The 529,911-nt window shown below is 43.0% G+C and overlaps 10 protein-coding genes and 1 non-coding gene across 14 annotated transcripts; 7 read left to right on the forward strand and 4 right to left on the reverse strand.

Moving 5' to 3' along the window:
• Positions 1 to 16,774: 16,774 nt before the first annotated feature.
• On the reverse strand, positions 16,775 to 21,916 carry pcare1 (photoreceptor cilium actin regulator 1). Its single transcript, XM_041954294.1, has 2 exons — positions 18,303 to 21,916; positions 16,775 to 17,426 (listed from the first exon to the last, which is right to left on the reverse strand). Exons 1-2 carry the CDS (start codon positions 21,668 to 21,670, stop codon positions 17,303 to 17,305), a joined length of 3,492 nt encoding a protein of 1,163 aa, XP_041810228.1. The 5' UTR covers positions 21,671 to 21,916; the 3' UTR covers positions 16,775 to 17,302.
• Positions 21,917 to 24,993: 3,077 nt separating this feature from the next.
• Positions 24,994 to 28,285, forward strand: spdya (speedy/RINGO cell cycle regulator family member A). Its single transcript, XM_041954527.1, has 6 exons — positions 24,994 to 25,246; positions 25,365 to 25,423; positions 25,694 to 25,779; positions 26,268 to 26,439; positions 26,629 to 26,956; positions 28,224 to 28,285. Exons 1-6 carry the CDS (start codon positions 24,994 to 24,996, stop codon positions 28,283 to 28,285), a joined length of 960 nt encoding a protein of 319 aa, XP_041810461.1.
• An 851-nt stretch (positions 28,286 to 29,136) lies between these two features.
• On the reverse strand, positions 29,137 to 32,746 carry trmt61b (tRNA methyltransferase 61B). The gene is made up of 7 exons (XM_041954405.1): positions 31,405 to 32,746; positions 31,211 to 31,313; positions 30,273 to 30,463; positions 30,016 to 30,107; positions 29,529 to 29,710; positions 29,355 to 29,438; positions 29,137 to 29,266 (listed from the first exon to the last, which is right to left on the reverse strand). The coding sequence occupies exons 1-7, from the start codon at positions 32,191 to 32,193 to the stop codon at positions 29,232 to 29,234; spliced, it is 1,476 nt and encodes a 491-aa protein (XP_041810339.1). The 5' UTR covers positions 32,194 to 32,746; the 3' UTR covers positions 29,137 to 29,231.
• Positions 32,747 to 34,271: 1,525 nt separating this feature from the next.
• Positions 34,272 to 36,574, forward strand: LOC121618145 (zinc finger protein 135-like). The gene has a single exon (XM_041953470.1). It carries the CDS (start codon positions 34,353 to 34,355, stop codon positions 35,784 to 35,786), a length of 1,434 nt encoding a protein of 477 aa, XP_041809404.1. The 5' UTR covers positions 34,272 to 34,352; the 3' UTR covers positions 35,787 to 36,574.
• Positions 36,575 to 39,252: 2,678 nt separating this feature from the next.
• On the forward strand, positions 39,253 to 54,156 carry wdr43 (WD repeat domain 43). Its single transcript, XM_041953634.1, has 18 exons — positions 39,253 to 39,462; positions 40,334 to 40,468; positions 40,756 to 40,877; positions 43,426 to 43,546; positions 43,760 to 43,878; positions 44,025 to 44,127; positions 44,774 to 44,838; positions 45,249 to 45,408; positions 46,312 to 46,398; positions 46,540 to 46,665; positions 46,842 to 46,988; positions 47,323 to 47,409; positions 47,625 to 47,656; positions 48,184 to 48,247; positions 48,854 to 48,967; positions 50,484 to 50,553; positions 52,436 to 52,494; positions 52,697 to 54,156. Exons 1-18 carry the CDS (start codon positions 39,256 to 39,258, stop codon positions 52,835 to 52,837), a joined length of 1,959 nt encoding a protein of 652 aa, XP_041809568.1. The 5' UTR covers positions 39,253 to 39,255; the 3' UTR covers positions 52,838 to 54,156.
• A 63,592-nt stretch (positions 54,157 to 117,748) lies between these two features.
• Positions 117,749 to 117,931, forward strand: LOC121618998. Its single transcript, XR_006007463.1, has one exon. It is a non-coding gene; the product is annotated as a U2 spliceosomal RNA (small nuclear RNA).
• A 24,731-nt stretch (positions 117,932 to 142,662) lies between these two features.
• On the forward strand, positions 142,663 to 440,906 carry alk (ALK receptor tyrosine kinase). The gene is made up of 29 exons (XM_041954075.1): positions 142,663 to 143,431; positions 263,966 to 264,076; positions 278,084 to 278,239; positions 327,016 to 327,220; positions 372,699 to 372,832; positions 387,758 to 387,889; positions 392,040 to 392,174; positions 392,866 to 392,969; positions 395,432 to 395,604; positions 396,819 to 396,913; positions 404,015 to 404,119; positions 411,603 to 411,768; positions 414,069 to 414,216; positions 416,404 to 416,514; positions 417,211 to 417,352; positions 420,456 to 420,623; positions 421,246 to 421,344; positions 424,211 to 424,366; positions 425,452 to 425,565; positions 427,338 to 427,524; positions 428,379 to 428,469; positions 428,739 to 428,803; positions 429,298 to 429,427; positions 430,211 to 430,308; positions 433,053 to 433,145; positions 437,009 to 437,110; positions 437,445 to 437,579; positions 438,480 to 438,570; positions 438,845 to 440,906. Exons 1-29 carry the CDS (start codon positions 142,663 to 142,665, stop codon positions 439,955 to 439,957), a joined length of 5,328 nt encoding a protein of 1,775 aa, XP_041810009.1. The 3' UTR covers positions 439,958 to 440,906.
• Positions 440,907 to 447,104: 6,198 nt separating this feature from the next.
• LOC121618206 (CAP-Gly domain-containing linker protein 4-like) lies at positions 447,105 to 479,716 on the reverse strand. Of its 3 annotated transcripts, XM_041953564.1 has the most exons (16): positions 479,622 to 479,704; positions 478,011 to 478,082; positions 475,833 to 475,964; positions 474,670 to 474,809; positions 474,134 to 474,227; positions 473,745 to 473,906; positions 472,309 to 472,427; positions 468,701 to 468,949; positions 463,825 to 463,960; positions 463,387 to 463,518; positions 458,654 to 458,848; positions 457,340 to 457,474; positions 455,150 to 455,273; positions 449,831 to 449,895; positions 449,610 to 449,688; positions 447,105 to 449,283 (listed from the first exon to the last, which is right to left on the reverse strand). In XM_041953564.1, the coding sequence occupies exons 3-16, from the start codon at positions 475,948 to 475,950 to the stop codon at positions 448,920 to 448,922; spliced, it is 2,112 nt and encodes a 703-aa protein (XP_041809498.1). In that variant the 5' UTR covers positions 475,951 to 475,964; positions 478,011 to 478,082; positions 479,622 to 479,704; the 3' UTR covers positions 447,105 to 448,919. The 3 variants fall into 3 exon arrangements, with proteins under 3 accessions (XP_041809498.1, XP_041809499.1, XP_041809497.1); XM_041953565.1 differs by lacking the exon at positions 478,011 to 478,082 and having other exon boundaries at positions 447,105 to 449,280; positions 479,622 to 479,716; XM_041953563.1 differs by lacking the exon at positions 478,011 to 478,082 and having other exon boundaries at positions 479,622 to 479,716.
• Positions 479,717 to 480,475: 759 nt separating this feature from the next.
• c15h2orf50 (chromosome 15 C2orf50 homolog) lies at positions 480,476 to 481,401 on the forward strand. Its single transcript, XM_041954581.1, has 3 exons — positions 480,476 to 480,702; positions 480,886 to 480,925; positions 481,204 to 481,401. Exons 1-3 carry the CDS (start codon positions 480,479 to 480,481, stop codon positions 481,399 to 481,401), a joined length of 462 nt encoding a protein of 153 aa, XP_041810515.1. The 5' UTR covers positions 480,476 to 480,478.
• Positions 481,402 to 483,163: 1,762 nt separating this feature from the next.
• slc66a3 (solute carrier family 66 member 3) lies at positions 483,164 to 489,168 on the forward strand. The gene is made up of 7 exons (XM_041953150.1): positions 483,164 to 483,377; positions 485,049 to 485,131; positions 485,828 to 485,897; positions 486,036 to 486,093; positions 486,498 to 486,618; positions 487,605 to 487,646; positions 488,631 to 489,168. The coding sequence occupies exons 1-7, from the start codon at positions 483,232 to 483,234 to the stop codon at positions 488,729 to 488,731; spliced, it is 621 nt and encodes a 206-aa protein (XP_041809084.1). The 5' UTR covers positions 483,164 to 483,231; the 3' UTR covers positions 488,732 to 489,168.
• A 122-nt stretch (positions 489,169 to 489,290) lies between these two features.
• Positions 489,291 to 521,800, reverse strand: rock2a (rho-associated, coiled-coil containing protein kinase 2a). 2 transcript variants are annotated; one of them, XM_041953148.1, is made up of 32 exons: positions 520,953 to 521,800; positions 507,176 to 507,257; positions 506,954 to 507,054; positions 506,476 to 506,613; positions 505,867 to 506,127; positions 505,473 to 505,617; positions 505,177 to 505,315; positions 504,817 to 504,908; positions 504,442 to 504,601; positions 504,269 to 504,323; positions 503,401 to 503,489; positions 503,231 to 503,279; positions 502,644 to 502,779; positions 501,966 to 502,057; positions 501,535 to 501,781; positions 500,326 to 500,432; positions 499,537 to 499,696; positions 499,137 to 499,297; positions 498,691 to 498,875; positions 498,519 to 498,588; positions 498,073 to 498,176; positions 497,772 to 497,958; positions 497,340 to 497,433; positions 497,153 to 497,247; positions 496,761 to 496,952; positions 496,388 to 496,556; positions 495,727 to 495,797; positions 495,554 to 495,642; positions 495,375 to 495,453; positions 495,016 to 495,283; positions 494,641 to 494,854; positions 489,291 to 491,019 (listed from the first exon to the last, which is right to left on the reverse strand). In XM_041953148.1, the coding sequence occupies exons 1-32, from the start codon at positions 521,049 to 521,051 to the stop codon at positions 491,016 to 491,018; spliced, it is 4,134 nt and encodes a 1,377-aa protein (XP_041809082.1). In that variant the 5' UTR covers positions 521,052 to 521,800; the 3' UTR covers positions 489,291 to 491,015. The 2 variants fall into 2 exon arrangements, with proteins under 2 accessions (XP_041809082.1, XP_041809083.1); XM_041953149.1 differs by lacking the exon at positions 489,291 to 491,019 and adding an exon at positions 491,337 to 492,458.
• Positions 521,801 to 529,911: the final 8,111 nt, after the last annotated feature.

The following is a 529,911-nucleotide window of genomic DNA, read 5'->3' on the forward strand; positions in this document are numbered from 1 at the left end:
CCTCTGCCTGCGCTGCAACTTTTCCTCAAGATGGATGTTCCAAACGTGGATCTTGTTTGCTTACTGGCACAAGTAAGTAAATGAAATCATTCAAAACACTGAACTAAACGCCGCATTAATTACATCCTACTGCATCCATTGTGTCGCCTTATCACCACGAAGATAGAAGTTTGGCGGACTGCCGCCACATAATGTTCTCAATTGATGAAACTTTTAGAAAGGTTAAAAGTGTGGGACATTTACAGGAAAGTGTTCAAATGGGAGGAAAGCGGGACAGATCTTACAGGTATGCCGCCAGTCTCTGTGGGACAGGGCGAGGGACTCGGAGAGCTATTTCTCTACCTTGAACCCGAGTAGTAGTATCAAGAGCTACTGTGAGTAAATGCATTAAAAAACACTTTGAGGAGAAGAAGGATGAGCTAAGGCTCAAGCTAGCTCTGACCAATGAATGCTGGAAAAGCTCTCACATACAAAAGATCACAGCTAGCTCCAGCCGCGGCAGGCAGCTGATTACAGGAAGAACCCACTTCTGGCTGCATTCCCAGCACACACAGCAGGCAAAGTCAGCAACTGTCTGGAGCTTTTAGCAGCTAAATTACTAGATATTTCCCTCAGGGGGTGGTGGAGAACAAAACAGAACAAGAAGGTGGGGAACTTACATGTAACTTAATTTCTGCTAGATGTGTAAAACAGGCTGCTGTTTATGCTATGCTGCTAATAAGTGTTTACACTTTATTCTGCCCCCCCAACAAAAATGGTTAAGATAGACATTCAGTTTCTATTGTCCAGATTCACAGTAGGGAAATCTCCACCCTCCTCATCTCTATCACACAGAGGGGACAGGTCAAAAAAACAGTGTATCTCCCAGCAGCTTTATATTCATTAAGTGCCCATGGGGTCGACAAAGTAGATGAAGAGCTAAAGATCCGTGCTTCTACACCACCAGAGTGCTTTCTAATTTCCTCTTCTATATTACTCTTTTAATTATGCATCATGTATTCGGTCGTGATTCAGACATGATTTAATGCAGGCCGCTGAATGTGTTGATAGTGCACAGTGCAGAGAGGAGTCACATGTACAGGAGCGTTGTTTTTTATGGTGACACTACAGGTGAGAGGAAGGTCAGCAGCTAATGCAAGGCTGAAAAGACAAACCGTAGGAGGAGGCTGGGGCCGCGGTGGGCAGGTTGGACATGCTGCTGATCGAGCTCTACATGAATCACCGTTCATTAATGTCTCACATGGGTTCATTCAAGGACCTTTGGTGTTCATCTTTAAAGCTTCCTATTGTTGCTGCAATCATAAATTCGACCATTTTTGTGCACAAAAACTTTCAAGGCTAGAGTTCCCCCAGAGCTGTATACTGACTAGGAATGAAAATTCTTAATGTCCACTAAATCAAAAATCCTGAAATTTTTAGCTCCTTAAGGAGTGATTGGATTGGATTGCTTCACGCTAAATGAAAAGTTCGCATCTGAGCAAAATCAAATGTTTTTGCAGCTTTTAGAGTTTGTTGCTGTTTATCTGGGAATGGTGCATTCAATGGTGCATAACTTCCCAAATTGTTTATCATGTTCTGTCCCACTCATTACTGTCCAATATAAGAACATAAACAATGCACCACACGTCTGAATTCAACACTGATTTGTCTGTACTTGTATCATTCAATGTGTCGTCGTCAAGGCTGTTGGTAGGACAGCTAGCTGTCTCTTCCCAAAGCCTTGTTTGCTTGCTTTCATTTTCAGCATGGAATACAAACTAGTTGAATGTTGCAAATCACATTAGTTTGATAGCAACGACGCGTGGGCTCACTAAACATGGGGAAACGCAGCTTTTTATCAATCTCCAGTTAGCAGCACACGATGCAAGTTGACAGTGCATCTGTTGGACGTCAGTGGACCGCTGCCATGGGACAATTCCACCCAGAGGCTTGAAACTGGACAATTCACATTTCAGTTTGACTTTTGTGAAAAAATAAGAAGAATCAATACTCAAACCAAAATACTGGTCAAATGATAGTGTGCCATTTGGGGCCATGAACCACTCCAGCACCTGTTATCCCCCACTCCACCACCAGTGACCCTTGCACGATCCTCCACCAGAAGTGGTGTTATCCCACCAGATAAGGTCCCCTGTCAGTCACATCGACCCCTGGGACATTGTGACATTTGGTGAGTAGAACAATGTCACAGCTGCTTACCTGACCTTTCACAAAGGCTTCTGCAACACCGTGTCGGAATAACCGCAGAGCTGCCCTCAACTGTATCTATGAACAAGGCGATCTCTAACAAGAACTCAATCTGCGCTCTTGAGTGAAGGTGTAATGATGTCACACGGGAGTTTCTTTCATTTACCACGTTCTGGCTGTCTCAGACCACATCTTCATCTGTAAAGATGATATGGTGGATGCATGAGTGAGCAATGGGGTTTTAAAGCTTGAATATTTAATGATAACGTCTTGTTCTGTACACCTGCAAAACTTCTGTCTACAGTTTACTTCTTATGACCTTACAGGAGGCAGGTTAATACGTGCATCTAATTGCAGCAAAACACAGGTGAGCAGAAAAAACAGTAGATTATACTTCCCTGGAAATAATCAGCAACATAAAGGATGTGAGATACCATGACAAGGATCCCTTTTCTAACACTGCCACCCGGTGCGCAGGAATATTGTTACACCCATTTTCCTGCAAGGTAATTCTACTTTTCAGTACCACAGTGGCAAAACAGACAATGTGTGCAGTGTCTTTGTTTGCCAAGGCTAAGTCACTTTATTAATTTAATACATAAGATTAACACAATTTCCGAAGAAACATGCATGCAAGTAAACAGTGTTTGAACTGCATTCATCTAATCAAGCCCACTGTTAGTTTGCCTATATTTTTAGTCCAGCAGAGTTTACAGACCCGAATGCTAATGGTATTATTAAGATGCAGAGCATGCCAGCACTGTACTGGGACCCCAGCCTTCATGCAGTGAGTGAGTACAAAGCAAAGAGATGTATGCGCACGCTCTGAACTAATAGCCTATACAGTGTAAACACACAATTTGTCCTTTAGGGTGTTAGGGCATCTTTAAGCTTAGAGATCTATACCTCGTGACGTGATCCAGTGTTCTCTCTCGCTGTGCTCTGAATAGCAATAACGCCGACCTGTTTGCCCTTCCCTTTCCCTTCCTTGGTTGCTATTTTCATTATTGCTTGTTATTATAGACACAACTGATTGAACTTGTTCCTGTTAATCATCGGTTTTCATCCAATCATCACTTTGACGCTTAAGCAATCTAAAAATTCAAACTCCCGTCCTCATTGCGTATCTTTGATTATGCTATCTATATGCAAATGACCCGTGAAATTCAACCGTGGCTCAGCGTATAGCAGACTTTTGTTGGGAGCACTGTACCAACAAACCTCAACATTATCTATTAAAAAACCAACTCACATATACAATAAGTTAGAAAGCAGCTGTCCGGGGTTAGTTTTTTATTTATTTGCAGCAGCCTCGTACACTCTAACTGTAATAACAATTTTCAGCCACAATCTAGTCAACACTGCGTGCGTGTGTGTGTGCGTGAGTGTCTGTGTTTACAGTAACCTCGGCACTGAATGTGCACAGCCTTGCTTTCCTCACAAGCTGTGTGCCTCCAAAGGCCATCTGAGCGCACACACTGTCCATGTTAGAGCGCAGCATGCAAAGCCCCCACGTGACAGCGACACATGACTCTCACACAAGGGGGAGATGAGTAACGTTCACAGAGAAATCTATTCGAATGCAATGCAATATTCCAGCCTTGACTTTTCAAATAACAATTAGATTATCTTATATGTAACTGATACGACTGCAGAGGAGGGAGAAAATGTTTTCACATCACACACACACAAACGACGGCCTTGATATTAAAATTTGTTTTTAACAACCAAACAAGAGCATGTTCCGGCTTAATTTAGGCGTTTTATTGAAAATCTAATTAAAAACGGATTAGAATAATGAAGGGATTGTACAGTTATTGGGTGCTGGATCTTATTTAGCTTAAAAAAGTAATAATTGTTAGAAGATTTTGACATCATACAAAAACACAAATAACTCACGTTCTATTAGATGTAGTTCTGCAGTATAATGACTAAAATGTTTAAAAATAGAAAAGGTGAGAAAAGCATACTTTGGCCATACATTCGAGTATCTGGACTGTCTGCCAAACCACAAAATATGAAATAAAACAACCCAGTCAGTTTTTGTGGACTGTCTCGGTCAGAAAACAAAGGATTCAACAAGCCTTCAGATTTGGCTCCACTTCCTACGTACGGTGCAGGCTCATCCCGCCCCTCAATCTCAGTATCTCCACCCACAGAGCTACCTTTGCCAGGCTGTGCCATTTTTTTTTCTCGCAAGCACTGGAGCTGCTACAATGTCAAAGCTAAGAGCTAAGCATGGGAACTGCTCTGTTGTCAGCTGCAAAGATGAGCACAAATTGGTACATCGTTCCCCAGCCTCAGGACAGAAGAGCTGAGTGGATTAACTTAATTTTACCATTTTACTTCTGCTTTCTAAACCAGATGCTTTTTTTCAGCGGGAACTTATAATGAATTTAGCTTTTGGTCAGAATACAAGTTACAGTCAAAGTCAAATGTTCTGTGTTGCCAGTTGATTTGCTGAAACTAATGCGGTCTAATTCAGAGTTTGAGCCTGCTCTGTAATGTTATTCCAGGCTCAGTGGCAGTTCTTGTCTCTCGGACAGTCTTCAGTGATGTGGAGAAGCTGAGCCATCACCACAGTGTGATCCTCTGGTTCAACACAAAGAGCACGGTCGTTGCAATTACTGAGAAAAGTCAATGACAATAGAAGCAAAAGTATTTCAGTGCTCAGAATAATTCACATGAAAATAGATCAAGCCTGCTGGAATTACGATCAATGTTAAAATAAATATTCTGAAAAAAGCTTTCCAAATGTCACAACACTTGTATCAGGCTACATCACCTCTGGAAGTGAATCTTATAGAAAGCCAATTAAAGAGGAAAGCTATTTAAATGTCCATAGCAACGGCTGGATCGCCTGGAGATGAAATACATGGTGTCCTAACAATTCAATCCAAGAATTACAATTACAATGGAAGGGTCTCCTCTGGTCATACTGTGATCACCTCAACATTAGTACTGTGATCACCACACACCCACATGCTCCTCCTTCATTCAAGACCAAATCCATCCTTTAGAAGCAGTTACGGTAGAAGTACAGTTAAACTCGGCTACAGTGAAACCCTGGTTGTTAAAGTCCTGTGGAAGCTGACCAATCAGAGCAGACTGGGCTTTACAGGAGGGGATGATAAAGACAATGTGTCCCCCATCAAAGCAGTAAACATTTTCTACCGACACCCAAAATAAAAGCATGACCTTGAAAATGACCATAGTCATATCACAGTAGCTGCTAATAGGAATATTACAAGTTAGCAATTTCAAAATTCACGGCAAAAATAAATGAAAATGAAAATAAATAGAAGACCCTCCCTTCAGCAATGAGAAAAATTTTGTACAGTCCCTAACAAATCTAAAACTCTGATCTTCTCTGCCTGTCCCTGATGCCTGACGCTCGCAGGAGAACAACCTAATAATCAAGCCATTTACATAAATATCAACACAAGGGGTAACCAGTTTGAATGTTCCCAAGCAAGCAATCAGCAAAAATTAACACAAGACTCAGTGTGAGCAACATTGTTGAGAGATAAAAGAGTGTGAGGGCCGGAGGGCATGAAGATAACAAAACAAGAAGAAGCTGATCTCCAATAGATGAAAGGCAGTGGTATATGCAATGAGCATAAAGAATCCTCTTGTGAATACATTCACATATGTCATATTAACAAAGCACAAGACTGGCATACTTTGAAAAACAGACATTATGATCTTAAAAGCCTCTTATTATTCCTTTTTTGGAAGGAATGGTTTATGGTTGGTTTACACAATACACTTCCTCCATTCACTGATATTCGTGAATGAAGAAGCCACATGGATCACTTCTAACAACTACTGCTGCCTACATGTTAGCCATTATAAATAAGCATTGCTCGTGTGATTTTGTCAGAATCAGGACCTTATTTATTAAAGTCTTCTACAAACCCTGATGCCAAAAATGTTGATATGCTCAATTGAAAACAGTATAAAGACGATATATTAAGTGTTAACCTTCATTGTAAATATCTGCTTATTTTGAATTTGAAGCAGCAACATGTTTCAAACAAGTTGGGACAGGAGCAACAAAAGACTGGGAAAGATGTGGAACGCTCCAAAAACACCTGTTTGGATCATTCCACCAGTAAACAGGTTGATTGGTAACAGGTGATAGTATCATGATTGGGTATGAAAGGAGCATCCTGGAAAGGCTCAGTCGTTCACAAGCGAGGATGGAGCGAGGTTCACCACTTTACATGGATTTTAATGGAATAACTCATAACATACATAACATACTCTGGTTTCCCTGATTAGTGTGAGACCTCATCAGGGACATGGTTCATTGTGTTAGACCTGTTTTTAGCAACGATGCTGCTGATTAATCCTTACCGTTGATGTCACTGATGTCGTCATGATTACGTTTTGGATGATTCTCATTCATAGCTGTTTTTTTTTTTGTCATTCCATTATGTTGCACTAGTGATGTTTTCTGAGCAACAGTTTGGAATTCATATTAGTCATCTGATATTTGCAAGCTTTATTTGTGCTCTCCACTGCAGAACGGTGAATGATTCTGAAGATTTAAGTGGCTGAGTGTCGATATTAATTCTGAACTTTTCAGTCCCTCCAACAGCAACACGAAAGACACATTCACGACATCCATGTTGCATCCATATCCACAGCTCTTGATAATATTACATTAGCTTCCCTTTCTATAACTGTCGGCATGCTGCCAAAACCACATACCTTACTGAAAGAAGACGCTTCTCATTAAGTCAAGCAGCTAAATCACCTTCTGACTTAGGGATATCTTGGGGAGCACAGGAAAATGTTTCACTAATTAGGAGCTATAGGCCACAGTGTGTGATTCTGCAGACGCATGCAGGTTGTTGACTTTCACATTATCGTTGGAATTTATTTCTCCATGATTTTTTTTTTTTCTTGTTACCGTGGTAAAAAAAACAAAAAAAAAAACGTTGCCATGGAATATTTTTCATCATAATTTTTGGTGAACAAAACTACCAATGATAGAGCATAAAATTTAACTTCACAGTCAGATCCATAGACTGCATGTCAACAAACTCTTTATCGTTGGTGACATGACGGCTTGTACAGCCACGCATCATTCCGTCATGCTGTCTTGATATCATCACTGCTTCCTGTAGTTTAGGCCTTTCGTGCAACGTAAATGCATTTTCTGCATTTTACACAAACTGATGCAAAAATGCTGTTATAGTTACAGTATGTGTATGTATGTATTTAAAGACATGCTCACATGTCGGGATTCTCCTCCACATATTTAAAAACCTGCAGCATAAAAAGCTGTGATGTGTGAGAGGAGAAAGCTTTGATCTGATATTAATCAGTGATGCAGGCATGCAGATGAATTGTTTCAGCGAGGCCTCGTGCCAGAAAACTCTGAATGCTCGTCATGCACACCCCTCCCATTAGGCCATGTTTTCTGCATCTCTGCATCTGCATCGGTTCAGGTTAGGGCCATTTGACACAGACGGTTATCAGATAGTATTATCTGGGAGCTGCCATGTTTGGAGCAGCACTGGGCACACACAGGGCCTGATAAGAGGCATCCATGGCAGCTGGTGGGTCATGTTTTTTCCTCAACCCTGCTGCACCAGAGAGTTCAGTAGCCATAAGCCAGTCAGAGGATTCAGGCTGTGTAAATAGGATAAAGAGAAACACTGTGGACTTATGTATTTGCTTTGGTCTTGGATTTTGTGTAATGAATGGAATCTGGGCCAGCTCAGCAAGATGCACAGAGTTTTAGATAGTGATACTTTGGTTTGCCATTGTGTCAGGAATCTTCTGCAATGATAACTGGTGCCATATGGAGGACTCATTGGAGACATTGGCTACATTACAACCACATTAAAAATAAAAAGACCAATCTGAAGCGAGTTAGTGGTTGGTGAATATCCAGGTAAATGGTCCGAAAATTTGAATTCATCTCTTTGATTTAGCAAAGCGGGTTGCTAAATGATGAATGTGTTAGTGTGGTCTGAACATGCTGTTACATACTGTCCCTGAAACAAATACACTCATAACTCTTATTTACACATCTAGCAGACACCAAGCAATGTTAGCATCCACTTGGAGCTGTGTTTCAATATATAGTCCAATGTTCATTCTCCTTTTATGTTTGATTTTCTTTCCAGAAATTCCCAAGAGAAATGTCTGTCTCCATTAATGCCTAAATAGTCTTACAAAGCTATCAAGCCATTTATCAGAAAATAAAGTCAGTCAGGTGTGTGCTATGCTGATTGAGACTTAGCCAGCAGGAACGACAGCATTGGTGTTATTCCCACCAAATTCTCCAAAGTCGTCTGGCTCTGATTGGGCTGCCTTTTATCAGCCAAATGTGGCAGCCCTGCACACAAATCTTCCGACTTTGACACGACATACCGATGTCTGCATCCCGTCTCCTGCAACAGTCAGCGTAAGATTCTGTCAACCACAGTCTTTTCCTGGCCTTGACTAAGCAGATTTAGAAGACTAAAATCAGCCAGATCTGAACAACACAGGTGGCACATCAGCAAATAGATCGCCAGGTCATGTGGGTCAATTTAGAAGGCTATGAGAAAAGTGGAGCAAAGAGAAAACTTGTTTTGTCGTTTAGGTGTGAGGGCTTGTTGTTGTGATGAATTGAGTTAACTATATGAAAGAATAGGACATTTCTGTTCATGGTTCATTAGCTGGATAGTACTTGAGTAAATGTAATTAGTTCTATTCCACCACTGACTGTACAACTTAGAGAAGTATGTCTCCATTACAACAATACTGCTGTACTGCTGTATGTCATTATTAATGTGTTTTTTATGTGTGTGTGCAGTGACTCTCTGTGCCTCTCCTGTGTTTGTTTTGCCGGCGTGGGCGCTGTCCTATGCGAGCTGATGTGAACCAGTCACATCCAGACAACAAATGCAATTGTTGGAACCGTGACATCCATTGAAGAGCTGGAGAGCAAGGCAAATGTTGATTTCACCTCCTGACAGGCTGCGCAAACATGGAATAACAATGTGTGGTGCAGGCAATTATGAGGGGAACTCACTCAGTAAATATCACTTTAGCTCCATCTCATTAACAGAGAAATACACCAAAATAATGAACATTAATGCACCCATTTCACTCATCATTTACCTCCAGTGATTTATGTGCCACATGCCACAGTTGATTTTTTGGAAGAAGTGCAGACGTGATTGGTAATTGCACTGTAAACTTTGCATGTCGGCCCAAGTGACAAAAGGTACAAATATATACCTGGTATTGTCAGCTGAGAGAAATGTGTGGGACATTTATTTTCTCCATAAAACACCAGGTGCGCCGGCGGTGTGTCTTTAACACCCGCTCCCTGTCATCGCCTGCGATAAAAACTGTTAAACATTCAGGGGCTCATTTTAGCCTTTCAGAAAATGCTTGGCAACAGTACAGTTCAGTAAATCTTGACATTTCTTCCGAGGTTTCTTCACTAGACATAGCACCACATGAACAAAATGCAAATCAGTCATGTTGAATTTGTGGTAGCTGCCGTTGTCCCCTTCCTCCCGGTTCAGTATAAACTGCTGAGTAAAAAGAATGTGAGTAATGATGCAGAGTCATTGGAATGATTTTATTCCAATGAGTATTGTAAAGTATTGTCTTATTGCACTTACACTTACGTATACTGTATGTATATTTACTGTGAAACAAAGAAATATATAGAATAAAATATATTGTAAGTGGTAACACAATATTTAAGTTGTTTATAATATGTTCTAACACATTATGTTGATATTTATTAAGTCTTCCTGCGAAGCATCTGTAAAATAGTGAATGATTTACAAAGCATATATATTTGTATATAGTATCTTTACAATACTTAATTGACTTCCTTCCATTGTCGTTTTGATTGCTCTTGATTGGATAGCATTGCATTTCCTAGCAACTGTTTTGCACATTGTGCACAATGTCTTTAATTGCCATCAGTTTTAATTATGCAGTTTAGCAAATCATTAGTTTGCAACTAGCTAGAAGCTACAAACAACTTTACATTCTGACTCAGAAATGGATAGAAGACGCAACCCAACCCAGTTCTGGATGCTTCTTATGAGAAACATTATAGTTTATAAGTGTCTTCATACTGCTTATAAATGCAAATATTTCCAACCGTCAAGGTTTTAGGATCACATTCACAGTTATATAATGTCGTTATATACTCACCCTGTCCTATTGTTGCATATACCGTATATTATGCACATGCCACTGCCATATTCAAATGAACATAAGCAGAGCTGTGATGTTGAGAACTCAGAGCTGTAGGCACACACTGTTGCTTTGGGTTTTGAATGCCCTGTCTTCCTATTTCATCGCTGTGTGTCCACACATTCTGGTGTGACCAGCGATGCCATGCTGAGGTAAAAAGAAAAAAAAAGTGGTTTGATTGCTGTGTTTCAGATGAAAACTGTTTCCATCTTGCTAAATGCAGAGGGCATGAACAATATTATGTCTCGCAGGAGGAGACGAAAGTTGTAGTTCTCATACTCCATGGCTTTCACAGCATGTTTGGAGCTCTCCTGAAGCTGTTGACAAGTTTTCCCTTCAGAATAACAATCACACTTTGTACTGGCCCACAGCATTCCAGTGCATTAGAGATTAGACAACACATTCACATTCTCCCTGGGCAGCATGCAATGTTTTTTATCAATTGCTCCGAGCATAGAAAGCCATTTTGAGAGAAATTGCTGCATTTTTACTCCACTAAATGCACCATCTCCATAAGTCCTGATAAAGCTGGAATGCTTGATGCCTTAATTCTTCTTAGTCACCCATGAATGTGCTTTGGTCTGCTGATGATACTAAGTGAGGTCGGCCTGTGTGCTGTCACTTGCTGATCTACAGCTATTGCTTCATGGTTCTGGAACTAAAATTCCCATTAATTATTTCCATAGACAATGTTACATGACAGTTAAACCACATTTGTGTGCCTTTAATCGAATTACCACACAACAGATCTGGGGCCAGGCAGTATTTCAGCATGAATAAGCTGTACACGCTGCACATACAGCAGGTTTAAAAGGAGTCCAGTATCATATTTTTGCCCAGGGCCTCTGTCTGTCAGATCAGTCTGGCAGAAATAGAAAAGCCAAGTGGCGAAAAGAAACTTTCTCAAAAACTCAATGGAAAGTGATCCCTCCATGCTATGAATCCAGGTTGTTTACAGGCCTGGAAACATTTTGGATCCATGCTAATGGCATGGCTCTAGAGATGGCTGTCAGTCTGCCGGTGGCTGGTTGGTCAGATCGGTCCATCACTTTGGTCCAGACGGAAATATCGTACCAGCTACTGGATGCGTTACCATGAAGTTTTGTACATTCTTTCATCATTCCCAGATGATGCCCTGAGGTTCCCTCTGGTGCCACCATGAGGTTGACAGTTTCACTGCCATGAAATTTGGCTGAGACACTCTTGTTCCCCTCCGCACGAACTGTGAGCTTTGGCGATCCTGTGACCTGATAATGGTGCAACATGAAAAGGCAAAGTTTGAATTTGTCCAGTGCTTTGGTTTTTGACCAAATCCCTGCAAAACTCATGCCATTTACATCAACCTCAGCTGTACTTGTGTTTACTGTGAGTTAGCAAATGTGTGCATGTAAACACAGTAAATGAACATGTAAACATTGTACATGCTAAACATCAGCATGTTACCATTGTCATTTTGAGCATGCTAGCCTGATGACTTTTTAGGTCAAAGTACTGCCTCACGGAGCCTAGCATGGCTGCGTAGACTCTGAGTTCTCTTATAGTGACTGTATAGTGTATAGTGTAGTTCTGTATAGTCCGTGTTCAATAGTAGAAAACGATGAAATGAATTCAAGATCACACAAATGTGACTTTTTTATGAACAAACATTGAGTAGACTTCATATTTTATTTATGAATTCATCTGCATTCCCATTGTGTTTTTGCTTGTGTCTTTGTTGCAATGTGAAGTGTAATTTTTCATTGTAGCAGGACTAAAAATTGATCCTAATGACCGAGTTTACATAAAACAACTTCAGATTCAAAAAGGGCTTAATTACGCACACAGGTGGTAAAGCAGCTGCTCGACTCTCACCACTTTTTACTTTTCATTTGCCTTCGGCATTCGATTCTTTTGCTTTAATAAATGAAGGCTGGTGAGGTGGTTTTATCACAACACTGCACTCTGTGCTGCCATTGAAATTTAAAAGCTAAGAAACTATGAATATAAGCAAGATACGTTTTTCTTCTATTTGTTTAGTGTGGCTATTCCAGCTATTTTTCCGTTAAATTATAATTATCCATATAAAGAAGGTAATGCATGTAAAAGCCCTACCTCTGACTCTGAGGGAATATTGAAAGATATAGAGCAGGGAAATAAAGACAAAGAGAATATAACCAACACCATTACCAATTCTTATGTCAGCATTCCCTCGCCGACATGAAGATTATTTCATTTGGTGTAATTCCTTTTTGTGTAATCCACACATTTGTATTCATATCCATTAGGCGAGGATTTAGACCCAGCAGATTTATTACATATCCGATTTTATCACATATATGCCACCCTTACATTTTCTACATTTAAAAATTCTGCCTTACAAGCAGCATGTCTCAGTCAGTGTATTGTCTGTCACATTGCAGCATTTACCCATACTGGTATATGTTTGTTTGAGGATAACAAAGTGAGATTACGCTGCATTACATTTACATTCCATCTGTGTCTGTAAATCCTAAGCAGTTTTCGCTTGACTGCAGAGTGACGATGGGAGATGGATTGTGGGGTGAGATACTCCTCTGGTGGAGAACACATTTCATTGCAGGCATGGCTTCGTGTGGCCTGTCCTTGTTGAGAAATGAGTCAGCCTGAGGAGAGATTGTTTCTAATCCACCAATCAGATTACAGGAGCTCGTTACTCTGGACAAAACAGGGCATTGAAGCAGTTTAGGTGCTCATTTCTTATAGTCGATCGTATATGTATAGTAGCAAGGAAAGGTGTGTTATTGATATTCAGTTCAGTTTTATGGATCCAAATCACCTTATTGATCATCTGAACTACAGTCTCCTTTCTGCTGCAGTGATCAATCTTTTCATCTGTGTATTTTGCCGTTTTAATGGAGATCAGTTGTTTTCATAATGTATTTTATATGTAATCTTGCAGTGTATTGAGAGTGTTTTTAGCCCTTAGATGAAAAGGTGGTTTAAAAATAACTGGTCTGTTTTATGTTTGTGACAAAGAAATGCTTCAGCATGTCATTTTCCAGGTATTCTTCAAAAAATCTTGTTTCTGGTATTTCACATTTTTATAGAACTTCCTTACTTTTTGAGAAAAAATGACGCAACTTTCCACAAGATGCTCCAAAGGGTCCCTACGCATCCAACAAAATATTTTTGAGATGTGTTTGTTCATCCATGTCGGTTGCAGTTTTGGGTATAAACTGTATAAACTCTCGTTAACACAGAAGGACTATTTCTGTGTTTGATACATGTAAGTGTAGCAACCTTTACATAACATCTGCATGTTAACACTAGCTGCTTTGTCAATCAAATTTGCTTCACTTATGGCTCGCTAACGTCAGCTGGCAAGCTGCTGTCGGTGTGATGGATGTTTAAAGTAACAAAAGTAGAAACCTTATTTGGAAAACTGAGAACATTTAATCTTATAAATTATGAGAAAGCAGGCTGAAGTGTAGAGAATATTAAATCAAACTTGAAAATATTAAATTGGCAGACATGTTTTTTTGCTTTAACGCATCATTATGAAGTAAATGATGATGGCTATAGAATAATGACACCATCTGTATTTAGACTGGTTTCCTATGAGCGTCACTTTCTCAATGCAGATTTGTCTGCCACCTGGTACAATCTGACTGGTGATCCAGTCAGGCTGCCATATAAACGAATGAATGAACTTAATGTTTTCTCCTACTCTCTCCTCCACCCCCCGCCAACCCCTGCTTTCGTTACTTGTGCATGTCGTTACCTGTATCCCAGGTATGTGGAATTCAAATTATTATTTTAAACAAAATTCTGAAGATATCACTTTATGTGTTTAATAACAAAAAGCACTGACTCTGATGAAGGTCACTTATGGAACAATTCAGTATGTTTCAATGACACAAATACTGTATGGATCTAAAAAATGAACAAATGTGCTTCTTGCATGGATCCCACTGCATATTACTCTTAATATGTGAACACAGAGGTTGCAACAAAACATTAGAGGCTGAGCATGAGAAAAACCAGAGAGAAGACTGCAGCTCCTCTCCTTGCTGCATTAGGGGAGTGATTTTGTAAAGAGGAACCAGGAGCAATCGTCCAGCACCTTGGAATAGCTCCACTGATGATGTGTGGAGGCAGCGAGAGCATTATGTGTGAGCCGGGGTCAAGCAAGAGCACAGGCTGCAATTTTCGACTCATCTCAGTATTCATCATCCGGCAGCTTTAGCTCCCATGATGGCAACTTATCAGCTGGATCTTTGCAGCTTTCTTCGAAACTGTCACAACTCAGAGACAAACAACAATGCTTCCAAGCATTAGACGCAGTCTTGATGCAAATGAATGGGAGTTATCTTTAAAAGATAATATGTAAAGGGAGGACAATGGTCTTTGTTTAAAAAAATGTGAAATGAAAGTACTCTCAGGATAGTTGCTCAGGAATATTGACCTTTAAGTTCTTAAAAGTAGCAAAACAACAACAATATGAGTTCCAGTTCATGTTTGTAACTTACTCATTATTTTGAGTACGAGCTTCTGTTGGAAAATGCCTGAATTAGATTTATGTGGTTTCCATTATGTCAGAATTATAAAGCTAAAAATTATGGTTTAAGCATATTTGAATTTATACACCTGAAAGTCTGGTGATATTAATAAGACTTTTAGTAACCGACAAAGAAAAAGTAGTAGGAGTTCAAAGTTCAATTATAATGTTGTTATGTTAATAAATATACTCTGGTGGTAAAATATAAGCCTATGTATTATTTCAGTTACTTAAATCCTCACATCAAAGTTTTAAGCAATTGTGATGAGCCTTTGCTTGCCAACAGTCTTCTGCTGTTATTACATTACTAATTTAAATTGTTAGAAGGAAACCGATGATTTATTCAATGAAGGAAAAGCAATCTTCAGTGCAGCTTCGTTTCAATGCATGATTTTATCAAAAGGCAAAGACAGAACACAGAACACAGCCCAGCACTCACAGGTGCTGGACAGGAAATAATTCCACTTTCAGGCTCTTCGTCAGCCTGAAGCAAGGCACAGACCTTGTTGTAATCCACTTATATACTCCAGTAAAGTCGTGAGAACCACTTTGCATGTGCACAATGACATCTGGTTTAAGAGAGTTGATGACATGGTTATATGAGATATAATCATGCTATATACTGTCAGGTTCCAACTTGGCATGAATGACTTTGCTAGGTATTTTAATGTTGGATACTATCCACCAAAGGAACTCAATAAGTCCAACCTCGACTCCCTGTGACATTTACAACAAACCATTTGCAGCTTCACACGCTCTTGCATGCTTTGCCCACATGTCTGGTATTTCAAATGAGGATTTTGTCAGTGTGCTTAAAGGTTTGTACTACAATTACCACTGCCCAGTGCCCTTTTAAATCACAATTATTGCTTCTCCCTGTGTAATTAGGTGACCCTGGTATTCACCTTTCCTCTGGAATAGTGACAGTGATTTAACTGGTGGTTGTTAAAGGGCACTCTGCTCTGTCTCTTCATGGATTTGTTCTGCTTGAAGAGCTCAGCCGCTGTAGGTTTTTGCTGACCACAGTTGGTAATTTGCGAATACAAGTGACAAAACACAAGCAAAATGAATGAGTTTTGATATGTTTGAAGAACAGGGAAGCATTTACTGCCACATGAGCACATCTTCTCCAAGGAATAAGAAAATGAGAGGAAATGTCAAGCTTCATATGCTGTAGGTCTTTATGTTGCTGTGTTCTCAGTTCTCTTGTTTGTAAAAGCTTCACTTCCCCAACACTTTGGTGGTGAAAGTGTTGAGCATTAGGAGCTCCAATGTGTCCTGATTTCGTTTTTTCAGAAATTACCACCTGCCTCTCATTAGCACATTAGCAAATAAGTGCAAGTCAAGCGAGGCTGTGGACGCTATCTCAAAGGGGTGTTTCAAACATGCAGATCAGCTGACATACAACAGAGTGCTACTGAGCTTGTGAAATCAGCTGTAAATGTCTTAATAAAATAATAGTTTTGGGATGCAGGATTTGGCTCAACACTGATTTTTTAACAGAAAGGATGCAGTGCAAACTGAAAAGATAAGATTTTGTGAAGTGGCAATTCATAAATTGTAGTCCAAGGCTGGTCTCTCACATGTCTCCCAGGTTAATGGAAATGCACCTTAATCATTTAAAGTGATTTCACTGAAGGACACTTGGTATTCATTCAACAACTAATTCGTTCATGTAATAATAAAGGACACAATTTATGTTAATAAAGTGATAATTAGAGATACAAACATATTTTTTATTAAACAATTTGTAAAAATGAAACATGAAACTGAGAAAGAACAATAAAAAAAACTTGAGGTTGGCCTTATTTTTAGCTTGTAGCACATGACAACAGATGGTGCAATTGACTCAATGATGTATTGACACATTTCAATATTTGCGGACAAATTTTCCCTATTCTTTTTTAAAATCAATAACAGTTAAGAAAGACACGTCAGACAATTGAACCACCAAAACACTACACAGTATTTGAATTTTGACGATGTAACCTTAGACCTGAATGAACTGAACATTCTGTCCTCTGCCATCTGTAGTAACGTTATGCAAATCAGGTGTTAGATGAGTTCAAAAAATTGTAAACATAAAATTGTGTCATAATACGTATTTCTCTCTGAGATACGTATAATGCAAAAACAAATTCAAGGGCATGTTTATGCACAGACATTATGGGTTCAAGTATGCATGTGAAGATGCACACAATGAACTAAAAGATTTTTTTCCCACACTTTATTAGAAACATTGTGGAGGTGTGTTACAGCAGCCACGCAGATAGTATTAGCTCTTCCTCTCTTCCCAGTGGAATAAACAACACCATGTTAAATCCTTGGTAAAGCCTTCTAATCCATAATCCCTCTGGCCCTTCACTGGCCCCTTTAGTCTCTATGCAAGGCCTGTCCAACAACACACAGGTCCGGGTGTGATGCAGAGCGTGGTGTAGCTCTGAGGTCTGATTGGCTACCCCATAATTCGTCATCCTTGGTTGGTTCATCATCCAGCCTATAGAAATGAATGGAGAAAGGTGTTAGTAGCAATTAGGGAAGTGGGCCAGGCAGGTTTGTGTCAGATATAAACAGGAATGGTGCAATGAGATCATAGAGTGAGTGACGTAGAAGTTCACTCAGTTACAGTGGAAGAACTCAAGCAAGGCCACATAGGGGCAAAACCTGATGCTGACCTTGATACTGATGTTTAATAAGAATGAAATAAGTCTGCTTTGGTAATCTTGATATAAAAATATGTATTCCGAGAAAACAAAATTGTATTCGTGTCAGACAATTTTGAGAGAAGTCAGCGACAGCAAGCTGGTGTTGGTAATACTGTATTTTATGGGTCCATTAATTTCCTTTATTTTCCAATTTCTGGAAATTTTCCTCATAAGTTTCTAGAAAATAATTTACTATTTCCTGGAAAGGTTGGTTTAGGGAATGCCAAAGTGGTACAGATAACATATAACTAAACACTTGTGAGGCATAAACTTACAAATGAGCATCTACTTGGTACTTCACTCTAAATAAACTGCTGGCCTTTAACCTTTCAGGCACTGCTAGTGATTTTCACTATTCATACATACAGTTACATTCAGGAACTGCTTCTTATTCACTCAACCAATTTACACAATCTATTTCCTAAATGACTATAATATTTTTCCAGCCTGTTTCTGAAAAACCCAAATTTTACTGAGTGAGTGCTTGCCAACTAAACCTGAGACATTCTTCAATTTGCTTATAAATAGTACCACGTTGCCCATTGAACATTTCTATAAAATTAGACTTTATCTGATTTAGAGATTAAAGTCCCTGAAAATAAATCTTTGCTAAAGATGAATGAAAAATTATTTAGGATTTATAATGTAGAAACATGGTAAACCCTCACCCATGTGAATTTATTGCTGGCTCACTCCCACAAGTCTCAGCCACCGAGATGCCTGGTGATCTTGGTGGCAGACTTAGACTTGGCCTTCGGTCTGAATGGCTACGTCGGATAAAGGGTCGAGGTCCTTGAAAAGAGACAGGAAACCTCCCACGACTTCCACAAGGACGTGAGACAAAAGAGACCCCAGTAGAGGTCCATGCTTGAGGGGGTCGGGGGACTGGACAAGGCTGGGCTTCAAATAGGGTTGGAGATGCAGGACAGAAGACTGAACGTGCATTACTGATCGTGCGAGCACTAGATGACTCTTCACTGCTGTTCTCCCTTGACCATCTTTGTACTTTTGGTGAAGCTGGTGGAGACGGTGCTTTGAAAGGGTAGGAGCAGGATGAGTTTGAGTTTAAAATGTTCTCCTTCGCAACTGGTGGACTGGGGAGCCTCTTCTGAACGGCTGGTGGTGTGGGGAGTTTCCTGTTAACAGGGGGGCTAGCTGAAGAGGTCGGAGTTGGTTGCCTTTTGAAGTTGTGGGGACTGGGAAGTCTTCGATGTGGTGTGGAAGGTGTGGATGGTAACATTCGTCCCCTAGACATTGGTGGGGTGGCAGGTGTTTGGCTACTGACTACTGAAGAAGGAGGCACTGTAGACACTGTAGTGTTAGGTCCAGGCACTGAAAGGTTACCACCACTTTGTTTGTCTGCTGATTCTTCTTGAACGACAGATGGATTTGCAGCTACATAACTTGTGGATGATCTCTCTGAGTCTGAAGAGTGTTTCAGATGTATGATCTTTCTGGCTTGCTGGTGCAAGGAATCCTTTTCCTCTTTTGGGTCTGCCTCTGGTTGAACATCTGGTGAGCTGACCTTTGACAGAGCAGATGTGTCTTTTTGACCTGCTCTAGCAAAGGAAATAACCTTGGAAGCTTGTGGCAGGCCTCCTTTACTTGGCAGCACTGTCACTGCCTGAACTGAGGCCCTCAGTCGTTGTGATAGTGGAGCCCTTTTTAATACAGGCGATTTTCTGACTTTGGCGGCCCCTTCATCTGCTATACCAGTTGATAGACTCTGCGCGCTTTCAAAGGAATTGTCCATTAATACTTCCAGTGGAGGTGGAGGGAGACTTTCAAGATCAAAATAATCAGTTTTCTCAGATGTAGAAGATTCAGGTTTACAGCTGGTTATCCCAGTGCTAAGGACAGCTTCTACATTTCCTAAACCAGGTAACACAGGAACACCACACTTGCGTACTCCTTTGAGAGGCCCCAGAACTTCAGGACCATCTAGCTCCTCTATTCCTTGACTGAAGGTATCAATCAGTTTTTTGACTGAGTTTCGGCCTCTGTAAAGGCCTGAACATGGTCGTGGTGATAAAGGAGGACTAGGGGGTGGGGTGGCTTTTATAGGACCATTGGATGTTTTCTTGTCCTTCGAATTCTGTTCTTCAACATCACTGGTTGACTCCTGTTTTTTATTGGTGCTCCTTGTAATGCCTGCTTTGTCTTTAAATGGTTGGGGCTTACTGTTTTTCTCTTGTGAGGGATGTTTGCGATTCATTGCTGGAGATTGTGCTGGTGAGGTTCCTTGATTTTGTTTAGATGAAGCAGTCCTCGTGTCTCCACCTGCTTTGCTTTTACTCATCCTCTGCAACCTCTGGTTTAAATCCTTCTGAGTTCTGTCTAGTTCAAGCGGAATATCTTCACCTTTGCACCGGAGGGATTCTGCTGACCGGGAACGTCGCTCCCTAGCCACTGGGGTCTTTTTTACCACTGCCTTCCTAATAGGTGCTGCTGTCGGGAGCCTCCTTGGAGATTGTTCCTCACCGTCTGTCCACTGGCGTCTGCTGGTTTTTGGGCTGCCAATTACCTTTGTTTTGGCACTGGAGTTCTGAGATGGGACAAACTGTGTCCTATCACTTATAGCATTTTTCATTTTGAGAGTCATTTCTACATTTTGAGGATTCTCTATGCGCTTTGGGGGTAGGCGGCATGGGCGTTGTTCACAGTATGCAGTTGAAGAATTTGGCTGCTTTATAAACCCTACCTGCACAACTCCTGTGCCTCTATCTATCTCCTGGTCATCATTGTTGTCTCCTTCTCCATCATCCAAGGAGACCGAGCCTAGCAATGAGTCTCTTTGGTCATTCGCCATTATGGTACATGTCGAACCTAATGAGTTGAGTGAGGTGAGAGAAACACTTGGACTTATTTTACTTGCAAGCTTTTGCCTTGACAATTTTTGCCGAATGTTCATGGATGTGTATCCCATAGGACTGACAGGAGTAGTTCTATTTGTGCCAGTGGACTCACAACTCTCTCGTCTATGGCGCCTTTCAGATCCAGCAAGGGATTCATTCTCAGCCCCAATACCGCTGTCCTCACTAAATAGAGCAGAATCCTCTGGCCCAGGCTTACGCAGGGAGGCCATTTCAATGCGAGATAAGAGTTGCATTAGCCGAGTCTCTACTGCACGTTTGACTTTTAGTTTCTCCTCTAAAAGTTCAGAGACAGAAGCAAAGTACTCCACTGCCTCCTCCAAAGCAGAATCCCCAATTCCACCAACAGTATGGCTCACATTTCTCATTCTCTGTGTGGTGTACTGAAGCAGCTGCTGCAACAAATCTGGTGGGGGCTCAATATTAGCAGAGCCAGACTTCAGAGGTGGAGAAGATGAGAGATTTTTCATTTGACTCGGCCAAGCAAGATGTTCTCCATTTTCTTTTAAAACTTTTTCTCCCTCATCTGCCATCTCTTCCAGTCCCTGAATTATTTCCTCATAGCGTAGAGCCATAAAAGCAACCATAGGCTGCACAGAAACCTGCGTTTGGGTTGCTTGTTCCAAAAGTCCAAGTAGGACATCATATTTGTTTATGCTAGGATTCAAAAAGGCATAAGCAGCTTGGTGAGCTTTTACCAAAGGTTCTGGGAAGTCCACTTTCTGTTCTGTAGGTGGTTTGTCTTTGTCCTTGTCTTTCTTTTTTGGCACCTTGATACCTCTGGTATTCTTCTTTGGTTTTCTGCCAGGCCTTTTCTCTGTCACATCCTGCTTTTCAACACTTTTCTCTTTTCTCTGTGAAACTATGCTGTTTCCCATTCCATGACTTCCCAATTTATCCATGTTTACGGCTTCAGGGGCTAGCTCAGTCACAGATCTCTTTTTTTGTGGCATCATATGAGCCTCTTTCTGAAATACCTGTGTCTGTCCACCTGTCTTCCTCTCCTTTGAATCCCCATCTGTTGATCCAGTTGAATTACAGTTATCTCCATTTTCAAAGTGGGAATCTCTGGGGCTTTCTTGAGGTGCATTGGGCAGCATTCTCCCCTTCCTCATGGGGCCCAGCGTCCCAAAATTGTTACCTTTGGATGGTGAGCAGCCCATTTTCCAGTGTCTTCAAATACAAGCTGATTCTTCTTGGAGACAACAAAACAGGAGTGCATAGAATTATGTAGAATTGCCAAGGTCCTTAGCCACCTGCTGTATCTGTCATTTTCAGATGGCTGAGGTTGTTGAGTCTGATAAAATCCCTCTCCACACAGATGCGACCAAGACAAAATATTGATAAATCCATTCTACAAATCTCTCCCACCTGTCATAGATAGGCAAAATAAATCCACAGATCGATGGTCCTGTTTATAAAAAAATCTTTGTAGCGTGCTCTGAAGCACATCCTTCTGTACCTTACATAGGACAAGCAGCTGAGAGGATTACTGAGGCTTTCAGTGAACTCCTCAGCATGCACATATGCCACGTTAAAGGATATAAAACTCACCTACTCCTAAGACCATAAGCTCATTTGGGTAATGCGGGCTGGCCTCAGGTAGCTTTTTATAGCCTTCAAAACAATATCTCCCTATTTAGCCCTTGGGCCATTTCAATTGAAAAATATATTTTTTTAAATTACTCACAGAAAAATAAGGTCAAAGTGTTTTGTTTTTTTTCAATTGCAGTTGCAGTTCTAGTAGTTTTACATCAACAAATATTCTATCAACAGTTATGATCCAGAAAATTTTAATGAACATGTTTCCATTTGTCTTGGTAATCAATAATAAAACAAGCTAAAATACCTTTTGTCATACAATTGTGAGTTATCTTGGTGATTTGCTGATCTTAGCTTAACTTCTATATTCAGCATCTGTTCACTGGAACAGTGAGGCAAGCTTTAAATAACTTTAACTACCTTTGCCTCACTGTAGCTGCTGAAACAAACAACCAAAAAAAGAATATAGAAATCTTTCCTCTTAAGCTTATCTTTCGAATTCTGTCAAGAATGTAACATAATGGAATGAAAAGTAATGACCAGGAAAAGTGTATTAAAAGAGATAAATATATTTGGAATAGGCTGAGCTCCACAGTACAAGCCTACTCTTAACTATCATGTGACGAGATGGTAGCTTTTGACGGAGACATCATTTTTCATTTCTGCATGTAAATTGCAGCAGTTTGAGAGTGCATGTTAAAGTACATATTAACTAAACAGATTTGTGTATGAAAACTTTCAGAATTTGGTTACTCTTTAAATGCCTATATCGGATATATATATATATATATATATATATATATATATATATATATATATATATATATATATATGTCCGATCATTTTGTACGGACAGCAGTCCAATCACAATGTGCTCTTGACTTCTGGCCTCACACCTGGAGTGCACAAAAAGAACTTTTAACCCTATCCATGCCTTACATAACTAATTTAATCTCAGCATGTTCTTGTACTACACTAATTTAAACTTTTTTTTTTTTTGCTTTTGCGTTTTTCCCTTGTTTTGTTAAATTCCTATGTTTTACCTCTGTCTCTGTAATCTCTGCCAAGTCACCATTTAATGCATCATTGGTTTTGCAATAACAATTAAAAGAACCAGCTGGTTTAAGAACCCATTATACAGCTGTACTCAAATAACTTTACGTTTGCGATCAAACTATACTCAGTCAGGACACAGATCAAATATTCACCCTGGACAATGCTTATAAGCAACTGAAAACAACATAACAACATAAATGAATGCAATCAGGCTTATGTATTATTGTAGGTGTATTAAGTCAAACATAACATTTTTGGTAATGAAAGTATTGATCTTGGGCAGTTATATAATTCTTCATTAATTGCATCTCTGACATAGAGAGAGAGAGCTGCGTTTCCATTGCCCCTAGAAATGCGCAAATCCTAAATATGGCAATTAAAAAACGGTAATGGAAAAAACTAAATTTCGAAAATCCTCTCAAATATCGCAAAAACATTTTTACGCTCTCATGAGGTGGTTTTTCAGACGTGTCGATATTTAGGTGTATCGCAAAAGTGTAATGGAAACACTTTTTTCGCATTTACACTTCCCCGAGGTCAGCGGACTCCCCGTTTCGGGACGGCCGCATGCAGTCAGATACAACATCTTGTGTATTTTGTATGTTTTCTGGATCTCAATAAGTAGCAGAAAAAAACACTACAGCTGTTCCAGCTGTCATGCTGGCTGATCTGTTAAAGACAATCCGACAGCTGTAATCTTGTCCTGTGCGCACTTTGCAAAATCTAATCATTCCGTTTTCATTAATCGTGAGATGAACTTGTGATGAGTGTGTGCACCTCAGCTATGTGGGAGACACGCATGCACGCCATTACCTTTAATATTTACACATAATTGCTGATAGAAAATATGTTCAAAGGACACTTCAGTAATTTACAGTCCTGTATTCTGCTGCTGCTCCGCCGGCGCGAGCTGACGCTGTCAGAGCGAGCCTCGCGTAATAACAAAGTGATAAATAATAGGCCATTAAAATCAGTGATCACTCTAAGTCAACAGATCATTTCATCTTCAGCATTTGTGCATTCGAGTATGCGCAATCCTACAAGGCCAGGAGTATGCATGTGCTTTTTAATTATAAGGCTTTGTGTTAACTTTTACCGACGCACAGCACGCACACACATCTCGCGGGACGTTCGAGAATTTAAGACAATTTCGGCTGGTTCGCAAAACCAGGTGGGGTGGGTGGGTTGAGCCTCGCGATTGGTCCGCAGGTCCGTGCGTGCAGGTATGCTGCTGAGCGATTGGCTGGGATCCTGAGGCGCGTTCCCAAACTGGCTTCTTCTCTGGTCATTGTCCTGTAACGACTAATGACCAATTTAATCGGAGTTTTAGCTTTTTCTAAACATGGTAATTGTTGGCATTATCTCCCGTTTTTAAGGACATTATTCACTTCAGCTTTTAGCGTTATTAGGCTGTGTCCGGTTATGTCTCTGTTTCAGGTGTTGGCAGTCAACTTTTGTTCAGTTCGGATAAGCTAGCTGCTCAACTGCGCTTCGTCAATTGGAGTCAAAAGGCAAATATCCGGAGGTGAGGACTCGTTGGAGGATGTTCTTAGTGTTTATGTGAACTTTAAGTTTAAAAGCAGCAACTGTCGTTTATATTGCAGTTAACCTATCGAACTTTAAGACCAGTTTGCCATGTGAAGTTTTTTAGTTAGCCAGAGCTGGTTTGGAAACACATGCAATGAAATAAAGTTAGCATAGTTTACTAGCTAGAAGGTGTCAGCTGTTGTGCTAGCAGGCTATCTGCTAACTTAGCCTAGTGTGTGGTCGTCAGACCGTGAGATGCAGCCAGTTGAATTATTTGTACATTTATCAAACTCATCCCTCTCCCCCATTCCCTCCCAGAACACACTGGCACCTCTGAGCTACAGATCATCCAACCCGAAGCATGATGAATCATACATACAGGTGGTGCCAGACTCCCCCCTCAGTAACCGTCTGGGTCAAAGCCAACAGTTTACACTCCCGCCACATCCGAACAGATCTCCAGCTCAAAAGAGCCAGTGGCCGAGACGCCCAGGGACCAGCAGGGAAGAGCCAGCCGAGCCAGCGCCGGGAAGACATGTATTATGATCAAATGACAGTAACCCCAACTATTGGCATCCAGCGGCAGGAAATGGCGTCATTCTTTAGACTTTTTGGTAAATGAATAGCCGTAATAAAAAGCAGGTTTTAATTCAGTAGCATCTAAAGTGCTGAATCTTACTTGTAAACCCTGAAAATACTTGCCATTTGATATTAGATTGTGTTTGCTTACAGATGATGACCTGATGCAAGACTTTTTGTGGATGGACTGTTGCTGCAAAATTACCGACAAGGTAAAAAGTTCAGTAAATGTTTTGTGTGACAGAATCGTTCTGAAGCTTTTATTGCTTTTTCTTGCTGCTTTTTTTAATTGCCTGCTTGTTCTGCAACGCTAAGCACTTTTATCTTTACCTGCTTTCTTTTGACTTATTTTGTGTTTCCTGATTTATTCCTTTTTAAATGTAAATCACTTTGAATTGCAAGTTTTGTATGAAAGGTGCCATGTAAAATTTATTATTATGCTTCCAATTAACCGACTCAAACTTTTCTCTCTACTTCATCAGTACCTTCTAGCCATGACTTTTGTGTACTTCAAAAGGGCCCGCTTCACTATAGCTGAATACACCAGGAAGAATTTATTCATTGCACTGTAAGTTTCAAAGTTTTGGATCTTGATTTAGATATCTTTTCTTGTTTCCTCAACTTTTTTTTTTACAAGAATCCACAATGGACCAACTTTCGGGGTCCAACAACATTAGTAAATTTTAAAAGCAAACACTGAAAACAAACATTTAACACTTGTGTAGAAAATCTTAAAGTAAATTCAAGGGTAAACTTTGCACTCAAAGTTGGGAGTTGGGTTCTAACCCATGACCCTCAGACAAAGTATCTCATGCTCTACCGACTACATGTGCATTTTAAAAGTACCCATTTTCTGATCTGTGATGTGAACAAGACCATTGCACACTTTTCTTAAAACGGTGGACGAACTTTGAGGTTATACCAACACCCACACTTATCAAATTCTGCTTTTGTATCTTGTTTGTCTCATAAATTGTGAATCTTGTGTGTCACTTCCTTTTCTGCTGCTGCTGGCAAAAATGCTACCCTAAATTTGGCTCGTGCGCTCATCACTAGTTATCTTGCCAACACCATGGAGGAGGATGAGGAGGAGAGCAAGTACGAGATTTTTCCATGGGCGCTCGGAAAGAGCTGGAGGAAGCGGTTTCCACACTTCCTCAAGCAGCGAGACAAGCTGTGGGCTCGTATTGAGTACAGAGCGGCTGTCAGCAGGCGCTGCTGCGAAGAGGTACACACAAGTGTGATTGCCTGAGGAGACTGATAAATGGTGTTTCTCATGTTTTTGCTGCACAGTGCAGTTTTTATTGCTTTGGTTTGATACCAGAAGTTCCATCCCTGTTGTGTGTGTTTTTTTTTTTTCTGTTGGAGCTGCATTTATGTATTTCTTGGTCTGTCTCTCCCTATCTCTATCCTCCAGGTGATGGCCATTGTGCCCTCTCACTTCGTGTGGCAGCGAGCACGGTCAGAGCACCACAGCGGCGCCCAGCGGCAGTATGGTGACACTCGTATTCCCCGTGGGCCCTCTGCCTCCCCGGTTCCCTGTGCCCTATGTAACCGTGGCAGCAGTATTGATCCCTCCATGTGCTCTTCTGCACCGACCCCAAACCCTGCATTTTCCCAGCCATACACTTCCACATTGAGTTTGGAGACCACCCCACCCAGGGCTGCAGCCTTTCGCAGGGAGGCTTTGGAGACAAAGGTCCAGGCACAGCATTCCTCCTGCCGCTGTGCTGAGGAAGTACCCAGTAGGTATCACCAATACGGGTGTGCTCCGCCTCTAACAATAGCTGTGTGAAGTCTCATTTTCACATCAGTGTAAAAGCTGGACACACTCACACCCTTATATAGCCCCAAGTGGGACCTCAGCACCATGTACGTTCTGTCCTATAGCGTCCCCTACACAAACCTTAGAGGAAAAGCTGAAACATAGTTTTTTTTACCTGTTACCTAGTTGATGCAGTCTGTTGAAAATTTCGTTTTAAATGTTGGTTTTCCGGCAGACAGAACCTGTGGGATTGCAAAAATACCTGCTGCTGGGCAACAAAAAAACAATACCATCTCGATTTTCCACCCAAGGTTTGCACAGGAAACTAACTGTGACCAAACAGTACTGTGTTGATAGCTGAGTTTTGTGCAGATGTGTTAAGGTCAGAAATGGGGCTAATCCCAACCATGAAGGCCTTTCTTCAGTGTTTTTTTTTTTTTTTTTAAATGGTGCAGATGTTTTAGTGTGTATACAGTATTCCTGTTCCGATACAGCAGGACTAATAGCCAACTGAAAGGATGGCAGAATGTCATTCACAGTTAATGCATTGTGCATGTTCAGGAAGTCATCACTGCTGGATTTTAGACTTAATATGAGTTTATTAAGAGGAACATCGGCCTAGAGCAGCATCAGCATCAGCTACATTAATCACTACTCACTTCCTTAAACTGACTGTCTGGACTCTGTGTCGATGTGATTTAGCAGGATCACACCTGGGAGGTATTTTACAAAGCAGAATTAGAAAGTGAAACTGGAGAAGATGGTGCTACACTGACATCAGTTTGAAAAGAAGCTTGAATATTAGGTTTAGGAATAGGATTTTTTTTAGCACACTGATGACTCCTAGCAATACAATTTTATGTGTCTTTTCAAAGTTGTCTTGCTAATGTCTTGAAAAGACACCTGTCTGGATACCCAGATCTGTGTACCCAGTATAAATTGGGTTTGAAATTCAGCTCTTTTTTTGCCTCTTCCTCTCAAACAAGTCCCTCGCAATGTTTTACACAGTAAATGCCATATATTAAGTGAGTGTGCCTGTTAATAGCCATAGTCTAATGTAGCATTGATCATGATAAGCGATGTGTCAGACTCAGGGTGTCCATCAGCTCAGCTAAACAATGTCCTGAGAGAAAGCCTATACTCTGAAGGTTTGGCAGTTTCCTCCAGTTTAAAACGACCCTTGGACAGAACAAGGATGGCTCACTTGTGTATGACACTACTTTTTTTCCGTCTCTCCTCTTTTTTAGGAGATGAGTCTTCCTGTGGGTCCACATGTGACACCTCCATGGACTGGATCAATGTGGAGTAGAGCACCACACCACCTCAGCAGTTTGGCAACTGCCCTCCTTGTACTGACCGAGTTGTTCTGTGTTTTACTGTCACTCCTCTTTCACACCACTTTCACTCTGAAAGACAGCTCTGAATCACAAGTTTTAGTCACTAGTTTGTGTTTACATCTTCCAATTCAAACATGGTGCTGATTCAGCATAACTGGTCAGGACATAGTTAACCGTTTCAGTAGAAGTAGCTGTAAGAATGAGCTTATGTCATTCCTACATCACACTGATGGAAACATGCAGTAAGATTGATGTGGCACACCAAAGATATTTGGGAATGTTTGCACTGAGTTCTTGATATTTATTTATGTATGTATGTATGTTCTGAAGCACTTCTGGGATTGTTTGATGACCACAGATGGTGAAAGAAATAGTCAGAAAATGTAATTGTAAAGCTTTTGCCGAACCATAGTTTAGCCATTGATGTGTACTGGTCTTTAACATACTGCCATCCTACTGGGTGTGTTTTTAGTATTGTTGCCAATGTGCCTGTGTCATGAGCCAACACTGCCTCTTGAGTTTTGAATAAAGACTTGAACTTTGTCTTTTGATTCTTTATTACAAGCTGCTTTTATGCACTTGAATGGAGAAGATGCACATTCATGTCTCAGTCCCAGCAGTCTGCCTTTGTTTTGCAAACATATTGCTCTTTACATGCAGAGGCAGTTATTGTATGTATTCACATAAGTGATCGGGGCACCACATTGATCCCTATTTGCAGAACCAATTTCACTAAATTTACTGAAAACTAGTTTGTAATGTTTCTGGTTTGGCATTTACAAGGTTGATTTGTCATTGAAATGCATCCAAAAATACACCAAAATCAACATGTTGAGCTCATTTATTTTTCAAATGATGTGCAGGAAGGAGATATTTTGGCTGATATGTAACAATCAATTTGTCCTTCAGGTAGAACAGCTACTGCACAAACTTCCTCAGTTTCACCAGGAATGCTGAAAATGGAAAAGCAGACGAGTGTTTATTTCTGAAGCATCATATATAAACTCTTACACTGGGACTAGAACTGTGCTCACATCTCACCTGTGTGGCTCATTTGTAAAGGATGAGGTCTGGCAACGTAGGGAATACTTGAAAAGGCTGGCACTGTCCCTGCGGCCAGCTCCTCTGAAATTCAATAGTACAACTTCACGTGAAGGGAATGCTCAAAACCAAAAATAAAACAGTGTGGAGCTCTGTCAAATGGCTTTAAATCACCTTTGTCAGGCCCAGACGATGTGTCATCCAGGATCGGAGCTTTCCTGACGCAGTAACTGCCGTCCTTCCGGAGGGCCGGAGTCACCAACCAATCTCGGACTGGAATCTCGACGATGCGTTCACACAACAACGGGAGCTGCAAACATCGAACCCCTTCCAGCATGTCGATGACCTGTGTTATACTGTGTGACGGAGGGACAGTCAGAGAGCAGTTAAAGTGTCAGTTTTCTCCCTGTTTCCGCTCGTTGTGCTAAGCTACACTAAACATCTGGCTGTAGCTTCATGTTGAGTGGACAGATATCAGCGTGGTATCAATCTTCTCATCAAACTCTCAGGAAGAAAGCAATTAAGCGTATTTCCCAAAATGCTGAACTACTGGAAGCTTTAAATAATCTATGCACAGTGTGAAGCTACAGTGCTCAGCGTATACAACCACACGGAGCCCCCCTTGTTTGAAAGGCGACAGTGAAACAGTGGAGATACACACTTGGCGAGGTAGACAGCGCATACAGCTCCGGGGTGCAGATGTGGAACAACAGTGGGTAAAGCCAGGTGAGGGCTGAGAAGGTCAAGAGCAACCTGCAACAGACAGAGCGCAACCGCTGAACGAGCAGGCGTCACAGCATTTAAATCCCAGGGCCTTAATACAGGTGCTCAGGTGGTTGTATTCATGTTTCTGCCTCAGTGTCTGTTTACAAATCTCAAAACACTCTGCGCTGCACCACTTTGAGGCCGGACACTGACCGCATGGAAAGCCTGACCAGCGAGCAGCGGGGAAGCCGTGCAGAGGTCAGCCTTGTGAAACTGGACGTTGTCAGGCCACTCCTCCCCTTGTCGCACACTCCACGAGGTCCTCCAGCACCTGTAGTTCTGCACAGCCCTCCTGTGGTGGTCCTCCCTGATCTCCACACTCAGCACGCTGCCTTTAGAGCCGACTGGGAAAAACAAAAACACAAAGGCAATTCTGTTACCTGCATACAGTATTACTGCACACATCTGCCAAGACATGTCAACCTTTTCTAGATCCCTTTTTAGAACATTTATTTCCCCTCACGATAGATACAAGTGAACGCATCCTATAAGATCTGCTTTTTGAATGCAGCATGACAATTATTTTGATGCTTTTTAATAAGGATTGGCAGCTGTTATAATAGGAACTGAAGTCATTCTTCAGGGTGTAGGTTGAGACTAAAATTTGATCCATTTGCTCTAAACCTGCCTGATTGTTAACCTCCATCCTTGCTTCGTTATTATTTTGCTTGTTTTTAAAACGTTCCTTTACTGTAACATTTGTGTGCATTTAACATTCCTGTGCTCTATTTACTTTGCCTTTAGCGAGTGTGAGTTCTCCACACAATGTTTTCCTTTTTAACAGTTTATATCATAAGATACTGTATTGATTCATTTTATCCAACATTTTAGTTGCTAATTGGAATGTGCTTAACACAATTTGTTTGAACTAAATAACTCTGATAATGATTTTAATCTAAAATTCCACAGGCTACCACTGTGTATAAATGCAACACGTCATAACACGAATTACTGATAAAATTAAACAAGTGAGCTGGTTTTAATCATCAAAGCCCTGTGTACTGTATCTAAACTGTGACACCTTGTGCTTCCTTTTAAGTCTTACTGGAAGAACACCAAAGTGGGACAATGACAGTATGACAGGTGCAGACCTGCTCTGGACAGGAACAGGGACATGGCCCCGGACCCCGAGCCTGACTCCAACACGCAGTCTCCCTCTGTGACATCCATCATCAGAAGCATAGCAGCTGCATCCTGGGAGAACAGAGAAAGAAGCAAAACACACAACATGTGGAGGAGGGCCAAATGATCGAAACGGGACTGTGATACAGACAAAATACTGTACCTTTGGGTAGGAGATGGCTGGCCCCCTCTTCATGAACAGGGCATAATCCTCCAGACTGGCCCGATGTATGAGGAAGGGAGTACCCTGGCTTGTCTTCAGCATCCGACCTGCGGGCTGCCCGGCTATGTCGTCGTGCAGGATGATCCCCAAGTTGCTCTGCAGACGTGCCCCTGTCCGAAGCTGGAACATCTTCCTGAACTCCGCCCGCCCCCCTTTGTGAGACTCAGCGACAAGCAGCTCCCCGAACGCAAGCAGGCTCTCCCCAGGAAGAGTGGGCCACATCAAACGTTTTTCCTCATGACATGCAGGGTTTTCTGAAGCGGCTGGCTCCACATCTGCATCCGGTGCATGACTGTCCTCTGAATCATCCTCTAGAAGGGCTGGCCCTTGCCCACTTTCCTCCTGTGTGCATTGTGTAGTTGATACCTGGATGCTTGTGTCTTCTGAGGAGTCTTGCTGGTTCTGCTCCCTGAGCTGCATCACCTCGGGGCTCAGGGCATCCCGGGGCAGCAGGCCACTGATCCTCTCCAGGGGGGACAGGGGTCGCCTCCTTCTGGACAGCAGTGCTCCCTTGGAGGTCAGTGTGGTGCTCAGGGGTAAAGAGTCCGAGCTGTCTCTCTCATCCTCGTTACATTTCGCAGAGCCAGTTGAAAAACTTCTGATCTGACTCCTACCTTTACGGAGTTTTACGAGTTTGCACCTGTTACTGACACATCTTTGGCTGGATATGTTAATTCTCAGCAGTCTGTGCATAAGCAGAAGTCCAACAGAAGGCATTTGCAGAGCCATGACCTCAGATCATGCGACAATACACTAAAAGTAAAAGCTATGTCCTGAGATCCCCTCCAGTGAATTCAAAGCGGGTGAAACCTGACAAAATGACAGCTGTAGCTGTTAAATACAACATGAATATCTGCGGAATAAACAACTGAGCGTGAATACAACTATAAACCTGGTTGAGGTTGCACTTACTCCGCTGTACAGTGTAACAACTACACATTGGTTCATCTTCGCTTGTCCTCAGCCGGCTCTGTGTACAGTCGGAGCGGTCACCATGCTCGCAGATTGCCAGAAAACTTGGTATTTCACGCGGCGTCGGTGCTTTACGTCCTGCGTCACACAGAACAGCTGTGGGGCCGTGCTATGACAGCCGTAACTGTCATAGTTGCGCATGCCTAGATTGTGCTAATTAAAAGTAGTAACGTTCAATATCTGTACAAAGCTAGAATATCTGACCCTCCATCGTGGGAAATTCATGAACATGCACCCAGAGCATGGGCTGAGACTGTCCAGAAAACCACGCCCATCTGTGTGAAACACCAAGTTTTTAAGAGTCCCACACGTGAAAACATGTCATAACTGTGCGACAGATGTAGTCATTTAAATCTGCCAGCAGAGGGCGATATCATGACTATACATTTTCATGTGCCTCAGTCACAATCAGAATCGGCTTCACTGGCCAAGTATGTGAGCAGAAAAAAAAAACACAAACAAACAAAAGACTGAATTACAGGCTCAAATAGGCTGAAAAATCTCATTGGAAATGTACTGTGTCATACTAATGAATGTGCTTGGATAATGTAAAATGCAAATATGAAGTTAATTTGGCATCAAAACACAACACTGTCAACATGATTTGTTGCTAGTAAAAGTCCTGCATTGAAAATGTTACATAGGGAAAAGTATGTAAGTATAATCAAGGACATATACTTAATATAAGCCCCATTAAAAGTACTCAATGCAGAAAATGCCCCCTTTGACTGTTAAACTGTTATATATTATAGCATTAGAATATTATTACTCATGCATTAATGTAAAAACACAATTTTACTCCTGTAAAAATTAAGGTCTAACCCAGAGTCCAAAATGACACCTTTATAATGCTTGTTTTCCAACCAACAGTCCAAACCCTAAAATTATTCAAAAATAAATTCAAATGATTCAAATGATTAACAGGAAAAGCAACAGATCTTCACAATGTGAAGCACCAACCATGAGATGTTTTTACATGGAAAATCATTTAGCTGATTAGCAAAACAGTCGGCAATTACTTTCTGTACTTTACAGTCAATCAGCTAATTAATTAATCGACTATTCGTTTCAGCTGCCTCCTTGTATAAACTGTTAGTTTACAGTTGTTTAAACGTATTTTACACGCTTTTACGTATTTTAAATCTTGAAATAGATTTAGCTAATAATGCTTTCATTATTTTACCAAACCAACATTTTGAATGCATCGTGAATTTAACAGTTTGTACATAAATAGTCTTATTATTATAATTTTAATGCAAAATCAGTATGGCTGTTGGGTCAAAGTATTATATTAGTATATTGTACTACACTCATTTAAACTACTGTTAAGGTTGTTGTTAGACTGTTAGACTGTAAACTGTTAGTTTACAGTTGTTGTCAAAGTATTATATTAGTATATTGTACTGCACTCATTTAAACTACTGTAAAGGTTGTTGTTAGACTGTTAGACTGTAAACTGTTAGTTTACAATTGTTTAAACGTATTTTACTTTAAATAGATTTAGCTAATAATGCTTTCATTATTTTACCAAACCAACATTTTGAATGCATCGTGAATTTAACAGTTTGTACATAAATAGTCATATTATTATAATTTTAATGCAAAATCAGTGTCGGCTAAGTAACAAAAAAGATGGCTGTTGGGTCAAAGTATTAGTTTAGAAAATAGTACCAGCTTAGCCTGTGGGTGAAGCGAGGTAGCCGTGCGTCCTTGCTGCTGATAATAAAGTCACAGGTTTTTAATAAGATGCCATCAGCTGAAAGCGGAACGAAAAGCTCCCGCAATTACACTGTCGGAACTTAACAGCGTTACACCTAGCGGAAGTTAAACGGTAGTAGCATCCCGGCTGTGAATGATTTGAAGACGACAGTGGCAGTTGTAGCGCAGCTGCTAATTAAATTTGTAGTTAAACAACAATGTCGTCAGTTGAGGTCGCCGACGAGCGAAATACTGCTGCTGCTGGCGAAACACCCCCACAGCAACATGCCGGGAAGGAGGAGGAGGATGCCGCTGACCAGCAGCTCTGGAACCAGGAGAGGAACTCCAGCCCGGACCAAGAGCAGCCAGAGCCTCCACAGATTAAAGAGGAAGAGGAGGAACTCTGCACCAGTCAGGAGGGAGAGCAGCTCCTACTGAAGAGGGAGGCGGATACCTTCATGTTGACTCCTACTTATGGTCAAAGTGACCATAAAGAGCCAGAACCAAATGAGCTCCTCTCTAATAACTCTAATGTGGCTGAGAGCCAAGATCAGAGAGGAGGCGAGCATGGAGGATCAGCTAGAGATGTCGAGTCAAAACCAAAGGAGGTTTACTGCAGCACTCAGGCAGGAAAAAAGTCTTTCACATGTGACACATGTGGAAAGGTTTTTAAGTACAAGTCCCAATTCAGTATACACCTGAGAAGCCACACAGGTGAGAGGCCTTATTCTTGTGACACCTGTGGGAAAAGATTCAGCGAGACGTCTGTGTTAAACGTCCATGTAAGAATCCACACAGGTGAGAAGCCGTTTTCTTGCAAAACCTGCGGGGAAGGTTTTCGACTCAGCAGCGCCCTGTCGGTCCACATGCGAACTCACACAGGTGAGAAGCCGTACCTGTGCACAACATGCGGAAGGGATTTCAGGTGCAGCACTGCTTTGTCGGACCACATGAGAACTCACTCAGGTGAGAAGCCGTACCTTTGCAAGACCTGCGGGAAACGATTCAGTGACGTGCGGACGTTGAAAACGCACATGAGAATCCACACAGGTGAGAAGCCGTACCCCTGCAGAACATGTGGAAGAGAATTCAGATTCAGCAGCGCCCTGTCAGTCCACATGAGAACCCACACGGGTGAGAAGCCGTACGTTTGCAAAACATGTGGAAGGGACTTCAGATGCAGCAGTACCTTGTCGGTCCACATGAGAACGCACACGGGTGAGAGGCCGTACCTTTGCCAGACCTGCGGGAAAGGATTCGGTGACATGACAACACTGAAAAAACATATGAGAATCCACACAGGTGATAAGCCGTACCTGTGCAAGAGCTGCGGGAAAAGATTCACTGAAATGTCAAAGTTGAAAGTCCACATGAGAACGCACACGGGCGAGAAGCCGTATCTTTGCAAGACCTGCGGCGAAAGGTTCATCGAAATATCAAAATTGAAAGTCCACATGAGAACACACACAGGTGAGAAGCCGTACCCCTGCAACATATGTGGGAAAAGATTCAAACAGACGTCGTACTTGAAAAATCACGCCAGAATCCATACAGGCGAGAAGCCATACGCCTGCAAGACATGCGGGGAAGATTTCAGATTTAGCAGTGACTTGAAAGTGCACATGAGAACGCACACAGGTGAGAAGCCGTAAGTTTGCAAGACCTGTGGTGAAAGATTCATTGAATTGTCCAAATTTAAAAGACGTGGAAACGCACACAGGTGAGAAGCTGCACCCCTGCAACATATGTGGGGAAAGATTCTGGTGGCACATGAGAATCCATGTGGCGAGAAGCCAAATACCTGCAAAACAGGTGAGGAAGATCTCAGAGTGAGTGCTCACCTGGCAGTCGATGAGAAGAGCCCACACCGGTGAGATGCTGTACCTCTGCAGGGTCCACAGGAAAAGGTGCTTCGTTGGCAGCTGGGCTTGCATTTGCAAAACGTGTTGGAGATGATTCAGTTCTAGCAGACCGACAGAAGTGTGGAGCCACATGATTGCAACACCTGTGCAAAAACTTTTACTCACATCTTGAGAAAGCACAAGGATCAATATCCATCATGGAGCTGAATGGAGATGTGTTCACTGACTGAATGAAATAAAGTTTTGCAGTCCCTGTAACTTTTCACACATCACACATTTTCAACAATGCCATCAGGTTTTGATGCACCAACCTCTTTTTTTTCATATTATTTATTACTTGTATCTTTGTTAGCAACAGTGTTTCTATGAAACAAACAGAATCTCCCAATGCTTTGAAAAACTCTTGTAGTGTGCACAGCATATACTTTACAAATGTTTGCTCTCATTTTTGCACACTGCCTCAGTTATATGAGTGGATTGTGAACTCTGATGTTGAAGCTGAAAACCCCTCTCTAGTGGTGCTCAGTAACTGTCTTTTTTTTTTGTCTGCTGCATTTTTATTGATAATATATTTTTCTGTATTTAGTATTCTGGTTCACAAATACAAACTGTGTTGTCAAATAATTTTGTTTACAATGAAAATCTATTTTTTAGATGCCAGATCTTCAGACTGGTGTTCTCCAATTGACTGATTGGAGGATCACATGAACTACAAGCTATAAAATTAAGTGCTATTCATAAATACAATGATTAGAGACTGTGGATCACAAGACGCTCTTTATTTCTCTCATGGATTTATTCTAACAACAAAGCTTTGTTCAGTGATAATGTAAGAACACCAGATTCACGCTGAAGTGCAAAATCTGTTCGTCGAGGATGCAGGTGGGTGTGACTGACATCAAAGGTAAAAGTGTTCGTGAAGAACAGTTCTTTAAATCATTACATGCAGGAGGAGTTTTAATGCCGCAGCTCACACGCTGCAGGTCAAGTGAAAGCACAATTCGTTACTGTTTGGTAGTTTGATTAGTTGGAGAGCTGCATGCATTCAAACACAACACTGACTGTCCTCAGATGGCCAAGATGTATGCATGTTAATTATACACAGGTATGAAATCTACAACAGACAAAAAATAATCACAATAATAATCTAGGAATTGTTAGTCTAAGCAGTATTAACTTCATATATTTGTTATTTAATGATAATGAGTGTAGGTACATGTATTTAAGTACTGTACTTACATGAGTCCATTCCTAAAAGTTAAGGCAAAATAAAGAAGACAATGCGGTAAGACATAAATCACTGAACCAGTGAAAAGAGCACACAATGATTCAGTACAAGCCCAGGCAGCAGTAATGAGGACAATAAGACAGGCACAAGGGACATACTGGAGAAAGAACTGTGACTCAATTGGGAACACTACTCAGCAGGGAATGAAGTTACCCTGTTTTGATGAATGGAAATGAAGTAGCAAGGATACATGTTAAAAAAAAGGCTGAGTTTAGGGTTCGATCTTTGTTACAGGACACAGTCTCAACAGAGGAAGAGAGGAAGCAAATCAGAAAACATGGAGGCACTAAGGGGAAACAATAGCACTGAGGGTGAACAAAATGGTCAATTTATCATGGGAGAACTAACGAAGGCACTAACTAAAACTGGGCAGACTGAGTCAGGGAATAAATGAGAGGCTAAATTACTTGAAGAAAAGAGATATAGTGACTATGTACCAAGGCAGGATTTAGGAGAGGAAAGGCCAGTATGGATCCAGTGAAGTGTCTGGGGGATGAGATAAGAAAAGCTCAAATAAATAAAGAGTCCTTTTTTTCATGTGAAAAAATCATGTTATGGAGAGAGGGGTTGCTGATCAAATTACGCTTAAATTGGGGGAAGAAGCTTGAGATTAAAATTTTTAGTGCAAGTTCACCAGAAAGAAAGTCAGGGAAGGTAATAATCAGAAATCAGGTGGAAATAACATAGAATGAGTGAAAGTTTTGTTTGTCTGGGGGGATAGTTTGACCTGATATTAACATGGAGATAGCACATTAGAGATGTGGAGAAAAAGTGTAGCAAGGTGATAAATGTGATAAAATGTCTTGCAGGAATGGAGTGGGAAGCTGATGTTACATCACTGAAAAATCTATATGAAGCCCCAAATAGATCAAGGCTAGATCATGGAAGTATTGTATGTGGATCAGCAGCTAAATCTGTACTTATGGAGTTGGATGTCATACCGGCTCGGCTCTGGGTGTGTCTCTAAGGGCCGTGTGTGCACTTTGAGAAATACAGCTGTGTGTTTTCATCCAAAACAACTGCTCGTCAGTTATTGAATACATCTGAGGGGGCATGGGGATGGCCATCCAATAAAAAGGGATGGGGAAAGGAAAGGACCCAACAAACAAGGTTTGGTTGGATAAGGGATCATATGGCAAGATACAGAGAAGTGCATGGGGTATGGCCAATTAGACCTGGCTGGGTATTTAAACATTCATGTGTAGATATTTAATATAATTCTTAATGTGTCTCAATCCAAAAAGCTTAAAAATGGTTTAAGCAGTAAGGCGACTAACTGAACAAGTAATAAACACACTAAGAATTAGATGCAGCAACCTTAGTAGTACACTTTTCCTTACAGTAAACATACATGGATCACTGAGATCAGGGTCATGAAAAACAGACATTGGAGTATATTCTTGTGACATGCAGAAAATATACAGAAGAAAGACGAGTGATGATCACTCAGGTGAAGTAGAGGCCAGTGTAGCATGTGTACTGGGGTGCGAAGACAAGATAAAGCTTTATTTATCTCCAGCTGGGGAAATTTGGGCATTACAGCAGCATGAAAAAGAAAAAAATAACAGCAGAGATAGAGAAATTAAAAAAAAAAACGAAATACAAAATAAAAAAGTACACTATATATATGTACATATTATACAGAAGGACAGAAATGCTATTTGGTTTTATGAGAGCTTCTGGACTAATTACAGGACTTTTCAAAAATGGACATAGAGGAAGACGACATGCAGAAAGTAGTCATGTAATGCCACGTTCAGGATACGAACTGCCGGAAAACGTCAAAGTTACGAGGAGCCTGAAGGCAGCATGAGCCAAGCTCATATTGAACGGCGCTGTTGTGATCTGTCTCTGTGCTGTGGCCGCAGCCAATGGGAGGCCGCTGCTCCTGACGTGCTAACGCGCATGTCCTAGGATGGCCACACGTGGTTTGTGTAAACCACGCACGCAGACTCAAGCGGTGGTTCAGAAATGGCGGCCGATGGTGGGAAGTGTTCGCTGCAGCTACCCTGCGTTTTTTCACCTAAATCACGACAGTACTTAGCATTGTGTGCCCAGGATGGCAGACTTCGCATTTGGAACACAGATAGTAAAACACTTCAGCAAGAATATGTGCCTTCAGCCCATTTGAGTGCCACTTGTACCTGCATTGCTTGGGGACCATGCCGGACAGTCAAGGTACGTGAGGCTGCTGTGGAATTCCCTGCTGTTAGCTACAGTAGCTAGCGAGGCCTTAGCAAGCGGTCTGTGTTAAAGTTTCCTATAGACGCGGACACGTTAAAACAAGAAAAGTGTCACTATTCACAAAGGAAAGAGCCCAGAAATCTTATCACACTCAGCGTTGTGTTAATGCAGACGCGTTCTTGTATTTAACAGAGTAGCCACGTTAGCCGTTAGCTAGCTTTCAACAGCTGCGCAGGACGCACATGTTAGTCCCACATGGTAGTCAAAAAAATATGGACAATTTCTCAATTCGGTATTTTAGGGTGAACTCACTCTAAAGAGTACGTATCGCGTCTACATTAACCAAACTAATTATTGCTCTTACTGTTTAGAGTGTTAGTCCTGCAAGTAAACTTATTATTTAAGTTAGCCCGAGCCCACCAAAGCTCGAGAAGCGTGTGCCACCATGACACTTATGGAAGGAGAGGTTCAAAAAGTTCAAGCTATTTATTAAACACCCCACAAAAGTCAAGGTGTTTAATTTATGCCAAAAAACCAAACATTGAATCATAATTATACTTTTTAATACTGTTGGAACCAGTATTTTATATCCCATCATATTTTACGTTCGTAGTGTCAACTATTGAACGGTAGGTTGTTCAGCCAGTTCATTTTTAAAAGAGCAATTAGTAGCAATCAAAGGCAACAATTGCTTTCTTCAGCTGTCAATGTGCAGGTGTACAATGTGCCACCAGTCAAAGTTGAATAGAATGAGACTATAATACAATGAAAGATGTAGTTTCCAACTGTACCAAGCATCCCTTATGCCTATGTCAGTATTTGTGGTTTTTATGTAGGATAACATGAAACATGTGCTGTGTTTTAGGAGGGGCCTCAGAGGAAGAAGAGGAAATCGGAGGCTGGGCAGGTGGAGGAGAAGGCAGACCTCTTGGCGATGGGCACAGCAGCGGGCAGTGTGCTCATCTACAGTACAGCAAAGGGAGCACTGCACTGTACCCTGGTGAGTGTTGAGGTTGAGCACGCTCTGAACATCCTTCCTGTCATACTCTAGCCTGTAGAAGGGGAATGGCATGCAAGATGCTACGAATGCAGTTTTTCTGACTGAAAAAGTTTTATGTCATTCTGTTCCTTAATATTTAGAGAACCTATAACTAAATTTATTTCTGTGTATAAAGAACATGCTTTTGTCAAAGTGAAACATTTTAAGCATTGCTATTGAATGTTCAGTTTTGAATAACTCGATAATTTGTTTATCACTGCTAAACTGTCATTTTCTGTCTCTGCCAGGATGGAGGCCATAGTGGAGGAGTGAATTGTGTCCAATGGCATCCTGAAGACAGTTTATTGTACAGTGGCTCAGATGATACCAACATTATAGAGTGGGACCTGCAGACGGGCAAGACGCGAAGGTCAGTATCTAGTTTGTTTATGGAGTTTTTTTGTGGGTTTTTTTGTGTTTTTTAAAAGAAAGAATATGGGAAAGAATGGAGGATTGCCTCTTGATTTGAGAATGAGAAATATGTCCATAACTGACTAAACCAAAACACATTTGCTGCGTTGAGTCATATTATTCTGTTTAAAATCTAAATAGGATGCTGTCAGATTTATTTAAAGAAATAACATCACATCAGGCCAGACTTTCAGTCTGTAGTACAGAGCCAGGTTAAATGTGGAAGAAAACTGTTAGTCTGCTTTGGGTTTATTTAAACTACTGGAATTGTAAAAGTGTTTTCTATTTAGTCTGTCTCAGACTGTGAGACAGACTAAAGCTCCGGCGTTCTTGAGAACATTCATATTCTTCCTTTACATTTAATTGTCATTTTCTCTAGTCTTCCCACTGTGGTTGTTAGAACACTACAAAAACACACAGGCCAACCATGATTGTCATGGTTTGTCAATCACAAAAGTATAAGTACAGACACAGGCTTATCAAGATATACCAGACAACAGCTTAGTTTCATGTTGGCTGTTATTAGAGATGGCAGATGAGGCTTTATGAAGCCTTTGGGCTTTCTTGGAATTTGTGCTTCATATTCAATCTTCGTGACTTCCAATAGAAGTCTGAATGTTCATGTTAAATCTATAATACCTTTTGTTCTGTCTTGCTGGATTAAATGTAAATGTTATTGTGCAACATATTACAGTAAAATAATTAATAAATGCATGTTATATAAAGCCTAGATTTAGAATATTGTGGTTGACATGACATATTAATGTACCCTTTTGGTGTAGTTTATGCCCAGTGTTTGCTGCAACTTTCCCTATTGTAATAACTCAGCACTAATTTTTGTTGCCAAAGATTGCAACATGCTTTTCGCAATAATTACAGTATAGCAAACATATGATATTAATCTATCCTTCACCTGACCTGAATCAGACTGATCCTAATGCATCTCTTGTTCAATGTTATTAGATGATGATGTAAATGGTCTGCTCACTTTAATTGTGCAGCCTTCATTACTCTGCTTGTGTAATATCTTCTTCTGACATTAGTGAAGAGTCAGGATGGGCGATATGGCCAAAATTTCAATCACAGTGTATGTATATATATATATATATATGTGTGTGTGTGTGTGTGTATATATATATCAGAGTTTAGTAATTGTTCTGTGAATTCGGTCAAGAAACGTCTATAACCATACTGAACCATATGTTACCACATTTGATTGTTTTCTTCTATTTGCAACATCCTTACAGACAATAACAACTGCCTCACATGAGAAAACACTTGAGTTTAAAAACAAAGACTCAAAACTGACTTTCTTTCATTATTGCCATCAACGTCAACATCATCGTGGTGCCCATCCCGAATACATACATACGATTTTAAAATTGACTGGAGTCTCTGTGCCCTTCCTGTGTCTAACGTCCTACCTGGCTCAGTCTGCTCTGGGCAGTTTGATGCAGCGTCCCTTCAAAAATAGAGTCAGTGCACATTCTCCATGGAGCAGATCTGAGAGCCGCTTCCACCAGAAGCATTATCTAAAATGGCCACGACCAGTTCTGGCGGCTGGAACAAATAGCTCCTGTGGTGGAAACAGTATTGTCAAAATTCTGCTGGTGGATACATTTCTAATGTCACAAAGCGTATATCATCATACCGACAACCCTGGTGGAGAGACTCCTTACAAGGCAGGTTCGCCCACTGTAATACACTAAGTGAAACCTTGAACTTCCCCATTTCTGTATATGAAGTCTGCAGAGAATGGAACTTTGGTCTGAAGCTTTTGTGAGAGAAAGGCTTATCACAGGATTTTGGAGACCTGCTAGCCTTATGGAAAGGAATAGAGTCCAATAGTTGCCAGGTTTAAATATGTACTATGCGCTTATACATTCACCATTTACCCAATTCACATACTGGTAGCTAGGCCACCTGCTCAATACGTGCATCAAAACACTCACTCCCTATCAATCACATCAATTTGGGGTACATACTTCGATGTTGCCAAGTCCAGGGATCGAACTTCTAACGCTCTGATAAGTGGACGACTGCTCTATCTCCTGGGCCAAGCCACCCCACTGTCTGAAAAGACCAACCTCAGACTTCCAGGATAAGAACGAAGTGGCTGTGAGAGACAGTTTCTTGAAATCATTTCTAAAGAAGGGAGTTCAAGTTATTGATGGGGTTCAACTCTTCTTTCACAAAGAGAGTGTTTGTGCATTTCCTACTGCTACCATCAGATCGAGCCCAATAGTAAACAGTATGCTGTTGAATGCAGCTGTAAAGTTTCAGGCTCTTCACTGTTTGAAAAAGAAAAGTGCTGTGATAGACAACATAATAGAGGAAGTACTACCTGGATCTCACAATGGACAACAAAACAAGTGCTTCTGATGATCCTGTTGAATATTGTCAACAAAAGACAGACTCAAATCTGCTAAAAGTGCTGTTTGGAAATACACCCTAAATGCATAAACACTTGTAGCAGTTGTCATTATGTCTCTATTTTCTTTACACAGTAAGTGGAAAGCGGACCGTGCAGCAGTGACCAGTCTGTGTGTGAGCCCTGATGGCAAACTGCTGCTTTCAGCTGGTCAGACAATCAAGATGTGGGACTTGGACACCAAGGAGGTTTACAGGGTGACTGTCTTGTTTAAATGTCTAATTTATATTCACATTTTTTTGGACCAAGGTCAACTATTCTGTTTTCAAGTAACAATGCTAGAAGCCACACTCCTACAGGAGCTATGCTATTAAAGAGGTCAGCTTCATACTTTTACTTTGGGCCGTCTACTAGAAAGTTTAGTTAACTCAACTGTCCTGCTCTTTGTCATTCTCTGTCTCTCTCTGCAGAAGTTCACAGGCCACTCCACGGCTGTGACGACCCTGCGCTTTGCCACCACGCGACCTCCTGACAGCAATGGTCTCTATTTCCTGTCTGGTGCTGCACATGATCGACTGCTCAGTGTTTGGTGAGTGCACACGTAACGGCCAGAGCTCACATCTGGTTGCTGGTGATCCTGTGTTGTCAGCACATGTTTGAAAATTTGCTGCGGTTGTCTGGCTTTGATTGGCATGTTTATTTTCATTGAGCTGAAATGAAGTTGTCTCACTGTAGGCAAGTACGAGAGGATGGAAAGGACAAGAATTCAGTGGTGTCCTTCACGCTGACGGACGAGCCGCAACACATTGATCTTGTCACATCCAACAACAAAGAAGAGGTCAGAGTAGAGAAATGTGTTCTGTGACTATAATGATGCTTTTACTGTTAATTGTGCTCTTTGAATCAAATAACCACAATTTGTTACGGCATATGCAAAATTGTTTAATAACAATAACTCAGAAGTAAGAATAAGGGTGTTTGCATTGAACATATGTTAAAACCAATTTGAGCAACTGAAATGGCTAATTAGTGTTCTACACTGTAGATATGAATCCATGTTTATTAGCAAGAACCATTGGGATTGAAGCATGCTTATATAGTCCTGTATGCAGGATTTTGGGGAATCTATTGGCAGAAATGAAATATAATATTCATAAATATGTTTTCATTTGTGCATAATCATAAATTAGAATTGTGTTTTGTTACCTTAGAATGAGCTCTTTATATCAACAGAGGGAGCAAGTCTTCTTTCATTGAGTCAGCCTTGTTGCACTGCCATGTTTCTACAGTAGCCCAGAATGGACAACCAGGCCATACAATGACTGTAAAGAGGGCCGTTAGCTGTCCTGCACTCTGGTCCTTTAACCCAGGCTGTAATGTTCCACATGTGGTGTAATTATGTTGGAGCTCTACATCTGTTTTCTGTTTATATTTCTTATTGACCATATGCAAATGTTTGTGTATGGTGTTTTTGTTTTACACAGGCGGTGAGGCTGGCAGTGGTGTGTAAGGATGGGCAGCTTCATCTCTTTGAGCACTTTTTAAATGGGTAAGTCTTTAAAACTCTGTACACTGTGTTAGACAGCCTATGGCTGTGTAAGATAACAGTACATAACATCTGAGCACTTTGAGAAAGCAACTACTTGGTTAAGAGAGTTTGTATTACACTGTTTACACCTTTTATATTTCAAATAAAGCCAATCGGCAGCATCACAACTGAAAGGCTTGGTTGCTCTTCTGTGACAGCTCAACTCTGAATTGCACTATTAAAACAGGTGCAGGACAAGTGTTTTTCATATTTGCGCCCCCTAATGGCAATTAGGGTGCATTGCACTGCCAAAAGATCCTGTTTCTTTAGTTGTTGCTGTTGTTATTGAATAATAAATCACATTGAACGCATTTTGTTTAGTGCTGTATACTTGCTGTGTTCATGGTCTGTCTAAACATCTGTCTCCACAGGCCCTGTAAGAAACCCATGTCACCCTCGTGTACGGTGCAGATGTCGGACACAAAGGACTCCCCAGTGCCAATCCCACTGCTGGCTGCTGCCCTCGGAGCTGATACGCGGACAGTCGTTCTGGCCTATGGCAACCATTTACAGCCTGTCATGGAGAAAGTGGTGAGTACACAGGAGGTCTGCAGAAAGACATGCATGGTTCACTACTACGATTAGACCACTAGGAAAATTTGCTTTGACATCTGGTTTTTAATATGATAGGACTTATTTTCTATATCTTCTTGATAGAAGCATTGCTTATCTCACAAAGCTGTTGTATTTGGACTAAAATAGAGAGTTCATTAGACGCAAGTAAGATGGGACATTGTTTACAGTCTGACTTGAGATGCCGAGATGACATTTTAGTGTATCACTTTAAACAAATATCTGCTCATGACTGCAAATAAATAATAATAAAAAATAAAAGCTAATAAAAAGCTAAATCATCGTCAGAAAATAGCTGATGGGTTCCGCCTTTTTTGCTCTCCACACAGACTGTTTACATGCATGCAACTGATCCCCACTCAAACCTAATTGGTCAAGACTGCTTGGGTACAAACTGAAACCAGATTCCTTCTGATATGGGGTGTCAGTTTGTTAATTTTGCCTTAACTGGTTACGAGCCTGTTCATTTTGAGCTGAACACACTGGACTGCATCTCCCAATTAGCATAATTGAAGTGACAGGTAATTGTGATGTAGTTTCCGTGGTTCGTGCTAGCTCTGGCTAGCTTGACTTTCTTCATACTTAAAGTGTTTTTCAATGCATTTAGTCACAGTAGCTCTCCGTGGCATCATGTACTGAGGTTGTTCTGGTCAAATGGGAGATATTCTGATCAAATGTTCTGTGTAAATGGACCCTGTTTTCCCAGATTTTTGACATTGGTTTAATGTTGAGCTAGAGTGCTGAATTTTTCGATGTTCACTAGCTGTGGTAGCTTCAGAGAACTAATGTTAACAGCACTGAAAAACGTGCGCTGGTCAAAGTCTTGATTAACTGTCATCGTCATTCCTCCCATCCGTGCAGGAGATCAACACAGCAGAGAGACATGTCTGTTTGACCCGGGATGTTCAAACCAGCTTGTCCCTTTCCATGGAAACCACAGTTTCCAAGGTAACAAGCCTAGCTTTCTTTTACATCAGTCAAGAAGGCCGATGTTCTTGACATTTTCTCCAGAACCCGTTTGATAAATGTAGATAAATTAAAACCACAACTGACTGAAGATGAATACCTGCGATTCCTTACCTGTTCCAGGTGAAAACTCCAGTTGTCAACGCCAAAAGCAGAGTGTTGGTCCCAGGGCTTCCTGGTCACCAAGCACCAGTCAAGGGAACCTCACAGGGTTCAGAGAAGAGGAAAAAAGACACAGACACCAAAGAGGTGAGCTCAGTGTTGATGATGCACCGAACAGTGTGTCACTGATGCTCAAACTGTGGCGGTAGTTCTAGTTTTATATGATGTGGAATTAAACCTGGGTAAATTGGATGTGTAAATTTAGCAAGTGAATAGGTATCAGCCAGTTCTTGTTTCTCTAAAATATGTCTGTTGTCCTGTAGATGTCGATAGCAGAGCGACTCGGCGAAATTGATCTGTCTTCAGTCTCCGAGAAGGGAGCTCCTAAAGGGACGGCCTCTTTACAGACAGACAATTTTGCTGTGCTGCTCGTGCAGGGCCTGGAAAGCAGCGATGCCAACATCTTAAATGTAAGTGTTCTTCTCAGAGTCTGAGCTCTGAAATAAAACATTCAGTTTAGTCAGGAACTTCACTTTGGTTTGTCATGTAAGTGTGTTTGTCCAAAGATTCTGGTCATTTGCCCGAGGGATGGATAATGTCCTACCAGCCAAAACTCAATTGATTTGGGTGCGAAAATTTTAACGCAATCCCTGTAATATCTTTCAAATCAAGTCTGAATGTTTAGGATTTCATGAAAGTTTATACAATAAAGCAAGAAAAGCTTAGCTCATCTAGATGTAAACAGGAACCTCTACTTTAAATTTGTCAAAGCGTAATTACTTTTTTTCCTTTTCCCTCCTGCAGAAAGTTTTTCAGACTCGCAAAGAGATGGTAATAAAGAAGACTGTTGCTCGGTTACCACTTCCTGCTGTTTTACCTTTGGTGGAAGAGGTGAGCGTAATTTTTCGGTGCAATGTACAGTCCTCTCCATATTCTTATGACATAGGTCAAGAGTTTGTTTTTTTTGTTTATCGTTGAGACGTCAAACCAGCATGAATTTGCCCTGATCTTCTCTCACAATTTCGGGATTTCTTAGTGAAGTTGAGTTTACTCCGTACAGTGGTTTACTGCAAGTTTTAATCAGCACTTTATCTTTTTTCCTGTAGCTCACAAAGAGGCTCCAAGGGCACCCTTTTACGTAAGTTGAAGCGCCGCAGATCAACTCTAAGCATTTAATTGGCTTAAGTTCACACACAGTGTTTGTGCACATTAGTCACCAACATAGACTGTATAAAAGAAGAGTACGTGGCCTGAAGCTAGTGCTTAAGTGCCTGAAACCTGTTTTCTTTCTAATGGTCAGCAGAGGGCAACGGCACTGGTTGCAAAAAGGAAGTCTAATTGTATGTCAACGTATGAGAAAATGACCCTACTTCTAACTATTTATTACTCAAAAACATTTTCCGAATGCTGCTTCTGCCTCCAGAAAGCTAAGATGGTGACAGCCAAAATGCCACTTGTGGCTTCAAAACACAACACAAACCAATGGGTGATGTCACGGCGACTCCGTTCACTTATATTATACAGTCTGTGGTCACTAATGTTGACACTGATGTGCTGCTTGCTTTTTACTTTTCATTATAAAACCCATCATGTGGATATTTACAATCAAACCAAAATATTTCCTGGTTCCCACTTGATAGCATATGCATGTGTTCCTTCTCACAGGGCAGTTTTAATGGTACGGTGGCTCAAGGCAGTAATCATGCACCACACTTCATACCTGGCATCGGTGAGTCCACTTTACACTAACATCACATTCTGTCTGTTGTGTTGATATGAAGCCACCAGACTCCAGTTTGTTGATGCTTGTTTGACTTGTCCTGTGGTGCCGTCTGTACAGACACACACTTTAGGCTCTCCATGGTTCAAACAGAGCGTATGTGATTCCCCTAAGCAACACAAGCCTATGAACACACACACACACAGCATCCTTCTGTGCATCGTTTCCCTTTGTCAACATTCATATTTAATCTTATTTAGATCTACAGTCATTACCTCCACCACACTGCAGAGCTTATGTGACTGCCTCCAACCGTCTGTCAGTTTGTATGACTACAACCAAAATATCATAACCAGCAACTGAATAGCCATTCACAATACATTTTGATGCTCAAAAGATTGGGACATTTCTCCAAGAACTTTACATGAACAGTTGTCTACAACTTTAAATGCGAGTTTAAGTGTCCTGGCTTCCCTGTGTAACTTACATGAAAGCAGCAGTTTGCGGGGGATTTGAGACCTTGGTCGTGGTCTGCTCATCATCGAGTGCTCTCTTGTTTGTTTTGTGCTGCTGAAATGTTTTCACCTTCAGCTGATCCATCTGTGTCTCCAACAGCTGCCAGACCTGGTTACCCAGCTGGGAGTGCTTTATCATATGATTGAGAGCAGAGTGAAATTGTTCCACAAGCTAACAAAGCTGCATGGGAAACTGTATCTCCTAATGACACAGGTGGGTGTCCTTGTGTACAGAAATAAACACAGTGTCTTTGCCTTTAAGTGTTCAAATGACTAGACTGATGTTATACACATGAACTGGGTGGTAGGCATTGCTTACATCCTCTGCCTAATGATGTTGTCGTGCCCACTAACACCTTCAAAGTGCAAAATGTCCTCTCAGCTTACTGTTTGAAATTTGACTGTGATGTCAGAGTTATGAAACATCATCTGTGTGATCAGAGGTTGGTTGCATTTTGGGCTTTCAAATCAGGAACTGTGAAGGAATATAAAAGAAAATGCCAACAGATCTTTGCAAGCTAGTGATAGAGGTTAATGCATTTCCCTTAATGCATTGCCACCAGTTCAGGAGCGAGAGAGCAGCGGACATCAGAGAAGCAGCGAGGGGAAACGGCGAGCAGAGATGGAATATTTTTAAATCTAATTCAAAATATCCAGTGAATTATTATCACTGGATATTTTGACTGGAGAGACTTAAATATGTCAGACTTGAACAGAAAAAATAACATAATTACTGGATAACAGAAGAGCTGATTTTGTTATTCTCGTCTATCACACAATAGTGATGCTTTTTTTTCCTGTAATCAAACCTTGATTTCACCATTGAAAAGACTTTTTAACAATTCAAATATGTATTCAAATTTAAAGAATATTCATTGACAGCCCCAGTGATTTCCAACCCAGTTCTTAGGCATGTCTTACCTACAAGGACAGTTATCTGTTCCAAATGTGCAAAATTGATTTGTGTGGAGAAAGTTTTCGCCACATTGTCATGAATGAAAGTATCTGTTTAAGAAAGTGAACTTCTTGTTCCTGATAGGACGATTATCAGGTCTTAAAATCTGACGTTCACGGCTTATTGTTGAGAAGGTAGTCAGCAGACAATGTGACAATGTAATAGATTTCCTTCCTTGTAGGTTCAGATGGGCTGTGATTGGCATCATCATCAATGCATGCAATTCAGACACATGAATATTGTCCCAATGCAATTTCAGAGTCATCAACCTGCTGCATTGTTATGACAACAAATCTTCAGAATTGCCATCTATTTGCAAAAAATAAGTCACTGTTGGGGACATCTCTGGCAGGGATGTGACTTCACAGGATCTTATTCATCCCTGTCACAAAGAATGCACATCAGTGTTTTTGCTCCAATTCTGCTCTTACACAACTAATCCAATTAAGGTGTCATGAAAACATACAGCCTGTAATTGGATCAGGTGTGCAGCAGCAGGACTGAAGAGAACCTGTGGCCCTTGAGGACTGGGATGGCCAAACATGTAACCAGACGTGTTTTGATCTGGCTGCCAAGCATTTAAACAGTCACAGTGCAGCATTCAGCGACTCTTGCGTGAGATTCAAAGTGGTGTTCTTTTCTAAAACTAAACATGGCTTTGTATTTTATCTTTTGCCCTTGTTTTTATGGGAGGCTGCATGACAAGTGACTGACATGAAAAACAGTAGGAAGCATAAGAATTGGCTCTCTAATGCCTCCTCCCTTTTACCACTAGGTGGCGACAAGTGACAGCAGCACCACAGTTACAGATGTTGACCACACAGCTAAGCTTGTGTATGAAGAGGGTAAGTGTTTGTTCTTTTTGTAGGGTCCTTGTTTATGTTCAGTCACACTAATCTTCTGTTTCCCAGCTGTTCTTGTTCTTTACAACCTTTTTCTATGGTGGCATCACAATGTCTTTATCCCCTCAAACCTCAATCAATCTATCAGTCCCAGTGACGATTCAGTCTGGTGAGCGGTATGAGTGGCAGCTGACAGAAATAAAATGATAATCTTATTTCGCCCTCCAACTCATCAGTTCTACATTTCAGATGCATGATTGACTGGAGTGGCTCCCTCAAGCCTGCTGCAGTGCAGCAGGTCACACTGGTAGGGCAGTGATCTTAACATCAGCCTGCTGTTTTCTCATTGTTTAGACCAGCATTAATTATTCTGTCAATTCACCTTAAGTCGTTTGGGACTCTTCATGAAGACTGCATTGAATCAGTTGAGATTTATGAAGGCAGTGTTGCCCATCATGCAGCCACTCTTGGCGATGCACCACACGCAAACATGACTCCTGTTGCCTGGCAACCTGACCGGCAGCGTTCAGATCCTCCCTTTTGAGCAGAACAACAAGGCCCTGCTCTGTTCACTCTCGTTTCTTATGACCTTACTGTATAAAATGCTTTATTAACCCACATAGTAAATTGGTTTTCATGAAATAATTAAGCCATGCTTTGAGTTCCTGCCAGCGGTCCAGGATGCTAAGATTCATTAAAAAAAAAAAAAAAAAAAAAAGTTCCTAAAGGGAGCTGATGAACAGAAGGCTGCTACAGGTCAGTGTGGGTGCTGCTTTATTGTGGGCCCAACATGGGAAGGTGAGAGGAGGCTTAAGAGTTGTGTCCCACTATGAAGTGAATCATAGTTTGGTCATCTTGTGTGGACAGCATGAGCAGTTAGAATGAGTGTGATTAATTGATCTTTCAGTTGCAAACAACTGTGCTCTCTAATTGTTGTGGTTGTTGTCTGTATGGGTAACATGAATTATACATCAATTAAGCGTTTGGTAGCATGAGGTGGTATAATTAGAGCCGCTGCAGAAATGTCTGTCAGAATGCAAGTTAGACCTGTGAAAATGTACAGCAGTCACCCAAGGGTGATGCAGATAATAGGGCTGCCAGTTAGAAAATTGTACATGTTGTCATGGTGCAATATAAAAGCCGCTTTTTCACAACATGCAGCAGCACTCTTAGAACAGTTTGCCCCTGACTCCAAATCATTTCACTCACTCAATTGATGGGGTACATGTTAAAATTCTGCTAACAGGCTCTCAAATTGACCTGTTGCACTCCCTGCTTTGTATTCCTGGCACTTCTTTTTTGTGGTAATGTGTCCTAAAACCATGTTCACAAGGCTGGTTAAATAGCCTTGTTATGTCAGTTTGCCTGTATCATAACTGAACGAGGTCCACTCTCCTGAGGCTGTTTGGATTGCCAAAACATTACATCATGTTCCACTTGTACAATGTAATTCTTAGTCTTTTTCTTGATTATTCCCTTTGCCTCCTTCTCATGTTCCCCAGCATGTAAACATATTTACAGTTATGGCATACAATAGTAGAATATTTAGCAATCCCTGTGAATACGCTGGTAGCTGTTTGCAGCAGATGGTGCCTGGCTGACCTGATTGGGTTGATAACCTCAGCAAAACATGTTGACATTCCTCCCTGCTGCACCACAGTCTGCATTGTTGTCATAGCCAAATGGCCCCACTATGGTATTGAAATGCAAATGTCTGCTGTCTCTCGCATGAAATGTATAAACAAGTGAGAGCATGGAGGGCTTTGTCCTTGCTTTTTTCCCCTCAATTCTTTCTCATGTTGGAGGCTTGTGTTCGCATTGATGTAGTGGAAACAGTTTTGCAGTATCACCTGATGGATTTGTTTCCTTTTTGTGCCCTTTACAGAATCATCTGATGAAGATGAGGCCTCTGGTGACGAAGGTCTTCCTAATGATGACTCTGATGTAAGTTATGAGAAACTGGCCAGTCAGACAGATCTTGCAAGTGCTGACTCAAAGAAGATAGTAACACTGCAACAGTTGGAAAAACGTGCTAACCAGGAATGTTCCCACTGTAAATTAATGTGTGTGTACAAACTACAGACATGTTATTATGCTGTCAAATTTAAGATGAGCACTAATGTGTTTATTTTATGTTCCTGCTCAGAACTGGGAAGAGGAGGAGACGATGGAAGAAGACAAGGACGAACAAGCAGATGAGGAAGAGGAGGATCCAGACCGCAGAACAGATTCCAAAGCTAATGGAGAGGAAGATATGGAGCACGGAAACGAGAGCGAGGAGGAATGAGAACGAATGAGGAGAAATGCCAATCACACAAAAAATGGACCTGAAAGAGTTATATATACTTTCATTTTATTTTCATGCCTTTGATTTTATTATCAGAACAAAGTATGATTTTACAAAATCAAGGGACACATGTTATTGAAAGGCGGGCAGCTTGGTCTCCTGCCTCGCCACAACACAGTTCAGCCATGAGAATGGTGATGTCGTGCTGCCCTTTTCCCCGTCTGAGGAACAGATGCAACATTTGGGGGGAAAAGGCAAAACAATCTGTAAAATGAAACTGATGCAAGTTCCCCTTTCTGCTGTCAGTTCAGTCTGCATCCCAGCTCTACATCCTGATGAGTTTGCATCGAAACTGACTGAAAGATAATGTGTTCCAGTTTACCTGCACTGCAGTCTGCATTCCAAATTTTATGTCACTCTATAGTATTAGAGTATGTTGTTTGACCAGGTTAACAGTAGATGAGACAGCACTCTGTCTGTCATTGGTTTATTCTAACCCCAACTCTGTAGGTCAACTGGAACACGGCTTGTTCGGCGGAGGACGCAGACGCAAACACAGTGCAGGTGTGGAGTTGGGATTCAGGGGCCCCCAGCTGTTTGTTGTACAGAATACTGCTCGATCCAGTGGTGGGCTTGCCAGGCAAGGCCGTACATCATGTCCCCACACAATGTAAATCTGTATGTACACTGAAGTGTTTGTATGAGCTCTTCCCTCTACAGCTATCCCTGAGAAATCCTTGGGATTAAATGATCTCCTGTAAAGTCTCCTGAATGCTGTTTTTGTTTTTATTGTTCCCAGATTTGTTGCAGCACTCTTGTTTTAACTCTTTTTGTCCGTTTTGTGCGTTTATAGTTCCTGGGCATGCCCTTATGTCCACTGCCTTGAACCCATAGTCACAGGGGCAGCTGAGAAAAAGAAAATGTGAACTTTGCTCAAATAGGTGAATAAATGGGTTTTCAAAATGGCTCACTGTGTCTGGTGGGGGGGTGAGAAGCATACTGAATAAGTAATAAGACTGTCTAAGGCGGCCAGTATACTGAAGCTACACAGGATGCTGCTCTTTTAATCTGCCTGATTTAGGCATTGCAATAACCAAAGTGACATTTGTTGAATTTGCATATTTTAGGCGTTCCCAGGCACTAGGTGAGTGGGCTATCTGGGTTTAAAAAAAACCCTCCAGCATGATTTTTGTAATTTCTTATTGTGTTGATGTATAATGTGACATTTATATAAGAAACTTAATGGAAAAATTAGAGAAGAAAGTCTGTTTTTGCCTAATCCAGTTAGTAAAAAAAAGTTTGAAGAATTGCATTGATGTATGAATCACATAAATATCCAATATTGCCGTAAACCAGTTCTGCTTGTTTCTTGGATCACGCACAATGGCCTGGTGGAACAAGATGTATTACAGTGTAAATGGTATAGCAAAATCGTGATACATTTAGGTTGCCGTGTATATTGTCTTGTTGCTCAAGCTCAATTTGCATGCATCGTGGATCACAGACTCCCCAAGGATTGAAATCTTCAATAGCACAGTTTCTTCTGAGCTGTAAACATGCAGGAAGTGCAGGTAAAGACCTCGTTTGGGACCAACCAGTCTTCATCCTTAAAGTCTTTTCTCTTGTAAAACCAAAAAGTAAAGTTCGAAAACACTTCTCGTATGGAGATTATGCGAGAAGCATACATCTTACCTTTGTGTTGTTTGTTCAAATGGGGTTCCCACAACCGTCAAGTCCCAGTGCAGCACCAGAGAGAGCACTCGAAAACTCTGGGACAAATGACGCCAAAAGGTCAGATTTATGCTTTATCACAAGTGCTTTCAGGAGGTATTTTTTAGTTTCATGAGACCAAAGATAGAAGGATGATGAAGACCAGCTGGCAAATGTACATCTCCACCATCACCTCCCTGAGCTTTTGAATGGGAACTGTCCAGGATGATTTTTGTTATTATTCCTAGGATGGCGAAGCAATGACATTCCTTCACCATCCTAGAAAACTGTTTCCCACTGTTTGACATCATTAGGCTGCCTGTTGAAACTCAGACATTTCCCGCCACCAAAAGTGTCAGTGTTTCTAGAATTGACCCAAAACTAATCATTTGAGTTTGGACGGATGAATGTGTCCTGTAAGAACACAGTACTGGAGATACCGATCTACCTTTGTCACAGGATAGCAGGTGTAGCCGATACCTTTACTTGCTGCTTTCCACTGTGTTGTTTTTTGTGTAGGGAGCCATCATTGGTGTGGTTGGTTCCACCTTTGATTGGCCTGTATCGCAGGCATATCGTATTGGCGCTGATATGAAAAAACGCTTTTGCGGATCATAATGCAGAAAAAGATGCTTGGGGTAATTAAAAATTGGTGTGATCACATATTTTGCCCAACAGAGTGCGCTCCGATTCTGTTGTTCTGTAGATTATATTACCCTTTATTTATATTTATTACTTATTTATTCTTGGGCATCGAGAGAACACAGTGACACATTTCCAATCAAACCACAGTATCACACCCAGATCTACACACACACCATGAATACTGCATAGTGCACATATATATTGCACGTTCCCCTCGATAAGAGACGTAACCCCCCAAACACACACCTCATGTCTTATTGCTCAGTAGTTTGATTGCAAGTGGAGCTAAGGAGAATCTACACCTGTTCAACTGTACCTTCTGCCTGAGGCTATCAATCAAAACAATCTTTGTATTTCTAAAAGTCTTTCTAAAAAGTTTCTTTTATGACATAAAAAAACAAGTAAGAGTTTGAAGGTGACGTTATAGATGCAGATGAATATTAAGGGTTAACACGTACTAAGAAATCTTTTTTGTTGTTGGTGTCGTTGTTGGCCTTGTTTTTCCGTTGTTCGTGCTTGCTCCTAAATCTTGCCTCATTATTTCTTGTAAGTTTACCTGCCTGCCAGTGATCACATAAAATATCAGACTTTAATTTGGAAAATGGAGTGAATTTATGACGTCTGAATCGGAGGGGAGGAAGATGCTCTGCAGTGCCGCCGCACCACTTTGTGATTTAGGCTGACAAGTCGGGCGGGACGTCCGGCAAAGTGCCTCGTTTGTGCAGGACGACTATCCATCATACGCTCACCTCGCGATCTTTGTTCTTTTCTGAAGGAGCCTGGGCTGCATACCAACCATGTCATGTCACGACCGAACTGTACTGTAAGCTCACGTCCAGGCTGGCTACACTCTCAGTTCACAGCTGCGTGAGAGTCGGCCATGATGGAGGCGATGGAGCATCAGTTCTTGCTCCCCTAGTGGGGCTCCACATCTCTGAGAAGACAAAGAAGTTTTTCCAGTTGATGAAGAGCCCCTCACTTCTATCATAGCGAATGCAGAGCAGAGAGCGAGGTCACCAGTGCGCTTCAGTGAATCAGCATCATTTTCTGGAAATTCTGTTTCTGTAACGGAGGTTTATGGAAGTGTACGGAAGAAATAAATAAAACCCTGAATGTTCCTCCTTGCTGCTGAACTGGGCGAACCTGAGTCAGTTTGCTGCACTTCCTGTGTGCTAAATCTCAGTCTAAGGTGTCTGCACAGCGTGTGCCAGACACCATGTGCTTTTGAAAGCACCGCAATTAAGATAAAAGTCATAATTTTGACACACGGCTGTAGCCTGGTAACGAGCATTATCACCTTTTGTTCTCTCTTTACAAATTCCACTCAAATCAAACTGAAGAAACACACGGTAATAATTTTGAAAAGACGTACAAGAGGGGCAGACAGCCAGTCTGAGAGTATTCAGACTGTAATTTCACCATCTGGAGGCTGAGCTGCCACTTGTACAAACCACACAGTAAAATCCGACCCATGAAGAAAATGTTAACGATTTTATTTTCTTGCTGAAGTAAAGGATCGGGCAAGGGTCCTGTCCGATATTTCTCTTGCTTCATGTCATCTTGCACATTCATTTTCAGCACACAAAAAGAAAATTCACGTGTCTAGGGCGGGCCCTGAACTATCAATGATATGACTACAAGCAGAGCGTTACAACAAACTCATCTCTGTGTCAAAGTGTCAGCACACAGCTGCTCGACGGCTCGCCGCCGACGGTTCTCCTCCGCTCTGACAAACGCAGCGTTCTGGTTAGTTATTGTTTCCTTATTTTATTTTCTGTAATCTATGTTTACAGCGTGCTGCTCCGTGGCCATTAACATTACAGTACTGTGAATCACTGTGATCGGTGCCTGGTGCTTCAGCGCCGTGTTTCAAAGCTCAAGCAGCTCTCAGGTCAGCTTGACTCGTGGCCTTCGCCACATTTAACGGAAAATTTTCCTCTGCGTTTGGTCTTCTCATCCATAAGAAAACAGCATTTTAGGCCACTAAAGCAAAGATTTTTTGGTTCAGCTTCTGTTTCTGCGGTTAGCTGTGGAGTGCTTGGGAAACAATGGTGTCATCACCTCAGCTCACACATGCTCTTTGTTGCTTTGTGTAACGAGCACGCATCTGAAACAACAGCAATGGCGGACTGCTGGTAAGTTCGTGTTTGGTTAGCACTGCTAGGCCATGCTAACCAAAGCTACTTTGCTACTTTAGTTGTTTGTGTTTTTAGGTTATTGCCACCGAAGGAAAATAAGTTCACCACACATGCTCACAATGTTCTTCTCCGCTATTTGATGCATGATGTAGACTTTATCGCCACCTACTGGCCTGGCATGTTTGTTCCTTTTTTTTGTTTAAGGGGGACATATGTTTTTTTTTTTTTTAAATATCCATATGGGTGTGTTCAAGGCATTGCTTTCTTAGGCTCGTTTCCCTGAGCCTGCTTTGTGAAACAACCCTGTGGTCACCTTCAACTAGATTCCACCTGCGTCCGTCTGCAAACCCGTCACTGACTTTGTTCAAGCCTGCACTGGCCCTCTTTTGGATGGGAATAAGTTCATCTTAGTGCAAATTAGCGTGGGGCTGATCTTCTGTGACATACTGGGCAGTAGACAGATTTTCTCTAGGGTCAGGTTCAGACTTCACAATATCAGCCTGATAATAGCCCGATCAGGCAGATGTAGGATGTTGGGTCAGGCCAGGAACACCAATGGGCGTTGATCGCAACGGTCAAACTTTTATCTCGTGCAGTGTGACATTGTGGACGACAACCAACAGCGCACAACAGAATGCTCTTCCGTGCACAACTGTAATCGTGGCGAAACAAAGGCGAATGATTTTGTTGGTGCCGCGAGGTGAAACTGTTTAGTCTGTTCTACACACAACACAGCCAGCATCATGCACCACTGTTTGTTTACGTTGTAGTCTCCAGATGATTGGCGAGGAAGCAAGATGCCGTCCGTCATATCTCTCGGCCAAGACGCAGCAGGAATATACGACTCTGTAATCCCCTAATCGGACACAGTGACCATCAGCACAGACAGAGCTATAGCCGTCTGCACCCAGGATAAGATGACGGGGAGCTGTCCAGCCTATTGATTGCAGCCCCAAAGGGAGACGTCTCCCTGTCATGCGACTGACACCGCTTCCTGGCCCACGAGACTGTAAATAATGGAGGGACGAGATGTTAGCTCATTACCAGAGCTCATGTTTGAACTGCGGTTACATGAGTTCAGCCGAGGGAAGAGAAAACCATGTCGTTTTCCAAATGATCGCTAATGAATGCTTACCCAGAGCCACCAGTATTGGTGGCTAACCATTCACGAGCTGTTGTATAAAATGTCAGTGCTCCACTAAAGCTATTAATTGCGTGAATGAACGCCAGACTTTTTGCACATTGAATAATGCATTTATGAGTGTGCATGAATAATGAATGGCATGCATAATTCAATGCACAGCGACAATAGTTCAAACTTTTTAGCAGCGCAACATTTTAAAGCGCGGCAAAACGCAGGCAGGCTGCATTTTGCCGTCCCATTTTCTCTCCCTGCTGAAGATTGATGGAAAGGTGCTCCGGCATCAGCTCTGGACACCTTCAGCAGCGCAGCGCGGGCTGACCTGCTGTCATGCCTCTCAACGCGATGCTGATGTTATGGAGTAAGTCCTTGTAATCAGAGAGGGAAGGCATCAGTCCACCTGCTGCGATGCAAGTGGGTGAGTTCCATCCACCAACCCTCTAACAAGGCAACGGCTGAGAGGTTAGTCAAACACTTGAACTGATGCACCGCATACGGGGGGGAAGATTCGAGAGTACTGAGTAAAAATGAATTGAATAAAACCCAGAAAAAGGAAAGAAAGTTGGGAATATAAAAGGAAAAATGAGACTATTAAATGAACATCTTGATGGGGCGAACCCTTTGTGTTATTGTTACTGAAAATATGAATAAAGACATTGTTATCAAATTTGAACAATATAAATAATGACTAGATTTTATTCGCTGATGCAAAACATGAGACAAAAGCAGAATTGACTCCCTGAAAGATGCTTGTTGTATTGCTCTGGGCTGCACACATTCTGGCCAGAGTTCTCACTATTGCATCATTAGATTGCTACTGACAGATCTTTTCGTGACTCGCTTGTTAAATCAGGAGGTTTTTGTCTTGGTGGGAAAGCGTGTGGGGGACAGAGTGCCCTGGATCCTTCACAACAGGACGCCGCTCTTATGGAAATCACTTCTTTTGAACCGTTTTCACTTTAAATGATTCGCCATGCGGTCGCGTTGCTGTTGTTGCTGTCAGAGTCTCGTCAGACCGCGCAGGATCGGTTTGGTGGACGACACTCAATCAGTCAAAGTTCAGATGGACTGGCCAGATTTACCTCGCAGGGGCCTCGGGGCGAAGATGAGCTGCCGAGTACGTGTGCTTGTGTTTTTCAGGTCATCCAGTCTCCTTTTGGGTTTGCTAGAGCCAGCTGCAAGGAGCTTGAGATCCCTTTAACGCTGGCTAAGATTTTCTCACCACCTTTTACAAAATCCAGCTTCTTCTCGCCCCACTAAGGGTTCTCCGTGGATCCTCTGTGGATTCCGCTGGTTCTCCAGTACTCTCTGAGAGTGGCCACATGAAGATTTGTTCTTTTCAGTAATATTCTCCTGGATATTGTCTGAGTTTATTTTTCTTTTAGTTTCACTTCATCTTCTCTGAATTTCATATCAGATTCTCAGTTTGCCATTTAACTTTCTCATGGATTATTTCCTCAACAGCGTGCTACACTGCCTACATCTTGTTTGGACCAGTGCACATAACAATCATTCGTTTGGATTGTCAGAGGCAGAAGTAAAGAAAGACAATAACAACAAAGTTTTGTACTTTTACAAACTGTATACAGCAACTTTGGCTGCAATCAGCATCTTCCCTCCGACGCTCTCAGCATCATTTCTGACTCTCCTGGTAGAATTAGCAGCAGAAATGCTTTTAATGTGTTAAAAAGTGGAATGTAACTAACTACACTCAAGTGATGTACTAAAGCACAAAGTTGAGTTACTTATTGTAATTTTTACTTTAATTATCTGACAGCTTTACTTTGCAGATGAAACTTGTTACATAGAAAACTTGTTCCATTGTCATGATCTGGTTTTGTCATTTCCTGTTTTATGTTGAAGGTTCACCTCATGTGTCCTCTTGCGCTTTACTTCCTGTGTTTTCCCACCTTAGTGATTGATTTGTTTCACCCGTGTCTCATTAGTTGTCCTCCCCTGTGTTTTTAAGTCTGTGTTTTCCCCTCAGTCTTTGTCAGTTCGTCGTCGTCCCTTGTGTCAAGCCTGTCAGTCAGTGTGAGTGTGTCCCCGTGTTTCCTGTGTTTTTGGACATTTGCTTTGTTTTTCACCTGGACCTTTTGCTCGTTCTCTGATTTTTGGATATCTGTTCCTTTTCATGGATATGTTTTTCTGTTTGGACTTTTTGCTTTGGATTTACCCTTTTGTTATTTCTGTTAATAAACTTGTTGAACTGGCCAGCCGTACCATGTGTCTGCATTTGGGTTCTGTCCCTGTCCGCCTGTGACACCAACCGTGACATTCATAGATATATGATGATCTAGATATATATGATGCTCTGTTATGAACTGTGCTATACCTAATGATATATTCAAGTAGAGCTGAAATGATCGGTTGGTTAATTGATTATTATGTAGATTGAGAGGAAACTGATGGCAACTATTTTGATACAGCTTCTCAGGTGTGAGGATTTCCTGCTTTTCCTTCTAATAATTTTAACAATTTTAATTCATTTTATTGTGAAACTTTTCAAACCAAACAATCGATTGATTTTCTCTTGACTGTTGCACCTCGATCCTTTGATAAAATAATCAGATGATCAATCTGTAAGGGAAATCATTAGCGGTTCTGCACGAAGCAGTTAAAAATCAGCTCCACCTCAATCAGCTACAACAGTAAAATACTGCTGAGACACGAATGCATCAGTGATAACACTCTAATGATAGTGTAATAGACACGGTACGTTACTTTATTTTTAATACTTTAAGTACTTACAAACTAAAGAACTTAAGTAATGTCAGTGCAGGACTTTCACTTGTAGTGGAGTATTTTCCCAGTGTAGCATTAGTACTTCTCCTTGAGTAAAGGAGGTGAATACTTCCTCCATCACTGACTAGGTGTGCTGTTATATGCTAGCTGAGCAGGATGGATGTGAAATTGGATATTGTTCAATAAAATCAGCACTAATAATGGGAATCAGATCATGTTGTGGCAGAACATTCATTCTTTTCAGCACAAAAGCCGAGAGAAGCATAGATCCATACGTTCCTCTCCAAGCAGTGCTGGCAAGAATGTTTAATTTCAGCTGGTGTCCGTGCATTGAATGGAAGCATGCAAAAGTTTTACCTGGCAGGCTGCTGGCTTTAAATATTATCATCTTCCTGCTTCTATTTCCTGTGTCAACGTATGGAGGAGATCGCAGTCTGACAATACCGCGGCACATCTGTCAGAAAACCCCTGGATGTGGCTCTGCAAGAACTCCCCGGTGAATTTCCATAAGCCCCCGCGAGCTTTGTCCCATTTCAGCTGAGCAAACCACAGGAGATGACGGGGGGGCAGAGGGCACCGCTAGATGTGCTTCAACTGCCAATGGGAAATGTCACTCCCTCTCACAGGCGAGGAATAACAAATAGCCTCTTGAGTGTCTTGACAAGCGACGGTGGCTGCAGCAAACTTACTCTAACCCCTGTCCACAGAGAATTAAGCATGACGTGAGGAAGAACAGCCTCCCGCTACCTGGGAAATTTATCTCATCTAGCGCTCGGAGACACATATTTCATCACATTTCTGGAGCGAGTCCCAACATCAAGCGTCAAAAACAGGGAAGGTTTGACACTATTTACTCTCAGTCTGAAAGCTGAGCATCAGCACATTATTCATGTCACGGTTCATCAGCATGAGGTGAATAATTTTGCTTATTTAATTCAACAACTTCAAGAAGTTTTCACTGTAAACTGCAAACACTTTTTTCAGAAGGGTTCACGGGGGCACGCGCAGCAGGTTTGATTCACTCTGTGAGCACACTCTCCCTCTCAGTGTCTGTCGCCATGTAAGCTCTGAGAGCGGATGTGAGAAGTTTCATTTAAAAGCACAGAAACAGAAGTGTTAGCTGGTATCCACAAGTTAACCACAGGCGGGCGTAGCACAAAAGTCTGGACCCCATACATGAAGCAGTCTCTGTGGCCCCCATTCCTCTCTTGATCCATCACACATCTTTTGAATTATCATTATTTAAATTTTTGCAAAATCTTAAACATCTACTAATAATCTGTGATATGTCCTTAAGTCTGCACCTCACTTTATTCAAACCCTGTTTTCTCATCCTACTTTAACCTACAATTGCTGTGTGATACTTTTGCTCCAGTTAAACGAGGTCGCTTGGAGTATCGTGCTTTAGGGAACATTGTTTTCCTCATGTAGTAGTCATCGCTCCCAAGGTATATGACGAAGCTAAAAACAGCAAAAACAACAACTCCACTCTGTGGCCGTTCAGCAAACCGAGGGCCATGTGGTTGCTCAGTAAATATCATTGCTATGACGCTGATTAGTTAATGTTGTGCAAAAATATATGCTCCAAGCTATCCTCCAGTCTAAGCAGTTTAAACCAGCTGTGGCAGTGTTCATGTGCTGTGCATACAGGACTGACAAAGCCTCTCAACCTGCTTGTAATACACCATACTGACCTTGATTACGAGACATCCCTCTTTTTGTTCAAGACTCCTTTTTTGAAAAAGATGTTTTAAAGATCAGATCCTATTTGTAGAAAGAAAAGAATCAAATCTAAGTTGATATTCGGTACATGCTTTTAATGGATATGTCTTGTTTGAAAAGGTCAAATATTAAACTGCAGACAGTTCTAACGTAAAGGGAGCTCAACACACTGCAGGTCAGGAAAACACATGTAAACACAAGCAAATTCAAAGAACGACATCAGGAATCTGACAACATGCACTGTAAATACACACAACAAGGCCAAATACACAAACGCACTGCAAATACAATGGGATCAAATGCAGAGACGCGCTGCAAGTAGCACAGACAGCAATGGATCTGTTTCCTGGACACGCTTGTTGTTACCATGGCAACTGTTCAAGTTATTGTACATACATACTTACGTTAGCACAACATTTCACAACAAATTGTGTATATTTTGTGAGATTATTGGGATTAAAGGCTAATAATATGCATAAGGCTAAGGCTCGGTTATCAGCAATGTTAAAATAAACCAAAACAAGCTCATTTCAAAAGTTGCAAACCAACAGCAAGCGTGTCCCAACCAGGTTCATCACTTTTTTGTGTCCCCTGCAAACGGTCTGCACTACTTGCAGTGTGATTTCTGTATTTAGTCGTGTTTGCAGCACACACGTTGTCAGACTGATGAAGGTATTTTCTTAATTTGCTTGTGTTTTCTTAACATGCAGTGCGCTGAGCTCTCTCGCCATGACCTTAAAACTGCAGTTACACTAAAACAGGTCAGGCTAGCTTACTGGGCTAAATGTCACTCCGCAGTTGAGCAGCCCAGTGACTGCCAGTAGCAACCTTTAGCAGCCGGACCTGTCGCTGCACCCATGTGTGTCATGTCATGGTACCCTGATTTCCTTTTCTCAGTGCACACTGGTGCTCCAGCGTCAGCAGTACCTCAGCTGATTGGCTGCGTTTGGAGACGAATCCTAGTGCAGGGTCAGACTAAACCGTTTTGCACCTTTTTGATACAAGTTCAGTCTCTCAAATGCTTTTATCATACTTTTCAGGGGCCCTCCTCCCGTTAGGACAGTCAGTTACCCCTGCACCATACTGTTCAATTAAAGTTATTATAGAATCTAAAATGGGACCACTACCTGTGAGACCATCTATATTGTGTGAGGTGTTACACTATATTTTCCAAAGTGCTGACATCTCATTTTGGAATGAAACGTCCTCTTGCTAATACATAATCCATCCATCTCCCTCACGCTGAGTCCTGGGCGCTGATGTATCATTTAGTCCAGTTTATGTCATAATGTCTGACTGCAAGCTGTGGCTCTCTGTGCTTCGGCTGCTTATTTGATTGGCCGGTCACACAAAGTGACACAAATATGCATAGCCATAAAGCCATAAAAACAGAAACCACAACTCAATATGTCATGGTTCCAGCTTCTCAAATATGAGGATTTACTGCTTTTCCTTGTCATTATTTTAATGATTTCCATACATTATTTGTTAGGATCAGCATCTTGCCTTCCCCTTTCCTTGTGTTCCTGTCTCCGTTTTCCCTGTTTGTGTGGTCCGTCTCTCCCTGTCTGTGTGTGGGTGTGTCACGCCGACAGGTACGGCTCCACCTGCACACACCTCCTCATCATCTGTGCAAACCTGAGGCGCATCAGCCAATTATCCACCTGCTCTCCAGTATTTAAACCCCGGCTCTGCACCCTGTATTGGTGGAATCGGTACTGACAGTTGTCTCCAGTCTCTGTGCTCTGCTTGTCTGTACAGCTGCTTACCTGCCTGTCTGACTCTTGAGTTTTTTCTCTCCGTCCTGCTCTGCAGTGGAGCTCAGTGCGAATTCATCGGCTGTGAGCACAGAGTGTGGACTCCTCTCCCGCCTGCTCGCTCTCACCTCACGTTACTGCTGCATCCTCTGATTCTTCTGTTGCACATTTCAGTGTCACTCTCTGTTGAATTAAAGGCAGTGTTCATCGTAAACCTCCCTGTCTCTGTGTCTGTGTGCAGCCTTTCCGGTCCTAGCTTGGAAAAACATGACAATATTAATTGAGGTTTTGACTGTTGACTGTGAAAGTTTAACTATTTTATGAAAGGTTTAGTGCTAGCATGGCTGCAGACCGGTCGCCTTGTTTATGTCTGGTTATTAAATGTTTCAGTGTGCCATCATTCTAGCTGTATTTCATGAGAGGAATGATGTTGACGATGGTGTTTGCCTGCTTTCCGAGCAGTTTCATTTGCTCTTTTTATCAAAACGCTGGATATCATTCATCACATTCCAGGCTTCATTGTACACTTCATACTGTTCATGCGTAAGAATTGCTAGCAATCATAAGAACCAACCATTTCATTGTTTGTTTAGTTAAAGGTGAGAGGCTTGAAGATTTCAGGAATGCGCATTTTTGAGAAACAAGAAACGCTAAGAATAGTTTAATGAACAAATATGAGTCAATGATCAGAATGGCATGTTGATGGGACGATAGTGTTATTATTATTTGTCTGATAATACTTTTTCTGTATTGTAATTCCTCCCCTGACCTGTCTTGTTGGACATGAGGGCATTACTTCCGGTGTTGTAATATGCTTGCAAAATTGCATCTTTAAATTCTATCCAAAAGTAGATTCATCAATTTTAAACCACTAGATGTCAATATTGTTTTAAATGTGCAAAATTTCTCTGGGATTGGAGCCCAGCAGAGTTTCAATCAATAATCTTTTACAATTAATTTGAGTCATATGCAGCATTATGTGACCCAAGGCCATTTCCTCCAAATAAGACCAGCTGCCATAATGCAGAAGGTCAAGTTACACAGTGACCAGAATGAAAAGATTACTCTCCTCGAGCGGCCTCCAGCAGCATGTCGCTCTTTTGATGTGCACGTGGGTGTACGAGTGTGCCCGTCGGAGTGCGTGCGTGCGTTGGGTGTTTCGATAAACCTTGCAAGCGCTTGCTGTGGCTTTCTATTGGCTCTGCTTATGGCCTAGAGACAAGGACTGTGGTTAACACGGCATGCTGAATTTGATTCTGATCTTCAGTTCCTTGCACTAATGCTGATTGAAACCACTTTTACCAGCTGCAACCGCCTCCATTTTTAGCATAAACCACTGAAGCACGATGCACATTTACATGTTAACTAAGGTAGCACTCAGTAGAAAAAATAGACCTCCACCAAGGCCTAATCGTTTCCTCAGTTAGCTGCTGCTGTGAACTGTACACTGAGGACAATATTTACACAGAGAGAGGTGAAGTTTGGCCCAATGGTGGCGCTAAAAGGCGAAGTCACAGGACCATAAATGTACACAGAATTCTATGTGTTTAAGATTCATGTTAATTAAAATGAATATCAGAGATGAATATATATGAACAAGGTGCCAGATGATGTCCAAATGACACATTCACTGTATCTCACACGGTAATGTGACGCTTTGGGTCAAATCTCGTACCGATGAGAGCAGATATTCAGGTGTGGGGTACACACAGGCAGCTCCTTGTTGGAGGAAATAAGAGATTTCAGTTCCATCACTTTGCCAGACTAATGCAAAAATAATTATTTTGATAAATGAGCACAGAGAGCCGAAGTGACTCGACATCTGCATTCCTGATTTTCTAATGTTTTTATTTGACTTTATTTATTTATTTGCCTTTAATTCTATAATACCTATATTTAGCCCTGTGATATTTTAGTGTGGTTTCACACATTTAAGGGAAAGGAACATCTCTATGAATGAGAGAGGGGCGGCGTACCGGTTTTGTACCAGCGAGTTTTGTCTTGTCTTGAACTTGAGCTTCAGCAAGCAAACCTGTCATCTCAGTTATCTCACAGAGAGACAGGACGGGCAGATGTTGTCATCCAGGAAAACAGAAAATTGGATTTTTACTTATACAAACATTTCTCCGGGGAAGAGCTGTCGGGTGTCAGAAATTGGTTCGGTTAAACCTCAGTGGGCAGAGAACTAGTTTTCAAGTCTGCCAGTTAGGATGTCAAAGAAAAACGCTAAAACAAAAAGTGACACATATGACTTTATTTTCATTCATGCAGAGTCCTCTTAATCAGCTCAGTGATTCTCAACCTGCTTTGTCAGGTGTACCCAAGAGTTTCATGCAAGCTAAAAAGAATGTATGCAACACCAGCCGAGTGTAGGATTTTAATGTCTGTCTTCAATGACCATCTAGAACAAGTCAAGACTAACTAGTGAGTCAGAAGGATAAACAGCCGGATTGAGGGATGGCTACTAACTTTATAAGTACTAGCCAACTATCTTGCAAAGCAAACTATGCCTATATTTCTTGAATGCTATTAAGCGTGTATACTTCTCTCATGTCATGTGTTCCATTGCACCATGCACACTGATTTGGCATCACGGCTGTTGTGATCCCATCATATGATGGTTTGTAGTTTTACCTAATGTCATAGAGTGGATGGGAATGATTAAAAGTGGGATACAGGGATTTGTAAACATGGGCCAAGGGGTAAACTCAATCACTCCAAAGATGTACCTCCTAGTCCCTGTTTGAGCCTCTGATCAGCTGTCTCCACCCACAGGTCAACAGCTGCCTTTGGGTCAAGTGTCTCTGCGGTCATCTCGGACAGGTGAACGTGCATCAGGGCTGAGAGACGAGCGCGTGACAGACGAGATCAGTGCTTGGTTTTTACTATGCTGAGGTGTGAGGATCCCCTCTGACATGCTGCACTGCTCAAAGGCTGCGGAAGAGACAATTTAACCACCTTGTTGATGTTGGAATAACAATCTGGATTGCTTGTATTTACTATTTGGACCAACTCATACGCAGAGGAGACGCTGCCAAGCATTTTCTCTCACAATGGAGTCCCTGCCAAGCTACAAGGTGGCCTCGTATTTCTGAAGAATGGTGCATACTGTTGTGTTGCCAAAGGGGAGTGGCAGTGTTACATTTCCTGACGCCAAGTTGAAGGATCAAGAACTAAAAAATGATCACATGACTTCAGGGACTTTCAAACAATTCAATTAAACCCCTGAATGAATGTGTCTTGTCTCTGTCAGCGTCTCTCGTTCTGAAACCTGTTGAACGTCCTCTTCAAAAATGTTGCCAGTTTCAAACATGTTGGCGAGCAAACAGTGGAACCGCTCAGTGCAGACATGCTGCAGGTCACTGCTATTATCAGTTAGAGGCTGCTGCATTTGAATGGCTGGCAATAGCCTTGATATTTCAACAGGGTTTTGTGTGCACCCCTAAGAACAAGCTGCAGACACACACACACTCTCCACACTCTCAACTCCTGCTTTTTGTTATTACGCGGGGCGCATTTTGAACTTTATTTTATTTTTGTTGTTTGTTTGTGTCTCCAAATTGGCTTTGGAGCAGAGAGCACAGCTTATTGTTTAATATACAACTGAACTTAACATTTTTTTTCTTGGCTGCCTGCCTGTTTGACAGTTTTATTGATCACAGATAGAGATAGCATTGACTTGGAATGAAGCTTGTGCAATGTTAAAAAAGAAAAGCACATTTGTCGACTATTCTTGTTGTGTTGCTGTAGCTTACCTCGCTGCACTTTCAATGTAGCTTGCCCAACAATGCCTCTGTTTTTCCCTTCCCTGCGTCTCCTGTGCTCTTGTCTGTGTCTCGGGTTCAGCAGTTAACCCCTCAACTGTGTGATCTGGCTAAAACCTGGACCCAGCAGACGTGGAGAGTCTCCGTCCCAGCTCGCCATTCACCTGGCTGGTTTTTGGTGGAACACACGATGCCTTTTGTGGATCCAGATTTCTTGAGGCACCTCAGCTTACCTCATGATTTGTTTTGCTGAGGTTATTTTAGTGATAGCTTCATGATTACAAACCTTAATATAACTGTAATATGTAATGCTAGTCGTACTTCTGTGGTTATTTTGGTGAAAGTAATGCATTATGCTATACAGACAGCCCGGGTACACACTGCATACACAGTCTGGGGCTAATGCAAAATAATGAGCTCTTGGGTTATGTACTATTACCAGCTATTTATGTGAACCTCTTCACAGTTTTACAACGTTATTCCAAATCTGTAAAACCTGAAAAACTCAGTCCATCATCTTTAAAACATGCACTTATGCCTCCTTTGCTGTTAAATTAGTACTAAAGTGGCTTAGCTAATTTCACGTGCATTAACAATAACATCTTTCTGAAATTATACACCAATCTATTCAATCTATTATATGTTTTCAATATGTTGACTGACGGTGCCATCCCTAGAGTTCTGACAAGCATGACTGACTGAGAACAATAACTGCTAACAAGCACAACAGCAACATAGGCTGGAGGCAGCAGGTTATGTGAACAGCTGCTTAAGTGTATTTTAATAAATAACACAGGGGTTGGTTATTGGATACCTCAAAACATGAGAGGAGAATTAGGCTTATTGGCTGGGTGATTCAATCCAACGAGGAGTCGGCTAATTGGATAACAGAAGAAAACAGGAAGAAGGCAGAGCTCGAGGAGTGAGTAATAATGAGTGAAAAAGTAAGAGGAGGTGAGAGGGTAAATGAAGTCGCCCTCCTGTTCAACTTTAACTAGGCTCCATTATAGAACTTATCAAGGCTGCAATGCAGCATTTCTATTTCTGTACCCATACAGGTGCAAACTTACAGAGCATGAGCACTGTTTCCCAGCCAGCCTCTGCTCGGTACACAGTTAAAAGATGTGAAACAGAGGGGTGGGGAGCAAAAAACTGAATGTCGGGGACCTGGCAAGTGGAGCAGACATTTCTTCTTGAAGGAGGAAACATTTTGCTGAGAGCTTTTCAAGCCGCCAAATGTGAATCACCCGTATTGACATCGGCGAGTGAGTTTGCAACACAGGTGGTAGATTCAGCCCAAAGAGGGTAATAAAAGTCACATGGCTGTTTTACAGCCACAAACGCTATTAATAGGTGCCGGTTTGCTCCTTGAAGCAAGTGTGCAAACTTCACACCATGACTGAGTGTATTTTTAAGCCCGCCTCTATCTCCCCCCCATCGTTCACACCTTAACGCTTGTCATTCGTTTTGACGACGTGTCTGCATGGAAATGGCATCCGGCCTCAGGCTAAGATAACCAGCAAGCATAACGTCAAAACAGAGGGGAAGAAACAGATGGTGAACACGGCCGACGTGAAATTAAAAAGGAAAGAAAAGAAAATGATGGTTTATGGGTAGATGTCCTCCTCTGGTCTCTGAGATCCACTCCTCTCTTTGCTTCCCACTGTTTTCCTCTACTGTTGCTATGAGGTTCTCATATAACCCCGCTCACCACTTGGAACGCCTACGTCAGATGCTTTACAACCCAGACCTTTCTGCTAGCTATCCCGAGGCATACGTACATGCATAATTAAAATCTAGATGAAGTTTTTTTTCTGTAGTGAAAGTTTCATATAGATTTATTCAGAAGAACTGAGGTTGTTTGGCTCAGCCTGCTAAAATCTGACCACTCGACCACAGAACTTATTTTCTTCCACAGTCAGTAAAACATGGACACATGCTGCTGCCAGACACTTCTGAGGCTGGTAGAGAGATGGATGGATACTTTTAGACCTTCCAGAGCAGTTAAAATTCTTCGTATGCACAGTACCTCCCCCTATAGTCATGGTGACAATATACATTTCAGCTGCTATTTTGCTATTTTATTATTATGTATATAATTTTTTTTACTGCTCGCTATTTTGATATTTTATTATGTATAGTTTGTTCTTTATAGTCTTATTTCACATTTTTTTTCACTTATTTCACTGTGTGTAATGCTGCTGCTGCTGCACTGCAATTTCCCAGCTTGGGTTAAATAAAGTCTATCTTTATCTAAATCTATCTATCTATCTATCTATCTATCTATCTATCTATCTATCTATCTATCTAAGAATATTACTCAGAAAAATCTTAGATGGTTAAAGGTGCCCTGTGTTTTGCACATTAAAGCACACAAGGGTCAGCGGAATATCCTGAGACCGGGACGTGTGCTGCATCTCGTGCATGCGCATCCTAACGCATGAACATGCTGAATCCATCACGCCTGAATGTCTTCATGTTGTAGAGGCAGTGTGGGCATTGGGACAGGCCTGCTGCTGAATTAGGAGGCCTCAGCTGAGAGTCTTTACACTTATGAGCAGTTGCCACTTATTGCTAAAAGGTCATTGATTTTTGCCCATTTTGAGGCATTAAAGGCCATTTTTTCCTTGGAGCAGCTTTATACATACAGACAGGAAGCAGTGACTGTGTAACAGAGCCTGACACTGATGTTTTCTTTGTTCACTGTTAAAAAAAAAAAAGAAAAATTATGAAAGACTTTGCATAAATGATGATAAATATAGCCATATAATCAGACAAGCACTTTGTCCAGGCTCAGGAAATCAAATATTCCATTATTTTCCATTAATCCCCAACCCTTTCTTTCACTTGAGCCCAGAACATATGCTCAAATCTAATACAGTTAGAACAGAACTAGCTTTCCAAATAAGTTCCATTGAAACGTCGCCCAAATTAGACTCCAGCTTTGGGGATTTTCTTTCATATCACATTAATGGCGGTGTAGCACGGCGAAACGATGGCGTAACTGCTGATTAGAACACTGTCTTTCCACATGAGTGCGACAGGAAGCACACGCCGGGAGTTTTGTAATCGTTCTGTGCACCGTCGCGTGGGATTACGGGGATGAACTATGTGCTCCAGATGAAAATTGAGGTAAATCAATTTTCCATTTTCTTTTAGGACTTCACTTCTATCTGGTGTCAAGCTAATGACAGCGCAAGCCACTGGGACAGGAGTCATTCATCAAAGGCGTTTAAAAGCTAACGCCGGGCCGACTCCTCTCTCTTCGCTCATTAGTTCAAACGAAATTACTTCTGAGGAGAGTTGCTCGCAGCGATCACGCTCAGCTTGTCTGGGGGAAGAGGAGGAGGGGTGGGGGGGGTGAATGAATATCATAAACACGGCAAACGTCCTGCTTTGACATTATTATGATTTTCTGAGTCAACACATTGAGTCTGAATGTACCAAATCAGCAATGAAAGTTAGGACATATCTAGACTGGGACATAAAGTTATCGGTGATTTAAATAATTCCCAGTAACCAGATCTGAATCCAGCTGAACACCTATGGGATGTCTGGACTAATGCATTATATAGCCTATAGCAATTAGTATAAGCTTGTTCTGGAGGCCTTACACACTTTATTAGTGTTAGTATTAAGTCACTCTCTGTTGGGTTTTCCCTTAATTTGTCACATCTGTATCTCTGAATTCAGGGCAAGATAATGATAAATAATGATTACTGTCATTATTGATTCATCTGCAGATTATTTCAATTTCTCATTTAATCGTTTCTGCTGTAAAGTGTCAGAATATAATGTCACAATTTCCTTAAGCTAATTGGTGTCATGGAACTTAAGGATACTCAATTTACAGTCACATAAGACAAAGAAAAGCAGCACATCCTCAGGAATTAGAAGGTGGGCCGAGTATTTTGGCTTAAAAACAACTTCCAAGAATGATCGGAATAGTTGCTTATTATTTTTATAGCGATGAACTGACTCGTCTTTTCAGATCTAATTCATACCGTGGGCCAAAGTCTGAAAACACTGGATCCGCACACTTCCCACAATGCAAGAGCAGGCACATGAAAGGTTAGGGGTTACCATAACTGTTGGCACAGCCAGCAGACTGCTACAAGATGAGCTGAGAGGTCAAGAGGGCTTATATGGTAAAAGGCTATTTTGGTTCAAGGACAGGCTTTATCCTGTGAAACGCTGATATCTTCAGTTTTCTTTTTATTCTGAATTAGCTGAAGTTTCCTGAGGGGTTTTTTGGTGAGACGTGAGGAAAGAGTAGAGCAGTAGTCTGTCTGGACTTGAATCCTCTGATTCCAGCAATTTTTTTAAGGTGGTAACAAGCAAACTTTGTTATTGATTTGAAGCAACTCACTTGTGTCATAACCCCCCCCCCCCCCAATGCGCACACCTGTCAGATCACACAAGAGTTTAATGCACCTCTTTCTTCCTTTATACTTTTTAAATCTCAAGCAAGGCTGTGTAGTTTGTCAGAGAATGTTTTGCTTTGGGAATACCTCAAATGAGGATGATCACAAACAGTTTTTGGACTGATCACTTAATGAACTAATAGTTTGAGCACAACTGACAATAACCCTGATGGTGTCATCGTGGGTTATTTCCTCAACCTTTAAAAAGCTCCTTTAAAGCCACAGCAAATATTGCGCTGCTTTCACGGGCTGTGCACGTACTCCTCGCGATGAATCAAATGGATTTTCATGTGTAAAACTGTTTTAAAGGGAGAGTCTCCATCGCATTTAACATCGGATCCAAGATAACAGTCAGCATTTGGCTGAGGTCACTAGCAGAGCCATCCAATGATTGAATTATCAATGTGAGATGTATGTATGATGGCGTGTGGGCCAGTCTGGCAGCAGGGAGAGGAGTGTTAGGAGGTATGCTTGTATTTATACAAGAGAGAACCAGTCTGGGACACATTGAAATGGCATCACACTTCAACATAATGGCATCAACCTTTGGGACATTTTGTCATATTTGCCCGGCAACAAGCAGCTCGGCGCTGCCATGTTTAATTTAACTTCAGGCCTCTCTGTGCAGCACTTGATAAGTCTGACTATTAAATAAAACTCTGCTCAACAGTAAAAGAAGTTCTCATTTATCCAAACAAGTGTAGATGGGTTCAGGCGCTGGGAGTCAGATGGTAAATTATATATTCATGAAGGTTTTGCAGCTACTTTATTGGCTTTAGCACCAAGCTAACCTCAGCACCGAGCCTGTAAACTTACTTTGACAAGCCCCCATGCAGAGCAGCAGGGGCAGGAATAAGCCTCTCACTGCTCATCCCTCCTCTACTGCCTGGAACCTTCTGGATCACAAACAACAGCGAGTACAACATGAAGGAGCTGATATGGAGATCAGCTCCCAGGGAGGTTAAGCGGTGGGCATCCACATCTATTGCTCTGCGTTTGCGGGTTGGCACAAAACATGACTTTGAAGGGGAAAATCCTCACGGAAGTCGAAATCGCAGCTTTCTAATGTCTTGTAAAGTTTTGCAAGTATTTGAAAAACACGAACAAGTCTCTCAGGTACGCTGCAGACAGCCCCGTCAGGAGACAAAACCCGAACTGACGCTGACTGTGTGTGCTCAGAGAAGTCAGCTGATTTACACTCCAGTGAGCTTCATTTAATATCAGTAATCACGACGCTCGAAGGTTTGAAACAACAAATGTGTCTCTAGCTCTGGCAGTTGTCTTCGATGCATTCGAGACATGACATGCAGGATAACTGACTGTGTTCTTTCACTCAAAGTGCATTTTTGGCGCTCCAAGTCAAAGACAGAGGAACAAAAGCGGAGAAGAATACCTGACAGCAGTGGAGCCGAGCCGTGCCGTGCAGTGGAAACAGCGCATTAATGCTGCATTAATGTGATCTGTCAGAGCGGCTCAGTCTAAATCTGAAAATGGATAAACTGACCTATCAAGAATAACTTGATAACTCTGATAATCTTGGTCTCCTCTGAAACAACTCTTCAGAGTTTACTATTAAAACATCAGAATTAGTTTCAGTGATACTGACGCAAAATTTACAGACGCTCAAACATCGTAAAGGTGTATTATGGGATAGTGGGCAGGGCCTTTATTTATCTCACCTGCTCAGAGAACCAGGTGTTATAACGAGACAGACATTTCCACTAATTTCATCAGTGCGACAACAGAGTCGCGTCAGACTCACCACTCTGTTGCTCTGACTTTCACACTGTAACAGAGATGCTTTCATTCTCAGGGCTTCCCCTCGTTGGCTTTTACTTTGAAATATTTGCTGAACACGCTGAGCAGTTGCGTAGAAGTGCGGCCGGAGTACCGAGACAGGTGATAAGAGGCAGATTCACTTTTGTCAACTGGAACAAAAATGAATGCCCGACATAAATAACGGTGGGATAGTGAGTGCCAGCACTGCTGCAGATTAAAAGAGTATTTATGCTGATCACCAAGCATGGTGGTGTGGCCGCAGTCTTCTGGGCTGTAATTTAAGAGCGCTTAGCTTTTTATTCATCTCTGTTTTGTATGCACTCCTGTTCCAGTGATACAGGATCTTTATCACAGAGGATCATTGAGTTTTGAGGCTTTGTGCTTTACAGTCTACTAGTTTATGGTGATGTATAGCTTGTCAGAGTTAAGTGAGGAAGCTCTGTGAAAGTTCCAGACAGGCAATTATGCTGCATGTTCTGGTGTTTTCATGTGGCGTAACAGATCATCAGATCACTTCAGTCACTGTGTATCGCTGCCATGCAAACAGGTGATCCTGAATATGCATGATGCAGTCAAATCCTCCCAAACTAAACTGCAGAGCCTTGTGCAACAGGAGAGCCTTCCTTACCATCTGTCAGTCAGTGACAGGTGCACCCACCACCACTACTTACCCAAAAATCAGAGTTAAGTTCTGTTTGTGCACAAATTGAACACAGAGTAAGGCATTGTGCCGTTTTACTGACCTTATCAGCACAAATCTATTTTAAGCGGTCGGCAAGGTTTCATTCTGAGGTATCAGCGGTTGAAAGCTGCCTCTGCAAAATGACTCCTGGTATTAAATTACAAGACAGTGATCAATTAGAAGAATTCATGCCAAGTAACACATTTGTATTTTAAAGGCAGAGAATCGCTCTAATCATTCATTTAGTTACTGACACACTCAGAAGTGTAGACGGGCTAATTTGGGGAAGAAGTGCAGGTTCAGCCTCCAAACCGTCAGTCTTTCTAATGAGGAGCTTCCCGAAATGACACAGCTTCACTTGATATATCCACCCAGGAGGCGCATAGTAAGATGCTTTTATGGTCATTACGCTGAACCAGGATCGGTTACAGTCATTGTGTTCTGTGCTTTATATCTCTGACAGTGTCTCAAAGTTGCAATAAACAACAGGCAGCAATTTTATTTCTCCAACATGGAGTATGAAACCCTTCATTTGCAGCTGACAACAGCACGGCGACAGAGAAAGAAGAGTGAGTCACAGAGCCACAGAGGGTCAGTTTGGCCCATTTAATCCCAGACACGATGCCACAGGTCCGTCTTGCGCAGAGCACATTCAGAAGTGCCCGTCTGAGTGAACAAATGCTCTCCGTGATGGAGACCAACAAATCATCCCACAGGTCCGGGCAGGCGGACAAAGACCATCTCTTCATTGTGAGAGTGGCCACAGCTCGGGTCTTAACTGCAAGGATTGATGAAGTCACATAAAAGGAGAGACAGCAGCTGTCCAGAGGGAGCGGATAGGTCAGAGATCTCCGCAGGGCTGTGGCTAAATACCACACAGCCGCTGGTGCGTCATACAGAGGCCTCTGACACAGGCCCTGTGTCAGTTCTATAGTCAGCAAGTTTCATACGAGGTGATTTAGTCAAGGCTGAAGTTAATAAGCCGGTTAAATACTGCATCAACACTTCACATATGTTGGATGTGCTTGTGAAGCAGGATTACTCTTAGTTTAATGAAGACACAGGATGAAGAAAGCATTTCATTTACTCAAAGATGGATTCTATTATTCATGGGTGGACAATTTTTGATTTAGTGGCCAAAGTTCAGCATTTATTCATTTATTTTTTGGCTCCTGGGGGCAGCACAACAATCGATAAACGCTATACCACTGACGTGACATAATCACATTATTCTGTTGATATGGTGAAACTGTTAGCAGGCAGAGGGGCACTGTCTTTTCTCCAGTTATTGCAGAGTCTCAGGTTTCAAATGCCACTTTGGCCAATCACGATTTGCCATATGAAACCTAGCAACCGGAGAAGCCAATAACAGTCTGAGTTGAACAGAAGGCCCTCCTTCTCTTCTTCCATGTGACGATTCAGCCAATCGCAACCATTCGTAGATGACTGAAACTGACTGAACATGCCAATATGACACTTGAGTGAGTTATTTACAGCTCTGGTCACCTCAAATGAAGGATTTCAGTGCAAATAGGGATGTTACACATAATTGAAGTGATATATAGAGTAAATGGCTTCAATATAAAGATATATAGCCAAAATATAGGAACAGATTCCTTAAATATTAAAGATTACAGATGGCCAAAATTTACATTTCATGAATATATATGGATATTGCCGATGATGTACAGATTTTTAGGTGTTCTGTTATCTCAAATGACTTGAAAAATAGCACATAAAACAACCGTGAATGGGAAAAAAAAAAAATCTCCCCGGGAGAGCTGAAACTGCAGAGCTGGATGATAATTCTCTCTGTGTTTGTCACTACGAGCGACCCCTTTCACACTACACGTTGTTCATATAAAAATATTCATTTTTAATAACTGTTTAAATTTCATTTTATCACCACAAATGTCTTTTGTTCCTATAATTGATCATCCTCCCTCTCCCAGCAGTATTTTATTTGAAAAAATATTAAAAGAACGTCATTTCGACAAAGGTAATTACTATGGGAGATTTTAACACCATTTGGGGGGACAAATCATCGAGAACGATTCTCAAACTGATGACGGATAACTTTGTTACTCAAACTGATATATTTATTAACAGACCTGAGAGAGCGTTATAATCTTTAAAGATGTTAACGGGCCTTTCTGACCACATTCTGATCCCGGTGGCCAGAAAACTAATCAAGAAGATATTTAATCCTTTGGTCGGGGAACGTGAATCTCCTCGAGTCCCCAAATACAAACAGGAGAACTTTAAAAGTGCTGTTCAACAGATTGAATAGGATGAACTATAGGAAATAGGCCATTTAATTATAAAAAGGAAACAGAGAGCACTATTAATGATTTTAACTGCAAATTTAGGTGCAAAAATAACAAAAACACCGTCTTTTGGATACATGAGGATATTTTAAAACTGATGAAAGACGAGGATATTGCCTTAAAAACTGCAATTAAAACTAAACTGAGACACCTCTTTGCTATGTTAAGGAACAAAGTGGTGAACGTAGACGTGCTCAGACAGTTTTTTATCCTGACTATAATAGGAAAGGCAAGAGGTAATCCCACAATTATCTGAAAGCAAAACCAACGGGACATCACAATGAAGTAGGTAAACTTCTTGAACTGAAATGGAAAGTGTCCAAACAGTCTGGCTGAAGTGGCAGAAGCTCTTAACCAGTTCTTTATTGATTCTGTGGCTACCACTGCACAATGTTTTTCACCCGAGTGCCGAAATGTCCGTCCAGTTAATACAATTGAGCCAGCTGTCCGAACAAGGAATGTCACTGAATCAGAGGTTATGACAACGGTCAGATCTATGAAGCCATCCAAGACAAAGGATGTATTTGGCTATTGTCAATACCTTCATGCTGACTTATCCATATTTGTGAAAATTATGATTAAAAGAAATTCTGCTACACTGGTCTTATGTAGCACACCTAATATGATCGCTAATGTGGAATTATTTTACATCAATATTTCAACAGAATATAATTCCAGCTCTTTCAATAGCTTTCATGTCACGTGACCGAGTGACTCTAAATCGTTACCAAACTGTATCACAGCGCTGCACAACGAGCACACACCTCTCTATTGGATTTTAGTGCTACTTCTATTTTATATTAACATTTGTGTGTATTTTTTCAGCTTCCATGTCATATAGCCTACCTGTTGGTTCACCACAGTTTCCTCTTATGACTGTAAATGAGTGAACATGTCTGCCTCTAACAAATGAGTTAAAGTGTAAGGACTGGAATAGATGACTCATATTTGACATCCCTTAATGCTTTCATGAGGAACTGTTTGTGGATCATCTACGCACACGATGTAAAAGTTTAGAAGGGCCTAATGAAGCCCCTGGGTCATGGTTATGCATCGTGGAAATAAACTGAGATGAATCATTGATCTCTCAATGGCCCTTGTTGAAAATTGTACTTGTAGTCCGACACTGTGGATGTGATGAAGGCCATTTTCTTCAGCAGAGCTCCCTTGTGGCTGAGAAAAATGTCAGAATGCTAGTAGTGCTGGTTGAGCAAAGCTCCCAGGAGCTCTGTGACCTATATAGAACAGCAGCTAATTTCGATGTTAAAACTGTGTTGGAGGATGGTCACAACAATCAAGTACTGAAGAGTGTACTGTTTTCATGGTGTGCTGTATTAGAAAAACACATAATTATACACTGATTAAAGCCATGTATCCTTTTCTAAAGCTGTTTGTATTAAATACACAGCCTTTTAGCAGTTGTAGCCCTTCTGTCTTTTACTTTTTTCCTGTCTTTCTTTGCTCTCACTTTCAAGGTTTCCCTTTATGCTGTTGCCATGTAAATAGATTTACTGACATGCTCATAAGTATTTAGGATAACATGGGGACTTAACTGCTTGAGGCTTGAGCAGTAGTTAAAAGGAAAAAGATCAAGCACAGCAGTCAGTGATGCATAAAATCATACATGTTTTGTGGTGACATCTGTTGCATGAGCTTGGATACAGAGAGAACCAATGGAATAGAAGAGATGTCCACTTGATACTGAGTTGGCCAATAGCTTGTCATGTCAGGATTTATTTTTCAGATGCAAATGTCACACAGCACATATATTTGTCACAACTTTTTAATAACCCAAATTAAAGCTGCATTTCAGCTGGGGGCTGTGCAACAAGCTAGGAACATAACTGACATATTATCAACTAAAGTTGATGCATTGAATGAGTTAGCAACAGTTACCCAATGAAACATCCTGCATACACAAAACGACCCCAGCACTCATGTGGAGTCATTTGTCTGATCGCCTGACAAAAGTCCATTCACTCCGCGTTTTGCTTTGTACTGTCTGCCATTGATGCTGGGCAGGTACACGTGCTTTATCCTTTTTCACTGAAAACAGCTGCCTGCCAAAACAGTGCAGTGCACCACGATGAGCTGAAAGACGATAAAATGCTCTGTAAAAAGTATTTGGGTAGTAATCCTCTGTGGGTTTGTCACACCAGCCTCTCATCTCACACTCAACTGAGTCATTTGGCCCATTGCTCATATGAGAATATTGGTTAGTGCAGCTTTAAAGTGTCCATATTAAAAATGTTCCAAAACATTATCTGACTCACCCTTACTGGTGGTTGGTTTTAGTTGCATTTGCCAAGCTTTTTTTTTTTTTTCGTGTTTCTATCATTTCTACCTGCGTGAATAGAATTTTGTTTGTGCTCCCTTGAAGATGAGTGATTTTCTTTTTTCCTTTTCCTTTTTTTTTTTTTTTTTTGCAGAGGCTGTGTCCTCTGTAAAAAAAATAAAGCCCCACTACCTGGCTAGTAAAGTATTATTATTATGATTGTTATTTATATTGTAATTTGCGTGAATTAACCCATTAGATCTTTAAAGGTACATGTACACTATGTACAGTGTGCTTATATATAGGCTATTATGTTTTATTGATTACTCGTATTATGTCAGTCTCAAAGGGGTGAGTATCAGTGAGAAACTCAGGGTTAAAAGCCTTCTGCTTTGAGACAACTGAGATGAGGCATACATTCTGACTGCAGCTTAATATCAGGAAGAATCCCCTCATTTTACAGTACGCATGTTGATAGTACTTCAAAGAATGAATAAAGCTTACGGTTAAGTGGAGTATTATTGATTGCATAACAGTGCCACTGGTTCTCTCATTGGGCTCCTCTTTTCTTTCTGGTGATTATGTTATTTCAACGCATACATTGAGCAAGAGCACGCTTCACTCCCACAATAGCGCACTGTCCATATCTTTGTTTCTGGTTTACACAGAGATGAGGCATGAAAAAAGGTGCAGAGAGATTTTTCTTTTTCAATCTTTCTTAACAGCGATGATTGCAGAGCAGGAAAAACTAAATGACTGTCTCGCAGTCTGTGCTGACTTACCAGGAAGCAAAAACCTAATGTTTAATGGCTTTTTGCCCACTATTTTTCCAAATATCCTGAATTCACCACATTTTACTGATGAAATATAAAAACACAGGCATATATACTACCCGTGCATGCCTCAACGTGACTGAGACCCACTGCTTTTCTAGCAGCTGGTCAGGAAAAAGAGTTTTCAGGTCCTTGAAAACAGGGCCCTCACAATGAAGACTTCACTCTGGCCTTCACAGGAAGTTAGTTTTGTAAAATACACTTGCTACGCCTCTCCCTCCCTCTCCACCACCATGACTCAGTTTTTATGCCCCTTATCTTGTTGTCTGAGGCACTCTTCTTGCCTTTAAATCAATTTCCTCCATGGGGATTAATAAAGTTGAATTGAATTGAACATGAGCTGAAGCAGATATGAAGATGCGAAGGCAGTGTGGCATCTCTTTTCACATATTGAAATGAAATATAATGTGCTTATCCTAAATGCCTCTGACAGGATTAACCGCAACGATTTAAGGTTTTTCCCTGAGGACTTCAGTGCAAAACCACCCCTCGACACACACACACACACACACACACCCCACGATTGTGCTGTAATTGCCTTGGTTGGGGTGGTGAAGGCTGGAGAACACACAGCAGTAACTCACTGATTCAGAAGTGTTATTTATGTTCAGTCGGGTCTGCTGCTAGCTCCGGGCGAAAACGGTACCTTCTCTGTCAGCATTGTGTGTTGGCTCTGAACGAAAATGTAATAACATGCCCTGCGTTGCTGTTGTCTTTCCAGACGACACTTTTTGGGCCGAGGACACATACCTCCTGGGGCAGTGCTGTCACTGCTGGTGGTAAATATGAAGTTTGCCTGGAACATGGTTTTCTTTCGGAGCCATCTAGTTCATGCTGTGATGAGACAACAGGAAAACTTCCAGAGAGGAATAGTAAAAGGCATTAGGCATAATTTCCTTATATAATAAATAATAATGATGTACTGATATGCAAATTCTCATTACACCCACTCAGAGTAATGATACTGGCAGTGATAATGGTCGACAGCCTACAGCATCATCCCAGAGACAGCATGCGTTGACACCAACCGCTCCAGGCTTTACGGTGTGCATTCGGCATTTGGACTCCTCCTTGCACAAACATCCCATCAAATACATTTTATAGCAAGATTTCCAGCCTCACTGCTGCACAAAAGAGGCATGTTTTTCCTCTGGAACCGGGTTCTGCAGGGTGCATCTCCAAAGGGACGAAACTGCCCCGGACACAAAGGACAGGGCCGCTGTAATCGACGGACGCCTCGGCTCACATCAAAGTGCTCGCCGAGCTGAGATTGCATCTCTCTCCACCCACTGTTTCTGTCCCCAGCCATCATTCTGGGTGAGTGTTTGAGCTGCAGCCATGTCTTGATCACAGAGATGTGGTAGATAGTGTGATATGGCTAAACTGCTGACACAAGGCTCTCGGGCAGATGGTGCCTTTTGATTCTGGGCCAAAATGTTTCCTCCATTGGCGAGGAGCTCAATTTTGTTGCTATTCATGAAAATTTCATCAAAAACTGAAAAAAAAGGCAAAACGCTCTTTCACGAAAACGGCTTTCAAAGGAAACAGTTGTTATACTTAAAAAATACTACAGCCTCCCACACTCCATTCTGTAGAAGCTCTTGGACTCATCTTTAACATGCAAACTCATCTTAATTCATTCCCTACAGCAGCATAACCTTAGCTGCGATCCCTATTTCCATTTTAAATGACAATCTCTAATGCTAACAAATTAGGCTACTGTATAACAGCAGGGAATCCCCTCGCTGCTGCACATGAAAAGGCAAACAACAGTAGCTTCCATAAAGAGAGGGGCAGTAACACTCACTCTTAGGTCACAATGAACCTAGTTAACAAATGAAATATGCACAGAGAGACATACTGTAGCCAACAGAACAAACTGTTCTCTTACTAATGTTTAAAGGAATATCAAAGTGTCTACGCTTTGCTTGTCAAAATAACATAATGACAAATTAACATAAAAAAAATATGAATTTACTTATTTTAATGAAAGTCTTTTTTCTTATACCATATTGGACAGAATCAATAAGCAGAATCGCTAAAATTCAAATGATATTCAACCCTTACGTAAGCTGAGTCTCAGTTCAGGGGCCGCATCCTTCGAAGGCTGCATTTGAAGACTGAATATGTCACAGTGGCGCAACAAGGTTGTCCCATTTTGAAGTCGCTTTGAAATGCAGGTGAGAAATGCAGGCTTCTTGTCCTGAATTTGGAGGATTCAGACTCCAACGTGTGGATCCAAACCCATCCGAGACTCACTGCTTGCTGGAGAGTTGCATGGAAAATTGTTTCCACCTTCCATACATCCTCAAGAATACACAAATACATCAAACTTCACAGGTACATACATGGATCCAACAACACACACCCACCAGCACATTCTCAAACACGCACAAACACACTGCCTCGGGTACATTGCTATGGCAGAGGGGACAAAACTCCTGCTGAACTTCACTTTTTTCCATGCCAGCGACACATAACGGTGACCAGATGAGAGGAGTACAAAATGGGGGTTGAGGGGGTGACTGAGGTCAAGTGCTATGGCGTGGGCTCTGCGTGCAGTGGCTGTGCTGTTGAGGTCTGGGAGGTTGGGGGTTCGGAGGTCAAGGATCTTGGCGGCCTAGTGTGTAATTTGTGTACGTCTGTTCTTGGTGGGGGTTGACAGCATATTAAAGAAGCAGGGGGAGCACTAGAGGAGGATGGGTTGAACTATGCTTTTGTAGAGTAGCAGCAGAAGGTGGGGGGCAACAGACAGTGCTCTTTGCGGATGATGGAGAGTCTTTGTTGGCAGTGTTTATGGATATCAGTGGTGTGTTGTTCAAAGCTCAGTTTATTGTCCATGGTGAGTCTGAGATATTTGTAGATCTTTGCCATTTCAACAACTTCACCATTGATGCTGAGGGGGCTGTGGGTCGGGTTGGAGGCTGATCTGCATGTGCGAGAGGAGTCAAAGACGAGTAGCAGCTCCTGGTATGTGATGATGGGTGAGGGGCTGACACAGTCATTGGTGTAGTGGGTAAACAGGAAGGGGCTCAGGACACAACCTTGTGTGGCTCCAGTGTTGGTGACGGGGAATAAGGTGAAGGCAAGTGCTGCCCACCAACAGATTGTGTTTCCTAATCATCTGGTGGCATTGGATGGTATTGAATGCTCAGCTGAAGTCAATGAGCTGGAGTCTGGCGAAGTTACCGGGTGATTCAAGGTGTTGGAGGAGGGAGTGAAGGAAACATGCAGCTGTGTCCACAATCCCCCTTTTGGACTTGTAGGTGAACTGGTTTGGGTCCAAGAGTGGTTTGACAGGTGGAAGGATGATGTTGAGAGCCAGGTTCTCCAGACGTTTCATGATTACAGAGGTGAGTGCAACTGGGCAGTGGTGGTTTCTGCCTGCAACTGACCTCAGTCAAAGCTTTTAGAAAGTAAATAATTTAAAGCCTTAATAAATTATACTTAACATTACATACACCGAGGTAAACAATTTCAGACAGGTTGTGAACCCTGCTTGGTTCTCAGACAGCTGAACATCACTTTTAAAATCAAGGACAAACGTTGGGATCAACAACACAGCTAACATGAATTTAGTTATTTTGCTTCTTGAGCTGCTTTTGATTGGTGGTGTTCAGCAAAAGCTACTCTGATATTTCACTTTGTTTAAGGGAGCAAAGGGCATACTGCTCAGTTTGTTGAACTGAGTAATGAAAACGTTCACATCTTCACCAGGGCCAAAAATTCAGCCAGCGTACTACCAGCATCCCTCATCCAATACAAACCTGTAATAATAAGACAACCAGCAGATGGGGCGAGACCCTTTTTTCGTGGTTGTGTTTTTTCTCGTGCTCTCACAGTGATGCAAACTGTGATTGTCACTTTTTTCTTTTTAACCCAAATCCGCCAATTCTAGGTACGTTTTGTCTGTCTTGCTGTGTCAGATTTTCCAGTCTTCCTAATCATCCCTGTGTTAACATGATTGCTAAGTGTTTCTCTTGTTTTCTGTCCTTGATGAGGACAATTCTGGCAAAATGTCCGAATAGCCTCCATCCCTGAGGACACACCAGGGGCCAAGTAGAGCAATGGACAACCAAGAGGAGGAGGAAATCCAGCCAGCTCCAGTAAGACAGAGAGCTCATAATGCAAGAGGACAGCTCGACAAATAAAAACTGAATTAACTAATTAAATAAATATTGAATGAATGAATGAATTAAAATACAATGATTGTTAATTGTTTTTACAACATATTACATAAGAAGTAGAATAGCAGGGTGTCTGCAGGTCCTTAAAAAAGTGTGAAATTCATTTTTTCCCCCCAATTATAAGTATTAGCTTTAGAAAATGTGCTGAGTTTATCTGTAAACCTATCTCTCTATCTACTTTATTACTATAATTTAATTATCAATATGAAATTAATTATTCATATATTATTATTTTATATATATTATATACATGTAAAAAATACAAATGTCAGCTAGTAGCTGATTGTCAACTGCAGCTGTCAAGGTTGCTAGGCAACAGGAGCGGCGTGAGACCGGGCAGTCTCATTTAACAATACTCAGTTCTACCTCCGTGGTCGTAGACCACGTCCTTTGAGACGTAGCTCTTCAGTATTTCCTCTGTTTGTACATTTGGCCTGTGTGCGCTTTAGGGGTGTCAATGGTTAACAGGGAAGCGGTTCACCACTCACTTTGCATACACACAGTGTGATGCACTCTGGTCACCCATTTGCTGGACCGTATGATTGAAACCCATATTCTGCCAGTCAGTGTGGCAGAGGGCGAGGAATTCAAAGAGCTAGTTCTGCACTTCGAGCCAGAGTTTGTTATGCCAGCGAGAGCCACTGTGACTAAACACACTGCAAAACACTTTGAGGAGAAGGGGGATGAGCTAGGAAACGTGGCGAGAGAGTTTGCTTTCAGAACTGTTACCTCTTCCATCCCAATTTAGTTTACAGCCTGATCTAACGACACAGGCAAACAGTGTGCAGTATTTGATACATTTTTTATATCAAAATTTAGGTTGAACTCAACCAGGATGAGACTAAATATTGGATCAAGTTGGAACAGATGATTAAATTCAGCTAACAATCACCACTCCACCTTCACACCACCTTTGTGCAGTCAAATGTCGAGTGTCACTTTCTGTCCTTGATAGCCACTGAGCATCGTTGTCAGCCACCTACTGAGGCCACATGGCTCGATTTGTTCTTCATTTAATCCAGAATTTGTAACACCTACTTGACAAAGTTGTTGTTGCAGCTGAATGATTGGCTTTTTCTCAAGACTCCCATAACTCCCATTTCTCTTTTGAAGATAGAAAATACAGCCAAAAGATGACAGCTAGGTTGCCACAAGGGCAAATTTTTGGCCTACACTTGGCATTATCCATTTCCATGAACAACATGTTATATACTGACTCACTGTTATTTTCTGCCAGACAAAATTCATGCCAAATAAGGGAGTTGGAAAAATTAAAAATTAGTCATTTCCTCACTTTGTACTTAATTCTAGCAAAAGACATAAAGGGCTGAAAGATCTTTGAAGTGTTACTCAAAAGTTTTGGGGTTGGTCTAGCAACAGCCAGTGGCGGTGAACATTTTCTAACTTATATTTAAAACTTAATCGATAGTTTTTTGGGGGCAGCATGCCAAACTGTACCACAGTTACATATTTAAAGTTCATTTCCACATTCAGCAGACATGGAGCAACATTAGCATGACCATGGATTTGAGTTTGTGTCCACCTGACAAATGTAAGTCCAATACTCACTCTTCTTTTAGCTCCGTTTTTGGTCTCCACCAGCACAAACAACCAACAAGACTGAATTATGAAGTTGCGACGATTATAACTAAAACAATGCTATAGCATTAAAAAAGAACAACACTATTCAGAATTAAAATCACTACAAATTACACCTTTATGCATAGTAATTTGATCCGTTGCTTTAAAGGAAGAGTTGTGAGACGACACCATTCTCATGTCTGTATGGTCAACATGAAGCTGGAGTCAGCTAGCTTAGCATGCAGCCCTCCATAAAATCACAAGTCTTTTTCACACCTCAGTCACTGAAAAGATTAAACAAAGTAGAACTTTAGAGGTGCTGGAAGGTAGATTTGATAAACTTTGGACAGAACCAGGCTAGCTGTCCCCTCTGCTTCTAGTCTTTGTGCTAAGCTAAATTAAGCAGCTGTTGGCTCCAGCGACATATTCCCCTGCGTTCTCCTCACCTTAAAAACAGACACTTTGTTCCATGTTAAATTATGTGTTAAACATGTAAAGGTAATGCATAATGTTTGAATTCCTCATTACAGTTTGGTAGTTATTTTTGAGTTTTGTTGCTGCATCTAATAGCCAGAAACAAGGAAGATTCAGGTATAAAAAAAACCTACTGCACAATGATGTGCATCAGTTTGAAAAGATGAACACAGCTGCTTTGACAGTCTGGTGAAGATGCTCCACTATCTGATTTCAGACTGAAAAGTATCTGTGTATTTTCCCTAAAAACTAAAGTTTGGGTCCCCTTTTTTTCTAGCACCTACCACAAACAAGTAGCAGACTGCCCAAAGGCACAAGGAGGCATTAAGACTTTCATTATGCGATTGATTAACCACTGAAAGCACTACTTGTAGTATATACTTCAGAGCTAATGAGGGGAGTCGGGCAAATTTGGAGGCTTTGAAGTGAAGAGCTGAAACCCAAGTGGTCGGCTTTCACACCCACCGGCCGATTTAAGCGCATTATCTGCCATGATTGGTCCAACTTGTCTCCCCCATTTCTGCTTTCATTGAAAGAGTGACAGCTGAAAGCAGAGGCTTGATGAAGGAGGGGACTCAGAACAAACAGCACCGTGGAGACACAGACACGACAGAGGACTAATGCAGAATATGTAGCTCTCCTCACGTACTGCGTGATGGACTTGTCTCCAGTCAAGGACGATGCAGTTGGACCAACACTGTGTCAAATCCAGCCGGGGGTGACAGGTTGGTAATACGTGTAAGGGAAGATCTTATTTGATGCATTTCTCTGGGCAAGGTATGAAAACTCCTGGTGAGTGTCTTGGAGGTTTCAGATACACAAAAGGCCTTTGTACTTCTTTTCTTTCTCTCTTCCTTCCTCCTCAAACTTTTCTGATGTGAATCATCGACATGTTAATATCCTGCCACGATTGCCTTGTGTCTCGTAAAACAACGCCATAGCGATGACTGGAAAGTAATTAAGGAACAAATGAACACAACACAACAATCAATTTTCATTTAGATCTCATCCACGGAGACGGGAAGCATAAGACAAATAGATGATATACACAGCCAACACAGAGGAAGCAATTGCAGGAGCTGAAAGATGAAGAGGTGAGAAATGTTTGTATGTGTTGAGGTGTATTGTGATGAAGATGATCAGATGGATGCAGTATGTCACCATGTGCAACACAGGAAATTACACTGGATTTCTACTTTTCAATGAACCCTGACTCATTGTTATCATTACTCCGCCTGGGGCTCCAATCAAACACGCATTTCCTTTCTAACAAGGGAATTCATGAGCAAGTAACGGAAAATTCTTATTGCTTGGATTTGATTGGACCGTCAGTTCCTGGAAAGACAATATGCGGTAATGCTGATGTTTCTTTACTTAAGCAGCTGAATGTTGAAGACTGAGCATTCCTCAAGCTGCAGCCACCTTTAATGACCACTAGGTGCTGGATACACACTATGTTAAAGTCAATCAATTTCCCCCCTAAAAAAGGCTGTCTGAAGCTAACTTCACTTTGTCTGTTGTGTCTTTAATTTATAAATGTGATCTAACTATGGTAAGGGGCAAATATTAACCATACATGCTGTTTATATTGCTTGTAATTGGGATGAAGTAAACATGTGTTTAACATAAAATTGTTTGATGGCGTTGAATTAAAAACCCAGAAAGGTCCACCAGACCCACGAACACTGGCTGAATAACAAAAATATGAACACCACACAAGGGTTAAATAATGCTTTCATTGAGAACATATTAAGGCCTAAAGAGAGTTGATTGATTGCAGGTGCATCAAGCCATCCCATTCAGCTGTATTGGTTGCCACTTCAGCCCTAAACTGGCTCTATCCTCTCTCACTTTGAATTTTCTAGCTCTGTGTCAACACCCACACTTGTGGTATTGGTTAGTTGTCGAGTGCCTACTTGTGAGATTTCCGTTCTTATCCAAGGAGCTCAAGTGCCAGTTAAGACTGCTTATGTGTGGAGGTTCGTTAAAGCTCATGGAACACACTAAATAAGGTCATCTCGTGGCTCAATCGAGCTCAGATGCTTTGATAGTTTTATTTAATTTCCAGATAGAACAACAGATGAGATCAACCATACAGTATTACCAGCATCAGCACTCAGAAAGCTGTTCTACATTTATCATGAAACAGTTCCAAACCCTGGTTAAGATTAAAATTGTTCTTTTATGGGACTCAGATTTACAGTATAAGTAGGGCAGCCTGTATAGCATTGCATCATGTTTTCTCCACTGGAACATCTGCCACTGTTACAATCTGTGTTACAATCAGAGGACAGTGAAAAACAAAAGCACATTCAGGAGCTAAGAGCAGTAATACAACTCATAAAGCAATTAAACTGAGTTATCTAAAAACGCATACGTCGCTGGCTAGAATACCTTGCATTTACAGCAAAATAATGAATGAGTGAAGCGTGCACCATCAGCATAAGAGATAAAGTCTTAAACATCCTTACAGACTTTGAGACTCAGTAGAGAAAGGGTGCCTTTAAGACCACTTATTTGAAGTGAAGTCAGACGGGTTTATGGTTTCATGCTTCATTTGTTTTTGGTATTTTTTATTTGTGTACTCTTGCATGCTTTATACTTTAGTGTTTTTCTTATATCTAGTAACATCATGTGTTCTTGTTCTGTTTTTATGTGACAATTTTCCATTATGGTTGACAATAAAGTTGTATTCAATTTGATTCTACATAAAAAAAAAAAAAAACATATTTCAGGAAACATATAACAACAACATCATATAACACAGAAAAAAATGGAAATTCAAATCCATCTACATGAATCCTATCGATTAAATTTGCCTGTGGTGTAATATTATTTATGCTGACTCCTGCCTGTCCCAAACTTCCACTTCTTCATGTCTGTTGAGTGTAGTTGGTCCTCCAAGCAGCGTATAGGGTCACTACTATCAACAACAAGACTGGTGATGAAGTGCCAGATACACTTGGCTCTGAATACCACTATGAACCGGTTTTAGGAAAAGTCCACATCAAGAGTGGGTTGTGTAGGAGCTGGGAGAGACCCAGCATCCTTAGAAAATGAAGCCAATGCTAAACCTAAATCCAATGTCCAATTCAAAACCTACAATACAGTGCACAAAGGAAATGGAGAAGCTACTCACAGATGCAAAACATGAGATCGCTTCGGCGGTGTGGGGACTATCTTGGGAAAACACATTTGGGAAAAGTCTGCCTTTTTGTTTAATTGGCAGTGGCATGATGGTAGAGCAGGTTGCTCATTAGTTGTGGGGTTTGTGGTTCAGTCCTTGTCTCATTCTACATATTCAAGCGTCCTTGGGCAAGACACTGAACAAACACCTTGGTGAGCGTGTTGGGAAAAGTCTTTTCGAATAAACAAGTAACTGTACGATGCTGCATCGATTCTTGGTATACATCGGTAGCATACAATGATTTCTTTACTGTGTCATGTAAAAACATGAGTAGTGTAGCATAGTGCATACTGTGTCCAATTACAGTAGCATGTTCAATTGTGTTTCCCTTCAAAAATATCTGCTGTGCCTAAATGAGATGCCTCATCCAAGCTTTTCTGAGGATAGGACCAATAATGTTGGATCTTTATAGTAAACATACTATGAAATACTTTCCTCTACACTATCTACACTTAATGACACATTGAAAAATCCCCTGACATCAGTAGTAGTAGTTTTTTAGCAGTGCATTGCCTTCCATTGACTTATTTTATGGCTGCACTTATTGTACAAAATCCTCATTCTGGAAAGGATTGTCAGTGAAGAACCTAACTTGTAAACCATGAATCATTAACGCAGCTAAATTTCATACAAAAGAGTGGAGTCTTGCCAGTGTGAGCACTCGCTCACAGGCTGGCTTTTCATACACCCACAGCTACACACGAAGCAACACACACCCTGAGAAACAGTTGGATGTTTAATGTGCAAGTGCTGTGAAAATGAAACCCCCTCACAAGGGGCTCTCATCAAACATTTACGTTTCTAAGAGAGGATTAGCAACAGCGAGACTCCCGATGTGATGCTGATAGTGTCGCCCCGACACAGCAAGGCAACTTTATTTGACGGACTGATTCTGTCTTCTTTGTCGTCGCAGGATTAGAGGTTCATGGTGTAACTTTTCAGAAAGGGAAAGCCATCAATCAATGTGGGCTGACATCTAAATTCATTGCAGAGAGCTTGAAGAAACGCAGAAAGAAACTGATATATACTTGATGAAAAAGCGATGATAGAGCACTCGGCAACTTGGCCAACATAGACAGGAATGGAAAGGAGACTGGCATTAAAGGCATGAAGGTCAACATACTCACCTCTGTGGAAATGTTAGAACTGTCCTTCGCTAGCATTCACACCGACCCGTAAACGGCACAATATAGGTAGAATATTTGTATATAGATTATAGCCTGAAATATGTCACGGCTGTACAGCATAACGTGATTGTTTATCTAATGCTTGATTCATCTGGAAATTCTCTGATCTGGTGCCATGGCTGTTATTTGCCAGACTTAACAAATGTGTCAAATCGACTCTGCATTTCTGAACATTGTTTCTATTTTAACACCTCTCTCTCTCTCTCTCTCTCTTTTTCCTCTGACTTCACTCTTTTGGAATAATTGAGGTATTTGGGTCATGCTGTCGATAGAATAACATTCCTCTGTCATGTAAGGACTTCCTGGGGAACATTATTAGCAGGAATAAAAGACGATCAGCATACACTGAGGTCTTCATTGATTTGCACATAGAGAGGAGTACTCAATGTGATAAATTAAGGAATACTACGCAGTGAAACGCAATATTGCCTGAGTGACAGCCGTTTTAGAGGCATGATATAACCATTCAGAGTTTTTATTTTAGACTAAACTATGTCATAAAAAAAATCCCAGCAGTAACTGCTCAGTAAATCACTGAATACAAAGATGCATCCATCATCTTTCAAGCGTTTATTTCACCAGAGAGCCAGAACCAGCCCGGGAAGCACAAGATAGCGGCTCCTGCCATATTCATCACTAATAGAGGCTCAGCGCTCATCGCAAATCTCCCGGCCGTGTCTGCTGGTGTCATCATGGAGGTCCGCTGGAGATTTGCAAATAATATCTAAATATATAACAAGTGGGCCAAAGGTGGAGAGGTACCTCAATAAAGAATGTTGTTGTGTGGCTCCAGGCCCATTCATGGAAAAAAGAGTTGATAAGGTACATTGGTTTTCATTTTAAGTTAATAGACACAGGACACAGTGTGTTATCTTTAGCCCCTCTGGTCCTGTCCTTACTCTGAAGCAGTATGAGCCACAGTTATCTAAGTTTAAAAACTGCACCAAAGAACGGCAGTTAAGGTTTGCTTTATTTTTCTCCCCATCGTTGCCCCAAAAAAGTTGAATCTGCTCCTCAAACATTTCACTGTGTGTTTTACTGCAGTTTGCCTTCCCTCCAGTGAGTCTAAAGCCCCCAGTGTTCCCAGAAACACACTAATGCCCAAGACAAATAATGTGCCATTTACAACACCACGTTTTAGTAGTGATTACCCATATGATGCGGCTGCTCTTTTATCATCAGTGATGCTGGGAAAGGAAAACGGCAAAGCTGGAGAAAAAAATCCATAGGTTCAATATATCTTTTGTAGCTATTGTAGTCTAGATAAAGAGTTAGAGTTAATAAATCTTTTGCAAAAGGACAACAGACAGTGCTTGCATATTTTATCTTGGCTCAGGGCTTGTATAAAACACAATAAAGTAGTTTACACAGGGTGGGGACTTAATCATAACATGTGGATGTGCTGCTCTGGTTCTGTAACAGTACTTAAAATCCATCAAGGGTGAGAGATAGGGGTTGTTTTTTTCCATTATTCATTATAATAAGTCAAGGCTCCTTCTCACACTGATGCAAGGAAGTTTAAATAAACCAGTGGTTTACAAAGTCCTGTTTTTTAAGCATTAATCAGGACTGTCTCATTATCTTATGATTGAACTGTCTCCACAGATGATAACCTCATTTAGCTTAATAAGGAATGACACCCAAGTTCATTACTAGTTTATCATTCAGGTCTGGGTTTAGGAGCAACACATGGGTCTGCATTGTTATGTGGTGACTATTAACTATGAATGAAATAATAAAAATAAAAATGCATTTTAAAGACATTCTTACATTCATACCATTTGTGTGTTGGGACCTCGCCATGTGGGTGAACAAAGAGAGGCCCTAGTGTAAGCCCTGTGCTTGTGTTAGTTTTTGTCACAGGGGGTAAAGCCAGTAAGCTGCATTTTAAAATATTGGTGCTGTGACTGCCGAACCTGAGTTTCCGGGCTGGGTTCCTGAGTGATAAAAGGGACAGTTGAAGTGTCTTTCCACAGAGGTTAAGATCTCATTTGCTTCATATTTGCTTTTGGCTCCCTATCTCTCCTAACTAACCCACACATGAACACATCTACACACCTTAAATGCACAAATAGTGTGGTAGCATAACTCAGCTTGTCTCCAAACCATCTTGTTGTAAATCATGGCCCCCATCTCGCTTCTCATTCCTCTGTAAAACTATTGAGATTCCGCCTGCCATCTTGAATTCTCGTGTGCCAGTTGTTTGACAGTCAATGTTTATTGATTGAAGGATTATTGATAGTTGATTGTTCTGTTAAAGTTGAATAAACTCCATTGTCCTCTGAAGGAGTAGCTGTCTGTCTTAATTGAGCTTATGCATTGTCAGCCAGTGCTTGGATTCAACCCTTCACTGTTCAGCTTTAAAATGTAATGTAATGCAATGCTTAAATACTGACATTTTGAGTCAACACCCCTTTGCGAGACTCAGTTCAGTTATTTGTCCAAGATCTTTGGGTGGTGCCCCGTAAATATTAATTGCTATTAATGATTCTGTTGATCTCAATAACTATCTCTGATATTTGCTGATAACCAAACCTCTACCAGTTTCAAACATAAGGGATGATTTCGGTAAGCCTATTGATAAATCATTTATTGATACTGTACATAGCTGTGCAGTTATTCAAGTCACAGACAACTTGATATGCTGAACTCAGCAGTACACAACTAATAGTATGCTAGGTGGTAAAATTTAGAGGCAAAAACTCACCTTTTAATGAATTGACATTTGTGTGGCTGACACAGGTCTAAATGGTCCTCCTACCCTTTGCATTCATCAAAAATCAGTCATGACAAACTGTCTTGTCTTAAAGTATAGAGTGATCAGTCATTTCAAGACAGGAAAAAGTCAAGTAACTAGCTGTTTTGTTCATCCACAAGAGAACAAGACTATTAATCAGCCATGCTAGCTCGGTGAGGCTTCACTTGGGCATAAAACAAACGCTAAAAATATTAATATCAAGAAGGCATAATCTTTACCGTACTCACCATCTTAGTTTATGCTAAAACAATCTTTGTTAGCATCGAGACATTTCAGACAAAAATGTTCACAGTGCTTGAGGAAAAGTCAGGGGATCACCAAAGTGATCAGAATTCAGAGGATCATTACTTTCGACATAAAAATGTATGCAATTTAAATGAATAGTTGTTGAGATTTCCAAATTATATGGTTCGTAAGTGGTGGACAGACTGACTCAATGGCAGCAAAGTGTGACTGAACATACAGTATACGTAATGTAATGTTTCCTGGATGGCTGAGCTCAACAATTAATCCCTGCAATGACCCATTTCTGCCATTTGCTGCCAGACATCTTGTCAGCTAGATGCTGTTATTTTATCTAGCAGGCTATTGTCATTAGTAAAGTAATAAAAAGAGGCCAGCAAAAAAAAAAGAAAAAAAAAATATTCTGACCCTGGCTATGCAACTGTTCAAATTATTACCTTATCACTGTAGTTAAGAATTGAAGTACAATAATTAGGTCAGAAGCTACAGCTGACAAATAACCTGTTAAATTAGGTCAGGCAGAATGAGCAGTACAGCCATGAAGCTAACGAGTAGCTATGCAATTATCTGCAACCTGAGCAGGGAGCATGGTGTGCATGCAGAATAGAGTTGCACATGTGTTGCAGAGGAAGTCATCATTATACTCTCATTCAAGAAGAAGGACCAGGTAAGGACACTGACTCCCGGTCTTTTCAGTACCACACACTGAGCAAACATCACTGCTTCTGCTGGAAATTACCAGTCATCACTTGCTGGCACCAGAAAAAAAAGTGTATGCTTTCAAGTTTATATGATGCATATCAAAAATTCAAAGCACAGAAGTTACCTTAAATGTGGGTCAGAAGATGGCACTGACCTCAGCCATGAAGGTAGTCAGGATCCCAATATTCTCTCTCTCTCTCTCTCTCTCTCTCTCTCTCTCTCTATCTCTCTCTCGGCATGCACCCATGAAGTTTGCGCCGCAGTCTGAGCATAGTTGTTTTGCTAGCCCTAGCAGCGGAAAAATCTTCTGAGCACATTGATGAAAATGCTGTCACTCAGGATTTCGAGCCATTTCCAGCTCGTGTGCACATGCAGGAGAACAGTACTGCCTTCCTCTTACTGATGGCATTCCCTCCTCTGGTATGACTTGTACCACCTTCAAACACGCAAAGACATCTACACCCACATATGAAAAGGGTGGTGCTACCTGTAGCCACTCAGCAGGCAGGCTTGCCATCTGTTGGTGCTCTGTTTTCCTGTGAAGTCCTCTGAAGATGACACACTTGAAGAGCAGACTACCTATGCTTCGTTTAGCTTCAACATGATGCTCTGATGGCAAACTCTAAAATGCCTCCCTTGATGTTTCACAGCCTAGTGATGATGGCACACAGTGAGGGTTCCCAGATGGTGATGGTCTGCAACAATGATGGGGCTGGTTACATCTGTGCTCATTGTAACTGTGTGACACGACCCCAAACTCTGACTAGTGTGGTGTTGTCGCTGAATGGATGAAGCTTCCGGCATGCTATGATGAGGAAGGTTGGCTAATGTTAAATGAGCCATCTCATATTGCTGGCAACGTCGTCATCTTCTTTCCAGGCTGCTCACATTAAATTGTAGATAGGTTGACAGCCAGGGAAGGGCTGTTATAAGATGAGGACATGCATTCTGTAGTCCACAATGTCTCTGTCCGGGTTGCTGTTGTGTGATTGCTGCCGTCTTATTTTACCCTGAAACAGTGAAACATGTTATGGATATCAGTACTGAATGCCACAGGTTATTTTCTGAAACTTATGAGCACCCCTATGAGGATGCTTTCATGTCAGGGCCTCTGAGTAGCATATTGTTGAGTGGGGCCCCCTGGTACACTGCACTGGAGATGATGATGATGTGGATCTGCTCTGGCCAAAAGGATTTTTGGCCCTCCTGTAATGGAGGTGCTGTCTCTGCATGCTCATCATTGGCCATCTTCTTCAGAAATTCTAGAAAGTGTGCCTTCATCTGGGAATGCTAGTCTATGATCAGACGGAGTGAAGGGGTCTTCTCCCTAAACCTCTGTACTTCGTCAGTGGATTGAGCCTGATTTCTTCTCACTTTCAGATTTCCTTGGTCAGGACAGGACTTATGGACAGATACAGTGGTTCTGCTGTATATATCTGACCTCTCTCTTCTGTCTGATGGTGCTTGAGAAGCAGGGAAGATGAAGTTGAGATCAGTACACTTCTGTGCACATAAATTGAACAAACACAGACAAAAGAGGAAAACTGACATTACAGTCATGCTTGTATTTTGACCCAAATTATGTTCACTTTTTCCGGAGATTATACGGCAATTTCTCTGCAATGGGATGAACCCTCCTGGAGGTGGTTAAGTATGATATTCCAGGTAGGTAACCATCCAGCTTTGCTACCTCAAGCTCCAGCAACAGATCTCCAGGTTCGCAGAGCTTTTGTGGATCCTTGTTGGTCAGCTTTGGGAAACTCTTTATTTTGGTGAAGAGAGCTCAGTCAATGGTTTCAGGTGAGGCATAAGTCTCTTCTAGCCTCTCCCAAGCCATTGTAGGTCCAGCTGGTGGATTCTGGCTGCCTTAATCCTACAAACCTGTTCCAAAAACTCTCTGCCAGTCCATTTATTTAGAGAATCAAACTGTTCTCCCGCAGTCATGAGCTGGTTACAAGCTAGACACTTGGCGACTGGTATGGGTTTCTGCTAGAGGTCCCATGCAGATGAGTGTGAGATTGATGCTGAGTTTAAGGCCTTTTTCCTGCATGGTCTATCAAATGCTCTTTGGGTGTTATGATAAGGGCTTCATAACAATCACTATTATGTCCAGCTTCCCCTTGGCCTGTAGTGTTGGGTGTGTGGAGTGATGGATTTGCTCATTCCCTATCTTCCACAATAGGATGTTGAATTCACACAGACTTGATCCCTTACAAAAGCCTCAGTGTGCTTTAGGTGTTTCTGAGGTGAAAGAGGAATAGGAGTTTTGACTGCAGGTCAGATTCAATGAAATGGCTTTTCAACATTTCTGCTTCAGCTTAAGCAGCATCTCTTTCTTTCTCTACCGGAAGAGCTACAAGGGTAGCTTGAAGACGTGCTTGCTCAATCTTTAACTCATCTCCCATTGAGCATGGGCTGCTCTGGCTTGGGTTTCTTCAACTTTTGCCTGTGCTCCAGCAATAGCCAGACTGACCCAAGAACTGGTAGATCACCTACTCGAACAGGTCAATAGAGATTGAAGATCCTCTTTTTATTCCCTTGTTCTTGTTTTCTGTTTGCACTCTGACTCTGTTGGAACTGCTGCGGCTCCCTGTCATGATGAGATGAAATGAGGCTGGATGGCTGCTTGACATTGGGCTGACTGATGTTTCACATGAATGCTCCCCAATGTGTACAATTTGTTGTGTTGCTGTTTTTTTTACTGTACTGGCCCAGCTACAGGTCCCTGAGCCAAGCCTAGCAGTCAGTTTAAACGTCTGCTCAGGAGAACCAGGATTACATTTCTGATGTTTACGTCAATAGCAAAGCTGTAACATACACACAATGACATGTTGAAATTATAAATGAAACAAGATATTTTACAGCAAGCATAAAGTATCACAATAAATAAAGCTAAGTATGTGAACAGGCAAGTAAAAAAATTGAATATGAAATTATCTAGGGTTAGGAAACTAAGTATGTTAGCTTAGCTGCAATCACGTGTCAGCTAACAAGATAAACTTTTCTCTAATAACCTCTAGAAATTTGCTGTCTTCTACATTATTACATTACTAATTAGTAAATCCACTTACAGTGTGTCTTTAAGTCTCATAGGGACGGATGGAACAGGATTGTGAATGAACACTACTTCCTGTCTTCTGAGTAGGCTGCACTACTATTAACTGCCACCAGGGGGCTTCAACAAACCAACCATGAAAGACCTACATAGTGTCCGGAGCAACATGCAAAATATTAAGGAGTTAAAGCATATGAGGCAGAAAAAAACATAGTTGGACACATTTTTTCAGGCTCATATGCTTCAGTTAGGACAGATGGGACACTGGCCAGTGCCAGCTTCTGTGAATGTAACTGTCAAGTGGAGGCGCTGCATTGGAGATGGGATTCAAAACACACAGAATCACAGGCAGCATTTATATCATTTCCTTCGTAGGAGGCAGCACCCACACATGCAGCTGTATAGGAGCAGTGGTGTCCTCAGTCTGGGTGGAGGAAAGACAGTCGGACAGGTAACTGTGTATATCACGACCCACACACTAAGACTGACACAGATAGCAGATGCTGGATTAGTGTGATCGCACAGCAAACACAGAATGAGTTTCCGCGAGGGTCCCAACTGCAGATTTATATATCAGTGCAGGGAAAATATATCAGAATGTTCCCAAGCTTGATGGTGCTAGAACTGACCAACTCTGAGTGTGCTGACTTCTTTCTTCAGACTCAGGACAAAGATTTGACAATGTAGCACGCTGTGATCTGAGAGCATGAAGAGGAACATCATCAATCATGAGGTCAGACAGATCATGTACAGCACCTCCTGATGCAGAGGTATTGCTTTGTTAGTCAATAGATGCAATTCAAGTATGTGACTTTTGCTGAACAGCGGCCACTGGCGATTGCTGGGTTATACCATGAAGTTTTTCAGAGGAGCAAGAAAGAGAAAGCATTATGACAGGAGGGCTCTGCAGCAGGTGAGCCTCAGTGATATGAGGTGCCTGATGGAGCTCAAAGGACACTAGAATACAATACGCACCCCAGCCACAGCCTGTTCAGCCTGCTGTCATCTGGCAAGCGATACAGAAGTATCCGCTGCCGTACCACCAGACCACAGAACAGCTTCTTTCCTCTGGCTGTGAGACTCCTCAATTCATCTTCCACCATTAAAAAAAATAATAAAACAAAAATAATTTTTTCATTATGTATTCATCCATTTCATTATGTATTCATGAGAAGCATAAAGGGACTACAACCAGCATTTCATTGTACAATGAACTTTGTGGCTTGTATTATTGTATTGTAAAGGCTGTAAAAATGTTGCTGTCTCTACTGGTCTTGGCCTGTTTCAGTATTATTCCTAGTTGGTGTTGAGGTAATTTTATTATTCCATTCAAAGCATTTGTAAGATAATGAATTTGAGCAAACTGTTTTCATGACAGAGACCCTAACCCTCAAAAACATTGACACACACAAACAGTAAACCTTGCCTCCTGCGTCATACTTACCACATTGTGCAAAAAGGAATAAAAAAAAAATCAATAGATTTGAAAGCCTCGATGGGACAGCAATATCAGTCTTCTCAAGTGCACGGCTAAAATAAAATCATGAAAACTACTAATATTGCACTTATGGAGATAACAATGATAACACAAGGCCATCAAATCATCACCCCAATTAGCCTTTGGCGCACACCTGCGTCACCATGATGAGCCACACACAATCAAAGCGTATTTTTGGCTTACACAGCTGCATGCTCAAAAGACTCGTGCTCAGAAAACATGTAATCTGTGAGGTTGACCTACCACATAATAGGCTGTTCATGCTATATGCTATACTGTGCCTCTACTTATTCATGTATACTGTCAGTTTGTTTGCACATACGGTGGACACAGGGTTTTTGTTTTGTTTTTTTTAGCTAATTGTCTGTGAATGGCACCACACACTGATGCAGTGTTTAATCTGCAGAGAGAGAAGAAGCAGAAGAAAAAAAAGAGGCAAACAGCTTCACTCCAAGAAACTGTTCTGAGACAAAATACAAAACTCCAGTGTTTTGCATTCATCTTATGTAATATGTACCTATTAAACCCATCCAACCACCACACCTACCTCCAAATGTGGACTTTTCTCGCTCTTTATACTACATGATTTTAGGTTCTGGGAGTGAGAATAGGCTGTCTATAGATGTCTGTTGAACTATTCTGTACATTGAATAATGACACTAAAGGGTCCTTACCAAGCAGGATGCATTTGGATACAAGCACGCACTGCTAATTCTTATGCTTTTTCTGTTTATGCCACTCTACTCCGAACAGACACTATGCACATATGAAGTCTTTCTGATGCACTTACCTTTCGAGGGAGCTGAATCCATCTTGCCAGGCTTCAAGTTTCTTGTGACCGCACAACAGTTGCTCAGACCGATCAGTGTCCTTCAAGGCACTACTGGCAGCTATGTGGTTTACATGTGACGACAGCATGACCACAATGGTGCTTCCAGGTTAGTGTAGATGCTGGTGGAAAGTATTTTTTTTTACAGGAGGAAGAGCAAGGAATGACACTGAAGGCTTTTCTCAATTAAAAAAATGTTTGCGTTCCTCTCTCCAGCAAGGACAACACGAGTTCGACAAGAGTGTCGCTCTGACTTCATCATCGTCATATGATTTGTTGATCTGATTGGTTGAAGTTAGCCCATGATAGACAGATGATTCATGCAATCACCTGCCAAGTATTTTTTAAAAGTGCCAGGATTGACAACGTTTACATGATCAAGAAATTAGCTTTGTCCCACAGAAATCCATCAGTTTTAACAGGGTTTCTGTTATCCCTTAGCATCACTAAGGAAACCAGATTCCCCCCTTTATATGATGTTTAAGAAACTGGTTCACAGACACACCTCTCTGTATAATGCAATACAGTTCAACAACACCACAAACTGCATCCTCCAAACTGCATCCTCCAAAATTATTATTATAACTTAAAGTTGAATCAACACCTGTTGAAAATAGTCTCAACAACAACGGAAGATCATAGTTTCATGAAGGTAAGATTTAATACAGGACTGTTATATGGTCATTAAACTGCATTCACTTTACTCCTTTAAATAACTCAGAGTACATCCGGACACAGGGAACACAGGGGCTCTCTTACCTGTTGTGGAGATATTGTTAACAAGCTCAACAAGCTCGTTTGAAAGGCCAGCTCAGTGATTGATATATCTGTATCTATATCTATATATATTCACCAACCTCTGGTAATAATTACATTTGTCAGCCATTTTGCACACCTCACTGCAATTTGAACACCTGTATGCATACATGCACTTAAAATATACTTCCTTTTTGTTAGTATAAATGTCAGTGTGCGACATTTATGGTTTGTGGTAGCATGTGGTTTGTTCTTACAAGTTTCACGCCTTGGATCTGTTTATGTTGCTATAATAAGAATGTACATCTGCATATATTGTGTTTGTTTATTAAACTTTAGGTTCTTCCTGCAGTAGAGTCCATTCCTTCTGCACCTTGTGTCAGAATTACTCTGATTACAGTTCTGACTTTAACATTTCAACCCAGTTTGTTGGCTCATTAACTTAAAAACAATCTTGAACCATTCCAAACCATTACTCGACCCACCTGCCTAGTAAGAGTTATTATAAACTGATATTCTGTACAAAACATCCCTGACATTGATGCAATATTCCTAATTATTTAATTAGGCTTTATTTGGCTTGACCTCAGTTTCATAGTTAAAATGAGAGAGAGATGGTTGATTGATCCTGACAGAACCTGATGAATCACATCCCTGCATGTCAACGTGTTGCGGCATCCCTGGGTACTGGCTGTCAGGCCGCGAGAGGGGAGACATGACTTTGTGTGTCTGAATTCCTTTTTGTAGTCTCCTCTCAGGTGTGAAAAATCAACAGCAGATTTAATCTTGTACCATGACAGATAACCAGGACTTTCAGGTCGTCATAGGAGACCCGATCTCGTCCACGTCCACTCACCACGAGGTGCAGGATCTCCTGGGGTGTGGCACTGATGCAGAGGTCACCCAGAGCAGGAAGTTAGACTCTAATTAAAACAGTGGCTGTAAAAATCCTCAAAATCAAGCCATGCGCTGAGGCAAAGGAAGATGTGCAACAGAAATTATGTTTATCAACATTTCCCTTGTGGAATAATTAAAAAAATACATTGCATTCACATCAGCTCTCGCTCTAATATCTCATATATTCAGGAGGTAATTAAAAAGATGAAAGACCTTGTCTGAGACAAGTTTGACTTCATCAGATGGATTCCTTCACCTACGAGAGGCGTTTAGAGAAACTTAGCAGGGGTCTCTTTGAATTCCTGCAGATTAGGTTGGCAGAGATCTGGTGAATTGCGCAACAGATTTGTTTTTGCAGCACAAAAGTGCCACCAAAAAGTGCCAATCAAAATATTTAAATAGTGAAACCCGAAAGCCACAAATTAGGATAGATATGTTAAGTATGATAAGCCAAATAAGATAGCGCATACATTAACATCTTCAGGTCTTTCAAAATAAGCTAAAAGTCCTTCAAAGCCTCTGCAGTATTCATCCTTGGTGAGTTTTGTCACTGTGGCTACAAATGTTGGTCTATCTAAGATCTAAAGCTTAAGCATGTGGAGCATTTATGCCATCGAGAGTGAAAGACGTCCACTGTGGCTCAGCTTGTAACAATCCGGAGGCATGGACGGCTGGTACAGGTTTGTAGATATGTTACAGCAGGTAAGTGAAAGCACACCTGTATATCTGGGACAGCTGTGTCACAAAGGACATAAAATGAAAGAAATCCTGCATGTTGACATCTTAAGTTTTTGACCGACTTGGGTCTGATCAAAGACAGTAAACCGTTTCTCTTGCATGCAAGATGTCTGGAGGTCCTGCTGGGATCTTCCTTCAACGAGGCCATCAGCGTTTGGTCTCTGGCCTGCGTTGCCGCAGAAATGTCGATGGGCACTGCATTGTTCCTTGGCTCTGATGAATATAATATGGTCTGTAATACTCTTTAACAGTATCACACTTAAAACACAACATAAATGTCAAGTTCAGCCGTAATATATTTGTGTTCTTTTTTTTACATTTTCACTTTGGGTAACAACAGGGAGAGATAAGCCACATTCTACTGCATTGTCACTTATTTTTAGCATTTTCCTTTTAACAAGATAAACCATGAGTCTCATTTCAATCTAGAGGCAAACGGGTTATAATGAAAATGCACGCATTTTGCCTCATCACCAAAGATCAGTATGCTTCTAACTTGCAGATATCTTAACTTTTGGAGAAATTCTCTTGGAAAAGCTTGAAAAGTGGACCTTGAAGTGTAACACAGCCTTGTGTTGTCCCCACAGATGAGGCATATCTTACACAATACTGGAAAACCTTCAGACCTTCAGACTGCTGAAGTTTTTTTCTGTGCATAATATGCAGGATTGTAACCCTTCCTGTGGAGACCTGTGGTTACATTACTTGTTCATCATCTAGCATATTCGACAACAGCTTCTACTAAGTGTATGCTGTGTGTATTATCTCTGTGTGATATGGGTAGGTGAAGGTGTTTGACTGATTGGGTTTGAAAACGATCACTGAGCTGATGAGCATCTGTCAGGCTCTGAGCTCTAGCGAGGACGTGGCTCAGGCGACCTTGAAAAAGCGCCTCATCACAGAGAGCCCCGACAGCACTGCAAGCCCGGCCTGCCACAGCGATCAACGATCACCCTGCTGGGCAGTGCGACAGGGAGCAACCCGTCCTCCAGAGCACCGTCACCAGCAGGGGCAACACAGCAAAGAAGAAGGGGAAGGGATGGTGGTGAGTGTGGCAACAGCTGGGTGTTTGAAATATGTCCATGTAATGACTATTTGATATTGTAGATAAAAAGCTTGACATGCTTTTATTTGCATTCTTGCTGAGAGCGAGATGACAAGAATGATACCACTCTCATGTATGTGCATTAACGATGGAGCTAGAGCCGCTCACATGACGACGGCAAGACTAGTAACAATAGTTACAGCACTTAACTCATCATAAAACCGCAATTTCTTGTTTTTACACTATGACTTGTGTAAGAATTAAAGAAATTAGAGACACCATGGTTCTCCATAGATGAGCAGAGCATCGATCGTAATTCCAATAACTCTCAGCAAGACAGCCCATTCTGCTCAGACACCACCCTGGCTAAGAAAAGGAGGAACGAATGCCAGGCGGGCAAACAAGGTCACGAGAGTCACCGCTGCACAAAAGGAAGAGGGATGATGCTGATCCTTGCATAACTTCAGATGGCAGCTCCCCAGCAAAGAAGAGGAGGAGTGGAAACCTCGATAAAGAGCTGACAGACAGCATCCAAAGTAAGCTCATCAATGGCAACACACACACACACACACACACACACACACACACACACACACACACTTGGGATCAATTTATTTTAAATCACTTAAGGTCTTGTCTTCTGTATAAAATCTTACGATGGCTTATAATAGAAAATTTTAATGGGCCCATTCTCCGAATCGCTCATTAAGATTTGATATAGGAGGTATTTGATGGGAATTAATTTAGATATAGCCTATCTTGTAGGTGAGATATTTTATCAGTGTTAGCTTGTGAACAATCAATCACCCCCTTTTTTCATAACTACTCTGGTCCAGCTCGACCTATGTCAAGCACCTCACGGAGAGGAAGAGGGCTGATGAGGACGCTTCAGGCTCAAAACAAGAAAGACAAACTCCCCAGTCAAGAGCAGCAGGGGGCGTCTGGCTGGAGGAGAAGGGTGAGCCTATCCAACAGATGGGGTCATTTCAAACAATGATGACACGTCCCTCCAGTCCAGGGGTGGACAGTAATGAAGTACATTTACTTGAGTACTGTATTTAAGTAAATCTTTTGAGTATCTGTACTTGAGTGTTTTTTTCTGTGAGGGTTCCTGATAGTCCAGTTCCACAGTCAGTATGTATTTTCTTTGATGAGATGCAATATGTCATACGCTGTTTGTCACAGGAAAAAAAGACACAATCACAGTAAACTACTCCTCCTACGCCTGTCAGTCAAGTTCAGAGTTTTTTTTTTTTTACCATTTTCAATTTGACCCTGTCAGAAGTAACAATGGCTACAGCTGATAGAGATAACGGTTCCTCAGCACCACAGCACCCATGGTCTGCACACAGCCTTCATCACTGCCTGCAGAAATTCACCATCCAGTGTGTCGATGTAAGTCAGCATTATGTTTAACTCCGGATAAACATTTTAAAGGAAGCTGTCTGTCAAATAAACACAGCACTAGTAGTAGTGATGGATAATGAAACCCGGCCCAAAGGATTTCTTTGAACATCTGCCGAACCTGCTTGATTTAGCAATAAAAAATACTGAGAAAAACAACAACAAAAAAACAACTTGACAAGCAGTTATCAAGGTTCAAGATTTATTTATTCATTCATTTATCATTCTGCAACACAGGTTGTTGTACAAAACAGCTTATGAAACTTGGTTCAACTTTATGCAACGTTTCTTTTGTGTTCCTTTGTTTAATCGTGTCTCTACAGTTTCCTTGACCAACTCCGTTACTTTGCTTCTAATTACATTTTTGAGCCTTTTCAAAAATGGCTGACTTATCTCTTCTGATGCTGCTGAAATCTCAGTTGTAGCTGCCATTGATCAGAGCACAAAGCTAACACCCTCATGGTCAAGGGCATATGATAAAAAAAAAAACAGTTTGTTGTAAACTGGCTAACAATCGTTGTACAAAGTTTTTCGCCTCCATCATCAGCCAGTTTGATCGTCAGATACTGTCAACAATATTTGACAGTCATGTGAAATGGTTACAAACAGCATTTACACCAAGGATTCATATGACAGCTTTCCAACTCAAGTCTCCCACGTCATAGTTGAAGAACTAATGCTGTTGTTTTTCTGTTGAGGACCGTCTCGGGAGATTTAATGTTTTAGAACATCCTTGGAGGACAGCACTAAATTATTGAACGCATATATCACACTAACCTCTGAGACGGCTGGAACTGCTTCTCTTTGGCGAGGTGTCTGATGTCAGATCGTAGTGATGATGATGATGCTCGCAGCTAGTTTTCCAGGTTTGGGTCAGTCAGCCTTGAACGACTGACCCCCTGAAACTGAATTCTGGGGCGACTCAGATGGAGGCGTTGGTCGACCACTTCATGTTATTTTGTTTTATCACCGAAAAAGGTAATTGCTCTCTCGAGATGTATTTCTTGTATTTCTGAGTTGCTGTTTTGTATTTATGAGTCACCTCCCGGGCCGAACTGTTTGATCCTGCCTTGTCAAAGATGAAGGTCATCAGCTTTACCCCTGCAGTAAAGCATGTGATTTTGAGCCATGTACGAGCTGGTGACACAGAATGTAAAATAAAGTTTAGGAGGCAGCAGAGGCTGTCAGCTTCTTGGTCATCTCCTTTGGCAACTGATGTCTCAAACATTCTCAACTATCATGTGGCAGTTAAAAAAGGCTTGTCAAACAACATGTGAACACACACACACACACACACACACACACACACACACACACTGTTGGTGTATTTTAGAGCGATGTATGATTGAAAAAGTGATGAATGTCTGCAAAAGTGATGTCACAAATGTTTGACAGCTCTCCTGTCTGCTCGTTTTGATTCAGACCAGCAGACGTAACGCGGTTGCTTTGATTGACAGCTTCAAATTGAAATTCTCTGTCTTTCCTGTTGTGATTACTGCATCTGAATCTGCTGGCATGCATGTATTTGAGCAAACAACACTTATTTCGATTTTTAGGATATGTACATTTCACCCACTTACTGAATATCGACGTTACAATCATTGTTTTAGTGCTGCACCTCTCATCCATTCATGCCATTGTGCATAAGGTGACAGGTCTGGATGTACTCTAACAGGGATAAGATATGGAGGAGGTCAGATGGTTGTGCTGTGATCTGAGTTCGAAATGTTTTGCTAGAGTAAAGCCACAACATAATTTTGAATGCAATTCATGGTCTTGGAAATTGTCTTGCTAATTGAAAAAGCTCGGTGCTTATGATGCCCCCTGGCATCATAAGCTAAATTGTCTAAGCTCGACAAATCCAGCAGCTTGTTAAAGAAGACTCATTTGTGGAGTTATGGCAAACAAGGATCATATTATCATTGTAAATATATTCTCTACAAAAGTTTAATTGTTGCTCTTATTATGAACATTTGATATTTTTTCCAATAATGTACTGTTAAATATAAAGTTTATTTGAGTTCTGTCTCATATGTCAACAGGGACAAAATGTTGCTAGCCTAACCTAAAATATAGTGAATTAACAGAATACAACGTTACATAATGGGGATAAATTGACTTGCGTCGCAAATTTTAAAGCTGTCAAGCTGGGTTTGACACCTTGACCAAAATTATTCACACTATTCTGTTCTTTTGTGTCTCGAGTAAGGAGAGGATGTAATTTTTATTATTATTATTATTATTACAATACAATTGGAACATAAAGACATACATTTTCTTGTAAGGATTTGAACATTTAGTGCAAAAACATGTTGCCAAAACGCAAGGAAAAAAAGAAAAGAAAAAAGGAGGGGGGTTTCTGATGCAAGGAACAACCAGAAAAAACACAGTAACACATCATTACATGATGATTACACATCATCAAAGACAAATAAATAAAATAGCAAGGTCTTTGAATCAAAAAAGCAAGAATTCAGATATATCTCTACAGATCTTTCTAGCTATTTTGCTGGAGTGCAGTTTTTTAAGGGACAGAAAAAACAGCTTAAAGTCATTAATAAACCAGAGAAAGGAGGGTTTGCTATTTCTCCACTTAGCACAATGGATATGATATTTACCCATTAAAATGATTAGATTTATCATATCAGAGATATTTGAATTTAAATTATCTACATAAAGGAGTATGTGAGAAGATTCAAAATCCGGGACATCACTTATTCTGTGATAGCCAATTTTTTATTTCCAACCAGAAAATTCTGGACACAGGGCATGAGAAAAACATATGCTCTAAAGTTTCATCTGCTGAATTACAGAAGGTACACAGGTCAACTTCAAACTTAAATTTGTTTTTTAAAAAATCTGCAACTGGGTAGACCTTGTGGAGTATCTTAAAGTGGGTTTCTTTAATCTTTGGGGAGATGGGCCACTTAATGTACTTAGAGTGTGCTTTTTCCATCATAGGCACAGTCACCTTAGGAGAGGATGTAATGGGTGACAGATAAAAACATATTTGGCCTTCACAGGGATGAAAGAACCAGACCTGTCACAATTCACTTACATTAACTGATGTCTCGAGACCACAGAATGAATGCCATTAAGTCAATGTTTTTGTCTGCAGCATCCTGTGGTAAAGATATGTTGTATGTGTTCTTTTTTTGCCAAATTGGGACTGCAGGTCACACTGACAATGCTGCCACCATTCCTACTTAGGGTGACGGATTACTTCAGCACAACATTTCAACATTCATACATATATACTGTATTTAAGCACAGCCAGCTACTTTCCTGGCTGATGAAGTGCTTCCCCTATTTCTCACGAACATAAGTCTTTTTTGACTCAGTCATCGTACTCCCTCAAGAAAACGGCAGGCAAATAGGCAGGGGTTCTTTTGGCACGCCTGAACGAACTGTTCTCCTCTTCCTCTTCACCATAGCTACCTGACATCCCTCTGGAGAGAGCACCTGACTGGTAAACGGTCAGGAGCATTTTGTGTCACATTAGGCACGTCAAGACAATAAAAATGCCCCTGCAGCCAACTTCCAACAACCACACCAGTTCTCTCTAGTTTGGCAACAGGATAGCAGCACCCTTAGCTGCACCCCTTTAGCAATCACATCAGCCTGTCTGAGCCGGGGCCTCTGGCACTGGGATGCCAGCATCCATGGCTGCTCCCCAGCAGGAATTACATAAGCCCGCCTCAGCCAGGGCCCCTGGCACTGGGATGTCTGCACTCCCAGCTGTGCATTTCCAGCAACTGCAGCAGCTTGCCTTCTGCGAGGGCTCCTGGCACCGAGATGCCAGGTCCTTCCATCTCCCAGCTTCACCAGTCATCACAGTTCTCATCAATTGGAGCCATTAGCACTGGGGCTCTAGCACCCAGCTTTCCAGCCTTTGCAATAGCAAGTTCCTTCCATAATTAACTTGTTCATCTGAATGAAGCAGGCGACCATTAACTTCACCCTCACTACAGCTAATCCTCACACTTGTCTGTCATCATCACTCTTTCAAGAGTTCAACATTTCATTCTTTGTCCATCTCTTAGACATTTTCCTCATCATTTCCCAACCCTCATTCCCACCATCTTCTGGTTTGGTCAGTCTGACTTTCTGACTTTATATGTCTCAGGTAACCATCAACAAATAAGTCTTTTTCCATATATAGTTGATTTCCCTCACACTCCACTTGTTCTTGGTCATGCCTAGTAAAGATGCACAATCCTCATATAGACTTGTACTGGATGTTTTTTGGAGTGCCTTTTCCCATGCTACCTGCCTACATTCGGCACTGGCTGATCTGGAAGACATCAAAAATACCTCTCCTGTATCCTAGACCACCAAACGTTTGAACATCTGGCATGCTAGGTGGGCCTTTTGGTTGGTTCAATTTTACACTTACCTACTATCCAGGTTGTAGGAACATCAAGTCTGATGCCCTTTCCCACCTTATCATTGCTGATAACTATAGTTTCGAGTCCATCCTGCCATCAACCTGCATTGTTGCTTTTTTCCTGGAGGATTAAGTCCAGGATCTGCCAAGCCCAGCGAAACCAGCCTGACCCAGGTAAAGGTCCCATTAACATGTTGTTTGTCACCTTACTCTTGGCATTCTAATTTTCTCTAGGGGGCTCACTCCACCCTTTTGACCTGTCACCCTGGTGTGAATTGGACACTTTTGGTGACCCTTCATAGAGAATGATATTTGATATTTCATCTCAGCCTGCTTGGTGTGTGCCTGAAACAAAACCTCAACTAAAACCACTTCCGATCTTGTTCACCCTTACTCAACCATACCTGGTCACACCTAGCTCTGGGCTTTGTCAAGGGATAGATTTTCCAAGGCAGCTCACTTTAAACATCTCCCCCAAACTACCATGATGGTAGAGAGCCTGCAGACTTGCTTGTTAACCATGCTTTCTGCCTGCATGGCATCCCTATTGACAGAGCATCCCAGTTCTCATCCCAGGTAAGGAAATCTTTTTGCTTTGCCTTTGTTGTTAATGTCAGCCTCTCTTGGATAGCATCCAAAATCCAACAGCCAGACTGAGTGGGTCAACGAGGAGAAGGACACTGCTATATGATGTTTGACTTCTGTCAATCCATTCTGGAGCACCCAGTTTCCCTGGTTTCCATATACTCACAACACCCTCGTCAGCGCTTCCTTGGGTATGTCACCTTTTGAGTGTACTCCTGGTGATCAACCCCCCTCGGTCCTTTCATGGTTGGTAGAAGTTGCCATTGTCAGCAGACTTGGAAAAAGGCTTGAGCTACCCTTCCTTGGGCTTCGACTCAGTCTTCATGCCAACCGTTAACATGCCCCTGCCCTAGTTTACACCCCTGGCCAAAAAAATATGTCTCTCTTCTAAAGACCTCCCCCTGAAAGTGGAATCTACTGCATTATCAATCCCTCTGCTGTGCATGTGAAACTTTTCATTCACACTCAAGATTCATCCCATGTTACATGTATCCCAGATTAAATGGCCTGTTCCAGTTCCATGTCCCCTCCACTTGCAGCTCCTCCACCACCAGATGATGATGATCGTCCTGCCTATACTGTCAGATGTGTTCTGGATGTACCCCACCAGGGCTGAGGTTTGCATTTAGTGGACTGGGAGGGATATGAGCATGATGAGCGCTGCAAACGAATTCTGGATCCCTCCATTTGTGAGTTCCATGCTGCACACCCAGATAAGCCTGGTCAGATGCCAGGTGGCACCGGTGGTGGGTAGGGGGTACTGTTACATATAGCCCTAGGACATAATCTGCAGCAGCCTCCACTATCCCTCAGAGCCTCTCTCACTCTCTCTCTCTCCCTGTCTGTGTGTTGTATGATTGCCTGACTGGAAACAAGTGTGATGGAGCCAGAGCGCAGCCTCTGCAGCTGTATCCTATCCTGTAATCAAGACCCCTACAAAGACTCAGCTCTGCCACATCCAACCTGCCTGATTGTAGCTCCTACTCAGTCAGTCTGAATTTCCAGCCTTTTTCTAGCTTACATTTGTCTGTTGCCTGTTTCATGAAATAACCCTATTTCTTGTCTTTCTGCTGTTCTGTCCACTCTGCTCTGGACCCTGTCTCCTGCCCCTTTGTTTCGTCTGCACTGCACCACTGCTTCGGACTCCTGTTCAGGCCACAAACTTCCCGTTTGTGCTCAGGATTTGCTTGGCTCTGCTACCCACTTGTTGGTCTCTCTGTTTGGCTCGGCCCCAGCTCATATCGCATTCCTTTTATACAGCAATAAATTACCTTAAATCTCACACCTGACTCTGTCTGTGTCTGCACCTGCGTTCACTAGTTTAGCCCCTTAACAGCATCCATTACAGAGTAAAAACAAAAGTCACATTAAAAGTCATGGTAAATTGTGTGAGAATGGAAAAAAAAGAAAGGAAACAAATCAGCAGCTGCAGCAGCGAAGCTGCTGGTGTGTGTGTTGCTGCAGGATTTAATGCACCACCCAAAAAATAGTGACAAGTAAGTTGAACCTAGAGTAGATTGTGAAGGACTTTGCAGTGCTCATGGCTCACAGAATGCCTTGCAGACAGGTGGGTACAAAACCAAACTCACTGTAATGGATGTATAATCAATGTCGCTAGGCAACGTAACATTGTGTGTGGTAATGTATGTATCTTAATATTGCATGTTGCAGCCACCAAGGTGTCCACAACTCTTTTTTATTTACTGTTGGTCACAGTTATGCACAAGCTGCAAAGTGTCATCTATAGAAAAGGAACATGTTGTTGGTTCAGACATAAGGGCTCTGTGGTGTAATGCGTTGACATGTTAATGCACCTCATTATATAGCCAAATATTGTCCTTTAACTTGACCTTATCCTCATATTATTCACAGTACATTTTAACTGATCTGCTTTTTTTAACGTTTATCTTTTTCAATTTAAAAATTAATAATGGTATAAAAATTTATAAAACAGAACATTAGTTATACCTACCCATGCTATTTTTAATCTTTGAACTTTTTACGTAAAACTATGTTTCAGTATCTATGAGCAAGTGAACTGATTTGTTTTAACTAAGGTTGACAAGAGGGATTGTGAACAAAGCAATGAACAATCCAACTGTAGCCCTTTCGGAGGCTGGTGAAGTATTAAACTGCATTATATTCAGGGTTGTCTCTAATATTTAGTGCATACTCTTGAAGTAGATTGCATTACACTGTACAAGGCTTTTTTTCCCCAGTCATTTGAGTGTGTGTGTGTGTGTGTGTGTGTGTGTGTGTGAGTGTGTGTGTGTGCATGTCTGTGCATGTGCATGTGCTGTCTTAATTTGATTACTAAGTACAATGAGTCACAGGCTCCCGGGTATTGTGTGTGTTGCTTGGATATCTGCTGCTGTGGCACATGTCTGTCAAATCAAATAAATACACAAAAAACACATCACATAATTACATGGTTAATTCAAGAACTCCCGGGTATGACAGTGCAACCAATTTTAAAAGTCTGTTTACAGCATACATAGTGTGTTTACTGTGTGCCAGAACTTCATGGGAATCTGCACTGAACACTTTTGGTAGTGGAATGATGGAGGAACAATGGAGCAGTGTGTTTTAGTCCTGCTCCTAGAGGGTGTTCATGCTTCATGCTGAATGTTTTCCATCTTTGAGAAAAGGATTGACACAATTGCAATTAAGTAAGATTGTTCAGTGCCATTATTACATTTTTTAAGGAAAGCCCTGTCCAAAATGTAATCATTAAACCGACCTTGGTTGTTTGTAGAGAGAGTCGTATCCAATTTATTTTTCTTTTTTTTCATATTGGCACAACTGATGCACATGTTTGGTGGGCTAAAGGTGTCCAAGGCAATTTGTGATGCAATATGTAGCAGAAGAAAGGTTTGGTAAATGCAGTGGGCTAGCAAGAAACCAGACCGTTTCCTGCCTGATCCTGCCCTGGAGCTACCCTCTGGGAAACCTTTCTCATCCCCACCCAGAACCTTGGAGGTTCCCCTGGCCAGTGCCATGGCTGACGTCTCCCCTGTTCCTGAGTCTGATGTCTCTTCAACCCTTGAACTCACTGTCAGGACCTGAGTTCTGAGTTCTCCCAAATTGTCTTCAGCATCAACCAGTCAACAGTGAAGAGAAGAAGATGAAGAGTCCAGCTGCTTGGAAGCTATCAGCTTCCGAGCAGCTCTTTCCAGGAGCTAACAAATGACATTGGGAAAGTTATGGCAGCTGTCCTGGCTCTTATCATGGCAACAAAGGTAGCAGGTGTCTTAGGGCCCCCCTCTCATTAGATTGAAAATGCTGCATGGTCTCATATCCCCTGATGGCCTGTTTGGACCACCTCTCCAAAGTGCCACAGCTCATCTGTATGAAGCAGCTGAGGAAGCGGAGGGGGTGAAGAGGCACACTTTCTGGGGCACAGCTGCACCTCAGACTCATCAGAAGTGCTGAGATGTTCACTCCAGGAAGAGGTGATTTGCCATCTCTGCTGTTCGTTGTCCCAGCAGGAACTGGTGGCCAGTGTGCCACTGGTTACAACCTGGCCACAGGTCCTCCTAAGTTTTCTCTCAACCAGTTCTTTTATACTCCCGCTGAACCTTTTATGGCTTCTTTCACACCTCCCACCAATAGCAGCAGCTCTTATAGGACGAAGCCATATGGAATAGATCATTAGTTAGGTATAAACTCCAGATTCAAGTATAAGCGTAGTAGTGTAAGCGTGGCCCCCACCAGCTCCACCGTCATTAGCCGAAGAAAATAGTGGAGCTCAGGTCCTAACAGTGTTATATACTGTAGATGAGGACCTGACAGAGCAAATGTAAAGTGGCTGGAAAGAAACTCTTCACGTGATGCACTATCACTCTTGTGCAGAAGCTCAGGGATGAACCCAATAGCCACGGCTCTTTGAGAGCAATGCATAGAATGTGGGATTAAAATCTGTAACTAGTGGTTTGCAGGCAGGCTTTCACTCTGCATAATAATATATTTTCTTCCTCTAAACAATTGAAAATGCAAGAAAGCAACACAATAATAGTCTGTGCATTGAAGCAATGGCTTGATCTGATTGTTCAATCAGGAAATTACTTAGTTTTGCCTGTGCCTACATCAGTCTTCTGTGTTAGAAGATAAAACTACATTTGTGAAGGCCTTCATGGTGAGACTGGTTGTTTCTCTCCTCCACCCTTTCCTCATGACAAGCAGAAAGGGATGTATAGAAGCAGGGCTACAGTATTTGTGTGATAGAAAACCTTGAGAGGCATCATTCAGCCACCCCTGTGCCACTAAGGCAGCGGAAACGAAGTCGTCAAACTGGTAAACATGGATGTAAACAATGTTGAACTTAAAATAGGTCTACTTAATGAGGAAAGAAATGGCTTTGGTAAGTAAGACTGAATGTAAGCATATCTTTTGATTGTTTACAAGAAAACGGCACAGGATGCCCTTACCTATAATACACACTTCACAGCTTTATACATCTCTCACATGTAGCTGATCAACTTAGTATACTGTTGTGTTGTTCTACAATAATCTAACCAACTCCTGGTCTAATCGGACATCTGCAAGATATTTTAAACTTTTAAGATAATGATGAAAATCAATAAATTATATAATGGATATGCACCCACATGATTATTAGTAATACAATACATATGCAATCATCCTAAAATTAAATATTAATACATTTCAGTCATGACTCGATGTGTCTCTATCAACATAAAAAAAAATTCGAAAAAAGAGATACAGCTACTTAACTTACGGAAATCTTAATCCAAATTGCAACAAATGCTGATTATCCTCCAACTCTGTTGGGAAAATGGAGGCTAAACTTACTCAATTGAATAACACAATAACATTACAAAATAAAAGCAAACTCTTAAAACAATCTGACTCAACAGTGGATATTATTTCTTCTCCATTTTTCAGCTCTTGAGCTTGTTGCATTTCAAACTCCAAGCTGATGCGACTCTATGCAGACACAACTCTTATTTCTCGTCCACACATAAACGTAAACCCTGACGAAGTTCCACTCATATCAAACATCAATGAGACAAAATAACTGAGGCCAGTTATATATGTGAGTCAATAACAAATCATCTGTACCTCTTAGTAACCCAGATAAAGCTAACATTATTCTAAAACTGTTAAAAACCAAATGCTGTGAAATTTCTTCATAGCTAATCTGAATAAAATATATATGAGGGGTAGTGTCTTCCTGCACGCTTTTTTTTTTTTAACATGTGGAGATTATGAGATTCCTTTAGGATGTCTACTCATGACTGTCAATTTTTGCCTGAAAAAATATACACCAAAATATGCAAACACCTGTTTTATTCTTTTGTTTATTTATTTGTTTGTAACTGTAGTGATGTTACAGATAACACAGTGATAGAAACAGGGATCACATATACAAGCACAGACAGCATTTTTCTTGATTTTCGCATTTTTATCTTTTGGAGCTTGTGGCGATCAGGAAGATTTTTGGCCGGGTACACAATGTTATGACACAAGTTTACAGATGGGACAAATATTTGAACTAGGAGTGTGTTGTTTGTAAAGGTAACAGTCAAGGTCCCAATGGTGAGTGAAGTCACTACAACCCAACAGAGAACCACTGATAACATTAGTAATAATGATATATATTACCTTAGCCAGTGAGCTCCAGCAGCTGTGGTACTACAAAGGTAAACATATCAGAGTTAAATAGCTATCATCTTGCTGCTCTTGTAGTGAACAGCTGATGTATTTGCTAATCAGTAGTCTGCCTGTCAAACAAGTTGCTTTACAGAGCTAACACAGGACAGAAATGCTGATGTTGCTGCAGATTCTCAGACATTTGCCCCAGAGACACTGTCACCCATTGAGACGTTTGTTGGGATAATTATTTGTGTACAACAGACAAGAGACAGATTAATTACTGCACAACAGACCTAATATATACAGAGGATGAACTAACATTAATTGTCTTACTAAGGTGTTGGGCTACTATGCCTCCGGAACAGCGTCTTGTCAGTATCTTGCCATAGATTCTACAAGTGTCTGAGCCTCTGCTAGAAAGATGAACATGGGGTGGAGAGTGCTGTAACCCTGCAAGCATATCGGATGCATCCTCTAGCTCATGCAACAGAGAGGCTCTCATTTGAATCTATGCAGCTCTCTGCATACTCTACATGAGCTCGCATCTCAGCTACATCTCATGTGTTACATCTTCATTACCAGGAAGTCCGGTCCTACTAGTTCCATAACTACCCTCCAGCCATCTGATCCTGTATTTTACAATAAATGGATGGTACATGGACTGCATTTGTATAGCGCTTTCCTGGTCTTAAACCACTCAAAGCACTTTACAACACCAGCCTTACCCATTCACATGCATTCATACACTGGTGGCAGACGCACCATGCAAGATGGCACTCTTCTCATATCAGGGGAAATTTGGGCTTCAATATACTGACCAAAGACACTTTGACATGTGGACTGCAGGGTCCAGGGATCAAACCACCAAATCTTCACTATTTCTTCAGACCTTAACAGTACAATCTCTACAAGCTCTTGCTTGACAAGGCATCCTGCTTGGACAACATCACCATCAAGTCCTAAATCCTAAAGACCTTGTTGGTTCAGGTAACTGCAATGTCTTAGACCCTGCTAAACCTGCAGTTCCAACATACAGCCCAGAGCCCACAACCATCCCCCAACCCATCACTGCCATCCTGCCTAGTCTGGTGATGATGATAGCGATCTTGGGGCTTAGAGAGCCTTTTTATCTTACTACTCACTAGTTATTGAGCAACAACCCCTCACGCATGCCAGTGAATGAGCTAAAATCTCCTATCTGATGGACTACCTCAATGCCACTGGGCTTTTCTGGGCTTTGAAAATGTGGATTGAATTTTGCAGCCTTGGTGCTAAAAGTGTCTGTAATAAGGAGGCTCTCCAGGGAGCTTTCCAGAATGCCCTGTCTGAATTCATGAGGAATTGGTGTCTAGGAATGAGCCCAGTGACCTGAATGAATTAATCTCTCTGGTGGTCCACATAAGTCCGTGAGCATTGGAGGGAGACAGCAGCTAAGAGTACATCATCAATAAAGGCAGTGGCATTTGAATACCAAGAGCTGCCTGTCTTGTGGTCAGGTTGGCCATTTTCTCGGCTCCTGTCCCTAACATGAAGTAAAAGGGAAGACTCGGCAGTAGTGGGAGATATACTGTTTCGTCAAAGAACCTGCTGATCTCCCCCCAGATCTTTGCTAAATGGCACCCTCTTCTGGCAAAGACAGTCCATCACCTTGCCAAAGCTCACTGACTCTTTGACTGAGGTCAATGATTGTGGTGATTGGTGAGAGTTTCATTGATCAAGAGACTGTAACTCAGTTGTGAATCGACACTGTTCCTCTTGACTTTCCTCTTGAGGCCAAAGCCCTCAGTGGACAGCTCCTCGCTCAGGTTGGGGTGAAAACTGTTCAAGTAGTTCTCTCAGGTAACCACCAGGGAAGGCGGTGGTTAAGTTTTCATTGTTCTGATTGGAACAGATCTGATATGTCCTCCATTGGGGGACAACATATTAAATAGATTTTTAGCACCGGCAGCTGAAAAAGGGGCTTGCTCTGTTACTCCATGCATCGACCTGGTATTGCACTGCTGCCGGGAACGGTACTTTTGCCTTAGTGCGGTGATGGTGGTATAGTGGTGAGCATAGCTGCCTTCTAAGCAGTTGACCTGGGTTCGATTTCTGGCCATCGCAGATCAGTATCCTTCTCAGTGCAGAAAGGAGCACTACCACACATCATTCATTCTGCTGTCAGACTGTACATGTGGTTAGGCAATAACAATATCCTCTGTGATTACAAACACCAAAAGACACTTTCTATTTTTTTTAGGTCCTCTTCCCACCAGCCAGATGTATAATCTCTTTCTCCCTGAACATGAAGCTATGGTGAAGTACAATCACGACTTTTTGGCTGCTGGTATTTTTAGATATTCTTCTTTTCTGGTGGATGCTGTGTTTTTTTTCTTTGTTAATGTGTAATAATAGTATAATAATCAGATCTGCTTTCGCACCTCTCCATGCTAACATGGCCCTCTCCAAACTAGACCTCCATAATGCCTACCATCTTGTCCAAATCAGAGTGGGAGACAAGGGGAAACAGCATTTAACATATTACATGGTAATGTTGAGTATCTGGTAATGCCTTTTGGAGTTAATAATGCAGTTTTCCAGAATCTGGTGAATGATGTGTTGAGAGATATGATTGGATGCTTTGTCTTTGGCTGTGCACCACATATGTGCACCAATTTCTCAAAGAAGGATATGAATTTCTTGCTCCTCCTGTGTCCTTTCTGGGGTAGGTTATTGCTCAGGGACAGAAACAAATGGATCCCACCAAGGTCTCAGCAGTCACTGACTGGCCAGCACCAACCAACCTAAAGCAAGTACACCATTTTTTTGGAGTTTGCCAATTTCTGTCTGCAACTTGAGGCGTCTGGAAGCACCTCTCACCACTTTCGGCTCCACTGTCACTCCATTCCATTGGACCCCTGAGGCAAAATCAGCATTTCTGGAACTCAAACAACACTTCACCTTTACCCAGGTCCTCAGTCAACCTGACCCTGAGCTCCAGTTCATCATGGAATGGAAGTGGATGCTTCCAACACTGGGGTAGGTGCTGTACTATCTCAATGTTCCCCCTCTGATCAAAAGCTCCATCCTTGTCCCTTATTTTCCTGTAAGCTGTCAGATTGGTAACTGTGAACTCCTGGTAGTTTTGTTTGCCCTTGAAGAATGGTGCCCGTAACAATTCCTCAACTAAATCCAGTTCAGGTTTGCTTCACCCTTTGCCCATACTCAGCAGTCCCTGGTCACACATAGCTCTGGGCCTCATCACCAGCCTCCCCAATCAAAGGGTAGCACAGTCATCCTCACCATTATTGATAGGTTTTCTAAGATGACTCATTTCATTCCTCTCCTCAAGCTCCCATCATCCAGGGAAACTGAACACCTGCTGGTTAATGATGTGCTCTGTTTGCACTGATTCCACATTCCAGGTGTGGGAACATTACTGCTCTGCCCTTCATATTAATGTCAGTCTCTCTTCTCGACATCACTGTCTGAGTGGGCCAACCAGGACCCATCCACCTGGAGCATCCAGCTACAGTGGGTTGAGTATGCCCACAACACCCTCATCAACATATCCTTGGGGTTTGTCACCTTTTCAATGTGCTCTTGGTTACCAACCCCAAACAACTGATCATTTATCACCAATGCTAATAAAGACGACTAATCATGTTTAATGTCGTACATTCTTTGTATCAAAGAGGGAATATTTCACCATAACACTTATGAACATGTAAGTCAATAATAACAGGTTAAATATTGATCATGTATGGATGCTTAGGCATATGAATAAGTACACACAGTTCCATCACACCATGCACACAGGGAGAGAGAAAGGTTTTGGCTGTAAAGGCCAAATTTAGTGGCCTGTTTTTTTAATGATGTTGCATGCCTGATTCAATACAATAGTTCATGTAGTGAATTAATAGCTATCAATATATAAAACGTCATGTAATGTAATTAACATAAAATATGTGATGTGGAAATACGTATATACTTGATCATTTATATTACTGCTGGACGTTCCATTACATATTTTATTTAACATGATTTGGAATATCTGACATTAGTTTGCATAATTGGTCAATGGATAAAAAATGCAACGGCATTTTAAACTGCAAAATGACAGTGAGGCCGAGGCATAGCCTACATTTTCTATGACATATTGTTTTATTGTGCATGGTATTGTGCAATGTATCTCAGAGATGGCTCTCCTGTAAAAAGCACAATGTAAATGAAGATAATTCATTCATTCGTTAAGACCATTACAGACTGCTTGGCATATATGGAAAATGCAGCACTTTCAGTGGACTTTTAATGCTTACTCACTGCCACTGGTGTTTTCTGAAGCAGTCTGTCTGAGGAGGATGTCCCCTGTCTGTGCAATCAATGCAGTTCTTGATGTGTTTTGTCATTAAGTGTTTCATTAGTATTTGTTAATATTTTGTATATAAACACTGATGATGACTCTCCGCTCTCTACTCAGGACACGACATCTCAGCTGAGCGCATTCTCACACACAATCATAAAGAACATGTGGGGACAAGACTGATGACCTGTCAATATTGAGATTATAACATTTTCTGGTGCTCCGTCCTGGGCTGTCCCACCACCTTTACTGCTGTCGGCACATGTAAGTAAGTGACTACGGTGAGGGGGTCAGAATCAGATGCCTGGCTGAAAGTGAAATGCTGTGAACATATCTGCATTATAGAAATGAAGACACAAAAGGGCAAATAAACTCTACACTTCAGTTTATTTATGTATTGCTTGAAGGATGTGCACACATCACTGACACATTATGCTTCAGGTGTGATTTTGAAAGATGCTACTGGCAAGAGAGACGGTTGGTAGCAGAGAGTGATAATGAAAATGCATGACAGAGTATAAATACAGTCATTGGTGGAATATGTTTTTGTACCTCTTGGGTGTGCTTATGTTTGGCAGATTTGACGCTTTGTGGCATATTTTACAAAAAACATGACTTTGACTGATGCTGCTCTTCATTAAGTGTGGGTAAACCTCCATCCATTTGGTGAGATACTCGAACAGGCTTTTAGACTTTTTGACAGACACTCCATCCTTCTCACATTCATCCATCTTTTTCTTCTACTTCTTGATTTATTGGCAGATGCTGTTGCGTGAGTGACCTCCTGTCACACGTTACAACTAATGTTCTACATGCTGCCACCTGCTGTACCAGAGGGAAATGTAACCAATGTAATTTATAATTTTTTTTTAGGAGAGAACCCTGGGAATAACAGGAGGGTCTGACAGATGTGCACATGTCTCTGTCATCATCTCATAAGCTAGTGGTCGTAAAATGTACACGCATAGCGAATCGCAACCTGTTAATCAAAGCTATTTAATTAGAATCAAAAATGAATATCATGGCAGGCAGCTGGATTCAACTGCTAACTGTTTAAAGATTCCTCAGAAAGACAATTGGATCATTTTATAGTCTTGCTTTATGAACTATCACAAATTAGATGGAGCACACAATGAGCTTCAAAGCACATTCCCCAACTTCCTAAGAGCGGAATCAATAATTGAGTCCTTATACTTAAAACAAGGGAAATATTTCAACAAAGACTTTAAATATCTGTTTTCAGTATAAATTAGCTGAATTACTTCTGTAGAATCAAGTGTCATTTTTGATTTCCTGTTGTTATTTCTATAACAATCCAGAAAGGGAAACTGCACCAAAAACAAGCTGAATTATTTTAAGAAAATGAAATCTTAAAGGCTGGCTGTGGAACTATGTAAGCAGCTGTACAGACCTGCATCCATCCTGACCTCTAAATGTTCTCAGGCTGCAAAGCTTTTGTCCCAATATTTATGTGGTAATGATTTGTTGAAACTGTTGTTGTTGAAGCCCAAATGGAGTGATTGAAAAACAAAAAAAAGAAAAACAGGGCGAAAATGTGCCAAAAAGGCTTTCTAGACTTCTTGAGTATCAGCAGAGCGTAGCTTTTAAAGTGTCTCACACTTTCTAAAATACAAGATTTAGCGCAAGTAAAGGAGAGAAAGTTAATGTGGCTTGGGCAGAGTGGGCTGAGTGGACTTTTGTGATGGAGGTGAAGAGCAGGGGTTTGAATGTGACTGAGAAAGAGAGACATGGGACAAGTGAAAATATGTCCTCCATCATCATCTCTCAAAGGCTGAGAGCTGAAATTCTTGTGGGTTTAAAGTGTAAACTTCGTGTAAAAACCTGTTTTTGAGACAGTTTTGAAGGAATTCTGGTGTGGCCATTGGCTGTCTTATTTCATTTTTTTTCATTTTTCTACACATATTCTGTGGGAATAGAACTGCGTGACACTTTCAACACAAACTCTTCTGCAAATATGTGAGACTGTCTTCAAAATGGGAAAGTTACACAAATTGGATCAAACAAGTCTCTTTTTTTTCCGTTGCATCTTCAAACCACAAGAGGCATGCCTTCATTGCCTCCGTGTAGATTCCATGCGTGTGTCAACCCCATGCATGAAAAACCTCTTATCAATGGTGTATAAAAGGCTGCTTCTGAAGGGATGCTGGTGGTGGTGTACTTCTCAGGTCTCTGCTGTTTTCCTTTTCCCCCAGCGGAGCACGCCGTCTGTCTCGCGGCTGTCTTCCTCTCTGTCAGGAAACTCGTGTTGGGTGGAGTGACGCCGAAGGCTTGTTTACAGTCGCCCCGTGGGGGGGTACGTGATGTGAAATAAGAGCTGGCTGAGCTGTTAGAGGGGCTAAGGAGGGATCACGCTTGGATGTGACTGTGCTATAGTTTAAAACCCTTAAATCCACAGGGAGAAGTGCAGAGTCAGCGCCGCAGCCTTGTAAAGTCTGCAGGTTTTGCTTGTAGGAACAGGGTGGTGTAATGCAACCCCTGGTGAAGCTTAAGTGGGGGCTCCTGAGGGAACAGCAAAAGGTTTACAGCCATGTGAGTTACTGTATCCAGTGAGGATGGCCCACCTGCAATCTGACTTCATTGTGCATTAATGGCATTGTTGCCGTCGACTTTCATTGGCATCAGTTAACATGAAAAGATCTCCTTTCTGTCCAGCCATAAAACCTCAATAGCCCTGGAAAACAGCCACTGAGAGGAAGTCAGAGGACAGTGGGAAGGAGAAAAGGTCAGATTAAGTCTACGCGCTCAGTATTCATTGTGTCTTTCCTTACGAACCCGATTTCCCAAGGTAGACATACAAAGGGCATTTTTTTCATGATGACCACAGACGCCTTGCACAAGAACAACACAATTCCCTTATAGTATAAAACATTTACAGGAAGCCCCTGGAAAAGCTGTACACTGATGTACTATTCTGCAAAGATTTCAAAGGCTTTGTGATAAGCCTTGTGTGAGGAACACAAGAAATACAATTTGATAGAGAAAACGATGAAACGATGGTCCCACTGAATGCAGCAGGCACAATCCAGGATGTGTCGAGTCTTAAGCTTTACGATGTCTGAGTGTACGTCTGGAGCAGGTATGGAAAGAAAAAAATGTGCCGCCACACGCTATCATATAAAAGCTGTCATACCTCCTCAGTTAAGTTGCTCTGTTGTTACATGGAACAATTTCATTTAACTGGTAACTTTGTGCATTTGATGCAAATATTTTACATGTATTAGCCTTTACAGCCCCTTTTCCATGCCTGTGATGCAATACTAAGGATAGCTTAATGGCCTGAATGTACACTATGACGCCCACTTTCACATACAGAAATGTATATGACCTGAATTTCAGTTCTGTGTGCAGAAAGGCACTCAGGATGTGCAGCTCCGCTGTCGCGGTAGCTTCTGCTTTGGCCCTCTTTAAGCAATTAAAGTAATGGTGGTTGTTAAAAACATTGCTCCCCTAGATATTAAATCCATTTACATTAGCCGGGCTTCTGGTAATTGCTCCAGCAATTGCGGAAATGTAGCCACATTGGGCTATTTCTGCATTCTCAGTACACAGGAGAAAACAGGCTGATATTAGTCGACAGAATCATTACTTACGACAGGAAAGCTGGCAGATGCATGTGTTACATCTGGATATTAAATGAAAGCCTCACATATTTACATAACTGACGGCAGAGAGTATTTACTCAAAACACTGTATCTAAGTCCACGGTGAGGTACTCGTACTTTGCATTTTTACAACTTCATACTTCCACTCCTCTGTTTCTATTTTTCAGAGTGAAATATTGTACTTTTAACTCTGCTACATTTATCTTACAGATATACAGTAGTTGTTACTTACAAACTCTTTCAGATTGAAATATTCATCCTAAATATATGTTTGACCAAATGTGTTTCAGACTAACCTACCCAGCCGTGCTGGAAAGTAGTTGAAATTAGCTCCATCTTGATCAACTATGTTAAAATGCTATGTAAACATTAAATGTAATTATAGTCAGATGAGCACATACTTTTTTAGTCAGGTACTCAGGTGAGAACCAGGTTTGATATTCATCCCCTTCATAGCGTGGTCTTAATAAACACATTCTTCATCTGTGTCTCCCTCACTGTCCTCTGCTTCACCTTCCTGCATGGTAGGTGATGAAAATGTACCTCCGAGTCCCTTGTTGAGTCTCAGATTAGCCGTCTCCATCTACAGGTGAATAGCTGGCCTTGGGTCAAATGTCTGGTCATCTTATAAAAGTGAATGTGCATCAGGGCTGAGAGACGAGTATGTGACAGATATGACTGTTTTTTTGTTATGGTGACATGTCAGAATCCTCTCAAGTCAGTATAAGAGACAAATTAACCACCTTGTTAATGTTGTAGCAACAATCCCGCTTGCTTATTTACTATTTGGGCCAAGTGATACGCAGAGGACGCTATCAAACGTTTTCCTGCTTGCTTTAAGTGCATCCATTCTCTCACAGTGGAGTCTCTGTCAAGTTGCAAGGTGCTTTTTGTGATGTCCTCTGATCCATCAAAGAGCAGTATCCAAAATTCAGCGGACTGCAACTTTGCTCTTAACTCCCCACTGATTTTGTGCACCACTCTGCATTATCCCTGTCCCACTTTCATGTGAGTCATACGCACCTTCAACATTCACTCCTAGCCGCTTCAATAAAGCAAAAGCCTCAGCATAGGAAGACGTAGGACGTGCTTGTTTAGCCTTTTGAAATGCTCAGAAAAAAGCATTACACAGAGCTTGCCGCTGTTCTTCACTGAGCTTGTTTTACCATTAAGCAGGCAGGTGACTGGACTTTTCAGCTTGACTAGTTAAGTTAATGGGCATTAATGGGCAACGTAGTGTTCGACATGCAGTGATGCATTCAGGCATCCTGTCTGCACTTATGTCTGAAGAAAAAATGGTGCTTTGAGCTAAATGCTAACGTTGAAATGCTAATGTGTTCACAATGACAATGGTGAAGACGGGGAGAAGTTTAGCAGGTATAATTTTTACCATGGTTGCCTTCTTATTTTTGTATGTTAGCATGCTGCATTTGCTGATTAGAACTCATTAGGGTTCATCCTCTGGGATAGTGAATTTTTACAAAAATGTCATGTGAAATCATCCAATAACTGTTATTTTACTTTCGACTTAAGTTGCCATCCCTAAAGTGTGGCAAATTCAGTCCAACTCTTTGTGGAAGGGGATGTTACGGCTGTTACTCATTGGTAATGATGCACCTCAGTAGCATTCTTGTCTGTCAGATACCACATATCCATTTTCTACCTCAGGCTTTCTGTTAAATGTTCTGTTAAATGTTCATTACTACTGTTTGCTATTTTGCTATTTTATTATTACGTACATAATTTTTTACTGCTCGCTATTTTGATATTTTATTATGTATAGTTTGTTCTTTATAGTCTTATTTCAAAATTTTTCACTTATTTCACTGTGTGTAATGCTGCTGCTGCACTGCAATTTCCCAGCTTGGGATAAATAAAGTCTATCTATCTATCTATCTATCTATCTATCTATCTATCTATCTATCTATCTATCTATCTATCTATCTATCACGTTCAGAATGATTTTTTTCTGACACGACAAAGCTTCTCTGGAGCCACTGAAGACATGTAACAGGCTGAGTAAAGCTCCTCAAAACAAGTAAACTCATCTTCATGTGTCAAATCTTTGGAGCGCCCTTTAAGTTAAGTTTCTGAATACTTCTCCCACCGCTGTAAATTACAGTGACAGAGCCGTTATGCTCTACTAAACATGGTCCACTTGACTTGTGAGGACTCCTAACCGTTGGTTAAGCTCCCTCACCCGTTACCACCCCACTCAAGCCTAATATACAAGACAGCTGTTAAGGAAGAGGTGAAATTAGCAAGCCAGTAATAATTCACTGGGATTTAATATGCATCGAAGGACACGCTCTAAGTCACTTTTCGAGACTTAAAGGCCCAATAAATCTACAACATACGGTGAGAGGCACACCACAGCCACCGCCCAGTCTGCTCCACTTCTATGTGTATGATTCATTCAGGACCAATTATAGAGCAAACTGAACGGCGACGCAGCAGAACAACAGCCGAGCGCTACTTGCGGTGGCAGCTCTGCATGTTTGGTTTTCATCATGAAGGGCAGAAGCGAGATGTCAGCCAAACATTCTGCTGTCACTTTGCAAAGTGGCATGTAAATATAATTCAGTGATGACATAACCAAATTATGTAAGAGCCTCTAATGGAGTCTGTAACTTCTTTCAGTTCTCCACATGAACATTGTTGTGTCAGACAATTTGAGGAGAAGTGGACCACAACTGAGCAGCAGAATTAATGGGGAGGGAGCAGGAATAAATAAAATATTATGGGGAGCTCTGACCTTCCCTGACTTGGTTAAAGGGAGTATTAAAAGAAATAAACCTGACTGTATGAATGAGCTGATTTTCCATGCCGGGCTAGACAAAGCTTGACAGTGGGGGGACAGGCGCACAGAGAGAGGAAGACCGAGAGCAACACGGAACAAATGCAACCACGAGTCACATTAGTGGGAGAAAGATGGGGTGCTGAGAGGGGAACACAAGTAAACAGGATTATGAAACAAACCCTCAGGCAAATGAATATCATTGAGAGGTATATCACTGCAAACAAAGATGAATCAACTCCCTCTGGGTGAAAAACTTGTCCCACAACCAAGAAAAACAAGGAACAAAATCTCCTTACTCCTCCTTTTTTTCTCCTTTTTTATGTCAGAAAAAAAAAAACGGCCATCATATTCTGTGCAGTTTTTCTTCGGCGTCTGAGGTAGAAACTCAGATTTCTTATGAAATAGTCACTTCTCCGTTGTATATTTTACCAGATGCTCTCATGGGTGTTTTATCTGCTTGAAACCCAGCATGATAAAAGCACGGCGCACAGTGCCCTCCACGAGCTTTAATCATTGCTCCACCATTCTTAATGGAGTGATTATTAGCACGGGGATTAATCGGCTCATTTAAATCTCATGCCTGCCCCCTTGTGATTTACTTCTGTAGGCGACTTCCAAGTGTACAAAGGAGAGGAGACAGCGGGGGAGGGTTAAGGAGCGTACCACATCCCCCATGTACTCCCCTCCTGATGTGTGAGTGTTTGCTTCACAGCGGGCGCTAACAAGGAAAATAGGATGCTTTAACCACTTTATCTCTCGACTGGAAAGCTTCATTAGGTTGAGCGGGCGAGGCGAGGTGAGGACAGGAAGGGGAGAGAGGGACTGAAAGGGCAGGTGAGGAGACGAGGGCAATTAGTAATCCAGCTAGCGCGCTTCTTTGGTGTATCTCACAAACAATGCAGTGGCTCTGCAGAGCCGGAGCTACATGTTCCTGTGCTGTTGTACTTGTACAAATTCCTGCAGCAGTCTTGATGCTGTACTTGCGTTGTGGTACGTGTTGTGGCAGTTTTATGAGGCAGTTTTCTCTCAGGATGTGTGAGTGTGTGGGTGTGAAGGTGGGTGGAGTGGCAGTGGGATGGGAGCCTTGTGTCCAGGGTAGATATACACCATGTAAGCACAGTGCCCTTGAATGTGGCCTTGGACCTTCATTGCATTTCATCCCTCTCGCTTCACTGTCAAGAGATCAAATAAAAGTGATAATAATTCCAAACGTGGAGGGGCTATAGTTCACACTTTTGTTCTTTACTCAGACAGGAGGAAAGATCCAGTGCTGTCAGATTCACGGCCTCTTATTCTCCTGCTATTCTGCATGCTGTATACACAGCAGAGATACCGACATTAATGATATTTCATTGGCTTTAATGACCTTAATTATCATCTGGTGTATTTAACATGTGTATATTTACATATACGTACATGACATAATCTTTTTATTATTATTATTTTTAACTTATCCTTTCAGTAATTTATTAACCGGGTAATATTTCAGAGTATAGATTTTCAGTACTCTACCCACCGCTGGGCTTTACACATGTTTTATGAGGAAGTAAACGCAGTCGTTTTTGTTAGACCTCAGGGATACACAAAATGTGCTTTGGTGAGACGCTCTGAATGTAAACATAACCTTTCCGTGTTTACACGAAAGCTCTTCAGGGCACCTTTAGGTTGAAGTAGCAATGCCACACTATAAAATACTCCCTTACAAGAAAACGTCCTGTTCAAAATTACGCTTTCGGAAAAGTATAGAAGCATCAGCAGCAAAATGGACCACAGTGTCAAAAGTGGAAATACTTATTATGCTCCTATCAATGCTACAGAATTATATCACTGGATTATTATTATTCATGTATGAACATGTAATCCTCATACCCAATTGACTGAAGAGGTCGATTGATGGAAGGACACTTATGACCTTCATCATGCCAGACCTTCATCCTCACACCCCCAAAAGGACTTGGTAAAGTAAATCACTCTCAGCTGTTACATACATGACATAACTTAAGTAGGTTATGTAAGTTAACTCAATGAACGAAAGTCCCGTGCTGACTTTCTTGCTCTTCATACTACGTCACCTGACCTCCTCCTTTGCTCCCACTGTGATAATTACTTTAGCCACTAAAGGTCATCGTCTAGCAATAAAATTTAATGTGGGTCATAATAAACTGCTTGCACAATCGACCTATACGGCCATTTTTCTGCTGTGGGTGGATGGAATACAGTATGTAGGCAGTGCTTTAATGCGGTACTTGCTCGTTTACAGACTCTTAACCAAAGAGTAAGTATACATATCTAACAAAGGCAGTGAAGTAAAAATACACAATATTCAAGTAAAGTAGAAGTGCCTCAAAATTGTACTTAGTTGCCACCACTGCAGCTGTTGTGCTTGCAGACATAATACTAATGTCTACTAATTGGTTCGGTGGCACAATATACACTCCAGAAGGGCAACAGATGACAGATGATTTTAATAGGTACGGTAAATACAGCAAAGAACAGTGTCAGATGAATCCAGGCTTGGTGGTTGGCTGTTATCACATCGGGCAAACTAAGCTTGTACATAAACTTTAATACAGAACGATGTGCAGTTTATGTACTGAAATGTCAGTAAAATGTCCAGGGTGCCGCAAGAGCAGCATGAAGCTTTTTTGTGAATGGTACACTATGACAAGTAATGTGTGCAGGGTTTGTAGTACCACTCACTGCATGTAATAAAATCCATCTGATTATATCTTGTACAATGTTAAATCTTATGGCAGAATGGTTATGCAGTCGTAAACACAATCTGAACTGCCCGTAGATTTGAGTGCAGATAGTTGTGTTTGTTAAAGCTGTGTGGTTGGGGATTATTATTCAGATCAAATGACAGCCGTGACACACATGGATTTGTATACAAATGCAGTACATACAAATTTGCATACACTTACTGTATGTGTGTTAATTTGTATACGCTTACCCTGTAGCTTACTTTTATACTGAAGACGACTGCGTGCTCCAGCCTATCATAACGTTCCAGTGGTGATCATGAGCCAGGAAAGTTACACTGCGGACTGAAAGCCCCCCCCAAAAAGAACTGAGGCCACCTCTTGCCCGTATGTATTTCAGCAACGAGGAAGTGCACTGACTTGTATATGCTGACTGTATTTACTAGAGCTAGCTATGGCTTAACTGTAGCCAAGAGACAAAACTGGAAATGGAACAAGTGAAAATTGGGGCATGTTGCATAAAGTCAATAGCGCTCTGCAGAGCTGGGAGGAACTGCAGAATTGAGTGATAATTCTCTGTGGAGTCATCACTATAGGCGATATTCAAGTGAGCTTAGTCATGCGATCCATTGTTAATTTAAAAATAATGATTATATCCACTTTAAAGTGCTCCGAAAAAGGTTGTACAGTTCAACATCAAAGGGAGGAAAAAATCCATCTGCTGATGAAGATCATGTCATCTGGGTTCTTAAAGAGCTACCAACATTTTTTTCTACTACTTGTTTGAGGTACAAGAAAACATCACTCTATAGGTCAGATGGCTTCCACCATTGTCCTTGACGGATACACACGACACACTGTATTATCCCAATGATGTATTGTCCCAGTGCATACTAATTAAAAACAATGAAAAGAACAAAATAGCATATATATGATTTGCAGGACGTTGCCACACACACACGCATGCACACCCAAGCGAAGGGACTGACAAGTAGTGCTAAATGCCAGCCAGGTGGTCAGCTTCAGGCAAAGCTGAGGAAAAGGTTTTCCCTGTCAGAACAATCCCTCGTCCAGACTTCAGGCAGAAGCATATTTAAATGGCTTTCAGTTTGAATTCCTGCAGCTGTGCCTGACTGCAACTGTTTATTCTGACTCTGAAACACTGGTTGGCAAAATGCGACTGGTTTGAGAGCACCGATGCTCTTTCAGCACCCAGATATCTGAGCAGGCAGCTTAACATCGAATAGATGTTGAGGCAGCAGACTCATCTCGTCAGGAAAATAGGAAAATAAAGCAGGAAAATGAGAAGGCTGATGGTTCCTGCAACGTCTTGTGAAATCAGGATATAAATGTGTTTTTGATATTTGCTCAAAAGGCTTTGAACAATAAGACAAATACATGGTGTACACGTCAGGCTGACACACAGATCACAGGTGTAGTGAAGAAAGTAGAGGCAGGGACAGTCTTTGCAGTCAAGATGGTAATAAACAAACCTAAAAGGAATTGAAACATCCGGCCACAAGGCCAGTTGATTTGGGGGCCGCATCTGCTTTTACTAGTAGCAATTTGGAGAAAACAAGATACTGAAATGAGGGCAATTTCTTTTCTGTGTCTGTCCTGTTTTCTGTACGAGAGGAACTGTAGCTGCATTTGGTGCACGCCATGTATTGGCGATATACTCCTGCAACTGTGCTCCTGCAGTTCTTTTTTTGGGAGGAGGGAGAAATGAAAACTCTCAGATATGCATACTAAACAAATGCTGTGATTTATATTCCTATGGACGAACAGGGCGCATCACACACACACGCGCGCGTCTGTTACCAGGAAACGGGTGAGACGGGAAGAAGGGGAGAGATGACGCCTCTCCCAAGAAGAGAGAGAAGACTGTGCATTGAAGATACACAGTCGAGTAGCGTTGCTGCAGTCTATTTTTGGCGCTTGTTTCCCCCCACGCTTCACCCCAAATGCCACCCTGTTCTGAGGTTTTCTTCTTTTTTTTTAAACTTGAGTCATTGATACAAGGTTTGCTCTTTCCAAAGAAATAACAAAGTGCAGATATTGTCTTGTGCTCACCTCCTCCTTACTGCATTCATCCTCTACACTGACCCTCCCACTGCTCCCCCGACACCATATAATTCACTATTAATTCACCTCTAACCTCTCCCCTGTGATGTATGTCATAGAGTCAAATGCCGAGTGTGCCCTGTATCGTGCTCCACACAGTCAATATATCATTTTCAACCCTGACGTCCTGAAGCACAGTGTATTGACAAGGGGCCGGTGAAAAATCACCCCGCGGCCCCGATGGCGCCCTCTCCTCTCCCATCCTTTTTTCTTGAGAAGCTTGATCCGTGAAGGAGATTGAATTGGTGCTCGCCATCCAGCGGCCCGATTGCACCGTCTCCGGTTCCAGAGTGGGAATTCATCAGATGTGGCGCTGAAGTCGACCGCCAATGGCCCATTAGGCTCTGGCAGGTCGATGGTTAACTAATTGAGGAGAGATCTAACGGCGACTTCTTCGCCCATCCATCCAATCCATAAATGCAATTGAATGATCAGTCACAATCCCAGAGTCTGCTTGAGCTACGCTGATTGGCCTGGATGACTGATGCATTGACTGAAGCTTATGTTGATGTAATGAAACATTAGGATAAGGCTTTTCCCTGCATATTTATTTGTGCAGGATAAGGCTGAGTGCAGGAAACACTTGTCTTCTGTAGTTCAGAGGGTCTCAGGTGAGCTCCAGGCATGCACCACCTCAGATCAGCAGCGTGTTTTCAGATGGGTGATGAATGATCCCTAAGCTAAACGCGCTTCGGTGTACAAAGGCAGGACTGTACGCCAGCAGGCCTTTGAAAAATGTGCTTTCATAGATGGAGGGATAAGCTTTGACATGTAGAAAGCTGCATTTGGAAGCTTTAAGCGTATAACACCGTAGAGATCTAATCCCACGCCTGATGATAAGCACCCAAAGTATTGTTTGTGTGTGTGTGTGTGTGCGTGTGCGTGTGCGTGTAAGTGGACTTTTGTAAGAAACTCTGAGAGCCCAGGCTGATTCCCATTTTAACCCACATCCTTTTTTATTATTTTGGAGGCCTTTGGTTGTAGAAATTCATTTTCCAGGAAAGATGAATTTCTTTGGAAGTGGTCAGCTTGTCAATTTTTAAACATTTTCGATAAAGCCAGAAAGTAGTGGAACGAAGGGAGGCAATGAATTCATTATGAGGCGCCCAGCCAACAGGATAAAGTGATAAGGCAAACACAAACGTATTCCAGCTTCTTACCGTCCCTCTGAGCGTTAAGGGAGGAGACGGTTTGTGGAAAGAAACAGGGAATGAAGCTGAGTGATAAAAATCTCAACCATATCAGTCCCAAGTTACTGAACAATCGAGTAATTTGCAATGATGGAGATTAATGAAATAGTGTTGCCGCAGAAGTATAGCTCCTGCACCAAACTTATGATTAAAGAATTCAGATGTTTCAATGAAATGATCCTTCTAAGGAAGTGTAATGCATTTGATTAAATGTATTTCTGTGAGCCACTTGCCACTCTACAGCATAAGATGGAAGTATCATAGTGCTCCAGCAAAAAGGATTGCAGTTCCAAAGGGCTGCGAGACTTGCAAGCAATTTAAAAAAAGAAAATGTCAGAACTAATGCAGCTCAGCAATCCCAACTTTCTGTCCCTGCTTTGGGTCAAGATCCAAGAACAATGAATCCTACACCTCCCATAATGCAGCTGGATAGTGCTCATTAGAACCTCCCCAGTTTACCCGCCTGGTAAAGGTTCAAGGCTTTTCAAACTGATTTTAGAAACACTAAAGTCAGGAATCCCCCCAAAGCACCGTCCATCACCATCAGTTAAGCTCTGCTTAATTTTCTTCAGCATCACGCAGTCAACAAGTGAAGAACAGAAGTGAAGAAGATGCTGAGGTTCACCTGTTTTTAAGCCGTTAGACTTTCGCTTCCACTCTGAGGGCTGCCTCAGTGCTGAGCATGCTAGTGCTAACGCTGCAGGCAATCTGCCAGATGCCTTCATGGTGCTCCAGGTGGGGGGCCGTGGTGATGGAAGCTGGGCTGACCATGGCAGCACCTGGATGACGAGACAAGCGGCAGCTTCCCAGTCAATTTGGAAAGGGACCCAGACTGTGGATTCAAGTCAGCTCAGCTGCCTCCATCCATGGCTCTCCTCTTGGCTCTCCCGTCTCCATGTTAGAGAGGAGGGGGCTCCGCATCTGTGGCTTTCCCCGTCTCCACTGCAGCCTGGAGCTGTAGTCAGTCAGTCTACCAGCCATATGCTGGCTACAAAATGAATTTTCCAGGACTTTCTGGGCATTTTCAGAAAAGCGGCAGATCTGAGAGGCATCTCGACACTGGAAGAACAACCTGTACCTGCTTGCGGCCTCTAAAACAGGGACATTTTCAAGCGGGAGCCACTGACCAAACATCTCCCTTTCTGGCCTCATTTCAAGAGGGCTCGAGCCCTTCATTGAGGCAGCATGTTCCAAGCCTGAAACACTGAGAGCACCAGTTTCCAGGTACGAGCCTTTCACCGATGTCCACCAAGATACAGAAAAAGGTTTTCCCTCTGTTTTTCCTTTATGCTGCCACTGAGCATTTTGCAGCTTCTTTCGCACAGACACATGCCCCCCATGGAAAACAGAGGCTCACCACCATACACACACACACACACACAGTGCAGAACTGTCATTTTCTCACATTTTCATGAGCAGTAAATCTTCAATTAAAATGTACATTACTGACCTTAAAGAATTTTCACCAACTTTGCACGTTTCAAGATGAGTTGGTGGTGATATCTCAGCACGACCTGTTTCAGACTCCGGGTTTGAACACACAGGGCTGAAAGATGACGCTGTCAGATGTTTCCAGCACCTTTCGAGACTGCCTTTCACGCAGTGGTGGAGAGGGTTATGAGCTGGCTGCAAATTGTGAATGTCAATCGACACCCCACAGACATACAGTACATGCACCAATGTCTTGGTGTGGAGGAAGTGATCATGAGATAAGAGGCCTGGCGGCCGAGCTGGCTGTGCTTCTGGGGAAAAAAGTGATCTCCTGTGTCTCTCTGGGAGAGGCGAATGTGAGATTTTAGTCCTGATATTTTGTCACACCAAAGGAAACAGACGTAATGAGGCTGATTTTGGACATTATGAAGCAACCTTTCCACTTGCTGACAATCAGACATGTGCTGCAGTGCGTGCATCCAGGCGATTGGTTCACATCTCTTGAGTGTGGAGTGACGGTCTGAATCTTTACCCAGTTTGCATTAGAGGCAAATGCTGACAACCTATATTGGAAACCTGTTGATGGGCATTCCCCTCGGGACAAGGACGTCACACATATCTTTGCACACTAATGCTTCTCTCTCTGGCAGGGGTGGGACGAGTCTCAGGTGGTGTGGGGGTGATAGGAGAATCCTCTGTACTTCAACATAAACTGTCTGGAGCTGTCCTTGGTGCTGAAAGTGTTAAAACACTTTGTTCCACTGACAAAAAGACATGTCCTAGTAAGGACAGACAACATGTCAACATACATCAACATACGTCAACCATCAAAGCGCCATACACTCAGGCCAGCTGCCGGAAATAGCCCGGAGCCTCCTGCCGTGGTCACACAGTCACCTGCTCTCCATCAGAGCAGAGGACTTGATGTATCGCTGACGTCCCTCCCACAGTGAGTGGACGTCAGCGATACCGCACTCATTCAGATGTTGTGGGACAGGTTTTGGAAGGCGAAGGTGGATTGTGCTTGGCAGACGTTTGCACAGCGGCATCTCAGGCTTCTCTGTGCCATTTCATCCATTTCTACCTCTGCGGTGTATCTGAGTCGTCCCTGACTCATTCAGTTTCAAATGTGTTAAGCAACATTTTGGATTATTAGGCTGCGTGAGGGACCATCACAGTACGTAATCAATGTCTCACTCTTCTGCAGCAGCAGGGCTATGTGAAGGGAGTTTAATATCACTCAGTCTTTTTATCCACACAGGCCTGACAAGCTGTTATCCATGGCACAGCCAGTGCCTCCCTGCCTTGTTACGATTTTCGGGGATGTGTTATCTGTGTGTGGACCTTGGGGTCACAGTGGGCATTGATTACATCAGCTTTGCCCTTAACCCAGTAGCGACAGCTCTTAGGTACAGGCAAAGTCTATACAAACTAGAACGTTAATTACAAATTGTAACTCCAGATTCCATGAGTATAGGCGCAGCCCTTTAAGAACTGTTGCGTTCTGAAGAATTTCTTTCCTTCCACTGTTAAAGTTATACAGTATACATCTGGACCTGAACTCTGCTCCCTGTAGCCAGCATTTTCTTTGACTAATGCCGGTGGAGCAGGGCCTAAGTCATAGAGGGCTACACCTATACTCATAGAATCTGGAGTTACAACACATAACTAGCTTTTTGCTTCACTCTCAGCGTTTGCATGGACCTAATTTCCGGGTGCTGCAGGAAGCTGTTTTCAAAGCTCACATCCACTGTGCACTGTGTCTGCCTCGCACCAAACGGCAAATGGACACAGTTAGCAGCTAGGTGAACAGAGTGCAGCATTTAGCAACTGAGGAGTGTTGTGTGATACAGAGAGGCATTTGTTGTTTAGTCTGCCCTCACTGATATACAGTTAATGAGGTGGACAAAATGATAGACACTTGTCACTGTAATACAGTACAACTCAACAGCAATACAAAAGACATTCCTCCTACGTGATCATACAGATTGATCAACACCTCTCTGTGACACTTTAAACAAAAACTGAACAACTGTACCCTTCGTGAAGGGAGAATTTATTGCAGGACTGTGGTATTAGACAGCATTAGTTTTAGCTGGATGTATGTGCAGTGATGAATTGAGTGTGTATACATAACACAAATTTTGTAGTCTGTCTGATTAAGGGATGTCACTCAGATGGGACGTCAAGATTCCTCTAGGGACATTGAAGAAATTATTCAGCTGTTTACACATGCCTAGTAGCACTCCCAGTGACTTTGACATGAAAACATGGAAAGCACATTCCCATCCATGGTTAATAAATAAATAAACAAATAAATGCTTATTTCCATTTATACAATTCGAGTTGTATGTACATTTTCTAAGCTATGATTAGAAAGCCAGCAGGTATACATAACCATATGCTTAGAGGCAGACAGAGGAGCAGCCTGTCTTGTTTGTGGATTAGAAGAAAGAGTTAAACAAGATTACACCATGCAAAGGTAAAGATGTGTCCATTCAGAAAAGTCTTGGAGCAGAACTTGTCAGGTCGAATTGATGAAACACGATGAAAACACAACATCGCCTGCCTTACACCACATGTCCTGCAACTTTTCCACTTTGCATGAATCTAAAAATGCATTGCACTTTCTCACACCTTGCTTAGGAGAAGCTGGCATACGAACTCAACCTTTATAAAGACTAATGTGTGCCATTAGTCTAACTAACTGTAGCCACTTTTCATAGCTGTCTGAATCAAATTCCCTGTTATGTAGGAAATCGTGGAAATGATAATCTGACATTTGGCAGGTCAAGCCACTCACACTGCGAAAAGGCCAGGTAGAGTCATTAGTCATTTGTCCCGTCACTCCAATTAACACTTGTCCCAAAGTGTTCTCGGTGGGTTTTTCTGTTTTTGTTTGTGTCAATAACGCTTATATGAACCAGCATTACTAGTGACATGCTAGCTACCTGGCTAAAGTCAGGCTAAAGCCTTGCAGTGCAATGATTAATGTGAGTGCTGGCCATTCAGAGGGCTCAGCGGACCAGAGCTAAAAGGCTGACATTTTTCAAGTCCACTACCCACTTATCAAAAGTTTATCTCCTGCACCTGTGAACGTGCACCATAAGAGATGACTGCCCCAAACTCTTATTACAGCTGTCAACAGGAAACTCTCCAAATGTTGAACACTTTCTGTTCAAAAACCTCTTTTTGTTCTGTTTTCTTCAAAAGCTTTATTTCTCTTCTTCGACTCGGCAGGTCCGCGAGTTTGATTTATGGAACTAAGAGAAAAATGTCATGAGGTAGGAATGCTAAAAGAAGTGGGACCGTCGCCTCGGCGTTGTGAAATGCATGGCTCGAGTGCGTGAAACTTAGCAGCTCCTTCCTCAATCACTGCAGCCGCGTGTCGTGCATGCACGAAAGCAAAAACAGACAAAAGATAAAAATGGCTGTGAAGCTGTGCGACAGGGGGAAGACAGGTGGATCGACAATTCTAGAGGAGCGTTTTGGGATGTTTCTCCTCTGTGATCAAACATCCATCTCTGCTTCGGCAAGCGGCAAACTTTGGAACACTGATGAGACACGCAGAGAGTGGATGGACCAGGTCATGAAGTACGATGATGCTGGCTGAAAGGGTCGCGAGCTGTAGGTACTTGGCTGCTGATTTATGAGGTTCACCAGGCGCCTTGAAGAGCGGTGCTTGAGGGGGGAAGGGTCTTTGTAAGAACTTATCTGTCTCTAATTTATCACGCTGCCACTCCCCCACCAACCTTTTGCTGCACACTGACCTGTGAGCTGGTTACCAAAAATGGTTCAGATGAAGTGGACGCTATGGCTGGTAAGTGTGCTAGAGGCCAGCTGCATTGTGGGTGATGACGACACAGGCTTTGGTTAATTTTACTCCTTAATGCGTTTTCAGACACAATGCGACTTGAGCTGCGCACGCTGCAGCAAAAAATCATCATGGCATGATGCAAGAAACTGAAAATAATGGGTAATGGCGTAATGGAGCCATTGTCGCATTATGACTGAATGGGCCTTAAGGACTAAAAATGTCAATGAGTGATCAGTCAGAAAGTAATTAAGTTTGCCTTGGCTGTGTGGTAGACGCCTTTCAAAGTGCATGCCTATTCCCAAGAATACAGCAGCAGGTGTTAACAAAGTGCAGTTCATCTCAGCCCATGCATCCCTCAGCCATCACTTTCTCTTTGGCCTGCAGCGCTCCAAATAAATTCATCTGCATCACAATCATACACCTAAATATATATTCATCAAAATCAATTAAGAGTGAAAAATGGGACTCAAGCTGCAATGCTTGACTTTGGGTTTTGCTAGTTAAAAATCAATTTGTCTCACATTACCAATGTGTTTAATCTATTATTAATAACTAAAGATAATATCTTGTTTCAGTGAATGGTTATACCATTTCCACAGTTCATTTGTCTCCACACCCAAATTATCAAACTTGCATATAGCCACACTCTGCGCTAGCTGAGAACTCGAGTCGCACAGGCTCAGCCCGACTCAAGCAATTTACTTCGAATCTCCGGTATTGATGTACAATATCATGTACAGAACGGAGCGGCTGATGTAACGTTGTACCCATTGCTCGGCACTTGCGACAACAGCATTCCAGATTAGATATTGAATGGAGTTCAGAATGTCTCTGCCACCGTTTCTCCCTTCCTCTCTCGCTCCGTACAGGCCTTATTCAGTTCCACCCACACCATTTATGACTCCTCACCTCCGACTATGAATAAAACAACTTCTCGTAAATAATGTGTTCAGATATTGGGCAGAATGCATAATGAATAAAGGAACAAAGTTTTTCACTGATGTGCTTCTGGGTTTGATTTTCTGCTCACTGCTGCTGTTCCACCACAGGTTAGGGCAGTAGATGCAAACGGACTGAAGATCTTACTCTACTGTTGGACTGTTTTCTATCTCACACCTATAGGAATGTGAATTTGCATGAGGAACAGAAGTGTGTGGCGACGTGTGTATGAGAAAATGGTGAAAACAAGAAAAGGAATTGATGATAATGCAGTCATAGCTGCAGGTTTGACTCACAAACCTTGAATTTTAAGCGTTTCAGCACCGCTGAACACAAATTTAACTGTGTGTCTACATATACAACCCCATCACAAATTAACCAATACTGCCTTGTCCAAGCATGGCAATAGAGTGCATATTAAGGAAGCAAGCAAAAAGGAGAATAGAGACAAAGAAGAGCCTCTGAAGGGCAGTTCCATTACTGGTAAGTAATTATGCAGGCACAAGACAGTGATCAATCAGTGATAGATATATTAATAATTCATGCACTACCCATGCATCTCAATTAACCCATAAGAAACTCATCTCAATCAGGTAATCAATTAGTTAAGGGTAATACATTTGTAACAAAACAACAATTAATGTTGCTTCATTAGAGGGAAAGAATGGAGTGTCGGATTGTGCAAAGCTACAGCAATTGAGTTGAGTTCTTCATGTTAATAATTAATCACAATCACCTGTTTATTTCTTGTGGCTTAAACAAGAACTAATGTTATCCAATCAGCAGGCCACTGCTGCTGTAAGCAGTAGAAATAGCCATAACAATGAATATGGGATTAGATCCCACACTAACACTGTATGTCTATGGAATGGCAATAATAAAGGCACACCGGGTCAAAGCACAGCTGCACTGCAGAGCACTTTCACATTTCCAAAGGCAGCATCAGTTGTTCATTTGGAACAAATGGAGGAAGAACTGGGTGCTCAGCATGTGCAGGGATAGCTGCCACGGCTGAACACATTATTTTTTTCCCCTTCTTTATCTTTTGAAGTGCTTATTCGATTTTAGATTTAATATATGTTTATTTATTAATTTACACAGACACAGCCATTCCATTTGCATGACAGTGCTCGATTTGTTTTAATTACGAGCAGCTGCCACATGAACGCAGAAGAAGACACGAGCTGCAACGTTTTGCTGTAAGAGTAGCGTGTGTGTGTGTGAGTGGCTGAGCGAGCCATACGTTGTCAGTTTTGCAGTAAATGCAGGTTGCAGTTGTCAGTAAATATGCTCCTCGAGACCAAAGAGAAGTTCCCGTGTGTTGTTGCCCACCTGCTGGGAAAGTGAAGGGGGTTAGGCCTGAAGCAAGAATCGACTTCGACCCAGGAGGAAAACATCTCCCCCCGACTACGGTCTGGAAGCTGAGCGGGAAAAAGCCAACCGTTTGTTCCTCCACTGCATTACAAAAGAATTAAAGATTCATCAGACGTGAACTTCAGTTCACCTTCAGCTGAGCAGACACACAGAGAAGTTCATCACTTACAACACTGAGCACGTTTGATCATACAGATGTCTGTATGGGTTTTTGATCTAAATTAAATGATGAAATGTCTATTTCTTTTCATGTACATGTTGCCATCGAGACATAACAAGCACACGCCTTGCAGTGATCCCTCTCTCCTGATTCTGATTCTCTCTGCTGACAGCGGGTCCTCTTCCATCATTTAAAATCTCGAAACTCATTACCTGAAACTCATCGCACTCTTTTTTACGTCAGATAACGCGAGGCCAGGATCTGCCGTGGTGCCAGAAACTGAATCAGTGGCCCGCCAGAACTGAAGGAATGTAACTCATTAGGCAAAAACAAAACTTTAATAATTTCACTGGTGCAGAAACCAGTTATCGTGGATTGATCAAATCATCGCTGATACCTGATATGATTAATAAGGTCAGGATCATTGCTGATGCATCCTTAGTGGAATACAACCTGTTGTGTGAGGTTTATTTATGTTCTTCTATCAAATGTTGCACCTGTGGAATCCCCAAAAAACGTGATTATATAAGACGATACACACCACAGGATGAAGCATAGCAGAGAAAAGGAAACAAATTTCAAAAGATAAGTTGATGAGGCACCAGCCGTCGTCCTGGCGAAGTCATTTCCAAAGCTGAGTTCAAACACAAGTGTGCATGTGCTGATGATTTGCAGAACCCCCCACATTACCCCTGTAAAACAGAGAATGGTATGGCCTTACGCTTCAGTTCTGACTTTATTCAATGGATTCCTCTGTGGTGCCTCATACTGTATAAAAGGTTTGCATAAGGCCCTTATCCTCTTCTATAGATAAGGCTTTAATGAGACAGTGTAAAAAAAATTCAGAGCAATTAGAGCGTTAATGGGTTTGTCAGTGAAACTGAACAGGGTGAATTACCATAAGTATGTGACGCCATCTAGCGGGTGTCGCATCCGAGCAACTTTTGGAGAGAGAGAGAGAGAGAGAGAGAGAGATAGTGTGTGTGTGTGTGTGTGTGTGTGTGTGCGTTTGGGTGAGGGAGGGGGCCCAGAGGAACATTTTCTGCCCCCCTCCCCCCCGCTCAACCACTGACCCCTCGACTCCTAATTAAGGAGGAAGTCTGTGTGGCAAATGAACTGGCAATATGGCAGCAGAGAGCCTGGTGTTTTAAGGACGTGTTGGCCTCTTCACATAAGACATAATAAAACCAAATGGGCTCCAACCCAAATGGCCTCCCTCTGAAACTATTTGATTTGCACACAACCGGGAGAGTGCGACTAATCCAATCCAATTTCCGGGCACGCGGAGACGCGGTGATTCACTGAAAAATCACGGGAGACAAACTGTGGAGCAGTGCTGCCATACCTCCTGGCATTTCTAATTTCAATAAAGATCCCAGGAACCATTACGGCTGCGCTGAGGGCGCCTCGGAGCGTCCATAACGGCGGTGGCACCTGCGCTGACTGCCTTTTTTTTTTTTTTTGCAAGGGAGTCGTGTTCGGAGAAGACGGCTTATATTGACGTCAAATGGCTGTGTGAAGGACTTTTTACCGCATGTGCTGGTGAGGCAGAGCCGACCGGAGATGCCACATCTGAGCCAAATGAGCGCCGAAATCCTCAGCAGACACTTCACCTGAGAGGCTGCCGCCGGGCTTCTCCCATCACCGACACCGTAAGATATGATTATATCTGAAACTTTAATTGATGCGCCCCTTCTCCAAAACTCGCCGTGAATTCGTGATTTAGTTGTCAGGGCGAGAGAGCGACGCTGCAGCCCGCTGCTGACAGAGAGACTACTTGTACCGCCGTCACAACTGTGCCAAGAGACAGAGAGTCTTTGAAAGCCACCGGAGCGGACCCGACCGGCATATCAATCAGCGTCCCGGAGAGCGCCTGGCTGGGTGCGCACCGGCGATTAAAGACATTGTCTTAAAGGTGCGTGCGTGCGTGTGTGTGCGTGCGTGTGTGTCTGTGTGTGTCAGTCCGTCTGCGTGCGTGCGTGCGTGCGTGTGTGGGGAACACAGAGGGGAAATGGCACTTTTTTTCGTTTGAAGAAGGAAGGACAGCAACAGTCAGCGGCAAACAAATGTGAAGCCCAGTCCCCCTCGTCTGGCCACGGGTGCGCACCGGCGAACAGGCGCAGGACCCGCAGGATCATCGATTCGCACTTTGTGGTCTTGCGCTGCGTATATGTGACAGGAGCAGAGAGGAGGCGGCGAACGGCGGGATTAACGGGCGCTTCTCCTAAACGAAAGACTCAGATTATTTCGCCATGAGCGCCAGGATATTGTTTTTGCTTGTTTGGTCTGCGGCATTTTTCGCTGGGCTGCAGTGCGCCTCGCCGAGGATCGCAGCGGGGATGGTTCCCCCCACCGCCGGCTTCAGCAACATCAGCGGCGGCGGCGGCGGCGGCGGCGGCGGCACCAGCGGGGAAACCGGAGGCAAAAGAGACTTGAATCAAACCATAAACTCCAGGCTCAAGAGGAAAACCCTGGCCGTGGATTTTGCGGTCCCTTCTCTGTTGCGCTATTACCTGGCGGAGTTTATAAAGAGACCCCTGAACGGCGACTGCCAGACTTTTCGCGGATGTTACACGGTGCGCGCAAACTTGAAAATGCAGTGCATACCTTTGCAGAAAACCATATCCACTTTTGTGGACACTGCGTCTGCCACGGACTCTGGACTGAGGAACATGTCCGCTGATGGACAGCTCCCCTTCTTCTATAAGCGGCCGCTGTCCAAAGTTCTGAAATTGGGCTTGACGAAAGCCAGCAGGAAATCAAACCAAGTTGTGGTGGAAATAGGAGAGGACATAGTCAAGACGGGATGCGGGGGGCTGTCTGTGTACGAGGAGGCCCCGGTGTTCACCCTGGAAATGGACCTCACAACTATTCTGGAGTGGTGGCTTGGCGCAGAGGGGGGCCGGCTCAGGGTCCGGCTCATGCCCGAGAAAAAGGCGCAGGTGCCCGGGATAGAGGATCGGTACACCGCGGCCATACGCGCTGCAGACCCTCGCCTCTTCCTTCAGATATCATCCCGGGGTGAGTCCCCCACCTCCCTCTCTATTTTCCCCTCACTTCTCTCATGTTGCTCTCACACTCAGGAGGCCTAAGTCATGTCGCCCCGTCACGGTTGTGATTTGAGTTCTGCTGTGATTAATTTCTGATGTTGAAGCCGGTGAGCTTAAAGACGCGGGCGATTAAATGTCAGCACATGGAGAAAGACATGACTATTTTACAGGGGACTGATGGGAAACTGATGAAACTGATGGTGTGTGTGTGTGTGTGTGTGTGTGTGTGTGTGTGTGTGTGTGTGTGTGTGTGTGTGAGTCAGAAGAAAACAACACTTTGGGAATCTATGCATTGAGGTCTGTTGCAGAGATCCAGCGGACTCTCCAGACTCCCGTTCCATTATTGATGCCCACAGCAGCGCTGAGAGATGAACTGCATGTTGATTTAATTCTCAAACTCTTTGATTATTTCCAGCTGGCACCCACGCTGTGCATGTGCAGCATCTTTAGAGGCTTCCGTCGTTATCAGTTCTGATATGTGAATTATTATTTCATTTGGAGGGAAAGAGAGGCCTCATTGCCTGATAGTGGCATGCGTAATAACACGCCTGTACATTGCCCCGGCAGGGCTCTCTCATCTCCGTCGGCTTCTCCTCAACGACGCCTTCTCGATTCCCCGACCCACCCAGCGCCGAAGGAAGGTTGGAGATTTAAGAGAACGGGCTTTATTTTGATTAGGCGCAAATTAAGCCGTTATCTCTAAGAAAGCTTTAGCACTCAATACTCGAGGGCCCTTCCCTCGTTCTTCCGAGCATCGGCACAATCAGTGTAATTGCTTAATCACTTTGATGAGGGAGGCTGGCCCAGAAAAAAAAATGCAACGGAACCTATGAGACAAAAGCAAAGCAGAGGCGGCTCGGCTGGAAGCACCCTGCAGGCGTGCGCGCATGTGGAAACACATGAAACTCAGAATGCAATAGCTGCATATGATGTCGTCAGTTATTGCATTTTGTGTTGGTTACATGTGTTTTTTTAAAGAAACAATAACATGACATATGTTGTAATAATGCATCAGCACATATGTGGTTTATACAGCTGTGATGGTGGCAGAGAAGCACCTGAGTGGACCACCCCTGCAGCTCCCAGCGGGCATTCAAACAACACAGCTGGTGGTGTTTGCAGGCGGGGAAGCCAGCGGGGGATGATGCCATGTTTTCTACCCTGGCTGTTTTATTAGGGTGCCCCTTCATCATAACCACAGAGGTGCTCTTTAGCAAAGCACTGGAGCCTAAAACTGTTGGAGGGAAGCTGCTCGGTGGCCAGCAGATCCAGCTGTGAACGCCTGTGACTGTGTGATTGGAAAAGCAGCATTTGTGCTCGGCAGACTCACTCTTTGTGACCAGAGGTTCCCAGGGCTGAGGCTGAAATACGCGCAGCTCCGAAATCTCAGCTACACATGTTGTGTTTCTGCAAGACTGTTGAAATTGCATCATCTGCCGCTTCAGCAAAACCTTGCCCTAAACATAACCAAGTTGCGTTTGTCCCAAATTTCCACCCATGCCCTGCTGTCTAGTTCCGCTTTTATTCTAGATGGACATAATGTCCACTGCAGCTCCCAGCAGGCATTTCAACCTACACAGCTGGTGGTGTTTGCAAGTAGGAAGCCAGCCAGGGATGTTTTTTTAAGTGGATTTTGTTACTTTCTTGTTGAAAGCACTGTGGTGCTCTACCACACCGTAGCTGCGCCAGATCAGAACAGTTTTATTTGTGCAGCAGTGATTCGTAGCCGTTTTGGAGGACACAGACAAACGAGGTTGTCCTACTGATAGGGATCAGATCAGAAATCCCTTCCGTGTGTCATTCAGGAGAGCTGCTGCAAACAACTCACTTTGTTGTCTAATTTGGAGGACTTGTCGGTGTCTGTGGTCCTCTGCAGACTGCCAGTGGTTGAGCAGAGAATGATCGATGATGAAGTGCTGCCATGCTACTGCATATCCAGGAGAGTACTGTGTTGTTCAGCATTATGTGTTCACAGAGGAAACACCTTCACCAAACACATCCCAAAAGAAATGGCTGTAAAACCGATGACCATTTCGGCGCCAACAGCCGTTTAAATGATCAACCTTTGAAACATTAGATCCAGTATAATGTGCAAAAGCACAGAAGAGATAAGATCACAATATATTATTTTAGCTTCATTCATTTGGGAGCGCTAAGTGTGCCTCTCTCATCTGAATGAATAGGCTGCCTCCATGATCATTTCTCTTATTTTATATCTCCTCCATCCTTCATCCTCGCATAATCCAGAAACTGATCAAGTCTTTAATCATCAAGGAAGTGTGCTGCTCAGAGGAGCAAGGAGAGACTTCCTGAAGGAAGCGCCAGCAAGAAAATACCGTATAAGGGCATCCATTAATGTGTAATCTGCTATGATGGAGGACAAAGCAGGAGAAATAACATCATCTTTTGTGCAGCGCCAAAGAACTTGCACAGACACTTATGTATCTTTGACAGTTAAATCTGTTTTATATGTATCCGTGTCACCTCTGTGTTTGTAGATTATTCCATTGCCAGCTCCACAATCTAATGACGAAAGCATTAAAAAGTCAGAAATTATATTAACATGCAATTTTGAGTGATGGTAAAAACAATTACTGCTGAAGCTGCACTGTGGTCATTGTTTAGCCTGGTTTTAAGATGTGGTTAAAATAAACAAATGTAGATTTAGACCAACTGAGACCGAACCAGCCCACTCTACGCAAAGCAACAGTCATCCAAGACTTCATGTGAATACTTCACGAAAGTAGGGACACTACCCATTCATTTCTTGGAGCCTTTTTAGTGAAATATAGCTCATCACGTTGTGGAAAACTGTTCTAAAATGGGACAAAATTGGGATTAAAATGGAAAAAAAAAAGTTTGCTCTTACAACCCAACATACATAACTAGTTGTTTCACTCTTCAAGCCTCCTCATTGTGCAGCCTTTCTGCTCTGTGTTGTTTTTCTTTGCTGTTTTTGTTTGTTTAAAAAAAAAAAAAAAGGTTGTGATGGTTGTCAGAGTGATGAGCACTGTCAGCCCCCGCCCATCAACATGCAAGTTTGGCGCCCGTATAATTGGATTGATTGCCCGATGTCATCTGGGATAGGATAATTTGATATTACAGTTAGCGGAGCATTATAGTGATGATATGTCACGACGTCGCTCTGCTTATTGATGATGTCCACATGAGCAGTTCAAAGCAGGCTCTAATTAAACCAAATAACAGCCGACTGAGTTCGAACATTGGTGTGAAAGTGGAGGATCTGCCTTGACCTTGTGAATGGTTGCGTGACAGAATAATCTTAACTCAAGGCCCACCTTCTCACTTTCACTGGAGCTTTTATTCGCCTTCAAGGAGTTTGCTCAGTTGTCACATGATCAAAACTTTGGTCACGTGGTAACAGGTGGCCGTACTTGTTCTTAGTAATGTGACAGTTATTTCAATGACATGGCCAACATTGTTATGAATCGCAGAGCCGGACAGAAGTCCGCACTTCGGTTCCACGGGTGGAGTCACAGTGTCAGCCCGCTGCGTAGTAGATTACGCCGCTCCATGTTTGCACAGCCACACTTATTATCCTGGGAGGTCATGACGCTGTTGATGCACAGACAGCCACTCGCTCACACACACACGCTCCTTTCTGCCAGTGTCACACAATCCCCCCCTCCATGTAAAATGACTCGGCTCGGGCCTCCGAAGTGCATTGTCTCGCTCTATCAGCTTCTTTACACCCCCGACTGGCTGTCGTTTGGCATTTTTCTCTGTAGCGCGCGTGTTACACTTGTTTTTCCAGCCTCCGGTAAGATGCCGGCTATTAGCATGAAATAAATACCAACCATGGCAACCGGAATAATTTGACGATCAGGCAAATGCGCCTATGGGAATCAAAGCATTAAACTCTGCACAGTACATTTATACTCAATCGCCCTGTGGGGGAGATCATTAATGAGAAATGCTTCTATGAGCTATAGCGTAGGAGAGGGGAAAACAGTGCTGGGCAGGTGTGATAAAGAGTTGACCTCTACTTTATTAACCTCTGTTATGTTCACCAAGTGGTGCCATAAATAGGTTGCAAGAGAATCATTAAATGATCTCAGTATTGGAAGCAGGAGGAAGTGGGGACCTCTGCTTCATTAACCCGCACATACATGCTGCCGAGCTGTTAAAGATGTTCATGTTCTCCGGCACACCATTAGCAACGAGTGTCTTGGTAGACGCGCCTAACTCAATGTTATTGGAGCCCTGAAGTAAAAGACTGCTACCGTCATCCTTTAACGGAGCAACTGTGTGCATTCAGGCTTTTCTGCCCATGTTTGCCCCTCAGCTCTGCCCCAAATGCAAAGACACACACTCATGATTTTCTATTGAGCGTCCCGCACCCCCAGTCTGCCATCTCCTTTGAGAGGCTTAAAACCGAAGCCTGTTGTGTGGATGTTTTAGCCGCTAGGCAAATATTGCAATTTCTTCTGAATCATAAAGAAAGTCAACAGTAAATTTCTAAAGTTAGATTACACGCTCGGTACTTTGTTGTTGCCTGCGGCCCTTTCCGAAGAGGTTTCTTCTTGAAAGATGAATGCACTTTTAATTTTTCTCCATCCAAAAAAAAGATGTTTCTTTTTCTCCTGACAAAGTAGCTGCCATATCAACCTCGAGAGTAGTTTCAGTGAGGTTGTGAAAGAGTGAGGTTTGTCTTGTTTTTGGAACCAAATTATTGACCTTGTTGCTTTTTAGTAGTTGTATTAAACTTTCATTATCAAATCATTATTCAGCATTACTTTTTGTGAATTAGGTATATTTTGATTAACTTTAGCTAAATATGATCTAGTGGATTTTGTTGTAATAATTCGTTTTTGTGTGTTAATGTGGCTTGTGGTTTTCATTTTAAATAATGCTGTGGGGAGGATCGGTGCTGTGTCTTGTGGGTGTACGCTCACCACATCAACATGCGGCTCAGGTGAGTGTGAGCGGTTGTCAGTCTGTGTGTGTTTGACCCGTGGTGACCCGTCCTGATTGTACTCTGCCTCTCGCCCTGGCTTGAGCTGGGACATGATGAAATAGTGTGTGTGATATGCAGGTGTCTGTAAGATGATCCAATAATGATCATAACTGAAAATAGCTGCAGCCCTAATCTGGAAAGTCAGTCCATAGAGACTGCCTCACTATAGGCTCCTGAATTTTGTGTTATGCCCAATCAATCAATATAACTTGAGGCTGACCTGTGAAAACCTCACATTCAAATGTAGTGCTCCAACTAATGGTTTTTCTCATTCATTGTAGATTAACTTATTGAATTATTGATTATTCATTTCGTGTTGTTGCAAACATCCATCAAAATTCCCAGAGCCAGTTGAATTGTCTTTTTGCACCACAAGTGCAAAAGTCAAATATACAAAATTTGAAATGACACGAAACGGCAAAAGGATCAGCAAATCCACACACTGGAGAGCAGAAACCAGCGAATCTTTGGAATTATTGCAGCGTAAATGACAAATGATTGATTACCAATATTGCTGCTGATGAATCTTCTGTGGTCGACTAATTAGGCTAAATGATCAATTGCTCTAGTGCCATTTGAAAGTCAGGCCAGACGATGCTTCTGGCCTTTTCTCTTACTCATAAAGCCTTGCAGAGCTGTTATTTGTGGATCCAGATTTTCTCACTTCTTGGACCAAGAGGGAAGCGCTCAGGCATTTTGAGCGGTGAGGTTTGAGCGGTGTCATTCCTGAATGTAGTTAACCAGAGGAGTAAACATGGTGTTTAAACGCTTTGGTGCCTAAATGCTGCTCGATGATGCAGTCCACCTGTTGACCTTTAATTTAGTGCATGCAGGTGGAAGGCTACAAGCCACAGGAAAAGTGACATGACATTGCAACTGAGTGGGTGGACTCGTGGCAATCAATGAGAGTCCTGACATTTAAAGCTTGTATCAATCAGCCGCTAATGGGAAAATCAATAGGAAGTCAGAATGACATTGCCACTTTATTATTTATGCATTTCTATGATCAATTCACTCAAAGAGTCAGTGACGTGTCGCGACACCCCGGCGGACCGCGAGGCCCTGCCCAGCTGATCGATGCTGTAAGTTGCGCCGAGCGTGATCAAGTGCACGGGGCTCAGTGTTTGCTGCTAACTAGGCCTGAATTCATGACAGAGGGCTCGTAGATGCAATCTCGAGGTGAGCCAGCGAGGAATTCAAAAGGAAAGGAAGAAACTGCTGCGCCACAGCTCTCCTAGACAACCGCAGCACTTATCGCACAGCGAAAAAGACCGAGGTGATGAGAGTGTGTCAGATTTTTCATCACGAGTAGCCGGATTCATTGATTCATCGCTCTTCACGAATGTGAATAATGAGACATTCACAGCAGCTGCAACGTAAACACCTTGAAACTGTTTGGTGTTTTCAATGCTCCTGCCTTACTGAGCTAACTGAGTACAGTGTAATGATATCATTACCTCCCTGTGCAGCCACCACTGTACATACAGTACATCATGAAGTACTGCAAACATAGCACTTTCCATTGCGATGGCCCCGAGTTAAGAAAACAGCAGTTCTCAGTGTCACCATGTCCAGAACGGATGGTTGAAAATGAACACCTTTTAATGAGATGCCCCCGAACCTGCTTAAATTAACTTATGACAGTCACATTCAGCGGCGCTGCTGTCAGCGTAATGAGACGGTTTGAGAAGATTTTTCTTGACTTAAAGGAAGAGGAGAAATCATTTATATGTCTGCCCGAGCTGGTGAAATATACGGCCTGTGCCTCACATTAGCTGGCTCCGTCTCAAGAGCTGGGGGAGCGCAACTGTTGCCCAAAGAGCCAAGCTGTTAGTATTCTGGAGCCGCCGTGCTTAAAATAAAATATGAAAATGTGAAGCTGGCCAAATTGGGAGCTATGGATAAACACCTTGACGATGTAAACAGCAGCTAATGCCTTTTATGATATTAATCACTCTCATTGTCGTTAATGCTTGTGTCACTGTTTCGTAAATTAGCCGGACTCAAGGTGACTTTGGCCGTGATTTCCCTTTTCACTTCTTATTCAGCAGCCTTTTTTTTTCTCCTTCTTTCCCCTGATGTTTTAGTTATTTATGCCACTTGCTTGTTCTTTCAAAAAAAAAACGCAGGCTGCCTTTATGATTAATGGTGATGCTTATGGGAGGCCTCGGTGCAGGAGTTTAGCTCGGAGCTAGGTGTGGAGTGGACCGCGTACTGTACAGGAGCTGAATGTGAAGCTCACACCCTGACATGATCCACTTCCATAACGAGAGAAATAAATAATGTGCATAAAATGAGCGGTCACACTTTTCTGGAAGTTACATGCTGTGCACCTGGTAGATATCTATTTTGTGTTTGGCAATTTAAATGACACACAGGCCCATTTTAGCTATTTTCTACCTGTATCAACAAACTGTATCATCTTTTGTTAAGCAGAAAATTAGGTGTACATTTTACCCCTATGTACCAACACTGATACACTATACAAAGTTTAAAAAGTTGAACTGAATCCTCTCTGTCACAGTCTAAATAAAAAGCAACCAATAATACATATGAAACAACTATTTTATTGGATCATAGAAACTTGTTCAGGATATTACGTCCAACATCACATGTACTTTTATTAAACATCTAGTATTAATACAAAATTTCTGAACACAATTATTACATAGTGAACTCCCATTTGAAAATCATTTATGTTCATTTGCTCAAAGCTTAAAAATAACCAAACAAAGTGACCGTGTTTGGCTAAAAGACGCAGATGATTTTCACAGCCTGTATAGCTGTGTAGTCTTTACACCTGAAAAAATAAGCAGTATATGATATAATACACAAGGAAAGGAGGATTTCTAGTCCACTGTCATTGTACCATGTGCAAAACATCTTTTAAACTATATAAACTACAATATTTATTTCATACTTTATATATTCCAGCAAAAAAACCCCATAAACATATGATATGTACATCTTCATCATACAGAGTCCTCTCTAAATGAGACCACATAGATATGGAGCCATAGTGTTTCCTACTGTTTCCTACCATGTCCTCTCATCCCTTCATTTCCTGTCAGTAACTAACTTGGAGGGAAAGATGGAAAGAAATGAGGAAAGTGAGTGAGAGCAGAAGAAAGAAAGAAACCAAAAAAGACTTGTATCTGCATTTAAATTAGTATAGCATAAGGCAGGGCGTGAGTAAACAGAGATATGTGAGCATATGGACATAATGTAAAACTGTGAACTCTAAAGCCTTTGTCATATCCATGAACTACAAATAGAATAAACAGAAAAGAAGCATCTCTTGTCCTTACTGGTTGTTGCTGAAGGATCTAGATATTGAACTTTAAAGAGCTCTACTTTGGGACAGTGTTTGTTTGGACCTTAAAGCTGCATTCATTGATTTTTTTTTTTCTTTGGCCAGTTATGGGCACCAGAACAAGCTAAAAACTTTCCAGCAAAAAAAAAATACCCATAGAAAAATCCAGCAGACATGAAGCATTAGAATTCATTTGGAGTTGTGTTTCAAGTCACCTGACAAATGCAAGTCCAATATTCTCTCTCATTTAGCTCTGTATTGGTATCCACACTCACCCTGAGGGAAATATCCGTCTCTTTAGATGCTCGATGAACACAGAACTGTGTTCTGCAGCTGCTTCCAAATGTCATCTGACTCCTGTTTTCAGCTTTTTAGAGAGCTGATGAGGAAGTATTATATGGAAATATTGATTAGTGCAGTTTTAAAAGTGTACGTCCAGATAGGAGCGCTGTATTTCCTCAGAGTTCCTACGAGGAGACTTTCACGCTGTCTATTTCTTATAATATTTGGGCAGCTGGCAAGATGGCAGCACAAAAATCAAAGGAAAGGAAGATTGTATAAAGAAGGAACCATTTTAAGGAAAGCGGAACACATCCATTGTCTTTCTAGTCCAGTGAAGCACTGCCACTAAGCTTTTTTCTGTTGTCAGAGTGGTCCTGGTTTTCACACGTCTCAACCCAAACTCACATTTGGGATAAATCAAACCAGTCCCTGTGACGTTAACCACTGAGCATGATGCATGAGACGGGAACACAGAGAGTCTGAAGAAAGGCTCCCAGCATTCACCTGGAGCTAAAAAGACGTGGACAGATGTGGCGCAGTCGCCATGCACACAAAGCCTGGCTGCCTTTGAGGAGCGGCCTGAATGCTCTCGGGCCACATCCCCAGCTCCCTTTATGATCTGTAATGGGATTGTTGAGGAGCGCCGGCAGCATCCTCATCACAGGACAAAACCCACTTAATGGGATATGATTCGCCATGAAAGGGCGAGGACGAGCGGTTTCTCGCTGAACCCGCTTATCCCTAGAAACCTCCGTACCCCTGCATCCCCACCCTCTCCATTCACCTTACCGAGTGGAGGCTGGCATGTCGATTCTGCCCTGTATCTGTTCCTGTGGCATGGTGTTTGTGTGTGTGTGTGTGTGTGTGTGTGTCTGCGTTGGGGAGGGGGTGCACAGACGGAGACGTAGAGGCAGAGCAGCAATGCCATGAGAGATGCTGTGTGCGGCTTATCAGAGCACGAGTCCCAGCATGCTCAGTGGTCTTGACTGGCTCAAGGGACGGAAGCGCAACTCGCTCGGGTGCTGAGATCGCTGGGAGTGAATGCCGAGCGGTGCCGCTGCCTCGAGACGGCTTATCTTCTCAGCTGGAGCAGAGAGATGCGCGCTGAGGAAAAGTTGGATGAAGTCTTAACTTCCACTCAGTCACTTCTTGCTCGGCTTTGCTTGTGGGCTCACAAATAGTTTCAGTCTGGCTTCAGTCACTCGTACCAGCCTTCCAACCATATCAGAAAAAATAAAGTAGTTGAGATCTTGTTTTTATTGATTGATGGATAGAGCCACAAGAAATACAGAATAAAGGCTGACTTTACATGTTGAAACCTGTAAAACAGCAGTATTATGTCATCCAGGTATGGTGATGTGTCACCAGGGTTACTGGCTGTGTGGGAGTTTGAAATATGCAGGTGTTTACCTGACAGGGAGGGTATAACCAAGTTGCATCATGGGAAATGTAAGATTCAGTGTTTTTGGGAGCCTCTCTGAGCTTCCTTATGGAGTCAGGGTCTTGTGAGAGACAGTTTGGTCCTGGATCGGTTGATAACTTACCAACCGTAAGACTTTTAAAGACAGACTTGTTCAAGTCTGCTTTAGAATACCCACACATATGTATGTTGAGACAGATGTTGGTGACTGAGACACTACTGGTTCAGCAAAGAAACCCTGACCAGGGAAACACGAATAGATCATTTCATACTAAAAAAGACTGACTTGGACTTCGATACCCAGTCAGTTTGTCTCTGCTGAAAACTGCTGAACCCTTATTGCTTCATAGGCTAAAGAATGCATTATTGCACAGAAAGACGACTGTGGATTTGTATCTGCGCTATTTCTTACAGTGTAGCACAAGGGGACCTGTTCATGGCCACAGTATGGAAAGGGGCAACAACTGATGATGTGATAAAGATGTGATAAATAAGTCTTTCAATGAACGTGCATGTTAGTGTAATATTACAGCAAAAAAAAAAAAAAAAAAAAAAAAAACAGAATGGACACAATAGATCCAGTATATTCAGATTTAAAGTTTAGTATTATTTGTCCCCCACACGTCTCTGTTTACCTTCAGTACGGTAGCCTCCGGCTCACCTGTTTCTGTTGGACATTCAAAGACCTTTGACAGGGTCGTTTTAATCAGTTCTCTGTCCCCATTTACCTTGTACATGTAATAGGTTGTCAGGGGGCTTTTGTTACCTGAGGGACCCTGACCTTCACCCATCCATGAGTCCTGCCTTTCTGCAAAAGTACATAGCATACTCTTCATGTAACCAGCATTGTGAGAGACTAGATTGCAGTGTGTTTCCGCTGTGTGTGTGAACCCCATCTCTCTTGTCTTCAGACATCAGCATTTCAGTTTGTATTTGTGCGTGTGCACCCGTTCGGCCATGCTTGTGTACACTCCGTGTGTGTCTGAGCGTGGACATGAATGTGAACGTCAGAGTGGGCCCTCGCGCATGTGCTCATGTCAATGTGCGCCTCAGTGTGCGCTCGGGTCCGTGCCCGTGTGTGTCCGTGCGTGTTCATGTGCGCATGTCCACCAGGGAGCACTGGGGTGCTTTCAGGCAACACGAAGCCTCCTCCTCCTCTGTCTGATCTTGCTGGAACAGTGAGCTGGAGCCAGCAGCTATCAGCCACATCAGCAGTGCAACATGGGGTGGGGTGAGGAGAGGCTGGGTGGGGGGTGTGTGTGTGGCAGGGGGGGTAAACAGCGCCTCTGATTTTTTGCTCAGTGCCAGCTGGACGACATCATGTTGACCTTGCCATACTTGCACTGAGTCCATGAAATCAAGTCATGGCCACGGCCTCAGCACCCTGAACTCAACAAACCCAACAAACATGCTCACACACACACACACACACACACACACACACACACACACACACACCTTTTTCCCGTGTGCTACTACAGTCTGACCTTGGTGGTTGTTCTTGCGGCTCTAAGTAGAAAAAGAAGAAATGCAAACCAAAGTGAGAATCAGACAGAAGATCTGCACACTGTAGTTCCTGGCAACTTTAATTGAGTGTTTTAATATATGCAAAATCTGCACCCCCCGGCCCCCCCCCCCCCCAAAAAAAAAAATTGTTGTTATTCTGAACTTGCTTATATTATATTTTGTTTTTACTGTTTTCTAGTTTTCTACTTTCTTTGTATTTTTCTGGATAGGTGTTTGTATGCTAATGGTTTTTTTTCTGAATGATTTATGTGATTCATGATACATATTTGGCTCAACCTCTGATTTGTGTCTGTATCACATTGATCTTGTTCTCTCTGGTTGTTTTTGCCCTTTTCACAGAGGCATGCTCTGTCCTCCACGTGGGAATATCAGACAGTGTTTGTCCAGCTCTGCTCCGATTGGTCCGACTCGAGAGCGGACTGACTCTCAATCACGGAGATCACAATCACCTGTGTGATGAATGCATTTGCGTCTCTGTAGGGCTTGTTGCGCCTCGTGCCGGCGGTTTGTGCCCGACGAAGATCTGTTGGATCTAAATGTTGCTCATTTAAAATGGCCGGGAGGTGTGCGGATGTTTTGTCTTGTTCTTGCTCAGGAGGAAAAGAACACGGGGTCGCGTGGAAGGGGGGAAAACAGCTGGCAGTCAGGTCATGCGAGGGGGATAGTTCACAGGGCGGGCGGTGCTGCTGTCGATTGCAGCACAGAGTTTTGCTTATCGTGAGTGCGATGCCTACGACCTACGAATACACTGAAGATAAGACCCCTCTCTTAGTTGGAAGAAATTAGCTTTGATGCAAACAGTGACTGTGGGTGGACGCTGCTGAAGCTTTACAGCTGCAGAGGATCTGCAGGGAGGCTCGACAGCAAGGTGCCACAATAAATCATGATCCAAACTAGCAGTGGTTTGTCAGCCCAATTACGTCCAAAATGCCCCTTCTGTTGTCTGCTTTTTGGTTGTGTGCATGTCTAAATTGGACACAAACTGGCTGTGATTAGCCAGACACAGGCAGGTATGATTTTTCTTTCTGCTCCATGGCCAGATGCAGTGAATTAGTTAACATCTTGTATAATACCAAGAAAGAGGATCAGGTGTTTGGTGTTAGACACCCTTATTTCTTTTTCTTTTTGCAGCCCCCTGAAGACGTCTGTCAGAATGCTAATGTCAAATGCATCATGAAGTGATAACAGATACTTGTGGCGAGTGGGTGTCAGGGTTAGTGAATGGGCCAATATGTAATCTCACTGTGGTGACACAAGCACTTTGAGAAACATACGATTCAATCTTTCATCCTCGCCCGCCGCTCTAAAGAAAAGCCTGACTCAACTGTCATGTACTCTGGATTCACGCTTCAAGTTTCCACGGGCAAAGCCGCTGACTGACAAGTATGAGAGGGGCCTTATCTGTCACCTTACAGGCATTTCATTATAAAAATGCTTGGCTACTGCGCTATCACAGGAAAGATGGTGAATGCAGCTGCCTTGAGGCTGACTGGGTAAAAAAAGAGACAGGCTTTAGGACAGATTATGTAAAGGTTACAAAGTGAACTTGGACGCAGTCCTTTTTGTTTCTCCTTTATCGTTCTGAATTGCGGATCTTGTAGCCATAATGTGACATGGATCAAGCTCCGGCGTATCACAGAGGAATGAAATGGGACGCGAGAGATTTGGCTTTGTGCAAAAGCGTCGGTGGAGTTCTCACAACTCTTTCTGTGTGTGCTGAAATACCACAGGGCGTCGTTAAATGGTATGAGCGGTCCGTCTTCCCACAGCACTGACATGTCACGTAATGGACTAGCTCCGTTGACTCGGCCTCGGAACTGATGGCGTGGCTCGATGTGCTGTGACGGCTTTGACGTGGTCCCAGAGCAGCGCTCATGTGGTCAGGGCACCGGTCCATTTAGAAAAAGGCCAGCGTGATGGGGAAACCAGCAAGAGCTAATGACCTAGAGGGAGGGGGGGGGGGGGGGGGGGGGTGTTTTTCCTCAGCAAGTAGAGGTTGAGAGCTTCTTCACTTGACGTATCTTGGAACGCTGTCTAATTCCTCTCCCTTTTGCCCCAGACACTTTATTCACTGATGAGGAGCCATACTCATTTAGCTATGCAATATTTACTGCCGAGTGCTCATTAATGACTCTGGAGGAGCAAACATATTTGCAACTAAAAGGAGTTGAAATGATGATGAAAAATAGTTCACGTGTCTCCGTGAAATGTGTGCGCGCGCTCGGCTCTTCAGGCGAGGGCACGGTTTTTACGTTCGGGGATGACACATTCAAAGTGGAGGGACGGGAGGTCTTGTCTCGGAGCATATTTGATTCATTTTAATGGAAGTGTCTGCAGTTTTGCACATCGCAGTATGACTCATGCTACCTCAAGTATCTTTCAGAGAGATGTTACAATTAACGCCACTGCCAGCTTGTTATGGCTCTCTAGCCATCATTTACTGGCGCTTCAGAATACCTTCAAGAACAGTTCAGGGCAACTATGAAAGTTAGAAAACTGGAGGCGGGAGGCAATCCTAGCTGAGCATATAGACTGTAAACTGAAACAACACCTCCAGAGGTCAAAAATTAATATTTTCTATTTGTTTATTTTAATTAATAATATTTTATCTTGTTGTTTTAATCTGCAGAAACAGAAAAAAAAAAGAACTGAGCCAAACATGACAATGACAAATGTTTGAATGTTAGTTGAATTAATTGGTGCTTTGTTTGGTTAAAAAGTCAAACTAATGTCCAGTTTTTTTTTTTTTTTCTTAACTTTTAACCTGTTATTTGTGTGCATGTTGCAATTGTGTGGCTTTTCCAGTGAAATACAGCCATGGTGAAAGGTCCGTGAATGCAAATTAAACCATGCATGCCGTAAAAGAAAAAGAAAAAAGTCAAAATGAAAGTAGAAAGAGCTGAATCATCGATGTGATGAGGCCTAAGATAGCGAGTCCTACCTGTGCATTTGCGTCAGTGAGTGCAGGTATTGACTGTGGGTCATTTTTCTCCAACCCAGTTGTTGCTTTCGTATTGAACAGGACTCAATCATGGCAGCTGGCTGTTAGGCCAGTGAAAGAAAGCAAAAAAAAACAAAACAACAACAACAAGCAAATGAAAAGGAGAGGCCAAATTAATGGATGCCAACAGAGGAGAGGCAAGACCCAGCTCTTACTCTGATTAAACAATCAGGGCCGTCAAAGGGGAGGAAGCCATTAGAGATGGATTGTATTGGCTTTGTGGCGATCTATGCTTCCTTTTTAAAGACAAACATGTCAGCGCAGAGAGGTTTCGGTCTCTTGGCTCACACCAAGGATGTGTTTGGTCAAGCTGAGTGAAAGGAGAATAGCTTTCAAATATGTATTGAGTTTCCATTTATTCTGGACAAAAGAAGAATGGTTGTGAGTGAAGCTGCACACAAACAGCTCAAGGCCAAAAAAAAAAAACAAAACAAAACATGGCAGAGCACAATCGCTCCTGAAAATCCATTATTGGTGACCATGTTTGCAATGACACATCTCTGTGAATGAGTATCTGGCTGCACAAGAAAAATTCTAATCAAACCTTAAACGCCTTTACGATCCACACAATGTGATCACCATTAGTATAATTGCAAACGTTTCCAAAACAAACACATGCCACATGTCATCTATTCAGCATTAATGTGAGGGCAGTTGGTTAGTTGTGACACCTTGAAAGATTTTGCTGCTCAATGCAAAGTGCCTGCCATGCAAAGCTCACCGCTCTGGGTGCCGTAGCTACCATCTGGTTCATCCCTGCGGATGCCAGCAACTTGTAAGCCAAAGGCGGGGCGCCGAGGTTCCTCCCGCCAAGCCCGATGTAGTGATCGATTTTCACCGGGCGTCCCGCGGCTTTGGCAGGCTGGTGAAAAACAGGCGAGCGCAGCGTAATCTCCCCGCAACACAGTGCCTGACACACGTGCAGCTGGGGAGAGATTGTTGAGATCTGCGCATTGATCCGCACGCCGGCCCTCTCCACAGGCTCTCTCATTTGAATAGAAAGAGGGGGAAATATTTTTGTAGAGCGGCGCGGGACCGTCAAACGAGTCAATATGTCCCCATGAAGAATGGACCGAGGGTCGCGATCCACAGGGGACGTTTCTAGGAGAACGAGGGGCCGGTGTGAATAACTAATGAGGGCGAATATGCAGGGAAGATGATTGGGAGGAAGGAAATTGGAAGTCATCAAGAGCTGAGTGGAGAGAGAGAAAAGTCATTTTCCTTTCCTCTTTCCTTGAATGACACACTAGCGGTCTCATTCTATAAGACATGGAAGATGAATTGGGTGGTAAAGGACATGAGACATACAACATTACAGTTCTGTATCATTAAGATGAGTTATTTAAAGCACTTCCTCAGACCCTTGTATGAGTCTTTTTAAAACCTGACCCCAGTTGGCATGATCAGCCCCTGAGCTTGATTTTAGATCAGTGACGTACTTTAAGTGTGAAAAGTCTTAGCATCAAGCACTTACAATAATCTCATAGACTTAATTATCACATATCAATGAAATGTGATAATTTACATACAAAGCCTCTCCAGTGCATAAGGCATCTTTATTACAGAGATGTTGCAGACAAAAAAAAAAAAAAAAAAAACAGGAGTCAGGTAACATTAGAAAGCACTTTTTTTCTTTCCCCTCATAAATTTGCTGGGCACTAAGACAAGCCTCTTATCACTAAAAGGTCATAAACTCGCTCGGGGGGGCCGTTAAGCGTGTCCTCTGGCTCTCTCTCTCACACTCCGATCTCATTGCCCTGCCAGCACATTTAGCGGAAAGGGAGTTCAGACCGCAGGCACCCGCTTGTTCAATCAGCGAGGTGGGAACGGAGCCACGGCGGTGGGAGCGGGCTCGGGTCCGAACCGCGCTAATGAGGACGAGGGCTTGATTCGCGAAGCAGAAATCTTTAACAAACGCACATCTGAGGCCAAATGGTGAGAAATCGATGTGGAGGAAGATTCAAACGCTTCACGGTCTCGTTTAAGTGAGTTACAGCCCAACGTCCAGCGTCTCACTCGACCCTTTTTTTAACACTTTTTAACACCGAGTAGTAAAACTGCAAATCCAGTCCGCTTTTTTGACCCAGCGGGAACACAGTGATTAATTACATCTTTGTGCATTGTCTTCCATCTGGCAGGGTTACTTATCACCCCAGGATGAATGACTGCTTAAACTGCTGCCGTTTCATCTGCAGTTGGGTCCATTCGCCGCTAAAAGTGGTAATAACTTCAGTACAAATGACTCATTTTCTCCAGTAATTGAAAAGATTTTCTTATTAACATGTACGTTAGCGGCACTTTTCATGATATGCACAGACACTAGAGCTGTTAGACCACGGGGTATTCCTGAATATGAGTAAAGACAAACAGTTTGTGGAGTGGATGGTTAGGTTTGCTCTGTAAAACACACATCTACACTTACTTCAGTATGGTCAGGGGTTCAGTTTGGTCTGGTATGAGCAGAAACTTATGGTGACAAGTCAGTGAAACAGCTCAGTAACATCAGTTATTCAGGAATATCGCTCTGAAGTCACAGTAGCTTGAATAAAACACAGTTACGCAGCAATATCTGTCTTAAGTTCGCTATTATTAGCTTAACATTAAGTGACTGGTGATATCAGACCATGTAAGACTCTATCAGCAAAACCTGAGAGTGAATTATATTCAGCAATGGTGCATGTTGTTGCTTATAAATTCAACTGTTCACCTTGTTAGAGGAAGAATATGCTTTCTTCTTCTTTTTCTTCTTTCAGCAACAACACAGTCTGGCTTTAAGGCTGAAATTCACGGGAGAGACGCTCAAGAAAGTCTCCGAGTTCAAGCTGCACTGCTCGACCTCACTTTGTCTGCCACGTGACAAACTGTCGTTTCATTTAACCGCACGTCAGACGAAAACACGTCCAGGTCGCCCCCCAGCGTTTCGCCGCTCGGCGCAATCCAAGCCGTGTCTGACTTGCCTCGGTTTGATGCTGCTTGAAAGCATGTACGCCCCGTGCCGATGTAAACACGCCGTCACGCCCTCCTCTCGGCTCCAGCGGTGGTCTCACATGACGGAGAATGAGAGAAGACGCAAGGAGCAGGGAGCTATAGACAGACAGTCAAATAAACCGGCGCTGAAGGAGAGGCAGATGAAAGGTAAAAGAGGCTTGAGATTGGAGGGTGAGAGAAGAAAGAGATATGTGATCCTGTGCTGAATGAACACTGCTGAGTTATTCATGCCATCTCAAAGTGAAACTTCAAAACCGGCAGCAAATATTGCACATCTCTCATCTTTCCTTTCCTTTGTGTTTTCTGTGAGAGAGGCGGTATGTAAATCTGAGGCCCATGCACTGGTGAGGTACTGTTGTAGTTGTTTAAAGAATACACAAGTTCCCAGGTTCATTAATTGTCAAACATTTGCTTCTTCTGCTCGGAAGGAAAACATCTTTCTTTTCCTGCATCATCTTTGCCTTTTGAGACGTCGTTTTAGTTTGTGAGAGAAAAACATCGCGGCGCTCTGAGGATCCTGAGCAGGAGTGACGAGTCCAAGAGGCCTTATGTTAACTGATTGCAGAAATAGACTTTTTATTATTATTATTATTTTGATTGCTTGCTTTAAGATAACAAGCAGTCACTTAGAATGAAAAAGAAATTTAAGAGGGAATATCTCAGCCAAGGCAATTTAAGAGAAAAGGCGTTTTATCTGCATGTAATCTGATCCAGGGGCAGCTGGGAGGATCTGGAAACATCCTGGTCCCGGGTGGTGGACATTCTGCCATGACTGTAACGTGTACAAAAGATGCAAAGGAAAGGGCAGTGCTGAGGCACAGAAATATTTTGTGCAAGCGGGCAGTGCACGTCGAAGTGTGTCCAGAACAGCTGAAATCTTGGGAAATGCTCTTATCCGCTCTCTTGCTGAGAGCTACGTGAGGAGATCGGTGCCATCGCCATGTCTTTACAATAAATATGCAGCTACTGCCAGCATCTTGTTAGCTTAGCTTAGCATCACGACTGCAAGCAGGGGGTCCAAAAGTGACAAAACCTCCCTACCAGCACTTCCACAGCTCACTGATTAACCCGCTGTACCTTGTTTGTGTAATCCGTACAATAGCTGACATTGTGATTGTGCAGAGGGGTCACGTTCTGGACTGCCAACTTCTAACAGGTGCCTTAACCTCATGAACTGGTTGCCTGGCAACAGCACAGCTATGACAAGCCTCCAGAGAGGTAGTGTGCCCAGCCTTTACCTATATTGTATTTTATCATTTACTGCCCAACCTAGATCACACGGTATCAAATACATGCATTAAAAGCAGGCCATGACAAACACAGCCAGTAAACATTGGGATTGTGGCAAATGATCAAATTGCATAGATGGCTAGTGAGCCAAGGAGCATAAAGGTTTAATTTATTGTTGCGGCAGTTATTAGGAACGTAAAATTTGTAATTTGATGGTGCTGTGAACTTCCATAATCCACTACTAAGTTAGCGAGCTTTTATTTTATCGCTGCTTGTTTGCATTGTAGTCGCAGAGGAGCCAGATAGATTTATATTTGCAGAGGCTTTCTGTCGTTTACAGACTGTGTGATTTAAGAGCCGATGCAAACCATTTTGTCAGAAACTAGAATATTTAGAGTTGATTTGTCTTTTCTCTGCAGTGCATCAAAACAGAGCAGACCTTTTCCATGACCCGAACGTTCCGCCAAAGCAAGAATTTCTTTGGCAGGGAAATATCACAGACATGACAGATGATTTGGAAAATGAATGAAGATTCAATGAACCACGCGAACCCATTTCATCAGGAAATTAAACATGAGCATAGAGAAACTCAGAGTTGAGGTTGCTTGGTCCCTTCATATAACCTGTAGTGCTGAAGTCAGTCTAAAACATCTCGTTGCTCCGAGGCAAACCCAGAATCACGCTGGAGCCGCGGCGTCTGGGGAGGCAAGGCAAGAAAGTGTCCAGGCTTTGATATAACTCGTTGCCCACCTCGATGTGTCCGTGAATATTGAATCAATGAGGCACCACAGCACAGAAAAACCAATATGTAATTTTCCCCCAGACGCTCCCTGGGCCTTCATCTGTTTGCGCCCGGGAGAGAGCAGCGTTCGCGCAATATCCGTCATTCAACTGAAAACCACCAACCAGCGCGGCGAGCATGCTGCTTCCCTGGACAGACGCTATACACACTGGAGCTTCAAAGTGTCTATTTCTGTGGCAAAGACTCTTGGTAATTGTGAAAATGCTGTAATGCTCAACCTAAACTTTACTTTATAACAAAGGCAAAGTAGATAAATGTGGGCACCTCGTGGGAAAAAGGTAACACTCTGAGGCTTACATGCTAATAAACAGAGCTGTAAAGATGAGTCAGATTAGGTTGAATACCACTTTGACGCATTTCTCATATCTACGACAGAGGCTTAAGAGAGATTAAAATTTCCTCACACATGAGGAAACTAAACAGAGCTTCAAAGAGGCCAGATCACCTGTGGCCTGGCTGCAGGTGCAACAGTCAAAAATGAGACTGCTGATTTATCTCATATGTCAGGTGGAACGGTCCAAAAAATCATGAAAAATACTAATAATAGCACAGTTAAACTGCACCGGCAAAGACAGACAGCAGTTAATTTTTTTTATGGAGGTCACATAGGGTAGTGGCTAATAAGTGGCATGCGTTTAAATGTAACCCACCCTTGTTGCTGCAGTGATTAATTTTCTCCATTTTTCATCAAGTCTTACTCATGCTTTGTCTAGCCTATGTATTTATTGTCAGTGTTGGGAAAAGTTCATTTTCATATAGTGACAAAAGCGCAACTGGACAAATCTTTCAGAATAAAAGTTTCCTGGGCAATAGACCTGTGTAACTAAGAAGAATTCATAGATTTTGCCTTGAAATGTACATCTCGTTGGTTTTTCGAAGTTATGCTGTTGGATATGCTGCATGTGTCAGGTCTTTGCCGCTCCCTGTGCTTCATTACTGTAAGTCATGACTTTATACTAAATTTAAAAAAAATCTTCTCTGTCGCTCTAATGTAGCTTACATAAATTCTCCAATTATCCACTCCTGGCAATGGGAACAAAATGTATTAAACAGTAGATTTCAGCAGACACATGCAGATGACAGCAGAGTTCTACTGCTGAAAACTTACTTACACTGTGAAATTGTGTGTCAGTGTTTAATTCACTTTCACATGATTGGATTATTGTGTTTTTTCACTGTGACAAGGGTACAGATTGTTTGGATAGTATCTTTTTTTCTTCATATGCCGAGATCAAACATGAACAGAACAAAGAATGTAACATGCGTACAAGCTCATTATTCTGTTCTTAATGAATGCATGTTTGAAACTTGACAAACACCAAGGAAGCAAGGGTCACATGCACGATTTAGGTTAGAGGTCTTCTTATCCAACACAAGTTCTATTTTTGAATGCTTGAAGCATTTGTGAGTGATACATTTTACATGTAGTGACGCACTGAGAGCAAAGAAATGCTGTTGTTCTTTTCTTTTTCAACCAATTACTGTGGCCATTGTCTCCAGGTTATCATGCAATGATGGAAATTAGTAATCATATAAAGATAATTTCACTTGATGGCCATGTGGCAAATCCATTCAGCCTCCAGAATGAAATGCTTGAACCTCACGCAGTTGGTGGCTTAGTAAATATATAGCACAGTGGCATGGGGTGTGTGTGTGTGTTCGTGTGTGTGTTAATGCCAAATATCTATGATAATCCCATCCCATTCTTATTTTATATTTTGCCAGCTGATGAATTTTTAAAATCCAGAACACAAATGTGAGGGAAAACCAGCCAGCAGTGGTTCTTTTCTCATGCTAAGCATGCTAAACAGCTCGTTTCATGTCATGGCAATACCGTGCACTGTCATTAGCTACACTCGCTAGTTGGATTTCACGTTTTCAGACTCGGCACACTGACTCCCTGCACACACTTTGTGTCCACTTAACTCGGAGCTCATCCTTCTGCCTGTGCAGGAGAACCAGATGATGAAAGATGACCTAGATTGCTTTTGCGGGCTCGAGCCGGGCTGTCTGCAGTCAATGTGTGAGCGTGTGTGACAGAAAACAAGGTGGCGTATCTGGGAAGCTAAGCCGGCCTTATTCCCTCTGGCCCTCATAAACAAAAGGCACAAACACTGCAATTCTCCACTGACCGGTGGAATTAAAACTTTCCAACCACTTACGCATCCCTCGTCTTTACGTGTACGCTTTTATATGTTTGCATAAAGAATTGCCAGACATTCTTGGCAGCGTCTCAACCTACCTTGTATCCAGCCACGTTAATAAGGCAAGCGTTATTTTGCTAATTTTGCCTTCCTCTGGGGAGATCCTCCATCCAAATAGGGCAGCTGTGGATCTGTAAACACCGCTTCAAAAGAGAAAGCGCTTATCAAGCCCCATCCTTGCACCACCGTTTCACTCATACTACTGAACACCAAAGACCATCGCGTGTGTGATTATTCCACAGACTTTGAGCCACTCTTTCAGTTTTCAGTGATCCCAAAAGAATTTGGTTTGAATTAAAATTATTTTTTATTGCTACACGCCAAATAGGGCAATTAGGATGGAGTGCCATGCAGCTGCTAATTTGTAGTAAATAGAAGATTTGATACATGGAAAGGCAAAGTACATGACTTCGCTGTAAAATTCCCAATCTATGCTATTTACAAATGTAAAATGGGGACTCTGCGCTAATGAGTTGTTAATGAGGACTATTATACTAATGAGAGCACACAGTCAATAGTGTTTATGGGATGTGATTAGTCACGATGATCCAGGCTGTTTTTTTAACTTGATGCACGCCTGTCAGAATACTCTCTGAGCATCATCATTTCACTGTTTGATTTCTGAAATCTAAAAGCTTGATGCGACCTTTAACCCGCCCTGCGTCGACGAGATGTTCCCACTGATGACTGCAAAAATCTCAGAATCACGACCGCCGCTCCGGCCCCTCTGTCCCACCCAGACGCTGCACAGCCTAATGGGCGTATCGTGGGCTCGCAGAGTCTCCTTAAATACAGTACGTGCCTCTGAGGCTGCCTCAGCCAGCTGACAACCTCATATCTGCAGGCATAATTAAAATTTCCTCTGCTGGCTGGCGCTCAGGTCTAATTGATCTCAGGCGGAGGCGGGACATGCTTGGCGACATGCGCCCTAATGCGTGCGCACACCCTCGGGCACATCCGGGCCATCTCTTTTTGGTCAGGCAGAGAGATGAACACAGCAGAGGGGGCAGGTGATGATGTGCTTTATGTGCGAATGCTTTTATGCACAAGCAGACAAACATATGAAGGTGCATGTTTGAAGGAGCGCTCGGGGACAGACACTGTGCATGTTTGGAGCCGCCTTTGATTTGTAATTAATCAATCGATAAAAACCGAGGCTTGACAGAACAAAAAAGTCATTAGCATATTTAGTGGTTTTCAACTCTGAACTACTTTCCTGGAACACTTTTGCCAATTATGTTGATTACATGCTGCAGCCCTTAAAGCCATCCCACACCCCCACATTCTTTGTGTTCTCTCTAACGCTGAAGGTATTTTTAAAAATAAAAATATAAAAATAAAGCAAAAAAAGCTTTGACTGCACCAGTCAAACAGCTGGTGGAAACTAAGGCACATAACTCAACATTTAAGGGACTATTTTCAATGTAGCAGAATTACAGGGTGAGACTACAACCAACACAGACTGTTCATGCTGGAGCAAAAACAAAAACAATTTAACATCTGAGTGGCATCCAGCTCATCTCAGAATCAGGAGGAACTCAAAAGAAACAATTCTGAGATACAGTTTAAGACATAAAAATCCACCCTGAGGTACATGTTCGCTAAGTATGAAGACGATGGGAATATCTGACGCGTTGGGCGTAAGTGAAGTAGTTGTTGAAGGCTAGTTCAGGAGCACCTACTGAGCAACTTGAACTCATTTGCAGGATTTTAAAGGAAATAATTCTACAGGAAGGCAGGATGAGAGGACACAATCACTCTCCTGGCTACTTCAATTTGACCACTCAGGGAGATTCAAAGGCATCCCATGGAGGACTGGCAGCAAGCACGTTGCTCATTATGAAAGAACTCGTCACACCATCCATCAGTTCATTCTCCGGCCTCTGTGAGCGGCTTTCTGTTAGCAATATTAAGTTAGTATTATCTCCCCTCCCAGCTGGGCTGTTTACCATTTTATGGAGGGGATGTTTCATTAAAAATGATGCTTGAGAATTCTCAAATTGGACTAAATTAATGCATAAATCAGATCAGTTGCTGTCATCTGTTTGGCTTTTCATTTGGTTTTAGACTGTTAACACAGCTAATATCGCAGCAAATCCTACACGTGACCTCTTTTTGATAGAACTAATGTTAATATCATCTGCAGCATAAACAGCAAGCAACTAATCTGACAGCGCGTCACATCTCAGACTGAGGTTACAACGTGAGATTTGTTGTTTTAGATTAGGTGATGCTGTAATCTGCCGGGGTTAGGGCATCCTTCCTCCACTCTAACCCAATAATTGTGTCCTTTCAGTCCATAAAAATAAAGTCTCCATGTTTTTATGACATGGGAGTGGGGAGGCACACCTCTTTACAACACGGTGCATATTGGCGGAGAGACTTAAGAAGCGGAGCATAACACGCGGCGGTCTTTTGAAGATAAGATCATAAAGATGATGTCCCCTACACAGGCAAATTGTCTTCAAGTTACAGCTGCCATTACTGCGCAAGCAAACTCCACAAAGCCATTATGTTCTAAAGTCTTGACAAGCAGAGTGAGGGGGATGCCTCGAAGAAACCTGGGGTGTCTTGTTTGTGCTTCAAGCACGGCGTTAAAACTCAACAATAACTAGAAAGCACTCAGAGAGCAGACACCTCCTCCAAGGCTTACAATCCTTGAAACAATATATGTTATAACAGAAAATTTGAGAATTTTTCTGAAGATCTGCTTCAAAACACTCACAGAAGTAGACAATAATGTGTATGCTGTTTAGTGAATGGCAGCCACCATTTTACTGTAAATTCTGTGTGGGATCATTTGCATAATTTGCTTTCTATAGGTGAAATGCCATCAAATTTGGCAGGAGTACTCAAAGCAGACATGGAAACTGTCAAATAAAAGAAGACTGAGCGTTGCAAGCTCGCAAACATCCTGACAGTCAAGGTTTTCATCAGGCAAAAACTGATGTTGCCTCATGACATTTATTTGAAGTTTGCATTCCTCAGTGTGGGAACCACCTCTCTTTTTTCTCTTCCTGTGCGCACTACCCACCTTCTTAACTGCGTCAGGTGAGCCGTACCGAGAGGGATCTGGCACCTGAGATTTAAGGTTCATCCGTGACCATGGAAACAGCAGCTGAAAAAACACAAACAAATCACAAAGCACCTCAAGGTCCAGTACGTAGTTGCTGTGGTGAAGTTTTTGATTCATCAGCAGGAGTTTGCCAGTTCTGGACTTGTATTTCTATTCTATTTCTATTTTTGCTTACCCATAAAGTTAATATACATATACATATAATACATTTAAAGACTCATACAAATAGAGTTAATACCCATTTAATTAACTAAACAAAGTAATGTTCAACTTCAACTGTATGTTTGATGATTAATTAGTCATGAGCTGAAGCACGCTGTAGCCGCATGGGGCACCACTCCGCCACCAACTCTACATGGCACAATTACTTACTTACTTACTTACTACACTCAGTGATTAGAAATAATAGGATTAAAAAAGTTGTTTTTGCAAATGAAGCACTTGAATATCTCTTCCGCAACAGTGTCAGCGGAGTGTGTGTGTGTGTGAGTATGTGCACCGCCCGTCACCAAATGGTACCACCGTCTCAAATTGAATTGGGTTCTGCGCTGTGGTGGTCCACCTATTTCTTTTGGGTCACGTGCATTTCATACTCTAAGGGAAACCTCCTATGGGAATCCTGGCCTGTGGATGTGTCATCCATAACCAGCCACTTGCCTACCACCTCCTCTCAGAGACACTTTCCCCGGAATTGAGACCCAGATACTGCGATGGTGAGCAAGATTGTTGCTTCTGCAGCACTTCTGTACCACCCATACAGTACCCCAGAGGCGCCTCAGTCCAGAGCGCACCCTGGGATTCTGCAGTGGTGGGCGGTAGAGTTGACTTTGACTCATGGTGCATCAGACGCACTGCTCACTGGAACTGAACCTGGGCTTCTGCCTTGATAGGTGAGAATTTCATCTGTTACTTCTGAATAACAGCTGATGAAGGTCTCCTTGTCACTTGATTTGTAGATACCATGGATCCAATAAAACATTAGTCAGTATATACCCTGAACCATGGACGTGTCAGTCTTAACCTGCCACTTGTACATCACCTGTTCACCACAGGTATTGCTTTCAAAACCTGGATTTGGAGGTAATTCGCAAGAGCTCTGTCATCGTGGCACTTGTGTGCAACTCAAGGGTAACACCTTCATGAGCTCTACGGGTCAGCTACTGTAGTTTATCCACAGCCATGTCAGAATTTACTTTGCTGAATATTACAATGAATGGTGCCAGTCACCAAGTGTTGAGTTAGCTTAAGAGTTCAAGCAAGTCACGTTTGCTAACTCCTGGTTCTAAGTGTGTGAAGGCACTAAAATGTCATATGATAAGATAAACCTATCTTGATAGTGCCTGTATCCACTCATTCCACATCTTGAAACAGCCCAAACTGTCAGGGGAGCTGACCACAAGATCAGACGAGGGGGACACATTGTGGTCGCTGCTCAAAAAAAGGTGCTCGGTGCACCAGTTTCCTCAACGAATACCTAAGTGTTTCATTTTTTTCAGCAAGGAGGCGACAACAGTTAGTGATGGCGGAGCAGGAAGCTTGCTGAGGAGGACGGCAAATAAGAACACATTTTTTTCCAACATGTAATTCTTCTGTGCACTGTCGTTGAAGGCGCAGCCACTACCACAGATCAAATGTCTGATTAAGGGAATATAACTTGGCATGATATTATTAACGGCACAGTGAAGACATGGGCCCACATGGGCCAAAACTGCTGCAAATCAGTGCATTCTCTTCAATTAAGACCCGTGAAGAGGCTGTGTCTGTGCGTCCTCATTCAATCTAGGGGCTAACATTACAATTACTGCAGTGGTGATCCACATATGATGCACACTGGCCCCACCAACATATTCCCACTGGGCTTCATTAACTGCGAAAGCTGCACCCCGAACATGAATTAAGTCATAGATATTTCATGATAGCCATCATTACCAGACGTCTGTCAGAATTATTCACATTTTACCCGGGGTTACTTTCAGATTCGATTATTTCCAACTGTAAAATGGCCCACACATCTGGACCTTCTGATTCATGATCTATTCTAAGCCCAAGTCGAGTGCTGCTGCTGCTGTCCAGGTAGCATGAAACATTACTGAGGTCTGCAGCCGAATGTCGTGCATCTGCCAGATGGCTTTTAAGAAGAAGCGGTTATGTTGGCCCCGAGTTTCCAGATGACCCTGACCAAATACACTCAAAGTGCTTCTTCAAGGGATGAAGGGTGTGCTGGGATTTCGCGGTGGGATTTCATGCCCCAGTGGGAATGGGTCTTTAAGCTCACAGCGATGCATATGGAAGGCGCGCAGCGTGATCGCCTCATGTTCCCCAGTGACTCAGCAGAGAGATGGAGATAAACAGAGGGGTTCATCTGGAAGAGGGAGAGTGGCACAGTGCAGAGCAGGTCAGCTGAGTGACCTTGGCTTTAACGACTTCTCACAGATACAGCCCAATTAATACACAACATACTGACTGCACGTTTTTAAGAAATGCATTATTGTATTTTCTCATGTCGCGCATCAGGCACGAACAAATCAAACCAAGAGTGTTTCAGGGCTTATTCCACACTAATCAATAGAAATACATCATAATCCAGTTCTTTCAGGGCTCTTCTGGATTTCTACACAGTGCTATCAACAAATAGAGTTTCTATCATTATGCATGAGAAATGATGCTCGCACAGTTACTGCAACAGTTGGCTTTTGGTTTTTTCAGCCGTCACTGTTTCTCACCAGCTTCCAGCTTGAGGTGTCACACACTGGAAGTCTTTACTCGCCGTCACTGGCTGCAAGTAAGACAGAGCATCCAAGAGAATGACCAGCAGGAACCATAAGACGGCATCTGTATCGATAATCAGAACCAGTGGGGTTTATTGATACAGTATGTATTGTTTCCTTGGTTTCTAGAGTGCTGTACTGACAACTCATTCCCTCCTCTGAATGGAGCCCCTTGAAACCTCTGAATGCATTTGCCTTCCTAATTAGAGAACAGATAAGCCAGTGGCTGCTGATGTTAGGGGTATTCTGAGAGCACCTGTCTATCTCGAGATCTCCAGACGGCACCGGTACAATGGCTGGTTTAACAGCCATTTAACGCCGCAATCACCACACACCCCAGACACCAATAAAAGACACCGTGCATTTAGTTTGAAATCGACTGAAATCATCTGCTTTTGAAGATGGCAGTACAAGGGCAAGGAAACCGGGGGAAATAACATTAAAGAGAATGGGCTGTCAACTCCTCCTCTGTCATTTTATTGTGTTTTGGGAGAGATACAGTCATGGAAGACAAAGAGTGGCTGACAGGGTGATGGGATTTGAAGCCATGTGGCCGTGATCAGGGTAAACAAGCCAAATCTCATTTAAAACCACAATGTATTTTGCAGATTACATTACATTAATGGATTTTTCTTGAGTGCATTGACATAAATGTCAGCTGAGCTTCTTTGCACTAAGGATATGTGTTAAGAAATATTGTTACTTTTGTTTTCACTTTTAGGTAATGCACCACCTATAATAGACTATACGATCTATTAGATAATGAAATCAATCTTAATGTTTCAGTTTTCAATTGTATCTCTTGACAACGCTGGGGTTAACGGCTGGTAAGGTTCAGCCACAAAAACCACTGGGGTAGGGCCAGGAAAAGTTCATGTTTTGTCTTAAAATACCCGGGCTTGTCACCACAGACATGGCTGGAAAATGTCCCAGCGTCTCGTTAAAATACCTGGTTTTGTCACAGTTTGAACAGCGGCCTGCTGCTCAGCAGTGTTTTCACCCAGCAGCCACCTCAACACTATCCCTTCCTCCTCCTGATGAGAAACTCGGCTCATATTCATGTACGAGTAATCTGAACTAAGAAACATACAAATGCAACCAACCCGTGGTTTACAGAGGCATGTAATGCCCACGCTTTATTCTGGCGACTGGACTGTGTTTAGTCAGATGATATAAGTATAAAAAATATTTTTCATGTAACAGCAGAAATGCTTCTCTGAAAACACTGATTTGACATATTTATTGTAATTTGTTGCATGGATGTGATTGGCTGACAGCTGGAAGATAGTTACTAACGCATCTGTGCATTAACATTCTTGACTGTGGAAACAGTCATTTGACAAAATTTTACTGGCTTCTTCTGGAGCTTTCATTCCACCTGCTATCAAATAACCAGACTGCAGTTGTTCGGTCACGACAGCTGAGCCGCCTGCGTGACAAGAGATGTGCTTGAAGGCTCCCCCGAATTATTTGTGAGCACATGTAGGGACGCATGCTCTTTAATTGGTCAAGCCAGCAGGGCCTCTGCTAAGTCCGGCCACTCTGTAGGATCGCTGTTGGGTAAAATATTACAAATTAATAAGGTGAACTGAACAGCATCCAGACGTAAACGCATGATTTGTGAGTTACAGTTAAAGCTTTTGAGCTGTTAGATTCGGGGTCAAAACGGGGAGAGGGAAGTGGCGGATAAATGTCGCATGAGGCATTCATTTGTTGGAGCCATTTGTCTGTGGAACAGGAGACAACTGTGACGTTCTGGCAGAGCAAGACTATTTACAGCTATTGGCAGGCTGCTGCGAAGACCGTATCTCTCCCCCAGGGTGTCTGTCTGGTAATCCTTCCAATGCATCTCCTTACCTGTGACACAAGAAGACTGACTGTTCCAAGCTGCAGAGCAGTGTGCGCCTGCCAAAAGCCCATTTACATATATTTCTTAATTAACTGAGCACGTGCATTTGGGAAATCAATAATCAAGATGTGTAGGACACTTCCTTAAATACTAATGTCAAATATGATGCACACTCACCCTCAGTTTGGCACCGTGCACGTGAGAAAATTGTATTTGCTTTACGTTATTGATTCTTTCCCTGGGTGTTCTCTGCACGGCCGTGTATCTGAAATACTCCTCGCAGGTCACAGGGATGTTTTAGCATCTTTACATTTATGAATGCTAATCAAGCAGAAGCCACTGAACATCTCAGTCAGTCAATTAATGAGGGTCTTCCCACAGCTGGCCCCACACGGAGCAGAGTACGCAGAGAATGTTTTTGCCATTAATTGACTATGTAGCTGAAAGACATACTCAAAATGCTCATTACAGCCGTATAAATTCACTTCGAGAGTTCATACTCCTCTCAGAGATGAGCTGCAACAATTTGCATGCGTGAATGCAGACTGTACTCTGGAAGCAATAACACAGACATCACTCGCACCTGCTGAGCTGACTTTATAGGCTGTACTTTGTGCTCTCAGGCAGTATTTACTGCGTTATGGAACTGTCGACACCAGATCCTCCCATCTCGTCTGTCCATAAGTTCAGTCCTCTCCCAACTGTTGTGAGCTATTGTATTCTAGTCTATACCATCTAGTCTACCATCTATATTATAGTATATAGTAATACATAGTATGGTTGGAATGATTATTGTTACAGCCCTGTAATCTGTAAACTCATAGAGCCAAATCTATTATATTTCTGTTTTATTTTGTTCCGACGGACTGATTAATCGAGCATTTTGAGATCGTCTGCATGAGCCGAAGCCTGCAGTCACGAGGCCAATTAAGAGCGATGGGTGTGAATGAGTGGATAAGTGGCAAAGTCTAAAAGCTTGCTTAAAAGCACTATGTGGAAATGTTGTTTCTGTCTGATTTAGTGGATTTAAACTGACCAATCATAGCAGCCCGGGCTGCAGCAGCAAAAAAAAAAAAAAAAGCTTCTACAACAGATGTCTCAATCACTCGTATCACTATGAATATATTGTTGCTGTAATTATTGAATTATGACTGTTGTTGTTTATTTGGTGTAATGGTGTGGGGTAGAAATCATTATGGCAAAGTTATCAACAATCAGTATTCAGTTCTATGTGTATATCTATATGATTTCATTTATTGCATTGGAATTGGACACAGAAGTCAACTCAAACTGTCCACACCTCTGTCCCTGCTGATTGTTGCCTGTCTCATTCATTGTGGAAGAATGCACAACATTGCTAATTGGAGATGATGGCTGTTTTAAGATGCATCCTAATTTTGTTATGTACTGTCAGTAGCTAGCTAGTGCTCTGTGCTCCACCAGCCTTTCTCTGACTGTTGCTCCTCCTCCACCTCGCCCGTCTGCCCCTGTCCCTGCTGATCATTGCCTGCCTCTCTCTCTGAACAAAAAGCGCATTCATTGTGACAGTGGGCATGTTAACGTCCGGCCACCGTCACTGGAAATGGAGTTCCAAATGTAAATGTTTGCATATGGTTTGGTGGCCTAGATCAATGCCTAATAACTTTAGCCAGCCAGGTCTGTTGCAAGTGAACAGCCTGAGCTCCACACAGATGATAATAGTGTTGGGCGTATGGGCCGCATGTGTTAATCTTACTAACTGATTAACAAGCAACCGCTATTTACCATTTTCAACCTCTAGCCGTGCTTTTTTATTAAGCGGATGTCTGGAAAACTGACAGATCGCCATGCCGTTGGGTGTTCACGCATGCCGCAGCACTTTAATTTCATCCATACACCAAGGCCACCTTGTGAGCACAGAGGGAGAGGAGGGGGTGGTGGTGGTGTGCCAGGCAACACTATGGAGGATTTCACTCAAACTTTAGAAAACATGTAATGCCAAGCGACCGTCATTTAAAGGCGAGCAGACACTGTTTTGTATTTAAACAGGTAGGTAAACGGCGTTGACCCCACCACAGGATTGATAGCAACCACACTCAGTAAGCGTGGGGCGACGGTCAAAGCTCTATGTGGCAAAGTGAGGTGTGTATGATCTGCTAGAAAGAGTCACACTTTTTTATCGCCTCTCCAAACTCAAAAGTACAATTGCAACAATGCATTCCTGTGTTTTTGCTGCGCAAAGTAAATCTGTTATCGCTGTAAACTGCAAATGTGAAGTGCTAGATCTGAAAGCTTGACAAGCGCAGCGACGGTAACTAAGATTCACAGGAATTAGTGAAGGGTAATAATTTCAGAATCGACTGAAATTCATCCAATGCAAAATGGAGTACGACCTTACATTCACCGTGTCTGTTGTGTCCCTTTGGACCAATACTTCACAACTCTCACTTCTTCAGGCTTTGCCTTCTTGTGCATGACTGTTACCAAATGGACACCAATGGGAATAAATGCTCCTGCATACATGCACAGACATATGGTGCTACACAGAACAACCCTGCATGTCTCCTGATCAGTAACTCACGGATATGACACAGCTCTCCGTACATGGAAACATGCTCAAACACCCTTGCAATTGCAGCGCAACACACAGTCATACGCTTATCATGGTTGTTACTTGCCCCTGATGTTCCATATGAATGGCAGAGAGTAAATGAGACAGTGCATCTGTTGTCAGGATTAGTGTCTCTTCACATCGGGTGAAGACAGGGAGATGAAGTGATGAAACCTGCCCGTGACTGTCCACCTCGTAATGGATCTATCACGGCCTGCAGCTGGGATTTACTTTTTTTTCCCTCCCTCTTCACACCTTGAAAACTCTCCTCGAAGAAAGCCGGGCATCCTCCCAAATGCGCTTGCCTCGTTTTTTTTGTTGCTGTTGATCTCGCTCAATAGCCGGAGGGAATGAAGGAAAAGGTCTCTTATCGTAAACTAATTAAAAACTTGCTCGGAACACAGGGAGCGCCTGACAGAGTGCCATCCGTTTTAATCAGACACGCAGCTCCACTATAAAGACATCACCTCAGCAGATGCCCCACTTTCTGAAGGAGAAGGAGAGAGTCTGCAAAGATGACAGGTGTTATTTATTTTTCTTAAACCCACGTTTCAATTAGATTTCTGCTTTTTGGCAATTGCGCGTCTCTGAGATAAGGGTGGGGGGTGGTTTTTTGTGTGAGCGTGCATGTGTTTATGAGGATTATTTATTTATTTATTTATTAAATTTTGCTGAACAGGAGGCAAATGAGGAAGGTGGCGCGGTGATAAGAAGGAAACTTTTTAGCGTGAGCCACCAAACAAGCCTGATGTGTTTTTGGGGAGAAGTTGTGTTAGAAATTTAATTACTAAGTGTAAAAAAAAAATCCATCATGGGCAGCCAAAATGCCTAATATTTTGGACGACTGAACCGCCATTTCTTTACTGTTCAGTGGCTGTGGCTGTCACTGTTGTTGAGAATGTTGGGAATAAATTACATCTAGCGTGTAAAAAAAGGGTTTAATTTATGAGTGGTTTCCTGGTGGAGCACTATTGGACCATAATGCTGCATTTAATTGAATTACGCTGACTTCGGATCGTGCCATGATGCGTCACTGGACTGACGTGGCACCAGTGGGGGCGCGGCAAGCTGCTGCATTGACTGAAACGTACAGCGGGGCAAACAAGAGCTGCAAACACATCCTTCATCTGTTTTTTATCACACAGTGGTCGATGGCATTATCATGAAATTTCACTCTGCTTGATGGTGGATAGTGCATCAAACTGATCTGGCCTTTGGCAGAATTGCAGATCTGACCTTCAGCCTGTGATTTGGAGGGTATAACACATGTTTGCTTACATTCAAACAGGCTTCTTCGCATCTGCCTCTGCGACATACGTCTCACTTTCACTTTATCTGCTCTGCAAACACGAAGCCCTCATTCATTTGTTTCTCTCGGCCCTCTAACATGTTCACAATCGCATTTTCCGTGTCAACACCATGATGAATAGACTTGTTTTCATCTGCTGCAAGACAGTCGTAATAAACCGCAGTTTAAATATGTGTGCTTTTCATAATTCATGCTGTGTCACGCTGCAGGGCGTGAAAGATGCTAACGAGCCTTAAATACCAACACGTTCTCATCCGAGGTTGACGAATACCAACGCCGCCCCGTCACGCTCCTCGCCGTCTCATTCAGACGCACAATGCAGCCTTTAGCGTCCGCGTGCGACGCTAATCCTTTTCTAGCATGTGGTTAGCGTTGTCAAGCGGACGCTGCTGTGGGACGCTGCCAGTTTGGTGACGTTTCAGGCACTAAAACTACTTATTTAGGTTTAAGAAAAGATTGATTTATGAAAAACCCTTCTGGTACGTGGTTAATGTTGTGCAGCAGTCACACTCTGCTTCGGTTTAGCCACCAAAACTACGATTTAGGGAAAGGTTGTTGACCTTAGGTGCCACCTCATAAGAACTCTGCTGCTTTCTGCTTCGTGTGGCGGAGCAGTTGCTATGCACATCTAATATTGCCACGGATAAGTTTCCATTGGAGTTAGTTGAAAGCCTGGTGTGTCACACAGACATTAAAGGATACCTTGCTGTATGAGACACCCAGGGGAATGATAAAACACCGTGATTTGATGCGCTGGGAATGAGACCGGGCCCAAAATACACACTCACATGCTAATCCTCCGTGTAATATTTGGTGAGTGACTCATTGTCACCATATATTCACCTAATGGTATTTACACAGCTCTTAGACTCCAGACTACTTTGATTATTGCTGCCAGGACAGATCTCAGTGTTGCAATATTCATGTGTGTGAAAACGTATGGCTGGCTCCTGAAATATGGGCAGTTTGACTATGTTCTGAACCCATTTCCCGCTCACGCCTTCCCCCTAATTAGATCCGGAGGTCTGTTCTTTTCCTCTAGATCTCTTCTCCACCCACACACACTCACACATACTCTCTCTCTCTCTCACACACACACCTCCTCTCACTCCCGGTAGATTTGGAGTGGAGTTGAGATGAAGGCAACAGAGCTAATTGCATTAGCATCAATTTACTGGTGCGGCAGAGGACAGCTGTGCAATCCAGTGATGTATGGCCCCTGCTAACAGTCCAAAAAAAAAAATGTAGCGAGCACTGTGTGTCTGATAGAGGGTGTGTTTTTGCCTCTCCAGAAAAAGACAATAGGCAACCTAACAACCACGCTGATTATGATTATCAGAATGATTTCATTAAGCCCATTTACATACATTAGAGAAAGTGCATTTAATATTTCCATTTCCACGCAATCTTGCCACAGTGATTGCTGATAGGGTAGATTCTCACGATTCTTCTTCACCACCAGCTACAAACGCCATAAATCATTTCCTGTCTTACCAGCTGCGGCTGTATTGCTCCCTGCTGTATATTTCGTCTCACCCTCTCTCACAATCCATCTCGAAGCAAGACTCACGACCTGAAGGTAAACAAGTAGTGTCAGGGTGCTCTGCACGCCGTAATGACAGCGATAATAGACTTACCAGGGTCTTCATTTTAATGATATACCAGAGTCAGTGTGTTCTCACAACCTTGTTTGACTCTGTGTAAGCTGTGACAGGCTGCGGAGATTTGAAATGAAAATTGGATTGATGGATCAGTCAAAAATGAAACTGTGGAGACGGCTGGAAAACTTTGAAGAAATCCAACTCGCTGTCAACTTGATGAGTTGCATTTGCTTCTGAGGTCTTCTGCAGGCAGAAAACTTTTTTTTTTTTCCCCTCTATTTGCCGTTTCTGTATTTTAAATCAGCATAACATCACATCAGCTTAATGAGTTGGCTCAGTTTCTGTGCCTGACAAGCACTAATTAGGCAGCATTACCCAACAACAAACAGAAAATTACTTCAGATTGTCCAGTTGTTGACACAAAGAATTTATGCAACTGTTCTCTAAAATGTGCCTTCTTAATGTCTTTCCAATACATCCTGTAGATAGAAGTCAAACTTTTTGCATAAATACAAATAATAAGCATCTTCCCTGCTGCTGTTGGCCCCTGGTGGACAAAAAGTACAAAAAGGTACACTTAGTTCTGGACTCTTGCTGCTTCACGTGAGTAATTCAATTTTGTGATACTTAATTCTTAATTTCATAGAGAATATTTGTGTTTTTTTAAATCAAATAGACCTATCTGATGGCTGGCCTTTGGACACAAAGGATGTGGTCGGCTCATAAAAATGATGAATTGATTCAATTTCCCAGCAGTGTGTGAGGTAGTTGAACAGCACCGCCTGGACCACCTTTATCATTAAAACAGTAAAATGGAATTTAGCGGTTAATGCATCATACATTTTGAAGTTTCTCACAAATTTTATTTTTGATATCTAGAACATTTTGCTGCTGACACATGTGAGTACTCTTAGCACTCTTTAGTGAGGAGTGTGTTCTTCAGCCGCAGCTGACTGTAAAGCTGCATTAATCATTTCTTTGTCCATCTGATGGCAGAACTTTACAACAGGCTGCACATCACACATTTTGACATACTGCAGCCTATAAAACTGCTGCTTGCAGGACACATTCAGCAGACGCAGGGCAAAATTAAAATGCATTTTCTATGAGTATTATTTCTGGTCATAAGATCCAGTATTCACCTGACCTTCAGTGTTGTTGATGTGTTGGTCTTAACCACCTCCTGAGAAAATATCTGGCTCTTTGGCTGTTAATGCTCCACTCCGTTCACCCACTAGCTGCTAACTGAGCATGCTGCGTACGGTTTATCAGGGCTTTTAAAGAGCTCCATGCTGATCCAGGACACAAGGTTGATAAGAACACTGAGAGTGGGCCAAAACAGTAAAATGGCGGGCCATAAATCCAAAACAATGAACTGAAAGATGCTAAACTGCTCTGCAGAGCTGAGTGGAGCTGCAGAGTGGAGTGATAATTCTCCCTTTAACTCTTCTCCCTCATTTGATTTATTGTTCATATCCAGCACAAATATCACTTGGCGACCCGTTAAACTTTGATCATTCTTGATTGTTCACACGTCCGCTGGGTGGACTGCCAGGAACTTGATGATATTGCTCACAGTGGAATGCATGTAATAATAAATATACAGTACACACCGAATTCTGTCCGCTGTGCAGGCAGTTGCTCTGCTGCACCGTCAAAAGACTGTACTCATTGTCAGCATAACCGCAGAACTGAGAAAATTAAATTTGCAGCTAATGGAAAGTCATAAAAATGATATGTGGCTATTTAATGTTTGTGTGATGTAAAATTCATATGAAATATGGACTGTTTTCATGTATTTTATAGAACACACACAGGCTGAATAAGAAGATGCTAAAGATAGGATAAGGTCACTGCACGCTGAATAGAAAACTTAATTACCTGTAATTATTCGAAATATAGTTAGAATGATTAGAATTATTACATTTCAGCCTCTGGACTATGAACAATATTTGCAGTGATCATTTTGGTGTCCATATGTTCAAAATTTAAAGGGGAAGTCCACCTGAATCTACAGAAAATCCCAATGCCATTAAGAGCCGAGAGTCACAGATCTGCTTCAAATACCACATCACATCCTCTCAACATCGCGGTCTCACAGTGGCCATACGCCGCTCATGCGTCCGCTTAACGTGACCCCGAGAACACCGCGGAGTAAACCCCAGCCTGAGAAACCCACTTTTCCACAGAACAAGAGTGCATGTTAGCGGGGCGTGTACGTTTGAGTGCAAGCGCGCGTACAACGCTGTCGCTTTGTGTCATCTCGGGTTCAGGATCAAACGTCATGCCAGCTTCTTTTCACTCCCCTCCAGTCAGACAGAGCAGGAAATGAGGAAATTGAAGATAAATCCTATCAGGAATAATTATTTCCTACCTCGCTGGATATGCACAGGATGTTCTCAACCTGTGCAAGCCCTGATAACACATTTAATAATCCCGCCTTGCTACTAATCTGTGTTGAAATGCTGTTTGAATTCTCCAAAAGGTCAAATTGATCAAAATATCAAAAGTTGTCCAGAGCTGTTGAAGGAGCTTGTTATTAGAGAAGTGTCGTGCAGGCGGGTATTGACAGAAGAAATTACGTTGGGTTTACGTTACAATTAGAAATGTGATGTCTGTCTGTTTTCACTGCACAGCTCAATATTTCAAAGGGAAATTATTTTTAGACTGACTGTTAGAGCTGAGTTATATATTCAACATCCCAGATGCAGAAGAAAATAAACTTAGACTTGCATAGATGTCCTTTTTTTTCCTTTAGTGAGCAATTCAGGAATAAGCAGTGTCCAAAATAGATGAGATTCCCTGAACTCAAGCTGATGAGGTCTCCCGAGCTTTCATCATGTGAGCCCCTTCCTCGCTCACGTATCCGGCTGCTCACCTAGGCCTCTCCCACCTACACACTTAGAGGCTGTAAAAATATGAAATCATCATGGCTGCTCATTGGTTCCTCTCCACGCCGCTGAACAGCTCGCACTAACAAAGTTAGCTCTCCACGCTGTCATCCACGTTTCTATTCTTCTGCTTTCACCCACTGCAATCAATATCAAAGATGTACAAGTGATGTTTGTAAAAATATTACTGCATCACTGGGAGCACGAATCTGCAGCGACTGAATCTGTTTGAGGAGCCTTTGAAATCAGCTAAGCACTCACTCAACTTTAAATGTTTTGTTTTTATCAGACTCTTTTTTGGGGGCTTATTTTTTTGGCATTTGGGTGACGTTGCACTCAATTTCAGTTTTATTCATTTGCAGCATTATGAACATGTATGTGACCGGTAAGTGAAGGCAGCCAATGAGAGCGCTTGTTTATGTTTCTGCAACATCCAAAATCTTTTCAGAGGTAGCAACTATCTCCTTGTTGTTCGCTTCGCCTGAGAAAAGTGAAACATGAAGAGGGGCGAGCAGTCTGTGGTGGGCAGTGTGCGATCTCTGGAGTACCTGCTAAAGCTCGCATGACCTTTAAACATCATTAAGTGAGCTAGGGCTTTGCCATTGAGCGGCACATGCATTCACACATGCTCAAGTTAACGCTCTGCAAAAGAGAAGCGGGGATACAGCTTACAAACACACACACACACACACACATGCACACACACACACACGTCTTTTCCTCGGTGAGGCGCCAAATCAATACCAAACACACCACACCGATTCTATTTGCATGGCTTTGATGTCTCAGGCTCTCTGGAGAGGAGAACGTTTCTCTTCCCTCCGTAATGCTTGGACACACACATGCAAACGCAAATAAAGAAACGCTTACAAATGATGCAAACAAACAAAACACGAGGCGTGCGTGCGCGCACACCCAGTCTATTATAGGCCTGTTGAATCACAGGCCGCCGTTTATTCCCCACCATCATTACAAAGCAGCATGTTCCAAATTAAAACAGCCAATCAGTCAAGTCAGGAAGGTGTCTCATTTTAACCAGGGCTCTACTTTAAGGGAAGTGTTTGTGTGTGTGTGTGTGTGTGTGTGGCAGAGAAATAGATAAATTGATGTTCTTTATTGTGCATAAAGGGTAAGTCTTTTTGTGCAGGTCAGTACTTTAAGTTGAATCCAAAAGCATGTGTGTGTGCATGTCTGCCTGCGTGTGTGTATTTGCACTTTTTCCAAACCTACATAGGTTTGGGTAAGGCTAGGGAAGTGGCTAGTGGCTAGGGAATGCATTACGACGATGAGTGTCCTCATAACGGTAGAAGTACCAGTGTGTGTGTGCGTGTGTGCACTTAGTCGAACAACCAATCAAACAAAAACACAACACGCTGACCGTCACCGTTAGCCAACAGAGCGCCGCCCCGCCTCCCTCCATTCATTTATTCATCTTCACATGCATCCTCGAAGCCAAGCATCTACACTGTGAGCTAAACCCAGCAGAACTGACGGTGCCTCAGGGTCTTTTGCAAAGCTGCTCCATGTTGCACTTTAACATTAATAAACCGCCGCCACATCACCTTTGAACAGCCAATCCAGTAATTATCATAAGCAACACCACCGCCTCTATGTGGCATTGGAGACTGTCAGCGCATTTGATGGAATTACAGCACAAAAGGAGGCTGCTTTGAGAACAGAAGAGGTCTCTTTCTTGATTTTATTACCTCTGCCAACGAGACGATAAAGTGCGCTTGTGTGTGTTTGTTGGTTGCTAGCAGGATATCTCCGAAGCCACTTCACAGAGTTGAAATTTTATTATAAAGAATTTAACCAAAATCCACGGGCTAAGGATTTCCTGGCACACCACAGGATTTCTGTTCGCCTGAGTGATGGGATGTCCTTTTTAATCAAGTGTGTCCCAGTGAGCTCTGAAAAACTTCCACATGCTTTCAGCCTGAATGGGCACCTTGGCACCGAGGCAATTACCAGAAATACGTCACACAAGCGGACACTTCACTACTCTGAAAAGCTGCAAGTCGGGGTGTTGGGACGCACCCACGGTCGCACACTTCCGTTTTTGCTGCGAAGTAGCACGGCCGAGACGATACACAAAGAAGTGTTTCGTGTGTCGCTGCATGTGCCCGTGTCTTCTAAGTGCATGCATGCATTCAAAGCGAGAGCCAGCAAAAGCTCAAACCCTCGGTTTTACAGCAAAGTGAACAGATTGCAACAGGCGTGAGGGGAGAGCAGCGCACCGCTGGGGAACGTCCTGGCAACTCAGCAGCTTCATTTTGACTTATCTGCTCCATAAAGTGCGAGAACAAGCGCAACAGTACTAATAAACACCAGTTTGGTGATTTAATTAAATTGAATGTTACAGGTAAGACATGCCCTCCCTATGTCCCCCTACCAAACAATATTACTCTGCTGGCTTGGTGCCTGGACAACCCTGTCATGTTCAGAGCAGGCTGGGAACCCCGCCACAGCGGCCAATCCTCGTTTAATAGCAGGTTGGGTATATGATCTGTAACAAGGCTGCTAATCCTCCGAAAATCAGCTTTCATTCTGAGTGCTGGGAGAGACAATTAGCACCCTACCATGCAGATTTTGATGCCCAGCCTAATTTCCTGTCCAGCAGTCAGCAGACAATGGGAACTCTTCCTTTGTTCCCAATCACTGTGGCCACATTCCCGAGAGCACAAAAGCCTCTGGAAGTCATTTTGAGTCTGACTTGGTTTCACACTCAGCCATCACGGCCTCAATTATATCCTCTCACAGTCACGCATAATCTATACTTTGTCTGAGTAAAATAGCATAAAGGCGGAAGAAAACACATTTTATTCTTCGAGGAGAGACCCATAAGTTTGGGCTGAGTGCCGGATACGTGTCGTCGAGGAATCCTAATTTAGCAACTGGTCTTTGAGGGAAAATTAATTACTTTTCTGACTTTTTCCCAGGATCAGTCACTTAGTTTTGGAATGGTCTTGGTGACAACAGGATGTGATTACGTTAGCCGTCTCTCCAGTCGTACAGGAATGCAGCTGTCAGGTCGAATTCTCTCGAGGCGCTCGGTTCAACAAGCTGAATGTCATCCAAACAAATCGCGCTTTCATCAGTCACAGCGTAAGAGCCGGGCGAGGTGCTATCTGCCAATCAATGTCCAATACTGTTTGCGCATTCAGCTGCTCTCGCTGGTTTAATTTCATTGAAGAGCTGCTGAATTAGTTTCAATTCATCACATACAACGACAAGAGGCTCGCTCATCCTATCTGCAGCATCTTTGTCAAGATATAGTGCAGCTAAAAAACGGGGATTAAAAAAAACAGCGCATGTTGAGGAATTCTTGATAGAGTCTAGATGAAATGTCACTAAGTCAAACAGGCAGATGCACCCTATAAATAAATGATAATGCAGATGATCTTGGTAGATGATTGGCAGCACAAACAAATGAAAACAATTTTGATTAGCATTGCCCGCAAGGAAGATGTATCTGATGCTCTTTGAAATAAAAAAAGCATAAATCTGGGAGGACCCTGCATACTGAAGAAGCACTGAGATTATAATGGTCCTGTTTCGCAGATGTTGTCCTTTACTTATTTGCAGTAAACAAATCAGTCTCAAAAGTCCAGAGTGATTTGCATTCTGTGGAGCTGGATAGTGAGAATAAAAACACAATCAGAGTGACGAAGCATTCGCATCCTTTCAACATAAAAAGCCACTTTGTTGCGGGCGCCAGCTAAGCTTCAGATGATACCGAGGGCCGGTCGTTTGATGCTCTCTGTAAGACGATTGTGACGACTGTCTGATTGCAATTTGGAGTTGTTAAGAAACACTCAGGATGGACACCCTCTGGGTTGAAGATATAATGTCTTATTACCATAGTCTGCGCCTCGTGCATCAGCCCCAAATGAGGCACAATGAGAGGAGAAATCACCTTTGTTTCATCCCATGAGCAATAAGATCTGACCCCTTTTAGCCCTGCTCTCAGTGTCCTGTGTACAAAAGACACAGGGAGAAGACATTCTTGATTCACAGCCGCGGTGGTTCAAGGTGCAACAGATAATGAATTGCATTTTCAGGGACTATATTGCAATCAAGTGTATTTCATTATAACCAAGCACATGCAACAGCAACCACTGAATCTAATTCCATTACTCTGCCATTTTCCATTTTCTATAAAAACCCGGGAGCTGATTTGTATCAGGTTCGCTAATTTCTCATGTCCGCCACTTGGGAGTTACCAGCAAACCTGCAGAGCCAACAATCCGTGCTTTCCCCTCGAGCCGTAAAAACTCACATTTTTTCCAATGGAGAAACAAAGTGACATCACATTACGATCATAAATGCCCTGTTATATGGAAGGAGGATGTGCCAGTGTTAGAATATATGGTGTGACAGCCATACTTAAACACATTACTCCATCCTCTGTCATAGACACATTTAAGACTCCCGAAGAACTCGATTATAGTAGCATTGTGGTGTGGCTTTTTCCAATTGCATTATCAGAGAATTGCTCTCATGACGCCGAGCCACAGATTTGATCAGACAATTAGGGCTTAGTTTTTAGCTGCAAGCTCCTTGGAGCTAATGGTTGTTAGCTTAGTATGAAATTTAACAGCCAATGTCTGCTGGTTTAAGACAGCGTCTCTTGACCCTCTCCGGTGGCGCAGCCATTTGCTTACACTTTGCAGTTCAATTACAAACAACATTACTTTCTAGATTCCATAAAAATAACAATTCATCTCCCATTAAATGGGATGATGTTTAAATGTATGCTGTCTAGCCGGCACAGCCATTACCGCCTTCCATTTGTTCTGTATGAGCTCATTACAGTTCTTTGTCTGAAAGTGTTTGGGTGGCTTGTAAATTGTGCCCACAGGAATGGCTAATAAAGAGCAGTTGCTAGTTTTCACAACCTCTGAAATGCATCATTGGTATGAATATCACTTTGAAGGCACTGTGCTATCCTCATTGTTGTTGTGCCATGCGGCAATGGGAACACTGCCTGAGCACTTACTGTGCACAAGCAGCAGCTTGGAGGTTGGGATGGGAATAAAAAGGTCAAGGTGGAACTCCCTCGCATCGGTCGGGCATTTTAGTCACGTTGCGAAAAGGCTTTTATACTCAATAAATCGATGATCGCTTGTAAGATGTCCAGAAACTTCATTGTTGTGGAAACATTTGTAAAATCGCTCAGCCGTCTGGTACACGTGCTTGTCACCGTGGACACCGCGGTCTGATTCCGTTGCCTAGGGGGACTTTGGAGCAGTTTTTGTCTATTTGTTCAGTCAGTCATTCATCTGATAATAAGACAGGACTGCTGCAGATACCTCTGATCACACATGAATGATGGATCTCACCATTACGGTTTCAAAATTGCACTGATTGTGCCAAGGGAGGCGCTGCATCATTCGTACATCCCTCCACGTGTGACATGGAATATCACAGACACTGCTGATTGGATTGTGGCTGAAGGGACATTGTCCAAATTAGTCTGATTACAGTAGCTTTATCATGGCGTTTATATTTGGAACCATGCAGGCCATGTTTTATCACATGTTGAATCTTTTAAGCCATGTCTGTTTTTTTATGCTGATGTTAATATATTCAATAAGAGTATCCTGCACATATGAAAACATGGAGAGCATATCCCGTGTTGCTGTCTGCTGATGCAGATCTATCATATCCTTTAGTGTTGCGATATCATTAGAGTGGCAGTGTCTTTGTCAGAACGCTTTTGGTGGATACAGACTGAGGTTTAGACTAGAGGCTCAAGGCAGCGTGCTCTATAATCTCTTTAGCTGCTTTAAAGCCTTTGACACACAAGATAGTGGGCCAAGAATCTTTACCGAAAAATAAAATAAAAAAATAACAGTGGTACATGAGGTGCAGCACAGAGGAAGTACTTGGCCGTAGCATTGGATTATGTGATACAAACAGTACAGCAATGAAGATAAAGATAGGAGAAATAGCATTTTTCCACCTACCCTCTCCCTCTTTTTGACTTTTTGTAAATGGAGAGGGGAATTAAAAGGAGAAGTGTTATTATTTCAGCCGGAGCTGAATGGAATGATTTAAGCATGGGGGTTGGAGTACCAATCAATAGAAAGCTGTTATGACGCATTAAGCAGCGATAATTGGAAACTGTGCGGAAAAAAACAAAACAAAAACAGATGGATATGCAAAAATTGTACCGTACATTTAGACAAAGAAGCTAATTCATTTTGGCATTTTGAGAGCCATTAAATGTCCCAATGAAGGAGCGGATTCTTTGAACAACTGAAAAGATGCATGTAGTGGAGCATGATGAAATTAGAGTGTCAAAATTGTGCAAAATCATGCATGTGTTGCAAAATAGTTTACATTCACCATATGGACCCTGTCTGTCTCATCATTTCAGCCCAATAACTACCCTGGTTCTATCTCATATTAATCATGAGGAGGATCAGCTCCATGAGCGTTCCGGTGTATGCCGATCTATGAACTACAGTAAAACCAAATATTCTTCCTGAGTGGGACGAGCTCCCACTTTCTCCCGAGATTTCAAGCTACTCCAGCTGCTGCTGTTCGCCAATACTTGCTGTTGACTTATTCATGGTAATTCAATTGGCATCAGATGTGAACCTGCAGACACTGCTGTTACAGGTGTTCAGCTGCATCTGGTGAAGAAAGACAAAGGCAAATGTGCAGGTGCACATCTCAGCGCACATCTCTGGGAAGAAACGCTGCCCAAAACCAGCAAATTTGTCAGGGTTCATCCTTTCCGTTGGTGGGGCTGTAGCAGGAATAAGGCTGGAATGACGGTTCTCAGAAAAAATACACACCTCTGTGATCCTGTGCAAAGAACGATGTTATGATAAGCTATAAGTTCCAAAAGCTGGTAGAAAGCCAACATGCAAACCTTCCAAAATCACATTGTTTGGTTAGATCAACTCTGATCAGGAGGTTTTCAAAGTAGAAAACAAGAACTACTGAGCATCACATACAGTTAGTATAACAGGAGCAGCTCAGTAAACAGCTTGAACAACACTTGGGCAGGTTTGCTCGCTGATGCCCGCATAGAAGCATATTCCAGGCTTTCTTCCAGGCTCTGAATTATTAAGCACACATAAAGGTGCACGCGGAGCTGACATCTCCCAACAAGACATCTTGCGGCATCACACAGGCTGATTGGCCGATGCAGCTTTTTTAAAATGCGAAAGAAAAATTATGTTCCCGTGTTCACAAGTATAAAAGCAACAGCCACTCAAATGTCTCTAACGTGAACATTACATGCAGCTCAGAGAAGCATTACTCAGCGCTCAGTGATGAACATGATGTCATGCTGCGCCACCTTCCAAATATCAGACTCAGCTTGGCAAATTCCAGTGAAGCCAAATACAGACTCGAGGTCCATTGTGCCACTTTTCCTCTTCTCTTGGTGCTAAGCATCCATTGCCATTGTGTTATCAAGACAAAACCTGTCAGCCAACAAGTGTGTTAAGCACAGTGACATTTTCTTCTGATGACGGGGTTTATCTTTTTAGCGTGTGTGGGAGTGGCGGCTATTCTGCTTCTAATTTCCTAAAATAAATTTGCTGACAGAAAAAATGTAAACTAATTCACATAGACAAAAATCTATTTGAATGTTAAATAACTCCATCAGCTCTTCCTGTGTCACTTTGCACACTCAGCCCGTCTTACTCGCTCAGACTCATATTCATGGTGTCCTGTACCTGACAGTCTAACCGTTCACTCTTAAAGCGTGCAGCACCACATTTCTAAATTGTGCACTCCCCGTAAGCACACAATTAGACTTTGAAATATGTGAAAAATAATCATGTTTTGGTTACTGGAACGGATGTTACCCACAGCTTTAAAATCCAGCTGGTGTGAAAGCAGTGGGGGGTCTCCGCTGAGGAACTTCAAACATTAAATGAGAAATGAGCACCAGGCAAAACAACTAGACCCGTGCCAACACCTTCTAAAATCATGACAGCCTGAGAGAAAAGCACTACTGTTGACTGTATTAAGTCATTAAATGCACACTACATTTAATGATCATGGATGTATATTCTATCCATTCCCTTATGCAACCAGACATTTCAGTGCAACAGTCAGTCTGTTTTTCTCTGCTCAGTGTGGCCTCTGTAACAGCCCCAAGTTTCACATTATTATTATTAGTGATTGATGTCCACTGACTGCGCTTACAGCTGAGGGAGGTCAAGTCCTCCTGAAGTCTTTTTCTTTCTCCATTAGTTGTTAAGGAATTGAGATGGAGGAAACAATCCCCACAACAATCACTTTGTTTGGTCCTCTAGTCATCCCATTGAAGACTGAAGATCAGAGTGTCATCTGCGACCTTAATAACACGCACTTGTAATTACCTCGGCAGTCATTCATATATAAACTGTACAGTAAGGGGGACTAAGGAATCTAAAAACCCCAGCTTGACATCCAGAGAAAGAGTGATTCTCTGTCAGCAAATGTGGTGAAAGGACGTTAAGAGGTGATAAAAAGGATATCAAGGGCAGCCTTGCATGAGTCTCTGGTTTCAAATTGGTTAAAGTGCCATCCTCCGCTCCCCTTCTCTGCCCTGCATGCAAACAGCAGGGAAGCCGAGGTGCTTTCGGTCTCGCAGAGAATAGCTTTTTAAATTGTTTTCTCAAACACTTCCATTACTGAGGAGGTTAAAGCCACTGGGTGGTAGTCATTCAACACCTTGGGGCAACTGGAATAACCGAAGCGCTTTTGTTCCCCCGCGTTTCCTGGCGTCCTGAGCAGGTCGCACTGTGAAGATGCAGAGGCAAATGAAGCCGTGTGCACAGGATCTCAATATCCCGCCTCTGATACTGTCAGGCCTCTTTTTCCGAGGATTGATCAGCTCGAGCTTTGGCGAGCTGGAGGCTTTTTGGGATGATTCAGCACTGTTGTGGAGGCATGGTACAGCACCTGGCACCGGGCACGATAAAAGTTTACGTCTCGCTCTTTCTCCTCTGTTTGAGAACTATGTTTGAACTTTTTCTGCATTTTTACTTGATAAATGTTGTATTTTGGTAGTCAAAACAGGAATGAGTCAAGCGTCAGTTCCTGCAAATATGCATTCAAGTGTTTTGTTCTTACTTTATCAGAAATAGAAAATCAATACGCTGTGTGAGTGGTATTTTTAAACAGCTGTTTTAGTGATATTTTTATAGCAATGTCACAACAAAAAAGCCGTGAATGGCTGAGGAATTTACATGTGCTTTTCAAACTGTGAATAATCTGTCTGTAATGACACCTACAGGTTTGAACGGTCTTCTTCAGCTGTGTTCAGTCAACGAGCAGCAGCGAGACACAGTCGCCTCTTATTTGTGTCCTTTGATTTTCTGTTAAATTTGGGATCCAAACACCGCCATGGAGTCCACACTCAGGTCTCCTTCTTCTTATCCGCAGCCGCTTTGTATGCAAAGGCCCCTCAACGCTCAGCATGTCTAATCCTCTGAAAAAGAAGGTGAGAGCGCGGCCTTGTACGCTGCAAACAAAAAGATAAAGAGGAAGAACCGAGCGGCTCCCAGACAAAATAATTTTTTTTTTTTTTTCAATCTCATCAGCATCAGGCGAGAGCACAGATCTGGGGAGCGAATTTTTTGGAAAAAATGTGAACGCTGTGGACAGACCGAACACAGGAACGAGCAGAGTTACTGCTCATTTTCCTCACCCATATGCACAGTGAATGCTGAAGCATGGATCTGAAATCAAATTATGAACACTGGGGAGATTTTGCCAGAGGGGGTTCTGGGAGATGAGGAGCATGTGTATGTGTGTGTGTGTGTGTGCCTATATTCTTTAGGTATGTGCATGTGGTGTTCAGTGTTACGTAGACACACCAATGCCCCTTGGCTAATAAAAGTACTTGTGATCTCTCTCTCTCATTCCCCTCATACCGATCTCTCTGTATGTCTGCCTGCCTGCCTGTCTGTCTGTCTCCCTCCCTGTATATATTCCTAGGCTGCCTGCCAGCCTCATAGTGGCAAGCTTAGCATCCATGGCGCAAGCCAGCACTTTGAAAAAGTGCAAAGCCGCAGACCAAAGCAGCTTAGAGAGGCAGTGTACAGAGGTCTCAGTGTGAGTCTCTTTTTTTGCGACAATCACCCCTGCTCACCCTGCTCTCATGCTCCCAGTGGGCTGTGGTGGAAGATACGGGTGTGTGATCACACCTGACGACGACGGCGCGCACATGCCCTGGAGCTCTCCAGGAGTGCAACAAGCTCAGTGCTGATCTCTGGCTGCTCTCGGCTGTACGACCAACATGCTCAAGGCTGCTCTGAAGAGCGGGGTTACACTGATGCTTTACTACCTTAAGTTTCATCTCCTTCATCTAGATTTATTTTCAGAATGCTAATTAGTTGTGCACGAGTCAAGAATCCTCTGGATGATATGCCGCCCCAGGCATTTTTTTATGCTTCTAAATGATGCAAAATTTTGAGAACCTAAACGTTTTGATGCAACACATTGATGTTTTAATGACTGAAGTCAAGCACATTGTCAAAAGGTTTACCAGACTTTCTTTTACACTCCTGTTTCTTGACAAGGAGTTACATACGCCACTCTCTTGCACACACACACACACACACACACACACACACACACACACACACACACACTTGCCTGTCCTGTGACAAACCAAAGGCTACTTTCGCTAGCCTATAGCTATTCTAAGTAGCTTATTAGCTTATGGAATATAGGATAATCGGATTTTGCAAACCAGCTTAAGCCTCCAAGTAGTTTCTTCTAATTCATTACAAAGAATTATTTTTGTCTTATACTGTCAGATTGTCAGACAAATTGTTTAATGTGCTGAATAGCTCAGCAAGCGAGCCCAAGTCTGTCCAGAATGCCTGGTGGTACTGCTCCAACACAGCGCTTCAGTTAAAACACAAACAGTGTTCATGAATTTTGACACTTAAACATTTTTCACCAGCCAGTGGTGATTAATATGACAGTCTAACAGTGTACAGTAATAATAGGTCAAACAAAAAAAAAGGGTCAACCAGCAGTAAACTCGTTAGCAGATTAGCTTGCTAGCAGTAGCGCTACTTTGGCTATCGCAGTCAGAGCCTCTTAAACCCCAAATAGGCTACGTTGACTTCCAGCACAAATGGATTCAGGCACTGATGGCAGGCAGTGCTTTTTCTCAATTGCGGAGACGTGGAAAATGTAATTTTGTGCATGTGTGAATTCTGTAACCCTCTGTGGCAGTGGAAGCAACCAGCAATGGCTTCTGCATTTTAACCACACTGCACCTGCTGTTGTCTAATTACGCTTTTGACTATAGAAAAGGTTGTCGACCAAAATAGCTGTGCAGTTATTTTGAAGTCTCGAAAGAGTCAAAGTCCCTCTGACTGAGACTTGTTGCCAGAGATTTGGCTCGTATCTGACGTTTTACAGCAACCCTTCGAATCTACCAGGCCTGAGAAATATCAGACATCAGATTTTTCATTATAATGGGCTTAATAAACAGCTGAAATGTAGCTTCATGTGTTTTTAACTAAGTCAGGAGCCCGTGATCAAAAGAGCTTTTCTGCTCAGGTGTACCGATTTACTATTCTCATTTTAAAACTCCTGCCTGTAATTGTTTCACTGAGCCGAAGCCTAAAAAACGCTCGGAGCGCTACACATGCAGGGTAGGCTACAACTCATCCTGTCTGGTCTCTCGCAGTGTGCGGCCTAATTTTTTTTTTTTTTTCCTTTTTTAGTACATCATATTCACTCTCACGCCGCCTCGGGTAACAGGGATCCAACTTTTGTGAGACAGACAGACGTATAAACTTGCCGTCCTGCCTGAAGTGGTGCCCGGTTCGTACAGAGGCAGTGGCGTTGAAATATGTGGCACTGGAGGGGCTGCTGCCGCGGCGCGTGGGAAGGTGAAGCTCAGGTAAAGTCGCCCCGAGGAAAAGTCTTTCACGGCGTGGCCGAGTGGGAGCATGCAAGATTAACTCTAGTATCGGCGCTTCAAGGCTCCCATAAAGTCCCTTCTGTTGGACGGCGTGAGGAGCTGTTACCTCATCAAAGCCTACTTTTATAGATTACCTGGGTGCATTTGTATGCGCACGTGAGCACTAGCTGCATCTAGGAGGTGGGTGTGTGAGCTTCCCCCGTCTTCCTCTTCCTCGTGATTTGCTCACTTTCTTTGCTTTGTTGGCGGTGCACCTTTCGAATGCCCACGGTCCTCCATCGAACCGGATGCTCACATTTTTTGTTTCTGACTTGTGTGCTGAACCCTCGCAGCACTTTTGTTTGGACTCCGCAGGAGGTCAAGTATTATTGAGTTGAATCAGAAGGTCCGTGGGAATGAACCGGGAGACTGCGCGCCGCGGCGTTCGTGGGCGTCTGCAGGTGCACTTGTGTGTAAGTGGGAAGATGTGTGGGAGTATTTTTTTCCAGTTCTTTTCTTCACTATGGGTTGTTTCTTACCAGGAAAGTGAGAAGTATTACAGAATTGCCCAAAGGTCCCCGCTGATAAGGAAACTCAAGACAGACCTTTTGTTGAAGATGCTCAACAGGCAAGAATAATTTTTGTGTGGATGAGAAAATGTGATTACCTATCAAGAGAATGCTTCCCACCAAATCACAGGCTTTATGTTTTTAATAAAATCAAACCAAAAAGATATTATGTTTCCTGAATAAATGGATGCCGTTTCCCCATTCCTTCAGACAGAAGCATGATTCAGGCTTTTATTGATATTTAAATAGCAACAGCACATATCCGCGGTAATAAGGGTGCACTGGAGGTATTTCAGGTATGCTGGAGTGTGAATCATCAGTTCTACATTGAGAGGCAGGGACCGGGACTTATCCCTCTCAGCGGCATCGCTCAAATTCTGATTAACCCAAGGTCAAGTTAACCAAACATTTGCATCAACACTGCAAAACCTCATCAATAATTCCAAAGCACAGCTTATCTGTCTGGATATTCTATTTTGCAAGCTTTTTCCTGGAATATCTTAATCTGATTCCTAGCATTTGGATTGGCTAACCCCCCTTTTTTTCTGTCTCCACCTGTCCCTTTATCTCATTAAGCAATTGAATGAATGCAAATGATGGCGGTTTAGACATGTTCAGTTCCTCTCTTGTAAGATTCCATTGCGGTTGTTCTAAACCACAGCCGTCAGATCAAAAATCAGCAAATGAGTCAAGCAAAGTCATGACACCTCGCCTCTCCGCAAATTCTGCGCTAAATATTACTAAATATTTTTAACCAGCAGCTTCTCTCATGGATGTAGTCACCATTCAAATCTGCGTTGGCATAACCGTCGCTGCATCAGCTGAGGCTTCACTCATCGCCTTTCATAGGATTCAGGCTAACCTTAGCAGCATGCTAAACTCCAGCATAAAATTCGGCAGAGCATGCAAAAATTCATTCATTCAAAAGCCGATTCCTCGCACGTCACGTTCTACCGGGCCGTCTTGTTACTTTGCAGCAACACGGAAAGATCAAACTCATAAATATTGTCTCTACGGGGACTGATGAAAAACAAACAGCCAATTAAAATCCAGCTTGCCTCTGCTGGTTCTCCTCTATCCTCACTCTCGCTTTTCCCCTCTCCTTGTCTCGTCTGTCAGGCTGTGCACGGCACGGCCGAGCTCGCAGAACTAGGCTGCAAAGGCACCTACTGTATATTTTTAATGATGAGGACCCAGGTAGCGTTGTCTGCCAAAACCTTTGCTTTATGCAATCCACCGTCTCCTGCCTCCTTTCAGGGGGTTTATTTGAATAAACATTATGCTGACATGCACTCATCCGTTTTAGTTCACACAAATTTTTTGACTTTTAAATTTCGTCGGCTAGGCTGGCATGTGTTTACTCTTCCCAGTTGAGCCGGGCTTCCTGGAAACACTGATGATGACAGAAAAGGACACGAAGCGCAGGAAATGTGCCATCCCCGCTGTTGTACCTCGCTTTGAAAGGTGCACGGGGAAAGTGGAAACTGACATGTCGCTGCCACTGACACGAAGTGATGTCTTTGCAGATCAGCCCCGCAGTCACGCTTGTGTTGTGACCGCTCAGGTTTGAATGCTCAAACACCGGGAATCGCTGACAAAAAGGCTATTTGAACATTGGCTCAACATAAGTCGGAGTTATAAAAAGCAGCATGGCATCGGGGCTACAGCAAGAGAGGGAGCCCAAACCAAATCCTGTGCACAGCCGTAACCTTCTTTTTTCCTTTCTGCGGATTTCTCTCCCCTGTGCCTATGCAGATTAACTGGACTGGTTTTGGCTAGAAAGACATCAGTGACCTAAATGCAGTGCATGATTCCAATTAAAAAACATTTAAAATCAAGCACTTCTTTGAATTGGGTAGTAACACCTCAGATCACCTTAGTTCGCTTGTTTTTGTCTTCCTTTTGAGGAATAAATATCTGTAGAGACTTCTATTTTTGAGCTCTCCTCTGGTATTTGAACAACATGCAAAACCTTCATTTCCCGCAATGATCTCTGTGCTCCGTGCTGTGTATGAATCCGAAATAAACATCACACCCTTCCAAATTCGGCAGAAACAGTCTTTCTCACTTCTACACACACACACACACACACACACACACACACACACACACACACACACACACCAAGTGTCAGAAAGCAGAGCCCAATTTACAGTCTTTTCAGCTGAACGCAGCCCATTAAGTTCCATTTAATGAGCGCAAAATCAAATGCAGTTCAGTGTTGTTTATGTTCCTCCCACAAATTGAATTGTGTGACAATAGGATGAATTATACATTCATTTCCAAAAGCCATTAATGGGCAAGTTTAGGAAATTAAATTACACTGATTAATTTTAGGGGTTAAGGGTTTTGCTGTAGTAAGTTCGAGAAGTGAAACACCTTGGTTAAAGTTTCAAAAAGCTGCAGTCAAGGTTAAAGAAGAAAAATCAGTTGGAATATTCTCGCCTCCTTCACATGCCGTGATTGTGGCTGTGATAAATGATTTTCAGAATTTCATTTACTTATATGACAAATTAATGTTTTAATTGACAAGATCCCAGAACAGCCTCGGACATTCCGTCCTGAATTTTTGATGAATGTGAACATGCCTCAGCTGCAAAAATCTGCAGGCTCACAGTTACGGTAACTACTGTAGGTCAAAGTTCAACCAGGAAGTAGCTCTGCAGTGCAGTGAATGCTCACTGTGTGAGTTTGGCCGGTAATTTTAATTCCCACGCCTCCACACTGACGTGTTTCAGCTGAATGGATATAACTGGAACCTGATCTGATCTATCTGATGGGCTGCTGGTGAGTCAAATCTCATTGTCTTTTATTTTCCTATGTAATTAATATGATTTATCTTATGTAGTTACCAGTCAGGGGTAATGCTCTAAAGTTCAACCATAGTTCAAAGTAAGACCCAATGATTAAAAAAAACAATCAAATTCTCCAGAAACCAGTGCAATGAGCAATAAAACAATAAAATCACACAATGTATGGTAATACATGCAGCTCTTCAAATTTGCCTTTTGATTATGTTAATCCACAATTGGAGGACGATCAAGCTTGTATCTGGGGTAAAAACAGATCATCTCAAAGCCTCATCTATTGTTTTTTTTTTTTTTTTTTTACTTGAACTAAATAAGCAGGCCCGTGTTCCTTAATAAAGTTGATGAAAGTGATTCTGAGAGTATGATGGCGAAAGAAAAGCCCTCCATGTTCATTTGTGCTGACTCCTGCTCATGTCAAAAAAAAAAGAGCCAACCTCTTGGCCTGTGAAGCTCTTTTCATCCTCAGTCAACCCAGCAGCTAAATTACGCCGAAGCATTTTCTGTCTGCTTCAAGGCGAGAGCCCTGATTGCCTCATCACCGCCGGCCAGCACTCCGCGCCAAGCACAGCCCTTATCTGAAATACTTGCCAATCAATCATAGGCACAAACTTTCCCATCTGATGGATGCTGAAACCCACCGAGCGCATCCAGATGGTTTCAGAATTCAAAGCGTCTTCCCTGATCTTCATTTTAGCATTACGCTCCGTGTCGTGGACTTGTCGTTTTCTCAGCGCCTTTCTGCCCAAACATCAATCTATCTGCTGTCTGGCAGACAGGTCCTGCTTTTCGCCCTAATGACCATCTGTGTGTATCCTGGCCCTTTGAGGTGGCAGCAGCCTCGCTCTTTTGCCACGAGTCTAGCCCAGCACATCGCTGCGTAGTCGGTGTAAATTCTAAATGAATGCAACTGTAAGGCAAACGAATTAGGCAGCAATTGGTCGTTAACACAGCCGGTTCTCCTTGATACGACTGTTCCCCAAGTGTTGGAAACGCCGCTCTAGCTTGTGGAGGCGCTGCTTTTTTTCATTAGACACCAGTCTTGTTAGTGCTTCTCATTTATGAGCTCCCAGTTTTGCAGTGTCGCTGAGGGCCCTGGGGCAGAAAAATAACTACAACACACACCTGAGGTTGGAATACACAAATACAGACGCAGCTAAGCACATTCTCTCTAATGAATGCATTGTTTATTATAAAAAAAAAATGAAAAAAACAGGGCTCTGTCTGTCCCATTATGCAGAGCGGTCATGTTTTTTGAGGCATTCTCAGCTTCCCACCCCATCAAACTGCCTTCTTTTTCGAAGCTTGTCAACATCGGTTAAGCGATGTGTCAGGAATGAATAGACAGAGGCCGATTAGTTTGCCTTCCCTCTTCCTCACCGCTCCGTGCAATCTCTAACATCTCTGATGAGAGAGAGATTGCTTGCAGCATTTCCCGTCCTCATTGGATTCCCTTTGCCACTCTCTCCCTCCTGCTCTCACTTTGTCTTTCGCTGCCATGTATGTTCACCATCCAGAAGGTTCTGGATGCCCCAGCAGGGTGATGTGCAATTGTTTGCCCTTTTCCCCCCCAGTGAGCTCATTTGAGATGAGACTTTGAGTTGTTATGAGCAATGTTGGTTTCAGTTCAGCATCCTTCATTGTTCTCCTCTCTGCTGTCTTTCATTCTTCATCTATTGATAGCGTTCTCAGCACAGAACTTATTACTGACAGGGCTCATCATGTACCGTTTGGAGTTTAGTAACAAGGTAGAGAGCTTCAGAAATAGATGAAATGAGAGGAATACAATACGCGGTTTGTTCAGCTGGACTGTGACTGTCTGTCAGAGACTGAAAACTCTGATAACTTCATGCTCATAAATGATGTTTACACATTTTATAAGACAACCAGAAGATACAGTGACATGAGATTCCCAAGGCAAACAAAACCTCAGAAGGAAGCTTATTTCTTAGCACTAAAGTGGTGGGGTCCTGCCTTTTAAGCAGGGTGAGACCAGTTAAACCAACAACAATTTCCCCTGCACTAAATTAACAAAGGCTGTCTGCCTTTGTCTGTGTTTTTCTACATAAAATCTACACACACACACACAAAGGTGAAAATATGGTCAAATATAAGTAGTTTCTATGACCCATCCTACCATGCCTGAGTGTGTTTCAAAAGTGTTCATAGCTGGTCCGAAGGCGAGTTGAGCAGAGGCCAATGTTTAGTCCAATTCATTTGGTAACCATAGTAACATGTACACACCTCAATTCATGAATGCTGACATTTTGCCTGACATGTCAGGAAGTGAAAAGTAGTTAAAACAGACGTGTGGTGAGCTTTGTGTCTGGGGTTTTTGATTAAAAGTGAATGAAGCGTAGAGGTCCCACAATTTACGGCTCTTAGTTGCCAATGTGACCACAAACTGGACCACAGCTGAAAGGCAGCAAGTATACGTTATTTATCCCTGGTTTGGACCGAATAAACAAAATTTCAGGTATGAAAGCAGTCTTAGAAGAACCTTAGAACATAGCATACTGTGTTTACTGCTGCGTTTCACCCCCACAGCAGTATAAAGTTGTGTGTTGTACCATATATAGCGCAGTAGATAAGGTAAAGAAAATGCATAGACTACCAAATCGTCCCTTACACAAGCACGGCATGGTGTTAGCATAACAGTGACACATTATCTCCCAAAGTGAAAGTCAGAAAAATCGACAGCAGAGGGGATACGCTCAGCAGTCAATCCGGTGATGGGTGAGGCCCGTTTCCATGAGCATGACCACACTCTCTTTTGCACATTGCTTCTTATCTGGCAAGGCTAAAGCTCCCATTAACTGCGTTACTGAAGCATGAGAGCGCAGGTAGCCACATGCTGCATAGATATGCACGGGCCCTTTGAGACGAGCCCCTGAAATCCCTGTCAAAATGAATCAGGGGCCCCACGCTCGGTGAGTCCTGCAAGACAGCCCCAGCACAGATAATGAGCAGCGGGGTCTGTGTTTTCACCACCTACTGCTGTTCAACGGTTTAATTTGCTGATCAATAAGTCAGTCAATTAGTCAACTTACCCATGAATTACTATTTGCCCGCGCACACAGCCGTGCGTGAGCGCCTGTCAAATACTGTATGGGCTTTGTCCCTCCAATCATAAACACAAGGGTCATTTTAATTAAACATGGAAATTGCAACAGCTTCCTGCTCCCTCCCGTTCCTCTCCACCTCTTCATCAATGTCTGTTTTTGTCCTCGTTACGGCAGCGCTCGCCGCCATTGACGTGCAAATTGGCTCCATCTCGATCATCCCTCTCTTGTTGCGTTTCTTCCCCACTGCTCATTAAATTGCGGCGTACTCAACAGGGGAAAAAGCATCTACCAGGGCTCCGATAGGCTGCTAATGTTTCCTCATCAAGTGTCATTAATCACACTTTGAGAGAGCTAAGTGACAAAGTTTAGCAGCTCCAGTGTACTCACGGGTCAAGAGAGCTTTGACAATTATGCCTGACAGGTTGTTTTAGGTTGACGGTTAACCCTTTCCGTGCTGGACATTACCCAGTGGCTTGAACCCCGCAAACTGTTTATGCAGCAGGGACTGAAAGCTGTGTTCGACGGAGGTTGTGAGTAACAGAATAATGGGTCGCGTTGTACATAACGGCCAGATTCGACTGCAATCGCAGATTCATAAATATACAGCATTAGTGTGAGAGTCAGCAGAAAGCAGAGACACGTGCAAATACCACATTAAAAAGTCATCGTCCTTATTGCACTGTAAACATTATTTTCATTGAAGCTGCAGACATTCTTTATCTTTTAATAATACCAAACGCTCCTTGTGCAGGTTTTTGCTGCTCACCCTGCTAAGATTATTTATTTCCAATAGTGCTGCAAAATGAGCAGCATCCTGTAGATTTCCATAAAATGTCCAATTATTTCTCCCCGTCTTGGATATTAGCTGGGACTCATTTCATGTTTGGTGTGACTGTAGCTTGTCATTAATCCTTTGCCGTGCGTGTGTGTGCATGTACAAGCATGTGTATGTGTGTGTGCGATGCAGACTTCACTGTCCTGCAAACAGAGCCCATATTTCATTTGATCAACTCCTCTGGGGTCAAATGAATATCTGCTCCTGTTGAAATCCAACGCAGCGAACACACGGCAGATCTGATTAGGCAAATGATACACAAATAGCATTAATAATATTCATGAGATTATGATGATTTCTACAAATGTTCATCTCTTCATCAGCTATAGACGGAAAATGAAGTTGACCTTTGTGTCGGCTCAATATGCCACGGCCTAACAGCATCATTTAATGGGAGTCAAGCACAATGCATGTTTTATCATTATTTATTTACTGACGTGGCCTTTTGATTAAATTCATCGCACTGTTGTCGCTGTGTGTTGTGCCGGACAGTTGCCAACACAATTTCTACTTTGCCAGAGGGGTTGGCTGTAGTTTAAAGGTTAGATTAGCAGGCTCGTGCCTTAAATATCACTGCTGTAAACCCCTGATCAGGTCTGTCAATACCGATCAGGTTGATTATTGTTGACTGAAAAGCTGCATTTTCTTTTATTTATTCACTTCAGTGCTGTGCTCAATAATGCTTCAGCACTTTCAGCTTTTAGTTCAAGTTCAATTCCTGCAGCTGAACTTTCGTTTTGATGACTTGCATGCTCTCCCATGGTCAGGTTGAGTTTTGGCCCATAAACATGCATGTTTGCCGTACACACCCTTCTGAACTTGCTCAAGTGTAAATCCAATCATAAATCTTTTAAAACCAAATAAAGGAAGCCTTGTAAATGTTAAATGTTAATTATGCATTAAGATCAGCAAGAGGGCATCATTTATATTTCTAGCCGTGTGTCAGCTATTTCTTATATGAAGATGCATGACTCTGCAGGCTGCCACTAATTGCTGCTGCTGCTGCACCAGAGACTTTTCAGCTTTTCGCACTGGATTTCCTCTCGATATTCGCTGTTTTCTGTCTTGTTAAATCACACATGACAGGCCTCTTTGCTGTGTACCGCAGAACTTGAGGTGCACCAGTAAATTTCCCACAGCCTCCTCCATTCTTTGACAACTATAATCTTATTTTATAGCAGCTGTCTGTCTGTTTTATTAACATTATTTAATATCCAGCTACGTGCCAGCACAGTTTGCATATAGCAGTAGGACCATTAAATATTGTTCTTGCTTCTTTAATCAACATCAGCTGCATCAGGAGGTGCTTTAAGGGTAATTGTTTATTTATTTTTTTTTGCATAAAGCATTTATGCAAAGTACACAAAGGCCTTAATGTGGAATCTGTTTGACTTTATGTCCGTACAAACTCCAGTGTCCAATCAGCGATGACGCAAACAGCATTTTATTAGAAAAAGAAACAGTCAATCTCGAACTGCATTACAGCACTGGGACATAACGAGCATTGCCACATTACAGTCCAGACACTAGATTAACTCAGCAACCCACATGGATGATTGATTGTGCAACTTCTTCGCTCGATATAATAAACATGAAAAGTGATTGAATAATGGACTAGGTTGCATTAATTTCCAGCTGAAACACTAAATGGGTGAATATATAAAAGTGTCAGGGACCTGGAAAATAAACACAATGTTTGCAATCTGAAGAACAGGAGGCATTAGATGTCAGCTGTAACAAAGACAGCGAGCAAAAATGTTCATGTAGCACAGCACAGACACATGCCATGACACAGGCGGTTTGATCTTTTGTATATATGGTCTTTTTTCATAACCCCTTACTCTTCTCTGGGGCCACGGGAGAGGAGGTGGCAGGGTTACCCAATCCCAGCATGTATCTTTGCACAAGGCACATCACTCACGGCCCAGTTCAAAGTCTGCATCTACCCAAGTGCCGGTCCGAACGCCCACAGGTGTTCTGCCTCCTGTGGAGGATGCTTTGGGAGATGACCTGTTTAAATAAACCTCACTCATTGCTGTGAGTGCTACAGTTCTGAGATATTTTTGTAGGTGAGAAATTAACTATTAAGTCAGTTTGCCCAGATAATTGAAAATTTGCTCCATCGTTTTCTGAGATGTGTGGACCTGCCAGCCGGTTGTCTCGCCAGCTACCAAGTCGGCCATCTAGCTCACTGGTCCTGTATCAGTATTGAAAAAGGCATATAGACGAATATTGTACCTCGAGTCTTGCGCTGTTATTATTTTACATTATCTCCGTAGTTTTATAAAATGCTCCCTCAAACCGAGGAGGAGATCCTTGCTCAACATGTCCAGTGCGAGAGACCGGGACAAGGTCCAATCCTGTTTTTGTGAAAAAAATGCTTTCCAAAGTTCAGGCGAAGATAATGCGAGGCTTCAGCAGTCTGAATTAACAAAGTGCATTCTCCAAAAATACAGTCTTTGTGGAAAAGATTAACCCTTTTTGTCTCCTGGGATAGTTTTCAACAGAGGGATAGGAAAGCAAAGTGGGAATTTATCAGGCCACATATTAGCTTCAGGTGAGCAGGAGTGTATTCCTGTACATCTTATACTGGAAGCGCAGTAGCAGGGGATCTCCTAATGGCCAGTATAAGCAGAAGTTATGATTACGCTATGCTAAAACTGTTTCAGAGTCCATATGGGAACCTGAATACTGAAAAAAAGACGGACTTGAAAAACTGTGAACCTCCCCTTTAAGTTCTTCTGACGTTGATGGAGTTTCCACTGGTCTGACAGAGGTCACAGATGTCTGCAGACAGCACATCTCTGAATATTCAGATCTTCTTTGCAATTATAATTTCGCTGATTTACTTTATCAGCTCACGAGATTGAAAAGAATGATGTGTGAAGCCAAACCGGGCTTGCACACTGAATATAACCCCTTTACACCCATGGACACTTTGCCCTCCTCTAGCAGGCTGAAAGCTATCAGGTCAAAAATAGGCTGATCTCAGTGACGATCAGTCTGTGGTGGATGGACTTAATTCTGCGCAGTTCTGAACGTGCCCTTCGAGAGGGAGTACAAGAGTCACTGAGAAAATGAGACGGACGGCGGGAAAGCTGAAAATTGGCTGTGCGATAAAGAAAATATGAGGAAAAAGACGGACGGGGAGGAGTAGGAGACACTGTTAAAGCATGACAGCAGAAACAAGGAACTGAAAATAAGGGCCTGTGTTCCTTGCCATTGTTTATCCCAGTGCACTCCGACATGAACGCCTCATCACGCCATCTGCTGTAATGCGTGTCCCTGAGTCATCCTCTCGTTGCCCTCCTCAACTAACTACCTCTCTCAATCCACATCCTTGAGGCTTTGTCAGGCATCATGCTTGGACTGCCATGTGAAAACGGTTAGCGCTCCACAGCTCCACGGCTTCCTTCACGTCTTCCCATTCTTCACCTTCTGCGATTTGCTAACACCATTACAAGCGAGATCAACACGTTCCCAGGTCGACATGATCGGGACATCTGCCCTACCCCCGGGCACACAGGAGCTGCGGCAGCCAAGAGGAACATCCCATAAACACGACTTGCCTCTGCGTTTTTTTAATTTTTTTTTTTCCCCCAACTTACTGCTTCACTGGGTTCCCAGTGAAGCGAAGCGTGAGGCTCACGATTACATGCGCTCCATGCATGCACAACAAGGAGCAATGAGGGGAAAACTTCAGTGTAAGTCACAGAAAGGTGTAAGGAAACGACAGCGGCTACTTCGTTAGCAGCGCATTTGTCATACATGGAGCATTCGTTTAAGATGTTTTTCATGTAGCTTTATATGTTTGCTGCTTCTAAAGGTGGTGAAGTCAATCAAATATAGGGACACAGGAAGTAATGCAGAGTGGTCGGCAGCACCCACTTTTAATCTGGCATAGAGAGAGAGTGTGCATGTGCAGAGAAGTGCAGACACGCAAGAAAAAGTGGTCATTTGATCACGAAGCCTGATGTAACTCTGTACAACTCTCATGTGTCGGGGAGGTGTGTGAACTGCACACTGGAGTCCTGTCGATGATGACAAGCGGAGCGGCAGCTGCCTCTTATGAACAAGTCCTCCGCCAGGTTGAACGTGCATCAGTAGATCCGCGTGTCCTCACCGTCCTGCCTTATTATGAACTATGAGAGCTTAGTTATGGGTCGCATCTCTTGCCCACATCCGTCCACTGCCTCCCTCCTCCTCCTCGCCTTGCTGCTGTCATCAGTGCCGTGCTGCTGGCTGTGTGGCTGCTGTAGCTGCTTCCACATACAGTGTGCTGGTGTTCAGGTTTGCTGGTGCCTGTTGCCTGTTGTAGTGGAAAATTGTCAAACGTTAGTAACTACTAAATATGAGTAAATGATCGTGGCCATTCAAATTGATGCAAAAATCGTGAATGTCACGCAGCATTAGTATGACATAGTTATACAGACTTTCTTTCTTTCTTTTTTTTTTACCTGGACTTTTTTTTATTTCTCCTTTTTTCTAGCAATGCAATTGATTCCGTTAAAAAAAAATTCAATAGATGACTGTCGAGCTTGATGCAGCTTCACTTTGCTTCTTCTGCAGTTGGGCCTGAAAAGGGATTAAAACACGTCCTTCCAACAAAATAACAATCACAGAAGAATAAGACCTGGCTTCAACCGATTTTCAATTATCCGTTGCCCGAAGCTGGAGCACATTGCAGTATTGGTTATTTTATTTCAACAAGCAGGAGCTGAGCTCATGTTCTCAAATGCTGCGTTCACTGCATGCCGTATATTCCCTCAATACAAGTTGCTGACTGGGGAGACTGTCTAGAGGTAATAACAAGGTGGTTTTGCAAACTCTGATATCTGCCACCTGAGTAATGAATTCAGAATGTGTGACAACACAAGCAATAAACAATTCACCAAATCCTCCATTCAATAGTCCATGGTATTAATTTACTTTAATTAATGAATAATTGATTTGAATTGCAAGTCGTGCTCACACTAATATAACTTAACACTGTTCTAACTGATCATTATTTAGTTGCAGCTGAGAATTGTTTAACTGCAGTGTGTGTTTGCAGAGAGGACGTGCTTTAATCAGCTTTTGGGTTTATAGCACACCACGATGCTTTCAGTCACACTTAACATGCTGGGAATATTTAGTTTCACACACTCACTCAGTTCATTTAAGGGCGAGCAAGTAGAATGTGCACGCATAATGCTGTCCAACAAGCCCACAGAGCACGAAAGTGAATGTAAAACTTTAATGTGTGGGTCGCGGTTGTGTTGCAAGGATGCACATGCATGAGCAGCCAGGCAGCGCGGTTCACGGCCTGTCGCCGGTTTCACGTCATCGCCCCGGTGAACAGTAGAGGGCAGCAATGGGCAAAAAAGGAGCAGTAATGTGCCAACAAAGGCAAAGAAGAAGTAGACTTCCATCGGCTAAATGTGGACTTAAGGATGCAGGAGTTAAAATACAAAGCAGCCAGTAAACCCACTGTGCAGACGTTAGCTATCTAGCTATCCAAGTGCACATGTTTGTATGAAGCGTGACTGTGTGCGGTGTTAGTGTGACAGCTCTGCTCGTCAGTGAACTTAGGAAGAAGCCCCCTTGCATCTGTGCACTGACTCTCTGTCTAATCCTGCCACCTCTAAAGTTTCAGCCTGAACACATCTCGACAGCGGCAGCAGGGAAGAGTCATAAAGTCGGTGAACTGGCTCAGTAATGCCAGTCACGCAGCAATAATCGTCTAAAGTTTTCTAACATTAACGAACAGTAATCACCATAAGCTACCCGGTCATACCAGGACCAAGTGAAGCAACGCAGCAAAGTCTCCCACTGCATTAAATTCAAGAATTCAACTTTTCTGGACCTTTCCATGTCCAACTTGTTAGTGTCTCATCTCTTGAGACTGAACTGCTGCAAAAGTCAAAACACTCATTTCACTTGCATTAATTGCTGTTCAGTTGCCGGGCACCCACTGCGCACACACCCTTCAGAGAATCCCAATCTCTCGTTAAAGGAGAGCTACACTGCTATCAGGCTGATTTCTCCACTAATTCGCAATTATGTCTTTTTCTCCTTTTCCGCCGTCGAGGCTGCCTCCCTGTAACAATGCGAGCGAGCCAAACAAACTTGTGGACAGAAGTGACTCCTCCGTCGCCAAAACAAAAGCATGTCATTGCGTAAACTCCCAGAGGCTCATTATTTCTTTGTGGGGCGATCAGTAGGGGAGTAGAAACAGCTGCAAATGGGAGTGCATGCAGTTGTAGGTGCTAACCACTTTGTGTAATCACTCCACCGCTCCCTGATTCGCATCCGCGTCTTTAACCCATAGCGTCTCCCGCAGCAGGAAGGTTAAATTGCTCATTGTTAATTGGCTGCATGTCTGCGTGTCCCTCTTTCCCCATCCATCCATCACTACACCTTTGGGAATTGTGTCATTACACTGGGCCGGCGGTTCCTCCTACGTGTACGGCTTTTATTTCAGGCCTACCGCGCTGATAATGGCAGATTATCAATTTACTGTTGTCACTGGCTATAGAGCAAATGATGCTGCAAACTGCTGCTCTTTCACGGCCTCCCAGTGGTAATCATCACACCATGGATGCGTTGTTAGTATGTGTCCGCTTCAAAAGGAGTGGGACACCTGACCAGCCGATTATTAGTTGTTTCATGTCAAATCAGGCGCAGCCTTGGCTCTGCACGTTGAGTTTTTCCTCTGATTTTGAGGAGGCTCCACGTTTTTATTCAGCTGCACTGTGTGGATTTGTCAGCATTAATGCCGTAATTAAGCTCATAATGGATCATCTTAATTGCAACATATTTTTAATGAATGACCAAATGGAGAAGGCTATCTTTGGCATGACAATGTTGAAAGCTTAATTAGTTTCAACATGGTGCAAATTGACATGCTGCCTAGCATTGCAGGCTTTAGCGGGATAAGCTCATCATTTCCGTCCTCCGCAATAAATATCGTAACGTATGCACTCCGTCCAAGGCAGAAACGGCTTGTGATAGGTGTAGCCGCGACTGGGATGAAGATAACTGAGAAACCGGAAAGTTATACGATATGAAAGTCCTACATCAAAGCTTCGGCCTGTTGCTGCTCCTTCAAAGGCAGCCATTATATCCCAGTCAGTAAAACTGTGGCATTTTGTGTGATTACACAGACACCGCACAGCTCTGCTCCTTCGTTTCTTTCATGATATCCTTCTCCTTTAATCTATTTTTCCTCTGAGTTAATCATCGTATGGCTGATGGGTTTTTGAAACGGGATGTGGAGAGGGTGTGGGACAGGACCCGGGCACGGGGTGACCCCTTTATCAGCAGTGAGCAGGCTGTGACTGGGCCCGAGTTCTCGACTAAATGATTTCCCTGGAGAGCTGTGGTTCTGGCACTGAGTCAGACTCTGCCTGCTGTCACACACAGATGTGTGGAGGTTACCCGACCCTTCTGCTAGCTGTCCGGGAGACTGGGCCGTGGGAAGATGATGCATATTTTATCACTAAGGGCTCCACACTGTCTGTGAAGAGGGCTGAATTACATTGTACTGTAATTGGTAACCAGCTATTGCAGCATGTGAGCGGATTTGAAGCGTTCTGACCAACTGCTCTTCGATTTTTTTAGTTCCTTTTTTTTTTTCTTTAACTGTGACACTTCTGGGTGCTTGGGGACTCGAAAGAAGGACAGGCTGCCAGCAGTGTCAACTGCAGCTTTTCAGAAATACAACTCTTGACTGTTTAGGAGAATAAACAAAGCAAGGGAAAAGCTCTGCTACATTTTGCTTTGGCAGCTGGCTAAAATTCAAAACCTTTGCATTGCTAATAAACAGCTTTTTGTTGCTCTCGACTGCTATAGCATAACAGTGAATCACTCTGTACCCAGTTAAAGAAGGTTTTCTATTTGTTGCCCTTAATGGCCAGAGTCTGGTTGCTCTCTCAGCAAAGAGCCCTCTGATGCAGTTTGTCTCCAGGAATTTCCAGCAGCAGCATGAACACATTCAAACCCATGTAGAAACGCTGGAGGTGCATGAAGGTGGGTACACCTGCAAGTCAAATAAAACTGGGGCTTTGTTGCATGTGAGGCCTGACTAATTATCTTAGCATAAAGGGGAATTCTGCTCCTTAATCAAACGTGGGCCCACACAAAGTAGCTGGTAAAATCTCTTTAAGGTGTTAGGTTGCTCGCTCCACAGCTCATTACAAGCACGCAAGACATACTCTCTCCATACCTTAAACAGCGACAGAATATCTTTTCACTCCGCCGTGCCAAAAGGTGAAGATTTATTTATGGATTCAGTGAAATGAAATGTAATTCAATCCAAATCTTAGGTGGCACATTTGCACATTTTATTCATACTGCTGCAATTTTTTTTTTTTTTGCCTATAAATAATGGCAAAGATTTACACTGCGAGCAGGTAGACGCTTTTGGAGGAATTTTGTGTCTTTTTTACGGGAAATGTTGGACATTTCAAAGCACTGCTAACAGAAAAACAATAAGGCCAGAAAATAATAAAACTGCAGCAGGTTTTCAATTTGAGCATGGAGCACTCATACTGCGGGGCAGTTGCTGTTTATCAGATAACATCGTACTTCATCCTCAGCGTTTACAACGGTAGCAAGAAAACTATTTTTTTTTTTTTTTTTTTGCATCAAGAATGTCTTGGCAAATGGAGCCAGGCTTAATCATCATTTTGATCATGGAAGCTTTGCATTTGGTAATTTGTGTCCCTGTCAACCAGAAAGACACTGCTCTCATTAAGGGAAAAGCATCATGGGATACATAATGGCCACTTAAAAACATCACCATTTCTGTTTAAGACACTCTATTTGATTTCATATCACTGTTAATGCTGATTTGCTTCTGGGTCACTCACGTCTCCCCACTATGAAACACAGAGTTAGCTTTAGCCAGCTAGCCGAGCCATGTGACTTCTGATATTGCCAACTTATATGACTGACCTGTGTGTTTCTCCATCATTTCTTATTTTTGTCCATTGGCATCACATTGCGGGATAACTAGAAACACTAGTGTTCTGTGTGAACACTCAATATCAAGTAGTTTCCTCAGGAATTGAGCATGCCACAATGCAGCTGCACTGCTCTCTGCAAGCCTCGCAATCCCAAACCATTCAGTATATGCTGTCAAAATCCGGAATGTTCTCGCAACGGTCGACGTCTCTTAGCACGGGACACTGCACAGCATCAGTCTAATTGCCCCACTTTTAGCAATCATCCAACTCTTTTGTCCTGCTTAAAAGAGCGTGTATTAATATAATGCCTAAACTCAAAAAAGAAACCGTGCAATGAAAAATTTTGACAGTCAGGACAAAACTCTTTCGATGATCGAGAAAATTACTTTTTCTGCTTCAGAGAAGGGAGTCGGCAAGAAATTGATGTTTCAGAGCTGGAGATGTGGCTTTGGAAAAGGGAATAATGTGCAGAAGGAGTTTTTCCAACAAGAGGAACTTCTTTGTATCTTTTGCTTTTCGCGTCACATGTCCCGTACTGACATACAGGACACTTAAGAACACACACGTGTGCAAACATGTGAAAAAATATCTTAGGACTTTGATAGCAGCAGCTTTAATACTCTGACTACTCAGATGGCCTGGTAAATTTATAAGAAATGCTTCAATGTTTTTAGCCTCCTCGTCCTCTCAGCATGGGCTATTGGCACCTTACAAAAAAACAAACACACATCAAATCTCAAGCTACATGTGTTATAGTGCAGGGTTAGCCAGCTATGAACAACACACAGCTACAGGCTTGTTCCCACAGTCCATATTCAACTAGAAGCTGCAGACTAAATATACTTCAGAGGATTTGACTCAGAAGTTCAACAATCAAGCTAAAATGTGAGAGGCTGGCTGTGCCTGATTTGACTACATTGAGGTTAATGTTAGGGGCGGATAATTCCTGAGGCAAGCCACGGTCATTTATATTTATTAATGACTGGTTGTGTAAAAGATGAGGGCAGAACCATATTTTCTTGGCGAGCAACAGCTTTTTGTAAGTAAGCTGTTTGGAGATCTCTTTTTCCCTCGTGCTAGCCTCTTGAGCCTGCGAGCTCTGAGTCATTGCACAATTCACTTGCTTGGTTTTCAAAAAGTGCATACAGGGGTCTTAACGGCTCTGCTGAAGTGGAACATCAGGCGGGTTCTATCATGTGACAAATCTACCGCAAAATAGAAGAATTCTCTGTGGTTGCAAACTCCTTGCTGGGTTGTTATCAGCTCAGAAGCACGGGCAGCTTTTACCTCATTCACAAAGCAGTTATGTCCAGAATTGACTGAATTTACAGCAGTGCTCCTAATGCTTTTAAATAACAATTACTTGAAAATATTAGGAGTAAATTTCCTCCCCTGCAGTTGACTTAGAGGGAGGCTGATTTGTTGTTATCGTGCCATAGAGTGGGAGTATAGGTGCTGCTAGATCAATTTCCACAGTCCCACTGCGATATTGCCGAAGTCAGTCAGGTAGATGAGATGAGCTCTCAGAGATGTGAGATTACCCACTATAGGCAGGCAGCGGCACCATAAAGGACAAATGTTGTCCAATTCTAAATGACAAGACGGCACAACTCCATTAAATGACAAGGTCAGAAACAGGGCGGTGGAAGGAGTGGAGGGAGGGGGTCGTGTAGCAAATGGATTCTCAGCATTGTAGATAAGACTGTGAGTGCTTTGTAACCGCCTACATGATTGTATTGCTTTTATATCCCGATAGATTGTTTTGTAGTCTAAGATGTCGAGGCCCTCAGCAGGTCATTCCAGTCTGTAGCAATGGAGCACGTCCTTGGTCAACAATCTGATATACCAAAACAAAGAAATTTTAGTTCTGCAGTGACAGCGCCCTGCATTATAATAATAATTATAATAAAAATAATAACAATAATGATAAACTTTATTTGAATTTCGCCTTTGGAATTGCAGCTCTAAGTGCATGCACCAAGTGAGTGATTCACTTAGAAAAGACAGAATGGACATAAAAACATTTTTAAAAATGAATGTAAAATAAGATGGAGAATAATACCCAATAGATAATGATAATAAAAATAAAAATAAAGATAATGCATAAAACCACAGAATAAGATATTTAAAAAATTACAGGTAAAAATAGATTACATGGAATGCATAAAATCAAGTGAAATACAACATTTCTGATGCAGCATTGCATCAGCACCAGGCAAAGCACCAAAGTTTCAGATCCCCTGTTGCTGGAAACGTTCAGTAGACCAGCAGCAGATGATCACTTCTCAAAGGCAAATAATAAACAGGAGAGTTAGCAATGTTGCTTGGTCCTAGTCCATTAAACGCTTTGTATACAAGGAGGACGACCTTAAAATCAATTCTAAATGTTACAGGAAGCCAGTGCAAGGGAGCTAAAACTGGACTAATCTGTGGTAATTTGATTGGTGCAAAGTCTGGGTGGGTGGGCACAAAAGTTTATCAGGTTTGGGGCTGACATTAGCCACCAGTACACCCACCTGTTCTTGTGCACATTTTCAATTTGTGCATAAAGAAACTTGGGTGGAGTTTCTACATTTGGCTGAGGAGGAAAAGTTCGTGTATCGATAAAAACAAAATGCAACAAATCAAGACATCCATGAAGCATCAGCATCAGAATCAGAATCGGCCTTATTAGCCAAGTATGTGTGCATATACAAGGAATATGAGTCCTGTTTAAACATTGCACTCAATGTACTAAATGAACAAGATATCCAGAGAATGATGAGGCAATAACAATATATACGATGAAATTTACAGTGTGCAGGTATTCATGGTGACAGTGACAGTGAGTGATGAGTGTACATGCTAAAAACTGATGAAAAATGGCCAGTCGGTGGATGTTTTGGTGTCAGAGGTTAGTGTATGACCAGCTAACTAGCATGTGCAAGTGACTTAAACATCCACTGGAGCATCCGATTCACTGGAGAGATGAAAAATAACAAACATAACGAACATGTAGCGATGAGGAGAGTCAAATTAATGCATAAAACAAACAAGAAATGTCATATTTCCATCATGTTTTCTTCATCGTATCCCACTGTTTGAAGTTTTACTGGCGGCCTTTAATTACTCATTTTGACCTCATAGTTTAATGACACCCAGCTGCAGAATTAGTGCCACCAGCTGTTTATATTGATGAACTCCTTCTTATATTTGCATATAATAGTTTATTGAAATGTGCATTCATTTTCATTTTCTTTTGACGATCTTCGGGAAAATTACCTTGTGTCATGATTCAAATCGTGGTGAAACGTGTGGAGTGTGACATTGCAGGACTACTTGATGCTGTGAGCTCCGACAGTCTTTTCATTTGCCGTCACAACTCGATCCACAAAAGACAGACACGCCACTTCTCGAATGTAGGTCAGCGCCTGCCCGAGGAAACGTCCACCCAGAGGCTTTATTCTCTTTTGAGAAATATGCACACTTGCTGCACTGTCATCGTGGTTCATATTTTGTCAGACAAATTTAACATATCTTTCTTACGTTGACAGAACACCTTACATGTGAAGTCAAGAGATGAAAATATAGTGCAAGAACAGACAATTTGCGATATTGCTCGAGAAGCGTGAAAGATGAACAAGTTGCTCGTATCAATTTGGTCTTGGAAAAAGCCGACATGATAGTTTTCTCCAATAGGAAAGGGTTTCAGGTGTCAGTCAAGCGCATTTCCTCGCGTCACCCCTGTTTCTGAAGCTTAAAAATGTAGTCACATCTTCATATTGAAATCAAGGGATGTTTCTGCGTGCAATTCCAACTCTAATTTTCTCGTCACAAATGACAGATTTGTATTTGTGGCCGAGGAGCAGGCGAAGATGACTACGGCAAAAATAATGAGAGCTTTTTGCTACCTGTCAGACATGTCCTGTCCAAATGTCCACGGAAGAAAAAGAACATTCACCTTTCATTGCCTTTCAACTCAGGCCCGGCCTGTCACTTATCATATAGACTTAATGTGATGTGCCCCCCTCGGGCTGCCTCTCACCCAAATGTAACCAGATCTGATCTGTTAGTTTTCCACCTGAAGCCAGAGGTACCCCCGAAAAACCCAATGATATAACATACGTGACAGACAGATGCTCGTGAGGGGTTTCGACAGACGCTGATAAGGCTGGTGACATGGAAGAGACAGATCACAGCTGGCTGACATCTCCAGCCTCTGATGCTCGGAGGAATCAGTCACCGGGTCACCCCGGTTTCTTATTGTTGTTGACAATATCCACTAGTGCACGACCAGGGACAGGGGAGATGAATCCCTAAATAGTGTGCAGAGCCAGTTGTGGAGATGCTCGCCAGACCTCCAGCTGTGGCCCTCAATCTGAAGTCACATGTGTACCTTTTTGAATTTAGGTCCAGGGTGGAGGAGTGGGCTCTGATGCATTGAAGTGGAAGCCAGTTTGGTCTGATATTTAAAGCATTATTCAACTTGGGTGTTGTTTTTGTAGTTTCGTCCTGTCTGACTGATTGTGTTTCTTCCTTGGTCTGACTCCTTCTTAGTGACGGTGCTGTGTTCTCAGGCCTGAGAAATGAAAGGATAATGTCTGCTGACTGTCTTTGAAACTTACTGAAGACCTGCTGAAGACGTGCAGCACCAGTCAGAAGTCTGGACACACCTTCTCGTTCAGCTGTTTTCATCATTTTCTATGTTGTAGATGAATACCGGAGACATCAAAACTAGAGAAGAACAAAGCGAAACATGTTTCATATTTCGGATTCTTCAAAGTGGCCATGTTATGCTTTGATGGCAGCTTTGCACGCTGTTGCCGTTCTCTCAAGCAGCTTCATGAGGTCTTCACCTGGTATGCTCCCCCAGCAGTCTCGAAGGAGTTCTCACATATACTGATCAGCTGCTGGCTGCTTTTTCTTCAATCTGCAGTTCAACTCCTTCAAATCCCAAACCTTCTGAGTAGGGTTTAGGTCTGGTGAGGCCAGGTCGTCTGATGCAGCTCACCATCACTCTCCTTCTTGGTCAAATAGCTCCACAGAGCCTGGAGGTGTGTTTTAAGTCTTTGTCCTGTAGAAAAACACATGATGGTACCACGAAGCACAAACCAAATAGGATGACATAATGCTGCTGAAGCTGTGGTAGACATGCTGGTTATGTGTGCCTTAAATTTTTAAGAAATCGCCTACAGCATCACCGCCAGAGGACCCCCACAGCATCACACCTCCTCCTCCATGCCTCAAAGCGGAAATCAAAACCTCAAATTTGGACTCATCAGACCAAAGGACAGAACTCCACTGGTCTAATGTCCATTGCATGTGTTTCTTGGCCCAAACGATTGTCTTCTTCTTGCTGGTCTCCCTCAGTTGTGGTTTCTTTGCAGCAGCTGAACAGCTGATGTATGCATTTATACAGGCTCTGATCTGAGGTGCTGTTAATTGGTGGTTTCTGATGCTGGTTACTGGAATGAACTCTTGTCCTGGGGCCTCATCAGAGTCAGTTTCATCAGAGCGTTTGATGTTTTTTGTTACTGCACTCGAAGATACACTTCTAGGTTCTTGGAATTTGCGGATTGACTGACCTTAATGTCTTTACGTAGGGATGAACTGCCTTTTCTTAGTTGAGCAGTTCTTACCATAATAGGGATTACTACAGTAGATGAATGAGGCTATTTACTGCACACCAACACTACCTTTGCACAACTCAAGTGGTGGCCTTAAACGCATCAAGAAGGCAAGAAATTCCACCAGTTATGTTTTGACAGAGCAGACCTGTTTACTGAAAAGGTGACGACGCTATGAAGCCAGTTAAGATGATGCCAACAGTGTACAAAGCTGTCATCAAGGCAGTGGCTACTTTGAAGGATCTGGGACATAAAACCTATTTTGTGTGTACAGTTCATTGTTTACCACATAATTCCACGTGTGCTATCCATAGTTCAGTATTCATCTAAAATGTAGAAAAAGTACTAGTACTAGTCTAGTACTAATACTAAAAGTCTTTATGAATGGCTCACAGATATATAGTTTCATTCATAAAAAGGCTCAGTATTTCCAATCAACAGTTTTTAGTTTGATTTAGTTTTTAGTAAATGTTACTCAAGCAGGAGTAAATACAGTCAAGCTTGTTGGGAACATGTCGGACAGTGCAACGGTGTGGCTCATTGATGTGTTTTATTAGTGTTTGGACAACAGTGGAACCCTATGGTACTCACAGAGGAATAAACTACATCAGGCTTTGGATAAGCATTTACCATAGCGAGCATTAGAAGGATCAGGTCATGGCTGGTTGAAGGTTGTCTTTTCATGGGATTTGTTGACAATGACAAAAATATTGAATATCTCGAGACTTATCCTTTAACTCAGTGCTTTTATTACCAGTAAGATACATATGAGATCTGTGAATATACACTATGTCTTTAATAATATCAAAAGCAATTTTACAATCATCAGTTCCAGTTAATGTCAGTTATCGGTAATTCACTTGAACATAATTGTGCGACATGCAGACATTAAAGGATGGGAGAGAAGGAGGAACGCAGGCCAATATGTATTGTGAATTGTGTGATATAGTGTTTATGAATAGCATGCCTGAGTGGGAGAGTGCTGCATATAATGGGGCCTGATGGAATCTAATACTGTAGATACAGCAGCCATACTGAGTCTTATTTGTGGGGCTCTGCACAGTAATTGGATCGGCGGACAGCGATGAGCATGGGGAAGGCAAACATCCACTGTACTCACATTCACAGGAATTTCACGCCATACAAGAGGATGCACTCCGAGGCATTAAACAGCCTGAGGAATGATTTGCACTGTATTGCCGAGGTCGTTGCATATACAGTAGAGCAGACAAAACAAACGAAGGCAAAACGGCAAGGAGTGTATTCGTGCTTCCGTCTGAGTGCCATTAGGTTTTTGCAGCGTCATGCAGGGAGTGGAGGCAGAGAGAGGCATGAAGCCAAGTAACAAACCCACCAACTGTAGCTGCAACACTCAATTAGACTGGCATCTGTCAGGGAAATGCTTCATCTCAATCGGAGATAATTTAACATGAGATATGGACAAGTGGGAGCTCAGAGAACATGTTCAGGCCTGATAAAGCTGCTGGAGTAATTAGATTGTTTGATGTGTGTAACCAGTATCCCAATCCACTGCATCGAAGGTGAAGAGGTGGGTCCAGCTCATTACCGGCACCACAAACACGTTATCCAAGCAGAAATGTTTTCATAAACCACTTCTAGTTTCACTGCTTACTGCTGTAAAAAAGTGTAGTCCATTTATTATTTGGTGATAATTCCAAGTACATGATTCCATAAAGGAGGGTTTGAAATTTTTTGGGGGGAAGAAAACCAACAAAGCAAAACACGACCACTTCTCCGTCTGCGTTAATCAATATTTCATCATAGCTGTCGCTGCGAGAGGTTTATTGTTTAAGTGCATCGTCTCACAGAAGTAACAGTTCTATTATCGTATAATCACTGCACAGTGAAAGCTAGCAAATCATTGGCTTGTTCCCTGGGATTCATTGCAGCAAGAAATTACATGAACAGAATGCGAACAGGTGCCATCTGCAAAGACCGAAATGAAACATTTTATGGCACACAGCGTGCTGGTTGTACTGTTACACGTGGCCTTTTAAATTGTAAAAAAAAAAAAAATGTTTGTGCTCCTGTTATGAGCCTTTTTGAAGCGCTTTTTTCTTGCTCTGTTTTCCGCAGCCTGTAAAACTGATCTCTAACCATTTGTTGAACTCCCATGAAATCAAGTCACTGCTGCCTGGTAACCACATCCAACAGGCTGCGTTCTACAGAGGCTTGCCAGACTTTTACCTCCCCGTCAGGACAAATGTGTGTGCCAGCAAAGACAGACAGCAGTAACCCCATGAGCCAGCCTCCTACGAGGCTCTCTCTCTCTCTCCCTCTCTATCTATCTTTTCCCTCTCTCCATCATCCTCTCTTTCCTTGTCCATCTGTCTGTGTTGGCAAGCAAGTCTACATGTTATCCACCAAGAAGATCTAGCGGCGGGTGAAGAGGGGCTGCCCTGGATCCATCTCCAAACATTGATTCCATTATCACGTCCTCCTCCGTTACACATGAACATTTCTGGCTTATTGCTGTTCGCCCGAAACCCGGCTGTTGTGTGTTTGTGAGACGTGCCACGGTCGACTTCGCCAAGAACTGCCTCAGGGAGCCTTTTCCTCCCAGCATGCCTTTCCTCTGGCTGGCTACTCCTTCAGACAAGGAAGTCAGTATAGGAAGGAGTCGGGTTTAATAGGCATGCCTCCACCAACTGTGCCTGCATGTGTTTCCTTCTCCATAGCACGACTGCGAGCACACGGTAATATTGGCAGTTAAATACTGTTACAGCAGATTCTAGCACGAGGAGGTCTACGCAAATTGGATTTCTTTTTTCAAAGTGTCTGATGCGAGAACCTTTTGTTTGACCCAGTTACACAAATGGTAATTGAAATTTCAGAGAGGAAGCTGGGCGGCTTTTGAAACGGAGCTGACTGTGGTTAAGAGGGTTCCAAGATTCTGATGCCGGTGGTGAAAATGTACGACCCTCGTGTTTTTGTTATTCTCCCGTAATTTTTAGCCTGAGATCTTGCCAGGAGAGAGTGAGAGAGAGAGAGAAAGTTAGATTGATTTAAGTTTCCACCGGGTTTTATGCTGTAATCAAAAGTGCTGCCCTCGAGAAAAATATTTCTGGGAGTGCGGGCAGTGCACACTACTTAAGTATTTATTAGTGACAGTCATAGCACAAACAAAACCGGCAGTGAGAAAATGAAAGTGACACAGCTTAGCCTGCATCGGAATCCATTCTGTTACAAGTCTCGGGTTTGTGCACCGGCTGAATGAGTCAGAAAAAATCAAATTATTCAGATTTGTATAAAAACAAGGATATGTGTCTGAAATCTCTCGCTCATTCACTCCTCTTCACATGATAAAAAAAAAGCCTTTTTCATTGTTTTTATGGTTTACTTTACGGCGAGCAGTAAATTAAGATTTCAGACGGTAATGCATCATTGTCATGTTCTGCCTTCGCTGATGTGTTCTGCTGCATGCGTGGCTGCAACTGTAATTTTTCATCTACGAAATGTGGCCCACTGCATTGTGGGATGCTATGGGCACTAGTTCTTTCATGCCATTGTGGTTTTTTTTTTTTACAGCACTTTATACAATTGAGAATGAATGAGACACTCACAATACAGTAAAAAAGGAGTGATTTCAGCTGTGTTTGCAGTGGCCGAGAGGGCTCAACGCACTGCAGCTTCAGAAAAAACACATGCAAATAGGAAAAACAACACAACAGAACAAACTACTTAATCCAGCTACAAATGGTACAGATGGCAGCGGATATATTTCCAGGGGGAAATAAAAAGCGATGAACCTGGTAAGGACATGCTTATCATTGCCATGGTTTGTAACTTTGGAAGTTATTGAACATAACTTTGTGTGTAATTTGAATTGACAGGCTAGTAATGAGCAAAAGGGCTAAGACTAGGTTAGCAGTAGATATCTGCAATATCTGAGTCATGTGATCACGTGTCATCATATACGGCAGCCTGTTCATCTCTGCTGCTGTTGCTGTTTGGCGTGAGAACTGTTTGGGCAGTGTGAGAGCGTGAGACTGAAGGTGACAGTGTGCCACATGCCAGAAGCACGAGAGTTGGCAACCATGACTGATGATGGCTGATGGGAATCCCATTAGCTCTGCAGATATTTGCTCATAAATCCAAGTATTGGACGAATTGGAGTTTTGACTTGTGACGGTGTTGAATTAAGAGTCAGGGGATCACCGGAGCCACTAGGATTCATCATATGGGAACCTGTACAAAATGTCACGGCAATCCATCCAGTAGGTACTGACATATATTTCAGTCTGGACCACAGAGAAGATCCATCGCTATTACCAACCACAGAGCCACAATGCTGATGATTAAAAGCTCTTATGGGTTTATTGGGTGTCAATGTATCTATCTGTACGTTAAGTCATCATAATTACATCAAATCTCTATGCTCAGTTCTTCTTCTTTTCTCCTTGTTCCTTGCCAAACGCTTCTTTCCAAACATCCACTCAGGGCAAACTGATCAGAACAACTCTCGTAACGTTAGACTCCTCATTCTGCATTTGTTTCCCTTTCATTGCCGCAGCAGCAGTCTGGGAGTCGGCAGTTCCCTCCTGAGGAAACCAGAAATTTGAGGCTACCTGCGTATTTACCTCAGTCAGGATACGAACAAGAACCTTCAGCGCTTCCAAGCTGGGGGTTGGCTCTGAAAACAGAGGATGAAAAGCTGAGCGTTCGCTCCGGGCTTCCCATCAGGCGCTTAGAGGCGCCAAAGCGGTGGAGGGAGTCGAAGGGAAAGCTTAATCGATCCTCGAGAATGAAATCTGAGGGTCTGGAAATCGAGCCAGCAGGGCAACCTTTTTCTTAGGGTGGCTCCCCTCTCGCATGAACATCCTGGAGATTCAACAGAGTGCATATATCAAAAGTGGGTCAAACCACGCAGAAGAAATTAACAGATCAATCAAAGAGACACTCAGCGCCCTGCTGGTTGATGCCTCGTCAATCCTTCAGACATGTCTGATTACGTAGGCCACAATTTTGTTTCTTCAGTGACATATTTTGGTGATGTAAATAAGTCAGTGGAGCTCAGGGAAAATTAATGACCTACTTTGGGTACCTTTAATTTCCATCTGTCTCCTTTCCTCATGTTAAGCACATGCTATTAAGCTGAACCATCAGTAGGAAAGGAAAGAGAGATGAGAAGTGAGCCCAAGCGGAGTAGCTTATGAGGCCAAATTCAAGGATCCTTAAAGACGAAAACATGGCACTAGTAACAATACAGAGAGAGAGAAAAAACTAAGCAGTGAAATGATTAATTCCAGTGCCGGTCCTGCAATACTTTGTGCCTCAGGCAACAACAAACATTTGGGTTTAAAGAAGGAAACGAGACTGTGTTATAAAAATGCATAAGATGCTCACCTCTTCCATTCTGACTTTCCTCAGGCATATAAAGGTATTATCATGTTGAAGGGAATTTATTTCAACCTTCCAAAATTCCTTGACTTTGTTAGTTGAGTTGTAAAACCTAAATCCACGCCTTTACTTTCAGTCTCTGCCTTCATTTGGAATCATGGTAGTCTTATAGTATCTTTCTGAGTCATGACTAAAGGGCTCTCGTTCCAAAAATAACAACGAAATCTGCTCGTGTGTGCGTCGTTTTTTTGGATGCAAACATTTAGCTGCGGGCAAATGTTTCTGCGCAGTCACTGAAATGTTCAAAATTAAATATTTGTGTTTCAAAATGTGCTTTTTTAGATTTTGAATTTTTCTTTTAACCAAAAAGCACAGCAGGCGCTGGACAAACTGAACGAACCGCCAACAAACAGCAGTAATAATTAGAATGATAAAACTCAGCTCAGCACATAGACAGTAAATATCAGCATTCTCTACGGGCCTATCTGTCAACACTGTGTCTCATTTTGAGAGCCAGTTAACACAACACAACAACAACCATGCATCTCATTTCATACAGAAGTAAAATGGCAGATACATAGTGACACATTAGAGGAAGGGATTCCCCTGTTTAGATAAAGGGATGCGTTTTGGATCTGCATCGGGCAAGCCAGAAGGTCCAGTGCTCCATTTTTATTCTGGCCTGTGCCAGCCTGAGGTTGTGATGCCCTTACGGGAGATCCACTGGAGTAATATGCTCTCCTTGCATAGAATGTCAAGGCATTAAACAATTTTCTCAAGGTCTTTTCCGCCTTAAAGCTTACACATTCACAATTCCTGCGAGATCTAGACAAGCAATGAATTGCTGTTAATCATGAGGCAAACGAATGTGTATGTATGTAATGAAGGTTGGATTATCTCAATTTACAGAAGTAAATATGGAACCGTAGTAGCCTATTTCGAGTGCAGGTACTTGACAGGTTCACTGTGGATCCAGCAGCATCAGTGTTGGCAGGAAGAGGACACCTCGCTCACCTCCCAGCCGTCACTCTTAACCATCAATAAATTACTGCTTGTATGTTATTTTCAATACCTTCATGCTTACTTGCCCATATTAGTGAAACTAGGGTTAAAACATTATGCTACACTGCTCTCATGTTGCACAGCTACATAATTTATTTCACACATTTGAATAGAATACAGTTGCAGTTTTTTTTTCAATATCTTCGACTATACAGAAAAAAGGACGGACATCTTTTTATTGGATTTTAATGCTTGTTCTGCTATTATTATTGAATATGTTCATCAAAATGCAGTATTTTTTCCACTAGCTTCCACAACATGTGGCCCACCTGTTGGCATCTGTTCACTGGTCTCAATGGAAAGCTATTTTCCTTCATCATTCTTGTCTTCACTTCTTCCATCTGTCTCTGTGCCCTTTTTCTTTGTCTGCCCTCAAGTTAGTGAACAAAAATTGTGATGTTTTCCCATAAGCCCCCACTCTCAAGGTGCGCGCACAAACTGTGTGCCCCCTGTATGTCATGCACGTTCTCCGGCCTTTGCCACCTTTGTCTGAAAAAATGCACTGTGCTAACGATCAGAGTAAGAGTGGATATAAGAAATCATCCTGGATCTTCCTTCAAAACGTTGTATTACTTTAGGATGTGTATATTTGACCCCAGAAGGATGTGAACGTACCGGTATGCGGTTCTAAATTGTGCAGCCAGTTGTGTAGCATCCCAGCCTGCTGTTCCTCTTGAAGAAAAGACATCAGCTCCAGGTTGCCTTGCTCTTCCCCTCCGATGCACTTGGCTGCTTGGCTGACTCGAGGACTCGAGTGAAGCTATCCTGAGCAGAGATAAAAAGGGCAAAGGCTCGTCTCCGTTGCTCACATCGCACACTAATGCTGTGGGTGCAAAACACGCGCCATGAGTGGAAGAAACAGGGCAGCAGCATGATCACAGGAAGACTTTGAAATCAATAGTTAATGGTGACACAATAAGAAAACACTGACTGGGTGCTCCTGATACTCAGCACGGATTACATCCTGCGATATATAGACCTGTGCTCAGTTTCACAGCTTCCCATTTTGAGAATAAAATATACTCGGTGAAGGCTTTCTTGTTCTATGTAAGGGGTGGAGATCATTGAGTGAAAGGCAAAGAAAGAAGAAGAAAAATAAAAGGAACAAAATCAATGTTTCTAAATAGAGTTTCAGGCAAGTATATTTTCATATTTTTCCCCTGCTAAAACTCTTTGTTCTATATTTTATTGCTCATTGACTCACCTCTCCTCTTGTGCATTGACCTTTCTTTCTTCTAACTGTAGCAAAGTAGAGGCATCTTTGTTAACTTTTCCCTGCTTTCAAAGACAGGAATCTGTTTACCTCCGCCCCTTGTTGGTGCCTCTTCTGATTTGCAGTGTGGGTTTTGCCTTTGGTAGACCTTGAAAACACTGTGGATGGTTTTAGTGTGGAAGTGTCTCTGGGTGTTGCACAGCACTATCTCTTTTCTCATTTTCAGGCCAACCTTCACTCTGTGTACATGTTGTGTATCGTAGCGCACACTGAAATGAGATTTCAGTTTCATGGACCACTGGCATGTGTGATGCATTATATAATCTGCTCCAAGTTTCATTCCCCCCTAACCACACCCATTTGTTTTTCATACCTGCACACACAGAGCGCCCCTGCATTTTCAACCTCCTGCTTCCTGAATCCACCGCACATTCACTCTCAATTGAGGAACATGTATGCACAGCAACATCTCATCCTGCGCCTGTTCTCTTTATTTTGTTCCCCGCTCCGCACAAACACACACACACACACACACACACACACACACACACACGCTCTCCTGCTTACCTGACGTCTCTTAGCATGTCTCTCACGTTTGGAAGAGCCGTCTCAGAAGTTCAATCAATAGTGCTGCCAGGTCTAGCAGACCTGTGTTGCTTTGTGGACAGAATTCAGACCTGCCTCGTACTCTGCCCCCCCAGAAATACTGCAGCTCAAGCACTCCACGGATCAGAGAGCAGCCTGGTTAAAAAGAGAAAGCATCTCCAGTCGTATTCCTCTTCCTTTTCAATAAAAACTGAGTTGTCTTCCAAATATGGGCAACACACGGACTTACATGAGCATGCATGTAGTTCAAATGTTAGGCACACACACTTAATACTCTACACACACACACACACACACATCCCTGCACAAGTTTTTTTTTTTTTTTTTTTTTTTTTGACAAGCAGACTGAACAGTGCAATATCACTGAGCTGATCTGAAATCTATTACCCGCCCAGATGTATTGTCTGCCCTTAATGGTGGTCCTTTGTAAAAGACTATAATAGGGCACAAGTAAATGGTCCACTGGGGCACCAAAGTGCTGAAAAACACTATTTAGCTTTGCGTTCGGGCCAATTTGTACAATGGGCCATCTTTATCACAGCACCAATTCACCTGTTTTAACTGCGTGATTCTTCCAAAACCATATTCACCACTTCTGAGGAAGACGCCAGGCTTGCAAAGCAGCATCGAAAAGAACATGAGGTTTTGTCAGTGATAAGATCGAGCAAAAGGGAAGTATTTTTCTGGTGCGACTGGTGCTCGGGTGTGGAGGAGTAGCCAAATAGTAGATGTTTTTGTTGCAGCACGATGCAGGAACAGATAGTGAATTTTATGCTGACTACTTTTGGTAATGAGCCTGGAAGCAGGAGGATGGCTGTGGTGTTGTGGCTGGCGTGTACGCTCTGCCTCCTGTGGTGCTGACGGAGACGAAGAGCAGCGTAGCTGTCCATGGTGCTGAAACGGTGCTGAGGCCCACTAACAAACTGCTATGGGGGCTGCAATTCACTTTCAGCTGTGTTGCCAGACATTCTGTCTGCGCGTTCACTCTTTCATCATTTACATTCAGCAAAGTTTAATTATTAATAACAGGTGTGGGGGTGTGTTGTCTTCATGTGCTAGTATTGTTCTAGTAGTTTTTCTCTAGTAGTTTTCCTGCATTAATAATTAAAGGCGAGCGATTGGCTGTTTATTTCGGTTTGCCCAGTGATGAACTGTAAATCTGCCTCTGCCTCATTCCTGGTGCATGCTGGGATTGGCCCCAGCTCACTCCATTACAGGTGAAAACTGCATATACGTATCTCCTGTTTGAAAATCTGGTGTTTCGTCATTTACACAGTGCTTTTCAAATCCGCTGCCTGTCTACTGTCTGTATATACGGCTGACTACAGACATTGCTTCAAAGTTTGTATCAAATCAGCAGTTTATCCTAATTGTTCTTTAGTTGTTTCTGCTTTCTTTTGTTTGTTTCTCAGACCTGAATCTTTCCATCAGTTTCACCAATTCAATTCTTTAATAAAGGCCAGCAATCAGTCACCCAGCCAAGCAGAACATTTTGTTGGCGGTTTCAGCAGACACGTTTTGTATCCACACAAAGCAGACATTTTTTGCTAAGCAAAATATATTTTCTGAATATCTCTCCTGCAAGGAACCAACCAAGACCAAATCTGTTGGGACAAACACAATCATGCATGCAGCCTATTCCACCTCCAATATGTTCTGCCTAACCTTATTGTACCATTGCATCTCATCTGCTGTTTGCCTCCACTTTGCAACGCCGGCACGTCCTCTGCTAATGGATTATTAATCACATTTTGCTTCATCTGAAATAACATTTCAGACAAAACTCCCATTGTGCTCTCAGGGTCACCCGGTGCACTCCTGGAGAACGCATCCTTTGACATGAGTCAGCAAATGTGACATTCGCAAGGAGCCCATCACACTAACAGAGACACTGTGTGTTATAGGATTCAGCGCAGTTGCTTAAATATGCCAACACAATGTACGTTCCCGTCTTCCTCTTTTGCCTGAAAGTGAAGTGCTCCCATCTCCCATGTCAGCAGTGTGGAAGACATTTACATATGTACGCAAAAAAATACCGTGTACAGCGCAGTGCCGGCATCACTCTCCGCATAATTCTGCAATTAGACACACATTCTATACACAGAAACACACTCATACAACCCCACACGTGAGGACCCTTTCATCAGAAACTGGATTGAATTCTGCACCTTCAAACCTCAACTCATTAATGAATTAGCCGCGGCAAAGCGCCCCCACCGCTCTCGTCTTCATAGGCATTAGTACAGAGCTACGCAGCAAGCATGCATACATTTACACATACATAATTACCGCCTCACAAATAGCTCTGATTAGCAGAGAGGCTCTTTAAATACCCACACTCAATGAGGTGTGTGTCTCAAGATGCGCGTGCAGACACGTGTGTCAGTAAAGTGACTAAAAATGTAGGCCACATGCTGCCACATGCCCTGGGGGGGACTGTAGGAGTGTCTCCTTAACTGCTGGGGCGGGCAAAGTCAGCACACTGTTAGCAGATGCTGATTGGCTGTCTCCATTCTTCCCATCGTCCCAATCCACCGCTGACCTGAGGCATTGTTTTAATCACTCATGGTATGGCACCGTGGCGCAGCAAGCTGCTCCACACCCCCCCCCCCACACACACACACGCACACACATATCCTCATTATCTTCCATGCCCCCTCACACCACTTTTCCTTACTTCCAGAACACACACTTGTACGTGCACTGGAACATATGTGCACACACATGTGGACATCTCCTGTTCTGTTGCGATCCCTGCGGGCAGCTGCAGTAAATACCGCATCGGCCTGGAATACGCCGCCAAGCTCCCCGCTAGACCACATGAATCATTGAAAGAAGGGCAAGTGAGAAGTGAGTGAGAAGCACTGTCTGCTTAAACAGCTGGGGCCAGTTGTGCATGTGTGTGCGTAGGTGTGTGTCTATGTAGGCTGTACCTGTGTTTGAAGCAGACAGATGATCGTTTGTTGCTGCATTTCCAAATTCACAAGGAATAACTTTTACAGAAGTAACAATTAGAAATAAGAAATAATGGATCTACACTTTAGGATTCCCTGGGAACAGAAATTTTAGTTTTTGTTGTGTTGGTCCTTTCGCTTAAAGGATGCACACACTTGTCTCCATTTGTACCACAAAGAATTCCTATAGATTCTTTACAACCTGACATGGCAGCATACGATGTAAAATGCACTGATATAGTTTTCCAAGTGGTCCAGTGTAAAATAATAATGCCTCCCAAATAATGCAGTGAGCAGCAGCTTTGAACTGGGCCAGGCTCTGTAAAGAAAGTCCGAAGATTCCTATTGTGGCGGCACTTTGCTGCATTGCTACAAGGTGAACACTGACATGCATCAATACGCAATCTGCACATAAATGTTGTACGCACTCCTCATCAGCATCCATATGCTGTCACCACAGTCACCTCATTTCCATCGCCATCATCATCTCCCAGGAACTATCATCACCTAATCCTCCATGGTAATCCATAATGTGTCCACCGGCCAGCCATGAATGTGTTGGTGTAGATGATAGCTGGATTATGCAGATAATGCTCTGGCTGCCGGATGACGGTCTCGCATTGACTGGGTGAAGACGGCGATAAGCATCTCCATCTCCCTCCCCTGTCCCTCTCTTAGTCTTCCTATTTTCTAGCTCCCTCTGATCATGATTGTGAACTTCATCTGTACACAACACACTGCATGTGTATGGAGGCGCAAATGACACATTTCGCAATCCAGTCCCTGCCTTTTGTTGCAGCTTTTATGAGGTCTCTTTTTTTTTATTATTATTATTCTGCCATTTGTTGAAGGTGCCAGTCCTGCTTGAAAAGATTTCAGCTTCATATCAGCAAGACTGTCTGATGCCCACTAGTCTATTTTGCCTACCAGCTGCTAATTACAATTTGGACCAGGGGAGCTTTCTGACTGGTTCATATGAAAAACTCTGTACCAGCACGACCAAAGGTGAACTGAAACTCAACTCAAATGCAGGACTAAGGAAGGGTCACTCTGGGATTCGAAGTTGTCACTCGAGTGTGTCAACACTCGGTTCATATTTTAGTGCCTATGGTAAATACTCTGCCTTAAGTTTACAGAACGCTTCAGCTAAAAATTTATTTATTTAAATATGGCACATCACTACAGTCTGCGGGCATGCCAGGGGCCCCGTGAGGATACACTTAGGCACAGCAGTAATTTTGAGCTGAATGCTAACACCATGCTGAAGTTGAGCAGGTGTTATTCAGCACGTGTGATTTGGTGTAACTGAGCTGACACTGGTCAGTTAAGCCTACATGTTAAAGCATTGGGTGGAGGAATTATGGACGGGATGTTATTTCTGTGCTGCCTTCTTAAACCCAGCATGCTAAAAAAGACAAATTATTTCAGCAAAACAGCGAATCAACTGTACTGAAGTACTTGTTCTTTGCTTTAGCATTTCCATTTCATGCTGCTTTATACTTGTAATCCATTATATCTCAGATTAATGGTTGTAGTTTCTACGCCACTAAATTTATAAGACAGCCATAGCAATGAATTACTTTACATTTTACATAACAAACATGCTTATGAAATTCTATTGCCAAAGATTAAAAGAAGTGCTTACTGGAAGTACAAAAAATCCAGTAGCAAAAATACTAATACCATAACATAACAACTAGTTACGAAGTTATTAAAGGTAAAAGTCCCACATTAAAACTGTTACTTGAGTAAAAGTATTTGTATAATCATGAAAATGTGCTTAAAGTATAAAAAGCTCTCAGTGTATGAAAATGTCCCCTGTGACTGTCAGACTGTTATAATTAGATTATTACTCAGGCATTAATGTAAAAGCAGGGTTTTACTGCTTGAGGTGGAGCTCATTTTCAACTATTTTCTATAGGACTGAAACTAATGATTATTTTCATTTTGGATTAATCTGCTGACCATGAACCAAACTTCACGGCAATCCACCGGTCGTTGAGATATTTCAGTGGCGGACCGAGAGGTGCCTGCCTCCTCTGCATGCTCCGTCCACGTCCTTCCAGCATCGGTCACTGAGTAGTGCTGTTTGAGCTGGGTGCCAAAGCTGACATTGCTGATAGATGAGAGAGCCTTACCCATTAATTTTCTGCACTCAGCAAACATGACACCCTTTAACGACGAACAAACAGAAAACATAGGTAGTAAAAATGCCCTGTATCAATGATATTTCATGACATTTCTATTCTGTATATTCTCGGCTATATTGCACCCCACAGCCATCCATATCGTACATAGGTGCCTCTGTAATTGCTAATGCTGACATGCCTGTACTGGAGTACTTTGGTTCTATTAATATCTATAGGCATCAAACAGTACCGTGATGTGAGGCTGATGACAGGTCAACAATCACATCCCACACAGGTCTGCTGACACGATGTTGGTGTTAGACTGCCCAAGGCGCTGGAAGCGAGAGGCACTTGCTCAGTCACTGAGGGCAATCACCTTTTCCAGAGAGTACAGGCTTGATTCATATAACCCAGCCCTTGTGCCTCAGTCGTTGTGGGATAAGATTACTGTCTTAGATCTGAAATCTGCATGATTCATGCTCAGGTAGATCCCTCCAGGTCACCCTATTGGTTGACTCTATATATGTGGAAGGATGTAAAAGACAGTGTGAGTGTTTGTGTGTGTGGCTGCGCAAATGGGCCTAACTGGTTCTGTGTTGGTATCGTAGAATATGTGGCTGCATTTTGGGAGAAATATCAGTAGAAAACAGTCTGCAGTGAGAGAAAAGCCATTGGCCTTCTCACCCCACCCAATACCCCGACTAACAAACTTCTACCCCACCCATCCAGGTAACCGGAGTTGTAGAGAGGTGCTGCAGAACACAGTGCGGCTGCAGATAAGGGGACACTGACAAATGAGTCGGAGCTTGTTTTTCTCAGGTAAAATAGAGAGCACAGGGAGACAAAATACTACACGGTGCCTCGGTGGAACGTGACATATGAGATTATTTCGAAAGGGTTGGTAATGCTGTGTGCATGCTGTGCGTGCAAACATGGCTGTGCATGTGTGAATGCATGGCCACGCACACGGGAGATCCTCCAGATGACCGTAAAGGAAACGGTGTAATGCTTTGCCAACAGTGCCGTCGTAACATTTGCTGTGGCATTGCTGAATGGCGGTGGATTTATGACACTGTTTCTTGAGGTCATAGTGCTGTAGGTTTAATACTAATAAATTCGTATGCCGACACGTCAGCATTATGAAAATAAAGGTAGTGGAATAAAACTGTTACCATTTATGCTCATTTTGTTATCAAATTGCACAAAATTACATTACGTGGCATATGACTCTAATAGACAATGCTGTAAATAAAACATTTAATTATTGTCAACAAATTCAATGAAATGACCAAGAATAGTCTTTGCATCCAAAGCTATAAAATCTAGCTTATTCCTCTGCGCCATAGGGCTCCACCGTTGTCAAAAAACTATTAAAACCACATCAGTGAGCCACACTGGGTTCAGTACCATGGGCACTGAAGTCTATTTTGACTCAGCCCTTCATACACCATCCCACCCTCATGAATAGTCATTAATACACAAATGAAAATAGCCACCAAAAAATGCACTCCTGTGTGAGTAATGTAATTAAAAGCATAAGTCCCGGGTGTTTTATGAAATTACTTATTGTATTATAATGAGGAAATCATATGTTTGTTTACTGTTTTTTTAAGATTTACATCTTCAGTTGGAACAAATGAACTTGGGGCTGAGCACCACAGACAGTACAGGGAGGTCTGAAAAAACCGAGAGACACATTTTTGGTTTTTGGTCTTTTCACGAAATTTACAGATAACAGGAAAATACTAGAAAATGCTCCTTAAATGTTTCGAATGAAGGTGACAGTATGACCAGGCCTAATTTCAAACATTTTTCTGAAAATGTTATTGTTACAGATCAGCCTACGACGAGACGTGTTGTGCTGAAAACCACATCTGAAAAGATCATGGACATGTAGGCTGCAGCAATAATCAAAAACATGCACTAATGCACAAAATCCATGTGAGGGCAGAAGTTGCAGAGTGATAACTGTTAATGCTCTTTTAGATCAGTTTCAAGTGCTGAAGACTGCACTAGACAGTGGCCAAAGAGACGAGATGGATTAGGACACAAGGTGCTGTTCAAACCACCTTGGAGTAAATGAGGGAAAGCCACAGATTCTCTTCCACAGTCACCATTCACTCTCCCATGTAACCCGTAGCCACAAATGGCGGATAAAATCTACTTCTGATTGGCTTCTTCTTCTTATGCAGAGTAATTATTACCTTTGGAGCGTGACAACCTTCCGTCCTGTTGTAAAACCTTTGTAAAAGATAACACCTGCCTTCCTCTCACATGCATGCATCACGCTGATGCCAGATTCACCCCTGTCGGCTAAGAAGTTTGAGGACACCTAAAGATATATGTAAATATTTATACAGCCTACAGCAACCCGACACACGGATGAATAAAGTGGCGGCAGAGTATTTAAACTGCTTTTGATGGCAGGTGTGATTGGGTATTATGCCCCCGTTGTTAGTCCTGACATTGTCTGGAAAAAAAAAAAAAAAGAATAGCATGAGCGAAAACGCCAAGAATTACAATTTTTGACTTGTGCATGTGAGACATATGCAAGGGATCCTCTAATAATACATCATTACTGTGTGAGAAACCTTATTCACGGATTTGATGACAGTCATTGCCTGTGACAGGCAGCCTTATTATCTTGCCAAGAAACCTGGACAAGAAGTTCCCTGGCACTGCAGTTTAGTTTCCCATTAACCCCTGTCACCCTCCTTGACAGGTAGGGAAGGTGGCAGTGGTCAAACTTCATCTGGTTTGCACATGACACATTACATAGTCTATATTCTGCCCAATCATCTCTTTTGCAAGCGACAGAAAGAGCTCAGGAATCGTGACATGTCTAAGAATGGAGGATGGTGTGAACACAAAGGACAAAGAAGCAATCTGCTGTTATTTTCTGCACGTTTAATGGGTTGGTTATATCATGGCGGAGCGAATCGTGGTGGTTAGTGCAGGAGTTTCAGTGTATAGCGCACGGTTCTTTAATAAGGCATTGTACAACGCTAAATTATGAAAAGCAGTAGAAATTGCAAACCATGTAAAATAACGCACCTGGCGATTTGTTTTCCTGGCACTGATGCTCTGTGACTTGTGAGACGTAGTGATTTACGCAGACGTGGTTGAAAGCCGCGTTAGAACAGATGCTGCTGCATAGGAGAGCGTGAGGCAGCTTCTCCTTGTTCCTATGTGTATTCTCACCCACACGGCAAAAAAATGTAGAAAACCGGCTTCAATCCCATTGAATGCAGTTACAAAACCGTTAATGACTGATGTACTGACCTTTTCTGAACCAGCAACTCTCAGAATCACACAGCCTCCCCATTACTAGCAGCTCTATCACTCATTTGTGACACCAGCAGTCCGTCTACTGTTAGTTATAGTAACAGAGAGTGGGCATGGACATAAAGGATACTCCAAACACCTCACCAGTGTCACTTTGTTGCAGCACTAATGCAGGTCTGAGAGGAAAAAACACTCATAATCTTTTAAAGAATCAACAAAGAATGAAAGAATAATTTACTCATCTGGACACACACATATATATATATATATATATATATATGTGGAAATCATCATGCAACAATTCTACTCAATAATAACCAGTTAAACAAATAAATGGCCAACATCAGGAAGGCAGCAGCTTCTTTTTTAACAGAACTGAAGAACCAGCAAACACCTTCCATCTCCCTCAGCTCTACAAACACTTCTGGACTGTGGCGACAGCTTTTAATGGAAGAAAAACTCAAATAAAAATGAATTCTAGGCCCCTTGTTGAGTCCTCTCTGGAATCCTGACAAAAAGCTCCACCGTTTCTGTCTGTAGAAGCAGAAAGAGCTGTTCATAAAGTCAGCTGGAGTAACAATACAGCTGGTTTTAATGAATCCTTCATCAAGAAGACTTAATCCTTTACTGCTATCTTATTTTTATAGCAGGGATGCCCACTCTTCCCCTCCCTGTTCCCCATTTTAACGGAGCCTTTGAGCACGGATGTGCTAAAACGAAAGTGGCAAAGCAATTCAGATGTCCAGGGGGTACGAGGAAAAGATGGAGCGCTCAACATTCAGGCAAAACAGTTGCATTCTGTTGTCGCTATTTTTAGCAACCCATGTTGAAAGTTTTAAAGTCCAACTTCACGTGCACAGTTATGTGCATTCAGCAATTATTCAACACCGCAGCATCATTTATATTCTGAAAGCATTTTTACAGTGTAAAGAAATCATCTCCAAACAGCACAGAGTCTGCTGATGTATTCACTGTTTGCATCCAAGGTTGTAATTTTCATCAGCGAATCCCTCTGTTTGCAGCTTACAACTATAAAAATCATGAATGGCTCGCTCCCAGGGCAGCTTACATCAAAGACTGACAGTTCACGCTCCCATACAGTGCGGAGAAACCAACATTTTAACATAAACCTCCAAATCCGTGATTTGCTGAGGGAGCTCGATGCAGTCGAATAAAAACAAACGGATGCAAGACACAGGCCGTTCCTGTTGGGATCCAGCGATTAGACAGGCACGGTTCGCGTTCGCAGTGGTTTCTCAGCGGCGTGTTTCAACTTGTCTTGTCAGTCTTTAATCTAATCTGTTTCCCTTTGGCCCAGTTTGTGGTTGTCAATCCCGATTTTAAGTAGAAGATTGAAGATGGTAAAGTGTGGTAGCTGGTAGTTAAAAAGAGGCAGCGGATCATAGTAAATAGTCGACTGGTTAGGTGTGACAAGCATGAAGGGAGAAAAGATGAGAAACGCGATGGCCGGGCTCAGTGCTTTTTCCTTTGAAGGCTGCGCTTCGAGACAGCGGCCGTCATTTCTCTTTCAAAGCAGCGCCACGTCTCCTCCGCACGGCGTTGACTGAAAGCGGCGATGACACAGATTGAACATTTCGCAAAAAGAAGAAGGACGCTAATGACAGGCTGGGACAGCTCTGACCCGCGAGTTCAATCAAATAAACTTTTTTTCCCAATACGACAACAGCGTTTTCAAGCGAATGGGTGTCGACCGCGCGACGCCACTGTCACCTCAAATATTTCACGCCGCGAAGAGAAAGGTGGCGGGAAAACTCCTCCAGCTGACGCGGCTGGAGAAATATGCAAATGAAACATGACAGAAGCGAGCTTGATCCATAAAAACACTTTTTCCTCTTCTTGGGAAGCAGCTCCGTAAAGAGGTGGTATTCTGCTGCAGTACAATAATTTGATCTCTTAAACCACTCAATGTGGCTGTAAACCTCTGGCAATCGCTGTTTCTGATGTGTGGACTCATAATTAATGTTCTGGCTTTTTTGTGGGGTCTCTCTGTGTCCATTACTGGAAATGGCTAAATTGCTTCTGAGGAAGTCTTACATAAAATGCTTTTGGTCGGTCAGCTTCATTTTTTTTAGATGTTTGGGACAAACTGAGCAGCTTTAAGCATTAGAGCAAGGCCAAGTGAGCAACATCATCACAGATATCAGGAACAGCCAGTTATGGATGAGGGCATGTACAGTATTCCAGGTCACTATGTGTGTTTATATGCCTGTTTTCCAGCTTATCGTGTACTTAGAGGGGTAAGATCACTTTAAGCCGGCAGACCCGTGTCTGCACAGAGTTGGCCCAAGCTCAAAGAAGCATGAACACACACATTTTGATTATTTGGTTGGCACAGAGCACAGGGAATGCTTAAAGTTCGTAAAGTTTCTCACAAGTGTGCTCGATATTTCTCTCCCAACAACTGGAATTTCTCCTCCCCTGACGCGTACAGTATAGCTGGCCCTATGCGGTCGATGACAAAGCGTTCAACTTCAAGTGCATTTCTCCTGACATTTCAGGATGCATTCATTCATTTTGCTACAGTGTAAATGCCAAATCCCCAAATTTCCCCTACCTCTCTTTTGATTGATTTTGATCTGTGAATCGTTATGAGTGTCACAGCAATGAGCTGAGAGCTAATTTGGGGATTTGGGCTCTAGCAAAAATAAAAGCTGCACTCATGAAGACATTTCTATTAACAATGGCTCAAATCACTGTGTATGATATGAAAGAGGTTGCTCGCGGTGGCGAACCCACTGAGAATTATCACCCGACTCTGCAGTTCCCCCGAGAGCATTGTAGCGCCTATCAGCTCATTGCTTGACTTTTTGTGGCCTGCAGTTTTACTATTTTGGTTCACAGCAAAGCAGTCACAGCAGGCGGCTGTTTTCAGCCAAAAAGCTCTGTTCAACCTGCTGTACACCACCAACCCAGCACCAAACGGCAGACTGACAAGCATTTCGCTATGTTCTTCATTTTTGCTGTGACACCTTTTGGAAGTGGATCATATGTCAGTGCCAAAAGTGGCCAAACAACCAATTAATACTGCAACAATCAAATAAAAATGCACATGGTTTTCCACTGTAGTAAAAAGCAGCACAGTGGAAAATCACTGGATTGTAGTCCTAAAACACTGAAGGTGATCATAGTGCTACCTTCAAGATACCAGTAAACAAGTGCTAGAATACTGGATATGGTGCATCAAATTTGCAAAATATAAGATGGGGGCTGCAGAACAGCCAAGATCACACCTCCCTAATGATAATGCAAAGTGCATACATAATAAAACAAAGAAACTGCAATGCAAAGAAGAGCACCTCAGTGAAAGCATTCTGTTGGAAAATAGCGACTCTGCTCAGTCGATCACCTTGCCAGAAAATCACTAGCGCATCGTCCCTCTGTCCCGGCTGAGGCCCATTAAATCAGCTGGGCGGGATCTGCCCTCTGTCCACTGCCTGCCGCGTGAAGACGGCACCAACCATTAAACACCTGTTTCTTGCGGTGACCAGCTGACGCCAAAAGCCATCGCAGTTGAGACCAAAGCGGGTTAACCTTCCTGGGAAAAGGCCGCCTTGCTGATAACAGCTGACGAGAATGGAGTGTGAGGGGAAAACAGAGGAGGACAAGGGGGGAGGAAGCGATGGGAATGGGCAAAAGAGATTGGGAAAGTGATGGGTTGCTACTGAAGAGGAGAAATAGATGTGAAGTGAAATGGGGTAGAGGAAGAGATGGGATTCTGTGGAGGAAGAGGTCAGAGAGAGAAATGGGCACAAGCAAGAGTAAGAGGGCTGAAGATCGGGTGATAGAGACAGTAAAAGCTGGAAAACATGAGGCTAGAGGAAGTGTTCGGCAAGAGAAGTAGATTTGCTTTATGGTCTTGGCGAGGTCTAATGGAATGCCATCCATCTATAACACCCTTAGGGGGACCTCATTAAAATGTATCAACAAACACAGAGTGGGACTCCTTTGGGCTATATATTAGATTAAGAACGCCAGGATACAACCAGCAGCTGTCTTGTGTTGAGGTCCTCCATCACATTGTTTATGCCTGATCCGTCTATAGAAGCAAAGACAAATATTGTTGTTGTCAGTGTGGCACCACAGACAAAAAAAGTCCTTTTTCCAGCGTGGCTAAATATTGGCTCTTCTGCTTGCCCATTGCCACCATTGTGTGGCCCTGTTTAAATATTTTGGTCCAGGGGGTGAAGCTCGACTGATCCCTCGTCAAGCCATGAGACAAAGCAGTCTGAGCGCGTACAATTCAGGCAAATTGCAGCAGCCGAGATATATCATTTTCTGACGAATGACGCTACAGAATGTCTGCGTGATGCTCGCATTCAGATGAACAGCGGCTTGCAAACTACAGCGGAGGTTCTTTACTGCAAACGTGTCAAATTGGTGCCTGGGTGACTCCCCGCTGACAGGTGCTGCACGTATGGCCGTGCTTATGGCATCCGAGCAGAAGCGCAGCGGTGGGGGGAGCCGGGGCGGCGCGGCGGCAGCAGCGCACGAGACTTGGCTCAGCAGGCAGATTTGGGAGCAGCTGCTAAGAGCAATTTGTTTGACAAGTCAGATTGTCGAGGCTGGCGAGAAGGACGACAAGATCACTTTACCTCCCGACTCCCTCTGAGGATTCGGTCTCCGCCGCGGGGCCGGAGGACTCCGTCCTTGCCCTGCATCAAACGCCAGTCAGATGGCAGTCAGGCCCAGAGAGGCTGGCAGTTGGGGGATGTGGCACAGCATTATCACGGGTGCTGGTCTGTGTGCTCGCTTCCCGCCAAGGGATGCCCGCTGCTGGTGCCAAGGGCAGGGAAAGTCAGTCGGGCATGCTTCAGTAAACACCCAGCTTGATTTAAATGCACAAAGGGAGGAGTGGCGTGTGTTGTCCTGGAGGATCTCTCTTCAAACAGAATCTGTGATTGTTTTAATGTGTCACTGATGGGACAAATGCTCCACTCTCTCTCTCTTAGTTGCCATGTTAGATGCTGGATAAGCATCTGGGGGCCATCAGAGCTTGGGAACATTTGCCACGCCTGTGTGTTGCACTCTTGATAAATTACAGTAGATAGCTGGTTTGCGTGTAGACATGGGATTGCGTTAAGTATTGGTTTAGAAAAAAAAATTATAAAGCCCTACATCTGCCTGTTGTTTACTCTCAAATTCTTGCTGATGGTAAGTAAACAGCCAGCTTCGCAAACACACAGAAACTCCAAGATGTGCTTGTTTCCCCCCTTTAACGCATTCGGAATATAAATCATGCGCTCAAACACATTTTGGAACAAATGTGGGTGATTAATTCTTTCCGTTTTGCTTCCGACATGGGGAGCACACATCGCATTGCATTTGCCCGCAACTAATAGTCGATTGCTGAGATTCCCTCTCATTTCCACTGTTTAGAATGGCGGCTTTGCTATTATTAAAACTGAATATGCATTTTTCTGCCTGTGCCTCTGGTGGCTTGTGTCAAAATACAGATAGATGGCTGAAGCTATTCCGTTTAATAAGATTACTATCCATTAGCATTAGCCACAATTAACTGTTAAAAACAAATTGCTCACATTGTGAAAAAAATATCATTTTAATGAGTTGCTCCAAATGAGCCACCTAGCACACATTGTATGATATCTGAATAACTGAATAGCTGGGGCTTGATTTTAATTGCTAGGTTATGGTTAATGGAGCTTGGACATTCTCTACAAAAAGGGGTGTTTTGGAAAATTGCACACTCACTACGCTCTTCAAAAAAAGACAACAATCCCGGTTTGCCCGTTCTCCGAGCGTCACCACAACACGCTCACACATGCCCGCGCTGACTCTGCAGTTAAAAGCTCGACATGCGCGGCTTTGGAGTGGACGTGCTGCGCCCTGAGAACACAGCGAGCTAAAATGACAGAGAAAACCATCCACAGCCTCACAGAAGGACATCTGGGTTTGTGTTATTACGCCTCACTTGACCTGAGCGAGCGACGCTTTTGTGTATAAAGTTTGCACAAAGTGAAGCTCGGCAGCGGCGCAGAGAGTTGCTGCCGGATCAAAATGTTTGTTAAACGGTTGATGGATTAGTAAATGATGAAAGTGCGAGTCAGCACAGAGTAGCAGGAGTAATTTCTATTTAGAGTTTTCTGTGTTATGTGTTGACTACAATCTCAAGGTTGGTTGATGGTTAGACTTTTTTTTTTTCATTTACCACCATTTATTTCCATAATGTAATCTCTCTGTAGGGCACTCAGAGGAATACAGACTCTGATAGTCCCTCATCAACCACTTTGAAAAACGTGTGCTTTAGCCTCGGAGACCACTCTGAAAAAAAAAAAAAATCACAAAAGGTTTTATCAAGTATCTGTTGACACGCGGCACTGTTTACCAGGGCTTAAAAAGATATTTTAATGTGAGAGGCCTGCTCATAGAAGCAGTATATTTTCCGATTTTTGCCCCATTTTTTTGTATTTACGTTTTCTTCCTAAAAGTCCTGCCATATGTTCAGAGTGGCTTTTCAGGGAATATTGATTTTGATTGGCTTGAAAGACAGTCCAGTGAGTCTGCTAGGATCCCAGAGAGACTCTTTGAGACCCTGGACCAACTTGTTTACCCTTTCGCTTTCAGGGAATGAGGAGGTTCAGTGTTCCACAGCAGTAATAGGGACACCATTTATCCTCTGCCAGCCTGGTAATTGAAGCAGGCGAAAGGAAAGCGCTTTGCTCTGCACTCAGGTATGTGGTGCCGTGTTATGACAGACGAGTGATCGCACTTTGATGGCACACATGTTTGTGCGCTTTCTCCAGCGCAAATGCGGAGTGTGACATTCAGCGAGGGTCTTCCCGAGTCTTGTATTATAGGCTGTTTGTCCCCAGTGCTCATGCGCTTCCAGTAGATACTGCATTGACAGCACGCGTCCGCACACTGTCACCCACCTTGTCCCAGTCCCTGATATGGCAGCTCACCTCAAAGACAACGTTTCCCATCACTTTTCCCTCTCGACTGCTCCCTGGCTCCTGGGCAGCGCTGGCAGCTGTCAGACACAGAGTGGCATGCAGCGAGGCATCAGACGTCCTGGCATTTGCCCTCTCTCTGTGACAGCAGCTGACTGACAATGGCTGCCAGCCTGACAGTCTTTTACCCAGCTTCCCCGTGGCCTGGGTTCCAAATGTTATCATTACTGCGAGGAGGGATGTCATCATTTTCTCCAGTTGGAACATGGAAGCACTCACAGCGAAAGTGGCAGCAGTGCACTGGCATTCAGCGTTGTGTGAATGACAAGATATTATAGCAGCTGCAGCGACAATGGTTCATGCACACCAGGGGCCGTAAAAGTGATTCATATGCTGTCTCCCTCTGTTTCTAAGACAAATGTGGAATTATATGACTCAACCTTCGATGCCCTTTGGTCGGGGAAATGAGCTCACGCCTGGAGACGGATTTTGCCGTAAAAAGTGAGAGAAAGCTGGAATTCAAAGTTGAGAGAGAAGAAGTGGGGACATAATGGGGAGAAAAATCTTTAGGGGGAATTGCTTTCTCTCTGAGAGGTAGGGTAACCGAGGCCAGCCCTCATCAGCCAATCAGGGATTAATTCAGTTGTCAATATAGCCCTAATCACTGCGCTGGGGCCGAGGTCACATTTCTTTTTCCCGCAACGGCAAAATTACAAATGAGCCTTAGGAATGGGAGGAACTTCTCACCATAACATTTAAAAGAGGGAGCCGGAGAGAATACACGGGTAATATTTGATGAGACGGTCGACACTGGCGGAACAAGAACAGATGAAGGATGGATGCTGGGAGACGAGCTCGGGGGTTCAAAATGATTACTGCTCAATGAAGAAGTCAAGGAAGGCGACCTACGACCGCAAATAGAGCCGCTTAGGTGGTGGTTTCCACTCCGGGACGGGCCCGTATCAGATTAACGGCAAAGGGAGGGACAACAAGTCCGACTATTAATTTCCCTGCCCTCCACTCCATTTGTCCACTTTCGTCTCTTGGGCGCAAGTCAGAATAGACTACCAATGTCCGTGATTACCTGCTTTCAATTTGCTCTCCTTCCCATTGTGCTGCAGCTGCACTGGCCCATCATTCAAACACACACATGGGACCGGGGAGCACCTTTTCTTTTGTCGACTGCAACCCAATGAAAATTGCCACCTGAGGAGAGGAGCTAGGGATGTGGCACTCGATGGGGAGTTGTTTTTTTTGCGGCATTGTTTTGTTTTTTCAAGATAACACCGGACACTTTATAGGTGCTGCTGGAGTGCAGTGTGGTTATTTTAACTGTCCCCTCAATCACGTCTCAGCAGGAAGGCGGGGCGGCAGGGAAGGACACTTGTCACTCTGTAGGACAGTTTACAATGAGTGAGGTATTGCTCTGATACCTTCTTGCACATATAAATTTACAAGTATGCATGCACACAGCCAGATACTTAAACCCTCACTGACATTGACTGACATTCACACGTTCATGGTTACACACAGTCCTTTACTTCCTTTCTTACTCTTGCTTGCTCTCTCAAATACACACACACACACACATGCAGTCTCTGTCAGTCAGTCGCTGTGTTTGCTATGAGCAGAGAGAGCAAAAAAGATGAAAAATGAGCCAAATAATGTCAGACCGAAGGCAGCACCTATCAAACGCATCAATGGGCCAAGGTGTGCAAGGACAGGGTGGAGGTTTTATGACTGCTGCTGAACATAAATACTAGCTGGGTGTCAGTGGGTGAAAGATTTCTGTGGGGCAAAAAACGCACATTTTGCAGGAAATAAATGTAAATGCTCCGGAGCCAAATTCAGGCTCAGTTCTAGCAGGTTTATCAGGATCCAGAACTCGCTGGATTATATTCTTTAAAGGTGATGCATTGTGCTCATTTTCAGGTTCACACTTGCTTAAATATTCAAAAAAACAGCAGATTTTTCTCATACTGTACTTTGCTGCAGCACCTCTATTCACCCTCTGTCTAAAATACCCCGTTTTAGGCAACAGAGAAGGCCAGTCTGCTCTGAATGGTCAGCTACCACAGGCTAGACTAGGCACTGCCTACCAGTTCTCCAGTCGGCTCTGCAGGTGTCTGCAGTCAGAGAATTAATATAACCAAGTTTAGCATCATTTCCACTGTAAGGATCACCACAATAACCCACTCTAAACTGAAAACGTAAGAAATCTGACCCATATTAGCTCGACCTCACTGCCCAGCAGGCCACTAACATTACAGCTTTATGGTGTGAGCGAGCTAACGGCTGGATGCTAATCAAATTTTGCCCAGGAACTTAATTCCTGCAGTTCACATAGCTATATCATTACCTTCAGGACACGTGCATCAGATAAATTTACAAACAGCAGCAACACACAAATACCGACGAGGATCCCAGAGCAGAATGGACGTTTGGAAAAAAAAACAAAAACAAAGCTATTGCTAGCTGAGCTTGTGCTGTAGTTCCCATTAACGCGATTTCTCTGACTGTTCCTCAATATCACGATTTTTTTTTAAATTGCAACCATTTCAACATCGCCCCAGCCGTCCATCCAGATCAACAGACTAAGCTACAAAATATAACATGAAACATGGCTCATCTTCCGAGCTCGAAGTGCGGTCTTGGACAGCCAGTACTTAATCTACCTTTGAGCTTGAATAGTTACCAGTCCTCGTTGAAAAAGCAGGCTGCAAAATGCACGCATGTTTCCAGTTTTCCAGTCATTGTGGAGACATTTCTGTCACGTTTCCATCAAAAATAAAGTTAATCCCCTCGGTCTTGACATCCTCAGATGGGGGGAGTATATTAAGATGTTTGTGTTGGTTCTCTGGCTTGCTTAGCTTTTAACTTTGACGTAATGCCAGAGGGTCTGGTGCTTGAAAAAAAAAAAAAAGAGGTAGTTCTCAAGGCGTGGGGCGTGGGGAGTACTATAAGTCTAATGAGCCTGCACTTGACACAGAAAGGGGAGCCAAATCTGAATGGCTTGTTGAATCCCATGTTTTCTGACATTAGCAGTGAACAGAAAACTGATTGCGTTGTCTTATCAGGGTCAGAATTAGAATCAGCTTTATTGGCCAAGTTTGCACATACAACGAATTTGACTTGAGTTTAAACACTGCATTCAGTGTACTTGCATAGCAAGTAAAGATATACAGTTCAACAAGGACAAAAATAACAAGAAGAAGCCCAAAATAAGAGGCACCTTTGATTTTCTCAGCAGTCCTTATCGTCCGAGGCGGTTCTTGTCCTGTTTAGTGGCAGACCCAAAACAGATGATGCAGGATGTGCATGGAGCAGACTGGTTTATTCCTGTGTAGAACTGGATCAGCAGCTGTTGAATTTCCTGAGCTGATGCAGGAAGTATATCTTCTAGATGACTGAAGCAATGTTTGAAGACTACCTTAGGTCCCGGGATATAGTGGATCCCACAAACTTGGCGGTTACCTCAGAAGAAACAATGTTGTTGAGGATGGTGTTCAGCTGCAGGTTGTCCTGACTGCACCGCAGGATCAGCTGTTCGACCTCCCGTCTTTACTGCAGACTCGTCAGTGTCCCGGATGAGGCCGGCAACCATTGTGTTGTCGGTAAACTTCGGGAGTTTAACAGACGGGTGCAGTCATTGGTGCAGAGGGAGAGGAGCAGGGAGGAGACCAAACATCCCTAAGGGGCTCCAGTGCCGATGGTTCGGGTGCTGGATGTGATTTTCGCATTTTCACGGCTTATGGGCTGTTAGGCACTCCAGATACACAAATATATGTGCACAGGCACTGAGAGAGGGAGTTTTTTTTTCCATAATATGTTCCCTTTGAAGCTGGATCCATTTGTGAACATGCTGTACACAAACTAAACATCACACACACACACACTTCGCTGGATTAACCTACCAGGGTGCCCTGCAGCAAAAACAAGCTTCTGGGCCCCCACTAACCCCCTGCTATTCTCACTCTGTGCTATGTGCTATGTGTACAGCACTTCTTTTCTGGGAAGGACAGCAATTCCAGTGGAAAAGAGCAGAAATATAATAATAATATATTAAGAACAAATATAAAGTCATAGAAACAAATCCAAAAATACGTTCTGAAGACAGCACACTATTGCCTAAACATTAAGAAGTCCACACTGCTTAAGTATCATTCTGTTGCTTTGCAAGTTATTATGTGTTTATTTAACCGAAAGTTTAAAAAAAAGAGACAAGATTAGTTTGCATGCTTCAAAGACTAATTCATAGAAAGAAGTGAAATCCCTATTTTCACCTCCTGCACCCACAATAAAACATTCTGTCGCCAACTGGGTGATAACAAGTACGATATATTATATATGTGATCAGAGCTGATAGCAAGGAGACTTTGGTTCACTGGGTTTTTAGACACATAGACACACGGACCCAAGACCTGAAGTAGTCATACGCAATGCAACCAGCCCGATTAGACTGAGAACAATTTGTCTCTGTCCAACTGAGGTCTGGGTCTCAGCTCCTGAGTATTGTGTGGAAGCGTGGAGGACTCTAACAGTGGCCTTCTTCAAGACAGGACCTCAAGCTTACCTTATAGAATAAAGGTAGAATCTAACTAACTACTAAAATACTTACTTTCAAGGTAACCACTTATACTTCAGTATCTCTTTTGATGGATTTTATGCTACTTTATACTTCTTCTCCACTGCATTTCAGGGGGAAATAATGCACTACATTTATCTAAATGAAAATATCTAAATCTAAAATATCTAATATTTTCTTACAAAACATATAATCAAATAATAAAAAGCAAACAAATTAGGGAAAATTAGCTTCACCTTGGTCAATGGGTTAACTGCTGCTAACACATGAATGCATCGCTGATAGTAATCCTGTAGTCCTGTCACTATGATAATAGGATCATATTAATACATCCATTGTCTGTTCTGAGTAGGTCATTTTTGATGACTTTTAAGCAGAGGTGGAAAGTATCAAGATGCATTTACTCCAATACTGTACTCAAATACAGTTTTGAGGTATTTTACTTCATCATAAGCTAGGCTTTATTTGTACTCCACAGCATTTCAGAAGGAACGATTGGACTTTTCACTTCCCACCTTTATCTTGCAGGTGGAGTTACTAATTATTCTGCATATTTTGTTGATTATTTTAGTATTTTTTTTGTCAGTGAATAAAAATGTATCAGCGTAGACATAATATTTTAACCTATTTTAAATGCAAATTGATTTGTCTTGAGTATTTTCTAAAATCATCTTTTCATCAACAGAAATATCTTCATAAGAGTGAACATTTTGCAGATTACTTTGACCAGCACCAGGATGTCTGCTTGATGAGAATGCCGCCCACGCATCAACATTAGTCATAACAATCCTGTAACCATTCTGTATACTGAGTGTTTTTACTCTTTATAAGTTCAATTCATTCTGCTGGTAATACTTCTGTACTTGTAACTGAGTATTTTGAGTTGTTTCACTGAAGCAAAGAATCAGAATGTGTCTGCCTCCACTGGTTGACACTGTGCTATGTGGGTTTTGGTGCATATATTCAAACAAATATTCAGTTTAATTTGCAGAAACAGGCTGACACACAGAGAGCCAGGAGGGTCTGGGTCTTGGTTGCAAATCCAGCCTCTGCTGTGCACATGTCTATGATAACAGGTCACTAAAACACAATGATTATCTGGAAATTCATTGTGGACATGTGGGAAGAATATCTATATTGCTCAAATACTATTTGTGTATACGTATATTTTGAAGTGGCTGATCTGTGGTCAGGTTTAATGGTGTTTAGTTTATAAGGTCACAGCCTCGTCCGTAATCCTTAACCAGCATCACAGTTTGAAGACCTGGTGGTCTATCATTCACTTCAGCAGTTATTTCTATCCAACAGGGGGAGCTGCTGCTCACCCACACACCATATATGTACCTACTACTCAACACTGTTTGGCATCAATTCTCACAGATATTGATCTGTGCAGGCTGTACCCTTGGGCAAGGTGATTTTACACTTATCTCCCCCTCCCACCTCTCCAGCTCCTCAATCTCAGCCCAGTGTCGCATTCACTGTGCTTTGGGGTTGAAGTGGAATCCCTCTGGATTTGTCTCTGACTGCTTGTCAGTAATGCTATTGTCAGTGTGTGATTGATGTATTAGGTCACTTGTGCATAAATATACACATGAAAGACACTTATACAGGCCTCTCTCTCTCTCTGTCTGCCTCTCTCTCTCTCTCTCTCTCACACACACACACACACACACACAAACGTACAGACACATACATATATGTTCAATCACGGGCAATTTTCCTCTGAAAATAACCACAATCATGGCTCATGTGAAGATATTGATCAAAGGATCCCTGCTACGCCATCTCATCTGTTTCATTCACAAAAGCCCTGTTTAAGGAAACCTCAGGGGAGACGGTTCTGGTCCCTGTGTGAGCGGAAGCATTTTATTAAAAGATCATTTAACCCTTTGCAGCAGCTCAACAGCTCCATGAGGGATAGAAAGCGTTTACACATACACGGTATTGATCTACCGCATCTGAGAACCCCCTGAATTCTTTTGTTTTTCACTGAAGTGTTTGAATGAATGAATGCGCCTGAATGAACGTAGTACAACCAGTGAACCTTAAAGAAGGAAGAAAAAAGCGGAGGAAAATGTATATTATCATGCGATACCGCTATATCATCTCCAGAATAGTCGTATTCTAACTGCTGGACAAGATTTGTATGGCTTTAGATACATAATGTAATATCACACTTAAATGAGTCTTTTCATTCAGTCTAAATTTCACACTTCAGAAAGACCTCAGGAGCTAAATGGACAAGGCTGTCTGAAGCAGAAGCTTTACCAGCAAGCCGAGAGCAGAATATGTAAAGTTATAAATAAGGATCCAGGAAGCTAATATGATGATAATCCATAACCTTCTGAGTGCAACAACTACATCGTCAAGCAACAGCTCAGGGGAACTTCCAAAACTTCCTTTATTTCCTGCTTTTGGGAGACTTTTTATTTGCGATAAAACATTTCCATACTGCGCTCCATCTGCCTCTTTTAATGACCTTTAAAGAAATAGCAAGTAGGCAGGGAATGAAGAAGAAATAAAAGCTTTAATTACAGTAAAGCACATGCATGTTGAGTGGAAGTTTGGTTTTGGCTGAAGCCGTGTCTGATCGTGGCATCGCCCTCCAGAAGCTGCAGACGCTTCAAACATGCCGCTGTCTTGCCTAAATGAAAGAAGCCTCTCGCTGAGGAGGGAGTGTTGTTCTTAACGTGAGAGCATCACATTGACCCCCGGCGAAAAAAAAAACAAGCACTCTGGCTTGACTAATGGAGCGATAACTGCTGAAAGCATAACCGTGAAAACTGCCTGTTGTTGACTATTTTGACACATCAGTGATAGCAGAGGGCCCAGATATGACTCACCCCTTCAGCCGAACACACCCTAAAACGGAGTTGAGCAAACATGTTCAGCCCGGGTGACCCCTGGATTCCAGCCTCAGCCTCTGCACTACCAGCAGCCAGGTGCGGTGATTTGTGTGATGGTGATGATTGGATTGCTGAGAGGGACATGAGGGTGGCGCAGATTGCTTTGAATGGGGTCGGCGTGATTGCAATGACGGAGGGGCACACTAAATCTGGCGGGGGAGACGGGTGCGAGAGAAAAGAGGCGGGCATCGGAAGTCAACGGCCTTTGCATGGGTGATGGCGCGTTGTGTTTGTGGGCTGTGACGCGCTGAGGGGCTGCTTTCGTGTGTGTGTGCGAGCAAATATAGGGAGAGGGAGCTCACATGCAGACAGATGGAGGTAAGGTAATTGTGTTTCACCCTGCCTAGTCTCTTCTCTGATGAGTTACTGCACATGGTGCCTGACCAGCAGGATGGGAGGGGAGGGCGGAGCCACAGGAACGAGAGAAGTAGCAGGATACCATTTAAACATCACAGTGTGTCTGGAAAGGTCTGCATGGTTTAAACACCCTGTTGTTTATGTGGCTTGTAAATCCAGATTAAGCCTTTTTCTGAGCCCAGTGTGAGTTGCTTGTGTACATACAAGTAAAAGCTTCCCATCCATAGCTATTACTATGCATGGACTGGGAGCAACTTGGCCTGATTCCTGTTTAACACCTGATCTTTGGCTTTAGCTCACAGTGTATGTGACAAACGTGCAGCCTTCGTTTTGTGTACCCGAAAACCCTCCAATAAAAGTCGCTGTGCCAATACAAAAGCGTGCAAGTCATTTAAATACGCTGGTGCGCCCAGGTTTCTCCGCCTGGGAAACTGGACCGAGCTCATACTTTCGTCAGATGGCATTTGACACTAATGGGAGACTTTTGCGCAGGGGCAGCCGCGCCCTGCCAGCCATGAAAGCTTCATCATTTCAGCTGCATGCTCAGCCAGTGTTAATATGAAAGGCATGGTGCAGTGAGCTGCAGGACTGATCAATAACAGGGGGGTTGCAAGGAGGAGACTGACAAACACACACACATACACATGAAACATCCAACTTACGAGTTCTTGCAGGAGGTAATGGGATTATGGATCAATACAGAATTGTAAGAACTGAAATAACCTTCTGATCTGAGGGAGTGTTTCATTGAATGTGGCAGGACTAATACTTCTGGTGACTTCAGTACCTTTGAGGTGTGACATAATACCTGTATTAGTCATGGTATGCTAATCAAGCTACTTTCCCCCGAGAGAACACGCTCTGGCACGTGCCGTTCTGGCGCTCATTTAATGTCCGTGCAGACTCAATTCTTGTCTGAATCTGACCAAACAGATCCACTTAACCGCCTAGAAATCAACACAGCAGCTCATTAGCAGAGATTATGTGAAATGAGATCTAAAAACGGCGTGTCGGCTTGCAGGTTGAAAAGAGCGGGGAAGAAAATTACTTAAATAATGTGTCGTTAGTTAGTTATAGAGTTTTAATTAAAAACAAAACACTGCAATTTCTTCACTCTGGCAGTCTCACACTTCAGAACAGGTTGAATTTTGACGTCTGCAATTCTTGTTGTCAATTTATTAATTGGTTTCCAGAGAACTTAGAAAAACAATTACATAATAAAACACAATTAAATATATGAATATAAACATAATCACTATAGCAACTACAAAATACTGGATAATTGAGATGAAAATATATAAATGTAACAGACAAATATAAACTACAGTACAAGCAAGTAGAGGATGTCTGGGTTATTGTAACTCTGCACTGGTAACCTGTCATATCTTGCTGATGTAACCAAGGTGACTTCATCAGGCACCGACTCAAATGAAGCAGCTTTTTAATTGACACTGCGTACTGACATGGCTAACATTAGCAGTTAATCTGTCAAAACTCATATTTCTGGCCTGCACTCTTATTATACATACAGCACGTGTGTTTTTTATGCTAATGCCCTACACAGCTGTTAACTTTATTTCATTGATTTCATGTCGTCTTTAGGCAGTCCCTGCTGTGGCGTCTATAGCATAAATTGTGGGTATATTGCTTGTCATAGTGTAATGGAGAAGACCCGCTGGAAGCGAGCAAATCTCACAATGCTGCCTGCACCACATCTCGCCAGTCGCTGTGGGCGTGCCAGCAGCTTCGACTGGACCAAACCGTGTTCCAACAGCACTTGAGGCTTGATTCAGTTCAGTTTGCGGAACATTTGTCCAAAGTCGGTCCTCGAATTAAAAAGAACGGCACCAATTTCCAAGAGGCAGTGGTTCCCATTCTGAGGGAAGACTTTGTCTTTAGGAAGCAAGCATCATATTGTTTGGTATACAGTCAGTAGTCCATCCATGTCTACTTTTAGTTAACCTGTAAGGTTTTGTAGCAGTGTCACTAGTACGTATTTCTCTTTCCACCCAGACAATGCATATTAAATGCAAGTCATTAACAACATAACCTGCAGTAGCTAGTTACTCAGAAAATGGCTTTTTTTTTTTTTAATGTAACAGTTGGTAGGTCCACTGTTGCCCAGATTGTTCCTGCTGATCTTTGAAGGCCTGGTGGACGAGGTCACGCCTCAACCCAACAGGCAAGCCCTTGCTGAAGGCTTCTGTCTGCAGTGGAACCAGCTGTCACCCTTTGACATCTCTGAAGATGAAACAATCCTTGGAGCTGAGCATCAAGGGGAACTCTCCTATGCTGTGACTGCTGAGGAGGCGTTCCACGCGTCCCTTTCCTGGCTTCAACATCTGAAGAGAACGCAGCGTAAAGCGCATTTTCAACGAGCATGTCACTCGTGCAACCAGCTGAGAGCTGGGCCATTTTGTCCTCGGATGGAGGATATATTAACGGGTCATGTAAATTGATGCAGAGAAAATGAAGAAGTCTCTCAAGGCAACTCGTGTCCTCCACAATTTCATCTGCATCGGCTGTGCAAAAAGAGAATGAATGCCGATTCCTGCACACCCACCGGGTTGCTCTGCACCTGCCCTTAGTGGCATCGGTCGTGCGGGTAATAACAACGACACAAGGGAAGCTTTGAAAGTGAGAGAAGCCTACACAGCCTACTTCCATCAAGCGGGAGCTGGTGCATGGCAGGACCGCGTGCTGCAGGCTGTCACCAGCACTGAGCAAACAAAGGTTCTTTTAAGAGGCGTTCACCGTCTCTGTGAAAAAAAACTCTCTTAAAATCTCTCTTAAAACATGTATTTTACATAAAATGCTTTGGACCATGTTGAACCCGGGTCACTACTTAACATCAGCTTCTGTTATAGGATATGTATAGGATATGCATTTTGCATTTCAGTGTGGGTTTGATGCTGCTTCCCTGTCATTCTGTTTGTGAGGCTAATGGATGGCCCCCATGTAGAGACAACATAATGATGGTTCACACCGTAGCGTTCTTTCAAATCCTGTCAGGATTGCATGTGAGCGTTATATTACTCAAAGATGTTGTGACCTGATTTTAATATCAGTGGCTACACAGCACTTGGATTCATATTGAGATAAAGATTTCTTCTGCTAAATGCTACGGTTATATCATGTCTCCCTTTTGCCAATGTTATGCTTGGAGTTAATGAAACAAATGTGATGTACTGCTGGGAAGTACTGTCAAAAACTGATAGAAATGTCAATAAAAGCATTTGGCAAATAATTGTGGGCCCATAAGTTTTCCATCTTTACTGGTGTGATGTTGAAACAGATATTAAATTTGCGTTTGCATCGCATTCTACGTGCTATTAAAAAGTCTTAAATTTGAGTTGGTAATTCCTGCAGAAACCCTGTATAGCACTAAGGCGTAAATATGCCTGAAAATAAAAACAAACCATAATTTCAGTTGAACAAATCACCTCCTGTAAGAGTAAATATATGTAGAAATATACAGTATATCAAAAACAGCTGAGAAATATTGCATCGCAAGCTCAGTCCGCGTTTTTGTCCCGGAACAAAATGCAAATGATTTTGGAAGCAGAACAAAATGCATCACTCTACCAGAAGAAAAGCACCTTTGGGAAAAGGGTAAATATTAAAATGTATTGACAGTCATTACATTGCAGTTAAAGTTCATCTCAGGTGAAATTATTTATCACCGAAGTTAAACTAAACGCTGTTATCAAAAGTGTGAACAGCTAATCAATGTACTGTAATGAGCAAATCAGATATCAGCTGATGGATTTAAAAGGTTTCATGTCTGAAGGATCTTCCTGTCGACCCTCTCGTCTCTCCCACTTCCCCTTGCGCAGGGAAGCGGCGGGCGCTTCATCCTCCCACGCTCCGCTGTTTGTTTGCTGCTGCTCGCTCGTGGACTGGTCATTATCTGGGGATGACGCGGGTGATGGTGGCCGGCCTAATGTTAGTGCTTGACTGATGAAGGCCCCGCCTGCAGCAGAACGGCATGGCTGCCTCTGAGAGGCTCCTAATCCTCTTCTTTCGTCATTGATTTTTTTCTTTTCCTTCAGGTGTGTGTAAATGGGGCATTTCCCACTTTTTCTTGCAGAAATCCACTGTTGGAATAAATGGACCAGAAGCAAATAACAGGGCAATTTCATCGGGTAACAAGGCTGAATATTGATGATACTATATGTTGGGTGTGTGTAACTTAGGTGTTTAGGGGCTGTGCATTATTTATGGACAGGAGAGTAGACAGTGGTAGCTGGGCCTATTAGCAAGTTGACTGAAAATGAGAGCCTTGCAAGTAGGTTAATATGACCCACATTTACCTCTATTGTTAGGCGGCGACCTCTAGTGGCTGTAGTAATTATGACGGGAGTGAAGGAGAAGGTCAAGTGACGTAGTAAAAAAAGCAAGAAAGTCCTAATATGGAGGGAGGTGGGATAGTTGGACAAGTCAAACTGCAACCGTTTCACAGCGTTAAGGTTAAGGTCCGACAGTTCTGTCCTCGTCTTTTACACATACAAATACACACACATACAGATTTGCTGAGGGATACGTAGACATTAGGGCACATCACCTCCACACACGCTTACGCTCAATCTTTCCCAAATCCTCCAGCTGCTCTAGCAGAACCACAGCTCTCCGAGCACACATCACAGACGCACTCCCACGCAGATCGGCGAGAATGTAGCACAAACCAGACCTAACGACGGATCCAGACTGTGAGCAAAGTCGGCTGTCATGTTTCCATGTGAAATGGATGTTTAAATTAATGTTTAATGCAAAGTGGAGGTATCCCGCGAGCTTAACCAGGTGCAGCAGGAGGGCCATCGCATTATGAAAAGAATTTCTGAGAGACTCGTCCGACTGTCAGCTTACCGGTAAAATGAAGGAAGCGTTGACACTAAAACCATCCATGTTGTCCATGATGGATCGTCCACACTGTGCTCCACTCACTTGAAGAAACTGTGAAGTGCGTCTTTTTTTAACACGTTTTATAATGTCAATTGTATTGTGTGTATTACTCATCCGAGCTGTTAAACAAAAGCTCTTTAAAAGGAAACCTGCCTACACAAATTGTACTCAGTTATGAATAATTACTCCATTCTAATCCTCCACTATTCTGTAACCATTATCAAATATCTATTTATATTTCTACAATAAAATGCTATTTCTCTTATGTCAGCATGATAAATCAGCTAAACTAATCAGCGAAAAGACTGATAGTCATTGCATGTTTTCAGTGTATTGTTAATATTAGATTAGTCTTTACTTTGTGCACAATGCAATTCAGCGTGAAAATATGACAGCAGCATTGCAGGTTTTCTTAGGAATTACTGTATCAGGTGAATATGCTTTCAGATCAGAAACTCAAATCAGCACAGAGGAAGCACGTTTCAAAGTAGGTGGAGGGCAGTGTGGGACACCCACTTAGACAAAACTCCACTGAAGAGATGTCAAGGGACAAACTGTTGAGAGGCAACAGAGATGATTTACTACTAGTGGCTGTCCCGCTGTAGTAGAGGGGAATCACATAGAATAAGAGCAGGGAAGAGTCAGATTTCGTGGAGAAAGAGAGGCTGCTGGTGTGAAGAGGGAGCTGGAAGGACTGGCTGCCGCTAAAGAGGGATGTTTGTGTGTGTGTGTGTGTGTGTGTGTGTTTGTGTGGGAGAGAGAGAGAGAGAGAGGGGGGGGACACACGAGTAGAAAGTGGCGGACGCAAGAGAGGAAGGAAAGATGGCAGGTCAAGAGACGGGCCAGATTTATTGAGCGCCATTTCAGTTTTTAAAAGCCTGCCCACATTACATTAACTCAAGTGATTATAGGGGGAGTGGGCAGGCATCGCGGTAAATCATGTCCACTTTCATACAGTGGCGGCTCTGTCTTGATGGATTGTGTTTGTTATTGGAGCCCCGTGCAGAATGCGTGCAACATGGCCACGATACTGCAGATTTCAGGGGGCAAAGGGAGAGCGAGCGTACGTCAGTGGATGTCGTGTGGCAGTGTTTGATTTGCGGCCTTGCGTTGCTGCAGTTCAGAGAGGCTGTTGGCTGAGGGGGTATTTTGAGTGCCTCCTCTTAAATAATATTTTCGGGGCTTGATCCGTGACTCGCAGCTAAGACATCGAAATTGTCGTCGAAATGTGTTTGCCAGCATGTTCCGCATTTCCCCGCCGCCCTGTAATACACTTTCGCTGACGCACACACACACACACTTCTGCAAGGATGTATAAGTCAATATTCTAAGTTAATGGGTGGACGTGAGAGAGGGAATGTGCCAGTTTGGCTTAAAGTTTGGCACGTTTCCTCTCCAACACAAACACCAAAATAGCTCACTTGTTTTCTCACCGCGGAAAGCTGCCATCTTACTGAGCCCTTGATTCACAGTTTTCTCATTTTTGCCTCCGCAAAGCAGAACGTGTGAGGTCTATTCAAGTGCGCAGTGATCACTTCAGCACATTTCAGTCCTCAAACCTTTCCAAGGGAGCTTCAGAATTGCACTCAATTAGTTTGAAAGAATGTGCTCCGGCATAATGTCATGCGTTAGTTAAAGATTCAGTTCATGTTTTTGTTTATCTTTCCGGTCAGCCAAACGCACCCGGTGTGCCAGTGGCGATAATGACGCGTGTGCTGTTAGAGTGATTACGGCCCCTGCTGCGTTCGCCCCTGTTGTTGATGCAACTATCTGCTAAACATCAAGAAATGAGTCCCTCTGATCCCCCTGATTGGAGACGTGTAGCTTTGGCTTGTGGGCTCCTTTGTTACGTGACGGAGGAGAACGTTTGATGAAAACGGTTGATCATTTCAAATGATTTACAGCGTGCCCCGAGGGAAGAAGCCGAGTCGGCCATTTTTCATTCTCTAAACGGTAGCTAGCGCAAGTGAGCAGAGGACGGCGCACACAGCAACGCGCAGTACAAAGCATGTTGACGTGAAGAAGAAGATCCAGCGTTGCCGCCATTTGGAAATTGGCGGGAGTTTGTTCCCTGATGGTGATAACATCCGGCAACATCAGTTATCAAATGCATCAGCTGCAACTAGCATGAACACTAGCGCGGCGAGTTTCATAGTTTCATAGTTTCACTGAAATGAAAATCTGTGCAAGTTTTCTCTCAGTGGAAGCAGAGACAACAGGGAGGCACAGCGTGGCACTGACACCTTATTGCTCGTAGAGTCTGCTGATTGGCTCATTGTCCACGCAGCGGTGTGAACTGCTCCATACGGCCGAGAAACGCGAGACATGCGAGATGCAGTTTATCACTTCGCCACGTTCCTGGGCGTGGCAGTGCTTGTGTGTTGTTGCCTGGTTACAGAGCAGAAAGCGGGAGGATGCTGAAATCAAAGTGAGATCTTAAAAGGACCTCTTCCCGATCTTGGAGCCCCGCTATCAAATGCAAGCGATTGTGCAGATGTTGAATGAGCGTGAAACTCAGTGCCCATGTGCCTGAAAGTGTGCGAGACAGTGAATACAAGGAGCACTGCTGCAGATTCCAGAGGAGCATGTGACACAGAGGCAGCAGGCCACAAGACACACCATTTCTTATACAACAGGCATTATCTTGATCATATGCACAAGAACGATGATCTGGTTAAATATTTATGAGCAGGCCTCTGCTTGGCTGTCATTATGGAAATTATACCATTGTTGTACAAGTGCACACGGGATGTGCAACTGGCTTTACTCAACTAGGTCTTAGACTAACGACTGTATTTGCTGAATTATTATTTTATAGTTTTGAACTGAATTCTTCTAGATCTACCTGCGACTCTCTCTCTCTCTCTCTCTTCATTAAGCTCGGTCGCTCTGACGTGGTGTGTGTGCTGCATCAGCTGCAGCCGCAGGTGAATGATTGGTGAGCAGTCGGGGAAAAGCAGGGTAGGGTGGCTGCAGGGACTTGAGCCTCTGCCTTCCCGGCTGTCTTTGCCCCCCCCCCCAATACAAATGTATAAATAATTCTTGTAATTATGTTTTTATTGCTGCTGCAGTTATTCTATTATTGGTTACGGTGAGAAAGCCTGAGGAGATCTTGTCCAACAAGCAGTGATGTCACCATCTTTGGAGGTGCGTGTGTTTCCATCAGGAACTAAGCTGAGCGGGAGAAGTCTGCGGTTTCTGACCTTTTTGCCGTCTGTCTGTCTTTGTGCATGAGCGAGCGTGAACTTTCCATCCTGATGTAGGTGAACAGCAGTCTCCTACCTGCTGCCATAAACCAACCTGTTACATGTTGGAAGGTTTTATGACTGTTTCATGATCAGTTGGTTCTAATTAGTCAGTTAACGAGCGTAGAGCACACTGTATGGAGGCTGTAGTAACTGTATGTTGTAACTCGGGGCTTTGAAGCCGTACAATGTGTTTGGGGATGTGACATTTTCAGTGATTATAGAGTTCTTCTAGAAGTATTCCTCTCCAGATTAAGGGAAATGTTTCTGTCTTATTTCATCATATTGCGTGATATATCTCGGCACTAACAGATGCCCACACTGTAATCAGCTGGCTGCTGACTGTGGGTAAGATTAATGTATCAGTATAATTAAAGCTGGTTCGTATTGCTTGCAGTGACAGAGCCCTCTAAAGTCTGAGAGAGGCACAGAGCTTCATCTCCATACCTTTTGTTCAAGTTGGAGGAAGACATAAAGACGTGAAAAGAATATTTCATTTTGCCATCCAGGAGCATTGTGTGTGTGCATGTGTGTGTGTGGGTCTGTGGGTGTGTGTGTTTTATGCATAGCTCAAGCCTACATTTGGTCGCAGGGAGATTTGTAAATAGCTGGGGAGTGAGGAGCACTATGGGTAATAGCAGGGTTAGGTCCAGGAGCAGAGCAGTGCTCCGTTGTTCTGCAGTACTGTTACATGACACCAGCATACCTAAAAAAAAAAAAAAAAAAAGAGCCGAAAGTAAATGTGTGTCATTTTAACTTTATTTTATTCTTTTCATAGCATAAGTGTCTCTGATCTCGTGCCCCAGAAAGTGATGCCGGCTCAGTGCGTCGATGGGAACCCACAGTAATCTCACCTTTATGAGCATCACCTCTCGTGCACAGAGCGGGCTTTGAAACTTGCTCTTTGATGAATGATTCATGTGTGGATGAAATATCAAACCAGCCAGTTCATTATGCTCGCACGCGCCAACATGTCAGTTGTCTCCTGGGTGATAGAGGCTCTGCAAAACTAATCAATATCTCAGCCATTGAGCCAACTCAGATATTGTTTGTTTGGCGCTTTGATGATGTAACGAGCAAACAGCCCAACGTCATGGTCAAACACTTTGAAGTCAAGGCAGCGACGCAGATGAGCTCTGTAACTCACGCTGCATAGCATGAGCGGCAGATTCCACAAGTTGAATTCGTGCTGAGATTGTGGAGCCCTCACATTTCAAACTTTACTGTGAGCGTGAGCCATCACAGTGGAGGAAGAATGGACACTGTTTTGTTCCTGAGTTGCTAATAAAGGACTGCGTTACCCACAAGCTTACATAACTGGCAGCCATTGAAAAAGCTCTGGTGGTAGCTTAAACAGGACCAGTGCAGAGGAGGCTGTTCTCAACACGAGCAAAAAAACGCTCATTATTGTAATGTGTTGTATTATCAGGTAAATTAGTGAAAGGAGATTGATGACCTGCATTTTTTTTTTTTACATCTTTCTTAAAACAGTTATCTGAAAATATCATTAGTATTTGTTATGTATTAATGGAATAAATAGTATGAAAACTCAGTGCCGCTTTCAGACGTGATCGGGACGACTGCACTGAAGTTATTCACATTTAGCTGCTGAGCTTGCTGTTTGCTGCTCTCCTTCGCAGTGTAGCCATGGATACGCTTACGCCCACCACAGGCTTATTTTGATACCGACGACAACTTTAAAAAATGATGAATCTCTGGAGTGCCTCTTTTCCTGTGAATGCTAAGAGGATTCATGGGCATTTATTTGCGATGGACATTAGAGATATCAGCAGAGATAAGTCACACTCGGCCTAAAAATACATGCATCTCGCCCGCGTGTTCGGATTTGACTGACTTTGATTCATGACTTCAAGATGTAGCTTTATTGCCTTTGTGAGCTGTGTATCGCAGCCGCTGCAGCTGCTGCCTGTGATCGTAAGCGCTCCAATCGTTGTTGTTTTCCAAACTGCACAATGCACCTGCCCCCTTCACCTCACGCTGTATCTCTGGCTCTCCCTCCTTAGAAACCTTTGCTCTAAAACTTGGTGAAAAGCTGCAGTCTCACCCCGACATGCTGTTCTTGCAGAAGGCGGCGTCATTATGTGATAGGCGAAAACATAATTCTGAGCACGCTGTGAGCATGAGATATGGCGCCTCTGTGGTGGTGCTACAGCCGAAATTTGCATGAGTCCAGTTATTCGCCAAATCCTTGCATCCTTCCTACAGTTGCAAGCGCAGGCTCGCACAGTGTGCCATGCACAAGAAACATATGCATGAAAGTGTGAGGGCATGTTGCATAATTAATTAAATTAGTGCTTCCATCATTAAATCAGACACCCTGTGGTCACAAACTATTTTACAGAGCATAGCAAATGAGTCTGGAAAACTTTTTTTTTTTTTTTTTTGCAACTTTAGATACCCCTCTGTGAATAAGTCATTTTTATGCATTATTTGTGAATACGCGGCTGCCTGCTATGTTATGAGGTGCCGCTGTGTGTCTGAGAGCACCACTGGTAGCGGAGGCGGCAGAGCCTCAAAGAAAAAAAAAAAAAAGCGTACAAGAGCAAGATCATTTTAGTTAATGAGCGTCAGCGAAGCCCAGTTGACATCTTCATTGTCACTGCGCAGCCCTTTTTTTCCCCTGGATGACAGTTCCAGACTGAAGCCTTATGATCCATTTCTTTGATAAAAATCACTTGGTGCACGCCTTGAGAGACGAAGCAGCGCTTAATCTTAGCAGGAATTGGGGGTGTACGTGTCAGACAAACATACATGACTTCGAGGAGCCTCTTAAGTGCTGTCAGGAGGCATTCCTGTGATGGTGTTTCAGCGCTCGTTGTTTGGCTTAGTAGATATTTCATCATGGGTCTCTGATCATTGCAAAGTTTACTGTATTAGCATCTCATTTACACGCGCTGCATGTTTAACATCCAGAGCAAACAGTTAGTAGAGACACCTCTCATGCGTCGCTATTCATAACCTCTGTTCAGCTCTATGTCAGCCATTTCTACCTCTCTACAGGTCCTCTTCCTTTCAGAACTCAGTGACGGCTGTCCAAGAGGGAGCGGCGAGTTTGCTGAGGTGGCCTCTTTCTGCAAAGAAGAGGTTGCATCATTGGAGGCCTTAATTAATATGCCACCTAGTGCTTGTTGTTGGCTTTAAGAGGGGGATAAGTTGCTTCTAAGAGGCTTTCTGTGTTTGTCACAAGATGTTGGTACAGGAATTTTTTTTTTTTTGGGCATAAACCCTGTCTTGTAAACAAGCAGGGATTTTGACTCAACTGTAGGATGCAGCTTATTAACTCGGAGTGCTGCCCGTGAAACCTGACTTAACGTGAACACTTTAAATCTGCCTCTTCCATTTAACCCTGTTTAACCCTCGGACGCTTGCCGCTTACAACCAGACGTAAACCTTAGAAAAACCCGTGACCTCTATTAATGTAGATGAGATATTTATGAATTATTTAAAGTCACCACACTGAGGAATCTTTAATTAGGAAGTAGTTGCTGCCTGGGCTCCGCTGGCAGAGGTCTCCAGTGAGAAGTGTGATCAGGAGAATAACATGTGTGCAAATTAACGTGTACACACACACACACGCGTGTGTGTTTTGGGATTGGGGAGCAATGTGTGTGGAATTGTGCGGAGGTCTTAATGGAAGTTGGAGTGCGTAGTGGACACGAGGGCTCCTGTGATGGAAATCAATGCAGCCTTTTGTAGCAGAGACAGCAGCCAATTCCAGGCCTCAGCTGCCTGATGTGGTGCTGGCAGACTCAGACGAGCATTTAATGGCGCGTCACTGGGCCGGACAGGTAATCAATTTATTTAGGCACTAATGTATGTATCCCAAGGTAAATCTTTAATTAAGGGGCAAAAAGAAGAGGACAATTGTGATGCAGAAGGCCAAGGAGTATGAAAATGGAGCAGCGTAAATGGATGGCTTCCTCATTTCCCTTTTAATTAGCTGGAATTTCTTGATACTCCTCACCCCGGCAAGGCTCGTAAGCACAAGGCAAGCTTCTGTGAGCAACATGTGATAGACGTCTGTTTCACTTGAGTGCAAACACTGAAGAAGAATGGACTTCCAGTGAGGACCACACCAGCTGCCGGGCCTTGTGTAGACCTGCAGATCCACATTTACACTCACCAACCCCCCCCCCCCCTTTTCACAGATTGCTGGCTTCATTTCTGGATCACTGCCCCATCACAAAAAACAAAGCCCACAAGCACCACATATATCATGTATAGCAAAGCGTTTACTGTGTGTTGTTTAAGTGCCCCTTATTTGGAGGGATTTTGCAGGAGCTGTCCACCTCAGCCTCTTAAACAGAAGATGTGGATACGGACATTTGAACGGTTGAGAGTCAAAAAGAGACGGGGGGATGGACAAGTCTGCGAGAGACGCATGTTCACGCATATGTTTAAGCGACAGGTTGAGTCAAGCCTCATTGATTAATCCACTAAGCATTTGAAGATTTCGAGTGTGGGTGGGACAGTATTAAACTGTTCACTGAGCTGAGATAACTCTCCTCCGTGGTGGCGAGGACATGGAGTGCTGGCTGTGCGCACACGGGTGTATGTGTTTGTTATGGCCATACTTGTGTGGGTGACAGGGTTGCCAAAAGCAATTTTTTCCATGAATACATTTTGAATGGCATTATTATTTTCACCGGCGGCAACCAAACGGGAAAAACCAGACGGATAAATTGTTCAAAATCTTTATGCTAAGTTGTGTTGACGTGTTATCTTTTTAGATTTAACATTTGCAAGAAGCTTAATTAAAGATGCACCTGCCCTCATTTAATAAACATTTCTCCAAATTAGCTCAGAACATCTCCGTGTCTGATTTATGAAATTGTCACAACAGATCTAAATGAGTTGGAATTCCATTAATTAATTGGATTCAGGTGTGAACACAAGAATCTGCCACACCAGCCTCCTTACATCCTCTTTTTCCCCCCTATTTGATGAAATTCAAATAAAATCCTGTGATTCCTCATTATTATTATTTCAGTTAGCTGGAGCTTAGCTCAAACTGCAGCACTTAGTTGGATATAAACACAATGTGTTGATCAGATTTTTGCGAGAAAAATCTTCATATTTGGAAACTTGGATTATAGTAGGGCTTTATTTTGCATCACCCACATTTCTAATCATGCATGACTGCCACTAACTCATCATCATGTGCACAGGCGTAAGTTGTAACTCAGCAGGGAGCTGCACTAGGCTGTTAAATTCGCTTTCCCGGGGCTTTGGTTTGGTCTGGATTGGTGTCTCCTCCCAGCTGGACGTAGCATCCAAAACAGTATCACCAGAAAACACGGGCCACATCCTCCGCAGACACCTGAGCCACCTTAACTGGCTCCTTTTTAATGCATGGTTGTGCTCTGAGCTCCCCTCAGATGTCTGCTCCCCTCCCCCTGCGAGGGTTGAGCTAACGCTGTAAAGGATTGGCCGCGTGGTGGAAGGAGAACGCGCACAAGCCGGAGTAATCTTCACTCGGGGTGTGTTTTTATTTGTGGCTTACATCACACAAACAAGCGGCTAAGGCTGGCTCTGGTGAGGATGTGAAAAAAAGGTATATAGAAAGGAATAAAAAAAGGAATAAATGAATAAGGAATGAAGGTAACTCAATGACAAAAGCCCTCTGTTCTCGACTCATCATGGTACAGTCCAAGTCCCCTCTATTACAGTCCACTGGACGCTCTCACTTCCTGTTTGACTGACTGTTCGTACTGAGGTATGCTCAACCAACACAACTTCTCTGCATCACGTGACTGTATCAAGCGCAACATTACCGCCCTAAGCTACTGTTGAATGAAAATCGTGTATCACAACTGGAAATCAGCAGTACCTCTTCTACTCAATGTAATATTTTCCACTGTTATTTTAAGACAAATTTAAGAGAAAAATGGGAAAAAAAACTTGATGAACTATCTAAAAAACAAACAAACTATCATTTGTGCTTCATGTTTGATTGAAAGAATAATAAAGAATCATGGTAAAATAACTCTTTCGATCAAAGATGGATCAGAGAATGTTAGCAGCTACTGTCAGTGTATATCTCCGGTTATGTATGTTATCTTGTAGTTTACCTGAAGCAGCACTTAACTGTTATAATAATGTAAACTAAAGAGAATAAATCTGACACAGTAGACAGAATTGTCTATTCTATTATTATTCTAGTGTTCTGTATACCTTTTTTATTGGTCTCCCTATGTTTATCTTTTATTTTTTGCTGCATGTAACAATTTAATTTCCCTGGCGTGGGATTAATAGTTTTTATTTTATCTTGGAGATGCTGCAGTGGTCCGTGGGACTGTGTGTGTGAGTGTGACTGGCTGGCCACCCCCAGGCACCTATGCTGCTTCTCAACTCCAAAAATGTTGGAGCACATTTTGGATTCACCATCAATATTTGTAAAACTGCCAGTATTCAAAATTTACACAGTTGATTTCTCGGCTCAAAAATTCTCAGACTTTAGTGATGAAATAGCGTATGAGGAAAAAAAAAAAGAAAGAAATAGAAAAAATACTATATACAATGTGGTGCTAGAACTGAGTGCCTCGCAGTCCACCACTGGACAGTCTGAAGAGATGCAATGCATTTTGGGGCGGCTGAGTATGTCCAATCACCTCACGCTGGAGAAATTCATGCTAATCTAGTATATGCCCGGGCACAAATAGACACAAAATCCACATACTATGCAGCTGGAATGCAATATATCCTGAATCTGACGTAATATATGTTATATTTTATTTGGAGTTGCATATAACCAATAACTGAATTTGAGTTGAATGTATTAATTATTGAACTGCTCTACTTTTCTACCTGTATAGAGTACAAGTCAAAATTATAAAATATCAGGACATGATGCCAACCTGGCCCACAAACAGCCACGAGTGCCACTCCTATAACAGCCAATTCAGACAGATAGCTTGTCCACCCCCATCTGTCAGTCAGTCTACCTCTCACAACACGTGGTAAGTCAGCCAGCCAGTCTGCTCGCCCAGCAGCTCTGCAGCCTGTCAGCAGCTACAGCGACCAGCACGAGCAGCAGCCTGCCAGCTCGTGCAGCGTCCAATCAGCAAGCCAAGTTCCCCTGTACCAACAGCTGTTGACCCCAAACCGTGCTCTCTGAACGGGACGCAGGCAGCTTCACAACAGCGTGCCGTGACGTCCACCTGTGAAAAGAAACTGCCTAATCCTGGCCCAGGCCAACTCCGCCACTCAGACAGCAACTCCTGACTCTTATCTGGCTTTTGATTTGGTATCTGCAGCAGGACAACTGCTGTGTGAACATGTTAAGCACTACAAGTAAGGGAAGATGTCCATTATCAGAAATTAATGGACGACGTGGAGGCCAGAGCCTTGCCCCCGTGGAGTCCATTAATTCCTGATAATGAACACCTCAAAGGCCATTATCTTGCCTATACCATGGTCACATGCCAAAGAATAAAACTTAACTTAATTTTCATGCATTTTTCAGAAGCCATTACTCCAATGGAAGCATATTACACCACTCCAGGAAATAGGACGAACCTCAGTTATTACCAACGTTGAATATGGTTGACAAACAGTAAATGTTATTTGATTTGAATTTAAGCTTAACAACAAGGCTAGCTGGCTATCCGGCCAGTGATCAGCTCGTGTGTTGCAGTCACCGGGCGCTGAGGGACGACGCTCTGTGTTGTGAGGAGATATTCAGATTTCTTTTCAAGGTCTGACAGGTGTAGGCTGGTATCTTTACTGATCTTCCTGCAATGCTTAAGTACAGCTTTAAACATATCAGCACTGCCGGTCTTGAACCAGGTGTCAGTCATGACATTGAATTCAGTTAAAAGACAGTTAAGTTAATTGACTGCCAATGCCGTTCTCCTGCCCTGCCGTGATGGACTGGACAGTTGCTCAATCAGAGCATCGGAGGTGTAGTTTTCAAAGGAGTCTATTCGTTTTTGGGCAAGAAATCCCTTATTGTTTGGTGGATTTTTTTGTGTGTTGATGTAATTTTTTCATCTTCCATTTGATTTCATTCTGCCAGTGTTAACTCCTTGTGCCTTTTTTTCCCTTTTCTTTTCAATTTCTCTTTCTTCAGCCGCCTCCCAGCTATCAAAGTAGTCATGTTCTCCAAACGGGTTAAAAGAAATGCTGAAGTCGCTCATTGTTGTAATTAGATGTTAGCTTGTTAACGTGTTGCGATAAATTGTAAAGGGAGGCTTTGACTGCGTCCCAGGCGGCACGTTCATTTAGAACGGCGAACAGACAGTTTCACTGGGACTACTTAGCAGGTGGTCATTATTGGGAATTAATGGACACCCTGCAGCCAATCAGAAATGAGGGTTCACCCAGGCCATGGTATAAGAGTGTAAAATTGACACGTATCATTTGTACAAGTTGACTTATCAGGCCTACAGGCTTGTTACTGCAAGAGCGTTTGCATATCTGAGGAAGGTCAGCACACCGATGATCTCTGCTCAGCTGTGGGAAAACAGACATAAGCATCTCAAGAAGTGAATTAGTAGCCGAGAGCAGAAAATGAAGATTAAGACCTTGCAAATTAACACTGCTAAACTGTATGTCTTATTAACAGTATTGCAATACCTAGTGTTACAAATGTAGCATTAGCATAATTCATGCTGACATGGATCAATGGAGAGGGCCCTTGAAGAAAAAAAACAAAAATCCCCTTCAGGTCATCTGCTGTATGTGTGAGTGGAAGTCATGTCAAGGAAGAGTAAACTTTGAACAGTGTGTGTCTTATTTGGCCCAAACCAGAATGTGCTCTGTTCAGCGCCATGAAAGGCAGAATTTACGATTAATCGCTCTTTAAGGCTCATTTGAAATGACTGCAGGATTTATGCAGGAGTCTGCTTCCTCGGCAGTGGTGTATTGGTCTGTGACTGTGTGCTAATTATCCACAGACTAAGGACAAAGTGAGAGAGATGTGTGCGTGCGCATGTGTGTGTGCGTGTTGGCAGTATGGCGAGTTGGGGGTGCAGAAGTATTAGAGAAAGTCGTTGCATCTACTTTACAGTAAGAGACTCGTGTTCGATCTTGTGATAATTAGTCTGAGTTTAGAAGGTGAGAACAGTGTCAAACAAAATCAGACAAACCCTGTCCTCAGGTAATTATGCAGCCCATCGATATCCAATAACCAATTCATAGGGGCGCGCTTGCACTTTTTTTAAACCATGACTCAAGTTTACTGTGTCACAGTACAGCTATTAATCTGCAGCACCAATGCTCGAGATGCTTCATCGACTTGTGCAGAATTTATTCATGTTTTTTGTATAAAATTTTGAGCAATAAGGTGAAATACCACACCGTATTTTACATTTCATTATAACATTTGGATGTTAGAATGTGGTTTGATCACTTACGTCAGTGTGAAATGTACTCTGGAAGTAAGATGTGGATTTGTTGTTTTTTTGCAGATGAACAACCGGCGGGCAGGACCGCCGCCGACGTTCCTAGAGGGTACTGGAGCTTCTCCTGGGTGGCCGAGGACAACCTGAGCTTTCCCAAAGACTCCGTGCCCCTGTCAGGTGAGTCGGGCATTGTCAGCCCTCCTCAGACAGACGGACAGGCTGAGGCGTTTCTGTCCTCGAAAGACCCTTTGCTCCCAATTGGCCACGACACCTGGCATCAGCTCTCCATCAGCACACATAAACGTCTCCGTCTCCGCCTGCCCTCTACCATCAGCGCTGGCATCGGCACAAGGCTGGGTGTGTGTTGCTCGGCCTGCCGGTGACCCACTCAAGGACCCAAATAAATACAGCTTCTGAGTAAACATCGCAAAGACATTTGGCGCCTTCCAAAGCACTTATAAAATTAGTCATTGTGAATTTCTGTGGGGAGCCGGGCTGGCTACAGTGGTGAAAATTCTTTCCTGTTGCTTTACACACAAATGTAACCGCATTGCCCACTTTCTCAAGTCAATATGCACATAGAATCTATGATGCACAATAAACGTCAAATTATTAGTATGTAACAATGCTGGATTTGCAGCATTGGATCGCAGTGGATAAAATAATATTGTTAGAAGTATGCAGTACACGACATCCTGGAGATTTGTTTTAATGCAGAGCTAATCTACTGTCAAACACAATGAAAAATTAAAAGAAATGACAAACAAAAATGAATCTTGTTTTACACTGAAGGCATAAAGGAAACAAGATCAGGAAATTCCCGCAATGAGCTTCTTTGTCAGACAAACTGAGCCTAAGACACAGAAATGTGACAGGAACAAATGGAGGAAACACAGATACAACCAAGTCAGGCAGGAGCCTTTGAAGAGGACTTGAGTTTGATTGATTTTACTCTAATGAATATCCATAATGTGCTTTAATTAAAAAACAAGTTCTTCAAAAGATGCTGGCAAAGTGTGGCCAAAATATTAGATAGTAATTCCAAGTAATGAAAGTTCATTAATTCCTTTCTCTTGAATCTTTCCAAATAATCCAGGCATTAAGAACCAATTTTTCGAGTGTTAACTTTATTTAAAGTCACAAAATCATCCAGTCCTCTGAAGCTGTAAGAGCCGCAAGGACAGGGCTTGCATATTTAATCAACTATAAAGGCCAAACATAAAGTCAGAGGGAGGGAGAGATAATACATTAATCTTCTAAAACTGCGAATACAGTAAGGTGTAGAATGCAATTCCCTATACAGGACATTATCATGGATTCACTGTTACTTAAAATGACAATATTCAGGGTTTATTCTGTTCTAATATGAATACTGATTAAAAAAAAAAACCCTCTACAAAAATTGTTTCCCTGATGTGCATCATATACACTGTTAATGGAATAGCAAATCTAAATAAGCTGCATGTATGCTCAGAACAGCTTTACATACATGAGTGGCTGCTACATGATTGTACTAGATATTCACTCAGTTTACTTATCTGAACTGACCGTCAGCCACTGGTGCAGCCATATGTCACAGATAATCACTTCACTGCCGTTAGTAAAGCAAATATGCTGTAACTCCTGTTGCCCAGCTTCTAACGGACGCTCAATATAACAGTCTTTGAAGAACTGCAGCAGCAGCTTCCTGCATTTCCAAATTGGGATCATGCTAAAGGCAGGTGTGTGAGCTCAGGTGGCCTGAGGTGGCATGGGCCACCCCTGAAGTGCGATTGGTCACCCCAGGTGCCACCCCACTACCCTGACCCTAACTCCCAGCTGCTAAGCGAAACCCTGGTTTTAAGTTGGGAAAAGTCTGTTAAGTTACTAATTCAGCTATAAGCCCGAAAGTTTGTACAATTTTGTGACCCTGTAAAATGAAAAAATGAGCCTTCTGTGAAGCTGTTTTAGTTTGCTAATTTCACTTAATTGGTACAAGCACAGCTACCGCGATGCAGACTGTTGCTAGTTAACTGTCGCCCTCACTAGCGGGGGATGAGAAGACACTGAGTATGTGTGTGTGGAAAACACATTTTGTCCACAGATTTTGAGTGAGTGTGGTCATTATCTGCAAACTGAGTTCATATAGACATTTGCAGCTGAAACCAACAGAGATTAATTAGTGCTGGTGAGTTTGTGGATAGCGTGTTTCGGTTGCTGCAGCACACGCTGCTGCAGTACAGGTGCTGCTGCCAGCTTCCCGTGTCACTGTGCAATGCACGGACACACACGGGTGCCATGCTTGAAAGCTCTCGATGCAGTTAGCATCAGCACTTTCCAAAGCATTATTGTTGTTTTCAGTTATCGCAATGGAAATTTAAAAGTGGGAAGCACCCGTTTTGTGATAAATGTTCCCCTCTGTTGCTACATTACATCTTGCAGTTTTGCAGCCTTTCCTCGTGTTGATCATATTGTGATATGTATAGAAACGAATGGGCAGTAGTTGTTGCTAAGGCAATGCATGGGAGTTTTAAGCTCACACAGACATTAGAAGCTATTATATAAGCGGTCCAGGCCTCTCTGCACCCTCTCCAGAGTTATGGGCTCTATTTGTTATTTTGTGTATAACACAATGACTAAAGTTTTAGATTTACATTTGTCTCAGTGCCAATGATAATTTTCTCTGGTGCCATATTTTGCAAGCAGAAAGCGAGCTGGTAGATTTTGTGCATTACGTTCCATAACCTCCATCATATGACATGTGACAGCCAGCTCGCTGTGGACCACTCAGAGCAGATGAGATAGCGAACCTGTTGAGAGGAAAAGAGACAGGAAGAAAGGTGGAGGTGTGAGCAGGCAGCGCGATATCACGCTAATGCTTGTAACAGATCCACCGGTGTCATCACGTGTCAGCGTCACGTTCTGCCTCATCAAGGCGTGAAAACAACGCGTTCCCATTCCACGGTCAAGGCAGCAGGTTAGACTTTCAAAACACAGCGTGCTGAGAAAAACAGGGGAATGGGACCCTGGTCTCCTACAATTAGCTATGCTTCGTTACTCTTGAATTTCACTACCATCTACCGGATCTCAAGATGTATGGCATTTATCCCGCCAGGGCCAGCCAACATCTCGCAGTGTTGACGAAAGTGAAAAATAATTTGTGTATCCACCCCATGATTCTGCTCCACTCCAATATTTAATGGGCTCTTCCTTGGCCCGTGTTTCACCCTTCCAACAAGGGTGGAAAATCAGGTCGGTGGTTTTTCCGGAATCCTTCTGACAGAAAAACAAGCCGACAATCCAGACTGAAAAGATAACGCCCTTGGTGGAGGTAATGTTGAAGCGTGAACAGACATGTGGGAATATGTACTATGTCGAACTTGTAAATAAATAGAAGCTAGAGGACCATTATTTTCTATATATAGCTGTTGGTAGAGTAATGGTTTCCAGTAATGACTGAAGCTGGCAAGGCTGAGCTAAAATTGCCATTAGTCTGAGTCATAAAAAAAGTGATCTGAAGACCCGAGCCTAGTATTACAGCCTGGGTGTGAGCATAAACAGGCTTATTTGGGCAGAGATGCATTTGTGCATCCTTGTCACGTCAGACTATCAAAGCCCATCCACATCACTTGGTGGCAACAGCTCCAGTCTGATTTTTTTTTTTTTTTTTTTTTTTTTGCCTCTTTCCACCCTCTTGGAGAATTGCAGGTCATCCTGTAAGTGATGATTCCCAACATCCTTGAGCGTGAAGCCCTGGGTCCTTGAGTCAGCCGCCTGTGGCTGTGACAGCCTGCAGTGGACCTAACTGTAATTGGTGTCAGTTAGACAACGGATCACCCCACCGTTTTTGAATCAATCAATCCGTCATGCCCGCAGCCGAGTGCATTTTCTGTCATTTCACATGATGACAGCACTGACCTCTCATCTCTAGTATGTTAGAAAACCACAAGAGGAGGTTTTTTTGTTTTTTTTTCCTCTGCGCGGTGATTAGCGAGCCGAGCGTGATCAGCCAGCGTAATGTGGCTGGAGCAGGAGGGGTCACATCTGGGCAGTAAAAGCCAGACGACTACAAATGCTCCAAATGAATAATGGCACAGTTCAGCGCGACAAATTAAATCGTGATTACCACAAATGTTGTGGAGTTTGCCAAAATGTTTATTAAACGTACAAGAACAAGCATAATATGTTAACTTGTGCTACATTTCATGTCTCCTATTATACTGCCCCCCCCCCCGACAGTAACTGATGTGTGCGTGGGCATATTTGCGCCATGTATTTCTATTCTTGCTGGGACCAAATGTTTTCTTGAGCCCTTCAGAGTGAAGACATTTCTATGCTTATTTACTTCTTGAAGGAGCTTTTAAAGTTTAGGCGTTGTTGAGTTTGTTACTTAGGACAGCTTCAGAGGCTGCTGGGGAAAAGGTTTGGGGGAGGGCATGTCTCAACACATGGCATGGTGACCATGGCTTTGGGCTGTAGTGATAGATCTCAGCTTTCCCTGCAGCATCTGCTGTCCGCTGGCATTTATTACCAACTACAAAAGCCAACACAGTCCGACTGGATACTCGCCACCAGCTGCCCCGTATTCTCCCTCCCTCCCTTTCTCCTGCCGCCATGCTTCCATTAGCAGCCTTTAGCTGCAGGGGCTACGCAGTAAGCCAGCTTCCTTATTTGCATTTCAGTGCTGGCGAAATGGCTTGGTTGCCGTTGTGTGTCAGCAATGTCAGTAATATCCGAGCCCCCTGACCTGAACTCTCTACTGCCTCCCATCTGCAGCGTGTCGTCTTCCCTTGGGAACAGCAGCAGGGCAGCCTGTTGCCACATTCTGTTCAGCGAAACCCTTCCCGTGCGCCATCTTCCCCACTCTAGACCTATTCTCCTCATCGAGATGGATTGTCCCGGTTCAGCTGGGGCTGCCAGCTGTAACAGAGGCACTCAGATGGATGCTAGCCACTTGAGGAGTTGCCGTGCTCTACAATAGAACATCTGCCTCACTCAGCTGGTAGTGCTGTTCTTGTGTAATGAGACACAGAAGTGGAATAAAACACATTTGCAAAGACGGGGGGGTATAAAAGATAGAGCAGCGGTGCAGGTGCTTAAATGTGGAATCTTCCTGGAGTCACATCATTCAGGCCTTCCAACCTCTACTAGTGTGCCCATTGTTCCATTTGCATAGCTTTTTCATGTTGTGGAGCACAGCACGAATGATCGTTTGTTCGCCTGCGTGACCGGTTTAAACAAATAAACAGTTTTTTTGATATGTTGCGATATTCAGATCGAGAACAGATTTTTGAAACGACGCAAAAGCCATCATTTAATATCACATCCGAGGGTCATGAGGAATTCAAACACTGCTGCGTTAGAAACAGAAAAGACAGCGAATCTCTAAACACAAATTCCCAGTATCTGACCTACATTCTTCAAACACCAAGATCTCATTAATATCACGGCATTAGCCTAACGCTTTGCATTTCCCACTCTGTAAAACTGGAGATTGTGCCTGACAGCTGCTTAAAAATGTGCAACACATCAGAATATAAAAATACAAACTGTTGAAATGAATGGAAGCATCTTATCAGTTTAGCTCGAATCCAGCTTGAAGATGCACATTTGTGCATGTGAACAAGACAACCAGCGAGCAAGTGAGAAACGTTTATAATAAAATACGGTCCAGCCCTGTGTTTGAGTTTCATAGGTAGCAGCTGATTGCTTTCCCTCTAACACCGCAGGTGCAAACTCTAGTTGTTCAGATTCTCAGAGTCTGAAGTGTCTGTCTTGGATGGAAATTCAATGAGCAAATTAATAGCATTCGCTGACGAGAACTTGCTGCTGTTGCTGCTTTTAAGCGGCTCAGAGTTGTTATTGAGTGGAACAATGAGAAACTGGTAAACTGCTTTAATGATTTGGATCATACTGTAAGGCAAAAGGCGCTTTATGGTTCTGATGTACACAGTTTCTTCAATATCTTCAAGGCCTTGGAGGGTCTGTTGTGAAGAATTTCTCTTGACCCCCTGCCAGCATGCTGCCTTTGTAGTCTTGAAAAGTGGATGCTATGGATAAGGTGAAGGAGCAAGTTCACAAGGAATGGGAAGCCTGACATATGACTTTGATCCCCTCTGATCAAGACTCCAAAACTGCCACGTGCAGTTAGCGGAGCGAGGAAAAGCTGATGGGCCAAGCAGTCTGTCTGCCTTAAAACTTCTAGATCCGTGTCTCTGCTTCCCGCTTGCTGTCAATAAACAAATCCCATTTGATCAAACCCGTCCTTAAGAGAGAGCACATTTAATTGCTTTGCAAAAAAGAAGCACAACTGATTAAAATCAACTCATATCGGCTAAACAAAAACAAGCAATGAAACAAGCCATCGCTTATTAATTTGCGTCCCCAGCAATAGAATCGGAGTTCTGTGCTTGAAGCGTCTTGGATCATTTCTTTCGCGACACCTCCCCTACCCGCTGTTCGTCAACATCACTTGCCACTCAACTATTCATCTGCGCGCATTTGACAGGGCAGCCCCGGCTCCCTCGAGGGGAAATGAATTTGCCTGGAATACCTGGGCCATAAAAAGCGTAATGGATACATAAATAAGCGCAGGCAGACACAATCTCATTGTAATCAGGAAATAAACATATTCATCATCTCAGTTAAAGGGTTTCATGGGGGAATTTGTCAGCACAGTTTTCACTCTGGATCCACAAAGAGACATACATCATTAGGTGTAATTTATCTGATGTCAAAAGCACTCCTGCAAAAAATCCTGCATCTCATTTTTTTAAACATGTAATCACATAGTTGTGCCCTACTGGGAATTGACTTGTTCATTTATACAGAGAATTAAGATGGCCACAGTTGACTCGCATCTCAATGACCTTCGGCTGTGCAGCGCGACACACCACTCAATCTCTGCTCCGTTTGATGAACGAGGTCAGGGTGGTAGCGTCGTGATCGGCTCATTAGCCAATCACACACTCGTGTTAACACAGTCAGAGCCACTTGCGGCTATGAAAATGCGCCGCCTAATCGCTAACGGCGCCACAGTTTGCCAGCGTTTTCACAGCGAATTCATTCCCTTTAAAGCATTCATTGTGTGGGCAACGCCGTTTACATGCTTGCTTTACAGTGATCCGCCGCCTTTGTTTATATTGAATAACCGACTTGTGTTATAAAAGCATTCACAGAGGAGAGGCTGTTGTCTTTATGGAGCCGCTGCAATCACAAGCACGTATGAATAATCAGCCATACATTGCTTATTGACCCCGATCTTGCATGTGGGCAGGTGTAGAAAGACAAATCACAAGCTGTTATTGTTGCGTTCGCCTCTTTCTCTTGTCTCTTTTTATCTTATGCATAACAGTTTTCTTTTTGATGGGGTCCATTAGGTTGGTTCTGGCTTCAAATTCATTTCATAATCATCCTCTCGCTTAATAGGAAATGACGTGCAGGAAGCAGGAGTTGGCCATTTTGAGCTTCACAGATTTGCGACCGTTGAAGGCTCTCTGTGGTTTTGCATGTGCAAACCCGTGTTTTACGGCTTCATGCCGTCACATCCCGAGCATCACCACAACCAATGACCATCATCTCTGAGGTATTAGAATTCAAAGATTGTCTTTAATTATCGTCAAGGCTTGCTGTGCTGAGGGCCCATTGAACAGGCCTACAAAAAACAGGGTTTGAGTAACAGATCCATTAAAAACAATGATAATGTGATTACCATCAGGATTGTGCTCTGGCAGCATTTAGATTGTACTGGGTTACGGGACTGATGGAATTACATATAGATGAGATGACATGAAATTAATGGCGTGTAGATTGGAGAAGAAGGAAACGAAACCCTTTGAAATAACATCTCTTTGACGGCACGTGGCAGCTCTTCTGACTGAGCGTCTATTTCAGTTCGCTCAGATCAGACAAGCTGAAATACGTTTAACCATTACATAATTTTGACATAAAGCGGCGCCAGGATTTTCACAAACAAGTGACTATATATCTCTGTTTTTAATGGCTTCAATTAATCACTGCAATTCATAAAGTCATTATTCAGGCTTTTCTGGAAATGATTCCTGTGTAACAGATATCTGTAAGCGTCTGTCAGAGCCACTGAGCATACATCATTTCATCTGGCAGCGGCAACAGACTGTCAATTCTGTCTTTAAGCACTTACAGAAATCTAACTGCTGTCTCCTGCGTTTTTATCATAGCTTGAATGTGCCGTAGCTGATCAGAGTGTCAAGGTCTGCAGTGATGTCACAGCTTTCCTATGAATTCCAGCTCACGGAGCCAGATGAGTATGGTGTGTGCAGATTTTACATTTTCAGTTCCGCTTCCACTTTTAGTGACCTGAAGAAAAAATGATGTTGCGCACTGCAGGGATTTATTCGAAAAGTTAAAACATGCACGGCACAAGTAATTTCATTGCTTTTATAGTGTTAGCCCTATTACGGCTCAATCACACAAGAGGTTGTACATCAACATGTAAGAATTGTGGCTTTCGGGTTTCCTCACACTACGAGGTTTTCCAGAACAGAAACAAAAGTTAACCACATAAATTCTTCTCTCTGAGATATTACACTTTCACACTGAGCACCTGATTCAATTTCAAACAGCGCTGGCAGTAATTACTCTGTGCTCGGGGACAAATTAAATATTCAAACAAACTTTTTAGCGGGGGAATGTTTGTCATGACCGACTCTTTATAATATAATTAACAGTGCTCTGCCAAAACATTAGGGGGCAACCGAGGATACCTTTTGGCAGGCACAAAAGGGAGAAAACTCAAGCCGTGTGGGAAATGTTTTTTTTCTTTATGGTACCTGCCATTTCTCTAAACAGCTCCTACAGTTGCTTTGATTAAACTGTGCAATCAAAAGGTAAACAAACCCATGCTTAGTTAAGTAAAAAAAAAAAATGGAGAGGATTACGAATTCAGAGGATATTATGATTTGGAAAAAAAAAATCAGATGCGACTGTGAATGAATGGGCCGTAAAAGCCGTGTCCCTGGTCATTTGGCAAGTCAACAGCTCTTGGTCGCTTTGCACATGCAGAAGGTGGGCGAAAATTGGATGACAGATCCACATCTTGCTTACCACAGTTGAATCATATCTCTCAGCCCCATTTGGCAGCGCACAGAGGTGCTTAGCTCAGTGTGCCAAGTGCGTCTCTGCATGCATGAATATTGGTATGATATCTGAGGGTGGAAAAATGTGAGGAGACAGCTCTGAAACTTATGTCTGTGTTAGGTCCTGTGAGTGTGTGAAGTATGCAAATGTGTGTGTGTGTGTGTGTGTGTGTGTGTGTGTGTGTGACCAGTTTTTGAAAAATATACCCATACCCATATGCATGCATGCACACTCACACATTTCACAGCTTCATTGTAAAAACCTGGGCACAAAATGTACAGATTACAAAACCACCGACAAGACACAAATTACTGGAAAGCCTCCGTGGCCCATACAGGAAATTGATTCTCTGCACAAGATTGGCATTAAGCAAAAGCTGTGTGGATATCAGCAGTTGCTGATGACCATTGCGTCAGACCCTGGTGAATGGTGCGATCAGTGTATTCTTGACTGTGAATATGTTTATTTGCTTCAATATGAGTCAGAACAACTGTGCTGATCCCAGCACAGTGCAGCTGTAAAGCCTCCAGTTATGGTCACTGAACACACTGCATCATTCCACCCATGCCCCATAGACATTTATTGAAGGGAAGGAAATGAGCTCTCACTGCAACCTTGGACTTCTCAATTTCTCCACATCTCATCAACCCTCAAGGTCCCCAGTTGCGATGAGCTACTGGAATCAATGTTTTTTGCCAAATGGTGGGTTTTAAGCATGGAAACCATTACCTTTACTGGCACTAAGTGGGGGAGAACGACTGCCGCTATGATTCGTCTCCTCAAGTGGACAGCCATGTAATTTAAGGGCAGCCTAATGCAGCCTTGATGCCACCTCATTAGGTAAAGCTCCTTTAAAGCATTCAGTCCAATGTCTCAATTCACTGGTAGCTTGTTCAATCTGTGTTCTAAGTCTCCTAATATATGTTAAACACTGTAGACCAAAATATTTAAGGGGATTAAGGAGATTTCTGTTAATGGAGTGAGATACTGTATGCAGTGGGGAAACTGAAAATAGAACAGAGGGGAATAGAATTTTATACAGACTATACTTTGAAAAATTGGTTTGTAGTGTTAGTAAGTCTCATGTGCAAGTCCCGAATTAATATGGTGACAATCAAGCAAGTCAGGTTGAGTCACAAGACAGACCATATGAAATTCTGATGATCGACCCCAGTTTCCACATTGAAATCAGTTAACCCCATACCAGTCCAGTAAAAAGGAACCTGAAGTGCCAATCCAAGACATACACTATTCAGAAAGGTAACAGTGAACTTCGATTCCCAGCAGTCAGAATCACTGGCATTGAGTAAGAGAAGTTTGAACACAACAGAAGGGTTTTTCTTTCCCCTGAATATTTTTTTCACAACATCTGGGACTTATTAGCTGGAAAACACCACAGCATGAAGCCTTACACTTGTGCCATACAAATTAATAACAATAGCACAGAAACTTAATATTTTTCATGTTTTAATCTGCAAACTCGGTTGCGATTGGCTCGATCTTCACACGGAGGAAGAGAAGGAGCTCTTCGGCTCAGACTGTCACTAGCTCCTCTGTTGCTAGGCTTCACGTGGAGGATCGTGATTGGTCAAGTGAGGTGTCAGTTGAAGCCTGAGACTCCACAGAATAACGCCGTCTGTCAAGGTTTCCTGAAGCTGTAACGCAGAAAACACAAAAGAAAAGCGGAAGGCTAGCACATCGCCTGCTCGTCTGAACGGAGAAAACATCTGTAGACCTGTCGATTAGCTGTACATGATCACCCATGTTCATAAAAAAGACACATTCACTAACCTTTATTTGTGGGTTTTGTAGTGACAAAGGAAGTTGGATGTTGTGCTGCAGACTTGCATATGGCTGTTCTCTTATTACTTAGTTACCGTCATCCACAACATAAACCTTGAATCACATTTTTTTAGATTTGTGGATTAACCCCTTCTTTAAATGCTGCCTCATGCGTTGGCCTCTGTTGGCCTGCCGTGTCCTAGTTGGTTGCCAGGTTTGCGCGCCTTGCTGCAGTAATCACCCAAGCATGTTTCAAAAACTAAAGGTAAATTCTCAATAGCTAGAAAAACACATGTATTTATTTAAAACAAAAAAAGATTTAAGTCTTAAATCATGAATACCAAATCAAAGTGAAGTCAAAGCTTTTATCAGTGTTAGTCAAGCAGGTCTAATGGTCCTCAAATTGCCGCTCCAGTCAAGTCATGTTACTCGAGTTCCCCTTCTGGTTGATAACGAATGGTAAAATCAGCTTTCGATATCTATACATGAAAGAAATTTGCTAAATGGGGAGTCAAACTACATGTTCAGCAGAGTGTGAAGTGCAGACTGGAGGAGGATCGTGTAACTTTTTCTGTACAATTCACGTGACCCATTCCCTGTTGGGCATCCTGACTTAAGTTAGTGTAAAGTTCCCTCTCTGGTGTAGGTGTAAAGTTTCGCTGCCACTTGCAGCCCCTCTTCCTATGCTGCTCTGTTAAAAGTCAGCACTTCACTTCAAACTCTAATAACTTTATGTTTATGAATCAACGTAGAACTAAGAAAAATGGGTTTACAGAGACGATATTCTGCATTCTTTTCAGATCATTAAAATTGACGCCAGTTTTAACATGCTGTCCGCTGACTGTGACTGGCAAGGTTACAAAGTCTCCCGACACAGAAGGCCAGCCCGAACCATGTCTCCTGCAGCCTTGTGTGGACATGAGAAGCACTATTGTAACATGAGTTTGTTAGTGTATATATAAACTCAAACATGAGATCAAATGCAGCAGCCCTGTGATACGCTGGTACCTGCTCTCTGTGCTCTATTAGAAAGTCTTTGATCTGACGAACAACGGCACTTTCACCACTAAGATGGTGCAGGCTTTACGATGTAACAGTGTGGCATCAAGGTTTCACGGACTGAGCTGAAATTTAAAAACACAACTTGAACAAACTGAAGAAGTGAGTGCTCTGGCTCTAAAATCAATATGTGCAATAGCCTCTGATTTCTAAGTGAGTGACACAATATGGGAAAGTTTCCAAAAACCAAAGCACAGTGTAACTATCCGACAAATGCTGTAAAAGTCAGTTTTTCCAGGCGCGGTACCTACATAGACTGTAACTGTGGCGCTGCATAGCTGAGCAACACAGTGGTTAAAGCTGCTATCGATCTGATGACATGGGCCTGTTAGTCGTGTCCATCTTAAGTATGATTGAAGTGCTTCCTCAAAGTGCTTATTTTTTCATTTCGTAGGTTCAGAAATGTCATGTCCTGCGTTTTTGTGGCTCTGGCCTGGTCCAGACCCATAAATTGTTGTCCACATCTTCAATGTTTTGCAGTGACTCAAATAAGTCTGATGTTGTTGAAGTGAAAACGAAATGGCAATTTTGTGTGATAATCAAGTTGCTATTCCAACCTAGTGAAACGTTTACAAGACAAAAAGACAAAATGTTATCTGTATGTAGTCTAAAGCTGCTGATATCATTAGCCATATTGGTGGACCGTGCGTGACACATATGTAGAACACCACCATAGTAGTAGTAAGTATTCTTATAATGTGTAAAAGCATGCTCAGTACATATCCTGTTGATATGTATGCCATGCTCTCACACCAAGCCTAGAATCATACGGCCATGTAAAATATCTCTAATCTCCACACATTACGTGACATGAATGTTCCCTGCGGACATGCTTTAATTCTATTCCTTGTGCTATGTGTGATCTTTGAATTCCAATTTTAGTGTTGCTCCATAGAATATGTGAAACGAGGCGCTGACGCTGGTCAGGTTGATTGTTCTTTGCATTTCCATTGTTTCATTTATGCACTGTAACGCGATTGGCTGTGATCACGCCGTTATTAGAAACGCTGAGCTTTCTAGTGCACAGAAGAACTGATGAATTAAACCACACTACGTGTTTGCGAGAACAAAGAAATTCTGCCAGACTAATTCATTATCAGCCAAGAATGTTTGCACGGCAGCGTTCATCTGACTGGTGTAGTCGTGACGGGTCCGACACTCTGGCCTGCTTCTGAGAACTTGATCGGATTTTTGTAGAAAAGCAAACTTGTAGGGAAGCTGGTAGATTGGACACTGACAGATAATCACATAACACTCCAGTTCCTTTCCTCCAGAGCCGCGTGTGAGAAGTCATTTGAAAGTGACCAAGCCCTCTGAAAAAGCGATTTACCTAGCCACAGGGATGAGCCTACATGAGGTGTGTCCACAGGGAGAGAAGGACAGATGGAGGCAAAGATAGAGACACAGAGAGGATACGTGGGAGGAAAGCTGACCCTTAATTTTCACTCTGAGCAAATTTTTAGGGAGGGTGTTATGACAGTAATACCTTAACTCCTGTGGCATCCGGCCCTTTTCTGGCAGCTGGACTTTTTACATGAGCGCTGCTTGTAACCCCCTCCTCTCCTCTGAGTGAGAAGCATGCTCTATGCAGGGCGGGGCTGCCGTTACAGCTGTTGCGTCTCGCTCGGCGGGCTGACAAAACGCGATGTTGTGCGACTGAAAGGGGCCCTAAAATCTGAAAATACAAAATATCCAGCTGACAGGCTTCCTCCCTGAGCCTGTTGTTACTTTTCCTGTCAGGTGCTTTCAAGTTGCAGTCAAATCTGGAATGAAGCTGTCATTTATTTAGCGGCCACAGATTTTGCAAAGGTTTGAAAAGCACAGAGTCTGTTTAGACTGCAGCGAAAGAAGCAATGGTTTGTTTGTCGGAGCTGTGGACTTTCAATCGAAAAAGACCTAAAAGTGTGTGTTGCTCCAGAAAATGATGTGTTTGGTTGCGCACCTTGTTTCCCCTGACGGTGCTCCCAATTAAAAGTCTCATTTGCTAATCAGACTGAACAAAGTGTTTCATATTTCCAATCATCTTTGCCTGATTTTATTTAAGCACTCGCACAAATATTTTGCTGGTGCATTCGGTTGTCTTTCCCAGTGGGTTTGGATTAATAAGTTTCTCGTAAAGTGGCCTTCACTGTTCACTTCAGCTTGAGCGTTGTCTGTAACGGCAGTATGATGGTCCCTGCTGAGACGAGATGAGATGCATCAGCCACAAACGCGACTCCACATGTGAATGCCTTTTTATTTTGCCAGCTCACCGATGTCCCGGCAGTAGCGGAACATGTGACCAGCACCTGGAGGGTAGCCCGGAGTTCACGTGGAGCATCGTGGCTGCCGGTGAGGGAAGGAACGAGAAAACCGAAAAGAAGGCAGGAAGCCCCCAGGGATGGGAGGAAGGTAAGAACGAAGGTATCACGTTCCCCTGTTGCAGAGGAATTTCATTTTTTTTCCAGCAAACTTCCTCAGTCTGCATCTTCTCATACTTTAATATTTCCTGCTCATGCTGAACTTGAATTCATCATCCATTCATTTCTTTCAGTGTTGTCAGGCCGAGCTTTTTTCATGCTGTGCATTGTGGGGTGCCGCTCCGTTCGCCTTGAGCTACCTATTCACAGTGTAGAGACTTACCGCCAAACAGGCACTAAAACAGTCTCCCTTTGATCACCTATGCCAAAAAGAGTCTAGCAGTATGGCATGTTTGCTATTGAGTGATATTTAGATATTACTTTTCATAAACTTTTCTCAGGTGAAGAGCTGAATATAGTTTACTGAGCCAGTCGTCTGCAGCATCTTGTAGGCCCCTGCCTTCAAATCATCCATATCCTCCAGCATCATTCATTTTCATACCTTTGGAAGATGAGAAAACATTTTCTGTCATCTTATCTCCTGAGGTGATGGTGAAATGGAGGGAGACAGAGGAGCCTATTTATTTCCTTAAATGTTTTTTTTTTTTTTTTTTTCCTCCTATCATGAGCCACAAGTCTGAGACCAGACGGGTGGAGTGCTGGGTGAAATTGGAAAAGTGAAATATATTGAGTTGTAAGAGAAAGGAGTTCGTGTGAGTGGACTGGAGAAATGACAAATGCCAGACCTGTATGTCCAGCCTGAGTTGTAAATGAAGTCTCTGTGTGTGTGTGTGTGTGTGGTAGCTCAGCTCTCTGCCTAAGACATCACCAGTAGGTTTAATATAATCTATGATACTGATGTTAAAATAGCCAATAAGTAAACAATTACTCTGTATTCCGAGTATATAACACAAGATAAGTCAGGCTGTCAATACATTTTGCATATATTATATATATATATCAGGTTTTGTCTTTGTCTTTCAAATATTTTCTCATCACATATAATACACATAACATCTCATTATATTTGTATAAATGGTTCATATTTATATATCTATAAATTCTTTATTATGATAATGACATAATTGAATCTCCCATTTCAGGAACCAGGATTATTCCCCAGTAAAGACCTTGGCTAAACAAAATTCTGAACAAAACGTGTTTCTCTGCCCACCTAGGATGCTAAATCCCCAAGACCAGAGGGATTGAATTAAAAATGCATATTATATGCACACATATTAGAGATATCTATAAAGCGACGTAACTAAAGGGGACGTCGGGCCTTTCTCCCGGACGCCGTAACGGCCGTCGTTCAAACCATGCATGTACAGTACGTGTGCGAAAAAAAAAGAAAGGAAAGAAAAGAAGCTGATCATGATTGAAGGCAGGCAACACAAAGTACAAAGGAAATATATGTGCATAATCATGTTCAAGCCCTCACTTAGCCACAATACAGTTGGCGTGTTCTGAATAATTGAGCTGGGCGAGCTGCTGTCTCCACACATTTCACTGGCGCTTGCAATTTAAAAGGGATGGAAATAAGGGGATGAATACTTAATGGCTGTGATCTGTGGCATTGCTGGAGCTGTTTTCTACTGGATCTGACGAATCACTGACGTTGCCTGGATCAAGTCCGGCTATCGCGAACAGGCTTATTAGCTCTTTCTATTGATCTATTGATCTATGCTGCATATTGCAATGCCAACTAATGAAAGATGAATGCTCTATAGTGTGCAGAATAAAATATGGCAATACCCCTGCTGGAAGTTTGCATTCCCACTGTGGCTGTTCGCAGTATTGAATTTGTCCGTATCCCATAGATCCCATTACGATTTGGCTGTGAGGGTTTTTTTTTTTTTTTTTTTTTGATGAGTATGAAAAGAAATATAGCTTCAATGTGCCCATTGTCAGTCATTATCATGATGTCCCTGGCCATCACTGGTACGTGACTGCTGCGCTCCTCCTCTAAGGCTGATATGTGGGGGCGGTTAGCGACATCCGCGCTCTGGGTAAAGTAAGTAATGAGAACAGCATGAGGCAACGGTGCCCTTGGCAAGGCAATTAGCATAAAAGACAATGCTTAACATTTAGCTCAAGAACAATCATGGCGGCAATCTCGGATTGGTTTGACACATTAGCTCTTTCTGTTGTGAGAGGGCACCGTGAAGTGTTTTTCCACAGGGGCTGACTAACAGGTGGTGACACGCAGCAGCGACTGCTGAGGGAGGTAAAGCTCGAGCAATGTACATCCACTCCATCAAACCGTGCAAAAAAAACTATCTCGGCGCCAAATGCTTCTTCTGTGACACTAATCGAGTTGATTGAAAATGAGTCACCTCTGCCGAGTGCAATCTAGAGAGATTTTGAATCAGGACACTGTGGAAGAGGCGAAACAAAGACAGAAAATTATCTGAATGGGTTTTGCTTCTCATGCGACCCTTCTGCGCAGTGAGGGTCATCTCAATTCCGCGTCTGCCCCTGATGTCTCCCGCCAAACACAGTGTGAATATGATTACACATTGATTTCTCGCTCTCACACGCAGCATAGAGGGGCAAGAGTTGGAGCTTGGAGCTGACTGGCAGGAGGAGATATCCAGGAGGACGCTGTTTACTGGAGCCGTTGATTTGTTTGTTTGTAATAGAGTCGCCCCAAGGCTGTCTGTCATCTGCCAAGTCAGGGAGTCATCTGGATTTTCTTAGCTGGGCTGAGCGTTGCAGGGTTCAGGATGAAGAGGCAAAATGCAGAGGGAGCTCCGGCTTACAGGAGCCGATGTTCTTATCCTACAGTGGGTTTAATGTTTGGAGTTAAGGCAAACACTGGCAGCACTGGTCTCATTCTTTCCATTTAAAATAGTAGCTTCCCGAGCTGTCACGGCCGTATGTTTGGAATGAAAATGCTTCTGAAGAAAAAAAACGACACAAAATAAAAAAGAAAGTTAAATTAAGTACTTTGAACTATGTCTTTGAATTGGAGTTATAACTTAACTCTTCTCTGGCAAACTCTTATGAATTCATTAGAAAAACTGCAGCTATTGTTAGCTGTTTCACAGAGAAAAACATTAGCACCAACCTGTATGTGCCACAAAAAGCAGTGTTACCCATTTACCATTTCTTTTTCATAGCTTTACTCGTGTTACTGTAGAGCACTGAAATCCCATCTGCAGCCCTCAGGTTCTACATTTGGTGAAGACAGAAAGCTCTTTCAACGGTTGACCAGGTCTGCACACACACATAGAATAACACCCACACACGGAGGAAGGGTAGCAATCGTTGTGTGTAGCAGTTTGGCACGAGGTTTGTTTTTGGCAAACTTGGCTGGCACAATGACTTGCAGACGATTCTTCATCAGTTGGTTTTCAGCCCACTGTGAAGAGGCATGGTTGCTTTTGGAAGAAAGGGCAAGCAGCAACATGGGGGAAAGCGAAGGCTGCAGCTGGTGGGCTCTTGAACATAGCCGCCCACAAACTTTGAAGTGCCTTTTATCAGTGCCTCTATAAGGCCCTCTGGGACTACCTTCCTAAGCCCTTTCATAAGGACAGAAAGGCCGAGGTCGACTCCGTCCTTGCACAGTCCAGAAGACATAAATTGGTAAAGAACACTGCGGGTGAGCCTTATTTATTAGCGGCTCTGCACAAAGTTTCTCAAAGTTTGATTTCAAATGAGCCAGAAGAAAAGTTGCGATGGCATCCTCGCTTCTCACCTCTTCCCAGCGAGATTGCATTTGGACAGATCAATGGTCCACTCGCCACACAGACAGGAGAGCCGTCCAGTGCCTTTTGTCTGCACCCAGAACCCTTCTTATCTGAGCAAATAATTATGAACCATTACCTTTGGATGAGAGGCAATTTGTTCTACTTATCTATTTTGGAGCTGAAACATAATAGCCCTGGCAAGACTGTGCTCTGGGTTTGACCCCTCCAGCTGCTGTCTGACCTGTTGGGCATGGCAAAACCAGGACACAGGAGAGATGGCTACCTCCATGGCAACACACTTGTTCTGCCAGGCCTGTGTGTGTGTGTAGGACTGAAAAAGAACAGCGAGGCATTAAGAATTGAACAGTTGTCTCACAAGTCGAAAACAAAACTTGGCTCACCCGGCAAGCCGAGCTCACCTCGACCACACACGCTGAACCAGCGTAGGGAACATTGTTTGTTAGACACTGATTCTGTTGACCCGTGGCCTTTTGTCCATAACAAACCCTCCTTTCATGTATGTTTCAGAAGACACATCCCCTCTCCTCAAAGTAAAACACATGCAGGACAAGAATTCTGATGTTTTGTGCAATGCTCTGTACCGTAAAACGTGCTGCAGGAAGAAGAAAACCTAAAGTAGCAATTCCAGTCTACACAAACTTTGATGCAAGGTTAGAAAATCTTTTTGTATTATAAAAAAAAGCCCCGGTAGTTGCTAAAACATAAAAAATGTGTTCTGCATGATTGATATGTTCAGGCTTATGCTCCATAGTCGCTCCGAATGTCACTGCTGCAAATGTTCCAAATCCCCTCTTGTCTCCTCATGTAGTCAGAATATCCTGTTGAAAATGCTGCTCACACCTGAACCAAAAACGCTTTGAATAACGACGATGGACGAATGTCCCTGCGGACAGAAACGGCGTAAGTTAAATGTATCGCGAGGCCGCTCGTTTCCAGAGGGAATCGTGTGTTCTTGCCTCCAGGTCGCTGCTCACCTCGCTCGAGATTGGGAGCAGATAATGGACAATAACATACGGCACGCAGCAGCAGCTTGATGTCAAGAGGGGCAGAGCACCTTATGCTGAGCAGGGATAAAGGAGCAGAATGCACTTTACGCTGGAAAGCCTTAAGGAAATGCAGAGAGGAAGCTTCTTTAAAGAGAGGTGATGCTCCGATTAGCACGGTAACAAGGGAATATCTGAGCTGATGCTGCAGGGTGAGGACAAGGTGGCCTGATGGGTCAGTGCATTAAAACGCACGCCACATTAGATCTTGTATGGAGTATAAGAACTGCTGCACTGACCTCTGTAGGTTTCGATGTTTGTTTTTTTTTTGCACTGAGCAGCGCTGCAGCTGGTCAGGTGTGGTCGCCCATACCTATCTGTGCTGTGGTGCTGCGTAATGGTTTGTTGTGGAGTGATGTACTGCACTGAACAGCGTGGAGACGGCCCCCACACACGCTCTCCTCTTGCCTCACGTCCTTCCACTCATTCAGCAGTATAGACTAGCCAATAGCGGACTAGCAGAGCAAGACGTGAGACGGTGCGTGTGAAATGTTCAGACATACCAAGAGGAATGGCATGTTCAGTGTCTGAAGCCGGACCCAAGGACTCCCTCCAGTCCTTTTCCTTTCAACCTTCATTTCTTAGAAACGTTTGCACACTTGATATCTCGCTGCTAATGAGCTGATATAGATTAGCCAAGGCTGCTTTTCTCTTTCCATCAATGAGTAAACCTTGAGGGCTTTCCCGAACCTAGAGGTTGCTGCAATCGTGGAGACGTGAGAGATGTTTAAAGACCAGTTTCTAGCGCCCTCTCTGACCTTGAAGCCCTGGCCCCAGTGGGCTTGCCGCATGCTCTCTGCCTTTGTTGTCAAGTACTGTGTGTTGCCAGAGGACTCCACAATCGTTCCATGGTCAATAATCCAGCAATGGCCCACCTTTAATCCTGCCTCTGAACAAAAGCTACAAAAGCAAGGTCAGCAGAGTGTGTCGGCGCGACATTGAGCTCATCACTTTTTATTTGCTGTATTCTTTCAATATCGCAACCCTGATTGTTTGAGGTTGCAATTAATTACCCTGGCCCTCAGTAACAGCACAATTATCCTGTCACTTCTTTGTGGTTTTGAGGAGACGACAAGAAATTTGTGTCTGCCTTATGAGAAGTTGGTATTTTTTTATAATTGGATGGAGTGGTTGGCTAAATTGCGTTTTAGAGTGAAAACCTTCATGTGACTTTTCATGGCCTCTGTAGATTGATCAGCTCTTCGGTCTAACAGAGGCCGACGCTCATCTGAGCAAACGATCTCTGGGGATAATAATTACCTGTGTAAGCCATGGAGACGCTGTCATCCTCTATTCCCTCACTCTCTCTCGTGTTAAATGGACTACAGTTAAAAGGCAAATAAAACAGAAGGAAGCAATTACGAGTACAGCATACCTTTCAAAGACCAAAAAAAAAAAAAAAAAAACTCATTATCTCAACGTTCATTCTGATGTAATTAGGATACAGTCTGCACACTATCCAATTAGTATTCCTGTACTACAATATAGGCATCTCTTCCAAAGCGTGTCTATTGTGTGTATGTTCAACATATGTATGTATGTATGCATGTATGTATGGATGCATGCATGTGTGTACTGTTGTGTAACTGAGTCTGCAGCATGTGCTTCCAATTGTCATAAATGCCCTCAGGGGGAAGGAACTTAACTAAATTATCCAGCCAATCTGTCTTTTCTGTCCTTTGTGATGTGCATTAAGAAGTCACAGTAAAAGGGCTACTTTGTCAGAGGAGTGCGCGATGGCACTAGTCTTGATTTCTCACCATTACAGAACACTTGGATTGATGATAGCATGTTGAATAAGTACTGTACAACATTTCATTTTTTGTGCTAAGCACGTTGACTTTCAGAACCCTGTTAGTCAATTATTCCTGCATTTATTTGCCATAAGCCCACGGGAACGCATTTCTTATTATGAACCCGTTTTAACGGCTGCACACTTCTCACTTAGTCTTGAGTGGATCATCGATCCTTAAAGGTCAGATTGATTGGTTTCTTGGGGTCCAGTGTGTTCTATGCACAGTCCCAAGCCCATATCCTGCCTGCTGCCACGATATCTGTCCTTACTCAATCAATCAGCCTATCGATCCTGACCTGAACATGAGGGCAATGAGGATGTGTCTGTGTTATGTTGAAGTAAGCAGGCTCAGTCCCTCATTCATCCATGGAATTACCTGGGCTTGGCTAAAATGTGCACCAGAGCTCAACCCATTTGTACAATTAAAGCAAACTCATGCCAGCAGCAGTTCGGGGAACCGAGTTCCTGGAGGTTAGCACCTGAGTGACGTGGTGGGATGATGTTCGGTAGAGCGGCGCTGTTTTTGGCAGCTGCAGAGGGGTATGTGGGTCTTCCCAGAATTGTTCCACCTGCGCCGCAGCTGCGCTACATTTGATTAATTAGGCTCTTTTAATGGTGCCTCCCTGAAGGCTCCTCTTTTTGAGAGAGAGCATCCACAAGATCACACACACTTCACTCACACACAATATGCATACATGAACACAGCCGCACACCCTGAGCGTGTGGCAGTGCAGGACTCCCCGTGGCTGTGATCAGACACATTTCTGCCTTCATTGGGGACCTGCAGAGGTGAGCAGAGGGTCTGATTCATCCTCCGTCATGGACAGGGTTCTTGCTCTAGTTCCCCCGCTGGTCTTTGAAGCATCTCACATCTCAAAGCCTTGCGTTTTTTTAATCTTTGGTTTGCATGCCTGATGCGAGAAACTGAGGGAGGAAAAAGTGCACAAAGTGCAAGCAAGCTTAGAAACACCAGTTACAAATGGCACACCTTTGCCTTGCTCATTCTTTCCAGGTTTAGCAACATTCTCACAGCAAAATTGATGCAGTCCTTTTTTTCCTCTTTTAAAATGAAACCCAGAAAAAAGTTAAAGCTCTACATTTTTAAACCTCTCACCTCTCTTGAAGGCTTATTCGCACACTACAGCTCCGAGTCTTTCCACTGAAAACCTAAAAGTAACATCTGCGCTTGGCTTTCACTGCTTGGCGTACAGTATGTGTTATAGGTAGAAAGCGCATTAAATGAATGAGAAGAGCTGGAAAAAAGAAAGAAAACAAGCTGCTTTTTTCAAACACTTGTCTCATAAAATCATAATCCAACAGAATGTGAACTAATATTGGACGCAGTGGTTTTGAAGATGAAACTGATGGTGGGGTTTCAAGCTGTATGGTAGTGCTGTGTGAAACTGGTCAGAAAACACTGGCTTCCCTTCGGGCCCGCTCAGTGCACAAAGCAATGTAATAACACAACTGATAAGAAATGCAGAGGACGGGAGATAACGGCGCCAAAGACACCACAGGCAAATGTCACAAGGAAAAGGAGTCGATTTCATATGTGATCAAGTTTGTAAAGAAGGGAAAATGAAATACAAGGAGTGGAGGAATGGAAGATGATTTATTACTGCGTTAGTGATGACAGTTTATCACATCCAGTAGTCATTCCAGATGGGAAGGAAAAAATATGGTAGAGAAATGACCTGGGGACGAATGAAAGAATTAAGCAGCACTAGGTGTACTATCAGCATGGCAGAAATTAATTATTTTCAAATGCTGAAAATGAAAACAAGTAGTCAATAAAAGCTAATGAAGATATAGAGGGGATACACCATAACACTCATGTTTATAATTCAATTATAATTAACCAATGACTTAAAGGATGACTTTAATGTAACATTTACTATAATCTGAGAAATCTACCTAATGATACACCACCACACACTTACTTTCTATGTCAATCTAAACCTTTTCACCTTTTCAGCGAGAAAAATGAATAAGAAATTCTTTTTTTAAAAATAGCTATTCTGCAGTCATTGGCAATGATTTCAGCTTGTTTTGAACTGCACAATAATGCCATGTACGTATTGTGTCATTGAAAAGATGCTGAATTGATTGCTGGCAGCATGATGCTAAGATGCACCTTCACCCTCAAGCACTTCTTGTGGTGAATAATGGCGAACTGCTTATCAGCAGAGGGACCAGGGCCACAGCTTCCTGCTAGTCTCTAAACGTGCTGTGATTAATTGAGAATCGCTGTTAGAATGGAAACTTTTTCAAGAGTTGTTTGTGTTTGGCACAGCAAAAGAAGGATTAAAATTAGTTAACAGGAAAACGAACAACTCTCGACTTTAAAACAGCATTAACACTGCGCTTCCCTCTATTGTTGAATTATGTGGTCATGTTTGGTTTAATTAAAAACACGGGTTTGTGTGCATGCCTTTGTTTGTGTATGTATGCAGGCACGCAGTTCATTTGTCATACTCGGCTGGTTTGTTATTCACTGTAATCAACTTCTCCAAAAAAAAAAAAAAGTTAAATGCTGCTTAGAGACAGTTTTTCTTGCTCTGAGCTCCTCTGAAGATTATTTATTAAATACCTGAATTAAAACAATGCTTTTCTGGCTGATGAACTTTGTTGTGTTGAAGGGACTCCTGTAACAGAAAAAGTGCACTGGCAAAGTCCAGCTGGATTCTTAAACCTTTACGTGGGTGGATCCAGGGCCAGGGCCACGGGGGCATCGATCCAAGCTGAAATCTGCAAGTGTGTCCTCCACCTTGGACAGACGATTCCGGCTTCACAACTTTCTGTGAAATGATGCCGTCTAGATGAAAAAAAGTTAGAGAAGAGTCTGCACCATAGACGTAGGGATTGGGGGGGGCTTGTGCTTGTCCTGCCTGATAAATAACTAATAATAATAAATAATTGTCTGATGGCTGAATTTTATCTTCGTCTTCGCTGATTTGCTCTAAGGTAGGTTTTATTGCTATTTACATGCATAAAACCTCACCACAATGCAGGAGATTAAATGTCTAATACTAACATTTTCATTGGAAAGGAGACCCCCAACATAATGCCAGGTCCTGCTGAGTAAAGTATGGTGGAATATCTGCCGCTGAACCTGTGTATTGAGACGACTGTGATTTGCAGCAAGGTGAAGTTCGTGTATGTTTTCTGAAAGGGTTTTGAGTCCAATCTGTGATAAATCAAAGGCATTCGAGAGAGCATGCAAAAGCCCTGCTCTCGCTAAACAATACTGGATTAAACTCGTGATGGAACACCTAGAGGGGGCCTCAGGGTCATGGTCAGGCAAAGGGGTCGTCTTCAGGCCAGCTGAGGACCCAGGTGAAGGGAGAGGTCTGTTTTGCTCTGCTGGAGTACAATGCAGCTGTTGGGCCGTTTGGGGAGACTGGCGCCCTTTGAGGGCCCGTTGCTGAGGCGACCAAGGGCGCAGGCGATAAGCTGTGCCGTCCTCCAGACATTGCGAGGTAGACTGTCTCAGGTTAGAGGAACGTGGCGACCTGAAGCCGCTTGCAACTTGAGCAGGGGAACGTGGGCGAGCATAGTTCCTTGTTTTAGGTATGGAGAGCCAATCAATTGATCACACATCTACTTACTGCCTGATGAATGACCATAATTAGGCATGAACCAGATCTAGCTCTCCCAGCCAGGAAAAAGGACTGATCACAGGAAGCTTCCCTCAGAACTGAGGTGGCATCAGGCAGGTGCTCACACTGTGTTAATAATCTCTCTGTTATCCTCGGCCGAGCATCAGTAAACCTTCCTGCATTAAGACATCAAAATCTCCAAACAGCTTTCCTTGGGGTGGCACGAGTAGACCAAATGCAACATTTTTCCTTCACAAAACTGACATTGTGGTTTCCATAAGACAGCCATGAACACTGACCGCGCCGGTGGCCTCACAGAGCCACAGTCCCTCTGGCAGGTGCTTCAGAGCCTGGCTTAGTGAGTGAGCGTCTTTTCCTCCGTACAGATTTACCACCAAGACCACGTCACCGAGGCTTGACAAGCATGACAAGCACGTTAGAGCCGGAGTGGGAGCTGCAGAAAGAATATCCAAATTTAATCTTGTTCTGACAGCTGGGTCAAAAATACACTGTGCAAGTTCAACTACATAATGACTGATAAAACCCCAGCAGGACAGTCGCATGTTAATGTCTGCAAGCATAGCGCTCCTGGTGTGAGGGGCAAATCTGAACAGGTTACAGAAACACCTGCATCAAAATAGCTTAGGTTGCAACCTAGGTAAAGTATAATCACCAAAATGTACATGAAGTATTAAAAGAAAATCCACTTATCATTGGAGTACATTGTTCCCTGTCTGAGTTAATTATTAATATACTAGCATTAATTTTATACTCATATTTTGCATGAAAAATAAAAGTAAGTCATCATAGAGTGGACTAAAACTGCAATATTTGCCTCGAATTGAAGTGACATAGACGTATAAAGTAGCAGAAAATGGAAATACTACAGTTAAGTACAAGTACCTCAGAATTATACTTGGCACAGTTGTGGCTCGCAGGTACTCTGACAACATAAAAAAAAAAGTAACTTCATAAAATGAAGCTTGTGAACACTCTTTTTCACAGCGAATTCAGACGCACCTGGAAACAGAGCCAGAGGCTTCGCAACAGCTGCTGAACAAATGTTACATTTTGTTTCCGAGCTGCAGTTTGTAACTGCTGTCCACAGTCTCAGCGTGGTTTCCCCCCAGAGCCGGTCTACTGTACAAGCCTCACATTACATTTACACTCCTGTGCGCTTATAGTGCTTATTCAACTGAATGGGAGGCAGCACGGCTCCGCTGCCTCTTCGTTCAACTCAGCCTCCGGCTCATGGAATCATTTTCTGTCTTTTGCTGTGCTTCACCGTTGCACTTCGGGGTTGAAGCATCCACCCGTGGACATGTTATCCTTTTCCCTCCTCTTCTGTTTGAAGAGCTGCTTGTGGAGATGTGCCACCAGATGAAAAGCTCAAACAAATGACTTGTTTTCAAACCGCACCGATGCCAACCACATAGAAGGATCTGATAAACAGCGGACGCTAGTCACTCACTGGTCACTCTGTAATCTTGGTAATTTGTGAAAAAAAAAAAAAGTGAATTGGTGCTAGACAAACCAATTTCAACATCTGACAGGCAGGGGAGTGAAGGAAGTGAACTGCAAGTAAATAGAGTCAAATTAAAGGTGGAGTGAGTCATTCTGGAGAAAGATTGTCCTTCCTTCTTCACACTGCGGTAGCAAGCCAGATTAACCTCCCTCCCCTCGCCTTGTCCACCTGTTGCTGATTGGCTGGAATAGTGCTGTGACGCTCAGCTGGGGCCATTTGCAGGGCCAGGGCTGTGCACAGAAAGCACACATAAAGAGCAGACGGCCATAAAGGACTGTGAGAGGATATTAATTGAATGCCAAATCATGCCAGCATCAAGAATCTTACTCCAGAATGACTGGCCCCACCTTCAAGCAGAGCGCCAACACTGATTAATGCATTTCATCTCTGAGGTTATGAAGCTTTGTGTCTACTTTGGATGCTTTGTCAAAAGCCAAAGTGAAGAAAATTGAAATTCTTAGCACAGCCACTTAGTAATATCTTGCAAATTCCTTTTTGTATTCCTAATATCTGTCTTTCATATGCCGCTGTGTCACAAGAAAGGCCAGGTAATTGTCTCAAGTTCTGGGGGGGAAAAAAATGTTTCCTTACACGGCTTACCAGGATGCTTTTTGGAAGTACACACTCACCAGGAGTGTGAAATACCAGGAAACAGAGAGAGGAGGATGTGCCCATGCTGCACACACCACATCACTGCCTGGTTGCATAAGTTAATCTTCCACTTAGTTCTTACAAATATATTCATGATATTTCCTGCACTGCCATTAAAAGAAGGTAAAGTACTGAGTGATTGCACACAGTTAAGCAGGTGTATGGTGTAAGTTATCCAGTGTGAAATGATTAACCAGTCTGAATGATAGACTGTATAATAAATAGTGGAACGGGCCGCTGTGACTCACCCTTCGGTTTGTGGGCTGCCACTTTGAAGCCTAGGGTTTGGCATTATGCCACCATCTCGGTTTTTAAAGCTCGAAGTGACCATATTTGGATTTGTATCTGGTCTTGTTAAAACTTTTAAATACAACATTTACTGCAAATATGGAAATAAGCAAAAACACTTTTTTTTTTTTTTTTTTTTTGCATTTGTAGTCAAGAGAAACTGTACAACTTCACCCAGAGGCTGAATTCAAAACTTTGTAGTAACAGTACAGTTCAAACAAGTTCCATTGATGGAAGGGAAAGGTATATACAGTGGAAAATCATCATTTAGTGACAAATACAACTAACATTGTGTCATTTTGTTATTTTATCATGCCACTGGACTGTGAAAGTTAGCACTTAGTTCAAAGAAAAGTTAGAAACTAAGAGGAACACTGCAACAACACAACTTAAAGGGGAAATGGAAAGACAGTCCAGGCCCATGAAGGCCCACTCAAGCATCCAGAGCTTTTACAATACCAAGTGCCTAATCAGAGTTCACGCTCAGTGCAATGGAAGGAGCAATAATATCTATAATCCATCCATTTCCATTACTGCTGATGTTTTTAGAGCTTAAATATAAAACATTAAACCTCAAAATATTGAATCTTAAAGATAAAGATAAACATTTGACTCACCGTATATTAGTACAGGTAGTGCTGAGTCCTAAATCCGCATCGTCATCCTGGTCAAGACAGAACAGCAGAAAAGGTGATTGGAGTAGAATCCTTATGTCTCACTCACATGCTAGCAGCAATATGTACGGCAATAGAGTCTGCATTTGTCTGATGAAGGAATAATAACAGACATGCACAATTTAGTCAGGCATGCAAAATTAAATGTTAAACGTCGATAAAGCCACCGAGAACATTCATGATGGTCGAAATGCAACCGGGCACAAAGACGAGCGAGAGGCATTTCACATGCCCGAATCACAAAGTCCTCATTCAGCTTCAGTAGGTGGTGAGAAGAGCTGCCTAATTCACTGTGATACGAGGCAGGTGTCATTGGGGATTTTAAAAAGTACAGTCACTCTTGTGATTAATACATCATTTGTATCAAGGTTGATGGAATCATGTTTGGTATTTGTCCTCAAGCGGATTTGAAAATGCCAGAGGCTCAGTGATCACTCACACTGGTGCAATAAAGTAAATGCAGATTTTGTTATGAGCATCTTTGAGCATCGTGTTTCTTTGATATAATGATGGCATCCCAAATAGGCTTTGTGGATTAACACCGAAAGCTATATTATGCTTACACATCCCACAGTGGTTGTGTGTGTGTGTGTGTGAGAGAGAGAGAGAGAGAGAGAGAGAGAGTAACGAGATGAAAACAAAGTGAAACAGAGACGTATCGGTAAAGTGAAAGAGATCCAGAGATAAAACGAGACGGCTGCTCAGTCCTGATTTAGAGGCTGGATGCTCTGAAGGATGCGACACACAAAGGCGGGTCCTTGAGAGGATCTGAGGGCCAAGATGAACCCACTCCCCCCTCGCCCAATGGGACAGACTAACTCCACAGAGACCAGCGTGACTGGTAGAATCAAAAGATAACTGATTAGATCAAAACATTTCCACGATCAACAGATGTTCATCTCAAATAGCCAACAAAGTGTGCAAACCCCGTTAAGATCCATAATAATTGGCTTTCCAGAGTGCATTGTGATGTTTGATGGACGGCTTGCAAATAGTGTGGTGAAGACACAGAGCCCCTGTGTATCTGTTAAACCCTCTAAGACGCACTGATTGCCAACATATCCAGGCTTTTTTTGTCACTGGAACACAAATACCCAGTAAACACAGCATGGTCAGGAGATGTTTTTTGACTCTGACATTGACAAGTTGATGTGTGTCTTGGGAATGCCTCAGTAAACAGCTGACTGGCATGCTATGGATTGTGGATACTGGGAGTTGCAAAGGATACACCGCTTATGTCAAAAGACGGCCATGTTTCTCGTCTTTAGCCGTTGACATCGGAAGTTGGCTGTGATCGAGTATTACGTTTTGAAATCAGGACTTCAGAGGATCCAGCCCAGTCGGTTGGATCTGACTTTAGATTGTTGCCAGTTAGATAAGATAGAACTGAAGTGATTCAGTGCAATCAGATACAAATTAATGTACTATTTAATCTGAACTACGTTGCTAGTATTAAAGTAGTGTTCTGCCAGGGTCAACAAAATCAAGGGAAATTTGTGATACATGATCTTTTCCTCAAGAATAGACTGTATACATGCTCCTCCCTGTATTGGTATTCCTTTGCTATGTTGTATGTTGCATTATTTATGAAGAGCCTGTCAACCGCAGTCAAAGCCACTCTTTGAATTGGTGTTAAAAAGGAGATGGGGGCATGTTTAGAGACCACTGTGCAGCATGGATCAGACGGGATCTGCTAAGATCACAGCTAATCTGGCCGGATCAGAAAAGCAAGTTTACCACAGTCCGCAGTGATAGAGAGCTCTGATCGCAGGCGGCGGCAAGCTAACACACACTCAAACACACACAAACGCATTAATGCATGCTGGTGATTTGGGATTTGAAGGCTAATAAACGGGAGCAATAAGCAGTGTTTTTTTGTATTCAGCCGCTGATTTTGTGCCAGGGTCAGAGTCTTTTGATCATATTCACTGTTTCTCCTCAAATTGTATTTTTATCAAGCGGGATGGAAAATATGAAACATGATATTCATGATCAGTCACACTGCGACAATATGTGCTCTGCCTCATGCGCACCACAGCGTGTGCGTGCATATAGACAAAACACGGCGAGGCAGATTCTCAGATGACAAAGTTTGCACATTTCTGTGCAGCGAAATCGGTTGATTTTCTTCTCTCGTTGTATTCACGTCGCTGTAACCAAGTCATGCTTCCTGCAGTGCTGCAGGGAATGCACACCCTCGTCCCTCCAAGACTCCATAGTCAACCAGAGGAAACACCATCAGTGCTGTGGGAGCTGACTCAGCTCAAGAACGGCTTCTTTCTCAATGTTCTGCTTTTTTTTTTCCCCTTCTCTTTTTTCATTATTCATGATAGCACTGCCAGCGCAGTGATGGAAAATGATGGATCAGAAAAGGGCACCGGGAAGGAGGTGGGGGAGCAAGAATGCTAAAAAGATAATAAAATAGTATTAAAATAAGATAGACAGTGTGAACGACCGAGGGAGATAAGTCTGGGGGAAGGATTATGGGAAGTGGGGGGAGTATTCGAGGAAAGGCAAAGAGATATGACGGGCCTGAGTCGGCTTCACAGGACCAGCTAGTCCAGATGGGGCGCAGAAGAGAAATGGAGATGAAAGAGATCGTCTCTGATACCAATAGACTGAGGAGATGACAGAAAATTGTGCCTGGCATTTGATAAGCCTCATTTATATCCGCAGTAATTCAGTTCCACTTTCTGTTCTTCCAGCATTGAGGGGAAGTGAACCTGTTCCAGGCTTATCGACCAGCTTCGCACCTGTCTCGCAGGTCTAAACCCAGCTAAGACACAAGGGTTTTGTTCTGCAGTGTTCTGCACAAAACAAGCTGCGGACCTGACAAAACAAGTGGGCTGAAACATCAATCATAAGCCAAGCCAAGAACCGGATCCCTAATTCTTTCAACTTCGCTCCATTTGTATTTGTTCAACACGTTCCTCCAGTCAGAGCGAGGAGGGGCACGTTTCTCCTCACTCAGAAAGTCATTAACAGCGATCGGGCGGCGAAGGCGGGCATCAATTAGCTGCCTTCTCTCACCCGTCCGCCTTTGTGAGGATGAAACATGTATACGGAGGAGGGGAGTAAATATAGAGAGGAAATGTAGATAACTGGGTTTTGTCAGAGAGGAATACTAAGAAAGATGGATAATGGTGGCCTTTTTCCTTCCGAGGAGAGCTTAATGACGTCTTCCTGCCCTTCCTTGGTGTAAGATAATATGACTTATTGTTCTCTGGATGGAATTTCCAGGTCCAGGAAGTCGATTTCAGACGCTGAGGGAAATTTATGAGGCAGAAAACAAATTGATTTAAGACAGAGGGGTTGGATAGGACTGACGAACTGCATGTGTTTTGGGCTCTGCAGCGAGCTTTGCCAGTTTGGAGCGATGCGGGAAATAAATGAGTTTGCAGCGGTTCTTTGAGGAGGCAGAATTGGGGTGCTTTTGTTTGCATGTTTGCTGAAATAACCAGACATCAACTGACAGAGAGATAAAGAGACGGTGGCAGATAATTTGGGGGGCTCAGTCAGTCTTCAGCTTGGCTGGAAGAGCTAATGCTTCACAAACATCTGTGTCGAAGGTTACTGAGCTAATGAGGCCTTTACAAAACAAAAGCTTTGTGCTCCGCCGTCTAACAACTGAAAACGCAGCCTGTCAAACTATTGAGTTAGCAGACGTCGAGCGTTGTCAAAGTGTCAGTCGCTCCTCAAATGAAACGAACAATAATGTTTCTTCATTCTGCTTTTCACTTAATCCAGAAACATTTCAAGCATAGTCCTTGTTCTTCAGCAGCCTTTGATTAGGTGGGAAAACACTCCAGAAGCCTCTTCTTTCAGTGAGTCAGGGCTGGGCGGATCATTTGTCTGTTTGGAGCGGGGTGCAAGGTCCTCCTCTTTGAGCTCGCATTCAAAAGAGTCATTTGCATCTCCCCTGTCAGGATGGGTGTTTCATTACAGCTCACCTGTCCAGTCATTAAGCATTAATAAACCCACAATTAAAAAGTTATCAGCCTGGATTCCCTCGATGTGTTTGATGTAGCAGGTAGTGACATCCGCGGTCAGGGTTAAAATCCTTGTTGCTCCTTCTCGTTATTCCTCTGGTTCTGGAGGCGGTCCAAATAAAAACCGAACCCAAGGGGAGTTTTGTGGGGGAATGCAAATTGTCTTGCCGCTGCTTTCAACTTAAACAGCAATCCCATGGATCTTCCAGGGATTTACACGCTGAAAATTGTAATAAGATTCAGTCTTGGGCAAAGTCTCTTTATGGGGATGGAAATTTCAGCATAGCCCACGAGAGGCTTTCTAGTTTCTCTTTTCAGACAAGACGGTTGTGCATATTTATCCAGACAAGTCACAGTTTGTACAGTGGTTATTGTAATAAAAGTAATGTTTGTGCTTCTGCCCACCGCCTGTTCCATTTCTCAGTCTACACTCTGATCTTTCCTGAATGCGCTTTTAAATGTTCCACTTACTTAAACACAAGCGCTTTCGAATCTGCAGTTGAGGTGCTGAGACGGTATCGCCAGCACTGCTAACACTCCCCGGAGCTGCGGTTGCTTTAAAGTGTTCTGCCGCGGTGCAGCCTTCGACAGGAAGCAGCGGAGGCCCGTCTTTGGCCTCAGCTCGCAGCAGCTCGTTTCCCGGCCTCGCCAACCACTAATGTGCCTCGCTCGTACAAGGTCACATTGTCCCAGAACGACAGAGCTGGCCTGAGCGCAGAGCCCAGTCCAAAGCGTCTGCTCTCCTCAGAACGCGCTCCAGTGACTGTCCGCTGTGATCAGTGTTGGAGGCAGGTCGTCCGTTTGTTGCTGGAACTTGTAACACTCAATTTGACCTATCAGCTTCGCCATCGGTAACATGAATCTGCGAGTGTATTTGGCTCGGCTCTTAATGGCATTGGCACCGGGGCCTGTGGAACATCTGGCCTTCTCAGGCAGAGGTTGGGTCATGTTGATTGCTGATTGGTTTTATCGGGTTGAACACACACACTGCCTGACCCTGCCCACCATCAGTCACGCTGTCTCTCTTTTCACTTGCGCGCTTACTCACCAACAGACACACACACACACACACACACAATAACCCCCTACAGTAAGTCCAGTAAGGGTGGTATGGTTTTTCTCTCAGTGGGCACATCCTGATGTGGACTGATGAGGCCTGTCAGCCCTTAGCGCACCATGCTAATCTCATCACGCTGCTTGTGGATGGTAGCCTTAGCGTCTGTGCTAGCTCAGCCGCTGGCCCCAGCCTTAATTTTATGAACTTGCATAGCTATGCGTCTCACCTAATGGCATTAGTGTCAAACGGTTTGATAAAGACGGGTGGCCTCCTACTTGATTAGCTTGAACTGTTCCGTCTCCCGCGCGCACACACACACACACACACACACACACACACACACACAGACTCTACCCCACCTGCTGAGATGTAATGAATGTAATAATGCGTGTGAGAAAAGACAGGAAGACTGAAACGACCTGGTGTAGAGGAAGACAGATACCATGAGAAGCAGCTGTACTCAAATGCCACAGTGAAGTGCCATATTTTAGTGCTCTGACCTTCCTGGTTATTGGCTTTCCCAGCAATAAAGCTATTATTACTATGCTATAACGACATTGTCACTGCGTATTGAAAGTTTACAACATAAGATCTGTGTACCTTTCCCCTCATCAATTTGGAATATTTAATTCAGCCTCTCGGCCTTCCCGTAGGTTTTCTCACTCCACTTTCTATCTCTCCGGCTCAACAATGCACAATTACTCCACTCTGATGAAGTCTGTGTCTTATCAGTCAGCTCAACTTTAAGGTCTGTGTAATGAGTGATTTAGCAGCGAAATATCCTCAAACAAGTTGAAAACATCACAGTCCAGAGGGGCTTGTGCTATCATCTGTGTCCTTGAATTTCCTGTTGTTGAAGGTTGTTTCTGTGTGACTTTGTCAGTCGCACTTTATTTCAGGGTACACTAAGATGTAGTAACCCGTACTTGGCATCAAATTGGACAAAAACTAGATATAATGCATTCTTTATTTAACTGCAATTAAGTAGAGTTTATGCCGTAATTGGGCACCATACACCTAAATTATGAGGTAATTACAATCCAAGTAGGAGATCCTAATAGACTATTAGACACCATTTTACCAGATCATAGTCTGATTAGAAATCAAATATAATGCCATATCATCCTAAATATACATAGTTCTACCCACTACCAATTTAGGCTGTAATTAGACAGCACATTAAAGCCACCAATATTGGCCCATGATAGCTTAATTAGCCAACACAGGCTGTAATTAGATGAATGCAACGCAATATCATATCAGGCGTAGCCTTAATAATAGTGGGACAAAACACCGAGAGCTCAGAGGACAATGCATTTCTTTGGCCTTTATTTAATATGGTTTGACTTTCTGACAGGGTCATGTGTTGTTCCTTAGAAGAAAACTGTACAGTAGACTGAAGTTAATCCACATCGCTCCACATCTGGTCACTGTCTAGATAAATAAATAAGTAAAGCATAGCCTAATACACGCCTCCTCCACGGGCTACATCCATGCAGGTAAGACAAGTTAAGGCCATGCCACTATCTGACCTCAGTGACAGAGACATTATTTCACTTCCCACTGATTAGACTCTCTTATATGGTAACGTGTGACACACTGAGACGTACTGAATTTGATTTATGAGTAGACTGTGACCTTGTGAAGTGGTGTGTTGAGAGTGCATCAGGATTACTCTTTGGTATAAGTGTAGTACATTGTGGGTCTAATAGAGTATTATATATGGTTTCTGATTAATAACTAGGGTTTAGCTGTGTTTACCATCTAATAAAGAGTGTATTATTTCTAGTTTTGTCTAATTTGATACAAAGCACTGTAAAATGAAGCCTTAGTGTTTTTTCATTGTAATGACGGATGCAGCTGGCGTGTAAATATCTGTAGCTTCAAAGTGGAAAATGTGTGTTCTTGTACAAAGACGTGCCTGATTTGAAACTACTAACAGCAGGCTTTTTATTATAAGGGAATGAATCATGCAATACATTTGATCACTTTGATGCCTTATATACCAAATGATGTAGTAAAACTATAAATTTGTTCCAGTTCAAACATCCAGTTTGCCCCTTTTCTCATATTAATGCCGTATCCAAGCGCATTCTTCAGTCTGTAAGCATTATACAAAACACATTTTCATGCATTTCTTTTTCATTATAGTATCAATATGAAGTATTACAGATAATTCTGATTTGAGATGAAAACATGATCCACTGTGGCAACCCAAAGCAAGAGCTGCCAAAAGAAGAAGATACATAATTCTGATTTTGTCTAACAAGTGCTCGTTGCAATCATGCTGTTTGTATCCATGATTGATATATCTCGCCCTGGGCGTTCATAATAGTAACTCCTGGAGTTATCATCACATGCAGATTTAATCATTATTGTAATATATTATTATAAGTTATAAAGTAGATATATTAGTACATACACAACCCCCATTTGTGTCAATATTCGTAACATCTCACATTGTCTTTAGAAAGAAGACACATGATGCACGGCTTCACTAAAGTTTGTGGACTCAGCATGTTTGTTTTAGCTTTTATGTCCACTGCTGTTGCAGAGGTGATAGCCAATGTGAGTCTGAAAATGTATCCATTTTCCCAGAAAATCCCCCCCCCGGGTAATCTCCCAGTCATTGTTTCAATCTGTCTTTACTCTCTATCGAGCCGAGCGCTGACGTGATACAACAGATCGAGGAGAGGGATAAACTCACTCATTTCTGCTTAGAGTTTACAGCAGCAAATAGAATCGCCCTGGGCACAGGAAGCACGCGCTGTATCTGACTGAGCATCTCTGATATATTTCTTTCATAAAACGTGCATTTTATTTTCATTTGGCATTGACAAGTCTTTTCGATTTCATCATGTCAAACCACATGATATATAACATTCCTGTAGTATCCTAAAATGTATGGTTTAATAGCAGACTGAACTTTTTTTTTTATTTTATCAAAATGTTAATGTCACAATAATATGAATCTTCCTATATTCCTACAGTGACTTTGTGTCCTGTGCCTCTTGTCATCACTGCCTTTCTGCAGGACAGCATGGCAAAGTAAGAGGTGTTGTTTACATCAATGACGTGTTGGAGGAGTGTTGGTTCTCACAGAACTGCAGCTCTCTGTGGCTGTTCGAGCTTGTGCTACATCTTCCTGCTATTTTTAGCCAATATGTCCATATCTATTGGAGACCAATTTTACTGAAGAATGTTAGTTCAGCTCCTTCTCATTTCCAGGTCGTCAGATACCAACGTTTTGCTACATGCTCATACGCTACATACGTTTTGTTAGATGCTCAGAGCAAGTTGACGTAGTACAGAGAACAAAGAAGTCTGTGTAGGGAGGAGGTCAAGGTGGATGGGTGGGGAAAATACAGAACTTTCACCCAGCAGACCAGAGTTTGTGTCCTGTTTAAAACCAAAAATCAATATCCTGGTATCATCCCTCCTGCCAGTTGGAGAGTAGAGATGTACTGGGGGAAAGAGAGTTTGCAGGGCATCAAGCCATAGTATGTGCTCCCTCAAAAATCCATGTGGCTTACACAGATAGCTGAAAACCTGAAAAACAATCCAGAGTAGGAGTGAAACTGAAGTCCAAACCACAAAGCTTCAGCTAGAAGTTCTGAGCAGTTAGCGCTAAATGAAACAAGACAAAAAAAGTCGTGCGTCCCATCCAGGCTCTAAGTCTCGTGCAAGTGTCTCAGGTTGGCTGAGGCGTGGCTCAGTGACGTAGACGGACATCAAAAGCATGGGTTCAGCCCTGGGGGGAGTAGGCTGAACCGTGACAAGACTTGAAAAACAGTATCAGATTAGATTATACTTTATGCTGCACCTTGAGATTATGCAATTTGTCTCCTCTGCTTTGAGAAAAAATATTATAGTTTACTGCTGCTGGACCAGACGCCCCTGTGTTTGTGAGAGCTGCGAAAAAATCTGCCATTAAAACAGAATCAATGCTGCGAAGCATGCCTCATAACAGAGTGTGTATGCGCTCACGTGTTTGTGAGCAGTTTAACCCATTTAAGATAATTAGTGTCTCATAGTGTCTCGGGCCTGTAATACACAGGAAATTAAATAAATAAGCGCCTATTTTGGATATTTTTGTGTTTGTACAGTACATGAAAAGTGCTTGATTTCTTCTGGTGCAACCTCTTGGCACAAAGTCAGTCTTCTGTACTTTGGCCAATTCACCGTATCAGGAGGTGCCCCTTTGATACGGAGCCTGCCTCTCCTAAGAAGTTTCAGACGTCCAAAGAGTTCCTGTGCTTGTGTTCATTTTTCAGAAATTGGCAGCGCTCTCAGTTTAGCAATCCCGTTGCGAGTCAAGTGTTTGTGCCATTTTTATTCCCCCCATCGCATGTGAGCTATTTTATTTCGCTCCAGAAGAAGCAGGAAGAATGAAGCAGTGCATTAAAAGTGACTTGATCATTTGAAAGTTTCTCAGAACCACATAACCCTACTTACACTTTTGCCTTCCACACACTCAGTGAGCAGCTTAGCCGAGACTGCTGCAGATTTTGTCTTCTCCATCCCTCCCTCCAGTCTTCCTCTCTCTCCTTCTCATTCACTCTCACAGGGTCTTTGACTTCCATTAGTTCCTCTGCAATGACTGAAGACAGAAACACACAGTTACATGCCAGTTTTACTGTATCTGTAAAAAATCTAAATATGCACACAAACAAGTATGACTGGATTTAAATTCACACATCTATAGCAGATTTGTGTCCACGCCACAGAGTAATGTTTGGAAAGCCTGAACGCAATGTCGCTTGTGCTCTCACACAAACATGTGGATAAACGAATCCTGATTCCTGTCTTCAGGTACTCAGGTGTTCTTTCTCTACCGTTCTTCCTCTTGCAATAAACATGCAGGTGCTCTGCAGTAATGTTGCAATATCACCCCAAAGGATGTCAGATCATCATCCACTTTGATGCCGGAAATCCAAATCTGGTGCCCGACTCTGTGTGAGTGTGTGTGATTTCTAAAGCTGCTGGGCATCCTCGACCCTGTTATCTGTTTTGTTGCCCCTTCTGTCTTGTTCCTCTCCTCTGTCATTCCCCTGCTCTTTTTCTTTACTTTCGCTTAAGTGATGAACCCCGCTCTGGCTCTGTATATCATTTTTCACTTTCTGAAGGAGTTTTCCTCGCCGGGCTCTTGCTGGTCTTCTCTCAAAGTTAGTTTGTAGTTTTGTTTTTACATCGCCCTCATGAAGAGACACTCAGAGAGAGACACGAGGTACAAATCCAGCCAATCAGAAAGGAAAGGCCGACACGGCTTGTTCTTTCTGAGGGTGGTGTATCCGGTTGTGTTCAGCTGGGGAGAAAGAGGAGTCATTTGATAGAGCACTTGAGCAGGTGAAGAGAGCTTTGAACAAGTGTGTGTCCTGCTGTCCCCTGATAATCTCTGCAACCATTATCCCCTCTTATAAATATCTTCAGATGATGCTTTCAACGTAAATAGCCTCGACAACTCAACACATCTGAGGTTCACACTTTTGCGTACTCATGCATAAGGCGAACCATAAAACATCAGGATAAATGCTCTAAGACTGTAGTCGAGTCCATGTTCTCCACTTGCCAGCAGTGCTGAAAACCTGGCAAATCTCCCACCCGAGAGTTACCTGCCCCGTCTCACTTTGCACTTCAAAGATGGCACGTCTGCCTTTTATTTTTCCCTTTCTCTTCCCTCCTGGCCTCGCTTTACACGCTTAATTGTACTGAGAGCTTTGATGGTGGGTGGGAAGGGAGCGAGTGCCGTGTTGAGGAGAAGAGGAATTGAGCATTGACACTAATTAGATGGAGAGCAAGTGAGAAAAAGAAAGTCTGCCTCTCAACACTACAGGCAGTGTTGTCGAAGTGAACCGTTGGTAGTGAGGGCGGGGGTCAGAAAGTTTACGGCACAGGCGCCAGACAAGTTCAAAGTTGTAGGCTGCGTGATGAATGCAACTGGTGGGAACAACGCCTCGGGGGTGATTTGATACACACAGTGCAAAGAGCACGGGGAGGGTGAGAGGTTCATGCCTGCTAGCCCTGGGAGCAAGGATGTGGATTAAGTACAAGCAATTGTTGCCTGTCCTCGGGGTGCATGCCTTAAGGCGGCGAGCATGGTGTAGAACTTGCTAAAACTGGTGTGAACCTAACATTGAAATGAACTTTGATGGTAAAAGCAAGAAAGCATAATGAGGTAGCTTAAAGACAACAACAAAAAAAGCAGCACCTGAGCTGTGCTTGTTGACAAGCAGACCCAGCACGGCGAGCTGGGAGAGCAGCAGTCTGCAAGAACAGCAGCCTTAAACCACCATTTAAAAGTGTCGTCAACCACTCCATCGGGCAAACGTGCAGAGATGTCAAGCAGTTTTGGTCGCGAGCAACCTTTTTTTCCCCCCTTGCAACACTGTCCGCATGTGTCGGCTGTGCTGCTCTCTTATGCTGCTTATGATTGTGTTGCTTCAGTCTTTGAAATAATATGAAGAGCCTCCGGCGTGTAGGGCCGGTCTTGACAGAAAACAGAAATCTCTTCAATCCCAGTGAGGGGCCTTTTTTTTTTCGCTTTCTTCAAAGGCAGAGACGCAGCAAGGGCTGTCCGCAATGTCGAGTCGGTTAACAGTAGGGAAGGGAAAGGCATGGAAGTGAGAGGGTGGGAAGACAAGGAGAGATCGACAAGACGGCCGGCAGTGACAGAAACAGAAGTTGTGTGGGACAGGAAGAGAGAGAAAGGGAGAGGGAGAGAGAGAAGAAAGCGGGGCTGGTAATGACGCAAAAAGAGATTGGACACAAACAGAGATTGGAGGCTGTGGGAGACGAAGCGAAATAGCAGCGGCTGAAATAAGAGCGAGAAAGGGACAAATGAAATATAGACAGAGAAATAGACACAAAATGAGAAAAGAGTAGGAAAAATTGTCACAGGCGCTGATGGAGTAAAAAGACATTAGAAGGAGAGAGATTCGAAGATAATGCGGTGGAGAGAAAGATGGATGCCAGAAATAAGAGGGGGATAGAGTATATAAGACAGTGATGAAGAGGGAAGACATCTTCAGCAGATAAGAGTCGGTGCCCTACTTACATCTGGCGTTTGAGGAAAATAGAGCAGCTCCTAAGAACTGCTAAGCATTTAAAGAAAAGGAAATTAAAACAAAAAACAAAAAAAGCAATAATTTGTCAAGCCATATATTTTCTGTGCACTGAATCAGTTCTGTCTGGGCTGTGTTTATCGAACATCTCAGAGTACACTCAGTCCGTACGTGTTGAAAATGTGACATATATTTGGTCTTACCTACTTTTTGGGCTTGGAGTAAAAGCAATTTATCCACTTTCTGAACTGAGGTGACTCTTGGTTGGCCCTAACCTCCAGGATGTGGTGGTCAGGCAGAGATATTCAGCAGCAGGAGAGATGCTCATTGATGACAGGGAGATTAACCAAAGTTACAATGAAAGTGTCACAACTAGCACTTTCAGACGTAAAAAATCTCTTACAGCAACTCACTGACACCCAGATTCATTAATTTCCACAAGCTACTTCATGCAAATTGTGGATTAGTTATTAATTCGTTTTATATCGCCAATAATGGGGCTATAAAATGTGAGCGTTACATTCATATGGTTACAGCCTGTTTCGCAAGAGTGGGTGACATGTCAGAAATAGCTCATCTGAAAAGGCGCATACATTAGCAGGGTGTTGTTGAACCTACCTACTGCTTTTAATGTATGTTTATTTTTTTTTTAAGCCACATGAGTTGCTTGCTTGTGTTAATGAGAGTCTAGAGTGGATTGAACTGTTTTTGTTTTTGGAATGGCAGTAACAATCTGAAAACGATGCGATGAACCAAAAGGGAATTATCACTGAATCTGCAGCTCACCTCCGCTTTACAGTTTCATTTTTGAATTATATTTTCGCTTTCACAACCCAGATAACCCAGATTCACCTATATCTACAGACACACATTTTCCTACTCTGAGGAGGGAGTGGTTTTAGTCCAAAGAGCACTTTCAGTATGATTCCTAGAAACGGCTTTGAGACGCTGTTAATGTACAGCAAAACAAGGTGACTAGAATACACTGTAAATGGTAAATGGACTGTCTTTATATGGCACTTTTCTCGTCTGCTGACCACTCAAAGCGCTTTACAACACGAGCCTGCGTTCACCCATTCGCACATGTTAGCTAGGCCACCTGCTCATTACGAGCATTAACGCAATCACAGCATCGGGAGAAACTTGGGATCCGGTATCATGCCCAAGGATAGTTCGACATGTAGACTGCCGAGGCCAGGGATCGAACCACCAGCCTTCTGATAAGTGGATGACCTCCTGAGCCCTGAATAGGCTGCACCTTCCCTTCAGAAATTGTTTCATGACTCACATCTGTGACAAGCTGATTTAAGTATTCTACAAATATTATAGTCCCATGAATTATCACATTCGTACTGTACAGCATGTTCTACTTTTTGTCTGACTTTGCATTATTCAACTTCACCATAATGAATACTCACAATAACAGATAAAAGCAACAGGCTTGAAGAACAGACAATGAGCTCCTCTTTAAAGAGGTTTATAGATCTAAAATCCGAAGTTAAAGAGCCACAGTTTCGAGTAATTTTAAGCCTTGGGGTTGGAGCTCCCAAGAAGCCATGATCAGAAGACATCAGTGATCAAACAGAGTTTAAATTGGATTCTGAGGGAGCTAGTGTGAAGACATCAAGATCAGCCTCATATGTGATCTCTTAGAAGACCTGGAGAAAAGGTTTGCAGCTTCATTCTGGTTCACTTGAAAGCAATCCAGAGATGTTTCTGAGCCTGAGAAGAGTTACAGAGTGGCCTTCAGAGGATGAATGGCCACGGTGTGAATGGTGTGAATGATGTGAAGCTTAGCACCGGGCCTCAGCTATAAAACTGCAGAAGCAAATCAAAAGCTTCACTTGTTAATGAGGAGTCAATGTCTGGTCCAAAACGACACCTATATTTCTGGAGGTAGATGAAACTCAGTGTCAGTCCATGTCATTTCTGAGGTTGCCAGCCAACTGGTAATCATGATACTATCACCTGTTACTAATGAACCTGTTTACCTGTCGAATGTTCCAAACAGGTGTTTTTGGAAAATTCCACTACTTTCCCAGTCTCTTGTCCCAAGTTGTTTGAAACGTGTTGCTGCATCAAATTCAGAATAAGCAGATATTTACAGACATCAATTAAGCTGATTAGGTGAAACATTGAATATATTGTCTTTGTACTGTTTTCAGTTGAGTAGATCAGATTCTGTTTTTGCTTTATACAACGTTCCAACTGTATGTAGTGTAAGTAGTAAATGCCTTAAACACCGTCGGTCCAGCCCTGCTTGTTACACTCCCGGCTGAATCACTGCACACAGAATCAGTGCGTAGTTAACTGCTTGGATCCTGCAGGCTCAGATAGCCTGGTGCAACCACCCCCCCACCCCAGCAGGTTACTGACTCTCATTCATGTACAGGATTTCATTCTAGCCAAACAGAAGTCATGCTCATCAGACACACTGCTGTAGTGATTGATTAGAGAACTGCATACTGTTGGTCCTGGGTGTTGCTCCTGTTTTTTGTTGATGGGAGATGGGGGTGGGGGTGGGGGGTTAAGCCACACATGTCAGCAAATGGCCAAGTAAACACTGAATCACTTGTATTGATCAAGCCTCCTGCCGGAACATTATGACCATTTTACACAGTGATGCAGTCCACAAAACTGTGGACAATGATCAAAATTTGAAAATGCTGAAGTCACTGAACAATCTGAAGCTGTCACTTTACTGAGGCTGAGGAAGAGTGGGTTTGTCCATTTTTAGCTGCAGCCAGAAGCTACTAAAAATGAATCTGTCAGTAAGGTAGTTGTCGGCTGGTCCCAACAACTTCAAAAAGTTAGTCCGCAGGTGTTATTGCAGAACAGTCAGTGAAGGTTGTATGAACCCGATTACTGCAACACTTTTCAGTTAAGCTCAGTCGGTGAGGAAAAAGTCTTGTCTGCTACAAGTCTCAGATCCTAATCCTTGGCAATTCCATTTAAACGTATATATGTATCACTGTACCACTGTGTTTCTACCCAACTGCATTAACCTTGGCCAATCACAGACAGCACACTAATTGCATATGCTACATTTACAAGAAAGCAATCACATGCACCAAGTGAGTGCTTCACATAGAAAGACAGAATGAACATAAAAACAGAATGGTATATACAAAATGAATGTAAAATTAGGTATGCAGTAAAATGATGTATGCATTATCTGTGCCAATGCTGCTACAGTGGAGCAATAATTCATTTCTGAGGTTTTTTCTGGAATGTGACGTATCGTTATATAAAAAGGTTTAATGATGCCAAGGTTGGTGATATTTTATATTATTTCTTATTGTCAACAAATTCCACTACAAAAGTAAAACCAACAGTATTAAAGTTCATCTATCAATACTTTCTGACTTCTCTAACCTGTCTGTGGCACTCAACCCCGAGCCAATACCCAGCAGTTCTACTGAAGAAGTAAATCTTTAAATCTAGTCACAGAATACAGTATATTTCTGCAACAACAGTTACAATTTGTTTCCTTCAGCTGTGAAGACAATCTGTTTTAGTTATCTAAACTTGGAAAGTAAATGTCGGTATCCTTTTGTCTCACTGGTAGGCATACCAGCAAACCACGCATTTGGGGTGTTTTGACTTTCATACAAATTCGCCAGTGTTGTTTGTGGGTGCTGTTGCATTGCTTCCATCTTTCAATATGATGCATTGTGCTAGATGACAACATCAATGCAATGATATCAGTAATCTCAGTAATATCAGACACATACAGTATTACAGCATATATAATAAGAGCGTATACGTGCATAAATAACCTTTGCATAAATCGATATTGACTATAGCTAAAGAACATGGTTATGGTTATTTTTGAGCTGAAAATAAATCCCCCAAAATCCAACAGCTGTGTCACAGAACTGCCTTAAGACCTCTTGGATCAATCACCCATGTTGTAAGACACCCTTGATCAGGCAACTGATCACATAGTTGCTGACAAGAGCTCTCTTTAGGGTAATAGTGGATCAGCCAAGCCCCTATTAGTGTCCATCAACTGCTGTGCTAAATGCCAGACTGACAGTGTAGCTGTTTGGAAATACCACAGGCTTGGATGCCAAAGGGAGAGGCGAGATCCATGCCCCGCTAGTTGCATCTCCTCTGCCAGTCTGTGTCTGAAGCCAAGCGGAGCTGCTGCCCCAAGCCAAAGGTGTAATAGCGCCTGCAATCAAGAGTACAGCATCATTCCAAGAACAGCAGGCACAAGAGCCAGAAAAGATTTGATGGAAACTCAACTAAGTTGCCTCTTTGCTCAGTGAACTCTTCTGGTCCCTCCAAACTAAATTAATTCTTTCTTGTGTACATTACTGAAGCTGTGCTTTTAATGGGCACCTATGGTGCACAACCACAGCTGTTTCATACTGGCCCCTGTGGAAAACCTCTGTGAAGACCTCTAGCCCCTTGTCACTGTAATGGATTTATTTTATTGATTATGTCACAGACAAAATGTGGTGGGCATGTTGTGTTGCCTTTATTGGGAAAACAGAGGTAAAGTAAAAATTTAAACTACTACTGCAACGATTTTAATTGAAGTTTTATCATGCATTTTTTCTCTGGAATCAACAGGAATAATAATAATAACAATTAGACTTTTTTATTTCTATAGCACCTTGCACCAAGTGCCTCACATACAAACAGATTTAAAAAAAAAAACCCACATAAAAAAAATTAATTTAATACAATGGCAGTCAGAAATTTGAGACTTAATAGGGGAGAACTTGCGTAGAACAAACAAGCATAACAGAGCCTCCCAATTTCCTGATGGACACAGATTCACCACCAGTCTTGCTTAACCAGAATAAACCTAGTTCAGAATGTCTTCCCATGGGTTATCCTCATTGTGGGTATTGACTGTGTTGGGTGCAGCTTGAAGCTGCCCTGGAGAGAACCACCCTGTTGTGGTGCTGTGGGGGTTAAAAAAAAATTATAATAAAAAACATGCCACAGTCTTTCATAAACAGAATAAACAACATAAGATAGAGAATTAAACCTACTGAATAGTAATAACAAAATGAAGTAAAAAAAAAAATAGAGTAAAGTGCTTTACAACTAAGAAATCAAATGCACCAAGTGCTTCACATAGAAAAGACATAGAATGAACATAAAGACAGGGATTAAAAAATAGTGTTAATTAAGATGGAGAATAAATCCCACTTGTTAATAATAGGAAAATAAGATAGACAATAAGGCTGAAACTAAAGACAATGTGCTGTATAAGATGGAAAACAAAACCACTGAATAATAGTAACAAAATAAAGTTAGTAGAGTACAGAGAATGCAAATCTTAAATCTTAAAGATGTGCAGCAGTGCATGAGCACGAGGCAAAGCACAACAATTGCAGGCCTGTATCAGGAAAATCATTGCTGGTTAAAGGCTAAAGTGAGAAGATAACTTTTTGCTTTCTTTTAAAATTATTCAGCAAGTTGGATAACAACTAAAAGTAAAAAATATTTGTTGTGGAAGTGGAAAAAAAAAGCTGTGACATGAAACTCATCCCTGTGAATATGTAGAAAATTGAAGAAATAGCAAGTATCCAATTTGCACTTGACCTGAGACATCTTAGTCTCAGGTCAAGAACCTGTATTTTTCTTCAACAGGCAACACAAACTATTCCTGCCTCGACTCAACCAGGGCTCAGGCAACTCAAATAAATTAACATCTTTCTCTATTTGCCAGAATTGACTCAGCAGAGGAATTGTTCTGCGTGGCTGGCAAACACAACAATAGAAAAAAGTGGCCCACCAATCAAATGCAGCTCCTAAACCTCCGGGGAAAAATAACGCTTTGCGTTTCTTGATATTTATAAACAGCTTTATAGTTCTCTGTATTTGCACAGCTAGATTACTTTAGCCCTGGCTGTTCTGCATCGGGACTTGGAGGTTAAAGAACATTCACAGAATAGAAATCACAATGAGACACCACAACGATTCAGTACATTGACAGCAGAGGGCTTGTCCACTTCTTCCATGTGATCTGACCTTCGGCCTTCAGTGCACTCTGGGCTTTGTGGAAGTGTTAAATTGTTGCTGCCGGTTGAAACCAACAGTGTCCATGTCAGTGGAAGTAGGCTTGGTTACCATGGCAATCACATTCTCTCCTTCCCACAAACAGAAATGGACCGACAGCAGCAAAGATGCAGAGAGGGAGGGAGGGATGAGTGGCTCTCAGAGGAGCACATTAAAACAGAGAGCAACACAGATGGATTTAGGCCCCCAGGGCTAGGCTTGGCTCACTGCTAGTGTATAAAGAAATATATAGCCTCCTGTAAAGAAAGAATATATTACAAAACAGGCCGATGCCTTGTTTATGAGCCATGTTGATGAACTCCTTGTTGCTCTGGGCAATGCTTCTCCTCCCCTGTGCTAAATTGTAGCCATATATATATATATATATATATACATATATGCAACCAATGATCAAATTAATTGCGATGAAACATGAATATTCTGCTGGTAAAGACCAAGATGGCATTGTAGACTATTAAGATAACTCTTGGCACTTGGTCCTTTAGTCTCTTAATACATGTTTCTGTGGGGTCAAGTTCTGGGTTTACTGGTGTGTCACGAGTCTCTGTTTCATAATTACAATCAGAGATTTTAAGGAGAGCTCTTAGAATTCATAGACATGCCAATCACACATTAAACCAAACCTGCTGTTGTTCTGTTCTACATCTTTTGCCATCCTCGACTCAGCAGCTCTCTGCAATCATCTATGAATTATATATTATTGTGCAGCATGCAGTAAGTATGGGGTTCATTTTAGTCAACAGCTTCTTAACTCTTTCATGTGTACTTTACAGGGTTGGTTTTTGTGTGTGTGTGTGTATGCATGTTCGAGTGCAGGATGCAGCCATTCAGTCACGCTAAGTGCAGCAGTGGCTGGCCCTGTCAAGGCAAAGGGGGAATCAATACACTGCACCAGTATAACAGTCATCGCGCCAGTCCAACTGTAATCATGGTTCGTTCTGGTATCTAATGTGGAACCTGTTTGTGTCTGTAATTGGGCCGGCTGGTGTCACAATGCTTGATGACAAAATGGATAGTTTTTTGATTTCTGCTCGTTTCTGTGATCCATTGACTGAAGAGCTAACTCTCTGAAAAACATCAACAGCACAGCAGCAGAGCATGTTCTAACTGACCTTCGCTCAGAGGAAATAGTGCATTTGCATGCTATTCTTTCAACTGAGTATATCTTTAGGACCAAGTTGTCTGGAAGGATGTAGGTCTTATTCTTCAACATTGTTCCATTGTACTTCGCATATACTCTGTGCCACAGTCATTAGTTAAGGAAATCCATGGCAACTTTCTTATTCTGCAAGCTGTGAGGGACTTTGCTGGGTGCAGCCACAAGTAATTAAAAGAAGCGCCTGTTTGGCAGGATAGCTAATTAAATTAGCTTTTTGCTGTGTGTGCGGTTATGTGTGTGTGTCTGTGAGGACGCTTTGAGCTCCATGTGTGCACAAATGGGTGGGTGAGCATTTTGAAGTCAGTACATTTGACTGTATGTATTTCAAGAGCCTTTTATTTTATTTTAATTGAAAGCTGGCTCACTGAATCTGCTGATGCGTTCGAGTTTGTCTTTGCCTGTACGTATTTTTGTGAGACAGTCCGTAAATTATCCCGTCGGTGCATCAGGACATCACCACAACCAATCTATGCATGCAAGCACCAGCACAGAGATATGACCTCTTAGCCGGTCTGCCACTCTCAGAAGGACTTGAGCGCCAGCTGAGTGTTTACTGTTTACTTCTCCTGGAAGCCTAAATGTATGTGTTAGGGTAAAAGAAATTGACTGAGTTGAAATCAAGTGTAAGAAAAAGAGGGTGATTTGTGTTCGTGTGTGAGTTAATGTGTGTCTGCTCATGCATGCCACAAACCCGCACGCCTCTCTCAGCATGACATCCCATGTGTTTATGTGTGGCAGAGAGTTTTCCACCCGTAGCGTGAAGTGATGGCTGCCATCTGATAATAAACAGAGGGACCTGTTGAGCATGACTGAGCGCTCTCGCACTTGATTTCTTCCTGTGATGGAGGCTAGTTTTAAATTACTGCAGTCTCCTCACTGTCTTTCTCTGCACCAGAAGCTGCCTGCAGGGGTCTGTGTGGTATTTACAGTCTCACACCCCCTGGAACGGTGTTGGTGGGCTCCCTTTAAACTACAAGCTGTGTGATGAAAGCCTTACATGCAGGAGTGCCCTGAAACAACAATTGTAACCTAATTATCAGGATAATATCACTTCAGACTAATGTGGAACCTTACTTACAGCGCACTGGACCAGAGCAACTGAACCGAATCAATGGAAATTAACTCTTTGTGCGCAAGCATGACTGACACAATAGTTACGGGGCCTCTCATGGACAAAATTAAATCAGCTTTTCATAATTAGTAAGATGCCGTTTTAAAACTGTTCTTTTGTTTTCCAATTGAAGTCTTGTAATTAAAGATTAGTCACGGTAAGGAAAAAGTAACTGGCACAAATTTGCCTATTGGCCATGCAGTGTCACCATACCTGGCTATGCTTGGTCAGCATCCATTTCTGATGTCCTGTTTCAGGTCTCAATGTGTTCATGTGCTGATGTGAACGAGACTGTAATAGGACATGAAAGAAACTATTAACCTTGGGTGAAAATCAACCAAGTGAAACTGGCATATCTTTTCAGTTGCATGGCACTGGCAGAAGTATCCACTCTGCTGAATGCCAACTAGTTGTTCCTTTAATATCTACAAATTGAATATTGCTGGGATGTCGCAACAACAACAACAACAACAACAACAGAAAAGAACTGTTAAGATGTGTCTCAGGACTGCTCACTGACAAACAGTGTTTGTTTGCTCACTCCCACTCTTCTGGCACCAGTTTTTATAACCAGTTAGAGGGCTGAGACGCGAGATGCGGTGGATTCTTGTCACGTTTTCAGCCGTTTTACTGTGAAATTTTGCACTCGCAGTCTACTGTCACAAACTAGGCTGCTGCTCTGTTTGTCACAACCGCGCGAGCAGGGTAACAAGAGATTGGATCCAAGTGCAGACAACAAAGGGCAGAGCTAGTGCAGTTCAGTGATTTATTCATGCAAAAACAAAAAAAGGTAAAGAGCTTACAGGATGGTGAGGCAGGCAAAGGTCAAGTCCAAAGAAGGAAGTCCAAACAGGCAAACAATGGAACAGGGAGCAGGTAGGACTTAAAAATCTAAGAGAAAGTCAAAAATCACCAGGAGGACAAAGACACTCATCTTCCCTTACCTGCTTTCTGCTGCCAGGATGTGACACTATGTGTTTTCTTGGATGTTGGGGTCAGTTGGTGGCCTGCAGAGTAAAGAATTTTGAGCTGCTGTCCACCGCTGGCCCACCATGTACCAGCATGTAACAACTACAGCCTCTGGTGGCTTCAACAGAGTCTTTGTTTGTGGTTTTTGGTCTCACAGGCAGAGCTTGATGTTAACGTTATGGCCCATGTATTTGTCCTTTGCACTCCATAACATCTAACTGTGTAATTTAACAAGACCACCAGCATGATCTCTAAATCAATATCCATTCTTCTATACACCGCTATACCATCTGCAATATTGAGCATGTTTCTGTCAATAACCTTGACTTCATAATGATCACTTCTCCAGGCTTTGTTCTCTACGTAACGTCAGACAAACAAGACAAACGTCAGTAGAATCTAACTGGATATATAGCTACACTTCTTCTCACATCTTCTTTTTTCTGCTGTCATAATATCAATCTCCTCTCCGTGCCCTGATCATGCCATCAGGAAAGCTCTGCCCCATCACTAAGCCCTGCAGCCCTGAAAAAATGGTTTATTCTATTTTCAAACAGAGCAAATGAGACAACAAATACTTCTTATCATTTAAAGTATAACACAGTTTTCCCATGATCGTACATTCTAATTCTGTGATATTTTTTCTCCTTTTATTCTGCTGTAATTGCATTGCCTATCTCCTCCTGAGCACACAGGTTATTGGTGCTCATTCTGTCATTTGAAAAGAGTCCACACAGCCTGCTGCACTCAGCAAATGCTCGCTCACAGATGCTCCTCCCGGTGTGGCCCGTGTGTGCTTCTTTGCTGCAGCCCTGGCAAAGGGCTTCCAGGCCTCTTGTTGAGAGCCGCTATGGGATTTCTCTCTGCGAGCAGGCCAGGCAGGAGGTGTTGGCAGGGGAAGGAAGCCTGACTGTCCCCAGTGGATTGAGATCAGCTCCCTTTACATAGCTGAGAGGCCGCTGGCTGGCTCTCAGTCTATAGCCAGTCCCTCATCAGCCCATCCTAGACCATAACACACACTCAAAAACCAACACTGAGGAGCAAAACTCCCTTCAGGTGGAACTGTGGCGCTCTCATGCACTCGTGCACATGCAAACACAAACACATTAATTCTAATCTGGGTAAATTAATTAAACATGCACACAAAATGCAGACTGCATGCTTTTTCACAGGAGCACGCACAAATTAGCACATTAGAGACTCTTCCCTGTTTCTCCACAAACAGAAAATGGAAAGGGGGATAAGACAGGCAAGGGCAGAAGGAAAATGTCCTAAATGGAGCTGTTACAACCATCTCCCCTGAATGTTCCATAATCAGATAACACCCTAGCCTGAAGGAAGTCAGTCCAGGAGACACCATCGCCTTTTGCTTGGGGAGTAATCAACAAGCGATCTGACCTACGTACCTTCCCGCCGACGTCACCACAGATGATTGCTAGTTTCAACGGGTGGATACATGTTGCCGAAAGGGTTTCTATTTTTTTTTTTTCACGAACACTCGGGTGCTTTTTCCGCTCAGAGGATCTGCTAATTTATGTATTCATTCCTTTTTGTCTCGACTACAAAGGCAGTATGTGTCCCAGTTCTTTATATATTTCCCTCAGCTGTTGGATCTTGAGCCTACTTGCCAGGCAAGACTGTGTAACTTGCGCAAACCAATCCCGCCCATACCCTCAACATGCCTCTGAAGTTTGGTGCTCCTTTTGTCAGTGTCCAGTCAGTATGGCGGCCTTTTGGAACATTCCTTTAAATGATTTGGGGGGTTTTGTTTGTTTGTTCCTTTTTTTTAATTATTTTTTTTCTCTTCTCTCTTCACACTCTTTCAGACTTGACTGAGTCATTTCTGGGCAAGTGAGAGCGCTTTTATTACCTTCCTTTTGAACTCAAATGTGAACAGTTTGAGTTTCTACCACAGTGTCATGCACACGCATTTGTACGGCCTTACACATTCACCATGGGCGTTTTCATTTCATCAGGATAGGGGACAATTTTTTCAGCCCTTAGCACACCTACCAAGCGCACCATACCAGTCCAGCATAAATGAGCCAAACGTGCGTATCCAGGGCAAACCCAAAGTGAACTGAAAGCTGGTCTTGAACTATTTTGTAAAGTAAATGCATGGTTTTGGGCGTTTTGAACGGTAACACTCTGAACTTTTATCCCCAGGAGTCACAATCACTCTAACTCAAACTGGCATTGAGTAACAGAACACACTGAAGTAGATGTATTTTATTTTTTCCACCTGATTTTGTAACAATATCTGGGCCTGGCAGGTACACACAATGGGACCACAACATGAAGCCTCACCCTAGTTCAACATAAAAACTGATACCAATACCACAGAAACTAAATATTGTCATGTTTTCTCTAATGCTGGCGCTCTCATTGAAGTGGCATTTTGGCATGTTCAGAATTTCTTTGGCTATTCGAAGCGTCAGTCAAATGAAAAATTACTTGCGACTGGCTCAGTCTTCACATGGAAGAAAAGAACGATGCCCTTCGGTTCAACTCAGACTGCTATTGGAGATTATTATGGTCAAGTGAGGTGTTAGTGAAACCTGAGACTCCACAAAGTAACTGGAGACGATAGTGTCTGTCAATGTTGTAATGGGAAGTCAAGCAGAAGGCGACATTGCCTGTAAAATTTAAAGAAGAAACATCTTTCTGTGGCTTATTATCATGTTTTTACTGAATATTTTACAGCACTGGATCGTCTGGACCTTTGTCGATGTTACCAGACTGTTTGTCAAAGTGTCACCAATTATGGACAACCAGTTTGAGACAATCGCAGATGCACTTGGATGTCTGGTCCCCTTATTAAAGTCCCAACTTCACACTATGCAGTAATATGAGAATATGAGTTTTTGAAGCCACACAACGTTATCAGTGTTTGTGGATCGAGGCTATCCATATTGAGTGTAGTTGCTGGTACTTAGCCATGATTAGCTCTCCAAATAAAGCCTTCTGTAGAGGGCCTGCTGAAGTGAGTTCTTGTTGGTTTTGGCTTTGAGTTTTGAGTCCAGCATAAACTCACAGATATATTGAAATGTTTAAGCATTTAAACCTTATTTTTTCAGTGTTTAGAAAAAATGTAAGTGATGTTGGTTTAGTTAACAATGTCCAGTTAGCTCCGTGTAAAAAAAAATAATTAACTTTAATTAGCTACTTCATTTAGACACTATGACTTTTTTTAGGGTAGATTGTTAGTGGTGATTGCTGTCTTAATTGCTTTTCATGATTATATTTGTGGAATCAGTGGTAATGGACTATTGATACCAGGCACTTAATGTTCAGTCAAGAGATAGTCCTGCAGCAATTTTTCAGTGATGGATTTCATTCTCTGAACCCCTTCCTTCAACGTCAACTCTTATCAAGTGTGTGTGTGTGCGCGTGCATGTGTGTGACCACGAAGGAAAGTCGAATGGCAGAGTTTGTGAGCTGAGCTTTGTTTTTACTGAAGCCAATTCAAAGACAAATTTCAGATGCCTTGTGATGGACAATACAGCATTTCTGATTGTTGACACTGGACGGAGAACATGGCTCAAGAATGATTCAGTGTTTTTGAAACATAAGATGCTGTGGGCATGCAGTGGGCCTGTTACAGGGATGGTTGTTGATTCACACACTGAGGCCACATAGGAAAGTATAGAGGGCAAAAAGGAAGTTTAGCTTTTAGTTGTAAGCGGCAAAACACTGCTGCTCATTGTGTTTCAAGTGGTAGCAAGCATCTTCAGTGGCCTTCCACCTGCGAAGACTGCCAATTGTGTTAGTTTGAAAGCTCAACTAAGCTGTTGACATGAATTCGACCAAGGTCTCTGCGGTGGTGGGCGAGTGTTTTGCCTTTTGGCACCATTTCTAACTTTATAATGTCACACTGTTGTGATTGTACTGTATTAAAAATTCAGTTCTGCAAGAATATATTGTGAAGATATTGTGATGCAGAAAATGAAAACAGGTATTCCTGCTTGGGTGCCTGATGGAGGTGTTCGTAGAAACATGCAATCTTTTGTCTGCAGAGATGCTGTCAATGTCACGCCAGCAAAATGTCTGGTGTGAGGCGAAAGGAAAAAACTGAAATGGCGCAATCAGACGCTTGCAATTATCCACTTTCCACGGCTGTGAATTGCCCTTTATGATCGTGCGACTGTCAAAGTGGTGTTAACACTAATCAACTGGCAATGTTGGAAAATCCTCATTCATGCCAACGTCTCCTGCGCACCTGTTGCGAATGAACCCAGCTCAGAATCGGCTGACAGCCAATAGATGCGCCGTGCCATCAGTCACTCATTTGGGAGAGACCCTCTGGCAGCGTTAGTATGAGCTCAATCTATATACAAGGCCACTTAATCAGTCAGCTTGCTGGGCCCAGACACTTTTGTCCCTCAGGCTGAAGTCACCACTAACCCTCTCTAAATCACTGCTAAGGCTCTCTGTTGACTCACTTGTTTACTTTGCTTGGCACTGGTGACATTACACAGTGTTTACAGCCTACTGTCTCAACCCCAGCATCCCTTTGTCTGACGTACTCCCTGTGCCTCTGGTGTGTGCTGCATTAATAGAAACATTAGCAAAACCCCACCGCAGACAGTATGGAGGCAGCTGCACGATGTTTATTCATTTGAGCCTTTAGAAAGCCATATAATACAACTCACAAGATCTTAACGTTCTATCAGCCCTCTGTTCATTCATTTTATTAAACTGTGATGTGATTTGTACAATTATGTTTTGCAACTGCAAAACAGCTGCAAGTGTGGACATTTTTTATTAGGAACTGCATTCTACTGAAGACCTTGTGAAATCCTTTCAGACTTGGGTCTCTGGGTTATACCTGAGTTCTGTGCAAAACACAACTCTGCTTTCCCGTTGCTGCACGGTAAACAAGCCGCCAAGGCTGCAGAGATTCCACTACTCACACAATGGTTTACTTACCATTACTAACTTGAATTAGGGTCAAAAATTCTCTTCCATGTTCACTGTGAGGAAAATAAGTGTGCTCTTTGACTCAGGGTGCCTCACAAATCTCTTACATTGCATCCACGTTTCCCTCACTTGTCTTTTCACGCGTCTCTCCATGGACGCCGGGTGGGAGGGACCAAGACAAGGAAACCATGTCAGGAGAGACGAAACGAGGAAATAAGTTTTCAGAGAAACGAGGCGTGATTTCTTCTGAAGCAGCGCAAACGTCCATTTCTGATGACGGCGGCATCAGCTGCCCGTAGGCTTTAACAGCTGTAGAGACTTTCGATGAATTTGTGTCTGTGCACATGTGCACTGTGCTAATGCTAATAAAAGCATGCAGTTATCAGTGCCAGAGCAGCAGTGTTTTCTCTCTGTAGCTTCATACCTGTTTAACAAACTCCTGCATTATGTATTTATGCTGTGTCCTGTGTCCTGTTCAGAGCCACAGGAACCACTTCTACTGGCAGAATGTGTTTATGTCATTTATTCATTCTATGTTCTGATTGTGAATTCATTATTGAATAACAGAATATAATTATGGTGTCTTTTGAACACTAGAAGTCATTTATTAGGCTGAATGTTTCATGGAATATTGGTATCATGTAATCCACATCGAACTTGACGCTCATCAGCTTCACATGTGACTGAATGGAAATGATGAAAAGTGATGTAAAAGGTGTTTCTGGCTGACTCTCCTGCTCTCTCTCTATAATAAATGTTAATGGAGGAAATAACAGATCGTGAAGAGAAAAAAGACCTACAGTTGACATAGATTTGTAACTAGATGGTGAATACGAAAAAAAAAATCTGAAACTTGTGACGCACTTGAGTTTAATCTCTTATCTCTCCTCACTCCGGTATAAAACTCCAGTGATGTTGTGACACATCAGATCAGTCCGGTGGGCTGTGGCGTCCAATGAATTACTTATATCCAACAAGAGTGCTTGTGTGGGCTCTTGTGTCGCCTCGCTCCTCAGAGAAGTAATAAGAGCCTGGCGACGGCTTTCAAGATGGCGGACCAGAGGATGACTTCCGTTTCAAGAGAGGAGAGAAGAAATCGGACTTGAGAAGTACCCAGAGTTGTGTCTACTCCAGCATTTAGTTGAACCTCTCTGTTGATGTATTTTAGTTTCTATCTAGGATTAGACTTGTGTGTGTGTGTGTGTGTGAGTGCTTGTGTGGTTGACAGACAGCAGGCACAGAGCCATTTAAATTTTATCTGTAAATAAATATTAAATCATTGGCACTGTCAATATAGATGAGAAATGCTCCACTAAAACACTCTATAGAATAGTCACATCATGAGGCTGTTTTCAAAAAACATTTGAAATGACTTATTCCGAGAATGCTTAAATACTTGTGGACAGGTCTGAAACAAGCCAATGCCCTGCAGGTATTACATTTGAATTAACCCTATTAAATGCCCAATGTAACTCGCAGATCACTTCAGCCGCACAGTAAGACATGTCTGAGTTTGAGCTTCATTCATTTTATAACAATGAGAACAGTGAAATCAACAGTCTATTTGTTACTTGGCTCACAGTTTAACTGTTACATTTTCTGACAGAGACAAAACGACTACAGTCTAAAGATAGCGTGCATTTAAAGAATAAAACCGCAGTCCAGCCGTTCTTTTGATCTGCTGTTTTCAAAAGAAGCGAATAATGAATTGTGTACTAACTGGTTGAAAGCCGCTCGAGGCATCTTCAACAGAAGAATTGATGCTTCAAATTCTGGTGGTCGGGGGTAGGGAAATCGTTATCTATTGAGGAAGTATTTAACTGCTTCAGAGATCTGTATTTCTGATGGTGGGAGTCAATTAATATCGCTAACACAGAAATCTGTCATTTGTTGTGCAGTCTTCTAAAAAACACTGAAAAATCAAAGGCAGTATCTTGTTTGTACAATACAATAGGTTGAGATTATTAGTTTACTTTTCACATTTGGTGTTTTGTTTAGTCTTTAATCAACATATTGCACCTGACACCTGCATTTGTCACCAGTTTATTACTGTTGTATTTGTTCATACATTTTCTCGTCGCTCTCTTTTTTGAGGAATTTGTCGAAAAAGTGTTGATCCTCAAGAACTTAAATCGCTGAACAGTTGTTCAAGATTCCACTATTGTTCCCGTGAGGATTACAGCAATAGAGATATACTGCAGTAATTGAACTTTCAAAACAAAAGCCTTTTGAAATGTTCAAAACTCCAACTCTTCAAAAGGCTCCTATTTTTATGTCAGCATTCCGAGACAGATGTTTCAGCTTTATCTTTGATTACCAACCAATCAATAATGTTTTCATTGCACAATGCTTTTCCACATAATGCCAAGACAAAAGGCACTTCTCAGAGTTTTGTTTTTTACATCCCATCCTCACCAGAAAAACAGCCGTATAGGTCATCTGTGTAAGTAGGTTATTACAACCCATATTCACAGCTATTGTTAGGCCGTGACCTTTAGTGGCTGCAGTAATTAGGATGAGAGCAACGGAGGACGTCAAGTGATGTAGTATAAAGAGCAAGAAAGTCTGTGTGTGGACGAGGTGGCATGGATGGACATGTCAAACAAACACTGGATTTTCACCCAGGAGACCACTGACTGTGTCCTGTGTGAAACTGGAAGTCATCGTTACCTGACATAATAAACTTAAACCCAAGTATCATTTTCAAAGCCTGTCCAAGTAGTTTTGGTGCCTAAACTTAAGCAAAATGCAACGGTTTCACAACATTAAGCATGTGATGACGAAGGTCCGATATGACGGAGGTCTGGTATGACAAAGGTCACCTGTTGCTGGTGCTCTCCAATGGTCATATAAGTCATTTTGGGAGCTATTGGCAATTGATCCATTCAGTTGTTTAGGTATGAGGATGTGTTCAGGTTTTTTTTTTTTCTTCTGAATTGATGATCCATTTAATTGGCTGTCAAAATCCCTGTCCGACACTTGTGCCTTCGGAGAGGAGTTTTATTCATCTTATATTATGAGCATTGCTACTAGTATAATATTTTTATGAAGGGTACACCTGGTTGCTTTACAAGCATGTCTTAAAAATGAAATAAAAAGATTTGACTTGTACATGCTACAGCATCAGCTATCTTTTTTAAGCAGCCATGTCTCCAGAAAGTGGCTAATTAAATTCTGAAGCACAGAAACTGTGGGATAGCTAGAAATGGTTCATTATAATCAGGGTAATTAGCAGAGGATGGTGGCCTGTCTGTCATGTGAGGTGGTGGGAGTTTATAATGCAGTTTAATTGTGCAGTCTAATGCATTAGTGTCATTTAGCCAAATACTGACCTCTTGGAGTTAAATCGTGGGAAAGGCAACGCAGTGCAAACATATCCATTCAGACAACTCATTAAATACTGGTGGCTCAGATTCAGTAAATATAAACTGGGCATCAAAGTGGAACACAGACGTGACAATATACTCGAGCGTCCCTTGCTTTCGTCTCTCACACCACTATCGGGCCACTAGGCGATCCCTCTTGAGTCCCACTGTGGCTCAGCAGGCTGTTTAAACCTGCCCACATGTCGAGGTGTCCCTCAGCGAGACACTGAATCCTAAATTGCATGGTCTGTCGCCATCCGTGTGTGTGTTTGAACGGGTGAACGAGAGGCAAATTGTAAAGCACTTTCTCCATTAAGGTAAAAGAGCGCGGTGTGAGTGCAATCCATTTACCATTTGGTGGGCTCATGGTGTTGAGTTTCATCACTCGTTATGTTGTAACATACATTATTTTAACACCGAAAATGAGCACTTTCACATTTTAAATCCAGCTCTTACTTGTAGTAACAGAATTTGCCACAAACCAGACATTTCTTGTGATTAAAGTCATGACACCTATTTTGGTCGGTTCCCTGGTCGGATGAGGAGAAACTTCACTTCTGAACACAGAGTTTAAGAGAGGTTGTTTTGGAATAATTAACAATTTATGTTTTGTTCTTTGGAGTGCTGACATTTTATTATTATGCATGGGTTTTGCAAGTTGGGGTGGTGGACTGGTGCCCTTATTATACACTTACTCCTGAGTCATGCACAGCAAAAACTTCCTTTTTTTTATCTTGTTTTTTTTCAGCAAGCTCCCTGATGATCTTTGGTGCTCGGTGCCCTCCGCTCTGCTGCAATGTTGTTGCGGTGCGCAGTGTTTCTGCAGCCAGATCAGATCTTCGGCTGTTGTCTGACAACAAAAAACAATTAATGAATCAAACTGGTGCCTCGGAATTACAGCGGAGATACGGCGGCAAACATTTCTAAAATGTACTTATTGTCTGGACCTGAACAACATAACTTCACATAACTTCAGTTCGATGAGGTAATCTTAAAGAGTGAAGAGATCTCTGCTAAAGATGCAAAACAGTTACTGAGATTTCACCATTTACAGAACAAAGAAGCCACATCTTCTTGACATTCCTTTGAGAAAATGCCAGTTTGTAATGACACATGAAAAATTAGGAAAACAAACCTTGTGACAAATCAGCAGCTGCGGGAAGAACGAAGCTACGAAGAGGCAACAAATATATTAATTTCGCTCGTAATGAAGCACTGTACAGTTAAACGTGTGTGAAGTCTGAAAAACACATTTAATTGGCCACATTAGAGATGCGCAGGACTAGACAAGGTAGTCTTAATAAGTGTTTTCACAATCACTGATTTCCTGTAGTTTCTTTCATTTAAACAAAGGGTGCACATTAAGGTTCATCGTCTGCATTGCCCGTTCAAACGGGCTATATTATACGGGGCCATATTCAAATGTACTTGCAATTCTTTACCAAACAGTAACCCTTAATATATCATTCACACTATTCACAAGGTGGTGGAGGCCATGGCCCTGTACACCCTCTCCCCTTTCTACTGTAGTGCAATAAATCCCCACAATAAAAAAGTAAGAACATGTCAGTTTATTTGCTTCTTCACTACCGAGCAGCTGAGAGCGACGCTCAGTTCGTACCGCATTGTCTGGTGTTATTCACAGTGGTGTTATTTCTCTTTTCCACATTATTTAAAATTATTCAGTAATTATGCACGATTTACTTGTCCTTCTTTAATTGCTTATCTGATGATTGGTGTTGCGGTGAGAGGAGGTCAGGAAAACAAGACCAGCTTGTCGTTGTTGCCTTTAACGACCAAAAAATATGAGGTGAGGTATATCACACTGCATGCCATGCGTGTCTGATGTGACACTGAATCACCAGGCCTGTATGCTACAACCACAGTGCAGTAGCTGACACACAACTATGCAAAGGAAACCAATACAAGATTCAAAAGAAAAATCTAGTTTGAATGTGAAATGCTTTAACTGGCGCATACCCGTGTCAAATCATTTTTCAGGTATTGATTTTACATCAGTCCTCCATGGGCAAACTGTCTACGCCATTAGGAAGTGACAAGCTCCTGCAACCACATGGCCACTGGCTTTGAAAATAACCAGGGGCAGAGGGGCTCGTCACACTGATGCATTCCTTGCTTCTTATTGACTCAGGGATGACGTTATGTCTGTCAAGTGTTTTCATTGCTTCATATATCGGTTGGTGATTCCACGATCACTGAATTGCCCAGAGGGCTGGAGTGGTTTCACTAAACCATTTTCTTGATACTGCTTCTATTGCTTCTTCTCTCCCAGAATTAAAATTGGAATTAGTAAGGTTCTGTTTTATGTATTATATGCATTCTATATTTTACACTACGCTATCCTTAAATATACTGATGGATTTTATATTCCCCACAATAGTACAATTCTCCAATAGTATAACAACTGCTAAATGGCAATTATACTAATTGTTTTCAAGCTAACAAATTATTTTTTTGCACCACAAAACATCCCCTTAACACCAGATTTAAAGCAGCTATTACTGATATTTTTAGAATAGCAATGTATCGCGTAACAATGTGAAAACAATGTGACAGTGTGAAAAGGGTCGCAGAGAATTATCACCCCAATCTGGAGCGCCTCTCGGCTTAATGGAGCTTTATAGTAAGTGCCAGCTCATTGTTTAGCTGTCCGGCTGCAATTTTACTGTTTTGGTTCGCCTTTTTTTTTTTTTTTTTTTGGCAGACGGGCAGCTGTTTTTCAGCATAAAAGCTCTAACAACCCACTGTACACTATACCTGCACCACATGGCGAACAGCCACAATTAGTGACTAGCTGGTGAACACAGTGGAACACTTAACTTTTTAAAAAGCCACATTTCCCTCAAGAGTTGGTGGAGACCAAAAACTGAGTGAAAAGATTGGACTGGCATCCATCAGGTGGACACAAACACAACTCTAAATGAATGAGTAAGTGCTGAATATGTAAATAAGCAAAAAAAAGCTTGTTTCCACTGCACACAAATGGCACCCAAAATTAGAATCACAGTGGCAGAAAATGATTTTAAAGAAGTAACCGACAACAAGAAGGCTGTTTATCAGCACGCTGAGCATACTGTTACACCATCTCTCTGCAGTGGAAGCTGTCACTACGTTGTGTGAATGGGCTGTAAATTAAAATGTGAGCCAGTCAAACTGGCGGGACCCTAAAACGCTTGTGCTGGCCCTGGGTAAATGCATTATGCTATAAGAGGATTTGGCAAAGAATACAATTTGAATGGTTTGTTTTCTTCCTTCTCTCGGGCCTTTAGCTGCAGTTTTACTACTGAGGGAATTCTGCTCTCACCAACAGTTGGGCTGATTTGGTATGCCGCTTCGACAAGAGCCTCAGTTGATTGAATCCGTGGCCGCACAGAGAGCGAGGAAAGCGTTTACCAGCTTGATTCAATGATACAGAATACAACTATCACTTTGGATTGAAACGTTTCTGCTTCTGCTCCTTTGGGCTTGTCTCCTCCTAAAAGGGGTAACAATCAAATGACATTTTATAAACACTGTCGATTGTAAGTGTAAAATTCACAGATAAATGAGGAACCGCCTCCAGCAGAGTCCATTAACCGCAGCAGCGCAGGCCAACTAGAGTTAAAGTGCTTGTGTGGGTTACAAAAGAAAGGAAGGCCCTTCAGATTAGTGGTTCACAGCTCAGTCGTGTATTGTTTTAGTGAACATCTGTAAGGAACCAAATCATTTTAAAGATTTTTAAGTCTTTAAAATGAAACAGAATGGATTATTGGACTGGCTCACTTCTCCTGATGTCATTAAAGGCAACGCTCAAGGAAGCTAAAGACAGATGTCATCGTAAATTTACATCTCTTGTATTTTAGTGATTTTTTGATTTTATTTTTTGATGCACAGCTAGTTTTAATATAAGCTATTGAGTGATCAACTCTGTCTTTGCTGCTTAAAGGCCCGTCAATGATCATGTTGCACTATGCAGATTGGGGCAGACAGTCGGTTGAACCAGGCCTTGTGATGCAGTAAATGAGGGCATCAAGCTCTGTTAGGCAGCAGTGTTCGCAGGTGAAGCCAACGCAGAAGCCCGCTAATGGAATTACAGTCTCTCTTTTGCCGTTCGCTATTTGAATTTGTACCCTGCCAATAATTTCTCTCAAGCAGGTATTTCTACATCTTATTTGGACTGGGAAACAAGAGCTAATAGGTATCTGCCTTCAGGCCCAAAGCCCTTCCAGGCTGAGCCTTAAAACCTTTATATCAAATCGCTGCCGGGCGTGTGGAAAATGTGCGCGGTCCACGTTGCCTGCGAACCTGCGAGCGCTCGGACTCTCCTTGCCAAATTGTCTGGACCCTCTGTGTAAGGAGCATGCAAATGTGGAGGGAGGGAGAGCAAATGAGGCTTAACTGGAGCACTCCAATTTGAAGGCCTTCGAATTGACTAGTTTTTCACCAACCTCAGGGGATAAGGGGAAGCACTGTGTATCAGGGATGGATAAAAGGAGGGAGTGAAAGTTTTAGAGGAAGGTGTGAGTACAGATACAGACTAATGGCTTGAAATCCTCCTGCCCATATCTATAATGAAGTCCTCTGTTGACTTAATTTCAAATTGAATGCCAAATTCAGGTGTCTTCATTTTTACCCTGTTTCGCCTGCAAGTCAGTTAAGAAACATAGGAAATAATGTTGCTGAATACAAACAGGCTGCTGCATACATGGTTAAATATTATACAGTTTATAGATAGATAAAAACAACCGTTATCATACATCTATGTAGTGACACTGATCAGTGTTATTCAGGGCTGAATTAGAGACCTAGATTAAATATGTTGTGGTCTCACTGTGCCAACGTCAGGAGCTGTATCCTTCTTCCATCTGACAGGTACCAACATACAAACAGCACACACAACTAATAGCAAAAGGCTGTTTGAGTGCAGCCGCTGACATACAAGAGGAGACACGAGCGTGCCGCTTCGAGATGTGTACTTTGATTCGATGTGACCCTTGGGAAGCTGGTATTGCCATTATCCAGAGGCGAGAGAGCAGCATGTAAATGGAAACAAACTAAAAAAGGAAAGAAAAGGAACACGTCGACCCTGCATTACACAATCTTCCCAGATTTATTTCTACAACTGGGGCGGCGGGGAGCACACCTCACGGCCCCCGACACTGGCAAGCAAAATAAACAGCGACATCAGGGCAAGCTCTTTTACGGTTCCTGCGAATGATAGGGGGGAAAAAATAATCATTTATTCTGCAAGATTTGTGCTTTGCATTTTTTTTTAGCCTCCCCTCATCAACACTACTCTTCTTAAGTGAGCATATTAAAAATGGATGTTCATCCTTTCAAGTTGAGATTCTTTGTGCCTCCCCACCACACACACACACACACACACACACACACACACACACACACACACTCACACAACTTTCAGCTTCTGACGAACTTCCTGCTTGAATGAGCTCAATAGGTTTGAAAGAGAAATGGGACTTCATATCAAAGCTGAAAAAAACTGTGCTTTGATTTTTCACCCACTACCCCCGCTTTTATTTTTTATTTTTTTTGTGCAACGGATGTCATCGACTGCTCTTTTTCAAAGCAGCTTTATTTCATGCATTTTCATCAAGTGCTACTCTCAGCCATCACCTCAAAACTATTCCAAACCGCAGCCCATCACTCGTCTGGATTCTGTCCGTACTGTAACAGAACAAAATGTTCGTTAGATTAGAATTTCTCATCGTTTTCAAGCTTTCTTGCTGCTACTGATCTGCGTTCAGCAAAATCAATAAGTCTCTGACCCGCTGTCCTTGTGTTTCTCACTGCTGCGCGCTGTTTGTGGCACTGCTTTGCTCTCTACAGTTCTTTGTTTTTCTCTCCCCCCCGCTCAGGTCAGTTCTTCTGGGTGAACAGTTCAGCCTTCGGGGGGCCCTGGGTGCTGAGTCCTTGGCTGCAAGGGGGCCAGGGTCCCTGTAGCCTGGACATGGCCGTGTTCCTCCACCCCAAGCAAAGTGGCCAATACACTATATGGCTCATAGAACGAGACAAACATCCGCTCGCCCTCTTCTCCACTGACACGCTGCCACGCATCACAGGGTAAGCGCTTGTTTTCTAAATGTATCGCACACTACAGGACAAGACAACCGGTAAAGTGAAGAGACTTAGCATGAAGCTGATGTCCCTCTCCACCCACGCCTGATGGTCATAACCCGTAACTTCTCCCAAATTCTACCAGCTTTGGTTGTGGGATGTCACATGAAGCACCGTGCTCAGGTTCATACTTGAATCACACATACTCTGTTCCCAGATCTGTGTGTATGTGTTTCACTGGAGGCAGAGACCAAAAAAAAAAAAAAAAAACATTCGGCTGAATCAAAGGGTGGCGCCCTCATTGAAAGTCTTTTTATATGGAGATGGTGTAAAACACAGAGAGAGCTGGCTGTGTGAGAAGGGAGGGTCGTTTGTTTAAATACAGGTGATTTGCGCCTGCAGTAGCTGGGCACCAATCAGCAATTACTGCATTCATGTAACTTTCCAACGTTACTATTGCTTCAGTAACACCTGGCCTGCGCTCCTCTCATCGTGGCTTTTCATTGGACGCTCTGCAGAGGTCTGTGCCTCACACTGAGAGGACAGGACAACACTCAAGTCAACAGTTTCTCCGTTAAATGCCTTATATGGGTGGTCATAACCATGTGTTACCAGCCTTTATTACATATGGCTCTACTGTAATGTTTAAAGTAGGAGGTCAGAATACAAAGAGCAACTCTCAGTGCACTGCTATAGAAATGTGTCATGCTGCATGTGTGTGTATGTGGAACATATGAATGCAATTCACTCATCTCCCTCTGTTGATGTTTGTGTGTGGGAGTGAATGTCTGCTAATGTTTGTTTGTTTGTGTGTGTGTGTGTGTGTGTGTGTTTATGCGAACATTCACGCCAGTACAAGGCAGCATTGCAGGGATGCGCTCATTACATGTGTGACGGATTCGACTGTGTGCTCTGATTTGTAGTCAGAGGCTGCCATCCACCCACACCATCTCTGCCGTTTGGAGACGCGCTCAGCCAAACTGCCCACATTTCTATTCCGACGGGAGGACGCTCATATCACAAAAAGAGGGGGCAAAAACAAAAGCGAGAACAGCCACCCGCCGACATCGGAAGAGTCAGCCAGCTTACTAATTGCCAAGCCGAGGCCTCGCCTTTGAATTTTAATCCTGTGTTTTGACATGTTTGCCCGATTCAGCAGTCAGGACATCTAGCACAGGGTTATCCAAGAGGGAAACAAAACATCTTTGTGCACAATGATCATTTAACAAGGTCCCCCCCACTTAGAGGAAATATTCAAACTTATCAGGCTTCATTTTTGTCATTTTAAGCTCAACTTGTGTGACTCAGAGATTGAAGCAGAGACAGCAGCAATGTCCACATAAAACAAAAATATCCACATCTCAAGTAGGCTATTTGGAAGCTGACATACAATCTTGTAGTCGATGCTACTCACTGTAACAGTGACATTATTAAATGGAATTCACAAATAGATCCGGGGGGTCCCAATAAAAAAATGTCGCTCCTGTGACCGAAATGCTGTTTTTTTTGTTGCTTTACCCAGTTCTCAATTGAGAAGCCTGATTATCTTTGAAACAAGCATCCGTCAGCTGCAGAGGCAGCGCTCGCTTTGAAAGCCGCTGCCTGCGTTGCATTAACGTTGCGTCACATCTGATGGACTTGTCCAAGCACAATAGGGGGAATTCTCAATGGCTAGTACTTCATCCTCTACATCCTCCTCTAGTGCTTTGCAAAAGAGAAAAAAAGATATTTATTTTATGAAAAAACAGACAGTGGACGTAAGTTGAAGTATCAGTTAAAAGACCAGGACAGTTTTAAAGCGACAAAAATATGAATATTAATATAAAAGATGAAGGTTGTAACCTACTGTGCAAGTGGAGTGTTTCCCCTTACTAAACCTGTGCCAGATACTTGTAAACATACACCAGATACTAATACTCTGTCCTCTCACCACTATGCAGCTAGAATTTTCGGGCTAGCCTTTCAGCACGCCTTCTCTCAAACCCCTGCCTCAGATTTCATCACACAGTGTATAAACTATTCCTGAGGGAAGCATATTCCAGACCTCTGAACACAGGCAGCGAAGGACTTAACTCATCAAACAGTGTCAGCTCACCCATTGAATGTCAGCATCCCAAGTGTCTCTGTCAGCACTGAAAGACAGACAGGACAGGAGAGGGGGGGGGGGGGCGGCCGCGAGATGTGCGCGTGTTTTCACAGTGTGACGTCTTCTTGTTTGCATCCCCACATGAGTCGTGTGTGTTTGTACAGTCTTTGCATGCGTAATGTCTCCCGTTTTGTGTAGCGTGACTGCATCTGGCAGTGGTAAATTTTCAGGGCAGCGCTGTTTTGTGAGCGAGGTGGCGGATGCAGTCACAGGGTAATGCATTACACCGCTGCTGCATCTCCTCACAGGACCCCACTTTTACATGTACTCATAATATTACCTCACACCGCATCCATTACACGCATATCCACGTGCGCATACAGGATAGCGTGCAGTACATATATTGCACGCTTGTGCGTTCATCTGCTTTACATTAATCCTGCATGCACCAAATGGCCTCAGTTGCAAGGTGCATTAATGCATTTTTCAATGAGGTGACTGTAGGTACCCGAAGCACCTAGTGTGACGAAATGCACTCATGCATTTGTGTGGAAAGTGTTCGGTGTCATTTAAAGCACGGCGTGAGAGCAGCATCATCTTAGGAAGGGGAAGGAGGGCATAACGAAAGGAGGCAAGCGTTCATGCTAAATTTCGACATACACTAGTAGCATTATGGCACTGATATGTAATATAATATTAGCTGTACTGCACATTCTCTCCTACATGAGCCTGTACATTTAAATAGTGCAAGTGAGCATATGAGAACATCAATAAAGCTTGAAAAGAAACAAACTGAACCTGATTTGCTGAATGTTACAGTACAAAGTCACTCTAGTCTAAAAATGTCAAAGTACAAGACCCAGAATACAACTTAACAACAGATACAATCTATATGTGCAGTGTATGGGCAATTAGAGGATTACATTTTCACTGTCATGGTCATGGCGGAAGTTGCATTTTTATTTCACACTGAAGCAGCTGCAATCCCTGGAAGTAAAAAGGATTATCTGTGCCACTAACCTGGCCTAATTATTCAATTTACAGTCGCATAAAAGAAATAAAAACAGCCTCATCTTATCCGTTTGTGTACTCGCAGTCGATATACTCAGCAAATTGAGTAAATGCCAATTGCTGCAGAACTTAGCCTCTGAATTAAAATATAGGAATCAATATGAACTGAAAACAACATGGTCACAAACAACTGCAATTAGTTCATGGTAACATGATTAAGTGCTTCCATGGGTGCAAAACAGGTGAGTTTCATGATTATGATAAGTCAATCAGAAATGTTCCCAAATTGCATTTTGGTGCTTTTGCAATAAAAATAACCACAATACGACAAACCAGCTGTTCCCTGAAGCAGACTCAGGTTGCATCTGTTAATGGCAGCAATAGGCAGAAGGGGCAGAGTGCCTTCATGTTGAGTTTATTGGGGAAGTGTGCTTTTGAAGTAAAGTGAACCATTTTGGGAAAGAATGCACTATATTCTATTTCAAGCATTTTTTTCCTCTTGAGCTGTTGGGTTTTATATTAGCTGTCATCTTTACTGTTAACTCACAGTAGCTGTTCACTTCTTTAGTGTAAACACTACTGTAATTATGCCACAGGATCATCTATGCGATGATCCAAGTGCCACTTTATATTTTCTCTCTTTTAGCACTTTTTTTTCTGTTACCACACTGTAAAAACTCTCTATGATTCATCCGCCCGGCACAGAGTGTCTCACGGCATTGTTTTGTGGGTTCTTCAATGAGTGAAGCCAAACCAGAGTAAGAGAGATGGCTAACCTCAAAGCCCTTTGATTGACGAAGCGGCGCATTCATCCCTGACGATCCTTTACAACTCCCCCGCTCCTCCAGTTTGTGCTCGCCAGAGCTGACCTCCACTTCTTGGACCATGGTCGCTGCAGAGCCAGGGTTGATGGGGTCCTCATAGCTCTGGGTCCGGGAGCTCTGCCAGTAGTCTGCGATTGCTAGATGAGACGACAGCATCTCAGAACTCAGGCTTTCTGATTTTTGGCCCGTGGTTGTTGCTCGTACCGTCTCACGGACTGGGACGGAGCCATTATGTTCCAGTGTGGACAGGAGCCGTCATGACCTCCGGCTCCACAGATTTTTATTTCAACCAAGGCTCAGATGCTTTCGCTGAGAGCGTTCCTCAGCAAAGCTTTGTTGGCTTTACTGTTCTCTAACTAAAACATGGATTGTCTGCGCTATAGGCTTAGATTTTACATAATCCGACAGCATACACAGTAACCCATTTGACCTACACACACTGTGATGAGCTCGAAGTGGAGAGGCTTGGAAACTAGGTTTTACATCCGTATTGGATTTGTTTGCCTTTTGCATTTTATGCCTTTGATAGAGCGTGGTATAGCAAGGGTTTAGCTGTTGTTTGTAATGGTAATTTTTGGATTTGTTTCTCAACTGGTTTGCATAATAGTACTGTATAAACTCATTTCATTCAAAGGCAACACTGACCAACACTGACCGCTATGCTGTTGTACAGAAAGGCTGATTTGTTTTAATTAGTCTTGATTAAATCAATATCAGTTTACCTGCAATGTCTAAAATGATCATTTTGAGTGTAGTTTGGCACATTATAAAAGAGCTTAAGATCAGTTTTTTTTTACTGAGATGCATTTGTCTTTTCTCTCTGTCTTTAATGAGAACTAATTAATAATTATTAATTCATAAACAGAGACACAAACACGATGAGAGTTTTCACCCCTGCCGAAGCGAAGCAAAGAGAAGAAGTCGTGCATGGTGGCACCCAGGCTAAGAGGGAATCGTTTGTATTTCTCGACATCCTCTGCGTCTCTGTCTTTATCCGGCTCCCCAGTAGCCTTCTTTGCTATTTTTGCCGTTTCAAATGCAAATAAGACTCGTTATAGCATCGACCACCACTGCCACGCCACTGTTCTTGCTGCCTTTTATACCAGTTTCCAGAGAAAAGAGGCAGCGGCATTATTTTCATTTGCTAATACATTCTCCTTCTCTGTGCTTGCTATTTTTCCACATTAGTCAAGGTTCCATGATACGAACCTTTCAGGCACATTGACCGAGGAAAGAGAACACACACAAAAACGGGAGCAAAAACTGAAATTCACATCAGGTGCCCCTTTTATTCTATATTCTTAAATTTGCGAAAACATTCAACCAGTCAGGAATGCTGAGCATGAACACCTCTGCAGCGGCGTCCTTGTGCTTCAGTGCCTGTCTAAGACATCGAGTTATGCTGTCATTTTAAAGAGTCCTTTGGAAAACATCCAGGACTACAGGACAACACTTTAGACAGGAAAACAAAACACTGGCGAGAATTTTCATCACGTACAGTGCAAAATAGAGAGATTCTATACATTTTACATTAAAATCTGGTTATGCTGCATATAATCACACGCAGCCACATCTCAAACACGGTGCTATCTATTTTCTGCCTATTTATCTCATTTGGCCCTCCTGTGATGCACACACACACACACATATACACACACGCCTCTCAACAAAATATTATTACGGCGCCTCTGTAGTGTTTTGGTGACAGCTCCCGATGGGACTTCATAAAAAGCTTCAGAAATGAAACATTTGCGCCTCATATAGGCACTTGTGGGGGGAAAAAAAACCCTGCCTATGCACAGATGAGTTATATCTTGTCATCCTCAGCTTGCATACTCCACAATCCTCTCCCTCTCATGCACACGCTCTTTATCTTTTCCCCCCTTCTTCTCCACAGACAGGTTACATAAGGTAGTATGGTTTTTATTCCCACCCTGTGTTCATAGGCCTTCCTTCTCATCTAAGAACCTCTAATCATATTTCCCCAAAGTTGCATTGTACATTCCTGACAGCTGAAGTTTTACACAAGAGTAGAGGAAGGTGAAATTTTGGGAAAAGCAACACTGGCCTAGTTTTTATGACAAGACTGAATTCTGAGTCTCACCTATGGCAAACTCTGAAATTTCAAGGCCAGACATTAAAAGCTTAATTCACGAAAGCCTTTTCACTGTGATGTACATTTTGCATCAAAGCATATGCTGAGATAAAGAGAGTTTTTCTCCCTGTTTTGCCCTCATCTCCCTCGCGGCCTGCGTTATGAAGAGCGTGTCTCTCAGGTGCTGGTGGGTGTGCAGTGTTACCGCCCAGAGAAAAAAATGGCAGGTGCTCAGGCCAGAAATATGCCCGTTACGACCATATTTACAAATGAGGAAATTAAATATCAATAAATAATTAATTTGGAGACACTGCTGTAATTACTGTTAACAAAGCTACTGGTGCATTTCACCAGAATTGTTTGCCGTAGCACAGAGGTTGGGATTATTTAAAGCACGAGACAGGAGTGGAACAATAGCATTGTTTTGTGGCACCGGTTTCCACAGAGACTTTAGAGTGAGACACTTATGAGGAGTAGCAAGCCGGAGTGTTTGTTATGCCATGCATGTAAAGCTGTGACGGATTTAATAAATAGTGTAAGCAGCTGAAAATGCTTTAACTCTGTGTAGCGCCATGTAGAGACAGGGCAGGAAGAAACCCACCGTTCCTCCACTGCAAACAGACGGAGCCTTTTCTCTTGACGGCGGTCTGATTTGCTGCCACATTTGTCGAGAGACACACACTGCAAAGGGTGGAGAGTGACAGCGATTGCTCATATTTAGATATAAAACACCAGAACAAGAACTTTTATCAGTAACCACGAAGTTTTTACTCCCAATCTGATATGTTGAATGATTTCACTGGAGATCCTCTTGTGTCTTTTTATGTGTTTTCCGATCCCACAGCAGGATAGCTGTCAGGTTTTTATAGCTTTATGTAGCAAGTTGGAGTTTGGCTAAGTCAAACCACGTTTATTACTCTCTATAAAATAAGCACAGGCCAGAAATAGGCAGCCATGTGTCATAGAGAGCTGAGAGTACTAATCAGTGGAATCAACATTTAATGATTTGTTTGGAAAAATACCTGCAAACTGCAATAAAACTGTACATGTTCTTGTTCACACATTCACTCAGTCTTTGCTGCCCCTCGCTCAGTGTCCTGCCTCATCCTCCTCGCCTCCTCGGGGGATCACCACCGCTAGCATTCGTCATGAACATGAATGCTTGTACCGAAATTTCACAATATTTCAGCCTGGACCAAAGCGGGTGACTGACGTGGAAGCAAATCGTTTATATTCATTCATGGTTGCGCAGCCTCGACAAACAGAGGTGAAATGGATGATAAATCTGACAAAAAACATATTTTAATAACTAACTGACAAATGGCGCTGTAGCCTGCGGACTGGAGACATGAGAGGTTTGTCAATAGTCCAGTACAGTATGTAAATGTAACATTTTGACATCCTTTTGACACTGACTAAATGTCCAGCATTTTAAAGGCATTTTGCTGGAAAAAGTTCTGAATAGTTTATCTGTGGCTGCTAGGCATCTAACCAGAAAGCCATTACTAAGCGTCAAACTGAAGGGGTATTTTCACTGGAAATACAGGGTGTTGCATTTATGTCAGAAGTCTTCTTGCAAGGTGCCATGAATCTGGGCATTCCTCCTGATGTGAAATCTCACAAACACAGAGGCGAATATGCAATCTCAATATCTGGTTTCTTTCCAGTGGTAGCTTACATATCAGGGATGCACCTGTACCACTGTTTTCAGACCAAATGCAAGTACAGGTACTTCCACTCGTGAGTGCATCTAAGTATTTTCTGATGCCGAGCACTGTTATGAGGTCTTAATAATACTGCTACAATTTTAACTTGTGCCTACATACACACCCGCTTTACCTCTGATGGAGCAGCGTGGGTTGTTTTCTGTGTCAGTGATGCATCTCTTGACGGCCGCAGGTAAAGTTCCCCTCGTTGTTTTGATCCCGCGGTCCTCGTCTGTTTCTTTGGTCAACCGTCTCTGAAGCTCGGTCACAGCAGGAATCGCATCTGATGCCGAAGCATCAGAGGAGTTCGCTCTTCGGGTTAACTCCTCACACGGAGCCAGAACAGACAGAGCATGTTTTTTTTTTTTTTTTTCCAGAGGTGTCCACTGGTGAGTGGTTAGATTGTCAGGCAGCTCATACTCAGACCAAAATACTCCCTGAGCCAGAGACCGTTTGTTCACACGGTTTCTGCGATGCGGTGACAGCTGGGAATCTCATACCTTGACTGCAGTCCACTGCGAAGACGATGAATTCCTGTATTATCTACAGCTAACGACAGCTGGTCATCAAGAGCATCAGTGTGCTTTTCACCACCTGAGGGTTGTCCCTGTGCATTTTCTCTCACTTCTCCTGCGTTTGCTGCAAAGATGGTTGTTGCTGTTTCCAGCTGCTAGTATGAGCAAACTCCTTGAAGAGCATAGCTTGCAGTTTGCTCGAGTTTTGCCATCATCGCTTACCCTAAAATGTCTCCAAACTGCTCCCCACAGCTCCTCGTCAGAGTAGTACAATTACAATTCTGAGTATGTTTGCACAGTATCGGGCCTGGAAGTGGAATCAGTATACATAAAGTGTTAAACCGCACTGTGTAAGACTTGTCCCTGGTTTACAACTGATGGTTAACCAGATACTAGCCAGCAACCACACTGGACCTGTGGGAATACAAAATTGCTGACATGCATCTGTGAGGGGATGCTCGCTGTCTTTCAGGTGAACCATGTCTCTGAGGCTAAACGCTTCTATTAGGGTCAGATGAAACCACAGCTCTGTAAGTAGCTCAATGACTTTGACCTGGTCAGAGAGGCAGTGTGACCCAGTCTTTGGGCCGTATAAGACACCTAGAGACTTTAAAAGATGTTGGACTTTCACGTCACGTAATGCAGAATTCTCCCTGTGCTGTTTTGTTTTCTTCCGCAGCACAAGCGCACGCACATAAAAAAAATTACCTTAAGCTGCTCCTCTTCCATTTATTCATTCAATCATTCGCTCATTATGTATACAACATGGAGTACATACAAAGGAATGACAATCAGCTGAGATAAATCTTTATGCGCTGAAGCACAGCAGTGAAAAACAGCATTCATTCCCACATGCGACACGCTGTGAAACACGCTCGTTTTGGCTCGCGGCCAGTGAACAGATGTCCTGCGCTACCGCCTGAACTCCAGCAGGCCACCTTTAGCCTGAGAGTCCACATCGTCACACAGGGAGGGGGTGAATGAAAAAGAACTTTCACTCCTCTCACTGTCCTCTCCCTTGGCACCCCTAAAATTTGTTATTATGCTTCAGGATGCATGACTTGGCGCTCATAATTGCACGGGCCATTACAGTTCAGAGGACAGCAGGGGGGACAGGTTGATCAACCAGGCTTTTGTTTTGCAATTTAGAAAACGGCTTTTTCTGCAGCTGTCTGCCGGGAGTCTGATTCCCAGGGTTGTTAGACCATTCCAGATGTATAATCGCCTCCAATCAGGCCATCCTCCAGTCAGTATTACCATCTGGTAGAATGGTACTTTGCTTATTGAGGTGCCTCAGAGGGGCTGCTACTGGGGAGATGAAAGGTCGCTTTTCCAGAGCCATGAAAATCTACATTTACAGGATGGGACTGGTGTCCCAAGTGAAAGAGGCTTCGCAGGATAATCAGGTCACCCATCTAATGAAACTGCGGTAATGTAACTAGAATAATGGTGTGCATCGTGTTGGTGTTGATTTATAATGCATGTGGCTCAAGGATTCACACTGTCTTCTGCCGTATCTTATCAGACATAAATATGTCTCTCAAACAGATTCTGTATAGAAGTTCATTCACATCAGTTTATTACTCTCATCTTGTGTTGTGCTGTTACATTCTTCCTAATGAGCAAAACAATGTCTCTGCGCAACTTGTAGCACAGTTAAAAATAGAATTCATTTCAAGTGTTTTGAAAACAAAATCCAAACTTTGAAGATGCTTCTCCTTGACTTTCCCAAGACCAACTGCACAATTAATGTTGCCAGACTGTCAAAATCTTGCAAATGAGTATCTTTGACTTTAATTATCCCCTCCTGGTGACAGCCTGATGGCTTTTCTAGTATGTGCAATTTAGTACAGAAAGCCTCTAAAAATGTTAGATTTTCCTGGAAACCTCGCGCTCACGTTAGGTTTGTATTTCCGGGTAAATGTGGTCTGCTTGTTGTTGGTCTCCCGTGACCGGACTAAATGCACAGATGCCACTGTTCACAGTTTAAGGATATCTCCATTGATGCTGTATTCTCGCACCAACTCATATCTGCAAGAGAAACAGATGGTCGCTATGGCCTCCTCGTCCGGAGGGTTACTTCCCCATGTGTAGTTGCCACTTGAGCTGCACTCACGCATATGTTCATTATCTCCAAGCACTCAGTTGCTCCTCCACTACATGGCCTCTAGCATCCATGCTGTCTGCTCCTCTCTGACAGCTGCAAACATATATAATGATGTCGGCTCTTAGACTTCCATGTCAACCAAAAAAAATGAGGTTCCATTGCTTATTTGGCAAGTGAATTTACATAAGTTGAAAATGGAAGCTGACCACTTTTGATTGAGTACCAGTACGGTAACACACACACAAGGACGTGTCTATGGTAAAAACTAAATTGCAAAGATCCACAAGTCCAATCTGTCATTTTGAAAGCCGTTAAGGAGCCTTTAGGTTAGCGTGCAGACGAGAGTCTGCTGCAGCTGCAGCAGTAGCTTCCTGTACAAGATTTTTTCGCTTGCAAGTCAGGTAGCTGTTTCGGCTCTCTGAGGTGCCGCACCTCTGCTGCTACTGAGCGGTCGGGGTCCTGAGGTGCGTGCTCGGCTCTTGCCAAGATGATTAAGGAAACGGAGCCCACATTCAGACCTCTTGAAGTGCATTAGCGGGTTATGACTTCGCTCCGGAGACCGTGTGTGTAGGCTGGACATCTGCCGGATCTACAGAGTTATTACAGTAAGCTGTCTGCTTGTCAGAGATGAATAGCAGCAAAAATGGCCAGTTAAGAAATGTAATTCAAACCGTAACATAGCACTTAGCACAGTTACATCTTCAGTGTATTTCCAATTCTCTAATTCCCGTATTCTCTGTGTATTGTGAATTACTTAGCAAACAAAAAAGCTCCAAAATAGTTCCTCCAAAACTTCCTGATTAAGGCTTGAATCTCAAATGGATTATGCAGCCAGACATAGTATAAAGTAGTCAGTAACGAGCCAGCAGCTTGCTTAATAAAATGAAGCACCACAACTAAGAGAAGAACATTTGAGAAAAGGGTTATCTTTCATTCCATTGGAGGATTCTTTGCGTTTTTCTTTCTTCGACCAACACCAGTAATTTCAATAAAGAAGCTATTGTATTATGTGGCTATTTTGATTGTACAGGTCACAGGTTATAAAGTCAAACAGCTTCAGTTTCTATAAGGCGTTGGAAACCCTGCTGACAGCAAACAAAAGGTGAACACACCACAAAACAGCTATGTAGAGCGGAATTGGTGATGAGTGTTGTTAACTGTGTTTGTATTTCCGCATCGGCGAGCAATGGCCATCATGATCTCGCAGGTTGTATCAGGTCTTTTCCCCTCCTCTGCTCCTTGTTATGAAGGATATCAGAGAGTTTAAAGAGAAGCACTGCTGCAGTTGTTTCAGTGAGCTGTTCCACCTGCTCAGAGGTAAAAGAGATCGCAGGATCACAGGAGCAAAAAAACAAAATGAAGTAATATCAAGGATGTAAGATCGCCATCGTCCATTTGTGTATAATAGATGCTGAGGACAAAAACATTTTTTTTCTAATCCCACATCCTGTTGAGCCTCTACTTTGAATGAAAAAGTACAGCCCAGTGTGAAGGAATCTCTATTCTACAAGCATATGCAAAACCTAAAAGCTATGAATATAGATACAGTGCAGAAAGATTTGACAAAAGAATTAAAGAAAGTGATCCTCCGCATGCTTTAGTTGTCCCTTTTATTGGACGTGATTCTTCGAGACAGGCAAGACGATGGCAAGATTGCAAATTAATGAAAAATCAAGACTCTTCACTGTGCATTCTGGATGTCTTTTCCAGTGAAGGGCTCTTGTAATGATTTGGCTAATGCCTTATTAATGCCTTACACTGGGTATGTCAGTTTGATATAAAGTCTGGGTTTTTAAACAGATGCATCTCAGTCTGTCTCTAAGACGATGATTTCAGCAGGACTGATTGTGTTTTCCACTGTGAACTCCATCCTTGATGAAACTAATTCTGTAGTTCTGCAAATCTGTGCACGCTTGCTCAGTTTCCCACCAACTGACTTTGAACAAAGCGAAGGGATCAAAGAGTGATCTAATCTGATATCCCAGCATCTGAGGTTATTATATTAGATGCAAGCGAGATAGACATCAGCCGTCCTTACACACGGATGTCATTCATTTCTGCACCAGATTGGATTAGATGTACAAATGGATCAAGGCGATAAGTGTCAATCAATTATTCTCTGAGCATGAAATAGTCCTTCCTTCAGCAGGCTGACGACATGTCCTAGTTCGCGTGTAAATGGAATGACACAGTCCCTCACACAAAGAGAATAGATATCATTCGCTTATAACGTTCGTTCAGTTGAACTCATTCATTATAGACGACATTTTGGGAAGATGGGCGGTAAAAGGGATGCGGGGCGGGACTGCAATAGCTTTCCTTATATTCAGTGTGTCATTCTATTTCATGTGTGGCTTTGATGTGAGAAATGTAAGAATTCAACCTTGAATGAGAATGGTAAAACTGCTTTCTATGAAGACATTTGTCAAGTGATGCGTCCAACCCCGATTCCGAGAAGGTTCAGACGCTGTGTGAAAAGTAAGTAAAACAGAACGTGATCATTTGCTAATCCTTTTTTGTACATTTATACTTACTCCGATGCCAGGGACATGTTTGAAACAAGAAGGGACAGGAGCAACAAAAGGCTGGGGAAGTCGTGGAACGGCCCAAAAACACCTGTTTGGATCATTCCACAGGTAAACAGGTTGATTGGCAACAGGTGATAGCATCATGATTGGGTATGAAAGGAGCATCCTGGAAAGGCTCAGTCGTTCCAAAGCGAGGATGGAGCGAGTTCACCACTTTGTGAACACATGATTGGATAAAGGATATTACTGCAGTATTTAAAAAATGTAAGTTAGTCCAGAGGCCTCGCTATGGACAGTTTGCATCAAGAACTATGAGCAAGGTTGCTCTTTGCTCAGGAAGAGTTCTCATGTGTTTGCCGAGACATGAGAAGCGGGAGCATCTGTGCTGAAAGCGATGCCACCGACTGAGAGCGTGTTTCTCTCAAGGGTTCCTCGTTGCCTCTCAAGCCGTGTAGACAAAACGACACCCTGTACAAACATACAAGAGAAGATTGTGGCTGGGGCACACACTTGAGGAGTACATCCTGTTTAAATATTTCACGAGGCGCAAAATCTGAGAGGGGACGATTATGAAACATGGCTTCACAGAGCTGCCGGTGTTCACAAAAATCAAAGAAAAGTTCAGACAACTCATCGGCGTAGGGGCTTTGCCACTTTAATGAGCGTTCTCTCTGAAGCCCAAATAAACCAGCAGTCAGTCTTCTTTACTAGCTATTATTGTTCATAATGCACAGCCTGGTCATTTACAGAGGGTTGCATGCTAGGATGTAGAGAAGGACCTTGCTGTTTCGTCCTCAGGTCTTCACAGAGTTAATGATTTTTTTAATCTAACATTAACACAACAGCATCTCTATATATAATATAATAATAGTAATATTAATGCTTCTCTGTGGTGTATCATTTTAAATTGCTTCCTTTTTGCTACCACCATGGTCAGAGATAACACAAGGGGATGCAATTAATGCCAGCGTCTAACTTCCAATAACTAGGTCCCCTAACAGCAGATAATGAATCCATGTTTAATTAGAAATGGTGATTGATAGAAAGCATATAGCAAGTCTGTTCCTGCTTTATTTTTCCTTTTTTAATTTAAAGAATACGGTTGTTGGTTTCTGTTTCAGCATGCCCTCAGGCTGCTGAGGTTGTTTATTATACAGCATACTGTAGAGGCTTGGCGTAGGGAATTAGGGTGGATAGTCTTGTAGTTTTTGGCTTTGGGGTTTAAGAATTGGCAGGCTTGTTTGTTTACTTCCAGGCTCTCACATCACTCACGTAAGACAGATGTGACCTTTTTTCTATTGAGCCCAGTTGTTTATGGAAAACAAACAGGTATGTGATAATAGTATCAGTTTAGCAATTCTACCACGCCACAGTGGTAGGCTGCTAAAACATCTGCCCACACTCACATAATTGCTCGGCTCGGCGCTCAGTCTACAAGCAAATTGACACTGCCGTAGTTAGTGAACACATTTTCTATTGGTCTCCTCAGATGTATGGACACTGCTGTGGAATAAACATTTGCTTTTCCAAGGTACACAGACGCTTTTCTCCAAAGTATTTTCTGCAGTTTGAGCTCTTTAAAATTGCAGCTATTTTAATGAGCACTTGAAATCGACAATTGGAGACAAGGCCCCGATGCATAATAGCTCTTCAGTAATTAATAGTGTGCGAAAATATCCAGCTGCTCATCAGCGCTCCATTACAAGAATTAGCCTCAATCAGTTCTGAGCACTCTGTAGCTCCTCTTAGACATGATAGGACACGGCATGGCTTGACTACCTGAGCAGCAGAAACAGCGTTCAGTTTTGAAGCAACGCATCCTGTGTCACTGTGGCACATTCTCAGGCACGAGGCTGATAATAAAGCACAGGCATGAAGAGAAGGAACTAGGTTCAGTTTCAGTGAGAAACCAGATGGAAGGAAGCACAGAATGAAGTGATTCAATCAGGTGACGTGCTGTAGAGCTTTGTGTGTCTTGCAGCATGTAATGATGTGCATATCAGTGTCATCATCATGTGTTTTGCATGGGAGGCACCACACAGCAACCATGGGCAGTGTTGTAAACGATTACAGCAATGAATGAATGCTGCATTAATAAATGAGTGAAGTGTCTTAATGTTTTATATAGATTGCCATGGCAACTGTCCCATGACTGAACAATAATAATAGACAACAATCCAACTCTGATTCCAAAAAAGCTAGGATGCTGTGTAAAACATAAATAAAACACAATGTGATAACCTGCTAATCCTTCCTGACATATAGTATGCTCAACTGAAAACAGCCAATATATTAAATGTTTGACCTCATCAGCTTCATTGTTTTTTTTAAACATCTGCTCATTCTGAATTCAATGCAGCAAAACATTTCGGACAAGTTGGGACAGGAGCAACAAAAGACTGGGAAAGTAGTGGAACGCTCTAAAAACACCTGTTTGGATCATTCCACAGGTAAACAGGTTGATTGGTAACAGGTGATAGATCATGATTGGGTATGAAAGGAGCATCCTGGAAAGGCTCAGTCGCTCACAAGCGAGGATGGAGCGAGGTTCACCACTTTGTGAACACATGATTGGATAAAGGATGTTACTACATGGACTCAGGAACACTCACTGTCTAAATCAGTAAACACAAATCATTTGCAAATGATTGCATTCTGGATTTGCATTTCATTCAACGTTCCCACTTTTTATGAATGCCCGTTGTAATCGCCAATCAGCATGACAGAATAAGCCATGCAGGAGTCAAAGGTGTGTATGCTGGAAACTTTGTCAAAGCTGACAGGAAAAAGTAACATTTTTTTAGAGGTGAAAAAATAGTCGTAAAATTTTAATAAACAGGCACAGAAAGAAAGCACATCTTATTCAAAGAAGCACATGAGATAACATTATTAGTCGGGGAGAGCAGCTTAAATCCTGAGTATTTTGAGAGTGCCAGAGCGGGCACCGTCATGCAAAAGCTGACTGACACCATGCTTCAGAATAGGAGCACAGTGCATGAGACTGCCCTGGTAGCATTCATCAAAATGACAACCCTACTTTGTTTGCTAAATTTGCATTCGTGTTTGCAAAACGCTTCCGATCAAACACAGCTGTCAGGTTTCTCATCAGGTTTGGTGATTATTCTACTCAACTGTAATTTACTGCACTTAGTATGCTGCCATTTACTGACTTTTAAAGTTTTGTTTTATGAGTTTTAAATCATTATTAGTGTCCTTGGCAACTTGATTTTATCAAGTGGGACTAATTGTTGAATAAAAACTGAAATGATGACATGCTTGATATCATGTATTCATACAGTATTTAATGAAATATCCAGGATTTATAATCAGGACAGAGCTTGAAAAAAAAAGGAGAATGATGGTCTAATTGCATTCTTCCCTCCAGACATAGACTATATGTTTTCTGTCATCTTTGGCTAAAGCCGTAGGCCTCCCTGCTGTGTCTCTATGGCATCCATCTACATTTTATTTAACTTCCAGCCAGGAAATGGAAGGTGGTGGATGGCTCTTTATGGCATGAAGCAGAAGTAAAGGAAATTGAGTTTTATTGTCACATGTAGTTAAAAGTATAATGTATAAGATGACCACCTGTGAAAGGTTGCTCCAAACAAACAGGGAGCAGCAAATCACCAGTAAGCGCTAACCGCTGCTCACTCTTTGCCAGCAGCTGCTAGCTGCTGTTAGCTCGTTAGCTCGGTCAGCTATGCAGCTAGAGTTTGGAGATTGTTGGTGCAACCGAACACAACCTGCGGTCAGTCTGATGACAGGAAAAAAACGCCAGGAGGCGATTCACAGCAGCTACGACCAGGACTCTGACTCCGGGGACGGTGAAAAACTTGGCAGACCTAAGAAGCTAAAAGCTAAGAGCTCTTGTGCAGCGTAGCAAACTCACACACACCTCCCAGCTGAAACTACAGTGGGCTGTACCAGCAGACTATCGCCTCTTTAGACACAAAGTGGTATTATGGGACGGGATTGTCCGAGGCTAGCTGGTTAGCATGCTAACTTTCGTAAATAGCCGTGCAACAGTATACCTAAATGTTTTTGACATGCCATCAGAACTGTTCTGTTGACAGTTTGAACGTTTTAAACTAAAATCCTGTCCGTATCTTACACATTGTGCCTGTAGGACAGGTGATGAATAAATTATTAGAATACATCCAACACTGTCAGGTTTGGCAACCGCGCCTCAATACCTGCCTCCATGCTCGGGAGGCGCTTAAATTACCGCAGGGAGGAAGAGGAAGACGACGACCAGACGAGCGGGTGCACTCAGGAGCAGGGAGTGTTTTTCAGACCCAACCCTCATCCTCTCTCTCCCGGCCGTCTGAGTCATACCCAGCTTGTGTGTGTCCCAGTCGGCGAGGGCCCTCCACTTACCTTCACTTCAGTCTCTTTCCCCCCCGCGTTAACAACAAAGAGCCTTCTCCCTCAGTGTCATTTCCCAATAATTACAGCAGCTTTCCAGAGCCAAGTGTTACATTATCACGTCACCCTCCAGCCTGGGGTCAAACGGACCATTAAAATTTCAGAGTGGGGAAGAATCATTCCACTTCTGTGTTTCTTTGATGTCGACCGCTCAGTGAAACCAAACTGTCACATGAACGGTGCTCCCAGACAGATGACGAAAGCCAGACTTCAAGGCCATCTAACGCCTGAGCTCAGAGTCGGCCTCGAATATAAACCAGAGTCTGCTGATACCTTGCTACAATGCAGAGAGTGGCTTCTTTTAGTTTCTCTATTGAATTTGTAGATTTTTCATTTGAGCATTTCTAGTGTTTTAGCTTTGTTTGGGTGAAGGAGTGAAGACACATCTTGGGAATATTTCAGCACAAGCAGGAAATATGAGTCCTTCAGGATCCTGGATTCGAAGGTCGGTCTGGTTTTTCACTTTTATTTTTATTTCATTTTGATGGAACCGGTAGCTTGTTTCTTTCTTACCAGTGGCCCTTACAGACCCCTCCTCTCCCTCCCTGCTGTATTGTCTCCTCAGTATCCTATTGCCCTCCTCACCACAATTCCGCACCCCCCACTACGCGCACTTTCAGACCTCCCCCTGTATTCGTGTTAACCCTCCATCACCTATCAGCCCCAGGGGCCTAGTTTAGCGCAGATGAAAGCATGGCAACTCCTTTGATAGCACAATTTATTACATGAATTCCCCCTGATAACTACAGGGAAAGGTGTGGAGCAAACAAGAATGCATTCACCTTGTTAAATCTGAACATATATCACCCACTGCCAATGCTGAACTCAATTTTCTTTTTGTTTGTGCACCAGCCGCTGTTAGCTGATAACCTCTCCTGCAACAGCTGGTTTTACTTGCTCTGTCAAATCAGATGAAATGCAGTAACAAAGTAGGTATGTGAAATAATTTATGAAGAGAGAACACATAATATGAGCAGACACGATGAAACCAAATGAATCTTTAAAGCGTGTTGTGTTTGTGAATGTTGTGGGAGTCTAAGGCTGGTCTTTGCACTTCACACTGCATTCTGTTGTTTATTTCACTGGATTTAGGAAATGCTCGTTAACAACCTAGAACTTCCTGTTTTGATTATGTGCGAACCGAGTTGTCCGCACCGGTCACGTCTCTATGCTTTTGTTTGGAAGCATTAAAGCACATAAAACAAATAGCTGTTTTACCAAGGCGATGTTAAAGCAAAACCCAAAGTAAACATTTAAATAAAAACGTGCATTCAGACTAATTTCTTCAAAAAGAAATGCAGGGAGTTGAGTGGGCCTGGAGGCAAAGTTTCTGTGTATAAGCAAACCTGAAGAAACTAGCTTTCATCATGAATTCACCTGCTCTCCTCCTGAAAGTACCTTAGTCACACTGATGTTTACCTTTGGCCGTCGGATGCGCGCTACCTTTAAACAGGGCTGGTCTCGCAACACATTGTGCCCGAGGCTCGTAGGATCAATCCTTAAGAAGCAGCTTGAACCCGAGCAAATACTTTTTTTTTTCTTTTTTTTTTGTTAACGTTGGGTCAGGGATGTGAATCAATGTGCGTCTGTGGTGCAACTTCACAGGAAGCCTCTCCTTCGTTCCATCTGGCAGATGGGAATAAACACGGTGGAATAACCAGCTCCGTCTGCAATCATGGAATCTGAAACAAGATTAAGCTGATTTGAAGCAGCAGGAGTCGAAATATCAGCGCAAGGTGCTGCCTCGCGTAAGATAAATGGACCTTTCTGCAGCCTCAGACACATAATGACTGGCAGAGTAAATACTGTTTTTTTGTAAGACTTGTCTTTGTGGCTACCTCAATTAGATTACCGGCATGTGTAATTCCTCTGACGGAGACGTTTCAAGAGACGGGAAGCTCATCATGTGCAATTTGCGCACACCCACCTGCCACCTTTTTCATCATTAGGAGCCGACAGGCCCGGTCAGCCGAAAGCCTCGGCGGCCAGACCCCGGCGAGGGAATCAGAATCTTCCTCTCCGCATTCATTACTCGAACCAAGAGGCCTTTCGCTGTTCATTTGTGCAGTCCAGAGCGAGTCCTCTGCGATCACAAATGATGCACCATCCACTTACCTGTTTCAGCCATGTTTCTCTTCTGCACCTCAGTGGCCTGCCATCTTGGAGTCCTCTCGGTGGAGTCCTCACACGCCGACCTCTCTCGAAGCACTGCTCCCCGCATCTTGACCATTGCTCACTTGTCAGGGCTGCCTAAAGGAAGGCCAGTGTAGTGTGAAATGGCCTGGGACCTGTCTCCCCAACAGCTGCACCTCGACGAACATACCTTTTTCTGTCCCCGGTGATTCTTCCATTCTATCACGCCACAGGATGCAGCACACGCAGCCCCTGGTCCTCCAGGCCCCCGTTTCCACCCACTGTCTTCGCTCCATGTGCTCCGTCCCTCCTCCCACTCTGTTTGTCATTGCTTTGTTTACTTACACAGTGCTGCAGTGAAGCAGATGCACCTGTCCTCTGAGCAATTATTTGGCAACTGAATGCCTCCCTTGGTGGATGTCTTTGTAACTCATCAAATGCTCTTTTGATTTTTGCTTAGTATTCAGGCAGCGAGGCGCGCCTGGGATCATCAGAGGTGAAGCTGTTTCAAGCGTCGGCCCGATTCCAAAGGTCAAGCTGCCACAAGCACTTTTGCTAGTTAACTATCTTTAAACAGGAAAGCAGTTCACCCTGCTCAGTCTCTGCATTATCAGGCAGCAGATGGACGCCTTTTCTGCTGGACTGTTTATTGTTTAATGTGTGATTTTGTGTGAATGTCCAATTTCACGAAAGCCTTGAATAATGCATTCTGGCTAATTGTCCGATGTGAAATATCAAGCTGGAAACAATAGCCTTAACTATAAACTGATTGCATGTGATGCATTTCACTTTTACAGAGCTAGCCTCTTTAAGGAGAACCGCTCACTCATAAAATACATTCATAGTTTTACACACACTCGTATTGTTATCCTTCATATAAATGGGCCCGGCACTGGCCATCAGCAAATTTTTCAATATGCCTTCCAGCTGCAAAACAGAAACGAGCGCGAGTAAAACCCCCATTTGTACAGTATATAAAGTGTGATACAGCTGACACGAGCAGAAAGTAAAGCATTCATGGTGAATCTGGAATTGAACACTTTAACAGTCTTTTTGTCATATCAATTATAAATCATTTAGCAGTAGTTTACTGTCCAAATTCAGGTGCTGTCCAGTAACAATTAGTTTATCGTTAGGCCTGACATGCATGCAGAAGGAAACTTGAAGACCAAATACAAAACAACATTACTGTGATGTCTCACACAGCAAATATAGTTATATAGTATACATGCATAGCACAGAAAGCGCTATTGCACTATTCAGCAAAAAGTAAATGTTTGACTTAAGCGCAGTAATAAAATTACTGCCATCTTTCAATGACCACTATCAGTGTAGCTTCCTATGACCTCAGCATTCACAACCCAACAGTGAAACTAAGTTCCTAGCAAATTATTTCTACATGCACCATTAGACAAAAATGTCCATTCATAATTACTATGCAGGTGACATGATGCAAGTGGATGCAACAAATATGGAGCACAGACCTATAAAGCAAAATCAACCACAAATTAATAGAATATTGGAGAATTACCATTAGCTTTATTTCAGTGGTCAATGTGGTAAAATGCACTTAAATAAAATTATGTATTCTGCACATTTTCCAAGTGTGAATATATTTTATTATTCTATATTGAGAATTATAGTCTGAGTGTATTTCACACACTGACTGACACTATTGACTGGCATCCCATCAGTAATACTGCTCCGGGACTTTTTCATGTTTATCACCATGTATCACTGACAGACCGATTTTTGTAGATTGTACCTTCCCCACATCAATGTTGACTTTCCATTCTTTATAATAGATGTCTTATCGTTTTGAATGACTGGTAAGAGAAGTGAAAGGGATTACTCCAAATGTTATACTGATTCTGGGATTGCCGCCATGAGGCAATATCATCAGACCTGCGTTACTTTATGTGAGAAGGACTAACCCAGCCGTGCCACGTGAATGTTAAGTCCCGCCTGATCACGCTCAATGAGGCAAACAGGACCAATTTCCTCTCAGGTGGAAGTTTTAATGATTTAAACAAAGTGGAAAACTTTTCTTAACAACCAGATGTTGAAGAAAAACACTCAGGAATGAAACAGGCGCTGCAGTACGTGCACATGGAGGGGTGTAGTGCTCGAACAAGAACGAACAAAAAGAAATGCAATTACGAATAAATCTGCCGTAATACAGACACATCCTCCTCTTGAGGTCAGAGTGATTGTTATCATGGATGTATTCGCTAACATAATGCCGAGTGAATTTGCAATGCAGTAGCTAGTACAGGACCTCTGGCAATCTGCAGCACTTGTTTCAACACTGCTCTCAGAGGTCTGAATGTGACTCCCAACTTTCACTGGATATTGTAAATGGTGTATGAGGACAAACGGGGCCTTTGATGTCGACCATTATTAACATCTTGCGGCTGTATTCCCTCACTTGAGACTTCCAGGCTCACAGGAGCCGGTTTGTGCGTGCCCCTGTGTGAGAGGATTACTTCCTCGTCGAGGTGAGCGTGGAGCAGTAATGACTCTCACTCCTGTCTCGTTGCTTAGACTCTTCACGTGGCTGTTTGGATGCTCTGCATGCAGTGTGTGCGCCTGCTTTAAGTCCAGTGTTTGGCAAATTATGCAGGGGGCGCTAGATTGTCATAAGAAATGTAGAATAGTCTCAGGTCACTCAGAACATCCAACACAGGTTTCATCTGGGCCCACCAGGAAGATCAAATCCCTCAATAAAGATTCCTCTTCATTGAAATGTAATTTCTTCTCCGATGTAGCACTATATATGGCACTATTTATCAACACACTATTTTCTATCTTGATTCTGAGATGTGTGTAAAAGTGACTAACATGAGTGAGTTAACATGAGTAATATGGAGCTGCATATCGGACCTATTCAGCACACGCTCTCACAATGACAGGCTATGATTTATTGAAATTAAGCTAAAGCAACCTCCGCCTGCGAGCAGACCCGACCGAGCTCAACTATTAGACCCTGCACTCAATAATATATTACTTCGATTTTAGCACCCAGAGAAAGAGCAGTGATTGGAAATGAACCAATTCCTGTGGCGCTATTGCTTTCATTAGCTGTCTGCTGTTATTAAAGCCCCAGTGTGTTGGATTTAAAAATGTAAAATTTCTGACTTTGGCGACTCCTAGTGGTAGCATGAAGAAAAGACATTTTGTCAGACTGCAGCGCATGCCATTACCAGCCTCCCACACCCTTCACCACCCCACAGGTCCAAGAGACACTCGCAATAAAGGGTTTGAGAGCCCTGCACTACAGCAGCTCTCCCCAGGATTAACTCTCCAGAAAAAAAAAAAAAAAAAAAAAACATTTAAGATGCTATAATTACACGAAACGACCGCACATAAAGGCCTGAAAAACAACAGCTGACTACTTCAACTTATCATTCAGCCACCTGCTGTGTTGAGTGGGTGGAACATGTCATGCTGTATGTAATAAATTTCTGAATAACCCAAAATAACCAGTCAAAATGATCCTGATACATATGACAAACAGTTGGTATCAGTGCTCATTTTGGGAATGACCATGAAAATGGCTTCTCGTGATTAAACCCCATCGCTCCAAGCATGTAAGTGATCTTAACTGAGTACAGCTTAAGCACTCTGGGTGCAACTGCTGCTGATTTTTCTGTATAACGGTGCATAGCAGTCATCACACCTTCTTCTTGTGGATATTCCTCCTCCAGCTGGAACATTATGGGTCAGCAAGCACATTTTCAGTGATATGGGGGAAAAAAAAAACAACTTGCTTAACAATGCAATAAAAATCCGATCCAGTTTAGCCTCCATGTGTTTTAATAAAGACCTCTGGTTGTTTGTATGCACATTCACCTGAAGGAGTCAAGTAAGACACTGAGGTCATAAGGTGGGAAAAATACAGTCTAGATAGATGTTTTTTTTCTCCCTAAAATGCAGTTCAGGCGTCTGCTGCTGTGGAAAATAAGAGTGCTGTATGATTCAAGAGGCGCACTGCAGGCAATTTATTTTCTGTGAATCAGCTTTGAAGAGCAGTGTGCCACAAAGAGGTGAGGGGCAGATATTGGTCCTGAGTCTCTGTTCCAAACTTTTGGGTCAGTACACAGCCACAGCTCAGAGTTTACTGAAGCAGCTGGTGTGCTCAGACTTGGAATATATATTAACCTTTTTACCAACTTTTTAACCCTGCTGTATTTACTAGTCCAACTAAAGGTAGTGTACCATCTGCTCGGTGCTGTGCATTGTATTAAGCTGAATTGTATACTACTGTATTTAAAACAAGGGCACATAAAGGTAGAGCAGGCAAGTCCATTTGTCATAATTTAGGGCTGATGTGGTCCTGCCACATTTTTGAATATAATGTGAACCGCTATTGAATATGACTAATTTCTAGCAGCCTTTTTGGTGGGATCATATTCCGAATTTCCTTTTTCACCCTGAAGGATGTTTTATGTTTTTCAGAGAAAGACTGACTTTGTCACAGCAGACATTCTTTCCCGCAGCGTAAACTTTGCAGGAAAATTGGCCGTTTTTCTAAGCGATTATGTATTCCGCAACACATCTTCACGCAAATGACAAAGACCGCTTGAAGCACAGGAGAGAACTTAACTTTTGTGGCCACAATTAACAGAATTAGACGGTCAAGTGCGCAGGCATCGGCAAAAGTGTCACAGAGCAGCCTGTGAAAACTCTGCTCAGGAGCCTGTTGCATCGGCACTAATGGAACATGGTCATGCACAAAAACTGAATGACAGCGAAGCAATGTTAAAATTCAACTGCCATCGGCCTTCATGTCCTTTTCAACCTCAGCTGATGGCAAAATACCATTTAACATTAGGGTGGCCGTCCATCACTTTTTGACAGTTTTGTACGTTTTATAAAAACTCTGTCTTTGGACTCAGTTTTCATATTCCACAATACTTACAGCTGCTCCGGCAGAGGTATAAATATTCTTGCTCTGTCCCCGACGGCTGCACAATGAGGTCAATTAAAGTGAACCAGTCAGGAGACAGACTTGTTCTAAAGTCATGCGACTAGCTGGTGTCACCCGAACACACCACGTTTAGATAATAAGAGACAGTCAGCGACGGTTGAAAACTCTGACTTGTGTTGGTGGATTGATTGTCTGCGCTTTTATTTAATGCAGCATAGACCTTTACCAAGGCCTTAGGGGAAGGCCACAGCAGCATCAATTCATTCATGAGCAGCTGGGTACTATTGTGCTCTATGAAAATCACATCTACTTTGACTTCTCATTGATATTCACACACTGTATAAATCCTATGAATTTATGTATTATTTCTGTTCAAAATGAGTGTTCGGAGTCTAATAATGTTGCCACTCAGACTTAGCTACATCGCTGTTTGTTTTCGGTTTAGACGCTCATCCTCTCCAATCAATAATGCAGCAACCAAACTCAGAAAACAGAATGCTGGCTTATGTAACTTCTTGATAACTGCTCATCAGGGGGTCATTATGTAGCCTGGCTTGTGGAATCTCACCTGCCTGCATAGATTGACTGGATAATTGGAGGTGTTAGAGTCCCTATGAATGTCATTGTGCTATTCAAAAAACCTGCATCATATTTAGCTCATTATTTGAGTTTGAAATTCCTTTTTCGTCAATATTCACATGTAATAGCTTGTCAAAGAACAGTTCCATCACCCACTATCTTAACAGCTTGTGAGGAAACAAAACCACTTCAGTTATTTCTAATCTCTGCGTTAAGCATGAGAGCAAAATAAATTCTTCTCAGCCGCTGACTGCGTTTGCAGACCTTCAACATTTCTGGAGGGGTTTCGGTGAATGACACTGAGGTGACATCTCACATGCCAGTCGCTCTTCAGGAGAGTGAAAGGCGGCAGGACCGGCTGCGTGATTGATTGCGGTGCTGATGTAACTCGGACTGGATTACAGCGGCGCAGCTGTACAGCAGCACAGAATTCTGAGTGCGGTATTTAATGGACAGAATGACAATGACGAGATAGATAGATAGATGGGGGAGGGAGAGAACGAGAGACAGAGAGTGGTGTGCAGCGAGACTGAGCGGGAGAAAAGAGTGAGCAGAGAGGCTGATGGTCAGTGATGGATCCAGGCGGGTCGCTCAGCCGTGACGGGCTCTGAGCAGCTGATCTGGTGCATTGATGAGGAACCCGTGCGAGGCAATTGTCAGTGTTGCAGGAATGGTGCAGGAGGGAAAAATTTTGATGGCAGGAGAATAACAAGAAACCTGAATTCACCCAAAGAAAGTGCCCAGAGAGTGTCTGGCTGCTCTGTATGACTTATAACACAAGGTATGGGTGTTAGGAACAGCAAGTTGCAGGATGCCCTTGAGGAAAAATAACAGCTTAGATGAGAAACGTGATGTGTGTTCTGTGTCTAGTCTGTCCGTTTCTGTGCTTTGTGTGGGCATCTTGCATCAGATATCTTCAGGAAGCAATCGGATCAAGTCACGTCAAAGAATTGCTGTCAACACTGGAGTGGCATGAAACACGTGTTTTAATATGCACAGCTTCACACAATGTTAAGCCAGGGTTGAATGGCACACAATGGAATCACACTGTCACAATACCTGAGACCTGTTGTGATATGTCTGAAAAGGACAAATTGTTTTAGCTTCTAGGCATCCTTCCTTTCGTTAACAATATCAAGAGGAAGTTAAATCTGAGTGGAATCTTTCTAACGCTGAGAGAGAAGTGGGATCTTCCATATAAATGAGATGAAGAATTTATGACGGGTTGGCCCTTCTGGATGACCTTGCGGCCTGGTGCTCTGCCAAAAACAACAAACAGGCTCCATTAGCAGTGTCAATGAAGGCTTATGCTGAAACACATTAGCCTGATGGGTCCATAAATGTACAGTGTAAATGTGACAAATCATTGATTCAGTTTTTATTTCTTCTCAAGTGCCATTATTCTAGTGTTTCTAATGCGATGTTTGGAAGAACAAACAAATGACTGACTCTTTAACAGACAGTATTGCAGAAGTGCAAAATAGAAAATGCTTCAACCATTTAAATACAGTCACATTATGGGATGCATGCAACAAAAATGGAAGAAATCTGCAGATTATTGAACTCTACAAAAACAAGTCTCAAGAACTTTTTGCTGCTATTCAAGCACCATAGGCATTTGGTATTTTCCAATTACTAGCTAGGATCTATAAAACACCAATGCAGCACGGACAGTGTGTTAGTGTACAGGGTGTACAATCTGGAAGACATCTTCATCAAAATTGTTCACATTTAGACCGAAAGCGCTTATTTTTTTCCTATTCTTTTAGCATTCTAGGAACAAATCCTAAAAGCTTCCCTCCTTAAGATAGTGGTCCCATCCCTCTCAGTGTATTTTGATCAGGATGCTGGATCACTGAACTACATTAAGTGTAAAGTTAACATAGAAGAGTGTTTCAGTGTTCAGCAATTCTTGGTTTTAGCTCCCAACATGTTGTACCAGTGTATGCTTTGCCTCGTGGGCATGAGATGATCTCTTTGATTTTTCTCTTTCCACCAGTACAAAGATGTTTGAACTGATGTCTCTTTTGTAGTTTGAATTGCATTGAGCGTCTGCGCCGCATTGCAAACCTGCCTCCTAGAAATCAATTTACATTCATAATTAAATTGTAATGTAATCTCTGTCTGGATTCAACGTGCGTTTGAGTGAATGAAACATTGCACATGCACCCTGACCACCCCTGGTTAACCTCAGCATAAGGTTAGGGAAAGATTGTGATAGCTGCTGACTTTATCTGTATTAAAACAGACGTCAGCCAAGTGTAGTCAGCGCCTGAACATAACAATAAAAGTGTTAAATAATGCTGCAGTCACTATGAATGGATAGTCCATTGCAAGACGGCCTATTTTGCCAGAAAATAAATGAAATACACTGTCAGTGGACATATGTTCAGTATCAACGGTTTTGCGACTTCACAGGTACGTTTATTATCTTAGATTTCCTAATTATGCTATACAAAACGTAGTTCAGGTGGCATTGCATGTCCTTCAGAATGTATTTGCTAATTAGCTCTACACAAACACATTTTCAAGAGAGGTTGGTTCCACATCCTGAATCCGCTGCCACCTTTTTTTTTTCTTGCTGTTTGAAAAGTGCTTAATGTGTCAAGGCGGCAGATTCTTGTATTTCTGTGCAGAGTGTTTTGTCATTTCAAAGACACCCAGTGACAGATGATGAATATATTGCACTGATCATTCTTGGCTACGTGGGTCACTGGAAAAAAGGAGATTATAAAAAGTGACAGGTGTTGGCGTGGCAGTCATTTTAAAGAAGAACGCGGTGTCCTGATATAAAAGTCGTTGAAGGCAAAATGCTCATCCGAAGCCAAATTCGCCACCTGTGGACCGGCCCCATCCACGACCTTTTCGACTCAGCGACCACAGGTGCAGAAGTGCGGTTCACTGAGATCACATGGCCGTGAGTCCCACCTCCCTCGATGTTAAGCGACAGGCTGGAGGTATCCATGAGAGCTTCAGGCAGCGCGAGAAACACCGGACCTGCAGCCTTGTCACTATACATCAAATGCATGAGTCAGTGGTGGTTCTGTGCCTCGATCCCTCCTCCTTTGATGCTAAGTGACAAGCCGAAAGCTTTCCACTGGACAGCAGAACAAACAGCTGCAGCCTTGTCACTGAGCTAACTAAAGCAGTGTGGGCGCTGCACCTGAAAGAGGCAGGCTGCTCGTGTATGGAGGTTACAGCGCTGTTTGGCTGTAGACCTGCAACAATTAAACTTTTTCCGCAGCGTTGACTCCCAACAGCCTTTCACACGTCAAAGCACGGAAGACGCAGACAGTCATAAAAGTTCTGTTAAATCACACACACTGGCTGTATTTTGGCCTTTGGGACTTTATTTTGAAATCTACCGCATAATAATCCCTTCAGTGTAAATAAGATAGAGCTGCAGTGAGAATGCCAAATGTGTCGACGGCTCTTTACTGAATGTTTGATGAAACGGGGCAACTCTGCGTTTGAATTTGATGTTTTGAAGTGTTTTTCTCTGCACACACGCAACGGCACACATAACATTACATCAGCCGATAGGTCCGGGGCACGCCCAGACTTTGATGAAGTGATGCGTTTTCACGATTAAGCAACGTTTTGATTATCGCGCCCGATGTGCAGCCTTCGAGAGGCACTTGTGTTTGGTCTGTATTGCAGTTGATGTGCAAGAGGGTTTCTTTTGATGCAGGTTGAAGAGGAGTGTGGCTGCAGGCTTGACATGATTCAGCGACTTCACATGTGTGTGCTGGACTCATATGTTCTGCCTTTGAGGAAATTTATTTTGCAGGGTTTTTTTTTTTTTCTTACATTCGTGACCAAATAGTCTGCATTTGTCTACATACCCATTCTGAATCCTCATAGCGAGTTGGGGGTGGGTTCCATTAAATCAATGTCTGCAATGATTTGTATGACATTGGGATTTTTTTTTGTCATTGGCTCATTACCTCTGTGCAGCGATACAACAGAATGGCAGCCATGTCTGCAGTTATGTGCTCAGTCTGTGAGAAGAGTATTTCATCCCTCAGGCCTGTAATCTGTTTTACCCCTCCTGTTGCTACATTTCACCTCAATGATGTCAGGCAGGTTTATTGTCGGCCATCACTCTTAAGAACAATAGGATCAAGGGTCAGCCTGAGCCCTTCTCTCGGCGAGACCGTGCAATGTCCCTCTCGAGATGAGCTCCGCTCTCCCTCCATCCATGCTTATTGGCTGAAATATCTGCTCGCTGTGCCACTTTTGACATGTAATCTACTGCAGGCAGCGGCAGAGAGGGAGCCCGATGATAAATCTTCCCTGGGACTGAGCGTGTTTTATGGGTAGCACGTCCTTACAGCTAAACTATGCTTGAGTGTTCCCTCAGCACTGGGCTTGAATGTAAAACAGCTCAGCGTGGAGGGCAGTCCCTGGGGACGAGCCATGTGTTTCCTGGTGCCCACCAAGTTATTTAACCATAAAGTCTATTGAGCCCAGGAGGGAAAAGCAGTTCTGCAGCTGGTGCCGGAGCGTCAGCCAAAAATAGTTCTGAATCCCATGATAGGAATGAGACACGGTAGTTTATAATCGCATGCTGCTAACATGATATTTGATCATACATAAAAATTGCTCATATTTTCAAGAAATGTGTTGGAGACTCGTCATTGAAGCTCATTTCCACAATGTTGGGAGACTCAGAGGAGAGATTTTTTAAAAACGAAAGGTTGGTGCCTTGGATGCTGGGCTATATGTCATCACTGTACAGCCGTGAACCCGACATGGACATATAGATATAGAAGAGACATGATAGATGTGACTCATACCAACTTTTTGTCAAGAATTTTTCTTTTTGGAAACAGAAGCTGGGTCAAAAGTGGTGAATAGTTTTGATGAAGTGCGAAACAAACACAATTTCAGCACCTGAAAGACTGAATTAAAACACTGCGGGATCAGCTTTGCACTCAGCAGGAGGGCTGGACCACCATCTCTCCTGTGCATTTTAATAAAGGAAACAATTGAGCAACCAGCTCCAAATTTCTCCCTTTCTCGCAGGAACAATTCTTTTACCAACAACCTCCTGGATCTACACAAGTCTGTCTCAAATATGGGAGCTGTTTCAAAAAGAAAAGGAAGATGAATTGTCTTTCTTCTCCGGGAGGAAATGTGTTTAAGCCTTGTAAGCCCCGAGGAAGTTTACATTTGTCATCATTAAATTCAATGCAGTCATCACAAATCGTACGAGTGCACGTACGCATGCATGCGCATACACATTTTGGCCTTTCTGAGATGCGGGATTAAACTTAGATTCTGTCTAGTCTAGCGAACACGCCAGGCAAATACCAGGCAAATTAGGGAGACAGAAAAAGAGCCGTTGTTTGTAATGACAAAGGCTACGACAAAATAGAGTTGTTATTCGTTTCATCTTCCCCCTAGTTACATAAAGTTTTCATGGCGAAGTGTTCCACTGCCTATTCACAACAAGGTTCCCTTTTTTACTGTGCTGCACGTCAGTCACCCTGGCCCAGTTTCATTGCATTTGAATGGCAGAGGTTTCATTCTGTTTGAATGAAAGAGGCTGCAGACGCACAGGCTGATTTGATGGAACACAGCAGAGGTGGCGTTCATGAGTGTTTGTGTCAGACACGCGAAACTGAACCTGACGTTTTAACTACTCGTTTCCTGCGCTCTCCCAGAACATTCTGAGAAATGCACCGCATCATCTCTCACAGATGCGACTGCCCTTTACCCACTCATCCTCTCCACGGCGGCGTCAAAGCCACATTTCTCGTGCATTTTACAAACTTAGTATGTTACTCAGCTGCTTCAAGGACTGATAGACTGTGAACTATTTTGCTCCTCAGTGTTGAAAATGAAATCACTTTTTATCCCCTTACCTCTGTGATGGAAATGAGACTTTGCTGTGGAGCTCCACCCGGCACGTACCAGAACATGTCTCTGGGACTGAACAATCCCACTGAAGTCAGTAATTAAATTTGTTTTACCACACAGAACCTTCTGGAGGAAGGTAATGAAATAAAAAAAACGAACCCCCAGCCTATTTATTCCACACGGCTTGTTTCATTCCGCTGCATTTTTACAGTGCTCCCCAGGACTACAGGTAAAGCAATGCATTACAAAAGGAGAAAGCATTACACATGCAATGAACAACGCATGTAATGAGCTGCTAGAGCCCATTTCTTTACATTTAAATCGACACAGTCGAAACATGATTACCAAAAGAAATTAATGGAACTGTACGCTGTGCTGCCAGTTCTGTGCTCCTGTAGCTTCCCTCATGTAGCCTAAATATAAATACATGGCACACGCATAAAAAAAACTGAATTCACAGTTCTGGAGCCCTGTCAACACATTTTCTGTGTGCAGTGATGTGCACTAGCGATTTTAATTTGCAAGCCAGAGATGCACAGAATAATAATATGTGCAGTTACATGTAACTTTGTAGCAAAATAACTGCTAATAATATATCATGTAAATATGAATAGTTATTGTGCTTGCTTGTCTGGAAGTGATTCGATAGAGCAGCACTCGAGCAATTATTTTTGGCTGCGTCTCCACGCGCACAAAAACTCACCGAGCAGAACATTGATGCTGAATCACTCTGCAAAACCTTTTTTTTTTTTGACATCCTCTGACGATATATATGAGTGACAGATGCAGTTCGGTTTGGTTCGGCTGTCAACTGACCACCCAGACCTCACCTGCAACCTTACTGCTTGCTGCAGGCAACATTCTGCAGTGCACTGCACGTGAAATATAAAGTGTTGAATCATTCACGTTATGTAAATCACTATTTCTTTTTAATTGTAAAATATAATAATTGTGATTCTATATTGATCGTTGCTCTGTGTCATCCCACCTACTGATTCTTAGTTTCCCCTGAGTTACAGTCTGGTAATGTCACTCTTTGCGTGAGCACTGTGCTGAGCTGTACTGTATGCTGCGGGGAGCAACAAGGTCAGAGCACAGACACCAAATATAGCGCCTGTAGTATCATAAAGTCTGTTCCATCCAAGCTGGCTGCTCTGCCACATCGTGTTTTTCACCGCAGCCACAGGTCTGCCTCTGCTGCTCCACTTTTGGGAAACTTGTTGGAAAGAGGGAGACGACTCATGCAGTTGATGTATGCAAGCGGCAGCCTCTAGTTGCACAAAATTTAATCCGGTACCCGCATGAGGTGAGCGTAATTGTGCAGTGTTTTGGTAATATGCAGCACATCCCTCAAATTAGAAGCTGTAATTGGAACAAACATACTGGTTGTGCTGCCTTAAGATTGTCTGAAGAGACTTAATCGTCCAAAAGACTGGGCCTATCCGTCCATAAAAACACATTTAAATGTGCATGTAAACTATCCAATGGTTGAAGAATTTTAAAACAGACAAAAATCTTATACATTCAAAGGATTTTGATGCATGTGCATGTGTATTCACTTCCGCCATCTGAGGAATCCAAATAACATAGTACTAGCATCTGTGCTAAGATGTAAGCAGCTTTTTTGACACAAAAATTGCTCCGTGCTGCCCGAATTAAATAGGCATCCCCTGTCGTGGCAAGCTCGAATGGTCAATTCACAGGCACAAGTTCACTGAGTTTTATCTGTGCAGCACTAACTATGAGCTCCAAATTATAGTTATTTATTACTGTCTGCAAAATAGTTGAGTTCTAGGCGTCAGCGTGCACTCGGTTTGATTAATCGCATTTTTGATGAAACGCACGAAAGGGTCTTGGGTGAACCGTTCAGTCATCATCCCATGCAAAATGTAAACATTAAGAGGGTTTTGTGCATAAAATATAAACTTCTACTCACAGGAGCAAGGAGAAATTTGATCATGCACTTGTTCTACATGATTGCAGCCTATGTAATTATGCTCAATCATGCATGTATGAGTGCCACTTTGTCTCTTTCTTACATATGATTCTTGCTTTTGTCATGTTTGTTCTAAAAAAGCTTTTTCCATTAAATCTTTAATGGGTGCCACTTCTGTTGAAGGGTGATGGGTGATTTTTTTTTTTTTTTTTTTTTTTTTTTTTTTACCCGAAGATTCATTCTGAGGAAAGAAAAGGTAAATATGGTGCTGTGCAGGTAGCAAAGTGGCAGGTTAGAAAGGCAACAAAGACATTTTAATAAACCAGAAAACATTTTCTGTTGCATAAACTCATAATAACCCATGATAAAACTAATAGCATGTCCTTCTTCCTTGATCCTAACTAACTCTGCAGAGTGATGTAAACTTTCCAACCTCTATAAAGACCAGTAATTGAAATGGAAAATGAAAAATAGATTATGTTTTTTAATGCTTTGTCACATACTGTGAGTGGTTTGATCAGCTATATATACTGCATATATCCTGAACCCATGCATGCCTTTAATATGAGACATGAGATACTTTTGCTGTGGATGAGATGAAGAATCAACTCAGGCTACACTGCATGAAAGAAAGATCCTTTTAAAACTAAGAAGATGCACTACTACTTCAAGTTCCTACCAATATTTAGTTTTTCCAGTATTCCTCTCTAAAGCCAAATCATATCAAATTCACATTGATTCCAGCTTTCCAAGCTCTCAGCCAAGCGCCCATTCCCTTGTGCTCGCTATTTAAACACGGAAAACATTCCTTCACCAACCCAAGGCCTAAGGTCTTCAAGTAAATACCACTGGCATATTCCCTTTCAATGCACAGTTAACATTTGAAGTGAAGAAAAAAAAGAGCAGAATTATATGAGCCTCAGCATAAAGAGGATATGAACATACATGGAAGTGCAGTTCATAGCTGAGGCCTACTTCACAGTAACACGTCTTTTGTCTTCTTTCTGATTAAATGCTCGTGCATTAAGGTTTTTATACATAAATCACCCAAATCCTAGGGCAATATTCAATTTGTTCTATGTGCTTTCTCATTTGAAAGCAATAAAGAGCTTTTTATTTCTGCAAATTCAACCTACAAGTGCATCTTTGTTTAGCGATGCTGCGTAGCGATCCATCCGTAATGATTTAGAGTGTAATTGTGCGATATGAATGCAGATATTCTTCCATAAGCTGGCTTCCTCTTTGCAGACACATATCTGCGTATCATGCTGGAAGCTACCTCAGTGGTCCCCAGCGAGGGGGCACAAGATGAACCGAGAGGTCGCAACATGACGAACAAAGGGAGACACCACTGGGAAAAAAACAAAAGATTCTGCTTCACAAATTTATGTGTATTTTTCTTTTTTCTAGTGAATTTCAAGATCATTTTGCCTCCCCAGGCCTCTAAAAATATTTTTATGGTCAGGTCTCGAGCTTAAAAAAGCTGGAGTCTCGTTCTCTTGGTCTTCACTGTGGGTGTTTGTTTTCCTCTGTGTCACTTGTGACAGTCTAGATTACAGCACTACAAAACATTTCAGCCGCGCAGTGCATGTAGAGCTGCAAACATCTTAGCATTTATCTCCCTGCAGGGTGATTAGTGGTCTGTTGGCCTCCGACGAAGAGAAGACGGATTCACACACTGCTGAACTGACTACTTTTCTCACTTCCCTACAAAAAAAAAGTGAATGTCACCCAATTGCCTGTAGAATGTTGTAGATTTTGCTGAGTAATCATGGACAGAGAGTTATTCTTCACGTGTACAGTAAATCACACATCTACCCTGATGTGCTCTGCTGACACCTGACAGATTAGTCAGCAAGGTGAGGGTAACTGCCTCTGGTTGTCTTGAGCCATCATCTGTTGTCCTGTGAGCTCAAAGCTCTAAAAGCAGAATTTCCATGTTATAAAGTGAACATATTTTAATCACAAGTGCTGTCACTCGATTGGAGCAATTTCCTGTAGCTCTGTAAAGTATGAGGTTGCAAAGTAATTGAATTTGGGTCATAATTAAAAAGTGCAAGGAGCCTTGTGATCTCTCTCCCCATGCTTTTCATCTTTGTAATAGCATAGCAGTTTACGTCTAAGAGGCAACGCTTTCATCACCGAAATTAGTAATTTATAGTGATCTTCCATGCTTTATGTGCCATATAAGGTACAGCAGAAGCCTTATTAAATTGGATATGCAGTTTAATTTGACAGTGACGGGGAGAAAACATAAATGAGTTGAGGATCAGACATGGAGAGAGCTGGCCGGGAGGATGCGCTGCAAAAACTACATTAACGACAGGGTTAATAGATGGTATAACAGCTTAATGTGGAGACTTAGCTGATAGCATCCAAGCCAGTTTTCTCAGTTTGAGCAAAATGGTGCCTTCGATTTTTTTGTGTGAGCAGGAGTTTGTCTATCCGAGCATGGCTAACATGTTTTCATGGGTCCTTGAGGCCAACGGCCCTGATATTTTTCACCTCACAACTGCAGTAATATTTCAATCAGCACAATATTATTAGACAGCAATACAACTGTGGAGTCGTAACCTCTGAATAATTCAGAACAGAATAGTGGTGTAGGGGGATAACACAGACTCAAAGAGTCAAAGGGAGAGACTAAACATGACAGAGAGTATAGAGAAATGTACCACACTGCCGCATAAGCAAGGGAGGAAACTATAGGAAATGAAATTAGATGAAACAGGGGAAAAGACTGAGAGAGCGAGCAGCTACGGTGATCAATAGCACTAAAAATGGCTGGGATAGCCTTTGACGTGTTGTACTTCTCCACCATACGTGATGTTTCCAGTGATGACAGGATTAGGCCTATTTGTCGCATGTATTATCTGAGCACTGCGGCTTTGTTTGAAGTCGCACTGTTGGTTGTTTGTGAGCCGGTGATGTGAAGCTGCTACTGTTGCTCTCAGTGTCAGTAGCTATGAATAACAGCCATCAGCAGATGTGGAAAACGGCGCGTCAACTGGGGCGCTGCTTTCAACTTTGAGTAAAGTGTGTTTTTTGTTGTCATTTTTAGCCCTGTGGTTTGTCACCGCTCATCATTCAAGCCATTTAGCTGACTGCAATCCGGTGGAAGACGCACGGTTTTCACTGTGCTTGGGTTTGACGCAGCATCAATCAACTTTTTCCCTGCTTTTCTGTTGTTGTTGCCTTTCCTGATTGTCTAGCTCGGTGCCTGGCATGACAGAATCAATGGAGCAAACTGGGCTAATTGGTCACCATATGTTAGCACATAGCTCATTTGCCAATCAACTTACTCGCTCACTCTTCACCACATTCTAGGGTTTGAGAGAATACTCTGCTTTTCAGCTAACCTAAACTAATAATTAACTATTACTTAAGTATGCAGCAGAAATGTTAGCACTAGTTAGTGAGTCCATGGTTGCCCAGCAAAGATTTCATATGCTTTCCAGCATTTATTTGCATTGATATGAAGTCTTTGGGAGTAATTTATTATTTCACCTTCCTGTCCCAGGATAACTGGCTACATTACATCTTCTTTTATATAAGGATAACAAAATCATTTTTGTGCATCGCCCCTGTTTAAATAAAGATGCATGAAACACAAGACACATACAGGTAATTGAAGTGGCCTCGACCTGTATGCGACTTGGGACCCGTTTTGAGGTGTGACTGCAGAAAAAGCTTGTGCTGCCCTGAGCTGTCTTTTACATTTGCTCTTTGTTAAGTTTTTTAAATTGTATGTCAGTGCGCACTGCTTGGACTTGTCCTGAGTGTGGACTCTGGGAAAAAAATTGCACCGCCTGGGTTGACAGCCAGTCGCTCAGATAAGCTTATCTGGCAATAGAGTAGTCAGTACAGCCCCATTGGGAGACATTGAAAAGACTGTTTTAGAGAACTTAAGGTTAGTTATCCTGTAACCTCTGTTCTCTGATAACATGAGTGGGATGTCTCAGCAGAAACACCCACCTTACATACACTGAGGAAGAGGTGGGCTTATCTTGACGGATGACTGAACGCTGAGTCAATCCCTTTTTTTATGGGAGGCAAGGCGCTCTGCCTTGATGGTTGGCAGGGTAATGATACTGAAGCTTCTGAGGCTAATGCTGAGAGAGTCTCCCCCATAGTGAAACGCTCGTGTTATCAGACAACAGGGGCTACAGGATAAATAACCTCATGGTATCTCTTTGAGATTTTAGCAGCAGCTGACTGAGCTCTGGAAACTGACCCAGACTGGCCAATCCTGATCGAGCCACAGGTTCCCAGGTACCCAGTACTGACACGACAAAAGAAGGTGCCGTCTAAATCAATCAGTGTGTGAACTCAAAATGTTTGTGAGAGAGGGGTGTGCTCAAGAGTTTATAGCTGCACTGCAACACACACACACACACACACACACACTAATATGACACCAGATGGCCAGTCTAACACAGACTCAAACAGAATGTGACATTTGTTTATTTTATTTCTGTTTTATTTTTTCATATTTTTCTGTGTTGCCGGCCCCCACATTGATGGGCCAATGTTAAAACTCCCACTTCTCCAGATGGCCAGACTGCCCCCCCCCCCCAGTTCTTGAGGTTTCTCTGTCTTCCTGACAGGATTAAATGCTGCCTTTTATTTTGTTTAAACCTCGGATACTTTTTAAGTCGTTACTGAAGCCTGCAGAAATTGGCCAGTGATGCCACAGTGGAGCTGGGCAGCCAACTGAAGCAACCTGCCAATCAACAGTGAACAAGAGACGCAGCATCCTGCTCCAATAGTTTTTTTTTTTTTTCTTCTGCTCCACTGCCCCTCTTCTTCAAAACACTGAAATCATTATTTAAGTAGTTTTGATTGGTTTCCCCTGACACCACGAGCATTATTACGTCTGTGGGGTCACTGATGCACAGCCTTTTTGATCATTGTTTGTATAGATTTTCTGGGCCTGCAGATGATTTGGAATCATTTCATTTGCAGCCGTTTTCATTCTCAAAGTTGTGTCAGTGCCTCCTCCGAAGAGCTCATCTCATTGCAGACCTGATACAACACTCACTCGAGACATTAGCAAAATCTATTAGCAAAACAGCGAGAAGGAAGCTCACAAAATGGAAATGGGGTTTTTTATTCTAGTCGTTCTTTTGATGCATTGCCATCATGTGAATCTCATGCTAATATAAGTCCTGTGTTTCCATCAGTGCTGGTGTAGCCTTCACTGTACTTCTCTTAATTTCTCATATAAATTCTTTCATAGCTTCGGCTCAAAGCTCTTGTGACATTTGACCTCAAATAATTCGTAGCAGAACTCTGTTCAGTTTAGCATTCTTATCACATGAAACCACCATTATTAGTGTCTTTCCTTGTGAAGGATAAAGGAGGTGCGGCTTGCATTTTGTTGTGCAGCCCTCTGTTGTAGAATGATAAATAAATGAATCTGTAGCCTTAATGCAGCAACAGGTTATTCTAACACTGCTGCAGTGTCACTCTCTTAGGATGGGATGCTGCATATGAGGTGTCTCAGAACTGCAGACGAAAGCACGCTTTCATCATGTTATCTTGTTTAAGTCAGTTTTGACGTGAGAAACTGTGTTCGGTGCTGAGTTCTCAATCCATTTTTCATGTCAGTTTGTTTTTCTCTCAGCGTTCCCCCACCTTACTCTCTCAGGTCAGATTACTGTACACAGCTTTCATGTTTTATTGTTTTACAAGTAGATTTAATGTGGATTTCCCCTCACTGATCAACAGAGCGAAAGCAGATTTCTACGACGTGATCCAGATTCATGACAAATATAGAATGTGCACACTGTGCATAAGCATTCGTTCATCCCCTGTAGTAGCATCAGTATTTTGTAGATGCACCTTTTGGCAGCACTCATAGTGTCGAATCAGTCGGCTTTGAACACGTTGACATTAGAACTTTTCTTACTCCCTACAACTGTTTTTTGCATAAACACACAGGAGGTTGACCGATAGGTACCATGCAGGAGAGGCATTATGTGCACAAATTCCACCAGTGAGCGTATCTGTGCTTTGATCAGGTTCATATAGTTCAGTGATAAGACAGCCACAGAGCCAGCGTTCAAAAGGCAAGTGAGTGAAATCTAGATCATTATACGGCCTGTGTGCACAACACAAGTCCGTGCATAGTTATCAACAACAGTGACACACTTTTTCATCATTAGGCCTGTCATTAGATATATCTCTGAGGATGTATTCAAATCGCCATCCACTGGAATGTCTTACAATTCCTGAAAGAGGGTCTCCCCATCACCGCTGCTGTTTGCAAACTCGGTCTGGGCTCACGCAGAACGTGGCTGTGCAGTTTTTGTGTGTGTGTGTTTTTAAGTCATTTGCCACACTGACATGCATCCCTGGTGGACTCACTTGCATCATGTTTTTTCATCTGGGTTTGTTTATTTGGTTGAGGTTGCTTTCATCCTCTGTAATTTGCTCTTGGCAGCTTGTTCATTTTTCAGTCGCAGAATAATTTCCTCAGCACAGGAATGCAGGAGATCTGTATTCAGGTGTGACTCATACGTAAATATACAATGGCTAATGCTCGCTTTGAGCGCAATCCCAAGTTTTAGTCAGCAAAATCCTGTACAAGCCTCCCGATTACAGCCGACGAAACCACTCTCCCCCACTTTATGGTGTTCTCAAACTGCCATAATGAAATTATTTTGTTGTTCGGTGTCTGTGAGGCATATGTGTGATGAGAATAAAATCTGTAGTTTTCTGAGATTGTGGTGTATAGTGATTTTTCCCTATAACAAATATTTGAAAACTAAGTTTAAGACAGTCTGACAAAAAGATATTAAAGCTTATTTAATCCACTTTGACTGAGTAAATACTGAATTCTGCCAACAACATGTCTCCAATACAAGTCAGCCCTGTATCCCCAGCTTACCTCATCCGCCCTATCATTCCAGCTGCCTTATGGCGTAACAGATTTTGCTCTCAGCAGATAGCATTCAAATGTGTCCTGTTTAGTTTGGGGAAGTGGCACTCATTCAGGCGGGCCGTGTCAGGTCATTCAATCTAATCTCCGCTTCTCTTGACATATTGGCTTATGCCTGTTGTGCACCACGCCATTTGACAGTCAAAATCAATGCGGCTTAAGTAGAGATCCTGATCCAGCAGCAATCACGTCAGCACCCCCACCCACCTCCTAACTCTTTAACCCCTGCCGCCTCTTTGCCGAGCCGAACCCAGCATCCTTTACAATCAATTTCATCTTTCCCCTATGAAAAAAATCCACTTCGATTTAAAACAGCCGGTGAGAATGGAAACCTATGGTGAGGTCTCTTGGGGGTAAAAATTCCATTACCATGTAAAGCAGCTTCCCTTCCTTTAGCTTTGCTGCAGATGCATTCAACAGGTTACTTTAGGCATGACTGAAAACCTTTTCATTTCATGCACTTAGGCCTGATGATGTGCGTTAAATGGCTTTGTCAATACCATACACTGTATTCTGTTTACACACTATGGCTTAAGTATTTCGCTTTAGCATCGCTAGTTTGTGGTTTGCAGAGGGGCTTTTTGATGAAATGGACATGCAGTAGATTTCACCATTTTTGTTGGCCTTTCTTCAGCTATGTAGCCGCAAACAGATTGATTCAAGGACATTTTACATCTTTGTTTGACTCATATTTCTAGCTCATCATGTGCAATATCCATATGGGGTCATCACTGTTATGGAGCATTGTGATAATACAGCGGGAATCCCCAGGATAACAGCTGTCATGAGTGATGTGAAACATAATCAAGTTACACCAAGTTAAATTCAAGAGACATGATCTCAGCCCTGTAAACACGAACAGAAATATGAACAGCATAAGCAATTTTAAGAAAAACACAACCAAAATGACCATCACCTCTGGCAAACTGCCTGCTGCGCTCACTGCAGGACTGGCTCGCTTCCACACTGTGCTTTGAGGCTGAATTTAACTTAATTCTCCTGTTTCCATTTCTTTTCCTTCATATTCATCTTCTGATTCAATTTGTTGTCTGTAATTGTTCCCGGACTTCTGGACAGTGACGAAGACCAAACCAACCCAAACACCATGTGATGGAAACCACTGAAGCGTTGCCAGTGATTGATGAAGATGCTTATGTGATTTTCTCAACATCCTCTTTCACGTCCATGTCAGTTTTTTTTCTTGAATGCAACATCTTGGTGTTTCTTCAAATCTGTGGGCAGAGCTCATTGTCGAACGTGTATTCAGTTTAAGTTTAAGTCTATTTACTTTATTGATCACAAACTGGGAAATTACTTAATTAACCCATCACTGATTGAAACACACACATGCAACATGCAACACAGGAGCAGTGGGCTGCATTCAAGCGCCCGGGGAGCATATTGGGGGTTAAGTGCCTTGCTCAAGGGCACATCAGCTAGCTAATGGAGGGGGAGGGGGTACTCCACCCAGACCACACAGACCTGACAATAGCTCTAATTAGCCAAAAAATCTGTGAGATCACTAGTGTGCAGAACCTCTAGAATAAGTCTCAGGTGATATGTTGAGCCCTCCTCAACCTGCCAAGCTTATTATTCTAGGCTCTGGTACTGTCACACCCCCAGCACTGAAAAATATAGAGTAAGTTTACAAGACAAAACCAGGACTGCTTTCACTGGTATTTAATTTTCAAGCCATTTCATATACCAGAAAAAATTTCCAACTCGAGGTGGGTTGTTATTTTACTACAAATAGAGGTCGACATTAAGCGTTAGTGTTGCTGGCATCAAGTTCTAAATGAGGATATCATTTTCCAAAAACAATGAAGTTTCTCAGGTTCAACATTTGATTTGTCTTTGTGCTATTTTCAATTAAATGTGGGGCTTCAGTGTTTCGTGAATAATCGCATTCTGTTTGTACGTTTTGCACGGCGTCCCAACTCTTTTGGAAACGAGGTTGCACGTATCTTGATTCTGAACTGAAGATGCGAAGAGGGAAAGCTTGCAAGATGTCATCTGTCATCGAGGGCAGAAGCACAAGAACACACGAGCACATGCATAATGTAGGTGTATATTTAGACTTCCTGTCTGCTCTAGCCTCACCGTGACCAAGCAGGCCTCACAGCGTCAGGGAAACATTGCCTCTTTGAAAAGAATATGCAACACACTTCTTCATGTATTGTTTGTCCTGATGGATGAGACTCATAGCTAATGCAAACCAGAACCCACAAGAAAAATAAGCCTTAATGCGGTTAGGTCATGAGCATCCTACGTCCTCAGCAACACGCTCACGCACACACACACACATACACATATACACCAAATGAAAATTAAAAGAGCTACATTAGCCAGAGCAGAGCACTGAGGGAGCATAAATGAATAGCATTATGAAATGAGAATTGTCAATTGGCAGCAAAGATTAGTTGGCCTGAGCTCTTTTGTTTTGCTTTTCTGTGGCGTAAAAAAAAAAAAAAAAAACATTTTCAACATGGGAGAGGCTTTCACCAAGCAACAGCCTGAACAAAGGTCAGGTGATCTGAACTAACCAACGGGCCATTAGGACACAAAGCGCCATAATGAGAATTATTAGCATCCGCATTTGGATTACTCATGTACATCTAATTCCCGCACAAGGAGTCTTTATCATTCATTCTCATTTTATATATTTATATTTAGGACCACTGCGCCTTGCATGGCATCCTGCTAATTAGGTTTAAGTGTTTGAGTGATGTGCTCTGGCAGCTCTGTTCTGATCCGCTGCTCAGTTAATCAGTCCTGCGAGCGCCAGCGCAGACACAGCATGATGAGACATAAAAATAATTCACTAGACTTGTGTACCATTTTGCACTGTGAGTAGATAGGGATCAGGCTTGCATCGATAACTTAAGATTGGATGCCCTGCCGTCCATTTCATTATCGGTACATTGAGTGTGTTCAATGCCAGGCACAACTTCCTTTGTTTACACTTTTGCGCCTCACAGATTATAGATTTGGCTGATACGTTGTTGCTGTTTCATATTTAAATCTAAGGCGCTTTCATCATTGTTCATGTAGGTTGAAGAGTACATGGTGTTGCAGGGCACATGCTTGCATTTATCGTATGCACAAGGAGACAAACATTCCTGTACAATTATAATCCCATCATCATCACGCTGAGTGCTCACGCAACAGAAAGGCCATTTCTAAATTTGGCCCTCAGCCCAGCCGGTAGAGAATTCAGCAACACCATATGTATATGACTCACAAATCACTTCAAGGTTATCAAGGAGACAGTGGCAGCCCTTATCTGGGGCTTCATTTCCTTTCTATTATGGGATATGGCAGGGAGCAGGTCCCACACCACAAAGCCGTTCTCTTGTGGCGCTACAACATCATTTCCCAACTGGTCAACACCTTCCCGCCACGTCTGGGTGGAGAGAATGGTGGTGTGAGGAGGGTTCAGTGGAAAGGGACTGGAAAGAGGTGAGAGCACTGAAAGGAGGGAGGATGGAGGAAAAGCAACACAGCATGAAAAAAAAAGAAAAAGCATAAGAAGGGAATCTGGCAAAGGTAGTAATGCAAAGCCTGTTGAGTCAGAGCACAGACATAGGGGAAATCAGAAAAGCTCAGAGCCCGTTTGTGCAGTGAGGGCTCGTGTGTACATGTGTGCATTTATGTTTGCGGTGGTTGTTGCCGGCGCAGCTCCACTCAAGCAAAGCGCAAAATCAACACGGGCGCAGATAGTTTTCTAATTCCATGCGCACTTGTCATTATCCAAAGGTAGACACCCAACGAGCTCTGTGAGAAGAGCATCATTACCGGCGGTCTGTGCCGGGGATCGCTTTTCAAAATTTGTGAAATTGTTCCATTTTGGTGCTCTTAATATTATGTCACTTGTGGGAGAAAAACAGTGAACATTAAGGGAGGGAAGGAAACTTTTAGATATTGGATGCAACTATGCATACAGTGTCTCTGTGATGAATGTGCCTAATCTTTCCCTCACTCTGAGTGAGGGAAAGATTATTGTCAGATCATTTAAAGCTTGTAAAGACAATGTGAAACGCTATATACAGGACAACTAAGCCTACTAAAACCTCAGGTGTTTAACAAAAAGAATCAGTGTGGCGTGCTTTGTAAGGTGTCTCCAAACCCATCTCAATAATAAATATAATAAATATAGAACAGTAGTAAAAGTAAAAAGACAGCGAAAAGACTTAGACCTCAAAAGTCCGCTAAAAAGTACTGCATTTAATTTCTGACCACTAGGGGGCAGAAATTACAAGACAAGCTCTGACACAGATACCAGTAAAATCATGCATTATTGCAAATATGTCAGCAAACGATTGTCCTCTTGGCCATCCAACAAACACAAAGCAACATTAGCATCCAACTGGAGTCCTGCTTTTGGACATTTTATGATTTTAAGTCCAATATTCACTTTCCTTTTACTCCCAGTTTTGTCTCCACCAACTCAAGTTTGGGCTCTAGCAGCTTGTTGTTCGGCTTTCTACTCAGTGCTAACTTTGTCTGTTCGTCTTTATCTTGCATTTGGTGTAGGGCAGGTAGAGAATAGTGTGTTTATCTGAGCTTTTTTGCTGAAAACAGCTGCGGGGAGCAGGATTGATAAGATAAGAGCATTGTGAGAACGTGCAAAACCATGAGGAGGCTAAAATATGTGCAGATAGAGAGTTTGCTGATATTTCTCTGTGGCTTTTTCGCTGTGAGAAAATCCTCTTACATTACACAGTTGCTTGATTCAAGATCAACTTTTTTGTCCTTTTTCTATTTAAATGGCTAATCACATTATTGCCAGATTACATCGCTAAATTATTTTCTTCTTATTCTCACTTATATTTACATATTTAAGTGAAGATAGTGAAATAGGAAGACGGCATCTGTTGAGCCGGGGCGGGATAATTTTGATGTACTGTCACATCAAAATGTGTTCTGTTAAATCTGAGCAACACTGGTGCAGCAGCACGATAGCATGGATAGCAGCAGAAAAGTGGGAAATCTGAAATGACCAAACAAAGTCCAGTGTGCAGTGGTGCATGTCATCAAGCTTGCATTCATGCACACAGTATGTCATTGAGTGCCGCGTGCTGCCGCTGTGTGTGTGTGTGTGCAAGGTATGGCATTCGTAAATTAACTTTCTCATTAGGGAAGTAGGTATTTACAGTGTGTTCACTATATGTGGTGTCAGGACTTGTGTATTAAAATGAAGGGATGGGCAAGAGAGAAAGGGGAGGGGAGAGTGGGAGAGAGGGAGGGAGAGTGGGAGAGAGAGATTGTTGATGAGCTTGGAGCCAGAGAGAAATCAGCACAATTTGCTTAATAAAATTAGGGACAGTTGAACTACACAAAGCCAGCCGCTGGCTGCGGGAGGACAGCATTCACCACGGGGCTGCAGCTCGTCCACACACAAGAACGTGACCTGAGTGTGTTGCTGTCCCTCGGCCGCACGCTCTAACAGTGGCTTCAAATTCTGGTCTGACTCCAGCCGTGAGCTCCCAAGCGAGGCGGCACCTGGCCACCTCTAAACCTCCACAAGACCCAGGCGCTCTGGGGTGGGCTCGAAGGGGGGCCATGCACCAACAGACAAAGGAAGAAAGGGACCCTCCCAAAACAGAAGGGAATGAGGAAACCTCCATGTCGGCTTCCGCTGAAGCCCTGGACAGTCCCTCCTCCGAGGCTTCGGGAGCTCAGGCGGAGCAGGCCCGAGCCACCCTGACCCCCGACCCCCGCAGAAGATGTGGCTTTTTCTGTCAGCCATGGTGTCTGCTCCTCACACTTACCTTACTCCTGCTCTCTCTCCTTGGCAGCTGGGCGGTGGTGCACCTCACCCTGGGGACCCACGGGGGATCGCCTTTTCGGGTGTCGGGCAGCTACGATCAGCGGATTCCACAGGATGACGCGGCCACCATCGAGCCCCACTTCACCACCAACTGCACCATGGGTAAGCTGACACATCCATGCCATTCCTCTCAGAAATGACTGTCGGGTAATGGTGACGCTGATTTTGTTGCGCGTCACATTTTGTCTGTGAAAAAAAGAGCAAATGAAGAGTCAGTGAATCTGGAAAACAATCTTTACATTAATCTACAGGGAAAAAACATTAAATGGGGCAAAAGATCAAATGTGAAGTGATCCAAAGCAGTGGATTAGGTGATAGCTCTTTTGTTTTCAGTTGTTTTCTCTGTGTTTCCTGTCATATATGTCAGGACTAAATGTGCCTCACATGTCTGCACAGGGAGTGAGTTTCCAAAGCAGCACAAACATATCAGAGTGGAAACTGCACAGCTCCATTCTGCGATTTTTAACTTCATTACACCGTGTTGTGCAATGAAATGCACAGACAGCTCGAGACTGAAATAATATCCTTCTCTGTCAACTTCGAAAGCTCCCGAAATTCGATTAATATAACTGATTCAATTTCCTCTGAGCAAGATGCAGAGGCACAGCGCATCGTTTCAAGTGTGCATTACTGAGGAATTACTATATATAAATTCCTTGTTTCCTCGGGCAGACAGATGTTTGGTAGCCGGGGATGTGCAGAATGTCAAACCAAGCAGGTTGCGCTTTAGTGGAACATATTGAACACGTGTGAAAGTATCTGCATGTATTGAATATTTATCATCGTTTTTCAAGCCGCTACATGTTGAAAGGAGGCACGGTTTGTAAGGGAATAACTGAGCGCGGTTTGAAAATGTTTCATTTCGGGCTTCTTGTTTACCATACCCCATTAGAGTCTTGCTGATCTCACATAAAAAGGAATAAAAAAGCAACAGATGACCAAGAGATGCTCCAGCAGCAGCTGCTTATCGTGGACTGAATTACATCTGGCAGCAGCGCTCGAAAGAGCACACAACGTTGTCCTTATAAGCTTACTTTCTGGTCTGAAGCTCGATGCGCACCGATGTATTGATATTTTACAGCACATGCTTGAGCAGATGTCTCCAGTAAATAAGTGGATTAAATACTGAAACCTGTGTTTAACATCCCAAAGCAGCCCTGGTCCCACTGCAACCAGAGTGATGTGAAAATGAACCAGGGATGCCACATTTATAGACTTCTGGAGATCATAATGTAAATCCATACCTTCTGTCAGTGCATGTAGAGTGTGGCCTTAGTTCAGGTCTTATTAGTATTTATTTATTAATTATGGTCTTGTAAACTTGTTTTGGTCATTCTCTAGAAAAATGAAACCACCAGAAGAGGTTGGCTTATTTTAGTCGGCCAGTTTGTAAGACAGTGGCAGACACGGGGCTCCTGGTGGACACACTGGGCACGTGGGAATATCTCCTTATTATGTGAACAATTGTTCCCCTTTGTGTCACCTCTTATCATCCTCAGTTGCCCTGATTTCTGGCCAGAGATTTTGGGAGGATCGCTCTGACAAAAGACAGACAGATGGACCGGCGTTTTGCACAAAATCCACTCTAATCCAGTTCTTATTATGCTGCACGCCAGGCCTCTTTTTCTGCCTCTCCTTCTCTATGGAACCATACAGAGCGTCTTCAAAAAGGTGATCATTCCCCGGGGCCTCTTTGTGAATTCAGAGAGATGCGCACAGTCCGGCAAATTTAATCTCCTCTACTTTCATAGAGGCAGAGTCTCTTTGAGCTCTGCAACAATGAAACCGCTTTTGTGCTCCGTCAATATTTAGCTCCGCATGAATGAGGAACATGGTTCAACAGGAAAGATTTGTCGAGCTCTAATTCCTCAAATTCGGTTCAAATGGGACGTTTGGGCTGGAGGTCAGGTCAGAGCAGTTAGTCGCAGGGAACAATCCATCCTCTGGTGCAGCTGGGTTTCTCACAGCTGGCCCGCCGACCTGATAGCAAATCAGCAACACCTGACTCCCCCCACTACGTTATCTGGGTCTGGTTGTCAAATATGTAAATGCATGTGCGTGTGAGAGGAAGGGGGAGGTAATGAAAGAAAAATGGAGCGCACATGCCCATAAATATCAGATTTCTTACCCTACCTTATACTCCTAGTAGACTATCCTCATCTTAACCTTAAAGCTACCTTTGAGGGGAGGACTGAGAGAATCAGTCACCTCCCTAAACTGTCCCCAGAATCACTTTGCAAGAGGAAGAAGCCTCTGATGAAGGAGCAAAACAAAGAAAAGCACAAGAGCGACTTCACACACAAACAAATCGATATCCATCCCACTAAAGTATGAGTGATTCTCCAGTGATTCTTTGTTCAACTGTCCTCCCAGTCGTGGCGAGGACGGAGCAGAGTGGGTGCTGATTTGCTCATGCAAATCCAGCCGCGGTCGAACAGTGTCTGACTGTTCTCGGCTCAGGGTTCGCTGTGTTCCTCTTGTCGGGCGGCAAAAAAAAAGCATGCAGACGTGTTGTACTCTCCTCAGTCACCACCTGGGTCCCCGGCACAACACCCACTGCACACATCCCACTCCCAAACTAAGCCCTAATCCGTCTCGGCACGCTCGCTCTGTGCTCTCGCTGCATTTTGCACTGCTCTAAACCCCTCCCCTCCCCGACTTTCCCCTCCAGCACCTGTCACAAACCTGGGCTCAGGTTACCTTCCCTCCTATCTAGCACAGAACATGAAGCCAGGGTGCTCGATTGAAGCCTCTCACACTCAGTCCCTGCCAAAGACGGTTGTTTGCTTTGTTGCTTCCAGGCCCCTGTAGTCAAAAGCAGCAAATTATTGCCATTAATGACCTGCATTGTCAAGCTTCTGGGCTGAGCAGCAGAGAGCCTGATCCAACTTGGGTCCTGGTTAATTGTATTGAATTTGGTCCCAGCGGTTTTGAAGTTTCCTCCAGATCGACGTCTGTGGACACAAAGTGCTCAGTCTCTCTCAATGGTGCGCTTGTTTCCTGCAGACTTGGAGATTATTTGTAAGGAAAGCATGATTCATTTGGACGATTCTCAGAAATCAGCCAGAGAGAAAAACATGCTCATGATTAATTTCCGACTTCTTGTGGATCATTATTGCTTGTTGTCTTTTGAGCACGTCTGCCTTTGGATACACAATATTAACAATCTTTCCCGCTCACTGTCAGCTGACTCAAAATCATCTGAACGACGCACATAAATGTAGCCTTAATTAGCTCTCCTTGTGATTTCTGAATCTGAATTGGAAATTTAACAATGTCCATTTCCTCTCTCTTAGTTGTTTTCTTGAGCAGAAAGCCGGCGATTACTCAAGCCAGTGAAGTGCGAGGAGATATAGTCAATACAGGATAAATAAATGGAGCAGTGTCTGACTTCTTTCTCCATACCCTTCCACTTTAATTAACTCATCAGTCACAGGGCCAACAAGCAATCCAATTTGTTGCCCCTAAAGTGACTTGTGTGCTTATATAGTATGCGTATCTCTGGAGCTCATCCTCCTGACAGGAAGTTAGAATCCCGCCTTCTGCGAGTACTTCTCCGATGGTTGTGGCATAGCTGTGCAGAAAACATAATTATTCAACCGCCGCAAAACCTGTCAGCGACACTCTTAACTTCCTACAGTTTCTCATCCTGGAAGTAAACAGAGACTTCTGTGATGACTGACAAGCTCATTACCAGATTGTCTCAATAGCAGGTTTGACTTTGCCTCTGTCACAGCGCTACGGCAAGGCGGAAGGTCACACTTGCCTTCGCACTTGTAGCAATGTTGTGCAATGTGCAGCGCGTTCCTATTTGTGCCCACGTATCACCCTGCAAACTGTCACAACTCATTTTTCCAATTGGACATGCAGCCGAGACAAGGCAGCGGTGAACCCCGTGGGAATTTGAACCAGTGACCTTCCCTTCCCCGGCCCATTTCCCTAACCATTACACCTTGCTGCTGCAGGCCCGTAATGGAGCGTTACGGCGAGTCTATACTTTGCGATTAGGTACACTGCAGCATGAGGGTGTCCCTAGGCCCATCAATCACACCCAGCCCCGTGGAGGCAATGAGGGAAATGGGTTTGGAGAAAGCCGGTGGAGTGGACAGAGTGTTAGACATGTGGATGGATGGGTGATGGGGTTTTGTGGAGGGGGAAAAAAAAAAGTCATTCAGTATCATAGCGTGGCGCTGAGGCTCGCCTTTAAATACGCAAAAGCTCTCCAGCATAAGCCTCTAATTGAGTTTTCAATTTCGCTTTGACTGCATGAATAAAATAAACTCATCCCCTGGTGTTTTTTGTTATTGGGTAACAAGCACAGGCTGATAAAATATAAATATATATTTAACAAAAATAAACCCCCCAAACTGTCACAACACTGAGAGAGTGTGTTTATGAGATGAAAAGAGTGTCAAAATTGCAGAATATTTATGAGGGGAGAGGGATGTCATACAGTGACGCAGTGGCCCATAAGGATGAGCGATAGAGTAGAACTGATGCCACTGTTTCCCATTAGTCTTGTAAAGAGCCATCAGCTCTGCCTGCGCACACGTGTGCAGACTGAATGATGTCGAGCAGGTGTTCAAAATATTGCGATTACTGTGAGCACGAAGTCTAAAAACCGCATCCTGCACGTACATCTTCAGATTTTTCTGCAGGATTTACCTCCTGCGGCGCCCGTGCCGGATCAGTCCTTTTAATGAGCTTCTGCTTGTAGCACTTTCAACAGCAGGATCGAACTCGTGAAGTAAACGTCTAATTGATATTAACATTTACTGTTAGGGTGCTCTGGCTTAAGACACTCAAAACATTCATATTTAAGTTGCACCAGGCAACTTTGCAGCTTTCAGTCCACAGCTCCAAATGGCATTGAAAGTGAAACATAAAGCTCAATAGACACATCTTTCTATGCTTCTTTCATATGTGTGCAAGACAGAAACATTTGGAATGAAGTATTTGAAAGTTTGATTAACAGAGGGCCCGCGTGCACCAAGGCAACACAAAGAAAGAACAGCTAAAGCTGGTCGTTGTCATGCTAACCGCTTCAATTCTTATTGTATTTGCTCATTGGATCAGTGTTGATTAATTTTCTGTCTGTGGGCTGTAGGATGGAAAAAAGAAAGTGAAAATGAGAGAATCAGACTTCTTTTATTCCGAGCCATGCTTTGTGTTGCCTGACAGGGTGGGATCTAAGAGCCTGACTCAACTTGTATCTGATTGGCCGGTGTGGGCACATAACATCACACCTGCTTCAAAGCAGGTTTTGTTTTTTGTTTTTCCCTCAGTAAATACAGCTGATGAGAAAGACATTCATGTAAATAAGAATGAAATGTAGCTTATAGCTTGAAGGCTGTATTTGCTACTTTTCCTGTATAGGGTAGGACAAACAGGCTAGCCTGTTTAGCTAACTTATATTGTAAATATGAGGATTTACCCAAAATCTTCCAGATTTGAAACTGTAGGTTGCTCTCTGCACCTTCTGCTTGTTGATGCTAAACTGTTCTATGTCTATGTTCGACCTTTTATGGTCTACATGTTAGGCAGAAGCTTCCCTTGAACGTTCAGTGAAACGTTCGAGGAAACGTGATCCGATCTGGAACGTGCGCTCTCCTTGGTGCTGAAGTCAAGCCACTGCAAACACAGCCTGCATTTGTTTCAGTCACGTGTTGCCACGTAATTGTGTCCAGGTCCTTATTCCAAGCACGTGTGTTCATTAGACTGAAAGGGCTGCTGGATTAAGCTGTGTGGCTGGCAGCAGCATTTAGTAGACCATATATATTGTTCCTAAAGATGCTCGAACAGGTGGAGATTTTGTCTTCCCGTCAAATGACTTCAGTGCCAAAAGTGGGCATCGGTTGTGTTCGCATCGACGGTTCATTCTTTCCATCTCATATCTGCCCGCTCCCTTTGGTGTGTTCAACTTTCACACATCAGATGTTGTTTCTACCAAAGGAACGAGTGTCCACCTTCACCAGCGCCATTGTACTTGCAACAGGTTGTGCTTCGCTGGCATTTGAAATCTCTGTGGCAGCAGAAGCTGAAATAAAGCGGGGGCAAGGTGCAGGCAGTGCCTTCAGGAAATAAAATGTAATAGTGTTCCCGAAACAGAAAAAGTGGCACAATGTCTGCTGCACTTGAAAAGTGTTAACATTTTTACAATATAACATTTATTTAAAGTAGGGCACAAGCATACCGATTAAATAATACTGTTCTACATGTATAGTTTTTTTAATTTAAAGTCTTCACAAGTCATTGTATCAAATTGTATAAGTATAATATAAAATATATAAGTGTATGTACATAGTACAACAACATCAGCTCATAGAAATTTCTATGAAAACATTTGTAAAACTGATGTTTAAGCTTTGTAATGACATGATAATGAGGGCACAGCAGATACAGATCTGCTATACTGGCATGCTGGGATCACTTTCACTACACTCTAATGAATGTGTGGTGATAAATAATTCCAGTCCTGAAAAATCTATTCTCTTACTGTTTGGAATCAATTGTACAATTTAGGTATTTATTGGTTTCCTGCTATTTATTCTGCACATGAATGGAAATTCGAATGCTTTTTTGTAACAGGGCGACCACTTACACCTCAGATGTGAATGCGGCTCATTAGACCAAGTTGCTGTCTCTGGGAAGGCCATGATTTCTGCGCAACTCAATACAACCTGTTTTCATTCAGCATTTGCTCTCGTTTTATTAACTTAAAATGTGGATTTTACGAGCTGCCTGTGGGTCTGGATTACAATAACAGAACTAAACAGTCATTTTTGATCATGAGAAACTCGGCTTCATCAGTGCATTGAGATAAGTATGTTAAAAGGAGGCACTCAGCAGTTCATCTACCTGCCAGATTTACTCAGAGGTAATTTGACTGATTTTCTTTCCTTTCTGATGTGGGATCTGTGGCTCTTTTGATTGCTCTTGATACTTGTTGGGTCCCTTGAAAACTTGCTGGAGGTCACACATTTTTTTTACCCAAAGAGAATACCCAATGACAAAAAAACTCCAAAAAAGTAGGTGCGACTAAAAAACAAAAAACACAGCTCATCAATTAGCAGAAGATAGAACCTGCCAAGACAAGGCCCTATCTGCAGTACTGAGCTTCATCACAATTCTGCCTCTAATCTCTTGCCTTAGGCCTTTCCGCGAGCAGCATCCCCTCAACACAAACCGGCTTTCTGTTGCAGGCACCTTTCCAAGGCAATCTACACAGGCAGTTTCGTTTTAAAGATATTGAGCAAGTGTTAAATGGCCCAGGGCACCAAGCAGAGTGTACCCAGCATACATATGCCAAATGGAACAGATGTCTAAATCAACCCTGACCTGGCAGGGAGAGGGGAATTTCTGGATGTTATGGACTTAAGCATCATTGAAGAAAAGTCAGTCATTAAGATATAGCAATCCTAAATCTCATTTCACTCTGTACAGGGGACATTTGTGTGTGGGACTCTGGCATGAAATACCTATTCCATGGCCACTGAGTCACTTCTCCCATTTCATTTCAAATGACTTTACTGTGTCCTACATTATAATTACTCTGTAGCTACAGTGTAGTTTCAGTGTATGAGTTTTCACCTGTTGTAAAATAAGTCTGTTAGAGACTTAAGTTTCATGGACTCTGCTGGGAGCTCTGAAGAGGACTCACTAACTAGTGTATGAACTTTACTGACTCCAATCTACAACTAGTACAAACTTAAACAGCACTGACAGAAGTCATCATTGAGTCAGTGACACTAACAAACCTATCATTCTTGTCATTTATAGGTTATGGAGCCATAAAAAAGAAGATCCTATTTATTACTCCCACTGAGATGAAGAAATCAATTACACATGCAGTTTATATCTGCAATCCCTCATATTCTGAACCTCAGGTTAGTGCGGTGAGTTGATTTCTTGTTTGGAAGGGGTCCAAACCTGCTCCCCGGTAATCAAAACAGAAAACTATAGAACATCAAGGACGAGTTTACGCAGAGGAATCAAAGCCCTCCGGCGCAGTGCTGATGGTTTTAAGCAGAAGAATGGCTGCAGCCTCCCTGCGACCACTCTGTCTGCGGGACAGATGCTTTGATGTCAACACGCTCTCCATACACCGCTGGTAACAGTGTTTACTTAGCCCATAAACAAGTGTGTGTGGTGGCGCGGGAAGCCTCAGAGGTGAAAAAAATCACATACAGAGAAATGCTCATGTATTTCGTATAATCCAAGGATGTTACCGCACAGAGTGCAGATAAAAGTCAAAGTAAAGGATCATCACTTTCAATCTTTGTCTAACTTTCCTGAAACGTGCGTATATAGCAGTGCAACATCTTTTATGAAGTCAGACTGCAAACTACAGAAGATTCAAGATTCAAGGTTCTTTACTGTCATTGAGCATGGCATGTCAATGAAATGTGCATTGCAACCCCCATGTTAGAAACAAGATAATAAGAAAGATAAGAAAGATAATAAAATAAAATTAAGATGCTAGAATAAAATAAACCGACATGCAGTAAAAATATTTGTAAATGCAATAAAAATATCCCAGAAATGAAAATATACTAAGACAATAAAAATATACTAAACAATAAAATATACCAACAGCAGCTGAATACTGCTAAAATGTATATACTGAATGCAAATGGTTGACCATTTAGTTAAGTCAATGTTAAGTACACAGAAGGTGCAGGTGAAGGTGGAGGTGCCCTCTTCCTGACCCGGCCTTCATATATAGAGTCTGGGTCAGGAAGGGGGCAGCCATCGCCACAGACCCCAGCCATCCGGGCCACAGACTGTTTGTACCTCTGTCTCTGTCTCTCTAACTAATTAGCAACAGCAAATACATTTTAAAGGAAACATAATACAGACTGAAATACAGTTTGCATTAACATAATGAGGTGATGCTGTTCATTGACAAACCTGGCAAGTCGCAACAAACTGAACATATGTATACCGGATTTCATTTATTCTCCACCTAAATAAGCAATAATCTGCTCCTAGTGACTGCAGCATTATTGAGCTTTTTAATGGTTTTGTTTAGGCTCTGACAGCACTTACTTCATGTTGGCCAAATGCGTATTAAACGGCATTCCCGTCAGCATAGGTCGCACTGTGTTCACTGCTAATTAGCAAATGTTAGCATGCTTGCACCCTAAATTACCACTGGCATTGCCGCCATGCTAACACTTTGCTCCGATCCCCATTGCACCACAGTACGGCCTCACAGGCATTAATTGCCACCTGCAAGCTATATTTATTTCCTGCAAGGAAGTTCTTTACAGGTGTGTGGTCAGGATGGCTCAGCCTGACTGCAAAGTGGAAATTATGGCCCCTGTTGAATTAAGTAGATTTTACTTTACAGTACTTAGTGAGTGCTTACGTAGGGTCCAGGCTTTGATGTCAGTGAACCCTTCATGTGGAAATTATATCTTGTTTAAATGGGTCCATAGCTCCACTATAAGCCTACTGTACTGTGTAAGCCTCACCAGTATATTTCCCTGCCAAAATCCCCCCTCTCCCCTCTCAAAACACTGATAAGACTTGAACTCACCAAATCTGGAAAAGCAGAGAAGCTTTATCACATCTACAGGTTAACTGTCAAATATACGTATCAAAGGATGCATGAGTCAGGTTTTGTATTGCACAATTTTATTCTCCTGATTAATTTTCATTTATTTGTCATGTAACAATGAGTAGATCACATCAACTTACATTTAATTCACACAAACAAAAAATCATCTCTGGAATGTGAAACAGACATTAAGGGTTATTATTTTCATTGTCTATCGCTGGCAGTCTGCTCTTGCGTGCGCCGCCGTCTCTCCTGCAAGGAGCATGACAGATAGTGATCGTGATTGGGCAGAGCTCTGACCAATCGAGCGTGGCTGCGCGCAGTTAATTGAATTCATGAGCGAATACTTCTTGTCCCGTCGACTGTCCGGGGGGAAACTCGGCTGCATCCATCTTCGGCCTCACAGCCACTGTAAATCTCCATGAACGTCTCCAGGTTCCGCTTTCAGTGCGGTGGCAGGATAGTGGCGTCGCCCTTGCCGGGGCCCCTTGAGATTTTCCTGCCCGTGACAGAGAACAGTCGTCCATTACAGCACGTGATATTAGAGAATACACAGTAACGAATGAGCAGAAACGGATCAACCACTTCTAACCACTGCTCGGCTCAATCAAGCCTGTTTTATGTGCAGTTATTTCCTTTCTGTACTCATAAAGCACACAAGCAGATTTCAAGCCAGGCGATTCTTCAGACAGTTTTTTGTTTTGCACACAGAGGGATTTGAGGATGTGACTGACACGCTTGCTCATCTGAAGGAAAACAAAAGCCATATCAATTGCAGCATGAGTCCGCCCATGTGATCCCGCGCTGTGTTTTTGCAGCTCGCCCTCGCCGTCTGTATTTAATCAATGTATACAAGCAATGCCCAACAAACCGTGCCGAAGGTTTTACTCAGACGGGCAGACAAACTGCTTTGCACGATCTCATGATGTCCCGCGCCGTGAGACATCTCTATCAGCGGGATCTCACAGGAGGGATATGCATGACGCAGTGATGCAAAGCTGTGACGTGCTGAATTGATTTCAGTGTGTGAAAAGGGGAACCACCGCTTCGTTGTTCTGCATACAACACAACCGTGATACCTTCGAGCCAGTAGGAAAATGGAATCTTGCTGCAGTGACCAAACAACACGCCCTGTACAAGTTGCTCCACATGTCAACCACTTCAAATGCTCTATATGCATTAAAAAGAAAAGATTTTCATACAGCAGTTACACCATTTATGAGGTTTGTCAGATTTTACAGTGTTTTTTTTTTTTTTTTTACAGTCTTGACAGTGACTTTGGGAACTCGTGTGTTTTGTAGCCTAGATTTTGCCTGTCATTTGATTCCTGTTTTGCTCAGTTGTTTTGCTGTTGATGTTGTAGGTAAAGCGTCCCCTGATTTTCATCCTGTGAGCAGATGGCATGAATGAGAGTTGAAAAACTAGGACAACTTGGCTGGCATGAAGGGGGTTCTTCTGAAGAGGACGATAAAAACACAAAACTTTAATGAAAACAAGGTCTTTACATGCCCAGCTGACACAAGAAAAATGCGCTTAACTTAAAAATGCGTCTTTCCACGTGCACACAAAATTATAATTAGCTGCACTGGGTAATTGGTTGAAAATGAAGACCCACGTTTAATTAGCGTAAGCGCTCTATTTACATTATTGACATTTGAACCATAGCATTGTGCTTGCTCTATCTGTTAATGTGACTGCATCGAGACTTAATCAAATTTATTTATGTTTATCTTACCAGATCCAAGGTATTCATATTGCAACATGTCATATAGCAGAAATGTATGAGCTATAATGCCAATGAAAATAAATGAATGACAGCGGTACATCCTCCATAGGCAGCAGCCGTTAACAATAGGCATGTCAAACCAACTCTCCTCACCTGCTGCATGTCAGCAGTGGCAGCACCAGCTTTTACAGCATATACTGATAGCAAAGATGTGCTAATTGTCAGGCTACTTGTTAATTGTTTAGCAATTATCCACAGCGAGGTGTCAAGAATCAATCCCGGTAACCTGGGCAGATTGTGACTGATGGCTCCGGCTTTCTTCCCACCTCCCTGACATTTAGAAAAGCAGCAAGAAGCTGAGAAGTACAGTGAACAGACAGACGTCTGTCTCGTTGTCTTTCCTGGTTCCTCAGCTTTGCAGCGGAAGATCGGTGCCAGTGCAGACCCGCAACTCCATCTCTAAAAGCCTTTGGACCTTGAAACAGACAGTGATGCAGCTGGCAGTAGTTTGCAGTGAAACTAATTTGTTATGAAACCTTGCAAAGCTGGAGGGCAGTAGCCTGAATGAGATACCATCGTGAGAAAAAGCGAGCAGCGCAAGGGCGTCTGACTGACACTGGAGTCTGTCAGCAAAGAGACCATATGTGCCGATGTATGAAAGCTTCTCCTGCAGCATTTATTTCCTTTGGACTGAAATACAGTGCCTTTGTTGATCTCTGAATAGGGTTGCTTTGTTGCTGCATGAAAGGTTCCTTTTAGTGTCTTGTCTGGTGGGTTTGTTTTTTTTTTGTGTGTGTGTGTGTTACACCTTTGAACATTTGTCACATACACCTCAAACAATATTCGTTTCAGCAGCCGTCATGTTATAGGAGGAGTGATCCCAGCTGTCCGAGCGTTTGCAGTAATGTTAACTAACATGCACAGAGACGCTAATTGTCAGCCGTTTAGCTGCGTCCAACAAGTGCCTCGATATCCGTGTGGTCATTTATCAGCAGTGTGCGCCCTCTCCAGTCACCTCTCCAGCTCCTCGCCACTCATACATCATTCCTCTCACAAAGCCAAACCGACCCCCTGGGCACATGGATAACAAAGCTCACTTACTCCCACAGGCAATTCATCCCCCACTGGCCCTTGTTTTCACAATCTGACAAGTGTGATTTAAGAACTGCGGTAGTCCAGGAGTGCAGCGGCCATGTCTGGCTGCACTTTCCTGCCCTAGGAGCTTAAAGTTCAGCGACATCGCCACTTTGATGCTTTTTCCTCCGCTGTCATTAAACTAAAGATAAATCGATGAATTTACATACCTCGCCCAAAGGTTTCAGTGTACTCCAGATAACTTTTTTTCTGTCTTGATAAATCGGTGCGCTTGCGGTGTCAACATTATACAGAGGGGAAGCTACTGAGCACAGCGAATGCATAATGCATGGGTTGAGCATGACTCAATACACATAGCAAAACCGCATCTATACCCACACAGTTGGTCATAAATAAACAAGCCTCCGCCTCACCTCATTTGAAAAAAATAAAAATAATGGTGTATTTGGACTGCCTTGGTAACTGAATAATTAGAGTGCATGTTGCATGACTGCATGGTTGCATCTATCGTCGGTTCAATTCCAGCCAGCGGCCTTTATTGGATGTCATACTACTCTCTCTCTCTCTTTCCCTGCTTCCTCTCTGCCTCTTCAGCTGTCATTTTCAAATAAAGGCACAAATGCACCAAAAATGACTAATAATTACAAACAAGTGCTTTATATGCCTTCTTGTCTGTGCCTTGCTCGGTGAACGTCACATGTCTGTGAGACTGTAGTTTAATGTGTGCGAGCACGTGCACCATTCACAGACCTAAGTTTGCAAAAAGAGCGCCCAAAGGTGATTCATTCATCGAAAAAGGGGTCATTTACTCGGGCTAATATGTTTTCAAAGAATTAGAAGTGGATTATTCACTGGCATGTTAATGTGGCTCTGTGCAGCCATGAAGGCCGTGCCACAATAGTGGACTGTGGGAGGCCCCTGACAAATGTGTTTTTGTCCAATAGAAAATGCCACCCCCTCTTTCTAATCCATTGAGTTGACTGTGCCAGTTTCCCAGTGGGCCTTGAGGTTTCTCAACCACAGTGTGGTGCGAATCAGCCATAGCTGTGAAATTTCTGCCCTCTGCTGCATTATAACTAGACAGTAATTTCTGTGCTACTACCGTGCAAGAGTGCTAGTAACAACTGCCGTCTTTCGCTTGTGTGCCTAAATGTTTATTGCATATTGAACTGACACATTTTACTCAATACATTTGCATGACATGTAGTCCACCCACACACTCTGCCCTGAGGAATGGATCACATACTGTACGGGCTGATCTTAAATTGTATCTGCAACAAGCCTGCTAAAGTATGCAGCAACATAAACAGACTGCATCATTAAATGCGTTAATTTATAGCTCATCTGACATCAGCCGCAATTACTTCCATCCACTTACAGTAGTATTGGTTTGTCTTTTCTTGATTGTTTTCCAGAGAGTTTACTAGCCTGGCAAGCTACGTGTCCGACTAAAAGCAGCATCAACATCATTTGGCACTTTGATTGTTCTGTTTATTTCCTTCTGACACTTTACATTTTAAATGTTTTGGTGTTGATTTATCCTCTCGTCTGTCTCGTCCTGGCACATGTCTGCGAGCCTCTCGCCCTGACGTGCGGCTCAGCTTGGGAAAAGCAGGACTGGAGATATATCACTGTGTCACAGAGGAAATTATGCAAACCGAAGAACAAAGTGTACGTTCATTACAATCTTCCTGTTAAAATCGGTGCGGCATTAACGCCGGGCGTGTCGGCTCAGCTCGCAGCATCAGCTCTTCACGCCGCCTCTCCTGTCGTGGCCTCCAATGTTATCAGACTTCCGACTCGGAGTTCGTCTGAGTGGAGAACAAATCTACATAATACAGATCAAGGGCAAACTACAGTAAGCTGAGCCAGTCACTCACGATAAGGATCGCTTCTCGTTTCTTCCTGACGAGAGGGGGAGGGGAACGAGATCCCCATCAGAGGGCAGTTTTTTTGTTTTGTTCTCTGTGCTGCGATCAGCTTCTGATGATTCAGGTGGAGGTGAGCAGTCAGTTTCCAATCTGGAGATATCACCTCTCTGATTTGCATAGATATGCAAATGTACCGGGTTACAGTTGAGTTGTTGAGACTATCAGTTGGCGTCTGTGTGTGTGTGTGTGTGTGTCATCCCTCCCCTTGTGCTACCTGCTACAGTATCTAGGTCATTGTTTTAGCTGCTCGTGTTCCTTGTCTGATGGATACATACTGTATTCAAAGTCAGATGCTTATGCAGCCTGGGCCAAGTTATTTATGATGCTCCAGGCAGTCTGTGGATGTCACACAGGGTTTACAGTCTGGGCTTGTATTAGCCTTTGTCACTGACTGATGTACTGTTATGTAGCAACTGCATATTTTCTTCTGTTTGTAAGTTATGTTTTCCCTGAGCTGATTTGTGTTTTGTGTCTCACATATAAATCTAGCAATGATCCTCAATACGTTGGCGCATAATCGGGAGCTTTTTTCCTCAGCTCGAGTCAGTTTTTTTTTTCCTCTTGTTGTTGTTGTTCTATTTTCTGATTTTGCTGCCAACAAGCAAATCATTTTCTAAACTCTGACGGCGCTGTGTAAACACTTTTGGGCTGCGTGTGGGAACATTTAACGTGACAGATTTTCTTTCTTCTTTTCCTCCTCCTCCTCTGTCCAGTGTCCTCGCCCGGCCCTAACATCACGCTGGAGGGTCAGTACCACTGTCACCAGGGACCCGGGATCCCGCTGGACAAACTGTGCGACTTCGCTGCAGACTGCCCGCTCGGCGATGACGAAGGCGACCTGTGTCGTGAGTACACCGCTATAGGCCTCGGCAGCAGGCGTTGATAGGGCTTTGCAGGAGGAAAGCTCACGCGTCAGCAGACTTTCCTGCATTCATTTCTGGATGAGAGTTGTGAAGCCGGTGAGCCGTGGCGAGTCGTCTTTAATGAAGCCGTTGCATCCTGGCCAGCAGAGCAACAACTAAGCGTCTGCGTGAGCTTTCCTGAAAGAGAGGCAAGGAGAAAGGCAGGGGGAAAAGAGGCAGCGGAGCTATGCTTGGCTAGCATTTCTCACCCTTGACATATTCCACGGTTGTTATTTCTATCTCTTTGCACATTTGTTTTCTGCTTTTCCAGAGGCCTAGGAGGAACACTAGCCAAGTATGCTGACATCTTATTCATAAGTGAAGTCCCCCAGGCCCTGCTGCGTGTGTTTGTGTGTGTGTGTGTGTGTGGATGATTGTCTGCGTGAGTGGAGGATCTTTTTTTAGCCCTACCTGCATGCATGCATTCCTACATTGTCTTCACAATTTCCAGACTCAGAGTTCAAAACTCTTACCCTGCGGAGTTTTCTTTAACGTTGTATTTTGATTAAAGAGTTTTCACCCATATAAAACTGACCAGAATTAATTTGCTCCTCCCCGCAGCGCAGGTCAGCCTCCCACGTGGCCCTTGTTAAAATGATGGCTGCTCCCTCGTGCTTGTATGTTTGCTAACTATGGGAGCTGGGAGATAAGAGGGTAAAGGGAAGGTGAAAATCCCAGCCAGGCGCAGTTTCTCTTTCTACTGCAGAAGGAATTATCAGCGCTAATTGGCCTGAGAGGCTGACCCAAGGGTATAATCTCCGTTTGAATGTAAGAAGTGTTTGTGTGTGTGTGTGTGTGTGTGTGTGTGTGTGTGTGTGTGTGTGTGTGTAATGTTTTGATTGTAGAAGGCAGAATTGGAAATTTGAGCATAAATAACAATAAGGAAAAAAACAAAGCCAGCTTGTACACACATTGGCTTAATTCAGCAGCCATCTGCAGCAAAGCACAAGATATTATGATCATGTGAATATTCTAGAATTATGTGTTACAGAGACCATAATAAGACCGGTACTGTTTATTTACATCAGTAATGAAGGGAGCAGGGAGAGTCTTGTTTTGTATTTGACACAGACTGATGGGTCTTCCAGGGAAAGGCTTATTGCTGTGAGCCAATGGGAAATGTTGGAGATCTGACGCCTCTTTTCCTTACATCTGCACACGTCTTTTCCACTGTGTGCTCTCATAATGCTGAGCGCACACAGGCATGAAGGCCAGCTGTCTTTTGCTTTGAAGGTCCTCTCTCTGTCTCTCAATCTGTTCTTAAAATAGTAATAACCTTTATCCTTCCTGATTAAGGACAGGCACCAACGATCCACGGCTCATCAGTCCACCCTCACAGTCTCATATGTGTCACCCACACTCCACTACTGTACCTTAGGCTCCGCATTTGTTCCATTTTCATCTCTTTCACTCGTCACAATTACCCCCGCTACCCAAATCACATAGTGTACCCTCTCTGATACCATATTCTCTGTGATCTAGTCACGAGTTATCTCCTTCATCTGATTTGATCTATTTAAATCCTTCATAAGCTGTGCCAAGGCTCATTATCAGAAAAAAAAAGCAGAGGAAGGCAGGAGGAACAAACCTAGCTCGTGTCAATCACAAAGATTCTTGACATATAAGGGAAGTCGAGTCCCTGTGGATCTCCCTCGCCATCCTACCCCGGCATCATTATGCATCAACACATCCTCCACTCTTTGAGAGTCGCAGCTTCCTCTGGTGGATCTTAGTCGGTCTAAACTCTGCAGGCACCACACTGCTCTCCGGCGCCGCGGTTCCCCTGCAACTACAGAGAAATGCTGCTCGCATCAAAGGTGGATGCAAGCAGGAATGCAAAGTAGCAATCGCTAAGATTCTTAAGATTGTTTGTTTCTCTTGGAACATCATTAGCGAAGGCAGATCACTGCTGCTCCCGAACATGACCCGTTACACAGAGAGACACCAGTCCTGCTTTGGTTAATTGCCAACTAGCCCCAAACATGCACCACATCACTTCCTGTGCAGTACTTTCCCCCAGGCAGACCGACCACGGCAACCGGAGTTATTTCAGTGTTACGACACCGTTATCACAATTGGCAGTGTAATAAGACTACTATAGCTTCATTATCTCTCACTTTATACGGGTGAAAGAAATTATTCATGCAACATCATAAGAGCATGTGCAAATCACTCTTTCTTATGTGGAAACATGCCATGTCATGTTTTTGTAGGGTGCCAAGATGTCATGACATCAGCGGAGTGCCGTTGACATTGCATTGAAAGTGACATGTATAACACTCGGCACTCAACATTCATAAAGATTAAGCAACGTTCATGTCAGACTTCATAAACCAGTAATGACACTGTCGCGCCAGCTTTTTCCCCCACCTCATTAAATGCAATGTTTCAATGGCAAAGGCACAAAGTCACACAGATGGTACATCATCGCAGCCTTCGTCATACGTGTCATGAGCAGCTATCATATGATGTGGCTCTGACTGTCTGCGCTTTGCATGAAGAATGTCTAAGTGACACTAACTGGTTTATGCAACAAAGAGAGCGAATCATAATGTCACAAGACACAGAAGAACATGAAATTTACTTATTATCCCGTAAGTCCAGTGAGGCTTTTATCTGCTTGAGAAAAACAGCCCTGAAAACATAGCTTCAATTTAGCAGTTTTTCTTTGTGTTACATTAAAATAAAAATGAAACAGTGTCAGCTTAATGATGCTGGGTGTTTGAAACCTGAACGATCTTTTGTATGTAGAAAAATAATGTGAAACTAGTGTCATTGGTAAAGGGAGCATTTTTCCTGCTTTTCTCCCTGAAGAATACCTGCTTTATGATCTCCGCTCAGGCCAGTTTCAGTTCCATTATCTGGATGATGCCATTTCCAAAAAGCGCGCTGTTCTCGGGGCACTCGCTCATTCTTTTCGGTAATGGGCGCTCAAAGAGAGCCGCTCGGGATAAAAGGAACATAAAGCAAACTTAAGGTGAAAACTTTCACGCTGAAATGAAACTTAAACCACCTCAGCGTTATCACTGACTATCAGCCGAAGTCTGATATGATTTTCAAACATTCAGCAATGCCTAAATGCCACAATAAATATTTTAACAACAGATATGTGTGTTATAAATGGATCTAGAAATCTAGACTCTAGATCTAGAACTGCACTGTAATAAAACTTAAATAATCTATGTATATTCGTCATTTCAGCACCTTGGACACGACAGTGACATTTGTTAAAAAATGTGAACTGTTTTGGAGCCCTGTATGTATATAAAGGACAGCTATCAGTAAACTATCTGTGTTATCTGTGAGTGGCGATGGAGTGAGAAATTGTCCTGAAAGTGAAAAATTCAACCTGAAAATGTGCCATTGCCGAAATAATGGGTGTTTAAATATTTGCCCGGTCTAAGGTCTATTTGATTTATTCTTTCAGTTACTTAAGCAAACATAAAAGGAGAAACCTTGCTTGCAAATCAAGGAATTTGCTCTTTTTCATTAAGCCACAGTGTGGAAATAGGAAAACAGACCACACACACACACACACACGCGCGCCTATCTCTTTTTGCGGTTATACAAGCACTACACAATCCAATTAAGCGTTTTCCATGTATTGCTGCTGCAAAGACGAACTTGGTAAATTGTGGTCAGTGGTGGAAATGCTTCCGAGGCTCGTGCCATTTCGTGAAGTGATTTCAAGTTGATTGGCCCCTCCAAAACACATCATGTCACCTCCTCGGCTTTCTCATTCCCCCTCAGACCCTCTTCCTCCTCCGCTCTCTCCTATCTCCCCCTCTGGACACTTTAGGCCTTTTCCATTTTCTGCTTCTGTTTCTAGAGTCACTCTGAGAGCCCCCACCACCACCACCACACCTCAACCCTAATTTTCACCAACACATTTAGTCCTGTGAGCCTCCTCCTTGATCCCCAGCCCCCACCCTGTCCTTTTTCTCCTTGGCGGTTTCACAGTCACTCCATTCTCTCCTCTCTACCCCCCCCTGCTGTGCCTGTCCACTCATTGTATGCCCCCCTCTTCCAGTCTCCCTCCTTATCATCTCCTCCTCTCCTCCCCTGATATATTCTCTCTCCTGTATCTCTTCAGGCCACTTCCTCAACGGCAGCTACTGCTCTTTTGAAGAGGGGGAGTGCAGCTGGCAGCCGGTAACGGGCCGCGGCCTCTCCTGGAGGAGACTCCAGTCGCCAGCCAAGGCTGCCAGACAGAGCTGCCCGTCGTCAGGTGGCTCACGCACCTCTCTCACCATATCACGAACACTGTTCTGATCATATGATGAAGTCTCTTAATTGTGTGCACAGCAGAATCAATGTCCCATCACTTCAGACTTAGGGATTTTTAAACCAACAGCCTTGAATATTTGAGTCGAACACCTTGCGAATATGGAAAGGTAACCAAAACTCTCTGATGTGTCAGACGCGGTGCACGCTGTCGTGTTCGGAGCTCAGCGTGCTGCTACAAACAGAATCCCACCGGGTGCAAAAGCTGCAGCGTGTAGACTCTGAGTCCTACGTCTGCAGTTCATTGTCGGTGGCGGTGACTCGAGTGTGTCTCAGCTTCCTGAGGCGTGTTTTTGTTCTCAGCTATTTAGAAGAAATCCCAAAGGTAGTCTGGGGAACCTATAAATGGAGCGGTGTAATTTTAGATCATATTTGGTGATTTTATGTGTGTTTTTTTCTCTGTTACTGCCACAGTTACCTGACATGACATGACATGATAACCAGTGTTAGCTGTACTGTTCAATGCTGTTATGTTCAGTTAAGCTCACGTTAGCTTGAATCATATTTCAAAACTTCTATATGTGTTGGAGGACTTTGTATTCAATTTTACATCCTAAAGTTTCTGCGTTAAAATTTTAGTTCTGACACAGGTTTTCTTCCTCCGTGTGTTCGATATGTGCGTTTGTGTGTTAAAGGTGCCACATTCAGTGTGGAGGGAGGCCAGCCCAAAGGTCAGCGCAGCTCTGCGTTACTGAGGAGCCCTCTCTTCCCTCCTCCTCTGAGAAATTCCCCATGCAAGGTGAGCATTGTATCATCTTCTTTCACAGACGTGCACAAACACATGATCCGGTTTACTCAGTCCAGTTCACTCTTGGGTCAGCGGGTCTTCGAGTTCACGCTGCAGAGAATACAAGCGGCCTTCTTATTTCCAGCTGACGGCCCCGCAGTGCCTCCAGTCTAAGGATGACTGTTGCTAGCAGATATTATCATCAGCTTCCATAAAGTAATGCTAACGCCGGGGCTCTGTGAGTTGTTTGAAAACTCCTGCAGACTTTTTAGTGTTTCCAGCTGATTTGTTTTAAAAGCAGCCTGTGAAGGTGTCTTCATACACAAGCTTTGTGTGGCTTTAAAGCTTTCTATAGAAAAACACTGGCAAGCGCACAATGGTTAGATTTATGTTTTAATATTTCAAAGACTGTGCCTCACTTTTATATAAGAAAATGTTTTGAGGATGAGGAATAACCATGGAGGGTGGCAAACATTAACTTATCCAATGCAAGTTTGGCTGGCGTTGCTGAAGTGAAGAGCAGGACAGAGGCGCCGTCGTTTAAATTAGAACTTCCTGGCAGTGCATGTTCACGTCCAGAGCAGGTACGCCTCTAACCTGTAATCCCACGTAATGACACTGTATGCTGGAGACGCGCCATTTGCTCCAGAAATACCGAGCATGCTAACGTTTGCAGCTTACATTAGAGCAGGTAAAAACGCTGTTTGATTGATTCCTTACACTTAAGCACTCCTAGTTTTAGTTTAGCCGTGCACACCACTATGAATGCAGCAGCACACATACTGTATGTTCTCACATAAAACTGTCTGAATACCTCTGTGTATGTGTGCTCAATTGAGTGTTGGCTAAACCTGGCTCCGGTGCAGTGACTGCGACAGCGACGGGTCTGCCACGCTTTGGATTTGTCTGTAATGTGCTGCACTGGTCACCAGGAAATAAACACGTGCCCTCACTCAGTTTCAATTGCAGCTTTAACACACAACGGCTAATAATTAATATTTTGAAATGGGCCGTGGACTGTGTGTTGCCATTTAGATTTGCGTGATAATAAAACAAAGTGTAAAATAGAATAGAATTCGCATAGAAGGCCATTTAGTTGTGTTTTTCAGTGGCAGTTTTCAGTTAAGACTTTTTCTCGTCCCTGTAGGAGTCGAAGGCCTTTTTAATTTTTCTATATTAATTTCTTCAGAAACAGCTCAAAAATCAAGTGGTAATGTGCCAAGACAGCAGGTTAACACTGTGCCATCTGCATTTCCTGAGAGGTCCAAACAGTGAAGTTGACCTCATCCATCACAGGTTGTATCTGCTGACCTATTTGGGAAAATATTAGAAGCCATGCATTATTCAGAACATGATGCTAACAGAGCGGGTCTCTGGGGCTGGTTGTGTACTTGAAGTCTTGATTGATGCTGAGCCATCTAGCATTTAGTGTTATGTTTCAATATTGCTCATCACAGCCACCTTTGGCCTTCTGCATGTGCGCTCTGTGGGGGCAGGGAGGGTTTGGAGGAGAAGCTGGGGCCAGCTGAAGAGGTCAAAAAACAAGATAATGAGAGAGACGGAGATGGACGACAATGGAAGACAGAGGACATGGAATAAAGATATGGGGGGAGAAAGTCCCTGTTTTTCAGGTGTGAACTGGAGGTGTCTGATATTTGTGGAGCACAGTTGAGGCAGCACTATACCACTGCAGCCCTCGCCTCCCAGCGTCTTGGCACACAGCCAAAGATTAGCCACGATTCCAGATTAACACTCTAAATCCTTCTCTCTACACTGAACTGGTGCTGTTCAATCTAGCTTGTCTGCTCTTGGACAACTATGTTGAGGATATTAGTTTTGGGTATTAGCTACACTTTCATGTCGTGCCCAGTGTGCGCTGTGCGGTGTCTGTAATCTTGATGTTTAAACGGTCACCATGTGGTCTCGCAGACGATGATAAGAACCTGCAACCTGCCGTCGACAAGCGCGACGCAAGCACTCAGCATGAATGCAGTCGTCTGGGTGGTGTCGTCTCTATGTGTACTTTTCATCAGGCTTAAGCCAGCATCTGTTCCACTTTAATGGTGAAGCAAGAATTATATTCTTGGCTTCAATAAAAATGCTGTGGAGGGACATGGTCACATCCCATGCTTGTTAGTAAGCTGTGGATTCCTTTTCCTATTTAATTCTTGCTACAGCCTGCGTGTTGTTTCATTTTAAGCAGGTTTACACCCACCATATCCCTCCTGAAAACAGGGAAATGAGACTGATTTGTGCTGAAGCATGCAGGAGCAGCAAAGATAGCAAAATAACCCAAATTATGATCCTGGTTGAATTGTATTAATCTTAGAATAATTAGAACTGAACAGATGGCTGTTGTTGATTGATCTCCGTGCAGTTTAAAGCGGTTAAAGTTGCTGTGGTGCTTTACACAGTGACGCACATTCTTCATCAGCAGCCACGTCAACACTCAAATTTCCACCTTGCTTCAACAGGTGCGGTTCGGGCTGTGCTCCGGGGGCTCGCAGAAGGGGTGGCTGTCCCTATGGATAGTGGAGAACAGCACCGGCCCTGAAGAGAAGCGCAGACTGTGGCACTCAGCCAGTGAACCCAGATCCGAACGTGGCTGGAGGCTCGTCACACTTCCCCTTTATGGGCTGGCGGACTGGTACGACACACTCCCCCGCCTCAGCACATTAACAGGAGGTTTGACTGCAGTCTGCACGTTTGGACTGCCCACGACAAACCTCTAACACGCTCACACATACGCTCTCAGAGCAAAGGAAGTCTCCAGAAGCTAAGAAGCTTGTCTTTCTTCTTTTCACCTCTCACAAATGCAGATTTTCAAAATTTACATTCCATTTTCTGGGAAACATCTCCTCTCAACTCCACAAAAATTAATGAATCCCATAGGGGCTCTAGTCTTATGCGCTGGACCTTCCGTGTGTACAGTTGTACAAAATAACCCCCTCTCTTTTTATTCCACTTGTCTGATAGAGAGAGTAGAAATCAATACACAAGGCTCTACCCACCCTACTTGCCTTCCAATTAACTATGGCCCTGATTTCCCCTCGCAAAGGAGAGAAATTAAAACAAAATGGAGTAAGGCAAGAAGTAAGAGAAACCCCAGATAAGGCGGTTCATCTCTGTTTGCCTGACTAGAGGTTTCGTTGCCATTCAAGCTTGGATAATCCTGCGCCCCTGAGAGTGATTAATTTTTGATTCCTGGGCTATGTAGCCAGCTGTGCCTGTGCTCTTAATTAGAATGTCATGTCCGTAACCACTAGGTGAACCTGCCACTCTCTGCAAAGTGACCTTTGTAAAGCTTAAATAGAATCAGAGATACAGCCTGAAGCGCAGACAAAAGCCAGGACATGAGAGTAGCAGTGTATGCCAGTTTGAATGCGAGTGCTTTTGGTTGGAGGACCTGTGGGTTGACAGCAAGAGTGGAGATACAATATGACCACCATCGAGTTTAAGCAACGATTAAAGTTGGCCGTTAAATATTCAAACTGACGGATACAAACCTCCTCTCTGAACGACTGATGGTGCAGACATTAGCGTGGCATCAGTCCTCTCAGCTCAGCTCTTGGCAAGAAAGAGAACAAGCATATTTCCCAAAATGTTTTTAGTTTTTAGATGCATAGTTTGCCTTGTCTGTGTTACCATGGCTGCACGTACTGTGCTTCATTTGAAACCAGAAAATGTGTTTCACCACCAAAGAAGTCAAACTTTCTGTGTATCTGCTGAAAGAGCAAACAGGTCTCAACAATACAGACCGAGCTGTCATACGGCACACAATGCCCACCCCCCAAAGCAGTCAGAAGCTATTCAACCATTCACAGGCTGCGAGGTAGTTAAAACAGCTCCGTCCCTCCGCAGGTTCTGGCTGCAGTTCAGCACAGAAGATGGACCTGGACCCGGTTCAGCCATCTCCCTTGACAATATCTCTTTCAGCATGGACTGCTTCCTGGCATGTGAGTACTATAAAAATGTTGAGTCTGTCTTTTTTTTCGCTCTTACTTCATCAGACCTTGAATTAATGGAGTTGTTTGACCGATTGCCTGATTGATTGACCGTGACGCAAGCACAATGGGGAAAAAACAATTGAATTAATAATCAATACAGGTCTGCCCTGCGCTCATGTTTTACAGAGAAATGATTTGACTGAGTGGCAGTTTTGTACACTTTGGAGCATTCATCAAGGACGTGCTTATCCATGATTTATTCATTTCAATTCCCCTGACGTAGCCATACTCTTTTATGCAGAGCAGAACAATTCTCACTGAACACTATTAAAATTAGTCCTTTTCACATCGACTACTGTCTTAGAAATCATATCTTTATTAAATGCACTGCAGCTTTGTTTGGAGACACACTGGCTGAACTTTATGGAAATTATATATATTGTTACGTTCCTTCTGCACGCTCTCTCTGGGAACCTTCGATGTGTCCTGAAATGTCAGAAATCTGCCGAACTATAGTTTGCTGATTGATTAGGGCTTATGTTCCGGTGTTGTACTGCAGGCTCATAAAGGTCAAACCTCTCGTCACCTTTCCAGATATTTTTGTGTTATAATTGAGATGGTTTATCAGTGTAAAAACAGGAGTAAGATGACAGCCGAGGCTGGCATCAGGAGAATGAAAGGTTAGGAGTTCAGTGCCTCCCTCCATCTCTGCCTATCTGGAGGAACCTGTTTGAACTGTGGGAGGAATAATAATGTCTGAGCAGCTCTGCACCTGAATACAGCTCGGACAGCCTTAAAATGAAGTTGTGATAAACTGACTACACCCTGGACAAACATTAGACCCTTGAGGCAGGGGTACGAGTGTCACCCTGTCTGATTTTTATGCTCCACGCCAGCGACAGCCGTGGCCGGAGGGATAATGTTTCCTGGTTGTCCTGTTTGTTTGACCCATCCATCCACCCCACCTTCCTCCAAATGCAGACTTTCTTGCTCTTTGTACTACCTCACATGAATTCTTCCTTTGCTCCCGTCATAATTACTATGGCAACTAGAGGTGAAGGTAAATATAGATCATAATAACCTGCTGGCAAGGTTGACCTATACACTGGTTGTTCTGGAGAGGACGGCCGTAACTCAATAATTTATGTGCTAATTATGACAAAATTTAACTCAAATGTCTAATATGATCGAACAATGAAGTGATGACATTTTCTATCCCCAATGTCAAAGGTCAGCTTCACTGTGTTCACTTATCTTGGGTGTCCACTTTCAAACTGTGCTGACTGTATAGATCTTCTGTGCTTTCCAGTTGAAGCTGATTGGTTCTGCTGATGTTGAGCTTCAGGTGATTGTTGTTGCACCATGTGATGAAGCCCTCCATCAGTCCTCTGTGCTCCTCTGGAAAAATAGTCTCTAAGAGAAGACAGCAGGTATTCGCTTGAATCATACATGTTAATATAGTGAGAACTTCCATTTCACCAAAAGAACACCTTATACCTTTTATTAAATCTCTTCAGAGTCTTCACTACATATATTATATGAATCTGGACAGACATGGACATAAACTGCAATTTGACTGGTTGGTGGAGGCAAACAAGCTGGTAACACTAGTTTTTCCACTGCAGATATAAACTCAACTCAATTGCCCTCATTGTAAAATGCAGTCAGGTAGCATGAGCTCATCAGCTGAATGTGATGTGAGAAATTGCTGGTGATCTAAGCTTGAGCAGAGTAAGCGTCGCTTCGGATCGACGCTGGCTTATTCGGTCAGAGACTCCTCCGTTAAAGAGCTGACATTTTCCAGGAGATATTTGCACACCAACAGTGTTTTATGTCCTCCGGAGTGGCGGCTCTGGTCCGTCAGCGCTGAAGGATCATCTGTCCACGCTTTGCTCACTTTCCAGATGGCAAGTTCTTAATCTAGGCCAGGTATCCATTACCTGCAGCCACACTTGACACAGTCACATTTTATTGCCTATCAATCAGACCAGGTGATGGGAGATCAGGAAAAGACGTCGTTCCGGAGAGCGATCGCTGTGAGCGATTAGCACGATAGATACCGGAGCATTACAACACGGCCCTGTAATATGTTGCGGCGGGCAAACATACTGCGAACACATTATGCAGAGGACCAGCCATCCGTGGCCTTTTTCCTACACTTCTCTTGGCTTTAGTGTGATGTATAGTTTGGCAAGCATGTGTGCCTGATGATGCATCCATTGCCCTTCAAGCGTTGGACCCGGCTGTCAGTTTTATCATTTTATCTTCACCAGCATCATTAAATTACTTTATTGGATCAGACAGCACAGGAAGTTCATCCTTTTCTCTCCGCCGTGTATCATCATCTCTTTTTCCCACGCACTGAGCTGCATTAATAGAGACTCTCCAACACCACACTGTGAATGTTCCTCCTCAATAGCAGGTCCTTGACATCACTGGAGAGTCTATGCAACGCTCCTCAAGAGGTTTACTCGTGCAAAAATGGATGTAAATCATTTGATGTGGTGGGCTGGAGCAATGTGAAAACAATCTGTTCAAACACTGTTTTACCCATGCACAGCCATGCACAAAGAGCTGTATTCATGTACAGGTCCAGTTTTTCTGTTCAGACCATGAGCTGATGTTTTGGTTCGTGGTTGCAGCTGTCTTACCTGTCGTGTAGTACGACCCCAGATTACTGACATTTATTAGAATCAGTAATTATCACCTGCACCTGTGGGCGGTGAGACACACCATGGACGAGTGGGTACAGATGCTCGACAGTCTTCAGTGATGACATTTACATTAGGGCTAATTAAAAGAAGTTTATCCAAATGTGGCTTCTCTCCGGTTTATCAGCCACCTGTAGATTTAGATTGTAAATCACCTGTAGATTTAGATTCAGATGTAAACATATGGGTCATAAATTAAGCAGGTTAACAGATTAGGAATCCAGAAGTACAGTTGGAGAAAACACACTACTTACTTTACTTTCTGAATATGCTATACGGCAGGGCAGCTTTTCAATGCCGTCTCTCCGTAAGTTCAAAATACCAGCCGTTAGCATGAGATGTCTGTAGTGTGGATATTTCCCGGAGCTATTGCAATCTCAAGATATTGTGGGTGGAATTGAGGTGCCCACTCCCCCTGTGGCTGGCCTCTGGTGGGCTTCAGGCAGCTTACAGCGCCCTGCTAATGAACAGTGACAGCCACGCTGGCCGTTGCCCTGCCCTCTGGTTCATGCTGCTCTGTGGTGGACCTGCTGAGTCCTTCTCCTGCTGCAGCAGCATACCAATGCTGTGTGCTCCAGCTCTGTCTGTTCCGTAGCCCTGCTGTGGCGCGCTACCTCATGCTCAGAATAACAATGCAGCGAGCCTTATTAGCGACTTTGTCGAAGATGATAAAAAGTTGCTGAACTTGTTGTGTACACATAAGGCATCTAAGGGGCTCACTTGCAGAGAGACAGTGTTGTGAAGAGTGCTCCCCTAAAATAAGCAACCATATGGCGGTCACACACGTGGTGTATGTGATCCATCAAATCTGCACATAAACTCTATCTGTATTAAAGCTCCCAAGCAGTGGAGACTTAGACGATCATATTTATTCGGGGATTACAGGGCTAGGGAATGAGCTATTGATTTTCTTTTCTTCTTTTTTTTTTTTTTTTTTGGCAAGCAGTGCTGAGGTTTTTTAAAGCTTTGAAGCAAAAATTACAGGATTTCTCAACTCAAAATAAGTTCCAGTAGAGACCACCAGCTGATGCATTTTGATCCCCTTTAATGATATGTACCATCTAGAGGAACACAGGTGTAGTTTCAACCCAAGCACAAATAATATTAATGTCCAACTGTCAGCTCTAAGTCAAAGCAGGTTCTGCTGGACCAAATGGAGCAGCGCCACACAGCAGCTTTCCAAACCTTCAGCTGCTGAGGGAGCCCCCTGCCATATTGTCATAAACGGTGAGCCTCCAGCCTGAGTTGACAGGGGATTCAGGATGGAGAAGAGGGAGTGTTTCTGTGGTAAAATGATTATAGAGATAAAGATGAAAAGTCTTGCTTTAGTCCCCCGACAGCCTCAGAACGAAGGCAGGGAAAGCGGGCGTGATTTGTTTTCACCGAGGAGGCGAATGGCACTATGTCAGCAGCTCATTGGCTCGTCACAATTAGGAAACTCGCACTCGGATTTCTGCTTGATATTCAGCTCATGCGACTCTTTTTCCGAGGTTTGGAAACACCACCTGCTCATCAATGGGCTGTTGGTGTTATCTGGAGCTGCAACTTTTTACTCCAGGAGTACTTGTGGCTTAGAGGAGCAAAGCAACTGGAAGAAAATCCTCTCATAAAACCTTTAAATCATCCTTTGCTGCGGTTTGCCACCCAGGGCAGCCCTACGGAGAATATCAGGCAGCTACAGTGTAAACAAACTGCATGCTATTGTGCTGCTCTGCAAGACAGGCCAGTCAACAAGTAACCTTCTATTTTCTCCTGTCGTGTGAAATGCAAATAGGCCAAGAAACCATGTAATCATCAACAGCCTATTCCATATGCACAACAGAAATAGAGCTTATTATGTGGGTCATACGCACATGGAGTTTCATTTACAAACCATTGTTTGCCTGCCTCAAGTATCTACACTGAGCACATTGGAAGACTTTAATGAAAAGACTCAACGGAAGGCCCACACTGATGTTGATAGACTGAAGCATTGTAGCGGTCTGACTGCAGCGCTGATTTCTTTTGTTCTAAAGCTGACTGGGCAGTGGAGCCTCTCTGGGTGGAATATGCTGCATCCAGCTTTGTTATAAAAGTTGTAAATCAGAGTCAAGACTCGAAGAATAACAGCGGGTCAAGACTTGAACCCGTGACCCTGCTTGATGTTACAGCTTTGCATCATGGCAGCATTTTCAGATCCACAAACCACAGCGAGCCTTCCCTGACTCCTCTGAAATATTCTCGCTTGTGCAAAAAGTCGCCCGCTTTCACAACGAGGGTCAAGAGCCACGGAGGGCTTTTTCTGCAGAACGTTCTATCAAAGAAACGAGATGCTGGACGGAACTCTTGCACAACACTGTTTAGAGTTAAAGTCACATTTATAGCAGCTGAGCTGAAAGTTGTGTGTGGGTTCTTAAAATAAGTGAGTGAAACTGCTACCAAGTAGGAGTGAAAATGTGTTCACAGTTCACAGGATATGGCACATACTCTGCAATGTCTCTGGTGACTATTGTTAGCACATAATTATTGGAATTTAAGATTTGAATGCATTTTGTCCTATAGGGTGCTGTAACACTGTTGTTGAACATTGATTTTGTCATTTCAGCGCTTCCTCAAGTGAACAGTGAAAAAGTATTTTGTCATGTTTTGTACTTTCATCACCATTGCGACCCGATATGGCCACAAGCCATTACTTATAAGAGCATCAGAGTCTCTATTAAACCTTACAGTTCATACGCAGACCGTTCCAGGGCTACGTCAAATATTAGTGCAAATCTTGAAAGTTGCATCGGCAGCATTTTCAGCACTGCACATCAAACAAGCAAGACTATAACAGCGTGTAGCTCAGGGAACATTTTATTCTACTCTCTCACACATCTATTACTGGATAGCTGCAAACATACGCTGAAAAAGACCCACTATTTTAAAGCACCTACAAGCTGGGATGCAATTCAGGAAATGAACTTTCACATAAATTATTCTACTGATATAATGTGGCCTACTTAATACATTAACGCTGCTTAATACTCCAAGATGAGGGTTGGAGGAAGGGCTGCTAACAGATGTGCAGTTGCGGTCCAGTTCTGAGGCAGCTGAGCAGGCCCCAGTAGTGGTGGAGGTGAGAGGAGAGGTGATGGCACGGTGGGGCCTCTGCTGCAGTTGCTAGCTCAGTGGCAACGTCAACGCTAGCACCCGCCTCATTAATGGAATCTACAAAACTACCAGCGATGATAGATGTAGATGTCTTGTAGCCTGGCTGCACCTGCTGACTGGACATCCTCCATTCTTTTTGGTAAACCACTTCCTTATGTCCTTTTCCACAGAGGAATCCGATTACCAAAACTATCGAACTAGCCGCTGGCTGAAGTGAAGCATCACACTGACTTGAGAGGTTGACGTCACTCGCATTGTTACTCAAAACCAGCCTGGCGGCTCACCAGCGAAGCGTGCTTACCATATTAGCAGCTTCTTTCCACAATAAATTCATGATTTTCCCGACACCAATGTGGCAAGATAGTTGAGTACGAAAAAAACATTTGTACAAAGCACATATATATTCAATAACAACAGTAATGATCATCATAAATCAAAACAAACAAAAGATAATAACAGTAATAATGCTGATTTCTCCTGGAAGGCCCAGATTCCTGGATGAGCGGGCCTGACCCCGTGGGGCCTGCCCGTAACACCCGGACTGTGTTCGGCTTAACCGACGGGGCTGCATTGATTGAAACCTCTGCAGGCCCTCATCAGATGTGGCGGCAGCTTTCTTTTACACCATGCGGGCCAACCTTTTATGCCACTGATTGCAGTGCATGTACCCAATCAAAGAAATTGATTCATCTGTTCCGTGATCCAGCCAAGCAACCGCGGGAACTCCTGCTTCTCCACCGCGTCTGAAACCTAGAGAATGGGGGACAGGTTTTCCAGATCAGTGACCAACCGTTATGCTGTAGCAGTCAAAGTGAGCCTCCCCTACTTAAAAAAAAACTTCCTCTATCTTAAACCGCAATAGCCAATCAGCCAGGCCATTTGCCTGCGAGAATTAATTCTGGGTGAAGCTTTGAGGTGAAGAGATGAAGGTACCGGCGAGCTTATGATCTCAGTCCTGGGAAAGCGCTGAGGCTGGAGGCCTGGTGGATTGCTACCAAACACTGTGACTGAATTTGCTTACCCATCTACTGTAGGAACGAGCAGAGATGGGGAGGGACGGAGAGGAGCTGGATGTTATGAATTCAACGCCGTCCGTGTAGCCATTGGTGGTACAAATGAAAGAATGACCCCTGCTGGTGGTTCCACATTTTCTGAGCCAGTGAGGGGTCTACAGCTGCTGTGCATAACTCTTCTAGTTCTTCAGCCTAACAGCAACAGAGGAATGAAAGTACAGCCTTTTCAATAAATGTATTGTATTTCATTTCAGCCAACGGCGAGTTTCCACCGGTGGTCACCAGCACAGCCAGGCTGCCGTTTAGACCAACCATCAAGCCTGTAGCCCCGTCCACTGGAAGTCCTTTCCCAGATTACTGTAAGTGTGAAAGTGTGTAAGCACTTTTGTCTGTCTTATTCTCTCTGTCTTGCCTGCACTCTCCTCTGCTCACACACACACAAACACACACACACACGCATGCTTGCATGCCTTGATGATTCACAATTACTCTGCACATGCCGAGCACGGGCTGCAATAAAGTAAGTGTGACCCCTACTGGCGTGTGCCACGTCCGCATCGTGGTGAATGCTGCAGGGATCTCCTTTGGCATTAAATGGAGCAGGACGGGCAGTTTTGAAGTGTAAAATCCTCCAATTTGCCTCCTGAGAATGTCAACTTACACAGACTTGACATTTTCCACCTAGAACTCTCTCCCTTCCATGCTTCAAAAGGGTAAAGACAAGCAGAGATTCAATTTACTTTTAGATACTTTTAATAACAAACCTGCTCTAAAACACATTTCTTTTGCTAGTAGCTTTGAAATGCTACAGGTACACAGGACTGAAGCCTCTGTGCTGGAAGACATCAGCCATTAGCAGTTTAGAGTCACACTGTGCGGTCAATCTTTTTTTAGGCCTTTTTTTCTTTAAAATGGATGCTCATGTTTCTCGGAAATAGTTTGCCGCTAAGCAAGTAGCAACGTAAGAATTATACAAATATTGAATGAATGTGAACTTTGTCTGTGCCTTTGCAGTTTTCCATTCCAAACCGATGATTGGTGTAGACGTTGTTCGCGCGCTCCATGATTGTGATTGGATTCATCTACATCCTGTTTTCTCTCCCAGGCACCATAAAAGCCTTTTATGACATTCATGAGCTGTTAAAGTCCAGCAGATCAATTTTGTAGTGCGCAGAGGCCCAACTTCCACCTGGAACTGACTGTTAATTTGTGGTTTTCCTTATTGAAGAAAAAAAGACTGAGGTGAAAAATGAAGAGCAATTGGACTACATGGGAGAAGTCACTGATTGATTAAAGGGGAACTCCGCTGATTTTACACATCAGTCTGTTTACAGGTCTGTGGGAGTGTGACTGCATATGTGGAAAAGGTTAGGTAAGACCAAAGACAGTATAATAAGTGAACGGTGAAGCCAATGCAGAATGCCTTAAACCTGCATTCTTTCTAATGACCAACAGGGGGCGAGTCCAATGGTTGCAAAAAGAAGTCTGAGCGTATGTATGCTTATGAGAACATGACCCCACTTCTCACTTGATTTATTACCTCAGGAAACAATTAGCTAATGAGTTTCTGGTCTCAATCCATTCCTTGAAGTCTCACAGTCTCAGAGGATACAGCAGGGGTATGGTTCAGGGCGTCGTGATTGAAAAGTCACTGCCAGGCGTTTCCTTGGGTTCCTAAGCAATGTCGCTTGGACTGGTTAGGGGTGGAGACACCATTTTGGCAAATGCGAAAAATCTTCGGAGATAGAAAGAAGCGAGCTTCCTCAGTACCGACCTCAGTAGCCGACTCCTCATCCTCGCCTGAGGCTAACAGAGGCTGCATAAGCCGCTCGTCACCAGGTTTGACAAGGAAGAAGAACGAAAAAAGGACGATATCCCCGCCTCTGCTGCATCAATTTTTAATCGATGAGTCTGACAATACAGGATTGCCATGCTAAATCTGTCACTGACCTGCACCCCCAATTTAACATACAGCATTCTTTCTGCTGCCACTGATGGCAAAGCAGAGCCAGCACACCATTAGTGGGGGTGATGGTGAGCCACAATAACTAATAACCAGCTTAGTGTATCAAGGTATAATAATATAAATAATACTATGATAATACTATGACTATATGATAATTTCTGTCTCTTTTCATGCAGCAACTTGTCCGACTGAACGTCCGTGATGTGGTTAACTGTGTAGCCTTGAACACAGAGACTCCTGTCTGTCTCTCGAGGGTCAAACGGGGGACAGTGAAACATCAGACATTAATGTTTGGCCCGCTAACATGATTTGATAATGTTACAGGATTATGCATCGAAGTGGAGCCCCGGGCGTAGGTCAGCCAGAAAAACAAAGGCCACTCAGTCCGTCAAGAAAATCTTTAATGCTGAGCAGGAAATGCGGCATTTGAGGAAACACTTCATGTATAATATTATATAAAGGGTATTTCATATAGGGGGGTTTACTACCAGGGTTTAGCTGCAAGGGCAGCAACAAAAGGTTATTTTAATGTGCTTACACAGGTAATACTCAGTATGGTTACAATAAAGCAAGCAGGCTCAAATCTCTTCAGAGAAAGATGGGACTTTAAGATCACAGTGCTCTCGCCCTTGTGATTATCATAGATATTAACTCAGGGGAAAGAAGTTGAACTTGCAGTTATACCTTGGCCATTTCAAAGACAGCCTTGAGCGGTTAGCATTCGCCAGACGTCCCCCTTCTCCCCTCCTGGAGCCGACGCTTTGACGTCTGCGGGGCAGGACGGCAAGCCTGATGAGGGTTTTAGCTCAGCAGACCTGTCACTCCAACAAGGTTCTCTCCTTCCCCCGACACGCTCCGCGATTAACCCCCACCAATGTCAGCGTCTCTTGTCTCCTCTCAGTTTCCCCTTTGTCTTTCCTCTCGCTCGGCCTCCATGTCTCGGCCTGGCACATTTTGCTACCCTCCGTTTCTGCATTTGTGACCCATCTCCGCCATTTATAGGCCGCTATTGACTGTCTTCACTTCACATTAGCGCCCTCCCGCCCAGCCCTCGTGTCTTTCTGTCAGCGCTCCCTCTGATCTCAGGCTTCACCCTCCTGCTTATTTTTCCTCCCCCTTCACCCTGACTTCACCTTCATTCTTTTCGTTCTTCTTCCTCTCCGCCATTGATTCCCCCGCTATTCTGGCAGCAGCCGCTTTCATTTCTCACCATTGCCCTCCTGTGTGGCACCCGCCTCTCACTGCTGACTCATCAGTTGCACTGGGGAAGGAAGTGAAAAAGTCAGCCTAGATGAGCTCGCTTCCCTCTCTCCCTGTGATTACCCCTCGCGATGGGAAAGGAACACGTCACTTACCTCAAAATGAGCTCTGGGCTTATTTTCCTCTGTCCATTCACTGTACGAGAGTTTTGACTATGATTGGTGTTTTCAAGTTCTTTTAAGATGATTAAAAAAACTTTACAGGATGCAACGCCACGATGCAAAAAAAAATATTGTCATACACCCTTACCTGCAGAAGCGTAGCAGGGTGTACAATCATTGGCTTCTTTGAACAGACAGTACATTTTCATATCAAGGTGTTCCACTTCTGCTCAAACAACAGACAACAGCAAAAACCCCAAATGCTGTGGCGCAGATGAAAACTGGCATCAAATCAAAGACAGAAGGGACGACGATTGAAGCGATCCCATTGGCTCTTGAAAGTAACTGACAGCAGATGTTGGTCCCTGAATGCTCCACGCAGGAAAGGAGTTTTGGCCATTACTCGCTCGCTAATTAGCTGCGGAGCGGAGCCGTGAGTCTGTGCTTCATTCTATGCTTGTTCATAAACGCTGGCCTGCGGCAATCAGTTAGCTAGTTGTTGTTACTTTGGGTTTTGGGGGGAAACATTAGTCACTAAGACAGATATGAGGCTGATAACGAGCGACGCCACGCAAAACAGTGTCTTGTAATTAATTGGACTCTCGTGCTCCATAAGCTTTGTACTTAGCATTCAGAGCCATTCATGGCGCGCCAGCCTTGATCCATCATCCTAATCGCTGGTCCACGGAGGACAACTGTCACTGGATAAGGAGGACACTGCTGTTAATACATGCTAAAAGATGAAAGCAGCGCAGAATGTATAGTCCACCTAACGTGTTTTTGTTTTAGCTGCAGTATGCTTGTTGTGCACATAGATGCCGTTAAAGTTATTTTGCAGAAGCGTAATAAATCCAGACATATTTACTGTGCTCTGAATGAAGAGCAATGGTGCGGACGACATGAGAATTCAAGATTTTGTGTCTGTTTGACGGTTATTGTTGAGAAAGCTCAACTCGTCTTGACGCTTAAATCACATCCTGCTATCATCCTGATCAGAATGACTGGCCTTTTCATTTTCCCGGTTATTTTACCCTACAGTCGCCGATCAGCAGTCTTACAGGGTTGTGCAACCTACTGCTCAACGTTCACTCAGAGTTGAATCAAGGGCAGCTGGACTTGGCTGTAGAAACTTGAAAACGTTTCGCCTCCAAACCAAGTTGCTCTTTCAGTTCTCCGAGTTCAGAAGAGAGTGAGGAGTGACGGCAAAACAGCGTGAACCCCAAAGAACGCTGGCCTCAGGAGGGCCTCTGAGACGTAGGAGCTGTGTGGAATGGATTTTTCTGTGGCAAACCTCCAAGCACATGACGTCCTTATTCTTAGCAGCCGTTCTGACCGAGCGGCCTGAAAACCTCCACGCGGGGGGCTGTGTTGGTGGGGGCATGTTGCTTCAGGCACTTGGCGAGATAGTGATTCCAGGAAAAAGATCCAGAACGTCCAGTCTGAGTAACAGATCCCTGAGTTAAAGGTTAGTCAGACTCCAAAACGCTGAACAGCGGTGTGTGATACTCGAAGGAGGGATTTTACAAGTCTGGAAAGTTTTTATTTCAGCTTTGGTGGTGACAGTCCTGAGGAAGAATGCAGGTTACAAAGGAATGCACCAGGTGCCTTGCAGGTTTCAGCTTTCTTTGCCAGGGCCCCATACGTTTGTGATAGACTGGCTCCATTCAAATCAAACTCACCACAAGGGCCGTGTTTTCTCATGCACACTGTCTGTCTGAATGTGGCTTAGTCCGGCCTGGAACGCTCTGATTGGCTCAGACGCTTCCCCAACTGGGGGAAAGAAGCGATATGGAACCAGGCAAACCCAAACATTCACAAAAACATCACAATTAGAGAATTTACGCCTCAGAACATATTCGAATAGCAGGTTGACTCGGCTGCCTTTTCTGCCAAGTGATGATCATTTTTAGACAAAACTGAAAGAGTCTGATTTATTCAAAAACAATTCAGAAGCCTGACTCGGCACTGAAACGCTTGTTGCTTGTTACTGATTGGCCCCAGGACTGCCTTTGTCATTCATAAAGAATGGCATGTTTACTATAGTCCTGTTTTAATAATGTTCAGAGGAGATAAAGACTGCTGGAGCATCGCTGTCAGTGTATCAATCCAATCAGAGACATTTTTCTAAACCGTGAGGCTCTCTCTCTCTCTCTCATACACACACACACACACTCTCTCTGTCTGTCTGTCTGTCTCTCTCTCTCTCCCTCTGTCTCTCTCCCTGTCTCTCTGTCTCATTCCTCACTGATGACAGTGTACAGCCCCTTACTTTGATGGAGGCCACTGTTTGTTATGATGATGGCATACCACCGGTGGCAAAGTTCACAGAAAAGGAGAATCATATAATAGTCAGGCAGAGTCAGAGTCTCCCCAGGGACCGGGAAGTGCGTATCAGCGTGTGTGTATATATGTCAGTCTGTGTGTGTATATATGTCAGTGTGTGTGTGTATATGTCAGTGTGTGTGTATATGTCAGTGTGTGTGTGCATGTCTGCGTGCTGCGGGTCAGAGGGGCTGACGAGTGTGCACACCACTTATTAGAGAAAACTATCATCTGTGAGAGCGCATCTTGTTTTTGTTTGTTCTGCCAACTGCCTATCACAGAATGGCTCATTACTTGTGTGTGCATGTGCATGAGCGTGTGTGCGCACGCGCGTGTGTGTGCATAAGAACCCACTCATATTGATGGACCAACACGATCGATCAGCTGGGCTGAAGTGTGAAACCAAGCCGCAGCTGAGGGAGGCGGGAGGGAGATTGTATGTCTTCTGCACCGGCTGCACTAATGTCGAAAAGTCAAGCTCGCTTTACATAACAAGAATCATATTCAAATCAGATAGCCAAGAATTTACCTCTTCTTCACTCTTCGTTTCTTAGCATGTCCTACCTTAGCTGATTGCCATCTCAGAGTAACCCATTAAGTACAGCAGGATTTAGGTCTAAAGCACGGTTTGGCTTTGGAGGCTTTTCTGCTCCAGTGATGGATTTATTTGCAGCACTCTTTACTCTTTTTACCTTGTTGGGTGCTGAAAATACTGACTTGAGGGATCAATTTACTCCTGCTGGATGGGAGCCAGACAGAACTCCAGTCACCCCACAACTGTGGGTTTTTTTGTTTTGTTTCGTTTTTTTTTACAGTAAGAGTGCATTTGCTAAGACCAGGCTGAACTCCAAATCATTCTCTGGTGTTTTAAAGTCTATTTGAAGGGACTGGCCTGCTGGCAACACTTCCCCAAACTCAAGAGAGATGCTTGCCGGAAAACCGGGTGCACGTGGAGCAGATTCGTCGTCAGGATCATGCTGACAAATGTGATGCTCGACATGCAGCTCGTCCAGGTTTAATGCAGCAACAGAAGCCACCCATGGCTTTGAATTTATTAAATTCCAAAATCCCATTACTACTAAAGGCCAATTTATCCCAATAAGTCTGTGGCTAATTAACAAGAAAATGGCATATATTCTCATTTTGTTGTTCATGGGTAAACAAAGACGCACAGGTACACACATGCTAAAAATACCAGCTTCCTGCAGTTACTCTCCTCAGTCAGAGCGAGCGGGTCTTGGCGAGAGATCCTTGTGAATACTGGGATCTCAATTCCTGGGCTTCAGCTCTAATAGGCACCACACAGCAGGCAACTTGAACAGCGAAAGGTGTTGTGGTGAGAGCATCATAAGCTCAAGATGCACTCCTGAGACTCGTCTCATGCCATCTCTTCTCTTTCCTGTGTATCCCATAACCATCTAATCAGGTTACTGGATCTGTTCTTGCAAAAAGTAAAAAAAAAAAAAAAGCTTTCTAATCACAAATCATGTGTTACAGGCGCATTGTGCTGCAACTCCAAGGCTATGCAAGCCGCCATGTGAGGTGACTTTGACTTGAGCCGGCATCAGGTTTGAAATCTCCGAAATGAATGATAAGCGGTCTCGGAGCGCTCGACAGCCGGGCAGAGGGAGAAGGAAGACGGGGAGTGACGCAGGTGCTTCACTCCCTGGCGTCTTCCCCGCTGCTCTGTGTTCACAAGCCTTAAATCGCCGTTTAGTACTGCGGAGTTAAGTCCGTCCACGTCCATCTGACAAGACTAATCTCGTGCTAATTACAGTGGAAAGAACTCCAATTAGCGCCGACACATGGGATTACTCGGAAAATGAGGAGAAATGTTTGTCACCTGTGATCCTGTCACTGCGTCCCCTGCTGCACTTGCGAATGTGATGATAGCAGCATCTCGTGCGAATAGCTCTCAGTTTGGAGCTTCCCAGTGTGTAATCATTTTCTCCATATCTGTATATTTGGGTCTTATTGACGTGAAAGTGGAGGAGTGGGGGACGTCGAAGTGGAATTAATGTGAGACAAATAGACCTGTAATGGGTCTGTGGTTCGTGCTGAATTTCAGCCTCTCTGTCATCTTTAAGTTTGCTTAAGTGCATGTGTGACTGAATACAGAACGTGTGCCTCCACAGCTGTGTGCTTTATTAAGTGCTAAATGTTTTTTTTCTTTTTCTTTTTCTTCATGTGCAGCCAAAAAATGGATTTTTCATACCTGTGGGGCTGTGGGACCCGAAGGCCCGACTCCCACTCAGTGCCTCAACTCCTACAGGAACAGCAACGTCAACGTGACAGTCGGCACCCGAGGGCCCTTCAAAGGCATTCAAATGTGGCGGGTCCAGGAAACTGGCACCTACAGGTACAGCTGTTGCCAGAGCAGAAAGCCTCAGAGCGCACAAACATCAGACCGTACCATTATTTGTGCAACGCCCACTCTGTAACAGATGTATTTCTTTTTTAAGAGTCCCAGCAGATAGCTGGGCCAATCATTAGGTGCATACGCTTGGTCCCATGAGAACTCAACATACAAAGAGTATACAATACACACTTAACCTCTCTTTCCGAGCCATCAGCACACTGTGCAACTTGCGTTTTTTTGCCACAATGCAGACTCTTCTTCATGCCCACCTCCACTCCTCTGTGCATGAGCGGCGCATCAATCTTCCACAAGCAAACAGAGGAATATCGCTATCAGATTCTTGCAGGAGTGAGCAGAGGCTGGAGTAATGGCAGCAAAATAGCATGATTCACCGACTCTAAAATCCGAAAACCACCCACCTCCACGGCTATGTTGGTGGCCTTCAAAATACCTCAACAATCAGCCTCAGCACCTTGACCTCAAACTGTGCGCTGCTCTCGGATTAATGCTGTAATATCCACTACCTTGTGCAGAGATCAATATTCTTCCTGTGGGCATTCATGACAACATGAGGCGTTTAACTTGGATTTGACTTGGACGCTTCAAACAAAAACGTCTCTGAAAGCTGCAGGCCTCCCACATCAACACAAAAACACACACGACACACACACACACACTCACACGGCTAAGCTCAGCCAAAACCCTTGAGTCTTAAAATACCTAACTAACAACAACGTGGACAGCACTGTCTTAACACGTTTTAGAAAAACACCCTCTGCGTCCACACAAGCCCCGGACTTGTGGTCTTGATGTGGGCCTAGGTAAGCTGGCACAGCCTGTAAATTAAGCTGACAGACGGCCACAGAGATGAATATGTGCTCTGCATTTCCCAAAAGTCATTAGGCAAACAGCTGAGGTAGCTACTGAGCGCCGGGCAGTGTTCTCTCTCTCTCCCACCAAGCATGACCACCGGGGAGGGAAATATCGAAGCGCTCCTGAAAACCAAGTTGTTTTTTGTTTTTTTTTTGTCCTGGCAAGAAAACTGGAGCATTTGAAATTACTGTCTTCTGTTTTAAAGGTGTGTGTGTGTGTGTGTCTGTGTGTGTGTGCCCATGCACTCTGTAGAGTGTGGCTTCGTGTGTGTGCGCACTTCAGCATAGTGTCAGCGAGGTCAAAATATTTTTTATTAAAAACACCCAAGGTGAACGTGCGTTTCAGTGTTTCCAAATTAATTTTGCTTTTTTTTTTTTATGTGCACTCCATCGCTGGAGGAATACACGAGGACTGTTTATCAGCCTCAGGGCGTCTCTGATAAACACCTAGGGCCTCATTTATTAAACTTACAATCAATTTTTGATCTTGAGTGTGACTGAAGCAGAAAAACACATGTAGGCAGTTGTTGTTAAAGCCTTACTTTGACATGAAAATGATCTCATCTCTAAGCACAGTGTGGACTTGATGCTGGTGATGGTCCTGCTGGTTATGTGGGGTATTGCATTTTGGGACTCAAATGCATCAGAGCCTGTGATAAACTTTTCTCCATTGACTGCCACGATGGTCGCTGGTCCGTTCGAGTGAGCTCAAGCGTGCCAGACCTCCCTTTAATGCTTTAATGCTGCATATATGTATATTCTTTTTATTTATTTCATTTCTTCTTAGTACCAGTCACAGCTCCGTCTTTCTGCTCGTCCACTTCAGCGGCGACACACTCCCAAGCTGCCTATTTGGTTTTATCTGCCTACAATCTCATCTACCAAAGTTTCCTTTTCTCTTTTTGTCCGTGGCTATTACTGACTTAACACTTGTTTGTGCTGGCATCATATGAGGGGGAACTGCAAAGCAGGTGCCCTCAGTTTAAGTTGATTTGAGATTTATAGATCACAGGTGCATAATTAACAAATGGGATTCTTAGAACCTGCGTAAGCAAGGTTTTTTATGCTCAGCATCTTTCATGAATCGAGCATGAGCTCACTGTCGGATATGAATTTCAAGCAGAAATTCAGGAACATTTTTATAAATGAGGCCGCAAGTGTACAGCTTCATATATACAATAAATACATCATCATAAAAATGGCCATAAAAACCCCCAAAAACTAATAGAAACACTGAAAAATGAACCTACCTTTCATTTCCTGTATCATTAGGATAATTATCCTGCTAATGAGTTTTATGTGTGTGTGTGTGTGTGTGTGTGTGTGTGTGTGTGCGTGTGTGTGTGTGTGTGTGTGCGTGTGTGTGTGTGTGTGTGTGCTGTTTGTGCCTATGTGCGTCTCCACACCTTTGTTTCTGTTAAACCCCAGGATCACAGCCTACGGTGCAGCTGGCGGTCGGAGCGTATTGGCCATGAGCCGGTCACATGGGGTCTACATCACGGGAGACTTCCTGCTGAGGAAGGGAGAGTTGATTTACATCCTGGTGGGACAGCAAGGAGAGGACGCATGTCCCAATGTAAGTCTTTCTTAATTCACTGTGGTTCAGGACGCCCACTATCAGTGCAGTATATCACACAGATAAGCATCAAGAAAGAGTTGTAATCATGCAGATCATGGCTGTAAATGCTCTGATTAAAGGAATCAGGCGTCTGTCCTCCTTGTTGGACCCTGAGGGGGTCCCTGGACCTCACTTTGGATACCCATGCTCTAAATCGCAACATTTTGCAGCCACCATTGACTGTTTTAATCTGCGTTTGAGGCTCGCAGTGATCTCCCCATTGTCTCTGTCTCGGGTTTACTTCTGTTCTTTTGCCAGGGGTGGCTCTGGTCCATTATGCTCTGGAGTTCCTTCGCTGGCAGCGGAGCAGCTTGCTTCCCCTCACAGTTCACAACACTGAGACTGAAACCCCCACAGTCCCTCTGGTCGCCAGTGAAACCATCCATCATCCCCTATTTAAACATTTTTTTAAAAAAATAAGGCCCGTCCTGCCACTGAAGATCGAGTGAAAAGGGGTTAGTTGCCAAAGTTTGGCATTTAACATTGCAGGTTTTTTTGTTGTTTTTTTTTGCAGAACGAAATTACCAGCAGATTGTGAAATATTTGAAAACACAGGAGCAGAATTCATTCCTTTGTGTGGAATTCATACAGTTTGAGGGTTGTATTCTGCTGGTATTTTATGTCCTTATGATAGAAGTAGGAAACGAAGAACATGAAATGTACAGTGAATTGTAAGAGGATGCTCGTTTCGTGGCTTTGCTTTCAAGAGGCAGAATGTGTAGCTTAGCATGCAGGCGTCCTCGGCACTGCCAGCCAGGTATTAGCTTTTAACGGTGTGTCTTGAAGTTCTCAGTTCAGACAGCAGAGAGGGACTAGTCTGTTCTGAAGTGAGACTGAAAGTCATTTAAGGTTCCTCTTATTTCCCCCCAGTTCTGACAGTGAGGGGGCGGCGGCTCTCTCCGAGGGGTCGCTCTGAAAGTGATTTGTGCTGTGGAACACTGTTTTCTCACACCTGGCCCTGCCTCTAGTGAAGGAAATGATACCCCCCTTGTCCTGACAAATACTCACTCTCTTCCTCTGTGTCTTTCTCTTTGTACCGTGCGCGCACACACACACACACACACACACACACACACACATACGCAGGTCCTCAGGCATGCACGCACTCCTTCCAGTTGTTTTTTTGTTTTGTTTTTTTCTCTCAGACACAAGCTATAAAGTGAGGCGCTGCAATGACAGAACAGGCTGTGTGAGGAAGACTCTCCCAGACCATTTGAATGCACTTCCTTTAACTCCTTCTGGCTGCCAATCACAGTCACTTAAGGCCCGCCCCTCGGAGCTTGGGTCCAGACAGATGAGGGAATCGGTGGAGCCGATGAGCGACTGCGAGTGTGTGTCAGAGCGAGGTTCAGACACAGCGAGGGGAGGAAAATTCTGCCCCCTCACTCTCAGAATAGGACTGGCTCCAAGCGGTCCAGCGTGATGGCACGCACAAGGCAGACGCATCAATTCACAAAACCTCAGCTACGGCGAAGTCCCTGCATCCGCCATCATTTGCCAACAAAACGTCCAGTTCAATTTGTATGAAGAGGCTGTGTTTCTGGGAAACAGAGTGGAACGACAAGCTGGCTGACAAATAAAATGCAGGCTTTCTGACTGTTTTAACATACAGAGAAGATGACAAAGTTAGTGGTGTGCAGTAAAAATGCCCTCATTCGACCGGGTAATGTGAACATCAATATGTTATCAAGTACTGTAATAAAGATGCAGGTGTAATAAACCTCTCACAGTATCAACACGTTAAGTGTTTCCAGTGATGGTGATTTATTGGATGTAACATTAACTGAGTTCAGAAAACCTGTATCTGTAACATAATTAACTATCCAGTATATATATAATAATAACTAGTTTCTCTCTCAGCCTCATTTCAAACAGCATATAAACCAACTCCAGAGACGTCTTATTCAATCAGGAACATCCTTCCATCACTGTCAACAGGAAGCCGTGAAAGTAAAAACTCATCTCACTGGAGTCGTCTTTAGAAAACAGGCCCATGCTTCTGCTCCTGTGTGCATTTGCTCACCGTTCCTAAAACCTTAGCCTCACAGCAGCTGAGGTTTGGCAACTGCTCAGCCTTCTCATACACAACTGACATGCCATGAAAACAATTCTTCTGTGAAGTGACATCTCTCTCCCTCCCTGCAGTCCAACGCCATGCTGAATAAGATCTGCCTGGAACAGAGTGGCCCGATGGTGAACAAAACGCAAGTGAAAGGGGGCGGAGGAGGAGGTGGAGGGGCTACGTATGTGTTCAAGGTAAGAGGGTGCTGGGAGAATGACGCGTTCAGGGCCAGAGAGATATTTTTGTACTTGATATTTAGAAGCGTCACATAATTTATATATCGTATGATGTTCCAGTAAAGAATATGCGTCACATATATCAAATCGGCCCAGTTTCTCAAGTGCGATGCATATTACACTGCAGGTTTTGGGGATATTGACAGCTCACTTTACCGTTCAAGCAATTGGAATTATGGAGATCATATTAATTAATGCTGTCACTTATTATAGCAAAGATCATGAAGCACTGCAGCAAAGAGTCCACCAGGGACACGAGTTGTTTTGGTGCCTCTGCCCTCGTCACTGAACACATAAGCTGACGTTTTTGGAAATACCTGGATTTGTTTTCTTGCACAGACTTAGATGAGAAGATCGATGCCACTTTCATGTCTCTCCATTAAAAATGAAGCTACAACCAGAAGCCGGTGTTGAAGCCGTGTTAAATAGTGAGCTTTAAAGGTACCAGTAGGCGGATCGTGCTACCTGTGGACATAGCCAGGCTAAACGTTCCCCTCTGTTTCCAGTCTTTATGCTAAGCTAACCAACTGATGGCTCCTGCAACATAATGAGCGTACCGCACAAACATGAAATGTTATTAATCTTCTATTGTCTAACTTATTTTGAAGAGTATATGCCACCACATATATCTAACTAGAACCAATAATGACCCAGGTGGACAAAGGAGTGCACATCCCCCTCATCATCGCTGCTGGGGGAGGTGGCAGGGGTTACAGCAGCCAATCACACACCCAGCTGGAGCAGATGGACTATGACCCCAGCCAACCGGGACGCAATGGGAAGTCAAACGCCGCAGGTACACTTCACACTGCTTCAGTATGCACGTTGGTACCATTCATACGTGTGAGCATCTGTGGGCATGTGTCCGCTGTGTGTGTGTCAGGGATTACAATATACAAATAGAACTGTTTGTGACAGCAGTGATGTGAGTGTTGGCGAGAGAGCTTGATGCAGGGAGAAAGACGCTGTTTGGTGTGCATGAGATGTATTGACACCATGATAAGTATGGCTGGTGTATGGTCAGTGCCTATGCTGTGAATTCCTGGATGTTAAATTCTCACAGTGGTGCGAGTAATATTTGTTCTTAGATTGTAGCATGATTTGAAAGAGAACTTATTCTGGTTATATCTCTTCTAATGATCTATTAACTCTGCCTGCTCTTTCATTCATTTCCATCTGCAGGGTGTCTGCGGTTGAGTGTTTTGTCAGACTCACTGCTATTAGAGGTGCTTTAACTGTGCTCTCCCTCACGCCTCTGGGCACATGGAGAGCTGTTTTCTCTCCTGCTCTGCTCTCTGCTGGACCGCTACAGTGCATAACCATTGCCTCCGTTCCTCGCGGCAGGAGGTTTTATGTCGTTTCCCAGTTTCATTGCCTCATGGTGAATATCAGGTTTGTCTGTGCCATCTGTGCGCATATGATATTCTGCGACGCACTATTCGACTGTCCGAGGTATGGACTGGATGCTGATTTCTCGTGACGTCGGTGTGTTTGTGCGTGTGGGTGGCGATAGCCTTAGAGGGAGAGCGCCATATGAAACAGGACGTGATGAGTATGAGTATAGGTGCAGTCCTCTTAGCTGTGAGCTCCACTGGTTCCTCAACTAGCTGAAGAAAAAGCTGTTTTATGGAGCAGATTGTTCAGACTCAGTCCAACTTCTAGACAAGGTGAGACCGAGGGGGGGCTCACATCTGAAAAGGCCCAGCGGGAGAGCTTGAAAGCGCTTTGGAGACTTGTTTTTTCAGCTGGTTGCTTTGGTTGCTATGATACAGAATATCCAAGGAAGTAGTTGACTGCTGCGTACCTGACTGACCCACGTTCATGCAAACATTTTTTTTTTCATTTTGATGTCATGGTAGTCCGGGGATGTAGATAGATGAGAGGGAGTGAATAATACCCCAGTGCAGTACTGTAGTTCATATGGTAGAGATATCCTTTTTGGTTACTTCTGATCTGAATAGCTTGACACCCATTAAATAGTAACTAACCAGTTTATTTGAGCTGAGGAGGGAGCTGCATCTCCCAGTCAGGGTTTCCATTTGAAAAAATTTGGTGCAGGTCCACGTGTCCTGGAAGATTTCAGTGTCCCGGGCAAGCAGGAGAACTTCCAATCAAATATTATCTGTGTTTATGGACCCTGCTTTCCCGTGTTTTCGTGTCCAAAAAAAGCTAATGGAGACAACAATTTTTGAAATTGGTCCAGCATTGAGCGAGAGCGATGCAGCCAGCAGCCGTGGAACAGGCTGCAGTATAATCCCTCCAGGCGTTTGCACACTGTCAGTGCACGTCCACTAAAAGTGTTTGCTTTTGCCACTGACAGGCTCAGATTGGTATTCTAAAAGTGTGACACCATTACGGAAAGGGTCCCAACAGAGAAAGACCTTTTTCTTAAAGAGTGAGATCCTTTTTGCTTAACCAGAAGCAGCCGTTATATCACTCTCGCCAGAGCCACCAGACTCCATTCACAGAAACAGTCATTTTATCATCACAAAACACACTTCATTCAAACTCCACAGAAACAAACACAACTCAACAAAACCTTCTTGGTTCATCTTTCACTTTTCCAACAATCATCACCAACTCTGGTTTGGCTGAAACCAATTTTTAATTCACCAAATGAGGACATCAGAGAAGCAGTGTGGAGAAAAAGAGTAGAGTCTGAATATTTTCACTGCACATTATGATCATAGAGACTCAAATATGTCGGACTTCAACAGATTTTCCTGGTAAAATAAAAATGGTTATTAACAGATAATGGAAACCCTGCTCCCAGTCAGCACCGATGAAATGGCAGGTAGCTGTCCAGCATTCGTTGGTCAGAGCTAACTTGTCTGCACTGGCTAGTTTGACTTTTAGATCGCGATGGCCTTGGACGAGAGTGCATCACACTGTGTGTGTGCAAGTTAACCTACTGACCGGCATGCATAACCAGTCAAAAACATTGTCATTGGTTAACAGATTAACAGTTAGAACTTGATATCTCTTGTATATGACTTATCTTTCCCCATGTATGGTGTGAAAGGTCCTGTCTATCCTGTTCTCCTCTGCACTCAAAGTAATGATCCAAGTTTACAGATGTGAAGTGGAAGTGGTGATTTGCATGTCTACCTGCACTTGTAAACGCATCCATTTATTCTGAGGGTGTTTGCACTTGTCTTAATGCATGAGTTTCATTGACGTCCCACCTCTGAGTGCCATTGTTTGTGTTTTGGCCAAAACAAACCACAGTGTGGTCCTTCTCATGATTATTCATATTTGTTCCCCATCATTGCCGGCCAGAACAACGCTCTCTGTTCTCCTGCTGCAACGCTGCATTAATGCTCACTGCGGGTTCCATTATTCATGTCCTCCGAGTTGACGAACAGCCCAGAAAACATAAGATATTGATTTTTACATCTTCACAAAGCCGGGGGTTTACTTTTGAGGAAACTCGCTGAATGAAAAATGAAATATTCAGCATGTCTGGGGGGTTTTGTTGCCAGTTTGGTGAGATGCGGGTTTTTTTTGTTTGTTTGTATCTCTCAGGCTTCACAGGAGAAGGAGGAAAATGAAAGGGGAAAGTAAATTGGCTAGTGCTGAGGAATATGGGAGGGATTAGTTTTAACTTTATTAGCTATAAATTTTATCTTGTGTTACCAGGTCTCTTTTAAAGGAATTTTTCTGTTTTCATGGTCTCTGCACTAACCAGTGTTATTACTAATACCTGTGTGTATGTGTGTGTGTGCACGCCAATAGACATACAACATGCATTCCTGCAGTTCAGCATCATTTCGCCGACTAACTTTGACCCATTTAAGGACTCGCTCTCTCTGCCTCACTCTCCCTCTGTCACACACGCTGATTCGCCGCACAACACATAACTCCACATCACATCCAAGGTGTGTTGTGTTTGGTGACAGGTGGAGGCGGAGGTTGGAATGACAGTGCTCCCGTCAGTCAGGGCGGCAGACCGCTGGTGCTGGGAGGCCAGGGAGGCCAGGCCTGTCAAAAGTTCTGGCAGACCCACGGCGGCTTCGGGGGCGGCGGGGGCGGCTGCATGTCCGGGGGCGGCGGCGGAGGCTACAGAGGTTAGTCCAAGAGCTTTCAACACCCAGAAAAAGATTATTAAATAAATTGTCTTGAGCTGTCAAGAGTGACTTAAATGCACATCTTGGAGTGACGTGTGTGTTTTATACTGAATGTGACAGGGTGAGAGTTTGTAGATCAGGGATCAGACTGAATCCCACAGGCTGCCACATATCCTGTCCCTCTAACTGCTCAATCATCTGTAACTCACTCCGGATTAGATCATAGATTGTTCAAACGCAGGATCAGAATATGACACCTTGTATTTCTTTGTGCTGAGCGTATATGAAGCAGTGTGAGCTGAACGGTAATGACCCCTGCTAGATAACTGGGCTGCAACAGCAGTGGGAAGTACACAGCACGGACCGACAGTTTGTGCAGAGGTAGTGTTCGTGTGCAGTAAATAGTCTTATCCAACTACTGTAGTAATGCATATTAAGAAGAAGAGGACAATGAGAGGAAGTCTGACGGGTTACAGCAGATGATGTGTCCTTGTGTTTCTGTCTGGATGGTCTGTGAAATGTGCTTTAAAATGTTCTAGTTTAGCTCCCCAGAATATACCATGTGTCAGTTAGTGTTAGGAAGGCACTGAGGTGTTGTCGCTGTGTCCTTCCCGGCTTCTAGGTGGTAACACCTCCATATATAACAACCCCAAACATGACGGCGATGACGGCACGTCCTTCCTCGGCCCGGAGGGAGACTCCTTCCTCCAGCCTCTGAAAGGTAATGTGAGAGGACTCTGCGTGGCATTTAAACACACAGACGGACTAGTCAAAAAAAAAAAAAACAGCAGAGATATTTGTATTCCACGTTTGATGCGTTTGTTGTGTTTTGTAGGTGAGACTTGACGTGTTTGTACTTAGAACGATGAGAAAAACGGTCTTTGCTACTGACATTTTGAATTAGTTTTTGTCGGGGTACATCTCGTTTGCTTCCCCCGGTGCAAGCTTTCACAGCACGCAGCTAATATAGATCTGTGCCGCGAGATGAGAATGAGATGCTTCGCCGTGTGACATCAGAAAAGGATATTGTAGAAATGCACAGCAGATATGGGCAGCGGTGGAGCGACGAGAGTGTGGAGTTTCCACATCGAAAGAAGACACAACCAGATGATTTGATTGATTAAAACAGCTCCAGATTGAGGAGGAGCTGCTCAATAAATCCGTCCGCTGTCGACCCGTCGACCCATCTCAGCCCTGTTCTTCTAGAACATTTGAAACTGACAGCTGCTAAAAAAACAGTCTGAAAATTTCACAGTCACATTTCAGCTGCGCCGATAAGATTGTTGACCATCAATACATCATCCAAGATTCCCTCTTCACTCGGCTCTGTAGAGAAGCAGAAAAAAAAGGGGAAAATGGGAAAAGTGAAGTGCTTTTTAAAATGGTCCTCCATTGGGCTGTGGTAAAGTGCACACTGATATCTCTCTCCCATTGAGCTTTAATAGGGCTCATGCTGTCTGGAGATGGTGAGGCAGTGCTGCTTTCAGCACACACACTCCTCCGTTTCCTCTGGGGGACAAAGACTTCAGGCTGAATTTAAGCTGTAAACAAGACAAAAAATTTGGTGTTTCAAACTGCACCAAATCCTTCATTGATTAGAAAACACATTATGCTTTCGGTGCCAGCTGGTGACATGCTGAGAGCTTCGCTGTTATTTCTCTTTTTTAAGCTATTTTCAAAGCAGATGTTAATGAAATGTTTATCTTAAGATGCAACTGTAGTGCTGGCCAGGCCCAACACTTATGCTCTCTGTCCAGCACCTTTCAAGTGTCCCAATTTTTGTAGCCTCATGAAAGAAAATCACACATTATAAGACAGATAATAAACATCAGAAGGTTATAGTCCACATCTATCTATATATCTGTTTTATGATTAAAGCTTTTATATTCCCACAAAAGAAACTTCCTGAAACCAAGAGAGAGAAAGTGGCATGATTTATAATCAGTGAATTACCAGATGGCCTAAATCCTTATCAGTATAGGCAGGAGGGACTATCAGCTTGTAATATCTGTAGTTTAATAACTTGAGAGAATATCTTCTGTGCAAAGGTCAGCTTTAAGGGCATTTGTGGTTTGAAGTTGTAATCACAAATGGCTTCGGCAGTTATTTCCCTCCCAGCTTGAGCGGCACCGGCAGGTCCTTGAGCTCAAATGAAACCAGCGAGACCTGCTGTGTGCACTGAGAAACCAAAAAAAGGATTTTAAAAAAATCATTCTGTTAATGTTGGCACAGGTAAACGCCTTGCGACACAGTTCCCCCAATCAGCCGAATACAGGCTGCTTCAATGAGGATGAGATGACACAGTCATCCAGTCAAACTGCCGTCACTAGATGCTGGTATGCACTGAAGAAAATGTGCGTGTTATTAGAGGCCAGGAGAGCTTCAGTGACCTTCACCTGATCCTCCTGTGTTAAAGAGAAAATACACTTTTGTCATGTCAGTATCGATTAATAAGCTTAAAGAGAGGAACACTACTTATGTAATGCTTGTCAGACTTGAATTGTGGAGAAATTGTTGCATGTGCTGTCTTTAAAGTAACATGAAGTGTCTGTGTCTAAAGACCCTCAGCACAGAGCGTCTCAGCTAGCGCGCTGCCAGCATCGGCTCTCCAGACATTTGCATTCTTGCTGCGAAACCTTTCTAGAGTCTCTCAGTGAGATTTATGTATTTGTACTCCTAAAGCTGATAACAGAATGATGAGAGAAACTAGATCCCGCAGATGAGTGCATTTGCTTTGCTTACCACTGTAAACAGAACGAGCTTCCACAAACAGCCCATAACTAATTCATGGTAGACTGATTTGTTCCTGCTCGATGTAGCGTACAATTTAGAAAATTGGTTCCTTTAAATCTAAATTAAGTAATGGATGTTGTAAAAATCTTCTCTTTTTTTTTTTAGACAGTTTATGAGTCTGCAGGTTTTAGCTCACAGCAGATCATACTTCTGATTAACACACCTTGAGTGAGAATCAGTACATTCATCTAGTTTCAGGTGAGACTTGGCCGGAGTGACAATCTGCACGCTCTCAGCCCTCCATGCACGATGACCTCCACCCATCTCATGTAGTTTCTAGCTTTCTCATTCAGTTTTAAGCCAGTGACAGCGTTAGATTACAGGTTTCCAGGCTTTGGGTGATGATATTCACGGTCACAAATACTGGGCGAATCAGACCAGAGCAGCAACACATGCACAGATAAACAGCCTGAGTGGCATTTCATATTTCATATGATCTAACAGATAAAGTTTGATTTCCATATGCATGAAGCTCAGTATGTTCGTGACTGTGCTGTAAATTCTCAAACACAAACCACTATTTGATGACATTAACATTTGAATCACTGGAATAAGTCAGAAGTGAGATGTTCGTAGTTGACTTCATCGTTATTATTGATGCTAGCGAGAAAAGTCATCTTCATACGAGCATTACTTAAGATCAATTCTAGTAGATGACACTGAAGTGACAATGAACGTCTGCTTATTTTACGAGGAGACATCCTGGAGATGTCTAATCGGACCCTGCTCATGTTGGACACCTGTGTGTGTGTGTGTGTGTGTGTGTGTGTGTGTGTGTGTGTGTGTGCATAAAGCTATGGAGGGGGATGGTGAGGTGATCATCAGCCCGGTGCAGAACTGCAGCCATTGTGAGAGCGGCGAATGCCACGAGATCAAGGACAGCATCGTCTGCTACTGCGATGAAGACCTCAAACTGGCGGCGGACGGCATGTCCTGCATCAACGCTACAGGTCCGACACACACACACACGCTTTACAGTTTGCAATGAGGAACCACGACCTGTTTCTCCCTCTTCCCCACAAATATATGTGAAACTAATCCAAGCTGAAGTTAAGCTGAATGTAATCGCACCTGTAATAGACTGTGACTCACTGAATAGATAATGAATTAATCTACAAAAGTAATTAAGCCTGGGAGGCTCTGTACTTTATTGAATCTTTATCTGAGGAAAGGTTTTTTAATCGTGCCTTAATCATTCATAGTAATTATCAATCCGTGGGATAAGCCAACCTGTTAATGAAAATGGATATACCCATGGCAGTATTAGCTTGTAATTTCTGAGTGTTGAGTCCTGTTCTGTGATTTGTGATTTATCTCTGCGCTACAGTCAGATAAAAGCTCTTTATCTTATCATGTCAGGGGTTTGGGCAGGGCCTCACCTGGATACTCATGCAGTGGCATTATACAGTGGATTTGTATGAACACATTTCGGGCTTAGTGAGGTCACGCGCCCATTAGATCACATCAACCTTGACTAAAAATCACTTGTGCCTCATCTTCTTCTTGAGTTAAATTGTAACAAGGGATTGCAGGCAAACCCCCGTGGAGCTACAACTGCCTCTTCAATTATGATTTGTAATCTCAGATGAATGACGAGTGTATGAATGCAGATCTGAAATGAATTCATATTGCAGAATGTCACTTTATAATTTGAAGCAAAATAACAGGGCCATTACCATCTCAATAATATCTTAATGACCTCGAGTGTCTCCTTGCTCTATGATTTGCAAATCTGTTCCCGGTAATGACAAGCAGTAGATAAATCTATGATGCCAGGTCATAAAAGGTCACCATCTCAATATGGTCTCTCTCTCGGTGTGCAGATTTGTTCCTCAGCTTAGACAAATGGAATGAGATCTCCCCTCGCCGCCGAAAAGGAATTGACATTCACCGGCCGTCGTTGCTCCTAAGCTCTGTTGTGTCATCGCTTTCACATCATTAATTAAGTTGGGGATCAGAGTGGCGAAGTGAATGTTAATACTCCTCTGGGGAAGATAACAACTGTGGAACGCTGTTGTTTCTCCTTGTCTTGCAGAGGCGTCCCCGCTGCCCCCCCAGCCGTCCCTCTCCCACCTGGCGCTGGGTCTGTCCGTGGGCACCTCGGCCCTCATCGCCGCCCTGCTGCTGGCTGTGTCCGGAGTCATGATAAGTAAGCATGGACGCGCGTCAGTCGGCGCCAAAGACACCGATATGTAAATCCGGTATCAGCCTCTGCAGATATTGTTCTGGAGGATGAGTGATTCCACGATTAAAATCTTTTTGAATAAACATGAGACACAATTGTACATACAATCGTGCTTTGTTTCACAATTGACCTTCAAAACCCACCAGCTGTCTAACAGCACACTATACACAACCTAACTACCAGAAGTTTTCATGTCATGTTTGCGGTATTGCAGCTTTTTTCAAAGTAAAAGCTTGACTGAGACTGTGATTTATAAACGTCCTTAGCCAGCAATGTTGCAGGACGTCAGTTAACATTGAGTAGATGCTGGAAAAGTCCTTTTTGCTGCTGGGACAGTCATTGGTAACATTTCCACCAGCGACTGCTCCCAACAGCTGCAATAATTGTAAGTGAAAGAATATACTGAGCAGAAACCTGCGATAGCCAAGAGAGCAAGTCGACCAGGATGCATCATCAACCATAACCTTAACAGTAAAGCTTTACTTCCAGCTCGTGTAGCCGTGCTGATTCCATCCTCTCAGCCATGAGTTCATCCACAATTGTTTTTAGCATTTTTTGTTTTCCGGTGCGAAACTAAGCACAACACAGTTCTCTGAAGTCATGTTTGATCGCAGGAGACGCTCTGAAATCGTTTAGTGACAACGCAAAGTGTGAGGTCTGGTGTGTGCGTTCTTACTAAAAAATCCTGAAAATCTATTAAATCTGTTGGTACTGTGGTCTCAGTTCCGATTTGAAAATGTTCACCAGGCATCACATGAGCACTTCTGTTTGCACAATAGACACATGTTCTAGCTCTCTCTCTCTCTCTCTCTCTCACACACACACACACACACGCACATACACAATTCTCCAGTGTTTGGCCCGGTCCCTCTCAGACGGCCCTTAGCAGGTTGTTGTCAGGATGGGAAGTGAGCCTCGGGGCCAGGGCAGACATCTGTCTGCCCGCCTGCTTTCAGGCCATTACAGCCAGACATATGCACTCATTGAGCCATCATCTCCTCCACACACACCCACGCTCGCTCTCATGCTTGCAGACGGGCGCACATGTCCGCACTCCCACCTACACTCTTGCGCGCACGTCGGTAGACGAGGCGGGAAGCAGAGGAGGTGTGGGATTACCACTGTGATGAATGAAATGCGCTAATGATGGATGGCTGCTCGGCCGGCGGCTGACAGCGCTCGTACATTAGACGGCACTTGGTAAATAAATAAGTCCCCTATCACACACATAAGCATAGGCACACAAATACACACATAAACAAATCTCCCCACGACTGATGTGTTCCCAGCCCAGGTCGAGGCTTCTAGCACTGTAAAGTGTGTGTGTGTGTGTCTTCATACAGTGGTCTGTTCTACATGAAGTGCATTTTTTTTGCAATATGACGAAAAGAGGTGTAAATTTTCTGCATGCTGTTGCCATTCGCTTCTACAGCACACATGTGATTGTATCTCTTAGATGCACAAATTTATGAGAGGGTTTAATTCTGAAACTCTGTGCATCTGAATATTTTAGGAAAACAAATTTCAAAGACACAAAGGAATTCCATTTTATAAAAAAAAAAGCAGTTGCACAAGCAAAAAAGGTCTTTAGAGAAATAATAATTGTAAAAGCTTTGTGCTTTGGCTGCCAGCAATCATTTTCTACAAGAAGATGGGTTCAAGGTTTTTGTTTGTTTTGTAAATTGCGAATATCTCAGCGGTGGAATGAAATTCCTCTTTCATTTTCGTCTCATCAGTGTACAGGCGTAAACACACAGAGCTGCAGTCGATTCAGCTGGAGCTGCAGAGTCCGGACTGCAAGCTCAGTAAGCTGCGGGCCTCCACCATCATGACCGACTACAACCCCAACTACTGCTTCGCCGGCAAGACGGCCTCGGTCAACGACCTGAAAGAAGTGCCGCGGCGCAATATCTCCCTCACCAGGTAGAAGATCAAGGGACTTCGTGTTACTTCTCCCAGCACTGTCTCTGGGAACATTATCATCTCATCGTTAAAAGAGACCATCGTGGACAAATTTAGTATGAGCTGAATGCATGTGTCTACATCTGTGGCGAAATCACTGACTCAAGGATAACAGTGCCTGAGCAAACCCGACAAATGTTGCCGTTCACTGTAATTGTAATGAAAATCCATTAGTACAAAGTATTTAAATAGGGTGGACTCATAAATACAGCATGGCACGAGAAGCAGCAGTTTAACTAAAGCCTGAAATATTAAAGTGTGCAGTCTCGCAGTGTATGGGTCTACTGCAGTGATCCCACTGGCTGAGAAATGATTTTTGCAGGGCTCTTTTTAATTTTTAATGCATCTTTCATGTGTTTATAGTCCGCCAGTTTATCATTGTGGTTCCTAAGCTTTGTGGGAAATTCTTTTTCTTGTGGACCCATGAATATCTTCCAGCATCTAGATTTATGCGAGTTATGAATCAAGTGAAATCGCTGCAAAGGGGAAAATCAAAACTATAATTTGGTGTCAGAGTTCACCATTCTGCACTCATCTGCAGCAGGATGTCACATGGAGACAGTTAATTTAGAAGGAGAGGCATTCATTTAGAATACTGATTAGCATCTCTGCCGAGCTGCTTTAAAGAAATCACTTCTGTTCAGGCTTTTCCGTGGCTCTCGTTTCTTTACTGAGTACTCAGCTCCATAGGTGATCATTCTTTGGATGCGGGTATATTTAGGACAGTCTTACTGCTTCTAATGCCCTCAGTCTAGAAAAATCAGCCTAGTCGTTATTGTATTCTTATCACACGGTGGTGCTTAATGTGTCTCCAGGGGTCTGGGTCACGGTGCTTTTGGTGAAGTCTATGAAGGGCTGGCAGTGGGGATACCAGGTGAACCGAGTCCTCTGCAAGTGGCTGTCAAGGTGAGAGAGTCCGAGGTCAATTGAGTCAAGTCGACGGCTAATTACACATCGTCCATTTTTGGATGAAGAGATATCATGAAGTTGAACATAGCATTTCTCTGTTAAATTTTGCTTTGCTGTGTCGCAGTTTAAGGCTTTACAGCACAAACACTACATCGCCTCTCTTTCATCACTTTAAACGCATCAGGCACTAAATACAAAATGCAATTACTACTGTTTATATAACTTAGAACCTACAATCAACTGATTTTCTTTTCTGTTTACCACAGACCCTTCCTGAGGTTTGCTCTGAGCAAGATGAGCTGGACTTCCTTATGGAGGCTCTAATCATCAGGTAAGAGCCACTTACACAATGTAAGCAGCCTGACTGGAAACAAATTGACATGGGATGTGAGTGGACAGGAGGGCTCTGCGGCAAGTGATTAAAACACAGCATCACTGGTACGTGAGCATCAGGGATATTAGTTAGGTGGCTGCACAGAGCCCAAAGGAAAAGGTACCAATCCCAGCTACAGCCTGTTCACCCTGCTGTCGCCTGGCAAGCGATACAGAAGTATCCACTGCTGTACCACCAGACTACGGAGCAGCTTCTTTCCTGAGGCTTTGACACTCCTCAATTTATCCTCCACCTTTTTACTGTAAACCCCAAAGAACAGCAGCTGCAAGAGTGTGTGTGTAGCATGAAGGGACAACATTTTGCATTTCATTTCACAGCCCTGTGTTGGAGAGTGACAAATAAATGAACCTTGAACAAAACTCTGCCTCTCAAACAGTGCCAACAGAGCCATTTCTGACTTTCTTTACCCTGCTGTGTCTCTGTCCCTGCAGCAAGTTCAGCCACCAGAACATTGTGCGCTGTATAGGAGTCAGTCTGCAGGCCATGCCCAGGTTCATCCTGCTGGAGCTGATGGCCGGAGGAGACCTTAAGACTTTCCTGAGGGAGACCAGACCCCGGCTGGTGAGACACGCTGCTCTGTCACGCTCGAGAGCACAAAGTCATTGAATGATGATTTTTTTTTTCTACCCCCTCAAAGCTGGGGTTGGTAACGTTGGAGAGAGCAGACTGCTGCCGGGGCACGAGTCCACGGGAAAGCATTGGGGACAGGAGTGCAGCACACCACTATCATCGCTAACCGTACCCAACTATGTCATTCAAACGCCATTATCATAATGGAAGCAAACAACAAACACGGCTATTGTTAGAACTCACAGCTGTCAAGCCAGCATGTCAGTATTGAGAAATGTTGGATGCACTTTCCCATTCTTGTGTGAGTAGCTTTAGCAATATGTCCTCCTCGCCCTGTGGAGCACTCACGCACAATGGGTGCTCGGGCAGAGTGTGCGCAGGTATTCAGGTACAAAGGTAACAGGAAGGCCTTTCAGCGTGAATGAAATGATTGGATGGGCTTTCAGTGGCCTGCTACAGCTACATGACCTGGACTTTTTCTCTTTTTTTTTATTTCATTTGATAATTGATTTCTGTCAAGATGTAAAGACATTTCCAACAAATACAACAAAAAGCTTCTAAAATGCATTACGTACCAGAATTTTAAGTTACCGCTTCTGCTCTTCTCACTGAGCCCAAGAATTGAACACCCTACGATCCGAGTTAGATCTGTCACACTTTCAAACATGTGCTCATGTTTTCTTTACCGCCATGATGTGTACTGCCTCTGTCTTTCCAAATCTGCCTCTGACGTGTTCTCTAATGTTCCGTTCTGTCTCTTCTCTGTGTGATCAGGAGCACCCGTCCAGCCTGACCATGGTGGACCTTCTCAACGTGGCCAGAGACATCGCGAAGGGCTGCCAGTATCTGGAGGAGAACCAGTTTATACACAGGTACTTCACCATATGGTCACAGATTGTGCATATGCATATGCAGTTACACCAAGTGTTCTGGCTTTAGCAAATACAGCTCATAGTCATGAAAGGGTGTATTGTTTTCTGTGGCCCTGTATTGCTCCTACCGAAACAGGTCAGAGATCAGATCAGAGGGAGAAAACAAATTGAGTTAATTGAGTAGTCACAGAATTATGAGCTGACTGCATCCTTCCGAGTGCAACATACGGACTCTGCATGCCTTCTGACTTTCGCATCGTAGCAGAAAGGACAAGTGATGAGTTTAGCGTCGGTGCAGGCAGATGGGGTGGCCGGCTTGACTTTTTATGGTCTGTATCCAAGTCAGCAGAGTGCCCCTTCCACGCCCCTCACAGCGGTTGTGACTAAAGGATTTTAGAGTCCTTCTCTTGAATCTTGCAAAGATCTATTTCATAGGAGTCAACCGGGAAAGTCAAGTACATGTCAAAATGGGAAAAGGTCAAAATTGCTCCTACAGTCACATCAGCACAATTAAAGTGCGTCCCCCTTTACTTCATGTCTCTTTGACTTCCCAGGAATTGGCCAATGACAAACGAGGCCTATTAAACGTTGTTTGCCCCAACGTGGCACAGTAAAGCCCCATCAATCCACCTAATGGCGGACTCTTCTCCGTATGCTCGTGAGCTTCTATAAAGCCCGCTTTTCTGCCTTCAACCCTGTATTAAAATTCCCCCTAACGCTGTCCTTGAAGCTAATTTCAATTTTTATAGAGGTGTGTTTACTCAGGGTTGAATAAAGGGCAGGTGAGGGAGGTGGGGGTGGAGGTGTATCCACGACTCAGAAAATGCAGCTTTTTCTCAGGAATTACAGGGTCGGATGAGCTGTTCTGTGCTCCAACAGGTTAAATCGCAGGATTAATGCTGCCTCAGACCAACTCACTCTCGCTATTGTGTTTCTTCTATGCATTTATCTGTGGAGGCATTTGTCTGTTTCTATGGCCAGTGGATTGTGTAATTTTACTCTCAAGTTACTTTATTTTACAACAGGCTTGGCATTCACATTGGAAATTGTAAGCACCTGAAAAAGAAGCAGTGCGCTGAGGAGAGTCGGGTACTTTAATGCAACCTCAGGTGGTGTTAAAATAGACTAATAACGCAGATTGTTCTCCGGGTGCTGCAGTGAAATGGCTCTTTAAGCCGCAGTTAAAATTGAGTGTAAATAAGGTCTACAGTATGAAGCCAGTTAACATAGTTTTAATAACAGCCCGCTCTCACATCACTGTGCTGCATGTACAGCAGCACTGTGTCCTTCCCTGAAGCCCCTCAGCAAGCACTCTGTGACAGCTACTGCTGCACTTCAAGGCTCGTCCTTGCCTACAAGCAAAAGCAAATCATTTGCATGAATTCTTCCAAGCCATTAAACTACATTAAAGGAATACTTGGATTTGGCTACAGCGCCTCATGAGAAAGGATGCTGGGAGTGTGTGTGTGTGTGTGTGTGTGTGTGTGAACCCCCACATGCTGATTGTAGTCATGCTATGATAGAAATCATTCCGTCTTCCTGAAGGAGCTGAGATGCGCCTAAATGGATTGATTGTTTCGCTCGGAGATTTTGTACTGTGATACCACAATTTAGGAAATTCTCTGTAGCTGGTTTGATAACTCAGTTTACAGACACTCATGTAACCGCCTGAGTCTAAATTGGACTCAAGCAAAGTAAAAAAAAAAATCTTTTTGGATATAAACGGGAAAGCAAATGGATGCCGAGACACAGTGTTGTTCTTATTTAATACTAAATCATTTAACATCAAACTTGAAGTCGTACTGTAATATAAGTTGAATAGTTCCAAACACTCCTGGCACATTGAAGTGGGGCAACCATGCGTAGTGTAATCCCAGTCTTAAAAAGCCCTCACTTTGAATCAGTCTGAACTATTACTTCATCCTCATTGTGTCATTTCACATCCGAGTTCATCAGAGTGTGGAGGCAAAACATCAAAACAATGTGTTGCTGCCTCCACACGCGCAGAGCTCAGTGCTGCGGTTCGTATCGCTGCTGGTTTTTCATTTCCAGGCCCGCCCCCGTCTCATGATCTAGCTTGAGCGCAGCGTCACGTGATGCTATTCTGATGTTAAGTTCTGCGCATTTTTCGGCCCTCTTCGGTCTGATGAGGAGCGGCGTGCTCGCAACGTCGCTTCTTAAGACGTTCAGAAAGCCAGACGCCTGGGGAGCAGAGTACAGTGTGTGCAGGGCTCTATTTCCCGTTCCCCAGACGGGCGCAGAGCACGCTGTGCCAGATACTGTATTTTCTCAAAGAACAAATACAAGTTTTATGAATTTCATGCCTGCATATTCTGCGGAATATTCCAATCTTTTCTCTGGATGCACCATGTGGGCAGAGCTATAAAGGCACTGTCGGAAACTATACACTTTACCAGCTTGCCCCAGGCAACTTGGCAGTTACGCTGAACTTCAGATCCAACAGGGGAGCGTCTGTAGGTGTCTCATACATGCAGTTCTCTTATAGATGCAAATATGTGGAAAACTTGTGAAACTACTTGTGAAAATACAACTCAGGAGCTAAGATGTGTGAATGTCAATGCTCAGCATGCCTAGCTATTCTACAGTCTCTTCATAATCACATCATTCAGACTTGCGGTGGCACTGAGTTATTGTGTTCTGATGAAGGGACCAATCTCCATCAATCCAGGCTTTAAGGACATGCAGTGACCTGACAGTCTGTACGTCTTTATCTCACCTTTCAGGGACATTGCAGCTCGGAATTGCCTGCTGACCTGCAAAGGACCGGGCCGCGTGGCCAAGATTGGAGATTTCGGGATGGCTCGAGATATTTACAGGTACGACTCCAGCACAGTTCACTGACTGACAGCAGCAAAGACCGCCTCGGCTGGCTGAAAATCAAGCGCAGATTCAGTTGAATTTGAGTCTATATGAGGTCTAAAGGGGGCTGAGCCCGACTAAACTCGCACCACACTGAGAAATGAGAAAGAAAGTTCATCATTTGGCGTAAAGACGACCGGCTAGCCCGATAAACTGCTGAAGCTCAGCTGGGAGTGACTCATTCTCCATCACACTGTCGCACCGATGCTTTCTTTTAATCTACGTCAGCTCATCCGGAGCCCCAGCGGCGTCTTATATTCTTACCTCAAACTTTATATATATATATATATATAGCTACTGCAATTTCACGTGACACCGTTTAAATGAATGCACAATCCAGCAGGGAAATCTCCCAAGCCTTTCATCTGGTAAGAAATTAGAGCAGGGGACATATGTCACAACATTCAGCTACATCAGCACGGCGCTTTCCAGTCAGCCGATGGAAAGTCACACGAGAGCAAAGTCACTCTCAGAGCATCCGGGAGAGGCTGTTGCACAATACCCACGGGGGGGCCGCATTAGGAGCGCTTGATTTAATTGCTGATGTCAGTTTTTCAGGTGCCTCGATGTGATTTTGTTTTTATCTCTCAGCTTGGAGCCGTGGTGCCGGGGCTGGGGTTTTGTTTTCTTATCACTGTTATTATTTTGAGAGGGAGGGATGGTTGCTCAGCGCACAATGCCGCCGCGCCGCCGGTGTGTTATTTTTGCTGTTCCGTGATGCGGCCCTCCTGCTATGTGACGAGGGACACGGGAGCCCTTCTGAGGCCGTCGCAGGGGACGCAGTGAGGGACCGGGACGGGGCTTAATGTCAGCCTTTTTCTATTCTGGGAGGGGAGCCACAGGCGTGCTTGCACGCGGTGTTCCACGGGCTTCCTCTCTCACGCACAGGCTCACACGCATGCTTGCACACCGCTGATGTGGCGGTAAATAAAAAGCTGGGCAAACAATGGCTGCCAGTCAGTAATCATCCTGAGGTAAACAGCCGCCGCTATGAAGAGAAATTCACCAGGCCTCTGGAAAAGAATTGGTATTTTGCCTTAAATGACCATATTCTCATAGGAACTATTAACAATGGTACGCAGCATGATTTTAGGTTGTCAGCACACACACACACACAGAGTAATGGCAGAACAAAGACATTTAACTCAATGAACAGGCGCAAGTATTAGCCTCCACATTGTGTTTTTCTGTCTTACCCTCCATTCAACCCAGTCTGCTCGACGACTCAGTTTCTGCCTCTAATACTTCTCTATCTCCCAGCTTCCACTCTGCACGCTGAAGCGCTCACACAAGAGAAAAAAAAGAGCAAAAGAACACAGACGGGTATAAAACACCTCCATTTGTGCTATAGATTTCCCCGGATTTTATTTAATCCTTCCTAATCTGCAGCTCAGCTTTCAGTCTGTGTCGCTGGTGTTAGCAGGAGTAATAAATATGTCCATAAACCCAGCGCTAAAAAAAAAAAAAAGAGGGAAAAACAGAGGTCGATCCCCTGATAGGGGGATTATCAGTCTTATGCCTTGCATTTTGCCATCCCTCTATCTTTTCAAAATATTCCAGCATTTTCTAATGGCCAGACAATGGAATGAATGTTTCATGTGTTCAGGTCATCTTTCTAAAAAGATGTATTTTACTTGCAGAGGTCAGAAAATAAATATAAAACAGCAAAAATAGTGGCAGCCTCCTGACCACTGAAATCAGCCTTCTCAGAGCAACGAGGATTCACCGAGCGCCCGCCGCCACACCTGTTTGATCTAATTGCATCTCTTCATGCCAGTCTGCTTCCCTCGCTATTTCCTTTATTGGGACAGACGGGAAAATTAGAGGGATACCAGGAAAGGAGGGCACAGTGGAGAAGATGGTGGCAGAACTGAGTCCGCTAATTGTAGGCTTAAAAATGGGGGAGGTAGCTGCTTCCCGTCACTGAATTGATTGTGTTATTCTAAGTGATAGATTCAGGCGTTGGTGTGACTGCCCTGCAGTGGTTCTTAACTAATCTGTCAAGCAAACAGACTCGACTAGTGATTGTTTTCTGTGCTTCATCGATTATGTGTAATTTTCTTCAAGGCTAACTTCGTATGCCGATAGTTTGCTAAGCACACACAGTATTTCCCTTTCAGCCATATTCTCTAGCAGCATATCATCCATATCCACCTCTACTCGGTGCTCCCCCGAAGACACACAGCCGAAGCTCTGAGTTCAACCACATAATGAGCGCCGGCCCCTGCTGTTTGTCTCGAGTCGATCCTGTGGAAAATGCCATCGCCTCTCATTCTTTAAACCTTCAAACCTTGAATTTCCACTTCAGTAAATATCACGCCAAAAAACGTGGCTCGAGCTGGTGATAAATATTGCAGCATTTTGTTTTTTTACTTGGTTGTTGCTGACTCGCCTCACTTCAGTTCAGTTAAGAAGGTGAGGCTCAGCGGCAGATTGTGCGCATTATGATATATTACATGTTTTTGAGCTTCCTGGCACTAGATGCAGCGTATTTTCCAGATAACTTTTAAAGCTTTGAACAGTACTTCAGACATTTCTGCCCCTTGAGCGAGAGCATAGCTTGAAGTCAGCTTGAAATCCTCCTTAAACTGAAGACAAACTACACACAAAATGTGATGGGTCAAGCAGCCCAAGTCCATAAGCTTTGGGTGCTATATCTGAGGAACTCAGGCTGCCAGAACCACAATCTTATTTTTATTTTTTATTTTTTGGCTTGCCATATTTTATCCAAGCTGGAATTGTCTGTTTCATTCTTTGCCACCCTGTTTTTGATGTGTTTCCCATTCTCTTATTTTCTCTCTCTTTCTTTTTTTCCCCGCTCTTATTTGTCCAGGGAATGCCAACTGAGCACAATGCTCTTTTCTCATCCTGCTTCGCATTCACACCTGGGAGCTGCCCACTTGTAATTACAGCCCTTTCCTGTGCCGCCATGTGCAGCTCCAGCAGAGCAGTCGGTGCCTCGCTTGCTTGGTGAAGATTTTGAAGGGGAAGGGAAAGAAAGTGCGACTGCCACTCCCTCGCATTTCTAAAAGGCCCGGGGATTTGACCTGGCAACCTTCCAGTCACAAAACTGTGTCCACGGGCTATTCTAGTCCTATATCATGAAAGACTTGCCATGCGTACAAACGACAGCTTAGGGAGAAAATGTGTCATTTATTTATTTATTTATTTTGACAGAATCATTTGGGGCAAACAGATTTACTCCTCTGCAACAGCAATCGATGCCAAAGCACAACTCTTTCCCAGCCAAACACAGCTGACATCACTAAACTCTGGACGCATGACGGACGGGGGAGGCGAGCTGAACCCGGTTCACGTCTGCCCGTCGCTGCGAGTCTGGAGCAGGGCAAGATGAACCAGGCAGTGGCCTCTATCAGCAGCAGCAATCAGACAGGGCACACATCAGATAATTTCTCCGCCGATGGCCCGCCGCAAGACAGCGTTAAAAATGGCTCAGACGGGGCTCGGCTCAGGCAAAACATCTTTCCTTTTTCCTCTCGCCGAGATAAGGGGTTCTTAGAGGGTCTCTCACACCTGCGTGTTCGGAAGCTGAAGACGCGATTGGATCAGAGTGCTGATACGGCCGCTGACAAATAGTGAATTAATTGCCAGATGTTAGAATTTTTTTTCCCCTCTTCTGCTTTTGAGGGCAGTGGTGTTGCCATGGCGATGGTGCTGCAAACTACAAATACTGGCTTTCATTTTAAAGCTCTTCCAGTGTTCATTATTAGCAGGCAAAGAAAAACTACTGTTGATGATTGTGTACTATGATAATATACTAACAGTGCGTGTGTGTGTGTGTGTGTGTGTGTGTGTGTAGGGCAAGCTATTACAGGAAGGGCGGGCGGGCCATGCTGCCAGTGAAGTGGATGCCACCTGAAGCCTTCATGGAGGGCATCTTCACATCCAAAACAGACACGTGGTGAGAATCCGTCGCTCTTCTCTCTCGTTGGCCTCAGCTGCCCTCGCTGTGATTCCACCTCCCATGTTTCCCCCTCAGACGTCTGCCGTCCCACCCGCCTGCTCTCTCCCTTTTACTGCCGTTCACCTTCCTCTGTCCTTCAGCGCCTTTGATCCCCAGCAGTGTGTTTTCTATTCCTCGTCTTGCCTCTCTGTCGTTCTCTGTCCTCCGCTCTCATCCTTCACAGCTTCGGCGCTGATGATGCTTATAATTTATGACGTGATTGTCCTTAGTTTCACTCGCTTTCTTTCTCTCCCTGTAGCTAATCTGCCCTCTCATCGTCTGCTTTTCTCAGGTCATTCGGGGTTCTGCTGTGGGAGATCTTCTCGCTGGGCTACATGCCATATCCAAGTCGCAGTAACCAGGAAGTGCTGGAGTTCGTAACCAACGGTGGAAGGATGGACCCGCCTAAAAACTGCCCCGGGCCAGTGTACGTGCAGACCCACACACAGCATCAATGAATGAATGAATGCGTTCATGTGACCGCAAGAAAAACGTTATCCCATGAGGTCTAATTAAGTTTTTCCAGAACATTCACCAGGAAGAAGGATGCTCCTTTGCATATGATGCATACATTGTGCACAGGCAGCATAAAAAAAGGCAGACATGAAAGGCTCTCATGATAACGGCACGTAGGCGAGTTGTGACCCAGAGGCCGTCAGACAGCGTTACGGGAGATTGCGCTCAGTGCTTTCAATATGGACACCACATCAACAGTTTTCTTTCATGTTTGCCCCCCCATTAGGACGACATCATGGGGAGCTTAAAAACCATTTCCATATCACACTGTATTCTTCACTCACTTGTCTGATACCGGCTCCCATGCCAACTCTATTATAAAACATACATGGGCACACACACACACACATCCTTCCTTTGGCCTCTCTGTGACTCCACAGCTTTGGCCCCCCTCTTGTCGGCCACAGCTTGGCAGATTACCCGCCTTGCATGTGCCTTGTAAATAAAAACACACATGCGGCCTTCTCTTAATTTCGAAGTTGGGAAACAGTCTCACGACAGGACGCGCTGATTACCGAAAGCAGCAGCTGCAGTTGGAATCAGCTCGGCAATTAAAACCGCATCTCAGGATCGAACTCCGCCGGCAGCTTCTCCTGCAGCGCGCTACGCCCGTTCAGCGCCATCACTCCAAGTGGCGGGAGATGGCGCTCAAATTCTACCTGGGGGAATGTTTTGTCGAGATAGATCAATCTGGCGTTTGCTGGATCAGCGGGAGAGATGTTGCCGGTCAGCCTCTGTTGTCTGTTTGTCGGCAGAAAATGTTTTTCACAAAGTGCTTTCTGCTTGTGTGCTTCTCCACGTGTGCCTTTAGGTACCGCATAATGACTCAGAGTTGGCAGCATCAGCCTGAAGACAGGCCGAACTTCTCAACTATCCTGGAGAGAATCGACTACTGCTTACAGGTAACCAAACAGAGCACACTGTGGGATCCTGGCTGCCATGAAAAGAGGAGTTTGGGCTGAGCAATTTGAGGAATTTATATGAATACAATTGTGCAAAATTGCTTGATTTAAATTGTGACGGTTTACTGGAGCTGCTTCATAACATAGACAGTTTGCTGACAGTGGCAGTTTCCATTGTAGCTAAAGAAACTGTTAATTTTCTCACCTCCTACTTGCAGCTCATGTGTAGTGATAACACCGAAATACTGAAAAACATCTCTTAACCTGACTTTAGGACCCTGATGTGGTGACCATGCCCCTGCCTGTCGAGTATGGGCCCATCCCCGAAGAGGAGGAGCGCGTACCCGTGCGCCCTGACGACCCCTCAGCGCCGACCGTGCTGGTGAAGGCCCAGGTGCCTGATGGGGAGGCCCTGCAGCCGCCCCCTTCTTATCCCACAGAAGAGAACCGGAGAGGTGGGGAGCACGCTGTCGTCACTAGCGCAGCATCGGAGGCCAAAGCACAGATGTCAGCCCAGCCCCAGCCCCAGCCATACCTCCACCAGCACCAGCAGCCTCACTCGCAAACCTCCATCCCCGTGACAACCACTAACACAGTCACCTCCACGGCAACCTCTACACTCACTGCCAAGGGACCTCACGTCACCACCCAGCCCGGCCTCGAGGGGGGCCACATCAACCTGGCGTTCACCCAGGGCCACCCGCCAGAGAAGGAGGGCCACAACGGGAAGAGCACCAGTCTGTGGAACCCGACGTACGGCTCGTGGTTCCTGCAGCAGAGGAAGCAGCAGCAGCAGAGGCAGGCGGGGGTGGGGGGAGCAGGAGGGAGCAGCGGCAGGGTGCCCGGCGAGGGGCAGGAGCACGTGGGCCGGACTGTTGCTGAGGTGGCAGGGGCGCTGGGCCTCCAGCACCAGCACCAGCACCAGCACAAGCAGTTCCAGCATCAGCTCCAGCAGCAGCACCAACTGCAGCTGCTGCACCATCAGCAGCAGCAGCAGCAGGGTCTTTGCAGACCTCTGCTGCCCCCACCACCACCTCCTGCCGCCCAGTCACCTCTGCTGTTAGATTCAGCCGCGTTGCCCCCGGTTCCCCTCTACAGACTGAGACGATTCCCCTGCGGGAACATCGGCTACGGCTACCAGGAGCAAGGCATGCCGCTGGAGGCCGCCCACGGTAACCCCAACCCCCCTCCTCCACCCCCTCTCCCCCAACAGGGCACCTCCATGACCTCCTCTGCAGCACACCAGAGGGGGGCCTCCATTCCCACCTCAGTGTCCCTGGGCCGGTCGACCATGTCCGAGGACAGCCGTCCACTTCTAGTCACCATGGGGACAGTACAGGACCCCAGGCTGCCCAGGATGGAGGGCCACAACGCCACCGTGCTTTAGCCCAAATGCCTGCACCGCCGGTCTTTTTTTCAAGCCCTGTCTTTGGAGATGTGTGTTCAAGACACATAGCAGGAAACACTGTGTCAGGACAGAGACCGTTTTACACCACCCCCCACGTCCCACCATTTTGGTTTCCATCTCACTGAAACAGAGCCGGACGAGTCCATCGGGCTTCCCCCCACGAGAAGCCTGGAGGTGTGTTAAAAATCCCCGTCGGATGCTAAAGCACATCACAGAACTAAAAAAAAAAGCTTTTGGAGGCAAAATGTAGAGTAAAAGCTAGTTTTAAGAAATTTAAAAAAAATGTATTTTTTCAACGCTGGAGGGATCATGAGTGAGAGAAAGGAACACGCGGAGAGTTTACGTCACAGGAAGACAACTTTCCACCCGGCGGTGACCAGGAGCGAGCGCCGAGGGCGTCCCTCGTCCGCGGGAATGGACCACTAGGAGGATTCAAATATCTAGATTTTGCTTCAGACTTTCAGTCAGACCAGTTCGACTGTAGCAGCTGCGAAGCTGCCTACAGCTGCCAGCTCCACGTGTCAGCTCTGCTGCAGAATCCTCACACTGCTCCCCCTCCACATCCTTTTGGAAAACTGCAGTGTGGTAAATAACTTGTACAAGACTATTTTTCAAGAATACACACAGAACTGGACACTGGGGTTACCAGAGACATTTCTACGAAAAAAAAAAAAAACACAAGGAAAAAATACTGGGAAAAATGTGTTTGTTGATGTTTGCTTGCCTGCTTGTTTATTTATTCATTTGTTTATTTATTATTTGGAAGTGGCTCTATAAATTATTCATGAACACGCTTCCTCAAATCCAAGTCATTTGACATTTTTCACCCACCGTTTTTTTTAAACTGCAGTTTATTTTTGAGAATATGGTGAGAGGACAAAAAAAAAAGAAGAGATTGGACAAACCCCCACCAAAATGAACAAATTTAGATATCCTGAACGGGTTGAGAAGAACACTGATACAGGAAATCAGTTGTGTCCTTTAAGCTGGTGATAATAGAGCACTGGAGGAGGTCGGACTGAAGAATGGACCAGATTAAACACAAGCAACCCTCAGCAGAGCAACATTTAAGAGTTCAGCTTTTTACTACCGCTGAAGATTTGTAATAACTTGTTGCCTCTGGTACTATTGAAATCACTGCTCTCCCTTTGTTCATCACTCCACTCCGTTGAAAGAGTGCTTTGAGACAGTGGAGCTGAAGCTTTTCTTTACTTATGGCTTTTTTAGTAACCTTTTATTTATTCATTTCCTGTTAAATAAAATGTTCCTTACCCTTTCTTGACTGGTTGTAGAAACATAGTGGATATTGCTGAATCAATCTTAACCTTCAAATTGCTATCTCCGAGCACTCTACCTTCCTAAATTTGCATATTTTATCTTTTCTATTATAGGGTGAGTGTTGTGGAATACAAATGAGTCTGAGTGAAAAGTTCGAATACGAACTGCTTCTGCTGTGAATGAACGCTGAGGCCGGTTTGAGTCTCGTTGCGCCCGTTTTCACACACATGGTCTGTGTTTAAAGTCTGCTTTTTTTTGAGGACAGGTACGCGCAGTATATCTACCAGATGACGCCGTGTGCGTGGCGCCGTTGTTACGGCAATAGTCAGTTTTTCATGCTTTTGCTTGACTGTGTTCGTCAAACCTGTCAGTCCCTCTGCTGTAAAGCGACAACGAGCCGCCATGTATGTGTCATTGCGCTCTGTGACTGATTAAGACGAATGCATTCCTATAGGCCAAGCCAATGAGCAGGTTCAATATTGACCAATGAAAAGTATTTTGCTTTGTCTCCAGTACCTGTGTCAATGCATTGATTCTGTGTTCCCCCACAGCTCATCTCCATCGTTTGATGTAAGAAGACAAACTGAACCGCACCTGTAAATGTTGTAATTATAAAGTATTGTTCTATAGCTCTGGTAAAAGCTGTAAATTGCCCTTCAAAAGACATTCACCAAAATTAATAAATTACTATATAATAGCTGTTTTGCATGTGTCTGTCTGCTGCACTCTGAGAAAGGAGCCAAGTTAATCTGATTAACTGAAACGGGGCTGGTTGTTGAATTTGATGATTACATTTTTCATCAATCCTACAGCAGCTCGGCTACGTGGCCGCAACGGCAGCATTCTGACATCAGACATGAAATTCTGCGTTGAAAACAAAACCTGAAGTGAAAGAGGAGACGCTGGCGTTGAAACACTTGGAAAAAGTTGAACCGGAGCGCACAGGAGTTCCACTGAAAAATAAAACACAGACAGAAGAAATGATTGCGCTTTCTTTTGATGCATTTTGCATCCTGATGTATTTTTCAGGGGCAATCTTCTGACTTTTCCTTCATGTCTGTCTTTTTTTTTTAGTGACAGGTTTTCAGCGTCACTGCTTTTCAGTTTCAATTCTCTCTCGTGGTTGCGCCGTGGAGAGGAGGGGTTTGAGGGGAGGGGGCAAGGAGAACGTGATTTACATAGAATCTGCATGCTAATGTCACCTACACACTGCGCCACTCTCAAAGCCGTCAGATTGCTGTACTGATCACATTACACGACTGTCTGTCTAATGTTTGCTATAAGGAAAGTGGCGCCCTGGTCTTCCTGTTCGTGCCTTCGTGTTTGTAGCTCGCTGTATGTGATGGATTAGAACAGCTGAGTCTCCTCTGTTAGCTTCCATGCCATGTTGCACTGCACATTTCATTGTGAGGAGCCTTCAGTTTCCTTTAGTAGGTGTTTTACTGCTGTTGAGTTTACTGCCCCTTACAGGGATAAGAAAACCTCTCTGCAATAGGAAAGACATATATCCAGCTAAAAGTGACAGAACATAAAAGCAAATATAAGAAATTAATTTTGTTTCTTTTTGCAAATACGAAGAATTTGTCTAATGGCTCAATGAGAACCGAAGAGGAGCTAAGCTCAACAATGCGTTTAATCAAACTAATGCGAGTCCCCAATACCAACCGTGCAGGAGGGAGCAGGAAGCGACACATACAAGGTTTCTGTCTAACGCCTTACTTTATGCATCCTCACTCAGTACTTTTGCATCAAAGGTGAGTTTTCGGAGAAATCTACACGTGCAGTTTGCTGGAACGTTTTGACAGATAGTAGAAATATTAGCAATCAGCCTATTTTTCATTTATTCCTTAAAATCAGATTTGCGATTAGCAGATACGAGCAGGGGTCTCAAACTGAGACTGGGCCCACAAGACAATTAGCCCCCCCTAACCCCCCCGGCCGACACGTTTAGAATTTACTGCTACATCCAACCCACAAATACATTATTGATTTTCCCCAGTCTTTAATTTTAGACTAATCATTTCATTTTCTAGCTAGACTGCAAAATCGGAGCATAAGCTGGCTCTGTGGTTCACATTTAAAGGGAAATGTGACTATTTTTCAACCTTTTTCAATTGACAATTGTGGCTGTTATATGGGTCATTATAACATTTGTGCTTGTGCCACCTCAGTTGTTCAGATTTGAGAAATGCAGATTCTGGCAATCACTGTGCAATTAGCAATAAATGCTAATTGGGGGGGGGGGGGGGGGGGTTAAACAGAGACAAGTGTTTGAAATTGAATTTTTAGGAGATGGTGAGTGCACACAATCTCTGACAATACAACCCGAGCAGAAATATACCACCATTTTTCTTCACGTCCTGCACCAAACTGTGCAGACAGCTAAGACCAGCAGCGCTCTGATTTACCTCAGCCCACCTGACACCAAAATGCCTCGAAATTAAATGAAATGCTGACCTGGAGGATAGATGGTTCAAGTTTTTTTTTCTTCCTTTATCTGACGGTCGACAGCGTAGAAAGACAGGGAACATGAGGAGAGAGAGGGAAATGAACAAAGGGAACAAAAGCTGGGGTGGAACCAGGGACATTACCATTATGTGATATATGCTTTAACCATCAGGCGGCTTCGGCGTCCCAGACAGATGCTTTAAAGAGAGGAGGATGATGATTTTCTTTTTTTTTCTTGCTGTAATCTGCAAGGAAAAAGCTGCTGTGCTCCAGAGATAAAGTCTGAAGCTGCAGCGTATACATTACTCTAAACATGCAGAGCAGTTCGGTGCAGGAGTTCATTCGTCCCACAGTAGTAGAGAACAACCTAACCAGTGGCCCGGCCCCTGGATTAGAAGCTGCTGCCATTAACATGGTGTTCAGATTTCAATGAGTCTGTCACATGTTTGGAGTCTTGCTAATAAGCAGAAGAAGCTTTAAAATGTGCTCGTAATAAAATTATTTTCTATCAATATTTTGAGTGGAATCATTACAGTTCACTCTGCTATAGTTAGTTGTGTAATAAACAGGATTATGTACAGTGAGCTGGTCATTATTGCACATAAGCCCTGGCAGGGTGAATGGAGACCCCAGCAGGATTATCCCTGTATTGTAAACATGTCTAAATGTAGAGGCTTGTGCAGCTGCCAGTATATACTTGCTAGCGATAGCAAACTGTATTCCTCGGGTGCCAGCTGTGCCAGAGCGGCTCTCCATCATGTTAAAAAGCAGACCGGGGTCTTACTTCACGGACTTACTGAGATCATTTGTCTCCCATCAGGGATCAGCTCTACGCTCAGTACGAAGTGCTGATGGTGCAGCTGAGCACTTACTGCACTGTGATGCTGTGTGTTTGAGCTTTGTTTCAGGTTTCATCCTCATCTCATTTTATACTACTGATAGGAAACCGTTTAAATACAAGATGCATTGGTTTGGAAGTCACAGTAACTAATAATAATGGCATTTGTCCTGCTTTGACTTTCAGACAACAAAGGCTTCACTATGCAGAGTCTGAATTCAGAAGCAGTGGAGCCACAATGTGTGCATTGTTTCTTTCTTTCTCAAAGAATCAAAGACAAGTGACATTCACGATGTGAAGGCTCATTATTCTAGACCAGGAAGTAGCTTAAAGTGTGCCGTTTGAGACATATATTCAGGGACCACTTTACAAGCTGCGCATGTACAACCTAATGCAATCCACCTGTTCTGCTATAAAGTCTTTTATGATGACGATAATATTTGACAGCGTGATAGAGGAGTTAATTATGTTTCAGCATCGAGATCAGAGTTGGTGAAGATGAACTGAACTGCATTATATTCAGAGGCGTTTCTAATATTCCCTTCATGTGTGTATAAGGGAGGGACAAAAAATTAGAAACACCTCTCGATGTAATGTAACCCGGTACGCAAAACAACAAAAACTTGAACCTTGTAATTGTGTTGGGTTGAATTGAACTGCAACAGACTGGACAAGCAGATGACTTGACACCTCATAACTTATAACTCATGAACACGAGCCCGAGGTATTAGAACAACTGGCTTCCAGCATGGGGCACCCCATCATTTTTTCAAGACTGTGATTATATGCAGGCACAGCTGTTGTGCCAGTACCTCATAGCACCCACAGTAATCCCACAACTCACCTTAAAGACTTTTGCAACTCCACTAAGAACAGCTGCATGTGCGAACAATCCTTGACCCCTCCATGATCCCTGCAGGAGCTGGCCCCCTGCTCCAGGATGGGCTCTGCAGTGCTCCTCCTGAACGTGGTGATCGACAGTGACCGGAGCCTCCTTTTCAGCACCCTGGGCTAAGCATCAGCTAAACCGAGACCACCCTGCGGCCCCCTGCTCCCGATCTCAAAGCGTCACGGAAAAGGGCGCATCACCCGAAAGCAACCAAGGTCTTAGGCGTCTCATCTACCGCTGGCGCCTTGCCACTGCTGAGTTTTTAGACCACCTCAGCGATCTCTGCCGGAGGTGGGCCGGCCTCCTCAATCCTCAGGCTCTGCCTCCTCAGCAGCAGGCGTGTGGGTTGGCTTCAGGTGTGAGGTCAGCATTTCTCCTCCTCCGCAGTGATCAAACTGGGCAGATGCCATGTTCAAGTCAAATGGGATGGATGGTAGAGACAGGAAATACTTAAATAGGTTGGGTATATGGGAGTTAAAACACTATGCATTGACATTATAACTATATCACTACTATATACCCAATACATTTAGGCTTAATTACATTGACTGATGGTCTTTGATTGATGAGGCATCCATGTTCCTCGATCTTTCATACAGTCAGGGTTGACTGATGCTTTGCTTGAACCTCTTTGAAAGGCTAATGGGATTCTTTCTCCCTGGCAAACCATGACTTTTTAGTCTTTATACTGCATTTGGTTTCTCTCCGCTTCTACTTCTGGCAAACCAAAATTGGACTAATTGTATCAGACAAAGTAGAGACAAACATAGTGATTTAGGCGAATGAACAGTCCTCACTCTGTCCATCAGCGATTAGATCTGCTGTAAGTTATATCACTCAAGTTCTATATAAGTCTGAAAAAGCATGAGTGAAGTATGAGGATCAAGTAAAGTAAGTTTAGGTGAAGGTTTATATAGCGTATATATTATTTTTGATGATGTGGTATGCTGTCCTATCCTAGTGTAACCTTGTGCATTCAAACACAAAGGACTTCTGTTTGGATGCAACTTTCTTTCTTTTTTTATCAATAACGAGGCTCCTGGTGCTCAGTTCACATCAGAATAATGATGTTTTTTAGGTTAGTGACAGCCTGTCTGATGTTACTGCCAGAGCTTTTAATTGTTTGTTTATTTCATCTTTTTCTACGGTTTGTGGTTCTCCATTGACTGTTTCATTTCCTTTTTAACCTCTGAATCAATCTCTTGGTCGGCAGTTTGCACAGACAGACCCCCGCGCCCTCCCCTTGCTTTTGTTTCTCCCGTTTGGACTAAAAAATAAGTAACAGTAAGCATAGAAAAGAATTAAAAGCAGCCATTCAAACATCTCTTTTTTTCCACAATCATGGCACAATAGAGTAAGTCAGCCACCCTCAAACTTGAATGTGTGTGCCCAGGCTGGCGGTAAGCAAACAATGCCACTCCAGCAGCAGGCTTTTTTCAGCTTTGGCTGAGATGAGCCCCAGTGGAATCAGATGGTAAGTGAACAGACATGTAACTATTTCAAAGTGCTTGTGCGATTTCATTTTCAGCCCCCGAGGACGACTCTCCTCTGCACTTTATGAACAGTCCAAGAAAGTCAAGTAAGTCTCTTTTTTATTAGCGCAGGCACACATGATAATGGCGCGCAGCCAACGGAAAAATACAGAGCCGAGGAGATAAGATGTCAAAGTAGAATAGAATATTTTATTGTTTACAAATACTGTTATTTTCCACGACATGTAAATGCATCGGACCGAATCCCTCTTCCACACACATACTTCAAATACACATATCTGGAGTTTCATGAAATAACAATCTATCATCATCTATGACCCACAAGAACACAGCGCCAAAAAACTTCCATACCCACTGTGGAGTTTGTAGTCACTCATGCTGTAATACATTTGGGACTGAGAGAAGATGTGAAATGTGGAACACTTACAAATGCCACAGAAATGATCACAGAGATGGCCTTAATGCAGATGAGAAGCTATTTTTAAAGAAGAAAGTGTTGTTCCAAATGTTTCATAAATGCTGCGCTTTTAAAACGCTCCCCCGTTTCATCTCAGATCTGTGGATATTTCAGACAACCTTGGGCTCGGACCTGACCACCGCTGCTTTTCAATCACAGGGGGCCTGACCAGACAGATCAATGAGGGAAGGCCATTCAAGATTCTACAGCCTCAGTTGGGGCCTACACAACCTAATTGGATGATACATGAGTGTTTTACTGAATAGCGGGCTTGTTTTTTCACACGCACAATCGATGGCTTGTTCTCTACTGAGTTGCCCAGACGACTCTAATCAAACAGCAAACTCTATCCCTGAAACTTCTGGACGATTGCATATTTCCAGTGTCAAGCTGCTTTAATTGCAAATACAATGTGCCGCGTCCAAAGCTCTGAAATCTGGTCGACAAATGCAATGATGAGCTGTCAGGTCTGACACAACGGGTGCCGTTCCAAATTACAGGATCACATTCAGATTTTTTCAAAATCACGTTGAAATAAATGAAACTGTGACACCGCTGTGACAGCTCGGACATGTCGGACGCTCGGTCAGGAGGACAGAGGGTCGAATCCTCGACCCCGAAAGTTTTCAGTCAGGTTTATAATCAGGCTTCGATCGTCAAGAGTGTTCACCGCTCAAGTTAATATATATGTATGAAGGGGAACCTATTTCATAGGCTGTGTACATACTTTACATCACTGCCTCAACAATGCACACAACATAACCATCATTGATTTGCGTAGGCTTCACAGTCTGTGGCAGAGACTGATGTTCGTAGGAGGAAGCATCCTCTGCTGATGCAGCTGCACTCTGATGGAGGCTGATAAGATATCTATGCGTAATTAAATCTTACTTAATTCACATTGATTCATAAAGTGAAAATGCAGTTTGGACTCAACTCCCGTCAATTATCTGTAAGTCAGATGACGACCCAGGAAAAAAAATAATCAGTCTCTCTTGCTTCAAAGTGCTCTTAATAGACACATGCACGCACGCATAGAATCACAGACACATGCACACTTTTGGTTAGAGAGTAGGCTACATTACCACCTAAGTTTTCTGATAAAAATCTTTATTTGCTGTGATCAAAATTAGCTTTGGGTATAGAAATAGTTTTCCTTGTGTGCACATCCATACCATCCACTTTATCTTATCCGATATATCATACTGTTTGTCAGTGCAATTGCATTAATATTAGTGCAGTGTTTTACATCCTGTTTGCCCCGCCAATACAAATTCTAATTGAAGAATTTCAAACAAATTCTATAAAGTGCTTTCTTTGCCTCCAACATTTTTCCAAAAACTAACTCTAGTAGTCTAAATTTTGACCTATTGATAAGTGGTTTTATCGCTGTGACTCACACCGCCTCTGGAAGAGCACAGAGAACGAAGTACATGAATGAGAAAATAACGTGTGATGCAAAAAGGAGCAGGAAGCTTCAAACTTCAACTGAAAACATCGTAAAAGGAAAATCAAAATCTCCATCTCGCCCACAGTCCTCAGCTGCTTTCATTCACCAGGCGAGAGCCGTTGATGCCGCGGTAGGTGACGCGGCTGGGGCGGACCAGCACGCCGTGGCCGGGCCGACAGGTGAAGTAACGGCGGCCGCCCACTGAGCCATCATTCTTGCCCTTGGGGCTTCGGAGCTCCAGACCGAGCCAAAGCCCCGGGGCAAAGTCTGCTGTGCCCAGGTAACGGATGAACGCCATCTCATTGGCGCTGCTGAGCAGGACCTGCATGCCCACGTGGAGGCAGACCTGTCCGACAGAGCCGGGCGAGGGGCTGGACCCTCTGGTGTTCCCGGGAACGCCGCTGCCGCTGCTGAGGGTGCTCCAGCGCCGACGGTGAGGGTTGGAACGACTTCTTTTATTTATTTTTTTGATGATTTGTGAGAGCAGAGGGAAAATGCAGCAAAGAAAGATTCATGAGTAAAAGTATGCAGAGTGAGAGGATACCTCAAAAGTAAGCGGGAGATTCACGGCAGCTCGGTGTTTGAGGGATCGCTCTTCAGTTCCTCTCTCATTATAACCACAATCATGCATCGGCCATTTAAAAAAGGAACCTTTGCTGACTAATACCACTGATTCTTATTAGTATTGATTCTGCCACTGCTGCAGGGGGATTAGGATGAATCTGAAAAGCAAGGGGAGGGTGAAATGTGAGGGCTGTGAGGAAAAAGAGAGGCACACCTGGTAACAGGGCTCCTTCTGCTCGTCTCCTTCGGGGCGGCGATGGCTGATGATGTGCTGAAACTGCGACGGATTGTCCCTGCGCGACAATCACAAGAGTCAAGTACTTCCACACGGACTCTTGCATAATAATGACTTCACAGCACTCACGGGGTAATGAATGCAAAGACACATTTCAAATTAATCTCAGTCAAAGATGGCAATGGAGGCAGAACTCTCACCGTTGACAGGATGGCTGAGGCGTGAGGAGGAGAGCTCTGAAAGACAATCGACAGATCCATGGATCCTGTGAGTAACAGAAGAAGACACAAACATGTAGGTGACATCATATAACTATAACATTACAACAGAGCTGCAATAGCTCCACTGACACTGGCATTAAAGATTAAACATTCCTCTCGACATTTTAAGCAAGATTAGTGTAATATTTGTGTTTTGTACCATTTTAGAGGTTTAAAAAAAAAAAGGAAAGGAGCACCATGCAAAAGTTTGGGCATCCCAAGAGATTTGAGCTCTCAGATAACTTTTACCAAGATCTCTGACCTTAATTAGCTTGTTAGCGCTATGCCTTGTTCACACTGATCATTAGGAAAGGTCAAGTGATGCAAATTTCAAAGCTTTAGAAATACTGTTGCAGTAGAGTATGCAAGACAGCCTAAGAACCTCACAGAACTGAAAGCTAGATTCTGCCCCTTTTTCTTTTTTTGTTATTTTGAAAATATAAAAGACAGAAATAAAAAAGGTAATCTTGCTTAAATTACTAAAGAAATTTGTCATCTTTTACTTGCTTTGTTATTCAAAGTAACAGAAACTTTTGCATGCCACTGTAAATTATAATGTCCCATCTTGAAAATTAAGTCAAATATCAGCACGCATCTGTGAGTTTAGAGAATAGAGAAACATAAACATGACCTGTCTGACGCTAGCAACAAGGGAAAAAATACATTACTGCTGCACAAGCACCTGTCCCACCTATTTATGTTTTTAAGACATTACATCACTATAATAACATACGAGCTCTGGAAGCCATTAAGACGAAGACTGCCAAATGTCGAGAAATGAGCAAAAGAGGAAAAAGGTGACACCTCGTTTGCGAAGGAATGTGAGTGGGGGGGTAAGAAAAGCTGTTTGTTGTCCTAATGGGCTGTGATAGCTGCCGACAGGAGGAGGAAAGAGAAGGAGAAACAAGTTGCAGGATGGAGAGAATGTGACATTTTCCATGCGACAGAGGGAAAGCATGTGTTCGGTTGAGCACGCTGTGTGCCCCAGGGTTAATTAGGAAAAAAACAGAAGGCATGGGACATGAATAGGGGACAGCGAGAAAACACAAGTGCTGACTTTGCAAGAAGCAGCTTTTATCTCATGGAAGACAGTAAACAGAGAGCAATGAAGAGATGAGAAGAGAAGAGGAAATCTCCCTCTTACTGGTGGCTCTGCATTAAGATGAAGCACAAGCAGCAAAAGGAGGGTGAAGAGACTAATTATACCAAGGTAGAAAGATGGAATGTGTTAATTTAACCAGCAATAACTCAAATCTGGAGAGCCTATCTCTGCTCCAAAACAAACACATTCACTACTTCAGATGTCAACTGCTTTTTAAATGGCTTTAATGGATTTCATTCCAGTTGTGACACACATTAGACACTTGAGGAATTGTGCTGTTACTGCTCCATTCAATAAAAAGGTCAGTAGAGTTTATCCACGTGCAGGAGATGTGGAGTAAAAACAAAACAATGTCTGGTGGTAAATAACTTAGCGGCTTGTGAATATGCATGTGAGACAGCAGCTCACGTATCGCAAGGATTAAATGATCCCGCTAAATAGGCACCTTTGCACTTGATCATCTGTTGAGTCAACACTTTGTGTCGTGTGCCCGATCTGACGTGCAGAAATAAGGCCGGGTCCGAGCCCAGCTTTCAAATAATAGACGGGTCCGGTTGGTTTCCAGGTCGTACATCTCCAGGTGTTTTCAGGTTCAGGCTCAGTAGTGGTTTAAACACTTGGAGAATATATGTCAGGGGGTGTTGATGCTTTTCTTTTTACCCTACCAAGACAGTTTATGCTGGCTTTTCCCTCCATGTGCAACCCATCTGTATTTCAGACACAACTAGTCCAGCTGATTACAGCTAATGGTGATCACAATCTCTGCAACAGTGTGATTAATAGGAAAGGAAAATAGGCAAAGTGCCAACTGTTTTACATTTCTATAGTAGGCCTCCAATACTGCTCACTGCAGCACTGTTTTTTTTTTTCGACAGCACAATATACAGGAACACACACACACACACACATGCATGCATACACACAGAAAATGATTGTGAATATAGATACAGCCACAGTTCAGCCATTTATACTGTCATTAAGTCCAGTTAATCTCCAATTTGTGACACTGGGAGTAATTTCTGTGGGAAATACAAGCAAAATCGAGCACATCTCATCTGCTTGGATATCAAAAATTGACCAAAGGGCTAAAATTATGATGCACAACACTTGACTACAGGAAATGCGTTGTCCATGAACACTCTGAAATATCACACAATTCGAAAGCTCACATCAAGGCTGAGGCAGATTATTATTTACTAATATTCATTATTATTACAGGCATTGCGGCTGTGTTCAAATGCACACCCAGGTGAAATGTGCATAATTCATGTTTTTCTGCTCTTTGGTTTTGCATGCTAATGTGTTTACTGTAATTATATGTCTAGTTAGTAAATGCTAGCTTGAATGCATGACAAGACCAGTCAGTACACATCAGAGAGCTTTATAACTACTACTACAGCAGCTACTGCAACATCTTTAAAGACAGGCTTCCTGTTTACAATGTTGAAATACATGAGGTTAGAAAGAAAAGGAAAAGAAAATATATCAGAGTGGCCATAAAATACTCCATGTCAAACGAAATGCCACCACACCACTGTTACAACAGCTCATAAACAACTGGGTCAGATTGTCAACATTCAACACTATCAATGCTAAAACTCTGGAGGATCATATCTCCTCATGTCTTCATGGCAGAGGCTATGTTGCAGCCACTGGTTATAAATCTGAGTGGATCAAGATGACACGTGGAGTCCCCCAGGGTTCGATTCTTTGCCCGCTATTATTCAACCTGTTCTGTATATCATTCTAATGCTTTTCTTTGCGCGTGTAAAGCCCTTTGAACTGCCCTCGTGTTTGAAATGACCTACTGTGTATGAATAAAGCTGCCTTGCCTTAAAAGAGGCTGATTGGACCCCTCAAGAGAGGAGTGCTTAAACTGAGCGGATCTTTTGAACGGAACTCCCACCGGTCAAAAATGTTAAGTTGACAGATGTTGCAAACACATTTCAGTATCAGTTTCTCACAGAGAAGGTTATCAATGAAAATTTAGAGATTTGAACCAAAGAAAATATTCAGCAGCATCATTTAGCCTGATTCTAGTTACAAGCAGGTAAAGCATCCTGTATGATGACAATGTATCTCTATCTACATATATACCGCTGATTTTATTCATGTTAATAAAACTGCCCCAAACGCCGTGGACAGTCATTGACTTATGAATGATTACATCAAAAGTCCAGGAGGATCTCGTAAACTATTCATTGTAAGTATACAATGTCATTCTTCTTATTCTTTCCATATTTTAAAACCCACAGTTCAGTGACGCATGAACAAACCATTCCAAAAGGTATTGCATTATTATGGTAAAAACAAACTGCCAGTAAACCATTGCATTTAAAGTGAAAATAAACTAGATGTCAAACTGCTGAACTCTGCCATATTACTTTGTTGAGAAATAGAAATGTGACATAAAAGAAATTAAAAAAAAAAAAACAATGATATGAGGAGTAGTTGGGACAGTCAGTCTAACAGAGAATTCACTCCACACACCAACACTGGTGGTGCTGTTTTGACCCAATGAAACATTTGCATCAGATCTGTGGTCTGATGCTTTGAAAGATGTTGCCGAGGCCTTTCACTAATGTAGACAACATCTGCCCAGGCTGCACAGTTAAAGCACATTAGCAGAACAGCAACTACAGTCTTCTGCCTGGGTCTATACAAGATACAAGCATTCATCTCAGCATCACTTGATAATAATGACTTTATATATCACATTTATCTAGAAGTATCAAAAGCATTTCGGGGTTATATCTGGGGTTGCCCTTCTCACGAAGCTCAGCTACAATGTGGTGTGCGCCAGGGAGGGACAGCTATCATTCCTCATACACAATATAATGATCTGCCAAATGTGTCCAACACAGTTTCTCAAATGATGTTTGCAGATGACACGACCTTCGTTCTTTCACACTCTCATTTTCAGTCATTGATTAAAGAAGCCAACTTTGGTTTATCTGCTTTTGTGGAATGGTTCAAAGCCAAAAAGGTGTACAAAATCTAACTTTATCATTTTCAGTGACAAAGGGAAAATGAGAACAATAATACCCCTCTAGTCCAAGCAACTAAATTCCTTAAAATGATAATTGATGAGAACTCTAGCAGGAATGAACACATGATTATGTCAGTAAAAAATTAAATATATTGGCAGAATTAGGAAATTAAGTTATATTGTAGACAAACAATAACTTTTAATCTATCCTTACCTCTTACATGATAATACAGTCTGGGCAAGCACATTTTCCACAACTCTTCACAAAATGTTTCTCCTCCAAAAATGCTTTGGCAGAATTGCAACCCAGTCAAATATTTGCTCCCCATCGGCTCCTCTTTCTGGAAACTCAACTTCATACAATATACATTAATGATTACCAAATACAATGTGTATCTTTATAGATAAGATACATTTCAAGGAAGGAAACCTTTCAGCTCACCTCAGGTTATATTTTAAAACTAACTCGTACTCAATCTTGCTCAACCAGAAAGTCATCTAATCTTCATCCTCCCCAATGAGCACAGGTCAATTTCAGGTCAATCAGATCCAGAGGTCCTAATTTATGGAACTCCTCTTCTCATTTTACAGCTAAGTCAGATGTATGCAGAACATAGTCAGGTGTTCTTATAGGTGTGACCTTAAAGGCAATCAAACTCATAATCTGTGCTTTACGTCCAGTCACAAACAACTATGTACTTAAAAGGCAACTGCATGCAACATTTTAAGCTATTGTGTTAAACCTAAACAAATGATATAAACATATGAATTATCCGTAATCCATATTTAAAGGCAGAGATGATGCTGTCTGCCTCATGACTAGGTGCCACATTAAACTGAGGGGTCATGCTTAGCGAGGGCCTCAGGCTTCACGTCTGACAACTCGGAACCTGCTTAATCACAACTCTGGAGGAGGACTGTTTTCCCACAGAGGGCAAAATCAAATATGTCAACACTTGCACAAATGACACTGTCAAAGGAAGTAATTCGTGCCATCAGATGTATTGATGAGGGCCGTGAAATACAACCTCAGGGTTTTCAGGCTTTATTGTCAGATTCTTCAAAAATCTGTTTTTGCTTCTTTGACTGACCACTGGCAAAAACCAAAAGGGACCATTAGTCTAGTCTTTAATGAAAGTATAAGCTGCCTTAAAGGGCCTGCACTCACCTTTGCACACGAGACGGAGGAGCAAAGACGCCGTGTTTTGGTGGGCAGCTGAAGTACCTCACTCCTCCCACTGATCCATCATTCTTACCGCTTGGCTTGTCCAGTTTAATGCCCAACCAGAGCCCTGCACAGACAGAAAGACAGACCAGAAGTGTTTGCACCACTGACGGATAATCACATATCAAATGACCTAAGAGAAGAGATCCACCTTAAAGACGATTAACTGTACACAGAGGAGCAATGAGCTGCTGACTGAAAATATAGCCAAAACGGTGTTTACATTATTGGAAACATCTCGTGATTTGCAGGGATGCACTTCAGATTTCACTGAGCTTTTATAAATTAATACAGCAATAAAGAAAAATACGTCCCTGTCATTTGGTCTTTGAAATAGCCAATACTTTGCTATACAGAAGTCCCCTCTTACATAATTATGAAATAATTAGAAATTATAAATAAAATAATAATAATGAACTGTTTATCTCTGTAACTTTCAGTCTCAAGGCAGAACGTGAGTTCAAAGCATCTTTCTTCTTTCTCTCTGTAATGACTTTGCGACACCTTGCATGTGCCGTATCAGGAAAAAGATAAAATGAAAAAAAAAAGTGTAAAGTGTTCATCAAGAAGCGCTGCTTTTGGTTTGGAGAGCCAGTCCTCACTCACCCAGTCCTACGACTGCACTGTGAGATAACAGAGCTTCGCTATCACTGATTTAAGGGTATCAAAGGAAACTTAAGACTGAAATCCCCTCAAACACGATCCTCAGTGGTGTGAGATACATAAGTACTTATTCATACATGACTGATGCCTGGGAAGAACTACTCCTTAAATATTAATGAATAATGGGAGCGGTTTTCTGTCAAGGTTTCAATGGCTTTTGTTCAGCAGAAGCTTTCTCATCTTATTTTTCCAAGAGTCTTCTGTCCAACTCAAGGTTTGCCGCCGCAGTGACTTGCGGCTGACTTTTGTTGAAATGTAGCCCATGCAAGTTGAAAGAGGAGTTTAATAGAATGATCGCGTTCTCCACATGTGGCTCATTATGCAGTTTTGACACCGCGCATACATTCTAACAATTATGCAAACAATTTTGAAAAGTCTTGCTACAAACAGAATGGAGAATGAAATCAACTAGAGGCAACCAAAGGCAAGTTCTAAACTGCCTGTCCTCGATCCTGACCATCCCTTCATTCATGTCGTTTGTTTGGACAGAACTTATTCAGCACAAACTCAACCTCGTCATTAACAACATGTTCACCAAGTCCAAACCGTATTAACTTTCTTTGGTTATGTTTCAGAAGAGAGACTTGATTCTCAAGTGTTTTTACTTTTATGTATTGAAATAATCAGAAACTTATCTTTAAACCTTTAATGACAACAAGGTAACCTAAGCTGTGCAATCACTGCTATTTATTTGGTCAAAATCCACCAGCTCACCAGCTTGCAGCCCAATTAAAAATACCAGGATGCATTTAGATAAACATTAGAGAAAACTGCAGTAGTTGCAATTCCATTTGTCTGTCTGTCCTGAAATCAGCAAAGGCAGGACAGCCATGATTTATTAAAGAGGATAAGAAATTTTTTTGATAGGCTTTGAATGCTTTTCTTTCAATTTTTTTTCAACTCAAGGTGCCATATACATTGACTCCTCTGGGAGGCCCACATGTTTTTTATTGAACTAACCTAAAGGCCTATTACTAAACACATTTAATAGTATGCTATTAAGGAGAGGTCAAGTCATTCATATAGTTAATTGTGAAACCAGTCAGTGGGGAGTCTATTGAATCAATGTCAGCGCTTTCTGTTAACTAAGGAAAAATTATTTCATTTGTTGTAACTGTGTAGTTTTTAGTCATATTTCTAAACAACCCAACAGGCCATAAAGCTATGACACATGGCACACACCATGACACACAATCATGGCACACACCAGGGTAACTGTAGAAAAAAACCTTGCAAATGAAACTTCAGAAGAGCATTTCAATATGCATGTGCACATAGCATTCACATTTCAAATAATCCAATTTAACACGATTTACAACAAGTTGTTTTGATGGAAGCGAGGCTGAACAACATCTTTATCCAGAAGATGCTGCAAAGCATCTGCCAAATAAAGAGTGGATTCATGGTGAAAGCGTCATAATTTCTAATGTAAAATCTCTGCAGGGAGAACACCAATTTTTAATAACTGACCTGGAGCAAAGCTGGTTTTTCCATAAAACTGGACTACACCGGTTCTCTGGCCGACCACCAGCACCCTCTCCCCCAGGCGCACCTCAGGGCCCACACACACAGAGCTACTCGCAGAGGGGGTTCGGCTTCGAAGACCTGGGAGAGATGAACGAAGAGTGTTTCCCTACTCTGACAACTGGTGTCCTCAGTTTGAATCCATTACATACAGAGGGGGAAATAATTATTGGATGAAATGAAACTGAGGCCAGCCATTGGTATTAACTCAAAACTACACAGAAAAAGAAACCGGAACTTTCCAATCCATAAAAAAAGCAAAGTGCAATACAGTGGAATGACACAGGAAAAAAGTATTGAACAAACCAAGTAAAATTTATTAAATACTTGATGAAGAATTATTTGTTTGCAATGACGGCTTCAAGATGCTCCCTGTACAAAGAAACTAATCTCTCACAGTGTTCATGTGGGATTTTAGCCCATTATTCCACAAAAAACAGGCTCCAGTGAGCCCACTGGTGAGTCTTGATCTTCATTTCCTTGCACAAATGTTCTATTGATGACTGATTGGCTCATTCCAACACCTTTACTTTCTTCCTCTGAAACCAGCTAACAGTCTCCTCAGAGTATGTTTTGGATCGTTGTCCTGCTGGAAAGTTCACCTGTATCTCATTCACATCATCCTGGTGGACAGATTCTTCTCTAGAATTTCCTGTTAATGGCTCCATTAAACTTCCCATTAATAATTTGGATCTTAACAGCACCATGAGAGCCTCTGAACTGTAGATGTGGTATTCTTAGGGTCTTATGCAGAGCCATTTCTCCTCCACACATGGCGCATTGTATTGTTGCATGGAGACTGTGGGGCTGGATTGCACTGCCTATTATTTTCTCAGTTAAGACTCTACCTAATATGGCCACTGCCTAACTTTCTGACTGCCGATTGTTTGGAAGAACTTACCTACCAACATGCACCAGCACTGTTGATTGTAATTAACACAGGTAGGAGAATTAATGAAATTAGTGAAAAATTTGTGAAAACAGCTGTTTAGTGCTTTTTCTTACTGTGTTACTGTGTCATTCCACTTGATTGGACAAAACTTGTTTTTATGTGGATTGTGGATGTTCTTCATCTTTGTAGTTTTACTGAGGTAATACCAATGTCTGGTCTCAGTTTCATGAGAATAATTGCATTAAAAACACATTTAAGGAAAAGGTATTTCCACCAGTCTAAGTATAATCATGAAAAAAATCCTGAAATAATGAGCTTCTTTAAGTCAGAGTTAAGACAATATTTATATAATATATAATAATACAGACCTGCGGTACTAAGTGCAGTGGTATCGGGTGAAGAGCGGAGGGCCGGTGAGGGCGTGGTCCTGGGACTCAGGGAAGCGCGCTGTCTTCGCGGCCTGGCAGGAAGACGTTGCCTTGGCAGCGGAGGAGGTCGGGCACCGGGGCCATGCCGAGAGTCCAGCGAAGAGGACGAAGAGGAGAGAGACCGGGAGAGAATACCTGTGATGAAGAGGACACAGAGGAATGGGTGACAGATAACTTAGAGTCAAAAATGAATTAATAATATATATTCCTGCTAAGACAGCTATAGGCTACGCATCATTCAAAAAAGGTGCATTAACTGTTGCATCTAGGCTCCACTGAACATTAGTTGTGAATGCTGTTATCCATCCTGCTGTCTAAAAATCACACCACACAATGTGTGTGCCTCCCCTTTTAATATCCAATCCACCATCCACCCATTCAGGCTTCACAGACTAATTCCATCAATATAATGAAGCTCAGCCTATTATTTAGTTTTCCATTTTACTCTTCTGAATGTGAAAGTGCTGGCAGCACTCAGCTCCAGACAATTACGGCTGTAGTTTTTCAGAAATCCAAGCAGCGGTGTTACATGATTCTAAGGCAGTGCATCAAGTGAGCTCAATCTTTTACAGTTGCTTGTCATGTTACTGAGGTCCAACTAAGGGCCAAAATGCTAATCCCCTCCCAATTTGAGGGAAATTTTGATTTTTTTTTTAGCCTTAGTTAATGGGCCCCGCAGAGTGGACAGCAATGCACAGAAATAAGATAAAGAAATGACAGAATCAGCAGCCTTGAGTTAGTCAATCCCTCAATGCATTAATTGATCACTGGACTCGGTTTTGTGCGGTTTTGGGTTCATGCATAATGATCACAACTTCAAGCAAATTGCATTTTCAGATTGAGAAAATCTGGAATTCAGATTATGATCAATATTCAGTTGCATACTGTGTTTTTTACCATCTAAATTATGCTTCAACTGCAAATGCAGCACTAATGGATACACATGATTTATCAAAATATCACAGTTACATTTATGAAATACAGCACTTTTTTTTTTAAGAGGCTCTGATTCTCTTATTGAACTACCCACAAATGGATTATGATGTTAGATTTAAGTATTAAAATGCACGATGATAAGAGACAGGTGATGATTAGGAGTGTGCGGAACAAATATTCAGTAATTTCCACAGTTTCAACCAAAGAGAGATTATGCTAAACACTGCAAACTCTCTCCCACACCTCATGCCCTGAAGCACAACACATTAAAGCCCACGCAGCTGTGCCTGCAGTACCTGTCCTTGTCACTGAGCCATCTCCCTCTGTGCCCTGACTGGGACCAGGTGGACTTTTTTGATTATCAAGGGTTTTTTTGACAGATGGAGATAAACCTTTCCACCCCCACACGCACACGCACACACACAGACACACACAGACAAAAGAGACACAATAACGATTTTTTCAACACAGAGATCAATATTCATTATACTTTCTTTTACATTCTTTTGTTTGACAGTTAAAAGCTGAACTGGGATATTAAAATCCATCAGTATAATACATAATAAAAATAGAAATATGAAATATAAAATAATCTAGTTATCACGGTGTATCTGTTGAAGGACTGCTGAATATTATGAGCATGGGTGGAGTGGTTTGCATTTTAATACAAGATGCAGAGAAGCAGTTTAGAAAGTTCATCGAGTTTGGAGAAAAAAGCAGAATTACAAAGAAGGAAACTGAGACGACACACAGTGTGGCACTCCAAGAGCGGCAGAGTTAAAGGCAGAGAGAAATAAACTACGCTGAGAAGATAAAACACAAGAGCAGGAGAGTGAAGAAATGTAAATAACAGGCAGCATGACATTGTCCAGTAGCAAACAAACAAGAATTAAAGAAAAAGGCATTTTTTCTTAATTGAACTAAAGCTGTCTCTTTTACTCCAACACACAATAAAAACACTTATATGTGCTGAGACAAGCAGCTACACCCACACAAAGTGTGACAGTGAATACAAAAGGAAAAAAAAAACTTCAAAAGGAATCTCAAATAACACACAATGAGAAATAACATTTCTCGCAGAAGTAAACATAGTTATGTTCTTTAACTAGTTTATAGCACCAAGTCTTAACAACTTCAAGCCTTTTATATAGTTTGTTGACTTGAATTAAATCTACCATTAAACTGACAAAAGCCTTTTAGAGGCTGTTCTTTAATAGGTAATAAAATCAACATCCATGTATCTAAACAGAATTAAGGAAAAAATAATGCTCTCAACTCATACATAACTCTGCCATATAAACTGTCTCACATTACTCTCAACTCATTAATATGTCACCTAAGTTTAAACTTTATTGTGCTTTGCTAAGGCGTTGGAAAAATCTCAAATCAGCCTGGTTTTTATTGATTGCCATTTCAGCTCACATTTAGAGGGAGCTGGGAAACGTTCCCCTCAGAGGCAGAGTTGTGTCTTTCCTTTGAACTCCAAAGAGGAGACTACATTTCAACTCAGAATACCAAACATTTCTTGTCACTTGACCTTTAGCTTGCAGGGACCTCCTGGCTCTATCTATCCCTTCCACATACTGACGCTTGCTTCAAGTGACAGACTGCAGCACAGACTGAGCCCTTCTGAATCAAGCGGCGGTGCTTTGTGAGCGCTGTCTATGTTCCCATCGCCCTTTGAGGCCCGAGCCACAGTTGACACACTCTAATAGGGGCCAGCGTAGCATTCTGCTGTGTCTGTCTCCCCTGGTTAGCGAGACGAGACAGTTCCACAATGACTCATCCAATCTATAGATACACAGGAGCCAGCGAGCACTGCCGATCCAATGAGACGCTACAACACAGGTGGCGCAGAGAGGTTGGGCTTTAAATGGCTGGCAAAGGCCCTGAAAAGTGTTTGGTCATAAATTAGTCTGGTTCCTTGGTTGTATGGAGTTGCTGAGACACATGCCTTCACATGCATTGCATGCCACACATAACACACTCACATACACCTTGTGATGAATGGCTGCCAGGCCATTCAGCCTGTCTATGCCCTAGTTATTAAACCCTGCTTAATTGGACCATCAATCTCGAAATTCCATAGGGCACTGAGGTCCGCTATTCCAGTCATGTCCAGATCAATCGGCCTCCAAAACATTTGAATATTACGCCACAATACAGCTGTACACCCTAGAGGGCGCAAGAACCACGAATATCTACCGTGACAAGGCTTCTACAATCTGAGGTAACTGGACTATATTATGAGACGAGTCAGACGACATTAGTCAGGAGCTGAGGATATAGGCATCCAAGGACTGTGAGAGCAAGGTCTTTTCAGCAGTCTAATTTATGCATTGTCCTTTGGCACTGGTTCAGAATCCACTTTTCAAAGCATTCGAGGAAGATTAATATGAAAGCCCAGATGCAATAAATCCTGCAATGCGGTGACATGGCTCATACAGGCTAGGCGAGTTGAGAAAGCCTCTTTTTGGCACAAAAGAGTCAGCTGGGGTCATGATTCACCTGATGGCCTCATCCGGACACCGTGAAGTGACTCAGTCCCTCCATAGTAGGCTAAAAAATCCACTGTGTCAGCGGGAAAAATGTCAGTACAGGCATTCATTTTAGTATCTATAATGACCGTATGCCCTCAAGAACTGCTATTAATACTTCAGCGACGACTGTTTTTCAATTACACTGGACACATTTCATTTCACTAGACTTTATACTGCTCGTGTTTACATATTGGGTAAAATTGGCTCATATTTGACTTGCTTTTTTATTTGATTGATCAATGGCATTAGGGACAAAAACAGGGCATACTGCTCCTGTATATCTAACTGAGTAATTAAGAGATGATACTCTAAAATCAAAGTAATGCAAAGTGCAAATTAAACACAGACAGGTATATCCTATGGAAAATTAAGTAACAGCAGTTGTGGAGAATGTTAGTACCTCGAGTTTAGAGGAATTTAACAGCCTAATCACTCGTTTTGCTGACCACATTAGATGTATAGCAGAGGGAAAGAAGTGGTTGAGGATCACCAGAATATCCCACAGGATGCGGCCACTACTGTTATCCAGTTAGTGGAGAATGGGGGGGTATTACCACCAACAACTTTCAACACATTGTTGCCAATGAAATGAAATGTAGTGAAAAAATGGACAAGCAAAGGTCACTGTTTCTATTGATGCTATTCTAAAGTTGTTGTCCCAAACCCCCTAAAGTGAGCGCACTCGAAGACAATTTCTTCAACTATCAGACGATATCAGGAAGCATTCATCAGGCTAATGTTGTTACTCCAAAATGTTCTTCATTTTTTATATGATATGTGGTTTCCAATAACGTATCCACTGGTCTCCTCCAGGGGACTTTTTGGCCTGTGTTCACAAAAGTTCACACATTTCTTTTCCCTCAGGGCCTGACAGGCTACTCAGTTTCACCACCTTTGTAGTTCACGTTATGACTTGATAATTTTTATATCTTTTTTTTTTTTTTTTTTTTTAATTTACGGTACTTTGTGGCAAAACTCCTCAGGCAAACCCATTCTTCAGAAAACTTCACCTCACACTGACCTGCAATGTTTAGTCAACCTGACAGAACCTGAGCAAAGCTTGAATCATAATAACGACAGAGCCAGGTGAAGCATCCAAAGCCATCAAATCAACAGCTGGTACTATTCCTGTGTGATTCATCACACAGAGCAACAATGTTCAGAAGTGTTATGAGCTGTTTGCAACCCTCTCTTTACCTGTGTTTATCTTGGAGGTGATGCGGGACAGGTCAATGCGACGAGGGGGGCGTATGGGTGTAGACGTCTTTGTGGTGCTGGCTTTATGTTTTTCCGAAGGTCTGCTTATCTTTGAGAGGGGAGCAAAGATTCCTGAGGAAAAAATAAAAAAAAGATTTTAATGATACACAAATCGGAAGATTGCGGGAGATTCAAGACATGGAGTGACAATAAGACGAATAAATAAAAGAGATATTGCATATGCTAATTTGGATACATTCAATTTACTGACAATTGACATGAAGGACAAGTCTAATTTCCTGGGGTTGGATACATTATCACTGAAAATCTGATTGGACCACTTAAGTCTTCTAAACTCAATAATGGTGGAGGTAACTGATGAGCAGGTGGGCGAGTCAATGTGTTTGATCTTTAGGTGCTGCCTGAGGCCTGACCTACCATGTTTCATTCGACAGGTGAAATACTGAACCCCTGCGACTGAGCCGTCGTTCTTCCCCTCTGGTTTGTCCAGCTCCACTCCGGCCCAGAGGCCTCCTGAGAACTCAGTGCTGCCGCAGAATCGCAAGGTTCCAACCTGAGTGCACACAATCACATACCACGGAACGTCAAAACGGTGGGGGAAATCATTAAATCTTCATGCCATGCATTATGTTAAGGGCAGAACCCCTACCAGAAACTCAACATTTTCATTTGTCTTTCTTCACTAAAGCAGCGGAGGAAAAAACAATTAAAAGTGAAAATAGAGATCAAAGCATTAGACTGTGCCAGAAAACGCAGGAAAGATAATAAGAGTTTTGATTAGTCAATCTCTGTTCTCAGTGTGGCACAAAAATCTATTATTGGCACATTCTTTTAGAGCCAGTGTCCAACTGGGCTAGAATTAGTATTTTCTTATTGTCTACAAGTGTTTGTTTGCATCTACGTGTATCCAGTTTGGATGGCCACACAGCAAGGATACATCGCAGAACACAGCCACAAAAAAAAAAAAAACAATTACTGATGTGTGCAGGGATTTTAACTGGGACTGGTAAAGTTTTCATCAAAATCCTTCCCCCTGTGGCTTGCAAGTCAGTGTGAGAGCCAAGCCAAAGCTAGATTGAGGGTAAAAGGACCACCAGACTGCTTCCAAATGGATGTGACATCATCATCATGGACCTGACACCAATGGCCAGCTTCTCTATGAAACAGCCATATTTATGATAGACAGTATGATGGCCAGCATATATGTGAAACTACTTACCTCCTACTGCTACTTAGAGCTTTAGAACTATTTCCACCATTAAGCACTTCCATCAAAATGTGTGCATTAAACTGCTGTGCAAGTTAGGCTAATGCACAACGAATGGCGAGCGACAGGCCACCTCTACCAATATGCACTAACACCATCAACATCACTTGCATGAACAGTTTACCTTCTACCTTTACTTTAATGGCTTTGATTTGTCTGAAAACTACACACACAGCTCTTGTACGGCAAATCTGAAAATCCTTACAGTCAGTGTCAACCTCAACAGACAGGCGCGGCAAATTTAGAAGAGCATCCCTGACCACTAAAATTTGCGTGATTAGCTGTTTTCAAAATTTACACTTCATTAAAAACACCAACCACTTCATCATGGTTTCTGACCTTAAATTCTACAAACTTTACAATTTAAAGGCCTCATTCAAATATGATAAAAAAATGTCAGCCCTGAGAGTAGAAAAAGGCACTCCTTGATTGGATGAGAGTCATTTGTCAGGATTTCTGTCATAAAAATCAAATTACCTTATGATTTTTGTTATTATTGTAATGATTACAATAGTCTTATGCCATAGAGGTCAAGAAAATAAATACTGTGTTCCACAGTAACCTAATAATGTACCTAATTTGTTTTTTGGCGAGCACTGACATGGCACTGAGATTACTCGTAAAATGGTAGAGATGTCACTAACTGTTTTAACTTTCAGAGGCTTACCAAGTTGACTTTTCCAGTGGCAGCACTGGGACTAATATTTAAAAAAATTAAACAAGGGGCACCAGGCCGCATTCAAATGGCTGCAAAAGGCAACCGAACACATCGTTGAATATCTCAACTTTAAGACACCAAAATCAGCTATAAGCTCATGCTAAAGAGTGAATGGGTTGGGATCACTGTACAATAGGGGTCCCCAGTCCAGTCTACAGGATACCAAAAGAACAGAACAGAAAAACTTAAACGTTGGTTTGTTGTGTTTAAAGAATGAATGTGGAAAAAGCGGTTTCCAAGATTAACAGAAAAGTTTGCATTTTTATAGAAATAATTGAGAAATTGAGAGTCGTGATGAAGAATACAACACACTACCAAAGCCTGAGGCGGTAGCTGGTGACTATGAGGAGTTGGTGTTTGGAATGAGCCACATTGATTTCATGTATTTCAAGTTCTTAGTTGATGCTGGAAATTAAGTTAAAAGTCAGCTGCAAGTGATGACAGAGATTGCTCAACTGAGCACTTGAGCAGATACTCATGATGCTGAAGCACCGAAGACTGCAACAGAGGAGTCTGGTGATTCTGTGCTGAAGGCACAAACAGGGTCTCTTTCAGCTGCTTCGTTGGGCTACTAGGCAGCTGTTGCAAAATTTAAACAGAAAGCACACATTTCCAGGGTTTTCATTTCCTTTTGGAGCAGGAGCACTGTGCAGCAAATTGGCAAAAATGAACTGTGCCATGAACATAGTTAGGAAACTGTGAATTCCATTTGACCGATGGGGCTAAATCTCCACCGCTTTCAAAGCGTGCTTCTTGTCAAAAGGATTACACATGGCTTACACCACCACGCCGAAGTTGAGTGGTTAGGTCAAGCAGCCATAATAAAGTATTTCTTTGCATTACGTGGAGGAACTGGGCAAAAATAAATCGGTTTTAGGATGAATTTCTTTGTCCAAAATCTTCGGTAAGGGCTGTTATAGTGTATTGAAAGTCAGAAGCAATTAAACAAGAAAAGAGAAAAAAATACCAGTGGCAAAAGCTGAAGAAAGGCCCACACAAACAGGCAGACCAGCTGCACCATGTGATGCAACCAAAGAGTAAACTGCCTGCTTTAACGGACATATTTTAAACATACACTGCAATTACACTGCAACTGGTGCTTATAATTACAGTGCTGGGGTGTGATTACTTCAGTGTATCACCTGGTTTACACTTGATTTATCAACTTTCTGACAGATTACACATTTTCACTGCTACAAAGAATCAACCAGCGTAGCGTAGTCAACACTGACAGCTGTGCACACCATGGATCGTGTGAGGTCGGATGAACAAAGGAGCAGTCTAAAAGAGGATGACCCACAGGCAAAGAGGAAGAGCGGGAGCGTTTTAAAACTTCCATCGTTACCAGACATTTAACAGAATCACAACTGTAGTTGGATGAACTTCAACACGCTCAGATAAATGTTGGTGATATACCAGAATAAACTGTCAGAAATAACCCTGAATGCTGGATGGATGTCAAAAGGGTGTTGCTAAGCAACTGGAAACTATTTTTTCTTGGTTGAGGACTGGAATAATTGTAGAAAAATTAACCAAAGCTTCTGTCTTTGTTTGGTATAAACCACTGCACAGCTGCATTGCACTGATGTGTCGTGGCTACTGGCGAGGATGGTGGTTTATCAATCCCCTTTGTACATTATTACTTTACTGGCTATTTATGTTGAACACTTCAATTTTATGTCCCATTGTTTTAACAGTAGGTGTTTATAAAATATCCATTCAATCAATAAAGCTAGGGAAATAATAAAACATTCTTTTCATCTCTGAAAAACAACACGGCAGGATTTCAGATCCAAATCTGCTCAGTGCCACTGAGTAACTATCTGTGTTGTGTGTGCATTAGTGAGTCTGCTCTCTCTCCTGTGTTGTCTCTGTACTGACACACAGAGAAGAACATTGTTCAAGTGAAACTGCAGGGAGCTGGGTTCAATCCCCAGCTCGGCTGCTTCCAGCTTGGCCTATCGCTTTGGGTTTGTAGTAGCGGAAGCTGGTGAGGGATCATGTTCTTGTCACAGCGCTACAGTCTCATGCTGGCTGGTCCAGCTCCTCCACAAAGGGGGGTGGAGTGGAATAGTATGAACGCCTCCACACTTAAGCCCCCCTGGTGAACAATGCTGGTGTCACTGCTGCCGATGTATAAGGCTGGTGTGGAGCTCTGTTAAGAGTTAGTATAATGTAATTATTAATCACTGCTAACATTGATAATTATCTTTGCTTAGTGAAAATGCAGCCTATTTTCCCTTCCACCTTTGTGGTTTTTAAATGTGAATACTTCAATCTTGAGTAAAATATATCAAAAGAAATAACATGGTAGGATATAATCTAGCTCTTCCTGCCTGATTTTGCAGATATGTTATGGTCTAGGGTTGGGCAATCGTTTCTATTTTCATATCATCCGATCGTGGTTAGTGGAGATCGCTGCCAGGAAAAAGTTACAGTACTCTGAATAAAAAGTTGAAAAAGCACCCAGAATGAACTTGAAACATCTGGTTGTTTATTAGATACATTTTTGTCTTCCTGCCAAAGGCACACACAAAGTGAAATGCTCGCTGTACTGTACTGTAGAGTTGGGCCATTACTTGAACAATACACTCTATGGAACATGGGATCCTCTGACTAACTTTTATGCGTTCATGTAGGTATGTCTGGTAAAAGCTGTATTCCACAGCTGCCCTGCCCCCCCCAAACTCAACAGCACCCAGCAGTCATCACATCACAAGCTCCCACCTTGTCCCATTTGCGTTTTACAGTGAGTGACTTGCAAAATGGCAGTCAATTATTTGGCATATTGAAAACATTAACTTTCAGCAGCATCGTCTAATATTTCATTTCCATTCATTTTTCATCACCGGGGTAAAGAAAATTGAAATTGTTAAAATTCTTATGATATTGGTCATTAACTTGCCATCAATTTCAAAATCTACCGACACCATTGTGATAAAGAATTACAAACTATAAGTGCTCCCCTCTCACCCAAAGTGACAGAGTGCCATCACTGACACTGAAGGGAGTGGCATTATTTAGTTTTTCTGTCGTTGGTAAAGCCCATTTGAGCATGAGATTGGTTGGATGTAGCATCTGACCACTGCAGCTTTCTTTAAATGCAGGCTGTCAGGTTCTCCCTGTAACTGGAGGACTGTACATTTGAATTCAGCTGATCATCCCGTACTGATTAGAGGGTTGGAAAACGGAAAACGAGAAAGGCGATATTTCATAAGAATCTTAAGACTGAAAACGCTGCTGTTCAGGGAGTAATGATGATACTTTATAATTGTTCTTGCCTGACCTGATAATGACCTACCACACACCTTCTGTCCAGCAATCACCACGCAGTCGCCTAGTCGGATTCCCATCGTGGCGAGCTGTATCCTGGCCTTGTCGGAGAGGGCAGGGAGAGGCTGGGCTCGCAGTGTGAGGGGCAGAGGGGAGCTGGGTCTGGGTAAAGCCTGCCTCAGCAATGTCCGGAGCTCTTTGGCCACGGCGGCTGCGTCTGCCATCTCCAAGGGCATGTCGAGAGGGTCAGGCACCACATCTGCTGGACACTGCCCTCTTTCATTCTGTGGGAAGAGACAAAGATGAAGTTAATTTCATCCAACTGTTTTTGCCAGCATGCCACGTAATGTCATCTAAATGATCAGTATTGATAAATATCAGGTGCAGTATTGCCCCCACTGATGACAAATATTGAATACAAAACATGTATTTTTGCTTCCACAATCAGAATTTTCACCGTTTTATCACTTTTGTAACAAGAATGCTGGGCTTAACAGAATCATTAATTATATCTCTACTCCAGAACAAAATTACCCCTGCTTGTTTCAGAGCAGGTACACAATGTGGATGTCTAGTCAGGTGGCTCAGAGAGATCAGTCAGTGAGAGTTTAGACAAAGTCAGCAAGCCTAAGTGTGAGTGGAGGCGGGAGGAGACGGCTGTGGAGGCCTGACAGATGAGGCGAGCTCTTTAATCGTCACCGAGTATTGTGTTATGTTAGTGTGTGACTTCTGCGTTTAAAAGGGGTAGTTTGGATACGCTGAAGTCATACAATAACACAAACAAGCTAACTGATGGAGGCAGCGGTAGACCGGCAATTTCCATGTTCTGTGAGGTAGAATTATAGTTGTCAAAGGAGTCCGGTGGCTTTGATGGGAGCGATATAATAGCTTCAGTTTCACATTGGAAAGGGCTATGCAAGGCCAAGTTAAAGCAGTGAATACATTCTAAATATAGCATACACTTAAATTAATACGTTTTAGGCAGCCCTTTTTTTGGTGGCTAAAATGTTTTGCTGCTGCCCCTGTTGACAGCAGTACATTGCTTAGCTTCCTACACCAGTACTCCTGCTGCTTCTCCAAACTGGGGGCCTGCACACCACCATCAATTATAGGTAATACACTGACTATGAAATAAGTACCTCATACAACCACAAAATCTGAACTATCCCTTTAAGTCTATCCTAATAAATACTCATATGCCATTTGCCATTTACCCAGAACTCTCAGCTTCCATATGGCATGTGAGTATAGTATTGGGATAGACTTGAAACCTTCCACACTTTAACAACACAGAGGAATGACCCCCCTGATTCTGCAAGACATATATTTACATCAAACTACAAGTTCATAGGAACAGTTGTACAGTTTAACACAATGCAATACAGGAGCCCTGCAATGAGTCCTATCTTTGGGGAAATATAACAGGTTTTGTCAACACGATGCCAAACAGTCGTTGATTAAACTCTGTGGTTTATTTTGAGGTTGTACTGTCGTGCTGAACGGCTCGTTTTTTGTTCACTACAATTTACATACATGACAAGGGCAGAATATTTTAAACATTTCTCAATATAGTGCAATCCAAAACAACATTGGTTGGTGTACAGGATAAGTACAGTAATAAACTGGTTAATCAAACGTACTGTACCACATCATGGGGTGGTGTTGCAGCATATAAAAAGGCTGATAGAACTAACCTTTGCCGGTTAATTCGTTTTCAAACATGCTTGCCACATTTAGCACACGGCCGATGGCAGCTGTACCTGCCAGCAAAACGTATGGATGGCATGACGTCACTCTACCCACCAAAAATCCAGCTCAAACCAGACTTGCAACAGTGGCTACCTTCAAAACTGGAACAATCAAGCAAGCAATCCACTGCAGGAACGTACTACTAATGGAAAGTATGACGAGTTGCCATACGATACGTGCTAAGGGAAGCATGAAAGGCCAGTAACATCTTTTATTTTTCCACCCTTATAAAACTTTCCACTGCTCAAACTCAGGGTTTGTTGTGACAAATCTCTGCAGGGCCAGAGAAGAGAAATATCAAATTAAACCTCTTCTAAGTCTGACCTTTACTCAAAAGGAAAAGAGATATTAAACTGAATTTTTTGACCATGGTAACATGCCTTATATTCCACTGCCAGCCACCATTTACATTTTTCAAATGCTAGCGACACATTTTGGTGGGTAAAGCATCTCGCTACATCACAAATCAATGCACATGGTTTTACATGTTCCAGGCAACGCCATTTCAATGTTGCTTTTGAGTGTCCGTGTGTTTTGCATGGTACGGTATAATCAGTGATACGACTAAAATTGATTGAGTCACAGCAGACATTCATTTTGGTCCTTTGCAAACTATGAAGAGGATTACTAGAGGGAAAAAAAGGAACAACAATATCAGAATTTGCAGAAACAGATGCAACATATCACAAGGCTATCTGGAAGCAACAAAGTCTCCATCAACCTTCAATAATAAAGCAGACTGAAAACAAACAATCTCCCCTCAGTGGTGTTCAGGATAAATGACAAACAATAATGGCTCTAATCCAGAAAATCTCTAAATTAATCGTTAAAAAAAGGATGTTTCACATCAACCAGCGTTCACATGCTCTCCAAACTTTTCATTCAGACAGTAAAATATACAGTAGAGAGCCTCTGCACTCATCTGTGAGCAGGGGAATTAATGGATTATGTAGTGCTTTGGTGACCTCCAGTGGGAAAATAAGAGCACACAAAGAAAAGACACCATTTCTGTTCACCAGCTTTAATGTGGCTGAAAAAACCTGAGTCATGCATCTTTAATAGAATCTATAGATTTAGAAGTTAAATGAGGATAAAACTGACGAAACAAAATATCCTCTTTTTAAAATTGTGATGGGCATTTTCAACAGTTTACTGTATGAACTAGATAATCAATTTAATTTAAAAAAAGACAACGATAATACATATGATCTTTAGCAGCCTGAGATCTCAGTACTGTCCTTTGTTTCCATTTATAAATATTTAATTCAGATCAATATCATCACCTTACCACATTTACCATATACCACATATTTATGTTAAAGAAGGGATGATTTGCAATTTGTTGCATAGGATTGTTGTGCATCATAAGTGATAAACCAAAGGAACCCAAAAAAAATTAATTGAACTGAAATGCAGTAATAGTGATGCTCAAGAAAAAACTAACCATTACCTTCAGCATAAACGAAAAGTTAACATTTTGAATTAGAGAAAGATGCAATAGAGTGTGATAAATGCATGACAAATAAGTATGATTGTGTGTCGTGATATTCAGTCTCTTTTTAAGTTCCAAAAATTCTCCTCTGCAGTAAAGACAGCAGACCCTTTTACATAAGTTAAATGATCCTGTGGTGCAGCAGCACTGCTGGCTCACAGTGTGAGGAGATGTCAGGAGACGGGCCGCTGCTCTCAGCGCAGATTGGAAAATGATGGGGAAAATCATTCAGGGTTGTTCTGTAGTATCTCATATTGAGCTTTGTTTCCACAGTTAATCAGTAAGCATGTCTTTAATTTAGAGTACAGGGTTGAATGTCCTTTTGGATGGTTTGGATGAAAGAATTAGTTCGTCAAACTTGCGTATAAGTTTATGTAAAAGGACAATTACAAGGACACTTACCCTGAAAGCAGGGTTTGCACCCAGCTCCAACAGACATTTCACAGCTGACATGCACAGGTTGGACGCAGCGATATGCAGGGCGGTGCCAAAGTCGAAGTCACTGCAGGTGGAATCTACCGCTATAAAAAAAAAAAAAGTCATTCAGTAGATATTGGCATTACACATCAGAAATGCTATGGGACTGCTGTGCATTTTTTGTTTTTCAACTAGTTCACTCAAATAAAGACACAGATTTACAATTTTTGACCACCATTACACTCATTCTTCAAAAAAACTGAATTCTTGCCCCTGTAGAGGTTGTGTAAGCATTGCTATATTAACACCAACTCCATCAGATTACTGAACTACTGAGAGGATGAATGAAAGCCAGATTTGCCAGACTTGACAAATGTCTTGATATGATCTTGGGCGCTGTGAGGTATAAGCACCACTATGACAGCAGAGCTTAGTCATGAATCATGTTTACTGAACCTCCTTAAAACTGGAACATGAATTGATGGGGAAAAACACAACAGTTATCTAGTTAAATCAGCAATTCAGCATCTGGGAACAGAACCCAGGTCCATTGTTGACGCGTTGCTACGGCATCTGGCAGCTGTTATCAGGAGCAACTGTGGTCTACAACTGTAATGAGCCGGTTTTTCCAACTTATGGTATCTAAAATTTAAAGTGTAACAAAAATTACCCGAGCAGCCGGCAGAACATAATCAATACACTAAAAAATAATGAAACTAAACTTTAAACATCAGGACTGTGCTTCAATAACACAGAACGCAAATTGTCCATCCTTATCTGTAATGATAAGAAAAGCATCCACAAACTCTTATCAAAAGTAAAATTCATTTACTGAGACAAGCTTTCAGTCAGGAACCTGCTTCAAGACACAGTGCAGTGCACAGTGCTTTTCCCACAATGCTCATTCCATCCTGGCTACAGCACCAGGCTTTATCTGTTGAGTAGTGATTTTATAAACTAGGCTTCATACTCTTGTGAAATGAGAGATAATTAAAAATAATGTAATCAATCTGCAGTAAACTCCTGCTGCCACTGTCCAAGTCTATCCAACCTGCCACATCATTGTCTGTATATGAGGAGTTGCCAGTAGATCCACCTATATCCAGAGCATCCCACTGACATAAAAGGAGGTGACAAAATCGAGAAAAATATTACCACATAATGCAACAGCAATACAAGCCTCATTCTACAGTTGAGTAGAATCAACACTTCTCTGACTGAATATGATAAGCTGCATGAAGTTAGGCTGCATTGCAGGGATGTTGTTTTGGACTAAATGTAGCATCTGTGGATGCACCTAATAAACCGGCAACGCAGTATATTTATCAGGAAAAGATAAATTACTGGGGCATTAATCCCCACTGCAGCTGGACTTAAAACTAAAAATTTCTGCCAACACCCGGCTGCAGCTATTCTCTCACCTCCAGGCTGGGAGGCCTGCAACACCACCCGGATAAGCTGCGGCACGTCGAAGTAGGCAGCGTAGTGCAGGGCCCTCATGTTAGTCCAGCGTGAGCGAAGGTTGGGATCAGCACCCATGGCAAGGAGCTGGCGAGCGAAGCTGGCTGCTGTCTCTGCATCACCTGAGGAACAGAGGAGGGATAATACAGGGATGGGTGTAGTAACAGACAGTGTGTCAGTTCTAGAGACTGTGTTTAAGAGGTATGATGAACAGCGGTGTTTGCAGAGTCAAACAGGATTATGTTTAGTGGTCAGAGCAGCAAGATAAACTAACACACAAACAAGACAGAGTAGATGTGAATACACTTTTACAGTCCAGCTGAGAGTGTTCAGCCCGGTAAATACCAACCGATGCCAGGGGCTCCAGCCTTGCAGCAGTAGTGCAAGAGGCACATATCTGTCAGGCCGTCTCGATCATTCACACCGCAACCTCTCTTTAGGATCTGTGCAAAGACAACATGTGCAGTGAGTCACTAAGAACCGCTGGTGTCACTGTGCAGAAATATTACATAACAGGCTATGAAGTGAAACTCGGGGGCACTGATATGATGAATGACAAGCAAGAAGGGTCTCTCATAACTCTATTCACTTTAAATTTGGATGAGAATTGTTGCGCAAACTGATGTCGAAGCGAGGCATTTATTTCTCAAGGGTAGCAGTTATTACGTGACAAAAAATAATCGCCTGCTTTTACCCTTGAGACGAGAGCTTCTCCGCGCAATTAACTGCATTGCAGCTACTTTGTGTAACTCTTGGTGGAGGTGGTTTGGGGACGGGTTGGCAGGGCCTCCACCAACAACCCAAAAATTGCGAGTTGTGAATTGTGAGTTTTGTGAGTACAGACGGAGAAGGGTGGGGACAGTGAAATATGCTGGATGGCGTCACCTCACTGCCGATATGGTTGATGTTCTTCTGGACCTGAGGCACCCACTGCCTGAGGACAGCGAACAGCTCTGGAATGGTGGTGCTGGGATCCAAAAGAACCTCTCTGCACTGTGGTTCACTGGGGTCAAAGAAGGAGAACTCTGGAAGTAGTGAGAGAGACAAAAAAAAAAACGACAGAGATAAATTTTAACTGTAATGTAATTCAGCTTGATTAATGGAGGTGGGAAACCAAAGCTTTATGTTCCTTTTTCACCTGCATATGCATGTGAGGAGAGTGTGAGACTCTGCAGCACAGACATACATTAACTTTCTAAAACACACTGTTCAATCGATTCAATCAAATTACTAATCTTGGGAAATGCCCTTGCTGTGCAAGCAGAGGCGAATAAAATCAGATGCGACAGTGGATGGTTTGCCGCAAACCAAATGAAGCATTAGAGAACCAGACTGAGGCTGAAAACAACTAAGTTCAGCCTTTCACAATGAATGCCAACATTTATAATTTAGCCAGCATCGAACCCTCTGCGTGTGCTTTACTGATTGTGTTACATATAAGGAGACTCAAATGAAGAGATGAAAAACTGTCAACCACTCCATTTCAAAATCAACTGTTATAATGTTACCTGTGTAGAAATAAATCAAAGTAATACATCATTCAAAAAAATATACACTCTCTTTCAGGCTGGACTAGATATTTCAGAAATCAATCTGTAAGGAATGTGACTGTCATCGCTTTCTGACAACTTAAACCAGTACAATTGTGTTTAACATCTCACAATATTAAAAATCATGCCACTATATGTGTTCAATAATAAATAATTAGCAAGAAATAGATATTGGCCACTCTAAAAGTGGAATCATTAGTCAGCACAGCTATTGAGTGCAGGTTCATCACCTAGATCTCTCATCTCATCACCATCATCATCATCATCATCATCATTAATTCAGACATAATTATCCCTGCTTGAATCTTGATTGCTCTCGCCTAGTGGTGCACTGATCAATTGATCAATAATCATAAGTACTAACACAAATTCCAGTTATAGCGCTGTTTATATCCAATCCTTTCACAGTCCGTTCAGTGCTGCAGTTAGTTCGCCTGAAATGTCACCCAGCTCCACTGTGCAGATGTATTGAATGAGAGCATGTGTGTGGATCCTCACCACAGTCACTGGGCATGGGTGCAGAGGCCACCTGGTGGATAACCGGCCGCTGATGGGAAGAGGCCCAGCCCAGCACAGTGTCTCCCTCGACAGGCTCTGAAACATCCTCCTTTGTCATCTCCCCCTCAGGGCCTGTGGCAAGAACGATATTAGAAGTCCTATTCTGAGAACACAAGTAGGTCTAATTTCAACAAAGCAATGAGAACTGCACTTCTTTTAAAAGGGGGCATGACTTCATTTGAGCTTTCAGGTGATCTGGCACCATCACACTAAAAGAGTTTCTCAATGTTCCCCTGAAGGGAGCCTAGTACTGTATGTTTCTCAAAAAACATATAGGCAGTAAAACATCACAGTATCAACAGCCTTAATACTGTTCACATTAGGGTGATATTCTGCTCACCCTCATTTGATTCTGTAGTATGCTGCAAAATCCAAGGTTGATACTAAACTACACACAGTACAAGACAGTCAGTACTACAAATATTACTGTAAACGAGATTGGGTGCTCTCTTATCATTTGTATATACATTATATATAATGTATATGTATACATATTTGCCAGAGTGGCATACATACTGAGGTATAATGTGACCGTGTGCAGTTTGGTAAGTGCATGAGGATTATAGGAACGGACATATCTAGACTGTCAAAACAACAATATAATCTGATATATGGGCCTAAGGATTACAGACTGAGCAAGTCTGGCTTTGACTCAAAGAAAATGTAAACTGACAAGACAAAAACAAACCTTGAGTAATGAGTTCAGTTTTCCTGAAGACTTAAACCAAAGGCAGATTTATGGTGAGCATATCATATGCTAAAAACTAGCCCAATCTTGAAACACACACTGAAGGAGAGCAGGAGGCTGGGAAGAAGGACAGAAATCTAGAGACGCTGAACTACAAGCGCACACGCACAAACACACGCATGCACACACACACACACACACGCATACACAGGCCTAAGTCTGAAATGGCATCGCTAGGCCTAAAAGCTTCCAAAACCAGCGAAAACTCACTGTCATCTTCTCCTTCATCCTCTGTCTTGTTGATCTCCATGAGAGCTTCCCAGTCCAGCTAAGCTAAAATCGAGAGACACAGACTGGGTCCAGCAGAACATCTAACCAAGCTGCTTCCCAAAATAACAGAGACAGCCCCCTCCTCAATCTCCAATTAAACACCCCCTCTCTCTGGTTATATACCCTGTTGATCCCCTGACTTCCTAGTCCAGTGGCTATTTACAGCCACTGGCATGGTGTTCTCACTTCTGGCTCTCCCAGACTGGAATGTCACTCTCACTTTGCAGTTGTGTGCACTGCTGACCCCACTGCCTCACCATCTGACCAGTCAACCATAAGACCCACAATGCAGACAATGTGGCTGTAGGGTGACAGTGCAAACAAACACAGTGTAAAAGGGCAGCAAAGTGGTGGTTGCAATTAGGACGACCGTCCTTCACCGCAAAGGCCAGAGTCCAGTTCCCCTTGGCAGGAAGCATCCTCCCTGATAAAGCATCCATTGGCAAAAGATTGAATCCCAACCAGAAGAGAGGTGTAGCTGAACCTCTCTGCAAGAAGACACTTTTCTCCATTCTAGAGACGAGTACAACGGGCTTTCAGCATGACAAAAAACTATTTTGAGATAAACAGTATGATGCAGCCCTCAACAGAGACATGCATCAAATTTGTAGAACAAATTCTTTACGAATTTGTAGAAAACAAGAGCAGCAACAGGGCCAGCAATATTTCTCACAACAAGCATTTTGACTTGTGGAAGGAAAAGCACAGGTGTTACAAATAGCATTAATGATGGTTCAGTTTTATTTAAGTGCCCCAGAGAGCCATGACAACATTATTACTATTATTATTATTATTATTATTATTATTATTATTATTATTATCATTAAGCTCACCCCTGTGATTTTCCTAATATGACATGTCGATACATTTACAACCTTCAAGTGAAATCCAAGGCCAGTTCAGGTTTTCATGGTTCCATTTGTCCTGCACATGACAGTGTGCTAAAAATGTCTGTTAAACTAATCAGAAGCTAAAAGCTGATGTCATAACCCGGCTGCAAACTGAGAGCCTCAAGTGGAAAGGATTCATTGAATGCAACATGCAGCAGCACAGGCACTGAGTTTTTTTTCCCTTTTTTGTTTTTAGGTTTTTACCCTTACAGAGCAAAGGACTGCAGGAGGATGTCAGAAGAGGTTTGGAGACTAATCACTGAGAATGCAGTGTCCATTTCTCTATGAAAAAAATGGAAAATGCCTAGTAAGTGGTCACAGCATGCACACATTTAAAGATTGTTATTGCTTGAAATTAAATCACACAAAGCTTGGACAAAAAACATGACCTCAATAAGAACTAGAGTTTGTTACTTCTAATGCCTGAACTGATCTATGATAAACAAACAACAAAAATTGCAATTTTAGTCAGTTGTTCAGCATCAATGTCCATACTGCACAGAGTGAGATGAGACATTCATCCTGCCTCTCTGAGGTCACCAACGGGCTGTCTAGAGATTAGGACAATGGCCTACTTTTGCAATAAGCCTCTCCTTGTTTGTCTGACCCATGACGACACCCCCCTTCCATCCTCACAGCTAATGAAGCGACAGTACTGTGACATATTACAAACGAATAACTCCGATCATTTTGCCAGCCATTTCTTTCTGACTGCTTTATCACTGACACATTTTGTCTGACTGCAGTGTTTTTGAATGTTTTAAATGCCACGTTGAACACAAAATCATTACAACAAGTTTGTTGTAGGATCTTGGCTGTGCACACAGACGTCTCCTTACAATCATAGTTTGTCATCTGGATGAAATACACAGAAAAAGTTAAATCAAGATCATGAGTATGCCACTTCTCAAAATATAACATATGTTGTACTGTGCAATCTTTTGGAGCTGTTCAGGCTCATTGAATTGAATATCACAACTCATAACTTGGCCTAAAAAGACAGCCCTATCAAATCAGTACAAGCCCACCTTCACCCTGAGGACAGGGCTATTCAGCCTGAATAACTGAATAACACCTGTGCGCGTTCTACTAACTTACAGCCAAATGCTCTTACAATTCACAAACAGCTAACGTAAATATTGTTGAACGGACATATAACTGCTACAAAACTCAGTAACAAACCCCTGGTTTGTTTGCTAGATGATTCATATTGAGCTGCATATTATTGTTCACAGTTACACTTTGTGGCGCTTTAATTTGACTATTTCATGAGACAGTTATCTACCTAGCTTTAGCTAGCGTAAACTAAAGTATCACAGGTGAAGAGGTGAACCTACTCAGTGGGGACCATTCCGTCGTCTTACAGGTGTGTTGTGCTGAAGCCAGACGTAGCTATGTTATCTTATCAAATGTTCTAACACCCATTTAACGGGTTTCCCATCAACTTCGCCTGTTAACATGTCAGTTGTTTACGTTAACCTAACATTAGATAGCTGACAGTAAACTGTTAGCCGGCTAGCATATGTTAAAAAAACGGCTCGTGCCGCTACCCCGCGTCGTATTTATTTTGGCCCATGTGTGCTAAACATACGCAGTTAGCTGCCACAGATTTTATGCTAATGCGCTGTGGAAAAAGTTGTCAAGACAGATCAGGTGCCTTCTCTGTAACGTTAACTCATGTTAGCTCCTCAGAGGTGTCATCCAGCACAAATACCGGGCCAAGAATTCTACCTGATTCAGATGCACTTTACGACTCGAAATAGAAATGAATGTCCTGTTCAGCTAACGGTACATTAAAAAAAAAAAAAACATTTGCTTTACCTTGACCTTGTTGTTCGTTTCAATACGCTCATGGGGAAAATGACTAGAAAGCCAGTGATGGGTTTAATTTCCGTCCATTCTCACTGAACGCTACATAGCTACGGTACATCCTGTTTCAGAATACAGACTTTTGTTGTACTTTTCCGGTCTTCAAAATAAAAGCAATAAAACTACAACATAGGATGGAAATGATGACAGATTGAACAACATGGTATAGTTCTCATGAAAATGATTTTTCAGACTGAATATTATTTTAAATATTTAAATCGGATTTCTATCCTTTCCTTAAGAATACTTTTCTTATTTTAATTTTAGAATTCACAATTACTCCTTTTAGACAGATGCAATATTGTTCTGCACCGGGTTGACTGTGACACTAACTATGACAATAAAAACCTATGGACACTGGGAACAAAAATAATATCACAGATCATAACCAATGCACGCGGCATTGATCTACACCTGTCGTGCAGAAGCTGTCGTGTATTTTTAAATAGTCTTCATTTTAAGTGCATCTTAATGTTGCCTAAATTCATGGTTACCGTCATAAAACGCTTTAAATTGCAGGTCTACTGGTATGTTAATTATGGCCTGTTTACATTTAACTAGTTGTGATTGTATATTTGAATGTATTGTTATTGACCTCAGCTGCTGAAGACAACATAACCAAATTGCCCTAACACCGTCTCCATGGAAACGTAAACAAAAGTGCTGGCAGTGATTTCTCCACACAGTCCGCTCACTTGCGCACAAACCACGATTAGCGTTTTTCTTGTTTTGTATTGGCTGTAATAAACTATTTGGTACTCAGTGTTGCCAACTGAATAGCTGCATCTGCTTTTCATCTAGCTACCGGCATGGACCTGAACAGTGTGCGGCGCGTGTCCTCCGCAGGCTACCGGTTACCGGAACGAAACAACGGGACCAGGCAGGCCAGACCGCAGCCACCGGCGGACAGGACGCGCCGCGTTAAGGGGGACGCGGCGTCCGCGGACCTGGATCCAGACAGGAGTGACCCCGTTAAGCAGGACCAATTGTGGAGAGAGTCGGTGTGGAGCGAGAAGAGAGGAGTGCGGGAATGGTGAGGACGACTTGAGTAGATGATCAAACTATTTTGAAAGCCACTAAACCGTCCAGATAAGTCTGGAGACGACAAGAGTCTCCTGATAACAAACTAATACCAAAAGTCAGCTGAAGCTGTGTTCATATTTGGTTGTTGCTAATTGAAGCCATACAGACCTAACCCACACAATCTGATCCACAGGGAGAAGAGCTGGGGCTTTCTCAAGAACTATGATCAGATGGTAAGTGCGTGTGTATGTGTGTGTGTGTGTGTGTACATGCTCAGCACTGAGCTTATATGTGACTTTGCGTATACTAACTGTATACATACAAACTATGGCTATTGATACAACTATTGATGATGGTATTGTACAAAGCATCCTGTGTGGTAGCTGATTACAGGATGAGTAAGCCTTGTTTGTCCCTGATGAAGTCAGTGTCAGCATCATCTGCAGGCCGTTACACAGCTGAACGTTGCCAACAAACATCTGACTGTGACTTTAACCCTGCCTGTTTGTAGGGACAGCTAAAGCCAGAGCAGCCTCTGCCCAGCAGCGTGTCACTCTTCTCTGATCGCATCCCCAAAACCACCAGCCAGGTGCTTGGCAGCAGACTGTCCACTCCGCTGGGGAGTGAACTGGTCAGACTGGACAGGCTGCTGCCCTGGTCTGGAAGCCATCACAAGCGCAAACAGGATCCAGAGATGCTGCCCTGCTAGCCTGCTCTGAGGACGAGTTTACCTCATACCTGGACCTCTGCACTTCAGGTCTTTTTTTTTTTTTTTTTTTCCCCTTGAAGCTCCATCGCTGGGAAGACTCCAGCAGATCAGATTCATGTCATCCGAGCTCCATTAGGTATTTGATCAGATCGCCTACTTGATAATCTGACAAGACACCTGATCAAATTTTGATGAGTTAAAGGTTGTACCACTACTACATGTCTCTGTGAACTCAAATAGCAAACAACAAATAAAGAAAAAAGCATGACATGCAGTTTAAAAACAGCTCCAGTGTAAGAATTTATGATAGGAGAATCTCTGTTAAAATATATCTTATCTGTTTTTTTTCCCCTTCTGTTTTAAATGGCTTGAATAGCTGTTACATATTGTTATATGTTTGCCAGGACCTCTAAGCCATTGTGGATGCATGGTGGAGGCATTGCATTACATGAATCTCATTTGTGGGATTTTCATGATGATCCAGCTTGTACCCATGTACACTTTCTGTATGTTGTCATGTTGTTACAAATCAAAAATGTTGGTCCCCAATGAATATGGAAAAGTTAGCATCAGATGAGCTCAGATGGTATATCTGGATGTTGCTACATTGTAATTGAAGTTTATCAGCCAGGTCCTGCCAAGCAGTGGTGTGATGATGATGTAGGAAGAACTCCACTGATACAAGCTTGAGTTGAAGAGACCTTTATTAACAAGCTGTACGTGATAAGATGCCGGCCATCCGAGAGAGCTTCAGGGTCAGATCAGAAGACTCTGCCATTAACATACAGACAACACAATATATAGCATGACGGTTTGTCTTACTACACCCATACCTTTCCTATCTTAAAGACCAGATCATGCTCTGGGCATTGTCCCACTGAGGAATGTTCTCCTTTGTGACAATCTATGTCAACATCTATAGAAGATTTAGTCCTAATAGCCCCCCAAGCATTACCACCTTTGGTTTATCTTTTCCTGATCTGACCCTACGTGGTCGCACATACCACAACTAAGAGTGGTCAGCACTCTAAACATCAGTTTACCCCTGATCATGGTTAATCTTGCATATATTTGATATTTGATTGATCTGATCATATACCTCATAATCAAAGTCAATGTCTCACTGGAATAAAGATTAGGATTTCAAAGTCTGAGTGCACTGAATTGATTTTTGTTATGTTTCATGTACATGATCATACCAGCTGTTTAATCAGTGCAGCAGATTATACAATATGGTGCAATGTCATGGCAATATTTGAATAGTATCAGGTGGAGAGTTTGGGGGAGTTTTTTGCAGCCTGTTTGTGTAACAGTGCTTAGATGCTTTCCATCTGGAGTTTCCAGAATGTTGAAGAACATACTCACTGAAATGAGAAAGCATGAAAAGCGAAACCTTACAGGCTCTGAGAAAAGTATCGTTATCTGTAATGCTTCACTCTCACTATGAGCACAACAAACCAATCCTTCCAGCGGATGTATGCGGAAGTGAGAAGAGATGCCGGCTGACGGGAAACTGCCAAACTCACAAAATAATGAAAGAGATCAAATACGTTTCCCTTCAAAATAAAAGCATATCGTCTCTATCTATCTATCTATCTGGAAGAATAATTTAGGAAAAACAGCTCTTTTTAGCAGCTTGCAATATATTTCAAGTCCCGAGATTTTACCTTTATACTTTTACAACAGAATAATATTTTGTCACGATTGCAAAAACATTTATTTTGAAAGCTTAGAACGGAAATCTCTTCTAAATTCATGTATTTAGCGCTTGTAGAGTAGCAGCGGCAGTAATCTAAAGTTCAGCTTTTGTTTCGTGTCCATCTCCAGACAATGCAGTCCGATACGTTGTTGCACGTCGCCAATTTCAGCACCCTGTTCGTGTGCATGGTGCTGAAGTTCCCGCAGATTTTTGTGCTGATGCGAGCGAAGTCAACGACCGGAGTGAGCCTCCACAGTCTCCTGCTCGAGTTGATCGGGTATGTGATATGAGTTTTTCTGGGGCAGATGCGGCTATTTAAATTCACTGTGACCGGTGTGATGCAGTACTTTACTTACTACCATTCAACGCTGATGTTTTGTTGATGCGATGTCTTCCTGTTCTTCACCGGGTACATCTCTAGTGAAGGGAACCCCACCTTTAAACTCCAGAAAAAAACATTTATTGTTGTCATGGTTGCATGTAGGGTCCCACATGTCATTAAACGAGATAAAAAACTGAAACCCTAATATATAGTGGTAAATTCGGCATAAATCTGAACCACTGCAAAGCTTTTGTTTGAGTAAAAACGTGTAAAACTTGTGTTGTCAGCCCGCCCTCGTCGCTACCTCACCGTTTGCCTTTGGACGGGAAATGCACGAGCGCATCCTGATCCACAGTGATGATTTGGTGCGAGGCCAGCGCAGATTAAGAGTAAAATAGGACATGTGGAGATTGTCTCCAGAAGGCAAGAGTTTGGTGACACACACAACCGAAACGCTGCGTTATATTAATCATAAAAACGAATCCCACTGCGAAGGATTGACATTAAACAATTGTGTTCTGTTTACAGAATTGAGGATTTTGAGGACAAGGAAGTTGGGTCTGGGTTTGGTCTGTTTGTGAATCTGTGTGATGCCTGGTGTTAAATCAGTGCAGCAGTGTTCCTTGTTGGGATAGTGGTGATATCACCTCTTTTGTGTTTGTAGGTCTTAAGTTCCACTGGGATCATATTTAGTTTGGATGTAAACAGCTTTGTGTCTTCAAGGCGCTGTCATTTCTCAGTGTCCTGTCTCTCTCTCCTTGGTGACTGGCACAGGCTGCACTGTCCTAAATGTCTCTACTGTGCTGGTGAGCGATAGCCTGCTGTCAATGTGCATGCAACAGTGAAGTAGCCAAGCCTTAAAGCTGCACTGGGTGTAATGTTTATTGACACTGGCAAAGAATCACACTGACATAATAGGGAAAAATCTCCATTCTCACACCACAGCTCAAAGGTATTTTTTTAGTTCTCCGTAGTATTAAATGCATTAATTATATCTGTGACTGGTCAGTTCCACTGTTTCAGTTGCTGTGACTTCTGCCTAAACTTTCCAGCCCGTGTGGGATCAAAAGTCACTCGAACATGATCAACTTATCGTTATGTAAAAATTAATTTGTTACTGTAAGTCCTGCATCTGCTGATGAGGCAAATCCTTGTTCAAGTAGAACTAAATAAAATTACTTAATGGCCTGTGTGAGTGCAAAATTTAAATCGCTCTCCTCAACGAATGGCCCGTTGGGGTTTTCCTGAACATGCTGTGTGCAGTTCACTGACACTGCCTTCCAGGATTTTATAGTGTTGTAAAATAGCTACCTCTACCAGCAATGTGTGAAAATGCCTCGTGCAGCTTTAACTTAGAAATTCGTTCCAATTGTTTGTTCTGGCATCTTCACCTTGCATCGGTTTCTCAGCCATTTCGCCGCCTGCACATACAAACCTGTACACGCCAACAGTCTGCAAACACATGCATCCAGCTGCACGGTAGCTCGGCAAGGGAAAATCACTCCATGAGGCTTTCAAGTGTTCTCAGCACCATGTTTGCCTTATTTGCTCTTGAGTGTTGCTTCTATGATTTTTGTTTTGAACATTACAGTACAATGCAATAACCTGACACCATCTGCTTCACAGGTTCATTGTGTTTGTTACATACCAGATGTACTATGACTACCCACCTCCAACATACCTGGAATATCCAATTCTGATTGCTCAAGGTGAGACTTATGTTATGACCTACCAGAATACAGCCCTGGTTATGTGAAGAGTCAATTCAATCAGTGTGCGATCACTCATTTTGTAAATTAAGGTGCTAATTTTCTGTAAAATTCTTAACTTACTGTGTTGTTGTTAGAGCAGAACAGAACATTAACTTGCCAGCGGTATGCCCAGAGCTTCATATTACACACAGGGGTTTGACAGAAAATCAGTAGATCATCTACGTCGTTGATGTGGGCGATAATTGATGTCATGTGAGAATGTTCCAGTATCACAATACTTGCATGTAGTGTAGAAATGAATGACTTGACATGGGTCTCCACTGAGAGGGGCATTAAGACATCAATGCCCTTTATTGATCCCTGTTTGTAACCAGCGGCAATAACAGAGAACATCACTCATCCTACTGTACTCAAGTCTCAGGGGCAGCCCTGATCCACCCCAAGAGGCTTGTTACTGACAGGAACAACTGACACGTCTTAACAATAGAGGACTCAGATATCTTATGTGTCTTCAAAAGCAGGTTTGACCTTTTGTAAACTAGAAATATTCCCTTCTGGGTGGGCTAATGAGACAGTAACAACTTACATCAGTGCATCTTCGAATGAAAGCCAAACCCAGCCCTGTGAAGCACGCAGCCCCATTGATCATGTGCCCTAAAGTGATGTGTGTTATAACCTGCCCTGTGTCCTCAGATGTCATTCTCCTGCTCCTGATTCTCCATTACAACGGCAGCCTGCGGCAGAGCCTCATCTATGCCTTGGTGTATCCTTTCATCGCTTTCAGACAGCCCTGGATGTGAAGGTGCTCACTCAGCGCTGAAGAGAGTCAATGAACCGGTGGCCTTTTGTCGATACCCTTCATAGCATGTCACGTGTTATTGCCTTAACATAATGTGTTCAGGTTTGTTGGAGGTTGGAGGCTCCTCACTGTGGACAAGTGGATCATAGATTTGGCCATGGTAATAAATCAGTTTAACAATCATAAGTCACAGTGTGTCAGAAAGTAAGCAAGGAGGTGACATGTCATCCATCAGGAGTGATGAGATGGGAGATAAGAGCAGGAAGTTATCCAGACCTCATTGCACCTGGTGCGTCTCGCAAAGACACCCAGACCTTATAAATGTCAAAATGGTCTTGCTGGTTAATGAGATGAATGTGTCTGAAGGCCCTTTTGCATATAATCAGGTGGGAGCAGTGATCCCCCCCCCCTAAAAGTTTTCTTTTTCAGCAAGCTGCAGAATGTGTTGGAAACGTTTCCCTTTGTGAAATGAGGCTGGATTGTGGAGTTTCACCGGTCATGATGTTGTACGAACATGCAGAATCTGTAGATCTGGATCCAGGCTGACCTCCACTCTCTTCTCAGAGCCTGTGCACGTTCATCAGTGCAGCCAGTAAATTTGCCCAACTGCAGTGCCTGTGGAGGTCTAAGGACGCTGGGCAGGTTAGCGCCCTCTCCTGGGCTATGGCTACCTACACCTGTATGGGTGAGTATCACACGCTGGAAATGAAAACACAGCAGTCCTCTGTGTGCTGCACCTTTTATCTTCTTCAAATTCCCTCCCTGATCATAGTGTTTGAAGAAAGCTTTTGTCTTTTCATGAAGCTAATCTGAAGGAATACAGAAGAATACTGTGTTGTCCTTCTTTGTTGTTTTGCGGAACAGGAACAAGTTAATTTTTTAATCTAATGTCCAAATTCACACTCATTTTGGCTCTGTTTTGCTCTGCACCTGCTCCTGGGGTAGATATCTGTTTAGCTACTCCGGCTCTACAATGTTCACCAGCTAGTCGCCAACTTGATGTGGTTTGCTGGTGGACAGGTAGCATGCAGTGGGTTTTAAAGCAGGAGTTGCTGGCTGTAAAACCAAAACGATGAGCTGAAAGATGCTAAAAAGAAGCTAGAAGAATAGGGGGATAATTCTCTGTGGGCTGAGACTCCTTTCGCATGTACACATCCTCATTGATCGGTTGTTATTATAAAGATATTGAGTATAGCAGCTTTAAGTTTGACTACTTAATGCCACACTATTAAATTACTGGCAGGTTTGGAAAGCTGCCCGGTCACCTGAACCTATGCTGATAATAACAAAGTCCCCACAATGAGGAGCACATTAATGGTATAATTGAGTGAAAATTTAGTTCAGGTTAATGAAGTCTTATAAATACCCAGAGTAGTCTTGAACTGTGATTCAGTAAATAAACAACTGGCTGATCTCCACTGTTCAAATAAAGGCTAATATCATCATGTGTCTAACCATCACGTTTAACATTCCTAATGAATTCAGAAATGCCTAACAAATTTACGAGACTTTGCCTCCTCCCAAAGTACTGTTACAGTTTATGAATATGTATTACACTATTTACTCAGCTCCTAATTGAATAAATTAGCAATTCCATGCTTCATTAATTAAATATTAGATGCTCTCTTGGATAATGAGGATGTCATTAACTCGGCGTCCTCTTTGTTTCAGCACGGATTTACACCACCACAGTGACAACTGGAGACATGCAGGGTAAGTCAAACTGAATTACAAATGACTGTGGGATGTGTCGCATCCCAGATAGGAATTTTTTATTATCTCTATAAACATTTCAGAGCGAACTCTTTAAAAAGATTTGTTTTCTAAATAACTACCATCATAGTTTTATGTGAGTGAAGGATTTGTTTTTGTGGTCTGCTGCTTGGCTGCACCAAGAGGGGCAGGAGTGACTTTTCCTAACAGGGAAGCTTCTAGGTGCTGACTCAGTAGGATGTAGCATGATCAAAACCGATGCCCATGTTCTTCATGTAGCAAATTTTTTTCAGGAAAATATGCCTTGAAAACCGAATTTATAATAAGTTTTGTAGCTTTTACATGCTTTCAAGGGAGCAAATGCAAATCATGCTTTTGTAGTTTCTTATTTTAGCGAGCTGAGTTTCCATCAAAGCATGGGTGGATAGTGAGACAACAGGCCCCTGGGCACAGCCATGTAAAAGGCCCCTCACCCCTCCTACATAGCAGCAAAACCCCCAGACAGAGACACAAAACACCATTGTAAGTCTCTTTGTGGTTTTTGCCTCTGTATGTAGTTTTATATCCCTTCGAAATCATCTGCATCTCTTTGAAGTTGTTTTGTGTGTTTGTAGTTGTGTTGAATATCTCTGGTTGTTTCGTGTATCTTTGTAGTTGTGTTGAATATCTCTGGTTGTTTCGTGTATCTTTGTAGTTGTGTTGAATGTCTCTGAAGCTGTTTTATGTCTTTGTAGTTGTCTTGAATCTTTAAGTTGTTTTGTATCTTTGTAGTTGTGTTAAATGTGTAGTTGTTTTGAATTTCTCTTACATCATTCCGCTTGTCTTTGTTATTGTCTTGACTCTTTTTTGGTATCTCATGCTTTTATGTTGAAACTGGTAATAGGCACACCATGTTAGTCAGTATCCTGATGTTAGTCTGTCTGAATCATCAAGTTTCCATGTATTAGTGTCCATCTGAAATCTAACAAAATCTCTTTGTCACAGTTCTTGTGCGGTTCATCATCATGACTTCGCTCAACACATGGGTGCTGCTCACTGTGCTCTACTACCAGAGACACAGCAGCAGGTCCAAGAAAGAAGACTAAGTGTTAAAGATGGACCCTGAGGTCGACTGGCTGTTGTGTACAACGGCAGTTCACTCCCAAGCCTTCCAGCTCTGTTCACCAGAGAGATTACTGGTTTATTCTGGACACAGCTACGACTAAAAAACAAAGCTGACAGGTTACAATGGTTGTGTGAGCAGCTTTTGTAAAACTGATCAAAAAATGTGCTTTTTCTATTTTTAGCTCAGTGTTAAACCCACACCTTTTTCCAACATTCCAGTGACTAAATCTCTAAAGCGATTTGTTGTGAGAGCAGAGACCAGCTCTTTTTCATACTGTATGTGCAAAAAAAATGTATTATCAGATAGGACAGCACAAGCCAAGCATATCTGAGATCCTCCTACTCAGGGTATATTAAAAGTTTTTATAGGTGTAAAGTCCTTTTGGAATTATTTTAATAAAAGAAACATTCTATCTTATTGCACCATGGTAATTTCTCATGTATTAAAAACTCACCCAAAAATTATGCAATTTTGTGCACATTTTACAGAGTTATAGCTTCCATGAGATTTCATTTTAAGACAGAGAAATAATCAAAAACCAAAAGGCACATCCATGTCTTTATTGTTGAAGTAGTTGTTATTATAGAGCTGTTTGGTAGCAAACATGCAATCTGGATGTAGAGCCCTTAAATACAAAGTGGACAAGGCTGTATAAATAATATAATGTGCACTGTATGGCATGTAAAATATATACTGTGTATATTTATATGTATAAAACATGCTTCTTGGTTAAAGGAGAGCACTCAGAGTCAGTACACACACATACGACCACACGCACGCGCACGCACACACACACAGTTACTCTCCACTTGCTATATAAGCCACATACGCATAACAATGTGCCCAAACTCAGAGTTTGGTTACTTTTAATACAAAAATATCAGGACAAACACTTTTAGAAAAACTTTCAATGGAATAGTGCTCAGTATTTTGACTCATGGGATATGATTGCATACCTTCATTGTTTCTGCTTCTTACTGGTAAATTCCCCTCATTTTCATTGTCAAATGACTAAAAATAATAGGTGGAGGCCTAAAAAGGCAAACACATGCAAGTTCACTCAGAGTAGTTAGTGATGAAAGGGGGCTTCAGTCAAGTATATTTGGATAGAAGTAATACAATGCCTGCGTGTCGTCTCTGGTAAAGCCCAGATGTACATTCAAACAACAAAAGGAGCCAAGCTCGGATCAGAAAAGCATTAACGGTGCACCCCTTGAATTCAGTAAACATTAACCCTCATAACATGACAGTGCAGGTTTGAAAGATTATGGGATTGTGAGGATCTCATGTCTGGGCCTCCATCTATTGCCATTCAGAGCAGGATTCTGTTCACCCAGAACCGTTACTGTAGTCATACGACGCAAACCGGTGTTTCAGAGCGTGCCCGAGTCAGAAAGTTGAATAAGAGGCGCTCAAGGGATTCTTTGCTCAAACCCTGGAGAAATCCGACACTCCTTCCCACCTTGTTGACTTTCCTAGAAGTCGCAGCTTGTTTGCTTAAGTACCTCATTCAAGTTTCTGTGACCCGTGTGGATGCGCACCTGAAAGCAGAATCATGGGAAGCAAAAAGCTACAATCAATATGTTTGTTTGAATAAGCCGAAGTCCAAATACTGATACCAGAATATCTGATACCAGAATGTCTGGCAACCTCAGCTGTGTTCAGCCAACAAATTACAGAACTATCTTCTGAGTGTAGTGTTCCCCATTAAACCCTTCATATTGTTCACAATCATTAAACACAAGAATGTCTTTTTTTTTATTTGGCCACAAGAATCCCCAAAGGTGGTGAGGAAGAGTTGAGAGTTTTCCTGTTAGGTCCTTCAATCAGACAGTGTGTCCTGGTGAGAAGTGTTGAGGTAAGTGTATCCCCTTCTTGTCAGCCCTGGAAGGGCTTATAAGAGCTCTCTTCTGTTCTGCGGGAGCCGGACGAGCTACTCCAGCTCCCCAGAGACACATAATTGCTCTAGTCAAGGGCCCAAGAGAAGACTTCGGCTAATATGCTTATAAGCCATCCAGCTGGTTGAAAAGATCACACAGGGGTTGAGTTTGATCGGTACAGCTTCAATTGGCTGGAAAAGAAGTTCAACAAAAGGGAAAAACAGACTTTGTAACTCTCACAGGCTGAAGCACGACAGGGTGGGTTGTGGAGAAGTGATGTGGAGCTCAGTGTGCTGATCTGCAAACGGAGCTTTGTATACAGTCTCTGATTTAGGAGGAAACACACCGCACCAGCTTGACGACACACCACACTCCCAAGCAAGGTTAACTGGAGGAAGAGAGAGAAACGGATGCAAGATTAGTCTCAGCAAACACCAGCTGCATGTCCAGAGGCTGAGCAGAGGTCAGGTCCTTATGGGATTCAAATAATGCTAAGTAAAGAATCCTGCACAAATTACTTGTACTCATTTATTTCATAATGTTTCGGTCTTCAGACCTTCTCCAGAGATAATATCCTATGTATAGACCTGTCAACAAGACTTAATGGTGTGCGAGAGCTTTGCTGTAACAATACCATCATAGATAACAAATCAATTCTATGGCAGAATGTGCAGAATCTGTTCGAAGACTTTCTGTTTCTGGCCTTGACTTAAAAAAAAAAAAGGTTTTAAAATGCAACATTTTAGCGTGTTAAACACAGTGTGACTCTTTCAGTTTTGTTTGAGTCCAACATTGATACTTGGGACTTATTGGTTAATATTTGTTTTTTAAAATACAAACAAAACATAACATACTATTAACTGTTACTATTATAGATTATAATTTATAATGAGAGATTGCTAATTTTACCAAGGTACCACAGTACCTTAAGTCGTTTTATTGCAAATGATAGAATTTTTAAAAACATGGGAGGATATTTTCAATTGCACAAGAGTGCATGACAAAAATGTGACACAATCACAAATTTGCCTGAAACTCAGCCCCTAAATAAATTATGAACAACAAAAACAAAACATAAAAGATGCAACACATGGATCTGCTTTGATTTACACCCAGTGGCAAGGTGATCCAAGCTGTCAGGTCAGCAGCCAACTGTTTCCCGCGCATTTAAGAAACCCCAGCAAGCCCATGCACACCAACACGTGGATCTAGCCCACCACCACAAACTGAAAACCAGGCCGTGTCTGAACATCTGGTGCAAAAAGACACTTTTTGGTTGTAAACAAACATACACACATTCGGGCATTGAGTGCTTTACAGGGAAACGTCTGGGCAAAGGAAGAACAAGGTGGAAGAAGTCATCAATTGTACCAGTGTCCACTGTGGGATTCTTCTCGCCTCATTTTGAAGCCATTTGACCTGCGAGGGCTGAGGTCAGAGGATACAAGGTCACGATGGGTGAGAAATACTTAACAACATTAACAGGATGATGTGACCGGAGAACAGCACCTCTACCCTCCCCTTTGGGTGTCATGTTTTTCATATAGGAATAGGAAAGAATAAGCAGCAGAGGGTCTTGAAACACTGAGCTTTCTTTCATCCAAGTTCAGATTTGATATCCAGTGTTTCTGACTCCTCTTAAAGTCACAGCAACTGTAGACGTGTAAACCGATGCCTCGTGGAAACGGTGTTCCACTGCCACAGAAATCACCACACCGCACAACACACACTGTTACCATATGCAGACATCAGAAATGAATAGAGGAACAATCATCATCAATATCATCCAATGCCCAGTGCCAGTCCTGAAGTCCATCGTCCTCCATTCTGAAAGGGGAGATGAGTTTTGATGGCCAGGTAACACTAACACATACAGTCTGGTATCCATAAATATAGTCTCTTTGTCAAGTGCAGGATTGGCTACTGTCCTCATGTTAAAGAGACTGAGGTGGTCCATAAGGGGACATCCTGAGACGCAAACAAAACTGAACGGGGGAGAAACTGAAAACAGCCTCTCATTTTCTCATCTTCTGCAGGCTTATCATATATACAGAGAACAAAGCTCCACAGCTGCTCGCCGTCTCCACTTCAAACACACTTCTCACAGACACTGCGGTGAATTCAAGATACAAGGACAGCTTTTATTCTCCTCTACAAGAACGGCTCCACTGCATAAATACAACAGTCTTTGGAGTTTCACAGCACTAGCTTTCACACAGTGCTGAGTGTAGAAATATCTACATTGCTTTTGTAACTCTAGATTCACTATGGATGAGACCAAGACTAGGGTTACTGGACTGAACTGGCCGAGAGCTAATGGTGGTCAACTTTCAACATATTTAAATATGACAATTTTCAGTATAATGGATAACACATGATTGGATAAAGGAGATTAATACATGGACTCAGGAACACTTTGTTAAACCGCTGTTGGTAAACAAAGTTCGACTGCAAATGATTGCATTAAGGCTGAGAAAACACTGAATCATGTTGGTTAAAAATAAACATGCAAAACAATATGTATTCTTTAAACTGATACCATCAGACCACTAGACCAGACACTGTCTGCAAAACTGCATTCTTAATCATTCAACCTGTGCTTTTCATCAGATGAAGAGGAGATAAAATTTCATGTGAAATAACTTTGACTAAAATGACAAAAAACATTGGTTTGGCAAGACTAGAATGACTGAAATGTTCTCTACAATCTGACGACTAAAAATGACTAAAATGTCAACAGTTTTCATTGACTAAGACAAGTATAAGATAAATTAAAATGCCCAGATTTTTAGTCAATTAAAACAGTGTTAATGTATATAAAATATGCAATATGAAATGTTTGTGTTTCCTTTCTCCCTGATCTATAGCAGCAGTTAGTTTGTTAATTCAGTCCAGTTACACACACTGCCAGTTCAGGGAAACACTCTTCAGGCACTACAGAAAAGGGATACAACACTTTGTTTGTATTCGTGGTTAAATCTATGATGCTATGGATACGGCTACAGCAGCTGTAGTATTCTTTACTGCCTCTATTAGCATTAGCTAAAGAAGCATTGTTAAGCTACGCCCAGGTTTGAACCAGCGATGCCTCCATCAGATGCTTATGACACGTTAGCGATGTACATTAAATGATAGGTTGAAGCTAGTTTGATTGATACTAAAGCTGTGTTACACCACTGAGACGCACAGGTCATCTTAACCACTCTGGTGTAAAGTCCAAACTAATAAAAATATTCCTGTGGCCAATCAGTGAAAAGCACTATTGTAAATGCAGAGTTTATTACCCTGTTGTCTCCAATGCTCAATCTTAGAACACCTTGCTACACAATATCAAAGAGGCTAACAGCTAAAGATAGCTAATGCTCCGTCCTAAGTTAGAAAATACGTCAAATTAGGCTACGTGTGAACTTGGGCATAGCTGGGCCAACCCAGCTATGCCAACACTCAGCCACCTCAGTTCACTGCACAAACACAGTCCCTGCTGTGTGTCAAACGTGTCAAAGTGTCTAAAGCCTTGTGCCTGAGCCAGCCACAGCTGAGGTTGTGTCTACTAGTGGTCACATCCACAGGTGGTCAAATACATAATGCATCATACGGCATCATTCTCTGTGGATGAGATGGAGTGCAACATTTATAGCGACAGAAGGCAAAAGATCTGTGATTTTTCAGGGGCTCTGTAGTGAAAACCAGGGTGTACTACATAGCGATGCCTGAATAAGTACTGACCTGTAGTACAGTCTTAATAAATATTTGTCCATTTGGGTGTGCCATGTTAAACAAAATGATAGATAGCATCATGAAATCAATCTCAATCCAGCTTGAAGGATTTTTACAGCCAACCAGTGTAGTACCGATAAGTAATGCTACGCCAACGCTCGCCTGTATGCTGATGGTTCATTTAAAAAGGTTACTGTTATTACACCCATACAATCTGGAACACAATGAGTGTCAATTACTGAACGATCAGACTTTTTTTATGTGGGACATGACCTCTCGCCTGCTTTGCTACCTGCTCTTGCTGTTGGGGAGCTGTCGGCTGGGCCTCCTCATGGACTGGCTGGGCTGGACCTTCATGGAGGCGCGTGGTGAGGAGCGTGCAAAGTGTTCCGGCGGTGGAGGCTTCTTGGGAATCTTCTTGACCAGTCGGCTCACCCACTTCTGCTGCTCCTCCTGGGATATGGCCAGTAGCAGCAGGTTCTTGGCCGTAGACACGTCGTAGTTCACTGATGGGAGAGAGGTGCAATTTTTCAGTTAGGTTCAGTTACCTTTACTGGCAACAATGGTGTGATAGAAATTTGACAAGTTCTTCTTCACACCCTCATGCAGCCCCAATGAACCTGTAGCTTCATAAAGCACCAGTTCCTGTGTGGATGGAGCATCCCACCTTTGCATGGAGCGATGATCTCCTCCTTCTTGTCCATGTGGTCCTTGTGGCACTTGATGTGGCAGCGCCGGCACTCCAGAGCCGGTGGCGGCTTGAACATGTTCCACAGCGGCTTGGTGCACGCCTCACAGTTGGTGGGGAAGTGGTACAGTGTGGGGATGAACTCGTGGCCCTTGTGGCAGATGTAGCTGGACTTCTCTCCAATGGCCAGCGGCTCCACAGGAAACTCCGGCTCCTTTTTGCTCTCGCCCTCGTTGGCATAAAGAATCTTGAAAAAAGAGTTGATGGAGAGTGAGGATCGAGGATTTTCATCCAAATTTGTGCTTTTGACACTCGACAAACTACACAGCAGCACTGACCTGGAATATCCTGGGAATCTCTTTGGCGTCAGCACGGTACACATCTGTTTGAGTGACAGGCCTCACATGGAAGAGTTTGCTGTGTGAAGAAAATAAGTTGATGTCCCCTTGTCACAACAAATAGCCCCCACAGTCTGGGGTTGTCTTCTCAGCAGAGCTGGATTAGCTGTTATACTCACTCTATATCGAGCACCATGTAGGGAATGGACTGCTCTTTGTCTTGCTCGTTGTTGTAGAAGAGAATCTTCTTGCTGCTCACTACGACATACTACAGCGACAGAACAGGCAGGTAAGGTTATGTCGATCAAGAAGGGACTGTTCTACATCATCAGACCAGCTTCATTCTCTGTACCTTTTTCTCCCAGCCAAACTTTTTGGTGTTGTTTCTTACAGGGAGAGAGAGCCAGCCTTCCAGTCTTGTTTCTGGGCGGGAAAAAGAGACGTGGAAGTTAAAATATCTCAGCATAATGATGATCTGTCAATACATTTTCCAACCAACTAACACAGCTGCCTTCTTTTTAATGTTCTTCACTAAAACGCTGCTTGATTTTTACACCACAGGAGTGAAGCCAGCATTCATCCACCTCCATCAGCTGTGTAACTTTATTTAAACCAGTTCTGATACAAGGTCTAATCCAATTCTTCCTGTTATTGCTGAATGAAAGAGCATTTTCTATAAAACATGGACATGGGCGATAATCCCCAAAATGACAAAATTTAGTGAAGAGCAGCAGCAGTGATGTAATGAAAATCAAATAGATAAATTGACCTTGAATTTTTCAGCCACCAATATGAAAATGCTCTCACAATTACTTTTATTTCCTTCAAAATCCAAATCTTCATCCTGCCTCAGAAAATACATTTTCATTTAACATATTTATTATACAGTTACTCATTTCTAGGAAATTGCACTACTTTTGGAACGCCAGACTATGTTTTGTTGTTCAAAAGTATAGTGACAATGAACATGAAGCTGGGTAAGAGACATTTACACCCCATGGTTAAGCTCTTACCTGTGTATGCATCATCAGCATCAAACTCTGGCCCGCTGTTGACGCTGGCAGAGTCCAGCGACTGAACGCTGAGCGATTGCAGGAGGTTCCTCAGCTGCTCGATGTCACTGTCCTTACTGTCCAGAGCCATCTGCAGCTCAATGCGCATCTGGCTCTCATCCGACAGTTGCTGCAGGTAAAAAACAACCGAAGAAACACGGTCCAGTCAGAGATACTAAGAAAAGTGATGATACTGCTGCACATGCTGGCCCAGCCGATAGAAACTGTGAAAGGGGAACAAGTCTTCCATGTTTGCACAGCGGTCCAAAATGACATTAATGAGGAATGATTAGACATGACAGGAAATGAAGCTGCATGTGACCGTTTTACTAACCGCCTGCATTTCGTTGATCTCTCTCTGGTATTTGATGATGGAGCTGTTGAGTTTTTCCTTCTCCGACCTGAGCTCCAACTGCAGCTTCCTGTTCTCCTTCTCCTTCCGGCGCATGTCTGTGTCGTTACCACGGCGACTGCCTCCGCCACGAACCTCCTTCCTGTTCATGATCTCTGCCAGCTTATTGACGGCCTGTAGACGGACACAAGTGCCACAGTTGATGGTTTAGCTTGTTTTCAGGGTTGACTAGTTGTAAGACAGCTTAAAGATCTGATGGGAGGTGTTTGCTTGAGGAAAGACCCAGATTCCTGGAAGGTCTTCTCTAAAGAAAAACAAACAAAAACAAAACCTCTCAAGTTACAGTCACTTTGCTGCTGTTTAAACAGACTCACCTGAGTTTTCAGCGTCCTCTCTGACTGCAGCTGCTTCTCAAATGCCTGCTTCATCTGGCTGATCTGCTGCTCCCAATCCTTTGACTTTTCTGATTCTTTAAAAAAGACAAAAAAATGATAAATGTCAACCTGGACTGACAATACATTGCTGATGATAAAATTCAAAATGTAATCTTAAACATTATACCTTCTACAGCCTCCTTCAGTTTGTTGTTCAGCTCCTCCTTCTCATTAGCTAGGTTAGCGACATCGCTGGTCAGGGTCCTATTGGCTTCCTCCAGCTGCACAGAGAAGGAAACACTGTCACATTCACTATGTTGTGGGTAATTGTGAGCACTGTCTCAGCTGTCTGACACTGCCCCCTGTTGTCCACCCTGAACTGTTTCAGTCTGTTTTCACAGTGGCTCATACAACTTGAGAATACACTGGACTTACACTCCGCTTTTGCCCATCATACGGCATTAAATGAGGCAAACTATCCTCTTATCTGATGTGAAGAACAGCTGTTTCACTCACATCAAAAAAAGTTGTAAGAAACTGGCTACAATACAAAACTCTTTCCCATCATCTGGATTCACTGCATTAACTGTAAAAGCAGGAGACAGTTGATGGCACTCACTGAGCTGATGGTGATATCCTTCTCAGCCAGCTCCTGACGATGGCGGGCCATCATCTCCTTCAGTTCCAGCTCCTTCATTATCTTCTCCTTCTCCAGGTCTGAGTACTGCTCCTCAGCGATGGAGCGCGCAAGCTGCTCTGAGTCAGCCTTTGTCAGCGTGATCTCGAGCTGGGCTGCCAATGAGTCTCTGGAAGACATTGACAATCACAAACCCAGAATATAAATGTCTCATCCAGAGATTTTTGAGTAGATACACAGAAAAAGAAAATATCTAGGTTATATTATCAAACAGCCAAGCCACCTCTCCTCCTGAAGCTCCTGAAGAGACTGCTGCACATCTTTGTAGAGTTTGTTCCTCTCCTCACACTCTTCCTTTAGTTCACGAACCTGGGTCTTATACAGGGTCTGGAAAACACAGCACACAGGTCAGACACACCTTGCACTCACAGGTAATAGGTTTATGGAATATGAATATGAACAGTGTTTATTACATTAACACAGATCATGTGATGTTTATATTATAAAAATAAGGGGAAGATGAATTAATAGATGTCCACTGAACAGTGAACACTGATTCCTTTATCAGGCATTCAATAAATACAACAACATGCATTCGCCACTGAAATAAAAGGACTGTTGTTCTGGTGACAGGTAACACACACTCAGCGAACAAGATGCACAACCATAATGTGTTGCTTGCTCATTTTATGTCCACATTTGTAATTACAGAGCAGAATACAGACTCACAGAAAAATACTGTTCAGCTTCTAGCTGGTCCTGCAATTCCTTCATTTGGCCGTCCGTGTCCTGTCTTTCTCTGTAGTCGAAAATAAAAACAAATTCTATTATTCTCTGTATGTCAGAATACGAAGCCTTGAGGACGAATGTTAGAAAAGCGTTAAACAAAATGTGAACGGACTTGCGCAGCTCTTGGTTCTGTTTCTCCAAGCTGCGTTTAATGTCCAGCAGGTGGTTCATTTCCTGCTTGAGTTGCTTCTCGGAGGCTCGCAGAGAACTGAGCTGCTGGTTCTGGGCCTTCAGGTCGTTCTGAGTCAGGTTACGCTTCTGGGTTTCCTGCTCGATCTTCAGCGTCAGGTTCTTCACCTGAAAGAATGAAGAAAATGCAGCGGGGCAGAGAAATGAGACCGGTCTGGTGTTTTTATTGTTGCAAATGTCGATTTTGCTTTTGGTGTTATTTTGTCTGCACTCCCTGTTTTTGTGAATTGCTGCTGAATTACAGTCATTCCTCCACAGCTCAGAAGTGACACAGTTATATTAGCCACAGGATGTGTTTCTGTAGGTGGCATTTAATATGTAAACACACACTTCACTCTTCCCCGGCACAGACTATAAACACTCACTCACCTCCTCAGTTAGCCGGTCCTTGTGTCTGCGCAGCTCGTCTAGTTTCTGCAGAGCCTGTTTATAGTCGCAGTCCATCATGCTGCTGTGCTTCTCCAGCTCCAGTATTCTGTTCTCCAACCGAAGTTTGGCTGCTCGCTCCTCCGCCAGCTTCTGCTCCATCTCTGGATGGGAGTCATTTATTTACTTATGTTTAAGTTATCTATAGTGAAGTATGGAAAGCTTTAATAAAAAAACTTGTTCACTCGTAGACCTGGCTGGTGAAACCACAGATGTCCATTGCTGCTGAATTGTTACCTACAGTTCAAATCCTCTCCCTCACAGAATCTGATGTGTAGTGTTACAAACCAGCATGGACAGATGGTTGAAGTAAACAAGGGAAAAAAGGGTTGGTGCAGTTTACCCTTCATGGACTCTGACTTGGCGCCCTCAATGGTTACTTTGATCTTGCTCTTGTCTGCCAGCAGTGCCCTGGTGGCCTTATGAGAGGCTTCCTCCTGCTCCAGCTCCTGCTGCAGCACCTTCAGCTTGTAGGTCAAATCGATCTCCTTGTTGCTCATCTCCTGCACAAGGAAAGCAAACCCAATGAAAGCTGTAGAGCAAAACTCAGCTAGCCACAACCAATAATATACTGACATGACATAAAATTAACATAAGGTGAAATGAGTATCAAAGAATTAAAGCACTGATTAATTATAGTGCATCACTAAGTACTCATCTATATTGTTCAGCACGGTTCTTCTCTAAAGTCCTTAAAATGGATCGATGAGCCCTTTGAATTATTCAGGAAATGCACATCACTGGCTGATCCATGTAAGTACTTGGAAGATTACAATTGTAATTGTGAGTTGTACAAATGATCTGTAAAGAGCAACCTGTTATAGAGCCAGCCTCTTGCATCAGCCTGTCCTCTGCTATGATGCTCCTACTGCAGCAAACCGCGTTATCAGGAAAACACTAGACACAATGCCATAACTAATGATGCTAACGTTGTACACTGGTGCCCTAAAGGAGAATCACCATGTTTATTTTATCTTTGCAGTTCAGGATCTCTAAATTAACTTCCAGGTAGTCATATGACTGTTGGGCTACTTTCAGAACAGGCCAATCCACCTGCTTGATATGACTTATATTAATATCAAACATCTTTGTATACATTAGCTATCATCTGAAGTCTGATTTTCTGGTTCACCTTCTCCAGATCGGTGTGTTTCTCCTGAAGCTGTCTCTTCTCAGTCTCAGCTTTGGACAGAACCTGTCTCTGCTGACGTGCCTCCTCCTCCAGGGCAGAGATTCGTCCTGCAAGACGAAGCTAAGTGAGTCCTCAGAGAAGCAAGTTTCAAACAGAAAACATAAATGCCTCCAAACATTCATTAACAGAGAACAAACTAAGCACTTTGTCACAGTAAACTCACACATGATCTGCCAAATCACTTTATATCAGTTTCTAACTGCAAAAACAAAATTAACTGAGGTGTTGACTGAGCAGAAATCTGGCTGTGTTAACTGAGCTGTGTGACTTCACCTCAATTAACACAATCAGATAAAAGCTTCTACCTGACAGTTTAAATAGCCTCAGTACAGCCTTAATCCCATTAAGGTTGAATTATTAGCCTTGATAATGACATACAGCTACATAAAAATCATGCTGGGGGCTGACCAGTACAACCACAGTCTGCTAGTGCTGCACGATCAGCTGCAATGGAGCAACTGGCTCCATTTTATTCAAGGGATTGTCGACAGGAGAGTTGTTTTACTCTCCATTCTGACAAAAGGGGCTTTAGCCTTGTATCTCTAAGTACATCTACACATATCAGACATATTTGTCGTTCAGATCGTAGCTGTTGTGGCTCTGTAAAGCACCTCAAGACAAGCCTGTTTCGACAAAAGCTCCTAGAAACAAACTCAAATCGCGCACACACACAAACACACATAATAAGTGTGTTTTTGCTGAATGGATTCTATGGAGCAAGCTGCTTATTAAGGTTTGAAAAACCTCTTTGGTGCCCTCTGCGTGGCATATCGCTCCTGCCCACCTAGCTGCCCTAGTAAATCTGCCATGTAGGCTCCTGTGTGGACAGAGCGCAGCTGAGATACCACATTTTGTGTTGCGTGTAATAGAACTTGCACCGCATGAAAATACAGGCAATTATATCAGCAAATAAATAAATCAGAAATTCACCACCACATTGTATTCAACCCACGGCACTCATCCAATCATGGAGACCGCACTGCTCTATAAATATATACGAGTGTAACAACGCATACAAACTCAAGCTAAGAGATCGTAGATAGGTATATTGGACCAGACAAAACATGATGTGCTAACTTTGTGCTTACTGATACATACAAATGACAACTGTTTCCAGATCCTGTATTAAATACTGTTTGTGTCACCCACCCGTCAAGTCACTGATGGTCTCCGAGCCCTGGCTGTGCTCCCTCCTCTCTGTCTCCAGCGCAGCCTGCAGGCTGATGCATTCCTTCTCCAGGCTCAGCTTGCTACGCTCCAGCAGGCAGCATTTGTCCTGCAGCTCACGCGCGTTGGCCTCCAGCTGCTGCAGCTGCTTGCTGCTCTCCGTCTGGGTTTTACGGAGCCTCGTCGCCGCCTCGGACTCGGCCCTCAGCAACGTGTTGGCTTCTTCCAGCTGACAAGAGGCGAGAACGAAAGAAGATCAGTCAGCGGTTTTGTTTGGCTGCTCATTACTTTTCTATTTGTCACTGAACGTGCTGAGTACTGTTACATACAAACTTTACACAAAAAGCTTTATTTTGTTAAAACAGAGATTTATACACAATTAGACAGAGAGAACGTATCGCTCGGTGGCTGACCTGTTTCTGCAGGTGAATATTCTTCTCATTGGAAATGTGCGAGTTCTGGTTTCTTCTCTTCATGTCATCCAGCTGGTCACGAAGGCTGTTGACTGCACAACACAGAGGAACACAGACCAGTATGAGTAAAATGGACAATTATTGAAGGTTTTTAAAAGAACTGATCAAGCCTCTTATCAATGCTGTATTTCAACCCCTCATTATTACGTTTTAAAGTGAGGAGTTTTGTGTTCCTCTGGTTCAGCATGTTTTTCCGCACTATTTAAACATATATTTGACCAGGTGATGGCAGCATCATCCACATTATATCAGCCTGTCTCTACACTTCCACTAAAACTATTCCACTACAAATTAAAATCCAAATGAGTAAATTCATATAAAGAGCTGTCAAACAGAGGGTTTCACTGCATTCCTTATTAACTGTATTAAAAAAAACAACTTTATGATCCTCTAAACCAAAAGGGAAGTGTGTCACTGCATGTGTTGACTTGATGGGCTTTTAAAAATCTGATATTCTGCCATTTCTTAAACAATCTCTCTGGATGCCTCACTTTAAAAGTTACAAAAAAAATCATTTTATTGGGCAACGGGATCATGAATTCATCATGTCACATTGGCATCTTCACGTATACATGCAGAATGTACAATGTGTGTAACAAAATGTGCGTCTCAAGTCACCTTCGTTCTCCAGGCAGCGCTTCCTGTCGGCCTCGCTCTCGGCCTTGCGGTGGCTTTCCAGGCTCTTGTGCTGCAGCAAGGCTTTCTCTCTCTCTAGCTGCCTCAGACTGGACTCCAGATTCTTTCTGCTGCTCACCTACACTCAATCATTAAATAGTTATAGTTAATAATGTTCAACATGTCCTACAGGGCTGGTTTCACAGTGCTGTAATTCCATAACTCGCCTTAGAAGAAGTATTCCTGAGAATTTAATCATGGCTCAACACAAATCCAACCCCCATAGACATTTTAATGTGGCTATTAGAATTCAGCAGGTGCTCCTGCTGAACCTCACTGGATATGACACACTGGCATTCAACCGAAACATAAGTCAGTGAGAAAACCTTATTCTGACTTAAATACAGTTTTTGGGAAATTCCATAAAAATGTGTGAAAATGAGGGACCTCATACAATCCCGGAGGGGAAACCGGGTCATTGCAGCAGCAAATATGAAAACTAGGACAGAGCCAAAAATGTGCAAGTGATCTCCAACACTAATAAGTGTGTGCGTTGCAGATTCACTGTTGTTTCAGGCTGATTGGCTTACCTCTTCCTCAAGTTCTTTGGAGATTTTGTCTAGACGGCTAATGGCAGCTCTGCAGACAGAAAACAGGACAGCATGTACAAGAGCTTTGACATAGTAACTGTGCTCGGGTCTGCCAGTGGTGCCACATGAGGGAAAGCTACCATTGTTTCATGTTTCTACAGCTCCCGTACCTGTATTTGTGCTCCGTTTCATCTTTGACCTGCTTCTCGTTATTCAGCTGCACCTCCAGGTGACGCATTTTCTTCTGCAGCGCTGCCGACTGTGGAGAGAAAACAACCAAGCAATCGCACGTCCTGGTGACTTAAAGGACAAGTTCAAAAGACACCACTGTGTCACACTGACACTTTTTGTTGAACTAAACTAAAAAATGGAGATGTAATTCGCTGTGAGTTTGTCACTACAAACGACCCTTTCACATGTATGCAGTCACTCCATCCATAGTTGATCTAAAAATATTAATCATAGAAGAAAGTGTTGTCTGTAACATGGAGGATAAAGCAATTAAAATTAAACGTTTCTATACATTACAGATGAAAATGATTAATTCAGAAAATAAATATTGTATTCGTGTTTTGCAACCACAAATTGGCAGTTTTTGCAGAGCTCAAAACTTTAAGACTGAAGGCCAGTTCAGCAGCGCATCAACTGCTGATGTCAAACTGCAAATCAAAGCTGGGCCTTTGTTGTCTTCCTCCAAAGTGGTAGATGACTGTTTAGACTGTTCAGTTAGGTCCGAAGTCAATGAGAGCTTAGCTTTTAGCTCAGCTTCTTACCATGAAAGCTGCTTAAGTCTTTCTGTGCGGCTAAGAACACTGAAATTCTAACAAAGTACAAATAAATCACGGGATCAGGGAAATAAATCCTTTTCTGAGTCATTTCCATCATAATCCTTAATGTCTTACAGCATGAAGCTGGACTGATCGCAATGTCAACAGGCCTGTTCTGTGTGGGCATGTAAACTGACGCCTGGCTTATTTATTTCCTGAGGAGCTCAAGGTGCACCTGCCAGTTATTGTGTGTGGAAGTGAAAGCACCAACCTCTCCTTTCGAATTCTCATGAGTCACCGAGATATTGTTAGAAGCATTCAGTAACCTGACGAAGGAAACAAACAAAATCAAGAAAAACTCAAGACGACATCTATCTTTTGTGTATGTAGAAGTGTTGAGGTCCTGGCGATTATGAGAGGCCGCCAGGAAAACAGATGACTTACTGGTCTTCTTTGAAGTAAGTGAAGCCAACGAAGGGCAGCTGATTTCCAACAAAGGCTTTAGGAGTGGGGAAAGTTTCTACATCGCCTTTGTCTTCTTCAATCTCATCAAAATTGCTGGTGTCTATGTCACTGCTCAGCTCTGGGACTACAGGGGCAACCGCTGAGGAAGGAGTGAGAGAGAGAGGAAGAAAGGAAACCTGTGAATTGCTGGGAAGAAAAGGAAGCGCTGTGTAAACAAAACTTGGGATTTTCAGTCTAATGAATAATTTGATCTTGTACTCGGATACAGCTGCTGTTCCACAAGAAGTCTTTGTTTAGTGTTTGAGTCGCGCAAAAAAGCCTTGAAGATGCTCGTAGAGCTGTAGTGATACTGACTGTCTCTGATGGTGTCAAAGGTCCACTGGTCGTTCCTGAAGAAAGGGTGTCGCTTGATTTCCTCCACGCCGTTCCTGCCCAATCGCACCTCCCTCAAAACAAAGAGAGCAAATGAGTGGAGAGCAAAGGCTAAATCTACCCTTTGTTCTCAGTTCAGCACTATCAAACACAACCTATTGATACACATTCTAGTCTGAAAGTTATTAGAAGTGAATAAATTAAAACCTGAGCAAAATATGCAGACGGATTTCTTTTCACAACAAACCAGGAGTAAACAGAAGTGTGCCGTGTGCAGCACAAAACCATCAACATGTTATGTAATGTCTGAAAGTTGCAGTACAAGACTGTAACTCTCTCTACCTGTCAGTCAGGAAGGCGCAGATTATGTTCTTGGCATCTTTGGAGATCTCCACGTCATCTGGAAAGTTGAGGGAGTTTTTATGGTCCATGATCTTGCTGTAGGTTCCCACCAGAGAGTCGGCGTAGAACGGCGTGTCACCTAAGGGCAAATACAGAAAGTTAGCCGTCATAAACTGCGCAGGATTAATGGAACCAACAGTTGTGTCTCGCACGGAGGTGATTCCAACATTTACAGGAAAAAAAACCACCACCTCTCCACTCATTTTCTAAAATCACTTTATTAGCTGCTCACTGACCAACGAGCATCTCGAAGATGAAGACCCCTACGGACCACCAGTCACACTCTCTGCCATAATAGCCATCTCCTCCCTGGGACTTCAGCACCTCAGGAGAGATGTAGTCTGGGGTCCCCACAGCTGTATCACAGTGCACCATGCCGGTCTGCAACACAAATCCAGGAAACAATGGATAATTATTAATCTAAACATAAGCAGTCCATGAGATGTGTCAGCAGGAACCAAAGCTTGCTGTCTGACTGAGTAACCCTCTAGTCCCAGATCTGTTAAGCACTTTGTCTCCATAACAGTGTCAATATATTTTTGGTCTTGTGTTTACAAAACAAACACACTGGTGGTGGAAGACATTTTCAGAAACACGGCGCGCTGCAACACTGAAGTTTCAATGACTCACAGAGTCCATCTTCATGCACGTGCCAAAGTCAGCCAGCTTGAGGTGTCCGTGTCTGTCCAGCAGCATGTTGTCCGGCTTGACGTCCCGATGGATGAAGCCCATGGAGTGAATGGCGTCCAGGGCCATCACCACCTCCGCTGTGTAGAACTTGGCCCATTTCTCCGGCACGTCGTAGGTGCTGGTGAGGTTGACCAGGTCCCCCCCTGGCATGTACTCCATCACCATGTAGAGGTAGTGCTCATCTTGGAAGGCACAGCACAACTGAACAACCCAAACACAAGCTCTCTTAGCCATTCCGGTGTAAGTGACGCACCAAGAGTTGAAAGCACCAATCTGTTTGCCATAGCTGGATGTATTTCTGTTAGACTGCTATGATATTGGAATGATTCATAAATTCACATAAAGAATTTCTTGTAAAACATAATCGTCTGCACAAAAACTGTATCTTGTATTTTTTAAAAGAATCAAAGAACTCATAACAAAATGGTATTATACGACATTTATCAACAAGACAGGACACTATACGATGTCTTTCAACTTACAGAGAGCATAACTGTGGCAGCACCAGAAAAAGCCATCAGGAGCTGAGCAGTAAATTAACTGTCATACCTGCACGACCCAGGGACTGTTGGCAAAGGCCATGATGTCCCTCTCTTCCCAGAAGAAAGCAGAGTCCGAGCGCTTGATCATCTCAAACTTGCTCAGTAGCTTCATGGCGTAGACCTTCTGAGAGGCCTTATGCCGGACCTAAAGGGTGGTGAGAGCCAGTTAATGAGAGTGGAAAAACTAATGGAGCATTTGAGATTCTAACTACTGAGTCTTTTATTCTTAGACATATTTTGGCCAAACTGTGAATTACAAGTTACATAAAACTGCGAAGTACATGACGAAGGTACATCAAAATACTGACCATGTTTAAAACGTCTGTTAGTTTCATCATAAAGGACAATTCCATGTTTTCAATTCAGTGCTGTTGAGTAAATGTACATTTTGCATTCTGAATGAATGATGACTAGAAATAAGAGGCACTGTATCTTTTCCAATGCATTTCTAATCTCCAGACCACTTGTTTAAAACCAATACTCACCAGTTGAACTTCACCAAACGCCCCTCGACCAATGACTTTAACTCTGTCAAAGTCTTCAGACTTCATCTGGAGATCCCGAGTCTGTCTAATGACTTTCTCATCTGAGTATAAGGAGAATAAAGAATCAGTGAATAAAGGTGTGAACAGACCACAACAACAAATGTCATCCTAAACAAAGGTGAATGTCCTCTGTCTCCCTCTGTCCCACACAAAACTACTTACATCTGTTTAGGAAGGTTTCGATGTTTTTGTTCTTGCGGAGTGCAGGGTAGTCTAAGTCTAAGACCAGGGCGTTTATGGAGTCCTGAAGAGAAAGAAAGAACGATTAATCAACAGTCAGCGCCAATAGAAAACATAGAACGAAGTGCATCGTTGACAGCTACACTATATGGCCAAAAGTCAGTGGACACCTGACCATCACACCTGCAGTGCTGGTGCTGGACATCCTATTCTAAAACCATGAGCATTAATATGGAGTTGGACCCCCCCTTTGCGGCTAACAGCCACCACTCTTCTGAGAAGGTTTTCCCATTAGACCCACAAGTGACAGACTTGGTGGCAATTCACTCAAAAGAGCATCTGTGTGTATTGAATGAGTTGGCCTGGCCTGCAATGTTCTAATTCCTCACAAAGGTGTTTAATGGGGTAGAGGTCGGTTGAGGTCTTCAACACCAAATTTGTCTCACCATGACTTCATGGACCCTGCTTTGTGCACAGAGAAACATGCTGGAACAGCAAAGGGCTGTTTGAATTTTTCAGAGGAAGTTCGACTTCTACATGCTGCGCCCTTTAGTACTAGTTGGCCCCGCTTTGAATTTGCGTGGTCTACTATTTCGGGGCTGAGCTGCTTTTGCTCCTCGACATTTCCGCTTCACAACAATAGTTCTTAGAGTTGACCATGGATGATCTAGTTTTTCAGAAACGAGAAATTTCACTTCTGGCAAAGGTGGCATTCAATGACAGTGCCATTTTAAAGTCACTAAGCTCTTTCCAGCCCATTCCAAATGTTTGTGGAGATTGCATGGCCGTGTGTGGCTAGATTTACCTGACCTCAATAATTAAGAGGGGTGTACACTGACTTTTGGCCAATCAGTGTATCTGCAAACATTTGTGCACCTCATCAAAACCATGAATGATGACACAAATGAAATAGTAGAATGGGTCTCATCACTATCATGCATTTACAGTGTCTATTGGAGAATGAACAGTGGGAACCAGGACCTGCGCCATCATCAGATGTCCATCAGACATCAACAACATAAAATGAAAATAAGATGAGCAGATTGCGTTTGTGTGCTATCACGGAGTATTTTTAAGACCTTCAACTGCCCTTATCACTTTTTTCAAGCACATAATAACATGAATAAGTGAGATGTCACAAGCACAAATTGTAACGCATTCTTTGCATAGAAGAGTGTGTGTGCGCTGCAAATGAAACATGACTAATCAATGACAAAATGAGAAGTGTGTTCTCCATTCATCAGTATTCATCTGGACAACACAGGGATTATGAGGCTGATGTGAAGAATCACATCTTAAGTGTCAAATTATTTATTGTTTATTTAAAATTCACAGTAGATTCTAATCATTTGGCCAAATCCTGGACAAAATGTATTCATGATTTTGCACAATGTCTGATACTGCCCAGCTGCAGAGGAAATGTGTCATTCCTCGCTGACGTCCTTAACTCTCTAACTTCTAATGATCACCACACTCTCCGAAACGCAAAACATGAAGCAAAGCCGACAGGAGAACACATTGTGCTCAATAAACACAGTGGAGTGTAGGACAGACATGATGCAGGCCTACATTCAAATTACTGACCACTATTTCTAAGGAGAGTTTATTTTCCGTATTTTACTGCACGAAACAAAAACAGTCACACATCACTGGTACCCAGCAAGGCTGAGGGAAAACTTCAGCTTCACCCCAGCGTTTCATTCAACAGTGATCAACTTGACAGACTGGATACATAAACAGCAACTACACGCACAAAGAAAATTGTTTTAGCTGTTGGCTTTGAAGAGAGAGCTAGATAGAGAGACAGAGAGACAGAAAGAGACACACAGAGACAGGATGACTCATCAGCAGCCCACTTGGTTCTGTCAATGACATTCATCTGCTGACAAATGATGAGCACACTGTTTCTGTGACCGTTTGAAAACAGTCAGTCTCAGAGAGATGAAGTCATCTCCACATCATGAGGAGTCACTGGTCAAGAACTGCGACTTTCCTCATATTTCTGCCTGAACACAACAAGAAATAACTTCTTATGGACAACTCACAGGAAATAACGTGTCAGCTGACGATATTAGTCAACACATCGGTTTCTGAAAGATTCTACTGCATCGCAAAAGGTTGCTTCATGTTGTTGGACATTTGCAATAATGGTCATGCATAACTGTATGTGTGTGAATGCTGTCTGTGATAGAGGTGTTGTAATGCAAAGGCTGTTAGTTGACACATAATCTGTCCACTTCCAGACAGTTAGCTTCAGCTAGGTGCTCAGAGGCTGGGACAGAGGCTGGGAACTGGACTGCAGCACTGCAGCAGCATGTCTGGTTGACAGAACACAAGCTGACTATTTGTAGCATTCAGTCATTTTATCATGGATATAGTTTGACCCAGGGCAATGTAGGGAAACCATTAAATAAGCAAAAGACAGACTGGTGCAAACCCCTAATCGTTACAGTGTGTTACAATAAGGAAGTCATCTATCAACTTTTGTCAGCTACGCATTCCTGAACGGTCAATGAGGAGCTGTTTGAAACACCAAGCTAACAGAGAGCACAAGAACCTCACTCTGACCCACTGGTCTGAACTGGTACATTTCAAACTTGTCTTTTTTCTCTCTCTTCTTATTCTCCGCCCATTACAGCAGTAGGCAGGATGGCACAGTGCTTCATGTTTCACTCACTTCCTTTGTACTCAATTCTCCTCCACTTTCCCCTCGTCTCTTTTGCCCTTTTCTGCTGCTCTCCCTCTGTCTTATCTGCCTTTCCTCCTGCTCCCTCCATCGTTCCCCCGCTCGGCCGCAGTCAGTCGGCAGTGAGCTGCACACTCCGTTTCATCATATCAACTTCACTTCCCCATTAAAGGACTGACCTCACACAAAACTACTATTTAAGGGAAAAAACACACACGCCGGGGGTGGAGAGGGGTTGCCGGCTGCGTGTGCACACACACACACACACATGCACGAGGATCTCCCCGCGAGCACGGTGATACAGGAAATGATCCACCCCGCCCCAGGGCTGGCAGATAATTTCACTGTGTCATGAAGCCAGTCCCTGTGTGCAAGTCATTTCCTCTGAGGCAGCATTCTCAGCTGCTGCTGCTCCTCTGCCTTTCGTCTCCAGCAAAAAAAAAAAAAAAAAAAAAAGTAGGCATGCATGGCAGCTACAGGTATCACCATGTATACAATGCATCCTCGACAGTATTGTTCAGACATGCAGTTTACCAAAACATCTTTAAAGCTACAGTAAATGCATTAAGCACAGCTAAAATCAATGCCCAGTCATTTTTTGACACTTACTTGTTGATTCATGCATATACACGTTGCAGGTCCATGACGTCTTTATGTGTCACTGAGGTCACTTCTAAACGGTGACACCGCTGTGGTAGCTAATCTGTGACACTATGGTTGTGTCATGTTCCAGAGGAAACAACTGCACCAACCACAGGTGATATCCTTTTTTCATTTTGTAAGTTTTATTATGAATTCACTTTGCCCTTTTTCTACATGTCAGACTTAGATGAGTCAGTAACCAGGAAGAAGAACATGCAACCATGTGTGACATCTTGACTGGCTGTTATATAGTATCTATGGTTTTGTACCTGTATCTCCAAAATAACTACAGACTCTATGCACAGCATCATCTGTCACTTCCAGTTAGTCACAGTGTGTGATGCCAGGAGTACATCTGTTATACTGTAGTTCTAAGAAGCAGAAGGTTGAGCAGTCACTGCATGAAGCAGCAACGATGCACCTCAGATATTTTCAAAATGCTACAAGCCTCAAATAAATCATGCATTTAGTTTCCAATGCTGTGAAAAGTTTAAACTGTAAACACTGAAGCTGCACGCACGTCTGTGCTTTTATGAGAATTGAATGCTTGTGTATTGATTAAATAATAGATTTATTGCTATTACCATTTAATCATATGGTTTCATAGCAACTCACGATCCAAACCACAGCAGCCTGAGGTTGTGGGCTGAAGTCTGTTAGATGCCGGAGAAAAAAGTCCTGTCAGTTTCTAAAATCTAAAAATGAAAACTTTCACAACTATCCGCATGGCTGAGCTGATTCCTCAGAAGCAAATAAGCAAACTATAAACCACAGCGTGTTTCAGGTCACTTGAAGTGAATTGACAGGGGTTGCAAACTACTTTCAGCAATAAAACATGCCTAACTGTCTCTCGGTTTTGCGTCCACAGGCAAAAAGGTTGATGGTTTGCAGAGGCGGAACAGCTGGACACAGCTGGGACAGGTCACATGTGGTAACATGACTTTTCTGTCCAATGCAATGGATGGAAACAAACAAAATAATTATTATATTCCAATAATAATCAGACATTTACATATTCACATGTCACAGGTTGGAGGTGTAACAATTCCAAAAAAGAACAACAAAACATCATGGCAGGTAGAGGAAGTTAGTGCTCTGTACCAAAGCAGAAAGAGTCCAAGGCAAAGGGGATCCACTTTACACATTTCCTACTTTGGACATGAAATAGATGACAAGTTCTTCGTCGTGTTCGACAGTTGCCACGAAAAATACAAAGTAAACACTCTGTTGCAACACTTGGACTCACTACAGGCATGTAGCAAACACTCCATATCTACAAACTGGACCTCTTGGTGCCGTATTATTCCTTTGCTGCCGTGTCTACATCCCCTCCGCTAAACAAGATGAATCAAGTGTGGAGGATGGATAAATAAATAAATACATGTTGCCCTGGTGACGGCGAGAAGTGCCGGTGGCTCTGCGGTGAAGAAGTGAAGCGATGTTGGTAGATCTTCATGAGACACTGTTTTTTTTTTTGTTTGGCAAATCAAACTGCACTTTAACACTGCTTGGCTTACTTGGGTGGAGACAAAGGGAAAGCAGCATCTACAGACGTGTCACTGGGCCCAGTGTTTGCGGCTTGTGAAAATGGCATTCCCCTTTAAAACACCTTCGCTGAACACATTAGCAGACATTTCAAGACAGCATGAGTCACAGGGACCTTGTGGGTCATACATAATGAGCTGTTCAGTGCATTGGAGTTACACAAGAGACAGAGCTCTTCCAAATTTGCATCCATTAGTGTTACTGTACAAAAAAAAAGTGCCAACAAGACTCTGGAGGACATTTCTCAGCTACTCAGCTGAAGCGGCTATTTATAAATATTAAATAACTGACAAGTGTCTGCGAAGTGTGAAGCTGAATCGACAATTTAAACTTTAATGCATCTGACACATCTGGATCTATTTCAGACAACCACTGATCCTCCCTTCCTTGTCCACAGCAATGCTCGACTTAAATCAAAGCGAACAGGGTTTTTTTTGGTAACGGTGGATCTAAATAATTACAAACCATGATGTCACACGCAAGCTTGATATACGGCACACTTCCCTGTGCAACTTACAGTAATGTCTTCCTGAGCAGATAGCAGTGTCTGTGCAGCTAGGCTTATCAGCATGTGTTGTTGTGTGTCCATTAGACAGCACTCTAGCATTCTATGTATACTGTAATCCAGCCAATGGGTTATGGCTGGTTGCTTAGCAACTTCTGCAAAATACAAAGAGTTGAAACCAGTTGAAGCTACAGAGGAGCAGCAGGCAGGAGTTTTATAAGCACTCTGTTTCGGCACATTCTATTCTCTTCCATTGTATTTACCCAACCTGCTCTTGACATTATGGAGCTGTCAATCTCCCTTTGCCTGCTTCCACTCTTTATCACCCCATAAAAAGCCACGTGGATCCACCAGTCAGGAATGTGATGATGTTTACCTGAAAGGAGTTTAACACAGAGCGGGCAAACCCAACTGTTGAATGCCTCTCTCGCAACACAACGCTCCCTGCCCCATTTGCAGTTATTTCTCTCCCCTCCCAAAAAAAAACCCTCTTCCTCCCCTCATACCCATCTCACTGGGCATGTGGAACAGAAAACAAGCAGCACTTCTCTGGGCTTTAAAAGGATTGAGCAGAAAGTTAATGTTTTGATTGAATTCCAGCCGTTTTAAAAATAGTTGTGGGGATAAACGGTGGGCCGGGCAGATTGAGGGGACCGTGCCAGGCAGGGCCCGTAAACGCTCCAAGAAAGACACAACAGCAGGAATCTTGCGGAGGCTCACAAATAGCACAGCTAATGTCTCCGCGGGGAATAACAAGAGTATGTCTTACTCTTGCATTTGACAGATTTCTGTCCCATGCTCCTGTGGCCTATGAATTTTTGGCACCCCTGCTTTATTATAAAGTATACGGAGGAATGTGCCAGAAAAAATACACAGCAAAGGGAGGACAGCATGTACATAAGGTCCTGCAGTATGTTAACCTTAAACTGAGCTTTCTAAATACTCATAATGTTCCACTTAGAAAAATGAAGTCATGTCTGGGGTGGGCATTACAGTGGCAGCGTGAGGACTGGCTAATCTTTTCCAACATTTTTGTCCGTGTTCTATCAAAATGAACACATTTACAACCTGATATATCAGGTGTCAAGAACAACTTGTCTGCTGGTTTCGATTCAGAAGGTCTGCAACTAACACTTATTTTCATTATCAATTAACCCCAAGTGGTCCCAATCTGGGAGTAAAGAACCCCACAAATTTTGCTTTTGTCTTGCAAAATATTGGGTAGCTTCACTCCTACCAGCCTCTGAAACATCCCTCGAGGGAAAAAATATGATATGGGAGAAAAACACTTTTTATCTTTACTCTTGAACAGGAATGATCTGATTATTTTCTTAATTATAAAATGGCAAAAAAAGGCAAAGACTACTTATCACAAGTTCCCACAGCCCATGGTGTTGTCTAATGATGTTTTGTCCAACCATGTGTCTAAATAAATTCTTTTTATCATCTTGAAAGGGTTGAGAAAACCAAAAAAAAAAGTCACATTTGAGAAGCTGGAACCAAAATACTTAAATCAATCCTTATTTGTTTAATTATGTTCTCATGTGTTTGTCACATAACTCCTTATCTAAAGCAATAAAGAACCCCAGTTGCCCTGCCATGAATAGATAAGGAGGGCCAATTTGCAATAAAAAAAGCATATGCATGCTTGAATGACATCATTAGCCTGGGTTTCAATTAAGGGTTTCAGTCTCAACCCTTTTGCATGAACATGGTTTAATTTGTATATAAATATTTCTTGTATTGGCCCAAACCATTTGAATCATAACTGCCAGCCTCAACAATAAAACACTGCTGGGCTGAACTCGCCACACGTACACAAACGCTCTTGTTTGGGTTTGCTGAAGGAAATGAAAGCAGCATGAACTCGCTGACGATCCATAGCTGGTTGGTAATGTGCTGTATTGTTCGACCGTTGCTGCTGGTTGCACACAATGCAGCTGGTGTGTTGCTAAGATTAAGCTAATAACATGTTTGCTTGTGAAAACGAACACAAGTGTGCGTCTGTGAATACCCGAGCCTGTGCACAAATAGGCGCGTGCGTGAGAGGAAGCGCGTGTACGTGTGTGGGAGGCTGTGTTTCACCAGCAGGTTGTGATGGAAAGATAACGCAGAGGCCAGATGGATGGTTTATGCGTGGGAGACTCCTGTTCTCTTCTCTTCTCTGCTCACTCACACCCTCGTTTCAAACTAAAAATACACCGAGACTCAGGTATCAAACTCTTTAACACTCGCATCACGGGGTGAAGAATTTGCACAAGGCAACAACAAGAATTTAACAACAAGATCTGCGTATTCAGCCGCTGTCAACCACAATGTGAGCTTTTGCATAACGCTCTTTACGTGAGTGCAATCAGTGTGGCAAGTGACAGTTCTTCTAGAGTCAAATCCTCAGAGCTGTGATGTCCAAAAGCGTTGTTGTTGAAGGCTGTGTGCACAGCCACATTATCTCAGCCAGTCTTTATGTCTAGACAAGAAGATCCACCAGATTAAGACAAATCTTCGGGTGTATACATTTCCTTTCACATGAGAACCATATACCTTTGTGAACACATGGAGACATACCGGTCCAGCTTTGCTTCTAGTCCAAATGTCATATAATGAGAATGGAAGAGATTCACAGCAGTTTAGGTTCATCATAGGACCGGCTGTAGCGTAGCAGTAATAATAATTTGACATTAAGCAGTATTTCAATTGTTCGGGACACACAGCATACCCATTAACCGCTGGAGATTAAGTTCTCCCTCATTTATCCCATTACTTTTCACATCACAGTAAGGTGGATCTTGGACCTGCTCATGTCTTGTTCTATTTGTTCAAGATGTGCATGTGTGTGTGTGTGTGCTGGACTTTGATTGTTTTTGCTCAGTTGGTAATGAATGTTTTACAGCAGGCTGGCGATACTTTTACCTTTTAAAGCAAACTAACAAGACAGTACTGTCATTTTGTTCCCATGACAGTACTTTTAGTTTTATAACTAACAGTACACAGTAAGCAGCTGTCTGATCAATGACACCAGCTGGGAAACCAATTACAGTCTCGCCTGTTCAGATATAGCTAATAAACAATGTGCCACACAGCACCTTATAAAACCACTAATGTGACTTTTTAATTCAGTAATTAACACTTTCTATCTTATTTGTTGTGATTTTACAGGAAATTATACATGAGGGCTGGGAAGATAAGTTTATCTCCCAGTCCAATGCCGTCATGTTACTTAGATGCCGATTCAATATTACTATTTATTGTGACTTCTGTTTGCTTCTTTAACACCAAATCATAGGCAAAAGTTGCATTATAAACTTCTCGAGACTGTATATCGTGGGTCGTATATCCATAAACAATGCTCATCACATGTCAGTCTTTCTGAATTCCATTTCAGAAGCATCACTGCTATGCTGCACTATACTGCATAGAAAAGTGGTAAAGAAAATGCACAATAGAATGAATAAAAAGCGTATACTTTTTGAAGTAAATTGCTGCATTTAGCTGTTGGTTCTCATCAGGTGCAGTAAATCCCTGGAGTCTTACAGCTCGGTTGCCAGGCAGCCAGTGGAGACTCCAGGAAGTCATATGGCCAAAAAATCTTCACGCATAACCCCACATAAAACATTTCCGGCTTTTGTACAGATTAAACAAGACATAGCATGTTAATAAGGAAGCTTGAGAGCTGCTGGTAGGTAGATTTTGTTACTTTCAGGCAGAGCCAGGCTAGCAGTTTGTCCCCGTTTGCGGTCTTTGTGCTAAGCCAAGATAACTGGCTGCTGGCTGTAGCTACATACTCACCATACAGACATGAGAGGTATCAAGCTTCTCATCTAAGTATTGGCAAGAAAGCAGATAAGCCTATATCCCAAAATGTCAAGCTGTTCATTGAAGGACTATATTTCAAATGACTTTGTACAGAGACAACATGAGTAAGTGAAATAGAAAAATAATTCAAACTAAAGCCCTGAGACAAAGATGATCACAGATATTTAGAAAAACTCCAGGTGGGCCATCTGTGGCTTTCATTAACAGGGCAATCCCAGACAAAGTCTCTAAGCTCTGGCCACTACAGAGGACCAGACGGTACATAGCTGCAGTGAAGTGTGACATTTTAAGACCTCTGCAGGGCTTGCACACCCGGAAGACGGCGGGTCTTCTTCACTGGTGTGGAGCAAAAACCAAAAAAAGACTGCGGAGAGGCCCGACCGTCTCTCTAGAGGAGGTGTGGAGCAGAGAGACTGGCTCGTTTAGCAGGAAAAAAAAAAATTGGCCGAGGCCACCGTCCCCAGTGCCTTATAAGGCAGTGTTTCTATCCAGCTAGCACACTGAGGCCAGAGCTGCTGCTGCTTGGCTGAGAGCAACTCAACTGCACTCCAGAGACGAAGCGGACACTCAGGTTGACTATCGGGGCAAAGACAGAGAACAAGACACACAGGGGTTATCACCACCTCCTTCAAGAGCTACACATTAAAGGAAGAAGTTCCAGTACGGGAGGGTGGGCCGGTAAGATAAGGGTAATGGAAAGTAACAGAGAAGAAAAAGTGAGAAGGGGACAGGAGATGCTGGGTCAGAACAAGAGTGATGTAGGTGGGAGGTGAGTGAACAAAAAAAGGAATAAGGGAACATAAGTGAATGAAGATGGATGAAAGAAACAAAGTGAGGAAAAGGGAGTGGAGGGACTGGAGTGAATAAACATGCATTTAGCTATTAAATGGCTCTGTCACCTAACGCTAAGTAAGGTGAGGATCAGATTTAATGAACAGAGAAGAGGCAGCCAGGGACAGCCCCCAAGAGATGATCTGCAAGACATCAGGCCAACTCCTGAGCTATCCACATCTCATGTCGTTCGCATTTAAGTGCTGTGCATGAAGTGGTCTGGCACTATCAGGTCCGCAGCTGAATCCAAAGGCTTTGGCCCGGGGCTACAGTTAAAATACCTGCAGTGTGTTTAACATGCCTGAGAGGAGGGGCTGAGCCGCAGGCTGAGAGAGAAGCAGAGCCAGAGAGAGGGAGATAAGGCTGAAAAGTGAAAGGGGAACGTGCAGTCACTCGCTGGGACTTTGAGCCCCATATATAGCAGCCAACTATTTACTCTCTGAGGTCATTTCCTTTAGCACGGCAGAACGGCAACTTATGTGACTCGCAATCAAGCGTCCATATTTTTCTTTATCTCGAAAAATGCCCTTTCTTTTGCTTGCCCTCGACAATCGCTCCCTGTACTTGGGAGCTGGCAAATAAGTCCAGTACTTCAGTCAGCAGTGGTGTGCTGCCAAATAATGATCACTGCAGTTTGCTAAGGAGGAAGGTTGCTGAGACTTCAGGTTACACTCGATCGAATGCTGATAGAGGCGATGTAGTGATTGAGAGTTCATATACGAGCGCAGTGCGCATCATTAAAGCACTATTTTTGTCATTTTTGCTGGGTTTTCTGCTGTTTTTTGGAGGCAGGTGTGAATTAAGGGTTCATCGCAGAAGAAAAAAAAATGTTTACAGAGGAATTTCTGCTAATACTGTACATCGCAGCTTATAAAGGGTCAGCTTTCTTGACAGGAAGGTCACTGAGTTTACTCGACAGATGCTGCAGATTCCTCCCTGTCAGCTTTCTGTATCCTCAGGGTAGTCAGCCCACTGCTCCTTGGCAAGTCCTGAACACATCTAGCTTCAAGTCGACTGGAAAGTACAAACCTGAAATTAATTACTGAGTTTCTTCCAGTAAGCTGTTATTTAGGAGATTATACTGTATAATAGTCAACAAAGCTGCTTCAGCTGAGGTTTTTTTTTAACGCTGTTGCTATGCCACAATAGCAGGGGATTTGTGATTCACTGTTTACCGAATACGAGCCTGTGAGCAATTATTAAGGCACTTAGAGTATGCATGTTTTTATCCCACCTGCAAAAAAGGACATTTCTGAGCCCTCAGTGTTTGTGTGTGTGTATTTGAATCCCACCGCGAGCAGCAAAACTTCTTGATCCCAGCGACAGTGCCGAGGCTGCTAAAAATGGAAAACTGCAGCCTGTTCTCTCCTACGCATGCTTCCCACTCAACTTTTGTCTCGAACACTCAACACCTCTATCTCTCCGGCTCGCGTGCAGGAAGTAAACACCACCGGTGCTCGAGCAAGTATTCTGCCGAATGTTTTAAGGGAAGAGGGAATAGGCCGGGAGTGTCTCAAGTAGTGGAGAGGGGGAGGGCAGGGAAGGGTATGTACAGGGGCCCCAAGCTAGATGGGGCCCATTAAAAGGGGTGAGGTGATGCTTTTTAAGATAGACCTGACAGTGTGTTTGCCCTCTGTCAGATCCAGTTAGGGGGCCCAGAAATTTAAACACCAGCACTAACACGGATGTAGCGTTTCAGCTAAAGTAGCTGCCGTGACACTGTGCCGGCTCTGAATTACAGTTGGAGGTGAGGGTTTAAAAACAGCGTCTTTGTGTCCAGACATTGGAGCCTTCTCTGACCAGAGCATTCAAAGCACTTTCCCTCGAGTTCAGACTTGTTAGTTCCTGTGGAGAAACGTCCATAACCAACACCAGAATCTCCTGTATTTAGGGGAAAACAGGGTTGATCTAAAGTGTCAGACGAGCTTCTTTCCTGTTTCAGGAAATGTCACGATATACACTGGTATAGTGGGAGGATTTTTCCACTGCCTTACGCAACTTTAAGTCATCGCAAAACTCGGCAAAGGGACTTCTCCACCAGACCCCGTTCAGAGATGGGGGATGCACGATCCCCTTTTTGTCACTTCTGATTCCGACACCTGAATTTGGTTATTTACCGTAGTATTTAATTAATGAGCTGTATGCCTCACTGTCACTCAATTTAGTTATATATATTACAATAATAATAATAATTGTGCTCCAGGATTTGGTAGTTAAATCACAAGCTATTGCAAACAAATGTGCTAAATTCAATCACAATGCAGGTCGTATGAACAAGTATCTTGGTAAAAACAAAACATTCACGTCACTGATACAAGATCCAGGTACCAATATATCATATCAGGATCGGATCGGTGCATCCCTAGTTCAGACTATTATAATTTTGTCTCGTCTCCACTGAAAACTGGTCCTTTGTCGAATAATATAACTTTGCTCTCCAGAAGAAAGCTTTAACGTTGTTTGCAAAAGGGGACAATGAGCTCCCTTGGTTTCTGTATCTGATATGACAGATCATCAGACTGTGTCGGTAAAGGAAATTAGGTAATCAGATCAGACTCATCCATCTTCTGATGGTCAAAAAATGAAGGGCTGTATAAAGATGATAAAATCATCCGAGCGTAAAAAACAGGGACATGAGCCTTTGCCGCTTAACAACTGGAGAAATCTCACCACTTCTGAGCATCACTGAGGAAACAGTGTTGGAAATGCATCAGCTCGCTTCCCACAAACATATGTGGGAAAGCAAGACAGAAATACCTTTAAGTGGAATCGCTATGACTCACATGCTGCATGCAAATGGTAATCGATCGGCATTTCTGTAGGTTTTAGAGTAACATTTAGAGATGGAACATAACTGAGCTGTCAGCTTGGACATGTCAGGTTGAGGGTTTAGTTTAACATATGTATGAAGGCATATTCAAAGGAGTTATGATTCAGAAGTTATGCATCTTATCAACCAATCATGCCAAAGACAACATCGCCTCTAGTTTGTTTGTTGGGGTGATTCAACAGTTTTTAATTCGCCAGAAATAAGGCTGGAGCCTAAGTTGTATCATTCTAGTTTCCAGACACTGGTATGTAAATATATATAGAGACATTTTAAGATTTATGGGCTTTGACTCAGGCATGGTTAGAGTTTAAAAAACAATAAAAAGTTTGGCAATGGGTGGACATTCTTGATCACCCACCCGTGCAAGAAGACCAGCAGAGGTGTGCAGATCTAGTAGGGGTAGGGGGGCTATCCTTGTCTGGTGGGCCCAAATGTTAGTCCAGGAGGGAGTTTTAGCCGGAAATATTAGTCTCCGTAAACACACCAAGAGAGACATTCTGCAGTAGTTAATCCTAATCTGCAGACACGCTTCACAGAGCCCCAAACTGCACTGTCTGCACCCTGCTTTAACTATTAATCAGGCCTTTCCACAGTGCATCCACCATGGAGCTCTATATTTGGCTATTTTCCTAAAAAATTGACTACTATGGCAAACTGTCTGGTTTCAGGACAGAATGGTAACTGTGAAGTTTGGTGGAGATGATGAATAGTGATAAAGAAGACGCAGCATCAGTGTGTGTCTGATGCAAAACAACGCTGACTGTAGCAGGTTAAAATGTGGGAAGACAAGAAAAAAGACATGGAGCTGAGCGTCAATAGCATAACGTTACCTGACTGCGTGCACACCTGAGTGACTGGACAACACGGCACCATTAATAATCTATGAGGCGTATTCCACTTGACTTACCAGCAAACTTTCCAGGTTGACGGCAGATCTGGGATCTCTGATCATGTCCTCCAGCTTCTTCAGCCGGGTTTCCATCCTCCTCTCGGCGCCGAGCGACATGACTGCGGCGTCGGTCGTTCAAAGTTGAGTCAGAGTAAAAAATGTACACGCTTTTCCAACCTGTTGCGGTTTACATGTGAACCCTCTTTGTTCCTGGCTAATGGCCGTGGGCCTAGCGGAGCAGCCCTGGGCTCTCAGCCCACCCAAATCGCCTCCACCGGGACTGCCGCGCACAATGAAGAGAAAAATATCCCCGGAGCGGAGCGAGTCCCCGCTAACCAAAAACTTGGCGCGGGCCCTCGGTTTGCTAGCGGCTCGCCGTTGAGCTAATGTGGGCAACGTCCGACCTGAATCCTCACCTCCCCTTCGGCGAAAGATGCATTTTCCAACTCGGCGACAAAGTTTGAATGTGGAGGCAGCAGCAACAGGCGAGCAGGGCGTTTTCTCTGCCCCCCTCTCCTCCCCTTCCCTCTGGGTTTTGGCCGCTTTAGAAACGCTTCGGACTCGCCTTTTCGAGACAATTCCGCCTCGTTTCACCCCATTAAACGACGCTGGCAGCCGCTCGGCGCTGTAGCTTCTCCTCAGCGCTGCCGCAAGTCATCTGAAGGGGCGACAACGTCTGTTCTCCCGCGCTGAATTTTTAATAAGCACACGCTCTCTTCCTGGATTTCTTCTCGCATTTTCGCATGTGTCCTGCTCGGCTAGTCCTCGTCGGTGACTTTGCTCGCACGAACAAGTAGTTTTATTCGTAGAGAAAAGTCCTCCGGCGGCTGAATTCTCCGCCGTCCACTCACCATCTACACACCGATACACACCGAGCCAGCCAGGGGAGTCCCTCCTCCCCCTGACATCAACACACCGAGGACTCGGTTTCCCACAAGCCACCTGCCCTGTCCCCCTGCACCTCGACCCCTCTGTCTGCATCTGCCTTTTATTCGCTTTATGCATTCAGGCTATTAAAAACCAATGAGTAGCCAGTGAACAGTTCCTATCACTGGATTTCACATATTAGAAACATCAGACAGATCATTCTCTGATTGGCTGTTCTGCAACATCCCTACCACTAAACTTCAAGCATAAAAGTTCATTTCTACAGTTGCATGCATGCATCAGGTGCACCCTTGGGATTTGGAGAAAGGCTTTGAGCTCTTTCAGTCACCACCAGGACCCACAGTTAGGATGTCCAGTAAGTGGATTTCTGCAATATTCTGCAGGCTGGTCGACTATAAACTGGTGTCAGAACAGAGACATTTGATTTCACCAGGATTAGGCAGGACACGACTTCTATGTGATAACTGTATTAAATAAATAAATACATAAATAATAAAGTGTGGGAGTTTGTAGTCAGAGGCTGTGATATATTCTGTCTCACACGACAGATGGAGCAGTTGGACCACAGACAGATGCTTTCACCTTGTCCCAACTTTACTGTCTCTGTTCTGCTGAGCTGCTCCAGGTCTACAGAGGACCTCTTCGGTGCTGCCCTCTTCGCCGATGGCGTTCATTTTGTGGCTATTTCCATTTACTGTTCAGGGAGCAGCTGATGCCCCCAACAGGAAGTGATGCATATTATTTAGTGTGTTTGGAAGAGTTTGCATCAGGCCACAGAAAAAAAAAAAAAAAAACACGAGCGCCACCTGCAGAGAGGCGAACCTCAACAACAGAGCGTCCAATGAGAGCACCTCGCAGCGGTTTGTACGACTGGTGATACCTGGGAAATGTAGTGTGAAGCAGACACAAGTTAAACCACCAAACTGAAGCTTTATCTCACATCTCGTCTGGTAGCTTGTAACACCAGTAATCAGGTGTCATGCCTGTCAAAAGGCAAAGCTGCATAGTAGACAGCCACTTGATTAAACTTATATTGCTTCTCGGGAGCTTTATTTAATCTTGACTCATATCAGCTACATACATGCTGCAGCTGATTAGGTCCAATCTCATGTGAAATTGTTTCAGTTGATCGGTATCATGAGAGGAACACTATGATGGGACATAATTTCACTGCTTTTCAGCCCATTTGGTTGATCTAGTTTGAGTCTGTGATTTCCAAAAAAGCAGTCTTAGGTGAAGAAGACTGCACCCCCACTGACTGACTGCGCTCCTATCTGAGGAAATCCTCATCGTTTTTCATTTCAGGTTTCAATGATCTTTGTCACAACATTTGTTTGTTTGCTACAACAGCCTAGTGAATACATCAAATTTGCCAGTATGAATTTGACCATTGTTTAGATGTATAGGTCAAGTTCGGTACATGGAGGATGTTGCTCATAAGTGTCTAGTAAAAGCATGCTGTGTGTGTGTGTTACAGGCATTTTTCATAACATACATTATGACTTGTCCTGGTGAGGAAAGTACAGGTCTTACTGCTCATGTGAACAGTGGCTCTGTTCCATTCAAGTGTCCCTTAGAGTCATGACAGTGAACAACACCAAGAAGCTGAAGCAGCTGAATGGAGTTCAGCCGTCGTGAACTTTATTATTTACACCTGTGCTTTTCCTGCTGTGACATGTCAAAGGGTATTATACATCACAAGTATTATTTCAAACATAAAATGATGATGATGATGATTTGTGTCCTGTATTACAATATCTGGACTGTGAAAACATGAGGCACTATGAAATAATTCCATGACTTCATTTTGTTCTGTCCCAGACAGTCTCATATTTTGTGTTTTTTTGGAAGTATGCTATATTGTAACATTGTCAACAAATCAATAAATATTGTACAAGAGCATTCAGCCAGTGCAACACCTATTTTAATGCCTGCAAAATATTAGTGACACTTTACAGTATCATGCAATCTGATAATCAATTATTATGCACTGTACAATAACAGCTAAAAAAATCTCATACTTCTTATCACGACTTTTGATATTTTATTATATGTATATGTATAGTTTGTTCTTTATAGTCCTATTTCACAAATTTTCACTTTTTTCACTGTGTGTAATGCTTACAGTCACGGTACACGTTATTTTTTTACACACTGCCATTTGCTGTAGATATTCTTTTTTGTGCAATACTTTTCATTACTACTGTTTACTATTTTGCTATTTTATTATTACGTACATAATTTTTTACTGCTCGCTATTTTGATATTTTATTATGTATAGTTTGTTCTTTATAGTCTTATTTCACAATTGTTCAGTTATTTCACTGTGTGTAATGCTGCTGCTGCACTGCAATTTCCCAGCTTGGGATAAATAAAGTCTATCTATCTATCGTGGCAGTGCTGTTTGGATTGTGTAGGAGCAGTGTGAACTGGCACTAGGGGGGGTGACTCTGGGACGCCGGAGTTCACTGCCTAACCTCCTGGAGGTGTAGTGGGACTAAGTAGGTGAAACACTGTTGAAGGGAGGTTTCCACCTGATGACCCCCAGAGACGTGTTAGGAATCACTGCTCTTTGGCATGTATAGAGGCAGATTAGAGCTCCAAGGTTCTTCACTGAGAATGAATCCTCTTTTTGAGCACAAGTATCTTGTGTTTAAATTAACTAACAGAGGAGTGGGCCAATGCGTTCAGAAGCCATAAGATGGAGCTAGAGACCATTAAATCCTCATTTCTCTGCCGCGCTGTGACCTGAAGTCAGATATTCGTCCAGCTGTACACACTAACAAATGAGATCAAAGCAGCGGGATTTGTTAAAAGCTGTTCGTGGGTATGTTTGTGAAATATATTCCTGTGATCCAATGGTCACTATATCATCCGTCACTGGTGATGGAATAAAATCACTTTCACAACCAAGTGACATTTTATTAGTCCACATCAACCAATTTATAAAGCATTGCTTGATGACTGACTAGCATCACTGGCGGGCTAATTATCAGCCACAATAAGTAGAAATTGCTCGGCTCGTTGTACAGTGCTGTTTTTCATTTTTAACCCCCTTTCGTCTTAGTCATCAATATTTAAATGGTATTGCCCAAGCTTAACTAGTTATGAATGATTCAATATTCTAAAATGTGTTTAAACACGTAATCACTTGCGCATTCATTATTCATAACATTTTAGAGCTGTTAGCATGACTCTGTTTAACTGGTATGTGCTATGTCATTCTTTTATTTTAGGAGCTGGTTTTTGTTTGCCTTGTAAAACTTTATTCAAAATTGGTTGACAATTTGTAGCTCGTTGCCACAAGTTCCTAAGATAAGGTAGAATACTATGGCTGATGGGCACAGTGGAGATTCCCTATAGTTTAATGTTTTCATGGGAACTGAATGGTTAAAATCTTGCTAATGCTGTGGTTCATATCCAGTCAATGAATATAAACTTCTGTATTCAGCCTCACGAGCTGTCACATGTTGTAAACTATTTGATGACATGACGAATCAAGCTTGCGTCCATGGAGTAAGCACATATGACCCATCTGAAACAAGGTTGTGTGTGCCTCTTATTTATTTGTCTTCATGAGCAAGTCACTGGTTAAAACAAATACTGTTACAACACAAAAAATGGTTATTTTCCAAAGCAATTTTGGCCACATGTTATGTACATGGTACAACGTCATAATAAAAAGACAGAAGATCATCTCCTCATATCACTGTTTTCTCCATTTTAATAATTAAAAAAAGCTCTTCACTGTTCACCAGGCATTTACATTGGAATAGAATGCTCAGGTCAAACCACCTTGACTTTTTTTTTATTATTTGCAAATGCAAAACTTGTCAACAATAAATAATACTATAAAATGTACACAAAAAGATTGACAGTCCACCACAAGTTAAAACGTTGATCAGATTGGATGTTTAGGAAGAAGGAATTTGGGAGGAGGGTTTTCTTCTTAGCAAAAATGTGAGGGTTCATACAAGTTACAGAAAAAGCTGATCATCTATACATTGACACTAGCAAGATAACAAAGTTGTTGTTTCTGGTGTATTTCATTTTGTACAAAGAAGGGAGAGTCTTCTTTACAAGCGAGCATCATTGTCTTAACTGTAGAGATTATACAAGCAAGAGTTAAGGCAACTTCTCTGTTGTTTTTGAGAGGTGACATGAAGTCATGTCATGTTCTTTTCTGTCTGTGGACCACTCGTCTATATTAGCGTTGGAGTTAGTTGTCGTTGCATAATTCAGGCTGCTGACCAGGCCTGTAGTCCATCATCAAAAAAGGAATGCTGGAGATTTGTCACGAGTCTGTTTGCCACCACTAAGACTGATTCAGTGGTCCAGGATTTCCACTTGAGAGTTAGACTATCACGCCGTCAATATCTGTCTCCGACACGGACAGTGTACCACTTGCAATGGCGACACAACATGGTGCAGATTAGGATCAGACACAGCATGCATGTTGTTTCCTCTGTGTGTGTCTGAATGTGTGTGTGAAGGTGTCAAGCAGGTGAAAAAGCAGACATCAAAAAAGATTCTGGTCGGCTTCTGGGAGATCAGCCAGGGGTCAGACTAAAATGGTAAGTTTAGCCTGGTGGTGGCACGAGACAAAAGGTAAGGAAAAGATAAGCAAAACAATTAGCTTTTGTCCTCTGGGGAGCAAATGTAAGGGTAAAGCAATAATAGACATGTTGGGAAATAGATGTATGAAGCGGCAGCCAGCAGCTGGTTAGCAATCTTAGCATAAAGACTGGAAACAGACAATATATAATGCATTAATTAGTGAGGTGCTGGTAGGTACTTTTTTACCTTTGGACAGAGCGAGGCTAGCCTTTTCCCCCATTTCCAGTTTTTATGCTAAGCTAAGCTAACCGTTAGCTGGCTGTAGCTTCACATTTAACTAACAGAAAGGAGTGGTAACAATCTTTTCGTTTGACTCTAATTAAGGAAGCAAATCCGTGTATTTCCCAAAAGAATTCCTTTAATTGACGTCTGACCATTGGCTTGAGATATTTCATGTACAAAGCCGATATTTTGTCCTGATGGTGGCGCTAGAGGAAAGCTCATGGAGGCTCCAAATTGGAGAGGGTTCATCCTCTGGTTAATATTAGTGTGCTTAGTCCAGTTTATGGCAATCTGTCCACAAAGCCATCATTCGCTTTCACCACCAGAAAGAATATATCCATCAATGTGTGATATAATAACAACACTGCTGCCTTTCTTTCCCTTTTCAAGGTCGGTCTTCCTGGTTTTAACAGTGCCAGCAGCCTGTCACCACAGTGCAGTGTATGCTAAAGTGTTAGCTCGAGGCAGTTAAAAGAAGGAGCTAACCAGGACACGTGGATCGTTTTGAAATCAGTCTTCCACCTTCTTTTAGCCGCACGCTGCAGGCTGATACGCTAACAAACAGGAAACTGTAACCCGTCTGGCTTCAGACAAAGGACAGAGCTGCGGCTCAGTTTTGTAGAGGGTTTTAGTTACCATTGACGAGACTGAGGTCATGTCCTCTAGATGTTTTCACAGCCTGGGGAGAATTTACACTTGATAAATTATAATAAATATATAATATACAAAGTTTGACAAGAAATGAAATTTACAGAAATTATAACTAAACAGCTGACAGAATAAATAAAATATGAAAAACTGAAGTAATTGAGAAACTGAATTTTTGTTTTCTGCTCAGATTGGGGAGGGGTGTGTTGGGGGGATCATGACCTCTGAAATCCGGGCTTCCCTGCTTTTGTGTGACTCCAATATTCGTTAGGCAGGACAGAAACTACAACTTCCAGCTTCCTGGTTACACTAATCCTGGTTCCTGTTCTTTCACTCTCTGGATAAGACCACGGACGGCTCCACAGGGAAATGTCTGTTTTGGAGTTGGGGAGCAATTGCTCAATTTCTGTTCCTCTGACAGAACTGTGATTTTAGTAATGCTGTGCTTAAAGTATTTGTGAAAAAAAATATAGAAAGGAATACCTTATGGACAAATGCAATTCAGCAGAAACAGAGCATTGTTTTTACTGCCGTTGCTTGGAGAGAAATTAAGAGGAAGGGCAAGGAAATGCTTAAAGTGACACCAAAGATGGTCCTTGGCACGCGGCAAACTAAGCCTAAATGCCTGACTAACAGGCAACAGATAGAGTTGCACACTGCTTACTCTGAGTCAACACTCTGTAATCTCAACTGGGCTCTCTGCTTGCACCTGCCTCACACACACACACACACACGGTTACATTTACTGCGCGCATTGTCTGTGTGTGTGTGCCGTGGGTATAAATACTGTATGTACGCCTGTGACATGTGAATGTGTGTATGAGTAAATGCTGGGCTTCATTTGGACACAGAATGAATCACACGATGTCATGACAGAACAACTACAACAAAGACCGCAGGAAAAACAGAGAGATGACGGGATGGCAAAGCAGCGCACGCATCTGACGTAGCTCACGATTACAGATCGCTCAAGTCCTGGGTTATCTTTTAAATCCAGATTTGTGTTTCACCTTACTCGCAGTGTGACACATCACAGGCCTTTATGGGTTCGGTAAACCATAAAGACAGACAACAGAGTAATACTGCTTTTGACATCCACTTGTGTTCTCCAATATCTTCCTTTCATTTTTAAAATAAGTGCTTGCTATTTTGGCAACTATAAATTATCTGGTCAAATCTTCAGTTTGAAATCCCATTTCCACTGAAAAATAGGTGGCATGTTTTGCCTCAACACACCAGAGGCCTTTGGCATATGATAATACCTTGTCTTGCACTGGTACAATGTACCTCCTCCATAGGAGTGTAAACTAAATGCTGGCTTTGTTTGATGGAGTCCCAGCATGCAGGCTTACGCTGCAGTGTAACTGGGATGGGTGACAGCTGCGTTGCTTTCACTTAAAGTGCCCAAAAAGATGCACAAAGAGCCGAATCAAGGAAAACACTGGCTTTAAATTTGGCTTAAGACCGAAATGACCGGCAAAAAAAATAAAATAAAATAAAAAATCAAGCAACTTGGCAGGATTGGAAGCAAGAGGCAACGCTCAAATATTTCTCAAATTATTTCCAGAACAGGTTTGTCTTCAGCGTGTTTGTCGTAGAAATATTTCTGTGGTGTTACTTCAGCAGTTTTCCTCCAGGTCCCAGAAGAATTATTTATGAAAGAGCTGGCTTCCCTCTGCCCCCTCTAAATTCAGTGCAGTCACTCTAAAACTAACCCATCACGGGAACATCACTGGTAATGTATTATAGAAAAGATTAAGAACTAGCCTGCGGTAGCAAGTACCCATTGCAGGCTGGCAGATTTTCTACACTGCCTTGCCTTCCCGGTTCTTTTGGAGGCGCAGTAAGCCTTAAAAACAGCAGGGGCTCCGATTAATGTTACTAGCGTGGCTTAATGTTTAAGCACGCAGGCTGCTGCATTCCCGAGGGTGTGAAACTGTCAATAGTAGGAATGATTATCATGACGACTCTGTCTCATTCTTGTGTAACAATATATATTTCAATTCAGTGAAGTTTAATAGCAAATGAATAGAAGCCACAGGAAAATGGCAGAGATTGTGTGATTCCACCCACACAACATTACTTGCTGGTGAAGGTTAATATTTTATCCTCCGGTTTGCTGATTCAGTAGGAATAATTCTCAACACAATTGGTGATTTTATGTCCAAGGGCTGTTCTCTCGCCTCTGATTGAAACATCTTTTAAACTGTCCTTCAGCCATATTACATCAGCTGTATTCATGCTTGTGCTTCTTTTTAGCTGCTGCCTGTCACAGTCACCCAGAACGCTTTGTGTCAGGTTGGCAAGCACTCCCCTGCTGGTTGTGCACGAGCAAAGGCCAAGAAGAATGTCTGCCGTCTTTAGCCCGCTCTGCGGCTGTACTACCTAAACTTTGTGAAACACATCCATAACTTTGTGATAAGTTGAGTGAGAAAAAAATAACACCTAGTGGAGCAGAGATTTTGTACCTGTGGCGTGGCACCAGGTTGGACTGAAATAGGAGCATTTCATTGAGGGGAATCTCTCTATGGGGCTCCTTCGCTAATGTCCCAGCAGCAGCTTTGAATACAGGACACTATAGTGCGATCCTTCGTAACAGACA

This window comes from Chelmon rostratus, chromosome 15, assembly GCF_017976325.1.
Source record: "Chelmon rostratus isolate fCheRos1 chromosome 15, fCheRos1.pri, whole genome shotgun sequence".
Taxonomy (NCBI): Eukaryota; Metazoa; Chordata; class Actinopteri; order Chaetodontiformes; family Chaetodontidae; genus Chelmon; species Chelmon rostratus.

Bases quoted from the DNA above. Each gene is read 5' to 3' on its own strand.
- LOC121618206 (XM_041953563.1), bottom strand. From the start codon at position 475,950: ATGACAAAGGAGGATGTTTCAGAGCCTGTCGAGGGAGACACTGTGCTG. The intron at 458,849-463,386 runs GTAAAGAGAGGG...TCTTCATCACAG, and splicing joins CACCTCCAAGATAAACACAG to GTATTCTCTCCCGGTCTCTC. The intron at 449,896-455,149 runs GTGAGTGCAGGC...TGTTACTCACAG, and splicing joins CCTCCGTCTCGTGTGCAAAG to GATCCATGGATCTGTCGATT.
- c15h2orf50 (XM_041954581.1), top strand. From the start codon at position 480,479: ATGGACCTGAACAGTGTGCGGCGCGTGTCCTCCGCAGGCTACCGGTTA. The intron at 480,703-480,885 runs GTGAGGACGACT...TCTGATCCACAG, and splicing joins AAGAGAGGAGTGCGGGAATG to GGAGAAGAGCTGGGGCTTTC. The intron at 480,926-481,203 runs GTAAGTGCGTGT...GCCTGTTTGTAG, and splicing joins TCAAGAACTATGATCAGATG to GGACAGCTAAAGCCAGAGCA.
- LOC121618145 (XM_041953470.1), top strand. From the start codon at position 34,353: ATGTCGTCAGTTGAGGTCGCCGACGAGCGAAATACTGCTGCTGCTGGC.
- trmt61b (XM_041954405.1), bottom strand. From the start codon at position 32,193: ATGGCTCTGCAAATGCCTTCTGTTGGACTTCTGCTTATGCACAGACTG. The intron at 30,464-31,210 runs GTCTGCACCTGT...TGTTTTTCCCAG, and splicing joins CCTGTTCCTGTCCAGAGCAG to TCGGCTCTAAAGGCAGCGTG. The intron at 30,108-30,272 runs GTCAGTGTCCGG...TGTCTGTTGCAG, and splicing joins CTGGTCAGGCTTTCCATGCG to GTTGCTCTTGACCTTCTCAG.
- wdr43 (XM_041953634.1), top strand. From the start codon at position 39,256: ATGGCGGCCGATGGTGGGAAGTGTTCGCTGCAGCTACCCTGCGTTTTT. The intron at 39,463-40,333 runs GTACGTGAGGCT...GCTGTGTTTTAG, and splicing joins GACCATGCCGGACAGTCAAG to GAGGGGCCTCAGAGGAAGAA. The intron at 46,989-47,322 runs GTAAGTGTTCTT...TCCCTCCTGCAG, and splicing joins GCGATGCCAACATCTTAAAT to AAAGTTTTTCAGACTCGCAA.
- spdya (XM_041954527.1), top strand. From the start codon at position 24,994: ATGATGAATCATACATACAGGTGGTGCCAGACTCCCCCCTCAGTAACC. The intron at 25,424-25,693 runs GTAAAAAGTTCA...CTACTTCATCAG, and splicing joins GCTGCAAAATTACCGACAAG to TACCTTCTAGCCATGACTTT. The intron at 26,957-28,223 runs GTAGGTATCACC...CCTCTTTTTTAG, and splicing joins CTGTGCTGAGGAAGTACCCA to GAGATGAGTCTTCCTGTGGG.
- pcare1 (XM_041954294.1), bottom strand. From the start codon at position 21,670: ATGGGCTGCTCACCATCCAAAGGTAACAATTTTGGGACGCTGGGCCCC. The intron at 17,427-18,302 runs GTGAGGGTTTAC...TCATTTCTATAG, and splicing joins CCAGCAATAAATTCACATGG to GCTGGATGATGAACCAACCA.
- alk (XM_041954075.1), top strand. From the start codon at position 142,663: ATGAGCGCCAGGATATTGTTTTTGCTTGTTTGGTCTGCGGCATTTTTC. The intron at 396,914-404,014 runs GTGAGTACTATA...ATTTCATTTCAG, and splicing joins CATGGACTGCTTCCTGGCAT to CCAACGGCGAGTTTCCACCG. The intron at 438,571-438,844 runs GTAACCAAACAG...ACCTGACTTTAG, and splicing joins GAATCGACTACTGCTTACAG to GACCCTGATGTGGTGACCAT.
- rock2a (XM_041953149.1), bottom strand. From the start codon at position 521,051: ATGTCGCTCGGCGCCGAGAGGAGGATGGAAACCCGGCTGAAGAAGCTG. The intron at 505,618-505,866 runs GTGAGTCATTGA...TTTGTGTTGCAG, and splicing joins CGTGCATGAAGATGGACTCT to ACCGGCATGGTGCACTGTGA. The intron at 497,248-497,339 runs GTATAATGTTTA...TCTTTTTTAAAG, and splicing joins ACTGAAGGAGGCTGTAGAAG to AATCAGAAAAGTCAAAGGAT.
- slc66a3 (XM_041953150.1), top strand. From the start codon at position 483,232: ATGCAGTCCGATACGTTGTTGCACGTCGCCAATTTCAGCACCCTGTTC. The intron at 483,378-485,048 runs GTATGTGATATG...TCTGCTTCACAG, and splicing joins CTCCTGCTCGAGTTGATCGG to GTTCATTGTGTTTGTTACAT. The intron at 485,898-486,035 runs GTATCCTTTCAT...TAATGTGTTCAG, and splicing joins AGCCTCATCTATGCCTTGGT to GTTTGTTGGAGGTTGGAGGC.